This window comes from Acanthopagrus latus, chromosome 1 (assembly GCF_904848185.1).
Source record: "Acanthopagrus latus isolate v.2019 chromosome 1, fAcaLat1.1, whole genome shotgun sequence".
Taxonomy (NCBI): domain Eukaryota; kingdom Metazoa; phylum Chordata; class Actinopteri; order Spariformes; family Sparidae; genus Acanthopagrus; species Acanthopagrus latus.
In genome coordinates, this window is record NC_051039.1 from 29884828 (window position 1) to 30396146 (window position 511319).

General features: G+C 40.5%; 7 protein-coding genes and 7 long non-coding RNA genes across 28 annotated transcripts in view; 6 read left to right on the plus strand and 8 right to left on the minus strand.

The window, feature by feature from the left end:
• Window positions 1–78262: 78262 nt before the first annotated feature.
• LOC119027862 lies at window positions 78263–79865 on the plus strand. The gene is made up of 3 exons (XR_005077494.1): window positions 78263–78422; window positions 79402–79483; window positions 79594–79865. It is a non-coding gene; the product is annotated as an uncharacterized LOC119027862 (long non-coding RNA).
• Window positions 79866–166656: 86791 nt separating this feature from the next.
• Window positions 166657–167724, minus strand: LOC119024806. Its single transcript, XR_005076618.1, has 3 exons — window positions 167602–167724; window positions 167450–167518; window positions 166657–166895 (listed from the first exon to the last, which is right to left on the minus strand). It is a non-coding gene; the product is annotated as an uncharacterized LOC119024806 (long non-coding RNA).
• A 17656-nt stretch (window positions 167725–185380) lies between these two features.
• Window positions 185381–185796, minus strand: LOC119024834. 2 transcript variants are annotated; one of them, XR_005076622.1, is made up of 2 exons: window positions 185738–185796; window positions 185381–185611 (listed from the first exon to the last, which is right to left on the minus strand). It is a non-coding gene; the product is annotated as an uncharacterized LOC119024834 (long non-coding RNA). The 2 variants fall into 2 exon arrangements; XR_005076621.1 differs by having other exon boundaries at window positions 185381–185596; window positions 185738–185779.
• Window positions 185797–188124: 2328 nt separating this feature from the next.
• Window positions 188125–193559, plus strand: LOC119024415. Its single transcript, XR_005076471.1, has 4 exons — window positions 188125–188310; window positions 190455–190692; window positions 191031–191128; window positions 192126–193559. It is a non-coding gene; the product is annotated as an uncharacterized LOC119024415 (long non-coding RNA).
• An 18605-nt stretch (window positions 193560–212164) lies between these two features.
• Window positions 212165–290914, plus strand: neurl1aa (neuralized E3 ubiquitin protein ligase 1Aa). 2 transcript variants are annotated; one of them, XM_037114595.1, is made up of 6 exons: window positions 212165–212583; window positions 255740–255990; window positions 256283–256604; window positions 271476–272204; window positions 288402–288551; window positions 289824–290914. In XM_037114595.1, exons 1-6 carry the CDS (start codon window positions 212502–212504, stop codon window positions 290063–290065), a joined length of 1776 nt encoding a protein of 591 aa, XP_036970490.1. In that variant the 5' UTR covers window positions 212165–212501; the 3' UTR covers window positions 290066–290914. The 2 variants fall into 2 exon arrangements, with proteins under 2 accessions (XP_036970490.1, XP_036970498.1); XM_037114603.1 differs by lacking the exon at window positions 212165–212583 and adding an exon at window positions 241737–241967.
• Window positions 279871–290957, minus strand: LOC119028509. 2 transcript variants are annotated; one of them, XR_005077726.1, is made up of 4 exons: window positions 290914–290955; window positions 284199–284428; window positions 280676–280804; window positions 279871–280444 (listed from the first exon to the last, which is right to left on the minus strand). It is a non-coding gene; the product is annotated as an uncharacterized LOC119028509 (long non-coding RNA). The 2 variants fall into 2 exon arrangements; XR_005077727.1 differs by lacking the exon at window positions 284199–284428 and having other exon boundaries at window positions 290914–290957.
• Window positions 290958–302573: 11616 nt separating this feature from the next.
• sh3pxd2aa (SH3 and PX domains 2Aa) lies at window positions 302574–407310 on the minus strand. Of its 5 annotated transcripts, XM_037113518.1 has the most exons (17): window positions 406259–407310; window positions 405738–406175; window positions 392019–392099; window positions 373274–373349; window positions 370911–370987; window positions 369614–369705; window positions 352499–352524; window positions 344030–344074; window positions 340038–340166; window positions 324214–324327; window positions 317244–317327; window positions 310863–310980; window positions 308493–308896; window positions 308348–308362; window positions 306884–306933; window positions 306287–306406; window positions 302574–305921 (listed from the first exon to the last, which is right to left on the minus strand). In XM_037113518.1, the coding sequence occupies exons 2-17, from the start codon at window positions 405831–405833 to the stop codon at window positions 303900–303902; spliced, it is 3549 nt and encodes a 1182-aa protein (XP_036969413.1). In that variant the 5' UTR covers window positions 405834–406175; window positions 406259–407310; the 3' UTR covers window positions 302574–303899. The 5 variants fall into 5 exon arrangements, with proteins under 5 accessions (XP_036969413.1, XP_036969405.1, XP_036969428.1 ...); XM_037113510.1 differs by having other exon boundaries at window positions 405738–407310; XM_037113533.1 differs by lacking the exon at window positions 344030–344074 and having other exon boundaries at window positions 405738–407309.
• LOC119028049 lies at window positions 320013–327701 on the plus strand. Its single transcript, XR_005077556.1, has 4 exons — window positions 320013–320054; window positions 324223–324435; window positions 326843–327061; window positions 327230–327701. It is a non-coding gene; the product is annotated as an uncharacterized LOC119028049 (long non-coding RNA).
• A 1767-nt stretch (window positions 407311–409077) lies between the features above and the next one.
• stn1 (STN1 subunit of CST complex) lies at window positions 409078–416754 on the minus strand. 2 transcript variants are annotated; one of them, XM_037096551.1, is made up of 9 exons: window positions 416629–416754; window positions 415296–415391; window positions 414849–414926; window positions 413802–413975; window positions 413333–413444; window positions 412111–412261; window positions 410372–410494; window positions 410198–410270; window positions 409078–409889 (listed from the first exon to the last, which is right to left on the minus strand). In XM_037096551.1, exons 1-9 carry the CDS (start codon window positions 416630–416632, stop codon window positions 409732–409734), a joined length of 969 nt encoding a protein of 322 aa, XP_036952446.1. In that variant the 5' UTR covers window positions 416633–416754; the 3' UTR covers window positions 409078–409731. The 2 variants fall into 2 exon arrangements, with proteins under 2 accessions (XP_036952446.1, XP_036952440.1); XM_037096545.1 differs by lacking the exon at window positions 416629–416754 and adding an exon at window positions 415730–416005.
• A 262-nt stretch (window positions 416755–417016) lies between these two features.
• slkb (STE20-like kinase b) lies at window positions 417017–438711 on the plus strand. The gene is made up of 18 exons (XM_037096535.1): window positions 417017–417202; window positions 418694–418858; window positions 421852–421900; window positions 422122–422271; window positions 424244–424316; window positions 424469–424663; window positions 425046–425127; window positions 425961–426092; window positions 426935–427705; window positions 427804–427934; window positions 428091–428214; window positions 430631–430810; window positions 432278–432407; window positions 433360–433484; window positions 433680–433871; window positions 434021–434146; window positions 435168–435281; window positions 436652–438711. The coding sequence occupies exons 1-18, from the start codon at window positions 417053–417055 to the stop codon at window positions 436796–436798; spliced, it is 3036 nt and encodes a 1011-aa protein (XP_036952430.1). The 5' UTR covers window positions 417017–417052; the 3' UTR covers window positions 436799–438711.
• Window positions 438712–439173: 462 nt separating this feature from the next.
• Window positions 439174–459172, minus strand: LOC119033789 (collagen alpha-1(XVII) chain-like). The gene is made up of 50 exons (XM_037124363.1): window positions 459112–459172; window positions 456898–457353; window positions 456720–456767; window positions 456586–456639; window positions 456398–456445; window positions 455435–455578; window positions 455211–455309; window positions 454019–454087; window positions 453854–453934; window positions 453558–453608; window positions 453105–453263; window positions 452648–452728; window positions 452497–452541; window positions 451556–451684; window positions 451179–451475; window positions 451035–451085; window positions 450930–450956; window positions 450428–450454; window positions 450281–450343; window positions 450094–450189; window positions 449944–450006; window positions 449648–449683; window positions 449499–449552; window positions 449269–449340; window positions 448002–448064; window positions 447617–447688; window positions 447480–447506; window positions 447337–447372; window positions 446763–446798; window positions 446529–446645; window positions 446272–446391; window positions 445923–446003; window positions 445765–445815; window positions 445584–445646; window positions 445397–445456; window positions 444692–444718; window positions 444535–444585; window positions 444108–444179; window positions 443830–443877; window positions 443522–443647; window positions 443298–443429; window positions 443069–443182; window positions 442779–442904; window positions 442613–442687; window positions 442231–442395; window positions 441988–442128; window positions 440881–441042; window positions 440390–440539; window positions 440184–440264; window positions 439174–439478 (listed from the first exon to the last, which is right to left on the minus strand). Exons 1-50 carry the CDS (start codon window positions 459170–459172, stop codon window positions 439432–439434), a joined length of 4554 nt encoding a protein of 1517 aa, XP_036980258.1. The 3' UTR covers window positions 439174–439431.
• Window positions 459173–468091: 8919 nt separating this feature from the next.
• Window positions 468092–477652, plus strand: LOC119028273 (zinc finger protein 239-like). Of its 2 annotated transcripts, none has more exons than XM_037114050.1 (3): window positions 468092–468249; window positions 470779–470849; window positions 474929–477652. In XM_037114050.1, the coding sequence occupies exons 2-3, from the start codon at window positions 470832–470834 to the stop codon at window positions 476036–476038; spliced, it is 1128 nt and encodes a 375-aa protein (XP_036969945.1). In that variant the 5' UTR covers window positions 468092–468249; window positions 470779–470831; the 3' UTR covers window positions 476039–477652. The 2 variants fall into 2 exon arrangements, with proteins under 2 accessions (XP_036969945.1, XP_036969954.1); XM_037114059.1 differs by lacking the exon at window positions 468092–468249 and adding an exon at window positions 468350–468508.
• A 1189-nt stretch (window positions 477653–478841) lies between these two features.
• The window catches only part of LOC119024484 (glutamate receptor 2-like), a 75117-nt gene continuing 42639 nt past the window's right edge, over window positions 478842–511319 (minus strand). The window contains exons 17-20 of one of the 6 annotated variants that reach the window (XM_037107337.1): window positions 501136–501250; window positions 493930–494064; window positions 489312–489487; window positions 483151–483286 (exon numbers count right to left, since the gene is read on the minus strand). In XM_037107337.1, coding sequence (XP_036963232.1) covers window positions 489317–489487; window positions 493930–494064; window positions 501136–501250 — 421 coding nt within the window. In that variant the 3' untranslated portion in view covers window positions 483151–483286; window positions 489312–489316. Of the gene's footprint in view, window positions 483287–489311; window positions 489488–493929; window positions 494065–501135; window positions 501251–502217; window positions 502333–511319 lie in introns of those variants that run through there. The other 5 variants (XM_037107346.1, XM_037107329.1, XM_037107364.1 and 2 more) reach the window with 5 other exon arrangements.
• Window positions 509717–511319, minus strand: part of LOC119024508 — a 3832-nt gene continuing 2229 nt past the window's right edge. Inside the window, exon 2 of the long non-coding RNA XR_005076486.1 lies at window positions 509717–510338. This is a non-coding gene — a long non-coding RNA (uncharacterized LOC119024508). The remainder of the gene's footprint in view (window positions 510339–511319) is intronic.

Below are 511319 nucleotides of genomic sequence, written 5' to 3' on the forward strand. Positions count from 1 at the left end.
ACATGGCTCAAACAGAGAGAAGGCCTGTAGGGGAAATCAAAACCCTAACTACCAGGACTTGAGGAGTTAAGAACAAAGGAACAGGACTAAGGCCCAAAAGGTGTGAAAAACCGTAACTCAAGGTACGACCTGCCCGCAAAACTTTCGCCTGGTCCCTGTTTTGGCTGCGAGCCAGGAAGCTCCGCCAGGATCATCATGACGTCATTCCCAGTTTAAGGGTCAAGTTGTGGAGAGACTCCGGTTCCATGCAACTGCTACCGTCCGTCAGGGTGTACTTTGAGGAAGGTTTTTAACTTGAGCTAAGCGTCAGTTCCCTCCTCGCTGGACGAGACAGAGACTGTTTATGTTTTACTTTTGTTTTCGTTCAAGTATTCGTCATTATTGTTTGGGATCCACAGAGGAACGTTGCACAACCCTTTCGTTGCTCTCCGCCTGCAGAAGGAACAGATTATCTTCAGAAGGAGACGAAACCACCGAGGTCCGGTCCTTCATCGGGTCGACACGCAGCATGATGGCTGCCTGCCTTCGTCAGCTTTTAGGATGCTAAAGCTGACCCCGCACTCGTATCCAAAGCGAGTGGGAGTTTTGAATCAGGCGGGAGACACATTAGTCACAACGAGCGACCCATGTAAGAGGATTTTGTTTGGGCAGAAACAGATCATATGTAGCGTGCTTTTGTTTTGCTTAAGTTTTTGTGGTGCTAGTTCTAGAGAACAACTGTTTATTGAAGTAGGTGCTTTGTGTTTTATGGAAGAGAATCTGTACTTCTAATTCAATTCTGGTACCTATTTCCTGGGCCATCTTTTGAAAATGAAATCTTAAATGTCATTTTCTTTATCATTTTAATTAAGTTACAAAATGAGCAGTCTTGAAGAACAAAACGAAAATGCAGTTTGGACGATTTATTACTCATTTTTTTTATGACTCAAATAATGCAGAGATGACCTTGAAATGAAAAAAAAGCCTTTCTGCTAATGCATTTTAATTTTCAAATCTGACATTTCAAACTGAATTTCGGTTGCTGGGGCGTCTTTTGAAAATTAAATCTTAAACATCCTTTTTTTTTTTTTTTCATTTTAATTAAGTTACAAAATGAGCAGTCTTGAAGAAGAAAATAAAAACGCAATTTGGATGATTTATTACTCATTTTATTTATGAGTCAAGAAATGCAGCTATATTCTGAAAATGAAAAAGCATCTCTGTCAATCCATTTTAATTTGAATTATGGTACAGATTCACTTCCATAGTGTTTTGGAGAAAGCTTTAATAAACACTGTTGATTTAACTGAGCAGCATCTGTGATTATTTTGAACAATCCCATATTATAATAACAGCTGGTTGAGATGGTCAGTGCTCAGATTTCCGCCTTCCCTATTATCTAATTATTGATATTTTTACAATATGACAATTTGATTAATTTCAAGACTTAATTTTGAGACTTGAGGTATATCATTTCATTATTGATCCCTGATTTCAGGGCGGTGCCCCGAGAATCATAGTTACCTATGTTTTATTAATTAATTATAATAACTTTATTAATTAACAATGATATTTTAATTAATAATCAATATTGATTCCCAACAAATGAGCATTTGTTTGTATGCCACAGTGCAGCGGGGTTTCTCAATAATGAACTTGCATGTTGTGTCCTTGTCCATCAACTTGACTGCCCACCAACTGCCCATCAGAGAATACTCAGGGGACTGTCTGCATTTGAACTCACTGCCAATTATATCAGCATAAAAAGACGTATACAAAAGCAGCAGAACAACCAGAGACACTTTTTTTTCTTTTTCCCCAGTGAGCACCAGCAGGGATTTCACTGTTAATATCACTGTGAGAACTGGTTGAAATCTGGTCTGAATGACCACTTTGTGCTCTCTTGTCACTAAGCCAAAATGGTTACAGCATAAAAGTGTCACAAAACACAAACTATGTAATAATTTATATCATTTGTTCTGTTAAACAGTCTTCAACACATTTGCATGTGTTGAAGATTGTTGAAAGACCGGTCAACACCTTGGTCCTTTATTGTGTTCCTCAAGCTGTCCCTGAGCAGTGAGTGTGGTGTGCCACTGCCATTGGGTAGTGTTGTTGTGATGAGGGGGGGTGTTCTTGGTCCACAACAGTGTTTGGATGGGAGGTTCATGTCAAGTGGCATTCACATGAATACCAGCAACCAAGGTTTCCCAGTAGAACATTGCATGGTGAAGATCAATGTTATTCACATCACCTGTCAGTGGTTTTAATGTTGTGGCTGATGTTATTTACATTGTATATAGTTGTACATGTAACATGCAGTGTTCTAGTTTAAGGTTTTCCATGCAGCATCAAAAACCCTGTGGACGAGGCAACTGAGTCTGCAGAGTCTCTGATGTTAGGAAGAAGTTTATCTGGCTGTCAAGTTATATAAAAAAACGGCACAATACATATGACTATAAAGGCTGTGTGTTGTTGATAGGGCATGATAATAGGATCAGTTCTGTATATTACTGTAAAATAATACATTGTACTCTAAAGTGTATTCTTGAGCATTACAGGTCTTACGACTCTGAGCCGGGAGCAAGTTGCACAAGCTGAGGAAATAACTACAACACTACATTTGTTAAAAGTGCATTGGGTTGCTGTAGCTCAGGAGCATGAGTGATCTTTCCCAAGTCAAGAGGTTGGAGACAAGAACAATAAGATAACTTTTTGTTGAAGGATTCACATTTTCATCATCTACAATGTACAGTACAAGAACCTAATATCATTTTGTAGCCTGACAAAGAAACCACATCCAATTTCTCAGTTGAAAGCCAAGTGACAGCATCTTCAAATAGTCTGTGAAAAAGCTTTCAATTTTAAACCAGTTTTGAATCTTGCTTGCAATCAGAGTAAATCAGCTTTTCTTTATCAATTGAATTTAAAGTGTCTATAATTGATATTTTCATAATAACAATGTATTAAATGTGTAAACACTATAACAACGTCACGAGGTGGTCGCTTAATATACCTAAAAGGAGTCACCACCTGACTCTACAGCTCCTATCCTCCTTATGGAGCTTTACAGTGAGATTCAGCTGTCCGGAATATCACTTTACAGTTTCAGTTTACTCTCACCGCTCTCACAGACTCCTTTACACACTCAGCACTAAACAGCAGACATTAACAGTTAGAAGCTAGCTGCATTCAGCAGCAAAAAAAAGGGACACATTTTTCCCTCTGTAGCTGGTGGAGACCTAATACTGAGCTAAAAGAGATGGAATATTTGACTAAAGCACAAAATGAAAAAAAACAAAAAACAAATAAACATTAAAGTTGTTTCATAACTTCTGAATATGTGAATAAGCAACGGTTTAAGTTAGAAGGTGACTATAGGCCCATGTTGAGTACCCAACTCATTGTGCTTCAAAGGGACTTGTGATGATACATATTGGTGAATTTCACTACCCACAAGGCCAAGTGTTATTTGCCCAAGGTTGTTCCCATCCTGAGAGTCATTTTTGAAGATAACTCTAGAGGGTCATCAGGACAGGAATACAGAAAAAAAAGTTTCTCTAGCATAACTTTATTATCATCTATTATGTTAATTAATGCATTTGTTGTTCAGACTTTTCATACTGTGTATTTTAACCTCAGTTAAACAAATTTGAGAAGAAATAATTACCCTTGAACTGGTCTTGTGCGATGTAAGATGGTTGACATTTAAAGGAAAAGTTGAACATTTTAGGAATGTGCATCTTTGAGAGATTACCCCTCACATGTGTGTAATATGACGCTGGAGCCAACAATAACCTGGCTTAAAATACAGCTAAAGTAACTGGTTCAGTAGATAGTCTGGCACTCAGCCCTTTCACATAACATGACAAATTGATGTTTTTACACATAAGTTAAATGAGTGAGTTTTAGGGCTTCTGGTGGGCAGATTTTGTTATCATTGGACAGAACCAGGCTAGCTGTTTCATTTTTTTCAGCAGAAATACACGTTTACTGCTTGGGACATAAAATGACTTCAGTTTCTATAGCTATTGTCTCACTCAGGACAATTGTATGGAAGGTACATTTTTATATAACTCGCTCGTCTCAATAGAACCACATTTTCTTTTTTTCTGTGATGGTGTTGCATTTTTGAGACTTGTTGTAACTCTACACACTTAAGCTCAATCCATGCCAATGTTTGATTCACTCGATACTGCAAAGGTGGCGACAGCTGGTATTACCCACTTTCAGCTTCAGTTTGGCACTTCAGAAATCTATGAAGCTATGGGTAACGTCACAGTGTCTTGTTGCATTTTTTTATTGTATTAGTTTGCAATGATTAGCTTATTATTGCACCTATGATGTGTGATTTTGTGAAGCACCTCGTAAATTAAGTAAATTACTTAGTTAACCAGTTGCTTGCTAAAAAATGTAGAAACATCAGTCTTCTCATCTAACTCTCATAATTAAGGCGAACAAACAAAAGTCCTAAATGTATTATTCCTTTAATGGCTCAGGATTCAAAAAAAATACTTGGGAACCACTGCCCTATACTGGCCATGTTTCCTTCCCCTCTCCCTAAGGGCTATGACCAAGCAAAAAAAAACTTTAAATACAGATCAACATGTGCCAAAACGAAATTGTTTCAAAGAGAGATGTGTAATGAGATTTTAATGAAAGTGAATGAAACTTCAAATCTCTTGTGATGCCGCCATTTATCAATTACCATAGCTCACTAATGGAGTGGAAATTATTAATCCATTTTAACGATTAATCAGATGGGATTCTTCAAATCAATCAACATCCAAGTAAAATGTGTTTTGTGACTTGGAGGGGCACGGCACTAAAATGGAGCCAGTACATTGTATGTTTCACACACTCATCTCACAGCTATATGGAGCTGACTTCATGGACAGGGTGGCCTGCTGCTCAGAGACCATCGTTTACCAGGAGGAGGTGTCCTTGAGCAAGACACTGAATTCATCCCTGACCTGTAGCTGGCCCTGCCCTCTGTCCTCCCTGCAGCGAGGTAGCTGAAAACAGTACAGATACCAACACAAATTAAAGAAGCACATTATATTTTACTATGAAATTTTAAAAAAAGAATAATAATCATTTATTTGGAGTGCTTCGGCTGCAAATGTCACATTTCTTATAACCTTGTGTGATATAACATTTTGTGGGTTTAATGATTGTAAACTAAGGAGTAATTGCTTTATATTACTTCAAGGGAGCCTTGGATTACAATCCTGTTAACAGAAAGAAAGACATGTTCACAGTCACCTTTTGGAATATTTTATTTATACTTCAGTTATTTATCTATTTACTTTTTCTGTCAACTTTATCTGTGGACATGAAGGTCTAACAGCCCTATCAAGGCCTTGTTCCATCAGCAGTCTAGTAAGGAATGCTGAAACTAAATTACTGAATCATTAATTTAATAATTCATGGGAGACCTGGTCAAAATAAATATATTGAGTCTAAATTCCCTGACTCAACAAAATAGCATCAAAGAACTAGATACGATCAAGGCCAACCGATGCATCGCTTCTTGTTCATGCTTTTACCAAAATACTACACTTGAGCACACCGCAGAGGCTGGTGGCCAACAAGCTTGTACATTTCATGCCTCCATGAAAGGACATACATCTCTGCCAATATCTGAACCACAGAGAAAACGGAAAAAAAATCACATCATCATGATGACCCTGCTCACTACCACCACCTCCTCTCTGACTTCACCTCAATGGTGTCAGCAGCCAAATCTGCCATCTCGCTGTCAAAGATCAACTTCTCTGCCTCCAACCCCAGGAAACTATCTTCCTTATTCTCCTCTGTCCTCACCCCTCCTAACTAACCCTAACCCTCCTACAACCAACTGTCCTCCTGTCTTTCACAAAACGACCTCCTTGACCGTTGTCAGTTAGGCTTCAGGACTGCTCACTCCACTGAGACAGCCCTCCTCACACTGACTGAGTCACTTGCTGCCGCCAGAGCCTCGTCCCACTCATCAGTCCTCATTCTCCTTGACTTATCCTCTGAGTTTGACACAGTCAACCACCACATCCTCCTCTCCACTCTGACTGAACTTGGCATCACTGACTCTGCTCTTAGCTGGTTCACATCATACCTAACAAATCTCACCTTTCAGGTCACATGGAACGGCTCGTTGTCCAACCCCGTCTTTCTGGGAACTGGTGTCATTCAAAGGTCAGCATTAGAACCGCTTCTGTTTTCACTATACACTAGATTACTAGGCTCTGCAATCACATCACATGGATTCTTTTACCACTGTTTTGCAGACAACACCAAACTATTCCTCTCTTATCCCCCATCCTCCTCCAACACCCACACTGAGATGCTAATCTTGGAATGTTTGGCAGACATCTCCACTTGGACAGCACTGCATCACCTTAAACTCAACATTAGTACAACTGACCTCCTCTTCATCCATGGAAAGACTGCACTCACATGGACCTGTCATTCACTGTTGAGGATATCACGACATTGTCTTTGTTGAAAACGAGGAACTTGCGTAATCCTCAAAAATGGACTGTCCTGCACCCCCAACATCACTGCTGTGCAGGACATGCAGCACCTCCATTACCGGTATATGTATGTACTCTGGTGACACAAAGAGAGAGAACTGATTATGGGACTGCAAGTGAACCTAAATCATTATTCATGTTACAAATAATGACAAATGTATAGAAACAGGATGAAAAAGGGGAGTCGTGTTCTGTAATATGGGGGAGTGGTAATGTACAGTAGAGCTGTGTGGTCACTACATTTAATGTGGCACCACCAGCAAGAATAGTCAAGCCCAACACACAACAGGGACCACACTCACTTACTGGTGTCGTTAATACATGTTACCATGGTTACAGTCTGGAGTTTACATGAGCACCATTGTCGCACCCTGGGTTTAGCATTGCTCAGGACGATTGTGATGGGTTTTAAGAATTATGAACAAGCCGGGGCAAGAAGTGTCGGAATTGATCTGGCTATGCAAGACTATGGTTACCACATGATCTCGTGTGGATATGCATGTTGCATGGACTGCTTGTAATATTCCTTGTCAGCTCACCAGTAGCAAATGGATTGTTCACCCTTTCACATCAGAACTAAAACTAAACAGGCAAATGAGCCACCACTCATTTGAACTGAACCAAAACGGTACCATTTGGTGTAATTTCACATAATGTGAATCTGATTTTACGCAAATTGTAGTAATGTCAATATGGTACATATGACATAGACAAATTCTCAAGTATCCGCAGTTTGCAGAAAAGTAAAATGCCAGCATTTTACTTTGGTGACTGGGCTCTCTGACAAACTTCCAAGCAGATCTGCCATGTCAGCATTGTAAAACACAAAAAAACTGACATTGCTGCTAGCAAAGCAAACAAAGTCTTTGAATAAATGACAAACTCTTTCTGCTGCTGACTATCTTGAAAGAACAATTTTACTCTGATAACAGTGATGCACCTGTCCAGCAACAGCAACGCCCACAACATGTTCACGTTCAGACCCCTGACTACTCAGTAGAGATCACAACATTATTTCATGAGACCATACCCATCTCATCCTTCATTTTGATCTCAACGTCTCAACGACAGACAGACAAATATACTGGGTATGCTTACACCTGGCAAAATACTTCCAACCACTTCTGTGTTAGTTCCCATCACAAAATGTGTCACCAAGTACACGTTTGCCATGATGACAAACATAGTCACACAGGCTCACAAAGTGAAAAACACTAATTCTTTCCCAGCTGGTAACCATGGGAAAACAATGTCATATCTTGAAGAGGTATTAAAAAAGACACAAATGTATACGTGGCACAACCATTCATTTTATTTCATCAGTAGGAGGTCACACATACTGAATCAATACAGACAAAAACACAGTAAACACTCCAAAACCTAGGGAATCAAACATTGTCAGGAAATGTGACATTTGGATGAGACTCTTGTGGGTTTCCTGGCACATGAAGCTGAAAGGTCACACTATGATAGAGAGTCCTTGGACACGCGACTGTAATTGACCTTTTCCTTTGATAGTAGGGCATGGATTGACATATGCATCTATAGGGGCCGAGCTTTATCCACTGCTGTACAAATATAATTAGTTAAGTTGCTCAGGGAGTCATTAGGTACAGCAACTAATAAGCTTAGAAGTTCAGGAGGGGTGATGGAAGCAAAAGACTATGGCTTTTTTTTCAAGATCGTTCTCACATCATTGGTGTGACGTGTTCTGTGTCTAATGTTATGACTGTTGCTGGGGTTTGCTTATGCTGATCTTTTAAAAATTCATGACGTAGCCATAACGTGACTCCGAGGCTTTAATCAGGTGGTACGAGAAAAGCAAGGTGAAAGGATGACTCAATCCACACTAATCTTCTATCATGAAAATTCTCTTGGCCTCTGTAAAATAACAACATTAGTAATTGTATCACAGTGACTCCCAACCTCATACTGTGATCAGTTAACAGGTGTTCTGTTGACTGCTCATAATCCAGCACTTCAACGGTATCTCTAAAAGTATGTCCTATGTGCCTTTTTACCAGGCAACCTATCAACAGCCATCAGCTTGACGATCACGAAGCCTAACCAGCTTCATTAAACTTCAACTGTGTGAAAATAAGTCATAGCAGCATTGTCACATCTAATAGCTTTGAATACCTGAATGAGCCTCAAATTAGCTGTGGATGTTGATTAATGAAGGACTTCATGTCTCGCCGTTCATGCAGTGCCAGTCAGAGTCAGAGGCTGCCTGGCACATCTTGTATGTACATCAGCCACAACTCTGAGACAAATTCTATTCAGATCATGTTTGATATGTTGTCATAATGGAGGCAGAGAGATTGTGACTGTGGAAACGGATCAAAAACACCTCGTAAGAGTCTCTGTGGAAGTGACGCAGCATTTTATTTCCCAACGCTGATGGATCATTTTTTTTGTTCATAGTCGGCATTAGCTTGGTCTAAACAGCTTTTCACGAATATCACATGTGAAATTCTGTGGACAGGTTAACTAGCTTAAAGGCCTTGTACCTAGGCACCTACTGCTTTAACATGTCTTAGAGTAACTACGAGTCAGTCTACTACAGAAGTGTTTTGGCTGCATCTTTGAGTCGTCCGTCCTATGGAACAAATCTGCTTTAATCATCATTAGCCATGCAACAGCGTGTGCTTCAGCTCTGTTTTACATGTTTAAGTGTGAGTGGATGTGTAATGCTGTATGCCTCTGGGCCGTTTCAAATTTCTGGACGAGGCATAGCACTACTTTAAAGCTGCATTCATTAATATATTTAAATTGACACTGGAGCAAGAGACCGTGTGTAATATACTGTGAAATTGGTCACTTGAAGTGATATACCCATAGAGAATAATCTTGCTTTGCACTTACCCTCACCTCTACAAAGATTGTTTGCATCTTTCAGCTCATCATTTTGGTTTTATGGCCCAAACGATTATTGTGTTAGTTCACTCTCAACTCCTATTAATCTGATTTTAAGCAACATACACCTGTTTATTGCAGAGAGCTGTCATAACCCCACTGAATGCTAAACAGCTAACACCAAACACCAGAGAGACAGAGTGATCAACTAGCTGACAAAAATATTGGGGCATTTAACAGCTAAATATTCCCCTCTGGAGTTTGTGGAAACCAACCGTGAGCTAAAAGGTGAGTGAAAATTGAACTTGGTTGCTTGGCAGGGTTATGTTTTCATCTGTGTCTATTTGTTTGTTTGGCCAGTTGGTTTGTCAGCAGGGTTATAACAAAAACTACTGAACTAATTTCAGAAATTACAGACACATGGCTCAGATTCAGTAATTCTCACTTTGTTGACAACTAACATTTTTTGCCAATAATAATAATACAAGACAAAAATAGCTTAAGTGGCTATTATCTGTGAGTGAGTATAAAAAGGGACTGTTTTCTGCTATTCTGGTTTTTGTTCATCCTATGTAATCCCTGTCTGTGATGACAGCAGGGTGGGGACAGGAAAATATGTAAACATATGGGGCAAACCATGTATAACTCTGATACGGAGCAAGTTTTGCATATTTTAAACACATCTTTCACACATAGTCTCTATATATTAATTTACAGCTTTGGTAGACTAAAGTACTTCTTAAATTGTAGATTATTTTAAACATACTTTTAAACATACTATGATTCATTTTCAAGTGTTTTTTTCTGACCACAAACAACAGTGTTTCTCACAGGCAAAGGCAACGAGTGGCTATTGAACATCAGTCTGTAATTGATGACCTGAGAATGAGACTCAAAAATCAGCTACACTGGCCGTCTTGCCTTTCCGTGTCTCTCCCCCACTATGTGTCTGCTCCTTTGACGACTTTCCTCGACAGCAGTATGTTTTATAAAGTCGCCCGTTTTGGCCAACGTGGTGCTGAAGGACATCACAGCAACCAGGTGTATTTATAAGTTTGTACGAAACAATGGCACACGAAAGCCTACATTAAATAGGAGAGATGTCGTCACAATCTGTGCATTTATTGAAGGGGTGGAATACCCGATAGCATCTCTTTCACTCGCTCTCTCTCTGTTTTTTCTCTGCATAACATCTATCGTGGAAAAAATGCTGAGATAGGGCATCAAATATACCAGGGCGGCCGTTAATATAATGACACAATAAAGTCTTCAAGTGGGAAACACTGGCAGTAATCTTAGCTCTAATTTGACCAGTACAAATACATATATCAAATAATACAAGTTATAAAACATATGCCCTAAAATTTAGGCTAGAAAGGACATGATTCACTCGTCTTTGATTTCACGTTGCATGCTTGTTGAGACCAATACTGCAATGAAGAATAAAAACGCTGTTTTATTTTCCAATTGATTGAAGACGACAAGAGCTAGTTAATTCAATGTACTGAGCAGCTGTTGGTAGCATCACCAAGCTAGACACAAAATCTCATTTAGAGGCACAACACAAGTTGGCTGCTACCACCTGTAGCTTTTAAGCATGTACAGTATTCTCAACAAGACATGCAATAGCTATAACAATTTGTATGGCTGATTTGGGGAAGACTGTGAGGGCCTCTTTCTGCACTGTAAATCAAACGTAATCAGTGAACATGAAAGTGAAGGTAGATGCATATCCTAGCTCTGAACATCCAGCCCAGCACATTGAGCATATTGATAATTTCTGCCTGCTCAACTATCACTTGATCAGACTACCACTAATTGTTTGTTACTTGCACACATCACATCTGGCAGCCTAATTACTTGTATTGCTTTGGTGAGTTATTCTTCTTCAAGAGAAGCAGAGGTGATAAATCTAGTCCTGAACAGTGCGATTTTTTTGTCACTAATTTTAACAGCCTAGTGGCAACATCGCTGAGAATGTCATTTGTTAATTACAATGGATGCAAGAACTTAATAAACGCAGTAGTTTTGAAGTACTTTAAAGCCTTCCATTTAGCCGCGGAAAAGCATGAGGGGCAGGGTGAATGGTTGCTGTATCGATTACTGCTTTAATTCTAAATAGAGACTGACAGTTCGGGCAGCCACTGGATCCTCCAATGGCTGAGTCAGTGCCTTGTCGCTGTCACAGCTGTGCTCGCCAGTGGCAGGTTTGCTCCTCTATCAGTGGATAAGGATATCCATCTTCACACCTCAGGGTCCTCAGTAGGCAGCTGCTCTCCCAAACGGCCAACTTTGCTTAATCTAAGCAGGGCATTTCAGGTAACCACCCTCTCTCCGGATGCATTATTTAGCCATACTTCAGGGACGTTTGTGGTGAGCAAGGAACTCGAGGGCAATGCTTTGAACTTTATCATGCCACTTTTCTGTGTGTGATCGTTTTTATGGATTAGTCACCATGTCTAGAAACATGTCATAACTACGTATGTGGTGCGTCAGTGTCCAGTGTGGTCAGTGTGGTGGCAGTGTGGTCTCAGGAAGTCCGTGAAGTTGAAATGTAACCACTTTGTCAGCCATGCTTGACTCACCCCTGCTGAAGTTTCTTTGAGCAATCACTACGCGCTTGCACTGATGTAATGAAATAGACCTTGGACCATGTGGGTCAGGGGATCGCTTTTAGGAATAATGGAAAATGAAATGTTAATTGATTTTAGCAACAGTTACATTCATATTTAGGGCATTTAGCAGACACTTTTATCCAAAGCAAGAGTATTTCATACATACATTCATACACTGATGGTGGTGGCTGCCATGGAAGGTGCCAACTAGCATATAAGGAGCAGTTTTGGGGTTCAGTATCTTGCCCAAGGACACTTCGACATGCAGACCAGGGGAATCGAACCTTCCGATAAAAGGCTCCGGCTCTACCCTTGAGCCACAGCCGCTTGAGTCACCAACCCAGAGCATCGGTATTTGAAAATCTGCAAAAGACAGTTTATAATCAACTATCTTTCTCCAGACTGTCATATAGTTGTGCTTTGAAAGTTTGTTCCCCACTGAGAGAGTTTGACTACACAATCATTTGCTTGTATAACCCCTGACAGCCTCATTACTTTACTGTACATTAGCATTAATGCCAAGGGTATGTGACTGTGTGTTTGAATTCAGGTCAACCTCTCAATAGATTCAGCACTCACCAGAGATGCTTTTTTTCCTTCTTTTCCCTTGTCCTCTCTGTAACATGATAATACAATGAATGTCCCCTATAGCTCCATTCAGCACTCAACAATACAGCACATGAACACTGGAAGGTCATGCTGCTATACAGTCATCCATTGTTTTGCCTGTTCCTTTTCCGATTTAGTCTTCTAACTTCTGGTTGTTATTGCTGGCTATATTGAACTCTAGTCAAAAGTCACTGTCCTGGCAGGTTCATATAGGGTTAGTTTGGTGACAGTATTTTCATTTGCCTCAATGATATCATGATGACTGACTTAATTTAAAATACACATTTTTACCCAATAATGTTGTGTGACATCAGTTGTATTAGTAGTATAAATTGGTACAATGAGAGTGTTCAATCTTGTCAAATAGTAAAATGATTATACAAATAAATATAATAAATAATAAAATGTTTAAAAAGTAATCATCGCCATGTCCAAGAGCTACTGATGCAGGCCTATTTCAGGCTAACTAAGAGACGACTTGATCTATTACTAGAAGGTTGGCAATATTTTCTCCAGAAAACTGACAACATTTAGGGAGAACGTCTGGTTAGCAGAGTCTTTGCATCGTTCTTATAGAAAGAAAAGAACAAGAAGTCTTCACTGTGACTCTGATTTGGTTAAAGAAATAATGACAATCCGTGGACAGACTCAAACGGCCTCTGTCATGATATCAAATTGTTAGTGATATACTACATTTAGATTAACATTCACATTTAGGGCATTTAGCAGACACTTTTATCCAAAGCAACTTACAATAAGTACATTTGTCACAGAAATTAACCACATCATATCGCCATCCATAGAATAAAAAAAGAAAAAAATAGACACAATTGTCAAGCCCTCATCTGAGGATCACAGCTGCTATTTATCAATGATTTCTTTTGCTCTCAGCGATGGCAGTGCCAGATTATAAAGTACAAATACCAACAGAGAGTGACCAGCTGATTTCACAGCTGAGTGGGATAACTGAACTAATTAGTTCTCCTATACAAATGGCGGTGGATATTTGTCTGAATGCTGTAGTGGAAAGTTAGGGAAGTTCTTCCAGCTCGCCAGTCCTTCATGCTGTCTGTTAAAATAAAAAATAAATAAAAAGATCACATATTTGCTAAATGCAAGTTCAGTGTCATCAAATGCAGCAGATGTCAATCTATACAAACACGACATTCCAACTTGTATAGACAGGGAGTTCATAAGACAAACTGTTACGATGGAGCAGCGAAGGTGAGGCCAAATGCATGAGACAGAAGGCAAGAAATGTGATGGATGAGGTTTAATGGTGATCTCAGCAATACCAGGAACACAGAGGAACATCTCAGCAGGATAACAGAAACTGGACAGGAGCAGGATAACAGATGCTCAGCAACAGGAATGGGAACGAAACACTGGACTTAAACACACACTAAACTAACAAGGAAAAACAAGTGAGGGAAATGAACGGATAAACGCTGGAAACAGGGAAGGGGCTGATGGGCTGGAAAAACACTGGAAGGAGGGAAGGGCTAATGAGGGAGATGCAGTGCAGGTGTGGAGGGAAACAGACTGGGGAAGAATGCAGGTAACAGGGCTGGGCTAATTAAGGGATTATCAGAAAGAGTGGAGGGAAAATCAAGAAAAACAGGAAGGAAAATCTGGCTGGTGAGAAAAGCAGGGAAAGCAAGTGAAAACACAAAGAAAACACAAAGAAAACACACCAACAGACATACAATGACACTAAGATGACAGGGCCATGGCACAAATGAGGAGTCTGTCTAGTTCACAATTGGTTTTGCCCTAGTATTTCTTAACAGATTCATACAGTAAATAAACGACCATTGCACGATTTCTGTCTGAAAAGCATGGCTGTTATATTGCAGTACAAGACTGTTTTCTATTGTTTGTGCATATCGATATACAGGATGTGTCTCTATACATTCCCCAGCCACAGGTGAATGCTTTGATGTTTGCTGTCAGTTCATGAAACATAGCATCTGCTTGTGTGCTGTGTGTTGGATTTCACAGTTTTTAAATGTGTTCAGAGCAGCGTATCTGAGGAAAAGCCTGCTAAACGGGATGAGTTTGTGAGTGAGTTCCAAGCTGATGCCATGAATCCAAGTGCCATGTGTTACAGATACAAGAATGAAAAGACAAAGGCTTTTCTTCGGTCTGCTTTTTTTGGCACTGTGAAACAGTTATTGCATTATGGAGTTGTCTGGTTACACAGATGCATTTTGTTTTTTTTGTCTTTTTAGGAAACTATATAACAGTTACATGAGGCATCTCAAACTGTTGTCTAAAGAAGTGAAATAATTAGAGAACAGTTCTGACATTTGTTCGATGTATAAAACTGTTTGGTTTCACTGCCGTTTTACTTTTCTACGTCTTTATAGGCTCACAGAACAAAGTGAGCTACTGTCTGTAGCTTTCAGCAGATTACTCACTGTCATTTAAACAAAGTGGTATAATTACTGAATCACAGAAACATGTCAGCCATCAGTGATACTGCAAGAATTTCATGGCAATAAAAGCAGTGGACAAATTACAAAAATGCAACTTTGGACCTAACACTTCAGTGCATCACTTCAGAAAATCAAGTAGATCTGTAGATTTTGGAAACGTACAAGAGACAAGAGATGGTCAGATGCAAATATCCTAACTTTTAATCCTAAATGGAGCCTATATTGTTCTCCACCGTTTGTTATCAGAAAAGCCAATGTTGAGCAAGTGACTTAATTTCTCCCATTACTGCTAAAAAAGGTTTCTTTTAAAGGTTGGACTGCTGCTCAGCTGCTATGAGCTGTCCACTTCTGGGGGAGAGAGTCCGGTGCAGAGTCATTTTAGAAGAATAAAAACCTGCAATCATATCTGATCCTGCTCTAATCTGGTGCTCTTTAACAAAGGGAGGAGAGCTCCCCTTTCTCTTTGGGATAAACACTTTGATAAAATACAATACATCTCCATTCCTGTGAATCAGCCTGACCATAGTAGCAATCTGTGCCACTGACAGTTGTTAGGGTTAGGGCAGGGTATTGTATTGTATTATAATGTAAACTGCTGACTAGAGCTGGTGCTGAGTACTGGTGGTATGTGTAACCTCAATAAACACAGTTGATCCCATGGTCAAACTTACATGAATAACGCAAGGCAAAAATGCACTTTACTGGTGGTGAACACAATGTTGAATAACGATCGTTAACCGATTGTTAATAAAAAATCTATCTGACATGACTTGGGCAAAATGTTTTCCAAACAAACTAGTTTTAATTTCACCTTATGTTTAGAATTGTTCACCAGCTTCCTTCCTCGCCATTGGCCCTCTCTTGTAAATTAGAGGTTAGAGGACATTCTAATGCAAAAATAAAATTGATCTTTTAGTGTCACTTGTGACTTTGCTTTTTCTTGAAATATATATATATAATTGTCATCCAACTCTCTACGGATTGTTTTATCCTAATTAAACTAATTGTTTTGGTTGTTTTACAACCTTTCAACTACCCTTTTACCAAGACCCTCTCCCAGCCACCATCAGCAGCTGTTTTTAGAAAAAAAAAAAAAAAACTTACACAAACCCACTGCATGCTAATAGTCCAGCAGTAAACAGCAGCAAGGAAAAGTTAGCAATTAGCTAGAGACAGGTGGTTAAAAAACAATTAATATAGCTTCAAGTCACTGGATAACCCACTTTAAAAGACTCTGTCATCAAATTGTGCCATACAGATTAAGATCATTATAAAATAGCTTTTAGTTTAAGAAGTGCTCTTAGCACTCATGATAGCATTTTTAACACCAGCTGATGCATGGATAGGGAGAAAATGAATTATTAATTTAAAGACAAAGTGTAACATGAAGAGGAATAATTCAAGTCAGAGAAAAGTCTGATGTCAGATCCTCCGAAAAAGCCAGGAGACTATACTTTTTAATTGCACAAGCAACAGAATCACCACCACTTCTGTTCTTTTTCATTTACAATTCTCTCTTTCCTCCTTAAGAGATAGAAGAGGCAAACTGCTTTATTTCAGTGCATCTGAATAATTGATGTGAAATGCTGTTGTGCAATGGAAAGCACCTCAGAGTGGCTGCTTGAGCGAGCAAGGGAGACGTGGTGCACCTCTCTCTAAGATTCTTCCTCCTGTCTATAGGGGAGAAAGACAAGGAGAGAGTGAGAGGAAGGGGCAAAAGAGAAAAAAAGAGTCGCACCAAAACAAAAACAAAGGGAAACCCCCCCATGGACAATATTATTGGGATTGTCCTTCTGCGGCAGGGGTGTATGACTGAGAGAGCAGAATAACAAGGCTGAGATCAGAAACGGCTCTAGGGTCAGTCAGAATGCAACGCAGCCCAGAAATCTTTCCATTATCATTCAATGATTATTATATGTTATAAATATTTTTTTTCAACAAATAATAATAATAATAAAAAACACCTCTTGCCTTGTTTAACGCTGTTGTTAGTGTTGTTCTCTTATGACGATAAGTGTTAAATACCTCTTTATTCTAAAAGTGATCATATAATGTTTGGTCAGTGACCTGTGTCTCCCCTCCCCCTGCTCAAGAGACCACATTTTCTTTTTTTTTTTTTTTTTTTTCTGGTATTCCTGCCCAGCATTGCCAAAGGAGAAATGTTCAAGTATCCCACCAGACCGGTCTAAATTTATAACTGACTCATTTTGACAGGTCTACAAATTCACCCTAATCAGGATTTTGTTGTTTTGCTTTTTAAGGCGAGCTGATGTCGCTTATGATGAATGGAATACAGTCCATCAGTCCAGCCTGTTGTCAAAATTGGTTTACAAGACTGGAACACAGCTGGAAGCCTGTCCGTATTCTGCATGAAAATAGTAAAGACCACCAGATAAGCTAATGAAATACAGGTGTGGTCGAAAGTTTAAATGCACTTGTAAAGAACATGTACTGTATGTCATGGCAGTCTTGAGTTTCAAGGATTTTTACTTCACCACAATTTCTTTTTTTGAGAATTACACTTCAAAGTGTGATGAACAAACTATCCACTGTCTGCCTCAAGAAAGCTGTTTCATGTTTTAATTAACATCTTTGTAAAGTTAGCCGTGTCACCCCCCTGGATAAAATGAAAATGTTAAAATGCTCTCCCATTCCCATCCCCTTTTGTAATTAATAGTTTAAAACCACTGGAATTGTTCATTAAATACATTTGCTGTTTAAGAATGCAGGTGTAATGTGGTTTGTGTTTAGAATGTTTAGCTACATTCAACTACTCTACTAAAGCGTAATTTAGAGGTACTTTACTCTAGCAGCAAGAACAGTGTAATGCTGGTTACACACATTATTAATGATTGTATTATGTCATACTATGTCAGTCAGACGGGCCAAACCACTGCTTTAACGTTAATACTTTAACTGCATTTTGATTGTGATACTGATTGTGATACTTCAGTAAAGGATCTGTGTCTTCCACCACTGGCTCTGCTATTAGTGGCTGGTTTCACCATCACCAGCTTTATATGTTGATATACTGTAACACCCAGTGGTCACATAAACTCCTCTTTTCTCTCCAGATGCACTTTTGAAATATTGTATATACCAAATGTTATTGTGGATAAAAAAAGGTTATGTTGGGATTCAGTGATTCAATACTGTTTTGAAGCATCTTCGTCACATCCCCATTAGGGTCCCGCTCTATGTCAGGCAGGCCCACTCACGTCACAGGCCCTGATGCAGCCCGGCCCCAGTGTGGGTGCACTGTCTGCAATGCATAGCTATGCGCCTGGGGCTGAGCACAAAGACTACAGAGGAGAGTAGGAGGTCTGTTTGCTGTTCCGTCAGTGCTTCACTGTGACCATACCTACTGGAACATACTGCTCCATACGCAGCAGGATCTGGGTTTACTACAAAAGATTCCATGCAAATTAAAGAGTAAAAATCCAGGGCTGAGCAAAAGCTTGACTAGAACAAGGCCTGCCTTTCAACAGTTCCTCTGACTGTTTGTTTGTTTGTTTATCAAAGCTGCCCCCCCCCCGACTATGTTCCTGGTGAGTGTAGATCTTGTTTAAATGCTAACAGCTCTTTTGACTAGGGGGGCTAAGACTAAGAATGAAATTAAAGTGGCAATTGCTGCTGGGCTGAGGAAGCAGCTGGAGCCAAGTAGCGGGAATTTCCATTTTTCAATTTCTCATCATCCATTTTTTTTTTCACAAGCCAATTCATTTAAAAGCCCCCACCCCCTTCAAGAAAAAGGAAAAGCATTTGGTTCACTGTAGTACTTACGACAGGCCTGTGTGTGTGTATTCACTGAAGTGGAAAATAGCAAAGAATGATTTGTGTACATACTGTAAATACATGTGTACAAATATGTCACAGTAACTTACCATAGAAGAAGAAGAACAATTTGATAAGCTTTGTGTCCAAGTTTGGAAAATACACTGTGAGCATAAAGTGACATCCGTCAGTGAAACCTGCATTTGTTATTCATATGCAAGCATCAATATTAATGCAACTGTGCTGTCGAAAAGCTTTTAAAGACCTTTACAATGAATTGCAGCACCTACTCCACTGACAAATTTTATTGTTACATCTCAACACTTTTAAGTGTTTTGGACAGATGCTGACACAAACTTCACAATCATAAACTTACAGAAGGGGAATCTGCTAGGCTCTTCCCAGTCACCTGTCTTAAAGGGATACTCCCATCGAGAGATCAAGTTTTCCAACCACTAGCTTATGTGGTTTTAGCAACCTCAGAAAAGACTGCACAATAACAATAACAACACTCCAGTCTATGCCTCCACCGCCATCAAAAAGCCACTCATAGTCACAAATAATGCTCAAATCAGCACCAAACTTCAGCAACAGTACAAACAGGGTCCCAGCACATGGTTCAAGGCATCAAACATCTACTAGCTTAGACGGATTTCTACTGAAAAGAGAACACAGCTCACCACTCTCCTGCAGCAGCTTGGTTGTTGTGGGGAAGCCCTGCGAGCATAAGCATGCCATCATAGAGGCAGCAATACATAGTAACTGTTCAAAGGGGGATAGCAGCAAACGCTTTGGGCTGAACCTTCCTTGAAGGTATTCATAGTGTTGTACTAGGTTATACATATGTCCACGGACTGAAGCAGTTGTACAAAGAATGAAAGAGAGAGGGAACTTTAAATCCTTAAAAACTTTTTTTTCAGTATTTAAATTTCCATGTTTCAACTACTAAATGTGCAGTTAAATATAGTCTTTTAAATACTTTCAAAGGGATTTTACCAAGCCTGATCACTGGGGACTCCACTGTAAATCTGAGTTGTTGCAGTGACACTGACTAATTACACTAACAAGTGTAATTTTTGCTATCTTCCTAATCATAATTATTGACTAAATACCAGTAAAACAAAGTAAATACTACAGTTTTTGTTCATCTGTTCACAACTGGTAGACAAGTGCAACCAGTGGCAAATGGAAACACATAGACAGCATTTCAGTGGAGTAATAAGTCAAAGAGTGACCTACACATATTCAAAAACTGTGTAAATCATACCCTTTGAACCACAAATGAATGAAACCATGTTACTGGGAAAAGTGATCTGCCATCACCCAATGTTACATGTTTCAGTTAGTTGAACACAAATTACTGAAGTAATGTTTAAGGTAAACTTGGCTTTCAGCAACATTATGTAACTTATTTACCATAAAATAACCACTTCAAAATCATTTTAATGTTAATAAGCCTTGTAATAGGTTTAATGCCCTGGACGAGATTAGGATTTCAGCCATGTCCATGGTACAGCAATTTCCTTACATTCTCTGAATATTTTAACAATTTTATGTTATTAGGACAATGACCACAGTACAATTAACAGAAATCAACTGTGGGCTGCATTTTGCTGAAGGTAGGTGGTATGCTGGATGTGGTTGAAGGCTTCTGTGTACAGTTATAGATTAGATCAGCATTATTATTACTGTACAAGCAAAAACATGTATCTGCAGCAGATAGAGAAGCACAAGCAACTGCTGTAGCCTGAACACTACCACTTGCACCAGTGGTTAAACATAACACACTATTACCTACTTGTGTTTATTCGTTGGTAAAACAAAAAAAGGTTGAACTACAATTAAATAGTTACACATGCACAACGATATGGGTATTTGTCCATATTGGTCAGTGAATTTTTAAGTCTAAGTTTTGCAGCATTGCCCCTTTAGCATGTGGCATCACCAGAACCCAGCTCAGCATCGCCTACAGACATCATGACGGGTAAAGAGCCCCAAGAGGACCTTGAGGAAGGAAGCTAAGTAGAGAAAAATTAAAGTGTTTTCTGTTGGTGACAGCTTTGCTAAATAGAAGGCTGCAGACTTTTTGTTATTATATAGTACATAGTTCAACTATTGACAAAAACACAAAACACTGGCTTAAATATGACTATGAGACAAACTGTCACAACTGAACTAGGACTTGAACCCAAACGTACGACTCAGGAGACAAAGTGATAAACACACCTTTTATTATTAAAGTGCAACTGAAAATCACTCACAAGGAGAAAAGACGCTACTTCAGCTAATAAATGAATACTTGACAAAGTATCAAAGAAAAGTGCAAAAAATCTGACAAGACGGGCATGGAACAAACTCCATTCACACTGCCGTTTGCATGCGGGGATCCTGCACCAATTCCCTGCACCTTTCTCTGCGTGAAAGTTTCAGACGTGGAGAGGGGTGAAATTTCGCTCCGGCTCTGATCCGCCTCTGGATGTAGTATCAGGGCTGAGCAGAGCAGGGGTGTGTCGGGCTGACTTTCCGATAACTATACAGGTCCTTCTCTCAGCTTAATACAGATAAATGTCTCACAAAGCAAAGTTACAGGACCAAACAAAAGTAATATAGTAACTGTAACTGTTGTTGGCAACTTATATGAGGAAAACAAATACCACAGCTGTACGTGGAGAAGTGTCCATCCTCCTGTCTGTCCTCCCGCCTGTTCTACCAACTCTTTGTCACATTTCTGCCTGAAAAACAGCATCTGCACCAGCAAAAAACTTTAACTAGCTGAGTGTTTGCGGTGAAAATGAATCACTGCGACTGTCAGCCCTCCCGACCGAGACTTCAGGTTACTTTCCCCCAGAAAACAGCCTCCGTCCCTGCGAGTGAGGGAGTCAGACAGACAGTTTACTGATGACGATAATGTAATTATGTAATGTAGCGCGAAAAACGTAACATTGTTTCCAGGATGTTTGGTGGGTCAGGATCTCAATCACTACACATTACAACAGCATCCATATGATTGTAAACTGTCAGTTTAGATTGATGGGGGACACCAGGGAAACCCAACATCACCAACATGACGTGTACCATCACGCTTCTTTAGGAGCCGCAGCGGTGGCTTTATGTGTGAATTATGTGGCATTACAGAGGAGATGCTTCGCTCTGTGTGAATCACCATTGGCGGAGAACTGGCGAATCACCGCTCCGGAGAGTGGAGACGCTGTATAAAAAGGGCTACTGACTATTCTTTGACGAGATGATGGCACGGAGCTGGTTCTCTGGCACACAAGACAAGACCAACTGGCAACAGACAAAGGGAAACGTGGTCCACATATACACGGTAATGTGAACCAGGTGGAAACAATCAGGGCAGGGAAGACAATCAGACTGGCGGGAAAAACACAAGGGGAAGGAGCAAGTTACCTGAAATGAAACCATAAGACAACATTGACACAAGACAACTAAACACAACCCGCTTCCCTGGCCATGACACTAAACAAAGAAAAAAAGAGATGTAGGGGGTTTGGACCAGGTAGATCATTATTGATCTATGCTCAGCAACATAGTAGAACTCTGAATGGACAAACCTCAAAACAGACGGCGCCTCTACAAAGTGAAGAACATTGAGTCTCAGAGGGAAGAAAGCAGGAAATCTGTGTTTGAACTTCATCCAGCAAAAGTGTATCCCAGCTGGCATCCAGAGGTGAAGAGTAACTACTGACTTGAACAGAGCATCATCCTTTCGTTAAAGGAGGCTTGAATTGTTAGGTGATATGTGATGTCATCATAGGTGACACTTCAGTCCTCTTCTGTCCCTTCCAGTTAGCAAACTTTCAATTAACTTAACAATTAACATTATTAGTGCCTTTCAGGAGGTTGGCGTTTATATACTTGATGATGTCCTAAAGTCCAATCCAATCCAAATTAGCATGTGGTTGATAGTGTGTCACAATACCAATACTCTAAATTATAAAAATGTAAAATTAAACATTATGAAAAAACAAGACCATTATTATAAAAAAAAAAATACATCATAGAAAAACAGCCTATGATAGACTATATGTAGCCAAAATATTGGAATCCTATATCTTTCACAGTTAGGCAAAAAGGTTATTAGATTCAGCCATTTTCGTGTTTCAAATGTGAGGTATATCATTTTTCTTCTTTTTGTTTTGCCAGTGTCATTGACAACTTCATTTACATATAAAGTTTTAATGTGCTTAATGATTATTTGAATGTCTGAATGAAGAATGCTATATAGATATCATGATGCAACGTGGAAGGGATGTGGGATTAAATCAGTGTTCAGGGTGCGCAACGGGGAGAGCAGCATGCACGTTGTTCACACGAACAGGACACCAGCACAGCAGAGGAGAAGCGAAGAGAAGCCTTACATGTGTTCAAATCAGTGGAACGTTATTAGACAGCTCTGATCATTGATGAAATCCAAAAGATGTGGGCAAAATGTAGAAGAAACCAAAATGTATTACTTTGCATTGAGCCAATTGACCTAATAACTGACAGTCAAAAAGCATGGAGTATTGGTAGTGTCAATATTTTGGGATCAATCTGCCCATCCCTACTTGCTTGATGTTTGACTGAGTTAGCAAAGTTGTCAACTAGTTAGCTTCTGGTCATAAGAAAAGTCCCCATTTCAACAGAAGTAGGATGTTATAACCATATTTTACTGTTTCTGGTTGAAGCTAGGTTAGCTTGGCATGCTCATACTGTTTTGAAACACTTGCGCCAACTTTGACTGCCGCATGGTAAAAATGCTTGATCATTTATGTTTATACAAAGGCATTAGTTTTCGAAACATAAAATTGTCACGTGCACATAATATTATATTACATCTGACAAAGAGATACTGAAACCTTGGATTTGTATTCACAACAGTTGTGTTGCAAGTGGTGGGGGGGCAAAATGCTCAAATTATAACTAATACGGCTGTAATGTCTTCAAACTGCATTCTCTCGGGCACTTTAGTTGAACCAGACTTTCAAAATAAACAGTGGCTTCATTTCACTGTAGTAGCCTACTTTAAAATTTTATACTGAATCTCTGGGAAAATATCCTCAGCAACATCACTTTTCACTTGTTCATCCTGGATGCTAACTTAAAAAAATATGACAGTTTATGAAATAATATAATTTACCATCACAGTTTGATCAAAGACAATTTCCTGTTTAATTCATTGGAAATCAACAGCCAAAGCTGCCATCAGTACTTGTGTTTTGTCTGGGAGAAATGTGCACAGTGGATGCCTGTGTAAAAATGTTTAGACACTGCTTGCTAGTCATTGTTGACACAAACAAGGGAGGATTGAAGTTAACAATAGCAGTATAGTCACCATTTCCTCTGTGATATTGTCTCCCTATTAATAATTCAAGCATCTTATTACAGATCGAAACATCTGTATTATCATAGCTTTTTGGAGAGGAGAAGGATGATAATTAATGTCAATCTTTTATTTTCAACCCTCATTCTCAACACATTTTCTGTGCGACCACTCCCCAGCCGATCTGTGACAGGGAACTACTGTGATAAAATCACACTATCCAAAATCAGTGATTGCGGCATTCATAGATTCAGAATGTGGAGCTTTAATGAGAGAAACTTTGGTGCTTTACACACAATCTGCACTGTCAGTAACAGGAATTCAAACTCCTGTTTTGTTTCTTGCAGAAAGAGCTTTTGCTTCCTCCAGCATCTCATTGGTCTTATATTGTACAGTCTTCACTCCACTGTCTGTGTCCTTAAGCGGTGCTTGCTAATTATCGTGATAAGCCGGTAGCTGTCAAGCAGCACACAGCACTTGGCATTGCCCCTTCCGACTCACCTTCGTCAGACAGCTTGTGTAATTAAGTGTTTTGGATTGTACCTCCCATCTGCCTTTAATCTGGTTAACTCAGCCATTTGCTGCTGGGCACTTTAGTGTGACACAGTAGTTTATATTTCTTTCTTAGGTATATATATATATATATATATATATATATATATATATATATATATATATATATATATATATATATATATATATATATATATATATATATATACACACACACACACACACAAACACACACACACATTTACACCTAAGAAGAACTCCATTCATATATCCATACTATACTGGGTGCAGAATGATTCTGAATAATTTCTTACTGTGTTATCTAAAATGTGCTGGAGCAGTATATTACTTTTTGGAGATGTAAATTTATTCTGATTTGGAACAATGTATCAACCAGTTTGCACAAGTTTCGTTTCAATTTCTCCTCACATTACATATTTTAATATGGTCTTTGATGACAAAGCTCTGTGAGTGTGCACAGCAGGGTGGAAAAAGTGATGGATTCATTTTCACAGGCAGTTGAAGGATCAGTCTTAATTATCTCAGGTTCTGGACTTTGATCTGAGTCTTTCCCATGTCTCCTGGTGCCTAAAGCATCTCATATCATACATCATAAGTGTGAGAATGTGTGCCATTGGGCTAGGGTCTATTTGAGGACCTGAAGTACTCGCAATGATGGCAAAATTAGGAAAAAGCTTTTCTCTCCAGGTTAATTCTGGGTTATTGCTTGACTACCACTGAGGTTTAGCCCTTATGTAATGTTTAGGGCTAGGGTTAAGTTTAGACTTTACGGAGCTGAAAACAGCTGATAATAAGTTAGAGAATCATATCAGCCCCAGGGTATAAATCTGATATTAATGCTTCCCCCGTTCAACAAAGCAAGGAGCAATGGTTGTATTGGATTAACAGATTGTCTTCATGCAAAAATGAATCACACAACGGCAATCACATGCAAATTACTTAAAATACACAGGCTTATGTATGAGGGCTCCCGATCCCTGCTGAAACTCTAAAATTCGCCCGTACTGAAGTGTGACGTATTTTTCGTGTCTGTCTGTTGAGCCAAAAGTGTAACAGAGCTGATTGGACTTTTGATTCCTCATACACTACGCGTCAAACACAAATAGGACATTGGGGAAAACTAGAAAGATCTTGCTTCGATGAATCTGACCATGACAGTCGTATGCGGCAGTACCATTACACTTTTCTCACTATGTTCAATTTTGCCATATGGCCATACTTTCACGGATAATGATCTCCCTCTGGTAGGACATTTCTGCTTTTGAACTCAGGATCAGGCTCAACTTACCACAGGACCTTTGCCCTATCAAGAAAGAAAGCTCTACCACAACTATGACTAAATCTTAGTTTGTCTTAGCTTTTGGCCAAAGTCTGGGCGCCCTGCTTGGCTCCCTCCAATCATGTTTAAACAATGTCTATGACTTTATAATGAAGCATGATGAAGCCTAAGTAATGAGGTGGCAGTGAAAGGCCCTTGTATAGCTTTTCCCAAGCCCTTTAACACAGGGCCCTGACCTTTTTAACTAGCAGAATTAATTGGGCCGGGCTAACCTTTCAGAGGCTAGCTGTGAAATAAGACCAGCAGTCCCGGGTTGCCTCATTATACCACACTAGCTTTGGAGTGAGAGTTCTCCTTATCCCCTATAGTTTGGGGACACACAGCAAGCAGCCAGTCAGCAACTCAGATGGGAAATACATTTCAGGTCAGTCCAATTGAGCCCAGTGCTCTAAGCGTGGTCTTTTAGACTCTACTGTCACATGGAAATAGTTTCTGTCGGATGCAGCAGTACAGGGACAGTGTTGTCCTTTCTTGAAGACACATATTGAAAAGCGTTATATTGAACCCAATTATCATGGCTCAGGAAAGCTTCAAATGTGTTGTGAGGAACCCAAAGAACCATCATCAAGCGATAAACCAATCGTTAATTTATCCAGTATATTCTGAAAGCATACGCACAGTGAGAAAAAGGAGTTAGACGTAGAAAGATTTACAGTATTCACAGGTAGGGAAAGTAAAAGGGGAATTAAAAAAGGAACATACACCGATCAGGCATAACATTATGACCACCTGCATAATATTGTGAAGGTTCCCCTTGTGCAACCAGAAGAGCGCTGATCTTCCAAGACATGGATTTAAGACCTCAAGACTGTCCTGTGCTGTCTGGCACCAGGGTGTTTTATAGTGGATCCTCTGGGTCCTGTATGTTGGGGGTTGTGGCCTCCAGACCTGCTCCTCCAGCACATCTTACAGATGTTCTATCAGATTGGGATCTGGAGAATTTGGAGGCCAACAACACCTTGGGCCCTTTATTGTGTTCCTCAAGCTGTCCCTGAGCAGTGAGTGTGGTGTGTCAGGGCACATTGCCCTGCTGGGGGGCCACTGCCATTGGGTAGTGTTGTTGTGATGAGGGGGGTGTTCTTGGTCCACAACAGTGTTTGGATGGGTGGTTCATGTCAAGTGGCATTCACATGAATGCCAGCAACCAAGGTTTCCAAGCAGAACATTGCATTGAGATAAGATGATCAATGTTAGTCTCATCACCAGTCGATGGTTTTAATGTTGTGGTCCTTGGTGTATATTGAACCAATATATATGAGAATGTACACCATGAAGTCATGGTCACATGTCATTAGCTATACTTCTCAAATGAGACAAAAACTATAAATAATGTGGTCTTTATTAGACAGTAAATGGTAAACGTGACTGTTATACTCTACGTAATCTAATAACATGTAATCAGCCATAGCTTGTACCAAATAAGGCAATAGTAGAAATAGTATGGTCTTCATTAAACAGTAAATAAGAACAGATCTGAGATAATTAAACTAGTAAAACATAATAATCCACAAGAAGTGTTACATCTAAAAAGACCTATAAGTAATGTGCAATTTCATTAGAAAACAAAGAAATGTTGTTGCGTTTAAATAACTAGCAAGAAATAGAAAACAAAGAAATAAAGCCCAAATCAATGCATCATCCGCTGAGTTTTGTTCTTTGCCAAACGATTATTCATATAGCACTACATTTGTCAAATTACAGCCCGTGTTGTCTAATCAAGCCATCGCAGGCATGCCATTTGATTTCTTATCACATGATCCTGTAAAACTGTTTGTAAGGCCTAGTCCAGAAGTACATGGCTTTAAAAGCACATCTTATTCCATCCACAAAAATCCCATCCACACCAACAGTATTTAAAAATAATCCGTCCATATGAAAACGCAAATCAGCAGGTAATCATGCGATGTTGAGCCTACACCAAAGCAATGATGCACTGAGCCAGTGCACAGAGGGAAGCCACTGGTTCACTAAAACCCTGACACATTACTCGCATGCGTTAGACCTCTTGGTCAGTGTTTCAAGATGAGACAGATGGGTTGCCAACATCGCCCTGGACCCCTGACGCCTTGTATGTGGGCCTGTCATATTTTTTTGTTTGTTTTTTTTTTTTTAATTAGAGAATAATTTGATATAGTAATGTTTAAGTATAGTAAGTCAAATAATGCATTATATGCAATTTCTAAATACAGCTTAGGTGGTTAATAATGAGGCTATTACTATATATTATTCTAGTTTTTGTCTAAATTGAAATTATATTGAACTTCATTACTCATAAAATGTTATTAGTCTTATTAGTTAGGATAACAATGTTTTTTTTTAATTTTTCTAAAAAAAAGAAAATAGTATTTCTAGGTTTTGTCGAATTTAATACAAATTATGGTTTATTACATCTTATTAGTTTGCTTTCCATGTGCTCTCAACTCTTGCTCTGGGCAAACTCAGTCAGCCAATAGGGTCATTAGCTGCACAGCTAATTGAGCTAAACAGCCAATGGCAGCTAGAAGCTACATCCTTAGATAGCTAGAGCAAAGAGTTTATTGTGCAGCAGTCCTTATTTTGCAAACCCATACCGGCCATACTTAAAACCATATCCGGCCCGAGCCTACCCGCACCTGAAGGAACACATCGGACTTGAGTTTCGTTGAGGTATTGTAAACTACTTTAAAATCTCCTCTGCTTGCTTTTTTTCAACTCTTCAGGATCCATTTTCTGACTGTTGGCAGATCTGATGCAATTTTTTAAAATGAAAGTAAGCTAGCATGGGGAGTGGCAGTTCTGGGAGGTCGCGAGCATGCATGAATAAGCTCATAGGAAATATAATGCTTATCATTTTGAAATGCAGGCATATTTTTGTAGATGTGTCACGAACAATGATTTTTCTTTTGCATGTGACGCCTTGAAAATTGCAACGCTCTCCAGGCGTCCAACCCAATCCACACGGAGATGTGCTGACCCATATTTGTGGGTGAGGGTGACCTTAGACAGGTGGCCAATTGTTAAACATTGCATCTTTAAGTATCTTTGGCCTGAATGAGATATTGGATAAAGATAACCAGAATGAGTTTACTTTTGCATGGTGTCTGCGCTCACTCCTCAGAACAGTGAAGGAGTTTGGAAATCCAGCAGGTGCTCAGAGTTTGTGCTTTTTCACACTGAAGGAGCCAGTTAAGATGGTTCAGACATCTGATAAGCAAACCACCCAGAAAACTGGAAGACGTAGCTACGGAGAATGGCATCTGGACTATCATATCCGGTTACCACTGCAATTCAGACCTTTCTCCATTCAAATGCTGTGTTACAACAGTGACACCTGTGGCAGTAAAAACAGGATTTTACTTAATGCCCTGATTGACCACAATGTGACCAGCAATGGCAGAGTGGTGCTGTCGGTATTTCAGCTGGATGACTCTTGCAGGAAGTGGAGTGTAATGTTGTGTTAATATGACTACTTCAGCTAATATTTAACTTTAACAACTCTTCTGTTAACTAAGTCGAATAAACTAAAGATGTGTAACGTTAAGTTACTGTTTGTACTTGCATTAGCCAATGAGTGATACATATAGTCTGAAGTATGTGCTTACACTCAGCCCGAAGCCAGTGTGGAGATCACTGTTAATTAGCTGTAGCAGCGTGCAGCAATACAGCCAGATTAACTTGTGATATAACTTTAACCAGTGGTGTAGGTACACGGCATATAAAGTTGCGTATACACATTTCTAAATCCCCCAATCAGCAGGATATGTTATTTTTCATGTAGCAGATCTGCCTCATCTTGGTTGTTTACTGTTATTTTTAATTGGTAAACGAGGACGTACAATAGCTAGTCGGACCAGCATGACAGTAGCATAACAACATAGTAGCTTCATCTTTTGGCAAACTGATCACACACACAGACCATGGTAAGACATGGTGAGACTCCCACACCGTCTTGCCCCCCCGCCATTTTGAGAAATCACCCCGGGATGTTTCTGCTTCAAGTGCTCGAGCATGGCGGTTGTACTGCTTACACCTTCCGCGTCAAAGAACATGACATAATTCGACATATTTCCGTATTCAATTACATCAACACGTCGCACCTGTTCTAATTCACTGTAGCCTGGACTGCTCACATGTTCTACCTGGTGGTCAAAGGTGTGCACTGCAGCTCGTGCAAAATCAGCTGGATAAAAGTCCCCCCTCCTTTTCTGCCATGTTGCAGCATCCTTAATGCTGCAGCATCATTTGAGAGGAGAAACATATGCTGTTGCTGAATGACAGTCTGTCTCTGCTGTTGCTCTGCACTTCTTTTGTTCTTTGGCTCAGGATTTTAGTGCTACTGAGAAAGCTGCTGAACAACAGGCTCAGGGGCGGTGCATTGACCGTAAACAAGAAACATGGCTTTAGTCAAGCTTAGATGGTAGTGTTGTGAAATGTAAACCATTCTTGGGTGATTGGTTCATTTGCTTAAAGTGACTAGGAAGAACTTTAAGTTTTTGTTGATTCTAGCAGCCACTTTTGACGAAGGTGGTACGGCACCAGCACCTGCTGTTGTAAAGGTCTTTGCTGGTGCTACAGGTGAACATTTCTGGGCAAATGTGATGAGTGCATGGGCAGTGGGCAAGCAGGTAGGCCATCCAAACTTTTTAATCAATCCAAATCAAACAGATGGACTTAGCAGAGGCATGCCACAGCCACAGGTACTAGATTTCCTACAAGCGTAACAAACATTCTTTTAACGTTACTTACCAACCCAAACAAACCCAAAGTCTTGGTAAGTATTTCTGCTGAAAAGACACCTGTGTATGACCCTGGATTGTATCGGACTGTCTTTCACACACTGACCTGTCACGTTTTCCTACCAAATCTTGCATGTCAATAATTGGATCGCAGCTGGAAAATACTAGCAACAATATTGAATCGTTGCATCCATTTCAACACGTTATTAAAAAAAGAAAAGAACACAATTAATCCTAAACATATGCTGTTTGCAATTTCACAGTTACCTATCCATTGCAAATCAAGCTATACTAAGTTGTATTAACATCTTGGAGATATTCTATGTTTTACTATTTGTTTACAGATCTGAGTAACTGTGTTTGAACCTAATCCCATTTAATCCAGGTCTGTTTTCTAAAACCATGTCAACACAAAACTGTCAAGTCCAAAAGCAGTTAGGGTCGCTTCTGTAGTTTGATATAAGAATAGAGGCCCATCATGACTGTTATAAACCAGTGTTCTCTGAATCACCCACCCTGTCCAAAAGTGCAGTGCATACTGTAGGTTATACCATGTGCACTGATCAATTTCACTGAGAGCACACCAGTCTAAACAAGGAGCATCTGCTTTGTCCAGTGTTTAAGCATGCATTGTATTGCTTGTCCAGAGGTAGGTGCTTTGTGCTGAATGTCTATTTTTTTTTTTTTTTTTTTTTAATAAATAAATACTGTGTAGCCACAGTCAGTAGAGCAACTTGGAAAATATGAGAGCTATTTCTAATACTCTCTAATAGTCTCTCTTTTATTTACAATGGTTTTGTATTGAAATGTACATATACTTGAAATGAAACGTGGAATGTGAAATAACATACATGATTTAGATTTATTAGATTATCATTTAGATATCTGAATATATATGTCATTACTTATTATCAGTTTATCTGCTTTCGAGAATGACTCATCGGTATTTAAAGAAAATTGTTCAGCAGGAGGAAACTCGGAGTGGGTGGTAACCTTCAGTTCTTGTGGCCATTTAAGCTGCTGATCCAAGTACATTTCCAGCCCTGGCTGCAGTGCGTGATTCTGAAGCTTAAATCACAGACAAGATGTAGAGGGTTTGTGCTGTAAACAATCCTGACAGTTAAGTCAGAGAAAGCTCGCCCTAACAGACTGCAGAAATGTTTACTTTTACTTTTCTGTCTGACATTTTGAAAGGACAAAGCAACAATGTGTCCTTAGTCCTTACATTTAAACTTGGTTTCTCCCTCTGAATGAATATGTTTTATGTGTGATGATTTATGTGTAATCTTGGTTTAGTTAGCATGGTTGGTTTAGTTATGCCTGTTTGCCCTGATTAAAAACAGCATAGATTACAGTGAAAACACATTGTTCTACACTTATGGATGTCAAATTTATATATATATATATATATATATATATATATATATATATATATATATATATATATATATATATATATATATATATATATATATATATATATATATATTCACAAGGCGGGGCCTTAAAGTGACAGAAGCTGATAGATGGCATCTCATACAGTGGGGGAAGTATTTTGAGCACAAGAGTGTGTAAACCTATTTTAGCAGCAGCTCAAAATAAAAGCATGAACCTTAAAATCAGCAAAATATGTAGTAGAGTGTATACTGGACTGTTTTTTTTTTTTTTTTTAGTAAGCTGGCCGGACTCAATATTGTGGGGTGTCTGTAGCTCAGCGGGTAGAGCAGGTCGGCTAGTGCTTGGAAAGTTGCTGGCTCAAATCTCAGCTCCAGGCTGAGCTGAGCTGCATGTCAAAGTGTCCTTGAGCAAGATACCAAACCCCAAATTGCTCCCGATGTGTGGCTGGCACCTTGCATGGTGGCCTCTGCCCTGCGATGAGCTGGCGACTTGTCCAGGGTGTCCTCACCCAGAGACAGCTGGGATTGTCTCCAGCAAAAACCCCTGGAATGGAAATGGAATCGATATTGCTCAATATTGTTCAGCATATCAGCTTTAAAGGGATCAACTGTCAGTGTTGTGCTGCTCTTTTAATGTAATTCATGCTAATATATTAGAGACTGTTGAATAAAAATGTTAACAGTCGAGTTATGTTCAGAAATGAGTATCTTAATTTAGTGTAAAAAGAGAGGACAACAAACCACCATGCTTGTCTCTCCTGTCAAATACACCACTAAAGGGCAGTATCAAACAGAAATGGGTTACAAAAAAGGTTAATATTGGATGATTACATCCTGATGACAGAACATTGTAATATTTATTTTTTTATTTTTTTCATGGTGTACGGACACAGCACAAACTGCTTACTTTGAATACTTCAAAACCTTAAAAGATATTTAGACTGCTGGAGACTTTCATCTATCTTGCTGTAAGAGAGGGTCATTTCATACTTTCCGATGCAATTTTGTCGTCAATCGCATACTCATTCAAATAATACACAGTCCCCTCTCTGAATCCAAGCTGCTTTCACTGGCTCATGCATTATAGATGTTTGGGTTGTACTTTACATAAAGACAGATATCATTATCAGCATATCTTTCAATATCTAAGTCATTCAACTTTCTGGTCAAATCTCAAAATCCTGTGTGATGTGAATAATTATTGATAATTTTCGCGAGCAAAATGTGACTGTGCAATTCATACTGAGTGTACTGCTGTTATAATGAAAATGACCTTTTTTAATGTGATTTAACAGTCATGGATATACTGTAATTTGATTTTCCAGTATAATCATAATAGCATTAGTGTTTTGTGTGAAATGTGCTATTTTTCTAGGAAAGTAAGAAAGAAAAATACTGTACAGGAAACCTAGGCCAGCATTTTAGCACAGGCTATATTTCTGAATAGATCCAGCTCCATGCCGTTTCATTTTTTTTGACAGTTTCACTTGGGTGGCAATTTTCTCATCCCTGGAAGCCAGTAAAATGGCAATCTGCATTAACAGTGTGATGTTTAGTTCACAGGGTATTAACTAGGCTTATCCCTGCAGTGTTTGATGAGCTCCTTATCCCTACTAACCGTCACTGAGATTCTTTTTTTTTTTTTCTGTTTCGAGGGCAATTCCTGTTTCAAGAGGAACTGTGCAAAAGCCAAATGAGCAGTAACGGTGTCAAACACAACCATGCATTTAGCTAAATATAGGACTGGCTGCAACTGAAATAAGGACACAAAGCACAGAAAGGCAGCAAAAATTTGGATGTTCACTGAGTTCCTTTCAGCATGTGAACGACTTCTTCCTCTATGAGTGCTTATTGCTTTATTAGATGATTCATGCATGATTCATCCTGGAACAGTAGTATTTCGAGGTTGAATTCAGCCTGACTGGGTAACTGCACAGTAAATATCCTCTTTCCAAAATGTTCATCTTTTGCATCATCTTTAGGCCTAATGAATATTTGTCGTTTGTAATTACATCCTCCGAGTGGTACACTGACATTCTTGCCTCCGCTAAATTCCATGCACCACCCAAACATTTGAAACAATCCACTCTTAAATAGTATGCCAGCTTTTGTCAGCGCAATTCAGCTTGAGGAAAAATAAGAAAACAACTAAATTCTACTTTATATGCTAAAGATTTAGTCTAGGTAAGAATGCCTTATCTATATGCAAATTATAAGTTATCAACTTCAATAACTGTTGAACGAGGTGTCTCCAAACATGCTATTGCCTTCATTTGTCAGCCTGCCAGGGTGGCCCAGTTTTTAATGCAAAGCATTCAATCTTGAGGGAGATGGCAGCAAACAGACAAATAGTACATGGAAGAAGGAGAGGATAGTTAAGAGCACAAAACACCAGCGACAATAATGAGTCCTGTTTGTGTTGCCCTCTTCGTCTTCACAGCAAATGATAAACTAACTAGCCAAAAGCAAATGAAAGAAATCTCTATAATGCTAATTGAAACAATTTCCTTGCGCAGCGAGGGGGATTGAGCGCTTTTAGAAAAGAAGAGAAAGTATGTCCTTGAGAGGATCCTGAGGCAGAACATTGTCCAACAGCCATCTGCATGGGAAAAAAAAAAAAAAAAAAGTGTCAGACATAATTTTGAAATAATGGCTGACATTTTGGTTATATGTTGTATATTACTGGCCCACTTCATATTGTACTGAAGTTATTTCATATGGCCACAGGGCAGCTCCGTTCATAAGAATTATTGCTGGCACAAAAAGGCTGAGTTAAATCATGGAAATAACATAATTAATTTCTGCTCAAAACCATCATCAGACCTGGTACCGGAGCTAGAGGGAGGGTGGTGTTTGATGGGGGGCATGAGGGAGACCCAACAAAAAGGTCATGGTGATGAAATCCACATTCATCTGCTGTTTCACTAACAATAAATGCATGGAGCACTGAGCAGTTTTGGAGTTTCCCAGTATGTTTTAGGATTAAAACACAACACAGCACTTTTTGTTTGGGGAATGTCGTCTTAAACACAGTAAAATGTCAGTATGTAAGTTGAGAATGATGTTCAAAAATCAACTTTCTTACAAATTGGACATTTAATGTTTGCCATCTGCACTCACAATGTGTGTAAATGCACAACAATTCAGTTACTTACTTCAAGTACTTCAACTATGGAACTGCATGGACCTTAATATTCTGCCAACAATCAGAATAATAGCCTGATCTGAATAAAGAATGACTCATGTATCCATCTCAATTGCAAGAAGAAAAAAAAGCAAGCTTTTATTAACAATAAAAAAGCTATAAACCCAAGATCTGGAAAAATACAAAGCTGAAACACAAAAGCTAATCAAAGTTCAAACTGAGAAAAGAGAAAGTCCAACTAAGTATAGGGAACAGGTGAATACAGAAAAAGGGCAGGAAATCAAACAAAGGGAGGAAATTAAAGTCAAAACATGACACATGGGGGTAGAATTTCAAAATAAAACAGGAAATAACACAACTGCATACTCAGACTATGACTGTGTGATCCGATCCAACCTGATCTGAATCAGTTTTCATATAGAGGGGTGGTATAAACCTTTGATAATCCATTCAGTAAATAAGATAAAAGCACCTTACAACAATGTAAAGGATTAATCTGATAATTTCTATCTCGTTGGAATAAATACAGTATATTCTTTCTGTGTATGAAAGCTTCACTTGGGGGTATCATGACACGACTGTGCTTCCAGGAGGGCCAGGAACATGATGGTAGCAAAACGGAGCTGTTCTGTGGCTGATACAACTTTTTTGTAGAAAATCTTCAAAGATTATTATGCTTTGAAGATTGAAAGGATTGAAATAATTTGCTGTTTCAACAGATGAATGAAGCCAAAATCCACTGAATCACAATTTTTTTTGAAAAACAACTTCTAATTCTAAACATTTTTACCTTATTTCCTGCAGATTAGATTAGATTAGATTATTGCTTTGGTCCATCTAAATGGTAAAACATACAAAAAAACATCATATGCCATATTGCATCATTAAATATGAAAGATAAAACACATAATAAAGCGTTTTACAATGATCTTATTCATGCTGTTACTGAACAATGGAAGCTTTGTTATAGCCATTACATGATATAAAAGGCACTATATATTCCTTGAAAAGGGCTGCCTTTTTAACAAGCTATCACGTTTCCTTGGACATACAGGTTCAGTGTAAGGGTGTAGGGACCGGGTCGCCAACATACACCTGCTGGGAAGAACCTGGCTCTGTATTTCTTCCATCTGTTTGCCTGCAGAAACTCCATCCATTAAATACAAATTGTCACAGAAATCCAAAAGGGAAAGAGTCTCTCTGAATGTCAGGCAGTTGCATATATCTAATACACTTGAAGGCAAAACTGTTGAGATCCAACGAGTCTGAGGCAGATGATTTGAGCCTTAGAGGCACTAAGAGCTATAGTCCTTATCTGGTCCTCTTTCCCTCAGCAGCCTGCAAGTGTATGAACGTCTCCTCCAATCGCCTGTGCTGCAAACGCTCTTATCTCCGCTCCACTGCATACCTTCTCCCTGCACTGCCAAAATTGAGCCACAATTCATTTAAATGCATGTTAACGCTTTCATCTGAAAATGTGATATGTGATATATCCATTTGGATGAAAAGGTGCTTGATATTTTTCCTATTAACACATATGATTGTATCCTCTAAATACATTACTATTTTTATTTATTTTATTTTTTTTTATGTAGAGGTTAACCGATGACTGATGACGTGAGGAAAACAACTTTTTGTCTCTTCATTCAATTTGTGATAGATGGTGCATTTTAACCATCTTTTTCAAAGCCCTCAATATAATCACTGATAGAAGTGGAGGTTTGCCACTACACCGTCCCTCAGAAATGGTGTAAGAGCTCAAAACAACAAAATCAATAGCACGAGGAAGATTAATGCTTCAAAGTATTGTAGCAGCTTAAACAATAATTTTGTTACAGTTGAGTGCCGACTTAAATTCCCTGCATGGCTCCTGTGAGGGTTATTAACAAAGGTAGTGTTTATCATGGTGCTGTCTGGCAAATGAAACAAAGGGAGGTGTGAGTGTAGGTGTGTGCATGCGCGCAGCAAAGTAACACACTACATCACTGAAATTGAATGTATGCAGGCAGAGAAGGAAAAGATGTCGAATGGCCAAACTAGAGCTTGTGTGTGTGAAATGCATACTCATCTTAAAAACACTTACTGGAGATGTGTACACATACACCTCCTACACACACCAACAGACACGCAAGTAGAAATGATATGAACTCAAACGACGCACTCGGCTCAGCAGTTCTTTTTCTCTGTTATTTCACACAAATGCTATCCAACAGTCCAACAGAAAGGACGTGTAGCATGCTGTAGTAAACCCTGCTGCATTGCTTCTTTAAGTGCAGCAACATGAAAAGAGAGAAAAGTCTGAGTCAGCGGGAGGGTGGGCTTTTCTTCCAAAGATCGGGGGTTCCCGTCCCATACAAGAGTAAATCGATTGATTTTGAAGTTATTTTACATAAATAAGTTTTAGTGACATCCGTATGTCACTTACTGTATGTAAGTTCTATTACTTAAGTTACCAGAGTGAACTGTTAAATAGTTTGTATCTCAGAAAAAATCATTTTGTTGGTGGGGTATTTCTCTATCGATATATAGAGCTTGAACTGAGGGGGCAAAGAAATGCAATTGAGGGGGTCTTTATTTCACCCACTGCAATCTCACACTCAGTGGTTTTATTTCATCAGTAGATGTTTGTGCTGTGTTAACTTTACTGTTTTCTGTCTGTCTGATACCTATTGAGCCTGTTTTTCATTGGGTTTCAGAAATTTGCAAGTTACAGTTTGAAATGGTTTTGTTCATTGTAGTTTCAAAGTCTCTGAACCTGTTTATGTTACTATACTTATTTTGTTCCTTTTTCTTTTGTTTCTGCCTAATCACTGTAATGTATGCATTTCCTGTTTCTCTAGCCATGCTGACTAAGCTCAAACATTTGCTATTCAGGTCACTGCTGTTTTTAAGAAATTTCTAGCAACATGCTAGAAAATCCATGCAAGGCACTTCTATCCTCCGTTTAAAGTGGGTGGTAAGTTAATTTTGATGATTGCAATTTATGTAAACTAGTTTTGCCAAATAAGCTCAAACGTGTTTGCTATTCAGGTCATTGCTCACCATCAACCGTTACTGGCCAAAGTGTGGACATTAAAATTGCTGGCTAAGTATCCAGGAAATTGATTGATAAAAACATAGATAATATGTCAGTCACCAATGACAAGGCTGTATCCATCAATGGCTTATGATCAATAGTGTAGTACTCACTGAAAATATTCTTGATTATTATCTAAGTGCTATGATGATAGGTCTGGCTATACAATATTAAAACATTTCAAGCACAAGATGTTTCCTGGCCATTGTTGGCTAAAGCCTATTTATTGAAAACACATTATTACTGTTTTTCTGGCCATTGCTGGCTAAATCTAGTCATTTCATGCTCAGCATTATTGTTCTCTAGCCATTGCTGAGTCAGTAATTCAGTTGACCTATGAATGAAGGTTTAAAATTAGTAAGTATATGTATTATTGCCTAAACTAAATCATGTCAATGTATGTAATAATGCAGTGCAATATAATGTTTTTAAATTTTAAATTTAAATTCTGTCATCCATGGCATATGCAAACACATAGCTCACTCATGGTATTGTCAATTTGTCAGGTTAAATGTTTTTTGCCATTGCTGACAAAAGTCTACACACTGAAAGAAGGCCTTTGCAGTCCTCTGGCTATTGCTGGCTAAAGCTTATTTGTTGCAAGCACAGTATTACTGTCTCTAGCCATTGCTGAGAATCAAACTTATAAAATGCATGTAGAAAATCACAGAGGAGCCTTTACTGCTAAAGCTGAATCTTATCAGTGTATGTAATTCCTTCCCCCCAGCCATTCCAGCTATCATGTACATGTTGCAAATTCTGCAGCCACTTGCACTGCTCATGATATTTTCAATTTGACCAAAAAATGTTGCTGTCCAGATCAGTGCTATTTATTCATGCCATGCCATCTTTGTTTAATTGTGGCCATTTAATCCCTACTTTGTATGTAAGCATTATCTTTGGGGGTTTTGGGGGCTTCGCACATCTTACTTTGGGGGATTATCCTTGCTACTGCCCAGGTGAGCAGACAGATGCCCTTTGATCACAAAATGTCCTCCGAGGGTATTCCAAGCACCGAAGAGTTTCTGACAAGACTCATTATCACATATCATCTCTGTAATTTATCACACATCACATTTCTTTACTTCATTCACCAGCTTTTCCTGATCAAATGAACATCCAGGGAAAGTTCAGACAGGAAGACTGTTCTTTTGCAAGCCAAGTCTTTAGTTTATTTCCCATGCTTTCATTTACGCCTTTCACACATGCTCACTCATTATTGTCATGTTCATTGCTCAGTTTGTGTAGTACAGTTACCTCCGTGACTTCAGTTTATTCATGCTACTGTTTTCTACACAGCCTCCACCTCCCAATCACTGCTCTGTCTTTGCAGATCCACCAGCTTTATCGTTTCTTCAGCCTATGTGTCTCAGAAGACTTATCAGCCACCACCACCACCAGTGTCTTGACTCCATGGGGATTTTTCTTGTTGCTGCTCATTATCCCATATCATCTGCTGTAATAAACATTTTCTTTATTCTATTAACTAGTCTCTCCTGATTAAACTGCCTTTCCTCTTCATTGCTCTGCTGTCACTGCAGTCTATGCAGTCCTCTCGCTCAACCACTCAACCACAACAAGGCACCAGTGACAACTTCCCATTTATGGCTCCCATCAGGAGAATCTCCTATTTGATACAGTTTATAGGGGGGCCTTTATATAAGTCTATCTGTTTTATGGGTGCAAGGCTTGTTATTAAATACAGCTTAATCAAGAAGTTGTGTCCCTCCAGATTTATCATTTTTAGTACAATTTCACATTTACATTTTTGGGCATTTATCAGATGCTTTTGTCCAAAGCGACTTGCAGTAATTCATACATTCATACACTGATGGCTGTTGCAGCCATGCAAGGTGCTGACAAGCACAGCAGGAACAGTTTTGGGTTCAGTATATTGCCCAAGGACACTTTCACATGCAGGGGAATCTAACCAAGGACCTTTCAATAATAAGACGCTGGCCCTACCCCTGAGTCGCAGCTGCCCCTGTCTTATTTTATTTGAAAGTTCTACATAGTGTACAGAATACAGGCAAGTAAACAAAACAAGGCACAGAAAGATTGTCAGTAAAATACTGAAAACATTACTGAAGAAGAAATCAAATATAGTGGATTAATCAATTTTAAGTCTGTAGAGTGATGCATCCTCTCATCTGCAGTTATAAAGGAATGAAATGAAAAATAAACCAAGTACTCAGGAATGTGTTATTTGAGCCTGTTCATATTACAGCAGATATAATTGCCTATAAAGCCACCAGTCTGAAAACACCAGCTTGACCGGCGGAAGTCTCTCATTGTATGCCTTCTGGGCCACACAAAATGTATGCTATGTGGCAAATCCAGTTAAATTTAAACCAAGGAAGTTGAACTTTTTTGGCTTTATGCACCACGGAGAAGCTCTCATAGGAATTAATTAGGTTCCTTTAATAAATCCATGGTGACAGCCCAGGATTGTAAAAATTAATTGTGTCTTTCTCGGCTGGGATGAAGCTTGAGCTAGCTTAGTTGGCTACCCTCTTGTCCATTAGTAGATGCATGCTTTATTCTGGCAATGATATGGAAATAATCTAATTCCTCCATCAAACTGCTCAGATCAGGTGTCATTCTCATTCAGGATCATTCGGAGTAACCACGTCATGATTTCTGGTTGAGTTTTTCTAATGTTTTTTTTGTGTGTGTTTTGTTTCGTGTTTAGATTTTTTTAATGTATTTATTTGGTGTGCTTTGAGCACCACAAGCTGAGTGCCATTTAGTTGTAGATGGATCCATTAGATCAGATCCATTATGTTTGAGAGGAGGTGAACACCTAGTCGATACCTCCAACACTCACCAAAACAACCTGGATGGATAAATAGATCTACAGGTGAGAGGAAAAACATAGTTTTGATTCTGTGGCGAACTGAGCTTTAAAGTTGGAAAAACATTTGTTATCTGTGGTTTCCATAAACAGACATAACAGCACATTATTTTGTTTTTAATTTGTTTTATTCCAAAGTCCTACAGCCTTGCAACACACGCCCGCACACACAATGACGCTCATGCACATATTCATCTACACAACCAGCGACGAGAAATCAATCTCAATATTCATATATAGTTCACTACTCAGAGTAAAATGTGCGTCCTGACAGATACCATCAAAGTCAGGCACACAGGACAATAACCGCGGTGCAGGAAGAAAAGGGCTCATTTTACCTGAGACATGTCCTCTTCATTCTATGGAGCTAGGCCCTGGAGGACTCAAGGTTACCCTCTATCACTGGGAGAAATCATTACGCCCAGACGGGGAGACAAATCTACAGAACCCGCTCCCTATTCCCCCAGCATCACAGCTAACCTGTTTTATTGGTATTCTAACGATCTGAGTGCATGGATGTTGTCATGGCAAGGTAAGGCTTTTTCAGTCCTCCTCTCCCCGCACAGTTGGCTATTCAGCACATTTATAACCTTAAAATATGCTTGGTAGCTCCCCCGGTGCTGCCCTGTCCTGCACCACGCACACTTATACGTGGCATATCATAACAGGGTGATGTCCATCAAAATGCTCACTGTGCTCATGTCTCTCAGCACTAATGTAATATTCACAGCCAGAAAAAAAAAAAAAAAAAGTTTCACAGTTTTTTTTCTCTATTATGAAATGCTAAATCGACAAAAAAAAAAAAAATAAAAAAAAAAAGAATACAGGCTATACAACCCATTCTGTGAAATACCTGACTCAGTCTGCACAGGTCTCATATGAGCCTGGATGCATATTGCACTGCTGTGTCAGATGCAAAGCCTCTTCGCTGAGGAGCCCCATTTAGTAAAGAACAGAGAAAGGGGAAAAAAAAAGAGTTCATTTTCGAAGGCTTTATCGAATTCTTTAACTTGATCTTTTCTGCGGCATCAAAGCCTTAGCAATTAACAGGTCATTTGTATTTCTTTATTGCCGACTTGGTGGGTGCCTGAAGTCTGTTCATTTCCTCCTGAGAGCTGAGGCTGTGCTTGCCCTGACGCCTCCATTGATTATAGAGGCTGATAGGACTGGGCCATCAGGGAGCCCAGTCTAAGAACGCAGCATGCTGTTTGTTCCCCCGTGAGCTTGCCAGGCTCTGCTCCCTCTCAACTGGAAGGTTATGTGTGGTTTAATTGTGTGTGTGTGTGTGTGTGTGTGTGTGTGTGTGTGTGTGTGTGTGTGTGTGTGTGTGTGTGTGTGTGTGTTTGATTTTTTTTTTGGACATGTAGTGAGACAATATGAGGTTGGAAAACCAGTCAAGAATAATCTGAGGTGAAAGAAAGACAGCAGGAGAGTGAAATAAAGAGGCAGTTTCTTTGGTGTGCAGCTGCCACCAACACTGCTGGTGTCAGCTCTTCAGACAAATGTTTTTCTCTCTCCTTCTCTTGCTTCATCTCCCCTCCCTCTTTACTGTCCTACCTTTACCTCCGTCCTTCTTCTGCCCCCCCATCCTCCTCCCTTCCTCCTTTTATCACAGTTTTTCTTATTCTCCATTGCCTCCCTTGTCTTCTCTCCCATCCTCCATCCTCATTCATGCTATTTTTACCAGCCACATTAATACCAGGTGTGTACTTGTAATGATTCTCATCTGTTTGGTTACATTGACTAGCTTCTCATTATTAAGTAGGGAACATTGAGAAGTGGCCATGATTATAGTGAAGGTGGAAAAAGCATTGTACTAGTTTGGTTTAATACTAATAATACACAAAAATAGACATACAAACTAAATCAAAATGAATACATTCTGTTTGGTTTGTATATTGAATAGGCTACTCTGGGGCAGGAAATACAAATGATAATGAATAATGAGCAAAAAAAATGAAACAAAATTCCAAAATTTAACTGAAATGCTGATTTAATGATATTTACTTGGCAAATGAATCCTACCTGTTCAAATTTGTATCATAACTATTGATATTCAGTGAAATAAATGCAATCAAATCGTTAGATAAATCCTCTTTCATAAGCTCTTATTTCTTAATTTCTTCTCAATCAAAAACAAATCCCTGAACATCACTTTCAAACAGTGAAATACTGACAGCTGGACTGAGAAAAAAGGAAACACGAAAAAAAAAAAAACTGAAATCATAAAAAGTTATTGTAGATTGTAGATAATTATTGAAGTGTAGAGTATAAGCAACAGTATAATGGAGATATTAACTATCTAATTGTAGCCCTTAATAAGATGTGCTTAGTTGCTTTCCACCACTATTTGACTGCACTCCAGTTAAATAAAATGACACCTGACACATGCTCAGTTCAAGACTGAGGCATGAAACAGGATTAAAAATCAGGTTAAGATAAAGTGTCATATTTCCACAGAGGTCCTGGTAGTGAGGCTGGTGTGTTTGGTACAATCAGTGCGTATTTATGTCTTGATACTTCCTGCCTCACTGTCAATGATATTATAGATTTAGTCTAGTTTATTATGACCTGAATTGTTTGTGAGCAATTCCAATTATCTTAGCAAAGCATGATTCATTAGCGTATTATAGTGCAATATACATGTGAGATGAAATGAATTGCCATTTAATCTCACACTGAGAATTGTTTCTATGCCTTACGTAAATGCATGTCAACCCCAGTCTTAGCTTTAGGAGGTCTTGCTCCCTCCCTTGCCAAAAGGATTCAGCAGCGCTTCAGTTGTTCATCTCCGGAGTTGGTCCACTGCGCAGCTCCATTTGTAGCATCAACTGTCTGAATGCACAGCTTGTTAGCGGCTCCAGGCCAGCGAGCTCGCTGCGGTGTGGTGGGGACGCAAGCAGGGAAGCAGCAGGCCCACCGGCACCGTTGGCCCAGCCTTAATGGTCATCATAGCAGACAGGTTGGATTCTGGTAGGAGAGAGACAGAGTGGGGAGAGATTGGTAGACTGAGGCGAGAGATGCACAGAGTAGGCAGAGACAGCAACGGCAAGATGCATCTTTGATGATATTAAAAACAGAAATCACAGGGCTCTCTGTCGATCTAAATACTGCCGGGGCAACTGTCAAATTAATGTGGGCTGTGGATTAAAGGGTTCTCAAGAAAAAAAGGCATATCTGTAAGATGGAGCATGACACTTGTAAAGAGACATGGGTTTTAAGACGAACAATCTTTATCCCTATGGGCAAAAATGGGTGAAATATTAGGAGTTCATGCACTGAAGGTCAGACATGTTGTGAAGTGTATTCTGTCAGATTTTTAGCCATGCTGGCAGCACAGCCCAAGGATAGCAATATAATATAATATTTGATATTTGAAACCAAAAATGCAGATTTGTACATAATTGGACAAATAATATTAAAATGCAGCTTTTAAGAGAATTACTTTTTGGCTTGGCCTGGAGAAGAACTTATTTTTACAGAAATAGAGAAATGATGTGGAATCTATGGTCATCTGTCTAAAATGGTGGTTCTGTGGCCTATTCACACAGCAGTATTATTACCAGGGGACACAGGTGTCATTTACATGTTCCCCACCACTTTTTAAAATGAGCGTACTTTTCTAGGCTTGTATAACCTGCAGCCTTAAGCACAGAATGAGTCATGACTGGCTGTCCATCACAAATTCTTATAAACTCTTTCTCCACCGTTAAAAAAGTGTGACTGCTACATGCTCAAATCTTAGTGTGCGAGCCAAATTGTGTTTGATATGTTTCAGATAAATAAATGAGTTCAGTTTGTATATTTTGTTTAAAAGTTCATGTGACTGAAAGTAAATAATTTTGTTAATTGAATAATAAGCTAATTATAAATATGTAAAAGGTCAGCTAAATTTGTTTGATTCAAATCATATTGATGTACAAAATTATGTTTTACATAGGAAAACATAATTTTAAGGTTTCTGTAAAGTTTAAGGTTTCTGTAGTGCAGTTGAGGCTCAATTGAGGACTGAGCCACACAGTTTTCTTACTGTAGTACTTTTTTTCTGATTATGAAAGCTTCATTTTGATCACTCCTGTAATAAGACACCGCAACACCTTGGAATACATTTTGTTTTATCATTTTACATTGGAGTCCTGTGGAAGTTTTTTCCTACTCAAGTGAATGTACATGGGTCAAGTGGACACTATTGAGGAGCCTCAGCTCCCACATTGTAAGACAGCTTTGCTCCACTCGGATGAATGGACAAACAGAGGATTCCTAACCACAAGGAAAGAGGAATTACACCTAGTACAGGATATAATAGTCGTGAGTAAAGTTAAACTCTCAACTTTTCAAAGAAGGTGTGTTGAGTCATGTGCTAGTTAAAAGCCTAGCCGCAACACCAACAGTCAAGGACACATACAGACAGTGTCAGTTATCTATGAGGACAATAATTATCAGACTTAAATCATTTCACATCAAATAGTGTGTAGTTTTGCACATAAGGCATGGAGCACAGAGATGAGGATTTGGCTACAGTTGTGGATGCTAGGGCAGGGAAGGTCTCAGCTAAGGCTATGGAGGAAAGGCTACAATATGCCGTTAGCACAGGAAAGGCCAAGCTGGCTAAGCTAATGGGTGAAATGAAACAGATACATCAAGCAATGGATGAAAGTGGTGATGGCTACTTGACAGTAATTCAAACCAAAATGGTGGCGTTTAATAAGCTATCATCTAGTTTGAACCTTAGGCTGATGGTTTTACAGGTTTTTACAGAAAAGGTTGAGGCTTGGATTAAAGAAGCTCAGCTACCCACTGAAGAAGCTACAGTATACAATGAAGTGGTTCAGCCATCTGATAGCATATCTGGCACATCCTTCCCATCATTAAAGCAGGGTTCCAAGGCGGCTTCTGGGCATTCTTCTCATGCACCATCCTCTGCTTCCTTAATTCATCTGAAGGCTGAACTAGAGGGAGCTTTGTTGTTAGCCAAGGCAACCACTCTGAAAAGGGAAACATCATTTGGAGGAGCGGGAAGCTCAGCTAAAAAGAGAAAATGAGAATTTAGAGATTCAATCTGCTTTAGCAGCATCTGATGCTAAAATTAAGATCTTGGATGAGTTTGACGGGTTGTTTATCTCACCCAGAGCATCTAGTCATGATAGTATGAGCTCTTATGTAGTTTTAAAGCCCTCCTCACACACACACACATAGGCAAGCAGCACAAGGTAAAGATATTCAACCCATTGTCCAAAGAACAGGTGCTGCAACAGCCCAGCCACAGCCACAGGTGCCGGACACATTGCAAGGTGTTGCTGAAATGCTAATGTGGCACAGCGAAGGCTCTCAATGTGACCCACCTTGGGAATTTCACCCAAATAATTATTTACCAGTCATTATAGAATCACAGGTTTGTTCCACTCGTCAGGCAAGACACTTGGTTTCCAGTTTAAAAAAAGAAATACTTTATTTACAGTATATATAGATATTCTTACAAAATCACAATTCATACAAAAATAATAAAAAGGGACCACCCACGTCACCAGCACCACCACCATCCTGCAGCCACTGAGAAGGATAAGGGGGAAAAAAAGGAAGTTACAATGGAAACTGTTAACCCAAAATGTACAACAAAATATACAACTTAAAGCAAGGAACAGTTCACAACATAGGCTAAACAGAGTTTCCTAAACAAAACAATACATCAAAACAATAGTAAATTAAAGTAAACAAAACAAATAATCCAAAAATAAGGGATTAACTTTTCACAGTTGTTCAGTTTAAATGAAAGAAATAAACAGGTTAAAAATGTGGTGTCGGCAGTATGGCTTGATCATGGCAAAAATCACAGTCATGACTATTTTTAATTGATACTGCAATCATGATTATTAAAGATGATTATTCATTGATTTGGGAAAAAGCATTTATTGAACTTTTAACTGGTATTTCTTTTAACACAATGAGTGAACTGAAAAAAAAAGAAAAATGCAAATAAATCAGAGAAAAACAGATTAATAAAATGAATAAAAAAATAGGTAAAAATACAAAATAAACACTGTCCCAGACTTAAAGCACTATACACTGAAACAGAATTGCTCCTCTTTGCCATAAAAAACCCCGACTCCAACTACAGTGTAATGCACTTATTGCAGCAACCTTACCTAGTGCAAAAAACACTGTCGTAATAATCAGTATATCAATGATGTAACAGTTAACATGTTGAAACTATATTTTGAGATAGAGGCACACCCTTTTGACTGACACACACTGACAAGAAAAAATCAGCTGCCAAAACTTCTTTTTAAACCTTTTTTTAAAAACCAAAGTAGTTGCCACCCAGTCCCATACTCCCTGACCCAGGCTCCCTGCAATCTGCCACCTGCAACCTCCTAAAGGTTTTTAGCCAGGAACACCAGTCTGTTCACTTGGTCTGGTTTCAGGGATGAGCGCAGGCAGGAGACGACATGACCACTTGCACTGAAAACCCTCTGACGAGGCACTTGTGGCTGGAATGCAAAGATATTTCCTTGCCAGGTTGGAGAGCTGTGGGTAGAACTTCTGGGATACCTTCAACCTCTCCAGTGGGTCCTACTCAGTGTCCAGTGTCCCTGCCTGGAGGTAGGACTTTGAAGAAGCTGCCCAGGGCTTTCTTCTTCTTTCATGCACCACCACCACCAGCAGCGGCGGCGGCATCAGTGTCATCAGCAGGAGTCACTGCTCTCTCAGGGGCCTTTCCCTGGAAATAGGAGACATTGAGGATGTTTAATCTGATTAAATGTTTATGGGTATTCACATTGTATTTACTGTTATTACTAGTACCATAATATTGTTATTATTATCATCATTATTATAATTATAATTACCATGACAGTCTTCATCTCTGATGACAGTCCTTCTTTGATTGACCCACACATGATACATTCTACATGGTTTGTTATTAATAAATTGCATCACACAATCAGGAGAAGGAAACCTACTACTCAACAACGGCCAAGTGGAGTCTGTGCCTGAAGCACTGCAGCCTCATCCAGCCATTGAGTTCAGCTGCCAGCTTCATATATGAGGGATTGTCTGTTGTGATACAGAAGAGTTTCTCTTCGTTCAAGTCCAATACAGCCATCGCTTGCCCCAGGCCCTCGGCTATATTTAGCCCTGCGTGGTCTTCGGGGAAAAAAGCAGTTTGGAGACAATTCGTCTTTATGGTGAAGTCCGCGTTGATGTAATGAAGCGTTCTCCATGGTGCGGCTCGACCATAGGTCCGCTGTGGTGGCAAAATATAATGCTGGTGACACTTCTCTCGCAACTTTTCTGCAAGATTCGTCTTAAAGGGAAGGCAGTGCAATTCTGCTGAAATGGTGACGTGATGCTAACACATACTGCTTGTCCATCAGTTTCTTGAACCCCGGGTCGCTAATGGTGTTGATAGGGCACATGTCTTTGGCAATCATGTATGTGATGTCATCCATTATTTCTTTATGCCTGCAGGAGCTGAGTGGATATGCGGTGGCCTTGTAAAGTGTGTCCTAAATTGAGAACTGTGTGGTGTGGCAGGAGTTGAGGAGGTTTACATTTTTTGAGCTTTTTTGTTCCTTCACTGCTTGGTCATGTATTACTCTGTGTGTGGACTTTCAGTGGTTAAACAAATTGGTCGTGTTCCCTTTAGGTGCAGACATGGTCACGTGACATATCTTGCACAATATCTTTGTTTGTTCCAAGTCAGACTCCTCGAAACCGAAGTGTTTCCACACCACAGAATTCACTTTACCTCTCTTCGCGACCTAAGGCTGCCTTTCTGCCATCTTTGACCGTCTTCTTCTGCACGTGTTTTCCAAACACCCACTGGCAATATGCACCAGCATGGCTGAAAGCGAAAATTTTCAGGCGGGTGAGGGGCCGAGTGCACAGGCAGAGATGGAAGGGTTTGCTGCATTTACCACAAAAGACACGGTGTGTGGCAGAATGATTGTTTTATTACGATTATCTTGTTTTCAACAAAGACCTGAAGATGCCCAACAATCGAAAAGTAGCTAAACAACATGCTCTGGACTGAAGGCGAAAGTTTGTAAAGAATCCGAAATTCCATGCAGAGTATTCAGCATTCATGGATGGGATTATCGAAAAGGGCTATGCTATGAGGGTACCCAGTACAGATCTCAGCCATGAGGATGGATGTGGCAGTCATGGCCGATGTGGAAGCAATGTTCCACCAAGTGAAGGTGCCTGATGAAGACTCAGATCTGGTTGGCACTACTGCAGCTGAAGATCAAGGGGATGCAGTACTGGAGTTAATGCAGTTCTTCTCTTCATGGATTCATCTTCAGGCGGTCGCTTGGATGCTTGAGATTAAGAGCACTCTGCTGAGTGTGTGTCAAAAGACAAAGAACACTACTCTTGCTCCAACTGAAGTTGACAAAGAGATAAGAAACTTCAAGGCAGTATTTTATTTTATTTTATTTTATTTGTATTTATTTATTTAATTGTAAGGTTTCCATTAGGAGGGTCATCTTATGTTACTGTCACTTTAAGAGAGTAGGTCTCTTAAGCACACAGAGGTGTTTAGCCCAGTTGAGACTCAATGGAACACCGAGCCACACAGTTGTCTTATTACCGATTGCCTGTGTAGGGTTAATTGGAGTTGAATGTGGCTACCAATAATAACACGTGTATATCAGGGATAATTATTGATTATGATAAATAATAAGGTCTAATTTATATTAGATAGCCTCAGAAGCACCACCCTTGAATTCAGTTGAACAGTGTTGTGCTAGCTGGGCAATATCCGATGACACATCAGCAGAAACTGGTTGCTTCTGTTGTGCCTTGCCAAGTTAGCAGCTCTTTCCAACTTGCGTCACGTTCCTCTGATTGTGGAGTTAGCTAGCAAGCTTTGTATCACAGCTGCAGGTGCTAACTGAGCTGGGGTACTAGTAGGACCTTGCGCCGCTGCTGTGGGGAGAAGTTCTGTGGGCCTGCTGGTAGTGCAGCTGGCAGCTCCAAGCAGCTGTTGACCCCAGAAGAACTGGGGGGCAAGGTCCAGTGAGAGAGGAGAGCTGAGATGGGAGAGGGAACAAAAGAAAGCTTGAGTTTTGAACACCTGGTCAGTGGGGTTCTGTCACTCTGACCAATAGTAGCTAAAAACTAGGTCTCTCAGCCGTCCTTGCACCAAGGTGTGAAGACTAGAGAGTTCTGAGGAACTGAGTTCAGATCAGAGGCCATTTTCCAAATCCACAATGACTGACTGATCTGTGGATCACAGCACCTGTTCCCACCCCACGGTACACAGAGGCTGTAAGTCTAAATTAAATCGATCAGCACCCATCAGTACAGTCCCACGCCATGTTCGGTGATACTGGAGCGATCACGCTAAACGATTGTCAGTGATATGCCTCTTTTGTTACTGTGTCCAGTTAGGGTAAAATATAAATGAACAAAACCTGCTTATGTAACTTATTTTGCAAGATAATTGCATTTTTTTTCTACCCGCTGCAGTGGCAATGCAGCCTGCTGACCCTATGCCCCTACCAGAGGGAATTCCATTTCTGTGGAATAAATAAAACAAACCAAAATGAAAGGGAAAAAAATAAATAAATAAATAAATAAATATTGGTCTGAATGGCACAGTCAGGATGTATGAAAGACAGAGGAAAGGATGCAACAATGTTGTTTGTAGACTTCAGGCTGGATCCCATCCACCTCCAGCAGGAATTGAACCCTAATGAGTAAATAGAAATGAAGTTTTGGAAAGTAATCTTTACCCACAACAGCCTGCGGAGATGAAAAAAAAAAAAAAAAAATAGAGCGTGTTTGTAACATTGTGATTAACATAAAGTTGCTCAGCCATGATGAAGTCTGAGCAGCGCAGTAGGAGAAAGGGCACAGTGGTTGCCAGTGTTTGTTTTCCAAGGAAGAGTGAGACAAAGACTAAAACAAACAGCATCTGTTAACAAAGGCAAACTGTATGACCCACTTAGAGCTGGCCTCCAAATGCAAAGGTCTTTTCCTCTATGCTCTGTGCTCTCTTTGCACTTCAAAGTTGCTCTCTCATTACTCCCATTTGAACCCGGCCACGAGACACTCCGCTTACTCTCCACTTCAGCTCGTCTTGTTTTCTGCCGCCTGCTCATGCTGCTCCGTGTCCAGATGGAGCCAAACACAGAGCGAGCGTCTGCACTTTCTGTAGGGGTTCAGACATCTGTGCCATGCTTTGAGTTCACTTTGAGCATGCTTCCTGGCTTAAGAGGCTTTGATACTGAAAGCAGCAGGCACAGAGCCACAAGTACCATCAGTTGTAAGTGGAGCAAAACAATGATAAATTCATAAAATCAACCAATTAACTTGGAAATGTAGCAGGACGCCAGTTGCTCCCATTGCACCATGTGAAAAATGTTAAAAAAAAAAAAAACACCTGGAGATGTTCACAGCATCCAAGTGGGGCTAACAATTTGACAAACTCAAACAAATTAAGTCCTATTTACAGAGCGGTGATGTGGTCGGGGTGTCGCTGTGTTAGAGACAAGACTGAAGAGGCGGAGAGAGAGAGAGAGAGAGAGAGGTGTAAAAAGGAACTCCCAGGGGTATGAGCATTCATATTTCCAGGGAAACCTGGACAGGCTTGAGCAAGAAGAAATATAATAGCCATTAGCTATGCAGGAAGTGGCTGCTGACAATGAAGAAACCATATTCCTTCACTGTGCCACCGTCCCTCAAAAGTAAATGTAATGAGCCCTGTGTGGGGAAACAGTCCAGGGTCAGTTGGGACTGTGGCTGTGTGTGTGTCTGAAGTGTGTGTGGGGGTGCCATTAGAGAGGTTAAAACTGAATAGGAGGTCTTCAGACCCGGTCAGTTTATTTGGCCCACTAAAGCAGCCTCCAGGTGCACAGTGAAATGAGGAACAGTAACAGGCAGTGAGTCTATTTCCCCTGAAAATGATCAAGTGCGGGCTCCTCTCCAGAGACCGACCAACAAATTACCTTTCTTTTTATAAACGATACACTTTTTTCCCCTGAATGAGGCTATCTAAAAGCTACACAAATACAGGTAATTATGGAGAAGCTTAGAGTACAGCACATGTCTGATAATATACAGGATGCTTTCTTTCTAGCATGTAACAGACAAAGTATTTGCGCACGCCACAAACCAAAAGTAACATTTCAATCAGCAAAGAAATCTTCCCCTCACTGGAATTGGATGGCCTGCTCTGACTCGAACATTGCCTGATGTCTTTGGAGATCCTCAACCTGCTTCAGATGACAGATGTATTTTTAAGTGTCCTGAAACTGATTCATCTTTGTGTCAGAATTGGTCTGTGTACCCAGGGGCCAAATCACAGGGCAACAACTACCAACAAAACAAACAAAACACGACTCTCATTCAATTAGTCTTGAATGGAGACATGACAACAGATACAAATGGTGCCAGGCTGCCAGCATGACTGATTATCCAGTCAGCTGCCAGTTTGCCAGGAGACTTCATATGTTGTGTCAGACAGAATGGCATAGTGACAGCAGAGTTTGTAGAGAACCAATATGAATGCCAATGGTGTCATTACTCTATAGCATTACATTGTGTAATCAATATTTACTTCATAATAACACTTTGAAGCAAACCAAAGCACTAAGCCTATTGTATCAATTCATAATGTACATTGTCCCCATGTTTGCTCTGTGGTACTTGAAGGTCTGAAACACTTTAAAGGGCAACTCCACAAATTTGGTTGACTGGGGAAACCTTTGATCTTGGGAAAAAATACTGGAGACTTAACACAGAAAGGTATTTGCTGTGAGATTTGTTTGGTGGGATAAATCTCTGGTGTTAAGGGCCTTTCTGCTTGCATCTGCCTTGTATCTGTTACCTGCATCTGTAAAGAGAAGAAATGAAGGCTATATTAGCCAGGGTTGTTCTAAGTAGAGGGTAAATTGGTTTACAAGCCCTCCAGACATCTTTTAATATGTTTTAAAATACAATATTTGAGTAATAGTTTTGAGTCTATGAATATGTAGTTATCTTTCATCTTCAGAGTTCAACTACGGGACACAAGATGTCTCCTACTCCATTGTAAAATCTGTTTTTAGTGCATTGTTTGTGCACTGGAGGCGTCAAGTTTACACATCACACGTGTGTATGCTGAATACTGGACCATGATTGGTTTCCAAACTATTTCTGATGTCACAAACAAACATGCTTGTAGGTCAAGTAAGGTCAACTTTACTATGTAATGTGTCATTACTACGGAGAGAATTGAGAGCTAACCATGACAGTAAAGTTGTGAGGTGGACATGCAACAATCAGCTTCAACTCTACTCTAGGTTCATCACTATGAGGTTTATCACTTTTACAGCAAACACTCTACTCACCTGTCTCTTACCAACACTTGCAGACACACTTTGAGACTTGCTTATGAAAAGACATTTAGAAGCCAGAGAGACATATATTAAAGGAGACTAAACCGAGTTAAGACGAGAGTCAATCTCTGTGTAACTACATATTAAATGCAACATGTCTGTCATAACAACTTTAGGAGGGAAAAATATGTAAATGCTGTGTTTACAGCTTTTTTTATATGCTGCCTCCAAGTGGAAAATTAAGTAATGCTGCTTTAACTACAGATTTATACCTTGAAATTGAACCCGTTGACAAGTTAAATATAATAAACGTCAGTAAATCATATTCTAAAATAGCATTTTGCAAAGAAAATTTTAGAAATACAAGAAGCCAAAGTCCCATCATGAGCTCTGGTTGTGGGGCTCAAGCTGTTGCCATTGTGGCTCTCAACCATCCACAGTCCAGGCTTGTCATCTGTTGGATGGATGAGGAGAATCTCTTCTCATCACTCTGTTGATCTTCAGATTGGGAGCAGGTAGGCAATGGCAGTGCCTCTGAAGAGGAAAAATCACACTTTGTAATGAGCCATCTCTCCTAAATAGGCTCAGGAGGACAGGCAGGGGAAGGTAGAGGTAGCAGCGGGAGCGAACACAGGGGCATGATGGGAGTTAAAATACCCTGTGTACAAGAGGAACATCACAATTATGATAATGCTTCTGAGCTTCAATGTAGTTGAGGAACTGTCACTACCACATATTTTTAAATTCACAATGAGGAGTTATTTGAACACAAGTGACAAATCATTTAGAATGTTTACATGCTCTAGAGGTATTTAAATAATCAGTTTGTATCTGAAATCGGATATCAGGACCTACTATCCTCATAAAACCTGTAAATTATTGTTTTGTCCTAATTAATCAATACCTTCAAGCTACTTAATTTTATTCATATAAATTATCATGTGCAGAGGTGAAGAAAATCTGTGTCAAGCAATGTAATTTGCCTCAGCTAGACATACATTGTGTAACGGTGTGGCAAAAGAATTACTGAGGACTGAAATGCAAAACACTCGAGAGGCAGGCAGGATAAGGAACAAAAGGCAATCTTCAAAATAAAAACTGAATAATCCAAAAAAACATAAAATCCAGAAAAGAATTAGAAATGCAAAAATAACACTAAATAAGGTGGCAACACAAAAAGCTGAAACAAAGTACAACCAAAAACAGAAGAAAGCGGGAAAACGCAAACCCAGAAACATACCACGAAGAGAAACGGGGAGACACAGGAACAGGCTCAGATGAACAAAACAGGTGAACAGTGCAGGTGAATCACACAGGATGAACTGACCAAGACATTAGTGAACACACAGACTGCTCCTGATGTCCTGAGCCTCCTTGCATGTTGCTTGCTGCTGAATTACTGTAAATCGCTTTGGACAAAATCCGTCTGCTAAATGTAAAAGAATTCTAATTCTTGTAACTTTAACTCTCTGACCGAGGGCTGTTTCTTGCTAAATGCGGACTATGTAGGTGCATAGGTGCGAGCAGTACAACTAAGCTAGGAGAGCCCTTAGCAAAAAGTAGTTTCTTCAAGTGTACTACAAATATACTTATTTTATACTAAAACTGAGGCAGTATACTTGAAGTGTACTTTTTATATACTACATTTTATATACTTAAGAAAAGTATAGTGAAGTATACTTGGCTTATACTGAAAAGTATAAAGAATAGTCTAAGTACATTAATACTTAGACTAACACTTATACTTTAATACTAAAGTGTATAGTATGCTTGTACTTTAGTATAACATTACTGTAACACCCCTTTTGGACTGTGGTGCAAAGACTCTTGGGTATTCTGTTGTTATTGGTGTAATTATCGTTCGTGAATGCGGTAGTTACGGGTTAACTCCCATACTTGTTCTGTGGTTAAATTGTGTCGAGTTAACAAAGATGATAAAAATATTGGCACCGTGAGTGAAGGGGTGTTTTCCAGGAGAGACTTCCCATCTGTTGACTTGTCAAAGTGTTTGGTAAGAGTCGGTGAAATTGTGGCCAGAACTTCCAAAATTGCATATACTTAGAATAAGTTTGTGTAAGCACAGATCAAGTTGAAGTCATTGACTTGTGCTTACATTTAACAGAGTAAAAATGTTTTTCACTACACACATTTGCATTGAGGTATAACCCCTGTTATAAACTTACATGTTAATAAACTAAAATGTGGACTAGAAGTATACACTTATTACACTAGTAGTGTATAGATGAGTGTACTTGTTGTATACTTGAAAGTGTACTTCTGTAAACTTAAAATGTCCTTATAAAGTATACTTAAAGTATACTTTTTATAAACTTAAAACGTTCCAATTTAGTCCGAAGAAGTATTCAATTAATATACTTTCTAGTACGATACAAGTACATGGTCTATAGTAAACTTGCTATACTTATACTCAAGCATATTTAATAAAATTAACTACAAGTATACTACTTTTTGCTAAGAGAGGCGAAGTGAGTCGAGTGGAGCCGCAAGGTCATTTACGGCATGTCGTCAAAATGAAAGTGTTCATCTAGTGCAGAAAAAAGAACGAACTAGATGAACAGAAACACTCACAGGATAAGCTAAGCGACAACAACAAAACAACAAAACAACACAACAACCATGTGGTGCACAGTGGTCTCTTCCTCAAACAGCGGCCGGCAAGCGAATCGAGTTTAGTTTATCATCCGCTGATCTAGCCGGAATTCTATCAGTTAAACTTGCTTGTATAGGTCAATTCAAGATGTTTGATTTTAATTTGAGAGAGGTTTTCATGACTCAAGCCTGTTTTCCTCTTAAAATGTAATAGACTGTTGCATCTTTGTGGGTCATTATAAAGGGTTTGGAATCTATCCATCGTAGTTTGACAAACAGGAGTGCCCCAAACAGCATGTTGCATAGGGTCCCCAAAAAGACAGAAACAGCCCTGCTGTGGCCGGTTGAGGTGTGGCAAGTGAAAATAATTAAAACTCTGCCAGTTGTTTGCGTAAAAAAATGTTTGAACACATCTTAAATACATATGCTTCATTCTGACTTCAAAAAAGGAAATTGGAGCATCTTTCACATCTGAGTGCCGCTCCACCCATGCTCAGCTCAGGAAGGATTCTCCACTAGATTCTACCAGTTTCTTATCAAGGTTGATTTGCTGTGTGTCCTTGTTACCCCACACCTTAGCTGTGTGCTTTTAATGTCCACTTGTATTTTGTACAACTTATTCTGAGCTAGCAGTACTTACTGTGTCCACCTCATGTTAGGGCTCGACAACTTTTTTTGTATTTGTAAAGTTCACACCATGCGTATTTTTTCTCCTGAGGAAGTTTTTTTTAGAGTTTAGAAAATGGATCCGTAAGTCATATTCAAGTTGAAATGTGCTACACTGCCCTATAGTTATGTAGTACTTTGGCACAATGCTGTCCCACAATAAGAGCTAACGCCCTGCTTCTATACTGTATGGATGTCAAATCATGCAGCATTTAGTGCAGCAGTCCTCAATAAGTGGCCCCCGAGCCGCATCATGCTTGTGGCCCCCGAACTGTTATTCCTTCAGTATGTGTTTTGGTTGGGTCAGCACGTGTACATCGGGACTTGTCTCCATGCCAACGATACACAGACAGTTGGGTCACTCACTGCTGCCAGCACAACTTTTCACTTTCACTTTCATTTTCAGAGCAGTTTGCGTATTCACATTTTGCCGGTGTTCCAAGTAAACTGCTAAAAAAAATACAGTGGACAGCAAAAATCAGCAACTCAAAGAGGTAGGGACTTACCATTTGTATTCATTCTTCCTCCAACCAGGACAAGACACACGTGAGTAACATAGTAACAGTAGTATAGAGCTGGCCTAATAGTAACTGTGCAAGCTGAAGCCGAAGATTAAACTTGTACTTTCCCAAATTCTAATAGCTTAACAGACGGGAGTCTCTTAAGTGGTGCCAAAATTTTCATCATCCTTGATAAAACTCAAACACCATTTAACCACAGAACAAACGACATGAATTAACCCACAATCATCTTACATATCATCTTATTCACAAACACATTCACAAACCATAATTACACCAGCACCAACAGAATACCAACGAGTCATTGCGCCACAGTCCACAAGAGGTGTTACAATATGTCAGGAGACTATAGCTGTGATTAAGATTTACAATTTGAAACAGCATCATGAGACGAAGCATAGGAATTTTGAAGGGACATTTCCTCAAAATTCAGAGGTAAGAACAACAAATATAAATGCACTGAAATTGTCATATCAAGCTGTAAGCAGGATTCTTCTCACATCTATGACACAACAATAAAAAGCAACAGAGTGCTCACTTAGAGTGGTGTGGATTTTGGGTAAGCACAAGAAGCCATTCTCAGATGCAGAAATAATAAAAGAGTGCATGACTGAAGTGATGGACACAATGTTTGAAGGAAAAGGACATTTTGTTTTGAGTATCACAGTATTAATGCATGTGGCTTGACCGACCTCAACACAAGGACCTTTGAGTCATTGAAAAAAATCTTTGTGGCCCTTTAAGATTTGTATTTCAGTACCCCTGATTTAGTGTCATTATGTGCACAGTGGGTGTTTAGATAAATACTGCAAATTGTGCAGGCTTCCCCTTTAACCTTGTCTAGTTTGGCTTTATAAAAAAAACAGACAGATACAAATCAGAGCATATGTGCTGGGTAGACAATTATGGCTGAACTGCATGGGAGATCCCAGCGTTCTGTAATACAGCACATTTCAGGGGTCAAACTATGATCAGGTAACTAAAACTCTGAGGGAAGTTGGTGGCCTTAGTTTATAATCTTTTCTCTTAAAATAGATTGGCATGAAGAAGAACTTCAGAAGAGGCCAGTAATCTAATGGAAAAATTATGTCATAATCATGATAATATCGGAAAAACAACTAAGTCAATATGAAATTTGTGGCCAGAATTAAGAACGGGAAAGTTGTCTTATCGTGCAACAGACAGATCAAGTGTGATTGCATCAGTGTATCTGTATGGATTGTCATAATAGGACCTGCAGAAATAGCAACTCTACAATTTATAATATGATATTTATGAAGCATAGCGCACATTCATGCAGGACATGGAAGTCATGAGCCCCAGCTGTAGTCAGCTGCCAGCCAGCTGATCAGATCAGCATCAGTCACTGACCAACCACATCCACTCCTCCAAATTAGGCGGTCCATTTAAACCAAGCTGTCATTCCCTGATCTCTCCTTCAACACTGCTGCCACACATCACTGCTGCCAGCAAGCTTGCCACCACCATCCCAGCCTCCACCTGCTTAGTCTGACTCTAAAATCGCTAATTTATCTAGTTGCTTCGACTTTACTCCTGCGGGGGGGGCAAGCATCACGCTTTTGGAGCGCCAAGCCTAACTGTGTATCATTTGTAGCAATAAATGATTTAATCAGTGATGACAGTGTTCCTAAATGAATTTTATTCATCAACCCAAAAATTAGATGAACTGCTCTGAACAAGTGCTTCCACTAACCACTTTTGTGCCAATGCGACGTACAACTCAGTCACTACTGATGAGTTAGGACAAAAGAATAACTCTTACTCTATATAACGAACAGCAAGCAATGTTCTGTTCATGTGAACACTTATAGTGGTCAGCATGGACATTTTTCTTTTGTTACCAGCGATACATTCCTGGCTATTGGATACATATGGCTAATGTTTTTGTTTTTTTAAAGATCATTTATGTGTCATTTTACAACAACATATTTGCAATATGAAACTGAGTTTGGTTAGTGTCACCACTTAGTCAAGTACATAGAGTACAACTTTTGCGCACACATGGATCAACAGGTGCATAGGTGAAGACCAAGGCCGCCAAAATCAGGAAAAAACTCTACATTTTATTTGCAATGAATTCTGATAACAATGTTTTGATACTCAGACCTTTATCCTGTCATCTTACAAGACAGTGAGGGAGACCATCTTATGCAGGTTTTTAGACCCATCTGGACCAATTAGGTCACATTGCAGACAGACATCTGTCAAGATCCTATCACACACACCTGGTATAATTTTCACATTGACTTGTTTTAGAAGGTAGAGTAAATGGTCGTATGGACACCATCATATCTTTACAATGATACGATACACAGAAAAGAAGCAGAACCCTGCAGCGTAGAAGCTAGAATGACTTCAAAATCAGACCAACTTGAGAGAACATGTCTGTTTAAAAGTGTTGCCATACCTCTTTGGTGTGTGGGGACCAACACAGAGTGCTGTCCACTCTCTCTGCAGCTGCAAGATCAGTGGTGAAAACATCCTTGAGGTGTCTATCAAAAAGATTATTCTGTCTGAAGTACTCATGCCTGGCAACTTACACATTCAACATGGCTCTGAGTCCAACTGGGAATTTCACAACTTAGTAGACGCCTTTAAAGAGCCTGGGCTATTTTCTTTCATGTCACTGGAAGTACTGCTCTGTTGTTATGCAAGGAAAGGTGAACCACGGGTGTTGTTCTACTAACATTGACTTTATGTGGCATCCTGCTTACCTCACAGCTTCCTCAGAAAGGCCAAGAGAGTCAGCTCTTCTGTCCTCAGCATAGAGAGATGAATGACATCCAAATGCCAGTCTCAAAACTAACCAAAAAACACTTCCACTATCACCTGACTAGACTAAAAGGGCGGTGTACAGTGGGTGTCATTTGAAAAGTACTTACAGCGAAACATAAAATACCTCCAGGGTTATAATGACTATTTGCTCTCCACGATCTTGGAGAGGAAAGAAGGAAGAGGCTTTGGGTGGGCAGAATATTCATCAGCAACCTGACCCACAGCAAGATCCTCTCGTGGATCCCTGCCAGTCAGACGTTGGGGGCTTGTAGTGTAGAAAAACACAGTATTTATATTCTGTCTTGACTAGCCAGGCCCTTTGAAGTACTATAGAAAAGTTAGACCCAATGTTGCACTACAATTGGCATAAATAAAATGAAGTGTTAACACCAGGGACACTGGACTACACAATACTGATGATGGGTTGCTTGTTACCACACAGTTTCGCTGTCACTTAGAGTACCCTACTACACATCCTTAAACACGTTACCTCAAAAGTCTCAAGATGACCTCTCACCTAAAAAGTATATCCCACCTCTGTGCTGTGGGGCTTTCATCTTTTCTTTCTTCTTCTTCTTCTTCTCATCTTTGCTCTGCTCTCTGACTTTTGAGGTGCTTTTTGGTAGCTCTTTTCTGTTTTATTAGTATCTGGGGTCTTGGATAGCAGTTCAAATTCATTTTAAAAAATGACCTTTGCCTTTTATTGCGTTCATCTGTCTTTGGATGTCTCCCTTTCACACATAACCAGGTTTCTTTCCTCTTGTATGAGCTACATTAAAATGACTTATATTTGATAAGCTTGACTTATAGGAGTAACTACAATTACAACCATAAATGTAACAAATAAATGCTTTACTGATATGTAATTTGCAGACTGTAATCTAACGCATGACACAAACTATATAAATTGAAAATGTTATTTGAACAGTTAACACTGTATATTAGTGACAGGATGAAACCACTTTGAAATGTAGCATGGGGAAGTTGCAGTCATACTATGGGGGGTGTTGTACCCCCACACCAGATGGTGGTGTTGCCTGTGAGCCCGTCATAACAAAAACATTTATAAAGTTCATACCAGAAATTTGAACTAATGTAACAACTGCTTAGCTCTATGCAATACACACCTAGTTTAACACTGCTGCACAACATGCCAATTGCTGCATGAAGTGGCCATGCTTGTTTTGGAAAAAACAAACAAATCAAAAACCTCCCCTGGTATGGAATAATGGACACGCAGCCTAGTTGGACCAACCATTCTGGCTCATCCTCTGAGGAGCATGAATATCCATAGCACTGCAGAGTACCACTTTCACCATGTTCTACACTGTATGATACGTGATGAAAATAAATATTCTTCTTTGCGAATGCTCTAGGCCACATATTAAACAGACTTATGGCTGAAAGACAGAAAGACTCACTAACAACCATGGCCATCCTCAGGGAATGCTGCCAGAAGGCAAAACTGTACATGTACTGTTGTATGTAAAGAATACAATTTGTAAACTCCTGTGGAAATTCCCATAAAAAGGCAATAGTCAAAACAAAATGTGTGTAGTCCTTGTTCATGCAAACACCTGTGAGGTATTATGCACATATACAAATGTGTATACAATGCTGCTGAATGCTGCCTATGAAAGCACCCACACAGACATACAAACACATACAGTCAGTGCATGTTGTTCTCCAGCAGCTGATTCTAGTAGACACAGCAGTTTATACTCTTCGCCTCAGTGAGATTAGAGGGGTTCGAACAGTGACCTCTTGGAAAAGCTCATCTAATCTTACCTGTGAAATTTCATAAAGACTTCAAATAAAAATCTGGTGCCTGACATCTTTTGTTATGCCATATATTCATTTTGTATTTATCACTAAGAAACATCAATACATTTAATCAAACACAGGACAAAGCTTGGTGTTTAATCTAGATCCAGCCATCTGTCAATCAATTCTTCATTTAAGGCTTATTTTGTGTACATCAATTAGATCTCTCTGAACAGCCTTGATGGCTGGACTACAGTATTTCACTAAGTTATGGATCCAAAATTGGATAAAGGAGCACAGCAAAGTCAAAAGTGAGTATGATTTGGTGGATGCGCCAAACTTAATGCAGGCCTCCTGTCTGGAAGATCAATCCTGTGAGTTCAGACTCTCCGTTTTACATACAGACTTGTGGGTGGCAACTTATTTTAAGGTTGAAGCAGAAACTGCAGGCCTCCCCCACACCTGAGAGCAGTCAGCATATTGTAGGAAGCCAAGTTAGAAGCCAACAGCAAAAATAATGGCTAAAGTGGGTAGAATGACAACCTTACAATCAATCCTGTCCAAGGTACTTTTGTAACTTCAAAGCTATAACTGATAACCACAACTGAATCAAGGAGCTGCAATTATTTACACCACACACTACACTAAAGGCTCAAATAAACCCTTTTAACAGTGTAAAAATAATGTGTGCCTTCTTGTAAATTTAGCATTAAATGCAGTTAATTACATTTTGTTACCATTCACACAAAATGAAAATCACAGGATACAACAAGTTATTGGCGATAAACATGTCAAATCTTCCAAAATACATTTAACAGTGATCAATATAGGCAACTTATTTGTCGCTCATGGACAAACGCACGCACGAGTTGTTGATTTAGGACAATCTCTCCTTTATTCTGTGATTATAATTTCTGAAACACTTTCTTCAACAAATTCTTAATTCTTTGGGCCACTGGCAGATCTTCAACGTATAACTATTTCTTTCTGTTCATAAAAGACATTGTGTCTGAATTCCCTTAGAGAGACATAATATTGCATGCTACTAAGACCATGGCGTTTAGTGTTATAACCTGTTTTTAAGAAGCTAATACGTCCATGCTGACACTGAGGTCTAGGTACTCCTCACACCATGCATAACTTTTGTAAAGGTACACATTAGAAACCCCTTTTCTGATTTGAAAAAAATAAAGTGCAGTGCAAAAAAATAAAAAAAAAAACTTCGTATTTGAAAAACCCTGTACACCAACAGTTTGCTCAAATGTGAACTTCACACCTGATGCGACCCTTACCTGACTACACGAGCCATAGTCAAGATCACCTTTTCTTGCGAACTGTGCCCGAGTATGGCAAGCTTATGTTCACTCTAATCAAACAAACTGGACCGCGCTTTCACATCAGGTCCTGGGCCTGGATCTGATTACACTTGACCATAAAGTTACTCCCAGTTCCTACGCTGTTCTGCTCAGTGGTCATGGTCACCTCTCCAAACCTTTGTGTTTGTATGTTTGTATGAGTTGTGGTTGTAATTCGTTCCACCCCTGATTGTAGAGTAACCCTAACCCTAACTTTAGGATCCAAAATGCATTAAGTCTAAATTAGTAATCTTTCTCTGTGACATGTTAAAGCAACATAAGAGTCGCACCAATGATTTAACAACATAGCATTTCAAAGAAGGGATAAGGTGGTGTTCTGGCATTGTTCTGATCTCTGATCAGTTCAACATATTTTTATAGCATGTTAGCAAAACAGTGTCCAATTTGTGTTAATGTGTCTGAAGTTGTTTGGTTCTTGCCAAATACACCAGATGACAATCATCAAATACTGCAAGAAAAAAAAATCTTCATCTTCATAGGCTTTAAGTCACACCGCTCCCTTACTTTGATCAATGCGTATTCACAAGCATAGATCATTTTGTGGTTAAACTGATCAGGGATCAGATAAAAGCTGAAGTAGCTCAGCGCTCCCTGCATATGATAGTAAGTGTATAAATCATTAGAGCTGTTTTCCCTTGTTGGTTTAATGAGGCAGTGTCATTTGAGTAACTTCAGCTGCTGTTATCACAAGAACAGAGAAGACAGACCAGGCAGTTATGAAGAAAATCGGACAGTGAGGTGCTGTTGCCACAGATGCTTTCTTAAAGTACACATTTATACCTTTTCAGCATCTGACTAGAATGCTGTAGTTTCAGCAAATGGATTTCAGTCTATCTACATTTCTGTTTTTACATTATTCAAGTGCCAGCAGTGAGCTAAATGCAGCCCTACAGCAGCCTTATTCTGGCAGGCTAATTGGTTATGTTCATTATTTAGACCCAAAATACTATCATTTCATTTGAAAAGCTTTTTACCTAGCAGGGGAGATTCATAAGAATCAAACTGACAAGCTTCTTCTGAGATTAAAATGGTGTATTGTTTGTTTTTTGTTGTTGATTGTTCGTCATTTTTTTCTTTGTTTTCCTGTACTTTCGTAATTATAATCGTGAGCATTGGGGCTCTCACCACAGGTGACTGAACATGCTATTGTTAACCCCGATATGAAAGTGAAAATGGCACCTCAGTTGAGATTAAAAAATAATTCATTGAGTCATTCACATCAAAACCATCTTGAGTGTTTGGTGAGAAATTGGTGGAAACATAAAACATCAATGTCAACATCTAAGTTCACATACAGTGTGTTGCTTTAGGCCTGCTTGAGCACCTGTCACAGAAAAAGCCCTTATACATTTGTTGACCACCCTTACAATCAAACAAATCCAATAAATCAGTGTAATAAAAATGTATCTAATCACTGATCAGAAGCAATAGATTGTGTGGCGGGAGCAGGAGCTCTCCTTTTCTAGTGTTGCTGCTGTTTGAAGATTAATTTGGAGTCACTTTGCTCTGAAAAATCATAGATGCTAAAGGGAAACACGGGCATGGCAAATGAGATTAAGCTAATTGTTTATTCCTTGGGGTTTATATGAATAACATTACACACAAGGTTAATTATCTCAATAAAATACGCTAACATAATCGACAAAGATCATGTCTTTGATTAGCAAACAAGAGTTCCGTTGCTTTATTCCAATTAAACACATGATAAATGGTGTGTGACAATCTGCTGGCTCTGTTCAATGTGTTTACACAGGAACCCTCTGAACCTCTTTTTAAAATCACAGTTTAGCAGTGACATACAGTATAAGTCACAGGCTTTACAACTGACAATAAAGTCACAGCTCATAAATCATTATGTCACGCTGCAGCTGTTTTGCTCTGCGCGGTGATAATGAGTTATATTCTGACAGCTGGCGAAAAAAAAAAATGTTGGCCATTTACCGACTATTCATTAACATCTCAAAATGTAGTCAACCTTCTGCTGCTGCGCTCAAAACAGATAAAACGTTCTGTCAGTTAGTGTTTGTCAGGGGAGAACGGAGGCACATGATAGTGCAGGAGCATACCAGGATGTCACACACGTCCACCGCTTCCCTGAGTCATTAGCGTCGGTTTGTCACGACAGCACCTGACACATGACAGGGAAAGGCCTTCTCTGCTCTTCATCCCAGGAGATCTGACAACCAGCTGACTTGACTGACTCACTCACTCATACACTGACTAACTAGCTGACTGACAGACAGCCCTGCAGTCGAGGGCTTCGGCGCTGCACAGATGATAAGCAAAGCGGACAAACAAGCTGCAGACTGGAAGTTGAGAGTACAATAGAAGAAACTTGCACATGGCAAACTGCTCTATTTGTTTGGAAGTAGCCTAGGCTGCTACGTACCAAAGCCGGAGCTATTTGTGACCTAAGCAGCAACCTCCCACATTGCCAGTGCTCCCTCCAAACTTGGAAAGTCAGAAATAGCAGCAGAAAGGGAAGAAAACAAAGATGCTGATAGACTCAGCGAGACTAGTGGCGCGCTATGCTTGCCTGCCAAGTGGCACCGGTGCCCTGCACACAGAGTTAGGTGCCAAATCTTGTCAAGCATGGGGCACAAATCCAATCCAATCCAGTGGCAGAGTGGAGGGCTGGCTGCCACTCATTTCATCTATATAGGAGCCTTCACCTCTGCCAGGTCGTAAAAGCACCTGCTAGCAAAAAGGTTCCTCTGTGGAATAAAGACTGAGGAGAGGAGGAAATCAGATAACAGACTATTAGACGGGGCCATGTTCTGGAAACACTAATAAATATGAGCGAGGAACTTTCAACTTTCTATAAATTCCTTACACACCAAACCATACTTCAAGACTGGTGCATTTCTCCTGAGCTATAAATAATAGGAGGCTTCTTGGCGAACCAGTAAATCTCATGGTGCACAAAGTTTATATGACGAATATGTCTCGTGATTGTAAGTGGGGTTGGCTCGCTCCCAAAGGTACTTTGTTCTGGGTATTTACTGGGAAAAAAAACACCTGAGGGATGTGAAGCGAGAGTCGCCTCCTGAATGAAGGAAGTTTGTTTGTGTTCTTGTGTGTGTTTGTGATTTAAGGTGTTTTCTCGATTGGGTTTGGCCTGAGTCAACCTGTGCAATGTGTGTGTTTGCATGCCTGCTCAATTGCATCATCAGCAATGTTTCTCATTGTGAAAACCAAGACAATATTAACATGTACCGCACGTTGAACACCCCACCCCCCCACCCCGATATTAAGTGAGATGTCCAAGAGTGATCATTATCGGAGGAGCTCTAAATCCTTATTAATTACCTGCTTGAAAGATAGGAGTGAGGGCCGTCACACTCCAATAGCCCAAGAGAGCAGACCCAGCTGTTCAAATCCCACACACAATACACACAGACATCTACAGACACACTGTACTGACAAATCTGTGTTGTTGACATAAAACTCAAATTACTGGTTGCAAAATATTTTGTAAACACAGACCCATCAAGATGTGATCTGTGACTGGATCTAATAAATACACCATTTACGCCATGGGTCTCAAACTCGCGGGACAATATTTTGTGGCCCCCACCTATGAAAGTTTAATGTTAGTGCGGCCCCTGTGGCAGCACCCGTGTAACATCGCCTAGCTGAAATAGAATTACCACTTTTTATTAGGGCCAGAGCAGGTCTCAACCTGCAAGGTCCCTATTGTTTTTCGAATTACGACTTTTTTGTCCCAAATAATCAAAATGTTCACTGTTGCACGTTCAAAAACTTTATATCCATGCTTTCACTGAATTGTGTTGAAATGAAATGTCGCAAACCTACTTTTTCAAACTCCTCCGAGGCGATTTCACTGATTTGCACCAAACTTTGCTTACAGTATCTGTGGACTCTCCTGACAAAAAGTTAGTAAAAGAATTTTAATATTCCAAACAATACTCAAGTTATTAAAGGACAACTTCCTGTACATTCTGCTCAAAACACAAAGTGTTGCAATTTGCAACAAAATTGTGGCCCATTCATCGCTGCTTGCAGCTTTTATTGTGTTTGAAATGAGCATGTTTGACTTTGAGTTGGACGAAGGCAATGTCACCAGCATTGGGTTCGGCATCACGCGGATTGTATTTTGTTCTTCCATCTGTTGAAATGGGCTGAATTGTTTGAAAGTTGATGGTGATATGATCGCCACTATCCATGCAGTTGATTTGTCATCCTGACAAATCTACAAATTAACGATCAGATTAACAACAATCATCAGTGTTCTGTTGATGATGTCACCGAGGGGAGTGGACCTCCAACAGGGCCACTCAGCCAGCAGGGTCTGCCCGCCTCAGTAATATAGTCAACAGAAGATCGGACACACATATAAACAGTATACTCTACTTCTGTGTTAGTTCCCACTTCAAAAGGTGTCACCAGCATTTTGCCATGATGACACACACACACACACACACAAAGTGAAGACACTGCCAGCTGATGCTGTCACAGCTGGTAAACAGCAGTCTTCCAAATTTAAGTCTGATGTTCTGTTGACCCATCTATCCACCCTGATTTTGGCACTCTTTCACATCCCCTAACTTCCTCCTTTGTACTCACTACAACTACCATGACCCCATATACATATGTCATTTTGGGATACTTGCAAAAAATAACAATTTCTGTCATTCTGCTTGTATCAAATGTTCACCAATTCAAAAAGTGGTGTGCACCTATAAATAGAAAGATAGCTTAAGGATCTACACATCAAGTGCTGGATGGGACTGAAATACATTTTTTTGTTTATCTGTTTTTACCCAATGCACAATTATTTCCCATATGACCCTCACCCTGGAATCACACATGAAAAGTTGAAGATAAATCCACAGTCCTGCAAATCTATGGCATGTAAACTTTGTGTCCTTCGATTGAGATAATAGCAGGTGTATTTTGGCTGAGAAATGAAAAATGAAAATAATTTACGATCAACTCAAGCTTGAATTAGAAACAAGCTAAAATTTAAAGGAAAGTGCAAGTACAAACTGGCTTTTCATTCTATTCTGCTTACTTTATAGTAGGCTGTGATGTTTCCAAAAAAAAGGCTTTTAAGAAACAAATTTCAAATGTTAGCAAAGTTGTTTTAAACATGGATTAAGCAATTCCAAAAAAACAGTGTTGATTACATTGATTTTAGGTCATGGTCAAGAAACTGCATGCAGGCATTAAAAGTTTCTAAATAAGGAATTCCAGGCAAATAATCAAACTTGGGGTGCAGACATGGGGACATTTTAACATCCTCTTTCATGAAACTGTCCACATGTGATGCAGTAACAGTAAGAACAATAAGATCAACAGATCCTCACCACATACATGACTTCACTCAAGAGAAAACTTACAAGCAGTCCTGAGTGCCTTTATCAGGATGTACAAAGTGTTAAAATCAGTTTAATGTATGGACAGATGGACACCTGCCTGTCCAGAGCACAAGAAAGGAGTACAGAACCCAAAAACTTTTCATTTTCCTGTTAAAAAGTGCTGCCTTTCCACTCCGTAATCCCGTCTGTGCACTGATCCCTGACTTTTTTACCTCCTCACACTTCCTTATCCAAAGACATGTACCTAAGAAGAGGATCAGTGGGCTCATCTGAGAGATATCTGCACAACCAATGTCACATTAAAACCCTGCTAAGCTCTAATTACATAGTGTGTTAAAAAGCAGCAGATGAAATATGGCCGTGCTGTAATCTGGTGCTGAACTGGGCCACTACGTCAGCAGGAAGGGAGGGAGAGACAGAGTGCAAATGTGAGACATAAACCAGCTCAAATTGGTTGAGTGAAGTATGATATATCTATTGGCCACATCCTCTCAGTATGCCCTCTTGCGTGTGTGCGTGTGTGTGTGTGTGTCTTTTCTGTCTCTGGGCATTTCTCTTGGTTTCTGACTATCTCCTTGCCCTTATATGCTCCATTTCCCCCACATTTTGTACTGAAAAGTTATTTTCTGCCCAATTTGTGGATCATCAAAGATTATACAGAGTTATGATTTTAGTTTCAACAAAATAAGAGTTTCTATCACATTTCATGTGAGGAAATATGAATTACAATGATACCGCAACAGTTGTGAATAAGAGTATACCACTGTTTTTGGACATACTATGGAGGGAAAAAGAAAACATCTAAGCTTTTACCCTCAGGGTGGGTGTCTCCTTTTGCAGCTGCTGACTCTGATTTTAGAGCTGGTGTTGCTAGGAGATGTGCTCTCTCATGCTCTTTTTGATGCTCACCCTTTACCAGAACTGTTTCTTGCTTTATGCAGACTATGCGGGTGCATGGGGCCCCCGCACCACTAGGGGCCCCCCTCAAGTTGCAAGGAGTGACCCTTGCTTTTGCACTGCATCGTGCTGGCTCGACTCAACTGGACTCACCTTTTTTTTTTTTTTTCCTTTTTTACCATTTTTTTCGTAGCACCTTCGCTGAGGTTCCAAGCTAGCCAAGGCAATACGCCGGCTGATAGGTCAAAGAAAATCATCACCCAGCGAGAGCCTCGCGGCCAGCGTCTCTACTGTGCCGCAAGCAGGCAAGTTGAGTTGAGCTGAGCAAGTACCACCAGTCATCTGTGTTAGTGAGGAGAATGATGTTGGAAACATATCCATCTCATTCAGAAAAGAGAAAAAAGAAAATAGATGAAGAAAAATGCTCACAGGATAAAGATAAGGTTTGTTTTTTTCATGATGTGGGGTTGGAGGGAGAGCTTTAGCTACCTTAAGTGTTTGCTTTAGGAAAGGGCTAAAATAAAATGTATATGTCACCCAGAATGCCATAAGACTGATTGACTGAAATGACACATGATTTGGTGAATTATAACCGGTCCAGCACATTGGCATTACATTTGTGAGGGAGGGTGTGTTGTTAGTCAGATGTCTGTCATGTCTGCTGTATCCTCATCCAGTGGGAGCTGCTATTCCGCCATAGACCTCCTATGCTGTTAAATATTCGTCACGTAACATTACTTTACATTTTTTTGATTAATTTATCAATTTCAGTATATCCTCAGTTTATAGGTCTCTAATGTAAAGTGTGCTAAACAACACAAATACATATTAGGCCTATTGTGGATTAATATGAACTATTGTGGCAGTGGATTATTGCTCTGAGTGGATTATTCTTAACTCTGCTGAGTTAGTTCCAGTCTTTCTTTACCACATTTATTAGAATGTGACAGTAAAATTTGAACAAATGTGCCTACCTTCCTACAGTTTAGTTATGTCTTTGATGTATTCTTAAATAATAATAATAATAATAATATTAGCACACATTAAAGTACATTTAATTGCTGTATGAGTGAGAACTGCAGAGCCTGAATTTGGTCCCAAGCTCCTCGTTCTACTCTGTCTCCAGCCAGTACAATTGACATTCTTTAACTGTTTGTTCTTTAACAGTTTGTCTTGCTAAGATTGCCATTCACATAATAGCGCAGAAATACAGTCCTTTTTGGAAAATGATCTGAGCTACTGCTTGTTAGCGCCACAGCTAAGCTAACCACAACAACATTGCTAACCATGCCCTGCGTGCAATGTGAGCTCCTACAGCAAGCCAACACAAAGATCTCTGATGAACTCCAGAAGAAAGAGTCACTGCTATCCAACGTAGCAGCTGCCTTGTATGAAGCCTTGTATGGCGGTCTTGGCCTGTGGTTGAAAGACAGACCCTGATGGGTCTGTTTCTCCACCAGGCCTGAACGTCTCAAACTGCTCTGCATCCTTGTCGGCTGACAACATGGCTCATCCGGATGACCCCCGCGGCGCTCACCTGACAACGATGCCCTCAGCTCCACTTTGCCTGACTGCAACGCCCGCAGCTCCACCTCGCCTGGGCCTGAACCAGCGGCTCCTGGTCCTAAACCTCCTCCTCGCGGTGCCAGATACTGAGGGATGCTGTATTGCAGTGCTCTGGTGCTCTTTCTAACACCAAGCCAGCTATTGATACCATCCCAAGGGATGTAGCTACTGCACGGCCACAGCATTCCTGTACTGAAAAACTACAGCCATCGTCTCCTCGCCCTCTCTTTGCTCCGACCACACTCATCATAGGAGATTCAATCACTAAGAAAATTCACAACTTCAACCTGTTCTGGAACCGTCCTTCCCTTTTCCGTACAGATGGACTTCACCCGAACAGTCCTGGTAGCACAGTATTAGCAGCTAACACACAGCATGCTACCCAGACCGCTGCTCCGCGTGATTGACAACTAACCGGCCATGCCCCCACCTGGAGCCCTCTTCCTCTCCACCTACTCATGCAACACACGGTATACGATGTCTCTCACAAGCTCCCCCTGGGAACCAACCCAGGAACTGTCACCAACCAGTTGAGCTAACACCAAACCTCACGCCAGCAGTTTAACCTTCGGGTTATTTAACATCAGCTCACTGACCAACAAGGGACCTCTGCTCTTTCATCTACTGAATGACCGAAAGTTTGATTTCTCTTGCCTGACTGAGACATGGCAGCAGCCTAATGACTTTTCACACCTTAATAAAACTATTCCTCCTGGATTTGTCTACTCATCACAACCCTGTATCTCTGGCAGAGGGGGTGGCCTGGCGATAATATACGATCAAATATGGAAAGTGTTCTCCATGATAGTGCCTGTATACCCCTCATTTGAGTCCATTGCTCTACAAATCAAGGGTCCAATTCCCACTATTCTGGCCACTATCTATCGACCACACAAGCTGAATAATGCCTTCCTACAGGAATTCTCTGCCTTCCTAAAAACCCTATGTTCTGTGTCCCCAAATGTAATATTGCTAGGTGATTTTAATATCCCCTGGGATAGCATCAACAATGTTTTTACAAAGGATTTCACCTCATGGCTTGACAGCTTCGGACTATGGCAACATACTGACTTTCCAACACACTCCAAAGGACACTCCCTTGACTTTATCTGCTGCTTTGGTGTAACCCCCCTGAAACTGTTGTGCCTCAGATTTGCCCATTTCAGACCGCAAGCTAATATCAGTTAATGTCATGCTAAGATTATCCAGGACTAGCATGCCATGCTCTAACACTTTTCGAAACATCGTGAGATTGGGTGCCCTTTGACACTTTTGTTAATTTCTCAGGAAATAAGGCATGAATCTTAATGAAAAGTATTCGACTAAGTGCCTAGTTTTAAAGGTCCCATATTATGAAAAACACGTTTTCTCCAGTCTCTACATCTATATACTGGTTCTCCCTGAGCCTACCAACTTCCAGAAAGAGGAAAGCAAATGATTCCTGCATGGTCTCTGCAGCCCACACACCGATAAAACAGCGCTCCTACAGGCTGTTCAGATTCAGCTCTTTTTGTTACGTAATGAAAGGAGTCATTTTCAGAGGTTGGCCTCCTCTGATGATAGGAGATATCCAAGAGGGAGGCGTTCATCCCCGAGGTGAAGTTCAGTGTGTCCAGCGGTGAGATAGCAGTGTTTCGCAATGTCGTCGCTCAGAGTTAAACGCACAAATTACTCTGTGGTTTGTGGTAAAAGTCAACATAAGTGCCTATATTCTGTCCCAGCTACAGACAACAGTGGTGGTCTTGTTTCCTTTTTAGGGACAACGTGCCAGCTACGCTTCTTATCATTTTGTTTGTGTTTGCTAACCACTTCACATCGGACTGCTTCAGTAACTAGGGTCAGTGTTAAGCCGGCTTTACCGTACAGTATGGCATTCAGAGGCCATGACAGTAACTTTGACACTTTCCAGGATGTTTGGTGGGTCAGGATCTCAATCACAACACATTATAACAGCATCCATATGATTATAAACCGTCAGCAGGTTTAGATTGACAGGAGGACATCGGGGAAACACCTTGAAAACACACCAATGTCACATCACAGATTGTTTTCTGTGTGAATTACGCATGGGTTAATCTTTACTCCGCAGTTGCTTGGCTCTGTGTGAACAAACAATGGTGGATAATTGGCGAACCGCTGCTGTGGCGATAATGCGGCATCTCTGTGTGAAAAGGGCTACTGTCAAAGCCACTCCGCCCCATCACCTGTTTCTGCACTATGTAAGCTCAGTAATGTTCACTTAAATATACAATTTTTCAAGACAAAACATTGTTATTATATAATGAATACGACAAATTGTCACAGACCTGGGATTTTTTTATTTTACAAAAGACATATTGCATTCAGAAACTCTAGGGGCACCAACAAAAGTCCACTTTCTACATAATGTCATTTTAAAGGCTCAAATTAAAGAAAAGATGTTCATAAACTAATGTACATATGATACAGCATGATTCAAACCCCACTGAGTGTCTGACTATTCTTTGAAGTCAGAAAGGACAGACAGGGTGAATCTGGAGGTTCCGGAGAGGCTAGAGAGGCCAACAGAAAGACCATGCAGCAGCGCCACAATGTGCCACGCCTGATCAACTCTCATTACAGCTGTGCTTGCACAGCGGGCTCATAAACATGATCACAGAGGAAGGATCACAAACACACCCACATACTCACACCTGAACACTCACCGGCAGATGTAATAACCTGTGGCCTCATTTGCATACATTTTTACTGCAGACTTGTCAGCCTTCTGCTCAACACCTCCTGCCTCGTCCACTTTACATGAGAATTGGCTTCAAGCTGCGTTCGCTCATCGCACATCATCACAACGATCAGAAGTAATGCAACACACACACACTTGTGGACTGAGAAACTAAGGACCAATGAGTCAGAAATAAACCAAACCATTGATTTTTAGAGAGAAGAATTAAGAGGAAATTATTACATACATGATAAAATTACAGTAGAGTTACATCAAGTGTCTTAATATTAAACACAATTCCTTTTTCTCTATGTTTCTTCATCCCCTTTCTAAAGCAGGCATTAAAATGAGTTCTGTGTTGAGGATACATGCTCCACAGAGAGCAAGATGCAATCTTGATCCATGATTTTCACGGCTGATGTATTTTAAAATGTCAATTTGCACCCGTTATCAGGATAAACACAGCGAGCTCGCAGTATCGTTAAATGATTTAATTTCATGGTCTAATCCGTGTGGATTTCATGGACAACATCAGATCCATATCTGAACGCATCTTCTTACAAATATGCCTGCTCATATCAGCCAATTGCTGTTTGAATATTCTTAATAGATTTCATTGATTTTCTGATTGTCATGGGTGGCTCAACAAGCGTGACCAATGCCAATTGATGACCTTCGTTTGAAAATGAAGAAAATGTTGGATAACAGGAAAACATGGAGGTTAGACTGTCAACAATCAATCAGACATATAGAAGCTTATTACTGACTAAAGTTAAAGGTGCAAAAGATAATCCAAACTCGCACCTCTGTTGAATTTGACAGATCCTCAGAAAATCTCCAGGATGAGTTTCTTTTTCCAAGGTTCTTGTTGAGCTTTTTGATGTGAGCATTAGCATTCAGGCCCTGCAGCTGTAATAATGTCAAAGGTCTACATCTGAAGTGCATGACTAATTTAACAGAGGTGGAATTACACTAAAAGAAATGAATGTGTTATAATAGCTTTCAATCAATGTGCTCAAAAGAGACAGTGATCTACATTTGATCTACACTGCCGGTGGCCCCATTGACTTGATTCCTCCTCAGTTACTTTTCACTGAGCAGACAAAACTTTTCCTGAGCCTCAGATGGAAACAGAGGATGAAAATCAAAACTGCACTCCTGCGGGTGGGATCAGAGTGCTATAGAAACAAAGACACTGCAGTCAGCTGTTGTGTTGCTTTTCATTTTAGTATTGAGACTTTCACTTTTGGAAATAAGCCAATGGAGTCTCCCGTGGCATTAAGAACAGGTGGAGAAACAGACACATTTTACTGTCAGCACACACACATGCAAACCTCCCTTAATATCCCCATTTCCCCACCACTGCCACCTCTGTGAAAGGGACAAGAGATGCAACAAGAAGGGTAATGGAGGGATTGATGAGGAGGGAGAGCAGAGGGCAGGAAGAAGAAGGGGAAGCAGGGTGAGGCAGAAACATGTCAATCAGGAATCGTGGAGGGTAAGAAAATTCAGAAATGAAGGTAGACTTACTGAAAGAGTTTTTCCTGCAAGGGAGTGTTATAGCATAATGCCCTGGGTAATCAAGTTGAAAACACCCTCGGGAGTCAAAAGAGGACAAAGGGATGTGTGTAACTGTTCATCACTTCAAACACCCCAGAGTACTAGAAACAATCCGTCAACCTGAAGGCCACTGAATGCCTTCAGCTAGTGTTCCATAGCGTGTTAGTGTGAGCCGACATAATGGCATCAGTTAAGTTTGTGCACTGGCCAAATGAGATTTGAAATTTAAATCAGCTCTTGGTCTGCATGGCCCACAAATCTTTGTGCTAGTGTTTTCAGACACACCAAACTGACAAAAGCCGGCTGTTGTGTTGTCCTCACACCGTCTCGCTTACTTAGCTACTTTCAATCAAGAATGTGTCTGATAAAAAGTTGCAAACGGGCCTGGCGAATGCCAAATACTGAAAGGTGAATGCAAACAAAACAACAAGCTAAAAGTTAGTGTGCAGTGCAAAAGGGACTGTAAAGTGACTTATTCCATGTACGTTTTTGAAACAAGCATTACCTTCATGGTACACATAGCCATCAAATCCATTGTATGTTTTCCATCCCATTCTTGTGAACATGATATCTCAGGAATGTCTTGAAGGCCTTTCATCAAATTTGAGACAAATGTCCATTTTGCCTACGAAAATCAAACCAGTTCATCCTTGAGTCTAACGGACCACATTTTTGGACAAGCCTCTAAGACACAAATGTTTAATAGGATACAATGAAGTGAGGACATTGTATATTCATTATCAGAGGGACAGCAAATGTCCCCCATCCCTCCGCTGTAATTACGTTATGGCAGAATAACGGCGTGATATTCCCGTCTTGAAGAGGCAGTATGAAAAAGGGGGTTCTCAAATACTAATCTTGAGTGGCCACCTTGAAACTATGCTGATTGTAGAGATCTTCTGATATTCTTCTGAAGGATCTCAAGATTTATCTGGAGGGCTGCTCCTTCACACCAAACTATTTTGACTGTGTGTAATTTTTTGATGGTAGACGAACACAGAACATGAATTAATATGAAACACTAACCAATACTGCCAGCTATTCAGGGTTTTTGTCGATGTGTGGTAATCACGGACTTACTGTGGTGTTTTTGGTTTTTTTTTCAGTGTTTTTGCATGTGTGTGCTTCAGGTGTTTTTTCAGAGGCTGGGCATGGCTTACCAGTGGCTCCACCTTCATTGCCAATCACCAGTGCCTCAGCCGCTACCTCTGCTGCCTAGTGCTGTGAGCACCAGCTGCACCACCAGCCTTGCCAATCTCCTAAGCTACCACCTGCTTCCTTTTCACCTGAAAAAAAACAATCAATAAATTGTTTCTATCCATTTCCTCTGTTTCAGTGTTTGGTCCTAGTTTAACCTCACAACTGTGACACAATTAAGTCTATGCACTAAGGAGGGAAGAAGGGAAATACACAAAACATTGCTGCTGCCTGAGGATCGCTATAAGTAATGTCGGTAATATTTTCCTCACTAGAGACATATTCCACTCACCTGCATCCCATGCTCGATTGATCGGAATCAAAATGTTGCTGACCTGTGTCCTGAGGTCATCAGGGTTGAATATCAGTGAAGTTCCTTCACAGATCAGGCAGAGGTTCCAGCAGATACCGACTGCACAGGTAAAGACAGATTGGTTTAATTTATGCTACAACCAATTCAAATACTTGGTAGTTAACATCTATGAGGATCATCAAAAAGCACAATAGCACCTCTGATGTCTCGGGGGGCTAAAGAAATATGGCCTGAGATTCCAAATCCCTAGGGACTTCCACCATGGCATTATAGCAAGCCTGCTGACAGGCAGCTTCATTGCCTGGTATTGCAGAAGTCAATACTGCTGCTAGGTGCTGATGGAGACCTTAAGAAAAGTAGTTAATATTAATAAGATCCGATTTACATTAGATAGTCTCAGGAGCACCACTATTGAAGAAGGGACATGATAGCCAGTTCATTGATTCAGTCTTAGAAATTAGTATACTTAATACTGTGAATCTGGAAAGCTGACTAATTTACTTAACTATAACCAAAATATCCTGTCAGCTAGTAAAACTCTGTATCCAGAAGAATCCAGAGGAGAGGTTGGCAACATTTAGGCATGTACAATATTGAATAGACAGGATCTAGGTTCAAGGCCTTTTATTTAAACACAAACAAATACACAAAATCTTACTAAAACATACTATAAACAGGTGTGTGGTATCAAAGTATCAAACGGGGGCATGGAATGGAAAAAGAAAAATTACAATGTGGCTGACCACAGGGAACTACAACAAGGCCGACAAGGGGTGGACTGAAGTCCAAGATGGTGGATCGCCACATGATTCTTTGAGAGGAGAGAAAAAGAAAAAAGAAAAAAAAAATGGTGGAGCTCAAACCATGTGCTCACTGATATCACTTTTAGGTCGCTGAGTAAATTGGTTTCCCGCTCACTCCATGCAGCATACATCCATGGCAGCAGTAGACTAGTAAATTTACATAGTCTAATGACAGAAACTGTCAGGTTTGGGTTAAAGTTATAAAGTTGAGTACAAAAAAACAAAAGAAGACAAAACAGGGACAAAAGGCAAAGTAGCAACCAAAAACAACAGCAGGACAAAGTAGCAAAATAAAACAGTTCAGCAAAGTGCAAAGAAAAAGGCAAAGTACAATTCAAACATGAAAAACTCTAAACCAAAACATACCACGAAGAGAGACTAATGACCAGACAAGGAACAGGTGAGGAGAGAGGAGGGAGGAGCCCAGGTGAGGTAACAAGAGGGAGGAGCACAGAGGACAGAGGGAGACAGATTCCAACTAGGAAAATACACAGGAGAACTTAAAGGACACATGACACAAGAGGGCATGGAAGATGAAAACATGAGACACAAGACACACAACAACACAAATACCGAGACATGAATCCAGAGTCATGACAGAAATGAAGAGGAAACGCATTTTGGATTTTTTTGGAAAACCACCACCAGTGAAGAAGAACACTAGTACCGCAACCACGACAACAGAGAGCAGCCGGAGTGAGGAGACTGTCCATCCCCAGCACCCGTGTCCCAACCTAGCATGACTGGATTAAACAAGCCCTCCCAGCCAACATCCAGTTTCAGAGTTCCTGCATGGCATTGTGGTAATGAAACATTCTCCCGTTCTGTGGCACCAGCTTGGTTTGCTAGATGGCAGTAGCTGCATTATATGGAAGAGGCTGATCATATTTTGTGTTTTGCTTGCCCGAAAGCTGTCGGAAAAACAAGTCATACCTAGAGACAAATTTAAGAAAGACAACCCCTTTGTGAATGCCGGCTTTTCAAATTGGCATAAAGCCACTGAAAAGTATAACGAGCATGAGAGATCAGAGTTGCACAGCGAGTTAGTACAAAAGTTGGCTGCATTGGATGACGTCCCCATAGATGCTCACTTATCCGCCCCTCATGAGAGGCTTTGTCTCCATGACCCCAGAGTGCACCTTGGCATTTGGACACCTGTAACCAGGACACCCTGCCTGCAGCTCAAAGTAAGACCATGCTGCTGTGCACTTTCATATCTATTCATGCAGTTTAACGTCACACTATAGTATGTTTCTAAGGTGGTGGGGATGGAGGTGGAGAGTGTTATTTTGATCGCGTGTCCTGTGCATAATGGATGTGCAGAACTGTTAAATAACATTTAAATAGTCGGAGATTATTTTCTTGTGGTTTCCGTATAAAGGTTAGTGTTATTTTGTGCATGTGTTCTTTGGGTAATGGATGCGGAGAGATGTTTAATAACGTGCTTAAATAGTCAGAGATTATTTCCTTGAGGTGTGCATAAAAGGATTTTGGAGCTAATAGAGTTGTGTGTGACATAGACATAGATGGTGCAGTGACTCAGGTTCCAAATCTATTGCATTGTTATAGCGTTATTGAAAAGTTTAATTAATAGCGCATATATTCATCTGAGAACTGATGATGTCTGTGTGTTACAGACCCTGGCTGTGTGCATTGACGTTTATATGACAATAAAGTAGTGAATCTCAATCTATTTATTTATTTTTAATGTGTATTTTAAATAGGCCAACAGGCTCAGGTTTTTTGTCCAAAAATCTTTTTTTTTTTTTTTCTTTTTCACAGCACCCCCTGTTCAAAATTAATTCCAGCGGCCCTGATCACAGCTGTGAAGAGTCCTGTCCTATTACTCTAAACGCAGTTCAATGTAATTATGTAATCTAATTGCATATGAAAAATTCCTATAGTCCCTATAGTTTACAGACAGCAATATTAATCTTCGTGCTATTCACTTCTTCACCTTCTAACCCTGGCAAGCTGATTGTGACATGTCATCTACATGGAGATCCTGTCCTACGTTGAGATGGGATTATGGAGGTGTAATATTCTGCATACTACCGATTGAATCTAATGGCTTACGGCTCCCACATCATCAAGAGAAGAGAAGAATGAAGAAGAAGTAGAAGGTAAAATGTCTTTCAGGCGATACGCTTCATGAGCCCTTCTGATGGGGGAGGACTGAAGACAAAACAAGCCGTCACAAGGAGCATAACTGAAATGCATCTTATGTAATTCAAGACAGAGTGAAAATAAACAAATATTTATGTGTGATCTCTTTGCTATTTCACACCTCTCACTTCAAATGGTCTCAGCTGTGCCAACAAAGCTGTCTAGACACTTCAACACCATGAGTGGAATCAGTATCCAGTGCGTTGCACACACAACAGATTCAAGTGAATGTAAGTATTGTCTGCCAGAGCCATGCTGAGGGAGCGCTCGGCTGAAGGGACACCTCGGGGTGAACGTCCCGACATAAGCATGGCTGGATCAGGTGCACCAAACCTCTGTGGCACAGTAATGGAGACAGGGCCCCAGTCTGCATGCGGCGTCCAGAGAAGAAGCACTCTGAAATGGAAGCCATGGCTTTTGGATGCCATTAATTTGCAGTGACAGTTTGGTTTCGGTCAGCCACTGTGCTGCATAAGAGAGGTCAACCTTCAGACTGAGCTCAACTTCTTTTTTTATGTGCTTGAAGAAAGAAGAGGAGGGGAGTGTCTCTCTTTACATACATTTGGTTAAACAGCAGCTGGCAGTCAGCTGTAATTATACACCTAAGCCTCTGCATTATTTATGCCACCTTTTAAAATCCATTAAAAGTCATTTGGTCTCCTCTAAAACCAATCATTATCGATTGACTTTACTGTAATTGCTGCTTTAAGCCCTCAAAGATTTTCTGCCAGGTGATTAAGGATGTAGGCATGGCTACAAGAGTGTGCAGCGAATATGCGCTTATCAAAGGACTGTAAAACTCGCAAGACCAAGTAGTATTTCAACCTGGTGGTCAGCAGCCGAGGCAGGAGCCTGGAGTCAGCCTCTGATTAGAGTGGACAGCGATTTAACAACTCAGAACTCTCAGCTGCTCCTCCTCAGCTGATGATTTGTACACTAATAGCACAGCGGTGTATTTCCACAGGAGCAGCTACTAAATTATAATTTTTTCACTGAAACGAAGAAAAAAAAGAATACAGTGCTGATTTCACGCTGTCTTAGTGACCTGAATGAGGCTGTATTTTCTAAGTAGAAACCATCTAACTTGACCTGACCCGTAAACTCACACTGCTCCTCAAAACCTTCAAAATGACACCAGCAGCTAAGGGCTATCTCTCTCTCTCTCTCTCTCTCTCTCTCTCTCTCTCTCTCTCTCTCTCTCTCATTCTCTCCATTAAAGACCTGCAGAAGTGCTTAAGTGAGTTAGAGCAATCAATACGGACATCATTAGCATGGCCTAGCCAGAGTGGCTGTCTCAACAGTCATTGTTTAACATTTAACGTCATGAGCCACTAGAAATGTTTCTGGGGGGTTTATTAATTCAAAAGCAGAGTGTGGGGCCAGCATATCAGTGATCTACAGCTAAATGGGCTCTCAATTGATTTAGTATAAGTTTTAACTGTCAAATGATTCAGTCTGAGCACAGTGTGGTAATGTTTTGAGGACAGATGTACGGGATGATTATTATTAGAGATATGATAACATCAGGCCATTGCAAAGTGACTGTTTATATATGAGTAACAAGGTATCAGTATATCAGTAAAGTTTATTTAAATATCACAAGTCACAGAGTTGCCTCAAGGGACTTTACAGTCTGCGCAACATATGATACCTTTTGTCTTTAGACCGTCAGTTTAAGATAAAGAAAAGCTCTGCCATACTTAAATGAGGGAAAAATGGAAGAAACCTCAGGATACACATTCTTAATACAGCTTGTCCAGCTTAATCAGATTTTGTGCACGCAAGAAATTGTCTGATGTTTTCTACATGGGCAAGAATTTGAGTGTACGCCTACAGCTTGCTACACATACTCAGCCACACCACATTGCATTGTATCTCCTCAGACTGACAAAGGGAGGACCGGAGGAAGTGAGATCAGCACCACGCTGGAGTTTTATGTAGGATTGTTGTGCTCCATTATTAAAGTTAAGTGCTGCTTTAGGTAAACCTTGTGAGACAAATCATCCACCTTTCAGCTTTTTTCATCTCCTCAGCTCAGCATCCTGCTCTTCTGCTTCTCACTAAAGATTGTTCAACTATGAAATCAAAGCTGCATTGTTTGATCTACTGTGACATCATAGTTGGTTATGATGGCTGCACTGAGACATCACTGTTTATTATGATTGTTGCACTGTGACATCATAGTTTATTATGATTGTTACACTGTGGCATAAAAACTGCACTGTTTGATCCTCTGTGACATCACAGGTGCTTAGATTTGTTCCACTGTGACATCTAAGCTGCACTGTTTGATCCACTGTGACATCAAAGTTGGTTATGATTATTCCACTGTGACATCACAGTTTATTATGATTGTTACACTGTGACATAAAAGCTGCACTGTTTGATCCACTGTGACATCACAGTTGGTTATAATTGCTCCAGTGTGACATCAAAACTGCACTGTTTGATCCACTGTGACATCACAGTCGGTTATAATTGTTCCACTGTGACATCAACGCCACACTGTCTGATCCCCTGTGACATCACAGTTGGTTATAATTGCCTTAGTGTGACATCAAAACTGCACTGTTTGATCTACTGTGACATCACATTTTTTTTTATATTTCCACTGTGACTTCACAGTTGGTTATGATGGTTTCAATGTGACGTCAAAGCAGTACCTGCAGTCCATGCTGAAGGTGAAGTAGCAGCTGCTAGCTTTGTTAATGTTAGTACTGTTGTACTGCTACCAGGTAAGTGTTAAAGAAGCACATTTTGAAAAACATTTTGAAGGAGAACGCTGACTGTAACAGTCAGCCAATGGCAGGTGGTGCCCCCGTTCTACATATATTACAGTGAGTCAGACAAAAGAAAATCAAATTGTGAAAGGAAAATATGTTGGTTTTGGTCCTTTGCAGTCAAAATCAAATTACCATAATAACTTGCCGCAAAGTTAGTGACGCTAAGAGGTATTTGGTGACTTATAACAAAATAACTATGCCAAATGTTGAGTCCATCTAGTTCTAGTTAGACAGAAACCAAAAATGTCAACCATACATTCATACTCAATGAAAAACAATGGGAGTGCTTGGGGCTAATTGAGAACACTGTTTTGTACACAGAGTTTGCTAAAAACATTTTTGAACAGCTCACCTCAGCAGCAGCTTGTTCTGCTAGCCGCCATCATGGCAGCCGAGAAGTGTCGATCTCCGAATGTGACGTAATCTGGGGGAGAGTAAAGATGGACTGCTACTGTCTTCCGGCAACAACTATCCATGCAATACCTAACGTGACTTTTCCGGCTTTTGATTTTAGTATTGTTTCTTATATGAGGCTCCTTTATCAACTTCAAGGTCACTATTGTTTTTCGCTAATGACAAAACAACAAATATCCGTGCATTTATATGGAATTAAGATTTAGGAGCGTTCCGCCTTAACTCACCTCCATGTTAAGTCGCATTTGGAGATCACCACTTCTCCCTGGCAGGACGGTGGTGAGTGGAGGAAACATCTGCTAAGGTGAGTTGTTCAAAAACATTCTTTTTAGTAAACTCTGTGTACACAAACAACGTTCTCAATGCTCGTGTTCATGTGTAGAGACCCTGGTGATACTACAATCAGTGTTTCATGTTGCACTGAAAATGAGATTGACCCAAAAAACGAAAATACAGTAAATCCTAAAAGTGCCTCTTTTTGTAATTATGCTTTTACATGACGGTTTGACTCAAATACATTCACAATAAAAGCCAAGGTTGCATTTTGGTGAGAGTTTCACTTTGACAAGTTGTTTGTCTCAGGTCTTTTTGTTCCTGTATTTTGAAGGATTTTGAAAGTTTAGTAACCTTTCACTATGTGTAATAGATGTTGCTGGTCATCTGGGGCTAAATGTCTCAAACTCTGTATATTCAAGTTTGGCAATTATGTGTACGCACAAAACAGGAAACATGCATGCAAAGTGTTTTCGTCAGACGTACAAAACCCCATGTTCATCTGTTCCCATGAGTCTTTTCCTCATATATCTCAATCATCCTGAAATTTTAAGCACAAGCTGTCTGACCATCGCATATTAAATGACTCTCAACACACCCCAAATGATCTGGTCTGCGTATCAAAGGCAAGCATTTAGTTTAGTGTTGAGGAGAAATGTTAGAAGCAAAGAAGCAGTTGAAGAACAAGAAGTGTACATTTTTTTGGACCGTGAACTTGAAGTAATGATTGATCAGTCTGATAGACGAAAAAGAGTTCTATTTGGAGGCTTCAGTTCTGGCTTTAACAACAAAACTGATAACGTGAAAAGGCAGAATGTGACAGAAGCGGTGAGCGCCTCAAGTTCAGAGCCTCAGATTTTGGAGGAGTTAATAAAAAAGTGGTTGATTTTAAGCAAGAAGCCAAGAGATGCATCTATGCACACAGAGTGTGCAAGCTACTGTAGGAGGACAGAGGATCCCTGCACTCTCCCTGCTCAATGAGTGATCATCATCATGGGCCAGAACATCAGTACAGTCTTGGCAATGTCCTCTCACAGCGCCAAAGCAGCTAATGTATGATGTTGCTACAACCCTTATATAGTGCTGGTTTCTCCAAAAGGATTCTTACTCCCCAATATCAGGAAAATAACTTGTATGTATATTAGGTTCATGTTTAATTGTTTATTTACATGTAGAGCATTATCACTATAATTATCATAATGCAGACTGACAACCATCTACAGAATACAGTAAAAACAAAGGCAACGACTACTGCAGCACTGTTTGATCATAGTGAAGGGTTTTTAAACTATAGATGTAATCCTGACACAATTTAGACAAAAAATAATAGTCTAAAGACAATGTCACCCTAATTCACATTTGTATCATTTTTGCCAACTCTCAACATCACAATAATCAGACTGAAAAGACTGCATGCATGGCATGCATGGTGTTACAGATGTGTTCCAGGACACACATTCTCATGCTCTATGGATTTTTATACATTTTGAAACCTGTGTGCAAAGTGTCATGAATAAATTTTTCATGTGTTCGCATGGTATACATTTGGCCCCAGGTGTGGAAATACTCTGCAGGAATAACCAACTATATCAACTTTTATTTCAACATTTAGGCCTTGTCTTGTATGTCATTTCCTGCGGTGTAAATGATCTTAAATAACCACTAGATTAACAGACAGTGGTCACAGAGTGCAAATTTGATGAATACAATGAAATGAATTGTGTATTTAACACTTCACTGTCAACGCTGATTGAAGAAACCTGCCTCTTGGTACAATTTTATATGATTTTCTTTGTTTCAGTTGTTTATAATGCACCATTCAAACAAAGCAAAATGCAACTGAAATTGCTTTAAATGTGATTGAAAACAGCATGGGATATCAATGAACAATAAAAGGATTTAGAGACTAATGTACATCAAAGCAGCAATAAAAAATGGGTAGTAATATTACAAAAATATAATACAATTGATACAAAGTCGTACACATACTGTAAAAATAGATTTAAAAGATTTTAAATATATATACATATATTTATTATTACATTTATTATTATTATTAGTAGTAGTAGTAGTAGTATTATCATTATCATTATCATTATTAGTAGTAGTAGTAGTAGTAATAGTTGTAGTATTATCATTATCATTATTATTATTATTATCATTATTAGTAGTAGTAGTAGTAGTAGTACTAGTAGTAGTAGTAGTATTATCATTATCATTATTATTATTATTATTATTATTAAAACAAACCATAATGTTTTAAGACAGTACACCAAAACTGACCGCTAATAACCAGTGTAACATTAAAGTAGGCGGAGTGTGCTCCCTTTCTGGTCTTAGTCAGCATTCGTGCAGGGGAAGGTTAAATTCATTGCAGCTGGTTTATTGTATTCTTTGGGAGACCAGAAAGGAGAGCATTTAACAACAGCACTGCTATAGTATTAAGCATGCATTAGTCTCTCAGTGTTGCTCAGGGAGAGAAAAAGCCTCACTGTGGAGATGTTCTTTGCGTAATAAAATGCTGTTTTCGTGACACCCCATGCATGAGCCTTTTAGGCTATGAGTCTTGGTTCTTGGCTTGGGTTCAGTCCTAGTACATTTAGTTCTTCTCTTCCTCAGCCAAATATACTTCTGTTTTGTCCTAGTTAAGTTGTGAAACATTCTGAAATCCAGGTTTTTGTATCTAAACACATTAAACAAGCGAGTCAGTCAAAACAGTTCAAGATATGATCAAATGGTTAAATAGTTACCTACTGGGCATTTTATCAACCAAGATATAAAAAAAATATGTCATCCAAAACAAGCCACACGTAGCATTCATGACATCAACACTTGTAAACACCCAGCTATGATGAAAATACTGAATGGTTTCACCTCTTCAGACCTAACTACAAATACGTTGCTAAGCACAGCAGTAGTCACATGTGACCCCTCACAGGCCTCACACGTATCACCTCAGAGTCATTCCAATCTCATGCTGCTCCTACTAGCAAACTTTCTACATCAACCTTCACCCTCAATTTCCCTTCACATTCGTGCTTTCGTTCAAACTGCTACACTCTACAACTGCGAATCAAACTGCGCTTTGTTTCAAGCCATAAACATATCAGATGAGGTGTAATTGGGCACAGGCTCATGGATGACAGCATATGCAGCAGCCACCTGAACAGAGTCCAGGCCAGGCCTGGGCAGGGGCCGCTCCAGTGGGGTGTCTCTACCTCAGACTCCCATGGTACCAGCAGATGGCTGAAGGGCTGACCAAGTATGGCGATTCAATCTGCTGCTATTATCCAAGGTGGGCCAACTTCCTCCTGCAAGCAGGTCGTCTCTGTCATCATACACTCGCTCTCCAAAACGAATGTCTCCTGTGAGTATCAGCTGTGATATTGTATAGCTCCGTTCTGCTGTTGGAGATGAAGAATCTGAAATGCTGAAAGGAAATACAATGATGATTAAATCATATGTGCACATGTATCCAGTTGTTTGTGGCTACTAGTGAAGCTGTATAACTGTGCCTGTGTGTGGGGGGCAAAGGTGTTGATTAAATTGGACAAAAACAACAGAAAAAAAAAAATTCAATTACAATTAACAGGCCAAACATTGAGTGTCCTGGCATTGCTGGCACAGAAATATAAATCAATATTTGGGTATACAACTACCCACAAACTCTCCTGTCAGGCAAGGCTTAAAAAGGCAGCACTGTGGATGTTAGCCTTCAATTGAATTTTCAAAAGTCTGATAAAGATTCCCAAGGAAGAAGTCACAGATGGAACACACGCAAGCGCAATTCAACCGGACGTCTTCAGCAGCACGTTCGTCTCGGTAATATTTTGGAATGAGGGCCGGCCACATATCACGGTTTAATCTTCCATGCTGCCGTTTCTATTAGAAGCCAGACAAATGATGGTAGGCACGGAAAAGGAAAGGTCAGCTGATTCTCCGCCTCATTGATTGTCTGATTTTCTACCTTAGTTGCCTGTGTGTTCCTTCATCGGATTTTACGATCTGAAGTAGTGTTTGCCACCTGGCAGCAGCCAACACTGACAGCTGCTGATGCTGAAGGTCAACTGCAGGCACACGCGTAAGACGGAAAGGTACACAAAACAGAAACACATACATACAGATGTACACCGAGATAGAAAACTTGCAGTGATTGCTACAGTGGACTAATACACAGCACTGCATGTCCTGCTGCTCCCTGTGATGGAAGTGTTGTGCTTCATGAAGAGAGATGTGAACTGAAGTCTTATACAGGAATGTTCAATATAACTGTTTAACATGACCTGTGACCTGTGACCTCGGTTAAGGTTGTTTTATGACCTGTGTAAGGTATTGAATAATCACTGAAGGTTAACACTTACTTCTCTGGGAACTATTTCCTTAAGTGCAGGAGGGAATATATCAGTAATTATCAGAGTGAAAACACACCAACAGAGACAGATAAATACCATGCTTTTCTCCTAAGACATTGAGTCACTTTGTAACAGACCTGCATGCTGCTCTGTGAATGTTCCTCTTGTACAAGATTAAAACCTTGTTTGAACTTTGAGCTGACTCAGACCTCCTTCCTCCAGTTCTAAATTATCACAGAAATATTTGAACACTCCGCTCTCTACTTGGTACAGTCATTCCTACTCAGTCATCTCAGGCTCCTGCACAGTCCAGGCCTCTTCTAGGGGCCACATCACTAACATACTACAGAATTCTCATTTTTCTGCTGTTTTTTTTTTTTTGGCTTCAGTTTCTTCCTCATGTATCTGCAGCTCAGTGGCCAACCTTTTTTACTCTTTTTCAAACTGCTTCAGGTACAAGTCCGCCATGTTCAGCTCTGTCTGTTCTCTGCCTGCAGGAAGAAATAAAAGGTTGCTAATTCACACTTAAGCAGTCAGAGTGTTGGAGACTGAGTGCCGTTTCAGAATATCTATAGCATGGACGTCGGCCCACTTTTTTTCCCAGTGCATTTGCAATTAGCATGACTGTATAGTATTGGAAATATATTGAATACAAATACTGAACGTTTATTTGTATTTTGTGGATTTCAGTTTTCTTGCAAGGAATGAAAACATATTACTTATTAGCGTACAATTAAAATTACCATTGGAGCAGTCTAATAGAAGTATTAATGATAATGATGATTACTGTCATTTAGGTCAGTAAAATCCAATCCAATGTTTGGTAAAGACAGACTGTGCTTCCCTCACAGAGCATGTGATGTTTCTAACCTGGTGGTGGCAGAGGTTTTAACTCAGCAGGCATTTTGTGTTTCAACTTTGACCTTTCTAGTTGCAGTAGCTGGCCAGTGCAAAGCAACAGTGAAGCAGCACAGCAGTGAAAGTTAACAGCTCTGTAAGTATTCATACTCATGAGCGCAGTTGTTCAAGAAGATAAACATTAGAAGTAAATGTATAGTTTATGTTTACATTTTATTGTCGAGGTGGCAATGCTAATTTCAGTTAGCGCATAAATGGCACTTGTTTACATGTGGTCATAGCAGTTATGCTAGCTATTTTTTTTTTGTCTTAGCATTATCCTACACTGTATATTTAATATAATATGCTTTGTAATTTTAAATATGTGTTTTATTCTGTATCAGTTTTACAGCACACTTGATATGTGGGGCAACAATAAACAGCCTGAACCTCAAGCTTTGTCCACCATATGAAGAACTGGTTAACTGAAGTCTAATCTTAATCTGACAAACTAAACACCTACATTCAGGGAGGGTGGAATACAGACCAACACTGACAGTTTAAATGATTTTATTTAATTATGTATTACTGTGACCTGTAGACATCCATACGTATTGTTATGGTGTAAAAGTTTGCTAAAAGACAGTTTGCAGACTTGGACCTATTGTCTTGTGTAGAGGGTTGGAAAGCTAGTATTCTTGTATAACCCACCTAGCGCAGTTAGGGCAGCGTTTTGTAAATGTATAGATGAAACATAATGTCCCTCCTTTTGTGTAATTTGCCGCCCTTTTTCTTTGTCCACCTGTGTCTTGTTTCTAATCACCCTTGGGTGAACATATAGTCCATGAGCTCCCTGGTGTTGTTCTCAGTTCATCCTATGTTACTCACCTATGTTATTTCCTGAGCCTTCCAGTGTCTCCCCTGTGGTATATTTTCAGTTTTTTTTGGTCCTGACTTTTCATTCCTGTTTGTTCCTGTCATTATTGATTTATACTTTGCTCTTGGTTGGTACTTTTATTTTAAGCTTTTGTGTTGTTACTTTGTATTTTTTGCATTTTGCACTTGGTTTTTGGATTATATAATTTTTTTGGATTGAAACATAACAAAAGGAAATCTTCATCCTTCAGTTTATCACAAACATTCAACATCACCACAGCTGGAGATACATGGTTTTCACTGGACTGGAAGGCTGACTGAGGCTGGACCTCCAGCCTCTGCGACTTAACCGTTGCAGCCTATCCAGAACGTTGCAGTGCGCCTCGTTTTCGATCTACCCAAATTCTCCACCCTCCTCCGTGACCTCCACTGGCTTCCTGTTGCGGCCCACATCCAATTCAAGATGATGGTGCTGGACTTCGCGACTCTTCTCTGTTTTGGCACCTCAGTGGTGGAACTAACTCCTGACCAATGCCAGGACAGTGAAATCATTCTCCATCTTCTGCAAAAAACTCAAGACTTGTATATTCAGACTTCACCTCACTTCACATTTCTCGAGACTGTTTTCCCATAAAATATTGCTTGGAAGTGAAGAGAAGGTATTGTAGCAAGTAGCCCCCCTTTGTTGGCCCAAATATAAGCACAACATGATTAAGATTTCAACCTCTGCCTCTCCGACCCGGTCTGTTTTTTGACAAAAAAGGATTATTTCACTGTATGGTGAGTTCTGTCTAGATTGGATAAAAGGGGAGAGATACCAGAACATGTTCTCTTTTACTGCATGAGCAGGGGAAGAAGAGACATGGATTACTGAAACACTCTGTTGCAATACAGAATTATTTAACACACTGTAACACAAATGTATCACTACAGCAGCTTTAAGTAAACTTTCTTGTAGGTTTTGAAGTTGAAATATGGAACTTGCACGAGCCACCTTCAACCAGCCATGACTCATTCTAAGGTGTTAATTCTGTATATAGAAGTGAAAACATAATCCAACTAGAGCAGGGATTAATCCATATGGATTTTAAAACAAACACAATAATTCATTAATTATTCCTTATTCTTTAAAATAGCACAATTCACATTGTCCATTTACACATTTTACAGTGAAATACCATGTCTGATGATCAATCTGCAAAGTACAATGGCCACACACATTTTTACACTTTGGTACAATAACTACAGTAGCCTAAGTTACAGCAACCAAAGGTGCACAATGTCCAAAAGAAGAGGAAAAATTATATTATAAATATTTAAAGGGGCCATATTTAGCTTATTTTAGGTTCATACTTCTGTTTTGGGGTCTTTGTAAAATAGGTTTACATACGTTAATTTTCAAAAGACACATTCTCTATCTTTTTTTTTTCCTTCTCTTGTGGTGCATTGCTACAGAACCTGTTTTTTGCATCGTGTCTTGAACGTTTCATTTTAGCTATGGAGACATCTCGCTTCTGTTAAATCTCTGGTGAGAGTTGAACATTTGCATTACTCAGAGGAAGAGTAGGGCGGGTCATGCCAAGTAAGGTAGTGTGATCCAAAATAATGCTGCTACAGTTAGTAACCACGGCTGCGGTACAGCTGTACATGTTCAGGCCTGATTCTAACGCTGATACACAGGCAAAACAAACCAAGCCACCTTTGCAGCATTTTTTTTTTTTTTTGAGCATGCAGTACCTTTGAGGTTACTCTGGAGAATATTATATAATACATGTGCATTAGCCAAGCATATTTATCCACTACAATAATGATAAGAGTAATAAAAAAACTTGAAAAATATCCCTTTAAGGTACATTTAGAACATATAAAATATGTGTGTATTAGTTTGCAATTACTTAGGAGTTAACTATGGACAATCATGCAATTAATGACAATGAAATATTTCCATTGATTGACAGATGCATAAACTACAGAAGTAAATGCTGGACACCAAACCAGGTGTTTCAGGTAGAGCAGGAACAGTGTTTCTGTTGTAGAGAATTACTTCCTTTGGTGTGGACTTTGGGCTTTTTCACTTTGCTGACCTTCTGTATGCACAGAACTGAGTCATAACACAATAAAGGAAAGGCAAAAACCCAAAAAGCAACTATACCCTCTTCACATTCTAAAACACTTACAGCGCCAATTCTTACTAATCATTAATATGTTAACACTTGTAATTAAATGTATCATTAGTCTAAAACCAATATTTCCTTCTGAGGCATTAAGGAAAGCTAAGCTTTGGGTTTTTCGATTTTTTTGGTGTTTATGCACATTCAAATTGAATTTATTTTAACACAACCTTGCAGTTTGTTATTGAGCAGGTTAACAGTGTGTCATGATTCTGTGTCTTCTTATTGTGTATTTCTTTTGATGTTATGTCATCATGTGTCTTTTTTCAGTTTCTCCTGTGTGTTTTTCCCTTTGTTACCTCACCTGTTCCTGATCGCCTCGTTAGTGTGCCTGTGTATTCTGCCTCTGTTCTTCTCTTCATGATGTTCTGTAGTGTTTCCTCCAGTCGTCACCCCCATTGGTATGTTGGGATTTTGATTTTGTGTTTCTCTTATGATTTGAACTTTGTCTTTTTCTTGTTTTTTTGTCCTCTTGACTCATTTTATTTTTTTTCCTAAGTCTCCTGGTGTCAGGGTTGGGTTAAAAAGGGAAAACTATGGAAGGGGAAGGTGGACCCAAACGCAGTTACCGGAGGCAAGATCAGGAGAACAAAAGGCGAGCTTTATTAAAAAGCTGATTACAAAAACAAAAGCAGACAAAACAGGGCAAAAGGCAAAGTAGCAAAAGAAACAGCCAGACAAAGTACAAATCAAAGTTCAACTCAGACATGGAAAACTCAAAACCAAGACATACCAAACGGGACAGGAGCAAACGGAAAACAATGACCAGACCAGGAGTGAGGGGAACACAGAGACTAAATACACAGACACTAATGACATGACGAGGAACAGGTGAGGAGAGAGGAGGAAGGAAGCCAGGTGAGATAATGAGGGGGAGGAGCACAGAGGAACAGACCAGGAGGGAACAAGACAACAGACAGAGGGAGCCAGAGGGGAGAACACAGGAGAACTTAAAGGACACATGAGGGCATGGAAAATCAAACACATGACACACAAGACAAGGAAAAAACATAACACAAGACAATACAATGACGTGAATCAAATACAAGAAAGCAAAAACCAGATACAAAGACAAACACAAACAGGAGTCATGACACCTGGTTTTTGTACTTTTCAGCTTGTTAAAATAATTCTTGCTTTTGTTTGAGTCCACATCTAGTTTCGCACGTTACTGTAACACACTGACTCCCCTTTAATTACAGGACTATTGATGGTCTGCTATTCTGATCTATTTTAGCACATTGTTAAAGGGACAATTCGCCCTGAAAAAAGTTACAGTCCACTAAGCGCTACCTGACTATGTAGTCCATAAAATTTACAACCTAATTTGTAACAGATTCATTGTCACAGTCCTGCAAAAAGAGTCTCTCAAAGTCCAGCCATGTTCCTTCATGCAAGGCCTATGTTCAGTGTTACATCAGCCTACTGACAGGAGGTGTTTGTGAGACAAATTGACACACATTTGTCAGTGCATTTTAGGTTGGTATAATGGAGTTGAAACAAGCAGTAATAACACCTATAACTCTAATGCTTATTGTCAGCAGCTATAGCCAACTTAGCATAATATACAAATACACATTTAAAAAAATGCAGATTAATTACAATCATCTTCTTCTGATTTGCCCTCTTTGTTCTGTTTCACACAAGCTTGTACTTTTTTTTTTGTTTACATCAACTGAAATGCTCAACAGCTGAATGAACCTGCTCAGCTGTTTGTGGGGCTACTGTAACACATCTCCACCCTGCCAGTATGGATCCTCTGCACTTTGTGGCCCAGTGGCAGGTATACCATCAGCTTGGGGAATAACAAGCTGGAGAACTACAACAGCCGGGCTGCCCTTATAGGAAAATACTGAGTTAAGAGTTGATCAAAATGCACAGCAAACATGAGTGCAGTAGCAGCTCTTTAATTTACCACCACTCTAAATTTCACCTGCAGAGGCTTAACTACACTTTTGCTTCTCTCCCACCACACAGCACTTGGGCAGCACTTAATCAGCACATGTCAAGCCACACCAACGCATAGTGCATTTCAGTGGAACATGTCAAGGAGTGATTTGAGCCTCTCTTCTCTTTGACAAAAGAAAAAGCCATCATTCAGTACAGTTTCACAGAATACCATTGTCACATACATTAGAACTTTATTCTGCTAATGGCATGCCCACTTCTACAACTTCTCCCCTAGTCTGATCACTGAACCAGGAGAGCGAAAATCATCATTTTGTTGGGAAACTTGCCATTTTAGGATAAGCAGAGCTATGTGCGTGGAAACACTCGTCATGTTGGTGTTATCACAGGAGATGCAGAGATTTACCATTGAAGCCATTAAAGCCTGTAAGAGGTATGACTTTGGGTAACAACTTTTGTGATCACGTAATTGCAGGCACCTTACAGTCACTGAGCTGAGCCTTCTTTCACAGCAGTGGCTCCTAATGTAGAAATAGGCTTCTGATGATATGAATTGGCAAATTTCAGTGCAAATATGAAGTGTGGCGTAAGTTAAATCAGGAAGACAATGTTTTCCTTCAGCTCTTTCTCTGCTCACTCCATTCACCTGACATGAGTGTTTCTTCATGTACTGTCTCTCCCTTTAAGCAACCAAATTCTGCCAAAAACACTATCAGACAATTACAACTCTGCTGTCAAACTTAAAGTCGCTCTCCTCTCTGTGGTCAGCTGTCATTTCAGGTGCTCGTGCAAATGGCATTCCTCAAAGATGATGTCTGACTCCCATCATGATCCTCTTCTAGGATCAATTATATGCTGTCGGAGATTGATTCCATTTTTACACAAATGGCCTGCGTAGAAGCACTCGCCTAGCACTACGTACTAATCCTCCATTCCTCCAACAAGACCAGTTTCCTCCTGTCTGAACTCCAGGACCATGGCATCTCCAAAGCCCCAGGCCTCCCTTTCGGGCAGCTCCACAAGTTAGAGGACCAAACCTTATGACACAATCCACCAGCGTCTGCCCAAGCCCGCAAAATAACCAATCCAGCCTACTCCAAAGCACTTCAGCCAAAAAGGAAGAACACCTCTTCTCCACGGGCTGCACAGTGGCCCAGTGGTTAGCAGCTAGAAGATCCCCGGTTCGTGTCCCGGTTGGGACGCCAGGGATCTTTCTGTGTGGACTTTGCATGTTCTCCCTGTGCAGCGTGGGTTTTCACCGGGTACTCCGGCTTCCTCCCACAGTCCAAAAACATGCTGAGGTTAATTGATTATTCTAAATTGTCCGTAGGTGTGAATGAGAGTGTGCCTGGTTGTTTGTCTCTATGTGTAGCCCTGTGATAGACTGGCGACCTGTCCAGGGTGTCCCCTGCCTTCGCCCTAAGTCAGCTGGGATAGGCTCCAGCCCCCCCGCAACCCTGCGGCGTACATATAATGTACAGATAATGGATGGATGGACCTCTTCTCCACTGCCTTCCAAACCCACTCCTCTGCAGAACACTTTCCGGGCTTTACCTTGCAGGCCCTGGCACTGCATGCAAATCATTGATGCACACACTCAAACGCCGACAGTGGTTTCGCAACTTCAGGAAAATATCCGGCCAAACACACGCTGACTTTGTGAGGGAGAAAGGGATGCTGTTTGACCGCTGGTGTTCTGCTTGTACGGCTGACGATCTAACATCTGTGCGTGAGTTAATGCTGCTGGAGGAATTTAAGGACTGTTTGCCTGAACGTGTTGTCATTTATCTGAATGAACAGAGGGTAGCCACTCTGCAGCAGGCTGCGTATTTGGCTGATGAGTTTGCCCTCACACATAAATCAGTCTTTGTCAAAGGTGATTCATTTACTCACAATGATCTGGAACCCCCAACTGATGTGCAACAGTTGGATGGTAGAGTAGAGAAGTTGTGTTTTTTCTGTCACCAGCCTGGTCATCTAGTGGCTGATTGTGTGGCTCTAAAGTGCAGGCAGCAAGCATCGGCTTTGAGGTGGCCCAAAGGTGTTGGGCTCATTAAGACTGTGTCACTGGTGGGTCAGCCTAATGTTTCAGGTCATGATGCACGTTGGTGATGCCGTTCATCTCTAAAGGTTACGTTTCCCTCACAGGAAAAGCCGAAGACCAACGTCCCATCACAGTGCTTCGAGACATGGCTTACACGCAGTCCCTCATCCTAGCAGTCATTGGGTGTGGAGTCAGCCTGTGATGAGAGTGCAGTAGTGAGAGGCGCTGAAATGTGTTTGATGCCCTCATCCCTCGATGACGTCCACATCAAGAGTGGATTAATAACTGGTTTCTTCCCAGTAGAGGTACCTGCTTGTTTCCCCATTGATAGTGTTCATTTTATTATGGGGAATGATTTGGCTGGTGGTAAGGTCTTTCTTGTGCCAGAGGCTGTTAGTCCCATTCTTCATTCTGAGTATGGCTGCCGGGCTAAACATCATCCAGGAGCATTGGTAGCTAGAGTGCTGACTCAAGCACAGTCTCCTAAGTAGACCCATACTGTGCGTGATTCATTGTTTTGTGTCCCAGCTGATAGGTTGCTCCCTGCTGGTGACGCAGTGGTTTGCTTGTTCCAGGAGCCCAACACCAGGCTACCCGCATCCTTGGAAAAGTGTTACACTGTTGCGAGGAAGAATGTTGGCGATTGTAGGAAGCATAAATGTCCTGTTAATGGGGGTGTGTTATTGCCCATGTGGGTCTCACAGCCAGGTGGTGTGTCCGAGGTAACGTGTGTGTGTGTGTCAAGGCGAGTATAACCTATGGCAGAGGTTGACATTAAGTAGGGTGTGTGTGGTGATGGGTTTGTTCCTATGGGAGGGGGTGTTTTTGTTTTCCCCACACCTGAGGCTTCTTGCCACTTAGGCTGGGTGATATAAGGTGCCACGGATGCCAGTGGGCTGGTATGGCCCTGAGCCGCAGGAGCTTGAGAGCCTGAGCTACAGCCTGCAGTTTTCTTAAAGTCTGTGTAAAGCAAATTCAGCCATTTTCTTCTAAACACATTAAATAGTTATGTTATGTAACGCAGCTATCATTAGCATAAACCCCGCCCTGCAGCGGAAGCGGTATAAGTACGTTCAGCGCATTAGCTTCTGTGTTTCTTCTGCTATGTGAGTTATCATTTTCATGCAGCATACATGATTCAATTATTTCATAACTAAAGCTACTCCACAGCTGGTATTATCCCTCACAACTGATAAAAATTGGGCAGACGGAGCAATTGGGGAGCTTGTGGTAATAAAGTAATTGTCAGAAAAGTAACTGTATGAAAGAAGTATGGAAAGTAAGTACACGGAGGAGGCTCCCCTCCTGCACATGGGCGTGGTTCCAGCTCCTCTAACCGACATGTCCCCAGCGTTTCACAGCAGAGAGAAGTGCTTGTTTTTCCATGATTTTGAGACCTAATTTTATATACTTTCAACAATTTCTTTAATCTTTCCCATTTGGCTCAGTGGTCAATGACATATTTCTGTGGTGTGACAAACTCATAACACAAATGTATTTCTGCTTTACACAGACTTTAAGTCAATAGCTACCTTGGTTAATTGGTGTATTTTGCTGGCACAATAAATAGAGCTAAACTAACTGTTTTGTTTCTTTCCTTTACACCCGGTTTTATTTTTAACAACGTTCTTCCCCTCCCTTCATCCCCTGGCCTTACAGGGAAGTAACACCCTCACTAAAACATTGTTCTCAGGCACTCACCATCCCTGATAGGTGAAAAAAACACAGGTCCCGGCACTCAACATGGAATTTTGCAGTGTAACACTGGGTGCTGTAGAAATGAAAGCATCCCATCCAGTTGAAAAAGTATTTCGGCTCTGCTGAAAACATTACAACACAGCTGTTCTCCCTCCTTGGCCATTTTAACTTTACAGTGTGTTGTGTATTCATTTGCCACTTCACAGCCCTAGGGGTCGCTGTAGGTTGTATGTGTTGAAAGAAGAAGCAGTTGAGCAGTAAACAAGTTAAGTTCACGTCTGAGCCTGCTGTTTCATTAACTACTAATTATACTACTGCTGTTGATTACACAAGCCCACAACCCAATGTGTGTCACTGGCTGATTTGCTAGTCTAAATCTCAAACATTCCATTGTGGAGGTGCTTGCTCCGTTACGGCTCGCACCAACTCTACCTTCTGTCCCTTGAATCTATGATTAACTACCTGCTAATTAGACCTTACACAAGCCCCCTCTCTCCATTATTCCTTAACCCAGGGGATACCCCTTTGAAAAAATGTGTCTGATCATCATTTAAAGCAAGTCCTATCCACCTTAGGGCCAAACCTTATCAAAGCAACCCTCCCCATTAGCTCTATTCAACCAAGGCATTTCATCAGCATCCCTGCAAAAACTGGGATGTAATACTCTGGTCTGATCCTTCTTTAGGGGTTGTATCCCGATAACATTCAGTCTGGGATTCATGACTTCTTTTATTTACCTTGTTTTCATATTACGAGTTACACAATTCATGCATCATCACGTTAATTTATGTTTGGTTGTTGAACCTGAAGGTTAAAGGAATATTTCATTTGCCTATTGGCCTTAATTTTCACGGTCAAATGACCTTCATTTCTATTTTGTCCCTATGTTGAACATTAAATGTATTCATATTCATGGTCTTCATGAAGTCACGCATCTTTCATGGGATTTTCTGCCTGGTCGCCAGACCTTAATTTCTGTTATCACTCGGACTTAATTTCTGTTTGGTCACTGGACCTTTAATTTGTGTTTGCATTTGACTTTTGTTGGACCACCGGTCTTAATCTCTGTTGGTCTTATGACTTGTGTTTCCGTTTGGTCTTTATTTGACCATTTCATTATTTGTTTATACTCTTGGTCTTCATGACCATATGCATCAATCAAGACATTTGCAGAATATTTCTGTTTGTCATTGTCCTAATTTTCAGTTGGATCCTCGTCGACCTTTAATCATGTTATACACATTAAATTATATGCAATCTATTCAGGGGGGCAGATCATAATATGTGCATCTTTTTTCCCAGTAATATATTTCGCTATCTAATACGGATTATGCTTCTTCTGCAAGAAATGTGTCCCTGCGGTAAGGATTAGCTAGTTTAGCTAGTAAACTAGCTAAACTAGCTAATCTAGCAAGGTAACACTAGATTAAATGTTCATTGTTTGTCTTTGCAGCACATTTTTCTAATGAGTGTCTCTGTTCACAAGCTAGGTAGATAACGTTAGCTTGCTAGCACCTTTCTTTATTGAGCAACCGAGGCACAGCAGCAGTATCAATCAGCAGAGACAGCGGTGTGTGTGTGTGTGTGTGTGCGCATGTGTGTGTGGGTGCAGTAGTCAACAGAATACAATGCTTTTATCCCTCTGTATATCTCCTTGTTTCTTTTAGATGAGAACTGGCCAGCCTTGTGGACTGAGAGTCAAGCTAGGGAATTTAAAAACAGGCTTCCTTGGTTAGAGTGGAGGGACAGAAAGTTAGGTAAATACCAGCCAACATGCAAAGCTGTGATGTAAAAAATTTAAATTCATTGTCAATTACTATATGTAAATGACAGTATAGTTAATTCATGGTCATCTTAAAGGGTAACCGATATGAGTATTTCAATGGCCGAAGTGGATGCTGATATCGTTTTTTTTTTTTTTTGTTTGTTTTTTTTTTTTGTATCTGATAACATACAACAAGACACAAAATTGCAAAACTTAAATGCATTTATTTTACTTAACACTAAACACTATATAACACTGAATTGTTTCTGTTTTTTTTTTTAATGTTTGCGTAGATCTGCACTTATTTTAAATAAATAAGAAACATTGTATCAACTAAATAAATGTCCACAGGGAATCAAAAAACTAAACTTTGTGAGAAAAAGAAAAACCTTTGAATGAAAAATAAGTAAAATTTTAGCAAGCTTAACATCAGCATTTACCAGCAGACAGCAGCATCTCTTTGTGAGAGAGAACCTACCTTACATAAATAAATAAAATAAAACAAACAAACAAACAAAAAAAACAAGGTTTGTCTCCTTTTGTCTCCTTGGTGCAAAGATTGTAAACAATTCATTAATTAATTTTGAGCAGATTATGGCCTTGTTTAGCACAAGGTTATATTGCTAATAAAGGTACAAAAAGGACACGTTGTATGATTATATTAGTCATGTTTTTGTTTACTTGCAGGTTGTGCTATTTGTAGCACTATGGAATAAAATGGCATCCTCACAGAAAAAAGAGTGTCCATATCTGAGGAGTTGGCTTCCTTTAAGATCCAATCCTTAGGCTCAAATGAAAACAGAGAAACAGCCCTGACCTCCTTGAGGAACAAGATTCAACAACATCAGACATCCAGGGCACTTGGATACTTGCATAGCTCAAGACCTCACTGAAAAGTGTGGACAGGATTGACTTGGAAATAAAGTGAAAGCCTCTGAAGATGGAGCTGCTCCTGAGTTTGTGTTTCTGGAGCTGGTTGAGCTGGAAAGCTAAAGATCAGAGGGCATAGAGGAAGCTCTATTGAACTGTTTGGACACTGCAGGTTTCAGTGAAGAATGGTATTTGTTTCTAATGGAGCCACTGTCATGTTAGGCAACCAGACTGACTGCAAAGTACCCTAATCTCTTCATGGCACTGCATGAACCACCGTTGGAACTGGCTGTATCTGATGTAGTGGATGAGGTTCAGTCAGTCAACCACTTCAAAGCATTCATGGAGAAGATCCACAATCTCTACAGTCAGTCCAGTAAAAATTCACAGGAACTTCTGGAAGCAGCACAAGAAGCAGCTTCCGTGCTGTAAAAGCTGTGTGGGGGTCGTATGAAGCACTCAACAAACACTTTGAAAATGCTGCGGGAGACCAAACAAGAAACGGCAAAGAGGGGCAGACTTACAGAGGCTTGGCACATGGTATGCAAAGCAAAGAATTTCTGTGTGACCTAGGACTCATGTATGATGCACTGTCTGAACTTGCAAACCTGTCTCAGCAACTCCAGACCCATTTAATCACACTTTTAAGAGCAGAACAGCTTCTGAAGCGCACCATCCGAGTGCTGACATCATTCTCCAGGAGAGAAATCGGAGGAGGCATTGAACTCACAGGCTTCGGGACATTTTGGATCGGTTTCACTGGGGTCAAATGCAAAGCTCACCCCAATCAACGCAAAGCAGTTCCTACAAAATCTGATCAACATCTTGGAGAAGCGCCTCGCATTTGAAGGTGAAACACTTCTGTGATCTCAGCATTCTGGACACAAGCAACTGGCCATCAGCACCTGGCATATGGTACGGTGAGTCACAAGTGACACGACTGTGCAGGCGGTTCAATCTTTGTGAAGATCAAGCAGTTAATGGTATAAGAGATTTCCTTGAGCACCCATACATTGAGCCTAAAAGCCTAAAACCACTCATACGATGCAAGCAGACCATCCCTTGCAGCACGGCTGAGTGTGATAGGGGTTTCAGTCTTGTGAACAATGGAGGCACAGACAAGAGATCTACAATTTTGTTGTCCATTGTTAACAGTTTGATGATGATGATCAGCATCAGTGGGCCCCCTGTAAGCCATGGTATCAACATGGCTGAGAAGCCATCGCTCTGCCACGCAAGCAAGGAGGCAAAGCACACCTCAGATGCCTGAGTACAAACATATTTGGAACGCATTGTAGACTACCAGGCTGGATATCCTAGTTACATAGCCTAAGTTTGACCATGAAGCACTGTACTAAATTACAATTTTGAGGTAGGCTACTTTTTCTTTACTTGAGTATTTACATGTTATGCTACTTTATAGTAGAAGTATAAAGTAGCATAACATGTAAATACTTGAGTATTACTCCTCTACTCTAATTCTCAAATACTCCACTACATTTCAAAGAGAAATATTGCACTTTTTAGTCCACTACATTGATTTAACAGCTTTAGTTGCTAGTTCATTCTCAGATTAAGATTTTATATAGAAAACGCGATCAGTTTATTGGCTTGTGTTGCTTATAATAAATTGTGTTACTTATCATAAATTGTTGATAGTACATACCCAGTCTTTCAGAATGCTTTCAGTTCTGTGTGGATGCATGTAGCCTACTGTATGCGTTAGTATGCGTTAGTATGCTTATGGGGTGTTGGTCCGGGACAGGTGTGTATGAAGCTGGGAGGGAATCATCACAGCATACCCACTACAATAAACTAGACTACATCACTGCTGAGTCCCTGCCCCCCCCCAGGCTGCTGTTCCCCAACACCTGCACTACATCTCCCTCATTAGCCTTTCCCTCCTTCACATGTTTTTTCCAGTTTTTCAGTCCCTTCCCTTTTTCTATTTTTGTTTTTTTTTCATTAATTTCCCTCACCTGTGTTTCTCTAACTTACTCCACCTGTACCTGTTAGTTTTGATTATATTTCCGTCTGTGTTGGTCTGTTTGTTCAGTGCCTATCTTCACATCACTCCTGTTGTCAACTTGCCTTTGTCCTGCCTTCCTGTGTCTTTTCCCTGTTTCTCATGTGCTCTCTGTGTCCCCCTTGAGGTAAGGGTTGTTCTCTGTTTTTGTTTTACTGTTGTCCGGATTCTCCTCATTTCCCAGCTTTTTGTTACCTGCCTTTCTTTTGCTTATCTTCTTTTGGATTTTGGATTGTCTAGACTGGCTTTCACTAAAGCTTGTTTTTTGTGGTGAATCTGCCTGCTTCCTTGTCTGCATCTGGGTCTTGCTTTTGCATATCTGACAATGGTATTATCTTTTTTAAAAACCCAACCCAGGAGAAGTTTTTGTGCCTTATCCTAACCAAAGTGTGACCATTTGACAGCATCCAGTGCACTTCAGGTCCAAAACAAACACTAGAGAGTTAAGTGTCATAGTTTGAAGCTTAAGGTGAGTGAGAATGGGTTGGACTGGCAAAAGACTCATCAGTCAAACAAAATACAGAAGGTGCCCTGTGTAACTATCCTTTCTTTAGGTTGAAGCTTTATGAAAAAAGTTTCAGTACAATCTCTGGCACTTTCTGGAATTGGTGCCAGATTTTGATAATAATGGTGAAACTCTCTGCAGCTCAGTGACGTGGTTTCTGTTGGCACTGATGGACAGCAGGAGCACAAGAACTGCCTTTTGGCTCTCCCTGTCAGCTCCCAGCAGCTCTGTGTTGATCCCAGTGGCGGGCGATGCTGTTGTATAACTGTTTTATTCAATTGCTGTTGTATATATTTGCATTCTGTTTCTTAAAGGCTAAAACCGAGATGGGAAGAGAAGTAGAGACCCACTCTACCGTGGTGTGGATGTCATGCAGGTCTTAACCACAATTCTTCATGCATGTAGAAGATCTCATACTAAAATACTACAATGTGCCATTCAGCATCTGCATGTTTTATTTCATTATCCATAGTGTTGTCGTCTATTGTATATTTTATTTCAGGAAAAATGCACTAACACTGTTGAGGCACTGTCCTTTTACCTCTTTTCCGATTGAATCTGAATGCTATGGTTTGCGCATAGACTTCAATTCTGGATAACTGTGTCCTGTAATTACTGAGCCTTATTCCCTGCATTAGTATACATGTATGGGGGATGACAGAGAATGGTAAATAAACTGAATGATTATCACAATGTGTGAAGGATATTGATAAAAAATGAATACATCCAGACTTTTTTTTAGAAATGCAACAACCAGTAAGATACAAAGCTGTAACCGTGTGGAGTTCATTAAATCTGTTGCACAGCTTGTTCATCTAACTTTATAGCATAACAAATAGGTTTTTCCACACGTATTTTGTCTGTCTGTTTTTCAATTATTGTGTAAATTGGTGTCATGACTGTTGTTGATGTCCCTGCTTAACAATAGAACAATGCAGCTGAATAGCAAAGGAAAATGTCTGGGGTTTTGTTTGTTTGTTTGTTTGTTTGTTTGCCCATGACAGGCATTTATTTACAACCATGCGCCAAAGAAAATTATTTAGTCTCAGTTAGTTAGTACATCAAGAGCACTGTTTTCGATTTGACATTGTTAACATGACTGTATCACAAAGGCCAACAAAACAAATAATAGGGTATTAATTGGCAGCATTACAAATGAAAAGGGCAGCTTTTTTAATTTCAGAAAAAAACTGATTCTTCAATTTTGCCTTACTGGAGGTCTAAACACTGCTTACTCTATATTTGCATAGCAATTGCCTTGATGCAAGTTTGTTTAGCTAAACTGTTGCGAACAGTGCCAGGGGTCTACATTTAATTAAGCTTGGTAATAAATTATCAAAGAATTCAGCTCAAAATATCTTCACCTCTGGGCATGGGCAGGCTTTATACTTAACATGTGTGTAAGTTTATATGCAGCCAACTACAGATACTCCTCAAACACATTCTGCTCATATGCAGTGTTTTGAAGAATCCCTGTGCACAACATATGGCTAACTGTCTTTCAAGAGTAGTACTGAGCTCTGTAATGGCCACAGTGAGATCACCTCAGGCATCACAAAGTGAAACATGGAAATAATTTCTTAATTTGGTCCGGAATGAATGTTTTCTTGATGTCTGAATTAGTGGATTCAAATAATTAAGGGGAGAGTGGGGTGGGTGTTCTGAAATGTGGGCTGCAAAAGTAGCCACCCTAATTCTTTATGGTTGAGCTCTTAATTAAGTGATGGTGATGGAGATGGTGGCTCGAACTCACTACTAGAAATGATTTATGGGAGCCCTGAAAAGCCCTCTGTGGGATGGGTGAGAGAGGCAAGTGGAGCGGCAGGGCTGCTGGACATGGTGGCAGTGCTACTGTGAGCATAACAGAAGGCGAGGACAGAAGGGGGGGGGACAGGCACTCTGGGGCTGATGGGAAATACTGCTGCCTTAACATGCACCACAGGACTATATCACCCAGGGTCTGCCAAGCCTCAAGTACCATTTCTGTGACAGTGGTCAGACATACTAGAATAACAAAAAAAGACAAAGAGAAGGAGCATGAGACAGTGAGTGTGACAGAGACAGGGGAGGGGTGGAGACGGGTGGGACGGAGAAAAGTAGAGAAAACGACGGAGAGTGACAGAAGTGGAAAACATGTAGGTCTGCAAAAAGGAGTAAAGAAAAAGGTCAAAAAGACAGAAAACAAGACAAAAACAAAATCTGTGTTGGTGTGGCAGAGTGTGAGATACACTTTGACGGGAAAAAAAAATCAGTAGTAGGGAGGAGGGGATGATAAACCAGAAGGGAGACAGAGAGATGAAAGTCAGTGAAGACCTTGAGCTTTTTGTTCCTCCCTCTGATGGTACTCTGGCACTGCTGGAGCTGCTCGGCTGCCTCTCCGTTTCACAGCTGCACTAAAGTGTGCCTCAACTTCACACACACTTTGCACGGAGAAAAAGATAGAGTAAGTTATCTTACAGAATTCAGCAGTCTCTTCAAAATATGCCACACATCTTGCTGGCTGCTTTATTACCAGCTACAGGATCCCATATTTACCTCATCTTTGTAGATAGAGTAAAAATGTTGTATCAGAACAGACCTCCGGAAATACGGGCTACAAATACAAGCGGCACCTGCTTTGGCTGGTTTGCTTCTGAAGCTAACGTTAGCGCCTTGAATTGGTTGACAACGCTGCTCCCAGCTGGCTTTTAAGGTCTCTAGCTGACAGGAGTTCACCTAAAAATGAAAATTCAGTTAACACCTACCACCCCATGCAGATGGGAATTTTCCTGAAACTTGAAAGTACTCTACACCCCGAACAAAAATAAATTAAATCAGAAAAGTTCAAACCAAGTTTGAGCGAATTTGAAATGACATGCAGTTTGGTCGAATGTGTTCTAAGTTTGGATGACAGATCAACTGAGATGATCAAATTCATCCAGCGTGCTGCCGATGCTTTCTGAAATATTTACAGCTCTGTGGCTTCCTCTGAAATCATTAGTTCACAGAAGATAACTGTCAAGTTCCCATAGGTCTCAAATACAATGCGCTGTGATTGTCACATAAGCATAATAGCGGGTGTCTTCAGAGTAGTCTTTATGTTTTCCTGTGTGGCATCATACGGTTGTACTATGTGTGTTGGGATTGTGGTGCATCTTGGAATTGTATATCATGGCTCCAGTTCCATCATGTGATCCTGAGATCCCTCTCCTGATACCAATGGGCTGCATATCGTTGCGAATAAATCTTGCTATCTCGTCGTTGATGCTATTTTTACGAACTGCTGGCAAGAAGCCCGCTGAAGCTTAGTGTGCTGAGTAGTAGGCAGTTAGATGCGGTTGTACACTTGACATTGCAACGGCAGATCTGCTCATCTGATCTGTGGTGCCTCGGCCTCTGCTGCCTCAAGTGGGTGGCATGCTAGCAGGTGAGTATGCAGATTTGTTGCCGCTGCCGTCTTTGTACAGTCAAAGAGTAAAGTCAACTGACAGCCCTATTTTTGCTCATTACTTTTCTATACTTCCACACATTATTTCTCAGATGCTTCGTTCAGATTGTCCGGTCAGGAGGGCTTTGCTCACTTGTATCCTCCATTTTCGTAGCAAACAACATAACTATCTGAATCGATAGGTCAGGGGTCAATAGGGCACGCATTAGGTCAAGCTTATTTAGAGCACCCTCTGCTGGATCACAAGCCTGCTTTAAACAATCTCTATTGCTCTTAAAGACTAATTTTTCTTTTCCAACAGGTCATTACATTTGAATGTGAACATTTCCTTCCACTTTGGAATGAACGTTCCAATAAAAAGTGACACTCCTACTGTACAATAGATGTTGAAACTGACAGTATGCAGTATAACCATAAATTATGATGTGACATGAAAAGGCTTCAGATCTGAATGAGGCCATTAAATGTGAAAAAAAAACAACTTCATCTAACTTCATGATGACAATATTCCACGTGTGACATTCATGGCAGGTTAGCCAATTATAACACATTCCTAGCCAAAAGAAAGACATGACCATAATGTTGCACAACCTACAAACATTAGCTGTATCTTGTGCTTAGTGTGCACAGAGAAGTTACAAATTATATAAATTACACATGTTTTTATTTGTCTATTCAGTGTCACAGTTAGTAATGACAAGGATGAGCATGCACAATACTGGAGCACTGGCATTAGCTCACTGACATGAATGCAGCCATGATTCCATCTTACAAACTGTTCTGTCCCTGCTTTGACAGGTCAAAATGTCGGATGGTCTTTTGCACCCTCCCTCTCTCTCAGGGGCATCTGTGGCTTTGTGTTGTGTGATAAAACTGCACATTTTACACTTTCCTTTTACTTTGACCAGCCCCAAGGCACACCTGTTCAATAGTAACAATGTCTAATCAGTGTCTTGATATGCCATACCTGTCCAGTGGATAAATCGTCTTGGCAAGAGAAGTGCTCAGTGACAGTAACACTGTCCTCAAAATCTGAGAGAAATAATTATCTTGTATGTATGCATGAAACATAGTATTTCACTTCAACATATTATTTCAACTTGGTTGAACACATAATATTTCAGTGGGAATTGTTTATGGTTTTGTTTTTTTTTTTACTTAAAAAAAAAAAAAAGATTTCAAAGTACATTTATCTACAGCAATATAATACAGGCCTATATTACAGCTCCTCTCTGACCTCAATTCAGTCTGAAACTAGCTACTTCTCCTGTATGGGACTTTGTTTGTAGGTAGTGTGATGACTAGCCCAACATGCTAATAATTGCAGTTTTTGCAGTGAGGACACATTTACCCTGTTGTTGTCATGATTTTGGTTTAAGATATTATCCTCCACTCTTTGTACACTCCATTTGTATCTTTGTATAGCCACATGAACACCATGTTTAGCATGGGGAGAATTCCAACACTTGAAGGGCCTTATCACGCCTCATTAAGGATGCAACGCTGTGATTGGACATCTGCAGTTTGGGGTAGGTGTTGTGCAAACATTCACTTAACCAGGGTCACTTGCACGTTACAAAGCTAGACAGCTTCCTTTAAAGTATCTCTAACAATTAAAATATCTTTTAGCAGACTGTACGTGGTGGAGAATAAATCAAAGCCACAGTCTATTAAAAGTGAAATCAGGCACACTGTGGTGGGACTGCAGGCCTAGTTTGACCCTATCAAGTCTTAATGAGGTCCGCCGAGTCGTTAACCCATACATTTAAATAACATGCATCAATATTAATAGCTTATTAATGACTTGAAGCAATTATGTATACTGTGGACTGGACAGAGAGTGCTGAGCAGGGGCATTGAGACAAAGAGATAAGACAGTGATCATTTTAAAGGATGTGTATGCATAAGTGCCATTCTGTAAATTCTTGAATAAAAGCCAACACTCAAATAGAGTTTCATAGATATCGGGTTGGTGGACATGAATTAGCAAAAGCTATTCCATGACAAAGATTATATGAGCTTGTCTTTCATTCCATGACACACAAACCCTTCTCTCGCCCCCAATTGCCTGAACTGTAATGGCTCAAATGTTAAATCAAGCATAATCTACAGTTCCATAGCAGTAATTCCATCAGTAGTCATGTCATACTCAACTTTTTTACTGCTCATTTCTCATTTTTCTAGTTATGTAAAGTAATGTCATGCAATTGCTGGTTACAATTGAAATCAAACGCTATTTAAGATATTATGATTAATATTTGCACTTCCCACTTCAAATTTAAAGCCTGACAGCAAAGGGAGGGATTATGGCAAGAGGTCTTCACTAAATTGCTTCAAATTCTTAGAAATGTAGCTGAAGTCAGCCAGACGCAGAAGGGTCAGCAATGACACCATCTTGCACTTTAAATCAGATTTGGACAAGCCACATAAAGGTAAGATTTAAGTCTTGTGTGAAGCATGTTCAGAGAGTTACAAGGAAGATTGTGGTTTACTTTCCACCTAAAATAAACAGCACCAAACAAACAGTTGTCGTCTTTGTTTGGTTTGTGCACATTTTAGCCCATGTAGAGTTATCCTCCAGGCTAATACAAGCAGTCTGACTGTCTCTCCATGGTTCATTTTGGATTAGGTCTCTTTTTCTGTAAAAATGTGTTCATGCATGGCAGCGTCTAGTCTTTTTCAGACCAGTGAAGACCCCTAATCATCCATTTTGAGCTGCCGGAAGGTGTGAAGCATACTACCACTCACTCTGCAGGGAGTGTTGCGTTCTATTGGCATTAACTTAATACAAATTGGGGGGAAAAAAAGAACTGGCAGAGTAGAATCACCTGAATTAAGGCTTATCCCATAAAGTAGTCAATTAGCTGCAGGTGATTTATGATATTTTTTTGAACTACATTACCAATTCTGGTCAAAAAGGTCTCCAGTACCTGTGATCTAAGTGTGTCCCAGTGCAGCTTCTCCGGAACATTTTTTTTTTTTTTTTTTTTTTGGGTAAAGACAGAAATGCCAATTAGTTTTAGTTTTTCAAAGCAAGTAACAGTACAGAAAAATAGCAGTAAAAGCATTAACAACCTTGAGTCCTGTCAGCGAAATCAGGCTACCAATCAACTGTTTCAGATTGAAAAATGCACTTAGCAAATGTTGCCCCTTGAATTTGTGTATTTCCTTCCTGACACAGGGCTTGGAGACCTTGGTCACTTTGTCTCCGGTGACTCTCTTTGTACTCCTCCTCATTTTCACCAGCCTCCTCCTCCAGTATTACTTCTCAGAAGCTCCTACATTTGTTCACTGCCATTTTCAATTAGTGCTTCAGGTGAGGCTTTTGGGTCGAGGAAGCATGCAGAAGTAGATGGGGGGGTGAAAACGTCAAATCACTTCGATCGAATTGCCTTTATCTTCATTGCCAGGGAAGCTAGCTCCCTGTGGCTAGAGCCCTAGGCTATTGAAACTCAGACAGACGAGTACTAAGCCAAGGAGCCAGGGATACAACATGGTCCAGCCCCACTCAGAAAGCTTCAGTCTGTGCACTCTGTCATTCAGGTATGTTAATGGGAATGATGGCCACAGCTGCCAATGCACCATCAGTGAGCGACGTGTGTGCACGTTCATAGAAGAAGGAAGCACTTCAAAGTTGTCAACCTGTCACTTTAAAGTTATAGCAGTATTGTTTACAGCTGTCATTCACAAGCATGCTGCAGTGTGCATCCTTTTAGAGACTATTTCTCCCTCATTTATTTTATCGGGTTACCTGTTACGATTTGAAATATGACATATTGCCAAACAGACGCGTTTGCTTTTCACTTTTACAACAAATCCTCAGCGCCTCGTCAGTCAGCTCTCTCCGCGATGATGACAGTACCGGCAGTGGCCCAAAGCTCATTTGAGTTTGAGATCGCTGCTCTGGAACATCTGTGTGTGCTCAGCAAAGGGGAGGAGCAGATCTCTGAGAGAAGTCAGCGGGATATTGTTAGGTATGTACTGGGCCATCATCTGCCAAAGATGACTTGTGGGAGAGCCTGACAAACAGTGTTCGGTGATGTTACTTGTAACTACCATTACATAGGTAACATACACACATTATATACAAGATTACTGCCAAAGTAACTTGTTACTTTAGTGTGTTATATTCTGACAAAAGTAACACGTCAGAGTACTTCAGCTATCAAAAATTAAAAAAAAAATTACAAAATATAACATTTACAGCTCTTTATTTTGCCAACAATCTGGCAGTAAACTGAGCAGAGGCATACAGTATTAGGCACAGCTCTTTCAATGAAAGCACTACTAAGCAGCGGTACTCAACTTATCTGGCTTCGGGACCCACCATCACCCCTTAATGACAAGCCACGACCAAAATCAAGGAATATTTTCAACTTCTCAAATGTATTTAACATAACACTTTAGTAACAGTACTATTAAAACTATTCAGTCACTTATTCAATAAGAAATAAACAAAAAAGTGCATCTATGATAACCAACACAGCACTATTGAAAACATTTTAAACAAGTATACAAAATAACTTTGCTTTTTATTCCTTTATCAGTAGGTAAATACAGAAAAACACTGTGCTTTGAGGAAAATTAAGCAGCACTCACTTCAGCCTTACAGTAGGTGTAACACTGACATCATACACCTGAGTTTGGAGGGGTTAATGGGAGAACTGGGGATGTTTTTGCTCCTGACAAGAGTCTCAAAGTCTTGAGACAAAGAGACTCTGAGGTCCTGCTCAATATCGTAGTTCATAAAAACAGGACAGTACCTTTCCCCGCGAATGCCAGCATACCTTGGCATGATACAACACCTGTACATGCTCACTACCAAGATCTTGGCACCGTTTTTGAAAACACTGGGTGTTTTTTGCACTCTGTCCAATATAGTTTAACACTTGGATGACACCTTTTAATGATTCATGAAGCACTGGTACCATATCCTTTGCTGCCAGGGCCTCTCAATGCAAAAAAACAATGCTTCCAGGTTGCATTTGGAGCTCTCTCAAGTGTTCTCAATACCCCAGGTTTTTTCCTGTCATAGAGGCAGTGCCATCAGTTGTGATAACAATGCACATGTCCCAGCGTAGGCCCACTGAACTCAAATAAAAGTCCACAGAGCTCAAAATGTCCTCTGCAGTCATAGTAGTAAGGAACTCTCGTGAGCTTGTTTGATGACATTCAACATGCTTTCAGTTTTCCCACTTATAGCATCATTTGACAGAGGTATAGTTTTCAGTGTATCCTCTGCGGATCGATCCAACACCTCTCTGACCATATCCGTGGCTGCAGGTAAGATAAGGTCCTCTGCAATGGTGTGAGCCTTCTTTAACTTAGTAATATGATGTGGTTACCACCTGATAAGATGCATGGAGTGCCTGGTCTTGCTCTGAGCACGCAGAACTACTTTTTAGATGTCCTCAGTTCCATTTTTTTGCCCGGGCAAAGGCCCGTGACCCACTGAAAATGTCCAACTTTGTCAAAAAGTCACTTGACACTTCTCTGTAGGTCATGATTACCATAAGGTGCAGTGTATGTACAGTGCAGGGGTTCTTCTCTATGGCTCTGTACAAAGACAGTTAAGGCAAACACAGAAAAAAAGGACAGAGACTTCATTAAAGAGATATCCCGGTGTACGTTTAATCCATGGTCTAACACACCGTGACTCAGAGTAAGCCCCCCCCTCGAGACATCAAGTTCTCTGACCGCTAGCTTATGTAGTTTTAGCAACCTCAGAAAAGGCCGCACGATAACAATACACTGCAGTCTATGCCTCCAACCAACAAACCGCCATCAAAAAGCCACTGATAGCCACAAGTAATGCTCAGAACAGCACCAAAATTAAGCAACAGTCCAGATAGGGTCCTAGCACATAGTTCAAGGCATCAAACGTCTGCTAATTTAGCTAACTTAACTCTACTGCACTCTACTCTGTGTCATGGTGTTTTAGAACCTGGATTAAATTTACGCCAGAATATCCCTTTAACTCCCTAGAATAAATTTCATCAAGCCATAAGCAACACATTGTAGTATGTGTTAGTATTTACACGCATCTTAAAAGATAAAAGAAAAATAAAATAAGCAACCATAGTTCAATGACTGACATAATCCAGCCTGCTACTGAAAATGTTAACTGAAATGTGTTGCCTTTGTTCTTCTTCAACAAGAGTCTTCATCACCCCATGGGATTCTGTCCCAGAGCTGCTTGGCTCAACACATTTGTAAAAATGCTGCAACAATGTTGCTTCCATTAGCTGTTAATATATAACAGTCTGAATTTTGTGTTTTGGTGCTCTCTAGTTCTTTTTATACACACTTGACCGATGCAGACACTCATGCATAGACTGTGGGGGAGATCTGGAGCCAAATGTAATAAACTACACGATTCCTTTAACAATTAGTAAATGCCGTGTAAATACTGTGTCCCAATCCAATACTTAGCCTTAACTAATATTTTCCTGGACAAAAGAGCTGCATTAAGAAAAAAACCCACAAATGCAGCCGTCTTTTCCCTCTTTTGGAGGATGCACCACCACTTCCTTCATGGTCTCACAAGATTCTTGGGCATGGATATCGGATGCCCAGGACCTCGTAGCTGGTCAGCTATGTAGTTAACAACGATATCTGGCTCACTTAGATTGCACCCCCGATATAGCAGAAGCCTTGCTAATTGTCTTTTCAGATTAGGCACACTAATGTGTTTATTATCTGTAAACCCATTGGTCAGCATGCCATGCAACAACACGTGATGGAAATCTCAGACCTATCATATCACAGTCATTATCTCGAGATCTTGAATTAAGTATATCATTGTCTTGGGAAAACGGCAGTTGTTATTTCAAGATAATAACTCGAGATCTCAAGAAAATATCGAAATTAACTTATCATGGGAAAATGTAGAAATAAAATTTTAAAAAAATAAAATGTATGAATGCATGGCCCTTTAGAGCTTTGGTATCTTTGGCTGCTTTGATGCAAAAATCCCCCTGTTTGTGGGACTAATAAAGGAATTTCTGATTCTGATTCTTTACTGTCTTCTGTAATTATGTTTGTCAGTGTGCATTATGACAATTATAATTATCCTTATGCAAATACCATTATATTCTTAAATTACTGAGGACTAAGAATCTTGCAGGTGTAACCTTTTTTTAAGTCCTCCAAAGTTTGTAGCTCTGAACTCACAGTGTTCACTGCTTTGTTCATTTTGTTTCTAAAGCCAGAACTGAAGCCTCCAAATAATACTCTTTTTCATGTGTTAGTTGATCAGTCATTACTTCAAGTTTACATTCTGCAAATTTACAGTTCCTGTTCTTTAACAGGATGGGTGATGTGTTAAATTTCATGATGATTGAGATCTATGAGGAAAAGACATGTAAGAACATACGCACGTGGAGTTTTCATGAATCTGATGAAAAGACTGTGTATGCATGTTTCCTGTTTTGTGTGTGCAAAAGATTTCTTCATCTGAATATACAGAGTTTCATACATTTGGTCCCTGGTCAAGTCTCAGGAATATGTGCTTCCCTTTATTGTCATGAGGGCCAAATTATGCATTTTGTTGAATATCTGATAATCTACCTAGTTTCTATTATCAAAGATGTCAAGTATCTCCACCTCATAGGAAACTAGAGCAGGGCCAACCTGGGGGTAGGTGAAATAGTAGAGTCCTCAACTGGCTTTGGAAGAATGTACATAATGTTGACAAACAGGTTAACATGGAGGACATGTTTACTGGGAGCAATTGTGTTAAATTCATATTAAAGGCAGTCTTATTAAAATTGATAAAATATCCTCCCAAAACCAAAGTGACTATTTGAGAATTATTTGTATGTGTTGACTGCATTTGTGACAGTATCAGGATAGATTGTGACCGGGAGGTGTGGGAGCTTCAGTTGGTGTAAACTCATATAGTCATGACTGCGGGGCAAACAGCAGTGAGCCCATTCATATGCAGCACTTTCGCAGACATGTCTATGATAGCAGCAGTGAAAATAGCCTTCCTCTGGCTTGTGTTATTTTGAGGTGTAGGTGCAAGTTTGTGCCTTCACAACACAGAGGTGAATGACAGAGTTGCTAAGTTCAGATGAGTCCAAGCCAAGAAGGTTCACATGGGGGTGAAGCAGCCCACAGAGGGAGAGGACAGCAGAAAAATCCCAAAAGCTGGTCCTAAGCAAAGGCTGAATCCTTTTATGTGATGCCTCTTTTCATGTTGTGAGTGACAGATGCATGTGTGAACACCTACTGTAAGCAAATGTTTATGTAGAGGTTTGAAAATCTGCAGCATCAAAGCTTTGAAAGGGGCAGCACATTGCTAAATCCAAGAGAATAAATCTGATTCAGACTTCTTTCATTTCTACTCTTGGTGAAGTACAGGAGTAACCTTTAAGAGCAGTTCTCAGGGGGTCATGTGATTAAGTACATGTATGCTCAGTAGTTACTTAGAATTAAGAATGCATTAAGAATGAACATAAATACAGTCAAATTAAGTCAAAAATAAATAGTGGGTCCCTTGAAGTTTTCCCACAAACTAAAAAGCTCATGACAACACCATTAATCCCCAGTGTGCTTGGCTTTTCATAAGAAAAGACGCTTACAACCTGTAGAGTGAAGCATTCATTTCCTGCAAACGCAAACCAAACATTTCCTCCTGCAGCTTCACATTAAAAAGCATTTGACTGGCAAACAATAAGTTGACTTTTATTGTGAAGTAGCCTAGTCACAGGAAATGCATCATTTGGAGAGTTTAGCACTGTTTCATTCATCAGAAATGACACATACAAAAATGATGGTCATTTTTAGCACTTTTTGGCAGTGAAGCAGCTTTTAACATTGGAGTGTTTTTTGTGGGGTTTTTTTGTTTTTTTTTTCAGTCACTTGGACTAGTGGAAGAAGGAACTGATGGATGGCAGGGGACAGGCTGCACACCTCTAACTATTCAGCAAGGTTACCAACTCTACTTTCCTCATCATCAGGTTCTCTACGAGTATCAAATTTAAATAGGAAATTAACTAATTATAACTAACTTAGTTAACTAACTGATTAAAAGTCTCATAGAAATGTACAGTTCCAAGTCATTTGTGATTATAAAACAAGAGTAAGGTATTATACAAATAGTGTGAAAGTATCAAAACCCTCAAATCAACCCTCAAATGCCCACAGCTTACATTCAGAGACTATGCCTTTAAAACAGATTGTCTGAACTTCTGTAAGGTTGTAATGTCCCAATTACATAGCACTGTGTGTAATTGGGACACTACACATTACTACACATTACCATTACAACACGGCCCCCAACACAGACACAATTGCAAAACCATAGACACAGCTGAGTGGTGGGTGGGTGGTGCTCGCTCAGAATGTGTCAAGCTCCAAAAACACTGGATCCTAGACTTCCCACATGACACCATGTCTCAAATAAAACATCATGCAAACATTAATACTATAAAGTATTCACAAAGATGATGAAATGCTTTACATAAGTAAATGCCATGGATTTCCCCATCAGATGTTTGATTAAGTTTGCACAGTAAATTACAGTTTACTATTTCACAGAAGAACACTATGTGGCCAATTAAAGATTACGCTAATCAGGGTTTCTATAGTAAATCACAGTAAATGCACTGTATAAAATTACATCAAAAAACTGAATTCTGCATAAAAATCACCAACAGTAAGAAATCATACAGGAACTTTGTCTTTTATCATTAAATTAATATTACTGTAGGTGCTATTTCGTTATTAAAATTGATGTTAAATAGCCCCCTGCTCATGCAATGACAGAAAAAAAGCTTGTTTGAGCTAAAGTGTGCCTCGGCTGGATTGTGGACAAGATCAGGTGGCAGCAGCAGGGGGTGGAGCCAAGAAGCTGCAGTCAAGTTGGACAGTTTCCCATCAGCCTTCATTATGTACAGGAAGTCACAGAAACACTGCATAAGAGCAACAACCGTCTAGAGACCCCTCATGTCATAGTTTAAAGAAAACATAATGGGAAGTTGCTGTATCTCTCTAATACTTTTAAATAAGTCATGTTGTTGTGGAGGTGACTGAGCTTGGTATATGGTATAAGTCCTGATTACAGTGATGCATTGCAGCTGGCAGATCCTCCCTGACTCTAGCACACCTGCAAACAGCCATCATAACAGGACAGCGAGAGCACCTCCAAGGCAAACGACTGAGAAACATGGTATTTAAGTAGCTGATCTAACTTGATAGCACCTGTAGTTTCAGCTGGGCGATGGGATTTTGTGTTAAGTGTCATATGAAAATGATCAAAATAAACTCAATATATGTCAAGTAATTAAGCTCTGTGATATGTCCTGACTAAACAGAAACAAACATAACCGTACATTGTCTGGATGTAAGTTTCCTACTGAACTGAGATGAGTTTAACTGCCTTGTTAACTCACTGTAAAACATACTTTATTCAAAGTCAACATATTCTAAATGAAACTCACCAAAACAGTCTGGTTTGTTTTTTCCACAATCACCTCTGGTTTGGTTGAAATAAACCTTCAGTTTACCGAGTAAGATGTGAGAAACGTTCCTGCTCTACATGCCGTTATCACCAGCTGCAGATATCCAACTCTCTTGAGCGTCCAGCGTTCACTCTCAGTGCCCCCCCTTAGATTCAAAGTACCAGTCTTGGCAATCTCTAGGGCCACTCAGGGCTGACTGAGCCATGAGCTCATTAGCTAAGGTTAGATAACTACAGCCAAAGATAACTTGCAAAGACCAGCAGTTTTTAGTCACTCTGGTGATATGGCCCCTATGTTTTTGGAGCTATCTGAAAAAATCTAGTTGTATTCTATAAATTAAACCTTAAGTTGAAACACCCTAAAAATGATTTACAGTGAGGTAACCAAAAATTCACTGCCAAACAAATATAATTTTGAACTTTACTGGTGGTCTGTGGTGGAGTAATGTCAGCTATTTCTGAGAAACCTCATTTTGTATCATTCTGCTCTGTGAACTGGTAAAATTGTGCATCTTGTGGTTTCATGTAGGCACAAGTACAGGTAATTACAATTATCAAGATGGGATAAAAAATGAATTTGCATTTGAAATTTGAAAGAGATAACATTAGGCAAACTTAAACAATACTGTGTACAGGAGATAGAGAAGAATTTATTTCTCATTAACTAAGCAAAAAATGGCCCAAACATGCTAGATAGAAGCTGAGTGTTGAGGATCAGAGGGCCGAGGCAGTCTTTGAATATGCCATGAAAGCATAAATCTGTGCCTCCATGTGGTGTTTTTCCTCTGCTGTGTCCAGATGTTAATTGTCACAGTGAGCCACAATTACAACAATCAAAGCCCTCGTGTTGTGGCAGCCTTTTCCTGGACACATGAAAACAGTCAGGGTATTTTCCACCTCAAAAGCAGCCGTGTGGATGCTCAGCACATAAAAAAAAAAAATAACATGTGGTCCTTGTAGATTCTGTGTCAGTTTTCAGAAGGTCAGGAAAAGAGTCACTGGACTCTCTGACATCATTATTTCTTCCTGCTCTCCCTGTCTTGATTGAGTTCACACAGTCCATAGGAACAAATGGCTCTGGTTACTGGTTATGTCCAGAGCTAAATCCCCTCATTTATCTTGGCTCACATGCTGGCTCCTGGACATGAATTGAGATGGTTTCATACACGGAAATCACAACAAGGGAAGGCAATAGAACAGCTCAGCCATGCTTCAAAAGAATGCTCACTGATAGTTTACTATACCTCCACAGTGACATGGCTTCCATAACATATAGGTCAACCGGCCATGCTGTGTGAGTGACCTGTCAGTGGGGGGGTACTGAGGCAACTGTGACAGTGATCAGTATGTATGATATCAAGACAAGGGTCCGGGTCCACTGAATGAATGGCACTGTTATCTGCCAAGAACAATATTCTCACAGCAGTTATTCCGGGCACAATGACGTGCTCTTTATTGGCTCATGAAAATCTGAGCTGTCAAACTGTCAAAAGAAAGCCAGCCTTTGCTAATATATTTCAAAACTGACTGACGGCAATACTGAAAGAGAAAGAGGGAGGAAAAAAGAGCAAGTGAGAAAATGAAAACACTGCCAGAATATTGACTTCCATTTAGCAAGGGAAGGAAGAGACAAAATGAAAAAAAAGGAGACAATTTTTTTATTGCAGCACTGTAAATTAGCGAGACACAAACAAATGGAACCTCAATATGAGATAGGTAAATACAACAGGCAAAGCGTAGGACCCCAAAGGACCAAAGGGCCAAACAAAGCAATCACAATGATGGCTGTTTATAATCAGCATAATGCATCTGGGTGACTCTGCACACCCACTGGGGGTCTAGCGACATCTTCAGGTTGCCATTTTGACTGATAGTAACAAGGATGTGCTCCGGGTAACCGTGGCAACAGTTGCATATCACGCATGACGCCCGGACCCGCCTTTGTCCTTTAATAGCAGGCTAATGAGCGGCCCCGGATCAGAGTCAGAGATGACAGAGACAGAAGGAGCAAGCGAGTGAGTCGTGTGAAACAGAATCGCAGACAAGCAGAACGAGAGCCATTACTGCAGACTGAAATCATCTCAATTCCACAACAGTGCTCAGCCTCAGAGTGTCTTGGTAACAGTAGCTGTCACCCGCACTCACTCCCACAGTTCCATTATCTTTCTCCTGCTCTCCTGAAATATAAAGAATTTAACCACAGCTGTAAGAGTCTAAACTTCTGGAACAAGGTCCTGGCCAGGCATCAGCATGTGTGGGGGAGGGCCAAAGGAACAAGGCTGCCAGAAATAACATTACAGGAGGGACAACTGTGCATTTAAAGCAGAGAGGAGAAGAGCAAATTAATTAGACCAAAGAAAGAAAGAAAGAAAGACCTATCCTGCAAAAGTGCAGCATATAAGGTTATACAGTAGATCAGTAATAGGACACACTGGTGTTTTTGCCATAATCCAAATAATGACAAAACCAACACATTACTAATGTCTTCTGTAATAGTGGAAGGGAGAGCAGACGTTCTTTCCCTGCAGGCATTGTTGTCAATTCAGAGGGCAACCTATGCACACCATGCAGAAAAGAAAATGTGAAATGAATTCAAAGTAATAATGTCTAAAGGTTTTCATGTAAATAAATACCTGTTAAGTCACTATCTTTCGCTGAATGAGGTAACACAGTGATGATTCATCCTGTGACCCACTGATGAAAGCCCCTGCATTTGCTGTAATACCAAAGTTGTAAAGTGTAAGTGGCAACTTTCCCAGAAACAGTTCGGCCGAAGCCTTTTGGGGGCCCTAAGCAGAATTTGATTTGCCCCACCCCACACCCTTTTTTTCTTAATATGTAAAAAATGTTGGGTTTTTTTTGTTTTGTTTTGTTTTGTTTTCTCAATTTTTTTCTTGATTTTTCGTCTGTTTAGTTCGCTCATGCCTCGGGCCGGCCCTGTGAAATTATCACAAGTGGCACACAGTCAGTGACTTGGTCGGCAGTAGCAGTGGTCGGTTGGCCAGAGGGAGTAGGTGTGACACTCCAGGGGGAAATTAGATGTGGATCCAAACGCAGACACACATGGGAGGCAGGAATAGGTGGACACAAAAAGCAAGCCAGCAAAACCAGAAAACCAAAATGGAGTCACTAGGACAAAAACAAAGTAGCAACTAAAGGCTAAAGCAAAGTACACATGAACAGATAAAAATGGAAACCAACATAAGAAACATACCATATGGGAGGCACGCTGAGACACTGGAAGAAACACTGGGGAAGAGGCTGGTGGAAAACACAGGGTGACACAGGTTTGCGAACGAATCAGTTCGAAGGAATGACTCTTTAACACAAATGAACTGACCTGATTTTACGTTTCACTTCTCCCTCATTCACCCTTTCGTTCTGACAGAATAGTCACTAGTTTAGTTATCAGAGTGGTAAGGAGGACTGAGAGCCAGCCAATCATATGCTGAGTCTGGGACACCCTCGTCAAATTTTAACCAATGAGAAACAGGAAAGCATAGCAACCATTTCCATAAAAAAAAAAAAAAAAAAACATTTAATTTTGTTTGTAGCTGATCGATCTCGTTCAGTCAGTCAGTCATCCTTGGCCTACCTTCAATACATGTCAGTTTAATGTCAAGGTGAATATACACATTATCCACTGTTGTGTTGTCTAAAAGTACGCATAATCATGAAGTTACAGCTGCGTACTTGCCTTGAACTACAGTGTTATGTTGACCGTTAGCATGACCGTTTGAGAACGAGAAGCTGAGAACTGTGACGACGTTATACCGGAAACGTGACTGAATGAACAAGTGAACGATATGAACGATTCTTCCTATCGAACTGACTGATGGGCACTGAATCTCAACATCGAGTGATTAAATCCACCTCTGGTGAACACGGAGGGACCAGGATGCACACTATTACGCTAACAAGAGCTAACACGGAGACGTCAGGCAAGGAACGAAACAACACAGAGGAAACACGGAACACGTGTTTCACTCAGAAACAGTTTTCTTATCTTAGCTTGAGACGGTGTGGAGACGAGGGCGCCAATGTTATACGCATACGAGACTGAACAAAGCTAAGTTACGGACATGTGGTGTGGAGACGAGGGCGCTTTTAAACCCGACACAGGGACATATAGGAGAGAACAACACTGATGTCATCATCATCACAATGTTTCACTGTAGAGATCGTCATATGCCAATTTGGCAGAACCGCACAACCCTATGTACATAATGTTACTTTTATAGCAACAATGTTTTATTCAGTAAATCCTATGGATCATAGTATGCACCCACCGCAAACAGAGAGTAAACTGCAAACAGGTGATGTTGATTATACAAGTGCTGTTGTCAAGATTTTCTCATTAAAGGGACAGGACGCAGGTAGAGTTTTTCTTAAGCAGAAGTGCTTAAATAGCGCTTTTTGCCACATACCCAGTGCTTTACTGCTAGAAAAAAATGGGACACAGGCACTAAAAAGTTCCTGTGAGTTTCTTCAAAGGTTTTCTCAACAAATGGAATCTTAAGCTTACATAGTGTTGCAATATAACTTACATGAAGGCTGTGCGTGACTGTTGCATGATCAGTCACAGTATGCTGGTGCGACAGCACATGCCTCTCAAACAGCAGCTCCATCAAAAGTGTCAACTCCAAATCATCCACACCCATATGTTGCATCTTTTGTGTTTAACATGCTGTATGTAGAAACAAGAGGGACCAAAACTCTTCTTTTCTACTATGTCATAGATACCATCCACTTAAATACACCTGTTTTTTTTTATCAGGATCCATGCATTATTCCCTGAAAATAATGAAAATGTAAAAAAAAAAAAGAAGTCACCTTTAATTAATCCTCCCATCAACAAACAAACATTGCTGAAAAAAACCCAGATGCATAAGGCTAGGATTTTGACCCCCAAATGTCAAAGTCATTGGTTACAAATTAAAATTTTAAACTAAATATCAAAATGTAATCTCTCTTAATGCTCATTATCTCAAGTATTGGCATTTTGTGTGTTCTAACTAACCAATCCTGTATGCCTCAATTTCCACTGCTTTCCATCACCATCTATAACTTCTGCCTGATACTGACTGATGATGGCAAAGGAAATGTAACCCTTGAGGCAGTAGACATCTTCCTGCAGCGCTGAAGGGTAGGCTAATAACCACTGATGTATTTTCCTCATGTCAACCCTCTGACGCTCCACGTAGTGAATTAATGATGAGCCAAAAAGCTTCTAATGCAAGTCATCAACAAATGATCAAAAGAGGACATTTAGACCTAAAAAGATCTCTGTGAAGCCAAAGTGTGTGTATAATGGCCTGTGTTCCAGGGTAAAAGCTTAAACAGAATGAGAAATGGAAATGCTTTTCTTTATTTCGTTCATGTGAAATACAAATAGTGTATTGTGTGATGTTGCAATCTTCATCAAGAAAGATGAATACATAAGAGACACTGTTAACATTTATTTTAATGTGGTCCCAAAGCACAGTGGGTACATTAAGCACTACATTTGTTTTACCAAGAGGCACATATGCCTCGAAACTGAAAATGAACAAAAAATAACACTATGCATGACTGGTTAGGTGAAATACTTATCTTGAATATCACTAATGCTCTTCTCTTCGATGCATTTTTGTAGAGCAACCTACCTTTAAATTAAATGGTATACCACAAGTTCACAATATATGAATCTACGTAATTTCAGTTTAAATGTTACTGAAGAGTAATGCTCAAGTTTTGTTTCTTTGTTCTTATTCAAAATAAAATCTGTAAAAAGACCAGAACTGTCATCCTGCAAACAGATATTGTGCCAACCCAGTTGCTTAACACTTTAAGAAACCAACAAGAAACTTTGTTAGTGCGTGCCAGCAGCGCATGGAAATCTAATCTAATCTAATTAGTTGGAAGTGAGCGTCAGAAAGACCATAGGATGGACTGCGATAAGGTTATGTGGGATTTTATATGTGATCGGACCTGATCAAATGCTGATCAAATGCATAGCTTTTCGCAGATGGTCTCGTTCACTTATAATCATCAGAATCAAGACTTTAATAAACACTAAACGTTCCTCGTGGTCACTTTAAATATGCGTGTAACTAACATGACTTTATGCCTTTCAATTGTATGTTTTAGGTCCACTTCTGCATGCAGGTAAATCCTGGCCAGTATCATAGGCATGGGTATAAGTACACAACAGCAACAACATGCTCAGTAACATTAAAAAATGTACTTACTTATCTAGATGGCAAGGTGGCTGTATAACCACATGCACTGGCTCACACATGCGCATGCACGCACAGATACACATGGCAAATGCATTTCAGAATTCATGTCTGCATGTACCTGTGCTTTGGCATGGAGGGGTGGGTATCGTTGGAGAATCGAGAGCTAACCGGCACACTGCTGTTGTTGGTGGGAAATGGGTTGAATTAGCAGTCATTCACATATCATTACCTTGGGTGAGCTCAGGAGAAACTGCTGGAGGGGTCAGTGTCTCTGTCCAGAAAGACTCCTGGCTACCTAGCTGCGAGTGGCCTTCTCAATGCAATGTGTGGGCTGTAAACTGAGTGAGAGAGGAAGGGCTGCTCAAAATCTGGCATTGCCCAAAATACCTGACCTATCATTGTCAATATCGTATGGTTAACAAGAAGCAAGAACCCATTTTATTAATTTTTTCATGGTTTCCAAGGTCAGACAATTAAAACCGTGTTCATTGACTGCTATTTAGTGGATGATTAATCAAGGACCCTTATGATTGGTTGGGCATTAGTGCCACTTGCTGGGCCCAAAATATAAATTACTTAATCAGATCAATTTAGACTCTTAGAGAAACACCCAGCTCCTCAGCCGAGAGTTGGCAAAGGTCCGCTGAGCCAGACATCCTTTCCACAGCTGTTTAAGAGGCTAAAGAGGGCAATAAAGTCCTTTTTAGTCAGCTCTGACTGCCGATGAGCTGTGTCATTGGTTGCTACATGAATTAGAACCCGGTTAATGGATGGTGGGAGAGAGCACAGTAGGTCAGGAAGCCTACCAAGGATAACCAGCATCGTGGCTCCAAGAAAGCAGTGTGTGGATGTGCTGAAAAAGTGAATCTTCTGAGTGATTGAGTGTGGTAGGAGCAAAGACAGGACAAGGAGACGATGGCTATGGGCTTTCAGTATTTCGTGTCCAAGCAGGGGAGTGCTGAGGCCATGTAGTAGCTATGTACTGTGGAGAGGCATCAATAGCTGGCTTGCACTGGAGCACTGCATTACAGCATCCCTCAGAATCCGGTGCTGTGAGGAGGAGGTTTTGGATCTGGATGGGAGGCGCTGGTTTGGGCCTGGGTGAGGAAAGTCATATGGGTCAGCAGGCGTCGTCGCCCAGCAAAGAGAGGTCACAGGCGTCATCATCGGGCGATGAGGAGCCGCAGGGGGGTCATCTGGATGAGCTGGGTTGTCAGGCAACAGGGCTACATAAGGGTTTGAGAGGTTCAGGCAGGGCAGAGAAGTAGATCCATCAGGGTACCTCTTTCAACCGCGTACCAAAACCTTGTCCAAGGCAGATGCATGGGTGTTGAACAGGAGGAGAGCTGTGAGCCAGCAGCTGGGTCGCTATCAGCCGTGTCCTGGAGGACTGCACTGAGCAATGTGATCTCTTTGGATTGTACAGATACCACATCCATGAAGTTCAATAGCAGTGACTCTTTCTTCCGGAGTTCATCTGAGAGCATTCGGATATCATCCTTGAGGTCAGATATCATTTTGTTTGCTTGCTGTAGGAGTGCACAGTCAACATCAGGCATGGTTAGCAATGTTGTTGTGGTTAGCATAGTCGTGATGCTAACAAGCGGCACTGGTCAGGCAGTTAGACTCTTACATTAATCCAAAAAGTACTCCAGTCAGGTAGCTGGCAACGGTCAGTTATTGGTGACATGGAGGCCAATAACAACTTTCTTCATGTATATTTGGCTTTGCTAAAGACACATGTGAATCAATGTGTTGTTCAATAAGTCTTTAAATCTCATCAGTCCTATGTATAGACAATACACAAAACTCAAAAGTTGTCAGATCTCTTTCAACTGAATAAGGCTCATCAGTTCTCAAACTCCATATATAAACATACTGAGGAGGAGTAAAATAAGAATACAGAACCTGGAAATACACACTGCTTACAGGCTTCACACACTTATGTATAATCCCAACTTCACACATCAAAACACAACCCATCAAATCTATAGGATGAATGAAAACACTTGCTCTGAACACCAAATGTGTTGTACCTTCAACTACAAAAAATGCTATCTTTTTTCCTGCTCATAAATATTCTAATGATAGGCAATTGCAATGGGAGAATTACACATGGACTCATTTCTAAATCATGCTTTTTTGTTGTTCTTTGGGAAGCATCATATACATGGCTCCTCGAGGAGGTGTTGATTTGCATGTTTCGGGCTGTTTGTAGTGCACCTTCACCCAAACCGGTTAGAGGCGGGCCTGCCAAGGCAGTGGGATGGATGAGAGGTGAGGCTTGACTTAGTGTCAGCCTCAAATGGCTCCTCCAGGAGGTGCTGCTTTGCATGTTTTGGGCTGTTTGTAGTGCACCTTCAACCAAACCCTAACCTAACACTAGGAATGGGGTTAGGATTGCGGTTATAGGCAGGTCTGCCAAGTGAACGGGATGCAGGAGAGGTGAGGGTTGATTCATTGTCAGGCTCTAAATATGTGTCTCATCCTTTTGTGTGTTTCTGTTCACCCTTTTCCACACCCAGGTCTTTCTCTCCCTCGAGTCAGCAGCCCCATCTCCCATGGCCTCCTCTGTCTCTCCCTCTTGGGTTTGTCAAAGTTACTTGGTTGTCTGGTCAGAACTTACATTCTTCTTGGCCTTCTTCAGACTCTGGTTCAGGATAGTCTCTCACCCAATGGTCATAACCTCCACAACGGGAAGCAGCCCTCTGCCCTGTCTTGCTCTTTGTCCACTGCCACAGTTATATTGTAATTTCTGCTGTTTGCAACTGAGCCATTTGAAGTCTGTTTCAAAATGTCTTCTCTTTTTTGTTCGTAGGGAGTGTCAACAGTTGGATCAACTGGTGTTGTCAAACCACTGTAAATTCTAAAGATCTTTGACAGTCTTAGATGATAACCTGCAGCACTTTCTGGAGGTTTTTGTACACAGTCTCTTACTAGGGCCTAGTCATATGGCATATCTTCTTTAGGCCGGTCTCCTTAGACAGCACCCCATTTCAATTGAAACTACTACTACGCAATCTTCCCGACATTGGTGGTGTAGTTGGCGCATTCAGACCAGCATTCAGCATGGCCAGACGCTGCGGGTTGGAATCCCATGAGTAGTTCAAGTTGTGCTGCATTGGGAGGTCCATAGGGAGAAGGTGCTACTTCCCCAGAGAGACGGTCTCGGTCCGGGCCAACTTTTCCTGTGGAGAGCTTAGCACACTGTACTTCAGTCCCACCCCGCCCCTTTGCTATGCCTATTTTTCCCAACTGAACCTCTGTTTTACCTTTCATTCATTTTACTTACTTTCTTTCCATCTTTATTTCTTTCTTTCTTGCTTGCTTTCTTTCTTATACCATTTTCTAAATTAGTTTTCAATTTCTCTATCTGATTCAGACTAAAGCTACCATTTTTTTGGAAACCCAAATTTCTCCCAGAATGTTAAATGTGCACATGTCCAGTCACCATACCCATCATCTTCACACAGCCTTCATATTCAATTTCAAACCCCTTGAGTATAATTAGATTTTTTCCCATAATGAACAATTTGAATTGACAGAATTATCAAAAATCCAGAGATGTCAACAATTCCCCACACAATTTATGTTCTATTCACCAGTCCAACAGGTATAAAAGTATTTCAGCCAGCCCCATCTGGTTTTCTTCAACTAATCCAACATAGCTTAACAGGCTTGTCGTTAACCCGATCAGTGTGTCAAAACATTAATAAGCTTGTCAACCCCTTGTGCAGATGAGAACTGGTCAAACACCAAGCTCCGACACAATATTTCTTTTAGACGTTATTTATTGCTTGCAAGCAATAATCACACACCAGCAGAGCATAGATGTTGACTGAGGAGAGGCTGTCTTTCATCAGCCTTTATTATAATTAGGAACAATACATTACATCTGTAACAGTCGCAAGAATGCATATATTTTGACTGAGGAGAAGCAGTCTTTCCTCAGCCTTTATAATAATTAGGAACAACCCATTACATTTGTAACAGTCACATATGATCTCATGACCAATCACCTGCTTTTAATGATACACATACACTTCTTTTGCATTTCAACCACTGGTGTGTGTCATACATCAACCTAAGATCAAAACACTTATACACCAGAGAGGCTTCACCAACACCCTTCAGGATGAGTTCCTTAATGTTAATTTTCATGGCACTTCCGTGAGATCAAAAGCTGTTTACTGTGTCTCTCTCCTACTCGGTCCATCTTGGCTGTTTATTCTTCTTTGATTTCTTTTGTACCATTTCTTTTTGTACCATAGTTTATGCTAGACTTAATAACCTGTACGTATTTTGTCAAATTGAGCTTCTTTTACTGTGTAGTCTGTAGCTGCCCGGTTAGCTTCTTCAAACTAGCTGCACTGCTTTCTTGCCTTTCACCACAGTCAACACAGCCTTGATAAACAAGTGTTATGATGGCTTGTGCTTGCTGTTCTACAGATACTGATAGGGTGTCTCTATTAGAGAGACGTGTTTGTGAGTTAGAGAAGCTTATTTCAGCTAGACGGGCACTGCAGATAGTGTTAGCCCTGCCCTGATAGTCCCTCCCGACTGCTAACCAGATTTTTGCCCTTGCTAGCCCTGTTGTTATCCTGGCTGGGTCGCGTGCCTCCCCAGTCCCGGCCAACAGGGCTGAACTCCACACGCTAGTGATAGGGGACTCCATTACCCGCAAAGTAAAGTTAGTGTCATTAGCCACTGTTTACTGTTTACCTGGGGCCTAAGCTTCTGACATAGAGGCTAATCTTAGGGTGCTGGCATCACACAAGGAGAAACAGGGAACTCAGGCGTATAACACCACAAGCTATAGCAACTTTGTAATTCATGCTGGAACCAACAATATTCATCAGAATCAGTCTGAGATTACAAAAGATAGCCTAGCCAGGAATTTTCAGGCTGCAAGAAAGATGTGTCAGCATCGAATAACTGTCTCTGGTCCTTTTCTCCAGTGGTGTAATGATGAGATGTACAGTAGGCTTACAGCTATGAACCACTGGCTGGAGCGTCACTGTAGGGAGCAGGGATACAGGTTTGTGGATAATTGGCCCTCTTTCTGGGGTCGCCCCCACCTTCTGAGAGCGGATGGCCTTCATCCTAATGGAGTCGGTGCTGCTGTTTTGTCTAGCGATATAGACAGGTGTTTGAAGCAGGTTTGTCACTAGGGAGAATGTTACCGAGAATGTTCTTGTAATGTTTTCAGTGGGAAGTTTTCGTGAAGTTCCCAGAATGTTCGAGGATAATGTTCACTTAAAACCTTCTAAAAATGTTTTGTGATAACCTCTTTAAAATGTTCGGTGACAACATTGCTTGAACGTTATGCCCTAATGTTCTTGAAAACGTTCTCAGCGTGAAGTTTTCTTCAAGTTCCCAGAATGTTTGAGGATGATGTTCTCTAAAAACATTACAAACATGTTTAGTGATAACCTCCTTAAAATGTTGACAAAAAGCCCTGTTAGAACATTATGCCCAGATGTTCTTAAAACATTTTTAGATGAAAGTTTTTAATGTTCCTGGAGTGATACTATTTTAGAGTTGGATAACATGCTTTGAAAAAAATCTATAAATGTTTTGCAGTAACTTTTCATTAAAATATTCAAACATTAAAGCACTATAACAACATGACCACTTCATCTTAAGACAAATGTCCTCACTAGGATCACTTATCATTTCCTTAACCATTGGTATTGGACTATTAACACATGTAAAAGTTTGATGACATCAATAATCAAAAGTCTTTCAACAGAATTGTTTATTTATGTACTTTTAGCTAAACCAAGGGTTAGGGTTACGTTTTTTCAATTGCACTTGCCCCTCTAGACATTCTGCTAGAACCAAAAAAAATATGGCAAAGCCCACAGACAATGTGCACTTTAAACCTAAACTTTAAACTAAACTTTTTGGCTACAACAATAATGTAAAAAATACTGTAAACACTTGTGTTGATCTGACATTGTCATGAATTTATCTCTAATTTTGTCACCCAGATTGTAGATACTGACATTTTACATGCAATATTACATGTCTTTCAATGCCAGGAGAGGGATCCAACTCTGTTGCTCTTCCTTAGGTTTCCTCCATTGCTCACCCTGTAGGTAATCCATCCCATGTAGCCTGTGTTGTAGAATATATATTGTAAAGCCCTTTGAGGTAATTTTGTGATTTGTGATATTGAGCTATAAAATGATTTGTTCGATTTTACCTTAATATCGTTTACTCAATGATTGTAATTGCTTGTGATTGTCACAAGTTAGAATCCATTCATCCATCCCTTACACTTGGATGTTCTCACCAATTTAAAGGTAGGCCTACTAGGCCTATGTGTAAGAATCAGAATGACACTGATGTCCATTAGGGCAACTGCAGACAGTGACCTTGCACAGGAGCGAGCAGCCAGTGGCCAGACAGCATGGATCTGGCATTACTTGCTTTGTAGCTGATAAAGTCATTTGCAAACATCAACCTAGCCAATTTATCAGCCTTGGGATAGCTAGGAATATGGATGGATTAGCGACGTCAATGTTGTGTGTTTGGTCCTGTTTTGGATTGCATTGGCTTTTCTGAGGTAACTTAGCCTGCTTCCCTTGAGCTTTATGACATTTTATAAAAAAAAAAAAAAAAGTTCTGTCAACTGTTATCTAAGGCCTTAAAAACATCCCCAAAACATTGTCCAAATGTTGCTTCGAGAATGTTCTCCCTTTGTTAACATATCACATTACAGAAACGTTTTATAAAAAAACATTCTGTAAAAGATTTTCTGAATGTTGCAGTGAGAATGTTATTCCTTTGGGAACATATCACAATACAGACACATTTTATACCAAAAAAAAAAAAATCTGTAATATGAGGCCCAACAAATCCCAAGAATTTTACACCTAAAACATCCTTCCTTCCTAGAATGTTCTTTTCTGTGATCTGAGATATCAAAGCATGTTCCATGTGTTGCTTTGAGAATGTTTTTCCTTTGTTATCACACAACATCATGGGAATGTTTTATTAAAAAAAAGGTGCTGAAATCTGAGGCTTTAATAACATCCTGAAAACATTTTCCGCATGTTGCTTTGACAATGTTCTTCCGCTGATATTGTGTAACATTGTGGGGATTTTATTAAAAACTTGTTATTGGAGGCCTTAAAGAAATGCCGAACTCTGAAAACAGAGTGATGTTTTGAGAATATTTTTCCTTTGTTATCATCTAACATTGTGGGAATGTTTTAAAGAACATTCTATAATCTGTTAACTGAACAGTGTCACCAGCAAATTCTCAGAATGTTGCAGACAAAATGTTCTACCTTTGTTAACATATCACATTACAGGAATGTTGTAGAAAAAAAAAATGTGAACTGAGGCCTTAATAACATCCCAAAAACATTTTCTAAATGTTGCTTTCGGAATGTTCTTCCTTTGTTTTCATGTAACATTCGGAATGTTTTATAGAAGAACATTCTATAATATGTTCCCTCACCCACATACCTAAAACATCCCGAGAATGTTACAGCTAAAACTTCCTTTCTTTGTTAACATATCACATTACAAGAACGTTTTAGAAAAATGTTTTGGGATTGTAGGCCTTGATAATATTCTGAAAATATTTTCCACATGTTGCTTTGACAGTGTTCTTCCTTTGTTATCGTATAACATTGCGGGAAAGTTTTATAAAAAACATTCTGTTATTGGAGGCCTTAAAAAAATGCCAAAAATATTGTCTAAATGTTGCCTTAAGAATGTTCTTCCTTTGCTATTTTGTAACATTATGGGAATGTTTTATAGAAGAGCATTCCATAATCTGTTACTTCAACACACCAAAACATCTTCAGAATGTTGCACTAAAACATTCTTCCTTTCTTAATATTTAACATTATAGAACATCATTTGAAATAATAAACATCATTAAAATGTTCTTTGAACATTAGACACATTTTTTTAAAAACATAATAAGAACATGCAGAGAACTTGCAGCCAATGTTGTGGGAACATTCCCTGCTAGCTGGGATAGCACTCAGCAGGTTGCAGGTGACTAGAGAGCCTGCTAGTGATACTGTTAGTGATACTTTTTAATTGAATCATCCTCTAAATGTGTAAATCATAATAATCTAATTTTGATCTACACCACTGACAGTGGCGAAATGTCTCAGCAAGCACACAGTCTTACATAATAAAATACCAAAGCTAATCACTACGGCATCCCGGCATCCCTACCTGCATAGGCAGCCAAAACTTTCTACTACTAAAAGTACCTTGTTCCAATTCCTAAATTATCTACCATAAGCTCCACTGAACGGCCAGTTGCTGGAAATTGCTCCACTGAGCTTAAAACCTTCAAATTTGGCTGAATTAATATTAGATCAATTTCAAGCCTTACTTATTAATGATTAGATCACTGAGCATAAGCTGGACATGATTGGCTTAGGCGAAACATGGTTGAAACCTAATACTTTTCTGCCATTAAATGAAGCCTCTCCTTCTACTCCGACTATAACTACTCCCATGTTGCTCGGGCCTCTAAACTGGGGGGAGGTGTTGCTCTAATCTACAAATCCATTTTCAGTCTAAGCTCCAACCAGGATATTAAATTTACTTCATTTGAGGCTCTGGTTTTAAAACCATCTTCATCAAATAGTAACAGGGAACAGGCTTCCACTTGGTTGTACTGTACAGACCTCCAGGGCCTTACTCCCAGTTCCCAGAAGAATTTGGTGAATTTATTGCAGATCTTGTGACTCGCTCAGGTAAGATCCTAATTATTGGGGATTTCAATATGCACTTATATAAGCCATCTGACCCTCTAGGGAAAACTTTTCTGAGACTTATTGATATTTCCAACTTTATTCAGCTTGTCCATGAACCTACTAATTCCAGTGGTAACACTCTGGATTTGATGATTTCCCATGGATTAGATGTGTCAGCCCTAAACGTTGCTTCCATCGCCTCTGCTGTGTCAGGCCACCCTTTCGTTACATTTGAAGTGTCATTAGCGTGTCCCTGTATCAGTGACACAAATGTTTTTACTTCACATCAGATCAGCCTGGCAATCATAACGATGCTCAACGATAAACTGCCTGGGGTTCTGGCTCCTTTGCAACTGTGACAAAACCTGTGGAAAGTTTCACAAATTAAGTTAACTTGGTACTTGTTTCTCTCCTTGATTCTGTGGCACCAGTCTCTACCAAGACAAGACAACCAAAGAAATCTAATCCCTGGTTGCTACTGAAACCCGAGAACTCAAGCAGGCCTGCAGGAAAATGGAACGAGCATGGGGTCAATCTAAATTGGATGTTTTTCATCTTGCTTGGCGCACGATAGTGTACTTAATCATAAGCGTGCTTTAAATACTGCTAGAACAGCATAGTTCTCCAGCCTAATAAACACAGTCCTAGATTTCCCTTCAACACTGTGGCCAGACTTACTCAAAAACCACAATCAGTGAGCTGTGCACCCTTTAATGCCACTGATTTCTTAGATTTCTTTTGCAATAAAATTGATGAAATCAAAATCAAAATTAACTCATCATCTCTGGCTTCCCCATCAAAGTTTAAAAATTATCCTTCCGCTGATTCTCAGTTAGTCTTAGTTCTAAACACTTTTGAAAATATCTCCCTCGAGATGTTGTCTCATCCGCAACTACTTGCGTCCTGGACCCCTTCCTGGCAAAACTGTTTAAAGAGCTATGGCCAGCACTGGGACCTACAATGTTAAAAATTGTTAACTTATCACTCATGACCTATGTTGTCCCTCCTAGTTTTAAGTCTGCTGTGGTTAAGCCTCCACTTAAGAAACCACACTTAGACCCAGGATCTCTAAATAATTATCAACCAGTATCCGAACTTCCCTTCTTCTCTAAAGTCTTAGAAAAAGTTGTGTCCCAACAACTTTCAGGCTACCTACTTAATAATAATCTCCTGGAACCTTTTCAATCAGCTTCCAGAACATGTCACTCCACTGAAACTGCCCTAACTAAAGTGGTAAATGACATTTTACTTACTTTAGACTCTAACTCTACCTCACTGCTTCTGTTACTGAATCTCAGTGCTGCATTTGATACTATAGATCATGGCATATTGTAAGCCCGACTTGACAGTCAATTTGGCATCTCTGGCCTGGCTCTAGCCTGGCTAAAATTGTACCTGTACGAAAGAACACGTGTTTCTTAAAATAGTACTTAGTGATGGAAAGTATGGAGTCAGAAAACGTCCTGCTTCTATTTTTGGATAAAACTGAGATGCTGTTCATCGCCCCCATGAGACAGAGACATACTTTTGATTCTACCCTCACTTTTGATCAGCACATCAAAGAAATTACCAGGATCAAATTACCTGTCCATGGCGAATGCAGAGATCCTGATTCATTCCTTTGTTTCATTTAGGCTGGATTAAGTCAATGCCTTATTTTCGGGTCTCCGCTTGAGAGCACTAAAAGTCTTCACATGGTTCAGAATGCTGCAGCTAGAGTCTTAACATGTACAAGAAAATTTGATCACATTACACCAATCCTAGCATCTCTGCACTGGCTCCAGTACAGATCAGATTTTAAGGTCTTGCTGATGACATATAAAACAGTACACGGCCTTGCCCCATTGTACTTGTCAGATCTCATTACACCATATTTTCCAACTCGGGCATTACATTCTCAAAATTCAGGGCTCCTGATGGTTTCCAGGATTAGGAAGAAGTCAGCTGGCTGCAGGGCTTTTTCCTATCGGGCTCCCTTCCTCTGGAATAACCTCCGAGCTGACATCAGACAATCTGGCTCTGCTGACGCCTTTAAATCTAAACTTAAAATTCACTTCTTCAAGTTAGCCTTTAATTAGCCTCTGATATCAATTGAAAGCTTCTTCAGTGGGTCAGTGTCAGTCTCAATGACTATTATTATTTATAAGATTGTACATTGTACTGCCAACGAGAATCAGTCTGTTTATTCTGATCAACAACACATTTGTTTTTGTTTTCTGCTCCCACAAGCTGCAAGCTGAGTCACTCTCTGCACTCTTATAGCTTATAGCCACACAATCACCAGGGTGGACCCTGGTGACCACTTGGTGATGCCTCATCCTGCTCAGTCGTCTCCTGGATCCACTCACTTTACATACAATTTGTATCAGACATTTTGTTAAGGCAACTTGTAAACTGTGAGTTGTTGCTCTTTTCTGTACACACAACATCTATTGCCTGTCTGTCCGTCCTGGAAGAGGGATGCCTCCTCTGTGGCTCTTCCTTAGGTTTCTTCCATTGTTTTTTTTTTTTTTTTACCCTGTTAAAAGGGTCTTTTTTCCATCAGCATGGCAAGTTATTCCTCACTCAATTCGAGGGTTTAAGGACAGAGGGTGTCATTCACTGTACAGATTGTAAAGCCCACTGAGACAATGTGATTGTGATTTTGGGCTATATAAATAAAATTTGATTTGATTTGATTTGAATTTTTCTCACATTGGCCACCATGGACCTAGCAGACACAGACACTTTCCACCGAGCTCTGAATGCTCAAGGAATCCTCTTAAGGAGGCACAAGCACATCTTACACAAGGTAATGGAATCACTTAACTAACTCACCACTCTGCTGTCCTCACCCTCCACCACCACACCGACACCTGAGAGCAATCCACATGCAATTCAGACTGCTTTGTTCCCCTCAAACGTTTACCAACTCCGGAGCTCCCCCTGCTGCCCTGGAGGAACCAATGCAGCTGGTCTTTCTCCTTAATCCTGAAGTCCACCAGCAATGCTACCTGTACAAACTCTATGTTTGCTTTGGACAACACTACCTCGCCACTTGGTCCACAAGGACTGGCTCACCAGAGAAGAACACACTGGAGAGCCAGACCTCTTCACCACCAGCTCTCTCTTTTTATTATTATTATATTTTTATAGCAAAGGGCCAGGACTTGAACCCAGGACTGCTGCTGTGTGGACAACGCCTCTGTAAATGGGGGGCCCACTTTACCAACTGAGCTAATGGGTGCCCTCCCCCCAGCTCTCCTAACCGCAATAATCTTACCGCTTCTCTACATTGATCACGTGAGTACATCCCTATCAATATACGAGTTGGTTCCTGTACAGATGACAGTTTTGTTGATTTGGCTATTGTTGAATGAGCTAATTTCCCTGTAGAGACCCTTGATTTTCCCAAGCCAGTTAATACTCCAGGTGGCAGGTTCTTAGCACACTGTACTGTCCATATTACTGTAGTCATCTCTGGGAACCAGCGAGCGCAGATTAAATTTTTTGGTCATCCCTTCTCCCTATTCACCTTTTTATTATGGACACACCTGGCTCAAGTTTCACAGCCCCACACAGGACTCGACTATATCCTCCATTTCTAGCTGGAGTGTGTTCTGCCATTCACACTGTCTCCACTCAGCAGTCCTAGCTCACAACAACCTTATTTCCAATCCATCTGCCCATCTAGATTCCTCACAAGTACCTCAAGTTAACCATGATCTGACTAGAATGTTTAGCAAAGAACCTGTCCAGCACCCCAGAGTCAAGCCTACCTAGTGTCCTAGCCCCAGCATTGGCAGTCCAGCCGACACTTGCACAGCCCGACACTTGCTGATGGCACTCTCTTGGAGTCCCGGATGATTCCTGTTCCTAGTTCTCTGTCGGCAACCTGGCCGACTCCTGTTACCAGTTCTCTGTTGGTGCCCCAGCCAACTTCTGTTAAATATTAATAGATAACAGTAAATAACCAGGATGAGGCAGATCATTGCTGTATTTTACACTGGGGGACAGTACCGAACTAAAGTGAAAGTGAAACTTAATGTTACACAGAAAAATGTCCATTGTGTCCCCTGCAGTTATTATCCATGCTAAATAACATGCCCTGCTACTTACCCATTCTACTCTGCTTATGAGCTACTGTTCTGCCTCTGCCACAGTTGGTTAAATATGCTGCTCCTACAGCGATATTCAGCATCAACAGATGTGTTTTACACCGGTGCACAAAGCCAAACCGTGAATACAGACGACACATTACAACTTCACTGTGGCTTCAGTCATAGTTTGATCAACAGCTTACATGATTAGCCCTTGGATCATACTGTTGGGTTGGCCTCTACAAAAGTTGGGTCGGCTTCAACCTCTGGTGGCAGCGATTTTTCTACAGAACCCTCGCACGTAACTGCTGGAAGGAAGGGGAAAACCTGCAATTTTGCGCAATGCCGAAACTAATGTGAAACCAGCCTAAAAAACAATGTTGTAACAACTGTTGTTTGGTATGTGTTGCTAGAGCATTGTGTAGTTTGTTTAGTTTGTTTGTGTGGAGTTCAAAATACTATGATGTGGCGATAATAGCCTGTTGTTGTTATTATTATTGTTGTTGCTGTTGTTATTATTAATATTATTGTTATTGTTGTTATTGTTGTTGCTGTTATTAGTAGTTGGAGTCGAGAGTCTGGAATGATATGTTTTTGATTTATAAAACGCAAGTAAATTAGCATACATAACTGATGTCACATACGCTACTTAAGTGTTGTCATGCACATATTTTAATTCAAAGTATGATTTAAAAACTAACCAAGTACTTGTGGTTGCCTAACTTAGGCAAAAAGTATTATATTTTGCCTAACCCTATCCAAACCACTCATGTTTGACAATGTCAGCATAGTATGTGAATAGTTTGTCAGCAAGCTTATTTTCACAAGTCTAAACAGATGTTTTTTAGCATGTTATTGCTAACATGACTGCTCAGCTCAGGGGTAGGTAAAACATTGTATTTGGAAGCTCAAGGGTACTGGCAAAGGTGCATCAGTTAGATGACCTAACTACAATTAACTGTGTTGATTTCTACTACCACTATTGTAAAATTGCACAAAAGAACCCTTTCATCATTTATTAACCATTCTTACCTGGGTATAATAAATAAATAAATAAAGTAAATAGAGTTTCTGTCCTTTGCATCCTTTCCATAACATGGTCTCAATAACAGGACATGCTGAAGGGCGGCACAGGTTTGTGTGTGTGTGTGTGTGTGTGTGTGTGTGTGTGTGTGTGTGTGTGTGTAGTAGTAGTAGTAGTAGTAGTAAGATGATGGGCCATGATGTTCTATTTCTGCTATCTTTCCCTTTTCATTATTTCGCCTGAGGTTGCCAAAATTAGTCTCCACTCCAATTCCCAGTACGCACAGGAACTTGTCGATGGGTTCATGTCACAACACACAGGACTTTCCCACGCACACAAAAACACTATCAGTCTGTGAGCATATCGTATGTCCCTCTGCCGCTCTCTCATGCTCTCTCTCGCCTCCCTGTTTTATGGTCCTTATAGACTGTATCAGCTCAGCAATTCTCTCTATGCAGCCAAACGTACTGTGGTTACAAATCTCACAGCCTAATCTCACCTGGGTTTGTGTCAGGGATGTTACTGTTTGTGTTTTCCAATCCAAGAACATTCACATGATTAGATTACTGAGGCAAATGGGATACAGGCGAGACAGTGAGGATGGGTGGGCTGACATGGTGCTCTGCTCTCATCTCAGCTACCTGGTAGAGAGAGGGGTCTATATGTGGAGAGGTCAGCCCATGTCTGCAGAAGAGCATTATTAGTCGAAATCTGTCAAGATCAATGTGATTTGATGGTGGGCAGAGCAAAATACCAACTGACAAAGAGAAAAATAATTTTGGCAGAAGTGGATGCAGTGGCATTGATGCAATCTGCTGCAAGTCTGGCAACAGGGCAAGCAAAAGCCATGAGCAAAGCTGCACAGGCTACATCAAGCTGTGCATGTGAAGTGATAGGGGAACGGGGCTATGATCTGCAGTGATCCCAAAGATGACATTGTGGGGATAAACTTATTTTGTTAAATGAACTGTTCTTGTATGACAGAGGACACTTTCATTTTATGTTGCAAAGCACAGAAAAAAAACAAAAAAAAAAAACAAATGTTACATGTAGTTGCCCAATACCATTCTGCAGTTGCAGCTTTCAGCGTGACTACGCCACCATCTCTGCAAAGTGAAGTAAGAAGTTAAGTTTTACTTTGTTATCCCTAGTGGGTAATTCACTGACCTACTTTAACCTTTTAGGAGCAGTAGGCAGCTTCAGGAAGACTACAAGGAATAACTCCTTGTTCTGAGGCCAAGTATTTTCTAATGATCTGCTAACTATTATAATAACTTTAAAGGTGATCACTGATTGATATAAACCATATGTAAGGGGCCATACAGAATTATGACTTTGTAATTTTGCTCTGTTCTATGGAACATTTTAGTGTCTTTCAGCTAATTGTTTCGGTTGTATGATTTGCAGCATCACTATCATTCTCAGCAAGTAAAACTACTGATATTACTATTGTGCACAACATACATCACACCAAATGGATGACAAAATCATTACCCAAGTATTGGCAAGCTTGGACGTTAAAGGTTTGTTTATCTGTACTTTTTGACAATTTCTTGTTTTTTGGTAAATTATGATCAATGTTTGCAGTTTTTCCTCTGCAGAGTTCCTACACACACACAGACAGCAAAGTCAGCACAGCAAAGAGACAGAACCAGAGACAGTGAACCAGGAGAGGATTATTTGAGTTGACAGCAACGCTTGTTATATTCTGTAGCCATATTTAAAACATCCAGTTCTATTAATAATACATTCAGTAAAATCCTAACAATTCCTACACACATGTACAATATAAACACAATCATATACTGTCATGAATTACTGGCACTCATTTCTAGCATTTCAAAGTCAACAGTAACAGTCCAAGTCCAGTGCTTTCTACTCCAACATCTACTGTGAACACGTCCCTATGACTATATAAATATACCAGTATATTCTGTTGCATTGTGATATCTTTTTTTGTGAGGTGGCCTGAGTAGTGGCCCAAGAGAATGAGTTAGATTGTATACTGTACAGTATACTGGGTGTATGCTCGTGTATGTGCATGTGTGTGTGCATGTGTGTGTGTCATTGCCCTTAAAAGTAATAGGTCTGAGGTCACAAATCAGGCATCTCTATAGTGAATCTTCAAAATCAGCTAATCCTGGATCTACGGGGGCTGTTAAAGAGGAAAAAGCTGCTACTGACACACATCTAACCTTTTTCTTCATACACAGCTCCTGTGTATTCTGCTGAGATTCAGTGAGGGTCATCATTCTTTTTGGAGAGGTAGCTTTGAACCTGGACGACCAAATCCAAATGCTACAAATGTGGGGCTTCACATTGATTTATTTTTTATTTTTTCTCAGGCACTCAAAAGCTAAAAGAAAAGATAAAATCTGTGGAGGAAAAGATGCAGGACTCCTATAAACTCTATTCCACATCTTAACTGTGGAACATTCTAGGTATATTTATTTAGAGTTTTGCTATATTGTGCTGCACAGTGATTCCACTGTTTCCACTGTTCCCTTGTCATTGTCCAATTAATTATGATAAACCTGTTTTCCTATGCAGCAGTGGCCATCTCAGCATCCAGCCAGAGGATCACACAGTGAAGCTGTCACTTACCATATCCAAAAGCAGTTGGCCGAAAAAAAAAGAAAAGAAAAAGAAAAAAATATTGTTTTTGCTAGCCTCCACTGTTCAAATGTCTCACTTTGTTGCAGTAATACACAAGTATACAGGGTGTGTAAGTACACCATGACATCACTCTTGGGTGTGGTTACAGATTCAGACTTAATGAGAACTTCTGACTACACTGTCCCATGTGTAGCCAGATGTGGTCAAAGGACAACAGACCTAGCAGTGAATCTCTCTTTTTTAAGCCTGGTGTTAAACACACGACATGTCTTTTCTGCTGCTATGGGTCCCTCTTATCAAAATCAAACAAGCCTTTTGCAGAGGTGACCTCCACTGTCAGGAGTTTATGCTCCATAAATCGGACCATAGCTGAAGTTGGTGGGGAAATCCACTTCATCCACATAATGTTACAGAGAGGAGAGGGGGAAAAGGATAAGACGGAATCGGAAACACTGTTGTGTGTTGAGTTATGGCAGGGGTCGGCAATCCACAGTGTTAACAGAGCCATTTGGGGCCGTTTCCCACCAGATAAAATCCACCTGGACCCACACAACCTATTTGACCCCTAAAATGTAGATACATGGCATATATAGTTTCATTACACTTGTGCTATGCATGTAAGAACTATAGTTTGTTTCATTTATGAAATCAAAGAACTATAAACAGAAAATGACTAACATTTTATTTCTGTTTGTAACAAAGAATCCCTTATTATTTCAGGAATTTAAAAAAAAAAAAAAGAAATCAGACCTGCTCCCACATTCTAAAATCATATAGCAGCAACATTTTCACTTTAATCAAAAAGCAAAAATTGCAATTCATATTTCATTATGACTATACTGGCTATTTCAGTGTGCCAGCACTGTATAGCAGTTAACCATCAACGAGAGCACAACTACAGTGGAAGAAATGATTATTTGATCCCTCTCTGATTTTGCCCACTGACAAAGAAATTACGGGAAAACTGTGCGCACAGTTCCACAGAAATGTTGCTAAAAAGAAACATTTTTCGGAAGAAGGGTCAAAACTGCAAAACCATTCTATCAATAAATCAGAATTAGTCTTGTGGTCCATTTAGAATAGACATGAGGCGAAATATTCAGTTGTCTAGATGACATATAAAGTCAGTGAAAAGAAATGAGGCACGGATGACAGAAATGTTGGAGCGCAGTTGAAACAGTGCAAATTTATGTGAGTTGATAAAATATTGAAGTCAAGCAAGGATTTTACGTGACGCTGTGTCACGAAAGCCTATAGGCCTTGACATTCACACTGATGCCATGAAGTTAACAACGCTGATGCTCGGGCATTCATGAACAGCAATAGAGGAGAGGACCATGGAGAAGAAGGCCATTTGCACACCCCCAGAGCTGTACAATAGCACGTCTACACGTACCGAGCTAAGACAAAAAAAGAGCTCAAGTGGAGGAGTGAGCAAGGAAATTGGACTACCTGGTAAGTCAGGGAAATAAGATCGAGTCAAACGTCATCCAGGGAAAAAGCACTTTAAAAGTTGTTTGCTCGTCGTCTAGCCAACTGAACTGACAAAGCATCAGTTCAGGCTTTTTACAAGGCAACTTCATGGTGATGTTATTTCAGCGTCCCCTATTTATTGCAGTGAGATCACAGCGTCATCATTTTGTTTTGGGCTCATACCAATTTGGTAAAACAGATTAATTCATCCCATGTCTACTTGCTGGTCACAGTTACTATTCATCGATTTTAACTCACCTATTAAGAAACTGTCACTCACTGGAGACAGATGCACAGACGCTCTGCAGCTGACAACTGGGCACCGGTGAGCCTCAGCAATTAGTGCTGGAAGCAGCAGTCATTCAGAAACAGCTCCTAAAAAAAAACAAAAAAAAAAAAAAACGTGAAATACTCTGGTTGGTGCTGCACTAATAACTGGAATGAAAATGAAAAATTCCACAATCAAATTCATGCATGCAACACGCAGCAGATATTCTCTTTGTGTTTGGTCTGAACACACCATTAGTCTCCATAAGAAACTCTTCAGGTGATTTTTAACACAGCAACATCTAGAAAATACGACTGTTTACGATGAGAGAGGTGGGACCTCATCACTCTGTAACTATTCCCTTTCTTAATCACCATGCCCCGGGCTGAAACAAAGGTAAATGGATGAAATTGCAATTCAAACGGCAGTGGTGGGCCCAATCAATTGCTTTTCAGATGCTTGCATTGCTACCCAGGCATTTTAAACACTTGTCTGTGTCTCCTTACTTTATTTCAATGTGAGATGCTTCTGCCGAGTCTCTCGTCCTTTATCAAATGATGCACTGATGGTGCCAAGCCAGCCATATGCTAACTTATTGAGAAGCAAACTAAAGATGTATATTCTTGCACTTAAAGTCAAATGCACCAGAGACTTTACAGTTCTGTTGTGAGGACAACAAATGATGATAATGGAGCTCATTAGGGAAATATAGAGAGAAGCAAGCTGTCATCCTCAGATATCTATTTGATGTAAGTAGCATATAACTATCAAATCATATATGTCCTTGCATAATGCTGCATCTTTGACTTTTTGCTTAATGCAACAAATCATCATCGTCACCGACTACTAGACATATTTAAACTTTTCTTAAATAATGGATTTTGATTTGGTACAGTTTATTTAGCATTGCACTGTATGTTGTTTGTGATTCATTCATTGAGGTATGCAGGGACACTGTGATGCTGATATACTTCTTCCTCAAGTTGTACCATTGCATCTGAAGCCAGAGCTATTTTGTTCAGCTCCAACATATCTATGCATCTAAATAAATTTCACTTGTGCAAGCTCACAGAAAACTGTGTCGCGACCTGCTGTAGCAAACCTGCCCCTCATCTGATCCTTTCATCAGGCCTGAGGGAAACAAACAACGAGAATAAACTATTTTGTGTGTATTCTGTTATGGTTATGACATCTGCTTCTATGAGAGATACAGACTGAACACAGCGAGAGGTCACAGGTGTCAGTGTCTAATAAACAACACAAAGACAGGAAGCTCTAAGCAAATGTTGAACTTGGACTACAATCCAGCAGAATGGTATATGATTTTAAATAATATTTAAATAATAAGTTAAAGAGTATATTGCAATTAGAAGTGGACTAATATTGTACATTTTAAGTTTGTTTGTATTAAAGGGAAAATGTGTTCATTCATTTTTTTTTCAAGAATGAGTTGAAATGATTATTATTAATTAATCATTATTATTAATTTTACCTTTGCTCTGGCTGAGCTGGTAACCACCAGCTGGTAACCACCAGCTCAGTCCAAACAGAATGGTTAACCTAGCTTAGCTTAAAGACAACAAGCAGGAAGGAAAAAACAGAAATATGCTCACCAAAACCTTGAATGCTCATCTATTTCATGGCGTTTCTTGTTTGGTTCTAAAGAAATACCTTGACCTAAAACCACTAATTGTAATTTCATTTCTGGATTAAACGATGAGATATATTGTTAAAGTGCACCCAAAAATCCCAAATTGGAAAATGTATTGTATATGCAAAATACAAATTCTTTTGAACTCTCTCTCTCTCTCTCTCTCTCTCTCTCTCTCTATATATATATATATATATATATATATATATATATATATATATATATATATATATATATATATATATATATATATATATATATATGTGGTATATATATATATATCAATAAAATGGCTTTTAATCCGCAAAGGTCATTTCTTAAATTTATTTTACAGAAAGGTATCAATTTTAAACCATTTATGCTGTTTTTTGTTACGGCCTGTCAAGTCTATAGTGGACTTGTGTGTTTTTGTTGTCTGTTTTGGTTTGTTCTGCTTGCATGAACGGAGCTGTGGATGCACACACACACACACACACACACACACCTGCAGCAGGTTAGCAGTCAGTGCCTGCTTAAAGGCCTTAGTCTTTACGCTACCCGCTGCCAGATGATTTGGCTACATTGATGTGGTGTATGGCTCCAGCTAGTCGCTTCACTGAGCCTCTTGTCTGTGTATTATATGTCTACTTGGAAACCTGATTACCTTTTGTAATTCCACCACCATTCACGAACTATCCCAGTTACCAGTGGCTCCGCCTCCCGCAGCCCAGCTATCAGCACCTCTGCAGCCAGCACCCTTGCCTCGAGCTCAGCCTGATCCGCAACATGCCACCTAGTCCTCCAGCACTAGAGTGAGCAACCTCTCCCCCAACATCTCTCCCCTCTCCGATGGACTCTCCAGCCGCAGTTTTGCGACATCCTGCCCCTGCATATTCCACTGTTGAATTGTCAATAAGTCTGCCTACACTCAACCTCTGCCTCACTGTCCACTTTTGGGTCCTGCCCGCACCACAAAGTGTAACAGTTTTGTTTCAGCCACAGTTTCTCATGTCTCCAGTTTTTTTTTTATAGCATGCATGGGTCAGACTGTCCTTGAGTACTGCACTTCTCCCATCAACTTTGTTTTTTATATACCAAACTTTGCTTGGAAAGTGGCACGAACTTTCTTTTGTGCAACGTTCATAAATGAGGCCCCTAATGTGCTAAACATAAAGTTCCACAGCACCCTGAGGATAGACTGGTGTGAGTCACATAGACTGACAATGTAATATAATTATATACTGGGCCATGCTTAATGCATATAATGGTGTACTGCAGGCAAATGTTTGTGTGAAAGAATACAGTGTTTATGCAGCAGATATTTCTGGTGTGCATGTTTGGTTGTTTGCACATGTGTAAGTGTACAGGAGGCATCTGGCTGTCTATGATTTTTCACATTTCCATTCAGGCAGAGAGTAAGTAGGCTGGCACCTAATGAGCCGATTACTGGGAGCAGCATATGGTGTGTTCTGTATGGTTCTCTTGGCTCCACCATTAGCACTGATGAGAGCTGAGAGAGATGTGGGGAGTGGGTTGGTCAGTTGGGGGAGAAAATGCAGCAATATGCATCTAGTTAGACACACAAAGCTGTTTTGAAATTACATGATGTCTTTGAGATGGAATGTACAAAGACAGAGGACCCATAATCCCGGAGCTGCAATGTTTTGGGAATTTCCACTATTTTATCTAATGTCATTATGAAATTCATACATGTCCACTTCATATGATGGCCAAATGTGTCACAGTGTTTAAAAAGGCAGTTTTCTAATTGACGAGGAAATGCTAGGACTGATGGGTATTTTCTGGATAAAACAAAAGACGGAATTCATCAACTTCTGCTTTGTTTTTAACACCACGTGCAAATTACTGTATGTTCGCATTCAGTGATGGGCTTCCAAGGCATTGAAGAAAATCAGCCTATTTATACAAATAGTCTTTTAACGTGACTGCTAGATTAATGTGAATTATCTGTGGGTACCAAAAGCCAAACGATACTTTTATGCTGGAAGACTACATTTCCCAAGATTTGTCATAATTTTCCTGAAAAAAAAAAAAAAAATGTTTAAGGGGCTCTATGTAAAACTTTGTAGTAATTTGCAAGTATCAACCACTTGTTATTGGTCATATGAGCATGAATTGTGAAAACGGGACCTTCACTGTTGCACTTTGTTGGACTATTTGTTGAAGTTGTTCAGTCGGAACGGTTGTCCATCACCTGGAAGGTCGGTGGTTCGATTCTCTGCCCCTGCGGTCTAGATAGTGTTATCCTTGGGCAAGGTACTGAACCCCAAATTGCTCCCAGTGGCTCATCCATCAGTGTGATGATGTATGAATGGTTATTGCTCCTGATGTGCAGGTGGTGTCTTGCATGGTAGCCTCTGCTACCAGTGTAAGAATGTGTCTGAATCTATGCTGACTTGTGCTGTAAAGTGTTTTGAGTGGTCACTAAGACTAAAAAAAGCACTATGTACGTTCAGTCCATTCACCATTCAATGCTATTGGAATGTGGATTTCTTTGTGAAGGATTCAGTTCAGACTTTCCATGCAGACCGTCCAAAGCATGTGACTTTATGCATGTTCTCAAGTGCATCATCTTCAGTGCCTCTCTCCACTCTGCAAACAGAGAGCAACAAGTTGTTTACCAAAGAAAATAGCCACTCCCATGATCCCATGTTACCTACATCTTTTGTTTCATATTCTGGAAGCAGAAATGACATTTTATTCATTCTTGACTCAACACAAAAGGTGACTGAGAATTAGCAGCTAGCCCTTATATGTTATTTCAAAGTCCTCATGAATTTAAAAAAAAAAATGAATTAAAACCACATACCAAATACCATAATAAGTCATGGGCTTTATCCTGAATCTGCATGTGCCAAATTTGCCCAAAACATCTACCCCAAGTGACCAGGAAAACTTTGAAATATCTAAACTTTAATAATAAAATAATCCAAAATGAGAAGCCTTTTTATTAGTGCATAATTCAGGCTCATTGATTATTTATCGAAGCGGCTGGGGGCTGACTGCAGTCTGAAAGGTTATATAGCAATATTCCTGCTACAGAAATAACCACGAAATGGGAGGAACGATAGAGTCGTGATTAAAATGAATCCACCATGGGTTTGAGCTGGATGGGCTCTCTGTCTTTCTATTCAGTCATCTCATTGACAACTCAGTCTTTATCTTATATCTGTGCTTTTTCTGGTCTGAACACAAACCCATTATAGGCCTTTAGTCTGTCTTTTTCTTCTTCTGCCTCAGCATTCCGGTCTTCTGTTGAATCACTTTTGCTCCACTCCAGTCCCCATTATCCTATTTTGTCTTTGTCATTTCGAGGAGAAAAACTGAAATGATGTAGCGTGTACTAATGTTGTTAATTTAACAGTCAAAGGTGATATATAAGGGTTGTCTTACAATTTCCCGACCCTTTTAACTAGGTCCTAATCATTTTTGATATATAATATACTGGCATTTATTACAAGGGAATTGGGGAAAACACTTTCTCATGTAATTATTATTCATCTCGAATTTACAGTAAAAGATGTTAATTTCAAGTAAAAAGAAAAAAATCCTTGAAACTGATGTAATAAATCAACTTCTCCTTGGATTGAAATTACTTTGTTATCATTGATTTATTGTAGAAAACTTAATTCATGATTTAAGCTTTATTAGTTTATTTCTCATAAATGAGTACATGACTGTCCCACCTGAAAACTGTCTGAAAATTACCAATAATATATGCTGAATAACCTACCTTTCTCCTGTCAACATACGTTACCAAAATGCCTTAATATATACCAATAAATAAATAAATAAATAAATAAATACAGCTAAAATGCAAGTTAACAGCTTATTGTCCTTCAAGCTCAACCATCTGTAATGTCAACTCTAAATATAACTATTGCAAATAGTTCAAATCAAGGATCAATGACAGTGCGTTGACATAACATGCCACAGGATCCAAAAGAGAAACATTTTTCAGACGAAAAGAAAAGCCTTCTGTCACCTTCGTCCCTAAAAAAAAACAGCCCTTAGCTACCTTTGTCCCCACGCAATTTGGATCATATTCGTCCCTGTGGTGTCCCTCTTCAGTAAACACAGCAGCATACATGAAAATAGCAAAGATAGTGGAAGCAGATACAGGTCCAGACATCAGAAATACATGGATAAACTGCCTGACCAAGGATAGGATACTTTTTCCTCCAGTGTATTAGTTTGTGGAAATTATCTATTTGTTTTAAAACAAGAATTTCCACTTCTCAGTATGGGGTGGCTGTAGCTCAGCAGGTAGAGCAGGTCGGTTAGTGATCGGAGTTGGCACCTAAGGCTCAAAGTGTTGGTCAGTTGTACTACATGTCATGAACCACTTCAACAATATCTTGAAACTGTCCATCATAGCATCATTTGAGTTTTATTTGGATTTTCAGGGACTTGTCAGTGAAATGTCAGTCAGTCCACCACTTAAATCCAGGGTGAAATATCTAAACAAACATTCAATGGATGTTTTTTTTTTTTTGTTTTTTTTTGTAATGACATTTATGCGACCATGTAACCTGAATTTTGTGATTCACTGTATGTTTTTCTTAGCACCATCAGCAGGCGGAAATGTTTGGTTATGAGGTGCATTTCTGGGAGTCACGTTTCCCAGATCTAACGTGTGGGAATGCTGTCCTCTGAGACCATAATTATAACATTTACTATTTGCTGAATCAAAACTGGTTGCTATGAAAGTAACATTCTATACATAGGGTTGGGCTGACTTGGCATATGACGATGTTTAAAGTGAAACATTGTGATGAACGATGACATTGTTGTTTATGAATCTGAGCGAGCGTGTCCCCTCAGTGTTGTTGTAAGGCAGCAGTTGTGTATTAGCTCACCACTGTAGCTACCGCTGTGTAACCGAACATCCCTGTGCCAGATTTAAAAGAGTCCTTCTCTCCACACCACATGTCCATTTACTACTTTTTTAACCTTTTTAAGAGAAAAAAAACTTAATTTACAAACAGAAATAAAGTTTCCTTTGTTTTCTTGTACTCTGTATAAGCATCTGTGAGTACTATTTTGAACAAATGAATATTAGTATTATGAATAACTAGTATAAAGTCATAACAAATCAAATAATCAGTTGCTTAAGACATGTTTTTAACATGTCTTAACAGCCAAGTTCATCAGTTCAGTAGTAATGACTCTAAATGAAAGAAATGTAAAACTTTTTTTTTTTTTTTTAAATACAGCGGTAACACAGGTATGAGCATGCTGCAGTCTTCAGCATGGCTAAAGTATATACATACATTCATTTAATATCAATCTAAGATTATCTAAGACTAACATGCCTAGCTCCATCACATTTCAAAACATCAAAAATATTGCCTTGTCAGTCCTCTCTGATGGAATTGATATCTTTCCCAGCAGAGACAACTTACCTACCACAGATGAACTGGTATCCCACTAAAATATTGGACTTCATCAACTACTGAATACTCTTGCACCTCTGAAAACAAGGTCTGTTCCCTTTACCCACTTGGCTGCTTGGTTTACACCAGCACTACGCCAGCTCAACACTAAAGGCCATCATCTGGAACACCTTTATGTCAAAACCGGCCTAGCGGTGCACAAAGAAATGTATCGTAATCACATACTCCAATACAAGGATGCTCTTTCTTCAGCCAAAACCACATACTACTCAACCTTAATCATGACCTTAATCATGACCTCAATGCCAAAACTGAAAACATCCACCAGACACTGACTGCTTCAAATAACTCTACATCCTCTCTGCACTCTCTGCCCACATTTTGCGTCAGCTTTCTACTTGTCAGCTTCAAACAGCCAACTGTCTCTGAAATAACCGGACTCTTCTTTAGATCCAAATCATACACATGCAAGTTACACCCCCTGCCTACCTACCTGGTAAACAGCTGCCTGACTGCCTTGTCTTCTCTCATAACAGACATCATTCAGTCCTCAGTGACTTCGGGTGTTGTTCCATCACCAGTAAAGACTGCTGCAATTACTCAAACTATCAAGAAACCTGGTGCAGACCCGAATGATATGAACAACTTTCATCCCATCTCAAACCTGCCATTTCTCTGCAAAATACTTGAAACAACTGTTGCAGCTTTCCCACTACAACCTCTGGTCTGGTCTGACTCTGGTTTATTCTCCATCCTGGTTCTCCTCGATCGCAGCGCATCCTTTGACACTGTCTTTCATAACATCCTGCTGGACAGGCTGGCCTCCATTGGAATCACTGACAACCCCCTGGCTTGGCTGGAATCCTATCACACTGGTTGCACACAATGTGTTCAACTCAAGAACCTAAGGTTGTCCTCCTCTCCAGTCTCCGGCGGTGTTCCCCAGTGCTCTGTCCTTGGCCCCCTCCTGTTTACTATTTACCCTCTGCCCCTTGGACACATTATCAGGAAATTTCATATTCAATTCCACTGCTATGCTGACGACACCCAGCTCTAAATTTTCACCAAGCTTACTTCCACTCTGCCACCCACAGCTCTATGCAACTGCCTACTGGAAATTAAATCATGGTTCTCACTCAACTTCCTTAAACTGAACAGCGGCAAAACCGAGGTCCTCCTCATTGGTACCAGATCCACCCTAGGATAACTCAACCCCTTCTCCATGTCCATTGACAATTCCACTGTCCCACCGTCACCCCAGGTAAAGAGCCTGGGTGTCATCCTGGACGGCAACTTAAGCTTCAAAGCCCACATCAATAATGTTACCCGGTCTGCATACTTCCATCTACGCAACATTAACTGTCTCCGTCCCTCACTTACACCAATTTGCACTGCTATTCTCATAAACGCCATGATTACATCTTGTCTGGACTACCATAATTATCTCCTCCATGGTCTTCCATGGAAATCACTCTATAAACTCCATCTGGTCCAGAATGCAGCTGCTCATATCATCACCAGAACTCCCTCTACTGAACACATCACTCCGGCCCTGCAGCAACTCCATTGGCTCCCTATCAAATCCTGCACTGATTTTAAGATTCTACTTTCAAGATTCTCCACAACCTGGCACCATCATACCTTGCTGAACTTATCCATATCAAGACAACCTTCCGCACTCTCTGACCACAAACTGATCAAAACACACTTATTCAGACTAAACATACAATCACACTCTCGCCTATTCTGCTATTGCACTATGTAATTAAATCTTTCATAAACTCCACTAAAATGTTTCCTGATTTTTTTTAATGTACTGTTGTTGTTGTTATGTGTGGTGTCCTTGAGTGCTAGGTGAGGCACCTCTAAATAAAATTCCTTATTATTATTATTATTATTATTATTATTATTATTATTATTATTATTATTATTATTATAGGTTAATAATGTTAATTCTGCGTATTTAGCTATGTTCATACATCTTGTCTGAAATGGTGAAAGCATCATAAAGGCTGTTGTTCAGAAACTAGCTACATTAGTTGCCTAATTGCTGGATTGTATTACACTCTGAAGGACAGTTTGGAGGATGCTTTCACCCTGTCAGACAGAATTTATGACCGTATAGCAAAATATTCAACTGACTAATGGTTACTAACTGCTGTCAACCCAGGTTTCTATAGTTTAATTAACTCTGTGTGGGGTCCTGCTAGCATAACATACCTGAGGTAGGTGAGGTCAGTTTAATACCAGGTTCCAGTACCCACCCCTCATTGCAAATATAACCTTCTGTAAACACAATCATAGGCATGTTAGCATGCTGACATTACGAAGCTGAAAGCACTCTTGAAGTCGTCAGGACTCCGCACATTTAAAAGTATTCTAAACATATTTGCAATTACACTCAGACTTTCTGAAAAAGAGAGGAAGAAATAAAGGAGAAGTTCAGGTAGTCAAGTCAAGTAGTAGTAGTCAAGTGGAGTGGTAGCAGTGATGGCTGTTGTTTAGAAAGTCATTGTATGTATGTGAATGTAACCATGACTATAACAGGGAGTGAGAGAAGCAAAACCATGAGTTGGCTTAGCCACTCTGTAAAACATCTTTACATTTTGGTACATCTACACCATGATGTCATGAAGTCATAAGCTACTCTTAGTTTCTTAGTTACTATGATCGTTATAATCTGAACCTTATTGCATCAATAAGGTTCAAAGGGTTAAAGGAACTTTGGGAAAACAGTCTCCACTCTTGATAGCAGCTGTTGAGGTTCCAACTGTGACTCTTCTGCCCTTGTCATTGTTTTAAGTCTGTTAAACAGTGATTCTCTTGGCTCTGTGTGAAAAGATCTCACAATGACAGGTGTACTAGTTGATGGAAATGTCCATCAGCATCTTCAGATCACTCCTTAAGCGTCAGCTAAAATGTGGGTGCACAAAGAAAGCCTGTTACATCACTTTTCTCATTCTATCACTTGCAGCCACTGAGGCCTTTAGGCTTCTATGCAAGAGACTGGCTCTGTGTTTAATGAGCTCGGAGCAGACCTAGACTTTGGTCTGTTTCACCCCTGTAGCAGTCAGTGCAGCCACTTAGCTCACTGAAGCAAAGAAAGACCCCTTTAAACAACTCCCCACCTATACAGCCAGGCTGTACAGAATATGTTGCTTAAATCTTCTATTTGCAGCATTTTCCTGTTCCATTTTCAGATTGATGCATGATAGACATTTTTAACCCCCGTAAGAAATGAAGTAAGACAGTGACAAAAACTGTAAGACAGAAGGCAAGGGATCAAAGAGCAGCAGAGAAAAGTGAGGTCATTTTCTTCTGTCTTATAAGCACAACCCCTGTTCTATCATTCATCCTAAGGAGGCAGCGAGGGCCAGCCGGTGGGGAGAGACTGCTACACTGATGTTTAATAGGGGCTATATTCGTTAGTGCCCAGATCAGATGTACCTTAATCAGAATCAGAATCAAAATGAGAATACTGTATTGATCCCCAGGGGGAAATTGTTTTTGTTACAGATGCTCCGTGCAAAGTAGAAATAGAAATACAGCGTGAATGGAAACAAGAGATGAAGATAAAGATATAAATAAAATGTTAAAGCAGGCAATAATAACAAAAATTAAATAAAACAATAAAGTAGACGATAAAATAAAATATTGAATAATAAAGTAGACATTCTGGAAATATGTACAATATACAGTGAGCTAATATATACACTATAGTAAAATAATTGTATTGTTAAATTACAGTTTTGCTTGGTCATTTGTTTTTTATATAAAAGGTAACAAGTCAGATCAGCAGAGGGAGGAGCTGTAAAGTTTGATGGCCACAGGCAGGAATGACTTCCTGTGGTGCTCAGTGGTGCATTTCGGTGCATCAGTCTCTCACTGAGGGTGTTCCTCTGTTTGACCAGAGCATTGTGGAGAGGGTGAGAGCCATTCTGCAGTATCGCCCGCACCTTCGACAGCATCCTCCTTTCTGGCACTGCTGTCAAAGTGTCCAGCTCCACCCCCACAACATCACTGGCCTTCCTGATCAGCTTGTTGAGTCTGTTGGCATCAGCTACTCTCAGTCTTTTGCCACAGCACACAACAGCAAACAGAATAGCACTGGCCACCACAGACTCATAAAACATCCTCAGCAACGCTCAAAACGCTGTAGTTCATATTCCAGGCCTATAGGTGGAGGCTGAAATTCACCAAAAACAGAGCAAGATGAGCATGCGCATAAAGCTTGAAAATGGCTAGTGGAAGGAGACCAGAATCGTTTGTGTGGACCGATGATAAGGTTGAACTGCTGCTGCAACTCACACTCGACTACAAGGCAAGTAAGTTGCAGGAAACACGAACACAAGCAGTAGTCGGCCGTTGTTGTTGTTGCAAAACATGTGCATTTACACTGAAGGGCGTTTCCGTATGGAAAGGGCCAAAGTTGTCCACCACAGCCTGTATTCGGCCTCCTCACACTTGCTGATACATCCAATGATAGCAGAGTCATCATAAAGTTTCTAAAGATGGCAAGACTCTGTCTGGTAGCTGAAGTCTGTGGTGTAAAGGGTGAAGAGGAAAGAAGATGGGGGGGGGGGGGTTCCACCAGCATCCCAGTCACCACCTGTTGTCACCACATAAAGAGCAAGCCCCCCTCCTTTACGCTTACCACTCTTAGTGCAGTCCCTGTCAGCCCAGACAGTGTGGAAACCCTCGGTGGAAACATTGTGGTCAGGAACATCCGTGTGTAGCCACGACTCCGAGAAAATCATCAAACTACACTCCCAGTATGGCTGATGACTCGGGGTTCGCTCTGTAAGCTCGTCCATTTTATTCCCCGGTGATCTCACGTTGCCCATGATGAGAGATGGGAGACACAGCCATAGCGATCGTTTCCCTCTGCATCCCAGGCGTGTTTTCCTCCAGTTCAGCAGGGATATCCTACAAAACCGTAGCCAAGCCGGCCAACTTCAGCTCCATCAGCTGATCCCTGGAGTAAACAATGCAGTGTTGCTGAGCGACGGACGAGTGGCAGAGTATAAAGAGCAATTCCACCACTAATGAAACAACAAAAACTCTCCACACAAGCAAGCAAGTAAAAGAAGTGAGATAAAGAGTAAAGTTGAAAACAAAATTAAAGTAAGCAGGAGCGACTGGAACAGGCTGCATACACAGTGGCACATGCACACTTTTAAGTTGACTGTCCACTGCTTTGGACAGAAACACAGGGCTGCCTTTCTTTTGTATGTCCTCCATAAAATTAGTAAGTTGTTTTGTTTTATTTTGAGTTATTTTGTTGTCCAAAACAATTAAATAACCAATGACCGTGATGAATGATCACGTTCACCAAAGTTCCTAATTTTTTAGTGAATATCGAGCTAATCATATCCGTTTGTAACTAATGAACCTGAACATGAGCGTCATTAACTCCCACGATAGTTAATGCACTGTTTTACAGCACTCAGCTTAAAAAGGAAGAGATTAATGTTTCATGTCTGTGATGTTACAGATTCCACTGTTTGTATTTAAAAGAACCACAACCTCTGATTAGTTGACATGCCATATGCACAGCCTCTGGTCATAGACCCAACCCAAAACATGGCATTGCCACCTAAGAATCAACAGTGGACTGGTAACAGTCATTCTAACAGCAGCAACAACAGAAGACATTCAATTTTGTTACAGCTAAAAGTAATATAGAGGAAATATACATGGATAAAGAAGAAATTAACATGTAATATTTTCTTTTTGGAACTGTATACTTTGTTCAGCATGGTTACTGAATTAGTTCATTTTCATTTGTCTGAACGGATCTTTGAAGTAAGTCTAGTGAAGTATAAATTAGAATAAATACTATATAAAGCCTCAGAGACCTGACATGACCACATGTATTAGACATTTAATTTCTGTCTCTTTTGCCCCACACTGTCCACAAAACTACAGTCTCTCATAATCAATTATAATTGGATTGATGTTAACTAGTCTGGTTGACATTGTTTTGACTTCAATACATCATTCTAACATTAGAGAGGCCTGCATGGAAACCAAAGCCTAAAAATGCAGCCTCCATGCAGTAACAAACAAAGCCTGCAAACAAAGTAGATAGTGTAAACCCAACTGTCCAGGAGGTGACGCCTGTTTGGTACAGTTCCCCAGGCTGAAACTCCCTTCTCCCACTGCAGTAAAGTAAAGTAAAGTAAACACTTCTACTGAGACTGTTTTCTGGTCTGGTGATTGGTCTCTGATTTCATGGTGGTGTTCCATTTTATTGATTTAACAATGTTATTATTAATTTTCTTGGTTACTATTAGTAATTTATATGAATATTATTAGTATTGATTGCTAATAACCACACATCATCATAAGTGTTGTCTTTGTCTGGTTTCAAAGTGATGTAATTTTGAATGTATTTTGGTGTAATTTGAACATACCAGACTGTTCTACTTGTTCTATCAGATGCCAGTGTGGTGGGGGAGTGGGGAAGCAGGGGATTCATCTAATAGTGCACAACTAATGCAATTAGTAGGATAAAGTCAATCACATCACAGATTCTTTCACATAAAGCACATTTCAGTCATTATAATATTGTGAATAAAAGCCCATAGTTTCACATATGCTATTTTTCGGGGTTTGGCTAGATAGTGAAATACATTATAAAATGAGGTGAATTGGTTTAGTCTTAACTCTTGGTAGATGGTGTAGGGGGATGTGGTAATGTGTTGATTCCTGAGTCAAATAAACGAATGGATAAGAAGAGGACAAGGTCATCTGGTTCCCAGTTCAGGAAAAAGAGAAAAGAAGAAGAGGAGAAACGAGCAAAAGATAAAGGTAGGGAGCCATGTCATCTACTCTTCATGAGTATGATCATGCATGTAATGAAATTAAATGACTTTAATTAGTAGAGGCTAACTTGTATGTTTGTTAGCCTCTTGCTATACTGCTGGCTATAATAGTAGATGACGACAGCATCTGTTTTCAGTCCAACTGACCAGCAAACATTATATCTATTTCATTTCACCCTAAAAATGTGTATGTAACACAAAGATGACTAGCTCACATATTGTTTGGTAAACGTTGGGTCCTGTGCTGCTCAGTAAAGTGAATCATCAACTCTGTAAGCTAATTCAAAAGACCTATATTGCACTGATATTTTGTGATATAGCTTTCTGAGTCGTTTGGAGTGTGTCATATATATAATTAGCCATTATCCAAGGAGGTTGTGTTATTTGTTTCCTATTTCAAAAGTGCAAAAAAAAAAATCAGCTCGGCTGAGGTGGAAAAGTTGATGTATCAATAAAAGCGAAAATTAATCATGATTTACATGAAGCATGTAGCTTAGCTGTCGCTTGCTTTTTTAATTATATCACCTCATGCCCGTCTGGAGAATCAGTGTAACCGGGTCAACCTGTGTGTTAAATCAAATGCGTATATAATTACACAAAATCTGTTACTGCCTGACAAGAAAATGCCTCCAAATCCAATTTGTGTGTGTAGCTTGGAGCTCCCCCTCCTTAATGTCTTCTTTGGTGGTCCCTACTATAAATGCTTTCTGGGTTCCAATTCTCCTGTGGGAGAGGTGAGTGTCATTGCTTCATTCAGTTGCGAATCATAAAGCATGCTAATGTTTCTCGTTGTTTATTATGTGTATTTCTGAGCTCAACATTTTATGTCTGTTCCTGCCTAACAAGGTGTATTTGACAACAGAGTAGCATTTAAAAATAGTAGTTTTAACAGCTTGACACTATGATAAACTGAACTAACTTCCAAGTTTGTTGATATCTTTATATTTATTTTATTTGTATAAGAGGGGGGAGGAGAGGAGCTCGAGTGGACAGTATGATTTACATGGAGGTTCTTCTTGTTATACATTCTGTCAGTATGTTTTGCTGAATACATGGTTTATTCATTGTAAAAACAAAATGTACCACGTAATGCCATTTTGTACAATTCACCTGTGGGAGAGGAGCTCAAGTGGACAATACAATTTACATGGAGGTTCTACTTGTTATTCATTCTGTCAGAGTAAATCGGAGATCGTCTCCAAAGAGGTCCCGGTGTCACAGCATCATTCAAACCAACACAACGCAGTGGCACACCGGTCACATCAGCAATCAATTTGAGGGCAACCAGCAGTTTATCCACTTCCAAACCTACATCCAAACAGTCCCTGCATTTCATTAACTAAATGTTACTAGATTCCTTTTATTGGGGATGAAGGCAAACGGAGCACAGCTAAGGTTTTTATGGATGTAGAATAAGCTTCATAAGGCTTAACTGGCACATGGTTTTAAAACCAGGACCGCATATAACTAAAGCAACCTATACAACTACAGGACTTAGTGAAAGGAAACCATGAACTTCTGTAGGTAATTAAAGTATAAAGAAAGAGAGAAAAGGAAAAGCTGTTTCTCTCATACCTCCAACTCAAAGGTTTGGCAGAGAGCAGGCTCACACTTCAAAGAGCAAGGGCTGAATCCCTCATTGAGGAAACATCTTTTGCCCTGGGCATCTATAGTGCATTCATGTGTGATGCTTCACAACACAGCATGCGCACCAACATGAATAGCAGGTGGCCAGTGAGAGATAAAGATGTCTAATTTAACACAAATTAACACATGCCTTGCAATGATGGTACTGTAAAGGGGCAGATGTTACATACTGAAAAATAAAAAACATAGTTATTCCACCACATTAATTTAAGCACATGTGAACATTTTACTATGTTCATGTACCTAATATCACAAAAGGCCATATCAGAATTAAAAATCCAAATATATAAACTGTTTCAGGGGCTTCAATAAAAGTATCAGAGATGTTATTTATTGCATAACTAGTTCAAAAGGAAGTAGAATCCTTTTTGGATCTTTATCTTAAAAAATTAAAGGAAATCAAAGTTACAAGACTGTGTCTGAGTAAAAAAAAAAAAAAAAAGGAAGACAGATGAGAGAGTGCATAGAGTAAAACATTTAAGATCTATTTCAGCCGTATACATTAAACATGCATAAAACAGACCATGAATCCCTGGAATGTTCAACAGAATGAAATGACACAAAACCTTGTTCAGGACATGATGGTGAGATTTACAGTCAGGTTAAGTCGGGTTTGTTTAGGTTAGGAGAACAGCAAATGCAATCTAAGTGACAGGGTGGTACATGGGTGCTGGGAGGACTTCGAGGCCACATGAGGGAAACCTGTGTGTAGCAACACTTACCGTGGTGTATATCACCCGGCACAGTGTTTAGGGACGACTCAAGCTTTCACGCAATTCTAAGGCAAACCTGCTGATGGTGACGCTTTTTGACAGCAGGAAAAGTAGGAGCATGCTAGAAATTCAGCAGCCATGGTTTAAAAATGAGAGAGCAAAGAAGGGAAGAGAGGAATATGACAGGATATTTCTCCTGTTTCAGTTGGATGTGTAAGGCAGACTTAGTTAGCATCTCTAGAAAGACCTATTGACATCCTGTCATAGGACCTGCAGAAGTGTAATTATTAAGAGAAGAGTGAAATATTACAGATTGACAAGAGCAAGGGCTGACACTTGACAAATTGGTAGAGATGACTTAAGGAGACAGAAATCTTTCTTAAATGGATCATTTATGAGGGTCATAGATTAAAAATGTACACGATCATGACAATTTAGATAGTAATACATCTGTACAGCTTTTAACACCACCACTGTTTGTATTGTACCACACCGCACTCTGGTAGATCTAAAGCAATTGGCAGGAGACAATGCTGTGTTTGCTCTTGTAGAAAAATCATAAAAGGAAAAAAAAAGTCAATAAAGCACTGAACTCCTCCTTGCTGATCAGCTTTTGTGATAAGCCTTTTCTTTTACTCAGAATCTCCTCCCTATCCTGCTTCTTCCCTTCCCTTTCACTTCAAAATCAAGTCATCCAACCTCATCTGGAGAAACAGAAAAAGTAGAAGAATGGCTTTAAATTGAACAGAGAAACAAAGAGAAAAATGATTTAGGGTTACCCACGGACCTTTCAGGAGGTAACAACTTTTTGTAGGAATTACTGTAGAAATGTTATTCATGATATCGAAGCGAAATTATAGGTGTCCTCAGAAAAGAGTCAACCAGTCAAACTATTTCTTCACCTTGTCAGTAAATCTAACTCTACTGAAACTTTAAGCCTCTTTTACCACATTGTTTGTCTCACAGCTGGCATCCACCCTTGTTCCAGCAGTGGCAGGCGGCTGTTTTTTAAAAAAAAAAAGAGAATAAGAATTTATACGCTGTACACTAAAGTTAGCTAGTCGCTAAAAATCAAAGTTGCACAGCCAAAATGGAGCTATTTCTCTCATGAGTTGGTCAAGATCAAAATTGAATTAAATGGAGATTAATTTCTGAATTTACATTAATCAGGTGGCCAGAAAAAACATGGCTGTATCAGCTGTTAGATCTGAGTTTACCCCTATTCAGGATGTACTCTAAAGGGTTGGGTCCCTAAACCTACAAGAAGTGGCTGCAAATGGATTTCAACCAGGGCCCGTGTTCCTAAAGATTCTGAGAATCCTGTCAGAGAGCTCCTAACTTAGCCTTAAAATTCCTAGCAAAGAGTCTTAGCTTAGGAGTGATTCCAGAACATTCTCAGAGAACTCTGAGCAAGGAATGGACAGAAACTCCTACCTTAGTGAGGAGGTGTGGTTGACCCTGTTGCTAGGTATGAGTCATCATTTCAAAAGCTGTGATTGGTTGATCCTAAAAGCTAGATAAAAAATATACTTTTGGTGATAATGGGCAAAGGATGGACCCTCAAATCAATAAACTTAATCATAGAATCTAATCTTATGAAGACTGTGTCATTGTAAATAATATTTCACATAAATTAAAATGTCTTTTAAATGAATAGTAAGCTATACTTTAAAATTATCCTACAAAATGTATAAAAACTTAAGCCCACTTGCACAGTATTCACATAGTGATAGTTATATTTATTTGCTTATATTAATTGCCATGCTGGTAATTTTTGCACTTTCAGCTTTCAACATTTCAACTCCATTTGGTATTAACGAGGGAAAAATGGCTCAGCTTTCATCATTCTCTGTGATTGCTGACTGGCCTATAAGAAGCAGTGTTGGTTGGTTTCCAAATCTACCACAAACCAGTGAACAGCAATGGAGAAGAAAAAAACAAGGAAACCCAAATGGACAGAGGAACAGTGTTTGCTTCTGGCTCAATTTAATGAGCATAAAAGTGTTTTGAGAGGTAAATGTGGCCCCAGTGTCACAGTACAAGCCAAGAAGCAAGCATGGGAAACTATAGCCCAACAGATAAATGCCTCCTTTCCGCCGGTTGTGCGGACAAGTGAGGATCGCGAGAAGCGGTGGTATGTGTTGCAGTCAAAAGCAAAAGAGGAGATGCACACAAACGTGAATTTTCACACACAGGTGAGCGACGTACCACTTACTTACACCTGCTGGCAAAGTTAAGTTAAATGCCTAATTATTGTGTACATATGGTTACTGGATTTCTTTTTAGGGGGTGGACCACCTGCTAGGCAGCTATCCCAGGTTGCAGAAATAGTGTTTGATATACTGGGGCAGTCAGAAGTTAGTATCACCGGGCTGAGGGGAGGCATTGACTCTTCAATGATGCAGGCCATTGAAATGCAACAGAGGCAGGACATATCAGTTTTCATATACCAACAGGCAGGTAAACAAAATATCAAGAACAGTTTTTATTCATTGCATATGCCAGTTCTCGCTCTGCCAGATGTCCTAGAGAGATCTCGGGAAGGAGACCACATTGGGTCAAAACACAGGTCCCATTGGGGTATTACCACATTTTCACATACCCAGGATAGCAGGTTCCATCTGTGTGAACTTCAGTTACGAGGTACAGACCTGGTCCAACTACTGCAGAATTCAAAATTACTTCTACTACAAGGCTTAGAGCAATAGCCACCGTTGGCATGTAGGCCATACCTTTGTAGTAAAGGATACCTCTTGCTAAATGAACAGTAAAGTTATCCACATAGCCGCACTGGGTCAGCCCCACATTGGATAGAGCTCGCCCCATCCTGCAAAGTGTAATAACACCAAGTCCAATCATAGATTAAAAGTGCATCAAGTGTTAGCATGCCTGCAGGCCTTGTTTAGAAATGTATTCTGTAGCATCTCTAGATCAAAGACACCAGCCACGGGGATCTAAGCATGACTGGAGGAGTCATCCCTGGGCTGGTTGCAGACTTGTTTTTGGGGAAAAAGGCAACATATGTCATGAACCAGATTACCTGGTTGACCAGGCCCAGCCAGTACAGGATCGCAAGTATTCCCCAGCTTAGGCCCCAGAAGATAACGTCGCTGAGTTTGGTCAGCCAACGCCCTCTTCCTGTTTCCTCTTTCTGTCAGAGACATGGTCATGGTCACGAGGTATGCAGACCTGTCACCATTAAGTCTTTATAAATAGTGTTAACGAATCTCAGCTAGGCATAGACTGTGGTGACCATATCATCTATCATCTAGAACAGGATTGCTGTGCCATGATAAAGCCCCACTTGGCTGGTGTCATGACAAGGTGGCCTAGGAGGTAGGTAGCAAACAGGGACATAGCTAGGTTGCATACTCTGAGGAACACATTGATTATGATTATCTTGGCGCATCCTTGTAGCAGAGGATCATCAAGAGCTGATCAAGGGACCAGGCCCCAGTGCAGCAGTAGAGGAGCCATACAATCAAAAGGGTGTAAAACGTCACTTTACTCACTCAGAAGAGAGTTGTTGGCTCTAGGTCGATGGTTTCGCCATAGTTGCAAATATATTCTTCTTGGTTGATTCAAGAGACTATTTAATCTCCCTTTTGCTCCCTGTTCAGAATCTGGAACTGCCAGTTTGCTCCTCCTCCTTCTGGAGGAGAGGTCTTGTAGGCCTTTCCTTCCTGCAGGGACCCATCAAAGCCTTGATTTAAAATCCCTCTCCGATTATCTCTATGACCTCTTCTTCAACCACTATAGAAACAGCTCCATTGACTGTGCTTGCCACGGTTTTGTACAAGGTGCATGTGCCTGCATTCCAGTGCTGAAAGTCAGGCAATGTTCTTCAGGTTTCGCCCCAGCCATTCTAACCCACAGTTACTTGACCCTCACACAGGCTTCTTCTGAAGACATGTCCTTTGGCTAGGATTATAGTTGGATTTGTGACATAGGGGATGAATTTTCCATTGACAGCTATCCTTTGTGACATACCATGTCCTTGGATGGATCACAAACATGGTGTTATTTAGGTTCTGGAACATCTGGTCAGCTACACATTGTCTTTTCTAGAAAGTTCCTGCATTGTTATCAGGTTAGTAGTTATGGGGAGCTTCTGGATGCACATATCCGGTGATATGGTCTTCCGAGGCCTTCGTGTGTGGCCAGCCAGGAAGGCCCCAACAAAGTGCTTCAGTGATGTAATCCATATCTACGGCAGGATATCATTGCACCAAACTTCGTGGTTAAAACACACCCACTTCAAGGCATAGAATCTGGATCTTTTAGCCTGGGTGATGAATAGAAAGTTCTGACCTTCTTTCAAGTCTTTTACTGTGACTAGGTCACACTGGCATTTCACCCATCACCATCACCATCCCTTCCCATATTCCATATGGAATTTTTTCAACAGGCCTGTTGGCAAGTTGGACTTTAAGAGATATCCTACTATCCAAGGCTTCTGTGGCTCACTTAAGACACTTAAGACCTAGCGTCGACTAGGTAGGGGTTTTCTTCCACTTTAGGGGAGGAGGTGGTCTAGCATCAGGCCCTCAGCTACAATCCTCAGGGTATTTGCATTAGGACAACCACCTTATTCATCTCGTGCCATATTTGGGACAGCACCTTGCAGTTGTTTAGCCCTTCACAAGCTCTGGCAAGGTAAACATCTTCATCATTGATGTCTTCACAGAAGAGCCACTTGTAATGACTTTGAACTGGCTCCTTCTGGTTAACAGGGTGGCTGGTTACGTTTGTTATCCACAGCCTCTGTGTATCTTCATTGTCTGTACTGCTTTTGACCAGGGTTCACACATTTTTCATGTATTCTCCTAAACCTTCTCCTGGCCTTTGTCACATACCAGTGCCTTGAACTTTTTGAACTCTTGAAAGTCCTGTCCATCACTCTTGATCTTAGCTGGACGGCTTCTGCTGTTACTCTGATGGAGTGTCATCATCAGGAGCATATGAGATGTCGTATAGCATCTCTTCGAAGGTCTACCATGCAAACTTGTTGGCTGTTTTCTCAGCATGACATCATGGGTGACAGCCAGATATGCTGTTCTGAACTTCCTGGTCAACTCCTTGCAGGCAGCTAACGAATGCTAGGTTTGCATCATCATGATGTCAGCCCATTCTCCTATGGTAGCCTTTACCTCCAGGGTCTGCATCTCATCCAGTCTGTCGAGCCATGTGTCTGCGATGTCGTAGCATTGTCTGCGTTGTCTGTGCGATTTCTGGAGTATGGACCTGTCTCCCATATCTGACTGACGAATCCCCTGTTCAGTTCCATTGCCATCCTCTTGGTGTTAGGGTGCACGTTGATTATCTCCAAGGCCCTCTTTTCCCTCTTGCATCATCCTATTTTCAGCTCCTTGTGTCTAACCTTGTTGTGCTTTGCGGCTGACTCCTCCTGAGTCTTTTCTGGTGCTCTTTGATTGGTAGATGCAGCACCGCATAGTAAAAGGAAATCGCTCCAGTCATCACCACCAACTTTACCTGAGGTAGGGATCCAGTGGGTCATTGGCTGAGCTGGTCTCAAATCTCTCCACGGTACTTGTCCCTGGCCCGCTCTACAAATTATCTCAGAACTTACTGTTACGTATATTCAGGTGGTGGTAGTCAAGGCTATCTTCATTCCAGATATTTTGGAGGTCTTGCTGGTTGCCGCAGGAATAGGGTGTAGTTTAGGTGCCAGCTTCTCAATCCCTGGCAGGGGCTGCTTGGGTGTTTGCTGTCTCTTTTCTTGTCACTACAGCCCCTTAGCTATAGGCTTAGGCTATAGCCCAACCAATCCCTACCCTAGCACAGTAAGAAACGGCTTTGGTCTCGTCCAATTCTTAAATAAAATATGTGGCTCTTCAGCTGCTAAGTCCTCACCTACGTTCACAGCTAGTAGCTAACTGTGTCAGCTTTTTGTTCTTTTACTATTTGTTTTTCTTGCCTGCGTAAAAAAATCCAGGTTTGTCTTGTCTGCCTTTGTAATAGGTTGCACTACAATGAAACTGAAATTAGCAGTTTTTCTCATGTGTCATTCGGGCAACAAGGAAAAACAACTACACAGATTTATCTAAATATGATGAAACACAGCTCACAGATCTGCTCTGTAGCTACAGGTGTGCTCGTGCGTGCTTATTGTGTCACGTGAACTATATGCAGATGAACACAGGGAATGCACACAGAATTGCTTTTTACAATAGGATTTGGACCTCATACATATGGGCTAAAACAGTAACTTTTTACCACATTTGGCAACAAACCCCATTTTAAAAAACATGAATTATTTAATGTTACTTTCGACCAGGTTTACAGCAATATTTGTGAACTTTGTGATATTTACTTCTCTTGTAAAAATATGATGTCAATGTTAAATCTAAATGTTAAATATTCAATCTAAATGTTGAATAATAAATCTAAATGTTAAATATAAATCTAAATGTGCAATCTAAATGTGAATGTTAAATCGAAATTTCAAATCTAAATCTAGAAATGAAAAATAACTGTTAAATGTAAAGGCTAAAAGTTAAATATAAATGTTAAATCTAATGCTTCGGCGTAAAGACACACAGAGCTGTGGAACCTAAAGAAGCATGGCAGTGCACGCCATGATGTCCTCCTGTTATTCTAAACATGCACCCGCTGACTGTTCATAATCATATGGATAATGTGTTGTGATTGAGATCCTGACCCACCAAACATCAATCTGCTTGGCTCTGTGTGAACAAAGAACGGCAGAGAATCAACAAACTCCTGCTGTGGCGATAATATGACAACTCTGTGAAAAGGGCTACTGGCGCTGTCATTGCAGACACATTGCTGAAGTTGAGAGCATAGTGAGGAGATGATCACTCCGTCTGACTACCTGAAAAGATTGCGGAGAGCGCTTGTTTGCGTCAGCTTTTATTTTGGTATTTTCGGTGACAGGCAGTGTGACAGATTAACAATGTGTAGAACAATCCAGGCTAGTAGATTTCAGATGCAGTTGCTTAGTTTCACCAGCAGGGTGTGCATTCATCTCACACAAACACTGGCAACGCCCCTAGTTTTCTTGTTTTTTTTTCTCTATTCTGTCTTTTTCCATGCACCGATGCAGACCAGAGCACCACACGAGAGACGAGCGAGTTTGATAAAGTTGACTGCCTGTAAAGTCCTTGAAACTACAATTTTGTTTGAGTTATCAGTTTGGAGGACTTCCGTACAAGGAAGAGGGGTTTTTCTTGCCGAACCTGACCATGTGGATATCGTTTTTTTATCAAGTGAAAACTCTGGTTGTTTTTTTTGTATGAGTGGATTCTGATGGTGAGCCAGAGCCTAGACCGGTGGATCGTGGAGCAGGATGCAGGCCCATACACGTGGAGAGTGTGACATGAGAGGGAGCTTCACTGAGCAATGGAAAGACCATTTATTCATACAGATAAGACATAAAGCATAAAATCACACTACCCTGGTAGATGAACAAACTGAACATTGACTTAACCCAGACTTGACTTCTGACTCTTTTTGGACTCTTTCTGAATTTTCTTTCTTGTTTTGTTTATTATTTTGGTCCCAGATTTCATAACTCATACTGTGAAGTGTTTTGTTGATCTATTAAGCTTTATGCAGCAAAATGTTGTTGATAATTTCTGATACAAGAAAGGGATTTCAGTCATGTTTGCACTTAGAGGTGGCACTGTTGTCAATAAATCTATTTTTACTACTCTTTCCAAACCGTTGTCCTGTCCCACCAATCTTCCTTGAATGTACCTAATTCTTCTGATTGGCATAAACTGAGAATGCATGACCATAATTTTATTATATGTACGTTAGACAGTGTTACATTAGCAAAATATTTAGTTACCCATGATATTTACATTTAAATTTTACATTTAAATGTAGCATTTAATATTTAGATTTAGAGTTAACATTTAGATTTATCATTAAACTTTACCATTTAGATTTATATTCCATCCATCCATCCATCCATTGTCTGTAACCGCTTTTTCCCTTTTATGCGGTTGCTGGGGTTTGTGCTGGAGCCCATCCCAGCTGTCTCTGGGCGAGGGCAGGATATACCCTGGACAAGTCAACAGCTCATCGCAGTATATTTATATTTAACATATAAATTCAATATTCATATTTATATTTATATTTATATTTAAAAAAAATGTATGGAAAGTGGGAGCAACTTACAGGCAGATAATGACAGTTTTCACAGCAGAATGGAATGAGAAAACAGGCATGAAATCGGGTCAGGGGTGAAAAAGGTGATAAGGATATGACCCCTCTGAGGGAGTCCGGGGGCATGCTCCCCTGCAAGAAAAATTTAAATATTTCATATTTAAAATCATCAATCTTATGCATTTTGAGAGAAAAATAAAGCAGAATTACAAGACAGCATGAATATAAAATAAAGTATCTATACATTGTCACATTGTGCGATGTAAGAAATGAGACTGACAACTTCTCTCATGAAATGCACAACAGCACAACTTCAATAGCGCAATCTGCCACAGAATGAAAAAAGCAAGCCCTTAAAGAGTGTGTTTTAAGAAGATATATATGGGTTTTGAAAAAGTTGCTGTCTCTCGGCTTGGAAGAAGGGTGCTGGCTGCAGTGTGTTGATGCTATGATCTGCACCTTCTTCTTGTGCACTTCTGTTTGACAGTGTGCCTGCAGTGCATGGCTGCCCTTGTTTGCATAGTTAATAGCCATTTTTGTACTGGACAGCAAGCCACCAATGTAGCCGTCCTTTTTGGTGACTAGATGCACAGATTTAGACAGAAGGCGGTAAATTTGGGGTCTCTTTTGGTCCGTCAATTTGCCGCCTCGGAGGGTACACTTATTTCCACCTCCACTGCTATCTAAATCCAAGACAGTGATGTGCCGGCAATTGCATGAGATGGGCGGAGATGTGGATGATGTGCACTGTTGTGCGAAACCACAGCCAGGGAGTTTTAAAACCAGGAAACAGCTGATCACAGCAGTCAGTCCATCACTTCATCTGCTGAGATCCTGGGGAGATGCTAGTGTCTCCTCAGTCTCTGTAGCTGGCTTCGTTGTCCGCTTGTAGTTGTAGCGGCAAGCTAGCGGTAGCTACTTTCAAATTAAAAGCCCCCCGCTAAGAAACCAGTTCTAAACTCGAATGGGATGCAATGTAAAGCTCTTATTTTGAAGACAAATGTATTGTCTTTCTGACATAGAATGCAGCATACCTTCAGCCTCCAGTCAGTTCCCTCACCTCAGCATCAGCCACGTCTAGAAAATCAGTTGTAGAGCTCCCCCCCAAAAAAAAGAAATAAAAATGTTCTCATCGGATCGTATCGATTCACATAGGTCATCTACTTTGGTTTCAAAATGGCAAAGTTCACCGAAATGTGAGTGATTTTCATGCCTGAGAAAAGGAGACAGTAATGATTTTTTTCTCTGGTCAGTGAGAGAAAAGTATACTGAATTCTGTAAAACTTAGGATCAAAAATTGTTAGGGCAGGGGTTTGGACCAATAAATGCAGGAGACCACAGGCAAGAACAAGTTTGAAGTTTTAATTCTAAAGTAAAAAAAACCCACACAAAATCCTACTCTAAAAACCAAAGGGTGGAGGCAGGAGGCAGAAGGCAGGCTGGCCACGGCATTGAGGGAGCACGTGAAAACAGGCAAGGCACTTGCCTGTATTGTCAATTATTTTTTGAGAAGAGTAGGCAGCAATCTGTGACAGTACAGGAGAACACTGGTTGCTTTAACTTTCACACAGGCCGCAGAAAAATACCAAATAATAATGACAAAACTGAAGCACAAATATTACATCTTAAAATGTGCAAAATGCTGCTCTTGAGACTCCTTTATTAAGCACATTTTGCCAGTATGAAACCTGGCTACTATAGAAAAGAGGGCTACATACTGATGGCACATCACACACAATGAACAAGCAGGTGCCTACATGATGCAGAGCCACCCCAACATCTCACCAATTACTGGGCCAAAAATGTCTGGCACTCATCCAGGGTGCACCCCGCTGTAGCCCAATGTCAGCTGGAATCGGCTCCAGCCCTCCCGTGTCTCTGACAGGGATAAGCTGTTTCAGATAATAGATGGATGGAAAAGATGTCACCGCTGGAAGCAACCGTGCCTATAATTTCCACCCCACCAACACGCACTCGGTTTACTTGGAGAAGAAGCATCCCCAAGGAATGAACAAAATCAATTTAACACAGGAACAGTAAATAACTCAATTTTCCAACTGAACAATCATAAACTGATTATAACTAATTATTTTATGCAATTAATTCAGTTTGCTGAATGTGTCACTTTAATTCACGCTGGAACCTAGTCTAGGCTACAGGGCCAGGCCCCAGTCGACCCATTCACCATACACACACTTTTTTTAACAGTAACAGTGAGCACAGCAGAGGTTAAGCCCAAGTTGCAAAAGTAGGGACAGGACGAGAGTCAATCAGAGTTCAATGTAGAAAATAATAGAGACATTTGTGGGTAGAGACAAAACAGCAATATATGCCCAGATGTGGGCTGAGCCACCTGCTGTAGTGTGTGTACAAGTCCACAAAAAAAGGCTAGAATAACAAAAAGCAAATAACGCTTTTTTAGAATTAGAAGTAAATTCATACATACCTACCCGAAAGTAGAGGTGCAGTCTCCTGGTCAGTGGAAGTGTGTGCCATTCCCACTGCAGCTCAGTCACTATCAACAATAACAAGTTACCCAAGAAAAAGATTAGTTAGTTAGCAGCTAAATAAAGGCTGCATGAAAATGAGCAAGCCTACCTCAACAAAACAAGGCCACCTTATGCACAGTCTTGTTGCACATGGCTCAGCCCCCAACAGTGCTACTTCAAAGCTCCAGGCCAGCTCTGCTGCAAAGCAAGAGAGCAGATGCAGCTATAATGCACTATAAATGTGCAGCTGCAAAAAAGCTGTCACAGAGCCTTCTTATAATCACCTTGGGTAGTTCCTAACCACACGATACGATACGTCTCCCGATATGGGGGCTACGATACAATACGTATTGTGATACACGTAAATTTTGAAAAATGACTACATCCTTTACACAACAAGTCCTTTATTTTAAATTCATTTAGGACTGCATAGATGCAGGCCTTACAATTTACATTCAAGTCCTCAGATAGCCTTAAACTAAAATAAAAAGAAAATACCTTGTTATTACAATAGAAAACAGAAAATACAATAAATATTTAACTTTAAGTGTCCCTCTTTGCTTTGTTTTCACACATTTGAAGGTGTGTCAATCTGGCTTATCAGGACTAAACAAAGAAAAAGTATATCAGTAACATAAGCATATAAAGTGCCCAAAACATAGAACTACCCTTTTTTTAATGTTTACCAAGACATTTTGCAGAATCAACTATTTCTAACAAAATAGGGCCACAGAGAGTCCTAAACAAGATAAAACTATATTATAAGAAAATCACCTGTTATTGACACATAACTCAGCTTTTAACATAAGGGCTAACTTTGTTTTTTATTATTTTTTTCTTGCATTGAATTGGTTACAGTCTTGAGTTTTCTGTGGAAAAATCCATGAGGTCAAAGTCTGACCAGACTAAAACCCTGCACAGACAGCTAAGGCTTAACGCATTTTCATATTTTTGTGCAGAAACAGTATTTGGTCAACATGCTCAGCGTGCACTTCTTTGAGCTGTTACTATGTCTCCTGCAGTGGAGAACACCCTCTCTGCAGCTACACTCGTACCTGAGATGCACAGGATACTTCAGGCTAAATTAGAAAGTAAGGGGAAAGCAGCCTGGTGCTCCCTCCACCAACAGAGCAGATTTCCAGTGAGATCCAGTGTATTTTTTTCATTTCATCCCCTGCCTGATCATTTAGTGACACAAGTGAGTCCTTTTGTTTGGAAAGAGAAAATGTCCCTCCAAACAAATCAGCAAGAGCACAGGCAGAGTCATTTTCCCTCTTGCTGGGTGGGGAAGATGAACCACTCTCAGCCTCTTCCTCCTCTTCTTCTCCTGGTTCATAGCTGTGTCTCATCTGAAATCATGACAGAAAACTCTACTCATTCAATCAAGCACACCTAATATTGATGCCAGGAAAAAAAATAATATTGACGCCAGGAAAAAAAAGTGACTGAGTAGTATACTTTGATTGTGCTATATTGCAAAGCAATGATTAAACAGTAATAACTATAATGATGATAATAATAACTGCCATTATCATTATTATAACCACCAGTACTGTTACTATTATTACTGGTTGATTTTATTAAAAGTAGTAGTATCATCATTATTATGAATAAAACACCAATTTTAAGTTAAAAAAAAATCTATCTAGGGTCAGCTCATCCTCACCTGATGAATCCAGACTGCCTCTGATGCTATGGCGGTGTAGGTTTCCCAACTTTCATCCTCTTCCAGGAAGGGTAGAGCCTTGAAGCGTGGATCCAATGCTGAAGCCATGCACAGAAAGGGCTTGTCACTCACGTATTTCTTCCCAAAGATCCATGGCCACAGCATTTTTTTTCTCTTTTGTTGCTGCTGAGTCTGTAGCTTGGATCTCTGCGCTGTGGCATAGCTGAGCATGCAGCAGTGAAATGATGGATAACGTAGGGGTCTTCTCTTCAGACATGACGTGCGTTGCTACTTTAAGTGGCTTCAAGGCCTTGGCAACATCCTCGGCACAGGACAGGTTGGTGTCATTTAAAGTCCACAAGTCCTTGGCATTCTTCCGCACCTCTGCAGAGAGTAATGCGGTGCAAATCATTGGTTGCTTCTCTACGAACCGCTACAACATGTCATGAGCGCTGTTCCATCTAGTGGCAACATCTGTCATGAGCTTGTACTCGGGGAGATTTAGAAGTCTTTGCTTTTCTTTAAGGGTATGGCTTGCAGCTGTGCTTTTCCTAAAAAAAACTACAATGCTGCGAATGCATCCCAGGAGATGGGCCACGGTGGGCACCTTGAGTGGCAAAGTATTTGACATGCACCAACTTTGCCAGCTCTGCTGCAATGGTCACGTTAGATTCATTATCTGTCACTAAAGCTGGACTCTTATAACCAAACCCCCATTCATCCATCACAAACTGAAGCAAATCTGCAATGTTTGATCCATTACATTGCTCTTGTTTGCAGAACATGGGAGACAATCTCCCATTCTAGAGAAATGTGGTGGCATGTAAACGTCACATATGACTGTTGCTCTTGATGTCCATGCATCACATGTGATGGCGACTCTCTCTGCAAAGGAGATGGTTTCTTTGGCTTTTCCCTTCATATCTTTGTAAAACTTCTGCACCACTGTTTCTGTGATGAACCAATGAGTGGGAATTACATAGCGTGGCTCACGCTCGTTGAGCAGCTGAATCCTTTGTTGTCCTTACAAATAAAGCATAAAAGTGCCTCTGTAATCTTCTGTGCCCGAAATAGATGGGTATTTAGACTTGGAAGTGTCACACAGTTTTGGTTGGGTGGGTAAACTGTCTTATCCATACTTATTTGTCTGTTTTGGCGAAAAGCGTGCATTGCATTGTGTAGATGGCGCTCTACTGCCATGAGAAAATATGTGTACTGCACCTTGGAAAATGTGTCTTGAAATGTCAGTCTAGACATTTATTGAAATATCGATTCTTTAAGGTGTGCATCAATGCAAGTATCGGCAAAAATATCCAATATCAGGCCGTATCAATTTTTTGAACACAGGCCTATTACCTGTGGTCATGAACTTTGGGTTGTGACCGAAAGAATAAGATCCTGGATACAAGTGGCTGAAATGAGTTTCCTCCGCAGGGTGGCGGGGCGCTCCCTTAGAGATAGGGTGAGGAGCACTGTCACCCAGGAGGAGCTCGGAGTACAGCAGCTGCTCCTCCACATCGAGAGGAGCCAGCTGATGTGGCTTGGGCATCTGTATCAGATGCCCCCTGGACACCTTCCTTGGGCAGTGTTCCTGGCATGTCCCACCGGGAGGAGACCCCGAGGAAGAACCAGCACATGCTGGAGTGACTGTGTCACTCGGCTGGACTGGGAACACCTTGGGATCCTCCCAGAAGAGCTGGAGGAAATGTCCGGGGAGAGGGAAGTCTGGGTGTCCCTGCTGCCCCCGCGACCCGCCCCGGATAAATGGAAGTAGATGGATGGATGTTGGACATCACAAAATATGCAAGCTAAATGAAAATAAATAACACTGTCTCATTGGACCACTTCTCAAAAAGCTAAAAAAGGGAACCAAAACCTCTGGTTTACCGGCACCATGTTTGAAATGTTTAACTTGATGGTTTGCCATTACAGGTAGTGACCCAATGTTGTACTCGCACCTTGCAACACATGTATCAGTGAGGCCTTTCTTTTTTCCAGTGCCACCTTCATAGACAGAAAAATCAGAGGAAGACCAGTGTCCCCAAACTTAAATCCCCAAGGGTGGGGTTTGCCCATCACATACTGCCCTAGTTGGCTGTGAGTCCCTCTGAAGGACAGCAGTTGCTCATCAACAGAGTTGTACTCTGGGGTTAGTTTCAGGCATTGTTTGCGAAACATATCCAGCAATGGACACATCTTCCAGCACGTATCCTCAACTTGCCTGTTTGACAAACCAGTGTTCAGTGAAATGCGGAGACACCAGCAGGTTCCGAAAACAGTTGCATGACATGTCAGCTACCATAGGACACCTTGTGTCATTAGCCCCTTTTAAATAGAAAAGGTGGCACATTTGCTACAAGGTAAAGTGTGCCGCCTGGATCTCAGCAGCTTTCCAGTTGCTCATCTTCACGTCCATGTATGAAGCAATGAACTGACTGCTGTGATCAGCTGTTTCCTGGTTTAAAACTCCCCAGCTGTGGGTCGCACAACAGTGCAGGTCATCGATACCTCCGCCCATCTCACGCAATTGCCGGCACATTGACGGCTCAGATTTAGATAGCAATGGAGGTGGAAATAAGTGTTCCCTCCAAGGCATCAAATTGGCGGACCAAAACAGACCCCCAATTTACCGCCTTCTGTCTAAAACTGTGGACCGAGCCGCAAAAATTATGGCCAATTGGTGGCTTATTGCCCAGTATAAAAACAGCTTTTTTAATAGTATGCACAATTTCCTGGCAGTTGGCTAGACCCATGCGCAGGTATAAGCCAATCAGTATTATCAGTTCTTCATGTTAACGTTGTTGTGATATTCAGACGTTTGTACACTGTACAAATGTAATTGTTTCTTCAGTAACACAAGCATTTTTAGTGTTATGCGCTTGCTGAAATACTCCAGGGAATTATGAAGATTGTCTTGAGGTGTGAATGAGCACTTAGTTTCTTCAAAAGGTTTCTTTCTCCAAGAAACTTTCCTAGGACAGCTCCTTGTTCAGTTCCTTGTTTATGTCCTTGGCTGAGAGTATGTTGCTGCCCTGTGTTCATGTTTGATTGTGGTCATCATCCGAGCTATCTTCACGTCTCTCGACTCACTGCCAACTCTGAAGGGGATCTCAAGTGCATTCTGAAGAGTGCATTGTTTATTATTATTCATACTACAAATACATGAAAAAAAATAAGAATAAAATGACTACGTTAAAATGTAACCAGTATAGGATGGTAAAATTTTATTTCTTTGATTTACAGATATGCAAAAATTGTTTAATAATATATTTTACCAATAACTAAAGAATTTGAAATTAGTGCACCACTGCAAGGTAGAGTGTAGAGCAGCTGGAAGAACTGGAGAAAGAAATTCTGTTCAGCTTAATTTGGATCCCACATCTTTTACTTCACATAGGCACTATATACATAGAAATGTAGGACATCTTGCTGGATTTCAGCTGATGGTCTTATTTAAGATGCAGGACTTACACTTTTAGCTGTAGAAGTACTAGAGCGACAAGCACTCCAGCAGCTCTCCCATAAGCCGCAATGTTAATTGTGAGACCAAATTTCTGGAGGAGAGCAGCCGGTACGTACCTGTTTTGTCTGTCACTCTGCCACCCTCATTTTTCACTCTACACAGATTAAAAAAAAAAAAAAAAACATCACAGAGTTCAGCAATGTCTCCTGTGACTCAATATATAAATATTTTGCCAATAACCATTACATTGCTTTCAAAAATGGCAGGAGTTTGGGAGGCAATCTTTCGTATGGAGACATTTCCACTTTGGCTCTGCTACTGCTCCTGCATATGACCAGCTATTGAAACTGTTCACCTTTTTAAGCTTTTTCAGCCCTCTTACTTCTCTGCTTTTCTGCTTTTTCAGCTTTTTAAATATTCATCTTAATAAACGTAGAATTAAATGTTCATATCTCACCATGTAAATATCATCATTATCTCCTTACAAGCTGACCATATAATTGTATGGAAGAAAACAAGGACAACTTATTGTTAAATACCACAAATATGAAAAAAACTCTAAACTCTAAACATTTCAGTGTGTTTATACTCTTCAGTAACTGTGTGGTGAATAATTCAGAACATTAAAATATGTAGACTGTAATAATTATACAGGAATTGAAGACAAACAAAGATACAAAAGGTAAAACACCTCATGACCTGTATATAGAAAACTGTTACAGCTTACCTCTGATGTGGGATGATGCCTGCTGCATTCTCAGGATCAGCTGATGGGCTTAATAGTGTAGGTAGTGGGCACTCCCATAAATGTTGTGAACCTTGTGCTGCATGGCATCTGTGGCTCCTCTCATCATGGCAGCTCCGTCATGGACCTGGGTGATTAGCTTTCCCCGTTGTCCCTCAGGAAGAATAGTCTTCAGACTTTCCAACACCGCAGTGGTGACTGTGTCAGCGGTCGCATTTGGAAGCAGGATGAACTCATAAAAACGCTCTTGGACTTTATTCAGTGTAGCACAATGAGTGGAAGTGTCTATTGTTTCATCTGCCTGGATAGCGAGATAATCTGTTGTTTTTACATCCTCCAGAATGCAGTCTAGAATAACTGACAGCATGCAGTCCAAAAGTTTGTTCTGAACTGTCTTAAAGATGGTGGTGGTCTTCAGGTGCTCCTCTAACACACAGTCCACAAAATTGACTAATCCCTGAAAAATGCCGGGGTTGTCAGAGGATGCTGTCTCATCATAGCTTCGTGATGCCAGCTCAAAAGCGCCACAGAATTCAATCTTGTGTCCTCCATCCAGCTTCACAGCTATGCTAGTCCTGCCTTGCACGGCTAGGTTGACAGCGTCGTTCTTGTACCTTCGAGCATTCATGTTTTCCTCTCTGACAGATGTTTTAGGTCTCTAACTCCTGTTACAGTCCATGTACTATCTGTCCCTTGCATTTTAAAAAGTAAACACGGGAAACAGAATACTGCATTTGCAAAATTACATCCAGTTAGTCAAGCCTTGCTGTCATACCAATTCAGAGAGAAGCTCCTCTGGTACACTTTACCTTTCTCATGTGTCTGCTGTGTTAAATTCAGACTGGGCTTCTCAGGTCCAAGTTCTTTAACACAAACACCGTTAAAGTTCTCCTTTCAAAGGGGTATAGATAGAGAGATTTTACAGAATGTATGGGTAGCTAAAGCCCTGTGCGTCCCCAGTGTGCCATCGGCTTGACAAAGCATCTGAATATATTTAAAATAAATAAATAAATACTGTATGGAGGCTCAATGTGGGTATTTTTGAATGATAAGGCACATGTGCAACAGATAAGGGAAGAGATAAAATAGTATATAGATGAGAATGATAATGGGGATCTGGACCCTGTAATACTGTGGGATGCCATGAAGGCAGTTATTCGTGGGAAACTGATCACCCTGACAACATCACAAAAAAAGGTCAGACTAGCCACATACAAACACAAAGTAGAAAAGTTAAGAGAACTGGAGAAAAAAAACATAAAAACACAGTATCAATCGGCATTACAACAAATTAAGGAAACAAGAGGGGAGATAGATGAGATCCTCAGGGGAGAGATAGAAACAAGGGCAAGATTTGTAAAACAGACTTATTATGAATCAGGACCAAAAGCAACTAGACTTCTGGCCAGACGCCTGCATAAACAGCAGGCCTCTAATGTAATTCATAAAATAAGTGATCCTCAAACCAATCAATTATTACATGAGCCAGATGAGATAGAAAGAATATTTGAAGAATACTATAAGAAACTCTATTCCAAAGCACCATCAGCTGATGGAAAAAAACAATACGTTTTCTTAACTCGCTCAAGCTGCCATCTATTGGAGAGATACAGAAAGATACCATCACAATTTACAGTTAAGGAGCTGGAACGATGGATTTCCATCCAAACGGTATAAGGCCTTTAGAGAGGAGCTAACGCCTCTGCTTTTGTCCTGTTTTAACTAGACCCTTAAAGAGGGCAGGGCTCCCCCATCAAGGAAGGAAGCAGTTGTTACCATTTTACCTAAGGGAGGCAAAGACAAAGAACAATGAAAAATTTTAGGCCAATCTCACTTCTAAATGTAGACTACAAGCTATTTACCTCAAACTGGATTTATTAGAGGGTGTCAAACGCAGGACAATATTAGAAGAACCCTCCATATTGTAGACAGCGCTCAAAAAAAGGGTACAAGTATGGTTCTGGTTAGTTTGGATGCATTATAAATAGTATTAAAACTATTTATCATGAGCCTACAGCCAGGATTAAGGCAAATGGAAGCTTGTGTACTAGGATTCAGTTGGAGAGAGGTTCTAAACAGGGCTGTTGTCTTTCTCCTACTCTTCCTGCTTTATATGTTGAACCCTTAGTGTAAGCAAAAAGGGAAAGTGAAGACCTGCAAGTTGTCAATGTAGGGGGGAAAGAACATATCACTGGACTTTTCACAGATGATGTCATCATTTTTATTGAACGACCAAATAACTGTCTCACAAAACTAGTGGATCTACTTGAACCGATGGTACAGGGTATAAATTGAATATAACAAAAAAAAAAAATTCTTTCATTTAATTATTCTCCATCCCAACAAATCAGAGATGCATATAATCTGAAATGGAATTCTAAAACAATTAAGTATCTTGGCATGTTTGAAACCAATTATAACACAATTAATGAAAACATCTGAATGTTGAAAGGTGGTCTACCCTCCCTTTAGACTTCAGTGTTAGAAAACAAACGGTTAACATGAATAGTTTACCCAGGCTGCTTTATTCATTCCAATCTCTTCCAATTAACGTTCCTCAAAACAAATTTATAGTCTGGGATAAGATAATCTCAAGATTCATTTGGAATAGCAGAAAGCAAAGAATTTAGGACACTTCAGCTGCCTAAAAGTAAGGGGGGAATGGCTTTACCAAATCTTATGCAGGTCAACTCATACAACTGGCATGTTGGTATAGAGCTGACTGTGAGTCTCAATGGAAAGAAATGGAAAGGGAGATACAGGGTTACCAGACCCAGGTCTTGGTGGGAGACAAATATTTTGCATGAGCTTTGAGATGTGTTATGGATCAACAGTAGCATTCACACTAGAAATTTGGTATGTTGTAGTCAAAAAATACAAATTAAAGGGAGGGGTGCACACATTGAGGTGGTTTGCAAATGACTTAAAGTTTAAGCCAGGGGTGAATGATCGAATATTCAAAGAATGGGCCCAAAACAGCATAATGGCAATATGTACAGTTTCAGAGAATGGTGAATTTATGAGCTTCCAAGATTTGAAGGAAAGTATGGCCTCGCATACAAGCAGAGGTGGCCTCGGGTCATCTCTGCTTTCTACCAAGCTTTGAAGGGAAGCGGAGGGGAAACAACGCTCTACATAAAAGCAAAATGGGAAGCAGAGTTGCAGATTCAAACAACAGAAAAAGAATTATATCAAATGTGTGAGACACAATGTACATCCACAAACTATGGAACTATGGAGGAAGTTTTGCTGGAAGAATTTAACTTGTTTTTTCATAACACCCAAAATAAAAAAGTAGGCAACTTGCTGCACAACAGCACTGTTGGAGGCTGTGTGGGAGAAGGGAGACTAACCACTCGCATATTTTCTGGAATTGTACAAAGACAAGCCTATATTTGGAAATATATATATATATATATATATATATATATATCTATATATATATATATATATATATATATATATATATATATATATATATATAGAGAGAGAGAGAGAGAGAGAGAGAGAGATATATATATAGATAGATAGATATAGATATATAGATATATTGTGTGTGTGTGTGTGTTGATGCTGTTAATTTTATAAAATTTAATTATAAATAAAATAAAAAAAATAAAAACTTACTTGAGAAAAAAAGAAATATGGTTAGAGCAGGTTAAATGTAATACTGGACACATTATTAAAGAATTAGAATATATATATATATATATTTTTTTTTTTTTAACTAATGGCTTAAACATACTTTTAGTAACAGAAAACAAGCTTTTTGAAATTAGCTATTTTCTTCATTTGTGGAAAGTCCCATCCTGTCATAGTCACATGACTTTTACATGACCACCATGTCAGGGTGTGTAGTATAAGTCGGGTAGGGACTTAGTGAGTTAAGGTCAAGTGTCACCATGAGTTCCCATGGGTAACATTTATGAGCATGAATCCTCTGGGTATTTTTGGTGAGGGCTGGCAGTTTTGAACATATGCGTGAAACCACTGGATATTTCTAATGATTGCTACATGTTTCAGCAGTGCTTGTAGCAATAACATGAAATATTTTTGACAAGACACTGGGACCATTTCCATTCCCATGTTGGTGGAGGGGGCGGAGGGGGTGTCTGTGTTACTTAAACCAATCTGTGTCAAACTGCCTGCTGTGAGAAAGGTCTATAGTGTGGGTTTCAGCACACCAAAGTCCCTCCAGTTCTAAATTGTTTTGTAGTGTATGTATGTTTTTATCTATCCCTGGACTAAACTATATTGATTCTTCGTAAGAACAAGGGAACATTTAGAACTCTTAAAGTTACTGTTGTAGTGGCCCTGTTGGGAAAATGTCAACTTCATGTCCGTTAAGAACGGACATGGAAAAGTCCCCAGAAACATTAAATACCCCTTTTTAACTTGCTGTCTACCCGATGTTATCAAAGTAAGTGACGTACCTCCTTGCCATGTTTATTGAATGGTCAAGTAAATGACTACTTGTCATTAGAAAGATAAGGCCCACTTTTATGCCTCAAGAAAGTGTTCTACTCTTCGTACAGCTTTCTGCACACTCATTTCTTTTAGAGTGGAGTTGGTTGGGGGTAATAAGAAAGGCTGGTGGTTAAGGGCCTGAGATTGGCCTCCCTGCTGTTTTTTTATGGTGTCTCTTCCTGAGAAGCTAAACAGATAACAGTACAGCTGGCAGACACTATGCTAATCAGTTTCTGAGGGTACAAGTAGTAGTCCCTGGGGGTAAATGATAGCTATTGGCTTCCAATGGATCATCATGTGGCAGATGTGTGTGAGCACGACTGGACCCTGTAGCATGCTGGGTTTATGCTGAAGGGTGGACATAAGTATGCCTGGAAAGTTAAGATCACATTGAAGAGAGTAAAGGTTTGGGACTGTGTGGCCGTAGCCAAGGGACCAAAAGGGCCTAAGGGCCTAAACCTGTTTCTGCACCTACAAACCTGACCTGACTGAACCTGTCTGATAATGAGTTTAATACCTGAACCTGACCTGAGAACAAGGTAATATTCATGTTAAAATTTCTTCTTCAAAGACAAGCTATTTATTTCTTTTTAACAAGGAATGAAACTTTAGACCATCTTGTCATGGGAACACATCAGCAGCAAAGCCGTCAACATGTTGACGTGCCAACACATGACGTACTCAGCAGTCAGTGCAACATTGTTACATGAGTACTGAGAAAGCATTACAACATTATTACTTGAGTATTCAGTAGTCAATGCAACAATATTACATGAGTACTCATTAGTCAAGGCAACATTATTACATGAGTACTCGGTGCTCATGGGTCAGACCACTACCATGCTTTCCCGCAACTCTTATTCGAAAAGTCAATCAAGTCATATAATGTAGGTGAAAAACAATGATTGTCTAGTTTACAATGGAAGACCATGGTTTTGGTTGATAGTCTAAAAGGATTCAGAATCACTCTGACAGTAATAATGATTACAACCCTTTATGAAATCATGAATAAACCAACATGTTTCAAGACCGAAAGTCCATATCAGGCTTTTAATGCCCTGATGAAGGGCATCAATTGATTTAGGGCATGAGAATATTAATTGATTCACCAAATGTTTCTTATGTTAACTAAAGTATAAAATGTGTCTGAAAAATTGTTATTTGTAGCACCAAACTGTTGTATGAAGTAATTAATCCATGCAACATTGCATTGTGGTGAAACTTTTGCCATTGCTTATAATTAGGCATCAGTCCCCACTGTCAGCTCTATGTCAACATCACAAGGTCTGAGTCACCATCAGATGGACAATTGGGCTTAAATTAATCTGCTCCACCAGTGTAGTTGATTACTGAAGTAATTATCTCTTTAAAATTGTCCAAAATTCTTAATTTGTATATGTTATGCTAATGAAAAAGGTTGCAAGATATAAGAGTGTCTGGAGGAGTACATGTGAAGTAGTGTAAAAAAAATTGAAAAGTCTACATCGAATAGAATATAAGTGCACTTATGGTGTAGACATAATACTTCAAATCTATGTATGCCTAAATAAATAGGAATACTTAGCTTCTAATGGTGGCTGATGGTGTTGACATAAACTTAATTGCAAGAAAAAAGCATATTCAATGAAAAAGTACAAACTCAGTTGCACCGAATTTACTGGAGGCGTTTGATGTAGCATGCAGCCACAATGGCAGCACATGAATCAGCTGGTAGCTTCTTCAGATTTTGCTATATTTCTGTTTTTTGTAACTGTTATTTTTTTGGCATCATTGGAGAAGAAAGCTCAGTTTGAATTAAGAGTAGCAGACTTTGAGATGACCACTGCCCTCAACATCTTTCAACCATTCAAACCTACCAGCTGGACCAACCTAGGAAACACAGGGGAGACATCCATAATGGGAGTCATTCTAATCCATCTTGGATTTAAATGTGCAGCGTGGAATTCGTATAGGCATCTAGCAGAACAGACCTGGCAGAAATGGAATGTGATGTTCATATATATGTTTTAATTAGTGTATAATCACATTATACACATTAGCTTCATTGGGATGAAATGCTGGCACATATATTTAAATATTAGCTCCATTGCCTCAATGTGTGCCTCTCAGAAAGATGGTGGTAATGTTGCTTGAGCAAGATTTATTTAGATTTATTCCTTGTCTGTTGCAGTGAGACAACATATAGAGCAATAAGTAAGATATTCAGGGCTGGGAGTGTGCCAAAAACAGTCAAAATAATAACTTAATGTGACAGAACTTCATGTGAGAAACTGAGAATTCCAGTCGTATGAATTTGAATTCATTGAATAATTTGAGTTATTAGCTATAGTTTTATAGACTAAATAACTAAATAACATCATTACATCATCACTTTAAAAGCTGAAAAACTTCACAAAGCTCTGCTACCATGTTGACCACAACAGCCTCATCAATCTGTATGCAAATGCAAAATCACCATGACGGTCTACATCACTAATTTTCCTTGCTAAATTTAGGACTACATTAAAAAAAAAAATCATTAAACTCATCAGCAATTTCCTCTGCATTTTCAATTATTTAATTGTTATTATTTACAAAATATGTTGGAAAGTCATTTTTCCTACAGTTTCTTTATCATACCATTGAGCTCTCTCAGGTACCTTCAGTGTTATTTTTGTGCTTTTCCAGCAAATGATCATGATAGTCTTTTTTGGTGCAGTCTCATAATATGTGTCAATTTGGTTTTATATTTTTTGTACTTGTCCTCCTATACCTTTGTTCTACATGTGATAAATGCCCTATAGAGCCTATTTTTCATTTTATAAGCTTTTTCCAACCATTCTGTGAACCATGTTTTTCTCTTTTTTGGATTTTGTCTATATTCTTACAATGGACAATGGCTGTCTTAAAATAACAAAAATGCCTCTAAAAATGCATCTGTCATGACTCCTGTTTGTGTTTGTCTTTGTATTTGGTTTTTGGGTTCTTGTTTATGATTTACATCTTGGTATCATGTCTTGTGTTTTGTTTTTTCCTTGTCTTGTGTGTCATGTGTTTGATTTTCCATGCCCTCATGTGTCCTTTAAGTTTCTCCTATGTTCTCCCCTCTGGCTCCCTCTGTCTGTTGTCTTGTTCCCTCCTGGTCTGTTCCTCTGTGCTCCTCCCCCTCGTTATCTCACCTGGCTTCCTTCCTCCTCTCTCCTCACCTGTTCCTCGTCATGTCATTAGTGTCTGTGTATTTAGTCTCTGTGTTTCCCCTCACTCTTTGTCTGGTCATTGTTTTCTGTTAGCTGTTTTCTGTCTCCTGTTCCTTGCTCCTGTTCCATGCTCCTGTTCCATGCTCCTGTCCATGCTCGGTATGTTTTTGGTTTTGAGTTTTCCAGGTTTGTTTTGTACTTTGCCTTTTTCTTTTGCACCTTGTTGAACTGTTTTATTTTGCTACTTTGTCTTGATGTTTTGTTTGCTACTTTGCCTTTTGACCTTTTGTCTGCTTTTGGTTTTTTTGGTAACAGCTTTAAATAAAGCTCGCCCTTTGTTCTCCTTATCTTGCCTCCATTAACTGCATTTGGGTCCACCTCCCTCTCCATAGTCTTTCCCCTTTAAAACCTTGACCTGACAGCATCATATGATGAGTATCATCTCCATAAACGTACTGCCAGTCATGATTCATAAGGTCTGCCCTGTGTGCCATAATTGCCTCTAGTGATTTTATTCTTGTAACTAAGTTACTAGTCTGTGTATTTGTTCCTATAAACTTTTTGTTCATTTATAACATAACAAAAACAGGCAAATGATAACTTACAACAGTCACCAATAATCCACTATTTTCACATCAGTTTCATTTGTAAAAATATTATCAATGCTGCAGCATCTTCGGTTATTACGCTAGGTTTTACAATTGACAATTGATGGATGTAAACTCAAACTAAACATAATATTAACAAACTCTTCTGTTTTCATATGATGATTTGATTTCAGCAAGTCCATGTTGAAGTCACCACAAACCAAAATAGTCTTTGTGTTTTTCATATAATTCAGAAATCTTCTCATTAAATTGATCAATACATGATCCTGGTGTTCTATAAATGCAACTAATAAATACATTTTTGAAGCTTTCAAGCTCAGTTTCAATGGTTATACAGTCCATCACAGTGTCAATAACAATGGTCATATCCCCAGTAACTTTGCATTTAAAAGCAATCATCACAAACAGTGCAACGCCTCTTCGACTTTTATTGCTCTTATTTTGCCAAAACATTTCATAATCTTCTAATCCATGCTGCAGATCTTTTTCATCACCCAACCAAGTCTCTGAAATTGCTATTATATTTAACTTTTGAATTTGTTGAAGGTAATCTTTAATTTTGGAGAAGTTACTGTAGGGATTTCTACTATTAAAATGAATCACTGAAAACCCCTCCATCTTCATACTGGAATTGAACTCATCTTCAGAATAATAGTAACAGTTCATGTCAGTGTTCTGGTAGAAGAGGATCTCTGGATCAGTGTCATTTTCCAACTCATAAAGCTTATGATCTTGAAAGTCTAAAGACTTCAAATCTGTGTATTCACCCATTTTTGCCATATTTTGTCACTCACAAGCAGTATTTTGCCATATGCCTGTATTCGATGACACAAAATAAATGTTTGACATTTCCCCACTATTCCAACTCTCTACCATGTGATTCATCATTTTCATTTGTATCATTCCAGCGCTTCAATATCTCTGACAGCTATCACATTAGCCTGTTCAGGTGTGCCATTTAGTCGTATCATTATTTTACAGTTCCTTGTCCAGGTGTCTTGAATCCGCTTTTCCTTTTTCAGGATTCTAGCTTGTCTTGCAATTTCACCTTTTCGTTTTGTCAGATGCTCATTCACACATACCCCTGTGCCCTTCAATTTTGTGTCTGCTTTAGCACCTCATTTTTATATTTTCTACTCACAAATCAAATGATGATGTTGGACCTGTTGGGCCAGTTGTCTCATCTTTGGGGTATAGTGTGGCAAGCAGCTATACTTTGTCTATAGAATGTCTTTGTTGTTGAAGAAGTTGATGACTTGCTGCTCAAGCGTGTGTAGTTCACCTCTTCTTGTCCCCTGCTGTAATCTGTGCGTAGGTACGGTGGGTTGTCTCAAGTCCAGATATCACAAGGTCTTCCATCCTTGTGTACTGCTCCAAATCATCTACTCTTCTTTCAAGCTCTTCAATTTTCTTGTCTTTCTCTTTGATCACAGCCTTCAGTTGTTTCACTCCTTCAATTAAGTCCAGTAGGCCTATCTGTTGCTTTGCCACCTTAATTAGCTCCTCTGACATGAAGTTCAAAGATTTTAGGTAGCTCTTAGAGGTTCCATATAATGAAAAACACGTTTTCTCTGGTCTCTACATATATAAGCTGGTCCTCTCTGAGCCTGCCAACATCCAGAATGAGGAAAGCAAATGATTCCTGCATGGTCTCTGCAGCCCACCCACTGGTAAAACAGCACTTCTACAGGCTGTTCAGATTCAGCTCCTGTTGTTACGTAATGACAGAAGTTATTTTCATAGGCCGACCTCCTCTGCATGGTGATAAGAGATATCTGAGAGGGGGGCGTTCATCCCCGAAGTGAAGTTTGGTGTGTCCAGCGGTAAGACAGAGTTAGACAACTTAAATTTGGTTTTAAACCAATTTGAGTTTTAATGACACACAATATTAAGTCAATGTAATTCCCAACATTATTAAGTCATCACAACTCTTCAAAATGAAGTTACTTAAAATGATACTTGCTATGCTACTGAAAAGATTTATCGAAATCAGTACATTAATTGTTACTGTCCACCCATAATTTAAGTGTGAAGTGAAGTGGTGATAAGAGGTCCCCTGAATTACTTTGCAAGTGCTAACCTGTTGACAAGGACACCAAAATGAAAAGCAAGAGGTAACACCATACAGCAGCACTGAACACGCATTCAGTCTAGTACACATATTTAATAAATGATTAAATAGTAGTCATACCTAGTTTATGTTCATATTCAAACTAAAAGATACCAGTGAAAGCCAAGTGTTGCACAGTCAGAATCACTTCATCAAATTCAATTACACACAAATAATTACAGCTAGCAACTCATCAAGTGAGCAAAAGAATAGTGAACAATGCACAATTACTTATTGTGTCATTATAAGTATTAAAACTCTTTCATGTCCATTACTTTGCAAGAATTTTACAATTGCATTTCAAGAACACAAATCCAGCATTACATAATTCAGCTAACAAGTGACACACATCATATTATTAGGATATTATCTTTGTATCACCCACAGGTCCTACACTTATTGGCCCAGTTATTTATAAGTACTCTTACTATACAGGTTCTTCTTCCATAAATAAAGTTTATAAACTTCAGATTAGCCAGCATCAACCATTTCTCCTGTCCTCTCCTGTCTCTGCTGCTGCTGTGATTCACCGCCTCCTGCTGGGAGAGAGAGGCGTGTCGGGTTTGGAGATAGTAACTTTTGTTAGTTTCTGTAAGTTATTGCAAGAATTTAAAGCAACATTATGAAGTAATTCTCGTATTGTGTGATTTGGCACCCCCGCCATTCCTGACTGCAGTCCTTGAAGTCATGCCAGCATGTTAGCACCCTGCACTAAGATAAGGCAGATGGCAAACACCATACTTGCTAAGTGTTATCATGTTAAACTGTCACTGTGATCATGTTGCCATGCCAAAGTTAGCATTTACTGAAAACACTGCTGTGAATAAGCCCGAGTCACTAGCATAAGTTTATTTCCACACAAAGCAAAAAAAGCATTTCCTACTTTTTCCACTTTGTAGGGTGCTCCCCAAAAGCACAATCTCTATGAGAGAAATTAGCCTTGAATGTAGGACAGCCTTGTATGAATGGGAGAAACCAATTATAAAGGCATTATAAATGTATCCACATGGGAAATGGAAACAGTTTGATGATCTAAATGTATAACCAACCAAATTAATCTGTCCTATACTTCGTTGCTCCTCAAGTAGTTTACATCATTTTTATTGGTTTCCTGTTGCAACTGTGAGAACAGTTTGCTAACGAGATAAACTGTGTTGCATATGGTCCAGTCTCCACATGGAGAGTCACAGGCTTGGTCAGAGTACTGACTGAAGCCACACTGAGATCCATGGATCACTAAATATTTTATATTTTTGCCACTGCCGACACTTCTGTGAACCGTTTGATGGAAATCATGTTTATTCCTTCCATATTTTCTTTCTCAGAGATGACAGCTTTGTCGCAGTGCCCCACTATCACTGAATGGATGATGGGTGTACAGTGAATAATGACTCTGTGGGGATTTTACATACCACCTCTTATTACTATGACTAGTGCTGTGTCACTCCATCCATTTGGACTGGAACTCATTTTGTTGGTTGGAGGCACTTTCAGTGATGTGCTCAGTCAGACAGACCATAATTGCTTTTTTTATATAATTGTGGCCTGCTGTTCAACAGCTAAAACATGGCAAACAGAACAAAAAAAAGAGAAAACAGAGGAGGAGACCATTTCACCCTTCACATCATCAACACACAGAGAAACATACACACATTTTGCTTTTGCTGTGTCCCCATTTCCTCTGGTCTTGTCAGCAAGCCCCCCAGTGGTTGAGTCAACTAGCCGTGAACATCAGGACAGCGCTCTCCCCAAAAACCTTCCGGTGCACCCCACCAAATCCATCTGTTCAGACCTCTGGTGCTGGGCAGTCCACAATGTCTCCACACAGCCGGGGAACTGTTGGACCCACACAGCTTCCTGTTTGGCTTTCTGGCAGATTGCTGTCTATCATTATTTCACACATACACACACCTCACCCTCACTTCTGTTAAAAGATCTTACCATGAATATGCATGCCACTGTATTATTAAAAAAAAGAGCTTAGACTGGCATGTGTAGATGCATACATACCGTGATGATTATCTCATCTGGATGCCATTCCATACATTTTAGAAATCATGGCAACAAAATGGGTTACCATAGAGATGCTAATATTAGAATGTTCTATGCCTCATCTGCTGCTGAACACTGAAAATTATTATTTTCAAATCATACAGAAGATATCCACACAGAACAGAACTTTCAAAAAATGCCCTTCTTTAAATACATACAACTACTCAGGTTCATACACCTAATTATGAATTTGCTTTTGTTAAAATGTTTGTAATGTAAGATATTTGTGAATGTGGCATGTTAAGCAAAGCAAATACAAAAACTGATAAGTTCAGAAAAAGGTGTAACTTGTCATCAATCCCATTGACGTATGCTGATATAGAGAGTCATGTTTCCAACCCTATGAGATTTGAAAAGAAGCAAACAAATAGGGAGTAAGATATTTAGATATCAATTAGATAAAGATAGAAGATAAATGTGGGAAGAAGAAGTGTCAAATGGTTACATCATAGATGTCTATGATGTCTATATAGTACCAAGAGATTTCAATGTCAAAGATTTGTTTTTCTATTCCTTTATTTGTTCAGATGTATAGGTCTGGTATTTTTGAAAAATACACCAAGCAATTCTATGATTATTATGGTCAATCTAAGATTTTGAAAAACCCAGTGGACATCATCACTCAAATCCAACAGTGCTGACATAACTGCTTTAGATTTTACATGTTACAATATAAATGATAAATGTTTCAAATTGTTTTGTGTGGTTTCATTTTGTTTGGATCTATCAATAGTTTCACAAGTTTGGTAAGATTTTGATATTTTGGTATATAACAAAGACTTTCCAAACAGTTATTAGATAACATCTAGTTGTGCTAAGTCCAGTGCAGATCTGTTTTAGTTATATTTTATATTAACATTCCACTGTCCTCTGTATCTTTACATTAAAATGGCCAAAGAAATAAAGGTCCAGAGATCCAGAGAAATTTCTAAGTTCTAAGTTGAAGTATTTTTCTGTTTTTATTTGAGCATGTGTATTTAAAAAAAAATACAAAATGATTGATGAGTAATAATTTATATGAGGCCATGGTGTTTTCCTGGTATTAATGTTTCCTGTTCTACTTTTTACTAAATTGAAGTTATTTGTAATCATTTACCTTTGCTTTTGATTACTTTGTGATGACTGGCTAAGGCCCTTTAGTTGATGGTGTACCAATATAATGTTCCCATCGAAAGGTTATGATGTTTACAGTGACAGGTGATCCCTAAAGGTGAGTTATCATGAAGTGAAATATCTCAATAACTTTTGAATAGAAGACCATGAAAGTCAATACAAATTCATTGTGAAGAGACGATAATGACTTTAGTGACTTCTCACACCTAATTAGGTTGACGATTCTCACTTTTGGTGACACGTCTTGAATATTAGATGGATTGCTATAGGTTTGGTTCAGATTTCATGTTCATCTCATGATGAATTGTAATCACTTTGGTGAACCACTAAATCTAGTGACTATGGCATGTACAGACTTTGATTTTTTTGTTTGTATTATTAAATGTTAACAAGCTAACACACTAAAGTAAGGTGATCAACATGCTAAACAGTATATCTTATTGTCATCAGCGTGTTAACATCATCACTGTGAGCATATTAGAATGCTGACACTAGTGTTAAGCTTAAAGCACTGCTGTGCTAAAATATAGTCCCATGTAGCTGCCAGAGTGTAGACAGCAGATAGGCTTGTTTCATGACAAATGCTAATGAATACAAGTCCTTAGATGATAGATGATCCTTAGATGAGCCTGTAATTACATAAACAATTGTGATGCATGTGTTGACAGACATGGCAGCACCAGTCAGCCTGAAATTGGCAATGACAAACTGACTGACAAAAGTGGTCAGAATTTTTTGTCCTTCACAAGAAAGAGAAGGGATGAATGTCTGTCTGTCAATCTCTTGATAAATTGGTCGGTCGGTCAGTCAGTAAGTCAGGTGGTCAGGTCATGAGAGACAGTGAAAGGAACAAAAAGAACAAGTGAAGATCCAAGCAGAGATATGGCTGCACATGTAGAGTCAGAGAGAGGCGGAGGTCAGGTCAGGCTACACTGGCACTCTCATTAAATAATTACAGCCTGTGGTCAAAAAGCTGCGAAAAAATGTGACAAGGTCGCGGTGCTTGTCAGTGGAGGACACCCTCAGAGAAAAGTCAGAGAGGAACATCAGCCTTTTTTTTTTTTTCAAACTATCAAAGCCATGATATAAAAATATGATAAAACCAAAAAGGAAATCAAAAAAGACTTTGATATACTGTATCAGAACTCTTCCTGTGATTTGGCATTCTTTGCCTCTCTCAGTCATACTTTCTGTTTTCCTTTACAGTCAAGGCAGTGCATTTATATGGCACACCTTATTTGGCAGCAAGTTCCAATTGGTCTAGAACAGCATTTTAATGGGGATCAAATGGAACAAGCTCAAACAAACAAACATTAAGCTCTGAGTTAATGAGCTTGGCTGCACGATATAATAAACTGCACGAGGCTGCAGCACCCTTTGCTCTGTGTCGCGCAGTTGCAGTGAGACTGAGAGAGCAGGTGAGTGAATGAGTATGTTAACTAGCATTGCTGTATTCATTTGTTTTATCAAAGTTACAGCTATTAAATGCTCAAAAAAGGTCCCCTAGTATGTTAACATAAAATCCTTAACTCCATAGAGAAGGATTTAGATTCTGCTGCCCAAGAAAACGGTCTGATGATAATTCTGTTTTTTCAAAAGTTTACATCATTTCCCTTGCAACACAAGGGGGAAAAACCCCAAGACAACGCAAGTTATACATTGCTCATGACATGAGAAGAGTCTCCTTTACAAATTAAAGCTGGCTTGATTAATGTTTTCTGATATTTACTTGATTTCACTTTGATGGCAATTTTTTCACAGTGCTCTTAAAGGCAAAATGAAATAAAGAAATATTTTATTTCTAGTTTATTTCTAGTGCTCAATCTTCGGTTGTTTTTGGTTTGGGTTGCTTAAGTGTCTAAAGCAGCATTTGTAAATATTGATGAAGTAAGATGATAAATTCAACTCTGTCATGCCAGTAAATACAGTGAGGCAAAAAAGTGTTTAGTCAGCCACCAACTGTGCAAGTTCTCCCACTTAAAAAGATGAGAGAGGCCTGTAATTTTCATCATAGGTACACTTCAACTATGAGAGACAGAATGGGGGGGAAATTATCCAGGAAATCACATTGTAGGATTTTTAATGAATTAATCGGTAAATTCCTCGGTAAAATAAGTATTTGGTCACCTACAAACAAGCAAGATTTCTGGCTCTCACAGACCTGTAACTTCTTCTTTAAGAGGCTCCTCTGTCCTCCACCTGTATTAATGGCACCTGTTTGAATTAGCTATCGGTATAAAAGACACCTGTCCACAACCTCAAACTGTCACACTCCAAACTCCACCATGGCCAAGACCAAAGAGCTGTCACCAGAAACAAAATTGTAGACCTGCACCAGGCTGGGAAGACTGAATCTGCAATAGGTAAGAAGCTTGGTGTGAAGAAATCAACTGTGGGAGCAATTATTAGAAAATGGAAGACATACAAGACCACTGATAATCTCCCTCGATCTGGGGCTCCACACAAGATCTCACCCCGTGGGGTCAAAATGATCACAAGAACGGTGAGCAAAAATCCCAGAAGCACACGGGGGGAGCTAGTGAATGACCTACAGAGAGCTGGGACCACAGTAACAAAGGCTACTATCAGTAACACAATGCGCCGCCAGGGACTCAAATCCTGCAGTGCCAGACGCGTGTCCCTGCTTAAGTCAGTACACGTCCAGACCTGTCTGAAGTTTGCTAGAGAGCATTTGGATGATCCTGACAAGGATTAGGAGAATGTCATATGGTCAGATGAAACCAAAATAGAACTTTTTGGTAAAAACTCAACTTGTCATGTTTGGAGGAGAAAGAATGCTGAGTTGCATCCAAAGAACACCATACGTACTGTGAAGCATGGGGGTGGAAACATCATGCTTTGGGGCTGTTTTTCTGCAAAGGGACCAGGACGACTGATCTGTGTAAAGGAAAGAATGAATGGGGCCATGTATCGAGAGATTTTGAGTGAAAACCTCTTTCCATCAGCAAGGGCACTGAAGATGAGACGTGGCTGGGTCTTTCAGCATGACAATGATCCCAAACACACAGCCAGGGCAACAAAGGAGTGGCTTCGTAAGAAGCATTTCAAGGTCCTGGAGTGGCCTAGCCAGTCTCCAGATCTCAACCCCATAGAAAATCTTTGGAGGGAGTTGAAAGTCCATGTTGCCCAGCAACAGCCCCAAAACATCACTGCTCTAGAGGAGATCTGCATGGAGGAATGGGCCAAAACACCAGCAACAGTGTGTGAAAACCCTGTGAAGACTTACAGAAAAAGTTTGACCTCTGTCATTGCCAACAAAGGGTATGTAACAAAGTATTGAGATGAACTGTTGTTATAGAGAAATTGCCAAATACTTATTTTCCACCATAATTTGCAAATAAATACTTTAAAAATCAGACAATGTGATTTTGTGGATTTTTTTTTTTTTTTCTCATTTTGTCTCTCATAGTTGAAGTGTACCTATGATGAAAACTACAGGCCTCTCTCATCTTTTTAAGTGGGAGAACTTGTACAATTGGTGGCTGACTAAATACTTTTTTGCCTCACTGTACTCCACGTTTGAATTATTACTATTTTACAGTCTCTATCACACCAAAGAACCCAAATCTCTACCGCTGGACCTGGGGAAGTGGAGGCGTCAAGTGATTTTGAAGGATTGGACTTAGCTGAAATGAAGACTTGAGCAAGAGGGAATGGGAGTGGCTAACGAGAGTGAAGGCACCCTCATCAATGCTGCAAACCGAAACTTGTTCATCTCCCCCAGCAGCGGACCTTACTGGGTGAGATGAAGTGGTTGCTGAGTTTCTTTCAGGACTGAAGTAAGATGTGTTTTTATTGTATTATTAATGCTGCTTAATAGCACTGCTGCCTATTCGGTCGCTTTGTGTGTGTGTGTATGTGTGTGCGTGTGTGCTAGGCTGTAAAACAGACCGTCCTCATAGCTGCAAAGGAGTGCAAAAATGTTTGTATCTGCTTTGAGCCATCCATTAACATGAAATAGTGTGCCACTTGTTGCAGAATTACAGGTTACAGCAAGAAGAATCTTGCTTTGTTTAAGTGCTGACAGCTACAGTAACAGTAGTAGATTTAGTAGATTGTGGATGCAGCTGCAGTAGATTTTTTTTATATACATCTATCTTGTCTTTCTTTATTCCAGATATCCAAAATGATTCATCCATGGTGATCTCCTGCTTTTATTACAGTGGAGGGAGAATCAAAGATAGTCCCTGCGCTATTTTTACTTATGACAGACAGGTAATGGTGCTTCAAATGTATACCACTGAGGTATCTTTATCATGCAATGAGTTTGTGTGGGTAAAGCAATAATACAAGTTTTTGCATTCGTTAATACTGCTTAGTGCTTCATGGGCTGGCGTAGCAAATCTCTGCCAGCCTTGTCATCAAGTGTTGCAGTGACGCTTCTGAAGCTGAACTAACCATATGTGCACTTCAGTTGTCCTGTAAATGTGAGGTTACTTCAGACAGTCAAGTTGAAAGTGATACGAAAATGTTTCCACCTAGTGACACTGCTACTGTGATTTATTTTTTAAGAAAAAGCAGCTCAGAAGCTTATTCAAACATGAGGCCAAAGTTGACAGTACATGTATAAACTGAAGTGTTGTTGTGAAAGGGAGATAACTGACTTAATGACTAACTTTGTAATATCACTGACTTACTGGTGAGCTAATTTGCACAATGTTAGGTAACTGACAGAATAATAAGCTACACTTCAGTTGCTGATGGCAGCATAACTCATCCTTATCTGAACCCATAAAAGGTGTTTCTGCTGTAGAGGTTCCTGATGTACATGAAAGGCTCAGATAGACTGTGATGTTGCATGGGCTCCAGCTCAGTGACCTTTTCATTTGCGCTTGGATAAATCCTTCTATTCTGCATCATGTGTTGCTGCACGTACAGATGTGTCAGAGGGGGGGAGTTGTAGCCACATCCTCATACCTTAACATCTGATTAGGTCGATTGTCAGTATCTCCCAAAATGACATATACCACCATTCCAAAACCATGACCATTGCAGTGTAACAGCAACGTATGCACCCGACCTTTCTTATACAGCTGTAGATTAGTTGGCATTATGCACTAAAACTACAAAAAAAATATAAGGGAACACTTAATCATCATGGTATAACACCAAGTCAGTTAAAGTTCAGGAAGCACAAGTGATTGTGAATAAATGTCAGCTGCTTTGGTGCAAATGAAGGTGACAGTGCCAGTGTCCTTGTCACTACTCATAGCATGTGGCAGTTCTTGCAGCCCAATCAGGTTGCACAGGTGGACCAGCTCCTCCAGGATGGCACATCCCAAGAAGCTTTGCAGTATCTCCCAGCACAGTCTCAGTAGCATGGAGGAGATACCAGGAGACTGGCAGTTACACAAGGAGAGCTGGACAGGGCTGTACAAGGGCATCAACCCTGCAGCAGGACCGGTATCTGCTCCTTTGTGTGAGGAGGAACAGGAAGAGCACTGCCAGAACCCTACAAAATGACCCCCAGCAGGTTACTGATGTGGAGCTTGATGGTGGGTCAGTGATGGTCTGGGGAGGCATATCCCTGGAGGCTTGCACAGACCTCTATGTCAACCTCACCCTGCCTGCTGATAGGTCCCGTGATGAAATCCTCACAGTGATTGTTAGACCCTATGCTGGTGCAGTGGGTTCTGGCTTCCTCCTGGTGCAGGACAATGGACAACGCCCGGCATCAAGTAGCAAGAGTGATTAGGCACTTAATGGATGACTACGGCATTGATGCAATTGCCTGGCACGCTGGTTCCCCTAACCTAAATCCAACTGAGAAACTATGGGATGTTTTGTATCTGTGCATCCCTTTACAAGTCCCACCACAGACTTTCCAGGAGCTCACTGCAGCACACAGCAGTAATAACAGCTTTACTATTTGAGATATGAATAATAATATTGATGATGATGATGAAAGTAGGACTCAAGCAGGTTAACCATCTATAGGAACCTGCAAGCCAAGAGAGCACATAGACTCCAGGGAAGAAGATTCATCATGTCAAGTATAGAAGTGCTAAGTAAAGGTATAACTTATTTCTGCAGTGTAGTTGGTATGGGGTATAGCTGACATCTTCATAGGTTTGATGAAGAAATTATTGAACTTAGCTGCTGACAACTGCTTGGCTGGATTTAGACTCATAATATCTTGTTGATGTTTAGGAATAGAGGTTACTTCACTACATTAATAAGTTGAAAGGACTCACAGTTGACTTCTGGTTTCACACTGGAGCAGCGGCCTCCTGAATGAAAACCCTGGGCTTGTTTAACCTACCTCCCTTCTAGGTTGCCACCTGACAACACACGTAAATATGTGTTTCAATTATCTGCTTTCAATTCCAACCTATATTGATGTTTTTCTGATGAAGATGGTCTCCACAAGAGACAGAAAACCTATGACCAAGATGTGGATTGGTGTTCAGATTCATATTCCTGTTTCCTGATTTCTTTCTGTTACCCTTAGTAGTAAATAACTGCCATCTTCATAAAGCTGGAAGGAAATTGCAATCGCAGAAATAAAGCAGCAATGACAACTGTTATACCAATGTAAACTTAACAGCTCCCATTGCTTTTGGATGACTAGAGATGTGTGTTAGGGCTGTGTTAACAGCCTTGGCCAATTTCAATTTGTATAAGATCAATACAGCTTTCACATAGACTTTCCTGTTCAGTTTTTTTCACCTCTTCTCTGTCCGGCATAAAGCAAGATAAGAAACATCAAATCACATTCCTCAATCCTTTCCAAATCAAATTAGATTTCTTGGTTGTATTATACTGCTCCCTGAGCATGGTTCTGCTAATCCAATCATGGAGTGCTGAGGCCCACTTCACCCCTGTCCAAGATAACATGCACAGAATCAAATGATTTTATTCAGGAGGGATTTATGAATGAAGCATTGGTATAATGGTTCCTTCCTCTTGTTGGTGAGAGACACCTCGAAGTAACATTAACCCAGGAGGTGATGGATTATGAATGTTTTCACTGCATTTCTGTGACGCATGAACAAAGTGTGCACTTAAATCCAAGGACGGGCCTCTAAATGTTGCTGCTGCTCTGGATACCAAGTGAGATGAAAAATCAATTTTTAATATTTTCTCGGGTTGAGCTCAAGCACACAGCTTGTCTACAAACTGAATAAGGTTAGTAGTATATATTTGTCTTTGCATTCGAAGCAAATCAATCTTCCTCATGAAATACTTGTACTTGTTCAGCTGCTTTGGCAAAACAAAAAGATTGAACAGCCTTTTCCTTTCACCTCACAGGTGACTGCCTTAGGCTGTACAGAAACGAGGAATTAATGCTGCTGAAGATGATTGATTAAATGAGGAACATAGGATTAAAATCAATAGCTTCACTGCATTGCTCAAGCAGAATTTTATTGTTTTAACTATGCTGACTGTCCCAGCTAAGATTTCAGGTTGATTTGTCAAGCAGTGGTTTTTTGCACTGGTGGCAAATGTTTAATCAAAAAGGGAATAAATGTTTAAGTGTTTCAGTGTCTCAGGGTGCTAGTTGGAGGTAAGGACAAGTTCAGAAAACAATTACTTGGAGACTGATTTGAAAATCATGTGTTGCCCTTTGTGAAAGCATTCATTGTGGCAGCTAAGGGCTGTAGGAGATGTTATTCAGAGCCATCAACAAGACATTGCTTTAATGGCCAACATATTGTCAGGCAGTTTAAAAGTTCAAATTAGAATGAAAAATTGAATATTTTTTTTACGAGGTACGAAAATGACAGCTTAAAACCAACCAGGAGTAGCTGCACTGTAACTCGCAGTGACATAGGAGAAGGCTGAATATGAAAATCAAAGTCAAAGTTTAGTAGGAAGCAGAAAGGAGAACATTGACTCTTGGAACTCTTCAAAGGATATGTAAAAAGGAGAAACTCCAACTCTACAGTTACACTGGGTTAAAAATAGGGAGAGCATATGCTGAGCTTTTTCTCACTTGAAAGCTATCGAGTCAAACTCTAGCTTAGCTTCAGAAAGAGGAACTGGTGGTATCTTTCCTCTGCTACTGTGCTTTAGTGTAACACAATGACATGGGATGATTTAAACTAGATGTGTCTGACTGTCATAGATGGATTACTGCATGTGCAAAGTGGGCACATGCCCAGGGCCCTGGAGCTAATGAAGGCCATTGCCCTTGCGATTTATTGTCATGTATTATCTTTTATTTATCAACATCTTATTTTTGCTTACTGGAGTAAATGTGATTTTTAAAATATAAAATTATTATAAAATAATTTGAATGTTCTGGGAATTAACCAATCAAATCATGAAATGTTGTGATGATATAGAATACAGGTCAAATGTCCTCTTCCACGGTCAACATGGAGAAACGCACAGTTGGCAATGCCTAAAAAAACAGCTACCTGCTGATTTTATATGTTTCACTAAACTAGAAAGGGTGTAATGAGCATCATTAGTACCCATCTACTGAGCATCAGTGAGATTGGTGAAGTGAGGTATCTACACAAAGCCAAGAGGATACTAAAAGACTCCAGCCACAGTCAGTTCATTCTGCTGTCATCTGTCAAAAGATAGTAGACAAAGTATCCTCTGCCATACCACCAGACTACAGAGCCGCTTCATTCCTCTGTGAGTCTCCTGAGCTCAGCATGAAGGGACAACAACTTCCATTTTTGTTAACCCTTTGTTGTAAAATGACAATTAAATAAACCACTGACCCTTTGGATGAAGACTTATCCTGATGTGAGACTGTTAAGGATCCTGTGCTGTGGGGGAGATACCAAGTGGCAAAGTAAAAATGCCTCCTGTTGAAAGAGGGGCCTCTGTGTTCTCACAACAAGCAAGAAAAATGACATGTTTTGCACTACATTGTCTAGTGGACAATAAGCATCATAAGCATAGCTGTTACATTCACCATCAACTGGACATATTTTCTGGTGCCTGCAAACTTGTAAAGAACTAAACAGACCTGAACTGACAGTGATTTAACATGTCAAAATGATGAATATAATTTCAAAGTGATACATGTTGTGTGTTCCTTGTGTGCTGCCCGATGATACTGTGGAACGAAACTCTTAGGGAGAGCGCAGCCAGTGAGCATGTACCAATTGGTTTGAGTGTGAAAAGTGTGTTGACGGTCTATGTTCATGATAATACATCAGTGGGCACAGTAACACTACTCCTGACATAATCAATAATCAGTCTACTTTGATGACTGTCTCTGCAAATGAATTGCCTAGTAGTCAGTTCGCAGTAGTACAAAACCTTTCTGCACAGTGTTGCTTTGATCAGTGCCTTTTCTCAACCTGTTCTTCCTTTTATATGTTTTCCAGTATTTTGTAGAGACTGAGACACATAACTGTGATGTTTTTTTCAGTAAAGGGAGCAGGGAAAATGACGCAGGGGCTGTACTCTACTGTCACTACTACCTGGATTGTAGGTTGTCCCTCCTCTCCATAACATTAGCGCATGTTTGTACAAGCAATATATCCAGCCGACAAAAACACGTTGAAATAGTGAGACAAATGTGGCAAGCTGAGGATAACCTCCTGTGTTGCAACCAATAATCTAGACAAAGTGCTAGCATAAAGCCAGGAGTCATTGATGATAAATTGCCATATTTAAATCAACTTGCTTCCTCGCTCATTTTTTTTCTCGCCTCATCGACAACACGTGTTAATGTTTTATGTTCCCCACCCCACATGTTGCAATTTATGGAGCACATCATTGGACCATATGTTGGTGAGTGTCTTCAATTCTAAGGTCATCTGTGCTCATACACATTTGTGTGTGCGTGTGTGTGTCTGTTTGTGTGTGTGTGTGTGTGTGTGTGTGTGTGTGTGTGTGTGTGTGTGTGTGTGTGTGTGTGTGCGTGCGTTGGATAATAGTACACCAATATAAAGTATCCCAGAAACCATTACAAACTGTTACTTACACCACTAATAAAATAAAAAAAAATGAATATGCACATAAACTGACACTCATATCCTGACAAATATTTAAATTCACATTAGCTGAACCTGTGGTACAAATGAAACTGAGGGACTTATTTTCTGTCTGAAGCACTGTTCCAGTCATTGGAAAGCTTCAGGGATACATAGTCGGAACCTTTTAAATGCCTGGAGCCTTTTCTCAACTTATACTGCTACTCTAGTGCCAGATGGAGTGTTTGGAGAAAGTTTAGGCAATGAGGGGTTGATATGCCTTGTGACTGACAGTGTTCATGGAATGGTGCTAAGCCTAATCTACCTCTTGAATGAAAAGCTATGAGTAAGCAGCAGGGTAAGCAAATCGAGCGCACCTTCTCTAGAAACTGCAATAGCCTACGTGATGTCCTTGAGGTATCCCATATTTAGGCAGTTATTTAATTAGGCCTTTAATATAGTGAACTTTTAATCTCCTGTGATTTTATTGAAGGGCAAATATCCAGAGAACGCTACAGACACCTTCAGTAGTTCAGTCAGAGCAACAAGAACCTGCAAATCAATACAAACTAGATTCTGATCACTGATGGCAATAAGTTCCATTGGTAACATACACAGTGAGCGCTACTGTAACTGCACGGCTGTGTTCGGTGGTATCATTAAACGCTGTGGCTCATATAGTCTATGTATTCCCTCAGCTCAGAGTCTGACACACATGACACTACTTTCAAAGGAGATGCTCAGTGAAAGGCACTGCCTAACAGCGGGATAACAAGATACTGACGAGAACAGAATAAGAAAAGACACTCAACTTAAGGACATCTCATAGGCAGTTTTTAGAGAAGGGGCGTGATTTGCTTACCCAGCTGTCTAGGAATGATATTAATATTATTAATTAGTATTTTGTGTGCAAATTATAACTACTTTGTGGCCACAAATAAGTATTTTGTGCGCACTTTTATACTTATTTCATGGCCAAGAATTAGAATTTTGTGGCCAGGAATTAGTATTTTGTGCACACGTTATAATTATATTGTGGCCACAGTTTAATCTTTTTTTGACCACGTCATGTCTGGGGCACCGTAGACTTGGGCTGTATCTTAGTAACAAGTTTTGATAACCATAGAAAATTGATGCATATCAATAATGTTTGTTATACATGTTTATTTGAAAAACATAACTACAGATGATGACTGTGTCTCTCAAATATATGTCAGCATAAAAAAAAAATATATGCTAGTTGGGTTGGGTAACCCTAACCCTACACATCATAAATGCATGAACGTGTTTGATAAGTGGACAAGTTGTCAGGTCAGTGGCTCATTAGGTCTGTATGTTTGTGCAGGTCAACACTCCTTTGCCCCTGCATGCCAAGCCTGCTGATATAATCCTGCATCTTTTAGCAAACCAGAGTGTGGTGCAGTACTGCCCTGCCCAATTAAATATGAATGGGCACTCATCTCCTTATACACAACAATGATACAATATTTAGCGCATGATGATCTATGTCAGGAGGACTTTCCCTTGCATCTCACATCGAGAGCCCTGAAGAGCAATTAGGGCCCCTTTTTTACAAGAAGAAGAGAGATGGCTGTGACTTTAAAGAGCTATGTTTTAGAAGCAGCAGTACCCCAGATCAAAGCCTGGCTGTCAGAGCCTCCTATAAACCATTTTTGGGCTCTGGCTTGTGTATTGTCAGTAAAAAGTAGGCCATTGGTCCGTACTTCTACGGCTGCCGTATATTTTTCTATACATGTTTCTATATTAGGGGACATCAAGGAGCAGCCTAGTTTTCCACTGTATGCCAGAAGTACACACAGAAAATCTGCTGCACTATGAGATGATGAAAGTAATGGTTTTCAAATGTTCGCTAACCAAAATAACTATAAATATTTTTAATTTACCCTCATTGTTACCATGCTTTGCAAATTGATTTGCTTTCATTTACTGAGGTTTTGACATGTTTTAAGATAATTGACATCAATCCAATGCACTTAATGATAATTTTGCATAATTGTTTTCAAATGTATATTTCCTGAAACAACGTCCTCATTACTCTTGGTCCTACACAGAACAAGTTGTCAGCATTTAAGTTTATTTTTCTTTGTCACCATTTCCAGTAAACTATGCCAGTGGATTATCCAGAGTAACCAAAACCTGGTAATCTGCAGGCACTGCCATTTTGTTTTCACTTTATTATTCAGTCGTGTTCATAATAAGCATTTTCTGTTTCGGAGAAGTGGTCATTTTGTCCTAGACAACACAACTATCCTTTTGTCAACCTTTGTAGTAGATTATTGGCACCAAAAATGGTTGATCTGGATGCACGGCTCCTATATGATATATATGTATATTAACATGAGGAACAATTTTCTTAAAAATGGGTTAAAATCTTTGGTACATTGTGCTGCAACCTGGCTATTTTCAGTCAACACAAAATCAGTTAGCAGTTGGTGGTTTCTGGGTGCCCCGTACTGAATGTGGGGGTGCATACTGGGTGCTTTCTGTCAGTCAAAGCAACCATTCACTGATTACATGAACTATTGAACAATTCAAATGCAACTGGGGGAGCTGTATATACAGTTTAAGCCATAGAGAGTTAGTTGTTTCAGAGGACAATAAGATTGGGCATTATACCCTTTTCCAGAGCAATAGATATAGTGTAGGTCCAGATAAGGATGTAAATTACATTTCTCAGAAACCTAACTGTAAAACCAACAAGTCAAAAAGACACAAACACAAAGCCATACCATTAAAACAGACTATGATGTAGTACAAAATGCTAAAAGAGAAAGATCCACCTTCTGTTGCCATTTTGTAAACTCTGGCCCCAGAAAGATGACATCACCACCCTTCATTTTGCCTTCAGAGCCCTGGAAGGCTTGGTTGCATTTCCAACCGGGGAAACTGCTATCAATGAACACAACTCTAGAACCTCTGAAAACCTGAGATGTGGCCATGGACGCAGCATTCTGGCATTCATTTCACTTCTATTTTCACCACTAACTAAATTGTACTGACCTCAATTGCATTGTTGCGGTGGCAGAAATCTCTGACAAATTGAAGCAAATCAAACCACCGCTGCCTGCATAGCTAGAGAATTTATGGGGTTTTTGTTGTTCATTTATTGTTTTTTTTTTCACCTTTTTTTTATTTATTTGCATGACCTTGCCCTCTAATAAAGAATCACCCAGTGTTCATTTAGAGTAGATACAGAACAAGCAGGCCACACTGCATGTGAATATATTCTATGTATTTTCCAGGGAAACACATCTAATTCAAAACAACTGGATTATATGAAATTTGACACATGATGTAGTGCGTAAAATAACACGCCAGGTTGGTCGTGTTGCCGTTACGTCACGGAGCTGCAGGATGTGTGACCTTTACTTTGAAACACAGAGGGTCTTCATATGGTCTCAAACAGGAAGAGGTAAATGAAAGTGACAGGCTTATATATCTCACACCACTAACTTCAAAAGCCCACGGTGGGGCTCATAGCTTATTCAATGTGTCTCTTGGGCCTGATTCTCTGTCAGCCTTGGCTTTAGTTTTGGGGGTTCTTGAGTTGTGCCCAGGGAGGGTGACAGCCACTATGTATTGTAGTCAAAACAATTTGCTTGTGACATTTTGATAACTGCTATTTTTCTTGCATGACGAGGAGAGTGCCAGTATACCATTTAATTTTGTAGCAGGATGTGGGCTATGAAGTCTGAAAGAAGGCTTACAGTGGTGAGAAAAAGCCTATTATTTTTATGTCTAACAGAAAATGATGAGAGTATACATAACAGAAACAGTACAAAGGGAGACAGCCGGTAACGGGAAGGACGCAGTGAATAGACACAAATCTCTTGAAAAAGTAAAAAGGTGAGAAGTAGAAAAAACAGTTAGGGGCAAAAGTAGCCTGGATAAAGGCAAAGAGATCTAAAGGATGACAGGTAGGTGGATACACATAACAGGATAGAGGGAAGAGAAATAGAGAGGAGCAGGATGAAAACAAGGGAGTGATCACATCTTTGAAAGCAACGAGAGACCAGTGAACACTGCTAAGTGCATTCAGTGTCAGAAAGCATGAGCATCTGGGTTGTCATAAGAAATGGGCATTTCGTGTTCTCCCTTTGGCCGCTGTCCAGTGGATCGTGGATGTTGACCTCCCCATCAGATCCTGGGCTCCCATCCATCACCTCAGGGAGACGTATTAATGTGGCAGCATGTTTTTAACTCATCCATCACAACATCAGATGGCCCACACAGAACTCAGGTAAGGACACAGTCTAGTCGCTCAGACAATTGATTAATCAGACACCGTCAGAGTCTTTTAAAAGAAAGGTCATGTTATATTTGCAGAATGCAGAACTTTTTTTTTCTGGCTGAACCACAAGGCTGATTTTAATAAATGTGTGACATATGGACAGACTATGTAAAGGTTTCTTATATCATTGGTTGAGCTGCAGGTTTAGCCTTTTGTAGTGGAAGGTTCTCTGCAAAAAGCTGTTACCTGTACTTCTTGATCTATATCTGGTAGGCTTGGTCCAAGGCCCTGGCCTGGTCATGATCAGTGAGCAAGAGGTCGTACAGGATCCTGTACTTGTTGACAGGCAGTCGCTCCTACACAGCTTTCTGCCATGGCCTGGATGTCTTCAAAGGACTATTTGTCTTCAATATCTTCGAGTCAGTGGTGGGACAGGGCTGTAGCTGTGGAAGTATCAGTTTGTCGGTGACTGTCTTGTGGATTCACTAAATGGACACAAAACACCTTTGGAAGAATGACTGGGCTGCAAAACTAGTAGATCTTGCAACAAGGTTTTCAGGCATTCAAGAAGACTGTGGTCCCATTCATCGTGACCCCTGGACCAGCAGAGGAACATCCATTCATCAACCGAGACGCACAGTCAAGTCCACATGGAGACAGTTCAGATTTGCTCTGATACCCTTTAAGGCTTCACCAGAGTTCCACTGTATTTCAGTACACACATCCCCATGGTGGTTCCCTCTTACTGTGATACGGCATTGTCCTTTTGGTGGACTTCCAAGTAGTAATACAAGTTGGAGAAAGTGCAGGGCTCTGAAAAGGGCTTTCTTCATGGCCAGGTCTTGGGACAGGTCGCCACCAGTCAAAACCATTTACATCATTTCATTTGAGCATGACCCCCAGAAGTACTAGGATCAGTGCTCCCCCCCTAACATTCACTCTGCAGCCTTAGAACAGTTGGAATGGTGCACTCGTCTGAGAACAGTCAGAGCTTTAATTCCTTGGATCTTTTCCTGACCAGATTTTATGTTAATGCCATGTTGTTATGTTTCTGCCATGAGGGACAACATTCAGAATGCTAAAAAGTTCAGGAAATCCCAGACCTATACTGTGAAATCAGAAACACAGGAGGCGGAAGCAACAGGCCAGTTCTCACCTGAGCAGTAACCTGGGTGTTCTCACTAGCAGCAGTGTGCCATCAGTTCTGAGAGATTCTGCTCCTTTGCTCTATCCTAATCACACATGGAGGTGATCTTCATGTAACACTTCATGACATAAAACTTTTGATGTTCCTGAATGAGCGAATTGCCTCTTCTTTAGCAATGATAATCACATAAAGACCCTCAGCTTGTGTGATAATCTGCGGGGGAGGGGGGGTTCACTTCTACACTAGCGTTTTAGTGTCAGTATTGTTTCTTCTGTCAGAAAAGTTTAGTCAGAGTTCTGGGGAGTGGTGGGATGAAGCACTCAAACTGCCCATAATGCACATGGGTTTTGACATAAGTCACAGCTGACTTAACGCCATGTTAACAGTGGGTTGACTACACAGCTAACAACAAGCTTACAGCATGAAGGGTGATGAAACAACATTTAGTGTCCAGCTGATCCGCTCCAACAAATAGGCTTGTCTTCTTGGGAGACTTTTGGTCAGGTAAAATTGATAAGGACCAATAAACACAGCTGGAACAAGCTTCTCCTCAACTTTCTTGGTTGCCAGGGTGAGGTGTGTGCTGGTTCTGAAGCCAGCACACGGCCTAAGCACAAAGTCACAGCGTACTGAAAAAAGACGCTGGGTGCAGGGCTTTTTTTTCTCAAGGCGGCTACACGCTGCCACACTCCCCATTGTGAACAACTAAAAAAAACAAAAAGGTGCTCCAAAAATATATGGACGCAGGGCCTTAACCTTCTTCTCTGCCTACTGACAAATCTGTGGATTCATTCATTTAAAAAAAAAAAGAAAAAAAAAACAATCACAAATGCTATTGATTCTAATAAATATAGTGGAAAAAATCTTCATGGTCGTTATCAGTTTAGGCATAACTGATAATAGTGGCTAAAATATAAGGAACAGTGATGACATTTCTGATAAATACAGTGGATGGAAAGATTTGGATATTTGATAAATAACTTGAGGGAATTAAATCTCCAGGAGAGCAGCAGTGATGGGCAGAATCAAAGCGGCTGGCAAGTATGGGATGCATATTTCATCATACATCAGCATAATTTATACCATATCATTTATATCATTTATAATAGATTACAGGTATGTATTAATATATTGCCAGACAAAATATAACAGATGCCAAAACTGGACAGATTGTGAACAAGAGAGAGTAGAACCACATAAAGCATAGATCAGCTCATAGTAAAATCCTTAAAAACATCAATACATCATAATCATCAAAACTGGTTTTGGTTTCAGATATGAAATATCTGAGAGAGAGAAAGCAGGAGAGCTAGTCACCATTTAGCCAGTAAGACAAAAGGTTTGATGACAAAAATGTATTAAAAATGTGTATGTAGGATTTACTGAACTGAGAGTGACAGAGGCAGAGGATATTTGTTCCTGTCTTCTGTTACTGCTGATCAGATGACAAAGATGACAAAACCAGCTCCAGTAAAGGAACTAAACTGGATTCATGCTCAACGGCTGAGGTCTCTTAGCTGATACAGAAAGTGGCTTAGATGTGTAGAAAGAGACCAGGAGGTGTTTGATCGTGTGTGTGTGTGTGTGTGTGTGTGTGTGTGTGTGTGTGTGTGTGTGTGTGTGTGCGTGCGTGTGTGTGTGTGTGTGTGTGTGTCCTGTCTGTCTCTCCAGTCAGCAGATGTAGGTGTTAGTGTCTTCCTGTGTAACTAGTAGTAAAACTTTTTTTTTTTCTTTTAATGACACTTGTCTCAGTCTTGCAATCTCTTGGCATATCTGATTTGCCTCTTCTTCTTTTAACTTACACCTGTATGGGAGGGGCAGGCGAGCCTGTAAAGAGGAGATAGAGAGAGAGTAGATAACAGATTTGATAGTGGCACAAGCATTAGGGTTATCACCCTATTTTCTTTGTCTCCGGTTGAATTTCATGGGCAACTTCTCCATTTTATATTGAGGATTTATTCAAGGAACTCCGGTTTCATAGCAGTTTGAGATTTAATTTTTTTTTGTCTTTCAGGGTTTTTCACCATCCTTCCTTTATCTTCTCTATATTTGGTCTCTATTTCGCTCATCTCTCTCCCTCTCATAAATTACAACCTCCGCTGCACGGGAAATGACAACAATCCTGCAGCAGCATGAAGAGAGCTTCTCATGTGAAATCAGAATGCACATCATGTGCCAGCACATCAAACGCAGGCTGTGTTGGCATGCTCCTCTGTCTCACAGGAGACGTTAAAGACACTCGGTAATAAAGCTTTCCAATGGTTTACATCTAAATGAAATGTAAAGTTGAAGTAGCAAATTCGCCCTGCTCGAGATTAGAAATCATCTTCCATCTCCTGGCAGTGGAATACAAGTGTTTGAGTAGACGTGGTTATTTTGTCTGGGTGCATTACATGATGAAGTGTGTCTAAGTAGTGCCCCCTTGTGGCGCCATGTGAAAGAGTTCTCCTCTGACAAATTACCCATTGAATCCTTAAGAGATGTTTTCATTTGAAGTGTGAAAAAAAAAAAAATCAGGTCCGTCCACACTTGAGTCTGAGCACATACTCCCACCCTCATTATTTCTTTTTGAATTCAAGATGACATGACCTGTGTTTCTGAAGATATAATCGGAGGAATCCAGCCCCGCCTCCTCTGTAATTTTGAAATGAGTGACACAAAGTAAAGGTGTTAGCAGCACTGGTCAAATTTAGCTTGATATAAATGTAAAATCAATAGCGGTGGGGGTGGCTGGATGGTTGGGTGTGGGGCTGACGACAGCAAAGCTCTAGGTAAGCATGAATCATACCCTAAAGAGCAGTTTTTTCCACGATACAAGCATACAGTGCAGCGGTTGGATGCAGTCAAGGCTTTGAATGCCAGTCTAAAAGCTTTTCTTTCCACCATCCCGTCGCCTCAGGCTCAAGGAGGCTTTTTTTTTTTCTGCAGAGATTCTCCCGAAGAGGAATAACATTAGATGCCTCTCCACCTTTCCAAAAAGGTCAAATATCATTCAGTTCCTTCCTAGCTGAGGGCTAAAAGAGAGACGGCACCTGAAAAAGCAATACTGGACTCCCAGGACTGCTTAGTTCTCTCTGCAAGAACCGTCACCATCCGCAGCGAGGAACCATTTGAATTGAGAGCGCTGTGTGTGTCTTTCATCTGCACAGTGTGAGGCTGCTGTCAGATTCTCTGCTCCTGCTCCTTTTTCTCTCTCAGGCTCTTGCGCTCATAAACATGAACGTGTCGGCACAGAAACATGCTGTGGACATGCACGATGCACACAGAGACCTTCACGCAGAGAGCTTCTCCGCTGCTCAGTTGAAAAAGTGTGCCGGTGGTCAGAAGTTTACCCTCAGGTCATGTGCCGACATTCCAGCGGGAGCTGCTCATTGGCCGGTGGGAGCAGCTTCTCACTTGAGCAGTAATTGCTCATTTTTGGGCAATTCGAGATCCGTCAGATGCGTGGGTGGGCTGCTGGGAGAAACAACATCACGCAACGTCCAAATGACGGTTTGTGCAACTTGTGTAGTCTTTGAGTGCAACGACGACAAGGAAAATTACATTTTGTTTAACAGTTTCAGTTCTTTAGCTCAAGCAGTGGCCATTTGCAAAATGTCACTAAGCACTTCAAGCTATGGCAGACCATAAATGTCAACAAAAAAAAAATCAACTGTGGCACGCTGACTCAGATTGAGTGCAGTCAAACGATAGAGGCACCAGCTGAGCATTTATCACTCTCCAGGCCAGCAACACTTCCGATTGGCACAGTGGATAAGCTTGGCTCTGCTACACCGCGCTGCAGCCTCAGGAACAGCCGGGATGAAGCAACTGGCGGAGAGATTGGGAAAGTATAAAGAAAAGTATTTGTCCTCTTGGATGCTTTTCCCCTTTTATTGCTTTTATAAATGGAATCACGGTCAATATTATTCGGCTTTCTTGACCAAATAATTTAAAAGAAAAACTCTTTGATGTCAACTTGAAAACAGATTTCTACAAAGTAATGTCAATTGAAGGGGCTATTTATAAGAAACGCAGATTTTTGAGTCTCACTCCCAAATCGTCAAACAATGAGACTTTTTGATTGTTAGGGTGTAGGGTTAACTGGACGGCCCTGAAAGGCTTGTAAAAGTACTGGGTAAAATGAATGTAGTGAAATATAGGGACATCCAGGAGGACAACTTGATTTGGTCTGCAAGAGAACTGTGACTTGGGAGAGGATTTATTTTCCAGCAAGACAATTATCCAAAGCATATGGCGAAACAAAAAAGTTTTAAAGACGGCAAGGCCAGTGTTCTGGAGTGGCCAAGTCAAAGCCTGGGCCTCAATCCAATAAAGAATTTGTGACAACTTAATCAGACACTTACTGAAAATGTAATTTTTCTCTCTGCTGCTGCTGAATAGAATAGCACCAAAGCATTGCTGAAAACAGCATATTGTTTCAGTTGTCTTAGAAAGGAACAGACTCTGGTGTCTGTTTGGTTGCAAAACCAGTTACAATTCCACTAACATATGGTGTTGTGGTGTAAATGTTTTTTTCTTCTGTTGTATTCTTTTTCTTCCCAGACTTTAGATTTTCTGAACAGGGTGTCCTCTGGCCTTACAGCTGTTACCACCAGCTCAACCTCCGTCCATCCTCTCCCCACCACCCTCCGAACCACTGTCTCTGCTGCTGCAGCTACTGTTCACTCTGGATCACTAGACATCACCCCAGCAGCACCACAGCAACAACTGGCAAGTCTTTTTTTGTGATATATTGTATCATTACATGTCTGTGGTGTCGTTGTTTTGATTGTTATAGTGTAATTTTGCTGATTTAATTTATTTCACTCAACAGACTGTGTACAACACACCCCCATGCCCTCTGGCCCATCAGCTGTCACCACCAGCTCAGCCTCCATCCTTCCTCTCACTACCACCATAGCTGCAGCTACTGCTCACAACCAAAAGACAAACAAGCCACATACTTAACAACCAGCAGTTCAGTGCCATCATTGCCCTGTGGCAGAACCTTCCAGTGGTGAATAGTATGTGCTGCAGGACAACCAGGCTCGTCTGACAAAAGGATGTTTCAGATGTTCAAAAAAGAAGCCTGAATGTATGGCTGGTGTGGAGAGCATGACATGATCCCCTGCCCAGTGTCCAGACTGTAGTCTTTTGGGTGACTCCATTTTCATCAAACTCTGTAACATTTATAAGAGGACAGCTTACAATCCAACAGTCAAAAAAAATGAAATGCAGTCAGTGTCACCACCCCAGCAACAAGGACACTGGCAACAACTGCTATCATGGGTACAGATACTGTTTCCTAAATGCTAGAATGCCACTTGACCAGTGGACTGAGGAGATGTGGTGGAAGAAGCCATTTTAGAAATAGATTGGTATCTGTCATTCTTTGCCCTTTAATTGTGTAAAAAGACTATAAACACAAGGTAAAAGGTGGTGTCAATGCAGAGGTATGAGCAGGAAGTCTGGTTCAGTTCATGTCTGATTTACTGTATGTAACATGCAGTTCTGAGGTCAGGCTTATGCAAATGCTGATTCAGTGCTAACAGCCAAGAGCCCTGAAACATCTTCACATTCTGACTCTAACTGGCAGAGCATCTATGAAAATGTACCGTCTACCAATTATTTTCATCTTGCTCCGTGTCTTATTTTGGAGGATGTGATAGATTGAAGAGGAACTTCACTGATTATTATGTCAAACTTGATCTGCAAGACAGTGGGCTACTTACTGCATATTTAAAGCCTTCAGTATTCCCAGAGGGCACTGTGTGAAGGCTAATAAATGTCCACAAATGGTGTCACCTGAGTCAGCGTCGCTTCTGGCTGAAGACGACCAGTTTGAAAGTGGAACAGATCTGAAAATGTGATGTTAGAGAGGAGTGGGCCCTCTCTGTGGCCCGTTTCTCATCTCTGCTTGAGGCGACATTAGTCACTGCTAGAATGACACACCTGAAACTCTAACCAGACTGTTGGCTGTCAAACTGCATTGTGGGTAATTTAAGTGTCAGGTTTTTAACAAGGGAAAGAGAATGAGTAGAATCCAACAGACAGTATATCTGGTTCAGCTACATCACATTGGATCCTTTTTGTCTGTCCGTAGTGATGGGACTGTGATATAAATAAAGGACTTACTTTGAGCAATCTCTGTGGGAAACATCTCCAAATGAGAACAGAAGACCATTCCATGCATGAATTATTAAATCACAAACATAGTCTTATTTGTTCAGTGGTTTTTACTCTTAAACAATAAATGTTATTTTGAAGGGGTAGCTGCTGTGGATACCATTCATCAACAGTAAAAAAAAAAAAAAAAACTTTGAATCAGATTTTAAGATCTTTTTTCTGTGACTGAAAATGCCTCAGTCATCTGCCGTGGATATTTTGTGCCAAAGGGCATAATCTAGTGGGCCTTATTAAGATTAACTGGGCCTTTATTCTATACAATACAATTTACATTGCTATTTAATTAAACTATTCAAGTGAAAACGATATCATAATATTGATAATGATAATAATATTAAAGCTGCAGTCTGGAGTTTTGAGAATGAAAAATACAATACTTTTAATTATTATTAAATATAGTGATGTGAAATAAAAAAAAAACATATTTTCCATAAGTAGTCCAAGATTCATATACTGCTGAACTTAGCACTTCCTAGACTACTTGCATGAAGAAGTACTTTTGCTGTGTACCTCTTGATTAATACTTTGTCGAAATCCTTAACAGAGAACAAGAATAATTATTTTCACCCAATTTTGATGTGGAATAAAAAACATATTTTCCATTAATAGTCCAAGATTCATATACTGCTGAACTACTGTTTTTTCCTAGACTACTTGCATGAATGATACGATATATGATAGTTATCTCTTACCTGCTCCAACTCTGCTCTAGTGTAACCACTAGAGGTCACCCCCTAACAAGAAAGATAAAAGTGGGTCATAATAAGCTGCTTCCACAGATTACTTCTCTGATGTGGATGGCCTGGATTTGTCATTTCACTCATACTTGTGCATCTCCTCTTCCCTCCACCAATCTGAATTACAATTCCATATCTCAAAATGGAAAAGAGATACAAAAATAACAATCAACTTGGTTTTTGGGACGTGGTTCTCCAACATAAATGTTTAAAAAAAAATGTCTTCTAAATATTACCGCAGGTTCTGTTCATTATTTTTATGGATTTTTATTTCTAGGAGCAGCCACGGGCCGGAGGGGGTCTGGCTCGGGAGCCGCTGGATTTCATCTCTGCTTTTCGCAGATGATGTGGTCTTGCTGGCTCCTTCGAGCCAGGACCTCCAGCATGTCCTGGGGCGGTTTGCAGCCATATGTGAAGCGGCTAGGATGAGAATCAGCTCCTCCATGAACTTATAAGATCCCGGATACAAGCTGCCGAAATGAGTTTCCTCCGCAGGGTGGCGGGGTGCTCCCTTAGAGATAGGGTGAGGAGCTCTGTCACCCAGGAGGAGCTCGGAGTACAGCAGCTGCTCCTCCACATCGAGAGGAGCCAGCTGATGTGGCTCGGGCATCTGTATCAGATGCCCCCTGGACACCTCGGGAGGTGTTCCTGGGATGTCCTGCCAGGAGGAGACGCCGAGGAAGACCCAGGACACGCTGGAGTGACTTTTCACTCGGCTGTCCTGGGAACACCTTTGGATCCTCCCGGAAGAGCTGGAGGAAATGTCCAGGGAGAGGGAAGGCTGGGTGTCCCTGCTCAGGCAGCTGCCTCCGCAACCCGGCCCCGGATAACGCGGAAGAAGATGGACGAATGGATCTTCCAAATATCTGTCCTTCAATGAATTAAGGAGAAAAAAAACACCTCAACTACCCAACACTACATTGACTTTGACCAATCATTTCCAAGACTTTCTTGACTCATCAAACGCAGAACAGAGGAATATAGGGAATAATTAACTAGAAATTGCTCCCAAGTGTCTCCCAAGTATATTAATTGTGCATGAGCTAAATCACAGGTTTCTAGAGACTGATCCCATCCTCGTGGACAAAGGGGAATCATATGCATCAGAAATTACTTTATATAGGGAGCTGCATTGTAGTTAAATGACAAGTGATGTATCATCTGCCCATTATCTGCACACATGGAAAGTTTTCAGAAAATGTCTTCCCTCTTTTCTCTTTACCTGCTTCCAACAACTTAAAAGACAGAAATTAAGTATTGTTTTTTATATTTATCGTAGTTTGCAGTTGTGTGGATCTGCCACTTCATCTGTAGTAAAGGACTAAACGACCTTTAAGATAAATTGGACGGGCAAAAATTAAAACAACATCCTCCACCGCCAGATTTTTGACCTTTTTTTCCCCCGCAAAAAATATTCAAATTGATTAATTGATCATCAAAATAGTTGCCGACTAGTCGATAGTCTGTACAGTAAGTTTATTCCTGTTCTTCCAAATCCTCAAGTGTCATGAGATATATTTGATGGATCATGAGGTAATTCAGGAACAGGAAATATGGTACCAATTTGTTTTCATGTGTTGTACATTCTGTGAAAAAATGGATAAGTTTGTCTCTTTGGGTCCAAAAGAAGTATTTCAATAAAATTATCTGAGAAGCTTAAAGAACTGATTTATGGTGGAATTTGTAACAAATCATACACATCAAAAGTGATACGGTAAAGCTCTACCTAAAAATGGCTTCTTTCTATAGAAAATATAGTACACAAAAATGGTACAATGTACAGCAAAATGTACGTTGTTGTGGTATATTACTACCTCAACCATGGAGGTTAGATTTTCTCCCATGTCTGTTGGTTGGTTGGTTGGTTAGTTGGTTGGTTGGTTGTTTATTCAGCAGGATTACACAAACACTACTGAATAGATTTCCATGAAACTTGGATGGAGGATGGGTCTCAGCCGTGAATAGACATCATTAACTTTTGAGCAGTGCCAGATGAAGGGACAGATCCAAGAATGTTTTCTTACGTTCTTTAACATTGCAAGATAATACATTTTCAACATATTCATTCATTCCTCATTCCTTCATAATCCATGAATGTTGATGAAAAAAATCTGTCGGATTTAGGTGGCACTGAGTGTCATTCTGGTTACATATATTATTATATTATTAACATTGATGCATCCATATGCTATTTGATAGGAAGCTCAAGTTGACTAGATCTCTACAGCTAGTCAAGTTCAGTACTGGAGTAAATGCATCTATTACATTTCGCCAAAGAATTTCAACCATGAACCATGAACATTAAACAGCTTAATCCAATGCTGAAAAGTCTACTTGTTCAATATAAACTAGGCATGAATGTTAAAAATATATTTCTGAATATGTCTTCACATTTAAAAGTCAAAAGGACATGTGTCTTTCAGTGCTGTTAAAGGACAAATGACTTATTTGAAGGTGCCACCACGTGGCTGCTTAATCACTCCTCAGCATTTCTACTGAGAGTTCCATCAAGGTTCTGGCACTAATCAGAAACACTTATTCCTGCTGGAATTACACTTCCTTGGATTTTTCCATCAGAGTGAAGAACCCTCATCAGTTGTACTGGCTGATGTTTGATAGACAGCGGGGATGGAAAGCAAGGCCAGCCTGTCATTTGTTAATTTTGTTGTGTTGTTTGTTGTTGATTTACACTAGATGGCAGCTTTACACAGTTCATGAAGCATGATGAAACGCTCATCAGGCGTGTGTGTTTCACACTTTTGATATTGTCTGCAAGACTGCAGGTCCAGAGGTGTGCAGGTGGTCCTGGCTGAGCTGGAGTGACCTCTGTAAGTGTTGGATGAGTGCTAGGACCTATAGGCATAGGCCTTAATTATTTTAACAGGCTTTTTTATTGCCCAAGTATCACTTTTTATTAAGCGTGACATGCAAAGGACATATAAGAACAAACTATTTATTACTAACTATTTATTTCAAAATTGTCAACAAAAAAAAAAAATGCCGTTGAACTTGTTAGTGTGTTTTAATCAAGTATTACAGTGATGTCAGCTGTTGTGTGGGAACAGTACGAGCTCTCTGAAGAGGATTATTCGCTCGTCAAATTCCGCTGATGAAAAGCCAAAAGCTCCATCCAGGACTCAGCAGCGTTAGTGTGAGTGCACACACCTGTGTGCTGCCGGCTGCCTCTTCCGCTGTGGTCATCCGGCGATGAGTAGAGGACTTCATTAAAACAACTACACACACTCACTCGTGTCTGCGACTGAAGAGGAAAGTGTGGATCACTCTTCGGAGCAGGAGGAAGAGGAGGAGGGAGGTGTATCAGTAGGGGACAGACAGCAGACATCAGTCGGATAAACAGACTTCCGTCAAAGCCGCGGTGAATACCGGTCATCACCTTGCCATGGGCAATAATGTATCCGGTCTATCGATGCTGCAGAGAGGGCAACAGCAGGGGTTTCACAGACTGCGAAACTCTCACAAAGGTCAGTAATCACAAACGCACCACAAACTTCAAGACGCTCCTATGATTTAAGAATGAGTGTAGAGCAGTAGTGAACTCACTGGGTGCAGAGGCTCAACATGAAGACGTGTTGGGGTCACGCTGCCCCTGTATGCGCTGTGTGCAGGTGCTGAAGAACAGCTCCTGTCTCCGGCTGCAGGAGGTGGGCCTGCCACCTGCTCGGTGGAGGATGCTGGTGGGGGCATGTAGACTAGGTGTGATCTGATCTGCAGTCAGTGACAGCTTGTCAAAAGGAGGTTAATAGTTAGGGAAATTGGTGGCTAGATAACAGTGTGTGTCAGCCTAAATACTTACTTGGATGGATGGATGGATGGATGGATGGATGGATGGATGGATAGATAGATAGATAGATAGATAGATAGATAGATAGATAGATAGATAGATAGATAGATAGATAGATAGATAGATAGATAGATAGATAGATAGATAGATAGATAGATAGATAGATAGATGTGATAGATGTGCTATTATTACCATACAGCCCTCTGCTTCAGGTGGTACACAGATGCCTCCGGCAGGTTTGAAACCATGGCAGTTAAAGACAAACATGCCTGAGGTCAGTTCTGGTGCACGAGCTACAAATAAAGTGTATTAATAAAATGTCAATGAAAAGAGTAACAAGTGGGTTGGAATACAAGCCTCCCGCTCATAATTCCTCATACAGTGCAGAGTCAAGGTGTTGGATGAACCAGCCAGTGAGAGTAAGTGTAGCTGAGCACGGTTAGATAAGTCTTGATTCCCCTTGATATGACTGGCTATAGATCCTTTTTACAGCAGACATGTTGACTTGTTAAAGCAGGAATTGCATAGGTGTGACCAACAATGTTAACGATGGCTCCAGTCTAATTAGTGTCCCAGTAAGTCCTGTCAGTGAGTGAGCATGCAAAATGCAGTGGAACAATCCTTGAACTCACCTAAGCTCACCTAAATAGAAAGCAGAATAGACAAATCTATGTCACTGAATGATTTTTTTGCATAGATTTGTTGGTCCAGGTGTGTTTGATGGCATTTTGAGGTATGTCTGTCTGCTTTGTGGCCTAATTGGGCCATGTGAGTCCACAACCCTGCCTAAGACAGCCTCCCCCACTGTCGTATAAAACAACCTGATGAAAGTCTAAGTACCAAAATAACAACTCTTGTATAAAAGTGATGCATTAGTACCAGAATAGGACACAGAGGTGAGGCTGGTTTAGCAGCTACTGTTTCCAAGGTTGAGAATGAGCTTTGAAGATGTCCCCAATAGTATGGTCCAGTGTTTGCTGTGTAAGAAAGTTCCAGTAGTATCTGTTCAACAATTACCCAATAGACTGATGAGGTTTCCAGCACTCAGCTAGAATCCTCTTGTCTGTTATTCTTACACATATATTTAAAAGCTTTTATTAGGCAAACATAGAGGAAGCGTGTTGAGTGTGAGTGTTTCCAAGGTGTGAGATGCCAACCTTATTACTAATCATCATTAAGTTTTCTTCATGAATTTGTTGAATCAAAAGTTAAAAAATGAAATTTCTTTGTACAGCAAAACTTATTATTCTCACATCACCACTGTAAAGCACTCGCCAGGAGCCTCTGGACTGAGTTACATGTGTATTTCAATCATGTATAGCACAAACAAACACACTTTGAAAAGGAGTTGTCATTGCTATAATCATGGATAATACATCCATGTATGATATAGTACACAAGTTGGCTCTTTCACGTCCTCTGTCTCTATCTCCATCACCCTGTTCAGAGCACACAGCTATTTTCACATCTCAGTAATACAGCGTAGAACAAGTGAGTCAGACGAAGAGATGCAAGGCGATGCATGAGAGAAGAGGGACCATTATTCAGCCAGGTTTCCTTGACAACCACATATAACATGTGCAACAGTTCCCATGGTGATGGTTTCCAGTGTGCGTTATCAGCACGAGATGATGGCTGATTGGGATGAGAGCCAGACAACGTCACTGACAGCCGTTCAGTAATGAAAGGACAGGGATGTGCTTGTGCTGCTCTGCATCCCAGTTTATTAGGCCGGGGTTCAGACAGCACACAGTGATTGGCTGGATATGGAACAGAGATATCTGCAGATCGAAGCTCAGCTTAGGACACGATGAATGCACTCAGTCACATATGCGGTTTATATTCCCTACCAACACACACACACACACACACACACACACACGCACACACACTTCCAACTTACATCTCAAAGACACACTCACTTCTTTAGTACAGACTTTCATTTGTTTTCAGCAGGATTAATGGCCTTCCCTGAGATCTGCTGACTCAGCTTTGCAGTGGTGACTTTTCATACTTTGTCAGAGCAATCTTCATCTCATTTCTTACATTACCACAAAAGGCTATGAAATGCTGTGTAATATTTGTAATATAGGCAGCTCTTTCATTTGTCTTTAATGTCTTCTTGTCTGCTGTTGTAATGGGAAAAGATAAATGAATTAATTCTTGGATACAGTACAGCTCACATTAGAAGTAGGTAATTCCAATTAAAGGTCAATTAAATTGTGTATTTTGGATAAGAATTAATTGTTTAGCTGCCAAAATAGTGAAAAATTACAAAACCTACTTTTGTTTCAGCTTCTGAAATGACAGGATTTGTCCATGCATTTCTCACACACAAAAAATCAGGGCATTACATCACATTCTTGCTAAAATATAACATCCAATAATGTCATAAAGAGGAGTGAGAAAGAATGGATCTCCTCAAACACATTCATAGTGAATAGTGACTTGGTTGCTAAGGAAAAGTGACAGAAATAGTATAAAGAATAAAAAACAGGGTTCATTTTTGGCCAGCAATAGTGTTGCATATGGTAACAAGTTTGGCTGATGTGAAAACAATGATTTTGTTGCTATAGTTTTTGAATAGCTATTTTGTTCCCTCTTCAGTGACATATTCATGTATGAGCCATTATGCTAATCTATGATGCTTTAAATGCCACCGAGCACAGCTGGTCAGCTGTGACAGGGAGATATTGGGACAGTATTTAGACCAGAGCCATCCCCAGGGATGCTGCATCACCAAACTCATATGAACACAGTGTGGAGAGGCAGCTTCTGGCACAAACATGATGTTAGGAAGTACAAGCTGCTCTGTCCTCACACGAGGTGCATGCAAGGAGACAAGAAAACCTGACACACACTACTGACATGTAGTCTGATAATGTGTGAATCTCCCTGGGAACACAATAAAATGCCAGACAAAGACAGAGGTAGACATAGGAAATGCAAAAGCATCACGGAACAAGATGTAAAGTAATTCCTCCTGGGTCAACAGCAGTTTATTTCCAGGACATTTCTCTATCTTTGAGGGATGAACCCCACCTCACATGACAAAGTCCTGCCTGAATAAAGTCAATCAAACCTTTAATACCTGCAAACTGTGAACGCAAAGCCAGTCTTTTTCGTAACATAGGTTCTATGAATAGCATATAGCTAATCTTTAAACATGTATTCAACGAGGAAAATGAGTTAGTTTGCACTTCCTCAGTGGCGTTTTAACATTGAGAGAGAGGGCGAGTAAACTATCCACTTTGAATGCTTGTGACTGGCAGTTGCAACACTTGGAGGTCAAATGTGTTCAGTTGCTTTTCATCCTGATTATCTCACAGCTCCTATGACAGGGCAGACAATGAGTTTGTGGAAAGTGTTTTATATGCCGCCACGGTTTGCTTCATTGAGTTGTGACACAGCCCATTTAGACAGATACCGGAGTGAGGAGTTAAACAGGCTGCCGGAGCTGTACATCATCACCTTTTCATTAGAGCCAACTGACTCCAGCTCTGTTCATTCCCCTACATGATACTACTACGAGGGCACCACAAGGGCATACTGTTACCCCACACACACTTGACAAGTTCACACACTGCACAGCATATTTTAGTGTGCAATGGAGGTCATTTCTTCATTACTGAACCAAAGATAGAGTCAATTGTGTTTATATAGTGCAAAATCACAAATCGTATCATCAAATTGCATTAAAGAGCTTTGCATCCTTACAGCATACAGCCCTGTCTGTCCTTAGACCTGCCATCTTGGAATAACCGCCCAAACAAAACTTGTGATTTCAGATGTACCAGCGAACTGACACAACTTCCTGTCTGTAAAATGTGGGTGACAAAGCCTCACTCAGTTGCTGTTTTCAACCTGTTCTGCTTATCACGACTCCCCGTTTCCACATATACCTCAGTTACTATAGTGACAGGGCTGATGTGAACTCTATTTTATTTTTAACCATCTGCGTCAGCAATGGCTGGTATTGTTTCACATCGTGAGTCTCGAGACACCTATTGTATCAGTTTTGAGGACTTTGCCAGGAGTTTGTATGTCTTTCTATATGTCTATCCGTCTTTTGACATATTTTTGTGAGTGCTTTACCATTGCGACCATCCATGATTCAGTCACAAAATTTAACAGATGTGTAGTTGAAGCAAAACTCTCACCAAAATGCAACCTAGGCTTTTTTTTGTGAATGTATATGAGTCAAAACTTCGTGTAAAAGCATAATTAAGATGAAAGAGGCACCGTATTTCAGTTTTTGGCTCAAACTAATTTTCAATGGGAGTGCATGGGGCACTTTCACACTAGCATCAAAATGGCTATTTTTACAACACTAAGAAGGCTCGGCACAACATGAAACTTTGCTCGTAGCATCACCAGGGTCTCTACACATGAACACGAGCATTGAGAACATTGTTTGTGTACACAGAGTTTACTAAAAGGAAAGTTTTTGAACAACTCAAATTAGCGGTAGCTTCTTCCTCTAGCCGTCGTCATGGCAGCCCAGACGTACTCGGGGATCAACACGTCTGGGTAGAGTGTATGTGGTTCAGCTGAGCGATGTGTAGAGACACTGGTGATACTACGAGCAAAGTTTCATGTTGTGTCGAGCCTTCTTAGTGTTTTAAAAATAGCGTTTGAGCTGAAAATGAAAATATGGTCAATCTTAAAAGTGCCTCTTTCATTGTAATTGTGCTTTTACACAAAGGTTTGACTCATAAACATTTACAAAAAAAAAAGCCTATGTTGCATTTTGGCGAGAGTTTCACTTTAAGTCAAAATAAGGCTGAGTTCAAAGATCGGTGTGGTTCAGGCAAAGGAGTTGAAAGTGACCCCAACTTTACACCCCTGACCCACATCTGTGTGCCTGGACACACCTATTGTAGCAGGAACTGTCACAAAAGCAGTTTTGAGTAATGTGTCAGGTGTCTATATGTCTGTCTGTCTGTCTGTCTGTGGACACATTTTGTCAAGCCGATGCGGTCATGAAAAAATGTGCGGTTCAAATAAACATGAAGACTGAGTGAGTAGTCATGGGTCAGAATATGAATTTGTTGACTGGCATCACAGCTGGTGTATATGTATAGTATATGTTGGGGCTACAAGGTGCCCCCCTTATCTGGGGACAATCCTGTTGGTGGCCTGCCCCAGGATATGTCCCTGTATTTAACTGTAAGATTTTTATGTTGCAAGAGAGGTCAAGCAGCGGAGACATACCACTGTCTCACTTATGTTGTGCTTGTTTTGGACCAACAGTGGGAGCAGCTCACTATTGCAGCTTCAATTCACTCCACTTCTTCTACTAACTACTTGCCTGTGCTAGTTCTATAGAAAACTGTGTTGGAAAATTCAGGCAAGTGTCAAGTGAATCCACAAATGTTTTTTTTAAGGCCAGACAGGGCGAGGGGGAAGGAGAGGAGGAGGACCTGATAGGAAGAAGAGTTCAGGAAATAGAGAAGGAAAGGTAAAGATACGATTACAGAACATGCCAAAGAGTGAGGAGAGAGAAGGAAGAATGAGAAGAAGAAAAAAATGTGTTCAACTGTTCTGTTTTGTGATGTAACTGTTAACTCGGTTTATAACAGCGTGCCTGTTAGTGATTGGTGTAATGTTACTAAGCTAATCTACTCAGTCCTAACCTCACCTTAACCTACTGACCTTCAGTACAACTTTTAAAAGTTAGTGTGGTGTTTTCAGCTAGCTCTGCTGCACCCTAATGCTCATGAAATATGGTAGTCCATCTCTGGTACATAAGCTACATAAGTAAAACTCTCTTTTGTTGTTGCTGAGATTCCTTAAGGAAAGTGAAAACATTGATGTCTGCTGAAAGTAATGGTCTTCAGAGTTTAGTTGTAATAGGAAGTTGTTAGTCATATGAACTGTGGACAACGCCCAATCAGAACTAAGTGTACTTATTATTTGGGGAGGGGTATTTAAACAGAATTGCACTGTATTTGTTTAGTAATTAGAGAACTGCAGACCATAATTCAAGCACTGCCAAGTGCAGCACAAAACACACTAATAATATAACTGAGGAGAAACTCAGAAAGCATTTCCACCATGCTCTCCTCTTCTTGCTGTAGCAGTGACCCCTCTATGTTTCTGTATGTGACAGCTGACCTCACTTATGCAATGTGACCCCAGTACAGCTGCCTGCCTGCAGTGTTTTTGCAACATCCTTAACACCTGCCTAAATAAGAAACACAAATACAGAGAGGTGATACAGGCACATTGCTACTCCTGAGGATTGGAGCACCTCGGGCACTGTAATGCAGCATTCACACTTTGTAAACATTTGTCTAAAAAAAAAAAAAAAAGACTGCCTGCATTTTATTGTTACCCAGACAGTTTCCTGTGCTAGATGAGCTCAGCAGGTTAGACAATGTGTCATACTTATATAAGACAATGGAAAGGCACGGAGCTATCACAAGATTGTTATTAATGCTTTTCAAAATTGCTTAAGAGTGCCACTGTGACAAGGATACATCGTTTTGCTCTCGGAAATACAACGATCTGTTATATTACAGTGTATCCATGTTGTGTATTGTCAGAAAAAATTGATTAATCTGATAAAATTATGCATTTGTATACCTAAAACAGTGACCTAGTGAAAAATGTATTTATGAATTGGCTCTATAGGTGCTTTTGTTACTCTGGTGATTTTTATACTTCTTTCCCTGCCTTTCCACTTCAATAACCGAGACAGAATTATGGCACTATGGCCCCTTGTAACTGTTAACCTGAGCTTTTACGCACAGTGACAGTTGTGAGTTTAATGGCACTTCATGGTGATGTGAGGACAAGCAGCTTGTCTTGTGTACTCAGTGCCTTTTGTACATGCACACTGAGTTCTGTGAATTACAGGAAGCTCATAAAAACTGTAAGATACGATATGTTACATTTAGGTCAAGGATTCATAGAAGTTTTTAGAATGGTGTAAAACCACTGCATGTCATTTCATGAATGTTTTTCAAGGATTGTGATGAATACAAAGATACAGAGATCAGTGTCATGATTTTCAAAGTTTGATGATGATGTTCTGTGGGAATGAGTCCATGAACATCTGACTCTTTGTCTTCTTTGGAGACAATTTCTAAATAAAATTGAACTTAGTTTTTTTTTTTTTTTTGATTTGCTTTTGAAGCTATGATACAAATCAATTTGTTGATCCTCACATATTTAAGGTTTTGCCCAAGAAAGGTTTGACAAACAACCAATATGGGCAGCTACCTTGGGGCTATCTTGAACCCCAAAGGTTTAATTTGCAACACTGATGATATAATCTTGTGCGTTTCATTCATTTTTTTAATCGGCTCATAGCAGTTCAAGCGTGATTACCCTTTTTGTCAAGTTAAGGGCACTCAGACTTGATTAAGGTCAGGGATAGATAATGTTCTCCTTAGGGCCCAAACACACCAAACCAATCAAAGAACTGGTGGCAACAAAGGCTGGTTCTTGTGTCATCTCTCATCACCTTTGTCGAGACTACAGCCGACAGCTAATTGTATGAGAGGAAACGATTGTAACTAAAACCACAACATTTTGTCATAAACCTTTAAAAAACAGTTTTTGGCATCTTGAGGACAGCTCAAATGAGGAATAAACCCAATGCTGTGATAGTAACCCATTTTAAATGAATATATCGCAAATATGTTAAAGGGATATTCGGGTGTAAATTTAATCTATGGTCTAACACAACATGACACCAAGTAAGAACCCCCCAAGAGATCGAGTTTTCCAGCTGCTAGCTTATGTAGTTTTAGCAACCTCAGAAAAGACAGCACGATAACAATACACTGCAGTCTATGCCTCCAACCAAGAAACTGCCATCAAAAAGCCACTCATAGCCACAAGTAATGCTCAGAATAGCACCAGACTTCAGCAACAGTACAAATAGGGTCCCAGCACATAGATCTAGACATCAAATGTCTGCTAGCTTAGCCGGATTTCTATTGAAATGAGAACACAGCTCACCACTCTCCTGCAGCAGCGTGCTCGCTGTGGGGAAGCCCTGCAAGCAGATTACCGTTGTGCAGTTAGAAATGCTCAGTTCCGTTCTTTTCCATGTCCGCTCTTGAACATAACTGTTATGAACTGGTAGGCAAGACACATATGAGCTTTAATTGCATTTCCATTTAGTAATAATCATACATGTTCATCCTTGAGCTAAGGAACTCGACTGCACTCGGTAATCGACTCGCAGGGCTTCCCCACAATGAGCACGCTACTGCAGGAGATATCAAGCACACAGTTTTGATTGCACAGTTAAAACAGAGAAGAAGTTTGAATGGAAGTCAGAAATGTGGAAGTGGATGTTGGCAAAATTAGGAGTCAGTCAGGATGTTGACTGATGCCTTACTTTGGTTGCATGATAACATTGGCAACATGATGACAGGAAGGTGATTATTTTTTTATTTAAAAGGGTAAATAACACTTTATTTAAACATAATTCTACATGTTGTTTCAAACTGCAGAAGAGCAACATTTGATTATGATGTGATTATTTTAAAACAGAAAATGCATTTGTGAAAATCTACATATCATCTGCATATGAGCAGTTTCCAGTGTGTGCAGATGCAATTAAATTACATTTACTAAGGTATTTGTTCATTCTATGAGAGGGAGCAATGGATTTTGTTGTGGATCACTGCATAGGGTCATAGTTTCTTCAGAAAAACACACAGTAGGCTATTACTTGCTGAAAGGTTTCAGCTAAGCGTGGCTTTTAATTGGCTACATTTCAAGCTTAGTTAATCGTGGGTAAATGTCCTCATTGTTAGACCAAAATCCAGCAAAAAGAGTCTAAACAAAGAGAAAGAGTCCAGTGTAGATAGGTGAGGACACTGTGAATATCTCAGAGAGAGGTTTTTAATATTAAAAAGAATATGCTATTCAAATATGCTTTTCAAAAAAATAGGTGTTGAAAAAGGAGCTGACCTATAAAAGTGTAATTTGTCAGAAATGGCCAGATTGCTACAGAGGTAGCTCCAAAAATCTAGGGCAGCATAACCACTAACTACTGTTCAGCACACTGTTTGCTATAGTTCTTCTTTTGCTGAGGTGACTAACTGCTGAAGGCAGTCACCAAAAGCAGCAGGGCTCAGCTCAACCAGGCTAAGCCCCATGGCTGGGCACCAGACTAGGGCTGAACACAGCCTCCGAGATCAACCGTGTATATAGTCAGAATACTCTCATCTTACTCTGGAACTGAGCTTTTATTTTGTCCACACCAGAAGTAATTGTGGACGAAGTGAAGATTATGGTGGGCTTTGTCATACGTCTTACCATGAGTGAAAAAGGTAATTCAGCTGGTCTTAGTTCAGTAAAAGAGAGGAACTTGAATTCAGAGGGTGTGTGGGTGTATTAATCTATTCAGTAAAAAAAAAAAAAAAAAAGGGGGGGGAGGGGGGGAGAGACTTATCTAAAAAAACATCTTAAACTACAATTCTGGCCTTATTATACATGTTGCCCCTTTAATAATCAAGGACATCTTATATTTGGGCTAATATGGTATTTGGTAAGTATAATATTGTCATGAGTCCCACTAACTCTTAGTTTGTTGTCACCTGGTTTCATTTCCATGCCTTACTAACTCTCTGTCATTTCAGAGTCCCTCCTGCTCTGCATCACCTTCTGGTTTGATTCACCTGGCCTGCCCCACCCCATACTCCCCTGCTCCTCAGTATATGCACCGGTCCTTTTCTAGATTGTCTTGTGTGTTTTTGTCAAGCTCTCCAGCGTTCCATATTCTGTCCTGGCTGATCTACCTGTTCTGGACCAGCCTGCCTGTTTTTGGACTTTGACCCCCGGCCTGCCCCTTGTCGGATTTGTTTGCCTGTATGCCTGATTTTCCCCGGTTTTGACCATTGCCTGAACTGACAAGTAAAACTGAACTTTCCCTGCCACTTTGACTCTTGCTGTCATGGTTTTGAGTTCCACTCTGTCAACGATTATTACAAATAGCATAACCGATGGGAATGATGGGCAAAAATAGGAATGTTTGACCCAGGTTGTAATAAAGTGGACTTATTCACATGATGATCATCAAGCTTTAAAGGGGAAAACTAAATGTGGACCCAAACATAGACACATATGGGAGGCGGGGGGGGGGACAAAAGGAGAGCTTTAATTTACAAAAGCTGAAATTTAAATAAACAGGAGAATTAGAAAAGACAAAAATGAGTCAAGGATCAAAACAAAGTAGCAAAACATCTTGCAAATGCAAAGTTCAAATCAAATGAAGAGATAAGAAATCAAATCCAACCATACCAAAGGGGAAAACACAGGAGGAGACACTAGAGAACCTGGCAGCGAGCAGGGCAGAGGCAGACGGAATCACAGAGTACATCTCAGCACAAACTGACAAGGAGTGCAGGGAGAACAAAGACTAAATACTGACACACTAACGAGGGGATCAGGAACAGGTGAGGAGCGTGAGGAGGGAAAAGGACAGGTGAGGTAACAAAGGGAAACACAGAGGGAGAAACACAGAGGAGAACTGAGAAGAAGAGACACCAGGGCATAATAACAAAACATAAGACACAGAAGCATGACAGATTATTACATATTTTGGTGGCTGAATCACTGAAATTAGGCTTAGTTTTTAGTTATTGGTTTGTGACTCAGTCTTGCACGTTGACACAGTGAAGCGCCTTACTCCAATTATGGTAACATGGTAATTACGTACTTGTATGATTTTCTGACTATATTCCAACCAAAGCATGTGGCTGCCGTTCAGACACACAGGCAACACTTTAAAATCATTATACACACACATGCGCACACACAAAGAGGGATCTCCCCTCCAGCCTGCTTCTCTGTGGAGTCTCAGTCGTGTTTCTGATGGGATAATCTCTGCGTTGTGCTACGGCCCATGTGAGGAAGGGATTACATATTTATTTGGGGAGTTTTCATCCTGCCTTTACCATCTGTCACCAGTAGTGTGGCCATGGGACATTTACAAGAGCTTTACAGTGGAGTGCTTGGATAAGAGTGAGTGTGAGAGAGATTGTGTATGACTGTGTATGAGTGAGAGAGAAAGAGGAAGTCAGGAGTAGGAGCCACCAACGGTATTCCCTGCTTGAAAAACAGGCTACAGCCCAGCTATAAATCACCTGCACTTTCACTAGTGGCCAAAATCCCCCTTAACGGGCTTTCCACTGGACACAAGCTGTGTCGTATGGGACTTTTCCATGCTTTCTGTTGGGAAAGAGAAGTCCCTCCAAATATCCTCTTTTTAGTCCCAGGGTGATTAAGAGCCAAGTCAGCAGTGACATCATAATCCACATCCCTGTCGCTTACATTATGGTTGCAATTTGATGAGTGGCCTGGCTTACTTAGCCGGTCCTGCCTGCTAAGAGAAGGGGGGGGGTCAAAACGTGATATCATACAAGACACTACAAAGATGTTTAAAAGGATATAGTGGGCTTCAGTGATTTTAAAATTCTAATTTGGGGGGTTTGAATATAGAAAACTCCATGTTTGAGACTTTACAAAAGAAAATGTATTTTACTGCAAATTCACAGCCTCAGGAAGTGAGGCTAACCCTTTTTTTCTTGGATGTTTTAGACTTGCATTGTAATTTTTGTCGACATGTGACCATTCCTAAGGTAGTTAGAGCCATTTATTATAATATTATCCTAAGTTTTTATCAGGGTAAAGGTGTAGACTTTTATTTTATATATTTACCTTCTAGACAATTCACTGAACATGAACAACAAAAGTAGTTTGGCTATAACTGTTACCAATTGGCCCAAAGCGAGAAACAATATTGGTCTACTCGATGAATCAATGCTGCAGAATGTGGTGCTGAACTCGCCTTCACTATGGAACACCCAAACAAGACGTGGGAGCTGAAAAACTCTGCTTTATATGGGTTTTGAAAGCACACTTAGGATTAGTGGTTAAAAAGTTATTGCACTTTTACAACAATAGCAATTTTAGCCGCTGTCTAGGACTTAAGGTTAGCATTTTTTCAGGAATTTTCATTGATTGATTGTATTTTGTGCTCTTTAATTTAATCTCTAAATAGTAATATGCATCAATGGCACTGACTGTAAAGAAAAATAGTGTACAGAGCCACAGAGACATCACCCAAAGGTTTTCAAGGGCCACAATGAAGCCCATTGTTGGTCTTACAGCTGTCGCCATCTTGGCAGTAACTGACTGCTCCTAACTCCTGGCTAATCAAAAATGGGCAAAGAAATTGCGCAAGGGTGAAGCTGAAGTGGACCTAGCTAGTTAAGAATTCTCACATCCAGCAAACAGAGATCAACATTACAATTCATTTGGAGTTGTGTTTTTGAAAAAAGGATGAATGAAGACGAATCTGGTTCTTAAGATGCTAATGCTCCACTATGTTCACTAGCTACCTAACATGCTACCTGCTGAACATGCTAATGTCTGTGTTCTTTAAATAATGATTATTCTATCCAATTACTTTGATTCAGTTTTCGTAGTGCAAATACATAGGCGTAGAATTATTCATGGTACATATGTACCATTGGTACATACATACCAGTCTCCAACGATGGCTGAAATGTCTACACCAAAATTAAGGTTGAAGGAAAAACAATGTGCCTCATGCAGCACACAAAGGGTTACCACCTAGGCACCGGCTCCCAAATAGTCTTTGATACAGGTCTGTTTTTTGACTGGCTGTCCAAGTTGTTTCACTTGCAGGCTTTAAAAGTGTTGACGAGAAGAGGTCGACACTGCTCTCATGCAACACATGACTGAGGATGACGGGCAAGAAAAGAAAGGTGGAAGACATTAGAAGCTATTTCACCAAACAAAGTGTAAGTCACCTGAGCTTTCCAGCTGTATTCTCACACTAGTTTCTTCTGTCACCTTTAACCTTTATCAGACAGCGGTGGAGTGGCAGGGTCACAGCAGCAGGGGAAATTTAATAAGGACATGGTGGTAAAAGTGTTAGCTAGTTGTAATATTAAAAGTAGGCCTAGTGAACACTAGTGATCTTCTTCGAAAAGGTCGAGGTTAGGGGCCTATTTGATCAAGTCGAAATCCTTCTGAGGCTTTTGTTAATCATCCCTGTCGATTCATCAGAGATGGAGCGAAGTAGACTAAAAACATGGCTCAGAACCAGGTGTGTCGTTACACCTGGGCATTCGGGGCTATTGCCTCGGATGTTTTTGTAATAGCCCCGCATCTCTGTGCCTTAAAAAAAAAAAAAAAAAAAAAATCAAATACAATTGCTTATTGATGGAAATAGCCCAAGAGGTTTTTATGTGGTTGCTCATCGAACAGCCAGCAGCCACAAATGCAACATTGTCACTAACGCAAATTGCGCAGAAGCTGGCGTGACTTTCCTCATGGCATATGCCCATATATGGGCAGAGTCAGATTGATTTGTTGCAGATTCAACATCAGTGTTATTCTTTCCCCCTCATGCTTCACTGATATTACCAAAGCCCGTCTATTAGCCTACTGTTTAGTATCACTGCAGCGTTTAGTTATCCATCCATCCATCCATCATCTGTACATATTCTATGTACGCCGCTTAATCCTCTGCAGGGTCGCGGGGCGTTTAGTTATTAATTAGTTAATCTGGATATACGGAGGTTCTTTGGGAAAATAAAGTCACAGCCAGAGCAAGAAGACATGGAGAGTGAGACATTATCTCCCCCAGCCCCTGAGGAGGAGCAGGGATAGCTTACTTGCACAGATTCAGCAGTCCAGCTGTGAATTCAACCTCTATATGGTCACCTTGACACCCAGTAGGTGCATGTATTAATTATTCTAATTTTAATTTCTAATTTTGCCCACTGTGGTCAAATCAGAATTGTGGTTGTGGGTGTAGTCTGGGTGCGTAGTCAATGACAATGTTTTTTTTTCTCTAAATACCCTACAAAGCCTACTGTAGGCCTAATGCAGATAGACAATAAAGTGTCGAAATTGTAATAGGGAATGTTCTACCTGCTCTAATAGCCTATGCACACAGCACAGGTCTTATTTCAGGCTATAATATCATAAATGTAAAACACTACTCAGTAGGCCTATAGTGAGGGAAAATTAGCTTTATTTGTAAATAGAATATGATGATGAGGACCCCAATGATTGGCCTTTCTTTCCTTCTCAAACTATGTTAAAGTTGCATCTTTAACAGCCCAATTTTCAGCATTAATATTTCCAAACCAGTAATCAGATTAAAGTGTGTTACTACTATTTTTGTCATTTTCATATATATATATATATATATATATATATATATATATATATATATATATATATATATATATATATATATATATATATATACGTTTTCTAGCTGGAAATACAGTCATTATTTTGAGTCTGTGTCAGCTAAAGATGAGAATATTAAGGTTTGTTGTACACTCTGTGCTGGCTGTACATTTTAAAGGAGTAATCAGTAATCAGATTATTTTCTCAAGGTAACTGTAGCTAAAGCCCCGGATGTTTTGCACTCCTCGCGACACCCCTGCTCAGAACCACAATGGCACAGATGAGGTTGAACCATGCTGCTATGTGCCATGTCCACCAAGAGAAGTTAGATAATGTTGACATTAAACAAATATGCCAGCAGTTCATGGATGTTAATGAGAGGCGTCACCATTTGCTTGGCTCTTTTATATAAGACCAAGGCAGTAGATGTTGGGCTATTTGGATTGAAGGTGTGATAGCAGTGTATAGGAGAGTATATTGGGATTTATGTCCAAAAAATAGGGGGGAAAAAAAGAAAAAAAAAGACTAAGGCACTCTGTGGTAGATCAATGAAATATTATATAGATATAAGGAGCAGGCAGGTAATTTGTTACTGTACATTGGGATTGTCAGTAGTAGTTCAGATTTATTGATCCTGAATTATAGGTTTTGTTTTGAGCAAATAACTTTCTATTTTGAGATATTTGAGCAGCCTTTTTTTATTGTAGCCTGGTGGATTGATTTTGTGAACACCAAGTTATGCTCCTCAATGCACTAAAACCAGCATAGTGCTAATATGTGAGCAGTCTACATGCTTGTGTTTTGTTGTTAATCTATGTATAATGCAAAGTTTAATGCAGTGGTTTTCACTATAATGTAATATAATGCAATATGACTTAAGTAACATTCAGATCATTATTACACAGCCTCCTTGTCTATTAGTGTCATTACACTGCTTCACAATGTATATTGCCCCCCCCCCACTGGCCACGGCGCATGGTGGTGGTGGTGGTGGTGGGGGTTGTCTGGCTTTGTCCCCACCAAGTTACCTACACCCTTGTGCAAATACCTTTTGTTAACATTTATGTAGCTTGTTCCTGAACATCCTCGAATATGCATTAACTTCATCTCAGTGACATTATAGAGAGGCAAAGTCACTGCATGGGTATCTGCTGTATGTTTCTCATTTCACGCCAACAGTCAATGTTGGCTGATAAGATAGATCTACAGCTATTCTTATTTATTTAAGCAAATTGTTCCTCTGTGTTGCATATAAATACAGTATCATTTGCAAAGTTACCCTTAGCTATGTATGTACGATATCACATCAGAATTTCTCTGAAGGCGCTCCTGGGGTGAGGATGAGTGTTATTGTCCATGATGCTCCACAGTTTGCACTGCCACCAAAGAAGATAGCACTGGCTACCAAAGAATGGTAGAACATCCTTATCATGATATTAAAGACCAGCACCTCCGCTCCGACCATTCGCATCACACGCTGTGCGTAGGGCACTAGGTGCTGACGGGGCACCAAAAATATCATTATGAAAAATCATCATGGTCATAATAATTATAATGTTGAAATTATCTCAGTATATAAATATTGGGCACATTTTAGGCATGTATATCACAAAAAAGGCATAACAAGAGATATATTTAATTGCTCAAGAAAGTAACGATGGTGCCCTCCCTAAAACACACACACACACACACACACACACACACTGAACTTCCCAGCTCCCTGTGGGTGCCCCTCCCTATCTCAGTGGTCTGTTGGATTGCAACTGACCAAGTTTGACAGCAAGATGTCAACTTTTTTGGAAATGGCCCTGAAAGACAGCAGGAGTCAGGAGCAGAGAAAAGAAAGAAGAGGAAACTGTGAGATGATGCCTGCGCATCACTGCAGGTAAGTCCATGTTTAATCATCCTTAAATGCAGGAAATGTGCTGCTAATGTGATGGTTAGCCCAGCATACACCTCCAACTAGCTGACGTTATTGCTAATGTTAGCAAACTCAAATATGTGGTAACTTAGGTGCAAGCTAACATGAGATTTGACTGTTAAACATTATTTCTGCATTTTACAAGTAACTGACGCCAACTAGCTGTTACTTTACTTTAGATATTGAGCAGTGGTTTATGGTTTATTTTGATGTGACGGTGGTCAAAACTTTCTCAGTAGCAGTTTGCAGTCAGTGCTGCAGACCATTTATTACCATGTGCAATTAATAGTCTTTAGCCAGGCATTTAGCACAGTTTACCTAGCATATTTTGGCATTTGCATAATAAACCCATGACCACCTCTGGATTGTCATACAGTAGAATTCAGCAGAATGTAGGCTACAGTCTCTCACACAAATTAGGTGAGGTGTGGGAGGTGCAGTGGGACAGAAAATGGCTCTTGATAATGTGAAGAACTCAGACTTGTAGTGTTACCGCTACAGCTAGCTTAGTTACAGCTGAATGTGACAGAAGCTACATGATAAACTTTACTGGCGTTTTGATTGCAGTTACGTCAGGATGCAAAGGCATGGACGACATCTGACAGAGAAATAGGAAAACGTTTTGTAGTAGACATAATGCTCTCGTAACCATATTTAAGTTGCATTCAGTTAAATGGCTAGATAATGTTTAATATTCAGAAATGTAGTCTTGCGTGAGGTGTATCATTTTGCTCTTATTCCTGTAGTTAAGATATAAATATAAAATGTGAATTATGAATGATATAAAGCAAACATTGTTGAATTATGTGCAATATTGCAACTCATTCTATTGTGCTTTTATATTAGATTAGATCAGATTTATCAAATAGTTGATGAATAAGTAATAAAGGGGGGGGAGCTCCTTGGCTGCATGCTTTCAGTTTTAAATGTTTCTAATTGTTTTTGGTATGACATTCTTTGCTTGAATATTTTGTCTCTTTCTATGCTGATCCTTTTTCTTCGTATTTCTAAATTAATGCAGAGTCCATGCTGAGATACGTACAAGGAGGAGCAGGTGGCCAAGAGCAAGATACAGATGATGAGCAACCATCTACAAGCAGCTCAGGCACATATCAAAAACAAATGTTTATTTCTGGGGGGGATTCTTCTTCTATTATTGTAACCATGATGATGACAGTTATCTGCCTATGAAGCTAACAACGCGTTGTCATTGCTCTACCTAACTTCCTGTCCATTTTGCAGTTATCGATCCTCTCGCTCCCCTCCACATCACCATACTTGTACAACTCCTTTCTTTGTGTCAAGTGTTTTTCATTGCTTGGCCTGTTTGGTAGTATAAGCCATTGAGGGGGTGCTGGAATCGGTAGCTTTTCCTGTTCCACCATTGCCAGTGTTTTTCTAACTGCAGGAGCAGGGGGAGGAGAGATAGGGTGGGCAATACTGATATTTTTTAATTATGAAAACTCGAAACAGTTTTGGCCAATAACAAAAAATGCATTTTGTTATGTAAAGTGATAGTGCATCTAGATAATAATTTCCAAAGGGTTCAATATATTACTTGGATGTCTGAATATAGTAAGCTATATTTAATCAGTTTGACCAAAACATTTATTTTACTGTCTCCTTGGATATTCCCTGCCTCTCTGAAAAGACTGCTAGTGAACTCTGTCTCAGTGTCTGGGTCTGAGTGCTGATGAGCCATTTCTCTCCTCCCTCTTTCTTTTCTGCTGCTGCTCTGTGTTCTTCTCATGCTTTTATGTGCCACAGTAAGGGTATGGTGTTGCCACAGTAGACAACAGCTGTCCTACACACATCACAGGTTTCATTTACAGCTGTGAAATAGCTCCAAATGCCTTTCTTCTTGTGTTCAGCCATCACTGCATGTTGGATGAAACCAGGGGTCAGGGTTTGTGCTGGGGCGAGCTGCATGTGCACAACGCACGAATTGCGTACGTGGCCATGCAGCGGAACATTCTGAGACAGGTCTACTTGTCGAAGATAAATAAATGTGCACAATGTAAAAAAAGTGAAACTGGAACTGATCCCTTTATATTGACCCAACTGACGCTTGAATCGATCTACCAAAGAAGTATGTTGTATTGGTAGTATCAATATTTTTGGATTGATCTGCCCACCCCTAGAGGAGGGACATAGATTATTGACCAAACACTCCATAACAGTAATAACTGTTGGAATATAGAACTATTTAACACTCATTCTAATAAGAAAATAACTCATAAGGCAGATAAAATGAGTTAACAATTAAACCAAAACCGCAGTGTTCTTTCTTTAGAGGTACTTAATTTAACACCAACCTGTTCTTTTCCTAAACTTAACCATGTTGTTTTTTGTGCCTAAACCTAACCGGAGCTTGACAGGGGTCCTGAGACATACCTGGAATGACTGCTTTCATATAACTGAAATGAGTGGTACTCTGCAGTTGTAGTCTCTTTGGAGCTCTCTCACAGCAGCCCTTTTGTTGACTTCAACTCTGTTCTGGCAGCAGGCAACTTTTTTTCTAAGATAAGAGGGTCTCCACATAAAATTCTATCACATGTTATTTTCTTTCACGTCACATAGTTTACAGAATCAGATACATCTAACCTGTTTCTGCTTACATAAATCACCTCAGCACATTCAGTACACCACATAGCCTCCCTCACAACTATTAGTTTTACTCAGAGTTCTACAAAACATATTTTTAGTTTCCATTTACTGTTAGTGCTCATCTTGTGATTTTGCCCATATATTCAGATGACTCCAAATAGACGATTATGCTCCAATAAAAGTTATTTTTGGCATTTATTTTATTTTATATTTTTTCAGTCAACCAAAAGGAATATGTATTTATTTTCCATTGCAAAAATTTGATATATTAACACTACTTGAAGAGAAATGTGACTGTTTCAAATCTGATCAAATACATTTAATTCAAAAATGCAACAGAAGTGACACGATACCTGGGGACCTTAGTCAGCTGTTACCCTGGTTATTTAACTAGCATATAACTAACATTGCAATGTGATGTACTCACCTAGGTGTGTTATTAGCTGCAGTTATGTAGGTTTAACCCAAATCACAATGTGTACCTAACCAAACCAAATTTTGGTGCCAAAACCTAACCAAACTGTGACAGTACAGCAAAGCTTCCCCTGTCACTGTTGTGCTTTTTGGGAGTGGTGGTATATATATTGTTTTGTGACTCACTGGCAATCGACCTATTCCGTCATTTAGGTATGAGGATGTGTTGTCCCATTGTCTTGGAGAGCCAGGGGTCCCAGCATGAGGACACTTCTCACAAAGCAGCTCTCAGCGCCCTTTACCACTGACATCCATTAAAATATTTACCCATAACTCAGCCATGGCTCAGATCTGCAACTTGGTTTCTTTTAAAAAGAGCTACAGGAGAGTTGTAGGCAAATATAAACAAGATAATCTCGTGTTTTTTATGACTGCCCACAAAATAGTCAAACACAGGGATGTTAGAACATTATCTGCTTTGAGATGTGACAGATGATTATATTCTGTACACTCCTAATGACAAAATTGAATGCTCGGTTGAATTTCAAAAAACAGTTTCAAGTAGAGTTGATTTTATAGGGAGAATTTTATCCTGTTACTACTCCAAATCTTGTATGATGTTTATGACAATGTACAGTATGTGGCCCCTAGTGTTGTATCACTCAGAAACACAATGTCTCCCTTCATTGCTACACTGATGATGATGTAACACACTGAAATTATTTATCTGAGACCAAAGTGATATTTCATGCCAGACAGAAGCACATTTTGAAAATGAATGGAAACAGAACTATGTTTATTCTCTGGCCTGTTCCTTGTTCAAGACATGCTTAAGCTACATGTCAGACATCACAGTTTGATTTTTTGACTTCTCTCTCTAGTTGATCAGGGTGAACAGCTCATATGCTCAAGCCATACAAACTCCACTTCACCGTGGTGAGATCAAGTATAAGGGGTTAGTAAAACCTTACAGTAAACAGTCTTTTTGTGGACTGTTACATCTATAGATGTCGTTGAGGTAAAAAGGTTTTTTTGTCAGACCCAAATGCAAATTTTATAATCAAGTCATGCCAGTCCCTTTCCATGGATTTACCCCAGCCCTACATAAATACTGCCGAGCACATATTTAAAAAAAATACGTAGAAAATGGTAGCAAATGTTTTCATCAAGAATAGAATATAGTGGCGTATATGTAGCACCCTGCTCCTCATGACTTCCTGATTCGTGTACCCTGAGGCTACTAGATCTCAGCTGAATCCTGTGACTCTTTCCCTCAGTATTCTGCCCTTCTCTTGGGCTCAGAGCAAAGCATGAAACATCTTTTTTTTTCTGTCATGCTGGAGATAATCTGATGGGAACGAGAGAAAAAGATGCCCTTCAAACTGTACCTCAATCTACTTTTTCCTCTGTTGTGGTCCCAAATGAGAAAAGAAACAGTTTAGCCCACGGTAATATCTTTGGTGGCCTCTCCTGTGCCTAATTAAACAGGCTAGCGCTTTAGTGAGAACATATAAAGCAGTGATTGAAGGGATTTTCATTCTGAGGCTGTGCCATCTCTATGGGACAATCACAACTGCATTTTTATTTGATCTTGTTTCAGCTCAACCCAGCTCCTCAAGGATCTAAACACTGCGTAAAAACCTGGAGAGAGGACCGACACAGGTTGTAAATGTTATAAATGAGAGGAAAGATGAAGTGAGGGCCACAGTCATGGATAAAAGAAAGCTCTGGTAATCTGCCTCTGCATCTGGAAGTATCCTTTTGCCAAACATGACTTGAGCCAGGGGGTGTCAAGGAGGATACAGTGCACCGATTCACCGAGGGCACTGTTTGGAAACCACAAAACCAGCAGGGCCACCGATTGATGGTGCCAAAAGTCCATTCAGACACATTCATATGTTTTCCCATGCAGCAGCTGTCCCATATTAATCTAATGTAATGAACAATAAACACCCCATCATGATCGGAATTGCAATTTAAAAGTTGCAGTGGTCTGTTCTGGGAAGAATTGCAACCACATGTACTCCTGCTTGCACCCCTCACTCCAGAGGGGAGCGATACAGGAAACACATTTTGAGCCATGGCAGGGCTCATGAGATGACATTGTCAGGTGGTTGATTCTCCACAGCCTGGCTGAAGTTGGACTGTTCTTGTGGGGGTCTAAGTCTGTTGCCAGATCCCATTTTCTTATCTTTTCTGACAACCCGATTGGTGCACATGAGGTAGTTAAAAAAAAAACGCTGCATTTTATAAAAGCAACAATTAATACAATGTTTTTTTGTTTTGTTTGAGCATTTTGGTTTAAATAAAAAAGACAACACTGGCCTCCATGAGTCCCCCTAGTGGCATGAAAATGAAGATTTTTTATTTATTTATTTTTTTTTTTACAAAAAGCCAAACTGTTCTTCTAATGACATTCCCATTGGCCTCAGTTGTACATTGTGTTTCTGCTTTTTACAGCTTAATAGCAAATGTTAGAAAGCCAGCAGCCTGTAGAAGTTGACATGGTTAACATTATACCTGCAAAACATTAAGAATTCCATATTACTCTTAGCATGTTAGCATGCAGATTAGCATTTAAAGTGGTGCTAGCTGGCTGTAGACCCTTATACTCAGTCTAATATGATATTGTATACACTCCAGATCTCCAGCTTCATTGATAATTCAAATCCTCTCGTATCTTCAGCGATATCCAACCGAAGCCCATCACTCTTCACCAGCATATTTTGACCTGGCATATCTCACATGAAAACGGTATTTTCAGTTCCTAGGCAGCAGAGACAATAAGGCATTTCTTTGTAACAATCCAGCCCAAGGCTGAGCGGCTCTGAGAGATATTAAAGCAGAGTGACAGATCTAATTATCACCTCCCCACTTCTTCTTGCTCCAACTCTGATGAAAAGTACTACATTACATCAGACATCCTATGCCCTCAAACTAACTTTCACCTCTGCTAATAACTAAGAGTGTAGTTATCTGGAATACCTGCTGGGAGCATGTCTCAGAATAGACTGAAAGGGATTTGTAATAAGGCTGGATTTATGAAAGGAGGAGACCATCATTATTCCAGAGCTTGCTGCAGTAACTGTGCAAATGCCTCCTATTTGTTATCTTTCACCTCTCCCCCCTCCCTATTCCCATGTTTCTCATTTTCTCTTCTTCAGATTACATAATGATCAAAAGTCACTTTTGCAAGAAAGTCCTGTTTAGGGATTGTATTGGGTTCCACTGTTACTCATTGCAAATGGCCTTGTGCTGGGCTCCAGAGGCTACGCTGAAAAGGAGCTTTTGTTTGCACACACGCGCCAAGCAGCAGTCTCAGACAATACCAACTGCGGGCGACCCACTCTGCTGACCTTGCCTGCCACTCGGCATCTGCTGTCAGATTCTCTTTCACTTCCATACAGATCATTTAGAAAGAGGCAGCAGGATCCATTCTGCTGGCAGGATATTATGTCTCCCCTGTGGATCGGTACACTTGTGCACAGCTCACACCTTAATGTGCTACTACACCACTAAACTGTTATCTGTTGTGTTGTCTCCTTTTGTCTCACTGTAGGGTTACTGTTCATGGACATGGTGTTCCATTGGACTAATGGACTCTGTGTGTGCTAGCCTGTGTCCCTGTGTGCTCACATATGCCTCCCTGTTAGCTGTACATAATTCCTCTTGAGCAGTGGTTGTCGCGGAAACCTTGGTCAGGTCTGGTCTCCAGCTGCTGTCACAACTGAAGCATGCTGGGACGTGTGGTGATGAGGATTGGTTAATCATCAGCCACCATGTCATATCTCCAGCCTCATGACTTCTGATGGCTGCACTCAATTTCAGAGCCATGACACACAATTGTTATGCAAAGACAGATAAATACATCAAAGATGTCACTGTTAAGACAGTGACAAACTGATACAAAAATGGTTTAACATTTGGTTCATTCTTATGATTTGATCTGTCTTTACTGTGGATGTACTGGAGATAAAGGACTATGGGTTTGAGGACACTACATGTCAGTGACTATTTATATAGATGGTTATTTGCATTATTCAGATGGATTAGCAATTCCAGTGTAAAACTAAAATACAATGTGCCATTATCGTTTGTGCTTGAAACTAAGAAGATGATGATAAGCTGCTATATGGTGCTGTTGAATTAAAATTTTAGTGGTCCTCCTTTTTTTTTTTTTTTACCCCACTTAGCTTTAATTGTATTGATTTTACCTTTGACATAGAATAATCAAAACATACTATCAGCCATATATGTTACCACATACAAGGTATTTGACTCTAATTTCCAACACCTCTGAATATATTTACTTATAAAGTGCAAAGAACAAATAGGAAAGTAAAGTAAGATACACATACATAGCCAAAACAAGGTCAACAAAACTATAACTAACCATCATTTTATGAAGTATAGAAATAGATATATACTAATACATAGAAAGACATATACATACATATATAAAAACAATAAATGGACAACCACATACAGTACACTTTTATAAATATAAGTCAAATTGTTTTTCATAAACTGTGTGTACATTGTTGTGAATAGAGCAGAAGTGTGTGAGTGTGTGTGCACAAAAGGCAGAATAACAAAGAAATGTCACTTCGACACTTAGCAGATGCTTTTGTCCAAAGTACATTTGTTGCAAGAAAAAAAACAGAACATATCACTGTCCATAAAGTAGACAAGACATCTCAAAACGTTAAAATGGAGGTTTGTCACTGCCTTCCAAAAATGATGAATATGAGCATCTTGATCTATTCATCAAACACATCATTGTAGCACAATGCCACAAAACCTACACGTCCTCATACTTAAATGACTGAATGGGTCGTTTGCCAGTGAATCCCAAAACAACATAAATCACCATTCCCAAAATCGCATTGCCCTTGCAGCATTCAAGCAAAAGGTGTATCAGACCTTTGTTGTACACTCACAGTCTGCTTACGTTCAAGCACTTAAACTACTTCATAGGGTTAAGGCAATGAAACTACTTAATTTTAGGAAAACAGTATAGTTTTGGGTTTAAACACTGGGTTACTTATGAAACTTTAGTAACAAATGTGCCTATATTACTTACTAAAGTAAAATAGTAAGATAACGTACCGTTGAATTTCCCTTGACACACACTGGAATTGACACACGTTGAATCACACTGGACACAAACAGCAGTCTCCTGCGTGAAAATCCAGGGCTTGCTTAACCCAACCATCCATCCCTGTTATCCTTCTTATATGGGGTTGTCTCCCTTTATCGTACTTTGCCTGACTTCCTCATGTGCTGCTGTAGAAATACCTACAGCCTCCAGAGGTCACCACGTAACTAGAAAATATGGGTCTGCTACTCATTATTCACACGGACACAAGATGTCACTTTCAATGTGACCATAGGTTGGTTTAAATGTTTCAGCAAACAAATAATGCAATCGTTATTCCAGTGATGATGTCTTGAGAAAATTCCTAACATATATGCATTCTGGACAAATGCTGTCATTTATCCATCAACATATCTGCAATTTGTTTTCTTGTGCAAACATCAGATAGCTTTACAGTAACTGACAGAAATCATACTGTAAGTAACATCTGTCAATGTTGTCAGTCAGAAATGCCCCTTTGAACTAAAAACAAAACAAAAATAATTTTAAAAATAGATTGAATTGATGCCACATTAAACATAGACTCACAGAAAGGCAGTACATCAGCTGAAGTTGTATACATAGTCCCTCTGATACCAGATGAACTGCAGCAAACCCTGAGCTGCATGGCATTATCTGAGTAAGTTATGTAATGCAATTTCATATAGACACCCTCAGGGATACACCTCAATCATGTTGCAGAGAGGACTATGGGTCCAAAGAGGCTCTCTTGTTTTAAGGTTAAGGCCAACAGAGTGGTGGCTGCATTATTAAAATGGGAGGTAAAAGGTAGTGGATAATGGAATAATGTTCTACCAATGGATTCATGTACAGCACCAATGTCAAGCAAAATGAGGAAGTGCACTTTACTGCAGGCCTTTTCCTCCACTTTGTCAGTAAGGATGACCATAGTAAGATATTTCCTCTTGAAAACTTGTCTGGCAGTGTCCAGTCACTGCTCTCCTTACAGCTGTGTCCCCTCCATGACAAAAAGCTGTTATACCTTAGTGTTATGATGTAATTCAACTCAGCTCACCTGTTGGTGTTACATTGACCACAGCTTTATCTCAGAATATGTCAGGCTTAGACAAAAGAGAGGACTCAGATGCAGATTTGGCAGATGTAATGTCAGGTTTTATTGTTCTGTTATGCGGCTCTTTAGTCAGAATGATGAAACAAATGCTATGAAATACTAAGAGACTCAGAAGACAAACAAGACGTAGGAAAACCTACTCTGAACTATAATTCTAGAATATGCAATTTAACAAACAAAAATACACTCCGAAGAGGAAAAAGCACGAAGGCTATGAAACTTAACTACACTCTCTATATTCAAAAAGGTACAACACAAAATGCTCCAGAAGGAGGAAAATAAAAGGCTATAAACAAAGTTAAACTGGAACACAAAATCCTAACCAGAAAATTACCAAACACAAAATCACTCTACTAGAGAGGGCAAAATCAGAAAATAAAACGTGACAATACTTAACGATATATTCAAGGCAAGGCTGTGGAACAAGGCTTCAGTAGACGACGAAATGACGAAATACTTTGGCGACGCAGACAGGGGAAGACAAAGACTTTATACACATGGGGGAAGGGGACACAGGTGAAAACAATCAAGGATTAGAGATGACGTCAGACCAGGGACACAGGAGGAAGGGCAAGTGACCTGAAACGAGAGGAGAGTTACTTTCAAAATAAAACATGAAATTCACAAGATAGACCCCAAAACAGGACAAACCTCACCGCGATGTGACAGAATATAAGTTAGTCAGGACCAAAGCATTATCTCCTGACTTGCTACTTGCTTAATACTTCCTCTTACTTATCAAAATCAAAAGCAAGTGGTTCCTTTTTTTGACAGGATATTTAGACCTGATCTAACTTGATGCATGCAATCAGGGAGCTAATTTTCACTTTCCTTTGTGATGATTTGAAGGTGCTTAGGCTTAATTCAACTGTCCTTCAAAATAGTGAGACCAGATTGTTACAATGGTCTGCAGAGGTGATACTTAAAACCAAATGTGCTTAGCCTCACATTGCGCTATGAGCACTTTCTACCAACTGTCTTCTCCTCAAATGTGCATGCCATATGTGTGTCTCCAGTGTCTCATTTAGCAAACCAAACCTTGAGATTGTAGTCCTGATTTCATCTTGACCAGCATCCCAGACAGGCTAGAGTATTTGTTATGGTTACATGGTTGCAATCATTAAACGTGATGGGGAAATAGGTCATGTAAATATAATGACTGCAGGATGTAGTGGACAGTGCTTTAAACATAAACATGAATGTACAGTATTATTCAGCTTGGTATTTCACAATCTGAACTGACTCATTTTATTAATAAAATTAATGTTTTTATATACAATAACTCATTTCTGAAACTTGATGCATATTCTAGAAAAAATGCCTGAGTAACTAAAAATGATATGAATTACGAATGAAATTTTGCAAACATGATAACAATGCAGGGCTAAAATGTAACTGAGCACATTCATATAAGCACTGTACTTAAATACCATCAGTATCAATCATAAAATTCCAGTCTGATAACACAACAAATTGTGCCATATTGCATAGTGAGTACTTTAAATGTGTCAATGTCTTACATGTTTCAGAACATGCAGGCAACGTGTTACACTTTAATGGTGCCAGTTTCAGGTGATTTCACTGATTGACAATGTGCAACAAAGCAAAGCAATGCACTAACAGAGGCAAGGATGAAACAGATTGCAAACATGCACGCAAACACTGGGCAATTTTTGGCTCTTACGTACCCCATTGTACCTGACCTCTACCTCCAATTGGTTATTTTAGTAGTATGTGTGGAAGTGCTCCTATAATCATAATTTCAGCATTTTCTACCACATCTGAGCCATAAATTGCTGAGATCTCTGCTAGCAGCCTGGCGATGTGTCCGAGCCAGGAAATAATCTGGCACATAAAATCCTGTAAATGTTTAAGTTTTTTGCATGGATAAAGAAACACAAATATAAAGTACTAAATAATGAGGTCATTTGAGGTTGATGTGGAATTTGTTTCCTTTGGGTAGAGGTAGGCTAGCACTAGCTGTTTCTCAGTTTCCAGTCTTTGTGGTAAACCAAGCAAACCTGCAGCTAGCTCCAGCTGTGTATTGACACACAGACAGTTAATTGTTATTTTTTAACACGGGGGATGGTACAATGATAGCACCTCCCTTCTCCCACACCACCATCAAACACACATTCTACCTAACCATAACCCAAGATCATAGAAATATTATCAGACTATTATAGGAATACTTAAGGCCATCAGTATCTCCCAACGCTCTTCTCACTCGTCAGGTTGCTACTTCCAATATGCCAATATACTTTGATTATGAATGTGGAATTAGGCTACTCTAAAGAGAATATCCATCAGGCTAGTATAATTTAAAGAGTGTAATAGGTACAAGATTAAACTGACGGATGACTGGGGCAGAGACAAAAAGGAGCAATTACAAATCCATCCACTACTTCAGCACCACAGACAGCGCCATGGATTTCTATAACATCATACACAGCACAGGTCGGCTACTAATATTTCAGATCCATGGTTGGGTCCATGGATTCTAAATTGCACAAAACTCATCCAGACAAAGGATCTAACAGTCTGGCAGACTAGACTAACATAGTCCACTAAACAGGCCCTGCACTCTCTCTGCTGTAAGGGATGGAGAGGAGGATGGCAGGTTAGCAAGGGGTGGGGGTAGGGGGGCATTTTGGTCATTTGCTAAGTAGGTGGACAGCATCGCCCTTCATATCAACTACTCGGCATCAATCCCGTCATCTAACTTTCTGCTGAAAGCACAGGGATGTCTCCCAAAACGTTAAAGGAAAACAATCTTAGTGGTCCTTCAACCCTTTTAATATAGCCTTCCAGGCTTCCACCTGGTAAATTTTCATTCATATTCCATCAATTCATGTATCTAAGTAACCATTGCCTCACCCCTGTCTTTCACAGTACAAATATCTAAGCGCCCGCAGCTGAAGACCCAAAGTAAACACAGTGTGTCTGAGATTGAGGGCTGTGAGGTCACCAGGAATACGTGATGACAGCTCCAGTCACAGGCCTGGCTCTTGAGGGGTCACCCGGTCTGTCTGCCAGGGGCCTTAGGCACATGAGGAAGTAGCCTGTGCAAGGTGAAAGAGTGAGTGCTGAGAGGAAAGAATGTGACAACCTGCTCTCTAAAGGTTAGACTAGACTGGATTTATTTATCTATTTATTTTTATTTAAAAAACAAAACAAAACAATAAACTCTTAACAGTATGATGGTGTTCACATAGCCTCTTTGGTAAGTACTGTACAATACGAAGGTTAATATTTTCTTTATTCTTCCTGGCCACTTCCCCACCTCACGCCCCATAAATCTTCCCTCCTCCAACGGCAGTGAGAGCGTTAAAAGCGCTCAGCCAGTCTCCACCTTTTATGTAAATGCCAGTGTGAGTGAGTGAGTGGGACCCGAGGCGGAGTGAGCGCTCAGTGAATGAGGGGGGGGCGGGTGGGTGTGTGTGTTGGGGGGGGGGAGTTGCCTTCACGGATCCCTGCGCTCACCAGGAGAAGGAGGTGTGGGTCTCCGCGTCCAGTGTCTGCATCTATTCTGAGGAGGAACGAAGCGATAGGTTGTCTTCGACTGCAAACGTGCAATCATGCCACGAGCGCTGGACTGTGCTGCGCGAGCATCTGAGTAAAATATAAAGGCGCTACGCGGACTGTACAGGAATAAAGCAATGGGTGGCCAGATAACGCGAAATGCCTTCTACGGTAAGGAATACATACTGACGCTTTGCTGTTCCTGCTGTTGTGGTGACTTGGTTCTGAAAGCGGGGGGGTGGTTTAGGTGTTTCATTCATACACAAGTGTTAGCTCTGTGCGCTGTGTTACCAGGTACCATATTGTCACTATAGCCTATTCTTTGGTCAGAGTGACGTCACTGAGCAGAATGGGGCAGACGGCAGCTGTGTTTATTTTCCTTCTGGTTCATACGATGCAGCGGACGGGACGGCATCACCTCTGACGGAGACCTACAGTCCATGTTAGAGTGGTGAACAGTGTATACTGTGCAGGGCTGAGGAGTGCGAACATGATAGTCAGTGGAAGTTGTGGGGTTTCCCTCTGCTGGGCTCTGTGCTGTGCTGTGGTCCCCCCCTCATTCATAAAGAGCCACACTGTGTGCAGCTGTGCTTCACAAAATCCATACATCGATTTCCTATCGCCATATCCCACACGCCAACAGTAAGGTCGAAGCATCCATCTCACAGGATGATTCGTGGCTTTAAGCAAACAGCTAGCTGTATTTGCAAAATGCTTTCACAATTTGATTTGGTGTTGATGGAGGATGGAATTGTATGTATTTTCTAACAGTCTGTGTGTGTAATACTTCCAAGTCTATTAAAGGGCTCTCAGGGACTTTGTGGCTTTCCATACAGCTGGTAACCAGTGGAAGTCAACAAAGTAGCCTCTGTTTGGGTTCATGTTCAGCCTTAGGCCTTGTGCGTCTTGTTCGATGCTCCTCATAGTGACGATTGACAATTGTTTTTTTTCTTTTACAGTTAAAGCAGTCCTCCTCCTTCTCCCCTTCTTCCGCTCTACCCTTACAACATCATAAGAACATCTTAATGTAATTAGTATGATTCTGAACTCAATCAGTGTTTCTGTAGTCATTATTAACATGTCGTTGTGATACAGTGTATATAAGTGAACCTGTGGGAGTTAAGTCAAGTCCTTGTTCCTACAGCCTCTTCTGGTTTTGACCACCTGATCGTTCTAATTAAAGCCCCAAGATTAATCCAATTAGTTAAAGAGGGACAGACTAAGACAGCATGAGGAGGAGGCTGTAGCTCTTTCTCTTTGGGATCAAGGTCACTCACTTAGCAAAATAACATTTTTTAAGGTGTGTGCATTCAAATATTACCTAATTATTTGCCTGTTGGACGATTAAGATTAAACAGGTACATTTTACAGTCTATATTAAACCTCTTTACAGTACTACTAATACAGTACTATAATACAGTACTGAAACAGAATTTACTCTGTATAAATTGGCAAGTTTTACAAAGTCAAGACACAATTTTGGAATCATTTAAACGCACAATATCTAATTTTCCTTGCTCCAGCTTGCTTTTTTTAAAAAAAAAAAAAAAAAAAAGGAAAACAAGACATGCAGTTTGATGATGTCATTAAGTAACTTGAGATTATGGGAGTTTTAACTCTGTTATGTCACAGTCTCTTCCTTCCTTGCTCTCTGATGTATAATCTGATCTGTTTCCCTGCAAGTTACAGCATCAGGTGACAAAATGAAATGTACCATTACATTAATGGATTGGTTGGGAAAATAATTGTATATTGTAACCGTCCAATGCCCTCTCGCCTTTTGGAGTTCTCCAATACTTGCCAAGACTAAAGTTAGACTCAAGCTGTTTCCCTGCCACACAGTTGTTATGGAATGGACTGTGTCAAAATCACCTTGTAAAGGAGAATGCCTGAACAGTCACATTTTATATTGTGCCATTGCAGCTGACTGCCACATTCCTTCTTGGCAATTGCTGGTTTGTTTGTTTGTTTATTTGTTCATTTGGTCCTCTTTATATTCTTGTACTTGCTTGAAGTCCATGATGTAGCTGTTGCATCGTTATCAAATATTATAGTGGCCCACAGCCTCATTAGCTTTGGTCTTTCATAGGATAGAGGTTATGGTGTTAAACATGGTGGCTAACTGATGTGGCCACTCAGAAACTTGAATTAAAAGATTTGTTGATTAATCTTATTTCTAGAGCCCAAGTGATCCTCATATTTAGGCTGATGATGGTATTAGGAATTTAAAAAAACTAAAGATATCAATGATATTGACATATCAGCCGATATGCATACATTTTTGGCACTAATCACTAAAATGTGGTTATCAAACAGTTGTGAGAGAAATATGTAATGGAGGCAGGATATTTTATAGTTAATCAATGAACTTCATTGTCCATAATGACATCAGTACACCAAAGCCACAAATTTCATTGGGATTGTATTAAGTGCAACCAAAATGTCCAAATACTAACCAATACTAACATAACATGTTAGCTTGTTAGCTGTAAGTACAAACAATAGCCCTGTTTGTTGTTTACTTTCATTATAATCATGTTGGGTGTTTTCTTACATGAGAGACATGGTTATGCTAATTGGATATGGTCAGGTATCACAACAATATGCTGTGATCACAGTACACATCCTCTGAGCCTGCTGTTTAGCATCTATATAACTAAGCAGTGACAAACATATACTGAGTAGAACAAAGCACATAGCCTCTCAGACAAAGAACAGAGCTGCAGTGGCAGCAACAGTCAGTGGCAAATGTTAGCACAAAACACACAGCTCATACGCCATGCTAACCTGGTTAGCACAAAGCACAGACTTAGAGCAGTAAGGCTAGCTAGGTACCTTTTTTTGGATTGAGGTACATTTGTAATGGCTATTTTGCCTCTGTGTACGTGTTTTCGAGGAGTGGCACTAAAGGGACACCTGAAGGAAGGGGACAGGATTTTCTTACTTACAAAAAAAAATCTAAATTTAGCTTGCTCTTGCTGGTTTATGCAATCTTACCAGTTCCAACTTTAATTACACCAGCCCTCTCCTGCTATGAAAATCCCAAATGTATTGTTTTATTGGCAGCTTTACTCAATGATTGACTTCATCTTTGTTCATACATCCTGGACCTTCTGCAGGTCGCATGACAGGGATTTTGCCATCAGTCTAATACAAGTACACAAGTTGAAACAATGTCACAATTTCGACCTTTGAAATCAAAGGTGGAATCGAGAATGTAGCCACGCCCCCAGAGTCACATCCAGCAGGCATGCCAAGAGGGGAAAAACACACACAGCATGTCGTAGCACAGCGAGTAGATTGGCATTGCGTTGAAAATGCATTTCCCATTCATTTGAATGAGGCTAGCTGCAGGCTGCAGAGGTGCATGCTGAGAAAGTTGACACAGAGCAACTTTTGGAGAAATGCAGCCAGGTGTCACGTTGCATTGGCTAATCACATTAGCTTTTGATCAGACTGCGAGTGATGCCACAGTGGATTGTAAGATAACAGTGTGTGTATTGACTGCTCTTGTTTTGTTTACGGTTAGTTTCCAATTGACTGGTGAAACAAGGTTTTGTTTCATTTATATTGTTAATACATTATGTAAATTTGACAGTAAGGCATTAGTATGGTACATTGCAAACAGACAATGGACATTATATCGCTCATGAAACCAAGTTGACTGTCTTTTGAAATAAGAATTAAGAAATTGAATAAGTTATCAGGTCATAAAATCAATGATACAAGACTAGACTAGTCTAAAAATGGCATGGCCAGCTGTGCTAAAAGAAACAACAGCAAAAAAGATCAAGAATCAAATAAGAATTGAGGATTTGGAGAATCGTGTCCCGCTACTGCAAATTGAACTGATTATCAGACAAACCAATATGACCTGATTTCTCACTGAGGAGTGATATGACGGGGAACATCCGTTGCAACAGCCAGGAATTGATAAACAACATGGTTGCTGACTACCTTAAAGACTGATATGAATATTCAATAAAGCTGTCTAATAATTATTGCTAATTTACAGTTATATTTACAGAAAGAAAAAGTCCAATGAGAAGAGGAGAGGGTTAAACTGAATTTAATATGAAAGGAAGAGTTGCTATGGTGATCCACAATCATTGATAGAAAGTGTTTGCTTCTGCTACTTATTACTGGAACTGAAAGACCAAAATGTAAGATGCCAGAAAATCCTATCTGAACCCTCCTCGTCGTGTTTATCTCCATGTTTGTGAGATCGCTAAATGTAGGTGGCAATGGACAAAAATTTGACTTCTCCAGGTTCATGTAGATATGAGAAAGGCACGACTCACAGGGGAACAGATAATGCTTTCTAAAGTTGCACGACTGCAGGCTGTTGTTCTCAGGTGTGAAGCACCAGAGCACATCCAAACAGCATTTGCTGAGTTGGTTACATAATTGAGTCTGCCGAGTGTGTGGGAGCTCCACTTCTGTGCTCCCGATTGACTGAAAGTGGGCCAGTGTCTGAGGCTGCATAGGCTGATTCGATGGAGCGTCTGGCTGCATTTGACGTGAATTGGATTCAGTATCCAAATGCTGAGCAGAGTCTGAGCTGAAGAAATGCCATGTAACAAAGTAAAGTTTCTTGACTTCAGAATCAGATGGGATCTCAGTAATGTCATGGGATATATCTAAGGATATTGAATGCCAAATAAGGGCAATGGATTGTGAATACAGCATGCAAACCACCATTGAAATTATTTCAATTTTCTTCTTCATCTTTCATTTTCTTCTACTTGTTTTCTTCCTGTTTATTGCAGCCAGAGTTAAAAAGACAGAGCTTTAATCAGGCCTGGACAGTTGCTACAGAGTGACAGAAACATATGTCTCAGGGTCAGGTGGCACTACTTCTGTCTTAAGGCAGTGTGTTCTCGTGCTGTCACCTTCATCAACACACAGGGGGTAGATCCCCAGCAATGGAGGCTTGCTGTCTGTCCAGCAAGCAGGCAAAATTGTATGTGTGTGTGTGTGTGTGTGTGTGTGTGTGTGTGTGTGTGTGTGTGTGTGTGTGTGTGTGTGTGTGTGTGTGTGTGTGTGTCTGCAGCCCTTTTAGCCACATCCTCATCCTCACGACAGGTTACCTTCAAGGCAGCGCCCACATAATGCCTTCCAGCCAGTACTGAATAGAATCTTGCCCGCTATCAGTCAATACATCATGCATATAATTACGCCTCTCCACCAGCCTGCTCTTTTTCACTGCCAAAGAAGCCTCATTGGATTACATTGTGCTCCATTGTATGCACATTGCAATATTATTACTTATTGATCACTGTTGTGTAATCCTGCTGGTGAGGAGAATGTGGTAACAGCGGAAAGAATAGTGGGCCATAGTGGATAACGTCAGCCAGACTTCATCTCCGCTGTCTCACATTTCATCGTCAGGTCATCACGGTGTGAATTATTGATAGCTGAGTCTCTACAGTAGGCAAGCAAAGGGTTGGAAACTTGAGAGATATATTCCTTTAAAATGTAAAGAGTAATATATTTCTAATGCTCATAAACATATATTTCAACATGTTTCATAAATGTATTATGTCTTTTGTTAAGTCACCCACATGGTACATTTAGGGTTGGGATGGATGATGTGGTCACCTATTGCCAGTGGCTGACAGTCATTGACTACAGATCCCTGTGCCACTGTAACATCATCATTCAAAAGGCCCCCCAGCAGAGAGCACAAAAAAGTAGTCCCAACCCCAGCAGCGCTGTCATCATCTTTTATAATGTTTGTGGAAATTGCACATGCCAAGTCGTTAGACATCACCTAGCTCTAGGGACAATTAGGTTTTATGAGCTGAAGTAGAGTTAAGAGTACAGGTCAGACAGTCGAGCATTGCAGTTATGGTTAGGAAATCAAAAAATTAAAAGACAATTGATTCATCATTACAGTCCAGGGCTGCAGCTGTCAGCTATTCTCAAGACTGATTTATTTGCCATTTATATTCCTCATTTATTATATGGTCTGTAAAGCAACATGAGCAGAAGGTGACTTTGAATTGATTAATCGATGAATCAATGCATCCCTATTTATGTCACTCATTTCTTGTTTGTAGTAAGTGTGATGTGAGGCTTTCTTTCATTGTTAGTTGAATACTTTTAGTTTTTTTTTTGCTGTAGGTCAATCAAAACAATCAAATGGGCAACTGTGAATAAATGTTTTCACTATTAAAGCATTTTTGACATTTTATGGACTAAATGACTGATAAAGCAGCAATTTTTTGAGTTTATAGTTACAGCCATGCATTAGAGGGAACAACTAGTTCCTGTTTGGGTTTCGATTCAGACCACTGAATCGCCACTAACAACCATATCATAATTGTTCAGTGATTCAAATAGGCATTATGTCATGTTTATTGACATGATGCAATCTGGTCTTAGTAGGCATGATCAAGAATGGGAAGAATTATCTACCTACAACAGGAGGCAGTCTGTGCAACAGAATATGGGCTAATATAAGGCAGGAAAGCACCAACTAGTTTTAAATACAGGATCACCTGATGCTACTCTGACTGATGTCATCATGGAAACCCCCCACATTGCATCCTTACCATGGGCACAAGTCATCTATCAGTGCATCAACACTAAACCAACAGATTTGTCATGATGTTGCCTAGCAGCATGTCCAGCCCTTGGGTTACCGCCAACATAATGAGTGATGACTCTGTAATGAGCTCCCCCAGGTAGAATAGCAGCTACAGGTACAGTTACTATCACTGCCTCAGTCATAGACTCCCTGTCATTGAGACACATGCAGCCTATTGTGTTTCACACATTTGGCCTGTATGTGTGAAGCATCTGTCACATCTATAAATGCACATACAATGAACTTTGGAGATCAGTAAGAACAGAAAATGTAATACCCTGTGAACCACACTGTAAAAGGCACTATACATAATCTGTGAGCGTCTGCTAGTGCAGAAAGCACATAAAACCATCTCACCTGAGCTGTATTTTAAAGCATTTAAATCGAAATGATAATATGTGTCGCTATTAATGCGTGATTCATTTCACAGTTGGTATTTCATCAGGCTGAAATGCCATTTTGTCATGAGTCAGTGGGATTAGATACATCTTCCAGACACAACTATGTAAACATCATTAAGATGTCGTTTGTCATTGCCCTCCAGGCTTGTTGCTGGTGTTGTAAACGACACTGTCAAGAGATCCATGGAGAACAACATTAAATAAAGAACTTGAGCAGCAACAGTAACATTTTACACTGATAAGCTTTGTAAAAAAGGATGCGTGTGGTTTGATATGTCTCTAGGTGATGATTTTAGTTTTTCCAAGAGAAATAAGTGTGACTTGACATTCTTATAATGCATAAGTTTACCTAACAGATCATTTTAGGCGATGGATCTACATTTCAGCAATACATTGGCGAAAATGTACACAAATGGCTATACAACTGTAGCTGGACAATAAAGTTATGTTGCGGCATTGCTCCCATGCTTTGAATTGAATACAGACACTACGTTACTTATGGAGTATTTTTAGACGGACATCTCGGGGCACATACCAGAGTATATGAACTTGCTGGGAACCACAAACTGGATGAGACCCACACTGAGCATGACTTCTGCCTCACAACAATTGCTAATCATTTTTTCCATTTCCACCTGAAGCTAATGTCCATAGTCATAAATAAATGCCATACTAAAATGACAAAATGATACAAGAATACCTCCCAATGACATATATCAGCATTCCCAAAACAACATGACAGTTGCAGTGCACCAGGGACAGGTGTACTGGACCTGGTTGCAAGGCCACAGTTAAGTTAGATTGGTAAGGTTTAGGCAAACATTGTGGATTAGGTTCAAATAACTACATTAATTATGCAGCTTCTGTAACCAATGTACCAACACGATGTTAGTAATATAAGTCACCTTGTGTATGTGATTTAAATTAACTGCATTAATACGTTGAAACAACTAATCACAGTGGATTTGAACAGTGATCTCCTGGATGAAAATTCTGTGTTCATTTTGCCTGATCATCCATCCCCAACCTTCTCCTCCATCTAACAAGTAACCTAAATAACCTATGAGCATTATTCTGATGAGGACAGGCTGGTTTCTATGCCACTACTATGTTGGTCCTACTAATGATTATTTGTCCACACTGATAGATTCAAAAAACATTTACTTGCAATGACCAACCAGGATGTGAGGTCCAACATTTATTATTTTTCAACTTTTTTCACTTTCCTGCTGCTGCCTTAAAACACCACCCTCGCTTTAATGGAAAGGGTGCTGACTCTGTGTGAATACGGCTTGAGAAACTATCACAGCTCCACATAGGCTGTGTTTGTGTGTGTGTGTGTGCTACAATATGGACTCATTCTGTTCACTTGGTGGTACTATTGAGTGAACCCTTGAACAGCTATATAGGAGAGTAGGCTGATTTCCAGGAAATATGAGTAAGACTATGAATATGTGGTCAGGCACAATGAAATACTAGGAAGATCCACTTCTGTTGAGGTTTCCTGTAGACTCAAACAACTTGTAAGACAATGGAAACCGGCACCAACTGAAGCTGGTTTTCAACACGTTTTTTTGCCGAAAGTGGTTAAAAGAGCTCACACTACATCTCAAACATGTTTCAGTAAAATACAACTCGTAGTTTATAATTGTGTTCCATAACATAAAAGTGCACTTCTGAATAATATACTAATGGTTTCATGTGTTCATCACTTTTACTGGTCAAGGGAGAGCTCATATGCTGTTGGATAGTTGCATCTATAACAGTACGTTGAATGTCATTTTCATAATCTCAGACAGCTACGTTATCAAATAAATGTAGTGGAGATAAAAGGACGATATTTGTCTCAATGTTGTACCAGGGTAGAAGTATAAAGTACAGGAAAATGAAAATACAGGTTATTCAGGTACCTCAAAATTGTACAGTACCCTACTCGAGTAAACGTACTATATATTTTACCACTGGGATTAACAGAGACCCGAAATGTAGTTTTGTCATGTCGTAAGACTCTAACAACAATATTCTGCAAGAAATAATCATTATCAATATCATTATTTTGCTAGTCAGCAGGTTATATAATGCAAGTTGGCTCTAAGAAACTTGACATCAGCATACGTTGTAATCGTAACATGTAAAAATACCAACTCATAATGGCGAGCTGACTCTTTCAGACAGGCTATAGACAGGCTAACATTATCGCTTATGTTACAACAAAGTTCATTATTTGAGTTTTCAGTGGTTGTAACTGTGAAATTTGGCATGGCTCTCATGCATATCATAGGATCGTGGTGTTTGAGGTTTATAAGAAACTACAAATGCTGCTTACCCTCATGCAGTCCTGCCAGCCAACCAAAGCTTCGCCCCCGTCTCTGCCATGTCAGTAGCAAAGAGCCTTCAGTGTTGATTGGCTATTACTCGTGTGACATGTAACCAATCAGATAAGTGTTGTTGGAGGGACATCAAATGAGACCACAGAGGTGAATACAGACAGAGGTAGAGGCTGCAGCAGTGGCAGAGCAGTGCACTTTAAGACTATTGACAATTGGAAAAATAGAATGCAGATACAGATAATCTGCAAAATGCCCGATATTGAAGCTGATGATCGCCCGGGTCAATAATCAGTCAACACTTACTTTCTCAGTGTTAAGCTTCTCCACCTTCCTGCTGCTCCTCGGACAGGTCCTCCTTCAGATCTGCTCTTTACAACATTAGGCACAATAGTGTATACCAATATGCCTGCTTAGGACAATAGTGAGAGAAGGTTTAGATTACAATAGAAAAATTTTTTTTTTCTACTTTACCTGTATATGAATAAGTGTACCATCCATATGTTGTTCAGTGTTCTTTTTAACTTCACCACACCCGGTTAATATCATGGTGTATTAAAATGTATTTTGCCACACATTTCAAAAATACCAAGAATGAATTATTTGCAGTTATTTGTACTTAATGTCATATAATACAACTGTTACCTTGTGAGAACATTTAACTCAGAGAACAGTTATTTCCTGGAAGTCATCTGCCTACCATATACTGAGCAAACATTTGACTAGTTTTCTTCCACCTATAGAATTCTGTTTGGAAGGTAGATCATTTAACTTATGGTGAGCAACCACTATGTAAGTCTAGATAAAAAGCACACACTGATAAACACACAAGAACACACACACACACAGCTCACCTCTCATTCGCTGTCACCCTCGAAATTGAACTGCTGAGAGATTAGCTTATTGCTCCACAGAGATGTTCATTGGTGTATGACAGGTATTAGACAGGTATAAGCGTGTGTATTGTGATGAGAGGTTGTAGCTGTCTTGTGTGTGTGTTTTGTTATTAGGGGGATAAAGACCTCTACACTCTGGGGCAGAGGAATACAAGCTTTTCACCTTCCGTCTGTTCATAATAAGACAACCTTGACCTTTGGCAAAATAGCTCCTGTGAGGCTGTTAAAGCTGCTTTTTCCTCGAGAACACATGCATAAAGCTATGTGCACAAACAAGCTTAGAAGAGACAGCTGTCAGAATGATGTTAACAAGAGTCATTTTCAAGCCTTTTACATCAGGGGTTTGCATCTCGGATTTGTGTGGACATGAGCGTACTCGAGGATTAGTTTTGCTGAGGTAATTGGAGGACTGAGACCAGCCGTTTGGCTAGAGGCTGCTTTGGTCTGCATGATACTTTAAAAATGCAACATGGGATTTAAGGGTAAACACTGAATCTTTACTGACAGTAAAACTGCTGTGTGGAAAAAAAAAAATCCAGTCTTAAAAAGACTATTTTGCTCAGATGTCTACAAAATTAATACAAAAATTCACTCGTATTTTGCTGTCACATATAAGGCCATGTTCACACACACATCATTACTGTGGTGGCAACTCAGCTGACAGTGACAGCAGAAGTATAGGTAGTTGTATTGATGATGTTGGGCAGTGGCCCCCAGTTACTGATGCTAATATTTTATATGGAGGGCAATCCTAACATTATTCTAAGATTCTACATATTAGACAGCGGTCGTCACAATAGTCAGAGTAGACATTAAGAAAAAATCCTACCATCTGCCAGATTTCAAGTAAAGAAGTACTTTTTAATAGACTGAAATTACTATACTAGCTAGCATGATCAAGCAAGAACTGAACTTAATTTCAGACAAGTTCAGAGAGAATAAGTGATCTCAGACAGGGGAAATCTTCTTGAAGTAGAGATTGATGTGTTTCATTTTGCGCTTTTTCCTTAAGTCACAGTTTGCCACTGTCGTTGGAGGAGGTGAGAACAGGTTCTTCCCGATTTCCTAGACATTGTTGTCAAAAGTAGCATCACATGGATATCGTAGGAGGAAGCCATACAATAACTGCAACTTATCTAGTTCTGGTACTTCCCTGGATTCATGTATAGTCTTCAGATTGATGGGGTGGTGCTAGTAATTTGCTATAAGTTACCAATGTCAAGACAAGATGTGAACCAGGAGGTCTGGTTTGAGTTAATACTCCTCTAAGTTAGGCCCTCAAAGGGTAACATTACATTACATTTCTTTAGCTCCTGCTTTTATCCAAAGTGACTCATAATAAGTGGATTCAACCATGTGGATATAACCCAAGTATTTCAAGAATCATGCGACCAACTTCGTCAAATATACTGAACTGCTTCAAGAGCTATGTTCAGAAATATCTTTGTTATTTTGTCCTCCACCTCAACATTTTGAGTGTATTTATGTTTTTGGCTACTTAGTTAAGTAATTCTAATATCCTCTCTTGTCTTAGCTCTGTTTTACTCTCCCCCAACTCCCCAAGGAATTAGCTCTTTAGCTGCTATACACTCCACTATTTTCAACAGCAAGTGGCCAACTTTGTTTTGGCATCTGGTGCTGGTCCAGTAGTGTAAGGTTGGATTGCTGGACCTTTTTTTTTTCTCAGAACACCTTCTTGCTGCTGGAAATAAGGGCTGAGAGTAGTTCAAGTGAAACATTATGTATGTTTTTACTGTAAGTGTAATGGAATCAAGCCTGCAAACCACACTGCTCCTGTGAATGTTAACTAACAGGAAAGGTTGAAATGTCTCAAAGTCTGTACAGACACTTAAATTCCATTTGATACAATGTAGCTGCTGACTAGTTGACCATTTGTAATGGAGGATGAGAATATCCTTCCATTTAACTGCAAATACAAATACCTGCTAATCTTTCGATTCCCTGAGGATGTGTTGTCAATCAGTGTATTTGGTAAAATAAAGGATTTCAAAAGATCTATCAGAATTACATGAGTGAGGTAAGATATTTGTTTTGCTCTGTAAACTGATACTCTCATTTGATTGAATGGATTCTCAGAAAAGCGCACACGAGCTGAATTTCAAAAAGCTGGGATCAGAGACTATAAATATCATTTTGCTGCGTCTGAGCAAACAAAAGGCATCTGTTGTATCCCAGCTGATAGCCACAAAGTGAAAGAGTGCACTGATCAAGACCTTTAGATACGAGGGGTTGCTAAGGGACATTAATTCACACATAGCCAGTCTTTCTGTACAGCAGCTGCGTCTCTTCAGAGCCTGGTAATGCATTCAGCTCAATCTGCCCGGGACCATGTGCACCACATTCAACAACTGCTCTCCTGTGGCTCTGCCCAAGACAAAAGGCTTCAACGAGGCTATTAGGTTGGGGCCAGATTGAACGGTAGACGTGCTTACAGGGTGAAAAACTGGAAGTGTTATTACTAGATAAACAAAGATGAGAGCGAGAAGAGGGAAACAAAGAAAGAGAGAGAACACAAAGCGAGCTGTATTTTTGGATAGTCTTATCAGGACTCCACAGGACAACTGCTGCTGCCGCTTGTGTTAGCTTTCATCTGTTTGTCAAACAGTCCTCTCTGAATATGACAGTGGGTATAGAGTGAGTCCAAAGCACCATAAACTGAATATTACCTATAATTCTTCTTTGACATTTTCAATTATTGACATTTTTTTATGTTGATTGGTCTACAATTTATTTTTCCCATAGACAGATGGCTAAATACTTGGTACTGAAATGTTTCCAGCATCACTGAGTAGAACCAGAGAGCTGCTGGGTTTTGGATGAAGCATGGGTGCACATGAGTGCAGTGTTTCCCCTATTTGCTATATTCCCCTGTGCTGAGATGTGACCGCCTCTGCTGAATGTTTGTTTCTTATTATTTTTTACGAGGGGAGAGGCAAAGTGGATCGGGCAACATTTTATCTTTTACAGTCAACCTATGGATACTTCATATAGCTATAGGTCAATTAACACAACTGCAAGTAAAGCACATGAGCAAAGTATGAAAATAACTTTTTTTCTTGCCACTGATACTTTGTATCAAGACAAATTCGCACATGCACGAGTAAAGCATTAAACACATAAACAAGGAACTTTACGTTTATGAATCTGGTAGATGTCAACACAGAAGCAACCAATAGAGAATATGTTTTCTGAATTTTAATCTTTTGAGGGAAGACATGAGTAAACACTAATCTGTTAAATAAACAACATTGTTTGATCCATGTTGATACAGAGACAGTAGGTATTCCACATGAACCTTGTTTTCTTCATCCTGGAGGCCAGCCTAGCGTGCAAAAGGGGCACTGTGAGGCGAAACAGCTGTCAATCAGACAGTTGATGTATTCCTCAGAGAGATTTCATGATATATTAACATTTAGACAGGATTCATAAATCTTGTCATAATCATTAAGAACGTTAAATTCAAGTAAAATAGCAGTGTTTGCTCATAAAACATGACGGTGAGGATAGCTGAGAATGACTAAGTGTAGAAATGAATGACAGTTACCTAGTCACTAGCTAGCTGCCAGTGGATGTAAGTCGTCACCTAGAGGGTGATAGGTCACATAAACTTTGAAATGAATAAAACTAACCTCCTGCTCCTAACTGAGACATTTCTGTCTCACAATCATGCTTACATGTCTCTGTGATTTGTCTGTTTCTGCCTCAGACTCCCTTGGCGGTCCTTTCCCATCCACATCACACCGATGTCACCACAAACCCAAGAGGTGCCTGCCTATCCAGTGTGGCACTCTTGGTGGGCCCCATCCCATCAGCCCGCTTCTCTTCCATCCAAACGCCAAGGGATCCCAAATCGTCATGGACCTTGCCCAGAAAACCGTGAAAAGGCAGGCCAGTTTCTGCAACGCCATCACCTTCTGCAACAGACCCATAGCCCTGTATGAGCAAGTCCGCCTCAAGGTATTTTACGTCAGAGTGGAGCACTTGAGCTCTTAAAAGTCTAGGAGGTTTTAAATTATTGCACTGCTTATACAGTATATGAGGTTAACACTTGATGACAAAATGTGGGGTTCCTCAATGAAGACTCGACTACACTGTCTTGCATTGGGATGAAAATCATGTTCAGTCAAATAATGTAGCAGTTGAGAGTTTGGGGTGATCCAGTATCATGTCATGTATCAGTTTGCACTATTACTCAGTTATATATTATATAAAACACCAAGAAAACCATATTTCACTCTCTTATCCCCAGATTACTAAAAAGCAGTGCTGCTGGAGTGGGGCTCTACGTCTGGGCTTCACCTCCAAAGACCCCGCCAGGATAAACCCAGACAACCTGCCCAAGTATGCCTGCCCCGACCTGGTGTCCCAGAGTGGCTTCTGGGCGAAGGCCCTGCCTGAAGAGTTTGCCAACGAGGGCAACATTATCGCATTTTGGGTCGATAAGAAGGGCAGAGTCTTCTACCGCATTAACGAGTCCAGTCCCATGCTGTTCTTCAGTGGGGTCCGCACAGCTGAGCCCCTCTGGGCCCTCATTGATGTTTACGGTCTGACCCGCGGAGTGCAGCTGCTAGGTAAGATGGTTGAAGAAGCATAAGATGCACAACTGAATCACCAACCATGCAAAACAGACAATTGCTCTGGAGACCAGAACCCTGGGGCAGCCCCAATGTAACTGATGTGAATTCCAGAAGCACTCACAACATATCTTCGTCTCTGCACACATTTTCAAATTTTCCCCATCTTTTGTACATTTGGGGTGTTATTCTACTTTCAACTCCCATTAAGATATGTTAAATTTCTCAAAAATATAACTTATTCAGCTTTCTATGAATTAGTTACAATGGAGGTCAGATACAGAAGTTCTTCAAATCCATGTTTCGTTGATCTGATTTCCTTTTATTGTCAGAATCTTCATTTGAAATTTGTCTTACGTCCCAAGACAGACACTGTTTCACATGAATAACATCATACATTATTTAACCCAACAACAGAAAAAATACTACAACATGTCTTATCGCACATTATGAATATGTTGAAGTTGCTTACACATAAACTCCCTTTAAACTTTAAAATGTTCACAACACTTGGGACTTTCTGTCTCTCTGTCTCTCTCTCTCTCTCTCTCTCTCACACACACACACACACACACACACACATACACACACACACACATACACACACACACACGCACTCATGCATGCACACTTTCAGACATTTTCAGCTTTCCCAGCATTGCTCATCTGTTCATTCATGCTTACTTATTTATAATGAATTATATTCTTTACCACTTTTCACTCAATTCATTGTCTCTCAGCTGCTTCTGCATTAAACCAGCAATACAGTTTAACAGTTTATCTCTACTATCTTTTAACAGTTTAAACTATTCTTTCCATCCCTCACCCCTTTTCTATTTTTTCAACTATTAAAACTCTTTTGAACTTTTAGTCATTAAATTCATACTTTGAACTCTGAACCAGGACTCAAACAGCAGTAAGCATCACTGAGCAACCTTTGTTTACAGCTGGGGTAACACAATGGTTATAGATTGGCTTATACAAATTAAAGTCAGCTATCCAGTTTAGCGTTACCTTTTCAACAAACCTTAAAACTGCGTGCATCTTCCTGACATTACTGATATTATTCAACTTTTAAGGACAGCAATGCAGCTAAGTGTCATCTGCATCTAGCATTCATACCTTCTCTAGGTAACTGAATAATGTAAACTGAAATTGAAAGGGGTTAAAGGAAAAGTATGGCGTGGTATATCAGAGAATTGAAAAGCTGATATGCAGGACTAGATGACCAGGTGCAGTCAGGACTCAAACTATTCTATTCTGCGTGGCGGCTGGTTACGCACACAGACATGAGAGTGGTACGGATCTTTCAATCCAAATCTTTGCAAGAAAGGGAATAAGCAGATTTCCCAAAATGTCAGATCATTTCTTGAAGGCAGTCACTCCATTTGTAGTGAATCCTGAAGGATAATTTCAGTGTATTTCAATTTTGACGAGTTTCCAATGAATGTGGCTCACACACTAGAAATCAATTCTTGTCTAATTTTGAGGGGTGGCATGAGTGTTGCCAACTTCAACACAAGCAACCTTTAAAAGCATATGAAGACGCATCATGTGCAGGCAATCAGCTTGATATGAAACTGGTGTCCTTGTATATTCTTCTGTTTACAATGAGAAACTGACAATGATTATTTTAAGTCTTGTCTTCATTTATAACAGTTTCACATATTTTGACACAATACAATGACAGTTTGACCAGAGAACTGACAACAGTGATCTTTTTTTTCTATTACCTCTCATTTTGTCACCATTTTTTCTTTTATATATTTTTCAAAAGCTATGAGATGTTCAGGTATTTTTGGAATTCCTCAGATTTTGGTGCTTTTACTTTCTACACTTCTACAGTTGGCAAAGCCATTTTGCTTGTGTCTTCCTGTTTACTGTAAACAGGTCCTTTCTCGGGGTTGCCATTCCTGTATTTGTGTACAGTAAAGCCTTCCATGAAGTAATGGAATAACAATGAACAAAGGCTATCTATATCTGACCCATGTTTGGCCCACATGTTTACACAAAAGCACCAGGCTAATAAAAGCCACGCTGCTGTGCATCGTCAAGGTATGTTGGTTGGCTTGACAAACATGCCACAAAGGCATAACACAGGATAGTATGGCCGAGGCTTTGATGTTATAGAACGCATGCACATTTCTTTTCCCTAGAGAGTCAGTGCTGTCATCCCTTCTGCTGGTGTAAAAATAGAACAGGGGTCACATGTCCCATAGATAGCACATTTGATTGTAATTGTGCACTGTGTTAATTGACAGTGGTATCTCCAGACTGGTGGGGTGGATGTGTAGTGTCTTGAGTATGAGAGGAGCCATATTTTTTGTTTCCTCTGTCTGTGTTCCTTGTGATGACCATAAGCACTTAGGGTCCAAAACTCAACACAGTCTGCTTTTGCAGATGGAAAAAAAAACCAATATGTTCATATATGGAACATGCAGAAAATGGTTCAGTGTCACATTACAGAGGCCCACTAGCTGAGCTTAGCACCCTAAGGTTTGCCCTGATTGGAGTCCCTATAGTGCATTTTTCCAATGGATGTCCAACCCCTTTGAAACACTGCTCTAATCACCAGTTCATTCCAAACCTGGGCTTCTCCTTAGCTCTATTTAAGTAATCTCTACTGTCTTTTAACAGTGCAGTACTGTGCTGTAAAAGAGCAGTACTCTTGTTCCTCAGGCAGATAATTGACTGACATCTGCCCCCACAAATGAGCCTGTTCAGAGGGGTGGAACGTTACAGAAAATTGAGATAGAAATACATCATCCAGACCAGACACGCCCTTTGTGACGATGAATGGCCAACTGTGTCAGCTTTGTGCTCACGTGTCTGGGCACAACCTTTGCCTATCCGCAGATAAGCCTTTGGGCTTTCACATCTGAGGCCTTTACAGGGCTTTCACTCCTAATTTTATCTGGCTTTTGAGGAGCTGTTGGTTTATTTCACTGTCCAATTCTCAATTAAACCTGCACCTTGGAAGGTGACAGAAGATATAGCAAGAGAAGTGGTAAAAATCTAGCATTGTCTTTCTTCCTTTTTATTATTTTAGTCTTCCAATACCTAGATAGCCATCTTAGAACAAGTGTTCGTGCTGAGAAAGGTTTTGTCCCAACGTATTATCTTTAAGCCCCTTTTTACTTTAATTTAGAGCCTATATCACATTCTCACTTAAAATATCCAATTCTCCCCAGCCTACACCTCTATTCTTTGCCGCTGTGATGACCACATTTCCCTTCTAGGATCAATAACATTTATTTTGTCTCCATTTCAGAGCTTTTCAGCCAAGAGTGAGATTATTTATTTTGCCCCCGTTGAAATACTATAATATAATAATTGCAACATAAAGATTGAATTAAAAATCTATGGTGGATTAAGTTTCTCATTCAAAGACATTTTGTTCAGCTTGTGTATGTAGCCCTCTCGTGATGTAAACACACATGAGGCCTCTGATGGTGTCCCTAGTGTCTGTATTCAGCAGGAAGAGTGCTGCACACAAAACACTGGCACACATAAACATGCACACACCTTTTAAAACAGTTTTCACTGCCAATTCAAATCAGCCATTCTACCTATCTTCACATGCCTCTCCTTCCAGCTGTTGCGTTATGTTGCTCATTTCATGTCATCCATTTTATTTAATGGCTCCTCTGTATTCACTGTACTCACTGTCAGGATACATTTCGGGGGTTTTCCGTGAAAATCATCTTGCTTTATCATGACTAATGGTTTGACAAACAGAAGGCGGGCCTTGTCACAGGAACCCATAGGTAGTTATTCTGCCAGTCAGTAGTCCTTTACTAAAGACTAACCTCATAGGGATGCAGGATTTTGATTTTATTTCAACTGATACCTACCGATTCACATGGCTAATACTGATGAAATACCCAATAGTTTCATATTATTGTGTTTCAAAAAAGCCTTGTAACCTGTAACCATTGAAGTTAATATGGTGATCAATTAACATTTGTGTATTTGCACATCCAACAGATGAACAACATTAGCATTCATTAGGATTTTTGTGTCCATCTGATGGACATAAATCCAGCATTCACTCTCCTTTTAGTTCTGATTTGGTCCTAGCCAATCCAGAGAAAAAAAATGCTCCTCTTCAGCCACTAAATGCTGTTCTCTGTTCATCAGAAAAAACTATGCTATGCGTTTGTTGTTAAGGGGTGACCTCTAGCGGTGGTTACTATTATTACAGCTGCGAAGGAGGAAGTCAGGAGATGAAGTTTAAAGAGTTAAAAGCCTGCATAGGGAGGAGGTCGGTGATAGACATCAGGTTAAACTTGATTCAGGAGGCAATTATTTGTGTCCAGTGTGAAATCAGAAGTCAGCAATGAGTTCTTTTAACTTACCAATGTAGTGAAGTTACGTCACATACAAAACATAACATAAGTTACTCAGTTGTGTTACAGTAAGAGCGTAGAATGTATTTATTTTAACCCAAACTAAGATGCTTTCCTAAACAAACACAGGACTCTGCTGTTTGAGTCTAATGTGGTAAGTTGCCATAACTTATTAATGTAAGTTACGTAAGTCAGGTCACGTAGATAACGTGACGTAAATTACTTATATAACATTGGTATGTTTGTAGCTGAAGTTACTGCAGTAACGTTATTTTAACCCAAACCACAATGCTTTTCTAAATCTAACCAAGTAGTATTAGTGCCTGAACCTAATCAAGTAGTTTTGTTGTCTGAACCTTACCAAACTGCTAATGTAAGAAGAAGGTCACTGGTAGGCTGTGATGGTCATGTTGTTTTGGGAATGGTGATATATGTCATTTTGGGAGATGCTAACAATTGACCTAATAAGTCGCTAAGGTATTATGTAGTGTTTAACAAAAAGTAAATTTGTGAGTTAAAAAAAAAATAAAGCAATCAAGTGAAAGACACCAAAATGCTCAAGAGTCAGGTAGCAGCTTTCTGTGGGTTTGCCAGGATGACCCAAGGTGATGTTTGGAACATCTTTGATGTAGAAAGTTTGAAACAGAAGTCATAATATGGCATGTGATAATTTACCCCACGGGAATCACGAGGGGTATACTTGACAGAAATAATGGGGGCAGGGCTGATTTAGTGGTTTCACACCTCCATGAGCATGATAAAGCAATTTAAGACTTGCCCCTTCCCACCTTCCGACATGCTAATGAAGCACAGGCAGAAAAATGTATCAACATTCACAGTGACTCCATTAGAAAATGCATCAAGTCTTTTTCAACACATCCATAATATTATATTTTCATGCCTCTGCTTCTACAGAAAAAATGTCACATGCTGCTTGGTGCCTGAGGTAGCAAGTGATTGACTGCATCTGGCCTTAACCTGGGCAAATACAATATTGCAGAGGTTTGGCAAGATAATCGTTGGGGCAGGCTGAAGCTGTCCCCATAGGCTTGAAATCCAACAGGCCCAAAAAGGTTGTTTAATATATACCCATGTCCTGGTTCCTAAGGTTAGCTGTCACTCTCATATGTACACACACACACACACACACACACACACACACAGCAGAACTTTACTCGACATCGGAAAGGAGGCTGAGTAACTGAGCAATTCCAGCTGTTGTGAAGCCAGCAGGACTCAGATTGTATGAGTCAGTCACTGTGGAGCTTTAATCAAAAGGGGCCCTCTGTGGGACTTCCCTGAAGGACAAGAGAATAAAGTCTGATTGCAAAGCCTTGAGGCTGCTAACACCTCTCAACCAGGCTGACTCAGAGTAGGAGTTGGCCAATCTAGCTGTCACCACAAAGAAGCAGAGCAGTTAATTTAGTTCATACAAAACACAGTGTCCTGGAAGAAAGGCTGTCGCAGTATTTCACCAGAAAAACTACATTTATAGTCATTGGTGGAAACACTAAAGAGGTTCTGACTTCCGCTGTGTTTTGAGAGATTGTCCTCAGTGGATGGATTGAATTACATGGAAAGCGTTCCCATTACAACATCAGGAAGGAGCATTGTCACTCAAGATGAATGGCAGAGCAGCAGTAGTAATGAGAGGAAGACTTGAAATGGCCATTTCTTGTCTTTTCCATCAAAAATGTGACGCAGCATAATCAAACACTCGAAATGTTGTGTTTGTGTGCTGTGCTGTGCTCTGTGTATATGAAACCACAATCTTCTTCTCTGTTTTATGCAACCACTTTGTTTTGCAGGACGAATCACCGTTGATTGTAGCAATGTGCTTTTGTGTAAAGATGACAGATGTGGGCTAGGTGAAAGGAAAACTAATCCTGGAAACTCTTCAGTGAGAATAAAACAATGTGTGAAGGTTTGATGGATGAAGGCGCGGCCAGACTGATTCTTTGTTTACATCTTTTACAAAACGTGTCAGAGGAGCTAGCTTTTTTCTGACAGCGTGTAGTGAGCCAGGCTCAAACTGTTTGAACCTTTCAAACCATGTCAGTGTCAGAAACGCCATCCCTCGTGTGTTGTCATGTAGCTTTCGAGCTGGATTGGTGGGAGCGGCTTCTACACCTACATGTGTGTAGAGGATTCTCTTCACTGAATTTACAGGTATAGGACATTATGACTAAGTACGATTCAGGCTTTGTCCGGCAGCGTTGCATGTGTTGAATTCTGATGCCAACAAATGTCTCTGAAGTGAAATGGCCCAAAGGGGCCATATGGACGATATTGCCAGAATTTTAGTTGAAAACATTCAATAAATGACCATTATCAACAGAATGTGAAGAATCAACTGTGTTGAACTTGTGTCAAAGACATCTATGTACTCTGTTGTAGAGATTTCTACTAAAGCCAGAATGTTTGCCCAAGCTCATCGTGTCTCATAATACCACTCTGTACTACAAGAAATGATTTTAGGGACATATATGCCAGCTGCCTAAATGTTTTCTTTTAGCTTTTAGTGTAATGAATAAGGCAAATAACCTCACAAATTTTACGAAAGGAAATACTGTTACATCTATTACCTTACCAAACAGAAGAGTACAACTCTACACATTCTTATTCAAGTTTCACGTATGTACTGAACTAAAACAAGCTTAATTGTCATCTTAACTCATCATAAAAGACACTTAATTCAAACAAGACTCACAGGAAATAGAACTAGACAAAAGACAAGTCAAGTCTTGGTTTGTCTCTGCACAGTCACCTCTGGTGTTTTGGAAATCAATCATTTCAGTTCACAGAATCAGATGTAAAAATATACTATATCTACATTATGTTTTTGCCCATTGCTGATAGCTAATGGTAGCTAGCTACAGTCATGCATAGCCAGCAAAGAGCAGCTGTCGTCTGTGTTCTCTGGCCAAGATGTTTACATTGTTGTCCTCAACAGAATGATTTTTCTCCTTCAGATGTGAATTGAGAGCAGATTTATTGATCTGAGGAACTAACCCTCCTGTGTTGTGCTCATTCTTGGCCAGAGCAGACAGATGGTTTGTAAGAGGAGTCAAATAATGGCCTAAGACGTTACTTATCACCAACCTTCAGTGCAGTACTTCCCTCCCCAGACAGCTTAACAACCATTCACACCTGGGCTCACCGAGCACCTAACATCCCACATGATAGCTGGTCGGGCCAGTGACACACAATTGGCTCTAAGGACTCCGAAACTCAGAGCTCACATCTGGCTTTAATGACTCTGTAAGGACACTCCCACACGGAGTTTAAAAGCCTGCAACTCCTCTCCAGAACTGAAGAAGCCTCTTGGATGAGAGTTGAATCGTATTCAATAAAATTAAAAAAGTCCAGTTGTATCCTATTGCACAGCACCTATATAATTAATGAAATACAGCAAGTTTTTAAACATAAAATAAGTCAGAACTTCTGATTTGTGCACTTGTGGTCAATGACTGTGGCTGCCTTTGTACTGCACTCTGGCTCCACTCCTGGGTCTCCTAATATGAAGTCATCTGTAATGAAAGAGGTCTATTAGGACCGTTTGTTGTGTTGTCCAGCTCGGAAGGAGAGAAGGACCAGGGTTCCCATACTTCTGGGAGAAACTGATTACTTTCAGTGAAATGATGGTTTGATTATTGTGCTCAATTGACTGGCACTGTTGTTTGGATTGGCAGGATTTCCCCACCCAGCTAATGGCAGCCTTTACAAATCCTGATGCTTCACACACACTCTCCAACAAAAACACAGCAAGCAGGAAAGCTGCTGTAAATCTGACTTTTTCTTACTTAATTAGCAAATTAATAGCAAATCATTTTGTGAAGATGTCTAGAGATCTATTTAGTTTTAATTTAGCAGTGTTGTGTTTCTTGGCTTCATTGTGCTGCAAAGAATTGATTATGGTTGTTGGTCAAATAGTTCAAAAGCCCAAGAAGAATGAACTGGATTTGTGTAACTTGGCATTCAGTTTCAGTTTTAAGTTACTGTCTTGGCTGAACAATCCAAAACACTATGTTAATTTTCATAGACAAAGAACATAATTCAATTTGAACTCTTATCAGTCATTACAAATTCACCAGATAACTTTTAATAGGGGTAAACTAGAGATAACTCATCAAGATGTGTGTGGGGTTCCCTTTTTTCCTCAATTCTGTGTGCCTTATTCAAAAGGAGTTCAAGTGTTCAAAGCATGATTTTTAGTGAAGATCATTAACTCTAGAATACATCAAGCATCGCCAGGGGAGTCATCAGCACAGTAACTGCTCCCTGCTTATGCACATGAGGTTCATGAGGTTTATGAATGTTTCTTTATGACACAGTTCAAGCAAGTGAATGACCACCGAGGTGACTTACCAGAAATAAGATTAAAGAATAAAACAGCTGTGTCAGCCATTTGCTGTCATTATGCTCCCATTAAAAGGATCATTCCAGTTGATTCCAACTTGAGTCATCAACGAAAAAAGTATAATGGCTATTAGCTGGGTTCAAGCTTTCCCCATTCTAGAAGCTCAATCAGCAGCTATTAGCAAGATTTAGTGAAATTTGTGAAAATCTGTCCACCAGGATAAAATGTGGGATCTGTGGGGCTTTGTTAGACCTAGTGCCAATCTCAGCCAGAAGACATGTTTCACTTTTTGTGTTGATTAAGTGCATTTAGACTTTTAGGCATACATACGCTGGGGTATGAGTATTAACCAAAGATGGTGAAATTATGTCAAGCAGATTTGAATATACATGATCTTGGTAATTTTGGCACCCCTTATATGTTGTGTTGGACTGTCTTTTGTAGACCTATTCCCAGCCTTGGCTTGACAATATCTACCAAGCTTCATGATGATTGGACTGACAGGTCATGATAATGGCCAATTTATTTTAAGCCACAGAAGGATACATTTATTGATAGCAGCCATTTTTTTGACCCATCTTTCTCACACAGTTCTATTGTCGATACTAACTAAAGGTATTTAAATGTAAGTTGGCATAAAATCAATAATATTTTACAGTGTTTTCAATTTGGGTTCTTTTGGGTGCTGCACAACAAGCTGTAAACACACCACTGACATATTATAAAGATGGCAAAAAACTATTTTATAATTATCTTTATCTTTAATCTTTCTCTGTGAGCTAAGATTTTTAGTTTTTAATCCTTTGTGTTTCAACACTGTAAACAACAGCTTTCACATTACACTTTCACTCAATCCATTGTTGATAGCAAACTGAATTAGTGCAGCGTGCAGAGTTGAACCGGTTTTATAAATAAGCAAAAGGCGGACCTGCATGTTGAGCGTGTCACTCTTCACCGAGTCATAAATAATTTGCCTAATATCAGCCTTCCTCCGTGCTTGAGCAAAGGAATAAAGCAGGGGGGCTTTAATATAAGAACCTTATGATGGAGGTTATTAGCACTGAGGTCCTAGCATGCTGATTGGCAGAGAAGGGGCGGCACATGCTGCATTCTGCTGATGACCTAAGGGATAGGGCTTTTGTGACTTAGCAGGCATTTTGCCTGGCTCTTTGTTATGGCCATGTGTCGCCCTGGGAGCCTGCTGCTCTTTCCAAAAGCCCCGGGTTCAAAGCTGCCCAGCCCGATCAGGGAGCGGGGATTGGGCCCATGCCAGGGAATAAAGAACATCCCAAACATCTAGCACAAAGACCCCTCTGACTCCATCTCTCTCTTCTACGATCCCTCTCTCTCTCCCTCTCTCTTTCTCATAGCTGCTTTATATCTCTGTCACTCACTCGCCTCACCCATGTTGTCTCCCAGCTTTATCTGTTCCTAGAGAAATCTGCCTGGATATCCATCTCTACCCTCTGCCCTCGATCCCCACTTTCCTTTCCTTTCCTTTCCTGTCCTTTCCTTTCCTTTCCTTTCCTTTCCTTTCCTTTCCTTTCCTTTCCTCTCCTCTCCTCTCCTCTCCTCTCCTCTCCTCTCCTCTCCTCTCCTCTCCTCTCCTCTCCTCTCACCTCCCTTACCTCATGTTAATATCACTCTAGGATCTCTCTTTTCATTTTTTCTTCCTAGTTCCTAGCTCTCTCGTTACCTTTGCCTACATCAGATGAAACCCCCACCAGAGACTGTGGATAAAGATAAGCCCTGTGAGATAGATTGTGTGCGTGAGACAGAGTAAATCCACCAGCCCACCCCCTCCCTTCCACCACCCTGCTCCAACACTGGCTCAAACCCCTGGCACGTTCCGTCTGTTCAGGCTAGCAAAGCCACTAAGCCAGCCTCTGCCTCTATCCACCTCCCCATGCACAACATTAGCTAACCTGCTTTGCAGCTATTCCCTAATCAAAAACATTTCCAGCCAGAGACAATGCCTGCACGGGCCAAAATAGACTGCTGCCATTCTCCCTCCCAGAAGCCCCCACCCTTGTCCATGTATTTGCAATGGATTAGCCCAACAGGTGCATGATCATTTTGATCAAAAATGCTCCAAGGAGGGGAAAAAAAAGGCTGAGCCAAATGGTTGAAGCTTAACCCAACAGGTGCTACGTTTGGTTTGCAATTCATTCAAAAGTGAAGCAGCTGCATCTTCCATGGCCCTATTACAATGTCTTCCTACATGAGAGAGAAGTAAACACACACACGCACACACACACATTCAGGAACACACTTTGATTCTGCTTTCAAAGAGCAGAATTCTGGCCCTGGCCAATGAGAGAGAGCATCTGTGTTTTGGATTTGAAAGGAACCAATAGGACAAAGAGATTGTATCAGTTAAATGCAGGTGCACCATGTTTAGCGGGCAGCAGCTGGTGAGGTCACAAACGGACGCATGTTGAGTGGACAGAAACACACACGTTTTGTTTTTCTTTTTTTTTTTCGAACGCACAGTAAATGTTCTGCAGTCCTCTCATTTCTCTTTCTGTCCTCCAATCTAACAACAAACTTCAGGAGCACGTCTCACCAGCCTTTGATGAATAAAGAAGCAGAAAAGAAGAATACGTGGCACACAAGCCAGTGTGGGTTTTAAATGACTCCACTTTGAATAGTGAGAGACGAAAGGGAAAAGGAAGACAATATAAAAAGGAACATAAACCTCTCAGAGAAGCTTTTTGAAATTGGCTGATAAAAGACTAGCCCGTATTTTTTAGGGGAATCAATTTACCGTGTGTAAGAGTTTGTGTTCACACATTGTGCGTTTGAGTTAAGGGTCGGAGTGACACAGAGAGAGAGAGAGGGAGATGATTTGTGGCTCTTTGGAGGCCTGCACAGTCTCCTTTCAACATAAATCCAGCATTGTCACAGGCGGCCACCCCTGCCTTCCTGGATTTGCCTCTCCTCTCGGTGCTCGCTCCCATCCACTGTATCCCCCGAGACATGTCATCATCCTCTCTGCAGCTCCAGCCCTCCTGTACGTCCCAGAGGTCTTGCAACAGTCTATCCCATCGTAATCCAATTTAGGACAGAGTGATGGGCGGCAGAGCGATGGCCAGCTCCGGAAGAAACGCATACACAATTTTGCTGATGTCATTCAAAAGGGACCGGGCATCACAGTTGGTTTGTGGTTGAGTAGTTAGCATGCCTGCTTTCTCTCTCTATGGCCAAAGAAGAGGCCTCTCCTAATCATCAGAGAGCATGATTTGAGTCTCGAGCCACATCATGGTTTCTCTACTTCATTAAAGGCCTCCCCTCAGCAAACGACTCTCCGTCTGAGGAAATGGCACCAAATCAAGAGGCGGGTTACATGGCAGATGGAGCCGTTCAGTTACAACTTAACGGCTATACGTTGACAGGCTCTGGTAATTTCCACAACCTCTCCTCTAAGTCCTGGAGAGGGTTTTTCATGGAGGCTGAGAGTCCATCAGGGGGAATTGATCGCTGAGGAAATAGCAGATGAAGTCAGAGCTGGCATGCTAGTCATCTTCAGCTACCCTAGGGGACTCACAGTTAACTGCTGCACACTTCTGAGCAGAGAGGTGTTTAATGGTTGATTAGCAGTCCCTGTGAGCTGCCCTGTGCACCCAAGGCACTGTCCTCTCCATTTTATGCCTCTCTGAAAAATCAATTAGCAGTATTACAGGGCCTTAGTTCCATTAAACATTAATCACAGAGCGCCATGCCTAGGGTTAGCAGCTAACATTAATTGTAGGCTGACATGACTTTGAGGGAGCGGCGGTAGCGTCTCAGCTTTACAGCGTACAAGAGCTCGTCAGACAGCATTTCAGCGATGATGCAGCAAGTCGGACTCGTCACTGGAAGGTGATCAAACACTGAGGAGATTGCTGTCATCTTCAGTTCCGTTGAACATTGGCAGCATGGTACGTGATGTCAGCCACCAGCTTTGTAGATGATGGTAGAGTCCACAGAGATGTGGTGTTAGTGAAGATGTGGATTCCTGGATCTTGGAGCCTGGAATAAATGTTTTTAAGGCTCCTGTTAGTTTTCTGGCACTGATCGATATGTGTCTGTAGAACAAGTATTGAAAACTGTCAAAGTGAAGTTTGAGGAGTATTGACACTCTTCACATAGAAACACAGGACTCCCCCACATTATGTTATGACCACCAGTGTGGCTCTAAATGATACGATACCCATGAGCCTTAGTTGTTGTTGCTCTATAGAATCAGAGCTGGAGCAAATTCAGAATGCTTTGTTGTTGTTGCCTCCGGTAACAAAACACTTTGCAGAGGTTGCTGCTTACATACTTACAAATTTACCAAGAATTCAAATGTGAGCTGATTTAGGCTGCAGATCAGGTTTCTACAAAGTGCCATCTTTAGATTATGTGTGTCATTAGCAGTGTATGTAGCAGAATTAAAGTAAGACTTAAGAATTAAGCTCATTGATCGGATAAAAGGCACCACTGAAGTCGTTGTTGACTTCTCTGTTTACATTTCACATTAATTTACACCGAACAGGCATAACATTATGACCACCGACAGGTGAAGTGAATAACACTGATCATCTCTTCATCATGCCACCTGTTAGTGGGTGAGATATATTAGGAAGCAAGTAAACATGTTGTCCTCAAAGTTGATGTGTTAGAAGCAGGAAAATGGGCAAGTGTAAGGATTTGAGCGGGTTTGACATATTTTGATGTCATTTTATGTCTATCCAAGAAGTGCCCTTACTGCCAGTTATCTATAATTTACATACATGTATATGTAGACCATATCATTTCCTTGATGATCTCATTGTAGAACACTGCAATTGTATTTTTGATTTACCACTTTAAGTAATTAATTATCAACAAAATGGAATTGAAGCCTTATGGAGATACAAACTACGACTGTCAACCTTTATCTGTCTCAGCCAGTATAACTACTCCCTTTAGACTTGTCATGAATCTGTCTTCCTTTGGCTTGTGTCCCTTTCAGCTGTGGGAGGGCATCATAAGAGGCTTGGCTCCTCTGTTTTCACTGCTATGGTTTACAGTTAGCTGTGGGCAGCCTGTCCCGCAGTCCTACTAATTGAGGCTAAGAGGTTTATCTGGAGTCAGGCTCTCAGGTCCTGGTCAGAGAGAGGGGCCCAGAGCTGAGCAGAACTGGAGAGACTCTCCAGAGACGGTCAGTGGCAGGTCGCTGTCTTTCATCCCCCATCCTCCCCCCCAGCTCTCCTTTTCTCTCAGTGGCTCTCCTTCACCTCTTACTTTGACCTGAGAGGGGTCACTCAGTATCTTCGTAGCCTCCTCGGTGGGAGAGAAGAGGTTATTTTCTCCTTCTTCTGTGTGTCTTGTGTCCTCTGTCTGTCAAATATGCATGTGCATACATCACACAGGAACCCTGACAGCCTATCCCGCCAGCCCACTCAGAGTAACAGGGGTCTCTCTCAGGACGCCGGGCTAATTTAAGCCCTACCACCAGGCAAGGAGGGGGGTATGTGGGAGAGAGACGGGGCACATTTAGAGGTGTTATTTTGAGCAGGCATGGGATGAGCAACCTGAGGGCAGCTTATCAGAGCTGGAGTCATTTGCCGGTGTATTTGTGTGCATGTGACCACTACGCCTGCTAAAAGGGACACTGTATATTCACGGCTCTCTGTGGAGTGATACTGTACTATGGATTGCGAGGAATGCAACCCGTACACGCCCATACGCTCACACAAACACACGTTCATGTCCGCTCAAGTATTCGGTTTAAATGACACTGTACAGCGTTTTCTTGTGTGAAACTTGACGAATCAGCTCTGTGCAGACATGGGAGCAACCGACTAGCTTCTTTCATTTCTTTATCTTTACACACACTTCCCTGACACTCTCCTTTGGCGCAGCGTTGAATAATTAGAACAGTCCTGTGTTGCGTTCAACGTGTGCAACTTGGGTTAAATAGCTTCCTCTTTTTTTTTTTTTTTTCATCATCTTGTTGTCAGAGCAGCTGCACATTCAGCCCTTCTCAGAACTATATTCCTAAGAATTGGGATTCCGCTGACTAAAAACTTCATCGCTAGAGGCCTCGAGCAGATTGCTAATCAGAGCAAAACACAGTAAGACCACTATTAACTGCTGTTCTATCTTTCTCCCTCTGCATCCCACTCCCTCTTCTCTCTACTCCCCCTCTAGACAGTGAGATTGTTCCTCCCGACTGCCTGCGCCCACGCTCCTTCACCACAGTGCGCTCCTCCTCTCTGCGGCGGGAGGCTGATGACTCGCGCCTGTCTGTCAGCCTGTGTGACCTCAACCTGCAGCAGGAGGACGGACGCTCCACCCACACTCAGTCCCATCGTCACACGCTCCACCTGGCTTCTGCCTCCTCCTCCTCCACCTGCCCTATACCGCAGAACTCCCTCAACTCCCAGCAGTCCTCTCTGCTGCCGTCCGCCCTGGAGAGCGACCTCCACTTCCACCAGCTGCGGGGCGCCCACATTAAGACGCTGGATGAGCAGACGGTGGCACGATCTGAGCACGCGCGAGAGGAGCGCACGCTAGTGTTCACTAACCGGCCCCTGCGCACCGGAGAGACGGTCTTCATCAAAGTTACCAAGTCCAGCCCAGCACGCTCGGGCTCCTTGTCCTACGGGGTGACGTCCTGTGACCCCGCGGTGCTGCGCCCCAGTGACCTGCCCTACAATCCAGAGGCTCTGGTTGACAGGAAAGAGTTCTGGGCGGTGTGTCGAGTGCCGACGCCCCTCCAAAGCAGCGATATCCTGGGCTTCTTAGTCAACCAGGAAGGGGAGGTCATCCTCAGCCACAACGGCACCAATGTTGGCATGCAGGTGTGTGTGGACAACTCCCGACCACTCTGGATGTTCTTTGGCTTGCACGGGGCTGTGACCCAGCTGAGGATTCTGGGTAAGTAAGCGCTGCATGAAGTCACGTAAGATACTCAGAGTCAGACAAAATACAGTGAAAGGTATTTCAAAGAAGATTAACTCCAAGAATTGTGTGGCTCTGGAGGAAGCTCCAGTGGTGTCACTCTGTCACCAAGTGGAGTTGTGAGTTTTTGTTTGTTTGTTTTTTTCAGGTTTTATCAAAGTTTATCAAAATCAATACAGCACAACCAGAGATCACACTTTTTTTTATTCCACACTGACTTTTAGTCTCTTATGTACTATACATCCAAAAACACAGGACCTGTCAATTCCCATAATGCAACCAATAGCTTCTGTATGAGATACTGTAAACATAGGCATCTTACAGACTCAGCAGTTTGTCAGGCGTTCTGTCAGAGATAGACAGAGACATCAACCAGGCTGACACATTGGTCAATATTATTGCAGACATATCCGTATCCATTTATGTCAGCTGATATCAAGGACTGTACAGAAAGGCCAAACAAGGCCTTACTCTAAAAATTCATTGTAGTATAAAGGTGAACTCAAAAGTTGACACCAAAACAGGCAGCAGGTTCAAAGGTGAATTTCTGAACATGGTGAAACAGCAGGAAGGTAGAGGTGGTGAGCTCAGGTGCAGGCAGGTGCTTCATGGGGAGACTCAGGGTTACACAGTTAGCCAGCTCATGCAGTCATGGTTGAGCAGGGTGGCAGAGCTGCAGGGGCTGGGTGGCAAGTGGTCGAGGAGCTGGTCCACAGAAATGGTGCGATCACACTGGCACTGGAGAACTTACTGGATTCGATCGCTGGCAAGTGTAACTAAACAAGTTACCACTGGAGCTGGCGACAATAAGGGAAGCCCGGGGTGGAAGAGCAGGTGCTGATAATCCAATGTGCTGCAGGTGTGTGGCTCAGCAACCGCTCCAGCCTTCAAAAAGAAAAAAAAAAACACGTCCAGCACCTCTGAAAAACACGGTGACAAACAAAACCATGAAAACAGGCCACTGCAAAGTCCAATCATGACACTTAACCCCTCTGAACACCATGCATTCAGGCTCTTTTCACTGAGATATTTAAGTCTTGCCACTTAAAAAAAAACCACTACAATAATGGCTAGAAGTAGTGAGAACTCATCAGTGTCCCTTTCATGGTGTAACACAGTTAGAATGTCATAAATCTTAAAAAAAGAAGGAAGAAAAGACAAAAAATGTTAAGAAATTAAATCTGTTTTTATTTTCTTTTTTCAAATATAATTAAGTACTAACAGTACTGTATAAAAGTGTAAAAGAAAACAGAGAGGCCACATGCTATACATATTGAGCTATTTACATTTTTACAGTCCTCTTCTTAAGACCTCTCTGCCTCCAGTGTTTTATCCAGAGTCAGCGCTATTTTCTTCTAAAATAGTCATTTTCAGTCATTTTGGATTGTAATTATTACCACTAAAGATAAAGATAAAAATCTGTTGGAGTAATACAGCGGAAGCACACCTACCAATGTTTCTAAAGTTCTTGTTCTGCCACCATTACGACTCTCTCGGTTAGTGGAAGATTGATCAGAGAGGAATGACAGAAGTGATTCTGAGAAGACTTTTTCTCAGCTTCATTTTGGATAAATTTCCAGGTAAGTTTATTGTTACTGGTTTGCTTAATGTGTGTAAGGTAAAACTGTGGAGCCTCTAGCTAGCATTACAGCTAGCTAGCATAATTGTGTAGACTCAACCCACTGCCTTCACAGTGGCGCATATGCTAACTTTAGCTTCAAGCTAATAAACATTGTAATACCACTTTATTTGTAGTTTATGGACAATATCAATATCAACTGACCTTCATATCCATTTTGGACTTTAATGAGTGAAAAGTGTTACTACTTTCACACAATGACCTATAGAACAGCGTACTAGGTATGTTTTTTATGCTTTGCTTAACTGCTTTCGATATTCGTCATGACTGTTGTGCCACACCTTGAGGTTTACTGTTCTGCACTGACTTATTGTCTGTAGAGTCTCAGCCTGATGTTGGTGATGCAGCAAATGTTCCTGGAGAAGTTGCCTAATACCTGCAAGTAAAGAGTGGACTTACACAGAGCAGCAAGCTTCAGGACCTGTTCAGAATGCTGCATGGAAAGGAAATTTGTTTTTGAAAGTAAATGGAATGACTTTTCAAGATGGGACCATCACATGTCATCCATGTGTTTTCTGTGTGAATTTTATATCTGTGACAGATTCAGTTGACAATCAACAAAACATCAATATTTTGATGTTTTGCACCTTAAAAATATTTTAAGAATAAAGTGTGTTAAATGCTAAATACTAATTTCTGATGTATTGTGCTTGTGTTCAGAGATAACTTTGTACTGTATAAATGCAACTCTTCGTAGATCATAAATAAATTCTGTGTTGAGAGAAATTGAACAAAAGCTGTTTTCATCGTCATGTAGGGTAAAAGTAACTCTGCAGTGAGAGAACATTTTACTCTATTCAGACTAGGACCAAATGTTATTGTTTTCTAGAGTAAAGGAGTGCTGAATTTAACATGTTTTTTGTTTTCATTTACACTATCTGTTTGGTGCAAATATCACAACTTTACGCTTAGATTCAGTAGTTTTTTGTTTGTTTGTTTTGTTTTGTTCTGCTGGAACTGTGAAAACTAAATGATGATTTCTGTTTTCACAGTTTCTACCTATGAAAAAGATAATTAGTAATGTTGGTAATTGTTTTCCAGAAAACATGCCTAGTGGGTTTTGGGACCCAGAAACACTGTCACCATTACATATGTATTACAGATGTATTCTTTAGAGGTTTTAACAGTAGTGTGATCTATTTTACTCAAGGAGGAGATGTTTCATTTCAGGAAGAATTTACACACTGCAGATTCAGTTTGCCCATCAAAGAATACTAGGTTTATTTTTGCTTTGTAAACTATTCCATTCAGTATGGATATTACCCCAATGAATAAATCAAACCTAAGGGATCACTATCAAGATTTATTTATTATATTTATTATATGTGCTAATTTTGAAAAATCATGATGGCAGATGTCTGACATAGATAAAGAACACTGGAAAATAGGGTGTTAACAGTTTGAAAGTAATACTCTAGGCTATGAAAGACAACAATCTAGATCTTATTTTAAAACTGTGGTACAGTTCACTAAAATTGGAATTTATGTTTCAGCTAATGTGCAGCCTTTGTTCTCATACAGCATCCCTTATCTTTGTAAATGATCCCACTTGAAAGAGTATTTTATGGTGGAAATAACATCTTTTTAGTCCAGTGATGAGTCTCGGGTCAAGAACTTACAGATCAGCATATTGATCTTCATTTGGCTGGGCACACCACCGCTGACACCTCGGGGATCCTTGCCTCATTTATTTACTCCCTGGGGCTGAAATCTATTTGTGCAAAGTGTTGATAGCCCTGACAGTATGCCGATGGAGGTAAACCACATCAGCAGATGTCTCGAGACAGGAAACATCTGTACACATTCATAGGATAAGCAAGAAAAGTAGATGCTCTGTCACGACCCGGTAAAATGAAAAACAGGAAGCGAGCGAACAGAGGTGGAGAGAAGCTCCAGGAGGGAGGGCTGCGACCTGCACACAGCAGGGACAAGATGTCTCTGCAGGGTGGACACTTTGCCTGCCAGCAGTGTACCCGGACACCTGAGGCGTGTTTACCTTTCTAAATGTTGATAATGACAGGGGAGCGTGAAAGGTGTGTGTGTGTGTGTGCATTCATTCATGAATGCCACTCTTAATGCCATTTGTTCCCACATCTGAAATCCAGAGAAATCCCATTATAACAACAGCATCACACAAATGTACATGAAATTGAAATCATAATCTTCAACAACATGTCATTATTGCATATATTCCACCCAGAGACAGCGGAGGGTTGACAGCAGTAGGGCAGCATCTTTGACGGCTGTGGAAGGCAAAATGGCACATGCAGCAGTTGATGCTGTCTCCCATTAAAGTCGCTCTTAAGAGGCATAACAGCCGCGGCCTTTTTAAAAGTGTCCTAAGTGTTTGTCTGTGGAGGAAAAAGCATCTATAAATACATCCTGCTTTTCTTCAGCGATGGGAGCGGAAAAGGAAGCAGGAGGTTGAAAGATGTTCGAGGGAAACAAAGAACATTGACTTTGACTTTAACTAGACATGAGAGAGAGAGAGAGAGAGAGACTGAAGATCAGGCTTAAACCTTTCTCTTGTCAAAACTCTTTAAAGATAATAAACAGGGTTGGGTGCTAACTGATTACATGTAAAATGCATGATGTAATCTGATTAAAATGAAGTAAATATAGATTACATTTGACTTTAGATTCAATTAGTCAAATTTGTGTTTGGATCATACTTACAGTGTTGATTACGTCTTTAAAATCTTTAAAATGTTTTTTTTTTCTTCTTTTTTTCATGATAGTGAATGTCCCATCAGATGCCCATGACATGGAAGTTGAGATTTCTGTGTAAAAACTATGACAACGCTATGAAAACGCTCAAATGCACAATTTCTGAATTTAGAAACTGTGCCTTTAAACAAGCTGCCAGGACGTCTTTAAGGTTGTGTTGTCATGGATGTAACAATCTCCACAGTGAATGAGGTCATCTGTCCTTTGACCCTTGATTCGAGTAAGGGAAAAGTTCCAGCATTAAAAAAACCCTTCTAACAGGAAGGAGGAAAAAAATGAATCAAACATCAGGAAGAGCCACAGAGGACGGACCTCTCTCAGAGGATGGACAAGCAGTGCAATAGATGTCACGTGTACAGAGCAGAGCAGACAGTACAAAGATTTAATTGACAGGAATACCTTTCTGTTACCACTGAAAATGAACAAAGGAAAGATGTTTTCCTCCATGTGGCCTCCATGTGATTAAAAGCAGAAAGAAACAAGAAAAGACAACAGGAACGGAAACAAAAGAAGCTGTTGTAGAATATACTCAGTTCAGTTTGTGCCCGTAATGTTTTTGTAAAGGTCATTTACTGTGCTGAATATATGATACTTTTTTGCATTAAATATGTTTTGAGGTGTTATAAGATGCTCAAATATCAGAGGCTGTGTCCATTTTTTTAATATAATGTGTGGTATTTTCAGTGCTTGATTTTAAAGTTATCTAAACGTATTCAGATGAGATAACGTTTTGTAATCCAATGGATTATGTTACTATTTACAAAAAACGACCATGTAATTTGCATTCAATAACTGATTTGAATGTAATTTGAGCCAGCCTTGATGATAAATAGAAAGGATTTGAAACCTCATACGGGGGATCACCAGCGCATCTCTGCACTTCTGTTGTCCTGTTAGTTTGACCCACTTAACATCAATTGACAGAAGAGTAACCATGACAGCCACGTCAATACACATCACAGTGAGCTTCAGAATGCAGGAGCTTGGATGTGTGGATAGATGTACATAAATAAGAATTTAAAGTGCAAAAAAATGATGTGTGTGTTTTGGCGTTATAGAATCTGATGTCACCAGGTCACCTCCAGGGTCTTATGGGTGGTGGGGGGGGGTTGGCAGTTTGGCCAGCATCCTGTCCTCTGCCACCTCCTCCAGGGTGACAAGATCAGAGCTAACAACAGACCCTGCCTTCTTGATGCGTTTATTCAGTCTGTTGGCCTGCCACCCTCTACACACCCCACAATGTCTGTGTCATCAGAGAATTTCTGCAGATGAGGTACTTGAAGTCTGCAGTGTAGGTGGTGAAGAGGAAGGGAGACAGCACAGTTCCCTGGGGGGGGGGGCGCCGATGTTGCAGTCTGTCCGTCAGACAGTCATCGAACCATGTGACAAGAGGAGAATGCACCTGCATGTTCTCCAGTTTGGCCTTCAGCAGCCTGGGCTGGACGGTGTTGAAGGTGCTGGAGGCGCTGAAGAACATGGAGCTGGAGTCAAATCTGTTGAAAACAGGTTGAGCACTGTTCATTTCCCTCAGCTGCTCCTGCAGCGTTTCTCTGGAAGCCGGTTACATCTCTCTCCTCACTCCATATGTCCCTGGTGTCGTTGTTCTCCAGTTTGTGTTCCAGTTTTCTCCTGTAGTTGTCCTTACTCTCCCTGATGCTAAGTTTTATATCTCTTTGAACTTGTTTGAGCTCCAGTCAGTTCCCTGACCTAAAGGCCCTCTTCCTCCCATTGAGTAGGGCCTCTAGTGTGCATGCAGTGGAGCTGTATGCATCCTTAACATTTGCATACAGGGACCTTAACGTTTCCAGTAACAACTGCGGGGATGCAGAGTTTAAACTTCCTATTCTCCATTAAACACCCACTCTGCAGCCTCACCGTCTCGTCCTTAGCTCAGCTCTTCTGGCACTGTGGGTCTCTCCGCGACTTGAAGGGTTGGGAGGCCTCAGGGCGATCAGCTGGTCATGATTGTAAACAGTGCAGGCTGTATTGCAGGCATGGCTTCCAATCACCAGGAGAGACATCGGCGCCATCAGAAGATCTATCAGTGATAAATTCAACACGTGCCAAATAACAGGAATTCAGTGTTCATTGACTTCTTGTGTTTCAGTGTCCCCTTCAACGTCAACAGAACAAACGGTGAGAAGGAAAATGTCTTGACGCTATAGCAAGTTTTCTACGTTTCCTGTGTTATCTCTCAGAGCCATCACCGACTCTACTGTTAAATTACATTTTGTCTCGGCAACTGTGCATAACAGACCTCCAGGGTTTTTTTTTTGTATGTGCAGCTCTAGCAATCATTTAGTGGATCCACAGTGTGTTGGCAGCAGAACAAAGCAGGAATAACAGAACAATGAGAGTGGTCCAAGGCACATCTCCTTATCAGAGCAGATTTTGGAATTCCCACTGAGGTGTTAATCATCTTTACATTCCAGCTGCTTCAAATTAGGAAGCATCTCTTATCTCTCTCCTGCAACTCTTGATCTATTGCTTTGTGATGACTGGAGAGCAGTTAAGCTTTCAGCCGGGCTGAACTCGAGCCGTGTCTTCCACTTGGAGTGAGGGATGTTAAACTTGAAAGGCCAGCAGTCCCAGTGGACTCCTGCTCCTCAGGATGGAAAGATAAAGCAGTCATCACAGAGGCCTCTCACTTTAAACAAAGCATGAAGTAGTGGACCGTTCTAATAGGAACAGGCATACTCAAACAGATACATCAGGGCAGCTCGGGTCGACCAAGAGTGCTCAGACAGGGTAATGATGGTGGTCGCAATCGATACTGCATTAGTTCTATTAGTAGTGATGGCCACGAATGTCACGCTTATTTTATCATTTGAAAGTAAAAGGTCTTTCTTTCTCTACTAAATCTATTTGTGTCGCTGATGATTGTATCCTTGAGGTTTAAAAAATGTTAAATGCTTTGCCTTTCTCTTGAAACCATTTTGTGGACCTTCATTTTTAGCTTAAATCTCGAATTGTTTACAGTCGTGTACAACAGCTTGTAGTCCTCTACCTCACTGTCTTTGTTGAAGCCTTGCTTTTCATCTTTGTGCATATTACTCTGTCGACCAGCAGGATAGAGTGTGTGTGCATGTGTGTTCACATGAAACGCTGGTCCATTAAAGGGAAATTCTGGTATTTTTAAAACCTGGGTTCCATATTCACATGTTTTGGTGTGTGAACGATTGATTCTAAATGTATTGAGATCTAGTTTAGAAGTGGGAAACAATTTTAACAAGGATGTCTTGACGCAATCTTAAAAATCTTGGTTTTATTGCCACAAACAAAATATCTGAACATCTCGTTAAAACTATCCAGTGGTTTCACACTTACACATGTTGAAAGGTTGCTGCAAATAGTGGTCGCTGACCTGTCAGCAGTCTCACCCTGCTGTATGATACATATGGTACGCACAAATGAGAAGGCATCTGTTGTTGGCAGACGCTTTAAACACCAACGTTTTATTTTGATGACTGGGGTTATTATTCTCCGTCGTCCACATATCTCTTATTAGTGCAATTATTCGCAAAAACAAGTGGAAAGCAGAGCAGCTGACAGGGGGAGAGACAGTGGGGGGACCTTGGGCCTTGTGGTGTGGAAATAGGACACCCATCCAGTGACCCACTTCGCATGTATTATAGATTCCATTAAAATGTCAGCGCACTCATGCTCAAGTGAAATGTCTCACCACCCACATCCTCCTCACACACTGCAGCTGCCGCGCTCCTCTCTACTCCTCTTCGAAACTTCTGTCATTTTCGCTGGTGTCTTCTGGATTTCTCCAAGGCGGTCCAGGAACAGCTCGTACCAGACGAGAGTGTTGCTTTGGTTTCGAAAGACAGAGGTTCTTCTCCCTCTTCAAAAAAGGAATAGAGTACATATAACAATATGTAACAATAAAATGCATGTAATTTACAGTCTAACTATGCACTCACACAAGGACATAGGTGTGGTTGATGTTGGTGAGGACAGAGGACGTCACAGATATTGCAGTGCAAAGCGTGCCCTGCCAGGAGGTTTCTAGGTGTGTGCTGCCACCAGAAGGGCAAAAAGAGAAACAGGAGAGCAGCTACACAAGGTGCATTACCTGCTGTGTTACAATGGTGTCATTCATCTGTGGTGAACCTGGGACACCTGTAGTAATAGCGAGGGGAGGAGAAACAGCCCAGTGCTCCATTCTCCGCTGTCATCAAGCTTCAGCCGTTTATTTTGTCATCTGAGCGACAAGATCAAAATATTATGAAAACCACGACTTTGCTTATTCGAATTAAGATGAAAACCCATCCCAGCATTGTGAATACACTACGTGGCCCAAGGCATCATTTTGATAACCTCACGCAATGTTACAATGCTTATTTCCATCCAGAGTTGCACACATTTTCACCAAGACCTTGTAGTGATGATGGGAGAGTCGGGCCACCGCGTACAGTGCATCCCAGAGAGTCTCAGTGGGGTTAAGGTCTGGACTCTATGGTGAAAATGGTGCCTCGTGCTCCCTGAACCTATGACAGTTTGAGCTCAATAATCATTGCATTGTCATCTTGGAATATGCCCGTTCCCATCAGGGAAGAAAAAAATCCATTTATAGATCACAACACTGCCCCCACAGGCTCGTACAGGAGGCACCAGGCATGATGTGTGAATCGGACCACATGACCCTTTTCCAATGATCCAGAGACCAACATGTATGCTCCTGAGCAAACTGAAGCCTTTTCTTCCAATTAGCCTCACTCATCAGTGGTTTACTCAAGACTGTGCAGCTTTTTAGTCCTAATCCTTTACATGTTCTTCACACTGTGTATCCAGAAATGCTCTTACTTTCAATATTAAACATAGCCATGAGTTCTACTGTTAATTATTACTATCAATTAATTAATCATTTAAGATTTTTTTCCAACCAGTTCTTAACCCAGTTTCTTTGCCTGATGCAGGCCGGTAATTTGACCCTTTTGAAACAGAGTTTTCTTCTCCAGGACCACAGGATATGTCCTCTGACATGGTTGTTTAAGAAATGAGAAGCTACTCACTGCATCGGTTACGGTTAAATGATTGGTTGCCAGCGGAAACATATTAATCACAGCAGTAATTATCCAATGGAAGGCTCTTGCCTGTTTGCTTTGTCAAATCCAGGTGGTGACTTTGTTTTGGTTTTTTTTCTTTTTTTTAGCCAGGCAGTGTATTACACTAAGCCTTTCATTCATAATCTCAGGGAGACAGAGGGCTAGGGAGAGAGGGAGTAGGACCAGAGTGCAGCTGATAATTGTTCCCTGCTAGCTTTTGTCATCACGCCTTCACCAGCTTCAGAAATGCATTCATCGCCCGACTCTGCTTATAAGAGTTTGATATTCTGAAAGCCAAGACTTATTGAAAATCAAACCAAACCTCAATTTCAAGACACTAACATACATCCACGTTTATCTAGAAATGTGTCGTTGCGACATCTAATTGATTTTGGTCGACAAGTCATAATTGTAGGCTCCTGCGACTGAATCAAAATGAGACCTTCTTCTGTTATGATTCGTCCACAGGTGCAGATTTGGCGCAAATAAATTCAACCAAGATGTAGCTAGCAACTACAGCCAGCCCACATTCATGAGCCACCATACCACATGACATGTCCCTAGCCTCCATACCCAATCCATGCACTCATACCACTTGAGCTTTTCCTTTCCTAGTATTGCAAGAGGAACATTTTGTGTCTGGTACCTCATCTTGGTATCTCAAAAAAAAAAAAACTGACATTATATACTAACTGACATTTACTTTTTTTTTTTTGTGATAAAAAATCTTTAGTGGATTTTACTTCTAACTTCCAACAATAAACATACTTGCCAATGTTGAGACCTAAAAAATAAAAGGAGGATTCCCTGCCCTTTCAAAAGTCGGTACATGTTGTGATTGAAGTCAGTGCAACCTCTGTGATCAAAAGTAACATCATCAGGCTTCTCAAGATTCATTCCATTTTCCTGTAAAATGTCCTTTCAGTCTTTCTGTAAGAAATCGAAATCGTGTCCAGGACACTGGAAATTTGCTTGAGTATTTATTTCTCTTCTCCATTTCTCGGTCCGTCTCTCGCTCACTGAGAAGGACGAGGCGGAACAGAACAGTGAATGCACGCTGCACCGTGGCAGGAACAGGTTGTGATAACCAAAAGGGGGAAGTGTGTGAAAATCGGGAGAAATGCAGGAGAGTTGTTAGAGCAAAAGAAAGCAATAAAAAAAAACTGGTGTCCTCTCAGGAAATCAGGAGTGCTGGCAAGTACAGTATGCCAATGAAAAGGGCGGAGCAGTAGTGGGCACATCCCTCACTGCTCTGAGTGAAGTATAATAACTGAACACATTGTAATCCTCAGAAGGTGTGCAGTGAAACATATCCACATTTTGATCAAGTACTATTTTATCTGCACTGGATTTCTGCAGCTGGACTGAATGAAGATTTTGTGTGGAGAGTCTTTTAAGTGGCTTCATCAAATGAAACAATATAATTTAGGGGGCCCGTCCCCGATGGAAATTATGCCCTATCCTCGTACCAGGATAAGAAATTAATTTTCATATGCCTTCTTTCCCCTGTGAGTTGTAATGATTGAATGATGAGCTCTGATTATTTTCTTGCATATTGGATCAATCAGTGAGTTTGTGTGAAGATCTCATTCATTTTGCACTGCCGGAAAATGGCAGCACGCCTTATAGAAGAGACCGCACATCTTTCACACCTCAGTTGTTGAATTTTTAACCGATATATCCTTATTATTTGCTGGCACAGTGGTTTGTGAGCACTTGGCATTTGTATACACGTGTTTATACGAGGGCTGCGGCAATAATTCAAGGTATACAGTGGTGTAAAAACTGACATTTATAGTGATGTACATTTGCACAGCTGTGGCATTGAATTTTACCACATTAGTGTTATAATATAAAAGTGCTTGTTCAACCAGAAAAACCTTCTGGTTTCAGTCCTTTAAATGTCATTGTAACTTATAATAATAATAATAATAATAATAATAATAATAACTGCAAAAATGTCACACAGTGCAGCTAACTTTATACATACGTATGGAAGCACATACACAATCTGATAAAGGGTTAAGCAACTCAGATGTGTGATGTGATGCGTCGTCCCTCCAGAGCAGCTCTTTTGTCTCTTCAGATAATATCTCCATCCCAGACAAAAAAGATTACTACCATTTTTTTGCAGCAGGGTAAACCATGACCTTAAACAACTGCCTTCTGAGCTGCTTTCTTCCCATCGGATCTAAACGCACAAAACAAACGGAGCCTAAGTGCACATTTGTCCCAGGAGTGCCTCAGCGAAAAGACGTTGCTGGCAATTAAATTAACAGCCACCCATTTTGTGTTTGAGGGTCCTGTTTCACCAAGGAAATGTTAATGTAAACTATTTGAAAGGGTATTTTCCCTCTTCTTTCTTTCTTTCTTTCGTTCTTTCTTTCGTTCTTTCTCTCTTTCTTTCTGTTGTTTTTCCAGTCTACAGTAAGGTTTGGAGATTTTACGTTGAACTCCTTTCTTCCCCAAGGCTGAAGGCTGTCAGGCATCTACACCCCAACCCTTGACCTCCCCTCAGCCTCAGCCCCACCCAGCTCCCTGATCACATACCTCCAATGCTTTACATGTTTCTCCATAGATGAACTCATATATACTAAAGATGAATGGATGGGTTATTAGATGATAGATGAAGTAGATAGCAGCAGAGATGTTGCCACAGAGCAGAGGCCTGCCTTGTCACAGCTGTTCACACAGGTCGCTTTAATCTAGTGGTGAGCAGGCGGGATCAGGGCTGGGCACCACAGATCATGCCTCAGCTGCCCTGAATGGGTGGTGCCGGCCTGCCAAAGGGATTAACGGGGAGAGATGGACAGAGAGAAAGAGGATTCAGTTCCACGGGGAAAGCACTCATGCTGCAGGGCTGCAGGGTGATCAGGCTGGAGTAATCCGATAAAAGGTGAAACATGACAAGTCCGGCAGCACCTTGCGGGGGCGGCACGGTGATTTACTGATCAACACTCACAGCATGATTCTTAGCCTTTAACACAAAATAGTTCACGTGACGGGGTTTTTCAGCGCACATTTAAAGTTACCAGTATGCTTCAAACAAAGTGACTGTTGGAGTCTGATATCCCATATCAATCTGTGGGGCTGAAACAGTTTTTGACATTTTTTACCAAATAATCCAACAATCGTTGCAGCTTTCAAATGTATACTGTAGATGTGAACGTAGACTGGGTTCTGTAGTCTACTTGTCTGTAATTCTGCGCCTTCAGCCTCATTTGCATGATTATGAGGGTGGCCATTTGGAATACCTATAAGAAGTTTGGATCTTGGACAACACCAACCTTGTTTCATGCACACTGAAGCCCTTATTTTTTTCTGTCCATACCATGCAGTCACTAGTTTTCCTAGGTCCATATGCACAAACAGAAGACGTGCAATAATCAGGAGATTGATTTAATTTGTTTTGCATTGCTGGGAAATAGCAGCATGTTTTTAGAAGAGACAGTCCATCCGTCACAGCTCATTTGTTGAATATTAATAATGATATATTACTCTACTTATTGTTGGTGCAGTGGTTTGTGAGGTGGTGGCATTTCCTGAGCTGAGCAAAGGATAAAATCCATGAATGGAAATCAGAATGAAAAATTGGTTGCACCTAATTTTTGTATTTAAAGGAAAACTTCGGTCAGTTTAAACATGCAGCTTCATTGCTAAGCTACCCTTGACTTGCCAGTATGTGACGCAAACACATTTGGCCAACCATTACAGGGCGTTAGCATTGACAGCTAACAGCATGGGGTCAGAACTTTACACTGTGTTTTAAGCATCTTAACATGCTCCACATCTCACCCCAAAAGTTTTGCAACATCAGCAGACACCTTACAACACAGCACTGTAGCGTGTATGACTCAAAATGAATAAAAAAGTAGTTAAAACAGTGTGTTTGTGCAAGGAGCTACATACCAGTTTGTTGACATCCGTGTCTTCCAGTAGCTAGACCAAACTAGCCAATCCGCGAGCTTGCACTTACTCCCTCACTGGCAGAGATGGAAACTTGAATTTTGCAGACAGAAACATATTCCAGCATTTTCGTTTTTCTGTTCATAATGTACATGTCCATGTTACAGCCTGTCATGAGCCATGAGCCTTATAATAGCCTGTTAAGCCTGTTAAGCACACGCTCGATGGATATACTAGTGTGTTCACGTCTATTGACTATTAACTAATGACGACTAATGTGTTCACACCTTTGGCACTGGCAAGTCAAGGGTAGCTTGAGCAATGAAGCTGCATGATTAAAATCGACCAAAGTTCTTCTTTAATTATTATTCTTTCAGAGGTATTTTCTAAACCTTTAAAAACAAAAACACTGAAAGACATTGCATATAAAGTGTACCGTATACCCTAAAATCCATTTCTCGTATCTTCTCTTATCTAATTTTAAGTTATATGTGAAGTATTTGATGCTAGGTTTTCTAATGAGGATCTCAGAGAGAATTAGTTTTAGGTGTTCAAAAAGATTATTGGCCTTTTTTAAGCATTTCCAGGATGAGGCTAACATTTGAGGTTACTGTAGATAAAACTTTCAAAGGTTTCTTACAGCCCTTTGTAACTTTGAACAGTGTGTGTTCAACCTGTATGATTGTTTGACCACATGTATCTTCCCAGTTTGACCTATTATTTGTGATGTAATTATTTTATTGCAGACCTGCAGTGTGTGTGTGTGTGTGTGTGTGTGTGTGTGTGTGGGGGGGGGGGGGGTCACATTTGCCCACCCCCAGGGTTACATTTCAATTCAGGGCTTTCTAGACCCAGATCAGTTTACCTTAGAAAATAAAATTCATCATGACAATTTCACATTTGTGGTTTGATCTAGTCAGGTAGCAGGGGTATTTTTGAATGCCAGGCAGGTTACAGAAGAGAAAATACATTTTGCGTTTGCTTGTGATGGAATACCAATCTGCCAGTGCTGATCAACATCTTCTTATACTTGTGGTCTGTCTTGTATCTAAACATAGACAATGGGTAGAGCATCTCACGTGTTCTGCTTGGCTGAAAATGCATTTACTCATGGTGACCTGTTATATAATGTTACACACTATACATACAGTACAAATCATACATACATGCACAGCCGAAGGGGCTCAGAAAGCACCAGGGCAACCCCTGGTATGCAAACAATAGAGATTCTTGATCCCCCACCCCCACCCCTGAAATGCCACATGATACAGCTCCTGATATAGAATTACGCGCAGCAGTGACACGACGACTCACCAACTGTAACAGAAACATTGCTGCTGTTTATGAGCTGCCAGTCATTATGGGACAGTTTCTCTAAATTCCAATGACACATTATTGGCTTGGCCCTAAAGTGAAGCAGGCTTGTGTCTGCTGGCCCTGGGCATCGGTTTGATTGATTAGAGCGCTGGTGCAGATGGCATGCAGCCTGGCAGACTGCTGGGGCATTCGTTAGTGTGGGGCTGTCATGATGTTACTGGTCAGTGTTGACAGTGACTCTGCCACACCAGATGACTCTGGTTTCATAGACACACCATGAAATCTTCCCCAGTAACATTCACCACTGTGGAGTGATGCTCTTTGGAAAGAAGAGCAGGACCTGAAATCGGATGCATGAATATCTGCTGTGCACACAGTGCAGTTTCTGATGCAGTTTTTAGTGTGCTATATTTTGACAGCAAGCTGCAGGGCAGGTAATTAAAGTAATCAGCGTTTACATTGAGAAGCACTATAGCATTGGATAGGAATTCTTTGTTGTTGATTACATGCTTGCTCTGCAAGACAACTCATTTGCATATTCATTTGTTGGGTATTGTGATGTCTCTGCACTACCTGTAATGGTAAACTATTGAAGCTATGTTAAATCTGGACAGCCTATAAACAAATGATCAAGACTTATAGAGCAGAATTGAAGATGGTGTCTACATTGTGCACAAAAGGCTTGATTCTGCTTTTTACCCAAACCTGTAAACACACTTACCCTTTAAGTCCAACACTGACTCTTCTTTTAGCGTTGTTTTGCTCTTCATCTACTGCTAAGAGAACTATCTGGCTGTTTAGGTGCTAAATGTTCCACTCCTCTTCAGTGGCAGCTGTTTGGTGCTAGTATGGGTGTGCACACCGGGACCATCAGAGCTTTTTCACTGAACACAAGTGCATGCATCTGGACACAAAACTGACAAGAGCTTGTTTACAGTTAAAACACTGAGCCATAAGGCCGTAGAAATCAAGTCAAAGAACATTTCTCAGTCGATCCATCGTGACGAGCGACACCTTTGAAATAAATCATAGCCATTTGACCCACTGAATAATGAATACTCACATGTTCAGCTTGTGCTTTGTTAATGACTTTGACTCAAGATTGTCATGTCAAGCAACCTGCAGCCATAAACAGCCTGACCTGTCTTTGTAGGCATCATTGGCAATGTGTTCTTGGAATTCTCATTCCTTTTCCAGCCATCATGTAAATATAGGATATGGAAAGACTGAAGGACGCCAACTCTGTTTTGAAATACTCTTTCCCAAAAAAGAAAGAGGAGAGCTCTTGTTTTTAGTGATGAATGTGCTCACTTCTAAAATGACTGTTCTTACAGATTGGAGTGCTCTCTGCACTTTCATGACTATAAATGTAACCTAGTGGGGAAAAAGTGAGTCCTGCTTCAGTTCATTGTCTGTACCTATGTACCCTTTCAGCAGGTGTTACAGAGACAAACCAAACTAAATGAATTTGTTGAGTAATTCGAGTTCTGATTAAACATCTAACCTCCTGCTTTAATCTTCTCCGACTAGGTTCCACTCATGTCGGGGATCCGCGGACCACGTCGAACCCCAGCTCACCCTCCTCCTCTCCACACACCCCCAGCACCCTGGGCAGTGGCAGCTCTGATCCAGTTCTGAACGGAGGCCTGTGCTCTGCGGCGTACTGCAGCTCAGCAGGGGGTAGGTACACCCAGATAGAGAGCTACTAGTAGAGAAGCAGATAATCTATCACCTCACAGGGGACTGAGTGGAAGCCATTAAGGGACAGTGAGCAGATGTCATCCTCCGATAGTTAGAAACAATGGCTAGCGCTTCATGGTCCCACCGCTGCTGCAGCTGCAGCTGCAGCTGGATGTGTTGAATGTTGGGCATGTATTATTATGTCACATAGGTGGGTTATATAAATGGGACTGATGCAGTGTCTTTTTTGAGTTCAAGACATAAACCTGATACAAATCTTCTTATATACAACTGTTGTTTTTTAGACTAATAATCAGGCTGAGTTGCCATTTTGTGTCATTTCATTCCGTTAACTGGATGTAGTTTTCATGTTTGCACATCTCCAGCTCAGATTTCGCTGTTGTAAAAAGCACCCAGTAGTCATAACTGAGTAAAAGTAAAGAAATGGTGATTTACTTGATAAAAGTGACCCATACAAATAGTCGCTGAGTAAAGATCTTAAAGTAACTGATATTAGATGTACTTTAGTATCAAAAGCAAGTGAAAGTAAATTATACATTTATATACAAAAATGCGCCGCACATTGTGGGTTGACCTGATTATCGATCTGTTCATTAATCAGATCAGAAACTCTGCATTTTTCTAATTATCAGAATCAATGTTATTTTAATGCAATTGTAGATCAGGAAATGACTCCTGCACACGGTCCACTTCACTTGCAATTAAGTTTAATGACAATATTCGGTACTTAGACCTTCATCAGGTTTCATCTTATCTTGTCAATGCAATTGTAGAAAAAAAATATACATTTCTTTAAATGCACTACTGTGGCTCTGATGCAACACAATCTGCAAAGTAACAAGTATGTAATGTTGCTAATAATGAAATGGCGTAAAAAGAACAATATTTGCATATAAAATCTGGTGGAAGTTAGTAAAGAAGCAGAAAATTAAAATAGTGCCTCAAACTTTTTTACTTAAGTATACAGTTAAAGTTCACTTTACTTTAAAAAAATGTAAGTTTTACAAGCTAAAAAGTGTTAACAACTTACTTTAACTACTTTGAAGTAAAGTCACTTTGTCAGATTTTACAGTGACAGTGACAGTAGATGTATATAGTCACATTCCATCAAAGGTATTTTGTATGTTCCATGTCCTAAAAGTGTTTGAAATGCATTGAAAATCACAGGATGTTTGCAGGATAGAGGATACATTTACTTGACTACTTTTGGCATTTTTCCTTATTGAACATTTCATTCCAATTTCACCACAGGAACAAACCCAAATTCACCAGTCAGCCTCCCCAAATCGCCTACGTTCCCAGCATGCCGTGGGACTTGGTCCGATGAGTGCTCTATCTGTTATGAGAATATGGTGGACACGGTCATCTACGCCTGTGGACACATGTGTCTGTGCTACACCTGCGGCCTCAAACTCAAGAAGATGTCCAACGCCTGCTGCCCCATCTGCAGAAGGCAGATCAAAGACATTATCAAGACCTACCGGAGTACGTAGGGGGACAGACGGACAGACAGACTCTCTAGGAACAGCAGAATCTCAGAGTCCGGGAAAGAAACGTCTATGTTCAGGGAATACGAACTCTGGTACTCTCAATTAGGATTTTCATACGTGTATTGTTGGCTGGTTCTCTTGAATGACTTTTTCCAAAGCAAGTACTGCTTTACTTGAAAGGTCTCTTTCACTTGATAGTCGCTGTCACAACCTCCCTGCAGAGGTGGCACTTGATGTGGCAGTGGGTTTCCACAGAGAACTTAATTCTTACCCGCAGAGTGTTCACTCTCTCCTATGATCTTGGAGGACTTTGAGGGAGAGAAACTGAACCTATTCCAAAATTATTTCATCTCTGGCGCCATGTTAAAGATTTAGGGGAGTGCCACCCATTTGCGTCAGCGCAAATGAGCCACTTTGGGGCTGAAAGTCTCAGTAATCTCAGAGGACGACTCGAAGCTCTGAAATATGGCCTCACACCACAGCAGGTAATCATCTCAGTATGTCACAACTTGTGTCTGTGTGTTACTGAGATTTGGAGAAGAGAAGTCACTGTAATACTGGAGTGATGGATTTCTGTATTTGTTGTGGTGATTATCAGTGAGTGATGTGCTTAGAGACGCAAGGCGGTGCTGAGTATATTAAGTAGGATTGTAACACATCTCGTGCTCGTATAATCTAATGTACCGTCATGGTAGTTCTATTGCAAATGTCGGTGGTAGCTATATTGTTGTGCTAGCTAGCTGCTTGCTCTGCAATGTGGTATGTTGCACTGAAATCAGCCTCGTCCTCTCAGAAATGCCCCATTATAGACCGAGAGAATGAAAGACATTAATATTTAAACATCTACCAACCTGCGTCCTGCAGACTCAGAAGCTCCGAATCTATGAAAGGAAACTGGAAGTTGGAAAAGGAAAAAGATAATTTGGGTTATCCTCAGGGCCAGGGACCTTTTTTAAGATGTGAACTATTTCTTCAAACTTTACCTACACCCTTACCTTATACACTGTGAGCACTCATGATGAATTGACAGGCCCTCTAAAACAGTTCCCATAACAACACCTAGTCAGAGGATTGTTGCCATGGTATCGGACGCCACTACGGACACAACACAGCCTCCTGCCTTAACCCACAGAAGACTCATTTGCAACGTGCAGATGGATCGTGTTCTGTGTTTTCTGCCATTTTCCAAAACCCTTGACAAATTACCAAATAATACCACTCTGTGTCACAAACGGTCACACAGTGTTCACTCAGAGGAGAGAAAGCACAACAATTTAAAGTTATTTTTGTAAAAACAAATCCATGACATTTTTCGATATTCAGCTATTAAAATATGTAATATCCCTTGTCACAGGCCTTTCACCAGCAGCAAAGATCCTTTACAGAATCAGCTTGGGTGCAGGGTTATAAGAAAGTGTATTTTGAGTATTTGTGTGATTCCTATCCCCTCTGTTCAGTATAAAACGTACTGAGAGAAATTTCAGCTGTAAATACACCACCTCAGCAGTAAGCCATAGCATATTACAGGACATCACACAAAGCTGAGAGGCTGTTTTGTAATAATGATGTTTTACTTCATTTTGTAGATAAGCAACAAATGGGGCTCAAACCTATGCTGCTATGGCATTTGCCAGCTGTCCTTTCTGGGAAAATGCTGACAGTGATTCTTAACACATCCCTCCTCCCACATTACAGTTCAATTACGCTACTGCTTGAAGTGTTAATTCACATTTGAATGTTAACTTATGTATTTAGAGAGATTTTTTTTATCAGTGTGCTTGATTTGAAAAAAAAAAAGAAAAAAAAAACTTTTTAAATTTGTTGTGATTGATAATCATGATTCTACAATTAGTTTTCTTGTAATCCAAAACCATGAGAATCTAAATGTATTCTTGTTTTCTAATAGTGATATTATAGAGCGTTGCTTGTACCTTACCGCAATAAGAGATATTGCAGTACACAATCAAAACCTCATTGCTTTGGGGTGCAAGATAGAAACTATTGGGTTTTATTACAATCCGTGAATTTCATTCTTTCTCTTTTGTTATTTATCTTCTTGTGTGTAAACCCATGTTAGGTAGCCCTATGTCCCATTCTGGTTTTATATCTCTTATCGTTATATAGTCTGAAAGCCATCACTGTATGGCAATGATAAATGTCACTTTATGATGCTACTGATTGTAATCTTGTAAATGTTTAGGCTGGCGTTGCTCTCTGAGACTCAAATGTGGCATGTTTTATTTTGTGCAGACACTCCGACCAAATCGAAAAATCACTGATTTTTTTTTTTTCCTTAGTCTTTGATGCATTATATAAATGTCATTTCCTTGGTGTAAAACCCTGTATTCAATATTGGCTTTTTTTAACATTTACATACATTTTTGGACCACATTGATTAACACTTTAAAACAAGCTAAAAACAATTTGACAAAGATTTTCGTTTGTAAAATATTCTGTACAAACCTTATGAACAGATGTAATGCCATTTTTTTTTTTTTTTTTTTTAATTTTCGCATCCACAGGCTCCTTGAATGTTATTGATCCTGTAATGTACTATTTATTTGTCCATCTATGATGTGTGGACTAATTCCTCCAGACCTTTTCAAGCTTTTCTTGCGTGTTTGCTTTTTTCTACATTGCCACTATATCCAGACATGACTCCAGCCAGTCGCACAGCAGCACATTTAGAGATTCTTTCTGTAGCTCTTAGTACTTTTTGCCATGCATGAGTAATCTTTTCACTCTGCATGAACATCGGGACCAACCGTAGACGAGCATCAGAGAGGAAAGCTGTTAGTATTCATGTAGACTGGAACCAGTGGCTAGAAATACTATATTTGTCCATTGTTGTGACTCAGCAGCTGAAGTACTTTGCATACCTGTATTTTCTTTTGTTTTCATTTGAAACAGCAAAGTGTTTGTTTGTGAGCTCTGTTCAGTGTAAGTCGGATGATTGGTTAATAAATTTTCCAGATGTGTTTGAGCAAAAATCGTTTGTTTCTTAACTGAAGTGACATTGACACAGGTACACAATGACACAAATTGTTCTTTCAGCAAAAACCAACATAATATATTGGATTACAAGACAGCACCAGTTGTAGGTTATGTAACTGTAAGGGAGCATTCATACCGAATTCAGAAGTGTGCAACACCAGTGTGCTACAGCTAGATAACATCACAGCTCAGCAGAGGAGGACAACAGTAATATGTACATTCCACGCTTCCTTCTTCCTCGTGATACAGCTGGCAGAAAGACAACATAGTTCCAACCCTAGATGCTCACAAAAAAGTCTGTGGATTGTTTTAATGTTGTTTTAATAACTAGATGGATAAATTGCACTACGGGTAAGAGGAGAAATATGTATTTTGGATTTTTAAATCTGCATCCATCTATCTTGGTCAATTGTGGGCACAGGTTGTAAACACAACACTGGCACTTATGACCTGATAACAGTTCAGTACATCTATCTTACTTTGCAACAAGCAGAGATATAATCAACGACATGATAAATGCATTTTATAAATATTCAGCATATAAAACAGTGTAAGCATGCTAACATTGACATGTTCTCACTATATAACGATGTTCTATTCAACATATTGTAACATTAGATTTTTTGTGAAAATGTGCTATTTTTTGTGGATAAACTTATTTTATTCCCTTGTTTATTCAGATATTAGAATAATTTCATACATTGTAATGTCATACATTACATTATATGCTCCCCTTTAAGTTAAACTGGGAAGTGCATAATGTGGTGCACCCCCCCCTTTAGGGTTAAGGGTGATTTAGAGTGCAGAGTGACATGAGACAATGGGAAGTGATGTATCACCTTGTGAGAGAGTGCTGTTGTCGTCCTAATGGGAAGAAGTGGACATTAAAAGAGATTGAGTTACTGAGGAATATGTTGTCCCCATGCCTTCCTTTCCCACAGCCATGAAGTGATTTAAGTTCAAGTTAAAGCAAGAGAAGGGGATTCCATACAATATCATTCATTATAAGATAAAGTGGATAAATACATCTGGACTCAAAGACACACAAAAATAAGTTTTGTGTCACTTGGCCAACTAGTGTAGAGACTAGACATGTGCAAGGAGTTTTAACAGATCTCGATTTTACAAAGTGTCTTTTGTAGACCAGGTGCATTTCCACATCTTGAACGGTGAAGTTAGTTAGTTGTTGTAATAATTTGATTCATAATTCACTTACCTTTCCTGGAGCTGTATCACATGGCCTTCATCAACACTTGAAGTTTGGCCAGTTGTCATATAATTGTATGTGCTTAAACTTTCCTTTACTCCAGTTCATTGTCATTCTCCCTCGCTGGTTAAATATTGGACCTGCTAATGGAATGGCAATAGTTTATACGCACTTGACCTTTGGCACAGAGATCTAAAGAAACCAGAGTGTGAGTTGGCCAACAATGCAGATGCAGTCAGCGGTGCATTTTCATATGTGGGCGAGCACGATGCCTGGTCGTCTGGAGGGGCGCTGGCCCTCTGTTGCATCATGTGCGACAGCCTCTGTCCCAGGCACAGCTGCTGGGTGGCCATATTGTGACAGGTAGGGGATCAGGAGATCAGTGAAACCCCTTGGCTGAAACATACACTGTCGAGATGCCGTTGAGCCATCCAGGTCACCTCCCATCCATCAGTTCAGAACCGAAGGAGCGCCTTCAAGAAACCGAAACAAGTCCAGTTGCCCACGACGCAGCACTTACAACAACACTGTGGATGGGCTGCACTGTAAATTCATGAAGCATCTCATCCAGATGTCTCCTCTGAGCGCCCTCATAGCTTTCTAGCTGTGATTGCAATCGACAACTCATGGCATCTCCATATAAAAGAACCGGCTGATGGATATGAATAGCATGAGTAATAATCTCGTGAAAAGAATAATTCAGACAAGTATATCTAATACTTGTCATTGTTCAGCTGAGCATCCTCAACCCTGCCAGAGATCATCGCTCTTCAGTGTTCACACCCGATATTATTAGTCGCGCTGTATAAAATAAGGGATAGATCATAATAGAATTTCATTTCAGATCTCATTGTCAATGTACATATTGAGTATGTAATGTGCTGGTCTATTCATATGAAAATCTGTCTGCGCTCACTCTCCGTCATGTCAACACTGCTGCTGTCTGGAGGAGAGTTTGAAGCATGAATGGTTTAACAGAGCCATCTAGTGGACACACACTGGTACACATTACCTGTGTGTTAACACATGAAGGGTTTTGATCAATAATGCGCCATCAATTGAGGAAGTACTGACAATGTTGAATTTTAATCAGTGGCATTTGCTTTACATGCCATCGAAAAGACCGAGCTGGAGGACAGACAGCAGTTTCCTTCAGTTCTTCTGAATGTTTTAGAAGCTTTGCTGTTTTTGTTCACTGTTACCACTGTCATCATTAGTTCCAGCAAAAAAAAAAAAAGTTCCGATAACCCCAACACCAAACAGTGGATATAGAAGAAGATTTAGCAGATGAAGAGCTACATTTATTCACAGGAAACAGTGGAGACCAAAACTAACTAACTTATTGAAAATATTGACTTTGACAAATTCTTCAAGACACAAACATAATTCTAAATGAATGCTGATGTTGCTCTGTGTGTACTTGCCAGAACATCTTTAAATGGTCCTAATTTTTCAATGTTAGCATCTCAGCACAGTTTTAAATGCTAAACATTTATAGAAGAGCAGTGTTTCTAATATTGCAGCACTGGTAATGTCCATAGAACATTATGATAATCATGTTCTGTGGACTGTCATGGCAATGGCCATATCACATTGTTGTGATGTCATAGCTGTGCATCTTGTGTTGGTGTTGTTCCTGGAACATAATCATTGTTGTACTACGACCACCATTACAACTTAGGCAAAAGAGACAAAGTCCCCATTTTGTGGTGGCTGATTTAATTTAGTACAAGACTCCTGCATCCTGTTTGGAACTAACTGTTATAGTGTTCTCTCATTATTGTGTTGATTTGTTTCTTCTTTCAGTTTTCTGTCACAGTTTGGTTAGGTTTAGGTGACAAAAACACTTAGGCATGTTTAGGAAAAGATGGCTTGGTCTTTCACACTGTTAACCACATGTTAGAAGTGAAACATTTCTGTATACTTTTCCGGCATTTCTTCCAAGTTGCAAAGCAATGGCATCACACAAATAAGACTGTTTCAGTTACAGTGGCAGTTTTGGAGCAACATTAACTATGACGCTGTAAAAAAAACGACACCAACATGGTGATATCAGATAGTGCCAGAAGATCGAGCGTGATCGCCTGACCTGCTGAATCCTCCGGAAAACCTGTTTTCCTTTTCAAGAGTTGCAGATTAATGGCTTGGCTTTGGGACAGAGGGATGTTAAATATACAAAAAAAGCTGAAAATCTTGTCTCTCCTCTTCAGTGGCAAACTATGGCACCGAGAGCTCGTTCGTCTTCATTCCCTGCTCTCAACCCCTTCACACGTTCCTCTCATAAGTCATACCGTGCTATATGTAACCTGCTGCATTGTTCTGCTCCTCTAGTCACTTAATCTGGCTTTCACAATGCGGCGAATAGAGATAAATGTCTCAATCTGTAATATTACTGTCACATTCTATCTGGCTGTGTTGTGAGCTGGAAGGTTCGGGTTGCTGCTCTTTATCTGCAGCGGCAGATGTGACTGGAAGTGTGAGACAAATCAACAGGAGTCAGTTTAAAACAACAAAGATAATACATTTAATATTGTTTCTCTTTTGGGCAATGCGAGATACAATGTAAACATGTACAAGATACAAAAAGAAAAAAAAAAAAAAAAGGGTTGTCAAAATGAAAAGGTAAATAAGAAAATGCCCTGTTTTCAAAAGGAATGCACGAGTGCAGAATGTCTCCGATCAGAAATGCATTTGGATAGCATTTACTCTCAGCGGATCTCATCCTAGCACACTGGAGTTCAGTGTAATGATGATCCGTCTGCGGCTTCGTCACCGTGTATGATTTGGTGGGTAGATGAGTCACCGTGGGATGATTCACTGACATTTACAGTGGAATAAAGCCTCCTTAGCCTCTTCATGGCATATCTTTTGAAAACAAGGAGTTTGCAAGAGTTTAACACAATTTGCATAACAACAATGGTAATTAAACAAAAAACTAAAAAAAAAAAAAAAAAGAATAGCACCTCCTTTGGTCCATCTCGTGGCCTGTAGTTGTTACTGCGTTTGTTAGTGTAACGGATGTACAGATCAGGAGTTTGATGGCGTCAGGCTTCCAAGTGTTCTTTTTTTTTTTTTCTTTCTTTTGGCACACTGCTCTCCACAGCAGGGTGGTGACAAATTCCATAAATGCAACATCGAGGACAAAAACAGGCTCCATAAATCTAACTCAACAGCAGTCACCTCCACCTTCGAAATGCGGCTGAGCTACGCCCGGCACCTGAGGCTCCCATGCAAAATGACAGCAGCGCAGTGTTCTCGATCAGAAAGCTGTTAGTGCTAGAATATCCTCCGACTGGCTGAGGTTAATTAAGATACACTGTTGTGCTACTTAGAAACACAGATTCAGACGGAGACGAAGAAAAGAGCCACAGAGACACAGCCTAGTTCCTCGACACAGCCTCTTTTCTAGAACGCAGAGAGAGATCCTGCTGATGCCCGCTGGTGCATCAAACAACTGCGATTCAGAGAAAAATGTTCACATAAATAATCAGCATTCCCTGATTCACAGGCTGGGAACTTTTTTTTTTTTTTTTTTTACCTCAACTGCTTGAGAAAAATCCCCACAGCGTCAATTGTTCTTTCCTTTCTTCTCATACTCAGACAAAAATAGATAATAATTAGAAAAACGTACAAAATCATCCCCATAAATACCTTCGACACACTTACTAAAACTTTCTTATCAAACCTAACCCTGCCTCTGTCAAACAACTTCACTTTCCAGAGCCGGAGCCTGAAGCCTGTTTCATTAGATGCGACTAAACCTTTCGAATCCTCTGCTACACTTTTACGACGTTCAATTCTTTTCTCAACTAAAACTCAAACGAATGAGGCAAAAAAAGAAAAGTTACCAAAAATCCAAAAAAGTCCATTCGTGTCTCATTCCAGTAATCTTTATCAACACCCAATTCAGCTCTCACACCCTCAGGGCCACTTAAGATCTGAAGTTTAAAAAAAAAAAACCTCAGCTCATGTAGGATCCATTTTATGAGTTAGAATATGGACGGAGAGTGAGAATGAGAGAACTTATTCGTCTCTCCCTGACTCGCAGTTCCTTGTGAAGCAGCTTCAAAAAACGTCAAGCGCTGCAATTAAAACCCTGTTTGGTGTAATGAGATTTCACAGCTCAGGTTTGGAAGCGTGGAGCTCATTAGGTCTGGGGTTTTTTTCTTTTTAAAAGGTGGGTGGAGGGAGTCGGATGGTACGTTCCCTCCCTATTTGAAGGAATGGTTTTCGCAGTCTTTAGGGCAGAAACGGTGCCCACTCTCCTTCCATCTCCCTGCTCCTCTCACCTCGCTCTCACCTTGTCTCCCAGCATCCACTATCTGATCCATCTTCTGTCTCCCTGCATCCTGCTCTCGCAAATCTCCTCCTTGACCTCCCAGTTCTTGTCTCCTGAGCGCACCTGCAAACAATCCATCTCATCATGCAAAAACACACGTGCACACAAACAGCGCCATAATCCCACAATCCCCCAAACCCACCTACACATCTCAATCATTTCAGCGGGGAATAGACTGCTCGGCTGTGTCGAGGAAGGGAGAGATGGAAATACGTGGCGAGGGAGGAAAAATAACTGGGGAGTGAAAAGCATGTATAGCCAGGAGGAACACAGTACGGCAGCTGCTAGCGTTTGGAATTACAGCGCTTACGGTGCTTCACGCCTGAGAGGCGCCGTCCATTTATTAAAATAAAAAGGGTGCGAGGATGAAAAAACAGGGCGCCGGCGTAGCGGAGCTGTCTCACCCGGGCGACCTCTGGGAGCATGCTGGGGAAACTCACATATTTTCTCTGGCATGAATGACTCCTCATCATCGCCGAGTGTGTTGGCATGTGTGCACACGCTCAGCTGCGCAGGTGGAATGCAAAAAAAATATATATATATTATCTCCACCAATTCCATTTTCATTCTGCTGTGTGGATCCACACAGCTTTAAGAATGATGAGGTGGAGAACTTGACGGCCCTGACTCAAAAATAGGCTGTGACATAAAGAAATTGTTTCACATTTTGAGAAATAAAAGTGATCCCTTTCTTGTTATGAGTTAGATAGATAGATGGATTTAGTTTAGCTTAGTATAAAGACTGTAAAAAGGTTAATTAACGACCCTTAGAGGTGTCTGCAGACTTTTTAAAATTTGGATGAAGTCAGATTAGCTGTTTCCCCACCCTGCCAGTCTTTATGCTAAAATAAGTTAGCTTTGGTAGCTGGCTTTGGTTTCATATTTAAAGATCCCCTACAGATGTGTTTTTAAAACAAAAATATTCTGGTTTGAACAATCATTTATGTCAGATTATGATTCTCTTCTCCTCTTCATTTGTTTCGACAAAGAATTTAAATAAACTGGTTAAAAATCCAAAATCTTAATGCTAATCATCTTCATTAAAACACATATTTGTGCCGAGGTCTTTAACAACATAGATATAGATAATGATATAGATCTTCTCATTTGAGTCTAGATGAGAAGGCAATACAAGGTACTTCCCAAAATGTCAGACAATTCCTTTAAGTTGGAGTTAAACTACCAACTATCCTAACTAAACAGTGTATAGACACAGCCCCCCTCTAACAATACAGTGAACTCCATGTATTTCTTTCGCACAATGACTGTTCACCTGTAGCACGTCAAAGATTTCTGTCTGGGGCTCAGCAAAGACAAAAATATATTTTTCTTCCTACATCCTGGAAGTTGATGGATTGAACTGAGACAGCCTGAGGGAGCAGTCACCTCCCCTCGCTCTTGTTTACCGAGACTCTTCCGCCAACATCTCCTTGTCCACTGTCGCAAACGATTCCAAATATCACCTTTGTCATGATGATCAGCGAGGAAATAAGTCTGACTTGGTCTGACAACGGCGGGTAAATGTCAAAAGAGGCATCAGCGAAGGTGCAGAGAGGACAAAAAAAAAAGAAGCAGGAAACGAAAAGAAAGGAAAACAACAACAACACAAAAAGAAGAAACTATCAAAATTCCATTCAGGCACAAACGTGACAGCTCAGAGCAGGGCCGCTGAGGCCCCTGATGAAGGGCCGAGGCTCTCCATCTGTGAAGAAGACCCCAGATGGCTGTAATGTCAATAAAGAATGGGTCAGCGGGTTGCTTCAGTGTCATTCACAAATCACTGTTCGCTGCTGATCCGGGTCAGGAGGAGCAGAGCTTCTCGTGTTAGTTATTAGAAAAGTCCATCGTGTCAGGATGATAATGAGATGTCACATATGACTGCTTTGGTCCAATGATGCTGTTAGGGCCTTTCTCATCCGCTCTTTTAGTACGACTTGTGATTATACAATTGTAATGATGGTAAAAGCTCATGACTGGCAGTTTGACTGGGAATATCAACCCCCGACACATGTAATGGAATTGTTCACGTTTTTCTCGACCTGTGATATTTTTTCCCCCTTGTTGAAGCATGATGTGTGCTTCTATTGCACATTTCCTCTCAGGTATATTTTTCAGAATTTGACAAAAAAAGGGTTGAAAAGGAAAAAAAAAAAGTTAAAAAAGCACGAGTGATGATAGATGCTACACAGCTAAATGTAAGTGTGATGCACAATGTTTTCCCTTGCTATTTCAGCCAAGTAAATTCAGCTCAATCAAACAAAGCGATATGCAATTATAATAATATGTGCTGAAGCGAAATGTTAAGAGTGATACAACACGTTTACATAATGCCTTCGTCAGGATGGGGAGGACTTGATGCCTGACAGCTCTTATCAGCGTTGTAATTCTTAATTTAAATACTGACAGGTCCTTATATGGTTCTTAATGTTTATCTATTCATGTAAATAAGGTTGATGTTTTTGACTTTTTGTTGACGGCTGTGTCATTTATGATCTATATGACACTTTACAGTCATATTTTGAATGGGAGCGATTGTCAAAAAGTGATATGATATACATCTATTCATAATAAATACACATAAAATCAGGCATTATGTAAAGCACAATAAAGATGAAGGAAGTGCCCATGATTTGCTAAAGTTGCAGCACACAGCATAGAGAAAAAAAAGGAACTTCTTTTCAAAAATAAATTATAGCCCAATACAAAATGTGCTACAAAAATAATTTTAGCTGCACTGAGAATTTCAAAAAAGAACAGTAAGAAAAAAAAAAATCATGTTTCTGTACAATTTCTGTTGAGACTCACTGACCGGCAGTGCATTTCTTATTGCACTGAGGTAGGACAGCTGGTAAGCCTTGTTCATGGGATGAAAATCATGTTGTCGTACTTTTGACATCCACTAGAGGTGTCTTTTTCTCCAATTCAGTTTTGGCATGCTCACTGACTCATTATTGAAGTCAGCCACTCACATGAGGTGAATTAAAAAAAGAGAGAAATTAAATAATTACAAAAACGTTGTCAATAAATAGTATGCTGAGTATTTACTGCATCTTTACATTAATGCACCCTAAAAACAGGTTTAAAGTGCACTAACTCACAAAACAGAACCACCTCATTCCTCAATATTGTCACTGTGTGATCACGAAATAACACATTAACAGTAAACAAATATGGTTCACTAAAATAGATAACTGCGATCTAGCAGGTACTGTACTTTGTTTAATACTATGATACTGTCCAGCAGAAACATAATGAAAAAGTTAGTGTTCAGCCTCGTATAGAGAACTCACAACCATAGTTAGAAAATGTATTTCAGCAGTCTTGAACATCAGCCACTTGACTTTTGAAAGTTGGATTTCAGCTCTGTGTTTCAAATGATCTTATTTCACTTCTACAATGGCGGGGAGATGATGTCTAACTTCCTATTTTGGGTGATTGCTAGGTCTTATTTACATGATCTTGTCATAGCATGATATGAAACCAAATTTGGAAGATTTGAAGAACATACCTAAACTTTGAAGCTAATACATAATGTTGTCTTCTGTTTGTGTTAGTGAAACTCTCTCTAAAATGCAACCTAGGCTTTTTTTTGTGAACGTATATGAGTCAAACCTTCGTGTAAAAGCATTAGTTGCATTTTGGCGAGAGTTTGACTTTAATGTCAAGAGCCACACGGCAATGCAATATCTATTACAATATTACAATGTATTTGTTTTCTTCTTGTGTCATAGATCTAATATTTTGAGATCATATATCAAAGATCTTCCAGGAACTGAATGGGAAACTTTTATTTTTTCCAATCAAAACCTTTTGTTGTATACACTGTATTACTCATACCTTAAATATATATATATATATATATATATATATATATATATATATATATATATATATATATATATATATATATATATATATATATATATATATATATATATATATATATATATATATAAACCTCTTTGGTTTTATCACATTTTGGGCTAAATGCTGTGCAAATATGTCCCTGGGATTCAATTATCTCCCTGCATTTCCAGTACTTATTCAATGCATCCCTGCAACAGCAATATCAGTATGTCTACAGAACAAAATATGTACAAAGTCAATTGTTCCTGGAATGACAGTAAACCTTTGTAAATTATGTGTTTTTAAATTTAATCAGGTTATTCGCTATTTAGATAAGAAGTGGTTTTGCTCTGTGGAGCAATAAGGTTACATGTTGTTTCTTTGATTTTCCAGTAAACATAACATTCCAACTATTATTTTCAAGTTTAACAGGTTTTTTGTTTTATTTCTTTTCTATTTTTTTTTTTTTTTACACGTGTTATCCAAAATAGTTGCATCTGGGATTAAAAACACAAATATTAACATATTGTTAAGGGGATTTATGCTCTACAACAAAACTATGCCAATTAATCAAACCTGAGCAGCTACTGTGTATTTTGCCTGTATCAGATAATACGAGACATGAGGCAGGAACTTCAATGTTTCCAATTCCAGGCTCTCGGTGGAAAACAGATGTCACAAGAAAGCAGAAATAATTCTCTAAAGAACACTTGCATTAACATAATTATAACATGAACAATGTAACAACAAATACAAATACTGATAAAAGGATTAAAATGTTGATTTAGTTTGCTCGATGACTTGGTGGCTTAAAACAAATATATTCTGTGACTTGAATTCCTTAAATCTTGTTTTTTCCTTTCTTCATCTGTGTACTAATTAGAGAACTTAAAAGTGAAAGTTTGCATTTTGTTAGCAATCTACAGTGGAGCTCTAAATTGTTTATGGAAATATTATTGGTGGTGTTCATAGGCCTATGGCACTCTTAAAAGATTTGGTTGATTTAATGTTTTGCCATCCACCATTTAGGACCACCATTTAGGTGAACAAATACAAAAGGCACTTATTGGCCATCATAATCAGTGATGGGCAGAAATAAGCAGAGCTATTACCCTGCTTAACTGGAGTATTACACAATGCAAACCTCTTTAAGAGGTTATCACTCCCATTCATACCATTTAGTTACTCAAAGACACTGTCCTCCTCAAATTTCCTTGTTCAAGGTTGACCAGTCCCACAAAAATCTTTACATTTCTCTTCAAAAACATTTTAGTAAACCAGCACTAAAGATGTCCTTCCTTATCAGATTAAAACATCTTTTTTTTTTTACACAGTATTTTCAGAAATGTACATTTTCAAGGACATATTGCTTAGGGGGGATAGCGGGCTAAATTCCTAAAAATTGATGCCACCCACGTCCTTGAAGATACCGAAGGGATGTGGGGTTGGTTTTATTTCTTGCGCTCTAGGTAGTTAGAAGGGACCCAGCCCTTGCGGGGAAGCAGGCTGTCCTGCACCTGGCAGTACCACCAGCCATTGGGGTTTCTCTCCAAAACCTCCAGACACGTACCCTCAGTGAAACCCATAGTTTCCTCATCGCCGCGATAGTCAGCGATGGACACATACACATCCCTACCAAGGTTATTGTGGATCAGTTGGCTCTTCTCGATGGGCTTGGGTCGGACTGTGGACACAGGGATGCCGTTACGTTGGTTAACTCTGCTAAGAGCATCCTGGACATTGCTCGTGCTGAATGAGCTCCCTGAGGACCCCAGGCTGGAGCGCTCAGCAGGCCTTGTCTGACTTTCAACAACTACATGTGGCCTAACGGTGCTGAAGGAGGCATTTCTCCGTACACCAAGAGTGGCAGAACCAGAGCCATAGTGATCACTTCGACCAAGCGAGTCATTGCGCCTCAGAGAACCAGTCATGTAGTGACCATCCTTAGCCGGCTGTGTCGTGGTCACAAATACAGACTGAGGCCTCACTGCCACCTGGCGTACCCCATTCCTCATCCGAACCCCTCCATTTACTATTCCAGATGGCTTTGAGAAGCCACCAGGAGGCTTGGAAGGAATTGGTGGAGTGTTCCTCCTCAAGCCTTGATGCTGTGGGTTCAGACCCTGAATATTGATGTTATTGAGGGCCAAAACGTGTTGCTCATTTTTCTCCAGGCTGTTGGACTTGCTCCCTCCACTTCCATGTCCATCTGATTCCAAACCACCTGGATCACCAATTTGTCTGACAGGTTCCAGGTAGTATGAGGGAGCCCACCCCTCCTCCGATCCCCAACGGATGTACCACCAACCGCTCTCTTGTTTCTCCAGAATCTCAACCTCAACTCCGGCTGGAAAGCTGATTTCAGAATCCTGGACCTTCTTATAGGCGTCGAGAGAGCGGTAGATATTGGGGCCTTCCACGTCTGAGTCACCACGGCTCCCTTTGGAGTAAACAGAAGAGAGATCTGAGGTACTTCGCGAACACATCGAGTCCTCTGACGAAATAACAGAGGCTGTTTCAGAGTCGTCCCCACGGGTGGGTTTGAGGCCATGTCGAAACTGACTTGTAGGCCTCAGCTGCCGTCTCAGAGAGCTAATATCCATCCTCTCAGGACTCTGGGGCTCTGATTTGGTCAGGAGTGGTTTAGGTCTGACAGAAGGCTTGGGCCTGGTGGATGGGCTCTGACCTATTCTCTGCTCCACATCCCTGCTAAAGGCAGTGCCTTTCTTGGGGCCTCTGTTCAATTCATCTGATGAGGAGTGGGGACTGCTGTCCTGTGATCTGAGGCTGATATCTATATGTCTGCCAAGGGTCTGGCTTCTCCGGCTCATCTCTGGCGTCATGGTCTTCATGGGCCTACCAGCTAAAGGTGAGGATCCAGAGGGTTTGCGTGGGACTGTGGAGGAATGGTAGCTCCTTGGGGAATTTGGCTCACTGGAACCTTTGACTGTTGAAGTTCCCTCTATGCCACTGCTTCGCCTAAATCCATCATTCTCATAGATACACTCCTCTTTTGCAACCTCCTCTACAGACCTGAAGGATGATCTTCGATGAGTGAAAACAGGGGACGCCTTGCACACTGGAGGAGAGGCCTTGCAGGAAGGTGGGGAGCTGCGATACTTGTCGCTGACCACGCTGCTTAGTTTCACATCCAGACTGCGCTCATCCTTCAGGGAATCTGTGTCTGATTCACCTTCGCATCCGATTGCTGGTACGTCATATTCAGGTTCCTCGTACACAGGTCTGCTTGGTGGCTCTGAGGCTTGAGAGGCAGAGTTAGCAGGAGGGGGCGTCTCCTCTGAGTCTTGTTTTTTGACAGGTGGAGCTGGGGGTGGGACTTTGGGCCTTGTGAGGGTGCTGGTCCGACGGCTGAGGTTGGGCTTCTTGCGCTTGTCGATGTAGGAGCAGGGGGCCCAGCCCTCCATCTCTCCAATCTGCACATACCACCAGCCTCCTGGGTTCTTCTCTATCACCTAGACAACAAAATATGAGAAAACAAAGATATAAAAAGGTGTATTTGGGTTAGGGTTAGATGATCAAAGACATGTTTATTACGTATTATATTAGAGGACTTTTGCAAGGACAGTTGTGACAAAAGTTAACAATGTCTCCAACTGCCAGCTCAACATGAATTGAACAAACTTGAAGGAATCCGTTTTATCATCATCTCTCCATCCGAGTCTTGCTAATTCTGTCTACATCATCATGTTCACATCACACAAATCTCAAGGTCGCATCTTTGTTGCCTCAGCTTTCTTGTCTATCTCAGTTGACATGCATATTCATTGAGCCATGACTGCCTCATCTCAGCAACAACAATGTAAATCTGGCCTCTTACATCAGCCTTTTGTCCTCCACGGAAACTGATGCCATCAGAGATGGAGGACTGGAAATCTGCAATAGTGTAATACTCAGCTTCCACAGCAGGTGGCTCTGGTGGCTTGGGTAACTGGAATCCCTGTGCAGCAAAGGGGGAGAGACATGAGCGGCTGATAACACATTTAGTCATCATGATGGTGTCTAACTACCACTTAAGAATAAGAATATTCTTATGACTAAAGACAATAAAGGCATCATCTTAAATGTAAGGTTTGTGGCTTAGTATGATAATAATACACACATATCATAGTATGTAAATACTGTCACTTAAATGTGCACAGTGGTTAATACAGATCGTCAAAGAAAATACTTTGTTATTTTTCTTTCATGGTTGCTATGCCAACTCATGCAGTAACCTGGGAGCCAATTAATAATCTTTCCTTTTATGTTGTCTTTCATTTAAAGTATATGTATTGCGTCGAAATTATTTTTTCAGCCATAATTATTGTTTGTATATGTACGAAAGACATTCTTTAGTAGTACTGTGATGTTCATTCTTTCATATTTCTGTTGAACAAACAATCACATGATAACTGTAGCTTGTTAATTTTCTTACCAGGTGGGTTTCTCTTCTTGGTGGAGGCTTTTGTCTCAGATTTGGAGACCCTGATAAACAAAGAAACATGTCAGACTGGGCCAAGGTTTTTGGCCTTAATGTATGACCAATGCCGCCTGACTTGTCATTCAAAATTAACAAAAGATGCTTCTCGCTTCAGCCCAGCAGCAAAAATTAGGTCCAGTGAAACATCTGACTCATGCTCATGCATGTCTCACTATGGGATAAGGTTACTCCTGAATTGCCAGACAAGTGCATGGTCAAGTGCATCTTGACCGACAGCACCTCACACAGAAGTGTAAATGGAATGGGCTGTATTCACTCTGCATTTACCCATTCACACACACATTTGGGGCACCTGTGGCTCAGGAGGTAGAATGGGTTACTAGTTTGATTCCTTGGTTCAATTCCCTGGCTTATTCGAAGAATCCTTGAGCAAGATACCGAACACCAAACTGCTCCTGATGGCAGCCTCTGCCATTAATATATGAATCTGTGAGTGAATGGGTGAATGTAGTAAGTGTTGTATAGTGCTTTGAGTTGTCAGTAGACTGGAGAGGGTGCTATAGAAATGCAAGTTAATTTGCTGTTTACATTCATACACTGCTGTCAGAGGCTGTTATGCAAGGTGCTACCTGCTCATTTGGGACACTAACTACTCATAAGCACACTAACACACTGATGCAAGGGCCACAGGGAGCAATTTGAGGCTCAGTGTCTTGCCAGGGACACTTTTGACATGTAAACTGCAGTGGCTAACAATAAACCAACAACCCTTCAATTAGTGGACAACAACTCTCCCTCAACAGCCACAGTGTAATGCCTTGGCCAGCTAACTAGAATCATAAAGTTACCAACTACTTTAGAACAGATCAAGGTAGCTAAGTGGCAAAACAAAAGAGTACAGATGAAAATTAACAAAACTTGGTAATCTGTTTAATTATGTGAGAATGTGGTGTACCAGATCACCAGTCCAGGTTCTTCCCTACTTTCCCAGTACCTGATGACATTAGGAATTAGGAATCTGACAGTAGACAGCCAATACAATTACCTTCTCTAATTTTCTGATTGCCTGAAACAGTGGCACACTTTAACACTCAACACAGTCGAGGTAGGTTTACCTTAGAGAAGCACTTTGAAAGCATCCAAGGGTAACAAATATAGTGAGCTTAATAAAGATTTTAGTTTGCTCAAATCAAAATTATCTTTGTGTGATAATTATGTCTCTATCATTCATGTATTTGCAAAAGAAAAAACAACTTCTGTGCTCAGCACGTCCCATCACATGTTCAGGAATGAGGCACGCATATTCTTAGTTCTTAGTATGTGAGTGAAATGGATATTCACACAAAATTAGATGTTAAATATCCCCACAGGTTAGTTTGACAAGGTATATGTGACTGGACATTGGGTTAAACCGCCACCATTTCCACCATGAGATATACCACCAGTCATGTAGCTTACCTATAGCATCAAAGCCTAGACAAAAGGAAAATGACATGTCATAATGCTGCATACAAAGACTAAAACTCTTTTTCTTCTAAGCTACAATGCATGTACTGCTTTATTCACTGGTACAATTGTCTTCTAACATAGAACAAATACTTACCAATTTCCACTCTATGCGGTGCCACTCTTGCAACAGCTGGGGACCCTGGCTCGCCTCTCGCTTTATTTTCATTCAGGGCAGCACTTGCTGCTATTCCCAGACATGGGCTGTTGGTGTCACGGCCTGCACTCAGCCTCCTGCCTGTCTCGGCATTGATTTCAGCACTAAAGGGCATGGGCAAGCTGATCTCACTCTTGGAGATGTGGCGTTCGGGTGTGGTGCTACCCTCTCCGTCTGTCTGGATGTCCTTCTCACTGACCGACTTCTTTTGCAACAGGTTGCTGATCTCCATGATGTTGCCAATGATCTCCACAGGGCCTGTCAGGGTCTTCTTGCGAGGGGAAAAATCCTCTTTCACTTTTTTTAAGTAGGAGGCAGGGGCCCAGCCCTCTTTCCCTAAGTATCTGTGGGGAGAATACATAAAGACAATATGTCTAATATTGTATCTTACTGATTTTTTCCCCCTTTTCTGTCATTTAAAGGGGCAATACTGCAATTTTACACATAAAGGTCATAATTCCTGGGGACATTTAGTTTAAGAGGCATGGACATTTACCAGGCAGGGAGGGTAATGGTGCATTCCATTTACCTGAGAAGTTGGAGCTGGGAATGACTTATCCAGTAAATTATCCAGTATCACATAAATGTTGCAGAGTTTTGTGTGACAGATTTAATGTTAACTGTGTTTTGTGTGAGAATCTGATCTTTGTAAATGCACACTGTGAGGGAAAGAAGCTGGAAAACCAGATTTAGCCAGGATAGCCACTGTGATACCAGTTAATAAAGACACATTACACAATATTTTGCTCGTAAAAACACCAAAGCACTTTGATAGAAGTTAAACATGACTGTGTTTAATACTGATTTATGAGACAGAAGAGGTTCTTAACAGTATCTTCTACAGCTTTCACAGATGTTGATAAGTGGAGCAGACATGTTGGATTTTTCAGGTTGGGTTGGTGAGGTCTAATTTAGTGTGTGTGTAAATTGCCGACTGGGAACTTAGAAATTCTGACTTCCCAGTTCAAATGGGACACACCATAACACAAATTGATGCTGCATTATGGAAAATGCATGATCCATTGTTTCTGAAGCTTGACCCATATAAGGGGCAAAGAATCTGGTGCTCTTAGCCTCTGTTGTGTGATTTTGAACATTCTTTTTTAATCCCCCCAAACTGGAATTACACCCCATTAACCCCCTTCAATCTGATTTAATTGGATCATAAATCATATCTCGAATGAATAAACAGCTAAATGTACACATTATCTGGCATTTAACTATGTACTACGATACACCAAGCAAGATCTTAAGCACTGCAAAACAGACACTATTTTAATTCTAGTAGAGTAAGAGTAGCCAGAGGCAGGTAAACAGAAAGCATACAGTAATATATACAAAGGGACACTGCTTGCCCAAGTTTCAAAATTAATTGTTAAACTAAATGAGTAATTTTAGAGTGCTTTGCAAAACAATAAGTAATGTTTCCAAATGCAACTCTGAGTCATTTGCCTCTAGGTGGGCCATTTTCTACTCAAAAGAAAAACAATCGTTTCTGCTCCCCTCTTGCATTTCTCGAACTACGACCACAAGGAGTCTCCATAATTAAAAAAAGCTCCATGCCTGGACTTCACTTTGGTAAAAAGGCCCACTGAGAGCAGAATGACTCAGACATGCATCTGAGGGTTTATTTCTTGTTGCGCTCTAAAATGGCCAATTGTGCATTCAAGTCCGGTAAAGCCGTTTTTACAATCTGTAAACAGCATTAGACAACCACTGTTCTTAGGTATTTGAGCTGTAAAAGAAAAACTCCCCAATAAGCTATCTGAGCAAGCACACACAAGTGGAAACTTGCACACACAAGCACCTTTGACAGGGACAGGGGCATAAGATCCAGTGTAATTAAGTTTGCACACTCTTTTGTGTGCATATGTATGTCAGATGCCGTAAGGCAGCATGTGATAGTAATTCCCCGTGAAGAGGAGCTCCACTCACTTATGCCCACAGGGATACACAGAAATAAAGAACTGACAGGAAATACACACTGCCTGGGTAAACAACACACATACGCATTAGAAATCCCAGGCAGGACACCCAGTTGAACTGTGGAGAGTGCCATATGTTAATGGTTCATCTTAAATACCATTATGCAAATGAGAGCTGCAGAAAAGCGCTGCCTTGATCACAGCCCTTAAGCTATGCCAACTCCAAGCAATGTCACTGCTTGTCCACTTTGACATTGGATGAGAAAAACAAGGAACTTTGTGCAGATTCCATTTCGCTCATTTAACTTTCAATTTCAGCATCGATCCTCCTGCTCTGTGGTGGTTCGGTCAGCTGCGCCTCTTAAACATATAACTTTTTACTGACCTGATAAACCACCAGCCCTCCAGGTTCTTTTGGATGACCTCCACGGTGACCCCTTTCTCAAAGCTGACTTCATCCTTCCCTTGACTGGTGTACGGCTGTATCGTCACATATTTCTCCTCTGGTGGAAAGAGAAAGGGAGGCAAAGTGAGTGAAATGGTGTCATTAAACAGTCTCACACAGAGGGGTTAAACTACTGTTACAGTTTACATCTTCCTAGGGGACCTTATGAGGGAAAAATGGCTAATGTGACCTACTTAAAATGCTCTAACTATTTCAATACCAACACAAACACTCTCCCCCTGTCAAACACAGTAATAACCAGCTCCCTCTACTGGCTGAACCTCTCCCCTTCTCTCCATGTTGGGCCTCATTCAAGCTTTTTGGACCCAGATCCAGTGTTCCTCTCTCTCCAGAGGGAGATTCCTCTTCTAGCAGCAGGTCTACAATTGGGGCCTCCCTTGAGGAGATAAGATATTTGGACCAAGATCTCTCTACTCTTATCCCTATTTGACCGCCACGCTGCCTCTCACGCTCTGCTAGCCTTCCAAGAACCTAGAGAAAGAAATCCTACAGTGGTCATAGTGGGGAGCATTAGAAGGTCAGGGGATTTATAGACACCAAGGCAGATGATGGGAGCAGAGGAGGAGATGAATGATTGGCAGATAGAAATGGCCACAGGAAACGTAAACACGCAGAGAATAAATTAGTTAGACAGGAGTGAATGTGACCCCAGATGTCTAGAGGCAGTAGCATTGTTCAAGGAAACATGAGGGGCTAGGATAATATCTCAGATGCATGCGCCTTTAACTCAACGCATGCTTTCATTAGGTGGGGTATGTCATCTCCTGCCTGACAATAATGTGGAGCAGAGTGGAATGTGTGGGCATGAACCTCAGCTGGCAAAGCATGCTGTGTGTGTGTGTGTGTGTGTGTGTGTGTGTGTGTGTGTGTGTGTGTGTGTGTGTAGAGGTTTGGTGTGAGTACTAGCAGATGGACAGGGAATAAAAATGGGGTGGCTTACTTAAGTCTACCTAAATGTGTCAGCTTTTTACGTATGTATCAATGTACTACTAACAAAATCGTTGGAACTATGTGACAGTACAGACAGCGATTTTGGATGTGCGAGCAATCCCCTAAATAAATGACAAACGATTGAATTACTTACACCCGCTAAGTTGTTTAGATCCAGTATTAACATCTGTCCTAAGTGACCCAAATACATTTGGACAGCTCCAAGAGAGTTCACAGCTGGCATTAACATGTGTTTCAAGCGAACACTTGATCCACAGGGACAAATGGACACAGTATTTATTTTTTTACAAAAGCAAAGAAATATTTCCATGTATAACATCTGCCGAATTTACAAGAATTTTTGTAAGTAGCTATTCACACAGTTTATGGAGTTTTTTATTTAACTCAACAACGCACAAAATTGGGTGATTTCATAGTGTGGGGACTTTCTCCACATGCAGCAAAGGAGTAACCTATATTGGTTACTGTTTATTGGATTTGTAAAATTTGACATGTTTACTCTCAAAAAATGTTGTTTTCTTTCATAAATTTAGTGTAAACGTGAGATCAGTTGAAAGATCGTTCAGACAGCTGCTGAATGTTGGCAGGTAAGATGCACTTCATACACAAAAACAGACAGGCTGGTACAATGACGCCATGACAAAATGACACTTTGTTAAGGGAGTCTGGGATTATTGCAGATATTAGTGTACGGATCAGTTTGGATCAGTTGGAACAGACAGTATCCTCAATGAATCCTGGGGGAATTCACTGCTGTACTTAGAGTGGTCCACTTGTGATCAAATGTTTCAAAATCGATGTTGATACCAGGTATCAACAACCCTTGTGTGTGTGTGTGTGTGTGTGTGTGTGTGTGTGTGTGTGTGTGTTTCATGAGCTGTAAATGTATGATACGATGTCATCACAATGCAGGAACAGCGCAGCGTGGTGAGACGACAGTCAGTTGAACTATATAAAATAAGATTAGGGAGTAAGGGATTAGGGATTGTTGTAATGATAACAGTCTGTGAAAGAATGGACCACAGCCAGAAGGGCGGCGTGAGGAAGGTTTCTACTGAACTTGGTGCAAGACGCCATTCCTGCTGATAACATAATCAAGTCACTTTGTTGGCAGCAGCAAGTCGGCAACCCCAGGTAGGTCAGGACACCCTCGCCTGACCTGGGATGTGCAATTTGAGTCCTGTGCTCGACCTTGTTTCATTGTCAGTACTCAGGATCACATTCTCATCTTTATGAAGCATCACATAAAAGGCAAAGAACTCTGTGTCAGCAAGTGGGCTACAGAGTATACGACTGTTTTCTTCCATTAGCAAATTACATCCTGGGAGAACATCAATCCTGTGTGGCTGGTCTTTGTTTTTGTCCTTTGCCAGTGCTACTAAATCAAACTGTATCTCAAGTGTCTGCACAGAGCTGTTAAACATCACTCAACCATTTCTTATCGCTAGCTCAGCAGTGCACTCAGACAGGGACAGTGGTGCTCCCATTCACAAAGCAGACAAGGGTGGAATGGAGGAGACGGTGGGGAGGATAAAAATAGGGGAAAAAAAGGTGTTAAGATGGAAATTTTGGCTTTAACTTTGGAGATAAAATTCAGACTTTCTTGTGGTTGTCTTAACTTTCTAGCACTCAAATTATTTCCAATAGCAAACCAAAACCATCTGTTGTGCCAACAGAATTAACACAAACCACTACTGTAACTGCACACAGTGGTATCTGATCCAGGTCTAACTGAAGCTCATGTGAGGCTGAGACACACAGTGTAAGGAAATTGGATGTCAACAGACAGTAACAGAGGACAGTCCCAAAATGAAGAGTGGTGGTGAATGAGGAAGTTGGAAAATCCACAAAAATGTTTGACATGTCTCCAGTAAGCAGCAGCTGCACTTTTCATGATGAGCCTATTTTCAGCTGTGGAAAAAGCGCTACTGGTCTAGAAGCCTTTTGCTTGTTTGCAATGTAGCCAACAACACTTGCTGCCATGAGAAACTGTACTCTAAAGTCCTCTGTAACCCTAGTTGTGGATTTGTCACAATTCTTTGAACTAAAGAATCACGCAGCAGTGTTTTAAATACTCTATTAGAGCTACACCAAGGCTGCCTTAATCAATATGTTAATACAAATATGAATATGCAATACCTCTACAACAAAAGGTTTAAAAAAAATTTTAAAAAACCTGGACTGACCAAAACAACCCTTGTGGTGTACAAAATTGACAATCCAACACACTCTCATAGCTTTTGACCATCTAAGAGCCAAATGCAGATGGTGAACGACCCACTGACGTGTTTCAGATACAGTCCAGCTGTCTCTTTTTTTTCAGATCACATACCTTTCAACGAAAACCATGTGGTGAACTATGGCTATAAAACTGTGTGTTTGGGCTGAAGGTTTCAAGATTTAGCTACCATGACATTATCTAGCTCTTTTGGTGGCCTATAATGGCATTTGCAATGTTAAATCATGGTAAGGGGGAATAATGACCAGCTGTAAAAATACAAGTAAGCTGTGAGCTGCAAATGCTTGAATGGTTTGAATGGTGGGACTGACATTTAATATATATTTATGTAACTTTAGTATACAAGAAAAGATGACAGATGTCTTTTCATGGCAAGATCTATCTTATATTATCTATTATTATATTATATCAATATTAGCCCTTCAAAGTTCGGTGATGCTAGCAATCGAGATCCGTGAGTACGTTTTATCTATTCCCAGAATTACTTAAGTTTCTGGTGCACCGCTGCTTTAAACTGTTCTATTTCACAGCTTTTAAAGGAATTGTTATTTATGTGTTATTTTTCAGTTTTGACTGACTGTCAAAATAGATAATAAAGTAATGTTTTATGGCAATCATTCTCTGCAAGGTTTTGCAGTGTATAATAACCACAGCATCGTTGCAACACTATATAAATCAGTGACCCCTGTGATGTCTTTTGGAGTTGTAAAAAGTCTCACAATATTATTATCGGTTGTGAGCTGTTTTCATCTGACAAGGCTTGCAGCTTATGGATTTCTTACTCAAACTGGACTTCTTGGATCATCTTTCCTATCTACCAGTACCTGAAGCCACATACCCTAACCGACACAGCCCCCTGCCTTGTTTTAAAGGTGTGGAGAGGAATTCAGGAGAAAGACAATTGATGTTGAGGTTAATTCCCAGACTGGCAAATACAGCTGCTCCACATTAGTCTCATTCCAGGTTATCAAATTTGACAAAACTGTGAGTGAGACTCAATAATAAAGAGTAGTGGCTGAACCCAATCAGCCTGCCCAACCATTAACCTGGGGCTGTTTGCGGTCTCAGTTCCTCCTTCGCTTGCAGCTTGACTGGGATAGTTGCTTGCATTACCCTGAAATCCATTCTTGCTTGGTAGTGACTGCACATTTTTGCATTCATGAGAAACTGGTAAGTTCAAGTGTATACAAATACAAGAGCCATCACGAAAACAAAACAAACACAAAGGGTTTTAATAAAGCCACACAAAAATGACCTGAAATAGCAGCCCTACATACAAGAGTACAAATCTCAGAGCCTGGAAAGGTAGGTGTTGGAACTGAAGAACAGGCCCTCCAAAAGTGTTGCATGCCCTCATTCTCTGGTGGCGACAGGGAGTTGGATGACTCACCCACGCTCTACAGAGGCACAAGCCTATGTGATTAAAACCAGTCTGCAGATTGGACTGCTGCCCCATTTTCACACTTTCCATGACTTTCTTGCTGTTCTTGTAGACATATCTGGTTGGGTAACGTTGCTGCAGACCTGGCTACCAGTGTATCCTTAATCTGCTTAATGTCTCATATCTTTTGATTCCAGTCTATCAAAGGCCATATACTGTAAAAGGTCATCCTTTAATATCTCTGCTTCGACTTGTGACAAAAGTTTGAGCTCCTAAACAAGACATGAATGAGTAGTTTTCCTCTGTCTCTCAATAGCTATCACTATTCTTTACCCACACAATTTTTCAAAGAGGCAGGAGTTGTTTTCATATCAATGTATTCCTCTCCTGTGCTGTAACATTTACTATACACTCTCTAGAGTAGAAGCACATGCCATTTGACCTGCATTTAAGCTGTGTTCAGTCTCCTCAGATTAATCATTTGTGCCCTGTGGCCCCCTGGTCTGGATGAAAATGGAAGTCCGAGCAAGTCCAGCCAGACTTTATTGTGACTGTAAGAAAACAAAGAGATTCTCAAGGTTTTTCACTGGTCCAGGAACAGCTTCTAGGAGGCGTCTGTTAGAAGCCCTGACTAATCCTGGAACCAGACACGTGCCTAACAGACAGTCTGAGAAAAGTTTGCATTAGAACGCACTAGCTCACCCCCAAGAGAAGTGACTGTTCATTCAGACAGACTCACGTCTCACTTTCAGTCTTCAGTCAATAATGACTGACAAAACTGCATGAAACTTGCAAAAAGCAAAAAATTAAAGAATGCAAAGAAATTTTTATGTTTTCCTTTTTTTAAGATTAACAAGCAAAATGCATAAGTCATTAACAACATTTTAAACCTAAGGGAGCTTGCATAAAGTAAGTAGCAACACTGTTATATGGCTGTTTATGTTCACATGGCCATCAAGGTTGTTGCGTTTGTTCTGTGGGAGCAGAAGCGCCTTGATTACCCAGATCTGTTTAATGCAGTCCAATTATGTTGCTGTTCAGCGTGAGCGAAAGAACATCCAAGTTTGATGGCGTGTGATTTGTGATTTTACTGTCAGAGCTGACTCATGGCCACCCAATATGCTGCTCCTGGTAGATACTTGAGGCCATTTGTTGTTGGCTCATTTGCGAGGATGTAAATGCATTTGTTTACAGTCTGGCCTCATAATATGTGAGGAGTGGGGCCACGAGAGGGGCTTAGCAGTAGTACTGTAGGTCTGTTTTCTACAGTATGAGAAGAAGGTGTGGACTGTATGTATATGTGTGGGTGTTTCTTGTCCTTTGTTAAAACGGCTTTCTTATCCACATTTTCATCACCACTTAATGTCTGCTGTGGGATTCTCTCATCTATTATACAGCATTTAAAGAACTAGCTCAGGTAAGAACAAATGTACTGACATTTTTCAAATTGTTCAAAGTACGAGGCACATGACCATTTGCACTGAATACATTTTATCCAGCAAAATGTTAGCTTGCCAAAAACAGCTCCACTTTCAAACAACCAGCTGGAAGAGAACATTTAAGATCTGTTAAGATGTTTAAGATCTGTTCTCTGATTCACGTTTTTGTGAGTTTGTGTTGTACATACAGTATATGTATGTCAAAGCCCATCCGTGTGGCGTACAATGCATTTATCCAAACTGTGTACTCTGTGTGTGTGAGTGTGTGTGCCCACGGTCTCCATGTTCACCTCTGCTCTGCTGGCGGTTGACTATACCCCCAAGGGTCCAGCGGCGGTCCAGCCTCTTCAGGTGTGCCTTGCGTCTCTTAGTGACTGATGATGATGAGGAAGAACCAAGGAGGAAAACAAACAAACATATGCAGAGTTAGTATAAGATGCATAAATGAACCAGTGAAAAAAAGGCAACAAAAGCTGTTAGTAGTAGAACCAAAATCCTTTCCGAGGGACAATGGCAAATAAACAGCTTGCAATAGCCACAAGGTTTGTAAGCATTTTAGCCAAGCATTGGTCATAGTCCAAAAACATTACTACACATTTCCCTATAAATGCATAAGTGCATAAAATCAAAAAGCGGCAGGATAATCCTTATTCTTTTCATATGAACTGTAGCCAACCAATACTTATTATACTGTACTTTTCTTTTTTGGAGGATGGATGTGTACTGTACTTTTATGAGGCATATTTATTATGTTGTGCAATGTAGTTTTATCCTCATCTTAGGGTGCTTTATTTACAGGCAGTATTCACCTCGATTAACAAATTTCGTAAGCATGTCAACTGACACTTTCCATGTTCTCTCCACACACATCGTAACATTCAGCCACTGTAACAGGTATCTTGGACCAAGACCTCAATATGGCAACACTGCTCAGCCTTGGTTTTACATTTGTAAAACTTTCCTTGAGACAAGAAAGCAATTTTTGAAAATGTGAAATCATCACCATATTAACTCTATGGGCTGAGAGGGAACTTGCAGGCAGGGTAACAACTACTGCGCACATTCAGAGGGCTGTATGATCAGAAAGCTAAATAACTCTTTTTGGTGTATGAGCCAGGAGAGCAATTTTCATTGAACTGAATAGGTACCATCTTTGCCTTCGGTAACTTGCTCAATTGTCAGAACTCATCAAATTTTAAAATCAATTTTATATAAGCTCACCCCAAAAACTGTTTATTTTTCAAGACTGAAATGTATGAAAAGAAATGCCTTCATCTACGATTAATAATATCCAAACAGCCTTAAAGAATCACATTTACAATGAAATAAAATAAATCTATAAATGAGGAATTCCTTTTGAAAACCTGATTAGGTACAATATAATGGAGGGATATGTTTATAGGGAGTATGTATGCATACTCTGTGAACCAATGTATCATAATTTCTCTCTATAATTGAGTACAAAAACCTTATATCCTAAAACTGGTTATGAGGTAGTTCAAATTACAATACTGATCCCTCTACTGTATATGACCTACAAAAGCAAACCAATGGGTCAGATAAGTCACAAAATTAAAACTATAATTTATAGCAGAGTGCTGACAGGCTGCAGGGAACAACAAACCATTCAAGCTCCCTGTAGCAGGTTTAACATCAGTCACTAATACAATAAACTTGGTTTAAGAATTCTATGGAAATAAAGGCCCATATCTTGAAACAGAGAGAAGAATACAGAAGGAAAATGCAGTTGTTGATGGCTAATAACTGACAGACTAGTTGGTTAACTATTAATTACTATTCTGCGATGAAGATTTTAGCTCTGCTGACCAACTCAGGGGGAGGGCGAGGGCCCAGGTCACGCTGATGTAAACGGGTTACTCATGAGCTATACATACAGTATTTCAGTGGGAAATGTAGCTGTCTTGCTGAACTCTTGACCTCTTTCACTCCTTATTAGTTCAAAGCCTGTATGTTAAAGCATCAGTCATAGCATGATGAGTCATATTCCTTTCTTAGTGCCTTATCAAAGGCCACATGAAGAGCTAACACATTAATGTGGGAACAGCTAGATTCAAACAGCACTTGTCTTCTGCCTGCTGTGGTAATCTAATTCCTTCTTTCTTGCTCACTCTCTCCATCTTCTGCCCTCTCTTCACCATCTTGTCTTTCCATTTTACCTCATGCTTGACATCTGCCCTCTCCCCCTTTGTGTGCTTCTGCTACTTGTCATTTCCTCTCCCTTTTGATTCCTCTCTGCCTACCACCCATCTCACTGAGCATCACCCTACTCCCGTTGACCTCCTAATTGAAATATCAGCTAAAGGAAAGCACAAAGGGAAATGTTATTCCGAGGTAATTTCAGCAGGGCTGGGCTGTACCTGTCGGTTCCCTCCCAGCAAGCAGAGCTGTCAGTGGAATTAGGTTACAGACCACGCAGAGATAATGAGATGTAAGAGACGACATGAAGCGAGAAGGGGGAGATCAGAAATAAGAAGTGACGGTGTGTGCAAACACCGACCTAGTGGGAAAATGAGGCCCACTGACATGATGGGGGTGGGAGGGAAATGAGTGTGTGTGGCACACAGTTACACACTTCTTGCATGTAGCTGTGAGCTCAGGGACTTCCTGTATGAATTAAACTCAGCAAAGAAGTAAGATCTATCTATCTATCTATCTCACTCTCTCTCTCTCTCTCTCTCTATATATATATATATATATATATATATATATATATATATATATATATATATATACATATATATATATTAGGGATCGACCAATTATCGGCTTGGCCGATAATATCGGCCGATATTTGGCATTTTTACGATCATCGGCATCGGCTGTTTTTTTCACCGATAACCAATAAAATTAATTAATGTATTTTAAAATGCGCTCCCTCGGCTCTGATGCAGCCTTCTCTGCCTGAAGTCACCACTCTCTTGGTTGTGTAACAATGTCCCGCCCACATCCCTCACTGATTGGCTACTTGGCACAAGTGAGCCAGTGACAACCAATCAATCAACACTGAAGCCTCTACATGCAGTGCCACAGACACAGAGCAGAAACAGAGGATAGCTCCGGTGGCTGCTCCAGCAGAAAAGGTAAGGCAGTGTCAGTCGAAGTTTCAAAGCCCTTTGATGAAGTTTTAAAAATACCACAGCCTTGATCAATATTAGTGATAACATTCAGGCCCAGAGTCGACATTTCACCAACCTACTTGTCTAGTCGCATCAAGCATACGACTTTGCAAGATAGGACTAGCATCACTCACGACAAAAAAAAAAAAAAAGTTGTTGAGATCAAACTTTTCACAACCTCAACATGGGATAGGCTATTTAATGATGGCTCACCGCTACATTATGATTGACACGACCGGCCGCTTTAGAGCTGGGGCCAGATGCACAATAATAATAGGAGACCCTTACGGTTATCATTACTTTGTGGGAATAATTAATCTCCTAACGTGTCTCAGCCCGTGGGGCGGCTCCTGGTTTGTCAATAAACAACACCCGAGACCATTATAGCCTATAAGTTTGCCACCACACACTAACGTGTCCTCTCGCTCAGTGCTCATGCTGCCACTACACAACGATCACACAGAATATGTGTTAAATATTCGTCTTTTTGCCGGTCACTCATAAAGTCCAGGGAAATGATGGGCCATTTCAATGACTCAAGCAGAGAGCACGAGTTTTTTCAATCAATAAATTTACCTTCGCGTCTAGAACCCACGTGTGTAAAGTAGCCTTTATTGTTTGCATTTACAATTGCCAAGTGCCTTATTCTTATGTAATACAGTTCTAAGCACAATAGTGTACATTTAATGTTCTGAGATTCAGAATATGAATTCATTTCTCTAAATAAATACATATAATAATAAATAAGGAACTATAAGTGAAAAACTCTGGTGAGCACTGAAAGTTGTGTCTTTATTTACTCCTGCTGTTTTATGTAAAATTTTAATCTGAAAAGTAACTATTATATCTATAAAATAGGCATTTTAGTTAAGATTATGTGTTCATGTTCATGTTATGTGAAAAAAATAAAAATTAAAGGACATTTTTTCAGTGTAAACAAACAGCATACTGTATTCATTCTAATCCCAGGTGTGTTTCTGTAAATTCTGACACCAACATTTTCATTTTTACTGCAAATAAATATCGGTTATACATATCGGCTATCGGTTTCGCTTGGTTATCAATAATTGGTATCGGTATCAGCCCTGAAAAATCCATATCGGTTGATCCCTAATATATATAGTTATATATATAATATATATAGTTATATATATAATATATATAGTTATATATATATATATATATATATATATATATATATATATATATATATATATATATATATATATATATATATATATATATATATATATATATATATATAGGTGCCAATATCTTAAAGGATTTTGGGGGCTTTATTAAGAGCAAGAGAGTGAGACAGAGTGGATAAGGTGATCTGATTGGTGAAAACAGGATTAAACTGACCAGGGAGCTAAAAAGCCCCCCTCTCCCGCACAGGAGCAGCGTCTGCTCTTACCTGGTCAGATAAGTTCAAGCTCAAACTGTAAACAATGGAGGAGAACAGACAACAACAGCAGAGCCTAAACATGCCCCATCATTGCCCATGTTAAAGAGAAGAAATAAGAAGACTGACGAAGAAAAGCAGTGTAAAAACAAAGAATTCGACTGAGCCAGAAAGAAATCTAGGATATTGGAGCATCACTTCAGAGGTGGAGGGAACTGCGGGATTTGTAAGGACTCAGGAGCGACGCAAAGTTAGCTGCTTTTCTGCCTGCTTAATATATGCCTCATTCTATGTTTTAACCATAAGCTTTTTTAACCACATGCTTTGAAGGCAGGGCTGCAGCACAGCAGAGAGGAAGAAGGAGGGACCTGGGAGCTATATCATTCAAATATTCTGACTTTGTCCACTTTTTTGGTGCCACTTTTTTGTCTAAACTGTGTTGAATTTGATTATACATACTGATATAAGGTCCATGGTTACCACTATTAGCACTAACTACTAGTTGCAAACTATTCCAACTCTATCTTTTCAACTTGTACACTGATCAGTTATAAAAAAAACTTTGTGTATCAAGACGCTCAGTGGTGACATTAGCTTTTTACTTTCTTGCTGAACATAATGTGTAAGTATCATGCACTAGCCACAAACCCCTTTTTTGGTGATAATCCACATCCAATTGAAAAATCCCCAATAGACTTTTTGCCGAGCGAATCAAGGCGATGCTAACTTCCGGGTTAGCCTATGTTGAGGATCTTCACCACATGGCTCCGGCCTGTCTGTAGACCAAAGCTTAAATGCAGCCTCCTTGCACTAACAAATCTTGGTAAGCTAAGGAAAGTGCACCGAATGCACCTGATGTCCAGAAGGTGGTGCCTGCTTGTCACAGTCCCCCCAGATTTGACAATTCCAATCTCCCATCATCTGAGAGCACAACTCAACGCAACATCAGTTCCGCTGCTACCAGATCCACAGAGAAAATAAAAGCAGTTGAACTTTCGTTTGCACAACTGTTACTAAAAGGAGCACACAAATGTTTTGATTTTACTCCAAATGTTTGGATTGTACCTCAAACGCGTGTGTTACAGTCGCCACCCTGTGGCGTTCAGAGGATAAGGCACTGAAGGACTGATGGACTGCACTCAGTGTTGGAAATAAAATATTGAAGATTTTTTTTCAAGTGGATAGGCCAGCTAGTGCATTAATTTAGAGCAGTGAACAGACAGTTTGACTGGAACTACTTAGTAGGTGTCCATATATCAGGGGCTGATGGACACCCTGCAGCCAATCAGAATTGAGTATTCCCTCAGACCATGGTATAAAAAATGTGGCTGTTTTTGGCCTGATTCCAGGGTGGTGCCCCATTGTAATGATTTGATCATTGATTTTAATTAATTTAGATTAATTCAATTAGAGTAAGTACTATCAACAATTATTAATTTCCAATATCTATACCTGGCCTACCATCAATCCCAGCCCCTACAAATATCATCCCTATACCAGTCTATTAATAACCATAGACACAAGGTACTTTCCCCCTTAAATGTCATGCAAATAGCACCCCCCTTAAAGTTGCAAGGAACAAAACAAGTTATCAGAGCTGCCAAAAATGAGGGACCAAGCTACAAATATAATAACCAAGTTGTAATGAAACAGAATTGTCCTGTAAATGGCTTAATAAAATGTAACTGTTTAATCCCAGTCTAATACTCTATAGCTCATCAAATTACACCAGGTATATTGTTCATGAAAAATAAAGTAATGGAAAGTCTCATTTAAAAAAAAAAAAACAAAACATTAAGGAAAACATTTAACCCACAGACAACTAATGCTCCATATTCACGTAGCTGTTTCACCTCCAGGACATGTAAGGGTTTCCAATGTTACAGCCACTGACAACTGTACAGGAGCTGTCGTCACTCTAGCAGTGATGTGTGTGTGTGTGTGTGTGTGCGTGTGTGCGCGTGTCTTGCAGAATGTGCACAATTCAATAAAGTGTGGAGGCTTGCATGTCATAATGAGAGACATTAAAAGTTTCCAGTGGCACTCTGCAGCATGATACAATATTATACCATTCCTGTTTCTTTACGACTGCAGATAAACTGTCTGCATTTATGCATTGCTTGCAACTCATGCGTGTTCTCATACTAGTGTAATTGGGCTTTATTTATCACTATTGGATTTCTGTAGTCTAGAAGTAGAAAGGGGCTTGTGACACAGTGATGAAACTTCCTCCCAACAGTCAGACTAAACATGCGAGAGGATAGGGTCACAACAAAACGCGGCTCCTGCAAGAGTTGCAGCCTCCCGGGGGAGTACAAAGGAATTTTCTGTGGTGCCAAAATATTGCAAATCCTTTGGCTGCAGTCTGGTACAATTTCACCACGGAGCTGCAACTGTGGTCTTCAAGGTTCCCAATGTGTGGTTGGAAGTGTGTGTATGTGCATGTGTGTGTATTGCACTGACTTCTGTAAGCTGCTTTTATTCTTAGATTGAGATGTGAGCACAGAAAAACCAGCCACCAAAAAACATTATTGAGAAATCGTGGCCCAGTACACACATAAACAAGCAGGTCAGAATGACCTTCATCTCTTTTTCATTCTGTGTTTAATAAATCTGATAAAGGTGTGTGTGTGTGTGTGTGTGTGTGTGTGTGTGTGTGTGTGTGTGTGTGTGTGTGTGTGTGTGTGTGCGTGTGTCTGTGTCTGTGTCTGCACTAACCTTCTCCAGTCCTGGAAGTGCCCAGATCCAAATCATCTCTGGTTACATTCTGGGAGTCCAGGTATGTGGCCGGCACCCAGCCCTGCTCCTCTGCTGTGCTGACAAACCACCAGCCTGGACAGAGCGACAGAAGACAGAGAGAGGAAGGAAGACATAGTGAAGATTACAGTACTGTAACAGTCATCCAATCTGAAGGACAGTAGTGAGCGTCATTCCTATGAGGTGACTGAAACCAGACAAAGGGAATTACACGTCATCCTTAAAATGTAGCAAAAATAATGTTTGGCATATCTGTATCAGCATTACAGAGAGATCTGAAGCAGACTCATGGTGGCTGGAAGCTCCACCTAATTGGATGCGCTCATCATTACTAAACTAGTCATTTAAAGAGAAGAAAGTTAGAGGCAAGAAGTGTTGGAGCTTAAAGCACGCACAGATCACAACATGTTTTAAAAGCACTTATTGTGACCTTTGAAGATGCATCTGTTAAGATCCTTAGGTGGTTACTTATCTTTTCACTATTACTCATTATAAGACATGTAAGCATGCAAGCCAAGAGGCTCAAAGTTAGACACATCAAGGATATACAGTGTAACCTTCTAATCATACAAAGTCCACAGTCATGCTAGCAGCACTGTGAGGTTCTACTTCAGCACAACAGAGCTGAAGTGAGATCAAAAACAACAAAACTCACAAGGGGATAGTTAACATATGGCTATGGTTGAGCATGTGTAATGTTCGCAATCTTACTTTTTTTTTTTCTTTGCATGCTAACAATCTAAATATTTCTATTACTGTTAATTATGTCAATATATTATACATAAAATGCAATTATTTGCAGATAAATACAGGACAAGAGGGTCTTAACCCATACTTGGGCACAGCAGTTCTTTGAGCTAAATGCTAATATTAGCATACAATCATGTTCACGAAAAGCTAACAGGTTGGTTCTGAGGTATAATGCTTACCATGCACACCATCGTGTAGTTGTAGAGGACAGATCATTGAATTTAGCTGACTTGACAACACTTTGTTACAAAAACAAAAGTCACAAACAAAAGAACCGCAAAGCAAGTCAGTCATATTGATTTACATTTTGACAGGCAGCATGTGCCAAATTATTACAAAGACTATTTTACAACATTCAGAGACATGATGAAATTAATCAAAGTAATGGTGCTGAATGACTTGGGCATGTGTTAGAAGGGCTTTTGTGAGCCGCATGTTTGCTACAAACACCCTACATTTTACCAGTATTCCAAGGTTTTGAATTGGCAACCCTCTAGTTTCAAGTACTAAGACTGGTCTCAAGTGTCCTTTTCAATATAAGTGCCATTGAATGTATAAATATCGCAATGCGGCAGAAATAAGAGTACTGGGTGGACAGGAAAGTGGAACAAAAATGGTGACAAACTATTTATTTTCTTTCTTCAAGGGAGTCCAACAATTAGTTAATCACTGCTCCAATGTATTTGCAGCCATATGGATAGGATCTCAAATGTGGTCGGAGAAGCCTGGTGAATCACCCCATCACACCCTTTTTTATTACCTGGCAAAACACCAATCACATTAACACATGTTCTGTGATGTGGAAAACATGCCTGTAGCATAGAGCTGTATCATAGGGAAAGAAACAGTAATGGCAGAAGGCGTGTTTGTGCTGTGTAAATCAGCTACAGTATAAGCAACCACGGTATATACCACCACTACCTGAGCTGCTATTGATAACTGAAATTAGATAATCATCTGTCACATTGCTTGAAGATCATCTCCAGGTTGATACTGTTACTTTGGGTGTCTTCTCTCACTTTGTCTGAATGCTCTGTTGCCATTGCCTGTATCTTTAAGGCCCTCCACACAGAAAGCCCAGTCAGCACCTATTGGTCCACTCTCACAGGCCTGAGCAAGCACCACCCACTGTCTTTCTGCATCAGCTCAGATATTTTTTTTTGCAACACAGCCATGCTAGTGGCATGGCTGAAGGCAGCACTTATGCTTTATAATAATAAAAGGCAGGGAATCTAATTTTCCACATGATGGGGCCTTTACTTCTTTAATTACTGGTCTGTAATAGTCAGTGAAACATGCACAAGTCAATGCTGAGACAATTGTCAAATGAGATCAGAGGCTGGTGTTTTGACAGTTGCAACCAAGCAAATACCAACTGCTAAGGAAGACCATTAAACATTGTTGAAAGCTCTGGACACAGCAGTGTGACCACGCTTCAGGTTAACTTGAAAATAAAACAGGAGCACTACAGAAAAGTACAGAGTTCCTCACCGAAAAGTTCTCCTGAGCTACGTTTGGCCAAACTGTAACAACAACTAATACACTAACAGGCATTAAAATATCATTGGGTTGACAGTGAACAGACCACAGAGGACCCTGGCCAGCCCCCTGCATGTGGCCTCATCTCTCCTAATACCCATATAAGCACAGTGAGGCCTGAGCCACCCTCACCTTGACAGCTTATGTTCAGCATTAATAAACCTTCTTCCAACACACACACACACACACACACACACACACACACACACACACACACACACACACACACACACACACACACACACACAAGCTCACACATAAAATCATACTGAAATACTGTCTCCCCTGAATTTCCCCACAGCTGGTCATGACTCGCAGCCAACACAGCAGCTAATTCAAACTGAGGGCCTGTGGGGGGTTTGCACAGTAGCTGCAGTGTACAGAGGCTCCTCCAACCTGAATTTCCTCACAGTCACACTAGCTTCTGTGGATGCTCTGTGCCTTTCGACCAACTGCTGTCATACTCCTGCAGAGACATTACAGTGCAACCTGGCCAATCCCCTGTTTGGTTGCACCTTGTGTAAGTTGAACTGAATGAAAATGAAATTGTAAGTGACACCACGACAGTTAAACTACGCAAATAAATCTTACACCATTTCTCCTGATTAGTGAACAGGGCTTGCCACAGTGGGCAGGGAAACTTAAAATTATGAATGTAATGACAACTTTGTTTTGTGTGTGTTCATAGGCGAGCTGTCCGAGCAACCTTGGGTCCTTCAGTGAACTTTGTGTGCGTTGTTGCAGTGTGAAAGGTCCACCTAGCAGCAAGAACAGCTTGCCCCATGTGAAACACATTAGGACTCTCATAGGCAGATTCATTGCAACTACTTAAAAAGCTCAGGAAGAATTGGAGCCACCTGTGCGAGGAGAGCAGTAGTTCTGCACTGAGTCAAAGGCAGGAGTTCTTCCTCTCTGAAGCCCACCTGGTACACAGTGGAAAAACAGAACAATAAATCTGCTGCACTGATGGAGGACTGATGATAGGGGACTGCTTGTCATCAACAGTGGCAAGTGTGAACTCCCTTGCATCTTACCTTCAGTAGAATTACATACACTGATAGGAGTGTTTGTTTTTTGGCATACATTCAAAGGTAATTTGTATATTGACCAATCAGCACATCACATCAAACCAGGACATGATTTCATCATATCACACTGGTTAAAATCACAGCTTCAGCACTGTCCACAATGAAGACATTGAGACATGAGTTTTCATTGATGCCAGAATGACGAGGGTTGCAGAAATCCAACTGTTGGGAATTAAAATCATGCCCTGCTCTATCCAGACCAATAAATAATTTCAAAACATTGGTACAGTTGTACTTTAAGAAAGACAAACTGCACAAACCTCTTTATCCGTACATACGTTTAAGCCTGACATGATTCAACAGATTATTCCTTCATTTTTACCTGCTGTCAACATCTAACTCTGGCCAGCAAGAGTCTTCATTATGAAGCCACTTGAAGTGTTTCAGAGGAAATTTCAGATTTGTTACTTAGCTTTGGAGAATTAAGTGACACAGCACTACTTTGGGATTGCCCAGAGATAAATCCAAACCACTTCAACATCACAGTGTGCACAGTGTATGCCTTGTATGTAGAGGGGAGATGGATCTGTCCCGTGTTTCCTAAAGTCCAGGATGATTTCTGTTGTCTTTGTGGTGTTCAGAGACAGGTTGTTTGCTAAGCACCACTCAGACAGTTTCAGGACCTCGATCCTATAGGCAGACTCATTTCCCCTGTGATCAGTCCCACCACCGTCGTGTTGTCTGCGAACTTCATGATGGTGTTACTGAAGTGGGTGGGTCTATAGTCTGTGACAGAAGGTGTAGAGCAGCAGGCTCAGCACATACTCTTGTGGGGAGCCTGTGCTCAGTCCGGGTGGAGGAGAGGTGGTGTCCCAGTTGGACATAGTGTATGTGTATCATATGTATTGTATGTGTACTCCATGGGAGAATCCAGGGTCAAAAGACCATAATAGTGGATTTTTCAGCTCTAAAGCTATATTTAGCTAAGCATTTGTTTTTTTTATGGAGACCCAAATAACTTTTATAGGTGACAGAACTACATGAATTCTACACAGAACTAATAATTTGGTTGCAAGAAAGTGAAAATTAGTGGACATATGACATTTTGAAAATGACAGATTCATCTTTCTAATAAAAAAAAAAGAAAAAAGAAATGACATTCTGTTATTCATTTGATTACTGCAACCATTAAGCAACAAATATTTAAACAAAACCATGTAGCCACGTTTCCTTAGGGTCTCTTGGATGATCAGGACCCTTTTCAGCCAGTTCCAGTAAAAAAAAATAAGTAACTGGTGAGGTATAGAATACACATATAAGGAATCACAAAAAATGCTGAAAATCTAGCCCTGATTGCAAAACTTGAAAAATGTCCAAAAGTATTTGGAGTACAGCTATATGATTTAACAAGATCCCAAGCATTTAATACAAAATGTTACAAATGAATCTTTTCATGAAAATCCATAACAGTAACTAGGAAGCCAAGTGAGTTGGCACGGAATTACTCTACCATTTTTTATGATTAAACAAACAAGATACAGCATGTTAGTTAGTGAGCTTTAGAGGTGTATGGATATTGGGCAGAACCAAATTTGTAAGCAACAACAGGCATGTGTGAAGAAAAATAAACTGGTCTGATTATTATTTTTCGATTACCTGTCTCCTACGCATATGTCCACCAAACCAAAACATCGAACGAGTCAAGAAGCCTCTTTATCCCACTCACACATGCCAAGCTTCAGACTCCCATCATGTGCACATATGGTGTTGCAAGGCAGAGTTTTGACAGGGCCCAGTCCCCTTATAAATCCAGCTCTGGAGAAAGTGGGCACAGTAAAAGCAGACAAATGAGGACCAGAAGCGGTACTGGACCTCCTCAAATATGCACATATACACAATTCTCCCCTCACATCTTCTAAAACAGACTGCAGATAAAGGGTAGAAAAACAAAATGCAGATGTGAATATAAAAAACCAAATGAGAAAGATAGAAAAACAGTCACCCTCTGATGGTAATAGTCAGTTGGCAGCATGGCAAACCTGGGCCAGACGGTTGTGTGCAAGCAGCTTTTGGTTAGATTACAGTTTTCACAGAAAATCTGTCCTTGTAGGAGGAGATCTGGGCCGAAGATTGGCAGCAAAGATGGAGAAAAATTACTAAGGCCCAATTAAAGCAAAGCATAACTTGGCTCAGGATATACATGGGATGATGCATAACCTGACCAGTGAAGTTCAGGGAGGGCGTGGTGGGTCCAATCTATTGTAATGGGCAATATGCTCACTTTTAAAGAGATTAAACATGGAGGGTAACTTATGTGTATTTTTTTTGCTCTATGAGTGCCAGCCTTCAAATAAGCACAGTTTTAGACAGTCTCTCCTCAAATACATGCTGCTGAACTTCATACAGTTGTATAAAAAGTAAGGTAGTATTGGAGGAGGTAGTATTGTCAGGAAGGGCTTAAAAGAAAAGTTCAAATTCTAGCTATTTTGTCAGCTCACACCTGGCCACAGGAGTGGGGGGGGAGATGAAGCAACCAACCCAAACTAACACGACCCTTTGTGGCTTTTTTAGAGCAGTTATTTTAAAGTCTGAGCTCTTGGTAAGGATCATGATATGGCTGGGTCGCTTGGTGTGATGTGCCATTTTACCAAAAATAAGTTATGCATGGATGTTAATTTCCACTTTGGTCCCCCTGCTACTTTTCGTGTATCATCCTCAGAAAAAAAGAATTAATTTGTTTGATTGGCACATTCCCTAGAACTAGGGCTTGGCAAAATATGGATATTATAATGTTATTGAGATGTGACTACCTAGGATATCCTTTTAGATTTCGGATATCGTGATATGGAATAAGTATTGTCTTTTCCTGTTTTTTGAAGGCTACATTAAAGTAAAGTTGTGCCATTTTCTGAACTTACAGACTGCTCTGCTTGTTCTAATACTTTCCTTTACTATTACTGATGACCATTTATTTATTGTTAATATTTTGCCAAAGTACCAGTAGTCATTCAAACAATACTGAGGAACAATCGAGGTATTTGGTCAAAATGAATCTGATCTTGGATGCTGTCATCCAGTCCTAGCAATTATTTTCGGGATATATAGTGTATTGCTACATAACTAAAAAATATCATGATACTATTTTAAAGTCATATCACCTAGGCCTACCCTTTACGGTGCACATTTGTTATCCCAATGTGAAAAATAATTTGAATTTCAATATCTTTTGTCTTTAATCAGTGTCTTTCAGCCTCAGGACAACATTTACACCATTAGTTACACTACTTCCTTAAATAGAAGAACTAGATCGTTAGTTTGTTCAATGCTTTTCACTTTTAGTTTTGAGAAACAAGTTTTGTACTTCATGTGTGTAAGGTCTTGCAGACAGAGATGTTCAAATGTTTTCATCTTAACTTAACTGAAAAATGAATGTGCTGTGATAATCTTGCCGACTATGGAGTTCAAGGTGGCTTCAAGTAAAGCCAAAGCATCCACTGTAGGGGGTTGGAGTTAAATGGGAGAAAACGCATAACATTTTCTCTGAAACATGAATCATAACTGCACATGTACGTTTCCATAAGGTGCCATAGAAAAATGATTCAAAGTCAAACTCAGCTGCTGGGATGGGTGTTGGCAGCTGTGAAAATGAACCAGTGCAGGACAAACACATGGTGTTCAGGTATTGAAGTGCACACTGTAGAGCCATCCGTACATTCAGTACAGCAGAACACACTTGTTTTAACAGGTTGAAATGAGCATACCTTATTATTGGTGCCTAGGTTCACTTTGTGTACATGTGTTTGGGTGAGTCACACGATGTGCAAATGCTTTGTCAGTCCTCTTGACTTGAACCTCAGCTTCGATGTGTGGCCTTCGATATAATTAGAACTAAAGTGCTCATTTCCTGGTAGGTGTCAGGTCTTTGTATTGCTAAGGTGCTTGCCCAGCCTACATCTACACTAAAATAGAACAGGTCAACAATTGCGTTGCTTTTTTTATTTTCCTTTCCTAAACTGATTCTCTAGCTAGTTTGTCCGACATAACAGAGCCAACTGGTCTGGAGGATTTATGAGGCACTGAACATCTAATGACTAATATTCAGAGAGGTTATGCAGCAACAGCTGCTGTCTCCTACATTTATACATACTGCACAAAATATGATGTAAGACAGCAGAGGGGCTGTAATTGGCATTTCTTACAGCGTGGAGCTCTAATTGAAGTGTCTAGCTACACCATGTCTTGGCAGGCAATAATTGCCTGCTTTCTACCACAGAGGGGAAGTGGAGGTCACAGTGAACACAGTGGAAGAGTAAGTGAGCAGAGCAACATTATCATTGACCGTCACAGACCTGGGCCCTGTGGGAGAGGTTTGGGATAATGGGAGATGCATGAAGTAACACAATGAAAAAGACATAGAGAGCAAATGAGTGAGAGAGAGAGAGAGATGGTATGGGGGAAATAAGACAACAGAGGGAGAGCCTGTAATTGTTTGGCTGGTGCTTCAAAGCAGTGGCTTTTCATGCATATTCCCCTTCCAAGAACAATGGCACATGCTTTTCTTTCCATTTCTCATTTTGGCACTGTCAAAACGGTCATCAGACAGTTTTTTTAATTATGTCTGTAAGAAATACAACATTCACGGAGGATCCACAAGGTGACCGTCATTCTAGTTTTCTTTTCTCAGCATCTAATTAGGAACATTTCCCCTGGGTAGCAGCAAGAGCTAGAACACATTGCTTATTTCTTCAGATCATCATTAACATTTACATTTAGGGCATTTAGCAGACGCTTTTGTCCAAAGCAGCTTACAGTAATTCATAGATACATTCATAGACTGATGGCAGTGCCAACCAGCACATCAGGAGCAGTTTGGGGTTCAGTATCTTGTTACTTTGACATGCAGACCAGGGGAATCAAACCAGCGACCTTTTGATAAGAAGATGCTGGCTCTAGCCCTGAGCCACAGCCACCCCTGATCTTCACACATTCCATGTGGACATGCTCAAGATGATAAAATGTTAAAGTAGTGACTGAACCACATTCCGAACTCAGGACCAAACACAATCCAGAGCAATGACACCTATGCATTTGAAACTCCATGTCAAGCTTTTAAATATTCCATATCTCAGCAGCAAAGTACAACCACGAGAAGTGCAGCCATGCAAATTGCTGAAAAGTGTGCCAGTGTTAGGTGATTTGCAGTTGGAGCACTTCTAACAGTCCAGCTGAAACATCAGTGCGAAAAGATGCCTGCTGCTTTGACAAAAAACTCCAATGTCAAAGTGTGTTTACATTTAAAAGGAGACAAGTCAAGTCAGCTATTTCACATTTCTACCATTCTATCTCTGAGCTCAAACCCTAAAATTGTGTTACTGTACTGCCAATGGTGAGGTAAAGATTAATACTACTAGGGGTGTGAATCTTTGATTTCAGGTGTCCAAACCAAATCAGAATTTATGATTCAAAACAATTTTGCACTAAATTACATCACATCAGCTATCAGTAAATAGAGGACCTTGTCTGGCTCTCACTTACAGACAGGGATGCTGTTTACCAGGAGAAATTTCACTGCAATGCGTCGCAATATTTTCTCATTATTTTTTTTTTAAATTCAATTAGCTATACAATACCTACAGCAACACAATAGTTAACAACAATTGTTAAAGGTTTTTGCTTGAAATCACGTCACATAATGATCGTCAGTCAACTATGGGAGCTCCTTAATGTTTGTCTTGCCAAGGTAATTATTACTTCTATATTTTGGGCCAATTTTGGATAAACTTCAGTATGTTGCAATTTTTTTCCCCACTTTTAGAGCTCTCTGAAAGTGAAGATGATATGCATCACTGCAAGTAGTCCCCATGAACGGAAATCCAGCATTCACACCCAAAACTCAAGAATCCCAGTTTCAAAAGCAAAGTTGAAATACTGCATTTCTAAAGAGCTCATATTGCCCAATACCAAATATCATAAAAAAAAAAAAAAAATGTTGACACTACAACGCTGGCTAAACTGTCAAGCTTCAAGGATACATGCAACTACTTTAACCATTTATTGTTCCTTGAGAAGATGTTATAGTGGCTTTAAATTACTTCTTACTCAAATAATAAAATGTATTTCTGAACACAACCTTGATCCATCAGTGTGCCTTAACTCTACACTTTTTCAAACCTTTTCAGACTTTCTCTTTAGGTTCTCATGCAGGAGTCTGGATGGTGGGCATTGGGTATTTGCAATGTGCATTTCGTATTTTGTTGAGTTGATTGATTGCCTAACAAAAAGAATAAAGAAGAACAAAACGAAAAACATTTGGTAATGAGCACCCTTGACAGCAATACGGTAAAATTACCCAGGGTACTCCCATGTTTCCTCCTGATTTGAGAAATGTTAAGGTTATCATAATAACTTTAAAATGTCAACTTACAATGGGGAATATAATGTACCTCCACCCACTTCACTGCTCTTTGAGAAGTCTGAACAAACTGAAACTTCTCTCTTCTTTGAAAGGGTGTTCACCATAAAGAGCAAATCTGCTAACATCTACCTCTCAAACATGTGGGTGATGACTACTGTATATGTACAAGAATGGATATTTTAAAGGAGTGCCACTTTAAGACACTTCAAAGCTTGTTTCAAAGATAAAAATAGGATACAGGAGGGGCCAGCCAACCTCTTCTGTGCCGTAGAAAGTCTAGAAAGTCTGAGCCAATTTCAAGGTTGTGCTCTTCATTGACACAATGAAATGGGGGCATAACATCCCAATTTGAAGCTTGTGTTACCTCCTCTTGAAGCTTATGTCATGGTTGGAGTTTTCATTAAAAGTGTCTTGTTACTGAGCTAGACTTGTTACAAGTGAAAGCATATTGCCAGTGGTGGGACTTTGAATAACCAGCATTGACTAAACATCACGCTCAGCGGGGTCAAGCTAGACATCTGCATTTATCCTTCATATGGTGTATGTGTGCTAGTATCTGCTACAGTACCACCATCTAGCTATAATATCCCCCTGTGACACACACACACCCCTCTGTGCTAACTCTATCATCACGCTCTTTAAAAACAATAGATTTTTCTGAACTGCAGAACAGGCAGATTACCGCAGCCTGTTAGCTCTCTGTCAGTATCAGTACCTATGTCTTTTCTATGCTAATTCAAACATGCTGTTTTTAACCTGAGGCCCTCAAACTGGCTCCCTGGTCAGTTTAAAATAGTCTCTCCTGAGCCTCTGCTACTCCCAGATTGTCTGAGCTCAACTCAAACACTGTGACTGAAGCAGTTTAGCACTTTTTACTGCCTGAGGGTGAGGCTAGTTTACAGGGCTAAGCTAGGGTGTTGTGGGGATGTTACTAGGCCATCTCTTGGGGGTTAGGGTTAGACATACTGCCCTGACTAATACTGGCTGTCTGTTTTATACCCTGGAGGCAATGCTAATGTTGCTGACAGTCACCCGTGTAAACTCTGTCCAAAACAGTGCTCCCTGATCTAGAACATCCTTTAAGCTAGTGCACAATAGACCTTGATTTAAGACATAGGCTACATGACAGCATAAGGCGTAGGGTATATCAAGTTAGCCTCTATGCAAAAACCTTTTATAGCTCCCTCCAGAGAAGGCTTTAAGAGGGAAAGGGTGCATCATTTCACATTTTGTCACTTTGATCATTTTTAGAGGGCTCGACAGTCCACGTAACATTTGAAATGTAATTGAATCTGCAGATTAAAAAGAATGATTAAGCATTATTTTTACAATGTTTTAAAACTACAAAGATGGGTCATTCATCCCTTTGGGCAACATTATTGGATTTATTTGTTGTATCCTTGTTGGATTCTCAGTGGTGTGGTTCTGAAACAATTAGCTTACTAACGGATTAGTGGTGTCTTTTTTTTTTCCATTTATATTAAACATGTTGGTTTCTTGTTGGGGCTGTTGACTTATGAAGGGCATTCTTTTAAGAATGATCATGTTCCAAGTTCAGAGTAATGAATCCCTTGCCCCAAACATAAAAGTTTAAAGGACAGGCAGTCTAATCAACATACTAGAAATCACCAACTGAACTTACTAATGCTTTAACTCAGTAGAAGTTTTTCTTCTTTGAGCCGCTCCAGCATACACATGCTGCAATGATTGAACAGCCTTAAGGTAAGTCTTACCCTCATCTTAACTACAACTTATAGTGTAAATGACCTAAAGCGATGTGACGTTCTGATACTAAATTTTAGCTCAAGGCTTTCTTTGGAAAGGCATTCCCTCACTAGATCTCCTGGGCACTTTCGAAGGTGTGGTGGTGAAATATTACCAAAACTCCTGGCAATGAGTCTTCCTTCAAAACAGTGCTGTAACTGCTGCAAGCAATGCTACATAACAGTGAGATCTTGTTTCTGTGTAGACTGTAGAAATGTATAACAAAGTCCACAAAAGCATAACTGTTATCATTTATCAAAAATAGGTGTTAGGTTTAGAGTACAGTCCAGAGAGAGGTAAGCCAGTCTGTCTAATCTCTTTAAATCAATTGTGACAAAATGCCCCTGAAACTTGGCTGCAAGGAGGGCCAAAATATTTGGGCAAATGGCTTCTCCGGCTGGCGTTGTGGCTTGGGCTGTACACTAACCCAAAGACTCCGGTTTGCAGTTTAGCGTCAAGGTCCTCCTGGCAGATCCATTAGTCTTGCCTGATGAAACAGGGAGAAAAAGGTATTTTTCCCCACATTTATTTCCCCCTTTGTCACTGTGGCCACAGAGTAGAAGGCTATTGCTGAAAATACATTTTCTTTTCTGAGATGATATCAGAAAGTGGAGAAGAAAACACAACTGTGTTCAACACAGCATCCCGTATTTGTGTGGGTGTTTTTGTATTTTTCCAAGTAGCAGACATTAGAGAGCTGACCGAAAAATGAAGGGATCCCATGCACAACTGGAACTGAAGCTTACACCAAAGCTTAAAAAATGTTATCAAGGTTTTCCATACATATATAGCGAGTAGTTAAAATATCATTTCCAGATATTAGGATATTGTCTTAACTACTTGATGTATCGCTTTGAAATCAGATATCCATAGTCCCCAGATGATGACTCCTGATAACTTTGGTGCTCCTCTGACTTTTCCTCAAGCACTAGAACTTTCAGTGTGTCCAAAACTTTGGCTTATGGTTAATTACTTAAAGGAATATTCCAGTCACGTTTAATCCATGGTCTAACACACCGTGACACAGAGTAAGACCCCCCATGAGAGATCAAGTTTTCCAACCGCTAGCTTATATAGTTTTAGCAACCTAAGTAAAGACTGCACGATAACAATACACTGCAGTCTATGCCTCCACCAAGAAACCACTCATAAAAAAAGCCACTCATAGCCACAAATAATGCTCAGAACAGCACCAAACTTCAGCAACAGTACAAACAGGGTCCCAGCTCATAGTTTGAGGCATCAAACATCTGCTAGCTTAGATGGATTTCTACTGAAAAGAGAACACAGCTCACCACTCTCCTGCAGCAGCGTGCTCGCTGTGGGAAACCCTGTCAATCGATTACTGACATGAACTGATGACATGACAATAAGCATCAGCTGAGCTTTGTGTTCAGTGCTAAGTGGCTAACATGTGGTACCACTATGGTGAACCTGGTAAACATTATACCTGTTTAGGACCAGCATATTTGCATATCAGTATAAGCATGTTCATGTGCTTATGTTTAGTTCGAAGAGCTGCTGTACCTGGGGACTGTTTTATAGAGCTGTCAGCACTGGAGAGGACTCTTGTTTCAAGTGATTTCTAAGAGGACTAGAATTCTTCAGGTAAACTGTCAATCACAAAATCAACTTAACCTCGCACTAGGTAATGTAATGCTCCCTGTGCCCCGTCTGCTATCCCATGAGTTATTTACATCAAGTACTTTCTGACAAGGGTCCCCAGCCTTTAAAACACCCTGACCTTTCCTCTCTGTTTCCTTCCCATCACTGCCTCCTCTCAGTCCAACACACCATATAATTTAACTGGTCACATATGCAGATTTATTTTCTCCAGCTGAGACATTCCTCGCTCCAGACACTCTATGGTTCCCATGTCCGAGGAGAGACCAGGGAGAGAAAACCATGACAGCGGCCCAGACACGGCCTCTTCTCCTCTCTCGGGGATGATTCTGGCTGTCTGTCCTCGACTCCCCTGGCGCTTCATAAATCTCAAATTTCTAGATAGGATGGGCAAGGATACAAGTACATAGAAATCCCCCACACATGGGCATAACCACACCTAGCCCCCAGCTCATGCACATTACTGATTTAACCAGTTTTCACTATGACAAAGGACCTTCTTGACACAGAGCAGTGGAACAGCTGGGTCTAGACTTGCAATAACTCTGACTATGGAGATGAATCGATAATTATATAAGGTCAAGCCTGCAGACACTTGAAAACTGGCTGAAGTAGTCTGTGTTTGAATTAGGGACAGCATAGTAATGCTTAGCAAAAAGCAAAGCATTTGACGAAGGGGAAAGTAAAACATTGATTTCACCCTTGTTTTGAGAGACCACAAGGCTGTAGTAAAAGCTTTGAAAGTGGAAAGGGGGCTGCGGGTTGCTATATGAGCTCTCAGATGTGTTTGCCTTGGCATAGTGACTGAGTGATGTCATCATCATCATCATCATCATGGCTGTTGCTCCACGTCTCTGGCCCAGTAAATGACGACAGCACACATATCCAGCTCTTGGATGAGAGCTCCTCCAAGTTCAGCAGTTGCTTATACTGCTGTAAGCGCTTCAGTCAGCAGTACATGTTAATATTCAGATGGAGCTCTCAAACTGGTCTGGTGAGCACATGCTGTCAGGCCAAGATTTTCAGAAATGGGATCACCGACGAAAATTCAGGCTGAGAAACACTTCAAAAAAAAAAAAATAAATGTAAAAAGTAAAAAAGAACATTAACTCCAAAGTGCTCCTGGGAATCAAAGCTGAAAGAGAGAAATACATTTTCCCCTGAAGTCAAGAGTAAACAGGAACACCTGACATTTCAAAACCTCACAAACAAAGGAGAGACGGACATGAAGACGTCAACATGCTTGAAGTTTTTCCGAAAGCCACATCAGCAAATAAATCATTTTCCATGGAGCTTATTCACTCTGTGAAAACTTAATTTCACAATCACCACATGTATGCTTACAGGGGAACAAACTGGAAATGCACCAATGTGTATGTGAATCATACACAGAGACGAAATGACAAGCTAGTTCAAAGCCAGAACCGACTCATTTAGACACATAATCATTGGAAGATGGGAAGGCAAGATATCTCAAAGCAAAATGAATTCACACATGTAAGCTGTGTTTAGATAAGATTCTTGGGAACAACAGGATTATTTCTGCCAAGCTTTCTGCTGACTTCTCTCGAGTTGTGCCAGCTGCTTGTCGTCAGTGGCTGCTTGAGTGGAAAACAACTTCTGGCACTGCGATTGCTAAACACAGTTTCTCCAGGGGAGAGGCAAGGTGAACAGTAAAGTGCTGCATCTAACTATTAAGCCAGGAATCTCTGTCTACCTGTCTTATGTGGATATCTCCAGAACAGCTCGTCTAATCTTCTTCATGCTTGGCAGGTTTGTTGCTGAGGACCAAAGGAAGTGCTGTATCGAATATGGTGCACACAACTGACGCAAGCCAAGACAAGAACAAAGTTATTTGTATTTAATGTGGATGTGAACTGAGCTATCGCGGAGCTGAACAACTCTGCATGGTGTACGCTGCCTATTAAACATTTATCATTATTCAGTGTGTCACTGGTCTAAATCACATGAAACTCAGCCCTGTTCTTCCATGTGTCCTCAGCAGTAAAACTGTAAATTGTTACGTACATCAGTCAAACAGCTCTCAAGATATGTGATGAACAGACAGGCAGAGATTGCTGCTTCATCGTTAAAACTTTATTCAATAGTTATTTCAATAAACAGTTTAATAACTGGTTTGTAAAGCATTTCATTGCTCCAAACAGCAACTTCAGTTTGATTAACCATTAATGTACCATTTATTAATGCTGCTACCAGACTGGCCCCGGCCACAACAATGCCTTTCCTCCACATGTACACTAACCTCTGCCAGCCAAACAGCACCTCCAGGTGGTGCCAAGTCCTAGCTAGGCGATCAGGAGACTGGTCGAGGAGGGGAAAGATTGCGGGAGAGCACAGGAGTGGGAGGGAGGATGGAGTGAGGGACTCTCGCGGACAAAGGGGTTAGAAAAAGAGGGAGTGAAAAGAAGAGAAGGGAGGGATTGAGATGCTGAGTGAGCATACCTCTGTGTGTGTGTGTGTGTGTGTGTGTGAGGAGTGTGTTTACATTATTAATGTGTTCTCCGAGAGAGGAAGATACAAACAGGAAGGAACAACCCAAATGTCAGCCAGTTCGAAGAGCATGTCGGTTTTGACAAAGACACATTTTCACATAGCCTGGGTTACATTAAGCGTGCGAATGTTCAACAGAAGAAGACTCCACTCACCACTTTCGCTCTTCTCGATCACATCCACCGTCTCGCCAGCCTTGAGGCTGATCTCCGAGTTCTCCTGTCTCTCGTAGCTGGCCACGGCCACGTACTGCTCCAGCACCATGGGCTCCGAGCTGTCAATCCCTGAGGGGAAGAAACAGGCTGTCAACCACCTGCCCGCCGTGGCGCCCCGCGAACGACCGCCGCAACCAACTACGCCGCTGCTGCCATGCACCCGGTACGCAGCCATCGGCCAGCCCCTGCTCCCTGCCACCCCGACCAATCAGAACGCAAGCTCGCAACTCGGCTGCATAGTCCCAAACGTCTGGCCATATAGCTGAGTTGACCCCCAGCCCACAGCAAAGGACTGAGGCGCATTGGAAGGAATCAAAACAAAAGGAGGGAGCGGGATGGAAATGTTTGCAGGGGCGGCATCTCACACCTAATGTGGATCCATGACCTGAAACTATAAGATCCAAAATAGAAAGAAAGTGACGGATTAAAAGGAAAAAGGAGAAATAAAGGAGCAGCTAGTGGTTGGCGGGGAAGACTGAGGAGGGAATGAGTGGAAGAATGGTGAAGTTTCCCTGTGGAAAATCAACAGTGCGGTTGAGAGGAAAGGCCTCCCCTCCGCTGCCTTTGGAAGCCAGCCGTTGGACGGCAAGTCGGGAGGGGGGGTGAACACACCAATCACGGTAGTCGGCACTGCTGGCCTTAAATAGAAACATATGAGAGGAGGAGAGAGCGAGAGAGAGGAACAGGGAATGAGGCTGGGTCCATGTTTATGTGAAACAAAAGAAGAAAGCATTTCAGCTGGGGTTAGGCCACTGTGTTTTCTCGCTCTCCTCGCTGATATTTAACCTTTTCAATGCCAGCAGTGATTTTCCTTTACTAATTTAATTGGTGTGGTATTTATCTGATCTGAGCTGCAGACACGCCTGTTAGCTTGCTTGCTTGGCCACAGAGAGCTTAATATAAACAGATTGGAGAGTGTATTTTAGCCTGTTGTGTTTTGTTGTTTAAGTGTCTCAGCATGTCTGTATCTGTGACATTTATACAGTGAGAACAGATAAATTGATGTTGAGCAGGTCAGAAAATACTGTAAGAAAGTCCTGTAACGCATCAGTCTGCCAATTTGTCGAAAGGGTGACTTCACTCTGTGACTCCGAACATGACTCAGATGCTGCGGCTGATCATAACAAATCATCCAATGAATGCAGCCCACTCCCAAACGGATCCTTACCGATTCACTGATGACCTTCCAGAACATTTAATGTCATTTCTTTCACCAAATTGTTGTCACCACATGTGTGCATGGCAGCTGCAGCAAGGTATAAGTGAATTAAAATGAAGGTGTGGGTAAGGTTAGGCAGTTAAAAGATGGTTAAGGTCAGGGACAACATTATCAGCAACGTTAACGAACACTCCCTCGCAGCCTGTGCACAGCCTCTTAACAAAAGCAAACGTTTTAAGAAGTTGTAAAGATACAATTGTTGCTTGTGCTATGATATCAGTATAGAAAGGACACAGCTCTTGTTTCACTTGCAGGACCCAAGATGTCACACGATCACCTTACTAGACATGTAATTACCTCAAAAAAGTGGACCTAGTGTTCAAGTTAATCTTTTATGGAATAGTTCAACATTTTGTTGAAATACAATGAAGCTTGTTGCAGAGTTAAAGCTAGATGGCTGTTAGCCTAGATTAGCAATGTGACTGAAAGCAAGGCACAACTGACTCTTTACAGAATTAACAAATATGCCTACAAGCACCTCTAAGGTTCCACCATGAATCTCAACACACCAGGAAATTGAGTCTTGCGCTGACATTGAGGTCACAACTTACGCTACAGATGTGTTGGGCAGACGGACAAACTGATGTTCATCAAGAAATAGCTTTTATTTCACTGAAGAGGTGTAAGTGTGCATATATCTTTTTTTTTTTTTTTTACTTTGGACAGACCCACGGTAGCTGCTTCCGCCTGCTTCACTACTTCAATCACATCCAGCAGATTTTCTCATCCACCTCTCAAAAAGAAAGTGAAAAAAAAGTATTTAATTACCTCTAAAAGAGCTAGCACTACTTAAGGTCTAAGTTAGGAAGCTTCACTGCCAAAAATCTAGTTTTTATGATCGATCAGACACATCCAAAGTGCAAATAAAAGGATCAACTCCAGTAACACAGCTTCAGTAGAAAACGTTTCTATAAGTTATTTTTGAGGAAACTGACAATTGATCACTAATATAAGACAGTCTAACTAAGACAGATGAGGATACCACATCTACTGTTTAGAACAAGATAACAAAATATAATTTATAAAAAGAGAAAAAAACATGTCAGCACTAGCAATGACAATCTAGAGAAGACATGAGCGCTGGCTAATTACTGCAGCTGAGAGGAAAAGTACTACACTTTGTCAGCAGATCTCTCCATCTTCCCATTTAGGATCAAACCTGAGACAGTGGATTCTCTTTGTAAATGGGAAAAGATGTTGAAGATTGATTGTATTCATAGAGCTAAACTGTGCATGTCCTGTATGTACAATGCCAATGTCCTTAAAAGTCTACGGGGAGATTTCCCTCAAACCAATCTTCACGAGGCTAAAGTGTTTACTGTGCAGCTCACAAGTGTTTTTTTTCAACTGTTTAGCACTTTGTTCCAAATGGAATTTTTCCTGACCCTCTCGTTTTCCAGTGCCCCTCACCCCTCAGAACAGAGTTATAAGGGGTAGTGGTTGAAATCTCCCCCTATGAAATAGGCCAACCCTTCAAGACCCTCATATGTCATCACTCGTCGCTGATGGCTTTCATTTAAACCGACCAGGCCAAACATCTCCAACATGCCGTCTTCAGCTGGAGTGATTTCTTTGGTGTTACTGTGACAGTCACAATGGTATCTACCATTTATCTGATGGAGACAGAGAATCATGGAGGCTCTAAAAAAATAAATAATTACGGACACTGCTTCATTACCTGGCCACTAGCGATGATTTACAGGCTAACATTAGCAACCCGTGCTCCTACCCTGCCAGTCTGCACTGATATATGAGGAACATTACCAAGTGCAGCAAATTCACTGCTGGACTTTAAAACCATCAAAGCCAGGAATGCAATATTGACATATGTCAAAATGCAGGACTTCCATGCACAAACTAGCAATAACGATGCAACATTAGCTAGCTAGCAAGTAAGCTACCAAGTCATCCTCAAACTAATAGTGATAATTTAAAACATGCGATAATGAAAAGAACCATAATACACTGAGAGAACTGATAGGTCTCATAGCCCTGGGTTTTTAATGTGCCTCACTACACCTAGACGTGAACCCGCAAAATGGAAGGTGGGACTAAGTGGCAGGGGCGAAGAGTGTAGTGGGGTTGGGCCTGAATCTGTTTAATGGTGGATTTGTCTTTGTGGTTCAGAACTCTACTAGTTCTAATGAAAGGAGACAACATGTATTTGTCTTTCCCCAGCAACGCCTCATTTATAGTTAAATGTCTCAGAGAATGTACATCAGATGGGGAACTCCATGTATTTATGTCATTATATGTTTAAATCTTCCAAGAAATATCCTTCCCTAGTATGTTTATTAGCAACAGAGACAATTTCAAGTCAGTTTCGTATCTCACGACTCTGCACTGTACAGTACATTCAAAGTCACAGGCAGTTATCTGCAGTCACAAATGTGAAGAACAAGACTTGACACCTCATTTCAGTCTTCGCCACATGCAGAACTAAAGTCCATGCTCTGGCCCTCCGGCACTGCGCCTAGCTGTTGCGTTGACCAATAAAGTCTGCAGAGATGGACAGACAGACTGCCGAGAAAGAGAGGGAGAGACTGATGGACGCAGAGGAAGATGACGCCGCATGCAAAGCAGATGTCGAGAAAAGTGCGAAAAGAAATAAACCGCCAAAAAAACAAAAAGGGATGCAGCCGGCAAGTTCCTCTCTGCACGAGCACAGTAGTGCATGCATATTCAACATGTTGACATAGACACACAAGGCTACCTGAGGCCTCTTTCCTTGGGCTGTCTGTAAAGCCGTACATCCATACTGCAGACGAAGAGAAGGAAGGAGAGAAGCAAAGAGATATTATTCAGTTGGACAGCATGCAGAAGCAACAGTATGGAAGAGCACACTTTATTCACACCCGCCGAGCACAAAATAGAAAGAGGCAGCGATTAAGTCCTACAATTTAGCTGAATCCTGAATCTGGACTGTTTCATCTGGAGATGACAAAGTGCTGGTTCTGAAAAGTGTAAAGTGCATCTGAGGGCAAAACAACTGGCCAAGGATTTGGTGCTGTGTATTACAAACACCCCTTCAATTTCTAATCTCATACTCAAACCCTTCCTCCTTCAGACTGCAAGACCCTCCCTCCACCCTTTCCATGATCCCACCTTCCTCCATGTCTTCATATCTTTAATAATTTCTTCCACCCCCTCTATATGGACCTCCTGGAAAGTTTGAGATGGTAGTCACCATTTCTGAAGTCTTGCCTGACCTCCCAACCCCCCTTCTTCAAAAAACATCTCAGCCTCTAGCCAGGAAATTAAACGCCATGCATCAATGAAGACAGGGACCGAGAAGCTGGGGACCGAGATCTGGGGTGCAGAAGACAGAGCTACCTTGGTATATCATAGCAAAGCTGTAACAGAAAGCTTGATTTGAGACCTACAGACCAAGATAACATATGAGTGTCTGTCATCTTGTCCTGGACGCGAGCCAGCATGAGGGCTGCAGCGCTGCCTCAGACGCAGGCCATATGCAGCGCACATAACAAGACAAAAGGAGCTGGAAGCAGCAGCGAGGCGGGCTACTAGGAATAGAGGAATATTCTTTACCATACCGCAAGAAATGTCCATCCTGATGTGTGCATGGAATTGGTCTTAAAATGTTGTAGTTTTCTTTAATCTTACGAAGTTCTTCACTTGTTTGAACGCAGCCGATCCTGATTCAAGAGCTTGTTTTAAGAAAGGTTTTCATCAGCTTTGCTGTATGTATGAGAATAAGTGAAAGTCTTAACCCTGCAGGCATTTAAACAGGGGAGAAATAGGAGCATAAGCTTAAATATCTACAGACGGATATAGACTTTTGTAGTATAAACAAGCAAAATGGGACGTTCTCTATTAATCACATTACATTTCAAACTGCTCCAGGGGTAGGCTGGCTAAACAACGTAACTCTATCATCTCCGAATTCTCATCTGTGAGCTACTGTGATGTTCAGGCACAAGCTTGAGTGAATAGTAATGAAATAAAACTCTTCAGAAAATGGTTCAATGGTTCAAAATTTGGTTTTGTTTACTGCTTCTATTTTCTGTTGTGATGAATGTAGCTATCCACGCAGGAAGATGAAATGTTGCACTAATAAAATTCCCAACTAAATGAAAGTTATAATCAAAATGTATTCATGTTGTGGGCCAATTAGCTCTCAAAATATAAAAGAAGTTAGCTGGTGTTACTAGAAATACGTGGAGTCTGATTACTTACTAGACAAAAAGTCATGTCAGTGGAATATTTGTAGAAACTATTTGTATCGTAGCCTATATGTAATCAAATCTAATTTTGTACTCAAGCAATTAGGCCGACCCATGGTAATGACTTAGCATTAGAGACAATTTCTAATTTGTCTTGAGTCAGCCTGTAAACTTAAACTAGGTTACGTTGTAGCTTTCCAGAGATCCTGGGATTTCCCAAATACAAATAAATACCTTCAGTATGAACACAAAACTGCCTAGCTAGCTCAATCTTGTGCAATGCTGATTTGATCCTTTCTAAATGTTCAGCTGACCAATTGGGATACTTGGTCAAAACTGCCTGTTGTTTAATTACTGGAAAATTCTGAAATAGGCCAAAGAAATAGAGTGGTGGTTGGAGTGAATAGATGTTGTTTCTGAAAAAAAACTCTGACAAATCCAACTTTTGTTTTCAAGTACAGCTGGTGTTATCACTCGACTCTCTATGAAAACATTTGAAAGTCATGGACATTTTTCACAAAATGAATGGTCATCAGTCTGAAATTGGGGCGGTTTCCCCAAATACTCAACTTTTGAAGAGATTGTTGTATTTCATTAGTAGCATGTACTGGATTCTGACAGGCACCACCCCTGCTGTGAAGCCCACAGCTCCCCTCTGTTGACTCACATGAGATAATAAAAGCCAAATCCCTTTCTTGCTCCACCAGAGCCTCAGGAGCTTTGCTGGATTGATGTTGGCCCCAGAGGGAGGGATATGGGCTGGTCTCAGGTCAGCCAGGGTCAAAGCCCGCTCACTAACACCCTACTGTGATTATTACCCACCCAACTGCTCTTAGTGTAGCACTCAACATCTGATTAATATTAACTCTCTTCTCTAGTCAGGGCTCCATGCTAAGTCCCCCCCCCCAACTCCATACAAACACACACACACACACACACACACACACACACACACCATGCTCAGATGCTTAATTTCCTTCAGCTTTTGGTGATGGTGACCAGTAGTTTTCTCTGTCCCATTGCTGCTGTGGTTAATTTTCCTAGAATTCTGACCCCAAACATTTATTTCTAAGTTTGGATTTGGAGGGGGCTTAATCACCGTATGTCTTGCTTTTCCATTGACTTGGTTGATTGTTTTTTGAAAGAAACATTTCTGTTATTGCACATCCCCCAAATAAACCAGAGTCAACGAACAAGCTAAGACCTGTGGCCTGAAGAACGAAGTGTCTGCTGAAGCTTAATGAACTATATATTCAACATGTCTGTAGCTTGGAGATCACATAAACTAGCTGGTGCCCTCCATGAAGGTCCTCTCAGAAATTCCATCAAACTGGCTGTTGTTAATCCCAGACCTGACAGTAAAGTGTATATGTAGCATGTTTCGTAGTTTAACACTGTTTCTCACTGTTTGGCAGTTATCCAGCCTCACCAAGTCTCATTAGTTCAATGTCCAAGACAACACCAAATTGTGTTGAACAGCCACAATTACAATTATATAACTGCAATATATAATAACGTGATATCAATATAATAATATAATATCTTTCTATTCTAAATACAGTAATAATTTGAACAAATATTTCAGTAATTCAAGTGCATTCATTCATTATTTGAGGTAAACAAGCACACTGAGAACATAACTAACTATTCTAAGGGAATAGTTTAGAAGACAGCAAGAGGTTGAGACCAGTTTTTGGTAGCTGAATGTTAATGTCAGTATGCAAACTTGCCAACTTCAACTATTTGTGCATCTAAGAGGTATATTGTTAATAGCTAGGGCAATGAATCAGCACATGGATTGCTGTTGTTGTCTATGTTGCCAATATCTATCAAGAGGATGTAGGATAGAAATGCCAAACTAGGTTTGAGGTGAAGTTTGACTATGAGTGAGCACTGGCAAGTGGATTTTTCACCTATAAAATCCACCTCAGTATGTATTTTGATTAAAACTCATTTAAAAGACAAATCTAAGGGGGGGCGCCCTGGTAGCTCAGTCCCATATACAGAGGTTTTGATATTGTATCAAGATTGTTGTTTACGTGTTTATGTATGTATGTATGTATGTATGTATGTATGTATGTATGTATGCATGTATGGATGGATGGATGGATGGATATGTATATATAGTCCATGTAAAGTAAAGTTCTTTTTTGGACCAAACTAGTACAACATCAAACTGACAGAATAAAAGAGCAGCAACATTGCCTTCCCTTGAGCTACATTGCCAATGTAACAAAAAATATTGACCCTCTTTCAAAAAAACAGTCCTCAACTGTGTGTGAGTATCAGCTTTCAAAACATCACTTCGGTAATGAAAAGGGAGTAAAAGTGAGGATGTGCGGGTGCTATGTGTATGTACTGTAACAACATCACTGGGTGTGTCTTCTAAGCGAGACTGGAAGAGAGGAGATGGGTGGGATGGAGAAAGAGACATGAACAGTTTAGGAAAAAAGAAGTAGACATGAGCTTTCAGCCGGTTTGTGCACACACAACTTATTAAACACCAACATCATGTTCTTACTGTGTACCTTAATCCTACAGCCCCCTCCAAAAAACAAACTGGCAAAAGTAAGATCTGAACCTTACCAATAGGTAAACAAAGTCAGTTATCACAGAGAAGCCTGTAGTGACACTCCCTGCATATCAATCACAGAGCTAACCACGCGGCAAGACACACCAACAGCACCTTAAATGCAAAACCTCTGTCACCTGACACCAAGACAAAGGCGACCGATAACAAATTACAGCGAACCGATATTGATTCGACACTCATGAAAAAGCACGGCACCGAGAGTGACTCCGACGCTTACAATGTCAAACCACAGGCAGAAGCTAACTAGTATCGATACACTGTTTAGCCAGAAGAGGAGCAAACAACAGAGATGTAAACATTCATCCTTGACTGTGACACAAATGTTGGCAGTGACAAATGGCTTTTGTGTTCATGGCGGTGGGTGACAGTTGACGGTCCCTCTGCTTTTAGCCTCCATACAGTGCTAGTGCTACAGAACACAGTTCCCAGCTCAGGCTGGGAGAGCGACATGATGCGGGTGACTGCCTGGAGGTGAGGTCAAACCCCATCACAGGCCACATCTGTTCCACAGTGAGCACAGTCACTCTCACTGCTCCCTCTTCTCTCACTCTCTACTTCACTCTTTACTCTGACTCACCTTACTCGCCAGTTTTTTTGGCTGAAGAGCAGCAAAGCGCGCCAGCATTACAAACACAAAGCTTTGCCCAAGTGACCCCATGCAGTCACACCATTGGTCGGTCGAGTGTGGGAGTTTCCCCCTGTTGGCTGTTGCTCTTTCAAAATGAGTAGGCGAGATTTTCACCTCACGTACTGTAACTCTAGATTCAATGAGTATAGGTGCAGTACACTAACGCTATCAATAGAAGGGGGTCCATCCCTCCCTCATGCAGGACTGAAGAGTCTTAGTCTAGTTGATTTAAACTAAGCAGAGCTGAGCTGAGACCACATAGTTAGCTCTTGATAACAGCCTTTATTTCAGGAGGGGTACACAGCTTGGATGCTACGCCCAATACGTTTATACCCCTTTCCCACTGGACAAAATACCCACTAACACCTGACCAAATGGCATTCAGTGGTTAGACATAAAATAATTTGGCCAGAACATATCACACTGACCATACACGATCAGGCCATAGACGGAGGTGAAACACTGTCACTCTAACTCCTCTGTCATGTTCAACATGCTTCAAAGTTTCAACATTGATATGATAAGAATGTGCTGACATTGTTATTGCTGGAATGAAGTACTTAGTGTGTCGTTAACTCTGTAAAAGTCAACATAGAGAAGGGTTTTATTTTGACAGGTGGCAGGTAATGGATGGTGTAAGTGTCATAGAAATGTGTCTGTTTAGAGAGGAGCTCCTGATGGCACAGACAACAGACCAGGTCTAAGATCCTAACAAGCACGGACGCTTAACAGATGTGTACACACAAACTGCCCTGTCCACTAAACACTAACACACACACACACACACGTGCACACACACACACACACACACACACACACACACACACACACACACACACACACACACAGAGCCCTCCTCCCTCCTCCATATGACAGACATCAGTCTGAAACTGTATCCTCTCTGCCATGTAAACAAACTAGCGCCTGTCTGATAGTCTCAACCCCTGTTGCCCTTTTCAGCCCAAACAGCACCCAGCCTCCATTCCCTCTGAATGTGGGCCCCACATGGAGGAGTGAGCTCCATCTGTGCTCTGCAGAGCAGTGGAGGAGCACCGAGCTGTGACCCCTCAATCTCCCTGGACCTGACCCCTGGACCAAAATAAAAGCATGTCTGACATCTATGTCCCCCACTAACTTGATGCAAGGCAAATCAGTATTCAGATTCTGTTCACACACACACACACACACACACACACACACACACACACAATCCATCCAAAGTTCATCCAGCTTTCAAATTCATTTGAATTATTGGGTGGACTTTCAGATCATTTCCTCACCGTTATCGTATTATCTTAAAAGAAAAATCCCACATATCAAGTTCATGACATTTATGGCATTAGGCATTTATCAGAGGTAGGCTTGCTATGATAGGTCTGTTGGTACTGTTATGTGGTATATATATATATATATATATATATATATATATATGTGTGTGTGTGTGTGTGTGTGTGTATGTGTGTGTGTGTATGTATGCATGTATGTATGTATGTATGTATGTATGTATGTATGTATGTATGTATGTATGTATATAGATAGATAAATAGATAGATGCCAGAGACAATGTCCTCAAATGTCTTGTTTTGTCCACAACCCCAAGGTATCATAGTTTACTGTTTAGAGGCTGGCAGAACAAAGTGAAATCAGAGACCGTTGTGCCTACAGAGACCTATGGTCATGAGTTTATTAACCAGTTGGAAAATATCTTCATCATGGCTTCCCTAATTAGAGAAGATGACATATAGCTGGTTCCATTTTATCCATTTGGCAACTCTACTTTATGTTTTTTCTCTCTGGAGAAGTGCTCTGATGCAATGTTTCCCATAGAGACAACAATAATTTGTTTAGAAAGACCAGAGGAACAGCAGGGAAGATTAGCAACTGTCATCTTCACAGACAATTCAAATCTATATTGGAGTGCTAGCCAGGGCACCTCATTAAGAAAATGTGACAGCACAGGATGTTCCTTCAATTTTCACTCATAGAAATTTTGCAGGTGTTATGTAACTGCCCAAGGGTTTAAAAACAGACAATCAGACACCCTGCTGCCACACTGAATGACTACTAGTAATGAATATTACTTCAGGTTGTAGCAGAGATCACTGGGTCAGTGGAGTGGCATCCAACTGAGCTTTATCCTAAAGAGTTAGCTTGGCTGACACAAAGGGTATGAAAGCCACCTGTTACAAGGCATAATACACTGCACTAATGGGATGTAGAGCAAAAACACAAGCTGGCTTATCTGCAGCAGCAATCAGCTTCCAAGAAATCAAATCAGTTTGAGGAATGTGGATGTAATTGAATTGGTAGTGAGCTCCCTCTGCAGCTACGACCAATCGATTCCTCACAGTAGGGTCACACTTTCTTTGCTTTCAGTCCAAAAATAAACTCACCATCAATTGCAAAAGTCTTTTTTTTTTTTTTCTTTCTTTTTTTTTAACTGAAAGGAAGTTGCCTTGGCCATCCTCAGAAATTTGACATATGAGGTCAAGGGGCCACAACATACAAACTTCTTTTTGCATTGCTATACACCCACTCATTAACAAATCTGAAGATTATTTCCATTCCAGAACTCACTACTCAAAAAACAAGAAACAACTGTCATCTGTAGGGCATCTGTAGCAAGATGATCATATTTTCCATTAACCACAAGCTATTTTCTGCATTTCCTCTTCAGTAATTCAGAAAAGATCCAACTGATATTTCCTCCTAATTTGGAGCATACCTCAGCTTAAAAGCAAAGGGTTAGGGTTCAGGGTCCAAGATGCATAGAGACTCACATGTCCAAATGATTTTGTTAAGCAGCTGTACTGCAGCTAATACCCTCTAAGAACCATACATTTGCTAAGATGGCTAATGCGGCTAAAAATCCTTGACAGTAAGGAATGGATCAATAGTCTTATAGACGAACAACCAGTTGTTTTGTGGTTTGCTGGCCTGTGCAACAGAAATCACATCAGTACAGTGGAATAGATCCAGTACCTGTCTAGAGTAGGATGTTTTTTACTCTACATGCTACTGATTTGTGTGGTTGAATTTTTACAACTTTTGTTTACCTATTGAGTTCCAGGAAATTAGACCATGCATAAATAAAACATAATATAAAACCAAAGCCCCCATAGTGCATCGTCAAAAGCATGTCTGTTAAAGAGAAACCATTCTTTTTTCTTCCTCAGTGAAAATGACTAATCAACAAAATGTAAAGTGTCGTGAAAAAGCTCCACCTAGAACTGCAGCTAAGACTCAGTTTAATCAATCTGTCAAACATTCCAATTGTCATTTACATTTACATTTAGGGCATTTAGCAGACGCTTTTGTCCAAAGTGACTTACAATAAGTACATTTTTCACAAGAGGGAAACCACGACATATCACCGTCAATGGCATAAAAAGAAATTGTCACATTGGAGAATTAACGCATTCTCCTTCCAGGACATACCCTATTGACTCCGTTTTGACATCCAACACAGCTATCAGTCAGTTCTCAAACCCCACCCACGGGTGCAAGCCAAATCAAAACCAGAAGGAGAGGGCTTGACAGCCGTTTTGAACCCACCCCAAAACACAGTCAAAAGTAAGTCATCATAATGCAGCAAGACAAGTAAACAAACCACAAACTGACATCACATGGATGGCAGATAAGTCACAGAGAGGGTGTAAGAGTCACAACAGCCTCCCTTGGATCTGAAGCGGCTCATCTGAAGAGCAACAAGTTGAAAGATAAAGGAGGGTTATGCTAGCATCAGGGGAGGACAGTTAAAGAAAACAGGTGACTTACCCGACTTGCGCTTGGAGCCATAGTCCCTGAGAGAGAAGCAACACAAGAGGGACATGGTTAGTGACAGTGGACGCCACTCAGTCGACAACAAAGCATGCAGTCACCGCTTATGGATCCTGACGCTCCTGAATGGCAAAAACTGGTAAACGCGAAAACACATGCGTTCAATTGGCTACAGCACACCAACAGATGCATGTGTTTGAGGGAGAGAGAGGAAGAAAGAGAGTGAAGGATAGAGAGAGAGAGAGAGAGAGAGAGAGAGAGAGGGAGGGTTGACTTTGGCCAGCTGCCCATACTCCCTGCAACAGACACAAATTAGTCATGTGACTCCAAAGCGGCACCACCATCCTCTTCCTATACTCCTCCTCTCCCTCCTTCCCTCGTCCTGTCAGAGAGCAAAGCGACCTCTCCCCATATTCGAACGAAGGAGGATCAGTTTAAGATGCCTTGCTTAATGGATTCTAATGAGATTATGCCACAAGGCTGAGCTATAGATGGGCGGTGACACAGAGTTGTGAGCGTGCCTGTGTGTGAGGTTTGCTGCGCTGAGCGTGTGTGTTTCTGCCCTTGTTAAAAGTGACTTGTGGACCTTAGGCAGCATGGCATTTCAGTTAGAAAAGATGGATGAAGGGATAGATCAAGTGAAGACAGAAGGTGCTATTTATAGAAGGACAAACCTGACAGTCTGCCACTCCACATTCTCGCTTATTTCTCTCTCATGCTACTCAGAATCAGTGTGTCCTTTCAGTTTCCCCAAGGGCTAATCAAAAACTCTCGTCCAACCTCGAATTTAGCCACGTCATCCTGCTGCAGTACAGTTGAAAATCAGATCCAGGCAGGGCAATAAAACTAAAGCACTGTGCCGCAGTGAGGAGCTGAATGCCACTGGAAGGTTCTCAACCATGTGAAATACCTTCTTTCAGTTAAAAATAACCCCAAAATAGGTACCAATAACAAGAGATATAGAGACCGGACGGGGGAAGTGGTCTGTGGATAATGGACAACTGCGCTCATTTCAAGAGATCTGAGCTGATGCGGGATGTGTGTGAGGTAAGTAGCTGTATGTAAGACTTGGTTGTGGATGTTGAGTCAGTGAGCATGGGCCCTCAACTGCCACGCCACAAGAGCTGCATTGATTGGGACAGTTGACCTCGTTGGCTCTTGAAGCAGCCCATTTTATTAATGTGAGACCTCTCATCTTGTCAGGTACCAATGATTATACAGCAGCGCCCGGAGAGCACAAACTGCTCGGGGCGGCGTAACCGGCAGTCAAGGTAGTGCCCTCTTTGTGCATGAGGTTAATGAAACCCTCCTCTTGGCTCTTGCTGTGACCGTTCTTGAGCTGATAAAGAGACACACCAACACATAGGCTGCTCGTGCACAAGGTCACACAGATACGCAAGTGCTTTACGAGAAGACAAGAGAGCACACATGCACAAGCTGTGTCTCATCTGAGATACAACAGCCCCGGATTCTTCAGTGTCACTATGCTAGCTCTCTTTTACTCCATCCCTTCATCCATTCCCCTGTGATCTGATGTATCTGTCTCTTTGTGACCAGCCACAGCAGATGAATAAAGCCTTTATACCAACCTCTCTACCAAGATCACTGTGTGCTAGCAACTAGAATATGCTTCATTGTTACCAAAGTGGGGCACGGAGAGAGCAGGACTTGACCCCACGCCTCATCCCATCTATCTTGAGCCATGCCGGACGAACAATGTTAAATACATAGGGAATGGATATGCCAAGTCAATGGCCAACGACTTTCAATGAGTTGTGCTGCGGAGTGTCTGGATGTGCCTCAGTGGAAAGTATGCTGTGGACAGACCGAGCCTCAGAGTTGGCAGGAAATTTGCCAGGATGTTTGTCCTTTTTCACTCGAGGTTTGCCACAGTGGCATTAAAGATGCTGATATCCTCTGTTCGGGCACAAAAGAATGTTTTACATTTCCAGGGAATGTTGACTGCTGCACTCACATTTCCATTTTCTTTAGCACTCCTCTCTAACAAACACTCTTTTGCTAGCTCTAACGGATTATCCAAAATAAGGTGAGGCAAGCTCCAAAATGTGCCACATCCTCTTACTTCGTTCTTCAAAAGTAAGTTTTGCTTTTTCGTCTTCTTTAAGAAACTGAAGGTCTGACATGGCAACATAACACAATTGGTTCCTTTGTCATACAAGCTTACATGGAAATGAAAACTTAATATCATGTTTTCTTAGTAATCAATTAAATTCCCCAACCTAAAATACAACAATAATACTATAAAACCACAGTTCATGCCTACAGCATTCACTCTTGTTTTATTCAATACCACAAAACCCCAAACTTTCTGCATAATTACTCAAAACTTTGGACTGTACATGCATAGAGCTTTACAACTTATCCCCTTCTACCTTAGGCCATGAACTAATCAATTTTCACAAATAAACAGTGATGAAATAATTGAACATTTCATTCATTTTTCACCCTATTTATTATTTAAAGTACAGTATATTTGTTTGTTCAGCGGTCCAGAGATGCATGTTGTACCTGCCGTGCTTGACAGTTAACGCAGGAACAAGAGACCCAGAGAGTGTAAGGATTACCCAACCATTAGTCATTAGACTCCAAAGATTGTATATGTATGCTGGATGCCTGCTGGGTTAATTGAACAAGTGAGACCTGGAAATGGTTGGTTGTAACCTGTCAGAGAGGTGAGGAGAGAGGTCGATGAATGAGTTTTGTTTGGTGGAAAACAGCGGCAGCATTAAAAGTACTTTGGTGAACTCCCCCTCGCATTTTAAGCTTTTCTTGCCATGAGTGGATTGAAAGGCAAACACAACCTCGAAGCTCTGTAAACAAGTCCAAATCAAGACAACGGCGGGGACGTCAGCGGTTCCTGGTCCAACTGCAGATGTCTACACAAATCACTCAGCCTTCAAATGAGTGTCTCAGCTGCGGCTGTGCTGCATATGATTCTCTCGGGTTAATTGTTCTTGATAAATGATCAGATGACGTCACAGAAACTACAGCTGTTAAAGCCCTTTGTTAATCCTGACACATGTCAGCGGATCGATAGCATGTGCTTTCACTGTTGTCATGGAAAACAGGTCAAAGTAGAGGTTAGCTGGTATCACATGTGGGTTAGCATTTAACATTCACAAAGGGCTTTACTATAACATGCCTGCATGGCATTAGCCCACTAAAACAGCTCAGGAGGCAAATATTAGTCAGCACACAAGCACATTACTCATGCTATTAACTAACAGCTAATTACACTAACAACTAATAGGAGCCAAAAATACCCTAGTTTTGAGTAGGAACAGACTGTTTCTACAACAACGTAAAAAGTAAAGACAAACTGCTTCGCTTGTTAGCTAAGCAGCTAACATTTAACATTACATTACGACACACCAGTGGGAGTGCAGCTGGCTATTTTTGGCTTTATTTTCGGGGTATGGTTTTGGAGGCATCTGTAAAACATTAAGGCCAAAAGGAGGGGCAGGCGAGGGCAAAACTTAGAGTGAGGGTGGGAGGATGAGGAGGGAGAGAAAAAAGACAGGGTCCCGAAGCTATTCAGTGACCCGAGTCCCTGAGGCTGAAATCAAAGTCTTCCCTCGAGGGCTGAGCAAACCAGCTCCGGCTGTCAGCTCTTTCCCTACGTCTCCTGGAGGTATGGAGGGAAGGAAGCACGGGGTGAAAGGCGACGTGGAGAATACATACTGCAGTGGTGCAGAAAAGGGTGTTTTATGTGGCTAGGTGGAATTTCAAGGCCATTTTTTTCAGCCAACAGAGAAACACTACACTGCTCCTGGTGTCTGTTTGTTTTAGCAGAAGTGTTATAAAGACTTTGTAGTTTTTAAGTGTTCTTCCAGTGTGACGAGCATCCCAGATTTCACAGTCTTGACATTCATACACATTTTTTTTTTCCTGTATTCTAAATCTAGTCAAAAAAGGTGAGAAATTGTTACATGCACAGATGTTTATGGTGACAAACATGAAGTTAAAATGGATGTTATTTTGACATCAGCACTAAATGACCACATGTATGTATCTTTTAGTGTGTGTGTGTGTGTGTGTGTGTGTGTGTGTGTGTGTGTGTGTGTGTGTGTGTGTGTATAAATCTGTCAGACACTGCAAAGAAAGTTACGTACATACTCAGCAAAAACATCAACAGATGGGCCAGTTGTAAACATAAGGACACACACACACATGCTCACACACATTTCGTCACACTTTTCATCACATGCTGACATTTGGTCACAGTGTACTCACTGACCACAGCTCCATGAAACAGGAGCTCTTCCACGCACATCTTATCAGTTCCAGAGCTTGGAGCTCTTGACATTGATTGTCAAGTCAAAACAGATGTGAGGGAGAATCAGGCCGTGCGGTGTAAGGGTCAGGCAGGTCAGCTCAGTGGTCAGCTGACTACACAAGTGTGAGTCAAGGCATTTTACAACATGTTTACTATTTGCTCATGAATGCCAGTTCCTCAAATTCATGGTAAACACATGAAAATGAGTCTCCCTCCTTTTCTTTTTCACATGAAAATGTGAATGCTGCTGAACTAGGATTATTTTGGCTATGAAGGGTGAACAAAAGCAGCTTGTTAGCTATATCAATCCTCTTAAAGCTGTAGTCTGTTACTATTTTTTTGCTACATACGCTAATATTGTCATTATGATCTGACAGTAGAAAAAGGTATGGGTCAGCTGTGTAAAAATCCACTCTCTGTGGCTCCACCCAGTGGCTGTAATTTGATTTGCAAGAATTCACAGCTCCCAGATCAACACAACCAATCAGAACCAAGGGGAGTGTCTGAGAAGTGTCAATCAGTGCCCCTCCCCCGCACAGGAGCAGCGTCTGCTCTTACCTGGTCAGATATGTTCAAGCTCAAACTGTAAACAATGGTGGAGAACAGACAACAACAACAGAGCCAAAACTTGCCCTAGCATCACCCACGTCAACAAGAAGAAATAAGAAGACTGACAAAGAAAAGCAGAGTAAAAAGAAGAATTGGACCGAGTCAGAGAGAAAACTAGGATAAATATCAGAGCATCATTTCAGAGGTGGAGGGAGCTGTGGGAGTTGTAAGAATTCAAGAGCGACGCAGAGTTAGCTGCTTTTCTGATGGGAAATTGAGGACCCCTGCTTGATATATGTTTCATTCTATGTTTTAACCTCAAGGCTATGGCGGCAGCGGTTACAAGGGCACATCACCTTACGATGCTGCAGTTGAGCTACATAGTTTGTTGGTAAATCTAGCTTGTTAGCTTGTATGCTAACTCCCCTGTTTATCTTTGTCTTTATGGCCTCTGGTTAGCATAAGTGTCTTTTAATAGACAAGGCAGTTAGTGGTTGAAGTGGTTGAATTGGTTTAGAGAAATAATGTTATTCATGCATCAGTTAGGCAGCATGGTGTTGTACCGGGTAATGATTAGCTGGTAACTAACTACCACGATGTGAGGAATATCGTTTGTTACTCAGGATATCTACAGTGATCTGCATGAGGCACTCGTTATTGTAATTTAGTTGTATTGATCAGAAATAGAGCAATCAGGGTTTATGTTGTTGTTGTTATTTTGAATGCGCTTTCCTGGTTATCTGGCGTCATCTGTTACCGTGGTTACAAGCCTTTACAGCAGGCTCCTCTGTGGGGAGGGGCTTTGAAGGCAGGGCTGCAGCACAGCAGAGAGGAAGAAGGAGGGGCCTGGAGCTGTATCATTCAAATATTCTGACTTTGTCCACTTTTTCCTCAAAACAGCTTTAAAGGAAATCACTAGATGAGATTAAATTGTACCATTGTTTAGTTTACCTCCACATACAGAGAATAATAAGTGCTTGAACTTGCCTTTCTGTTTTTACACATACTGTATAACTTGCAGAATATTCTCCAGTTCCTTAGATCTGCGTGGAAAAGTGGAAAAACTCAATTTCATCATATTGTTGCAAAAAGAAATCTTGAAAACATGAAAACCAATCTAATCCAACGTATTACCAGCACACCATTATGATGGGAATAATTACTTTTATGTTATCCACTCACTCCAGGTCTCTGAGGTTCTGGTTGACACTGGGTGCTTGAATCCTTGCAGTCAGGTATTAATATATTTGGTTGTTTTGTAAAGTCAGAGCTCATAATTATCCACAAACAAACAAACAAAAAAAACAGACAACAGTCTATGAATACAATGTATTTACTAATTTACAATATATGAGTGGACTGGCAGATAAAGAGCTAATCAATGTGTTCACATGTATTAGCATAATGGCAGCAAGCTAATGACTCTCAACAGCCCCCTGCTACGCTAGCCTTCAACATGAGTAAATAAACACTTCCCAAGATTATGGTCTTAGCCTCTCTCTCTCTTTCCCTCGCCTCCTCCTTGAACACCACACCCCACTCCATCCTTTAGTGTTGCCAAATCCAGTCTTCAGCCCTGACCTTCCTACCCCCAGGTCCACCTAATCTAAACCCCTCAGGGGCCCCAAATTACCCTCAGCCATCTCCTATCATGTAGCCCTCTTGGCTATGACAAGGCTTAAGCCCATTGTGGGAATTAACACTCCAGATGGGGTTCACTGACTCAATTAACCTCAATACTCTCCCGAACACACAAGTGTGGACACGCTTACTGTCAGCACAGACACATACAGTATGCTCATACAAAAGAATGGGTGGCTGAGTTTTGAAGCAAATACATACACACAATTAGTGTAATTAATTTATTACTACAGTAAGTGTTTCCATAGGCAGACCTGTTCACAAGTGCAGTCTGCACATGTTACTCGTGCCTATAGTCAGCCAGTCATACATTTTGGACTGCATGTGGACCGCAGTGACTCTCACAGACATGAGCAGACGATGAAATTTATGTATGAACCCTTGGGCCTATGAAGATGCAATACTATAATTTGAGTTTAATTTACTACATCCATTATTATATCTTAAAATGTGTAGTTTATTTTGATTATTGTATTATCCATCATTTCCCAAAATCTCTAATTCTACTGGTCCAGATGTGAAGACTGACAACCGAGTTTCTGATTATGCTCAGAGATTTCCAGAAGGTCCATATTCAGTGACCTACAGCGTGTCTACATGTGTATAAAAGGCCAACATGCATAGAAATAGCTATATTTTAAGAAATACCTGCATAGGGCTGTAGCAGCTGCATTCCTGAGTGTATCCCATTGACTGAGGGTGCATTTTTCTGTTTGTGAATTAAACCTTTTATTTAAAAGAGGCAGAATGCCAATTCTTCTTTCAAAAGAAGTTTCATAGTCTGCTTTTAAATACACGGTCCACGTGAATATCAGTGAGCAAGCTACAAACACTTAGCCCCAATACTCCACCCTCACTCTGTAACACAAACACATTATCACCTACTTATTCTTAATTATCCCAAAAACACCAAATCTGTCTTCACCCCATCAACCCTGCTACTTAGGCCATCCCCTGTCGAGAGCCCAAAAACTGACCAATCACACAGGTTAGCGACTTATCCTGGTACTAATCTTATAATCTTGCAGCATCTCTCTGCTCAAGGCATGAGCCAAGGTCGATCCCCATTGTTATTCATGTGGATGGTTGTGGTGGGGCATGGTGAATGATGATCACATCACCCGTGTCTTACACTAAACTGGCCTATGGGGGGCAGTGGCCAATATTTTCATCATGGCTGAAAAGCGGTATGCGCATCTTAATAGAGAAATTTGTCAACGTTATGGTCTGCAGAGGACAGATAATGCCATTTAGCCTGATAGTTATTGGACTGCCATACCAGGCACCCAGACAGATAAAACTACTCACAGCCCACGTCCCATGCAAATTGACTTAAAAATGCAAGATGGGTGCAAAAATGAAAAGAGAGGGAAAAAGAAAAGAAAAGAAAAAAAAAAGTCTTACATACAGTTAAGGGAAAAGGGGCAGGGTGGTTTTAACGGGGGGGATAAATTCCATTGTGTGGAAATAGATCTCACACAGAAGAAGTGGGGGGCAAAATGGACATCAATACTGAGAGAGAGACAGAAAAAGGCTCAGAGAAATGCCTGAGAAGCTGGCTAGACAGTGGATAGTATTATAGAGGAAGAGAAGCCCTGGGGAGGTGTGCAGTATCTGGGGGTTCAGGGACATCACTTGCAGCTGTTTGCATTGTGAAGTACGCCACCATGTGGATAGTTACTGGAGAGGAGAGGAAGAGAGAATGCAGCTTGATGGAAAGCTGTGATTTCAAAGATCTTTAAACAACACTCACACCGTCATATGTACTATTGTCCATACTGGCTATGAAAGAAGTTGACTCCAGTGAAAGAGTTAGGGGACAATTTCTACAGTCCCTGTTCTGACTTTTTAACCATTTCTAATCTTAGTCACATCAATTCTGGAATTATTTCGAATGTCTTTAATTTGAGAATGGAGCATATCTATAAATGTATTAATGAAATTAGGTAGTAATATGCTCAATGTCTTTTTCCCTTTAAAGCATCTATATAAAACAAAAATAATAACTAAAAACAAACAAGAACTGCTAATGTAACAGTTTTGATTGATTAGCATATCAATTAATGGGTTACAGCCAAACACTTGACCTTTGGTCACCCAAATATAGTCAGTTCATGCTTGAGTCAAAGTGGGAGTTCTTTGCCAAATAGTGAAGATAGTTTTTCAGATCTATTTATTATTTTGATAGGGTTAGTGTGTGTGTGTGTGTGTGTGTGTCTGTGTGTGTGTGTGTGTGTGTGTGTGTGTGTGTGTGTGTGTGTGTGTGTGTGTGTGTGTGTGTGTATATATATATATATATATACACACACACACACACAAAATTATTATTGTTAGGCAGAGTTAATAGCAACTAATTTGTATGGACTGTGAATGTTGTGTTTGTTAAGATATCGCTTCTTCAGGGCTAAAATTAATGAGGATATTACTTTCAGGAAATATTGCTCAGCCTCATGTACTTCACTGATCTACTGTGGATCCTCAAGAGGCATGAGAAGACAAGACAAGTGTTTCATCAGAGAGACACTAGGATTAGACAGAACTCTGAAAAATAAATATACTCCAACATTTCTTCTTTCGTCACACCATACTTAAATGTAAATGTACTTAAATGTTCAATGTCATGAAGTGAGACATGATCCCAAAACGGTACCGGGTGTTTTATTTTGAAAATTGACCGTATGCACGATGCTGTTCCAGTGTGTGACTTCCTGCCCGGCACGACCTGCTCTGTTTAGCTTGACGCAGTTGTGGCCCTCTGCTGAGATGCGGCGTGGTGCAGCTGGTGGAAACATGAGCACTGACTGGAACGCGGCCGTGACAGTCCCAGTGGACTCTTGGGGCTGGAGGGTATATTCTTCTCTGTGGGAGACGAACGCTGGGTAGTTCGCATGTGTGTGAACGGGTCTGAAATGTCTACAACTGTGTAAATGTGTTTTAGCACATCAAAACGTCATAACGCTGTTATGATAAAGTCTGTCCTTTAACATCCGCTTTAGCACCACAGGGGAGATATATTCATGGTTTTGTAGTTTATATTCTGCAGGACATTTCAATGCATCAAAAAGGAAGCTAAAAGACCAGAGATCCAGCTGAAGATCCATTGAAAATACATTAAACATCAAGGGCGCCCAGCTTCAAAAAGGAGCCCCTGATTGCACAAGAGTGACATCAGCCTGGAGTCTAACGTCCCACTGAGCTGCAGTGCTTCACTCAGCCGACAGGGGTGAGCATCTCTCAAACACAAACAGATAGAGGGGAGAGGAAACAGAGGGGAGAGGAAGCAGTGGCTGACGGTGGGATCTGCGCAGGCGTCCCTGTGCTTTCTGAGCTTTGATTGATGGGATTGATTCCTGTGCTGCACTGCGAGGCTCGTGGCTCCTTTTCCTAATCAGATCATAGTCAGAAAATTGAATCTTACATGGCAGCGTAGGAGAGACGTTGATCATTGTTAAAGCCTGACTCCTTTAATGCGATTTTATGAAAGGTGTATAAAAAAATAAGATGTCACAGTTTGATCCGCTCACAAAAATGGCACCGAGGCCAGATTGTACACCTTGCTTTAAACTCAATGCCAATATAGCCGCCGAAGCGTTTAGTGATCAACTTTAAATCTTCCCTGGCCCGACAAAGTGCAGTCGGATGACATTGCGCTCTCCTGTTCATGACCTCTTCACCTCCCTAGGGATCCTCCTATCCCTTCATCTCCCTCCCTCCGTTCCCAGGAAGAGATGCTGTGGGCACATTTCATCACCCTGTAGCTGCCTGCTCTGTTCATCCCACTCATGTACAGTCAGGCCCTCCCAAAGCTATTACTGTAAGCAAGCTGAGCCCCACCTTGACAACACCCTGTGAGTAAGTGTGTGAGGAAGCGAGCGCCAGTGAGTCAGACACTGCGTCGGGTGACTGAGCGGGTGAATGAGTGCGTCCATGTAAAATGGTGGCAGGAGAAAAAACAATAGAGCTGAGCCGGTAGAATGCAGACAGTGTACCGAAATAACCTGACAACAACAAACAGGCCGCAACAACAAGCAAGACCAATTTAGCCCTGACAAAAAAAAAAAAAAAAAAAAAAGCACTCAACAATTTTCCTGCCGCTGTATCTCCATCTATCTACATCTATTTGACGATGAGCCAAAACATTTTGAAATCTAACTGCGTGAGGTGTAAGGCCGCTCCGCTGGGATCAATAAATACTCACAGTCGAGCGCACATACATGCACAAACACAAGACCTCCTGCAGGCCACACGCTCGGCTGACCACTCCTCACCACTCTCACACACTCTGAGTGTTTAACCCTGTGGACACCCATGCTGCTGCCCGCTGCTCGTGTTGTGCTGCGCAGTCTCCAGTGAGTGCTATTGATCCTAATAGTAAGGGGAATGGAACTGCTTATCCATTAAGGTCGAGTTAGTCTGTCGCCTGTCTGCTGCTCGCTGCAGACGGAGTGGAAAGGACAGATGACCGGGAGGAGAGAAAGAAGGTGGGAGACTGGGGGGGGAGGAGGAAAGATGGAGGGATGCTTCTTAACTCCTGGACAATGGAGAGAGGGGGGTGAGGAGGAGATGGGCAGGGAAGCCACATACACTTGGTGTGGAAAGAAGGGGGAGAGGTAGCGGAAGAGAGGATGGATTAAATAAGCTTACTTTTGTGGCACCTTCAAAGAGCAGAACATCATAAAATGGATCACTGTACAACAATGAAAACTAAATGAAACATTACACAGAGTCAGGTCTGGACAGATAGTTCTGTCCACACATCTCAGGTCCGCAGGGTTTAGAAGGCACAACCTCAAAGCCCAGTCTCCTCTAACCTTAAGCGCAGAGTGAGGAACAATCAGCAAACCCTGATCAGAAGACCTTCTAGTGACCAAGAGTGGCTGTAAATCTCTAACAGAGGCTGGCAGCTGACCATGACGATCTGTGGATGTCATCACAAGAACCCGGAACTGAACTCTGAATTTACGAGAGCCGGTCAAAAGAAATCAAGATCGCATGAGACCTTTTTGACGACTTGGTCAAACGCTTTGAACAGCATATCTACCACTTGATGTGTGTGGACCATCATCACCCATATCAGGTGGAGAAAGCAACAGATGAGATCTGCAGTGTGTGTCGGATGGAAAAACATGAACAATTTAAACACTTAAAGGTCCAGTGAGCAGGATTTAGGAGGATCTGCTGGCAGAGTCCAAATAGAATTATCAGGATTATGTTTTCATTTAATCACGTGAATCTAAGAATCATTGTGTTTTCTTTGACTTAACAATAGTCTTTTATTATCTCCAGAGGTAGCAAGTCCTCTGAGCAAACACTGAATAAACTTAGAATAAAGAAAATTTAATGACTAAGAAGGGGTTCCTGGATATTGACATTCAAAACCATCTTTTTCATTTTTGTAAAAGATAGATAAGGCAAGGCTTGTGTACTGTGTGATAAGCTCCACAGCATTTAAGGTAATTGGGTGTGAGGAGGTGGTTCTACAGGCGCCCTGCAGAGGTCTGTGTGTGTGTGTGTGTGTGTGTGTGTGTGTGTGTGTGTGTGTGTGTGTGTGTCGACTTGCTGCTATTGCATATTTCATATCTGCACAGCACATTTATGTGGTTGGTCTATGTTGTCATTTTGTGACAACAACAAAAGAAACCTATTATGTGAAGCTACAATCAAGCTGAGTTTTCTTGAGATTTAAGCACACACTGTTTGGCATTAGCTACATTTATAGGTAAAACAATGAAAAGAATGTGAGGTCCAGGTTGATAACACACCCACATTCATTATCTCTGAGACTAACAAGCTCTGTTTTTAATTAGCAATATAGAAAACATTGAGGTGGTTGGCATCTGATTTAATCCACTGAAGCTAATTAACGTTACCTGGTTAGCTGCTGTGTGCTAACAGCCAAAGGTCATTTGTAAGGTAGAGGATGATCGTGTTCTCTGATCATGGATTGCATTTATGAGGGTCAAAAACAGAGTGATGAGTGGTGGGACAAACACCTGGATCAAGACCACATTTGCACTTGCTGGTGTTTGTCCCCAAAAGTGGCATAAGTCAGAACACAGTGGGGAAATCCAATGGTTTTAAAGCGAGGGGACCAACCTGCACGCACACCCAGATCAGCTGTCCAAAACAGAAAATCAAGGAAGCTCAGTAATAATGATAACAATAACACACAGCGAGGGAGTGTGCCGTCGCTCTCTGCTCAGGCTGTCTTCACTCCACTATATCTTCACATAGCTGAGGTGTTTCCTGACATCTAGTGGGGCTGAGGGTTGTTTATCAAACTGTTGTACTTTAATATCATATAATTCAATCAAGCTGATTAACTGGACAGTTTGGAATCAGTACCTCCAGTATTTGAATCAATTAGCCCATGAAACACAGGGTATGCAAAAAAAAAAACAAACAAAAAAACACTACTGTAGTTACTTCAATGTGTCAGAAACAGTTTACAACTATTGTTGCTCATCTCATGTTAAGGTTGTAGCTACAGGCTGTTGGGATCTCACCACATGGTCTTAATATTAGAGGCCTCTATGTAAACCAAAGCCTGTAAACAAAGGGAAAAAGTGTGCACTCTGTCAGTGTCCAGTTATAACACCTGGTTGCTACAGTTCTTCGAGCCTGAATTTGTTCATTCATAGATTTGATAAAAATGTCATCAAAGTCCAAATCTAGTAAGGATCAGTGCTGACAGCTGATTAATATCACAAAGGGTTAGGGTTACACAAATCTCTGCATAAAGTCATTCAAATACGCACATAAAGAGCAAATAGAGGAGATGTATATGGCCAGAAGTCAATATCAGATCACTAGGATATAACAGATGAGCTGACAGGACACACACTTGAACACACACACAAGCCATGATGGATTAATATCATCCGTCAGCAGTCCATCTTTCTCAAGGTTCCAAATCACGTTTCTTCCCCTACAGCACTCAAGGCATGTGTGCATTTGGACACAAACATTAAAGAACCCACACACTACCTACACACACACACACACACACACACACACCCCAATCCCAACTTTAAATCAATGGCCAATCTCATTCCTGAACACCCTCCCCATGATTCATTTCTGTCCAGCCCATGCATTATGAATAGGGGTTGGAATGAAGCCATCCAATCTCGCCCCAACACAGATCAAGTCATCTGGATCATTGACGTCTTGCTTACCATTAACTGAGCAGCGGTTTTCTTTTTTTACACAGAGCGAGCAGTTCAACCCCATGAGTGTTTTCTTCTTTTACTGAGACCGAGAACGCCTGCAGGGACACGGAGTAGCCAGAAGGTTCTGGCTCTATTTGATCTCAACTTACTGGAGTGGAGCACTTACACTATAATAACGCCGTCTCTGGGTTTAAAATACACTTCTACTTCACAAGATGATAGGTAGTGATAGTCCACTGCTCTATCATTTAACTCCTATAACACTGTTGGATTCGTAACAGCTGAAAACAAATGAGCATCATCGATACAGCACAGCCAAAAATGGATCTCCTTTTTTATTCGTCATATCCGTCATCCTGTCCAAAACCTGGTGCCTACATACAGATTTAAGGCCTGAACATCTGGTATAGCACCGAAAAGCTGTTCCTCCTTTTTATCTAATCACAAGTTCTTTGTATCGCTTGCTAACAAGAATGTGATGGTGCTCCTGTGATGTGTGGAGTTCCTCACGTGTCTTTCCTTGGATCTCTCCCTCTTCTCCCTTTACATGCTTCAGTTAGAGCAGTCTGACTGAGTCCCTCCCATCACTATCAGGACCCCGGTGGTCCATGTGGTGAATCTTCTTTGATGGTATCCTTGAAGGATCTTTGTGAACTTAGCGTATCAATGATATGCAGCATTTATTTCACTGGAGGGAAATGACATATCTAAAAAGTGTCTGTGCACTATTGAGCCTTGAGTGCAGTGTGCACTCAGATGTATAGTTTCATCTCCCACGACTACTGACAAGACGATTGATTGATTCTGTATGTATCAAAATACACTGACATATACAGAACAGAGAAGGCGACGAGGAAAGAGAGAAGATGATGCTTATAGAGAGAAAGAAAAGAGGGACTGGAAGAGGTGAAGGGTATAAGCCAATTGCGAGGAGGGAGGAGAGATGCTAACAGAGATGAGAACACAGGCAGGATGGTAACGACAGCTGTTGATGAAAGAATGACTGCATCTGTGTTGGTCTTTCTAAACTTGATTCACAGTATTTAAACATACGAGCCCAAGTTGATACAAAGAATTTCAGGAGAGGAGAGGAGAGGAGAGGAGAGGAGAGGAGAGGAGAGGAGAGGAGAGGAGAGGAGAGGAGAGGAGAGGAGAGGAGAGGAGAGGAGAGTATATATATACAAAGTAATAGATGTAATTAAAATACAAAAACAGACATAGCCTGGGTCTAACTAAGTTCTGTTCTAAGAACACTCGGTTGCAGTGCCTCGGGTGCAGCTGTCTCGGTGCATACTGGAGCACATTACAAATGAATAGTACAATACTGACATTTGAGATTTGGAGAGGAGAGCGTGTACTCTAATTAAAAACTACCCAAAGGGGCTATCTCCTGCGATGAAACAAGTCATTCTCCTCCTCCCACTCTCACATCCATCAACTCTCTGTAACCCGTCCCCACCACCACCACCGCCACCCCTTCTGCCTGGCCTTGAAGGATGTCTTAACGAACTACGAGAGCAAGAGCTGATTTAGGAACTGAATAGAAAGTGGGGAAAGACAGAGAGGTAATAAGCTTAGTCACGGAACAATCATTCTGGATTTTTGAGGTGATGTGTCCAACAATGACATGCAGAAGATGCAAAAATTCATGACTCACAGAGGGGTGTCAATCTTCAGAAGAATCGTCAATCAGCAAAATGATTTATTCAATGACAACATCATGTCTGCATGCTGAGCAAGTTAACATACCCCGTGTGTGCATCCATCTGTGTCTGTATAGACTAATCCTGGTGGTAGGCAAATGTAAACAAGCCATTATCACTACAGAGGCATCTTAGTTGTGAAACTGTGTAATTTATGTAATGAGTTTGAATTTCAGCAGCTCCTGCCAAGCAAATCTGCAACCCTGCTAAATGCTGACACATAGTCATGCAGTTTTAACTAGCGCTATACACTGATTTTTAAAAAAGTTGGGACGCTGTTGAAAACATAAATAAAACAGATTTTGATGAATAGCTAATCCTTTTTTTTTTTTTTTTAACGTACTTGATCGAACACAGTACAAAGAGAGTATCTTTTATGTATCAACCTTGTGAGTTTTGTAAATATATGCTTATTCTGGATTTGATGGCAGCATCTTAAACAAGTTGGGACAGGAGCAGTGGAACTGGGAGAGTGGTGGAACACACCAAACACACCTGTTTGGATCATTCCACAGATAAACAGGTTCATTGGTAACATGTGACAGTGCAGTGATTTGGTATGGAAGGGATCAACATCCTCAAAAGGCTCCGTCATTAAAAATGTGCAAATTCTATACTTGCACAAAATAGTACAACTTCTGTCTGCCTCACAAACCTAAACCTAAAAAATAATTCACTTTTCATAGTTCACTTTTAGTATATTGTCAGTAGTTTCTTTTTTGTATATCATATTTTTAGCATTTTGATCATTTAGATAATCACATAGGTGTTTTTAACTCATGACGTTAGCCTGTCAGCTTGACTACCGGACATCCTCAAAAGGTCTACAGTACACATACACCTAACAGCAGAACCCCTTTCTCTGACTTGTGATTTAAATCTCTTATCCAGCAGTTAGTTCAAAGCTTTACTGCTCACTTTCACAAGCCGGTGTACAACAGTTGTTGTCTTGCAGCTCTTACTAGCACTGAGTGTAAAAGCAAGCCATAGAGAGCGCTTGGATAGCTCATGTTGCTAACGGGTATCTATCTGATCATCTCTGATCTGTTATTCTTGATTTAAATCCCTTATCCAGCAATAAAGTCTGAACTTTATCCTATGTACCGAGCATAACAAAAAGAGCCATAGCTACCTAAAGTAGCGAGTGGGTAGTTAATTTAACAGTTAAATAGTGATGTTTAGGATCAAAAATGCAAAAAAACACTGTATACAGAAATAAATAGTAAACTGATAATAATACATACAAATTGAACTGTGAAACATTAAGTATCTTAATTGTATATTGGGAAGAGCTTCCAAAAATGACAGTGACTGATGTACACTGTTTTGTGACGTCATTGCTGGATAAGGTCATTTAAATCACAAACATCTGAGGGAGGGTGACTGGTTTGGATAGTATGTGTATATGCAGAGCTCTTGAGGAAGCCTTTACTAAGTTACAGATGAAAAAGCACTGAGGTAACCACAGCCGCGTACCGTTCAGTTGGCTGCATATGTCGAGCGGATGTATGTCACACTAATATGTGAAAGTGGAAAATAAATTCAAAAAGTACAATGTCTGCCTCAAAAATGTCACAAAATGGTAACAGTCAAGTTAACTTTATCTGGTTAACTGGACCACTGCAGCTATGACTGTGTCACAGCAGAGCCTGACATATGAACGGGACAGTGGATTAGTCTATACATATACAGTATGTGTGCACGTGTTCGTGTTTCTGTGTGCATGCACAGTACAGTAAGTGACACTCACTCTACTGGGGGGTTGATGTCCTCGGCTTTTGTTTCAAAGAAGCGCAGCACTTCCTCACTCTGAGAGATCTGAGGGGGGAGTCGCACCAGCGCCTGTGCAGGGAGGGAGAAGAGGACGGAGGGGTTACGAGACAAAAGCCTGCGATGGAATTAGTCATGTTCTTCATTTAAATCGGCACAGTTTGGGCTCCCTTCATAATTCATTCATCGGCTCCTATACCGCAGAGAGAGCCTTGCGGTTGTGGCTGGAGGGACCGTGGCGTGCTGTGCACCCACACTTGGCTGGACTCCCACAATCTCCAGAGAGCAGATCCTTTGAGAATACTGGGTAATTATTCTTCCTCTCTGTTGTTTGACTCATAAACAGGATGTAGGAAGTAAGCAGTGCGGCAAACTCCATCGCTGAGCCAGAAACACAGGCGTGCTTTAGCAACTGTAAACATCGGAGCGCTTCAGGTTATTTGGGTAATGAGGAAGCCTTTGCCTGTGCTGAGCTAAGGATCAGGCTCTTTTCATATGGGTATAATTGCTTTTGGTTTTAAAAAAGAAAAAAATCTTTTGGTCCCAATTACAATGGCTAACCTCTCCTAATGAAGGCCAGCAGAACTGTATGCATAGAGACAAACACGAGAGGCCAAATTTGGTCGAATGCACCCTCTCCCTACTGCTAATGTGGCTGTGTGCCACGAAGAAGGGAGGAAGGAAGTGGGTAGGGCATGACGGAGGAAAGGATCTGAATCCGGGATAAATAATTTAAAAAAATAAGAAGAAGAAAGCGAACAGGAAGTGATAAGGCCGGCCTCTCTTGAATTAGAGAATGATGAAAGGTTTTCAAGGTTTCTTTTTTTTTCTTTTAGGACACTTATTTGGGTATCAAATAAAGGGATAAGGTTGTTAGTGAGAGGGGCTTTGAAACAATGAAAGTGCTCAAAGCCTGTTTCATGCAGTTTGATGCACAACTAGGTCGCCCTGCGTCTGTGACTGTGGCACACAGGGAGATAAACAACCCCTCAACTGTCGCAGCAAAAGATCACATCACCAAGCTGAGCCCTTCAATGACTCACAAAACTTAAGTGTCAGTGCATGTTACAGACTCTACACATGTCTCAGAACAGCTCATATACACAGCTCCTCCTCGTCACAGCAACTCTGTGAACTCTGTGTTTAGAGCATGTGAAAGGACAGTGTGGGCTGTGACCTTTGACCCCTAACAGACAGGGGGGGAGGAGGGGAGGAGGGGGGACTTTCCCCACAGTCAGATGGGGAACTGAAGGATGTTGACAGAAAGGCCTCTTTACCCTGCAGTAGTCGTCGATGAAACGCAGCCGCTTCATTGCCACATCTCGTACATGACTCCTGCGGAACAGGATTTTGCCTGGAGGGGGGGAGAGGGAGGAACAAAATCAAAATGTGTGGGGAGAGAACGGGTGAAGGGAAATAGAGTGACGATGATGGAGAGGAAGAGGCAGAGAAGAGAAGCACAAATCTGACATATCTATACAATCCTCCCTGAGAACACAACAACAACAAAAACTGGTTTTGCATTGTGCACTACTTTGTGTAATATCCTTGCCAACCAGCAGGTGTCAGACCTAACGATCTACAGTCTGCACTGCATCCTGCTTCACATCTGTAAAATGAGTGTCTTTTGCACTGTCAGCGCCTGATGCCAAATGCCCAAGAATTGTCATCTGTCAATCAACTGTGTATATATTCTTTATCTTTTATTGGTTCACACATTATCAAATAATACAATTTAATTATTTACATGAGCAACAAAAGAAAACATAATTTCAAATAAATATGCTATTACCAATTAGCATTTTCTAAATCAATCGATTACACCTTTGGTCTGTAAGGCAGGGATGCAACAATTACAGCTTTGATAGTATGATCAAAATTATGACAGTCTGAGGAGAAATTCTGGTTTCACGGTTTCAAAAAAATGCATTAATTTATTTCCCAACTAGAAATGAATATACATGACATGAGTATTTTCCTTCAGAGGTTTTATTGTACTTTGTCCCCACAATAGTTTGTTATTTGCTGTCTTTTAAACAGTTGCTGTCTTTCGAAACAGAGATGATGCAGCAACCAAACAACACAGAGCAAATAAACAAAAAGTCAGGTCACAGTGCAGTTAAAGGACGACATGATTCTGCTGGTATTATGCTCTTGGGGAGATTACATGCCGTCTCAATGAGCGGTCATTTACAAACGTTGAATCGCATTGAAGCTACACGTTCTCCACTCTGGAAAATAATGACCCATGACGTCCTTGGAGCAGTGAGAACAGAAACAAGTGTAGCCCAGGTTTGACAGTTACAATACTGTGACATTTCAGATTTCTATTTGAATGTCAAATAGCTAAATAATAATTGAAACCTCGTCAGTAATGTTGACTCTTGAGTTTTTGCAGTGATGCCACAATTATATAATGCAAACCTTGTTATTGGTTTGATGAGCTCTGTAAAATAAATCTTACGTAGTTGTCTAAAAAAAAATGAAGAAAAATTGTTCCATTTAAATCACGGACCATGTGAAAAGGTAGACCAAAAAAAGAACTCTGACTCTGATCAGGTGTCCCATGTACTTCCAGCTGTCAGTACTTTGTGGTGGCCCTAAGCTCACAGTTGGTACCACAAAAAGTATTAAGGTTCAATACCCAGCCCCGCACCAAACAAAGAGAAAAAATGAGTTTTGTTCCAACATCTAATCATCTTTGTTGACAGCCCACCTTCATCTGATGTGTTGCCTTGCAGTTTAATGAATTCCAGCAAAGAGGACAGAGGAGTTTATCCTTAAACTAATGCAGACAGTCAGTAATGTTTGCATCTGACTGATTTGGGTGGTTTCCAAATTGGTCGTGTTTGTGAGTGCGTCAGCCAGAGAGAGAGAGAGAGAGGGAGGAGGAGGAGGAGGAGGAGGAGGAGGAGGAGGAGGAGGGCTTGAGGGGATGTGGGGAGCGTTTACAGTCGGTGCTGGGACGGTGTGTTTGCCACAGGGCTTAAACTGAGCATTTAGTAAAATAAGCTGCACCAAACAGACAGGAGTGTTTTACTCCCTGAGCACAGATTCATCTGCAGGAATCTGACACACACACACACACACACACACACACACACACACACAGGTGTACACAGATACACACAGGACATGATTAGCAGAATCACTGTCAGCCCCTCTGCCCCGGACACTGAACTGTTCCAAACACCACCATCGATCACTGCCACACTGTACTGTAGGTTGCCATGAGCCTGAATGTCAGGTGGCAACTTGCAGCACGAGAGATTAGCATGTGTGCTATGACTCCAATCAATACCAGGACCCGCTCGCAAGCTGTATATCCATGTCATCAATTGAGTGAACGCATGCATAAACTCAGTCAGAGACATACAGAATTCAAATTGATCCAAATATGTCCTAAAAATAAAACACACAGACAAACAGGCAGACACGCAGCTGATCTGAAAGTCACAGATAGCGTATTGTCAGCAGTAGCACAGTGCACACACATCTACACATACGTACACACAGAGACACACATGTAGCACATGCAGGCATCAGTAACCAACTCATATTGATGCTGCGCTACTGCCGGCTATGCATTATTAATATGGGAGCCTGTTCAGATAACTGGAGCTCTGGCGCAGGCTATTACCTGGGAGAAACGGGATGATCCTCTTCTTTGGGTCTTTCTGCCCTCCCTCAATTGGGAACTTGTCGAGTATCTGCATCTAGAGAAGGAAAAGGAGGGGGAAGTTTTAGATTCATGGGTTATAAACTTAAAAATCTGTCTTCTTTCAGCCTCGTGTCTCTTGAGTTACTATAGAGCTGGAGGCAATCAGCTTAGCTAAGCATGAGCACAGCTAGTCTGACTGTTTCCAAAGTTTGTCCACCAAACAGCACCTCTTCAGCTCACAAAGTCATATGTTCCATCTCAATGGTTTCATCCCTACACAGAAGAAAACGTAGCGTGACAATTTGCAGTTTTACGCAGGGTTACGTCCTTAAGACATGTATGTCTTGGTGTTTTCTTTGGGTCTTGGTATAAAAATAGGGATGAAATTAAGGATGACAGGCAACCAGCAGCGCTGTCTGTTGAGAAACAGCAGCAGCAGAGCAGCACCATGTCGCCAAACTGTGCCGCCGCCATCAATCTTCACTGGATATAACACATCCTATAACCACGTTGTGTTTCTTTGTGAATGGGCTAAACCAGAAAGACACACGGGCATCAACCGCCATCCTAGGGTTACTTTCAAAGCCTAGCCTCAGTGACTGTATGCAGCACTCCAGTGTCCACACTCTGAACAAACTCCTGAGTTTCAGTAACCACTGACTGACTAAAAAGACAATGTGAATAAACTGCTTGTGTAGTGACTGGGGCAACCTCCTATCATGTGGTCAGCTGGATGCTGACATGTCCTGGACCAGTCGATCAAATGAGTGGGATTCGTTTTCATCATCATTACCACGTGCTGTCACGCTGCACGACTTCCTGTATTGTACATCTGAAGTCACTGAGCAGCTTGTGTGGAGGTATTCTCATAGAGACTACAGGCTGTTTCTGTGCCTGTTCTATACGAACAGATGCATGCTAAGACCGCGCTCAGAGCGCTGATACCGACAAGAGGAGAGAGGGAGAGGGGAGAAGAGGTTATGCTCTCATCAGCTGGCGCTTGTTCCTGGCTCGCCGACCCGGCTGTCCCAAATCGCGTCTTTGAACAGATTCTATACAATGATCATCACACATGGGAGCGTTGTGCCGAATTGCCTCTGATCTGGGGCTTTTTGTCAGCGATCTTCAAAAAACCTTGCCAGCAGCAAGATCAGGGCTAAAATCCTGAAACGGGAACTTGGCATTAAGGGTCCTGTTTTGGGGGTTAGAAAATATGGCCACCCTTACTTCCATCCTTCAATTTTTAGTCTCTCAATGTGCTTCATTTGATGGATGACTTATTTCAGGTGGTTTATAGACTCCCGTAGACAAATCCGACATTCTTTACTTTTTATTCTGGGAAACATCAAGAACAATCGCTTGCTTTCAAAGTGGGTGTGCAGCATTTTGGCGGTGACACCCTTCGTATGCGCCTAATCCCAAATCCACATGAGGGTATCGCAAGTATTCCAAAAAAATCAAAGCCTGTCGACACTCCTTTGGTCCCGAGGGCGTGCAGCAGAGGAGGCACTGTGAGCTGCGGGGTTTCACGGGAGTCGGGCGAGCTCCGATTTATTCATAAAGCATGGCGACATGAACATGGTGAGAGGAGAAGTGCTGACACTGGAGCTGCAGGTGCAGGCAGGAAGAAGGGGAATGAGGCAGGATGGCGAGAGAGAGAGGGAGAAGATAGAGACAAAGCAGGAAAGGGGGGGGGAGGCAAAGGGAGAAAAGGAGAGACGCAGCAGAGGTCACGCGGTGTAGATGAGTGTGTCAGGCCTATTATGTTTACCCAGTTTCACCCTTCAAATAAATCATTCAAGACAGGGATTAGAGAGAAAGTGAAAGCAAAGCACAGGAGAGATGCACAGGGCTCGCAGACAAACATACTGTACAGCACTGCAGCAAACTGCTTCCTACAGTAATCAGAGATGGAGAGCAGGTGGAGGAGTGTGTGTGTGTGTGTGTGTGTGTGTGTGTGTGTGTGTGTGTGTGTGTGTGTGTGTGTGTGTGTGTGTGTGTGTGTGTGTGTGTGTATGACTGCATACAGGGGTGGAAGACCAGACAGAACATTAAAGGGAAGAGAAGAGACATCAGTTGTGTCTGTACCTAATGGCCGAGGGATGTAAAGGACCCCGGGGAGGTAAGTGAGCAAACAGCCAGCCTGGTGGGGCTGCAAGACATCTGATGCAGACACGTCCACACACATGCACACACACACACAAATCCCCCACATCCTCCCCCAGGTCCAGCGCTCTCTGTCCATCCGTCAGTCTGCATCCACCTCTGTAAAGAACTTTTTACCTGGTTCTACCTGGCTGGAGAGCTGAAGGACTGGCCTGGGTCCAGGACCGGCCTTACTCATAGTCTTCTAAGGAGGATTTTTCATTAGCTGCCAGAACTTGCAGCCAGCCCAGCTGTTTGGACCCCCCCACACATGCTGTAGAGGGACAGATGGATGACGGACCAGCAACCAGACATTTAGCAGAGAAGCCGATTTCAAAGGGGGCTGCAACCTCTCTTTTCGCTTTCTTTACAAAAGTGAGTGATGATGCCGGATGTGAGGTGGAGAGAAAGTCAAAGAGTGTATGGAAGCATCTAGTGTGTGTGTGTGTGTGTGTGTGTGTGTGTGTGTGTGTGTGTGTGTGTGTGTGTGTGTGTGTGTGTGTGTGTGTGTGTGTGTGTGTGTGTGTGTGTGTGTGCGTGTGTGTGTTCACGTGTGCACAGGTGCAAGAATGGTAAAGGACAGCAGCACCTCTGAGGCTCGACACGTCAGCTCCCAGCTCGTGTCGTGTCTTCAATCAACTGACTTTTTCCATCACATTTCTTCCTCCCAGAGTTCAACACACATAGTGATCACAAACCAGTCCACCCATCCTAATTCTCATTGGCCCGAACGGCTCATTTGGATCAAGGTCAAATCGTTGTTCAAAACGGTCTCCGGTTCTTTCAAACTCGTCCTAAAATATACGCTTTCCTGTCCCCGCTGACAGATTCCTGGCACAAGGAGCGTCCTCGCATCCTGCCAGGAATTGTGGGATCACAGAGAGAGAAAATGGTGAGAACAGGTGGGGCGGCGGGGATCAGGTGACAGAGCCTCGGACTCCACAGCTCCTTTACATGCATGCATACATCCTGCACGCTGTACAGCTCAGCACTCTTCTAATAAGACAAACACACAATCATCAGTCTAGGTGGTTATATTATACTCCCAGGATGGCGAAAGAGGAAGAAAAGAAATAAATAATAAATAAAATAAAAAACACTCATGCCAAACCATTGCTCCACTTCCCAGACTTCACTTCACTGTCTCCTTGGTAACCAGCACAGAGAAAGTGCGAAGAAGAGTTGTGAAGGGATGTGATTGGATGATGCTGTGCAGCTCTGGACCACTGGTGTAAATGTTGGGAGTCAGGTTAAAAAAAAAAAAAAAAAAAAGGCATGAGGATGAGATTCTTTTATCTCTTCAGAGTCAGAGTGAGTACAGATAACAATGACGTAATGTCCGATTCATACTCTTACACATCACACCTTCAGGGATGTCAGGATTTTGTTGTTGGTTTTTGCTTTCAGCACTCTATTCAAGCCGATTCAAAAGCAGGATTACAGCTCCGGCGAGGAGCATTTACCTTAAAATGTAAAAAGCGCCGCAGTGCTGCAGCGGTCAAATAATAATTCATTAAAGGAAGACAAACAATGGCTATGTATGCAGAAGAGATACCAAATCATGACAGGGGGAGTGTTTCCACGTTCCCATCAGCAAGTGTCAGGTTTGTAAGATTATTTGGATGGTTAGAATTCATTAAGGCAACACAATTATTCAAGCTGTTATCAAAATCCCAATATGGCCAAGTACAATAGCAAAATCACATGAAGCTGCAATTTTTTGATAAAGGTGGGATGTGTGACAAAGCAGCATTCTAATGTAAAGTACCACAGTGCTGCAGAGAGCGTCCTGCCTCCAAATCTCCTGATGGAAGAAAACGTGTTTGGTTGGTACAGACCCTGACAAATGGGATTTTGAGAGCTTTTTCAGTGAAAAATGAAAACTGTGATGCAAAAATGATCACTTATAATGTGATAATACTGCATCTCCTAATACCTGTAAAATAATCGCAATGTGTTTTCATCACATCGCACAGCCCTGGTATTCATTAATCTGCTCCTGCTGTGTGGTTTGGGTTAGAGGTTACAGGATCAGAAAAGTTGTCTTGGCCTTTGTAAAACCGACAGTCTGAACTGACCAGAGGATAATTAAACGGGTCTAAAAAGCTGACTGGAGAGAGAACACCAGCATTTGCAGCAGCATGATGTCCCACCAATTTAAAGGCAATAGGATTTGAGATTCTCCATCTTGCTTCCAAAGACCAGGACTATGACGTACAAACCCGAGACACATGGCTGGACCACATCTGAAAATGATGGATGGATTTCAAGGTTATGATTTGATTTGATTTTGATTCAAACCTTTCTTTTTGGAGCTCTCAGCAGGTTATTGGTTTTAACTGTCCACTATACTACATTTTTTGAATTCTTCTTTAAAAAGATGAAATTTTGCAGGTTAGAGTTTGGCAAATTCAAATAATAGTCAATTATAGACAATAATTTACAGTTAAATAAATATTAACCTCAGGTAATAAACAACATGGACAGAAACTAAGTTTGTTACTAAGTTCGGTTTCTAAAATCTGTTGCGAATAAACCTTCCCAATCAAAATAAAGGCGCACCTATCCAGTAAACACTAATCTGTTGATTCATGTTAACAACATCAGTTGATTGATTAGCCAGGGAACACAGAACCATGCTCAGTTGGGAAGTAAGCGCTAAATGTTTAGCACTTGGACAACAAGTGAAAACCGTTCAGCCCTTATTTTTGCTGTGAACCATTTCTTAGCAGACCAAAACACTGTGACACTTTGTTGGAGGGCTTCTCATCTAATTAACAATATCCACTTGAAGAACAATACTCTTTTCAAACAGCAGTCCTTCTAATTTAGTTCCAGTTGCAGAAGTTTGAAGCATGTAGAGACAGACGTCCAACTGAGAACTGGGCCAGGGTTGGATTTTGCTCCCACTAAGAGCAGCTACTTCTTCATATCATGCACATGAGCTAAGAATAGAGCCTCCATATAAGGAACTGTAAGGGTCAGTTGGTATAAATTTGGGGGATGCCATACTGTTAATAGTGCACTGGATTGATGGCTCACTTCCTGTTGGCGGTCATGTGACTGTGAGGGTTTACCCTTGGCTTTGCAGTGGTGGAACAGAGATATAAACACGCATTCAACCTCTGGAGCAACTCATGACCGGCACAGCAAGACAACCATGTGATCCTTGCACCATGAGGAGCGAGGCCACAGACTCAGCATGCTTGTTCTCACTAGTGTTGGAGCATGACATGATAAGGTCACTGCTCTTGTATCTGCAAGCAAGCATACAGCTCAAGATAAATCCAACACATATCCTGTGTTGGCGATGTAAACATGTTTGTTTCCTCTCACATTTAGTCCCAAGATACATCAGATTCCCCCTCAACTCTCTGACCCCTTTATCAAGCTCTTGAAGGAACATTTCGCACGCATCTTCGACAGTGAGGAAGTGCACACATAGACCATCTTCTGCCCTTTTTTTTTTTGACTTCTTCGTACAGCTCAAATCCTAAAGACAGAAGGATGGAAACTAATGGAGCACAAGTCTCAACATGCATTAGTGCCTGGCAGGATTCAGTTTCAGAGAGACAGATGTCTGAGATGGGCTCGAGGGGGGGAAGGCATTCCTTTCAAGCCACAATCACTCACAGTTGTGCATCTAAATATAACCTGGCATCCTGGCATTAGATCTAAATGCTGCCCATGGTAGGCACATTATATTGGACAAGGTTGGAACATGATATCCGGGGATTCTACGCAATGAATGCAAGTGTTGGAGTGGCGCACGGGTCTAAAAAATCTGAGCTCTGTTCCTGGAGATGTCAACTCTGAGGGGTGACACGCCTCATGTAGTAATCCAGGCTCCCCTTGTTTCACTGAGACAACAGGTGCAGGGATGTGGCAACCATCTGTCCACAGTTGTTCATTTGTCACTCAAGGACTCAGGTGGCAGAGCCTACGGTGGCCTTAAGAACAAAGCTCAAGAGATGGGTTCTAACTGGGAAACACCCTTTATAGACCAGGATCCCATTTCCTCCTGGGGCTGAACCGGAATTTCAGTTTATCTCAAAATCTGACGGCATCTGTGGCATTATGGCTTCCTTATTGCGGTGAGGGAGGATGAGGTTGTTTGAATATATTTGAATATCATTTATTATAGAAAGCTCAATGTGATGTCTTTAAAATGTTTGTTTTGTCAAATGGTCCAAAGTGTCCAAAACTATCAGGATATTGGTAAAACATGCAAACACAGAACACAGTAGAGAACATACCTCCGCCAAGGCCAGACAGTCCCTTTAAATTCAGTCAAGCCGAATGCTACATCAAACTGGTCATCTCTCGAATTCTTTACACTAGCAACAACTGAGCAAAGATAATTCAAGCTCACCAGGGCTAGGATCCACATCAAATGGTACTCAAAGTGACCAGTGACCTGATTATGCCCTTTTTTAAATCAATATCCAGGTGGTATTCCCTGGGAAACTAACAAGAGTGTATAAAAATTGCCTATTTTGCCATCAAAACAAAAGGAGAAAAAGAACCCCTATACTTTTTACATTTCTAAAAGATGTAAAAGACAACAATCAGACATTACTTTTGAGAGACTTTCTTCTGATTGCTAAGATAATCACAATCTCCTGTGTGAGGCTGAGCAACACAACAGAAGGAGAAAGTAGTATTTCTTCCTATATGGAGAACATATCTGCAAGACGACCATTAAAAACAGATATATTCCTGACTAAATGGTCCCCAATTATCTCATACTTTCTCAACTAATGTCATCTAAGAGACGGTAAAATAATTGGTACATTTCTGCTTTTTTATAATGTACATTCGATTCTTTGGTTTTCTTTGTGTCTGTGGACGACTGTCACTATTCTTTAGAGATTTTTCTTGACCTGAGAATGGTGGGAACTATGTATGGACAAAGAAAATATGCCAAATTACACTGGCTGGATAGATTTTCCAAAAAATAGCGTTCAAAGGTGCTGCTGAAAGACTCATTAGCCAGTATGGTGCAGAACATCTCCTGCTGTAGGAGAGCCTGGGCAGGGAAATGCACAATTCTGAAATCACTGGAACAATCCATAAGTTTCTCTCTCCATCTCTCTGTACAGCAAAGGTAGTGGTGTTAAAGTTCTGACAAATAAAGGCTTTACTCATACAGTCATTAAAAACACATTAATCAAAGAGATTAAACAAAAAGCATACGCTGTGAGAGTACCTTAAAGACATGATAGGTCTATTTATATTTAGGTCACAATAAATTGCCATTTTGAAGGGATGGGAAACAAGAACAGTGCCACGATTCCATTCAAACAAAGAAAAGCAATTATCATATGCTCTGAGCTTTGCCCTTTATTTGTGCCCAACATTTTTAACCTCCCTTCATATTTAATGGAAGCTCTGTAACTAAATGTTCCAGTGGCATTCTGGGGTAAATTACCACCCTGACTGCTTGTCTGAGATCTGCTGGGTCAACAACACAACAGCTTCACCCTGAATCTGAAGAGAGGAACAGAGTGGGCTCACACATGGAGCGCTTCAGTTTGGGTCAAATAAGTAGGCCAGCCAACTTACAGTCCACTACAGGCAGTGCAGGGAGGAAGGGCTCTCACCTGTGCCAGGGTTCAGTCCTAACAGAGTAGCATAGGACCTAATTTAGCCATGCTGATGGTCTCAAGAGTTTCCACACTGACAGCCAGGACAAATATTGGGCAGTGTGGCCAAACCACAGTCCCTCCCAGAAGGGGTGAATCGGATGGCAATGCCCTCCCCATGTGTATGAGTCTGTGTGTGTGTGTGTGTGTGTGTGTGTGTGTGTGTGTGTGTGTGTGTGTGTGTGTGTGTGTGTGTGTGTGTGTTTGATATGGTGCTAAATGCACTGCACAGTCCACACTTATAAGGGCGTGGAGGGGAAATGAAAAGTGAGGTTTGGAGTATAACCATGAGTGGGCTGAGAGAAGCTGCTTTTCCTTGTCACGTCAAGTTGTGAAACGACAAAGAAGCTCTGGCGAGGTTAAAAGAGTGATTGATTGATTTAAACAAACAGTTTGCTGACTGTTGATTTGCAGTCTGAGAGATTAGATAGATGGATCACCTCCAACTCAAAAAAATAAACAACATGCTTCCACATTCGTATGTTTAATGTGGTTTTTGTTTTTTTTGTTTTTTTTTCGTAAAGGTGTCTGTGTCTGTTCCTATATGGCTGACACTGACCAATATTAGAGGACACTAGGGTAGGCTACCATTCACATTTGAGCCAATATTGGTAACCAGTGGTACATTTACATTACTCTCTCTCTGTAATCATAAAAATGTCATTTCAAATGTAAGAAAATAATCCACCAAATATGAGTGGCATTGCAAGCTGTTGGAAGACCTGGAAGCGACTGGAGAAACTGTTGTGAATATGTGCACATTACTCGACCTGGAAACCTGGACTGAAAAGAAGACGCTGACAGAATATCAGCACATTATTACAGCGTCTTTTAATTGTTTCCCCCTCTGATATACTTCCTCACTTGCTACTTGCCGTACTTGGGGCCTTATTCTGATTGGCTTATCCAGATATTAACCCTTACCTATCAGTCCTCATGTCTAAATCAAACCAAGGTAACAAAAGGCAACAAATTCCAACCAATCAGGGGCAGAGTAGAGCGGGACATGCGGTCACATCTCAGGAGGAGGACACAAACTTTAGCCAACAGGCTGCAAACATTCAAAATAATATTGAGATCATCTGTGCAGCTGAAGCTGCAGGTCAAACTGAAGGTAACCACCTCATTCTGATATGAATGATGTTCTTTTTCATGATTAATAAAATGCCTTCTTAAACAGTCACCACAATTTTCAGACCATGGAAAATGATATCAATCCAGGCAATAATTTCTTCTGTAACATAAATGATAATAGCTGCTCCTACACAGAGGAAGAGTATACTCAGACCATTCAAACAGATCATCAATATTCCACTTCAACAACATCAAGGAACACTGAAGTCAGTTTACACAACTGTTCAACATCGCTGTTGTATCTGAAACATGGATCAACCCTGATAAAGGAAGACACTTGGAAACAGATATGATAACAGATATGACTTCAGTTAATAGAAACAATAAGAGTGGAGGAGGAGTGGCTATGATGTAGACAGAACCTGAATTATAAAGTGAGAATTTTACATATAGTGGAAATACTTAAATATCAATGCCTAAAATGCTGGTTAAAATGATTTGTGTGTATCCTTGAGGTATAACAATTGTGTTGAGTGTTTTTGTTCCAATAAAACATTGGCAACGCCAATTTCTAAAATATTTAAAATCGAAGATTGTTTACTTCCATTTTTTTTGTTGTTGTTGTTGCCAGGGTCAGTCTTTCACATTTGGTTGTGATTTGCAATTTAATTTATTTGCAATTTTGTTTGGCATTAATTGACCATGAATCATATTCAGTAGTGCCAACATAATTCGGCCAGTACCCAAAGCACAGAGGTCAATACTCCAACCCTACAGTTCACAGAATCACACCACAACTACATGTTTTGCTACATAAAGACAAAATTCTACCAAAACCTAGACACATAAACCAGACCAGCTAAAACTGTGATTTTTGAAGCAGATTTTTTTTTTCATTATTTTTCATCATTTAACACTGTAACTGTTTATCTCACATATTTTGTGATAATAGTTTCTGGATGCTTAATTGGGTCCATAAGTTTTAAGTTGCAAACTGAACTGCAAACTCCTCAGGCATGTCGAGGGAGGCGAAGACAAACAGAGGAAAGACTGATGTGCAGAACAGAATAAAGGACACTCTTGTCATCTCTTATCTCTGTTTGTCATGGCTGTGTGTCTCTCTCTCCGTTTCGACGTGACCAGGTGGCTTTAAATGTCCGAGTCTCACTCCTGCTGTTTACCCAATCAGTGTTCATTAACCTACAGACAGAGAGGCGAGGCAGGGCATTGGCTGGACTGGGACTGGCCATCGCCATCGATACTGTAGATAAGCAGAGGCAGTCTGTGAATTTGCACGATCAGCAATAAACCTGGTGGGATGTTTGTCTAAACATTTTTGGAACGCCAGGCGAGTGGGGCTTCAGGCATCAGGAGAAAACAGATGGTATCAGATAGGTTATTGAACATAGGGAAGTATACTGAATTCAGTTTCCAGTGTCTGGGTTTTGCATTTTAGACAGTTTTGTGTGTGCCAAAAAGCATTGTAGTTATCATGTGCCCAGAAAAAAAACAGCACTTGATAAAAATATTGAATTGACAATTATTTCATTTCCATTTTCCATTCCATTTTTTTTTTTTTTTTTGCTTTCCAAAATTCTAAAGCCACTGTATTTAAATTTTTCATGATTTAGCATATTGTTCAATACGTTGTTTTGTGTTGGTAGGAGAATGAGCTAATACCAATGAATACTGGTGCTGTCACTCATTCTCAGGTCAAACTTGTGTGAGACTTAAAGGTACATTGTGGAGTTTTTAAAAACTACCTGTTTTGTATTGTACAAGGACACACTGATGTGGGCAACAATACATTCCTTCTGAACGCTTTTCTGCAAATCAAATATTTGGCAGTTGCCCACCAAGAAACAAAGCAATTCACCAACAAAAGGCAGGAAGGAAGAGGGTGCAAGCTGAAAAAAAAATGGAAGTAAACAATCCCCGATTATAAATATTTTAGAAATTGGCGTTGCCAATGTTTTATTGGAACAAAAACACTCAACACATTTGTTATACCTCAAGGATACACACAAATCACTTTTAACCAGCATTTTAGGCATTGATATTTAAGTATTTCCACTACATGTAAAATTCTCAATAGATTTTTTATATCATGTCGAGTCAATGTGTAGAAGTTAAATAACTTGGTTTTATTAACTTAAATTAATGGAGACTTATACATACACCAAATGTGTTTATTTAATTACTACATATTAAGTGAAGAGGAACCTTCAACATAACAAGTGTTTAATGTTAAACAAGAATTATTACAAGAATTAAACATAAAAGAAAAGCATTTTAAATTGGTTATTCTGTCTCCTAGCAAAAATCATACATCTAGTAATCTAAAAATTCGGACTGACTCAACATGATAAATGTGACCCTGTAACCCACTGAATGGGTTATTCAATTAAAGTACTAAAGGTTCTTAAAATTTCACAAGTCACTGTATATGGTATAATTAGTATCATATTGTAAGCATGTTATTTGGTGAATAATAATAAGACCTTACTGTCCACCTTTAAGGTCTTACAGGGCTCCAGACTAACTTCATACAGTGGTGGCCCTGGTGTGCCTTATGTGCACCAGCACCATCATAGATGCAGCCAACGACAGACTTAAATTTCATTTCTTAACACATTTTGCAAAAAATATTTTTGAGGCTCCTGGTTGTTTAATCAGAACTGCTAAATATCAGGCACACTGGTGTCACCAGTGGAAATGTTTAATCACCCTTGACATATTTTTGGAGCATGAGTAAAAATAACTGTTTGCTAACTCATTCCATTTATTCCACTTGGCCTCGTCCGTGGCTAGACTGAAGGGCTTGTGTGGTGAAACGCAATAATGACATGTGTGTATCAATACAGGTTTTTCTGCTATCTTTTGCCCTACAGCCAAATACCCAAATTCATAAGGGATTTATTTGGAGTGAAGACGTGGACTTAGCTTTAATTTCTAGATCACCGAACAACCACAACAGCCCCAGACCTGGATCTTTGTCTCATTATAGCTTACCAAAGATCTTGTTTGATTGTTTAAAGGCATCTGAAACTGAAAGGATTGTTTTTTCACATGCTTGTGGTGAGCGTCTGAAGTTTTCAAAGATTTCACATAGTGACCATTAAAAGTAAAAAAAAAATCAATAAAAATAGTTAAACTATGTGTGATGTTTTTTTCACTTAGTTCTGCTATATAAGAGGAAATATGACAGAAGGACATATACAGCATTCCTCTTTTTCCTTGACTTGTTCCTCCACCTCTGAGGATAACAAAGAATTGCATGAATTCACTTCACACTACAATGTTTCATATTCCTTTTTATTACACATTCCTGATTACATCTGTCTTTCAGGCATTCAACAGTGCGAGCTGCTCTGTGCTCAACAGTATCCGGGCATACAAAAAAAAACCCCTCTCTCTACACAGTAGGAGTATAAAATAAATAGTGTTTTATCAAATGGTGAATGCATGCCGCGGAGACTTAACTCGAAATGTAATGAAAAAGAAAAAAAAAACCTTGAGCAGCCTCTCTGTTCAAGGCTCAGTGTGAGGCAGAGCTGTCAGTGATGTCTCAGCGCACAAAGTGCTCCCAAGTATTCATCGACTCTCCTTGGCATCCTGTTCGTGTGGAGGAGACCTTGAGCCGAACAGAAACATGAGGACTGGCCAGCCGAGCACAGGGAGGGGAAAAAACAAAAAAAAAAAAAAACAGACAGAGATGGATAGAGAGCAACAGCGGGAGAGAAGACGCGTGGATGTAAACAGGGATGGATAAAGATGCACTGACAAACAAAACTTAACAGTAACAATAAAGTTTTATCAGTCAAGGATTTTTGAGAGTTATAAGTCCTGCTGCCTTCATGCCTTACATGCAGGGGTTGAAAAAAACAAACACCTATCCTCTTCTCCGCACACTTGAAGAGGCCAGCATCAACACTCCATTCAAACATATGGGATCAATGTAAAGGCCTGAGGTTCCAACTCGAGAGCGATCACTATATCGATCCACCGCAGCACACTGTGGCTTTGACCCATGCTTTGCTTTCTCCTGACTGCCTGTATGTTGCTGATCTAAGAAGTGAAGCTAAGTCCACGTCTTCATTTCAAATAAATCCCTCTGAATTGGGTGTTTGGGGTTGGCTGTGGGGCAAAAGACAGCAGAAAAATCTGTATTGATACACAATATGTCAATGTCTGATCAGCACCTTCTCCAGGGGATTCAAAGGTGCCTGCTTTATAATTTGATGCCAGAAGATGTGATCTGGCACTAACCTGAGCACTTGTCTTTTCTTTGTGCACGGCGTAGCATTACTGACTGCATTTCATCACACAAGCCCTTCATTCTAGTCATGGACGAGGCCAAGTGGAGTGAACAGAATGCGATAGCAAACCGTTATCCACGGATCTGGGAGACGCAGAGTAACATTAGCATTCAGATGCAATCATGTCTTTGGCCATCAGATGAAACCAGCTCTGCTGCTCACTCTTTGTGGGTCTCCGCCAACACTATTTGGCTATTTAGATGCTAAATGCTCCACTAGCTGGTCATCATTTTGTCCGTCTGTTGTTGGGTATGGGCTGAAAAGAGCTGCCTGCCGCTTGGAAAACGCAATAAAACCAAATTAGCCGGCTAAAACAGGCTAAAAGGCTCTGTAAAGCTTATAGGAACTGCATGGTCACTTTCTCGCCCCGACCAGCTCACACGGTCATGTGATCAATAATTATAAATATTTTGTTTGGTGTTTGAGGAAGAGGAAGGGTTAGGGTTACCTCTGCAAAATAAACTGTGTCCAAACTCATCCGTCGGTTTGCCTGTAGGCACGTCGTAAAACTTGCCAACTGAAATCTGGCGTTACGCTGAAATTAGGCCAAAGGTCCGACAATTCACTTCTGTTCCCACTGAAAAAAATAATAGTCTCATAATTTTGTACTATTAAAGTCACACATTTTGTGGATTGAGCAGTTTTGTCTAAAGTATATTCTCACTCGATGTAAGTTGATCATGTTAAAGCTCAGTTAGGTAATTCCTTCTAGAGGCATTTTTTGTCGTTCAGCTCTGGTTCCCTGAATGTGTCCCAGTCACCTCACAGTCACACAAGCGTTCTGAGCCATGGAGATGTCCCACAAAATGCCTGAAATGTGCTCATTCATCCTAAATTTAGCCACCTCTCCTGATCCCCACGCCATGGCTGGAGGAAACACTGCATACTTTCCCCCCTCTGATCGCAGCCCAACGAGAACCCGGACAGGACTGTGCTGTCAAGTGTAACTCTCAGGAAAACGGGTCCCGTGTTTTGCGTGTGGGTGTCCTTCCTCTGCCTCTCATCAAGGACTAAAATGTATGTTTCCCTCTCTTCCCTCTTTTGCACACACACCCATAAATAAAATAAAACAGCCCTCTATCCTCGACCTGAAACAATGGGCTAACTCATTCAGTTGAGTTACAGTACGTCCACAGAACGCCTCAAGGACAAAGGGGCTGAGCTAGTGGCCCGGCTATTTAGCAATTTATCCTCAAGGATGGCATACCGATAATGCCTTGTGGTCTAGACATATGCTTCCATCAAACAGCCCACTTAGAGGTTAGAGATTCCCAATTCAGTGACCTTACTTTTAAGTGCTTCGACCACAGCTACTGTATAATTTTCTGAGCTGAACATAACATGCTGTTTGCTGAAAGCCTCCAGCTAGCATCCGTACAGCTGTTTCCAAAAGGATTGAATATCGACCTTGAGACCGACTCTCTGAGCAAACCAAACTAATATTTGGTTGGTTCCTCAAATGTAAGTCAAACACTGAAAAAAGGGACATCGGAGATAAGTAGCATCAAAATCTCCCCCGGCTAAATATTCAGTTTTGCAGTGAGGCTCGTCCGAGGGCAGACTTGGAAAAAGAAAAGGTTTGTGTGTGCGCGTGCGGACAGAATACAAACCAAAGGGCTCTCGTAAAAAGCATGAGTCAGAGCGCGTCCTTCCTTCAGATGGTGAGCCATGCCGCAGCTTTAAATACACCAACTTTGCCCGAGGACACCCTGGGCATAATCACCCATTTCTCAGAGGTTCCTGAAACATGTTTATAAAGGCTTCTTTGTAACAAGTGACCCTGAAGAAACCCACATCATACCACAAAATCTTTCTTTTTTTCCCCCCATCTGCATCATCACTGTCGTCAGCATCAACAGCATGGATCTTAATCATCATCAACTCTATACACTATTGCTGTCATCCTCATTACCATAATCACTTTCATATCTTTCATCGCTGTAGTCCTCTGCCTCATTATCAGCACCGCTATCATCATCATCATCATCATCATCATCATCCCACTCCGACTGCTCATTGCTCCTTATCCCCATGGCTGCCTGGCAGGCTGACCTGTTCCACTCCCTGTCCCGGTTTCCTCCCCTCAGACGAGGAACTTGGGCTGGCCTACTTCTGACAGAAGGACACACTGTTCGACTCATTAGTCAGGTTGTGCCGAGACAAAACTACATCACTGCATAGCGGAGCAAGGGAGATGAGCGGTTTTGTTTTTAGTGGACAGATATCAGCAGGGCAGCTGTAGCAAACAAACAACTGTAAAAAAAAAAAAACCTTAAACTTAGTGGAATGATGGTGGCTGGTCTGACCTGTTAACTACCACCTGCCTTAGATCTGGTCACAAGTGGACGGCTCTACACCCATCAGTCCATACCTGGCATTAACATGCATCTCGACTGACAACTTGGGGTCGGATCACACTTTCCCATTCTATAAGCAAACGGCCATCACCGGGACAGAAAAACAAACAACTTCGAACTTACAAGAAGGCACAAAGCTTCTGTTGTTGCCAACACTTCACAAGGTCTATAAAGTTTTTACTCACGGGTCGTCTAGTAACCGGAAGGTCGCTGGTTTGAATCCCGGCTCCTCCTAACTGCATGCCAAAGTGTCCTTGAGCAAGATCCTGAACCCCAAATTGCTCCTAATGACCTTGTCTTTGAGCAGTCATTAAACTGGAAAAGAGCTATAGAAATAGGAGTTCCATTTACAGCAACTCACAAGATTGTGTGATTTTCATCTTTTTAAGGGAGTCTGTGGCCCCTCTCCACAAAGAAGTGGCAAAGAAGTAGTCTACATTGATTACTGTTTAACTATATTTATCAAATTTGACCTGTTTACATTAATCAAATGTTTTCTTTAACACATTTTGTGTAAATGGAGAAATCAGTTGAAATGTTGTGTGTAATCAGCTGCTAAATGCTGGCAGGTGAGACTTCAGACATGGAGGCAGACAGGCTGGTATAGTGACACACTGACACTTTTTACAAGGAAAGAAAGAACTGAAGTTGCGAAAAGGCATAAATGATTTTGAATTTGTTGCAACTGTTTCACAATTTTTTTAAGTGTCTCCTCACTCAACAACTCTCAAGATTGTGTGATTTGTTGAGGGAGTCTGGGGATACTGTGGTCACTCGATCTAAGGTTGGACTGGCTGAAGCAGATGGTGTGCATCTGCTGCTAACATCGGCAGGTTAAGTGAGCTCGAACATGTCAACGTGCGTTACAGTGAGCCAAATGGAAATCAGACAGTATATAATCCAGTGTGAGATCCGCCCGACGCTCAGCAGAATAAAAGTGCTCGGACACAATGTCTCCCCATGGGACAATTCTGGCAACGTTTTGCATTAATAGATTTCCATTCTATTAGCTGCAAATGACTTCATTTTCACAGAGTGCCACTAAATAGCACTAATATGGTTCCTATTATCTTTAATGTAAGACTTCGTACATCGCTTGCTTCACACTGGCAGAAACACTTTGAAACAGAAGGTCGTGACACTGGATCTATTCAGATTCCTAATTTTCCAGCAAAGTTGGCACAAGGTGAGCATGTGTTAAGATTTTTACAGGTGATACATTGCATGATGCATTCTACACAGAATATAAAGAGGATGTTTTCAGGACAAAACCAGAAGAAAGTCAATCAAAGCAACCACTCACTTTCATTCTTGACACCAGTACAGAACCAGGGCCAGGATGTTTTCCAGGAAGACTGTCTGTTCTGGTTATTTCTAGCAATCGGTCTCAAAATCCCCAGCAGTCTTTGCCAAAGCTTTGGTCACGGCGCTCTCTGACCGTTTCAGAGAGGCCATCCATGTTTCTGACTTAAGGTTAGCAGGGCTGCTGAGAACAGCAGGGTCCCTGCAACAGATAAATGCTCGGACAGGAGAGGCTCCAGGTTGCTCTGAAAACAATTGGATCGCACCGCACCATCAAAGGCATCTTGGAGGATCAAAGTCCGGCACAGAGAACTTTACTTTTGGTCCATCTACCGGCAGCGATAGAGGATTATTGGCTATTAGAATGCTGGTCCGTCAGAATTGCCAGTGGTAGTTCTAGTGTCACGGTGAAAATAGAAACATCAAAGAAGTAGGTAAAGTAAGACATGAGCAGTGAAGTGCTGGTGAAGGGCTCCTGCTGTGTGCTTTAAAAAGGACATCTGGTAAAAGCCAGAAATATATGGAGCCTGGGACTTTCACAATAGAACTCATTTAACAGCAGCCAGCCCAAACTCTGACAAACTTCGGCTATGTGAGAGCCGCTTTCTTTGACAGCTCAATAAAGCTCCAACCAAGTTGGCTGACCTTTGCCCCCACCGCCATCTGACAAAGCTAACAAAATCAATCTCTTCACTGCTGACTGAGAGTGATTTTGTGCCAAGCCATCCATGACCCATTAAGGTTCATTAGTTTCCTCCCAGGCAATTTGAGGACCCCGGTGGCGTACGTGAGGCGCTGAATATCAGGTGGAAGACATGCATCCACTCCACTCACTGATGTCTCAGACTTCTTCAGAGCAGAGACGCACTTTGCTTGCTTTTCCATGTGATTATTTTATTTCTACCTTTTATTCCACATTGGGAGTAATCAGTTGCAGGGGGTCCGTTTTCCACCTTACACTGCCCCACTGCTTATAAATGGGACCTTTCAGAGATGACCTTTCCTCCACTGATTGAAACATCATTTCCTGCCGGACTAGCACACTGGGGCTATTGATATCTATCTGCTGCAACTCTCACTGCAGCCCCTTCATATTTACTAGTGACCCAGAGACTTCTGGTCCAACATTCGTATGGTGTCAGCTCGCAGCACAAAATGGGTGCAAGGAGCATAAATGCACACAAGCATCCCCTCGATGTTGAAAAGTCACTCTAAGAGACACAGGGCAGCGTTTTCACTGCAACTCCTGCTCCTTTCCAAAATAAACCTGACGAGGGAACTTGACACTTTCAACATGAGAGTAAAGCATTCGAGCCAAGTCGAGAAAAGAGGAAAAAAAAAAAAAACTCCTCCATATAGGACTATATTTAAAGAACCCACCAATCAAAATAGCCTGTACTAGAGAATCTAACGGTGACCCACTATAAAGCACGGTACATTAAATTGACTTCCCTGTGGATTTCTTGCTTGTACTATAAAAAAAGGCCTGTCAGCTCCCTGACGTTTTGAGGGTAAGGCAGAGATGAGATGAGAGCGAGGGAGAAGAGGGGGGGAGAGGTAGAAATACAGCAGGGGCAGAGAGAGAGAGAGATATGCAGTGTATTGCTGCATCTCTATGAGGCTAAGGGACACAAACCATGTCTCCCCTGCTCCCCGACCAATTACTAACACACACATTGATTCATTGAGGCGACGAGGTGTGGAGAACACGGGCACAGACGCGGCCGCAGTAAACAGTCGCAAAGGCTTACACATTAATCTATACAAACAAAGCTGCAAGTTCACATGGTTGAGAGGTCAAAACACATCAGAAGCAATGAGTTACGGATTTTGAGACAAATGCACAGTGTGTGCAGGGGAGTGTGTGAGTGAAGAACATTACCTGTAGGTCAAAGAATTTGCTGTATCTTCTGTAGATGATGTGGGACGTGTTGTCAGAGTAGGTGACATTAATGAGATATACCTGCCAAGAGAAGAAAGGCACATTTAAAACACGGGCCACTGTCAAACCAATGGTGCAAAACCCAAAGATGTTCAACTCCAGTGACAGGCTTGATATTCAAGAAGCTGCAAACTGCTCATTTTGACATTTTTTTTTTTTTAAATGACAAATAATTTACAACGTTGTCAAAGATTTTCTGTCAATCAACTCATCATTTACCCTGCTAGTCTTTTCTCATTAACACATTAGATGTCAACATACTGACTGTAATGGTATATAGACATGTGTTGTAGTGCCGACAATCTCACTGGCGAAGACCAATCTGCCTTACATGGATGTTCAGTGACACACAGGCATAAATCTGTCCGTGGTCTGTCAGGGCAGATGATGACATCATCCCTACTTTGTCAGCACACTTAAGCGCTGGCCTTCACCCTCAGCTAAAGCAATGCTGCAACCATAAGAGGCCTGATAAAATTGAGATAGAGTCCATTTATCTGTCAAGAGGAGGCAAGCGATGCCGCCATCATCTCTAATCTAATGAAACATAGATTACCAAGGTAACACATCCAGAGGCCAGGAATTTTTCATCAGAGACTTTTGGAGCAGGTGGGATTTCTAAACTGCTGATATAGAGATGTTCAGAAAATGGCTCTGGATGTGAAATTACCCAAGTGGCTGATCTGTTACATAACATTAGTCTACATGCATCTGAAGAGGTAATTACACTGAGTTATTTGTTCACTGTGCACCTCCAAAGTCAATGGCATACCAACATAACTTTCTAAAGCTTATATTGTTCTAGTACTCTTTTAGACCTGAGAATGAGACTCAAAATCTGCTATCTATACTCAGAATCAAACTAATTCTGAGGATAGATAGATTTTGAATTCTCTCTCTCTCTCTCTCTCTCTCTCTCTCTCTCTCGATCTCTCGAGCATAAACGTATATTCATAGTATAAAATGCTAAGATGAGTTAACAGATAGACTTGGGAAACCATTAATATACCTGGAAAAAAAACAGGAAAACATGAGAAAGGAAATGTGCAACAGGAAGGATGGCCTTGTTGGTCAATGCCTTCCAAACTCACTGTTTTTAAGAGTCCTATGAGTGTTTTCTTTTGCTTCTTTTGCACTTTTGCTCCTGAGATTCAACGCATGACCCCAAGAGATCGCTGAGGGAAAATCAAGAATTGAAGATGCTATGGTCCTTCTGATGAGACCAGAGTCAAATAACCAAAGCGTTGAACCAACATGGATGAGTGTCAACAAATACTAACTATTAGCAAAAATGTAATGGGTCATTTTTTGCATGTTCTACACTTGTACAAAACAACATGGCAACACTGTTTAAACTGGTGTAGTAGTTTACCATTATGAAATTACAACAGATATTTAAAATACCAGAGAAAAGACGTCAATTCTGACACAAGTGCCTTTTTCCCCCATTGTTGCTGCCAGATCACAACAGCCTACACAAAAGCATTCATGACGTTTCTGTATATTTTGTACCCACTAAGCAATACAAAGCTGTATACATCCAGCGTGAGCTCAGTGTACAGCTAAAATTGCCATTATCAAGTGATTTGCAATAAAACAAGAAGTTGTCACCCAGCCAAGACGTTCCAGTCAAGTGGCCCAAACACAGTACAAACAGAAATCCACTTAGCATCAAGCCACCAAGAACACAGAAAGAACTGACTTCGCCTCATTTATAGCTTTCTGATTAAATACAGACACTAGCGAACCATTCCTGCTCCTTATTCCAGCAGGCTTCATCTCTCTGACTGATCGTACAGTGTCACTCCAACCCTCTGCATCTGCCAAGAGCCTCCAGAGCAGAGCCGAGATGAATGAGGTCGAGTGAAAGACCCTGACGTTGACGTATGAAGGGCAGCAGCTTGAAACAAAAGGAGGTTCCACAACAAAGCCGGGGGGTTAAAAAGGCCTTGTTGCTGGAAGGGGCTCAGATGCTGCTGGCAAGGAGCCACTGCAGTATGTTCACTCCAATGCAAGCACAGCTACTGGCATCCAGAAGCTGTGACTGTCACACTACACTGACAAACTTGTACTTAGCATGGTAGGGTGTCACCACACCAATTAGTTTCGGCATTTACTGCTATGAATATGTGCTCCCCGGGGTTCTGTTGGGTTACAAAATCAAAAAAGTCAAAAACTGGCTTATGTAGCGACAGGAATGGAGGGGCTGTCCTGGCCTTTGACACTGAAGGTGTATTATATTGTATTATTATTATATTACTGCTAGTATTACGATTTTACTTATTCAGCAAACTATCCCAAACTTCTGTCATTTACTCCTCACAGACAACGTATTCTTATTACTTTGGTGGGTTACTTTTCCACTGCCACCAAGAGGTTGACATCTGTGGTTTTGAGGGAAAAGTCTGACAAGCAACATCATCCTCAGCTGTGGTTTGTCTTTAATGCTAATAACCAAATGCTAGCACGCTAACCCACTAAACTGAGATGATTAACAGGGTAAACCTCCTAACCATCATCATGCCTAACTTTGTCACTGTGAACATGTGAGCGTGCTGACATGAGCTTAAAGCATTTGACATCTGCACATCTTTGACATTTCTGGAGGGATGGGTACCAAAACCCAGCATTAATGGGCTAAATGATTAAATCTATTGATAAGCCCCCACCTTAACAGTTTCACTGCCTTCCTCTTCAAAGCAACATCGGGAGACAGAAAAGTGAAGCAGGTTAACATCACAGTTTACTTGAGTTGATGACAACACCAGTTATTGTAAGTGCAATCAAACCTTTGCAAGTAAATTAAGTAAGTAAGCATAAAAGTGTAGAAACACGTAGAAACAACAAGCACAGCACGCTTGTTCCACAAATGGTAAATATTTGCAGACGAGCTTCCATGGCTCAGAAGATGAAAGCTGTCTACCTGTTCAGCTTACTTTTCCACCTACCAGTATCTTAAACTGTGCACAATTCCTCTAAACTGTGTTCAGCTGCTGGCTGACACAAATGAGCCCCTCCTCCCTCCAGCAGCAGTACCTGCAGACAGTGAACCACATCAGCCACATTATTTTTTTTAAATAATATATATTTTAAAAACAACTTATTTCCTGATGAAAAAAGAACCAATACGAGTATCAATAACTAACCAAACCAATGAGGAGTGTCACTGGCCATCCCTACACCTCTGTACTGCATTTTCCTGTCTCATGCTGTCCAACACATACACCCACACAAAAACAGTGACAGTAAGTACCAGCCTACATGGATCCATCTCTAGTTATCAGTCTGGCTCTATATGTGTATATGTACTTATCATTAGAGCCCAAATACTAAATTCAGTAACGGCCTGTCACATTTGTATCAGTGTCAGCGTACATGCTGCCTGATATGTGTTTTTTTTAGAGATCACAATGCAGAAACAAATGCTTATTAAGGCAATAAAGGTTATTTTTAAACTGCCTCTGTCACAAATCTTTGTCACAACTTTAATTGCAAAAATGTGTGTATACTGGCCGATATATTGATACTGGATCATCTGTCTGGCTCTAGACGGCCCACACAGAATCTGTGGCTGCAGACAACTCAGCGGCAGAAGTTCTGCAGATTTAAAACAAGTTGCTCTTTGTAAAACTCAGAACATCAACCAGTCTCCACCCCATTGTGCATGCATGGGACAAAGCGGTGTGTCATACAGTAAGCATTAACACTGAAACATTATGGTCCCATGTGACAGTATGCCAAAGATTACACTTACTGCTGAGTACTAAATATTTATTTTCTGTGCCTGCATGTGTTTGTGTCTGAGCTGGGGTATAAGACAGGATTCAATTTAAAGATATAAACTCAAGAAATGGATGGATATGTAGTAGGCAACCGTAGTGGAAAACACTACCAAAAACCAGCCATGGGCTGTCCAAGCCCCCCTGCAGTCCTCAAATTAGACTCTGAGACACAGCCAGTAAATGAAAGCAGTCTGGGCTGCTGCCTCTCCATATAGATGCAGAAGCATCCAGCAAAACACCTTCTAACCTGCCTGTAATGTCATCTGATGATGTCATTTTGCGTGATACAAGCTAGCTGCTGTTTCTTCACCTTTTCCGTGTGGAATTGACTCATTAAAATGAGCCGACATGAGCTGATTCAGGGCTCAAGCACATGTAGTCCTGAGTATTAAGATCATGACATGTCCATATTCCATTTCTGACATCTAAAAATCTAACAACTGATTCAAAATGTGGAAAACACAAACAAAGGGAAAACACTAAGCAATCCAAACAAGGCTTTGGGGACTTGAATGTCCCAGATAGCAAGAAAAGATCTGTTTTTCCCACAGAGGAAGCAGGAAAACAGAAGTTGTATTCATGCTCAGACGCAAAGAGAAGAACATGGATTGTTACGACAGTACAAAATGAACCTCTGATTATTTCATCATGTTCATCTGAAACAGCTATGAATATTCATGTCAAGTTAACAGCTTACTCTTTTCCCTAATGTTAAAAACGTTAGCACAGGAGATAGTAAAGATACTATATAATAACAACAACTTACAGTTCGAGAGGAAAGCCAGGACCAAGTCTTTCCAAGTGAAGAAGGCAAAAGAGCGGAGTGCTTGGTGGGGCAGAGAATGTGGGCCCAGCCACTAAATGCAGTGAACCCCGCCTAAACTGCTATATTTAAAGTAACCTATAAAACAGACACACATCATACTTGCAGACCGTGAAAGCGCAAAAGATCTGACAACAAAAACGTCAAGTTGGAAAAATTCTCTTTGAACGGGAGTGAAGTGTTTCCACATGGAACCACAACTGGTCTAAATATACTCACTGGTCTAATAGAGTCAGTTCATTCTTCCAGTTTAGCCAGAGAGACAAATTCTTCTGAGCTTGTTGCTCTGCAAAGCCAACAAAAATGTCACCAGAGTGAAATAAACTGGAGGACAGCTCCATTCATAAGCTTTGGCAGGGGGTCTCTGGAAACCCACTTTAAACAGAGTTCTTGTATCTGATGCCAAACAGTGCCCTTTATTAAACACACACCAGGACGACGCCTCGACTTTCACTTTGAAATAGTCCAAACATAGGAAGTGCCTATCAAGGGTGTTTAGGAAAAGTGGATTCAGCAGGTTCCATTTTCTGAACAGCAATAATAAAGAATAATAAAGTGAGTATATCAGATTTCAGCAAAGTTAAAAGACAAGGTCATGTGCTCATGTAAATAACTTCATAAGATGGGTTCCAGTTAACTGCACTTTGTATGTGCACGTCTGGCTATAATCACTTTGATATGTGACTTTCAACCATCACCTGCAAAGAAGTCCATCAGAAATATATATTACATGATAACCTGTGCCACACACAGATAAAGTGTATCCGCAGTGAAACAGTGGTAGCAGGTAAAACTACATAACAGCTATGATGCAAAGAAATAGCATAATACACTGTATATCAGAGTCTCTAGTCCAAGTCAACAGTCAAGTTTTTATGTTGTTGAATGTTGAGGATGTATTGAGGATCTCACAGCCTGGTGAAAGATGCTGCTCTGTAGGCGAGTGGCACAGCACCACAACGATGTTGACTTTGCTCACCACCATCAATCAGGTAACAGTTATTAATATCACATGGCCAAAAATAGAAGCGTTACCTCATCACCATGCATCATGCAAACAGCTGCATTTCAAAAGGAATAATAGAATTTGAAAAAATAAAATAAAATGTCCTTCCTTTCTTTCACTTGCTTTCACACAAATACCCATGCTAGCCAGATCAGGATCGTGTAGGCTGTGGGACACAAGGTTGAGCTTGACATGGCATTTGAACATTTGCCTTTTACAGAGTTCTTTCAACACAGGCATTGAAATTAAAGTATGCGACATGTATGGCTGTACAAAACCTTCACTCACTGATTTTACATGCAAGTAGAATCGAAAAGAAGTCCTAAGGATTAATTTTTGAGTCTAGGACACTCAGAGTCAGTGGAACAATATGTTGACATATTATTGGCTTTTATAGGCTGTTGCCTATTTACACATGCAACAGTCTACATTAGCAACATTAGCATTCATTTGTTGTCACATTTGTGTCCCATATTCACTCTTATTTTGGCTCTGTTGTTGTTTCTGCCAACTCCTGAAAGACATGTCTGGATATTTAGCTGCTAAATGAGCTACTATGTTCACTAGCTAGTCACTAAGTTAGGCTGGATTCACATTGGATCATGTGGGACGGCGAAAACGCAGGTTTTCCAAAATCATTTCAAGGAGGGCCGTCCGCTCGGGCTGCTGTGCTGCTGGCCACAGGGGGCTCTGTACAAAAAAAAAACGCAGCCATTGAAGTTGAAGCGACTAAAATTTGGAGAAGCAGTGGCCAGCCAAATAAGTTAGCAATCAAAATCACAGCATGAATAACTGAAACCACGGTTGATTGTGTAATCCAATATGTCAGGTGTACTCACTCAGTTTGGCATTGTGCACCACTGTAAAACAAGATCGCCGTAGGACCGGCAGGCTTAACCTACTGTGGCAGAGTCATGACAGCAGAGCAGAACGGGTCAGTAGTGGAGCATGTTATTTAGCATTGCTAAATGCTCCAGAGGGAATGCAGCAGCCATTGCTCTGTGTAACGGGATGTTTCACTCGTAATCCCCGTTTGCTCTCGTGCTCCAGTTTAAAACACACAGTAATGATGCCTTGCATTCTGGTTGTTTAATGTTATTTATAATCCATCGATGAGGACCAACAATCATAAGTAGCACCAGCATGCTTGTAGCATAAAAACATGGCCATACCATCAGATTTCATGTGAGTTTTACAATAAGAGTTAACCAAAAACTCAGAAGCTACTGACCATAAAACCAAAACCAGAAGCTAAAAGAAGCTAAAACAATCCCTCGAGCTGCACGGTAACTGCAGAGTCAGTTGATAACTGATGTGAGTTGTGACTAAAAGCAACACCTTTGACATTACAGATTGTAATTTAATCGATTATCAACATTACAGCAGCTTTAACACATAAAGAGACAATACTAAAACAATCTCTTATAACCTCTGAAACGATGTGTTGTTTAATTTAATTGTGATTTACACATCAAGATCTGTTGAGTACTATTCATTTAAAATTGCTTTTGTGGCACTTGAACAGCTTTGTCATCGCTGCAAAAGAAAAAAGAAAAAGCTGACACTGTTATAGCGATGCTATCAGGGCTTTCTTGGCTAGGGTTTAAAGGTGCAAAATATAAGAATTTTAGTTAAAAACTTATTTAAATTATCTAAAATTATCAACAGATTTTAAAGTTGTGACACAGTGACATGTATTGAGTTGCACAGATATCTACTGACGTTAGCATGCTAACCAGCTATCACCGTCCCATCCCAGTGCAAAGCCTTTTTGCTAGCATCAACAACAATGAATCCCTGGTTCTCCGAACCCCCAGTCCAAGTCGCTATATGCATAGCTAACAGTTACTCCAGTGATATACTGCCTGGGCTTTTGTTGTGAGTATGATTTCAACAAGTGGCCAATTCTTACATATTGCAACTTAAAAGACTACATATTTAAAAACACGAAGCCTGAGTTATAAAATCGGGGAACTTATTTTAAAAGGCGTGAGGACTGAGGTGCGAAGGTTTTAGTAAAAGATGCTAATGAGATGCATTATGGGAATCATAGGATCTGGTGATTTTGGAGCCCAATGCATTAACAGTTGGGATATCTTTGCTTCCACTGCAGAGATTTTGACCATTCTTTTGTCGATACTCTAGTGAGCCCCCCAAAGCTTATGTAAGGATGATAGTAAGTCATTAGGGCACTCCTTTAATTACCCTATTTATGTAAATATTTTAGTATGACTTAACTTTTAATGTGCTTCCTGGTGAATATATTATTAATCACATCAATCATTTCTAATAGATCCTACTTGAGTGCTTTGGTAGATAAAGAATATGTTTTCATGCTAATCAAGCAAGTCTGAGTCTAATAACTTTTTAGCCAATTTCCCAGACTATCCAGTAATCGCAAGAAGAAAGCCGCAAGCAACTCCATCTTTTTTTTTTCTCTTCCAATTTCTCTCTTCCTCCTCTTCTGTCTCTGTCTTTCTTCTTCTCACACAAAAACATGTATCAGACGTGACTAACACACCCAGTGTTGTTAAGAATGATCAGTTCAGGTCATTTTCCAATGAAAACAAAACAAGAGCCAGCACAGTTGAGGCTGCACACGATGCCCACACATGTTCTGTCTCACCACAGAATATCACCATTTCTCGATGACGCAATCATAAATCAAGCTGCTGAAAAGACTGCCAGGGACCTGGCGCCATATTCAAGTACGACGACATGTGCTTTCACCCTGACAGCAGGCGGAAGGGTGTGGGAGACATCTTTCTGTCATGCATTTAAGACTTCTGCAGGAGACAAATAAAATGTTCAGGGATAACAAACAACATCTGGTATTCACCACACGAAAAAACAACCCCCAGCATGCACGTGAGGTCCCAGTGATAATGGCGTAAGGACGACTGCATCCGCTGCTTCTGTCAACCACTCGTGTTGGTGCATGCAACACTCTTGTCGGGATCAATGTCAGAGTTAGGGCTCTATAAAAACCGAGCATCAAGATCAGTGACTTCGCTAACAAACGTCAGCAGAGGTCCTGACTCACCCTCCTCTCTTTCACACACACACGCACACACACACACACACACGCACACACACACACACGGCCTTTGAGCACTCCCAGCTAGTCGACAAACTATCCCAAACAATGACCAGTCCAAAAGAAAGCCAGCCTCATAAACCTCACCCCAAAGCCTGCACCTCTCAGTCAGGGGTGAGCATCTGAAAACAGGCACCTTTTTTCACCAATATCACTCTGTGTTTGATAGGCCAATAAATATTTGAGTGGGGAACTGCTCTCTGAAGAGATGTTTTATGGTGCCAAATAACAACACCGTCTTACAAGTCTGGGCCTTTGCGCGGCACAGGAGTCTCGAGAAAATGAAATGTTATGGGACTGGGACTTGTAGGGGAAACAGAAAGTTAAAGTAAACATGGCCGAGCCCAACCTTTCACTATCTTTTATCACCTCCGCCTGCGAACACACATCCACACAAATAGCTCACAGGAGAAGAGAGTGCGTGTGTGTGGGATGCGCATTTGCGACACAGCGGTCCAGCTTTCCCTACGGTCCGGAGAGCACTTCCCTTTCTACACAGCCCGGAGTCTCACACCCCCCCTCCTCCTCTCACAAGATAAGCATTTCCAGCTGGTTTCACAAACATTACAAATGAGATTCAATGGGTGCCATAGATTGAGTCTCTCTCTTGTTTTCTCTCTCTTCTTCCCTCTTTCCCTCTTTTTTTTCTTCTTCTCACAGTGACTAGCCTTGTCTCATGAGACAGGGTAGCTAGGGAAACTAGGCCACAGACTGGCCCGCTGAGACCGAGGAGCCCGAAACACAGAACAGCTCAGCTCAGCTCAGAGAAGCTCCTGTTATGTTTTCCTGGAAGCCTGGCTACAGCGCAGCAAGCCTACCTACAGAGCCCGACTGGTTCAGGAAGCTCATGTTACACTATTAAAACTACTCTGTTGAAGCAATAAGTGTGCATTAAGCGTCATACTGTATATGAACAAAGATCCATTATTCCTGTCTGTAACCACAAGAGAACTCTGCCCAGTTATTTGTTTTCAAGGTGTGTGTGTTTTTTTTACTAGTATTTAATAGTCAGCATTTTGTTGGGAGTGAGATTAGATGATTGGCAGAGGCAACCAGAACACACTTCCATAAGACCTCCGCGCTTGACTCACAAATGAGGTTGGTATCAGTCTTCTTATCTCCCTCCATTCTGCTGAGAGTGAGGTAAAAAGATTGACACCATTCTTCTGCCGGTGTGTCAGGTATGTAGCAGGAGGTAGGCTAATGATGATAATTAGCATACAAACTGACTGACAGGGGAAACAGCCAGCCCAGCTCTGTCAAAATGGCAAGGTGTAAAAAACACAACTTAACATTTTCACCTAGCCAAATAAAAAAAAAAAAAAAATTCAATGTCTATCTTGTTTAGTGACCTCTAGAGAAGATGAGGCATGTTTTTGAACATTTGACAAAACCATTTTTAATGCTAAGTAACTAAGCTATTAGCCTGCATACTTAAAGGTTAACACAAACATGAGGCAGTTATCAGTGTTCTCATGTAACGCTCAGCAAGAAGGTGAATCATCACTCATCCCAAAATGTCAGACTAGTCCTTGAATAATTATGCAAATATTTGAGTCACTTTTTCACATCACAGGTCAATGAAAATAGATCACACTTGTGTCCGTGGTGCTTGCATCACTGAAATATTACATTTAAATCCTTTAACCCTTTAAGCCCCAAGCCAATTTTCTAGGGTTAGGTTTAAGGTGATTCACAAAGTTTGATGTTTAGTTGTTAATTTGAGTAGTGTTTGGGCCATATAAACATGTGTTTTACACGTTGTAGCTCAGCTTCTGCTGTATAATTTGATATAAAATATGACTCTATTCTTTCATAATTAGTGCAGTAGTGGCTCTGTGGTTGTTCTGCATGTCTTAAGGGTTAGGGTTAGGGTTAAAAACCCCAATCTTGGGGTTTAAAGGTTTAAAAGCAACGTGTCACTTCTTGTTACTCTTGATAATCCACGCGACACAATTTTAGTCATTTTAATACAGACTATTTCTTTGGTCAATCAAAACTGTTTACTCTGTGGACTATGAAGGACAACCGTGCTTTTTTCTGGAAAGAGATGTGCTATATTCTAATTGTTTTATCATTAAATATTTGGGAGCAGAAACCTGTCCATGGTCACTTAAAGGAAGCGTATTTAACTTCAACAGGAACAAGGCCTACAGGGAATCAAAGAAGCTTTTTCAACATAACATTTCATGTTTTGAACACTACAAACACAACCCCATTCTCCTTTATTGTACTGTGTTGAATGCAAAGACTGAAGAGACAGAAATCTCAAAACCTGGACAAATGAAACCAAAAGTTTCTGCAGACTGGAATTTGGATGAATCTCATCACTAAAACTTACATGATCAAGTCTACCAGTCATCAGCAGATGTGTTCATACAGAAGTCCTATGTTATCAAAGATGTTGAGCATTTGTTATCCTTAGTTTAGTTGAAAGTGAACACCCATAACATAACCCATAACCACCATCTTAGTCTAGCATAGCGTCAAAAGGTTAATCATACCAAGTTAAATGGAAAATGGCCTGTATTTTAAATAGACCGTTTTGGTCTTACCAACCACTCACTGCAATGTACAACCCAAGTCCACATTCTGCACACACATTCACACATGTGGTGAGGCTAGGCAGGTTCACACACCGATGGAACACCAGACAAGTATCATGCCATATGGAACAGCTGCATGTAAAACACACTCATTCATCTGAGGCACTTCAAAGGCGTACTCACTGATCATTTTAATAAAATGTGATCATGATTTAATTAAGTACAGCTAAACTAATCAACAATTATGCTATTCTGACATGTAAGCATGCACTTGGACAGGTTTTCTTTATGCTAGGTCACCTATGCTAAGGCATCTACAAGACTGAATTACAGCCCACGCAAAGTGGACCCCGAGCCAAAGCCAGTCAGGGGCTTACACCAAACTACAAGTACTGTCGCTTGATGTAATAATGAATACGCTCATTTGTTTGGGAATTTGCACAGCTAAAGCACAATATTAACTGAAGTGCCTGGAGGCTCATCTTACGTTACTATCCAATCATGAAGCCATGTCAACATGTAGTTTAAATACCATTATTATTTCACTTGATATCATTTTTAAATGGGGCGTGAATAGATCTGTGTTTAATCAAGTAAACACAAACTAATTGGCAAACAACAAACCTGGGGGCAGGTAGTACTTCAGAAAGGAGCTCCAGAGCTCCAGGCAAAATACACTGCAAGTAAGCTGCCATGTCTACAGTGTGCACTGTCTTTGATGAGTACAGTGCACACAATACCCACAGAAGGGGGGAAGGGGGCTCTGCCCAGTGTTAGACAGTAGGTATCAGTTTAACTGGGGACATCCACTTCTAAGAAATATACACTCATTGTACCATACAGTGTTTAGGGTGCCATTATATTAAGTTCCCAAATGCAGTCTTCTTCTGTGTGAGAAAATGTATCACATGTCTAAAATGTCCATCAGACTTCAGTGTCTGACAAAGGAGCTCCTAGGTGAGAGCCATGTGAATCCCCCCTTTTGAAAAAAAAAAAACAGTAAGTGTGCTAATTGTGTCCATATGTCATTATGCCCTGTAGGACTGCAACTGCATATGAGCAAGTCATCTATTATGACTTGTTTATGAGCTCAAAATAGGACCTGAACTGGAGGCCATGAAGGGCAGAGCCCATTCACAGACTCTCACTTACAACAAGAGTGGTATTGATGAAGGAGGCCACAGGAGGTACAGATCAGAGAGGTAATAGTAATCACTGAGGCCTGCCTGTGGTTTGTTCTGTAGAGGACAGTGTTCTGGTCCCTTTTTTTTTTCTTTTTCTTTTTTTTTTTTTACAAATTGATTAACACAACAGGATTCAAACTGAACAAAAATGAATTTGAAAGGTGATCAAAGTTTTTGACACCTTTCAAACTGCAGAACAGTCACTATATGGACCTTGTGGTGAGATTATTTTTGTTAACTGCTGAAGCAAGAATCATCTTCAATCTGGATTTTTAAGGCAAAGCTGACAGAAGCCGTTAAAGTGCTGAGAGAAGAGTATAACCCCACGACAATTAGGCAAACTCATCTGCTGATGAGGGTGATGTGACATGATCATGAGCTGAAGAATAACTAAACAGCATCTGGTAGTGGTGGATCATTTAGTAACTCCAGACTTAATCATTTTACGTGACAAAATCTGATTCATTTTATTTTCAGAGCCTGTTTATTTCAGACATGGTTTGAAGTGCTGAACATGAGAAGCTTCGACAGTTTGTCCATGAAGATTTAAAAATATTTAAAAATGTAAAACTTCAGGTTATATAATTGCGATTGGTATTAATGTAATGTCACACTGTCCAGTAACAGAGGCTTAATATCATCTCTCTGGCTGTGGGAGTTCTGCTTCCACCTTAAAACAAAATAAACATTAACAAATGGTTAGCGGGCATTACATGAATGTAACCCTTTGGTGATGATGATGAAATGAATCGTCTTCACCCTAAACATGGATGGATGTTACAACTGAAATCCTGCTGCTTGACTGAGGAGCCAGCAGTTGCCAGGAAGTCATGACAATCTGGACACCTTGAAGATACCAACCTGCAGCACCAGGTGACGGTGCCAGGCTGCATGTCTGACAGCTCCACTGTCATGGTGAGCTTGGTCAGATGGAGCCCTGTGAGGGGTTAGCTAGTAATGCTTCGGAAGAGTTAACGATTCTTCAGCAGATGTGTCGCTGATCGGTCTGACGCCGTGGTGTGCGCACACAGCAGCAGCTAGGCTACACTGGCGGACTAAATGCAACGTTCAGGTGTCACGCTGTGGCTGCGAACAGGCCAGAGACACAGCATCACACAGCCCAGCGGGACGAGGTGGGAGTAAGGGGACATGGACGTGGACGAGGCAGACAGACAGACAGACAGACAGACAGACAGGCAGACAGACAGGCAGTGAACTCACGTAGTGTTTGGATGGACTGCGCCTCTTCTCCACGTCCACGACTTTCACGTCCAGCACAGTCCGAAACTGCATCTTGACCCTGCAAAGGCTCTGCATAAACGCGTCGGGGCAGGCGGCTTTGCTGCGGCTCCAGATCAGCTCTCCCGTATCACCGGAGGGAAATCTCAGCACTCATCGCTGTCAGTTAACCATTCAGCGGTCCGTCAAGACGTCAGCTCGCTGGCGGGCCAACGGGCAGCTCGGACCTCCCTCGGTCGACGCAACGATCATCGATTAGATAGAAAACTTATCGACAGTCCGTCAGAGCCCGTGCAGACACACACCGCTGAGTATCGGAGCAGGGGGCGAGTTTTTTGTTTTTTTTGTTTTTTTTTTCCACGGTGTCTACGGGCACACAGGCTGACCAGCGGCGGGCGGAGCGTGGATGAAGTCGGTCACCTTAAAATAGAAAGAAAAAAGGAAGTGTGTCGAGCTGCTTTGTGTCTGCCGCGGTGCCTACAGCGGCGGCGGCGGCAGCATACCTGCAGGGTCCAGCGGCTGGCCGAGTGCGAGAGAGCCGGCAGAGCAGCGCCAAACGCTCCTGCGTGACAGCGGCAGGCGCAGAGGGCTGAGGAGCGGAGTGGGATGGGCTTCACACACACACACACCGTCCTCAGCCTCACACACACACACACACACCGTCCTCAGCTTAACACATACACACCGTCCTCAGGGCCACTCGGAACGAAGCCCTCAAGAATAAACAATGGTCAGGCGTGCTGCGCCCTCTCCGTAACGTGACATAATGGCTGACTACGCTGCGAGTGTAACCAGCCTGTTACTCGGTCGCTTTAACATTTCACACTCAGCACACAACTTTCCCTCCCACTTTAGATATGTAAGAAGAGCCGTCTGGTGCGAGATGGAGGCCTGGATTCAACACACACTCCAGCGTGCGTGATTCATCGCGGTACGTCTCCAGGTCCCGTCCTGCGCGGCAGATGGCAGCCGGGTCGTGAGGCGACACTCGGCTCGTTAACGCTCTCGGGCTCTAAGATTACGGGCAGCTTTCTTTCTGGCCGGAGACACGAGCAGCTGGAACTATGGATACAGCTGTTTCGCGGGCGACCAATCAGCAGCAGGCTTCTCGTCATGAAAGAGCCAATTAACGACCGAACACTGCCCCCCTGTGCACGCCGCAACATAAGCAAGACGGTAAAGAAGCTCATTCAAAGGCGAGACTGACTCCCCCCCATCTTTGTCCTGTTCATAAAACCAAACACCTAAGATGCAGTAAGAGCCTGAAAGGGCCAGTATGAGACCAGGTCAGTATCATGTCTTAAATCACTCGTGAAAACCTTCTTGTGTTGTAGTTACTTGATGATAACCGTCGTTACAATGCCGGAATTCCGGCTGAGCAAATGCCCCAGGGCCCTTGGAGCCCCCAGATCTCCCAGCCTCATGTGTGCCGACTGCTTTTCTGGTGATGTAATTGATTATGCATACAGGATCCATGCAAGGCAGGATTACAACAAGGCAGAGTGGGTAACTGCCCCCAGGGGCCCCAGACCCTCAGGGGCCAGCAGGATCTGGGTTCATTGTGAGGTAAATCATTTGTGGCTATTTAACTGATTGATATATAGAATATAATGGAAAGCGCTTTTCAGATCATATCATTTGTACTTAAAGGGGCACTCCGCGGATGTTACACATTAAGTTCACTCAATATGAAGGCTTCCCAAGCTGTGTTCACATCACATATTCCAAATCACATGCTTCTTCTTGTAGACACTGCAGCAGCACTTACTGTTGCGTGCAGTAAACATACAACCGTGAGATACCTCTTCATCATAGCTCTGCGTCTTGAGCTTGGACTGACCCTCTTGCTAATATGTCGGTCAAAGAAATATGAAGTGATTTGGGATGCAACTGTGCCGCATGCCTTCTCTCTGCAGCTCTGTCAGTGCAGCGTCTTCCGCTGGGCAGAGATGCATGGTGGCTTGTGTACTACAGAATGCAACTGAGTACCACATGGACACCCTGGTATTTGTGTATTTGCATTGGACATACAATGTGTTTGGGCATACTGGATTATTTTCCAACATACTAAATATTAAGATGGTATGGATTTTGCAACACATTTGCTCATCGTGTAGCTCTGCAGAGCCTCCTAAAGCCTGACAAAACAAACCTCATGGTGTTACCAGGGTTGTCTCAACTTGGGCTTAGAGACTACAAGTCATTAACTGGAAGCCTGCAGAACAGCATTTGAAAGGTTTGGCCATTTGATAGTTATGGCAAGTCTACTGAAAAATGCTGCTGAGTTGCATTGTGGGAAATGTAGGGTGTAAAATTTTGAGGCTTGAGGATCTCAGCTCCCTTTGGAAAAAATGATGTGATGAGGCATACTTAGCATGAGTGAACTATATTTGTGTCATAATAGCCACATGTAGATGTGACATATAGGTGCAGGTCGCAATTTGTGGTTGTAATTTTGTGATGGTAACATAGTAATAATATAAATAACTAGCATTATTATTTAAATTTTCTTTTACATGTTTATCCTATGTAGTTTGTCAGCCAGCCAGGTGGGGGCATCAGTTTGATATAGATGAAATGGACATTGTTTCAGGGGGTGGATAAGGGAAATGCTGGAAACACAATTTCTTTTGTTGCTTCACGGCATAATTTCCAGTTTCAGCACCGAGTTCCCTCCCAAGACAGCTTAACAACCATTCACACATGGGCTCACCTAGCCCTAACATCCCACACAAAGGCTGGATGGACTAACAACTCTGAAACTCAGATTGCATGTGTCCTGTGAGGACACTCCCACACAAAGTTTAAAAGTCTGCAGCTCCCCTCCAGTTAGTTAGAACTGAAGATCTTGGATGAGAGGTGAATCGTCTTCAAGGAACTGAAACAAGTCCAGCTGCCTACAATACAATAAAAAAAATTTAAAAATACAATATAGCACCATGACCTGGATGACTAAGAACCTTCATCAAGAGAAATTTTTCTATTGAATTATCTGAATGAACAACAACATATTTTATATATATCATTGTTTTATTGTTTTAAAGAAGAGCTATACACATTTTAAAGAAGAATGGGGCTTAAAGGGTGAGGTCACCCAAAATTGAAAATGTTGTCACTATTTACTCCCCCCATGTCAATGGAAAGTCAGGTTTCATAGTCCACAAACATTTCTTGAACTTCACAGCAAAACAGTTTAGCTGCATTCTCCTAAACAACTGAAGTAGGTGGGCACTTGTAAACTTTTTAAACATAAAAAACAACTGCAGCTCTTTCAATGTAATCCAAGTCTCATGAAGCCCCGAGATCCCAAATTAATTTGAAATGATTTCACTTACACCCTCAACACGCAGATAAGCTTTTGCAACCACTTCAGACACGGTGCGTGCGAACCCTTTTAGCTTAGTAGCTACAGTGACCGTTTCAGCTTTAACAAAAGCGTAAATGTATTTTTTAGGATTTCGGGGTTTCCTGAGACTTTGATTAGTTGTATGAAAACATTTTATGTTTCGGTTGTACAGTTTTTTGAAGTCCCCGTCTACTTCAGTTAGGAGAATATGGCAAAACTGTTTTGCTGTGACGCTCCAGACATGTTTTGTGCTTTACAAGATAACAGATAATGACTGATAATGATAATGATTATGACATTTTCTGGCGAACTTAACCTAACAGCAGAGTGCAATATGGTCCCAGAGGCTTCTCTGATCCATGTCTGTCCATTATCACAGGCATGTCTTTCAAATACATTTAAGTTAAACTTAATATTGAACCTTGACACACTAACGTCAAGCAGTAATTGGAAAAAAAAAAATGGAGAGTTCAATTAATGTTGGCAACTATTATAACAGTCAAGATAAACAAAGGAGTGCAAATGGCATGATTTACTTAAACATACTGGTTGCTCATAAGCCAATAAGCCATGCTACACATGGAACAGTATATGCAGTAATACTGGGTTCCCAAACCTGCTGTGCTCAAGTTAAAACATAGTGTAATAGTTCTCGCTGGTACTGACAATGTCACTGTTGCACTCCAGTGATTTGAGGACCAGCTCCAGGGCTGCCTTGCTCACGTTGAGGCTGTAGCGCTGCCTGACTGCAGACAAGATGTGCATGATGTGACAACCCTTCTCTGCATCTGTAGGAATTGGAGAAAACAACAATGACACAGGTCAGTCCAGAGGCAGGTGGAGACTTTAATGTAACACTTGAATCGAGGGATTCATGAGGTTTCCTTTTTCAAGTTAATTTACTTTTCTTGGATTTTCTCTGTTTTTCATTACAAACATCTTACAGAATGAAAAGAATCCCATTTCACAGGTGTGACTGTTGGGATCATTTTATCGTTGACAAGAAGTAGATAAAAAGACTTCAAATGAATTAAATGAACAGTCAAACTCAAACAAGTTGAATACTTCATGAAGAGCAAAACTTAATTCTTCTTACATTTCTCTCTCTTTGAGTCTTCCCTGATGATGTCTTTGACAGCAATGAGTAGATCTTTGTCATGTGCAGTCACCTGGTGACATACAACAGCATCAAAGAGACACAGGTCCATAATGCATCCAGATGGTGGCAACTTTCTAAAGGTAGGAAGAATTTTTCTTTGTTGTTTCTTACATGATAGACTTCATCCTGGGACTTGACCTTTCGGTACACGGTTCCGTTGTCCTGTAATATTTGCAGGGCCTCCTTCAAAAGCTGACGTAGCTGCTGGCATGCAGAAGGACCCGCCACAGGCTCCTTAACAGCGACAGAGAAGCATAATATTACAAAAGTGCTGAAATGTGCCAATTCTCCACCACCGCCTCTGTGTGAATGTCTCGGAGGCGGCGAAGGGTGAAATTTTGCTCCAGCGCTGATCCGCCTCTGGAGGTAGTATCAGAGGCAGAGTATTGGTGAACCGAACCAGCGTCATTGGATAAGCCGGCTGCGCGTATCAAGAGCATGACGGTCTGACAGTCCTTCACTCAACTAAATAAAGAGAAATGTCCCACAAAGCAACGTTACGTGACCAAACAACTGAACCATAGTAACTGTAACAGTCTTTGGCAACTTATATGAGGAAAACATATACCACAGCTGTGCGTGGTGAAGTGTCTGTCCTCCTGTCTGTCCTCCCGACTCTTCGTCACATTTCTGTCCGAAATGTGTGTTTGTGATGAAAAAAAACAAGAAAAAAAAAACACTGTGATGGTCAGCCCTCCAGACCGAGACTTCAGGGACCTTTAAACCCCAGAAAACAGCCTCCCTCCCGTGAGTGACAGAGTCAGACAGCATCCAGTTTACTGATGGTGATCATGTAATTATGTCATTTAAATTGAAAAATGTAACTCTGTCATTTGCCAGGTTTTTTGGTGGGTCAGGATCTCAATCACTACACATTTTAACAGCATCTGATGACAGTGAGCTACCATCCATGTTGCTGGCTAGACTACACTTGTATCGATTGGTAATCTGACTATATATCAACGACTGAAGAGATGATCGACAATTTTTTTTTCATATAATGATACTAAGATGATTTTAACAAGTGATCTCATAATCAGAACTATGTTATAAAAATAATCTGTATAATCCTCGCCTAATTGTTCATTTAGAGAGTGACAAGTGACTTTACAATCCTTAATTACAAATGATTTTTTTTTCCTCTATCCATTGATGTGACATCACACATGTGCCTGCCCCGCAACGTTACATCAGTGCTCCATAAGAGTGTCAGTGAGAGAAGTCAGTCTGATCGGCCATCCATTTCAGAGACTCAGTACACGAGAAACGGGAAAAGAAAGGGAAACCCCCTTGAACCTGACACTGAGGTATCCATGAATTCATCTAGTAAGTGTGATTTCTCCTTATTTTTCACTTCTTCACCAGTGCAATTTTAAAAGACATACCTTTTAGTAGGAAAGGCTACATAGGCGTGTGAAAAACACTGCTTTATCATAACATCACTTGAGTATCCAGTCTTCTCTGTCTTCCCGTTTCCCTTTTAAATGACAAATACAGACCTGCTGCCACCCGGTGGTGTGGAGAGTTATTTCCTCTCTTGCAGGCACAGAACATATGAGGGTACCTGGCTCTGTGATCAGTAAACAGCTGCCCCACAAGTATAAATTCCATTGCCAGCAGCTTCACAAATCGGATAATTTCTATTCATATGACTAATAATTTTGAAAACTACGAAGAAAACAAATAAGCTTCAATGCTAGAAATCAAATCCTGGCTGGATTTCTGTGTTCCATTCGTCATTCTCACGCAAGTAGCACACTTCAAATAAAGTCTGATGTTTGACTTTCTTTTCATCCCCCCAACACACATCTTCAAACAGAAATGGTTCCCATATTATTATTTTAGTGTACCTGGTCTGCTGATGCTGTTTGAGGCTGGCAGGAGATCAGAGGCTGCAGGAGCTCCTGAACATCATAGGGTCTGAAACTGGTCACCGACTTCTGCTTCAAGAAATCTCTGAGGATGTTTGTCGCCTTGTTGAGGGGACCGATGGCTGCATCACTGAAAATCACAATCTGGCTTCAATACAATTCATACCAATATGCCTTTCAAATTGTTTCATTGGCGTTTTTAATTTTTTTATGCATCAGTTGTAGTTCAATATTGATGTGTCTTTATGACCTAAATATGCAGATTTGAGTTTTTCTGGTTGGATTTGGACTCAAACCACTTTTGTCCACAGGGACCACCAGTGTCAACAAAAATGCAACTTAATTGTTGCTGCTTTAAATAACATTTACTTTTAACACATATTCTTCTTGGCTTCATCTGATTGAATTTCTGGTCCTAACTTTGCACCTTTTAATAAAATTGACCAGTCCTGCTGCTGTACACACTGTAAGACTATATGGTACACCTGGAACAAATCATGAACTTTAAATGTTTCTTTGTACAACAGGAATGGGAATCAAGGTAAACTGCCAAGAACTCTATTTTCATTGGTTTTAGTGAAGGGTATTAATGTCATGAATGTTTCAGGGGGCCCTCCACCCCATTAAATAAACATTCTTGGTTAAACACTGGGCTGTAAAAAATATTCTCAAAAAACTGTTTTGCTTGGCTGAGGTGGAAGTATTGATATATCAATAAAAGCAACACACTCATATTGTACACAATGCATGTTAAACATCCTCTGATGCTCTATAGATGGGTGTCAATGATGCCAATCATGTCTACTTAAAATGTTAGACCCAAGTTAGATATTACGTTCAGACTCTGCTACGTTTCAACCTAGGTGTAGCTGGTGCAATACTGAAGAGTGGAGCTTTCCTCGGATCACGTTTTACACATTGTTTTTCAGCACTTGGGGTTTTACTGGCCCACTTTTAATTATGTTATGCCGTGTGTCCTCCTCCTCCACACTGACTTAATGGCACCAGACTGGAGAATTAACATCACTGGAACCAGCAAATAATACTCTCAGAGCAGTGGTGAATAGAAATGCCTTCATTTGCACCTTCTTTGGCCGATTTCTTGGAAATTCAGTTAAAATTCCCACTAAATCCTGGATAGAAGCCTCACTGCAGTCTTGTAATACACTGTGATGGCACATTAAGGGATGGAAGTGTGTACCCAGTTTCATTCGGTTGCAGCTGGAATGGTTTGTCATAGCACAGCCTGTAGAGCTGAGGAACCTCCATCATCCACGCTATCTGAACTGCCATCACTGGGTCGTTCACTTTATCTGGGAACACACACAGACCCAGACACACACATGATGAATGGGCAGAGGATATAGACGGCATGTACTCTCAAATAGAAAATGTGCTGTGTGTTGTTGTGTATGTTTGTGTGTGAAGGAGAGACACATCTAGGCCATCATAAAACAAGACTGCGGTGCTAGGGTAATAAACATGTCTTTGCTAGGCATGTGTAGGTAAGGGACTGTGGGGGCTGAAGCATGTTTTTGTTTGAGCATTTGTAGTTTCTAATGAACAATCGTCATCGTTGGTGTTCTATTATAAAATGTAGCTTGTTAGTACAAGTGGATGATGAATTTTAACTTCATAGTGGCTTGCAGAGAACACCCCTCTGCACTCACAGAAGGTGGAGGCCATGATTTCTCTCTGCTGCCTCGACGTCTTCACCGGTCCTCTGACTCGTAGCAGCTCTCCAATCTCCAGGTGGCAGCGGCTCTGCTGGGCCCGTCGCAGTTTCTCCAGCTCAGCAACTGGATTGAAGCCTCCTCGAGCCCCATCACTGTGCTTTCCCCCTGCTGGAGATGACAAAATACAGGATATTACAGTCAAAAATAAATCAAATAATCCATAAAGATGCACGACTTCAAAGCTTGTCTTATATAGACAAGGGATCAAATGACTATGTGTAATGTCATACATGTCTCTTGTGGTGATGAACTAACAGTGATTCACCACCAAATTACATATATGGTTATATGGTCCACAAATCATGCTCTCATCTATCCACTATCAGTGGCAAAGCTCCGTTAATATTACTACACATTACATGAACCAGCACAATATGGCAGACGGACACAGTTAGTGACTAGCCGCAGAACATATTAAGCAAAACACCTGGACCTTTTTGCTAGGACCAAAATAGAGCTAAGAGGAGAGTGGATATTTATATAACTGCTTGATACCAATACTAAATATTGCATTTGCACTGTCTGCCTCGTACTTACCAATGTCAATATGGATGTAAGGAAATCCGATTTCAAAATATGTATTAAACGGTTTTATGAGAACAGTAATGCATTTGACAAATGTGTTAGGCCTCAACACACATTTAGTTAGAAACACAGAAGGTGAACAAAACTGCTTGTTTATAAGGAATGAACTAAAGCATAATACTTGATACTAAGCATTAGTAGTAAAACTTGGATTTGGTGATAATGGCAATATGTTTGTCTGAAATTTACATGACAAATGGAGCTAGAAGGAATCTATAAGGCTTTCAAAGGCTATTTCATATGAATAATATATCTGAAGGGCATCTGCTACATAGTCCTCTGTCGAATTAAGCAGCAAGCCAAGATGATCCACACAAATTCATTTTTTTTTAACCATAACCCTTTTGATGTTTCCTTTGTGATTTTGCAAACTAATACAGAGCATAAGGTACTCACATGTAGTGGGATGACACTCCTCTTTCATTAGGTCAGTTTTCCAGCAAAGGCAGTTTATAACGCCAGTACCATCATCCACTGTGAATGGGAGGAAGATACTCAAAATCAGACAAAAGAAACGGAAGACAGAGACATAGAGAGAGAGAGCTTGTGTGTGTGTGTGTGTGTGTGTGTGTGTCAATATTAATTCTAACAAAAAACAGGCATTGTCAGAAAAGGAGACTCTCTAAATGCATTGTGCATTACATGCACCAATATCGCTGTTTTGCTGCAACTGTTGGTCCCTCAATGTCTCCCAAAGAACATTCACAGTTAGAATATTGATAAATTGCTTGATGGGTCAACATAACTTAAAAAATACATAAACACATACAGTACATACCTGTGTACTGAAAAATCAGCAAAGAAATACATTTTTTGTTGCACACATTGGCACCGCACAATTACCTCCATAACAGAAGAAGTCCTCCCTCTCTCTCTTGTAAACCACTGTCCCCAGCACATCAACTTTGTAGATCGGGTGTAAGTTGTAGAAGTAAATACCTGTGGGCAAGGGGTCCACACAGACGAGGGTTATCTCAAAGTTTCAATCACTTTCATTATCAAAATCAGGCATCAGATCTTCCAGGTAAACCTAATCACTTTAAGTTGTAAAAAGCGTTATAATGTTGATTTTAAAGGGTACCAATTAAAGAAATGCAGGATAACGTTACACAAGTTATAGAGATGCCAGATAAGAATACAAAACTTCTTAAAAAGTCAAACAAGATAAATAATGTTCAGTTGGCTGTTGAGCAAAAATAGTCGGACAAGTGATCCTGCGACTCATTTACAATCACGAATTAAAGCAATATGGGTTTTAACAGGTGTTAAAACGTTACCTGGCACCTGCGTGGACTCTGTCATCTGTAAGATGTCTTTGACATAAAGCCTGGCGAAGGCAGAAAAGATTGGGTCCAGTCCCCACAACATTGATGGGGGTTCTTCCGCTGGATCCATCTTATCTGCCTGCATTTCATCATGAATTCAATATTACGATACTGAAGTTTATGTCTTTTTCGTTTTTTCCCCCCCGTCAGACGTGCAGTTAGTTCCTAGCAGAAAAGTAAGCTAGCAGCAATGGAGTGTCTTCAGAAGTATTGGTCACGTGACGTGTTAACGCGCGTTAAAAATTGCGTATTAGTTATTTACTTTGGCGTGATAATATGCTGTACATGTTAGAGGCGTTTCTCCGGTGAGAGAGAATTGAAACATTTCTAGTTTTAAAAAAAAAGTTTAATTTGTTTCTGTCTGCAGGGCGCGTTCATGTATCGCAGTGGTGTATGGGACATGTAGTTTCAGGGACACAAAGAAACCTGACTGCGACGGTAATTGGCCGACGCACAAGATAATGTCAGTTATGACAACGAAGAACTGCTATGCAGCAGACAACACTGTTAGTCGTATTAAATAAACTGCGGCATTTCTGTAGTGAAGTGGTTTTAAACAGCACAACATGAGTTGTGTTCGGTCTCCAGTGCAGAGGAGGGCAGCAGAAGACTGAAATTACCCCGCCAAGTGTCAAGCACGAGGGGCTCGAAGAGAAAGAATTGCAGCCGCGCGCATTCGTGAACGCGCAGCGACACTAAATCCGCTAGATTAGTAAACCCGTCTCACACCAAGGAAAAGATGACTGTTTTTACCGTTTTCTTCGAATGCTAATTTGCCGACCAGCTGAAACCGTTCGTACGTTACTAATGTGTTAATCTGTTGAATACAACTATTTGGACGGACGTCTTACTCATCTCTTTTTTTCTTTTTGTTGAGAAAGATCCCCACAGGGTTGTCGGGCCAGTGGGTCGTCAGGAGTTGGAACAACAACGAGCTTCCCGTACTACTTTGCATTGAAATGCTATCTTGTTTAGGCGTATTTCAGGTGCTAGGACACGCCTAGGTTAAGCTTTAGTTTTTATTTGATGGGTTAAAAATGACCTTTGAAGTGCGAAATAGCTGTTCTCATGACTGGCTCAAACGGTGTCAAAGGCTAAGCTAGCTTTTGATCCGAACTGTTATGAAAGCTAACAGTTAAACGCTTTATTGAACAAGCGGATAGTTGTAGCTAACGGGACACATATGCTAACTCCAAAGACTTATGCTAAAGTAAAGTGTTCAGGGAAAATTCCATTGTCAACTTTCTACGTTGGTTGAATGACCCAGGATTCATCATGTCATTTTTTAATTTCCGTAAAATATTTAAATTGGGAGCTGAGAAGAAGAAGAAACAGTATGAACACGTCCGCAGAGATGAAAACCCAGAGGAAATATGGGACATGATCGGTGAATTGGGGGATGGAGCCTTTGGAAAAGTCTTCAAGGTAAGTAATATCTTCATCAGAGACCCTTTATCTGCTTTGTTGTGGCAGACTTGTTTGTATAAGATGGGAGACTTTTGGAGCTTCTCTGTACCCCTCAGCCCTCATATAATTGACACAACCAGCCAGCAGTGACACTTCACTCTTGCTCTGACCCACCCACCACCTTCAGCCCAATACACTAGCCTGAGAGACAGAGGTGGTGTCCTATAGGATTGCTGGGGTACCTCTCTACATTTACCCAACATGCTTGTTTTTTTGTGTATTTTTAAATTTGAGTCATGTACATGCCGATAAAAGCTGCCACAGACTTGACATTGATGCTGGTGGGTGATCTCTGTGACATATCTGCTCTTCAGCTGTAGAAACTTTTACATATCAGCCAAATAATTCCCCCGCTAACATTTTCAGATTAGCTGACTCAATCTCAAAATAACCCCTTGTCATCAATTTAATAGTGCCATTGTTTGGCTTGACCCTAATGCATAAGTGGAGCTAGAGGCCTTATTTGCATGAGTGGCAGTAAATTGTATCACACAAGAAGGCTCTACCAAGTCTAATACCAGGAAATCTGTGGCTAACTATGTTGTTTACATTCTCTGTTTTCTTCTTTGTTGCTATTTATATGCTGTTTTTGGACACTAAAATAGTTGCCTGAGCCAAGATTTCATGTCAGCATTACTTTGCATCAAACTTTAATCAAGCCTAATCTTCTTGCACAATCATTTAGTCACAGGTTGCCAATTTCAAAGCATTCCAACAGTAACTAGACCTGCTGTTCAAGAAAGGGGAAAGTACCAATAGAGATCCTTTATCATCATTGAAGCAGTTTATTTTTGTCCTACTGGCAGTGGCACTAGAGTCAAACTGAAGGAGATCTAGAAATAGTAAATTGCAGTGTTATGTTTGTATGTCTAGGCTGTGGGCCACACCAGTTGCACTGCCTCATGGCACTGATTCATTATTGGGATAGGCTACACTGTATGGATGTATAGTGAAGTGCTAGGTAACTGCTTTAGCACTGTTAAATATATTATGGGGGTTTATATTATTGAGGATTATTTTTGAAATGGCATGTATGGCTGACCACAGAACACGGGCAGGCCACCAGGAAGTGGTTGCATCCCATATCGCAGCCGCGACTTCATCAAGCACATCCTGCCCGCAGAGAAGCCAAAACAAACAGGAGAAATTTCCACTTCGACTAGGCATGTCTTGTGTTCTGCTGACTTACTCTCAGCAGAGCAGAGGGTGTTTATTTGCTGTTTTTAGATCCTCTTAATAGCTGTCAGAGGTGCTTGTTGCAGGTCTGGGGTCAAGACAACTTCAGGTCCGGCATAGACCACATTTCTAAAAGACTTTGAGATAACATGTGTTCATCTAGAGCTTTAAAAAGAGAACAAACTTTTTTTGAACTTGACCACGTAAAGTGTAATGTAAAGTGAAAAATGCTCCTTTTCCATCCAACAGTCTAATGATATTCTCATCCTACAGGCTCAGAACAAACAGACGGGCATCCTAGCTGCAGCCAAAGTTATTGACACTAAGACAGAGGAAGAGCTGGAGGACTACATGGTGGAGATCGACATTTTGGCCTCCTGCGACCACCCAAATATTGTCAAACTGCTTGACGCTTTCTATTATGAGAGCAAACTCTGGGTGAGTAGAAGGATATGCTCTCTGGAGTGACAGTGTCACCATGTTTGTTCTTGTTACTAAGCAGGGGTAAATATGGACCTAATACAGCAATTTGATTTAGCAAATTTTTCTTCTATTCATTCTGTTCTTTTCCGAAACAACAATCAAGACCAATCTTGAAAAATTGAGTATCCAGCAAATGTTTTTAGCAATGCAATTTGAGCAGCCTAAAACAAAACTGAATGTGATTGTAAAAGTAAATCTCCTCCCACAGTAAATCAGCGCTATAAAACCGAAGAAGAAGAACAGAAGAAAGTCTTTTAAGGCCCTGTTTACCCGTTGTTATCATAATGGTATTATGGGCTCAGTGTGGGCCTTACAATTTTATCTTATTATAGTCCATAATTTAACTGTTACTGCAAATTTATTGCAGTATATACAGTATAATATATTTTTTCTACTTTATATCTTGGTATCAGAATTTGAGGGCAAAGTTCATATGAGCCACAACAACTTCCTCCATATAGAGCTGGTTAATCATCATTCAGGTTCATAATCCATCCACTTTTGATATAAACTCATTTCAGTGCCTTTCGTTTGTCACAGAAGTCACATTTTTCTTTCACTTTTAAAAAAAAAAGTTTTGGTATCTTTCAAAACTTCTAGTCTGACTATTCCTTTCAACACAAACTCAGAATTCAGAATCGCTGTCTCCTTGTAATACTGTCATGTTACATCATGAGTAATGTCAGATTGTGAGATAATCTGTGATTCCCATCCCTACATTATACACTTTTCTGTGAGATGTCAAGTCCCTGTTATTGCCACTCTAAAAATGTTGGTATAATTACCAAGTGTGTGGTCCTGTGTCTTTACTCAATCACCTGGCGTGTGTGCTCTTAAAACGAAAATATTAAAAATTAATTAAATCTGTTATGTCCGTGGTGTCCCACATTTTTCAAACCACTTATGATAAGCAATGGCTGTTTTTCCACTTGATGCCAAAGACTCAAATGTATTTTGTTGAACTAGAAGCGGCATGTACATTCAGGGTTAAGAACTTCATAGTAATTACTCTGATTTGGCTCATGTGAGTCAATATACAGGCATCCAAAGAGCCAGTGAGGTCATTAGAAACTCTCATGATTACCTGAGTATTTGATTCTAGTGCTTTCATTGAATGCTCAGCCCTTTCCTCCCCATTGTCCTCTAAACAATGGCCACGACCTGACTGAGGTAGTCTGTTGATTTTTATCTTGGTTTGTGTGGCACCTGTTCGTGCAAAGAGGAGAGAGTGTCCAGGACATTTCCTCCTGGAGATGAAAGGCTTTATTCGACAGGAGGGTTGGGAGGTGGCTTACTTCATATCTGCTTACTAAATACTGTCACCTGTTTGTATACCCCTTGTTTCTATATTGCTGTGTTACGCTACAATCCCAGTTGCACAGCAACAGTCTCTGGACTATGGTGTTGTTGTTTTCATCTTTTAAGCCCTAGAACAAGTAGGTGAGATCATACATACTCACAGCCTCCCTCTCTGTACCACATGAAGGCATTAGAAAATATGTGGATGCACAATTCTCCATGTATTTGTCTGTGAAATAAACAAGTAGGAGGAGGAAGCCAAAGCCCTGGCCTGTGGTTCCTCTCTGCTTGCTGCCACTATGAAAAACCACTGTGGGGGCCATTGTACATCAGCAGTGCCACTAAAACAACAGCACGCCTACAGAGAAACACTAGACTGGTGTGCGTGGTGAATAGCCAAGACCTCTCTGAGACTTGAGGCATTGTATGTCTTGTAAGGGCTTTTTTGTTGTAAGTAGAACAGTCTTGAAAAGCTTGGCTGAATAATGGAATAGCATTGAACCTTGGTTAACAGTTGGAATGAGTCTTTTTTAGGAAATAAACCCTTTGAAGATTTTGTTACTTGTCATTTTATATACAGGCTAGGGCCTTAACCAACATATCAGCCACAGTTAATTTCTCAATGGTTGCAAGATTGCAGAATTGTGGCTTTACTTCCTCTTCCTTTATGTGTGACATTTGACCAAATGTTCCTCAAATCTCAGTGTAGACGAGTGGGTTTACTTCATGCCATAGGGCTAGCCTTGTGTGCAAGCTTAATAAAGGCACCCCTCCAGATGCTTTATTTAACTTAATGCCATAATCATGTTCACCCCTGCCTCAGCTGCTGTGTCCATAGAAACTTTAATCCTATTTACAGAATAAGGCCTAAGATCTGGCAATATAGCTGGCTAGCTACCTCGCAGATGTGTGAAACCTTTTCCACCATGTGGCCCCAACTGGGCCAATCCTATTAAGTCAACAGCCATACTGAAAGCCTCTAAATGCCTTTAAGGTCTCAGAGTTTCATTCACACAGGTTGGGTGGAGGTTCATTCTCATATTGCCTTAGCCAAGTGAGTAGGTATTGTTCTATATGTGACGGGGTGATGATGATGATGATTCAGTACATATATAATGCGTATTTGAGCATATTACATGGAGGAAAGCATTTCTCTCTGAACTTGAGAACAATCCAGACCATCACAATAAATCTGAGGGGTCACTGTGTCCAACCTGAGCATTATAGCCTCATGAATGGTCTGCACTTACCTCTGTGTGAAATGAGTGTAGCATAGCTCATGCTAATCTCTAAATCATGAAAACTTAATAAAGACAAGATTTTTGTGAGATGCACTTCCATATCAGTCTTTATTAACAATAGAGTTCAAGATTATATGAAATTTATGTATGTCAGGACATAGTAATAGATTAAAATAAAGCACATGTTCAACCAAATAAAACTTTATGTTTTCATTCTTTCAAGGGTTATAGTAAGTAATAGTTCTGTAATACCATATACTGTGATCGTTCCTGATGTGGCTCTGGTACTGTGAAAATCACCAAGCATTGCAACTCTAGTTGCATGCTGTTTTACATAAACAAATACCTGTGTTGCAAATGTTGAAAAACACATTGACTCTGTTCCCTTTTTCCCCCTGTTGTTGGTAGATCCTCATAGAGTTCTGTGCAGGAGGGGCTGTTGATGCAGTCATGCTAGGTGAGTCAGCATTTCCACTTTGCATACAGGTTGTTACATCACAAGGGAAACTGTTCAGTTATTTGCATTGAACTGAATTAAGACACCAAAAGTCCTATATAGACCACCAACATATCACATTCTTTATTACCCAATACACTGTAGCGTAGCAATATGTAGCATAATCCTTCCTACCATATATTACGTTGCTTTTGATTTCATGCATTTGTGTGACCCTGCAGAACTGGAGAGACCCCTGACGGAGCCTCAGATCAGGGTGGTGTGTAAGCAGACTTTGCAGGCCCTTGTCTACCTCCACGACAACAATATCATACACAGAGACCTGAAGGCTGGCAACATCCTCCTCACACTGGACGGTGACGTCAAGCTGGGTAAGGCTGAAGTCAAATCCTGCAGAAAACACTAGAAAGTACACCATTTTTCCAGACAGGGTAGCTACAGTCTATGTCTTTATGTCTCCTATGTCTACAGTCTATGTCTTCATGTCTAATATCAACAGTTTGTATGAGTGTGACTTCAGTCCATAGCTGCTTCCATGGCTTTGCCTGAGGGATGAGTGGAGAAAACTGTACGCTTAGTCATGGAATGTTTTTCCATAACCAAAAAGGCTCCATGCAAACTTTTTATTTCATGTGTCTTATTGTTAAAGTGCTGGAAATGGTGCAGGAATGCACTATATAGTGATACCATACATTTATAGTCACTTTGAGCCACACACACACATGCAGCTCAGACACAGCACTCGGTTTAGTCATCTAAGTGGGGTGTTTGTTCACAGACACGGGTCAGTCTAACAGAGAAACTGTATTGTGTCGAGGTATCATCTGGTATTTTATCTATATATCTCTATAAACTATTAGCTAACTATTATGCTGTCAGGCAGGTTCTGATAAAAGAGGTGCTTTTTTCTGTAATTTCTGTATTCATAATGAACATTGGAGATCAGAAATTCACACTGAATAAAATATGTCTGTGTGTTCACATCTAGTTGTGACGTACAGGAGGAGTACAAATTTTGATGCAAAGTGCAGCATCGTATGCCAAGGGTTATAAAGTACCTTAAATGAGTTGTGTGCCTCCACTTCTGCTGTAGCTCAAACAGTTTTTTAAGTGGGATAACCGAATGCTAACTTCCTGTTCTTGTTAAAATGCTGATATGCATGTGTCCCTTTCATCTCACATAGTGTCTTCCTTCCACCCACTCATGTCTGTCCTTCCACCCACAATGACATCATCAGAGTTATTTTTTCTCAGGACTTTCTCAGACTTTGGAAAGCTCCTTCAAGAGCCACACAATGTATTTAACAAATGTTTTAATAGACCATATAGGTAAATTTCTTTGTGATAAGTGTGCTGACTTTGATCTGTGAAATCGGTGAATGAATGAATTCCCTCTGACTTATTCTTACTGTAGCATGGCAATTGCAGAGATGGCAACATGAATGGGTGACTTAGCAGCAGAAGTCGAGCTGCAGCTAATGATTATTATTATTGTTGATTTATCTGAGAATAAAACTCTCTTGTTCTCTCTTGGTACTCCAGCTTCCTTCCACAATTCAAAGACATGCAAGTGAGGTTAATTGGTAGCTCTAAATTGTCCATAGGTGTGATTGTCAGCATAAATGGTTTGTTCCTAAATGTCAGCCCTGTGTGGAACTCCGGAGTGTTCCCTACTGCTCGCCCAGTTTCCTGCACCCACCCTGCAAAGGATAAGCGGTTACAGATAATGGATATAATAATAGATGTCATAGAGGAATAAAGAAACCTGAAAATACTCACATTTAAGAGGCTGAAATTGGAGGGTGTTTTTTTCTGAATAAATTACTCAACAATTAACAATTAAGTCGATTATCAAAATGGTTTGTAATTTATTTGATAGTTGGCAGCTAATTGATTAATGATTGCAGCGTTGCACAACAGCAATTGTTTAGTGCCGCTGCTCAGTGTGTACATAAACATATGTCCGTTGCAGATCCAGTAGCATAGCTTGTTTAGAGGGGTATGAGTCACTGCTGGTGACTGAAACAAGCTCAGGAAGATAACACACAGCAAGCATTTTGTCCAGTGACATTACACACTCCCTGCCAGGACACTGATGAGCTGTTATTCAAACAAGGCATGATGTCATCATGCAGATGTGAGAAGAGTGTCATAACAGCATAAGGGTTCTGTGTTATATTTTGTTAATTTCATGCACTGATGAGTATAAAAATTGTGCCACTCAATAGAAGAGTTAATCATTTTGTACTTGTTAGATTTGTATGTCTACATGTAGAAATTAAATAATGACAGTGGTGTTCTTCTGGCTAATTTCTGGTTTGTATTGAATCACATGTCTTCCAGCTGATTTTGGTGTGTCTGCCAAAAACACCAAAACACTACAGAGGAGAGACTCTTTCATTGGAACACCTTACTGGTGAGTGAAATATAGAAAATAACATAAAAACACTTCTTGTCCACTTTATTTTATTTATTTTTTTTTTTCAAATTGATAACATATACTCTCAATATTCTTTTTGCCTTTCTTGCACTAAACACAATAATCAACCACAAACTTGATTCCTCCAGGATGGCCCCAGAGGTGGTGATGTGCGAGACGTCCAAGGATCGTCCATACGACTACAAGGCTGATATCTGGTCACTTGGGGTCACCTTGATTGAGCTGGGGCAGATTGAGCCACCCAATCATGAGATGAACCCAATGAGAGTCCTGCTGAAAATAGCAAAGTCGGATCCTCCTACCCTGATGCAGCCGTCACGCTGGTGAGTCACAGCGTGAATCTCAGCATGAAATCTCCATTTATTCATGCTATATTTCTATTTGTACTTTGCATGGAGCATCTGGAACAAAAACAATTTTCCCCCAGGAATTATTAAAGTGTTCTGATTCTGATTTTGATCCTGATTATCAGCCTGTCTGGAATGAGTGAGAAGATACCTTGAGGTCACTGGGTTGACTGAGCATGCCTTAGTTTTGGATTACTCAGTAAATGTTTTGCTGTCATGTTTTCATGGCACTTATAATATGCAGAGATCCATGATGTATAGCAATATATTGTGTATTGTATATATTGTGTTGTATATTGTAATAGTACAAGACCATAATCAAGTCTTATTTCTTTCTTATTGTCTTTCTAACTGTAAGGTCCCCAGAATTCAATGATTTCTTAAAACGGTGTCTGGACAAGCATGTGGACAACAGATGGAGTGCAGCACAACTGCTACAGGTACCTTTGTCTTGAGCATTCACACTCAAGTTCTGAACTCCTGTTTTACTGTCTATCAATTGGCCCAGCCCCGTACCTGGCCACTTAAATCAAGTCATAATCCTCGTTCCCCATCCCATACCCATTTACCACCTGCCATTCAGAGTGTTAGCAGCACAGTCCTAGACGACATCTGTTTACGTACTTGCTGTCAGGTACTGAACTGTGTGTCCTGGCAAGACACTCATCCTTCTGCGCTTGAGCTGACGTCAGCAGTACAGGCTTTTCTTTTTCCAAAGGGTTTAAGGTGCTCTCCAAGTCAGAGCCACTTAGCAAGAGAGAAGCACTAAGGAGACATTCACACACACACAGAGAATAGACTTCTGCTAAAGGATTGTTCTACGCAGAGGAAGACTCAATGGGCTTAAAAATTCAAAATAGCGGACTGCCACCGATGAAGGTTTTGATAGCAAAGAAACTGCATATTCTTGGGCCAGCCATAGAGTATATGCAGCAGATTTCTAAGCCAAAGAAGGTGAGGCTGTTTAGATGTATTTTTTGTATAATAACAAGACAGGTGACAAATGGATGTAGCAAAGAAAGTTTGAAGTATGAGTATTGTTTAATATGCGTTTGGTGGATGTGCGTGTGTCACACTTTCTTGTGTAGCCTGTTAAACCGTAAACAATTTCTCAATATATCTCAAAATCTATGGGACTAGTTGTCTTTGCTTCATGCTTGAAGGGCTTTTATTGCAGCAGGTAAATGTTGAGTTAACATGTGTTCTATACTGGCTGTTAATATATAGATATAAACTTGATTTCTAATCATGTTACTTTTTGTTTTTTGTACAGCATTCTTTTGTGTCCAGCGTGTCAGACAACAGGCCAGTGAGGGAGCTCATAGCTGAAGCGAAGGCTGAAGTCACCGAGGAAATTGAAGAGCACAAAGAGGAGGAAGAGGAGGAAGAGACAGAAGCACATCTGGTGTGTAAACAAAAATTAGTTTTCATAAGATTTACCAGTGGAGTTTGCATGTTTGAGGGGGAGAAAGCTAGCATTAAGCATTTTTAAAATTTTTTTATAGTTTGTTTTAATGAAGTGGAGCATACTGAATTTTCAGATGCACATTATACATTCACCTGTTCTGGTAACATGATAACATTGCGAAAAACGTACAATTTTATTTTAGAGGTGAAATGATTAATGACTAATCAATTGACAATTCTAATTTAATTAATTAGCAACTATCTTCCTCATTAATTCTATAGACTGTTGGCTGTACCAAATCAAGCAATTTGAATACGTCTCCCTAGGCTCTGAGAAATTTTGATTGAGGATTAAAATGAACAATCAATCATTTGAGAAATGGTATATGATTGGTATATCATTGGTATATGATTCATGATTAGTGGAAATGATCATTTAAAAGTGAACAATTCTAATCCTGATGATGTGACATTTGTTAGGGTCTGTATGTTTTTGTTTCAAGTGGATAACATCATTTGTAGGCCAGGACATCTCTGCAGCACTACAGTGCTTCATTACAATGCTGTTTGGTCACACATTGACCTTTATCAAAAAATGGCAACTTTTGCAGTTTGTATATTGCCATGATTGGATTTCCATTATATTTTGATTAAATCTGCAGCCCTCGATGCAGCAATACTGCATTCATGATCCAGTAATTGAGTAATTAGTACTTTCCAGTAAAGTATTTTATATATAATAATTAGAGCTAATACTAACAATTAATTTGTTTACTGTTTAATCTTATTTGGAGAAACCAACATTATTAACTTCTTTTACTGTCACTTCTTCCTCTTCAGGGCCACAAACGAGCTCCCTCTGATGCCAGTGTTGCCAGTTCAGAGGATGAGAAGATACCCCTATCTCCCTCCATCTTGGAGTCAGTCCCAGAGAAGGTCGAGCCTATTCTGCCCTTGCCCAAACCCACACCTGCAGAGCTCCCTGTGGCCAACCATGTTGTGAGCACTAGCTTTGTGGAGGAGCCCACTGCCCCTGTAGCTAGGGAGCTCAAAGAGGAGACCTCAAACATACCAGTTGGTGAAGGAGTGGAAGAACAGAAACCAGAGGAGGAAAAGTTTCCAGAAGGAGGAGACGATGTTGCCTCCTCAGACGCAGAGGCTTCACCAGAGGCACCTGTTAAGGAAATGCAGCAACTGGAGATTGCTGTTGACGATGAAAAAGAAGTGGATACAGCTGATGTTCCTGCCGATACAGAGGCCAGGACAGAGATTTCAGTCAGTGAGGCTCCTCAGGAGAATGTGGCCGTTGTGGAGGAATCAAACACACCAGCTGAGGAGGTGGAGGACCAGTACAAACATCTAAAGGTGACATTGACACTACCAGAACAAGATAGAATTGTTCCAAAGGAAGAGAATGGAGAAAAACCCACAGAGAAGGATAAAATTGATATAGAAGAGGAGAAGACGGTTCCAGACAGAGCAAAGGATGACAAAGAGAGAGACTCCGACTCTGGGAGTGGCTCAGCTGCAGATAATAGCAGTGTAGACCTCAATCTGTCTATCTCAAGCTTCCTGTCCAAAACAAAAGAGCCTGGATCTGTTTCTATACAGGTGACTCACACAGCCCACACAATCAAATTTTAGAAACTCTGTAATAGCCTTACATAGCTGCAGATACATCTATAAATTCTTGTTTATTCTTTTCCCAGGACACCAAACGTCAGAAGAAGACGTTGAAAAAGACTCGTAAGTTTATGGTGGATGGAGTGGAAGTGAGTGTGACTACGTCAAAGATCGTCACTGACAATGATACCAAGAACGAGGAGATGAGATTCCTCAGGTATTCACTTGCCTTCATTTACATTTACCCTAGGCATCAGGTGTATGCAAATACATTTACCAGGAACCCCACAGTACAACCTGCCTGTGTTTATGTATGAATAAAGACACATACAAAACATAATTGTCTGTCTTCTCTCTTCCCCCATGTTTTTAGGCGCCAGGAGCTGAGGGAGCTGCGTCTACTGCAGAAAGAGGAGCAGAGGGCCCAACAGCAGCTCAGCAACAAACTGCAACAGCAGAAAGAGCAGATCTACCGGCGTTTTGAACAGGAGACCACAGTGAGTGAAAGATATCAAGGCTGAGACTAACTTTATTTTCAAATCACTCAGTGTTTCCCACAGGATTTTCTGAGACTACGGTGGGTGGATCTTGGACCGTCTAAGAAAATGTTGCACATTTTAAAGTTAAATGCATCAATCTGGTGCACTTTGAGAACTCAACCATGACTGAGAGACCAGATAATCAATGCCTTGTTTAAAAATTGTCAGCCATCTGTATGATTAAGTTTGCTGTTTTAAAACCAGAGTGTCATTTGAGTGATCGGCAAGTTTTCACATGTGAATTTTTCATTGGCACACATTTTTACCTTTTGAAGTAAAATTAGATATGTGAAATGGGCATTTTCGGAAATTAGTGGCTTATTTCACATATAAATCAAAAAATTCTAAATGTTTTCACATGTGAATTACATACATTCTGTTTGTTTTTTAGGTTTTTTTGACATGTAGATTAAACTTTCCAGTAGGGCTGGGCGATGAATTGGCAGAATCTATTAATTCGAGGTTTGTGGTTTCGGACGATTTTTAAAAGATAAAATCAATTTTCTCTTTAAATTGCTCCGCTGCCGCTCGCCATGGGCTCCTATAGTTCATAGTGGGCTCTACCCTCCCCCGCATTGACTTTCCACAGAGAATCAAACACAATATGCAGCAAGCTAAGAGCTTGTTCCTAAAACGGCATTGTCTCATTAGTTTGGTTTTGTAGCATCAGACCTCAAACAAACCACAGTCTGCTGCAAAGTATTCCTGGTCAAAGATATGTTAAAAAGACAGCAAGCATACAACTCATGTCCTGTATATCTACTAACGTGATGATAACTATGCAGATGTTTAATTTAGTTTACATATCTTGAGGGATATAAAATACTTTTTGTAAACAAAAGGCACCTTTTGCAAAAGAAAGTATTTAATGAAAGTTATGTTAATACTTTATGAATCCCAATATGGAAACTGATCTGTTTTTGAAATAGCAAGCAATCCGACATGTTAAAGGTGCGAGTTGACAATGCCAGGGCAAATTTGTTTAAAATAAAAGCACTCAAATAAATAAAATGTTTTTAATAATTTCCTTGTAATTTGAAGTTTGTTCTTAAGAAGAAATAACAAATCAATTAAAATTGTGAATCGAGTTTGGTGTGAAAAAAATCTGAGATTCAATTTTTAGGCCATATCGCCCAGCCCTCCTTTCCAGATATGCAAGCAAAACATGACATGAAATCTGGTGATTTGCTTGTATCTGGTACTTGCTCTTTCACATGTAAATGACAAATTTTACCACATTTTGACATATAACTGGTCATTTCTGCATTTTAACTACAATTTTAAGATGTAGAATTTGTCTTTTTACATGTGAAAATCCCAATATGTTAAAACCTGTTAAAATAAATGTCCTAAATGTGGGAAAATGTGGCTTAGGCAGAACCAGCTGTTACATTGGCACTGGAAGTGTAAACAAATGAATATTTCTATTTGAAAGAGCCATTCCCAAAGCAACCCTAACCCTATCTCCCAACCCCAACCATTACACTACACACTACACATTACACATACACTTACACACATTAACTTAATGCTGACCTTAAACTAAGTCAGATACTAGAACTAAGTCTGAACCTGAAAGAGTCCTTCGAAGAACAGAGGCATGACCTTCTCAGGTCGAAAACACATCCCCACAGAGATGGAAGTACAAGAACATTCATCCTAGGACACACACATGCCATTAAAACTAAAAATTACATTGTAACTATCTCTTGTATCTTGACAGCCCATTGATGGCTTTTCCTCAGGAGAAAGTATTTTTGTGTAGGGCAGCTTTTGCTCCACATATAGCTAAAGGTAGATTAAAATGGAGAGGCAAAGTCACACACCTTCTGGCGGACCGCCATGGGGGGGGACCCCATTTCAGAAAAGAAAATGTATGGTGGTGAATGGCAATAGACATTTTTTGGGATAAGTGCAAAAGATAATAACTCATCTGCCACTGAACAAAGATACAGATTTTGTGGTTCTTAAAAATCTTGTCTTATTCTTACGAGTTAGCTTTGGGTGCAGGCAGTTAGTGAGTAGCAAATTTGTCATGTTACTGTGAGAAGGCTGACATGATTCTCTGCATTTGTCATTAGTCTGACATCCACAAGCAGCGGTGCCATTCATTTTCTGTGTAGTGAACAGTTAATGAACCTGTTTATCATAAGTAACACAGCTTGGCAGAAGTTTTGCATATTTCCTCCTTCACCTGTCAATGTAGGGACAAAAAATCAGTTTTAGACTTTGATTATTTGACATCTACAAAACGTCTGTCACTTCAAAACCTGCTTCAGATTGCCTCTAAGATTTAACACTGAGAGAACAGAATTGCTCCTTCTTTCACAATAATTTATTTCACTGATATGGTGTGACCCTGTGTGTTCTCCAGAGTAAGAAGCGTCAGTACGACCAGGAGGTGGAGAATTTGGAGCGGCAGCAAAAGCAGACCATCGAGAGGCTGGAACAAGAACACACCAACCGGCTAAGGGATGAAGCCAAACGCATTAAAGGAGAGCAAGACAAAGAACTCTCTAAGTACCAGAACATGCTGAAAAACCGCAAGAAAGAGGTTAGCATGTGTAGTGCATCACATTTAATTTCCTTTTTACTTCCAGCACCAACATATAGACCATCAGAAGGATGGGATAGCTATATAGGGATACTTATAATAGCTTGTTTTGATACTTCAGTACACACTCCCCCCTCTCTGATCTGCCTTAAAAGTGTTTGCATAACCACTGTTTAGCTGCACTGGGGCTAAATCCATGCAGTGATTCTCCAAGTGGGCGGCAGGAACCCCCTGACGGTGAATAAAGCCACCTCAGTTCTCTTGGATAATAATTATGAAGGGAAATTAACAAACGTAAATATCATGTAGACCTATTTTTCACTAAAATCCTACTTTATCTTTTTTAGTGGCTCATCCTATCATTGTTGATGATTGATAAAAATAAAATGGTGCAGTGAGGGGCAAGAACTGTTTTTTTCAGTTCCTGAAGGGTGGCATGCCAGGAAAAGTACGAGGACCATAGGTTTATGCAATGTATAGGAGGATAAAATACTGTGATCCACAGGGAGTGACCCACTCAGTCCTTGTAGTTGTGCAACGCTGCCATACATGATGAAAATGGAACCCCTAAATATAGCCACTTTCGTGTTTCTTAAAGTCATTACTCTTAAGGCTACGTACTCTTTTATTTCTGTATATCAGTCCTGATGTGCGGCTATACAATCACAAATCTCTAATATGGTCACACAACGTTGAAATTTCAAATTTACAGCACTCTAATTTCAACAGTTCAGAAACTAATAGATCACAACAGTACAAGGAAATGGCCAGCACTTGAAGCTTACCACTTGGTCTTGAGGAGAGGTTTTTCCTTCTGTTTTTTAATTTTTTTGCATACATAAAGAATTTGTGGTGGGGTGGGGTAATGTGTTGACATTTAGATGATAGAGATGATAGAAAGTCAGAAAATGTTCACTGTGTTTCAATGAGCACTGCATCAGCATATAAAATGGTAGCTTCTGTGTTGGGTAAGCCAAGTAGGTCAGATTAATGTGACTAACGAGCAGGTGAAACAGTCTTTGCTGCCATTTATAACTGTCTGGTTCATCAGTAAAAGCCGGGCTTAACCTGAAGTTAAATTGGCACAAAGCCTGAATGCTAGCAAACACAGTCACACTCAGTTGGCCTCATAACATCTATCTGGCTTAATTTGATTTATTTTATATTTTAGTCCAGAGCAACATACAGTAATTTATACATACATGCATGCTATGATTGGTGGATCAGGACACTCTGACATGTAGACCAGGGGAATCGTACCAGCGACCTCCCGATAATAAGACACTTGCTCAACCCCTGAGCCACAGCCACCACGTGGCGGTTAGAGGAGATTGATTGTCCTTGATTGTGTGAATTCAATGAATCTCTTATTCTGCCTTTCTCAAATTATTAAGGTATTGTATATTTCTGGATTAACACCTTTACCTGCTGTCCTCATGTCATTTATAATCTGTGTCAACCATCCAGGAACAAGAGTTTCTTCAGAAGCAGCAGCAGGATCTGGACAGCGCTCTGAAGAAAATTATCCAGCAACATAAACATGAACTCGCCACTATCGAGAGGGACTGCCTCAACCACAAACAGCAGCTTCTCCGTGGTAAAACCATGATTATCAAAAATATGATATTCAATGAATAACAATAAACGTTTTAGTTTTTTTTGTATAAATAATGAGCATGCAGTTAAGGTCATTTGAATGACTGTCTGGATTTATTTGTTAAATTCCTGCTACTTTATTCCCATTGTGTAGCTTCAGCCTCTGCCGATCCTCTCAGCTCTATAGGTCACTTATGCCTCTGTTAGCTCATTGTTTAAAGTTTACAGCCCAGCTGTCATCAACCTTGTTTTCAGCAATTTTGATGAAATTACTGTATACCACCTGCCTGGCACTAAGCAGCAGACCAAATTAGCTACCAACTGGTTATATGGGAGGATTTAGCTACAGAGCAGGTGAAGATCAAAACAGAGCTGAAATGACAACAAACAACTGACCTCTAAAGTAAACCCTACTAATTTCTTACTAAAGGCAGTTTTTTTTAGTATATTACAAAACATCCCATGTGTAGTGACTAAGATCAGCAGTGAACAAACTCCCTTTGGAGGGTGAATTCTCTCAGACCACTGACTGCAGCCCCTCTGAAAAATGCAATGAGCAGCAGGCTGTTAGTTGTGGGACTTAATCCCATGCTTAATGTGCCAGGAGCTGCACAAATAACGCTTCTCAGAAATGCTCACTGAACCAAGTCACAGGAGGTTGTAGCTGTGCTTTAGGCGCTTGTAAAATGTTTTCACTGTGAATGAATATAGATAGATAGATGGTTCAAATCTTCAAAGCTGAAACCTCATTAGCAAAGTCGTTGGTGGTTGACGTAAGTACCTCAAGCATTCAGCCATTTCCTGTTAATGAGGTAACCTCAGCTCACAACTGTCTCTGTGTCTTCTGCTCAATCTTGTGTTTTAGGAGATATTCCCCTCCATTTAGCCTGTTGATGGTTCTTCAATGTAATTGTTCAACTTTGTCTTTTGTTCACTTGTGTGTCTGTGAACAGCACGAGAGGCTGCCATGTGGGAGCTGGAAGAGCGCCATCTGCAGGAGAAACACCAGCTGTTCAAACAGCAGCTCAAAGACCAGTACTTCATGCAAAGACATCAGCTACTGAAGAGACACGAGAAGGTATGGGCTAGATGAGGGAAAGAGCTTTCTTGTAGTTGTTTTACACACTTAAACCTCTTCTGTCATTCTTTTAACTTCAGGATTACTCTCATTTGTTATGTTACTGTCAAAAATGGCATCAAGATGTGTGTTCAGCATTAAAAAAAAAAAAAAGTTGCTCTGGAAGCCTTGTCTGATGGCGTGCGTCCTGTACAGGAAATGGAGCAGATGCAGCGCTACAACCAACGTCTGATTGAAGAGATGAAGAACAAGCAGACACAGGAGAGAACCCGATTGCCCAAGATTCAGCGCAGCGAGGCCAAGACACGCATGGCCATGTTCAAAAAGAGCCTTCGCATCACTGGAGCAGCCATCACTCCTGAGCAGGAGAGGGAGAAGGTCAAACAGGTGATGAAAATATGGAACATAATGTGCTAGAAATTAAACCAGCATTTGTCCTGTTGTGTCATATAGTTGATGGAAAATCAAATGCAGAGAGCCCAAATTTATTAGAAGAGCAACTAAATATGAAGCCTAATGATGTGTTTGTTTTCTAGTTTGCAGCACAGGAAGAGAAGAGGCAGAAGAATGAGAGGCTTCACCAGCATCAGAAACATGAAAACCAGATGAGAGACTTGCAGCTGCAGTGTGACGCCAACATTCGAGAGCTTCAGCAGCTACAGGTAGATGTTAAACTAAAACGCCAAACTTAACTTTGAGGAATAATCCAAGAATTTAAAGCTGCAGTCTGGAGTTCTGAGAAAAAAGTAGACTTAGCCAAAATATTTGAATGATAAATCTCCCAGGACCCTCCTCCTTCCTCTCTGCTGCAGTGCAGCCCCGCCTTCAAAGCCCCTCCCCATAGAGGACATTATAACTGCCCAGTCACTTGGAAGACACTTTTGCTAACCAGTAGCCATAAAGACGAAGCTAAACACCAGAGTTAGCATACAAGCTAACAAGCTAGATTTACCGATAAGCTACGTAGCTCGACTGATACATCGTAAGGTGATATCTGCCAGTGCGAGTATTACTTCAACAGCCGCCATCTTAGCCTTGTGGTTAAAACATAGAATGAAACCGATATCAAGCAGGGGTCCTTACTTGTCCAGCAGAAAAGCCACTAACTCTGTTTCACTCTTGAGTCCATACAAATCCCGCAGCTCCCTCCACCTCTGACATGAATGCAATGGTGGGGCATTTTTCTGCTCTGTTGTTGTTGTCTGTTCTCCACCATTGTATACAGTTTGGGCTTGAACGTACCTGACCAGCTAAGAGCAGACACTAAGCCTGTCTGTGGGAGGGGCACTGCCTAGTACACACTGCGCCTGGGAGGGGGGCTGCCAGCAGCATGCACGAGAGTTATTGACACTTCTCAGACACTCCCCTTGGCTCTGATCCGTTGTGTTGATCTGGGGACGATGGACTCTTGCAAATCAAATTGGGGCCACTGGGTGGCCACAGACAGTAGAATAAGATACAAGTCAGCTGTGTAAAAATCCACTGTCAGATCATAATGACAATTTTAGCAAATACGACAAAAGAATAGTTACAGACTACAGCTTTGAACCTATTTAATGAACCATTATTATGTAAAAGTAGTCCTGCTTTTCTTTACCATCCCAGCCTCCCAAAAAAGCATTTGCCACAGTAACATGTACAACCCTTCACTTTTCATGCACTAAGCTCCTGTGTGTGTTTCAGAATGAGAAGTGCCACCTGCTGATTGAACATGAGACCCAGAAGCTGAAGGAGTTAGATGAGGACCATAGCTTGGAGCTGAAGGAGTGGAGGGAGAAACTACGACCCCGGAAGAAGGTACCAGATTGCTGTACCTGATTGCATGTGAAGTAATGTTTTGTATGACTACACTTCAGGCTAATACCAAAATGTGTTTTTTATGGTACAATATGAAGTAAATATTGTTTATCATCACATCACAAATTATGGCCAGGTGGAAGTCCATTTGGTGAAAGCTGAGTTATACTAAAACAAAATGGTGTGTTGTCCAACCAGCCAACCATAACTTGTGACTAACTTCATCATCCTCCAACTATTATCATCTACTATTCATTACTATCACTTCACTGTCATCAGGTCAATCAGTGCGTTTACATGACACTTAAGAAAACCGAATTACTGGGTTAGTCCAACTATGATCGGATTTTTAAGATGCATGTATACACCTTAGTCTGACTAAATTCGGACTAGGTCGGATTTCTCATAGTTGAATAAAAACACCTAGATTATTGATTGATAGTCGCATTACTCCTGCATGTATACGCTCCAGCGGATCAGATCAGATTTTGCGTTCTGCGCAGGTGCGAGATTTTTCCCCGGGGCCGTGACCTGAAAGTAGAAGGACGGCCATATACGAAGCGTACAGATATGTAGCTTCGTCTCACTCTTCGTACACTATCTTTCTTGAATGTCGAGGCAGCTGGTGACGTAAAGAGGTCAGCCGGAGGTGTTTCTGTTACCACTAGTTGAAATGACTACAGCACCACCTGTCGTACTGGGGTATGACATGCTCCGGCCCAATAATCCAATTTTCTCACCGGCATGTATACTCGGATAATTGCAGTTGTCTGATTGAGTGGCATAGTTGAACTATGGCTGTAATCTGACTAAGCTGTGCATGTAAACGCACTGGATGTTTTAATTTGTCCTGTAACACTTTTATGACAGAATATCTGCAGAGCTGTGATTCCCATCAGCCTTAGCTTTGCTCTGTGTTCCATGCTAATTTGCTTGTGAGAATGCTGATGTCATTTAGCTCCTAGCACAGATGTTCAGCCTCACAGAGCCAGCGTAGTTGTAGACTGTCTTGTTTTCTCTGTTGTCGGCATCAGTGTCTGACTATTTATCACAATATCAAGCTTCACATTTGTCTGTTAACCTAGACATGTACATAGACCATTGACTTAAAACATATTCATAGTGAAACAGAATCTGGTATTACCCCAAGGGGGGAGTGTTTATGATTCCTTATATTCATTTTCACTAATGTCTGTGACCAAGTGGAGTAACCAGGCATGTTTATGAAACTTTACACCAGGTGAAGGCTAGTAGAGATGTTGTTTGATCCACTTACCAGTACCATGTATACAAGGAACCAGATTAAAACGAAATCGAAATAGCTTGACAATATTTATACAACACAAACATGTTTTTGTGTGTATCATCAGGCCCTGGAGGAAGAGTTTGCCAGGAAGCTGCAGGAACAGGAAGTGTTCTTCAAGATGAGTGGCGAGTCAGAGTGCCTTAACCCCTCCACCCAGAGCCGCATCTCCAAGTTCTACCCCATCCCCAGCGTACACTCCACTGGGTTCTAGAAGAAACCTGCATACATATGCAGTGATGTGCATGTGGACAGGAGCACACACACACCAACAGTAGAGACAGAGTCTGTGCTGCCTTGCCCTCATCCTTTGAGAACTGTTGGAGGATGTAAAAAGCATTTCTGTTTTTGGACTCTGTTCCTCAGTATGCAGCGCTGCTCTGCAACTTCCTTCTACTCTTTATGTCAGACTTTCACACTATTGTAGTCATTTCGAAGGAGAATTATGAAGGAGATTTTCAGATTGTGTATTGCGTCATGACCTCAAAACCACTTAAGTAAGTAGCTCTGTCCAACCTTCTTTTTGTGATTGAATTGTTTTTGTAAGAATCAGTGCCTGTAGAATTTGATGCTTTTAAATCCAAGTGATTGATGATAAAATTATTTGCTGCTCAACTGTTCTCTCATTCAGACATTTGCACTTAAGAACAGATAGCATTTTTTTACCTCTTAAACACAATGATGACTATTTAATTTGGTTAAATATGAAATAGGAACCATATCAAACGGTGTATTTTTATGAAATCATATCTCAGAGTTTTAGATTGTGCTAAAGGTTAAAATAACCAGTCTAATACATGATTTCAAAGCAAACTTTAGGAACAAAACTTTTTTCTAGCAGGAATGATCAGGTTTCTCCTCAGATTGCCTTCCTGTCTTGAGCACAAGGCTTGAGGCAAGATGGAAACATGTTTGTTGCAGGCAGTCAAAGGAGATGTGGAGATGATGTTTACACACATACTGTTGATTGGACACTAAGGAAATCACTGTGGTGGCAGAAACAAAGGCTGTCGAACAAGCATTTATGTACCTGACAGTTGGTCTGGTTTGTATTTTTTTAGGTAATACCACTTTATTATTGTCAAGCAAAAGGTTATGTATCTATACGCACATTATTCAGGGATGAATAAAAAATGCAATGTTTAATGATGTCTGTAAAATCTGGAAGTGATGTCACATTTAACATTTTCTTGACTGTTCTAAAACTTCAGACAGCGTTCAGTTCAGCTGTTCAGTTCAGGTGAATTAGAAACCACCTAATCTGTAGTTACAGATGATGATGCCTCCTTTTTATTTGCTTTGGTTTTCTCCTTTGCCTCCGCATAAGGTATTTTGCTACCATGTGTATCATGAGTAGACCTGCATGGTTCCTCTTCTTTTTATTGAAATAATACAGATTTCATCGTCATGCTAGCTAATAGCCTTAATATGTCGAGAAGCTGTAAGGATATACTGTATACGTGATATGTCCGCCTTCAAAGATTTTGGTCAAACTTAAGGTTGTATGCCAGATGGCCCAGTAAATGTTCTCATCTATGACTGTATTTAGAATGATTGCATCTGTATTCAAAGAAACAAAAACAGAATAAGATCTTTGCACAGGTTTGGTTTTTTTTTAATTTAGGCTGATGTATTGATGCAGTGGTAAAAACAAACATGAACCTGACTGGTTTTGGCCATCTAGACTTCTGATTGGTTAATTTTATCATCTCATTTCTTTGTGTTTGGCTACTGACAGTCATGGTTAGTTAAAGATATTTAATACCTAAACTGTTCAGAACAAAAACAGTGAAGGAATGATGTGCTCCTTTTACAAAACATTCTCAGTAGCTATTTATATGCAAATGTGTCACCCACGCTGCTGCATCTGTGCTGTAGCTCATTCACTCAATTTGCAGCATACAAAAAATTACACCATCTTTAAATTGCTTCTTGTCTTGTTGGTAATCAGATTCACCATGAATCTTAGTAAATTGATTAAATTCTGAATGTTGAATGAAAAAGAATTGATATCCATATCAAAATCATTATGCATTTTTTTTAAAAAGCAAATGTAGTTTGGAGTTTTTAGACTGTGTAATGTAGATTTTCATTTTGCTGTAAATAAACATTTTCCTCTTTACTACAGTTGTGTCTAGTCTTTGATGTAATTCATACATGTGCTATTATCTAGCAGTAATGAACAGCTATATCATAATTCTAAATTCCCCCCCCAAAAAAAGAGTTACAAGACATGATCTCATTGGAAAAAGGCTTTATGTATGTAAAGGTCAGAGAGAGCAAACATGTAATGCAATCCCAAAAAAGTATTGGTGTCACCCCTCTGTACTACATCCCTTTAAAGGGTAATTCCACCTATTTTACATATGAAAGTGTCTTTACATTGCAGTAACCTGTTGTATTTTAGTCATTTGTCAAAGGAGAGTAATGGTTGTTGGGGGTTTACTGCTTTTCAAGATGTGGTGCCTATTTTACCCACAATGCAAACTTAACCACTGAGTGATATCACTGGAGGTGATTTATCAGATAAAGGCTTTATATTACTTTTCTACATATGCAGTAGCACCTCCCCAAGACCTGCAAACACGTTAATGGAGAACATTTTTACCCTTTTACAATGTGTTAAACAACCTAATTCAAAACTATACATAAACCCAGACTTCACAAAGATTACTCAGTACTCAAGAATATAAAAATACAATCACAAATCATTTAGAAAAACACATTGGTCAAACACATCAATTCTGTGATTCAGTACCTTTACCCTTAAACACACCAGACAAATCCCATATATCATAATATATGATATATAATCAAAAAAGTTTCACATATTCAGTAACTTGGCTCTTAAACACCAACGTCCCTCCTCCTCCTCCTAGTGATCAGTGATTCTCCTGAAAAACAACAGAGTTTTATTAAAATGTTGATTGATGCAAATTGCTTTGATCATTGTGATCCAGCCTGTTCTAGCACATTGAATCAAGAGGAAGAAAAATCTTTATCGCACACAATCACATCATGCACAATACAGTGAAAGTGGTTTTCAGCCTTTAACCCATCCGAGCAGAGCAGTGGGCTGCTACTACACAGCATCTGGTGACCAACTCTAGATTTAAGCCAAGGCGTTGATCTAGGACACTGACAGCCGAGCTGACTTGTTTTACAGTAATGTTTTTTACAGTGTGGGAAATCAAAGCACCCGGAGGAAACTCGCACAAACACGGGAAGAACAATCAAACTCCACACAGAAAGAACAGACACCAGGCTTGTGAGCAACAATCATATCAATCTAAATCAGTTACCATGTATGAATCAAGTGGCCCACTTGAAAAGTACATCAGCTGACCACTGTCACCTTTGTGTCCTTGCCATCCCTGAAGCCCAGGAGAGCATTGCTCACCTACAGTATGTCTACATACACGAGAGTGCTTTGAAATTGTCTTAAAAACTCTTTTATTTTTCCTTGATGGTCCTACTGAGAAAATCAACTAGCCAGTCATTTTTGTATAGGGTTTAATTTTCTGGGTGAGGGGTGGTTACATGTTTGATGTCATAATAAAATCTAAGGCATCAAGACCCTAGCAAACTGGTAGATGTACCTCTCTCTCCTTTTGGTCCTGGTAATCCCATGTCCCCTTTCTGTCCTGGTCTCCCAGGCGGCCCCACAATGGCACCATGTGCTGTCAGAGGGCAAATCAATTGGTCATCATTCATGTCAATATACTCTCAAACTCTTTACCTTTTCTCCTGTACTGGGGAAATGATGAGTGTGACTTTATTAACTGGTATTGTAATGGATCTTTACTTTTGAAGTATTCCACTAAATCAGTGACGTTTTCATAGGAACCAAACAATCGGCTGTATCCAGGGGGACCTGGAGGGCCAGGTGGTCCCGGCGGCCCTTGGGTGGCGCGTTCATTGTTGCTCCGTTCACCATCACTGAGCAGACCATAAGCTGGCAGAAAACAGACAAGATGAATAGTGTCAACCAGTACCGCTAACCGTTGATGTCATAATGGGGCTCTTCAACTTAAAAAAAAAAAAAAAATGTAAAAGCACCTGAAGCCCATATCAACTTACATTTGATGTATTCTGCTATGTGCACAACATTGTCATGGGCGCTAACCCATGAGTCTCTCACAATATCATGGAGAACACCATGAGATGCATGCACATGACAGTCAGGTAAGTAGATGGTCATATAAAAACGACTCCAAGTTTCAGAGAGACAAAAGTGTTCATGCTGTGGTGTGATGTGTGATGTGGTTCATGACAAACTTCCTCTAGAACACCTACATTTAATGTAATCAGTTACTTTGACAGCCATGTTGATGTATTCTTTGGTATCCGGGTTCCAGTCACTGGCGCTGTTTAGGCCTGGCTCTCCCTTGTGTCCTGGAGGCCCAGGAGGGCCTGGTGGTCCAGGAAGTCCAAACATAGCTGCTCTTGAATTATCACCTGGAGACAGTAAAACATACGACAGCATGAGAAGAAGCAGTGACTCAACCAGCACAGACTTAAATGTAACTGTAATGCAGACTTTGCCTGTTTGCTTGTTTGTTTGTTTGTTTGTTTGTTGATTGATCATTCAACATTATTACAGGTTCATAAAGACAACTGTCTTTTAAAACACTGAATTATTTTGCTGTCACAGTTAACCACCAGAATACTGTTGATAGACCACACAATTAAAAATAAAATTAAAAATGTCACAACAAATGTTCAAATTAAAATTAGCTAGGCTGATATCTAATATCTCACATCACAAAGGTAGAATCTAAAATCCATTATCAGTTAGAAGTATGCATATTTTGGGAATCCTGGGAAAGGTCAAAAATGTGCCTTAATTAAAGGTGCATTTTTGTAAGAATTCAAATTTAAAACATTCAAAATAACTTAATCTATCAACAGAATCTGAAGAAATGTCAGTTTTGACCTTATGTCAGTCATCAATGCCCTCTATTGCAGAGATCTAATGAAGTTAGCCAGCTAACAAGCTAGCCCCAGTCAGTCCATTCTCATAAAACCACTCCAAACTCTCACTCTGCATTGCTAGCTGCATGGCTAACTGAGCTATCTAGCTATCAACAGCTACAGTTAGCAGCAGTTTGCAGTTACTATATGCTGACCCCTATTTGCAAAATATACTTGAGAAATTCTTACATATTGCACATATGCACATTGCGTATTGAACATAATAGTGATCCTTGTGCATGCTCACCTTGTATTCCATTATAATTTGCCCAAACCTTTTCATGCAATTGTTATATCCTACTCATACCCTTACACTAATCAGGACAAGGAATTATCATCACTGTGGCTGAGTCAAAAAGTCACACATTTTCAATACACATTTTGAAATTTTATCCAATTACATCTGCTGAAATATTCTTTTAAACTCACTCTTGATATATTCTTGCAGTTCTGCTCTGAGCGCCTGTCTGTTGGCATGCTCAGCATAGGAAACCAATCCGCTTATTTGACCAGGGGGTCCTTCAGGTCCCTGGGGACCAGGGGGGCCTGGTGGTCCCCTGAAGGCAACACCTTTGGGAAGACAATGGAACAGATGTGGAGGCAGACAAGACATTAAGTATGCTTTCTCAGATAAGTTCCTCATGAACTGATGTAGTAAATGTTTGGACCCACTTTGAAGGTAGTCACGGATTTCTGAAGTGAGGTAGGTCCCATATCCTTGTGGGCTAGGTATGCCAGGTGGACCTTGAGGACCTTGAGGACCTTGAGGACCTTGTGGACCAGGGATACCTGGGGGGCCAGGAGGCCCTTGAGGGCCCACATGTACTTGATACCCAGCTAGTTGGAATATGAAAATAAACATCTGTCAGCTTGAGAATCTAAATACTTTAGAATAGACACACACTTGCATGAACACAAACAATACACACTCAGAAACCTGGCTAACTGGGCTAAAACTTCTACTCGAGTAAGACATAATTCTCAGCCTCAACTTCCAACTCTCTGCATAAATGGAATGCACCATAACTGTCTGTGTTTTAATTGTGTTTCTTACTTGATAACGAGTTTCCAGGAGGACCTGGAGCCCCAGGAGGCCCTTGTGGTCCAGGAGCACCTACCACCCCCCTCTCTGGTGAAAAATGGGACCCACAGTCAAAATAAGTCCTCTTATTCAACACAACACCTTGTTAATAATTAACCTGTCTTTCTATAAGACTTACCATTCATGAGGCTGAGGACACGATTTGCCACCTCCTGGGTGTTGATTCTGTAGCTGCCATGGTCTGTATCTCCAGGAGGTCCTGGTGGACCGGGAGGACCAGAAACATATCTCCTCACATCCTCTCCTGGACACAAATCATTCATACACTTTGGCAGATAGTCTCAAATGCTATGCTACTATCAAGACAACAAACTTCAAAGCTAACTGACATAACACAGATTATTAGACAGAAATTGTATGTCAGTGTGTATGTGTGTGTGATCCCGAACATCCTTAAATGAAACTTACGTTGCAATAGGTTGATGATGTCATTGACAGAGATGGAGCCAGGTGAACCTGGAAAGCCAGGTGAACCTGGAGGTCCTGGAGGACCAGGAGTCCCATCATATCCTCTACCTGTACCTGAATGGGTGAAAGATGCAAAGTTGTTCTCACCACTATTAGAAAAACTGTTGATTCTCATGTGAGGGCATCTTGTGTAGTTCAGATGTAACTCTGTGAAAGTCATTGGTCATACTTTGGATGTAAGCCATAACTCGTGTAGCCAAATCATCAACCGGCACGTCCCTTGCAGACCCTGAAGCACCTGGAGCCCCTTGAGGACCAGGGGGCCCAGGAGGTCCAGCCAAGTACTGCCTGATGCTGTCACCTGCATATCAACACAATTTAGTCTTAGACTTAACTCTTTGTTTCATTCAATCGAACGTTATATAAACCAACGTATATAAATACATAGCTTACTCTGAAGGTATTCTGCAATATACTGGCCCACATCGGTTGATCCAGACCCACTTCCATCTCTTCCAGGTGGACCAGGCAGTCCAGGTGGCCCTTGAGGGCCTGGGGGAGCAGGACCGTATGAGCTACCTGTAAATCAACACAAAAAACTTTTGTCTGTGTTTCAAATGTTTGAAAAAAGCCATAAGTGCTATTGCTTTCTCAGAGCTGTGTAGACATTCTGAAAGCATGTCATTGGTAAAACTGCATTGAAAAGAAAATGTTAAGCAACATCATAATTTGATGTGATATGATATTCAGGACAGTCTTACCGGCAGATACTCCGGGGGCTCCTGGGGGGCCAGGGACTCCTACATCACCTGCAAGAAACACATTAACAGTATGAGAGACACAATCCAGTGCTGCTGACTTCTGAATTAAAGACAATACAGAGAACAGAGGGCCAGTGGAAAGATAGACAGAACAGACAGAAAATGATTGTGTGTAACCATCACTGTGGTTATACCCTGTATAATAACACAGGGACAACACAAGAGGATTTTCAGGTCTGTAGGGATTTAGGTCAGTCATCACATTTTGGTAAGTTTACCTTTAGGTCCTTGTGGCCCCTCTGGTCCTGATGGACCTGGAGGGCCTCTAGCTCCAGGCTGACCTGGGAAACCTGACATGACAATCGAAACACTGATTTAACATCTGGTAAAAGAACCTGGAGTTTCATTATTGACCTCTGAAATATCTCCATATCAACTGAGCCGAGCCCACGTCTGATGATGGCCACAGTACGCACTTGAATATTCCCAGCATGTGAACCAGCACGTGGGATAAGGTAACAGCACAACTCAACTCAAAATTGAGCAAAGATCTTGTTGTTTTTTGAAATGTAAATGTGAAAATGTTACATATTACATCTTTATAAAACAAACTATTACTTTGCTTATTTGACCCCTCCAAGAATAATCTTTTTAATAACATATTGGTAAAAATCAATTTGATCTAATCTAAATGTTTTGACATACCAGCACCTGGTTCCCCTGGACTCCCTGGAAGACCTGGCTGACCAGGTTCACCTGAAAAATCAATATATATATACATGAATATGTATTTGTATATCTGTTTTAAAAGTCTGTACTTTCTAAAAATTGTGATATATGCAGTGGTTTGCAATTCTCTGACCTTGGTACCCCTGTCCCCCTCGGGCACCTAACAAGAAGGAATGATAGGATGAAAGACACGTTCTGTGAGCCAGAGCTGCTAAATCATTTCCAAGTAAAGAGGCATCCTAATCTCTCTGTTGACCCGAGAACTGCCACATTCACAAGTTAGTTTAATACCTTTTTTAATGTAAGAGTTATGGCTGGGCAACATGTACAATATATATCGTTATCATAATACAAGAATATTGTTGTAGATTCTTGATATTGTTATATGGTAATATGCGTTATCTTGTCCTGGTTTTAAAATTGATGTCATTTCCTGAATTTAGCAGACTGTTTTAATACTTGCCTTTACCCACTCAGTCATTATATCCACATTACTGATTATTATCAATAAAGAAAGCGCATTGTCAAAGTACTTACTGTCATCCCAACAGTAATGATGAATGTTGTGTGATCTGGTCAAAAGGGTTAGGGTTAGGGGGTTGATAGGTTATGTTAGATGGTTGCTGTCCCTCAGTCTCAGCATTTATGGTGGTTATGGTGGAAGTGGTTTTAAGAAGATTTCAAAATGTTAAGATACACATTGTGTATTGCGATTGACTTATGTGGATGTCTATTTTAAGGTCATATCTTCCAGCCCCAGCATGAATCTATTATATAATGCTCTTTCTTATTTTTTTTAGATTCTTCTGATCAGAAAAATCTGATTTGTCAAACTTGCCTTCTGGACCCTGTGGGCCTGCGGGTCCTGGGGGTCCTGGGGGTCCAGCAAAGAAGGTTTCTAGGACAAAAGCGGGAAGAATACATCAAATACGCCATGCAAAGACACTGGAGGTAAATATGACACACTGTATGTCCAGTTGTCTGGGGGCCAACAATACATCTGAGATGAGACTTCTTTCACCAACCTGAGGTTGGCACAAAGCTGCCAGGCTCTCCTCTCTCTCCCGGAGGCCCAGGGGAACCAACACCTGTAAGGACAGCGACAAGTCAATAACATTTGAGAGCAAAAAAATTGAATGTTTTATTCCACCACTGCTTAAATGAAGCTGCTCATGTGTCTGTCTCTAATGTGAGATCCTTGTTTACCTGGCTGTCCAGGAGGACCTCTGCGTCCTGGAGGACCCGGTTTAGCCTCACCTGAAGAAGAGTTACAACAGCATTTGAATAGATCATTAGTTTGATCTAAGCCTCAGTACAGAGTGTTGGCAAATTCCTTGATATTTTACAAATAGCTTTTGCCATACCAGAAGGACCCTGAGGACCCGGTGCTCCAGGAGGCCCTGGAGGTCCTGGTGGGCCAGGCAGTCCAGACACAGAGGAAACTTCTGTTAGAAGTGAAAACACAGGAGATATTAATATTTTATTGTTTTTTTTTTCTTCCATTTAATTTCTATTTAACGCTATGCATATTTGTCTGATTCTTCTTTCTTAACTTGCTGCATCTTAATATGTTGTCCCTGTTGTGGTTTAAATAAAGCCCATCTGAGTCTAAATCTAAATCTATATGTCATAGTGCATATTACTGTGTATAGAGTGTAATTCTAAAAACAACCACCAGATGGTACCAAAGTGATGAATAAGAGAGGTACTCACCGGCTGTTTGGGTGGCACTGTCAGTTCCTGAACTCGTGGTGCTGATCCCAGGCTCACCAGGGTTTCCTTGTGCTCCCTTCTCCCCCTTTTCTCCTTTCTCTCCTTGTTCTCCCTTAGGACCTTGATAATTGTGTGAATTTCACATCGTAGAAAAGACAAAAAAATAACCAAAAATATGGTCAATACAGTCAAAAAAAAAAAAAAAAAATTCCATCCATCCTAAATGCCTAACATGGTCATCAAGGTGTTGGATTTACCAGGTTGTCCTGGGATACCAGCAGGGCCAATGGGACCAGACAGACCAGGGTTTCCAGCAGGACCTGGAGGACCAGCCGGCCCTGGTGGTCCAGGGACAGTCACAGTATCAGAGCCAACTGAAAGGAATGAGAGAGAAACACCTGTTACACTGCACAAGAGAAGAACACGTGTTGTCTTTTGGAATAAAAACTAATACACTGTCCACTTTGTACAACGTGTGTTCCTCTTCTTACCTGGAGTGATGATTTTACCAGGTGATCCTGGTTCACCTGAAAGACATTGATATGTTAGCTTATTAATGAAACAATACATTATAAACATTATGTTTGTCTATACTTACATTAGCCTTTGAAAACACTCTTTGACATTTCGAATCATAACCAGATTGTATTAAAGCTGCCGTAAGTGTCATTTTAGCCAACTTCCTGTCTGTTGTGGGGCCAGTAACCCCCTCCCTCCTCTCTACGTCACCACATGAACGCACAGTGGTAATCAACAGACTCAGATCCCGCTCTTTGCACCATCACAACATTTTTTTTCTATTATTATTTTGATACAAGAAAAAATATGACTTAGATCTGCTTGAAAATTCTTAGCTTGGGCTACTGTGGCAATAAAAGGGGTTAGTTACTCTGATATGACTCTGACATATACAGTAGTAGAGTCTGTGCCCACGTGGTGGCTTTTCAGATGCTTTATTTTCCCTTCAATGGCACTTTTGATCTTTTGTAACCTGCCCCCTCTGTGGCAGTGTGTGGTGATGTGGACATTTTTGACTTTTTGTTTTTTAAGGGAATGATGCATTACCTTTAATACCAGGCTGTCCTGGAATTCCAGCAATACCTGTGATGATAAGTCAGAGTATAAATATGTAAATACATTTTTTTTTAAAAACTTTTACTAAAAAATAAAATTAAAAAAATTGTTTATTATGAAATATACTCCCATACCTGGGGGTCCTTGAATCCCAGGAGGACCTGGAGAAGAACAGATATGTGAGTGTATGCAATCAAATAAAAACAAGATGCAGGCCTTGACATAATTGATTTTGTGATCCACCATAATTACAAGTACAGTGTTTTGGTACCTGGTGGACCAATATCCCCAGCAAATCCAGGTGGTCCTCTCACACCAGGGAGTCCCATGGAACCTGTTTCACCTGCAATTCATACACTCATAAATCTGTTGTGATCGGTTTTTGGCAGCAGCTGCATAAATGTTTCAATTGTATGCCTGACCTCTGCAACTAATCATTCTAATCATTAAAAATCTTTTTTTTTATCTGTGTAAGTAATTTGATGTCACTGTCTTGTATGATATGATAGTGGCACACTTTTAGTATGGTGACAGCATCTCTGTCCAATTAACTAAAACCACATCACCAAAGATATGATGTATTTCAAATTATTCTTTAGCTCTCACCAGCTCTTCACACATTTTCTTTCATTACTATTCTGAAGCCCTCTCTTTACCTGCAGTTCCCTTAGATCCCTTCGCTCCAGAAGGTCCTTGAGGTCCAAGCTGTCCTGGTTCACCTTTAATCATAAAAAAACAGGAACCATCAAAATGGAAACCTTTACCAAAGCTATAACAGTTAGCTCATGAGAGTTTGTAAATAACGTTCCTCAGAATGTTCAAATGCAGTTTGCTGACCCTCATGATGGATGCCAAGATCTAGCTGGACAAGAGTCACAGACTAGCTGCGTAATGTGAGTAACACAGCGTAAAGTCTGCTTACATAACAAAGTCTTAATTAAGCTAACTTCAACCACCAAAAGCACCTCATCATACCAGAACAAAGCTCAGTCATAATACATCCCTCGCCCCATCACTTAGCCTTATGTGTCCTGATTCTTGGGTTATGAGAACTCTGCTGTTTCAATGTGTAATGGTCCTTTTCTATATAGCAAGCCTAGAACAATCATGACTAGTTATCTGGTGTCCCAGTAGCTGACTAGCTAGCTAGCTAATGTGACATAATGTTTTCTGATTTGTGTACAACAGTGCTGCCTTTTACATATTTAAGCGACCGAACTAACTGTCCAGCAGAGAGGAAGTGTCACTTATGAGGTCAGAATTGCAGACTGGCAAAGTATGCAGGGATAGCTGATGTCAGCCTATAAAGAGCTGCTAGTTGCTATGTTTCACAGCTAATGACATATGAGAGACCTGAGGGGCTGCTCCAGTTCATTCGGGGGAGATTCCAATCGCTATCCTTTGTGAGTCTGTTCTGAAAGGCAGGGGGCACTCGAAAATTAAGACTATATGTACAAATTGGAAAAGGTTTATGCCAAAGTGAGACGGAGTGTTGCACTGATCAAGGCTACATTTTCCTGTTTATGTATTTAACTTCTCATTTGTGAGTGAATGATGGTACGTAGACTTTCTTTAAAACTGATGCCATCACTCAGTGCATTGAACCAGTTTAGTTTCTGGGACACAATGCACATAGAAGTTCAAATTTCAAAAGAATTTAAAGCTTACAAAAACACAAAATAAGTATTTTAATTTGTCTCGTGGTTTTAGAAAGTTGTGTCTATGAGTGTCTTAAAGTTTTCAGTACATGATGAAAAAAAATATAGGGTTCTTTTTGCTCTGGGTTCTGTGTTATTTTAACAGATCTTTTGGAAAAAAAAAGGTTCACAGTCATCTTCACCACATATAAATTCAGCACTGTGATGGGAACTGTGTTATTATTCAGTCTGTGCATGATAAACATGATGTTCTTCTGGGACACACCTGCTGGTCCACGTAGTCCTCTCTCTCCATGATCTCCTTTGGTTCCTGGCAGACCTGGTGTTCCTCTATCACCTGTGTCAAAAACAATGAAAACTGTCAATGGAGGGACCAGAGAGATAGTCCAAAATGAGGAAAGCTGTACTGACATATACAACTATAATTAACCTATCAATCAATGTTCTGCAAAAACATCAGCCCAACAATTTTGGAAGATTAAGCTAAAAAGTTACCCTTTTCTCCTGGAGCTCCAGCTTCACCCGGGAAACCTTTTGCACCTGGTGCACCTGCAAACAACCGGAAGAGATTTAACACAGGACTGGTGATCAGAACCAAAGAACCAAAAATATATTCAAAACATCAAGTGGAAATGAGTGTTTACCTTGACTTCCTACTTCACCAGGCTCTCCAGTGGCACCTACATCAACAAAGAAAGAAAAGACACTGGCCATGTACTGCAGCAAGTACACCGTGATGTTTTTCAGCTATGTTAGTAGCTAACTGACTCTAATGTCTTTTCCCAACCTTGGTGCACTTCCAACTTGTTTTAAAAAGGAGAAATGTCTGCGTATCCTTTATCATTCATGATGTAAAGTTAAAGTGCTTGGCATATGGGCTAAACATACAAAGCACTGGTATAGTTCCATAAATGAACTCAATCATGACCTTTGACTTTACCTTTTGGCCCCACAGGTCCAGCAGCACCAGCAGGACCAGTACGTCCTGGCTCACCTTGTTGTCCTGTCAAAACCAGGTTTCATTATAAGACTGAACACCTCAACGTATAACTATACACGATTCAACATGGATGACATAAACATTTCCTGCCTTTCTCTCCAAAACCTGGTGGTCCAGCTTCACCGCGGGGGCCCATCTGTCCCTCCCGGCCTCTCTGCCCTGGTGGCCCCTCTGGACCTGGTTCTCCTGTCAGAAGGAGGAAAGACTCAGCCCATGTTTTCTTTTTTCCTCCTGTCCAGTAGTCTTCACAGAACAATGAAAATGATCTTATCACTACCTGCACTTCCCTTGGTTCCCCTCGGTCCCTCTAATCCTGGGTGACCCATCTGCCCAGGAGGACCTAGAAATAAGACAGAGGTGTGGGGTGAGTTCATCTCCTCTGTAGGAAGGAAAAAAGCTTCAACACATTTGCCCTCAGACTTACCTGGCAGGCCAGGAAAGCCGCTGTCACCTGCAAAGATCAATACATAGCTGTTGGTTGCAGTTTATACAGTCTGACTCATAGATTCTACAGAACTGGACACTGATAATCGTAGTGTCATGAAACAACACCCAGAACAAGTTAAAGTGCATGCTCTCTCTGGCTATAAATGTGCTCAGCTATCACAAGTACAAATACATTAAATTTGGGACGTAATGAGCGGACTGAAAAAATGCATTAAATCAAAAATGCTCTACTTTGTCTCTGATGCCACATGCAAACTGCAAAGTTCCCAGTAACTATGGTTATCAAATGAATTAGATTGCCTTCAAAATGTAGCGGAGTAGGTGTAAGTAGCAGAACAATGGAAATGCAATTACATACAATACCTCAAAATTGTACTTAAGGACAGAACTTGCACGTACATTCCATCACTGATATGTGTATATGAATCTTCATATATGTATCAACTGAATACACACTGAAATGCAGGGAAATCTCTCACCTTTTGCTCCCAGCGGCCCTGGGTCACCTGTGAACAAACTGTCAGCATTAGGATGGATGTAGATGAATTCATTTAGTAATTATTTTATGATTTATACAAACATGCCTTTCGCTCCTGGTTGTCCTCTCTCCCCTTTTAATGAGTATGCAAGTGTTTCTAAAAGTGGGGAAAAACATAGGGTTGTTTATTCAAATCAGTTAGTGATCGCTGACAGCTGAGTGGATTTATCATTGTGTTCTATTTCTGTACCTCTTACAGCATCTGATCGCAGTTCAGTCCTGACCAGCTGCTGGATGGTCCTCTGCAGGGCAGCGCTGTCCTGTGCTGATCCATGTCCTGCACCAGGACCAGCGGCCCCCAGGGTGATCCCATTGTCAGAGTGTGTGAGGGTTGACCCAGAAGAACTCCTGTCGATGTACGATGAGTCCAGCGGGTCAATGATGTTGATGCCAGAGGCAGCTGACAAGTGGCTGGTCCTGGCTGAGGTAGTGCCAGTTATGGCCTCGAGAGCATCCACGCGGTTCTTGAGGCGTTTCACTTCTTCACCTGAGGGATGATGGACACTCAGTGAGGCCTATGAGGGTGAATATGCTACTGGAGGTACATGTTTGACTTTACTCTCTCACCCAAAGCAATGAGTCCGAAGAGGAGGCCGAGGAGGAGGAGCAGGCTGAGCAGGAGGCCAAGCAGCCACTTCCACCAGCTGCAGCAGGAGCAGAAGCCAAAGCTGAAGCCTGATTTATCTTCATGGATCTCTGAGAAACAAAACCTTTTTTCTGTCAGGCTTGTATTTTTTTCTCCCAAGACAGCAGGAAAACTGAACTGGATGCGTTACAGGAGGTTTAAATATGATGCCTCCATTTAGTACTTAAATGTTGAAAATAAATTACACTGAGCTCAATGTCTTATTGTCCATGGTTTTATAATTCCTTCATTCCTTCAAACTTGTCAATTTTTTTTTTTGGAAAGCAACTAAGCAATGTCAGGTCAGCCATGTAGCTAAGAGGCCCCATTAGCTGGCTAGATCGTGGATGAGGTGGTGATGTCACAGCAGGCAAATACACTCAGCTGTAGCGGACACAGTCATCTCCCAGGAAACACAGGAGGACACCAGACTGGGACAGGACATAGCCTCGCCTGTCATCAAACTGCTGCTATACTATTGGATTTAAATAGTATATTATCACCTCTTGAGGTACAAAGTGATATTACAGGACAGGATGGGCAAAGGCTAGCTGGTTGACATGCTAACTGCAGTAGACATACCTGCAACACAGTACATAGATGTCCGAACACACGACAAACAGACGACACTATGTCAACACGTTTCTTTTTCGCACTTGATAATGTCTGTTTTTTTTTTCTTTTGTTTTTTCTTTTTGTAATTTTTAAGAAATAAAATTGTGGTGATATATTAAATTGTGCTCCTTTAAGATGTGTGACAAAGAATCTATTATTTTACACAGCATGAACATTAATGTAAAACAAATAAAACTCAACACTTAAAACTTTTCGAATGTAATAATCTATGAGCTAGGAAAAGACAAAAGTGGAAATGGGACTCTACCTGCATAGGTGGCTTTGTCTTTGGTAGCAACTTTTACGGTTGCAGCTTTAAAAACAAAATGAAACAACAAATAATTAGATGGCGAACAAGAGACATAATGCATGTGAGTCATTTTATAAACGATGATAGGATGTGTCGTCTACTAGTCTACATTTGGCATCCGTTCCTTCCTCCATTGTGCCAGATGACAATGTTTGCTTCTCTCTCTTCAGTGAGTCTTCTGAGTAGGGAGCTACAAGACACAACAATTACATGTACACCATCACTCATCAAGCACGGGAAATGGTTTTATTCTTATTCTTCATTTGATCCCAGCAGCACATTTTCAGTGAGTTGGGACACCGGGTTTTGTTTTGTTGTGTTCCAAAAACACCAGTTTGGAACATTCCACAGGTGTACAGGTTCATTTGTAACACATGATAGTATCAAAATGTTTTTTTAAAGGGGCATCAGTGAAAGGCTCAGTTGTTCACAAGCAAAGATTGGGCGAGGCTTGACCCTTTGTCAAACACATGATTCTGTATTTATTATCATTTTCTACAACATTCCAGCGTATTTGGGACCTGGGTTGTAGTGTTAGCAGCAGCAGTAGTGGTATTCAGTATTACCAGAGGCACTAGCAGGTGCAGCAGTCATGAACTGCTTCCCCGTGTCTTTGGTCATGACCAGGCGCTCTGTCTGGTTGACAGGAGCGTTCTCCTTCTCGATCATCACAAACTTTAAATCTTTGGCCGAGGCTTCCTCGTGAGTGGGACCGCTGGGACTCACTGTGACAAACAAACATGACACTTAAACACAATGACCTCCTGAATGCACTGCACTAACTAGCATCCAGTGATATTGTAGTAAAGTGGAAACTGACTTAACTGTAACGGCATGGATTATGATATGTTGAGATCATTTGGTTCATAGTTTAACCTCTTGAATAATCACAGTGCCACATGTCTTTGCACCAAATCATTTTATTCATTTTACCATGTTATTATTAATGTATGTTATTTCTAACAAAGTAGGTCAACCGAATCAAGCCAATGTGTATGTCTAAATATATAAAAGTTCACCTGTGGTTGTGATGAATCCAGTGCTGGATGCATTTTTCTGCACACCATAAACTGTGAAGACACAAACACACATATGTATAATAATTAATGCTTCCAAAATCATGTTATAGAGCTAAATCTTACAGAACACAATGCTTTTTTTTTAACGCCTAAATACCCCAAAACATTTTCTCTTCCCGTTGTTGTTACAGTACAATATATCAGGTGATTAGAAGAAAAGGCATGAAAATGTTTCTTCATGTTGGCAGCTTCTTCATCATCTTCATCACTACATGCATGGAGAAGATATGTCTTACCAAAATGTGCGTTGCTTCCAGTGGGGGAGAGGACTGTGGGGCTGGTGGTGACCAGGTTATTCTGAACACCATACACAGGAACTAAGGCAGAATGGGAAAGCAACATGGTTACCTATATGATCAGTGACAAGCTCAGGGGGGTGGACCCGACAGGAAGTAGCTCACCAGTGCTGCCGGCAGACAGTCCACTGTTCACGGGAGGAGAGCTGAATGTCAGGTTGTTCTGAACTCCTCCTGTAGGTGACAGGACAAAGCTGCACATTTGTATTCTATAACAGCTGGGAAATAAAAGCATACATGAAAAAAATGCTGTCTGTATTACCCCTTTAATCAGGAGGCCATTTGAGAGGAAAGCAACGTTGTTGTCAAATTGTTGAAATGCCCACCCTTGGTAACCTGACCTCCATCCCTATAGTAGATGGAGTGTCAGGGAGGCTGTTTAGAGGACTATGTTAGTCTAGTCTGCCTGACTCATTGATCCTTTATCTGACTGAGGTTTGTGAAAATTAGAATCTATGTCCCCAACCATGGCTCTGAATTATCAGAAGCCCAACTGTGCTGTGTGCTGACAAACCTAGTGCCCTGTCTGTGTTGCTGACCTAGCTGACAGATTAGTAATTGCGACTTCTTCTCTCAGTCCCTTCTGTCTGTAATGTCTTGGGTCTATAACATTTCTTAAAGTAGATATTATAAATACTCAATTCTCTGCTGTATTGTAGCCAATATATTCACATTAGGATCAAAGATTCACGTTATGATATCCTATAATGTTCCAACAATATTCACTTCTATGACCCTAACCCATTTAACCATCCTCTCCTCTTAAAATGAACAAATCACCAAATGCCCAGTTGTTGCTATGTGTCGGCTTTCACTGGTATATTTTAATATGATTATTTTTATTCATGTTGCATATGTCCCCACATTTTATATCAATTTACATGGTATTGCCATTGCCATTAACTCAGGATCACATTGTTTTCTTAGCTTGAGATAACTGGGCTTATTCTTACAGGACACTGGGTCAAATTATCTTATAAAATAATTTATCAAAGCCTCCCTGAGATAATTAATCCTTTATCAAGAGAGAATATAAGGTTGTTCACTCATATTTCTAATGATAATCAGGAGCAAGCCTGTTTAGATGGCATCTACACATCTAAACTACTGACTAGCGCCATTCAGTGAAATAACAAATGTTCATTTGGTTTGCTTTCTAACTCCCAACGAATTGCAAGCGTGACCATTCTCGGCCTCCACAGTATTCATAGCTCTGCAACAGTTAATTGAGAGTGCTTAAGTACGATGCATTACATCCTCATGCTGCTGGTGTTATGGGTTGTCATATATGACTGACCTGACTGGTAGAGGGTGGAGGAAGTGGACAGGTTGTTGGGGTTGGTATTGTAGCTGTAGCTGCTGCTCACACCTCCAGACCAAATGCTGCCATATTGGTCTAGTATTGAGGATAGAGATAGTTATCAGACATGTGATATATTCAAAACTGAGAGCAGACCGCAGGATCAGAATTCTTTCAAATCAATCTCAAAGATAACAGCCGTGACAGCTGATGAGTTGAACCTGTGCTGGCGCTCTCAGACATGGTCCTGGTGTCCGTGCTGGCCTTCTTGGGGATGGGCAGCGTGTTGTTGGGGGACTGAGTAGGGCTGGTGCTGGTGGAGATGTTTCCTCTCAGCAGACGCTTCACGTCACCCAGCTCCGTCCCTGCACGGCACAACTAACAGTGGGCATCAACTGGAAAACCACTGACTAACTAACCATAAGTCATGATTAAATGTTCAAACAGTCTTGCAGCGTTTTTAAATTGAGTTGAATTCTTTTTTAATGGGTGGAACAAATGATCATTTCTATTATGGATTAATCTGCTCTTCATTTTCCATCAGTTAATTGACTTTAATATACTGTTTGGCAGACATGTGACTCAAGTCATTTGGTCCAGTCTTTATAACATACATGGTATTACTACCTGTCTACTAATATTTGCCATTTTCTAATCTGTTAAAAAAGTGACAGCTAACTGAATATATGTTACAATTACTTTATTCAGTGAAATAAATGTAATCAAATGAAACACAAATAACTTTATGAAAGCCCTTTTCTTTAAAATCAAAGAATAACAACCCTCCACATCACTTTTAAACAGGGGGGACAAAAAACAACTGACAACAAAAAAATGTTAGTAAGTCATCATTTCTCAAGTCAAGTGTCTTTAACTAAAGTCCAAGTTGAGTGTTAAGTTATTTATTTGCTATCAGGTCAGGCTGCAAGTCAAAACAGTGACTCAAGCTGACTTGAGTCCACATTCCTGCTCTTGAGCTGTTTTTCTTTCCCCTTTTTTTTTTCTTTTTTCTTTTTTTTTTTTTTTTTTTACAGTGCATCATGTTGAAAGGTTCTTTAGCTGGCACATGAATGCAGTGGAGAAAAAATTCAATTCAACACATTATATTTGTACAGAACTTAGTTTCATTCAGTCACTGCAGATAGTGTATGTGGATATGTATCAACATGAAGAGTCATACTCACAGCTTGCTGTAGGAGAAGCACTCTGAAGCCTGGCCCTGATCTCACTCTCTGAAAAACAGAAAACATTGTTGAGCAAATGAAATTATTGCTGTAACCTATGACTACTCTGTCAAGTAAAGGTCAAAATTGTTTCGGTATTGTATATGAACTATCCCTTTATGTATACTGTGTCAGAGCTGTCAGTGTACCTCTGCTCTGAGCTCTCCCTCTGGTGGCAGGACTCGAAGTTGCAATCGTGGTGCCTGAAAGAAAATTAAAAACGAAAATTCAAAAATGAATATGAACTTTCCAGAGTATAATGTGAGATTCAAGCAAAACTTACTGTACTCCTTCCTGTTATACTCTGGAGAAGAGTTTGTGCTTGAACTCTCTGAAACATGGTGGCAAAATAAAGATCATATTAATCCTGGGTTTATTTTCTCCGATCCAAATGCTCTGAAGTAGAGCTGCTGGTGCCTTAAGAAGTCTACAAACAATGTGAAATATGACTTATGACTAACCATCAAAGACATCTGAGAGAGCTGAAGCCATGGTGGTCACGCTCTTCCTTTCCTTGGGAACAGGTGAGTATTTGATTCCAGAGGACGATCCTTTCTTCACTTCCGCAGATCCTCCTGAAGCGTGGCTGCTCTTTGTCACTTTTGAAACTGTCACAGCACCGAGACCCCCTTCCCCTTTTCCATCCCTGCCACCATTTGCAAAACTGGACGAAATGCTGGAGGACCCCCCTCCAGCAGACCTGAACCCTGCCGCTGAACCACCTGAGGCTGCTGAACTTCCTCTACCTGAGCTGACAGCTCCTATAGTAGTGATGCTGACAGCTCCAGTGCCATGTCCAGCTCTGGACCCACTGGCACTGTGGGAGCTGCTGGATGTGATCAGAACTGAGCTGCTCGTGCTGCTAGAGCCTCCTGATGCAGCTTTTCCACCAGACCCCACCACACTCAGGGAAAGATCTAGAGGGAACAAATTGAATTAAATGAAGAAAGGAGAGGATTTACCAACTTGTAATGATGAATCACATAATCACATCATAATCACATTTTATTACATTTTTCATCTAAAATGAAATCAAATTCTTTAAAACAGATTCCCGCAGGCCCGCGCTCACATTGCTCCGCCCACACCCAAGCCAGAGCATGGTTACCTCTTGTGCAGATGTCATCACAGCAATTGCACCACAAAGGGGAACAAGACTTTTTTGGGGGGCTTATTCTGTGTCCTTTTGGTCACAGACATCCTTCTCACATTCCTGGATTTCTTGATTATGCATTGAGATATAATACGTACTTCATGTCCACGTTGCACAACATGCTCGTGCTCGTGCATGAACATCGAACCTCTTCCATCAGTGCCAGGGCCAAGAAAGTGTGCGGAAAGACACATCCTTTCCAGTACTCAGATGGCATTGCTAGGCTGGCTAATATCTTACTGCATAATCCAGTTTCAACTACATGACTGCACTGGCAAACTTAGTAGCTGACCTTTAAAGTGAACATCCATTTCAACTTTTTTGTTATAAAATTGCATTCCTAAGTTATGCCTCTGCTTGCTTGGTTATGTGCCTGCACATGCCTAACATGCCTTACTCTATACCATTAAAACCTTGCTCTTTATATGAGATTGGTTTATGAGGCTCACTGAAGTGTCTACCGCTGGTGCTGCCCACAGTGGTGATTTTACAATAAAATATTATCACCAACCACTTGGAAACTATGAACAACTCAAGCTATCTTTAATACTGAGTCGACTTGTGTGAACGTAACCATCATCGTTAGGATTTGCTGTTTTGCTGTGCTGCCTGGCGTCAGCAACGTGGCTGACCCTTTTGGGATCGTTTTTTTGCGCCATGGCCTGCAACATTTGAATTTCGGTGTCACGATGAATCAAAAAATGATTAGCAAGAGATGACAACGATGATATGCTGTTCTGTAAGACCATCTAATTGATTTATGATTTGTAAAATACTGTTGAAGTAAAGCAGCTCAGTTGTTGGGTTTCAATAAAGTTTGAGAAATACTGCTGTAGTGGTATGATGGGAGTCTATCACTAATTATATTGTTGTCATCCCTGCAGCAGCCTCGAGCTGTTCCTGAGCAGTGTCTGTGGTGTGTCAGGGCACATTGTCCTGCTGGGGGGCCACTGCCATCGGGTTGTGTTGTTGTGATGGGAGGGTGTACCAGGATGGGTGGTGTTTGTAAGGTAACATTCACATAATGCCAGTGCCCAAGGTTTCCCAGCAGAACATTGCATATTAATGAGATGATCAATGTTATTCTCATCACCTGTCAGTGGTTATGATGTTGTGGCTGACTGGTTTTTCAAATGTTTTTTTTTTTGTTTGGGAAGCGCTGAAATGATTACAATTTGTCAGACAGTCAAAGGAAAACAGCAGGCTTGTGAAAGCCAAGTGTCAGCTAATAATTCTTAGTTGTAATGTTACAGATAATCATTTGAGTCATTTCAATATGAAAACTATTGATGAGTGTAACTTTAACTTAATCTACAGTTTAAGTGTGAAGCCCCGCAGCAAAATGAATTGTCAGTGTACGCATGTGTACACATAATGATGTTTGCTAAGATGAACTATGAGATCTCAGCCAAGTTGTAATTACTGATTTTGTGACCCTTGTAACATGAAAATGTATCACTGCATTGCTGGTTTTCCGTTTCAGAATAGCCACAGTGAAAGATCGACACCTCCAAGATCTTACCTTTGCTACCTCCAGCACCTCCACCGGAGATGACAGTCGTGGCTGTAGTTAGATTGTCCATCCAGTGCTAGCTATAGCAAAAAAACAAAAAACAAAAAACAGCTTGAAATGATTCATGAGAAAAAGACTGAAATATGAAAGACTAAACTTGAAAAAGTAGGTTTTCATTACATTGAACTGGTAAGTTTTTATATCCTACAGCAGTATCTGCAGTCCCTCCGAGCAGGTCATATTCTTTTCATTTAGTGTGGTCATATTTCTTTCTTTTGTCGTCAAACCTCCTATGCAGAGGGCTCTGTAGAATCCAACATGCCATTGATGTAAGGAGCCCACCTGAAGCTGTATAGAAAGGGCGTAGCTCTTTATTCACTTGATGAATGTGGCTTTCCAAAAAGGGCATATAGTACAAAGGCAAAAAAAAAAAAAACCGAGATGAAGATGTCTCGTGTTTCAGTCATGGCTGGAGAAAATGACATAAAATCTTTGCCCGGCAGACATACAGATGGCTTTAACCTATAACTGATTACTGTTGGCATGTACAGACTCAGAGCACAGACACATGCTGACATAGGCAATTTCGCAAAAAAAAAAAGTGCAGAGTTAGATGAAAAAAAATGTTACACTGCTTAAGAGTTACTTCATTAGCGGTCACAAATATATGGAAAGTGAGTCAGGCCATTGTGAAAAGTGTAGTTCTGACTTTTCACTCTGACAAGTTTTCCAAATGATATCCCCATTATTCATTAACATCAAAATGATATGTCTGTCTAACTGTTTGACACAACATTTGGGACATCTGAGTGTTCAAACATTGTATCCCCCCTCTCAGCCAGCCCTTATTGTGGTTAAAAAAAAAAAAAGTTCAGTCTTTTAGGCAAAATGAAACATATAGCCTACATAGCTTTCTGAACTAATCAATTGTTTGCATTTGATTCTACAATTATCTTGCTACTTTAATGCAAAGTGCTTGAATTTTAATGGCCCTACAACTTTTTTTTTAAGAAACTGTCTCAAATCAACACTGATGCCTCTATATGAACAGCACAAGCAAACAAAACCATCATCAAACATTGACTATTTAGGTACAATTGAAATAGTCATTCTTAATGCCTGTCAGCGTGTCAGATTCTGACTCTAATTCAGGTTCATCATAAAGTGAAAAAAATGTTTTATGGTTACAGACACTTAGATCACTAATCTAATCACTTAGGTCATAAAGTCATCATATAGGCGTTTTGATAAATTTGTAAACTTTTGGAAATATAACCATGATCTGACAGGATAATAAGGTCCCCTTCCCAGCAATGTCACCCACATACTGCAACCCATACCACCCACACAGCCTGCACCAGCATGGAAGTAGGCATAAGAAAGACAGATGGACAGAATAACAGGTTCAGTATATTCCACATTTCAGCATTTATATTACACACATTAACCTGGCACCTAGCATGCACAATATATATATATATATATATACATTTCTCAAATTTGATGCAGGCAACTAGTACAAACATCAAACCCAAACAGAGCTGAGAGTAGATGTTAGAGTAGATGTTGAGTTTTGCAGTATTTTTAAAAACTATTCTACTTTATACACATTTAACTTGTGGTGTGCTCATAGCGATGTAGTGTAGTGTATTTCATTTAAAGTACAACTTTTTTATTCAATCATGTATTGCAACTTCATCAGCTCCTCATTATATTTGTTTATGTAATATAGTGATATAATATGATTATACATGTGCAAATGTACTTCATAAATCACAGTACCTTTCATTTCCTCACAAAAATATAGACATTTTAACTTTTCTGCCTGAAAGCCAATAAAACCTTCAATTACAAACTTGTTATGAGCTCTCTTAACAGATGCTTTGGGGGCAGCTAATAACAGCTGTTAGCTATATGATTAAGCTATGTGTCACAAGCAATAGATTTCAATCACAGGCTCAGTCAAACAACACTGCCATACTTATTATTGGTAATTACAGCTATTATGTGCTACTATTGATTATGTTATTATTTTCATAGCAAAAAACCTTAAACCATATAATTATAGTTGAGTCTTTACTAATACAGGCATGACTCCTGATCCATCCTTGGCAAAGAACTGTGGCAACTTTTGCTTACCTTTTAGGTCATTTGTGCAAAAACAATCTCTCCACCAGCTTTATGTCCCTCAGCAGAAAAAAAGGGAAAAAAAAACACAACAATTTTATCAATCTTTCCTGTTCATCACATAGCAGTGTATGAAGTCCAGGTGCTGCAAGGAAAACGCTTTTGCAGTGCCAGCAGCTTGCGTGTGCCTGGAGAGTTTTTGCTTTAGCTTTGTCTAACTCATAGCTTCAGTCGACAAGTTCCAACAAAGTGAGAGGGGCTGTTACTCATAGCCCATGACAGGCACGCTGTTCAGATAGTACAGAGAAAAATAGCCCTGGGCTCAGTGAATGAGACACGGCTATAAGGATAAGTGATTGAACAATGTGTTGTACTACTGGGTTACTAATTACTTTTGTTTGTTTCCTATCATAACATGCTTGTTCAATATATGTAATCTTACTGAAAACATCCTTTGAGTCATAAATGTTAAACAAATGTGAACTTGAATATCAAAGGCCTGAAAAATAATGGAACAAAATAGTGAAAACCTGTCAAGCAAATTTTCTTTTTTAGAGAAAGCGGTGCAGTGCTGTCAGTTCTGAGGATCATGATTCAGAAGCAGGTTTTCACTTAATACCACAAATCCAACCATTAAAAGTAGAGCTTCCGTTTCTGAAATAAAAAAAAAGCTGCTGTTTGGAGTCTGATGACTTTGTTTACATGCTTGGAGCTTTACAGTGGAAGTGAGGCTTGACTTGGCACCACACTCTCACCTGAACCACAACTGCACTTAGTAGGATTTATATACATTTTATTGCAGCTGAGAAACAACACCACAGGTAATGACTTCAAGTGGCTATACAAATCATGCTTTATTCTAGGCTTTTGCATACCAGTTAATAGCAGCAGAGAAAACAAAACACACACCGCAGATGAGATTAAAAAAACAGATCACACACATAACAGCAAAAGAAAACCATTCAACAAAAACACAGCTGAATCTGTATATTGTTTGTTCCTTTAATATTCTATTGAGAATCCAATATGAGCTTCTTCGATTTTATGCTCTGACCAAAAATAGGGAAATGCAAAAAGCGGGCCATGGGCCAAACATGACATGACATTTTGCTATTTAGTTTGTCTGATTCGTGCAACACAGAAGTTATTGATTTCTTTGTATGTTGCACTTGATTAGCATGCAGCATATTCAGTTCAGTGTGAAAGAAAGCCTGAATGACCAGAACCACACAGTGATTGTAAATCAATGAATCAACACCATGGCTGCACTGGAACCATATGCAAATATAATAAAAGACTTATTTGAAACTGGGAGGACACATGCAGAGATTTCCACCACACTGCAACAGACAACACTAAAGTTAGCATCCGATTCTCAGCTTCTTATTGGTATTTTCCAGTCTACCTTAAAAGTGGCATACGTTGTTCAGTCATTCTCAAGCCAGTTCATGGACGCTAACATGTAATACATATGGATAAGCTACAATGACACAGTCTGTTATTGGTTTACAATCCTAACTTTGATCATTTAAGCTCTTGCATTTTTTTCTTATTGTTCTTGCTCATAGTAACGTGATTTTCAGTCGTATATTTATTCCTACCTATTTGCTGTGGTTCTACCTGCCTCAGTATTAGTTTCAAGAAGAATGAATGATTGCACAGATTCAGTTGAGATGAGTAACCGTCCTGTCATTGCTGACTCTGCAGGGTCCAAGGACATCAGCCCAAACAAAACTGCAGCTGGAAATATTTTTCTAATATTTGAAAAATGAGTTCACTAAGTCTAAAATTATATTTTCAACAAAGATTTATTGACCATTCAAGTAACGTAAACTCCTGTCACATGCAACAAATTCCTGTGCAAGATTCCTTCATTCAGCACAACTTGCTGTTTATTTCACCTTTTTCCATCTTTATACTATATCTCCTTCCTACATGAAGGCTTTCCAGCCTTTTAGAGATTCCCTTTTTATTGCAAGCTTGGATAACAAAGCTAGTCTTTTAAACACAGAAAGTAGAACCATAAGTACTTTTATCAGAAATGGTGGTTTTGTTTCCAGTATTGATCAGGAGTTCAGGACTTCACAATTCTATCACAGTCATTTTAACAGCACGGGCCATCTCTAAACTAGACTACAACCAGAACCTGTCACAGTCACAGCTTCTGAATCCAGTCATGATAAGGACTTACATGAAAGCTTGTAATAACAGCTGTAATGATAGACACTTTTGTCATAGTTTCATTCAGTGCCTATGATACACAATACTGTATATATACCATATACCACTTATCTCAATAAGGTTAACATTAATTTTCACAAACATATCACTCTCTCATCTTACAGTGTCAAACAGACTAGCTACTGATAGCAAGTGATGAATGATGAATCTTGCTCACTGACCCAAAAAACAAAACAAAGAGGTGAAACATTGTTTCATTGTTTAATAATGACTTAATGACCTATATATATGTATGTATATATATATATATATATAGATATATATATATATATATATATATATATATATATATATATATATATGGTCAAATTCACATTTCACACATTTTCTTCTGACAACATTATTTTTATTTAATCATTAGCATTAGCATTAGAAGCTGCTGAAATGATAATCACTGGCATATTTGTAGGGCCTGTCCGTAGTGTATGTTGGTATTTATGGATTCTGGAACCTGGATTATTTTCCACGTGTAATTCAACATATGAAAATATATAACCTTTAAGAACTTTAATTAACGGCTAGATTAGCCTACATTTCCAATCCTATGATGGACATGTGACCTTTCAATTACATGTTGCTCCAACAAGTCTGAAACTGTCTTGAGTGAAACTCATCCGTAACAAATTCTTGAGTGAAACAGATGCTTTTTTTTTTTTTTTTTTTTTTAGAATGTCACCTTTCAAGTGTCTGTGGATTTAACAGCAATCTAAAAACAACACAGTACGATGTGTTTTTCCATCTCCTTTTACCAACTTTATTGAGTTGTCTTTAGATTTACAGACCTTACACTTCAAACTCAAACCTGCAGGCTTTGTTAGTTAAAATGTCATTTCAGCACACCTGGCGTAAAGTATCATTCAAACTTCTGCCATATTTTCCATCTCCAGGCTACTTTAAAAATGCATAGTTCAGGAAGAAATCATCGTATGGCGTGTAAAATCCCTGTCCTTGCAGCTGAATGCTATTAGTCAGGTATGTTTCAGTGCCAAAGTGTGGGTGTTTCTGCTTCAGGGCTTCAAGGATTTAGAGGATAGCAGTAATAGCTCCAAGGTATACCTTGGTAAAGAAAAGGATATGTTTTGGTGACAATGTTAGCAATGGTATATTTATACATAAAACATTTTTTCTTAACTTTCGACTACTCATACACCCTGGTCTCAAACTTCAGTGGAAGTTAACTTTCCTTAAGCTGCCATCTGCCCACAGCAACATTCAACATCACAGTCAAAACAAAGGATACAAAACATTGATCTGGACATTTAAAAATCCTACCTGTAACACCTGTACAGCCTTCCACTGTACATCTTTGGAGCGATCAGTGTGTCCTCGTGAAAGTCACACATTTCTTTTGTATGAATCATATTTCAGGCAGCCAGCAAGCCACAGGTGTATCACAGCATGTACCCCTAAGGCATAGTTTGTGTTAAACAACTTTACAGAAGATTGAGTGTGACTCTGTTACTGATTCTTTTAAGTGCTGCCATGAGTTACTGTGGTTGGTCATACTGATCTGGACTCACACTGGGGACATTCTTATTGTTCTCATCATCAGTAGATGATATGAAATGACTAAAGCCAACAATGAACTGATCCTACTAACGTAAAGTATTGAAGTATTATGAATTATGAGTGCAGCCACAGCCTGAAATATCTAACTCAACTGTCATCCTCTTCTGTTCTTTGGTAAGAAACGTGTTCTTCTTTCACTGAAATGCAGCTTTATCTATATTAATGTGCCAAAGTTGTTTTCTTCATAGAGAAATACTCAAAATGGCCATATCTGACTTGAATCAAAATATGTAGTGAGAGTTAAACTGAAACCATGTTTGCCATCATATTTGTCCAACTCTACACACTCCTTGGTAGGAAACCTGCTTGCTTCAGTACACTGAAATACAGCCCGAAACTGACATTACTGTCCCCCACACGAAATATGAAGTGATGTGTATTGAAATGTATTTAAATATGTCAGTATTGACATGTCTAATTTTTGAAGGGAGTTAAGTGTTTCATATTTATAACCCAGGGTTGCATGTATTATGAATAAAGCACATACCAAATGTATCAAATGGCCAGTTTCCCCCATAATTAAAGAAAATCATTCATACCTGTACGATTTGTCTGTTGGCTAAGTTTCTTATAAAACAGTTTAAATTTGAAGTGGACCCATGTACCTTCTGTAATGACAGTGAAGAGACCGCAGAACAAATGCTTTTCTTATGCCTGTGTGTGTCCCTCAGATGTTGGACAGATATAAAACGATATAAAACTAAAAGTTAATGACAATCCATCCTTTGAATCCCTCACATTCTTCTTTGCTTGGATAATATAGACTCATCTGTCTCTGATATGGTAAATAGAAATTTATTTATGGTTGAAAATCATATTCATTGTAGTAAGTGGAGAAATTCCAAGCTCTCCTATTGAATGGATTATAAATAATTTAGACTGTTATTTTGGATGTCTTTGCTCAATGCAAGATGGTTCAAAGAATGTAAAAGTGTGGTTGAAAGTCATAGAATGTCTAGGATGGGTGATGGAAATGCCAGACAGGTATTTCTAGATCATACCAGTTACCCATTTAGGCCATTTGGTTCCAAACCCATTCAGTGCTGTCATTGTTGGAAATGTTGACACAGTTCACCTCTGTGTAGGAATTATTTTGCATAGTGTAATCAGTGAAAGGAGGAAAAACAAAAAATGGGAAGGTAATGACAGACAGAACAAGGAGAAGGTTCAACCATGAGGAGGCAGGACACCAAAGAGTCAAGAAGTAAAGGAGGAAAAATCATATAGGAAGGAGTTGTGTTTATTCAAGGACATGATAAAGTTCCTTGCTTTCCTGGCCATGGTGATAAACTGTTCTGCAGAGGCACAAAGAAAATCAGAAAGAACAGAAATAGTAGTAGTAGTAGTAGTAGTAGTAGTAGTAGTAGTAGTAGTAGTAGTAGTGGTAGTAGTAGTAGTAGTAGTAGTAACAGTTTTGGATAATGCATAGTTACTGGAGAGAAATTGTTGAGAGGTGGGAAAAATCTTTCTCTCTCTTTTTTGGGTGCTGCAGTATGCTTGTGGATATGAAGCCACTGAACATCAAGCACAGGAATAAAACAACAGATCTACTCCACAAATATTACAGCCAGGGAAAGGAAATACTGGTGCTACAAACAGGATCCAAGGCAACAACAACAAATGCTGCGTGCAGTTCTGTTTGTACTGAAGTTGGTGCCAAATGTGAAGTCAAGCAAAACATCTGCAGCAATTCAGCGTCAGTATCATTAAAACTGCAACAGCAAAAATCCATCCCGACGTATGAAAAACTGTTGATTCATGGCCAGTCGTTGGGAGGCAATTATGCTTGCCTGCACATAGAGATTCCAGGAAATTAAAAAGTTGACAAGCTAGCTGGATTACAGTAATGCAACACAAAGGATGCCATGTGCCTTCAACACCTTAGAAGAAGAAGAAGAAGAAGAAGAAGAAGAAGAAGAAGAAGAAGACGAAGAAGAAGAAGAAGAAGAAGAAGAAGAAGAAGAAGAAGAAGAAGAAGAAGAAGAAGAAGAAGAAGAAAAATGATGTAGAGAGCAATGGGTTACATAGTAGGATATATAAACTAGGGCAGAGATTTAGTTTGGAAGGGATTTTAGAGATGAGTGACAAAGTGAGGGAATGTTACAAGGCTCTCACTATTTTTCCGAAAGATACAGGTTTAAATTGTAAGATATAATAAAATGTATGTGTGTATATATACATTACTGTACAAACATTTTAGACAGGTGAGATTAAAATGATGTAAACTACTGCAGCAGATGAAAAGCACATCAAGCTTATTTCCCTTTGAAACTGGAGGATATCCAGCAGTGCCATCAGCTCAGAAGAGGCAGAAACCAGAGTGACCCAGGTACACCCATCTGTTTGGACAAGTCTGGTCAGAAGTGGACTTCATGGAAGAGTTGCAGCCAAAAAGCCATTCCTCTGACATGGAAACAAGGCCAAGCAACTCAACTATGCACAAAAACATAGGAACTGGGGGGGTTGTGCATTTCACTGCCTGTGGGAAGAAACTGTTCTTCAGTCTCTTTGTTTTAGATCTGATAGATCTATAGCTCCGTATTCTTCCAGGTCAGCAGGGATGGCAGATGTGATGTTAGAGTGGATGAGTTTCTCAAAACATCTGGTGATTATAGGGGTGAGAGCAAGTGGGCGATAGTCATTAACACAGTTCACTGTACCTTTCTTTGGGACTGATGGAGGACGGTTGCTGACTTCAGGCAGTCTGTCATCGACTCAGTCATTGAGTCTGTCTGGGATTACATGAAGCGATCTGGAGGCCTACATCCACATAAGATCTTTGGTCTGAGTTCCTTAAAAAACTATGAGCAAGTGTATGTAAAAGAATTAATGCCGTTTTGAAGGCACAGGGAGGTCTCACCAAATTTTGATTTGATTCAGAAGTCTCTTCTGCTCATTCACTGCATTTTGTAAATCAATGGAAATAAACTGCAAGCACTTCCATTTTTGAAACTTGTAGAATGTAACCTGAAGCACTGAGGCACACTCCGGTACAGTAGGTGGCGGTACGCACTTTTCCACGCTGGCTTGCGAGCCGCCATTAAAGTAAACACGAAGAAGAAGAAGAAGAAGAAGAAGAAGAAGAAGAAGAAGAAGAAGAAGAAAGAAAGGAAAAAAGAAATAAAGAAAGAAAACAAGGCGGCAGTACATCCGTGGCATTATCAACGTTCAGCCAGTGTTGGCAGAAAGGAGACTGTGGGAGAGTAAAAGGTATCGTCCCTGTTCGCGTTGTCAGTCTGCAGTGGTACTTCCGTGTTTGTTGATAGCAGTCCGGGGTGACAGCTGCTAACTTGTGACAGACAGTGTGCCTCCTGGCTGGGTGTGTGTTGTGGTCTGGAGCTGTGAGCCTGGCTGTTGTTGCTGGAGCGTTACGTCACACTGACTGCAGGTGTCCGTGTGTCTTCCGCTCACTCAGTCCCGTCAGGGAAACACACAACCCAGTTTGTTTCCCCGTCTTCCGCTTGAAATAGTAAATCTAGCAAATATGGTAATCAGAACGGAATAATAATTCAGATTTGCGCTGTTCTCTGTGTCTCTATGCATTTGTCTGTGTTTCATGGTGTCTGTCTTTTGCGTTCACGCTTTGCCCCTGGTGCAGCCTGCCACCACAACACAGGTACACATGTGGCTACATCTACCGGTGTGACAGCTCGACTGGTGGCCACGTTACCTGGTGAAGATGTCAGATGGGTCGCGTGCGTGGCTAGAGAATTTTCTGTGCTTGTGTCTGCTAACAAAGCAACCCTGAAAAGAAAGAGGAGTGACATCTCTGAACCTTGTTTTGGTGACAGCTGCATTGAAGTCTATGGGAGCTGCATTGTCAAACACACCAAAATCCATATCTCCGTTGTATGACTTCTGAAGAGGAAACGCCTCCAGAAAAGCAAAAATTCCCGGACCCCAGATCTTCTAAATCAATTTACAGCAAGCTGTGAAATGAGTTTAGGTGTCTGTGTGCAGTAGTGCTTTATTTAATCAGTTTGGGGTTAGGGTTAGCATTAGAACCGGACTCAACAAGGACTAGACATCATCATCGCTTCACAAATAAAAAAAAAAAGCTAAATTGCTCTAATGTTCCTTCCACATTTGTAGAAAATATGGAAAAAATAGCTAATGTTTTGGTCTTGCATATTGTTAAGCATAAAATTCCTACTGACTCTTGTAATCTGAACATTTCCAATCAAGTCCTGCTCAGATGAGTCCTGCACATGCAGATTTCTCCTTCCAGTTAAAATTCCTTGGGTATATTACCTTCACTTTCATGCAGTACTGTTGAAAAACGTGAGAGATGAAGAGATGAAGCATAACATAACATTTGTAGCCTATTATTAGACATTCTCTTTGTGGGAATCACACTCTCTCGCACTTGTCAAGAGCTGTATCTAAGAGTTTAACAGCTGAAGTAATGCTTCAGCCTCCATCACTGCTCCTCCTGGTGGAGAGATAGACCATTGCAACTGGTTTTTACATGTGATGTTTAGGGGCATGGACCGATTGGGGGGCCGTCACAGAGGAACGGGAAGTTTTAAGGTGCTTCATCTGTGAAACAAAGTTTTCATGAGGGCATATCAGACAACATACAAACCATGTAATGTAGAAAATGATGCTTTAGCTGGTTTTACCTCGTCCAGCAGAACATGCTCCGAGTTCATTATTAAAAACTTTCTCAGTCTCAACAGGGCACGTGTAGAAGAGTCTCAGCTGAGTGCACAGTAGTACAAACTGGATGAAGTGGTGTCTTTTTTCTGTAGGTTGCTAACTGGTTTGTGTGTGAAATACATTATACAGATGTTATTTTCTTCACCACAGTGTTTAACTAAGTTGTTTAACACTGTAGTGTGTTTTGGTCTGGTCTGTTGATTGCAGATTGCTGATTGAAGTTGACTCTAGATAGACTGTAAATTGTCTGGTTGCTGCACTTTTCTCATTGTTGACACAATGCTATTAATTGACATTTGCAACGTGGAATTTTGACATTTGTGAATAGATTCTGTTTCCTTGGAGATACAAATGTAGATTTGTATGTGTTGTATGTTTTTCATTGTAATCCACCTCTAGTTGCAACAACTTAATCATATTCACTAAGGCCAGAAGCTAAAAGCTTCATCTGTATAGCGCGAACTGACACCAAAATGATGTCATGACACCTTCCAGATTGAGCAGATCTAGACCATACTCTCAAATTAATTAATTTAGAGACCCAACATTTCCCCCATGACCAAGTACTTGGCGACAGTGGCAAGAAAAAAACCCAAAAAAACTGAGCAGAACCTGACTCAAGGGTGTGCAGCCTCTGCCTCGACCATTTGGGCTGAGAGAGAGCAAGCTGCCAGCACATGTAGTTATCATGTGTAGTCATCAAGTGATTGCTGTGTGATTTTTGTGGACTCAATATTTATTCTGTTTAAATAAATTTTCTTTTACCTTACCCTCGCGTATCCAAGGTCTGTAATGTGGAAACATAATTTCACCAAACAACAGCCCAAATTGTAAGTCTACACCATTTAATAAATCACAATAAATCCCCTGGAGATCTTTGTGAGCTGTAAAAAGATTGGGTTGTATATCAATTTGTGACATTTGTAAAGAAATTCAGAATCGTAGGAAACAAGAATCTAAAATCTTATGTGAATCATTCATCTACCAAATCCATTTGCACTGAAATATTTTTAGCAGTATTATTGTTGTTTAAGTGGTTGTTCTGGCTCTGACTTGTCTGTGTTTATTTGATGTTTCCAGAGCTGAGACAAGCTGACGGGAAGGACGATTACTTTCACTCATAAGCCAGGGACATGAGTTCTTCAGAGGAGGTGAGATCAGTGTTCCAAACTTTTAGTCTGTCTGCCAAGGCTGGTAAACAGGACAAAAGAACTGCCAAAATATTTTTCATCTGGCCAGTAAAGTGAACCCACAATGGGAGGAAGGAAACTGGACCTGTGCATGGCAAGGATTTGCATTTCCACCACAGCTGGGCTCAGGTGTGTCCAAAACCAACAGCACGCTTGTCTCAATCCCCTCAGTACTATTGAAGAATCACCGCTAACAAAGTTGCCCTGCTAGTTCAGTTATCCTGTTAGTTCTTCACAATAAAAGCCCTTGTTATTTCGTCATTCTAAAGCTTTTATTATGAAAAAGCGTTACAATAAACAATACGTTTTCACCAGCAGTAACTAAACACAACTCCAAAAACAGCTGTAAGCAAACAGCAGAACAGACGCTATGCACTTATAAATGCTTCTCAGAGGAAAAAAAGAAGAAAACTAGGGAGATGGCAAAAACCCCTTCATGTTCAACCCAACAGACTGTAAGTACAGACAGACCCATTCATCAGACAGAACAGTGTAGAGGAGGCACTTCTCCTGCCGCATTTGGCCCTAACCGTTTTTGTTAAGGAAAAGCAACATATTTTCTTTCTCTGGCAGCAGCCGAGACCTCTCTGGACAGAGTGTGTCTCCAACTGTTGCGTGATAATGACACTGCTGCCGTCGACAGGTGATGACACAGCACCTCGTTGGCTCACTCTAGTCGATCATGTCGGCGAGGGCCAAGCGCTCGAAGGTTTGGGCTCACTTTATCAGTGAGTGAGTGAGACCTCGGCTCGATGCAATCTTTGTCAGAGAGAAGTTGCGTCCAAGGGGGGTAACACTAGCAACATCACCAAACACTTGGAGCGTGGCGTGTTTGATTGCTATAACAAAGCGAGTAAAGTTAGCAGCCTGGCCAACGCTAAAGACTGCAGTGCCGTGGCAGTGGCACCCGGTTATGTTTCTGCGATGTCAAGTCACGGTAAGTTTGTTGTTCAATTGGTAGTCATTACAGTTGGGTAGAAATTCAAAAACCATCCATGTCAAAAACCATTCATGATAAAAAAAAAAATCATCAAAAAAAAGTAAAAAAAAAAAAAAAAGAAAAGTACTGATAACAGTACCGTTTGTCCAGAATCTTCATGGCACCCTGGTACCGACCCAATTAGGAACCAGTACCAAAAAGTACCCCTCCTCGGTATACATCCCTAGGAGCAGGTCCATTGCAGGCTCAGCTTGGCCCCACTCGACGCACTAAAACTGATGATGGAAAAACAGAATTGGCAGGCTGGGTTTGACTCAGCATAACCAAAAGTACTGGTGGAAAAACAGCTTAGGTAACGCAGACCATTGTGTCCACATGGTCCCTCCCTATAAACAACAGTTTAAAACTTAAAACTTTCCTGACATGGGTTTGAAGTGGGTTGCCTGAGAGGATGTATTGCCTGTGCATCATGGGACATCTTGTTAGACACCAGTAAAACAGTTGTGACAGATTAATATACTCTTTTGCTTGGACAACGTTATACCTACATGTCTGGTGAACTGACTGACAAAGTCTGCCCAGACTGTCCCAGACCCTTTGAGTCTTGTCTCGGTACTTTTTTGGCAAATTTGAATCTGGCCCTTCTATTCTTATTGCTAATGAGGGGTTTGCATCTTCTTGCGTAGACTGTTTTAGGTTTTCTTCTCTACAGCTCTCACAGTGTTTCTGTCATAAACTGCTGATATATTCCTTGGTCTACTGGTTTGACGTTTGTTGCTGAGTTCACCGTTCTTTTTTCATCAGGACATTCCAGATGGTTGTACTGGCTATGTCCAATGTTTTTGCAATGGCTCTGATTGATTTTCCATCTTCTCTCAGCTTCAAAATCCGTTAATGATTCTGACTTCCTGCAGGAAAGAGCTGTTCAGCATCCTGCTAAATCTAGCACAGATGCTCTGGTACATCTTCCTTGATGGTAGGACAGAAAACAAACTGTAAGAAGGGTACTGAGGGTCCTTGATGAGACTGAAAGCTCTGTGAATGCAGTGCTCATGGAAGATCTCCAGTAGAAAGGGGAGAGAGGCACCAGTGATTTTACTGGCTCCCTTCCCCATCCTGTTCAGGTGGTATCGTTCAGATGCCTTGAAGTTGCAGAACCAGGAGGTGAGGCTGTAGGATATAATGCTTTCAGTGGTGTGACGGTAGAAGGTGGTGGGATGTGAGGTGGGGAGGTCTGCCTTTTTGAGTCTCTGGAGGGGATGCATCCGCTGTTGGTCTTTCTTAACGATGACCACGGTGTTGATGTTGAAGCTAAAGTCATCTGCGAGGTGCACCCCCAAGATCATCTGTTGTTGGTGGCAAGTGATGATACTTTCCAGCCCTTCTAAAGTCAATCACAGTCTCTTTTGTTTCCTTTACGTCACGCGAGAGGGTATGTGATCTGCACCACACTGTTAGATGTTGTGTTGTCAGCAAACTTAATGATGCAATTTGTATGGAGTCTTTAAACTGTTAAATCCATTGAATATTAACATAATTCTAATTATTTGAATTATTATTATTATTATTATTATTGACATTTCACAAAGACTGTACAAATCATCATCAGATCAATCATTTTATTTGACTGTGTCCCTGTCCCGGGTAAACCGCTGTCCCCTGCTTACCATTTCACAAGCTCAAACAATTGTTTTAGTTTTAGTGTTACTTGTGTATTGTGTCTTTGATTGTTGTTTAATTTTTACGTTGGTGAGCAATAAAGGACATTGAAGATGGGTTAGGGTGGGTGAAATAATTCATCATTGATGAGGAACAGACTGATAACATCATTTACAATGGACTCCAGTAGCAGATCCATTAAATGTGTCTGATGATGTGTGGATTTACATACGAGACAGAGTTACAGAGTTCATCGATCAACTTCACTGATTGTTGACATGTCCCAACTCCTGAGCTGATCACTGCTGTTTCCTCTAGAGAAAACTGTCCTGTTTATCACCACAGATTGTAGTAATGTTGCTTAAATGAGCCATGGTGTTTGCTACACAACATTACTAAAGCATGGAAAAGAAATCTTTAAATGACTGAAAGCAGTCCCTCAAATCATTGCAGCACGGTGTACATGCGTTGTGAACCTGCCTATGAAGCCTGTTGAGGGTCGCATGGATTCCTCTCAGTATTAGCAGATTCTTACGAACAGTGTTCACGAATCAGCCACAAAGTTACGCCCAAAACACTGCACAAAATCTACTCAGGCATTCATGCAGAGGAACAAGTACAGTGTTCTGGAATGGCTATCCCAGTCCCCAGACCTGAATATCATTGAAAATCTGTGGGATGATTTGAAGTGGACTGTCCATTCTGGGTAACTATCAAACGTAACTGAACTGGAGATGTTTTTGTAAGGAGGAATGGTCCAAAATACCGTCATCCACAATCCAGACACTCATTAGAGGCTATAGGGAGCGTCTAGAGGCAGATATTTTTGCTAAAGGAGGCTCTACTAAATATTTATGTGATTTTTCAGTTGTGGTGGCCAAATTTACGCACATATCCAATTTTGTTTTGATGCATATTGCACATTGTATGTTAATCCAATAAACCTAATTTCACTACTGAAATATTACTGTGTCCATCAGTTAAATGATGAATCAGAATGAAATTGCCGATCCAAACACCCAATGATTTATAAATGAAAATAATTAATTTGACTGCACTCAGTTGTGTTCCCAAAAACTAAGAAATGCTTTCCATTCATAAAGGATCCCACTGAATCAGCAATCCCTGAGATGACTTATTACTCTCTACTGTGTCTATACACAGACTGATTTTCCCACCTTCTTTAAGGAACATAATGGTTAAATAATATATATATATGTATATTTATCTGTCTTTGTTGAGTTTTGGTGTATTGTTTTTTTTTTTTTTTTTCTTCCTGTATTTGTATCTTTATCTCCCTATAAATACCTTTTCAAGCTTTGTGTACAGGTGAGACCAAGGTGGTGAAATTCCATTACATGGCTAGCTAATAGCTTCTAATTTGTTGTGTTTTATCAAGTCCCTTGCTCTGAACTTTTTTCCTCTGTCTTTGTTTTCTCAGTTAAAACACACAGACACAGACAGGACCAAGCCTCACTGTCAGATGTGTGGGAAGACTTTTCGTCGCATCTGTAATCTCAGAAGACACGAACGCACTCACGCTACAGAGAAACTCTATCACTGTGGACAATGTGGCAGTATTTTCAGCCAGCTAAATGCATACAAGCAACACCTGCAGGCCCACAGTGAAGAAACATCATATTGCTGCGACCAGTGTGGGAGTAATTTCAGCACCCAGAGTTCATACAGAAAGCACCTGCGTTGCCACTCTGCTCCATACCAGTGCAAACAATGTGAAAAGACTTTCATTTACTTCAGTATTTACAAAATACACATGCGCGTTCACACAGGAGAGAAACCATACTGCTGTGACCAGTGTCCAAAGAGCTTTAGCTTTTTGAGCTCATATAAGCGACACCAGCTCAGCCACAGTGGAGAAAAGCCGTACCAGTGTGACTTTTGCGGGAAGAGTTTCACTCAGTCGGGGCATTTCAGTCTGCATCTACGTAATCACACGGGAGAGAAACCATACGAGTGTGACCAGTGTGACAAGAGCTTCAGTGACTTAAGTAGTTATAAGATACACATGCGCATCCACACTGGAGAGAAACCATACTGCTGTGACCAGTGTGGGAGGAGTTTCTCACAGCTAGGCAATTACAAATCACATATGCGTATCCACACAGGAGAAAAACCATTTCGCTGTGAGTTATGTGACAAAAGTTTCTCTATTTCAAAAACGTATAAGCAACATGTGAACACTCACACTGGAGAGAAACCATACCAGTGTGAAGAATGCGGGAAAGGCTTTGGCCGACTAAGCAACTACATGCGGCACCTTCGTATCCACACTGGAGAGCAACCCTATAGCTGTGAGCAATGTGGGAAATGTTTTAATAGTTCGTACAGTTACAGCCGACACCTACGTGTTCACACTGGAGAAAAACCGTACTGGTGTTCACTGTGTAAGAGACTTTTTACTCGATCACAGTCCTTAAAGAAACACCACTGTGTTGAAGTAGATGAAGATGGTTCCACTCTGTCTAACAAAGAAGCACATTCAAGCTGCTCACCAACTGAATCAACAAACCAACAGGGCCCAAAAATATAAGAGTGTGTCTGTTCATGATAATGAAAGGACATGTTATTAAACTAACTTTGTTAATTAAGTTTTTTTAATGAAAACATGGAGACCTCAGGAAGAGTAGCAACTGTGTAAATACAGGAGCTAATGGGAATATTAATAAAAGAACAAACAAACAACCACATCATCTTATGAAAATGTGTGATTCATTGATGTGTTCTTTATTAATAAAGTTATTTGTCACTGAGGAATAGGATAAATTTGGCTTTGGATACACAAAGTATTTGATAATATGACATTTCCATTGTTTGTTTTTCTGGTCTTTTTGTCTTTTCATTGGACACAAATGAAAAACATGGAATATATCACCACCCTACATTTTAACTAAGTCTTTGGGAGTCTGTAAGAATCTGCCCAAAACACTAAGATCACAGAATAAAGGCCAGAGGCCTGTACTGTGAAGCAAGTTATACGTACCCAGGACACACCTTTTTTTTCTTATCTTGGTCCAAAACTGTAATGGTGTTTTGGCGGTTTCATTAAGGTTTTCCACATCTAGCCATTAGTAAATTCACATAGAGGGGCAGGTGTTCATAGCAAATGACTAATCCCAAAAAGTCTTCTGGCACAAGTGTGGCCGAAAGTGGGGGATCAAAAAATTTCTGATTCTGATTGAAAGGAATTTTTAAATGAAAACAAAACTATTATATTATACAAAATGAAAGCTGCCAAATTCAGGAAGGAGAGGTGGCTAAAAGTTGCTCCAATGTGTACATGAAGAGGCTCGTCGTATGCCTTGTCAATAGAGTTCACTCAATATAATATTGTTGTACATAAGTACAACAATCGAGGGCCTCAGAGCTTAAATTGTGCTCTTTTGTTTGATGGTGTTGGTATACATTGGAATACAATTACATTGCTTGCAACCAACAAGGAAAAATTAAATGAAGAGGACAGGAGATGGCCTCTATCACAATCCATGGACCGAGCACTAGGAGAGCTTGTATGGATGATGAAGGATTTTCTATTAAACAGATTGGTTAGTGGATGGTGACTTCATATATGCTGATCTGTTATCTTGTACAATCAGCTCTGAAGCAGCTTAGGTGTGCATTATTATACATTTCCATTAAGTGGCCCAATAGGAAGTGAACTACTGTTGCTGCCCTGGAAAATGAAGGGTTAACACCGAAGTTACCCAGTTACACCAATACCTGCTTCAAAGCATAGGCCTTGGTCTCAGGCTGCAAGAATATAAATTGGCGTTTTGTATTAATTCAAAGTTTATTTTATATGAAAAGATAAATAATGTGTTTATTCTAAAGCTTATTCTATTATGTTTAATTCAATAATGGATTTGTGTGAAGTATATTCACTTGTGTTATTTAATCCCCAATCTTTTTGGTCTTCGGCATTAAGAATTGTATAATATACCAAAGAATGGAAATGGATTTTCCTGTTTCTATTGTTTTGTCCCACCTACTGTGCATGTTTGACTTTAAAATGTAACCCTGTTTGTTTTTGGAAAGTACTCTGTAGTTGTTTTAATATAGATTGTTGTTAATACAGGTTCCAAAATGTGACTTTAACTCACAACTGTCAACATTTCAATTTAGGAGCAACTAAATACAACAAACAGTTTTCAAAATATGACAGCAGCTATCCAGAATCACAGCTGGATTGATGTCCATCATCACACTTCTTTTACCATTCCAGTTCATGAGTGGTCAGCTACATTAAATCTATGTATGTTACTAACCATTAAAATAGTACACTAGGATTTTCACTGTATTGTATATAGTGCATTGTGATTCAGTGGAGGATAAAAAGTTGAATCATAAAATAACATGAGCATGGACTGTAATATAAACAAATGATTATTAAAGTCTGAAATAAAGTTTTGAATGTGTACTAAATAGCTGTTTCAGATCAATCTGAATTGATCGTAGTTAATTGATTAGATAACAAATGTCATTAAATAAAAGAAAGCAACTGTTTGTATGCAACTGTTAAACCCGAAGTGTGGGCTGTCCGACTGGACTAACCAGATGGCTCCCAAGTACGGTGGGTCACCTGGTTCAGGTGAGCTCCTGCAACAAACAAGAACAGGTATCCTGGTAGTGAGTCAGTAACACACAGTCTTGGTTGTATAAACATTAAAACAAAAAAGGCTTGACATATTTCACTGTATGTGTGATGAATCTATTATATATGTATATATATATATATATATATATATATATATATATATATATATATATATATATATATATATATATATATATATATATATATATATATATATATATATATATATATATATAGTATAACCTCTAAAGCAATGAACTTAGCATTGTTGAATCAAATTAAACAATGGTAACGTGATCCTCCACAGGGCCAGCACTGGAGTTACAGGAACGTCAAACACATCTGTAGCATCTCAGCATAGTGACAGTCACTGAGATCAGAACAAAGTGGTTTGACATGTCTCAGTGGCAGTACACATGCTTTCTCCAGGGTGTATATGAGCCTTTAACCTGCAGTGTAAGGCTACATCCAGACAGACAGATCAGCTCTGTCAGGTGGTTCTGCATGCTTTTCAATTTTGAGTCCTAGTTGTGTGGAAAACCTCCTGTGTGGTTCCAGTGCCAAAGACTGCACACCCTGGGGAGCCCGACCACTTCAGAGCGCAGGACTTTAATTCTCACCTGATGAAAACCACAAAGAGGATCATCCTCCAACACTGTGCGGCCCTGGTGAGCTCAGTGCTGGACCCGCCTGACTTATTTCATTTTTGTCTCTTTATTTGTCAGATTTTCCTTTTCAATCTATGGTGGATATAGGAGTCAATGAATAAACAACACTTTCACATTTTTTCATTTGCCAGATCAAATTAAATAACTGAATGAATGAATGAATGAATGAATGATACATGGATGATTAACAGACACTTCAGTTGTTCTGTCTTCAAAAGTATGTGAACTCCAGTCTCTGGTCAGTGACACCACTAATTTAACAGCACATGTCCAAAGGGATTCTGGCTCTGACTCAAGGCATCACAAGTTTTAAGCAAAATGAGCAAATTTCAAATCCAGTTGTTTTTCATCTGAGTACAGTCCACTCAGAGTGTTTAGTGTCTCTGTGTTTTTTTAAGGGTAACACTTTGAAGGCAGAAATGTTTTAAAACATCCTGAAAATGGTCATATTGCAGTGAAACAATCAATCAAACTGTAGTATGATATAAATAACCCACTGATTTTTTTTTTTTTTCAATCAGTTTATCCAATACTTACGGTACTTTCCTCAGTTGAAAAGCAAATTGCAAGGTTTTGGTGAAAATTTTCAAGTTTAATAGAAAATGAAGTCATGTCACAAGTGAAGAATGATAATTTCCCACATTTCTCTTAGTGGCTGCCATGTTTGGGAGCCATCCATGGTAACTCATTATAACTTGATTATAACAACATGAAAATCTCATGATAATTACAACATGTGGTCATTGCAAGTATGAGTTCATGAGGATAAATGGAAGCAGATACCTTTTCATTTTCAGCTTGACTTTACCTGGCCTGTATCACACCTTGGGCGTTTATTAAGTTGTGGGAGAAGCTTTTCACTAACCAGCTAGCTTCTAACTAGCAGCACAAATAACAGCTTCTTGGTGAAAGAAAAAAGCAGACTTGAGTTCTTAAAAGCATACACTATACATAACAAGAACCACATTAATACGGCAATTAATACTGTTGATATTATTCTTAATACTATTGTTATTAATCACTAAAATGCAGCCAGGTGCAAAGTTTCAGGCTGACAAGTTTATCTGGAAAAAAACAAAAAACAAAAAACTGAAAGTGACATGCAAACGTTCTCCTCGTGCTCTCTGCGTCCTCTCTGCGTCCTCCTCGTCTTCATTCTTCTCATCTTCATCACTATCTATTTTTATTTAAGAAGGTTTTTTTTGTTCACAGTTTTGTTTCCACCTCACAGCAGTGAGAGCTCCTATTGGCTCAGTTTTCAGTATCAGCAGCTGCCATTGGCTGAGCATGGAGAGCTCTGATTGGTTCTCAGTATGTTTGGCACATCATCCAGTTGGCTTCAGAACTCGTAAGACAGTACTATGTGTATGTGTGTGTGCACATGTATGGTAGAGGTGTGGTTCACCTATCATTATCTATGACTGTGATACACTGTTTTTGTGATTTGGGATGTATAAGTATATATGTTGCTGTATTTGGTGTGCTGACAGGGATGGGCAGAATTTCTCATATGTATCACTATAATGTAAGTCACTACCACATTAGCCCTTGAAGAAAGTGTTCTTTATAAGTGTTGACAGTTCTTTTCAAAGTATGAAATGAAACTTAACAAGCCAACAATATTAGACCTTTGTGAAAGTCTATGCTGTACTGGTATGCTGCATCAATAGCTAACCCTAACCCTAAGGGGGAAGTGGAGGCTTCATGATGTCTGGGTAAAATCATTTAAATTCAGCATTTTGTGAAAATTCTAATTCAAATTCTAGTTATGTAACACCTCAACCTACCATGAGAACACATTTTCATACCAGCCCTGGTCTTGCATGCAAAAGAAACCTTTTCAGTAAGGATGCTCATGTTGTTAACTCCTGCCAGTGTAGTAGTAGCACAAGTACTTAGTAGTATTTAGTCAGTAGTCACAGATAGCTGCGATACTGTGGAGTTTTATGAGCCAATCTGTACAGATTCCAACAGAAAAATCTCATGTTTATGCAACTGTGCCTGAGTGGTCTAAAAAAAACAGCCATCACCAGCCACATTGGCAACAAATTGGAAAAGAATATATTGAGTTATATCGCCTTTTATCTCTTGAATTCTATAACAAAGGAGAAGACCACTATTGAAATACTGACTATTGAAAAAAATAGCTTGGAGCATCTCATTTAAAAAAAAACTGAAGAAATTAACATTGACAATGTGTTCATTATGACTGTCAACTTAGAAATTCAGCATTGCCAACTATTACCATGTACTTCTTCTTTTTAATCTGTGTGAACTGAAATTCAAGCTACTTTAGCTCTTGGGAAGTCTGAACTTTAACAGGCAGACTAACAGAGAAAGAGAAATTTCCTATAAAATTAGATTTCAAAATAACCAAACTTCTTGGTTTGAGTATGTCCCCTTACACAGCAAAATGGTCTAAGACCGACCTGAGGCCAGGTACGCTGCTGGGACCTGTTGTGTTCTGGTACTTGTTGTATTTGTTTCAGACAAATGCAGTATTATTTAGCATTTGATCTGAACACAGACTCAGTTGACTGTAAATATCAATTTCGGTTGCCAGCAGCAAATTTCCATTTGAAGGTCATATCAAGTTCTGTTTTGCCCAAATCACCATCAGTGTTGACATGAGTCAAGACTGACCTGGCCTGTGACAACTTGCAATACTGCATGTTTCTGCCAACCCACGATGGGTCACGCTCCTTTTTTTTCACTGACAAGGGAGACATCCCTTGTCACGAGCGTGACCCATGGCTGGGAGTCACCAGGATGGAACCCCCAGTTGGTTTGTTACTCACAAACACTACTGTGTGTGACATTAAATCTACAGTATGTCCAGTATTTGTCCTCTGGGGTTGACCCTCTGCAAGGTAATATCTCATTAAAGTAATGTGATAACTCTAATGCTGACAAGGATTGGACAAGAAAAAATAATGTAGCTGACTTCATACGATGGCTGCACTTTTCCTATACAATATCTGACAATCTGTAGAAGAGATGCGTGCACAGCTTAAATAATAATTTTGATTGTTAAGCTCCCCATAAATAAGAGGATATCGTAAAGTAGTGAGTAAAAAGCATATACAGAAACACTTAAGACACTACAAAACATGTTAATAGGATACTGTAAGTTGTAAGCCAAGTAAAAATACTAAGAAACACTAAGAACCAAATGCTAACAATGCTATCAAATAACCACATATTTGTGCAGTTTCTGTATTTTTGGCTGTCGTTCAATCATTTAGTTTATCTATGAGCAGTGTAGCGAAGTTCATTAAAGCAGCATTGTGTAACTTATTTACATTAAAATAAAAGCTTTAAAATCATTGTGATGGTACAGTTTCTTGTTTCTGCACTACGTAACTTCAGTGACAGGGTAGGATCACAGCATTCAATGCATGTTTGCATTGAATGCTGTCATGCATATAACACTGTAATGATATGATGACTTTTAAACTAGTCTTTTATTTTTTATGCTACCACTAGATGTCAGAATAGTTGACCAAAGTCAGATGTCAGATATCCACAGGGGGGCACACAATAAAGTGTTATTATTCTGTATCAACATACATTTTTGCTTGTTTTTGCCCATCCCTGTGTTGGGTGCATGTGTTTCTTATAATGGTGACTGTGATTGTTTTGTGTGTGTGTGTGTGTGTGTGTGTGTGTGTGTGTGTGTGTGTGTGTGTGTGTGTGTAAGTCCATGCATCACTTAGGTTAACGTCTCTACTAATTAGGGATTTTCAGGCAGATATAAGGAAAACAATTAGGAGCAATAACATAATTTATCATTATCTGCTATCACACAATAACTACTGTTTTTTATTATTTCACAAATGTGATATTTCCAGACTTCTGTTTCCACTAATACCGCTTGCACTTATGTCAACCAAGATTCTGCATTTATATCTGCAATTCCCGATCACATCCCTGATTAATGTTGTTATTGCATTAAGTCTGCCATTAAGTTTGTCCTTATTTTCTATACAAGAGAAGCCTCCATGACAAAAATCTCAAAAACAATACGGTGTGTTTGTTTAGAAAACTGTCCACTGTGCTTGATTGTTTTGAATGAATTCTTCCATGACCAGCCATCTTTCTCACTGATGGTGAGTGATTCAGTTTGTGGGTGGGCAGGTCTTTGCTAAAGCCTGAAAGCCAAGTCGTGAGAGGACAACCCCTAGCCTAGAAAGCTAGGCTAGATGATAAAGAGTGTGATCAGGGGTCCTCAGAAAGATATAATTGGCTAAACTCCATATTGAAAATCAGGGAGAATCACCCATGGTGTTTGGTCACCACAGGAGTTGACACGCATTTCCATTCACTTTCTGAGGGGAAGGGATGATGTGTGTCCATTGGCTGTAAGGCACTGGCTCAGACATGGTCAGGAGAGATCAGTCATGCTGAGGCTCATGGGTAATCCTGGACGGAGGTAAGCCACCGGGACACGACCATTCTCACTTGTTGATCCTGTGATGGATAGACGAGCTTTGGAGCGCATCGCATCTGTGAATTTCATCTGTACAAAAAAAAATACATTAAATACATTTTTGTAATTTACAACAAAACCAAAACATATAGATTTATCTATCTATCTACCTATATGTACATGTATATGAGAGAGAAGAAGACAGTGAAAAAGAGAGAAGGGCAATAATGTAATGAATTAGCCAGTTATTGAAGCATGACACACTGTAGAATTATATTACAGTTTAATAGAGATGTGGTGGAAAAGCTATGTATGTTTGTATGGTGAGGATTGTCTTCTCTATTGGTATTATTATTATTATTGGTATTAGCTGAAAAAATATACTTATACTTTTTCCCAAAGGACATAAACAAGGTACAATACATACAATATACATATATAGACATATATTGTGTCTAATGTGTTCTGAGTAGTAGGCCCCACCTTCACATTCCTCAGTTTGATAGCTGCTTTTCACCAAGCCTAGCTGTGAGGCAGTATGGTTTTATGCACACCAAATGTTGTCATCACTTCATTCCTTTTTCAAGATTCAAGGTTTGCATAACAAAATGCAAGATAAAGTCCCTGATTCCCTCTGTACAACACATGATATGGGTCATATACAGTCGCAGACAAAAGTTCAAATTCACTTGTAAAGAACATGCATATCATAGCAGTCTTCAGTTCCAATGATTTCTACAGGTTGGTTCAGTAATTAATTTATTATAGGTCTTCTGAAAATGTGAGCATATCTGCTGGGTCAGAGATATACATACAGTAATTTTGGTTAAATGTCCATTGGCCTAGGTTCCTTTGATAGCCATCCTTAAGCTTCTGGTTGTCTTCTGGCTTAATTTTTAACCACTCCTCTTGACAGAATCAGTGAAGTTCAACTTAAAGGTCCCATATTATGAAAAACACATTTTCTCTGGTCTCTACATATATAAACTGGTCCTCCCTGAGCCTGCCAGCTGTCAGAATGAGGAAAGCAAATGATTCCTGCATGGTCTCTGCAGCCCACCCACTGGTAAAACAGCACTCCTACAGGCTGTTCAGATTCAGCTCCTTTCTGAGCGGGGGGCGTCCATCCCTGAGGTGAAGTTCGGTGTGTCCAGCGGTATGATAGCAGTGTTTCACAATGTTGTCGCTCAGAGTTAGACACGCAAATTGCTCTGTTGTTGGTTGTATAAATCAACATCAGTGCCTATATTCTGTCCCAGCTACAGAACAACAGAAGAAACAGTGGTTGTGTTTCATTTTCAATGACAATTAAATTACTGTTAGTTTGTGTGTGTGTCTGCTAACTACTTCACATCGGACTGTTTCAGTAACGAGGGTCAGTACAAAGCTGGCTTTGCCTCGACACTGACCCTCGTAAATTATCAGTCCCAACCATACCAGACCCAGCAACTGCACCCGAGCCACAGGTGAGTGTCTCCACATTTTGATAGTATTTACAGTTGCTTACGAGTATGGTGAAGTCATCTGGAAATTGGTATTTAGCTCTGCGTCAGTTTGCTATGCAATGATATTTGAAGCGAGTTTAATATTTATAATATTACGATGGAGCTTGGTTGTCACAGTAAAACATCTAGAAACGTGCAGACTGGAGACAGAGATGACGCTAACAGTGTCCAAGAGTTTGGAGACAGAGTTGGAGACAAAAACAGCTTTCGCTAGCTGTTAGCCATTAGCTACATGGTAGTAACTGTAACAACACATAGTACAAACTAACATTATTCAGACACACTAACCATTCTGAAGCGTCCTGCTGCAGCTGCAGAGTCTGTACTTCTTCAGGAGCCGCTCTTTCTGAGTCAAACTGGTATGGTTGAATGAAAGCATCTCGGCGACCCATAGTGATACATCCACCATAACATTAGCACATGCTACCGCTAGCTTAAGACGCATCATCTCCCTGAGAGGAGCGTGTAGCAGGCAAGTAGGCATTGACAGACGGAGCTCATTTGCATTTAAAGGTGCAGGCACAGAAACAGCTGCTCTCAGTAGAGCTCATTTGAGCTACTTTTAGACAGCTGAAATTCAGGACCATGGATGGGTTTGGGGCAATACATATCGAATACAGCATTATTGGACCTCTGACAGCTGTGTGAAATAGATGAAAAACAGTATAATATGGGACCTTTAATTTCTAGGCTTCCTGACACAGATTTGCTTCTTCAGCACAATCCACATGTTCACTTTTACAAGTGTTTGGGTTCATTGTGCTTTACATTACATACATTAAAAGTCCAAAAATTTTGCTTCATCTTGCTCTTTGTAAGCCATCTTTCTCGAATGAGAGAGGCAGTTTGTTGTTGCTGGTGACGTAAAGAGGTCAGCCGGAGGTGGCTCTATTACCACTAGTTGAAATTGGTACAGCACCACCTATCATACCGGGGTATGACATGCTTCGGCCAATAATTCGATTTTCTCATAGGCATGTATACTCAGACAACTGCAGTTGTTCAACTATGCTACTCAATAATGGCTGTAATCCGACTAAACTGTGCATGTAAATATACTGAGTTTGTACAGTTGATCCTGGGACCTGAGACAGATTCTGAAATGTTCAAATCAATTATGTGCTCTTTCAAATCAGTGCTGAGCTCCTTAGAATTTCCCATTGTAGTGTTTGTGGCTGAGTCTAATGGGTATATCAAACATGTCCTTCAAATGGCCCTTTAAATCTTTTCTGTTATTAATCAGAATCAGTCAAGTTAAGAGGCCATGTTACAAATAACATTTTACTGCATGTATATTTTTAATTCAGCAGATTTGTTCACATTTTTCAGAAGACCCATAATAAATTCAGGTTTCAAGTAAAAGTTTTGTGACAAACTAGCATGTGTTCCACTCATTTCATCACAGAAAATGAGAAAAATGAGAAGCTGTAGAAATCACTGAACTAAAGACACCCATGATATACAGTGTTGCAAAGTTTTGAACACAACTGTATATCCGCTGGCCAACATAGTGGTTAGTGCTGTTTCAGACTATCTACTGTAAATGTGATCACTGTGAGTGTGACTGGTTGTTTGTCCCTATATGTCAGCCCTGGGTGTACCCCACTGTCACCCAATGTCAGTTAGGATCAGCTCCAGCCCTACCATGATCCTGAAATGGAGAAGCGTTTTCAGATAATGGATGGATGGATGGATGGATGTAGGATGGAGGAAATTCCTTAACATTAGTACATCGTAGAACAAGCAGACAAATTTAATAGAAACAACCCCAACTGAGAACTGGCTTACCCCAAATATCACACCAAATAACACTTTTTAGCAACTTGCAAGACAAAGCCCTTGCCCATGGTTGGGAGGGACCTCTCTCCATGAATTTGTCAATACATGGTCACTTAAATGCACTCTAGTGCAGTCTGTGTAGGTTTGTGACACTCACACAAAGGGTATACAACCTTCTCTGCCCCTCAGATGCAAGAGGAGGTGGGCAAAAACCAAGCCAACTGACCTGTGTTGGTTATTGTGTCAGGTTAAAGCCCTCTGGTAAGCAAATTTGGAATGACAATCGTATTCTAGGCACAGAAAGCACTGTTTATGAACTGAAGGCACCCCTGCAAAATTGACAAGCATTAGAAATACTTCCTATGGTCACCTGAGACACTTTTAACATATTCTAACGAGGAACCAAGACCTGGGGAAAAAGCAGTGTGTTGGTGTATTGGAAGAGGGAACTGGGAAACTATGTAAGGGGATGGATTCTGTGGCAAGACTATTCTTGTTTACCAAGTTTTATGAGACACTTCGTCTAATCCTCAAAGTTTGTTGCGTTAGGAAGGAGAAAATGCCCTGTATGGGGTAGGGAAATCCCTGTGGACCTTAAAAGCTTCTAAATCAGCAAAGGAGAGGTGCATTCCAATGAGATGATGTGTCATCTTGAATAAATATTCATCCTTCAACAGACCATGCATATCCAACTGTCAAAGTCATCATGGCAATTAGGAAAGCTCAAGGTGATGTTGATTAGTGTCCTCAGACAGTTCCAACTCCAGCTCAGCAAACCAAATTCCATATAACCATAATCCAGCAAGCTGCATGGATGTTGGACAAACAACCTGACTCTTCAACTTCATTTCAATATCATAAATGTAACCCACCATTCCTGGGTTGAGTGTGGGATGCACAACACCAACTTCAGCCAACAATCTCTGAGAGGAGATAATCCCCAGGCAGGCAGGACAGGATTTTGGCTAATACAATTAGTGTAGTGAAAACAACACACTACTGGGAAGCGGGCTGACATGTTTTCTTTCCTTGTTTGGCTTTAGTACTTTGTCAGGGCTCTGTAACTATACTAACTAAGGCTGTTGATGCTACTGCCAAACTGGAATATTCAAGCTGATTCCAAGCCAGGTCCTGGGTAAGATAATGAGATACAACAAACTAACTAACTAAACTAACTAGCTCTTGATGCAGATGTCACCACCACTCATCTGCCTGTAAGGCATGTATAGAGGTGTCTTCAATCAGGCCACTTATGTGTGTAATATTCCCTACTTAGGTGCTGTACTAAGTAAATCGACTGACAGGGAACAGTAATATTTACCAATGTAACACAGTGCTTACTTATTTCTTCCACCAAGATGATGACGCTGCCAGTCCAAACCATTCCATCTTTCAGTTTAAATCATTGGGCTACCTAATAAATGCCATTAAGAGATGTGAGTGAGTGGCCAATGAGTCAGTCTATTAAAGAGGATGATTGGCTAGGAAGTAGAAGGGAGTTGGAGAAACAGGAAAATTACTGGAAATCAGGGGGCTAAAAAAGTGAAAAGGGAAAGATGGAGGTGGTTGCGAGGACAACTAGGAGAGGAGATAAGATGAGTGGAAAGAGGGAATTTGAGGAGGACAGATAATTGGTAAAGAGGAGAAGTCAGGTGAGGTGAGGAAAAAAGAAAATAGGAGGTGGAAAAGGAGTATCACAGCCACATACAATTTTGACAAGATACAATGTATTTATTTTCTATCATGTCTACATGTCACTATTATTATGAAGAGCAACTGCTGCATTCACATAGTGTCACTCAGTAATACTAGTCAAACTCAATAGCAACATTTGTTTCATCGTTGTGATGATTTTATTAAGCAAATCGATGTACAGTATGTGGATATTAATTAAATCATGATATTTAAAAAGCATGGTTTAGATGTTCAATTCTGTTCTTTTCAATTCAGAACAGTTATAAGATTGATTGGTACATATGATAACACAATTAATCAATTGGTAACAAGGCAGCAACTCTTTATACAAGACAAGTTTATCAGAGCTTTGTCTTTGTAGAAAAAGGGAAAGCAAACAATTGTCATTCTATTAATTTGGTGTGGATGTTCCAGAAATGTTGTCATTAATGGTTATACAATGGAACAATTGACTTGCTCTTGGTGTTTTAAATGATGGGTTTTATTTGTCAAGTTTTACCTTAACAGAAAAAAAACACTTTGCATATCTATTTAATGAGCCAGGTACATAGGAGAGGGACCAGCTGTCTAAATTTGCAAGTAAAATCCCATTTCTCTGTGATCTCTGTGTGGTACTACGCCTTCATCAGGCAAATGCCTACACATTCCTACAAATAAGCTGAATTTTTGCAAGTTTGACAGTTTGAAGGAGTTTGCATGCAACTTTTGGTCAAGCTGTATCTAACAGTTTGCTTGCTGAACTTTAAACTTTTTAAAAAATCACTAATAGTTATAATATGCATAATGACACTACTAATTAATGCTTTAGGCTTTTATGCTTTAACTCTATTGCCCTTAATTTCTCTTTTTAATAGAAAACTGTTTTCATTCACTAATTGTCTTCTCTTTGACTTTGCAATTTTTTCAAAAGCCATTAAGTGACTGCCATTATCGTCACCAGAATTTTGAATCATTGAGGCACAGTGAATATGCAGCTTGCCATTAAAGATTCTATGCACCACTACAATATGAATAAATCTGTTGTTTGAGTTGCTGTTGATATGTTTCTATTAATGTCAATTAAAAGTAATTTGTTCAAACATTGTCTATGACTGTGAGGTAAGGAAAACTTTAGCCATCAATCATCACCCTCCTACCCGTGTTAGATCTTGACGCTCTCAATGCCGTAAACGTTGTAGCCCTCTTTATAGGTGGCGTAGTTTGGCTGGTGGCTGGGGGACAGCAGGTTGAAGTTGGGAGCATGTTGAGGAGAAGACAGAGTGTGTGTGTAGTTTCCTGTGTGCTGGGGAGACGACAAGGTGTTGGCTGCCACCTTCATAACAAAAATAAAGTCATTGTTATTGCTATACGTATTGTTCTTACAGAACAACAATGACTCTAGCTGTGTGACTGATTCAAGTGACAACAATATTCTGAGTACTGATAGCACCAACTGCAAAAGCAATACAGATTTGCTTAGATATAAAGCTAGCTAGCTATATAGATAGATAGAGAGAGAGAGAGAGAGAGAGAGCGAGAGAGAAAGAGACAGAGAGATCAATATGCCTCACATAAATAATAAATACAATTACAACTACGTATTGGTCTTCATAATGTGCCGTTTTCTTTCTGCAACAGGTGTCTGATCAGACATCAGACAAACACATGAGGCAGTTTGTCTATGTGCCATTAAAGTGTCACACAGCTGCTTGCCCATGCTAACAGCTCACTAGCTCTCCACTTGTCAATATGGATTTTCAGTGCCCTTTTGGTTTAACCAGCGCAGTGTATTCACAAGGGCCAGGGATTTGTGACTCAGTCCTAGTCCACATGAACAACAGCTAGGCTATTTTTAAAAAACACATTTTTTCCCTCCCATTTTCAAAAAAATTCCCATCCACACCAACGGTATAAAAACGCAAATGCAGGCTGTCGCCAACAGGTGGCGATGTAACCTCCACTGTAAAGCCACATTGGCCAATCAGAAGCCTGCCACAAAGGAGACATGCTAAAAAAACCCCTTGTTTTCCTGTCTACACATAAATACTGAAAACATTTTCCCGTGGAATTATTCTCTTAATGTTACAACTCGATGAGAAGCCAGACAGTAATGATAACCAGCACTGAAACAATGCTATGGAGAGAGAGGTAACTATGATTACAGCATGAGAACACTACTCGGCTGTAGTGGGCATAGTCAGAAGTAGTCTGTTCAATTAATCATTTGGGACTGTCTGTTTAGACTTTCTGAAGTCCCCAGTGGGAGGACAACATAACGTTTGTTTGAAGCCCTCCAACAAAGCTTGCTGCTAAAGGCGTGAACAGCTGACTTAGCTGACAAATTAAAGCCGAACCAATAGCTTCCAGCGGCGCTAAACACAGCAGAACAGTTCAGAGGTATATGAAGTATTAAACAGTGAACTGCAGTTAAATACGATGACACAACATTCACGCTAAATAATGTATTGAAGTACTCTAGCTGAGTACAGTTCGTTGGTGAATGTGCTTTCAGGTTTGAGTTACAGACACTTTACATTTGTGTATGTTCCAGCAACCTGAAGTAAGCAGGTACAAGCACTGACTAGGTGGTAGAGTTTACATTGACTTTAGGGCAAAAAGACCTCAGAACAAAGACTGAGACAAATTAGACTTTTCCCCAAATTCTCTGTTCACTGTCACACAAAAAACCTGCTGGAAATGTCAGCAGGTCTTCTCAAAAATATCCAGTGGTGTGACTATTGGCTTGTTATGATGCCACCACCTTCATATCTGCCCCCTGCTGTGACAGGTAGCTAATAAGCATCAAAATGTGAGCAAGATTTACCACGTTTGGTATACATGCCATCATCTGATGTCATGTTACTTACTAACATCACTATATCATTATAGCTCTGGTGGTCCAATATAACCAGGCAAGCTTACTAGAAGCATTTGCATGATGCTGATTCTGAAATGTTTTGCTAAAAATAAATAAATAAATAAATAAATAAATAAATAAATAAATAAAGCCACAAAAAAAAAAAAAAACCCATGCCTTTTAATGCTTGTTAGCTACCCGGAAGGAGTGTAACTGTTGAAATAACAGTGTTTCTTATTAGCTAACAATGTTTTGTAAAAATAAACACTGTAAACTGGACACAATCACTTTAACCTGGGAATCTGGCAAGTAATAACTGCATTATTCATTCTAGCTGAAATATTTTCCAGGAGAACAACACAGTGTGGTATTTATTACAGTATTAAATTAAAAAAATTATTCATATACAATTTGTTTTTACTTTTTTACTTAAGGTCCTTCTGCTTTGCTTCTATAGTATCAAAAATTAGTAGCCGACCATGACCTAAGTATGTGTAAAATGTAACCACTGGACTATGTACAACTGCAAAACAAAACAGCAGCCAGTAGCCAGTAGCAAACCCTCCCTCCCTCTTCTTGTACAGCAGGTCTACCAGGGCACCCAGGGGGGTGTGATATGGGAGCAGTGAGTCCTGTCAATCTCCTTGCATGCTGTCCAGCAGACGATCAGGGCTGACCCATTATTATTGCCTGACTGTGTGTTCAGTAGTTGTCGGGTGCTCATAGCATTGTGTTTTCTCATGGTTGCATCGTTAAAAACAACCAACCAACAGTGGAGCTATTGCTGTGGATTGTATGTGGTAGTTTCCCCACTGGCGGAGCCCCCTCAAGTTGAAAGTTTGGCCTCAATATCTGAGGAGTGACCCGCGCTTTTCCACTGCATAGTAGCGGCTCGACTGGACTCAACTTTTTTTGTTTTTTCATCAAGAAAGGTGTGAAAAGTACCTGGTACTTTTGTTTTTTGTAGCACCTCTGCTGAGGTTCCAAGCGAGCCTGCTGATTGGTCAGAGAAAATCATCATCCAGCGAGAGCTTCACATCAGCTATGCTGCTCACGACCATCTGGTAAACCAACTATGTAATCAATTTGTCCATCTCTATTGTATTATTATACATATACATACATTTACATGTACATATTCATGGGTGTACAGTGAGAACAGGAAGGACCTGTGCACACAGCCCTGAGGGGTTCCAGCGTTGAGCTCAAAAGTAAAAGGAGCTATGACTGCCAATTCGAACTGAGGTCTGTTTGTGAGCAAGTCAAATATCCAGTTGCAGAGTGTTGTGAAACAGGGTTCTGATGAAGGTGATCTTATTCTCAAGGTGTATGCAGACTGAGTGGAAGACAGTGGACATTATCTATGGCTCTGTGGGCTCTGAATGCATACTGGTGAGGTTCCAGACTGTCAGGCATGTTGTCTTTGATGTGATCGAGAACCAGTTTCTCAAAGCACCTAATCAGAGGGGGTGCTGTCATTCAGCCTAGACACTGCAGACTTACAGGGATGATGGTGTCTGTCTTGAAGCAAGATGAGAACTAGTACTCTGCTATAAGGTTGCTATTCAGATTTGTAGGATTCCTCCATTTCCTGTCCAGTGAAAACCATGTGTCTTCAGATGTGGTGAAGCTGAATGTTTGTGATAAACTGAGGGATGATAAAGAAAATTCTCCCAGCTCTCCCAGAAAATGCATCAACACAGAGCTGATTTGTTTGTTTTATGTTTTTTACTTGTCCCTTTGCTGACAGCCACACTGCTGACATATGATGATCATGTAGATTATGATGCATTGCCTTAGATACACACAGATGTAAAAACACACTTCTGTGCTCAGATGAAATAGTATATCCTGATTCATTGTTAATTAATTAATTATGATTATAATTAATTGACGTAATTATCCATTTTTTATCTGTATCTGCTTAAAATGTTTGCTTATTTTAGAAATAATTTTGTCAAAGAAATAGAAGTTTTGATGGTATTTCTGTCATTAAGTCAGCCTGGTATGACCACTGTCTTTTGGGCTGTGTTGCTCAAGAAACATCTAGTTCTGAGTACAGTGACTTCATTGATGGGGTTATTGCTTCTGTAGCACACACAGACAGCTTACATGATGCATAGTATACATTTAAGGTAACACTCCTTGTGCATTTTAGATCCCCTACACACTTAGCTCCTAGTTTTTTGGGTCAACTGAGCTAATACTAATGCAGTCCAGTCCAAGAGCCCTGCAGTCAGTCCTGGTATCATGAGAGTCAGATTGAACAGTTTGGGTTTCTTTTAAAAGACAACTTGATTGATGGTCATCTAAAGGCTGTGGTTGTTCTGCATTTGAGTTTTATTGCACTACACTGAAGAATTATTCATTTTTTTTTGCAGCTCATCCATAATCTAAATAGGGTGGAGAAAATATTACAAACACAGTGTATATGAATATAATGAAGTACAACACAATACAAATCAACAGCACCACAAATTGCAACATCTAAATTTACTATAGGAAGTGTCCCCAATAAACTGACACCACAATGATATCTTCCTCCATGGACAGCAAATCACATGCATACTATTTATTACATTACATATACACTGAACTCACTTAAATGAGATATGAGGTATATGGAAAAACTACTATACAATTACAATTACATTTACCACCAGCAATGTAGCTTGTCAGACTTTCTAGACCGACAGACATTAGGTCATTTGTCTAGTAACATTAAGCATCACACAAATGGAGATTCAGAGAGTATTTTAGTGACAATCCAACTGGTATCAGATTTAACCCCAATAACCAGCATAAAAATATTTTCCTGTTCGAAGTCGTTATTTTGAGTCATTGTTCTTAATTGTTATTCCCAGTCATTGTTGTATGTAGAATGGGATTTAAAACTGATATCTGAAAACATAACTCACCTTCATTTTTTTGGCCTCAGCACGGCTCTTGTAGCAGAACTCTACCAGTGCAACCATCATGGCCAGACCCAGACCTCCAACCAAGATGTAGAAGACTCCCGCTACATTACTGAGAGACAGAGCGCTGGTCTTCTCCTGGTAAAAATGCACAGAGGGGAAAAAAAGGGGCAGGCCGACAGAGATGTGTTTTGTGAGATGTTATATTAACAGCTAACTTTAATGACTGAAACAGTATCAGTGAACAATTTAATTTTCTCACAGACTAAAGGTGACCTAAATGCATTTATACACATTTCAAGCATTCTTCCTCTCTATTGGTTTAACCGTGTTTAAGTCAGCGTATAGCCTTGCGTGCACAGTTTTTGTGTAAATTACTTACTTAGTCACAATTAAGTTTTCCTTACATGCAGTTCTGGCCATCGCCTTAATGATGTCTATAATTTTGCACAGAATAAAGTAATTGCTGAAATCTCTGAATGTTGGTACATCACAAGAAATAGGTCCTAACAGGCCACAAACATGAACATTGACACAACTTGATTCAAAAGTTTCTCCAGATTATCTCAGCTACTGTATTTTGAGGGCAAGCTACAAGTGAGGGCAAGGTAATGTAAGTAATTATTCCTTATCAATAACCGTAGGAAGTGGGTGTTCTTGTTTCTTGACCCATCACTTCATTTTAGTGATGTCACTATTGTTAAAGAAAGCAGTGAATATGTTATGATAAACAACAGGAACGATGAAAAATGTCATATATACTGTATTGTCAATTAAACTTTAATTTAACACTACACTTCAGCCAGCGTCACTGAAAGGGTTTGGTATGGATGGATGTGTGCTTTGTTGCACGGTAGCCATCATGCACATGCTCAAAAGCAAGTATATCAGCACTTTAAAGTGGCTGGCCAAACACGTATCTGGCTAGCTTGTCATGCATTACTGTGCTCAACAGCCACTTCCAGCCTGCAGCCTACATCACCATCAACATATGGCCATTAATATAGTAACTGCATGACCAGCACTTCTCGTTTTCCTTCATCTATACTCAGTTAACCTACAGCCCACACTTGGTCTATGGTTCTCCACCTCTGTGCTCACAGTATCATACTAGTGACTTTCCTTTGCTTCCCATTACAGGTGATGTTATAAAAAAAATAGATAGCTGAGGTGCTTCAGTTGATATAATACAGTTATCTGTGGAAGTACCAACATTTGCATATAATCTGTGGCTGTGAATTTATCAATAAATACATGGCACAGAGATACATGCTCAGATCCCAGAAATATTTTTTTCTCTGTTGCTATAATTTTTCAGTACTTGTATTGTACATGTAAAATGTCATGGCTAAGTAACGCTCAGTGCAGAAAAATAGATGTTCAGGGCCTCTTCATGCTGCTTGTGTCTGTAGCATAGCTCTCCATGTTCCCAAAGATATGGGGTAGAGTTAGCACATAAAATAACAATCACTCTGACAGAAATACTCAGTACAGAATGGATCTGAGAGAAGCAAGAGACATCCACAGAGTTACATAAAGCTCCTTCACTGATGACTGGAAGTGTATCACCATCACACCTGTCTATCAATCTGGAGGCTGCCTAGATGCCAGTAACAATAAGCCTATTAAGGATATTGCCAAAACTCTCATCTGGAGAGACAGATGTCATCAAACAAGTGACAGCATTTCTTAACATAAGCGATTTTCACCAATCATCCCACCAAAACTGGTATGTTGCAGTTGCTGAAGCAAATCAAATCAAGGCTTAATAAAGGATGACTAGTTGGTGCCAATTTTAGAAATGTTTGTGACAGACTGTGTACAAACATGAAGTATATAATGGGTGTTTTACAAGGTTGCTGTTAGGTGTTGTTTTTGCCTATATATTTATGAGCTACCTCAACAGTGCTCTGATGTAGACTTAAAAATGAATGCAGACAACACTGTTGCATACACAAATGCAGGTACAGCAGAGCTCTTCCAACCTTACATTAAATGATATCATGACATTCATGTGTTGATATAAGGACATTCATCAACAAACAATGGAGGGGAAGATAATAATCACAAATCTTGGCCATTTGTGGACAAATTGTCTTGCCTCGGTATTATAAAAGTTTCCTCTCGAGTCAAATAAAGCTCTGGAGCTTTGTCCTGAGTGAGTGAGGAAGTTGGTCTACCTACCATGGTCATACTGTAAGTTGCAGAGCAGCATAGGACTGATAATTCTGAACTACATTCAAGAAACAAGCAAGGTTGTTTACTTGTAGGTTTGCTAACAGACCTGATAAAGGCCTGAGAAAATTCAGGCTTTTTATAAGGTGGCATGAAAATGTTATTTTGGTGCCCTTCTGTTGGACCACATGGGACCTTATTTTGGAAAAAAAAATATTGTAAAGTAGTCAGTGGGGAGAGACAAATAATATTTTGATAGCATTTGAAATGTGTCATGCATCACACATATGATGTATGTCAATTTAAAAGATCATTTTCCTATTCAAGAAAGTCGTAGTTTGTTATGAAGTAAAACACCATCTAGTGTTCTGTAAATCACTCAGTGAACTACATCATCTCGCTCAACATTCATCACCACCACCAACATCACCAACTCGGCATAGAAAAGATACTAAAAAAGATGAAAATCCCAGTAACACTGGCCATAGTGACAGCTGCAGTTATGTGAAAGGTTAGTTGGTCTGTTCTGTGAGTAAGCTTATATAAGGGACGAACTCTGCAATGTTAAAGTTATTGCTTTAGCTTTTGTAGTTTTGCCAACAGACCTGATAAAGGCCTGATAAAATTCAGTCTTTTTACAACATGGTATTAAAATGTTGTTATTTTGGTTCCCCTTCTGGTGGACCACATAGCACCTTATTTTGGAAAAAATACAGTAGTCAGTAGGGGGGAGACAACTCTACAATGTTAAAGTTACTGCTTCATGTATGATGAATAACACTGTTGGCCGTGTAGTCTTTATAATTACATATTTTCACAGTCTTATATTTCACTAATTTTATGGCAAACTGTGATTTTCTCAAGATGAGAATTATCTTTTATATTGACAAACATCATTTGTGTAATTCATGGCACAATTCCAATGGGATTAAAAAACATTTTTTTCCCATTGTCCCACAGGGCAAACCGGAAGGCGCATGACTTCTGCTCTCCATTGAGAAACTCCTAACACAAGGTGAATATTCTCTTCATGTTTGGTCTGAGTGCACCATTAAGGTCCATCTGTTTCCAGAGAGTGGCAGTTTCTTAATAGCTGTGTTAAAATTAATATAAACAGTAACTGAGATCAGCAAGTAGACATAGACTGAATGAATCTGGTTTACCACATCTGTATGAACCCAAAACAAAGTGCTTTTGCTGTGAGCCGACTGCTGTAAATGGATCAAAAGCACACAGAACTAACATCATCATAATGTCACCATGTAAAAAGCCTGAAATAATGCTTTGTCAGGTTGTTCAGCTAGACAACAAGCAAACAACTTTTAAAATGCTCGTTCCCTAGATAGGGTTCGGATCGATAAGGGCTATGCCGTGTTGAGACATACACTATATTGCCAAAAGTATTCGCTCACCTGCCTTGACTCACATATGAACTTAGTCCACCCTTTGCAGCTATAACAGCTTCAGCTCTTCTGGGAAGGCTTTCCACAAGGTTTACGAGTGAGTTTATTGGAATTTTTGACCATTCTTCCAGAAGCACATTTGTGAGGTCACACACTGATGTTCGATGGGAAGGCCTGGCTCTCAGTCTCCACTCTAATTCATCCCAAAGGTGTTCTATCTGATTGAGGTCAAGTTCACCCACACCAAACTCGCTCATCCACGTCTTTATGGACCTTGCTTTGTGCAGGGGCCATCCCTAAACTGTTTCCACAAAGTTGGGAGCATGGAATTGTCCAACAGCTCTTGGTATGCTGAAGCACTCAGAGTTCCTTTCACTGGAAAAACAACCCACACCATAATCTCCCCTCCGCCAAACTTTACACTTGGCACAACGCAGTCAGACGAGTACCGTTCTCCTGGCAACCACCAAACCCAGACTCGTCAATCAGATTGCTAGATGGAGAAGCCATCATCACTCCAGAGAACGCGTCTCCACTGCTCTAGAGTCCAGTGGCGGCGTGCTTTACACCACTGCATCTGACGCTGTGCATTGCACTTGCTGATGTATGGCTTGGATGCAGCTGCTCGGCCATGGAAACCCATTCCATGAAGCTCTCTACACACTGTTCTTGAGCTGATCTGAAGGCCACATGAAGTTTGGAGGTCTGTAGTGACTGACTCTGAGGAAACTATGTGCCTCAGCATCCACTGACCACGCTCCATCATTTTATGTGGCCTACCACTTTGTAGCTGAGTTGCTGTTGTTCCCAATTGCTTCCACTTTGTTATAATAACAGTGACAGTTGACTGTGGGCTATTTATGAGTGAGGAAATTTCACAACTTGACTTGTTGCACAGGTAGCATCCTATCACAGTATCACGCTGGCATTCACTGAGCTCCTGAGAGCAACCCAGTCTTTCACAAATGTTTGTAGAAACAGTCTGCATGCCCAGGTGCTTGCTTTTATACACCTGTGGCCATGGAAGTGACTGGAACACCTGGTTTCAATTATTTGGATGGGTGAGTGCATACTTTGGGCAATATAGTGTATTTCCATGACTTACCAGGTAGTCCGACTTCCTTGTGCACTTTCCTACTTTTTTGTCCTGTCTCGGCAGGAGGAGATGGGTTAATGTACAGCTCTGGGTGTCTGCAAATGGCCATGATTAGTGATTGTTATTCCCTACGCCATATGTGTCAAACTGAACCAGTAAAGGGCCATGTGGCTGCAGGTTTTCATTCCAACCAAGCAAGAACACACCTGATTTGGATCAGCCAACCAATCAGCCAACCAAGCAAGAAGGTGTGTTCTTGCTTTACTGGATCAGTTTGACACCACTGCTCTACGCCATTGCTGTCGATGAACATCCGGACATCAGTGATGTCAACATCATAACATCAGTGTGAATGTCAAACACTAAAAATTGCCAGAGGGGCCAATGCTACTGAAGAAATAAAATGTAGAGTTAGCAGTAACTACAGAATATCCTTTAAAAGAGATTGTACAACACCATTTTGCTTCACTGCATTTGGACAAACTTTCTCTGTAACAGTTACAAACCACACTGATAGATACATGTCAGGAGCTGCAGCTTTATTGGGAATAAAGCAAACTACTTAAAAAGTCTCAGCTCTGCACTCACTGATATTGACATTCCATCTGTAAACTGTCACTTTTAAATATATTAAATAAATAGAAAGAGCAAGGGACGTTAACAGATAATATAATAGACCTATTAACAAATAAAATATGTTCTGTTTCAAATCAAAGGTCCCAGGGTATGAGTGGAAAGTATTGTTGCTGCAATTACATTTATAACCTATTTTTAAACTGAAGGTTAGCTTAACCATGCTATGCTATCTGTTACTTGAGTACACTTTAAGAAAAAAGGCTTTTGACACAATTCACATTATAAACACTAAGCCTGTGACAAATAGAGCACAATTTACCATGCCCAGTCCTACAATACACTAGGTTTTGACAAAGTCCTGCACAACTGCCCTGGTCAGTGCTGCTTACTTCCTCTTGTCAATACAAGATGTAAAATGATTGATGTGGACATATGCAGAGTATCCCTCTGCTGCTTCCATGCATTGTTTTAAAGGTAAAAATACTTTGGCACATTTCACTGACTGGTCTGTAAGGTGTTGACAGTGCATTCAGTTCTGCGGCATCTCCATTATTTCTGGCAAGCATTCAATTTCAATCTCAATCTCTCCTTCCCTATCACCATGCAGAGAGGAATTTACTGATCACACAACCCTTTAAAGCAGGCACCTCCTTTATTTCAGCAACAAAAATAAGATTTTAGAATATCTATAGAAGGAGCACCCTCTGTGTATTTTAGCTATATAGGCACATCAGCTGTATTTACTTGTTTGCTTGTTTGTGTATAAGGTATGCTTCTGTCAGTCATCTTCGGCCTGCTGAGAGCTTTAAAGCTATCACCTAGCTCTTTGCTGTCATCAGCCCTCACAAAAAGCAACCTATGCTTCATATTATGCTATGGGGGGTTCCAAGATCATCTTATATGTTTCTCAACTTTTTATAGAAGGATTGTTGTCAACACAGTTCTCAGATCAGGTGTTACTTTATCAGTTAATTTATTCATTTTCTTTTGGCTCATACAACTGAGTCACTGCCCTTCTGTTACTGGTTTTTAATGAAAGTTGTCATGAAACAGGTTGTGCTGGAAGAAATCCAGCACTGTGAAATCATATGCAATTAGTTAACAATGCAAGTCATCAACCAATGTTGATATGCATGCGGAAGCTCCACACAGATTTACTTTGCTGCAGGGAGTGAATGCCCTGATGATGACGATTTCACTGAAATTAACTAATTTTTGTTTGAAATATTATTGTATACTTGTGTAACTGGGACCTTGAAGACCTAAATTTGATGTTTTATTTTTTCTTTCTGTATTAGGATATTACATGCAGCCAATTGCATAAGCAGTTATAGCTTCTTCATTAAAACAAATATTTTAAAAAGTAACAATGTACAATGAAAAGGTAGTATTAATTTGCAGTCCTGTTGCCCTGTGTTATGAGGCATCTTAGAAGCCTAGCTCCGAGGCATCTTAGCTCTCACTTTTCTCTTAAATCTCCCACTTCCTCCCCTCTCTTACTCTTTTTCCATACTTTTTTGCTTTGCCATGTCATCGATACACATCTGGATTGGGTGGTCCCAGTGCCCTCCAGTCTAGCCCACCAGTATTAACCGTCCGCCATTACCTTCATTATCTCTTTCAATACTCCCTGTAAGGTGTTACAACTTCTCTGTGTATCTAATGTGTGATTATTTACAGTGCATCTAATTTTCTCCTCTTGTTTTAAGGCAAACCCTTGTAAACTCAAGCAGACAGACATTAACTTAAGTGTTAAAAAAGGGAAATAACTGAATATTCAACAGGTAGATAAAACACACACACAGAGATACAGACACACATATAGACACAAAGGAATACTGTAATCGTAAACAGGGATTTGGTTTCATTTCATGACACATAGAAAACTAACATTAAGGTGCATGTTAAATGTGTGAAGAGACATTGTGCTTGATTGATTCACAGACATATACAACTAACCTTATTGGTGGAATCCTTGAAGCCACACTCTCCTTTATCGTACCACCACTTGTTTTTCATCTTGTCTAGGGTCCCTTGCTCATTCAGTTTCAATACGGCAAGGTTTACTGGCACTCTTCAATGGGAATAACATAAATAACATCATTATCAATGTTATCTTATGTTATTAATTGAGCAGCGGTTCTCATATCTCTGGTCTCTGGTCTAGCAAACAAGACAGGGCCCACTAATGTCTTTTTATTTGCAGGAACATTATCCGACAGTTGCCTTTAAATTAATTTGCCATGTGAAAATCATTCAATTTAAGGACTAGCCAAAATGCATGAACAAATCATTTTAACATGACCGTTTTAGAGCAAATGCTTGCAAATTTAAATGATCTTGCATTTATTGTCAAATGCTATGTGCTAACATGTTTTATTGCATAGATTATTATAGCACCTTGGAAGACTGTGTAGACCATTAAGTCTGCTTACACCATAATCAATGGAATAAAGCTGTTTATAAAGAGGTACTGTGTTGTCAGGGCCCCTCTGTTTGGCCCCTAAGACAAAGAATGAGAAGCGCTGCAGTGAAAAGCCTTTCTGCCTTTTTTAGAAGCAGTATTCTTCCAGGCCAGAGCCACAGATAAACAGAGTTTGGTCTGGTTGCCCAAACTTTGTATCAACAGCCCTTCTCCTGCAGTGTTGCTGCCATCTGGTGTGAGGTCACCTGCGTTGGCCTTGCCCTTGAAGGCTGCCTCATCTCTGACCTCCACCAAACAGGGTGCAACACATTGGTGGAAGAAGCAGCACAGACTGCAATGCTACCTGTTGGGGATGCTTTTCAGAAACTGCTAAATCTAGTGTTGTCACTGAATGTAATATCTATGAAAATTCTTTTTTTCTTATATTTCTCTGAAAGGCTAGAAGTTGGTATTGCTGACATTGCTGCCGCTTTGCCTTCACATGTGGCATTGTAACTGTGCTTCTTCTTCATATTTGTTTTAACGCCTGTTAACCCAGTGTCACCTTCATTTGTGTGTGTGTGTGTGTGTGTGTGGGTGTGTGTGTGTGTGTGTGTGTGTGTGTGTGTGTATTAACCTTGCTCTCCCCTCCTCCGCTGCCGCATTCTCCCTTGTCATACCACCACTTGTTTTTCAGTTTGTCCAGCAGCCCCTGCTCGTTCAACTTTAACACCGCCAGGTTCACCGCATTTCTACATGAACACAGTAGCTGTTAGGTTCAGTTGTTGTCAGTTCTCCTGCTGGTATGCATGTCAGCAGCATAAACTCTTCATCCTTAGCATGAACAGAATACATACAGCTGTAATTCTTATCTTATCTGAGCAGCAACTCAGAAGAGTTTCTTAGTGGCTAAGCTCAGCCTGCAGAATAACCCTGGGAATAAGAATGCTGAGTCTTTATAAAGCTGAATGTTTTTAACGCCAAAGCTATAGGGTTGGGTTCTGATAGCTGGTTCTTGGTTGATAGATTACAAATCTGTTATTGAATAAGTTCTAACTCCTTACGCATTAATATTAGCATAGTACACTGTATAAACTCTTGTCCCATTGTTAGCTAGGACTGACCATTGTTTTTGCCAGTTAAAATACCAATCATCACCAGCTACAGATTATATCTAACAACACAATTGTTGTGAAATACTTTCTTAAATGAAAATGTTGGTTATTGTAATCTTTGCAAGCTCCGCTGCTCAGACAGTTAAACAAGCCAAAAGAAGGGAAACAGCACTAACATATACAAAAAAATTTAACTGGGTCTGTACACTGACATATGGCCAGTAATAAAGTAGAGTAATGCACCTAATTACTCCAAATTGTTACATTAGAGCCCATTTAAAGAATAAAGGGTGTCTATTTTACTTTACGAAAACATTTTGAAAACTAAACCAAATTTGATTTGATAAATGATTCAAAGTGATTCAGATTTAATATGCTCTGACCTTACTTTGAACCTGATTGCATTCACTCAGTAAATCACTGTTCTCATGCATAAAGGACATTTTCTATGATCTGAAATTCAGGCAGTCAGGGATTCTGGTATGAGAGACTAGTACCACTGGCAGAATATATGAGGCTGAAAATAAACATTGTCTAGTTCTGGGTGGTGTCTTCTTTTATGCAAGGTCTCTCCCTTTTTCAGCCGCATATCTTTTATTTATTTAGTATATATTCTGGGTATCCATCATTGGGTAGCAGAAATAATTAAGCTTCCTGCAGGCAAATCACTAACTATAATCTTCTTTACCAACTCTCTGGGCAAGAGCCTCCTCCATTCACTCTCTCTACAGTGGTAGATGGCAGGTTACTGAGGAGCATTGAGACTCTTAGCCCACCATTGTCTCTCAGTACTCTGTGGTTAAGTGTGTATCCTGCAAGAATTGGTATGAAAATGAGAGGCCTTTTAAACAGTTATGATCTGGTGGCCATCTCATGCACAAAACCTTTACGTTTATCCTACTGGGCAGGACATCCTGTCTTGAGTTTGAGTTAGCATTCTGGCATTTTTAAGTGTGCTGGGCCATCTCTTACTAGGTTTGTGGCGACAACAGGAAGAAAACCTCTGTACATTTCCAGCTGTGTTTGTTGTGACCAAAACAGGTATTTTAAGCCAAACCATGATGTTTTCAAAACCAGAACCAAGTGGTTTCTGTGCATTAACCTTTGTGACAAAAGAGAAATAGAAAATTAACAAACATAAAGTTGCAACATATAGAAATGCAAAATGTTAACTCATCTGTGGTTTTGCAGAAATGCAGTTAGCTTATAACCTGGATATTGGGTTGCTGTTTGAGCCACCAGAGAAGGGTATGGAAGAAGATTTATCCATCTGCCTGTTTCACTTATAATTTGCAGCAGGGCTCTTTAAGGTGTGGCTGCACCTGAATCCAGATTTTGTCCCTGGGTTCAGCCTATAGGCACCCCACAGAGGATCATCAACAAAGGACACTCTCCTCAGTGGAGGTGAAAGGGTTTAACACATGATGCCTAGGTGGACTCTACAAGCGCACTTGAGCCAGACAGGAGGATTCAAGAAAGCTCATCAGCTGTTTTTGCCCTGGGTCATTTCCACTGGATGCATGGCCACTTTGGGGAAGTTGCTACTGAATCGATACTGCCTATGTACAGTTCTAACCACAAAAGAGAAGGATGTGAGACAGGACAGCTCACTCTTAAGCTACTTCCAGTTGAAGAATTAATCTCTCAACTTTGGGGTTATATAACTATTAATACCGGGGGTGGATCTAATCAATTCTATGCCACATTGGATATGTCCATGTATATCACAAACATTTACATGCTTAAAGATGTGATGCATATATAGGTCACCATTTATAATTATATCAAATGCCTCATCAGACTGCATCCAGAAGACATTATAACCTGACGTAATATGGCATTACATTTGTCCATTTACAGCCTGTTCTGTCTAATATGTTATCATATGTTATGTCAAATTACAGCATAATTTGGTAGTAATTTGGTAGTAAGGTTAGTATAGTGTCAAACTGTAAAATATTTTGTGACGTTGTATGTGATTGTTAACTTAACTATGATCTTGTTATTAGGATCTCCTACTTGGTTTATTAAAGTATACAATATGTAGTGGAACAATAATGTCTAAGTAGGTGGTTTTGGGGTTTTCTTCTCATACCACCAGATATTTTTGTTTGAAAAAGTCTCCATTTAATGATAAGACAATCCAGCAGGAAGAACTTTTACATTATAGTAATGTTGCAATAACAGAACGTGAAGGCGGTGACATTATCGCTGACTGTTTGCTATTTTACCCTAATTAAATAAAGTATTGAATCATTTAGTGATTAATGAAAGCTAATGTTATTAAGATGCCTGAAACCATGGTCATTATGTGGTATAAAATTGTTATCAATAACTAGGCCTGGGCTCAGTTCACTTTAGTGCAATATGGTAATGTATCAGCAACGTTTTTGTCACTGAGGAATCATAATTTTGGTTTCATGATTTGAATGCAATGACTTTTTAAAATGCCAAATGATTGTGAGCACTTGAGTTATCTATTTTCTGAACTGACCCCACCATTGAAATAGCATTTGATATACACCTTCACTGAGATAGTGGAGAAAGAAAAACACTACATGACAACAGTTAGATCATGCTAGAAGCAGAGACATGGGAGAAGATAATGACTGATAATCTTTGCAGAACTTTAGTTAGTTAATTCAACCAGCATTTAATTCAGAATCAAGCATTTTCCTAATTCAAACTTGTAAAAACTGAAATATGTCTCTGGTTCTACCATGCTATAGTAAAGCAACAGCAGTCATACAGTATATCTACCTACCAAAGTCTAGTCTTAAAGCTCCATTAAGCGATATAATTTATCAATATAAATTGAGCCAAATGATGACCTGCTCTTCTCACTGAATAAAACTTAACACAATCTCTCATTCAGCAAATGACATAAGAGATTCATCTGGATGACTCATGACCAGCAAACAGTAAGGGAGTCTGAGTTAGCCTTTCTAAATTCACTATCATTTCTAAAATGGACTGAAATTTAACTAATATTAATTGTTTTAACCCCACTGTGTCATATTCATACATGGTGCGTAATTTAATAATTCCCAATCAAATGTCATTGTACGTTATTTACTGGTTTTATTAAGGCCCAATGTGCAGTTTGAGACAATTCAAACCAAGAGACAAGAGAGCCACTGTCAACATAGAAATGCAATCATAGAAGTATTTTTCCTTTACTCATAGTATCCCAAGCCAGAAGTTGAGATATTTGACTTACTATTGTGAAAGTTAAATCGTGATGACGACACCAACAGAGAGCACTTTCACGATAATTCATCTTTTATCATCTAGTCAGTCATTTGTCAGTATTTCGCTGTACCTTTTGCGCCAGTGTAGGTTTGACTTCAGTAACTTCTTTGTCTGATAACAGCTTCTAGTAAACTTTAAGTCAGCTTTGTTGAAGTTGAAAAATTCCAGTAGAGGGGTACTATACATAGTGCACTAGACTACTAGAGTAGAGCAGAAACAGGAAACCACTAGGGGCCCAGCATATAACTACAGTGGCAGCACCCTTGAGTTAGTTATTGAAGCGAACCCCTGATGTGTTAGAGACCTACAGTATATTAAGATGGATGACGTGTTTCCACTTCCTCACCTGTGCAAACATGAAGCCAAAATATCCCTGATAATATAATATCCTTTGCTCTGGCCAGTGTCCCATCTGCTAACACTAAGTGTGAGAGATTTGTGACCTATGTTGCAGCAGTACAGTCAAGATGTTTTGGCTTCACTTTTGAGGTTGTATAGTCATCCATGTTTTTATACTGTCAATAACAATAATAATAAACCCCAATGGCTATAAACTTGATTAGTTATTATACTGGACTATATAAAGCTAATGACTATGAGTTACTACTGCCCTTTGGTGTTAAATCGCTTAATGTAGCTTTAACTGCAAATTTGAGTAATACAAGTAACTGTAGTTGTTTTAAAACATTCTGCTGAGGAAAGTTCATTTCAAAATTTAAAGGTGCTATATGTAAGAATTTTAGTTTGAAACATGCAAGAACAGACTAATATTATGGACAAAGTCTGAATATATAAATGACTGTCTTGACGTTATGGCAAAGACATCCGTTTTTTGTGTTGTGAAGATATCTAATGATGTCAGCATGCTAACCAGCTTGCGAAGGCCTGTCCTACCACTTTGTACCTCTAAAGAGAGGATAGTCCGATTAGTATAGTTCAGACCTCCGCAGGTTGGTGCCGACTCATGCCCGACTGCCTTCTTGCTCCTCTCCTACTTTATGCCTCTCTTTTCCCTACCTGGAGTCAAGAGCCTAACTCTAGAAGGTACTGTACCTGTGTACTAGTGGTGTAAACAACACCAACACTTGCCTGGTACTCTGAGCTTCCAGTCTGAGGTGATTAAGCATATAGGATACCTAACCGTATGGCTATCTGAGCAAACAGCTACAGCAGTTAGTGGTTACTTTGTTGATATGGTTCCTGTTTTTGTTGGAATTTGGCAGGAGACTAATTCTTACATATTGCACCTTTAATTTGATAGCAATACAAAGAGACAGAGTGGGAAATTCAGTCAGACAACCATATAGCCACTGTGTGCTGGAAAGACACAAAAGTGAGAAACAGACTACCATGCTTCAACAACACACACACCCACACACGCACACACACACACACACACACAAAACATGTGCGTGTACGCACACATACACACACTCACACACACGTGTCTCTGGATCATTTTCTTAGATTAAAATATAAATGAGGGAGGTTAAAAAAATGACTTTCAGCTTTAGGTATTTTGAGAGTGTTCACATCCATTTTGGGTGATTACTACAGAAAATGCAGCTCTTTTAACCCAAAGTCCTCAATTTTGAATACAATGGAGCAAGACAAACATCCTAAAAGTACAACCAAGACAATTAAGACTATTTTACGGTGGCCCAGAGAGCTCACAGCTCTGCAACTTAAAAAAACACATGCGAAAAGACAAAACACAAGCAAATTGCAGCGCATTTTCTAAATGCTGCACATGTATTGTCAAATTGATGAAGATGTTTTCTTGATTTGCTTGTGTTTTGTCTTTTTGCATATATTTTCTTAAGTTGCAGTGCTGTCAACTCTCAGGGCCACTGTACTATTTACTGTAATACAATTTAAAGCTCAATATTAAAGTCTTTAAATTCATCTGTCAATACTGAAGCCACTTTTTTGAAGTCTGCATTACCAACGTCCATCTTGGCAAAATAGTTTATTTCATTTCGAAAATTCATTCAAACCACCGAAACACTTCATACATCCCAGTGAGCAGCATCTGTGACTAAAACATTGATTTCTAGTTTATAATTTAGTTAAGCAGTGTCACCAATGACAGGATGTTTGATTGTCACCAGAAATTGCCAGGCACAACAGTTCTTTTCAATAAACTGACTTTTTTTTTTCCCAATGATCAGTTTGTCTTCCTCTCCATTTTTTATTCTGAAACTGTTGAAACACATATTTTCTCCATTGCACACATAGCTGCAGCTATAGTTCACATTTGTCCATTATCACAAGTTGAAAAAAAACCCCATCTCATGTGAGCATGGACTGGACTGTCTCATGTGACAATCCATCCATACTCTCCTCACACTTTTACCCCATGGCATAAATATGATTGCCAGTGTTTTGAGGTTTCCACTAATATACTAAATCATCCAGGCCATCCAATTGTAAGAGCTTGATTGTAGGCAACTGGACTTGTTTTCCAGGTGTGAATGGTTGATAGGCTGTCTGGGGAGGTAACACAGTACTGTAGTGGAGGTGAGTTCCCATCCCAGACAGCTTAAAAACCATTCACACCTGGCTCATACAGCCCTAGCAACTCACATGATGGCCGGTTGGGTCAACAACCCAAAGGTGGCCCTAACATCTCTGAAACTCAGAGCTAATGAGTGTCCTTAACAACTCTATAAGGACATTGCCACACAGAGTTTAAGAGCCCTCCAATTCCCCTCCAGTTGGTTAGAACTGAAGAAGCCTCTTGGTTGAGAGGTGAAACGTCTTCAAGTCACCTACACTACAGCTAGTTAAGCGTTTCTTTAACTGAGTCAGAACACAGCAACTTTTAATGTGCTCTTGGGCACCAATAGTAAGTTTTAACAATGGTTTCATGTGCCCAGGCTACCCTCCTTCTAAAGCTGGAGACAAATCACTCTCATATAACTGTCCTTAAAGGAGCTTTTTGCAATTTCCAGCCATCTGCCTCAAACGAACATGGGGCAGTATGTCAACCCAAATCAGTGTTGTAATTCAACAATTTTGTTAGTTATCTATCTATATTTCATTTGTTTCTATGCAAAGTCATTATTGCAAGTAGCTAAAATTTTAAAGACCAAAATATTTACTACAATACATGTATTTATTTACCCATACATTCCTGAGTTGCATTGTTACACAATAAGTGCTAAGTATAACTTTTAGAGGTACACACTACCAGTCAAAGTTTGGACACATCTTTTCATTCAATGTTTTTTCTTTATTTTTATTACTTTCTACATTGTAGATGAATGCTGAAGACATCCAAACTAAGAAAGAACACATATGAAAATATGAAGTGAACAAAAAAAGTACCTTTTGCTTTGGTGACACCTTTGAACACTGTTGACATTCTCTCAATCAGCTTCATGAGGTAGTCACCTGGAATGGTTTCCAATTATCAGGTGTGCCTTGTCTAGAGTTAATTAGTGGAATTTCTTGCCTTAATGTGTTTGAGACCATCAGTTGTGTTGGGCATTAAATAATTTAAAACATAAAACATATTTCTTTTTTTTGTTTACATCACAATTCCATTTGTGTTCCTTCATAGTTTTGATGTCTTAAATAATAAAAATGAAAAGAAAAACCATTGAATGAGAAGGTGTGTCCAAACTTGGTAGTGTATATTGATACTCCACAAGTCTGTGTAAGCAGACATACTAAACAACTTTACTGTAACCCACATTTGAGCAAAGCTGGCCCAAAAGCCTTTCCAGTAGGTTGGAATGTTTCATTTCAGTTAATGTCAACACCATCAGCCTTCCATCCTTTTATTACAGTTTACAAAATGTACAAAATATCAATGCAATAGCAGACATTATATCACTTCCTTTTTTGCCTTGGTGTTAATATAAGGCTTGTTACTGCAACAGCCAATACTATCAGTGTAAAAATTAAAATTAAAAAAAATAGGGAAATACTATATTAAGTATGTATATTTTAGACTCACAAAGCAGTACAGCTTTGCGCAAACCTCTTATTCAATTTCATTTCAGGGTATTTTAGCAGACGCTTTTGTCCAAAGCACCTCACAGTAATTCATACATACATTCATACACTGATGCAAGAACCATCACATCAGCAGCAGTTATATGGGGTTTGGTATCTTACCCAAGGAAACTTCTACATGCAGACCGGGGAAATCAAACCAGTGACCTTCTGATAACAAGTCACTGGCTCTACCCCTGAGACACAGCACCCTACTTGTTCATCACAGAATGTGCAAAAGTTAAAGTATAGAGAGTATGTTTCATGGTTAGGTGGTCAAAGATGTCAGCTAATGTGATGTATAGAGACAGACTGGGGTGTTTGTTGATGAGATATTAAGAGCAGGGTGGTAATTAATCACTGGGGGTGGCTGGACTTGATTTCTGCTCCTAAAAAGACAGAGGTATGGCAGGACAATTAGTGTAGTTCAGACACATTGCTTTTAATACAGTACATTAGGACAGTGTTTATTAGACAGAGTGAACAGTGATGTGATCAGGCTAAGATATATACAGTGGGAACACTGTTGTGTTTTGAATTTCTTTTTGTAAGGTCCTTTGTATAAGTAAGATATGATTAGTCAGAACTTTAATTTTAATATTACAGCTAGGATGTATTCATTATTTCACTAAGGTGATGTCAGTGCTAATGATACATACATCACAGTGCCATCTGTCCTCTTTTAGGAAGAAAGACAGGCACAGTTGTGTACAAGACTCAATATTTTATATTGCTGCAGAAAAAAAAGTTCATCAGACAGTCACATGGCTTTCACAGGGCACACTGTTTACAAAGTACAAATAAGTGAGATCAGTCATCAAGGTCACAGAAATACTAAGTGTCTAGGCAAGTAGACATGTTTAAGAGGCTGCTTTGGTTCAGAACTGAAGAAGCCTCAGGTTTGAGGGGTGAAACGTGTTCAAAAAACTGAAGTCCAGTGGGCTACATTATATCACATAGGATTACTGTACCCAATATTTAACAGTTTCACTGCTAGATTTAGAAACATGTCATAAATCTAATTCTGTCCTCAAAAAAAGTTATTGCAAAGTTTTCCTATCTCAAACCTTACCTCGTCTCATAGCAACCAACTGGTCACAATATGATGAACTGAAATACATTTTTTGAGTCTTTCTTCCACTTGGTCCACACAATCGCAATTTACAATAATTTGTTACAAATAAAGGCAACATAACTGAGAGTAGAGCAAGAATTTGGAAAAGTCGACCAAACTGTTGAACCTCTGATGACTGATCAAGATAAGACTGCTGTCTTATGTTATTCAAGTGTGGTGCTTTTGTATGAGTTTACATTATAATTCAATTTGGTCAGTTTTAGCAACACCACAGTAACAATAAGTAAATAAACAG

What these genes read in the sequence shown, in the direction of transcription:
- slkb (XM_037096535.1), top strand. Translation starts at nt 417,053, where the DNA reads ATGTCATTTTTTAATTTCCGTAAAATATTTAAATTGGGAGCTGAGAAG. An exon ending in CCTTTGGAAAAGTCTTCAAG is followed by an intron (nt 417,203 to 418,693) that starts GTAAGTAATATC and finishes CTCATCCTACAG; the next exon opens with GCTCAGAACAAACAGACGGG. An exon ending in GAGAGCTTCAGCAGCTACAG is followed by an intron (nt 434,147 to 435,167) that starts GTAGATGTTAAA and finishes TGTGTGTTTCAG; the next exon opens with AATGAGAAGTGCCACCTGCT.
- stn1 (XM_037096545.1), bottom strand. Translation starts at nt 415,862, where the DNA reads ATGCAGGCAGATAAGATGGATCCAGCGGAAGAACCCCCATCAATGTTG. An exon ending in GGACTTCTTCTGTTATGGAG is followed by an intron (nt 414,927 to 415,295) that starts GTAATTGTGCGG and finishes TCCCATTCACAG; the next exon opens with TGGATGATGGTACTGGCGTT. An exon ending in GGAGTGTCATCCCACTACAT is followed by an intron (nt 413,976 to 414,848) that starts GTGAGTACCTTA and finishes TGTCATCTCCAG; the next exon opens with CAGGGGGAAAGCACAGTGAT.
- sh3pxd2aa (XM_037113518.1), bottom strand. Translation starts at nt 405,833, where the DNA reads ATGCAGAGCCTTTGCAGGGTCAAGATGCAGTTTCGGACTGTGCTGGAC. An exon ending in GCAAATTCTTTGACCTACAG is followed by an intron (nt 373,350 to 392,018) that starts GTAATGTTCTTC and finishes TTCCTTCTCTAG; the next exon opens with ATGCAGATACTCGACAAGTT. An exon ending in GATCATCCCGTTTCTCCCAG is followed by an intron (nt 370,988 to 373,273) that starts GTAATAGCCTGC and finishes CCCCCCCTCCAG; the next exon opens with GCAAAATCCTGTTCCGCAGG.
- neurl1aa (XM_037114595.1), top strand. Translation starts at nt 212,502, where the DNA reads ATGGGCAATAATGTATCCGGTCTATCGATGCTGCAGAGAGGGCAACAG. An exon ending in CCGCGGAGTGCAGCTGCTAG is followed by an intron (nt 256,605 to 271,475) that starts GTAAGATGGTTG and finishes CTCCCCCTCTAG; the next exon opens with ACAGTGAGATTGTTCCTCCC. An exon ending in GACCCAGCTGAGGATTCTGG is followed by an intron (nt 272,205 to 288,401) that starts GTAAGTAAGCGC and finishes TTCTCCGACTAG; the next exon opens with GTTCCACTCATGTCGGGGAT.
- LOC119033789 (XM_037124363.1), bottom strand. Translation starts at nt 459,172, where the DNA reads ATGGACAATCTAACTACAGCCACGACTGTCATCTCCGGTGGAGGTGCT. An exon ending in AGGTGCTGGAGGTAGCAAAG is followed by an intron (nt 457,354 to 459,111) that starts GTAAGATCTTGG and finishes TGTTCCCTCTAG; the next exon opens with ATCTTTCCCTGAGTGTGGTG. An exon ending in GCGATCAGATGCTGTAAGAG is followed by an intron (nt 451,086 to 451,178) that starts GTACAGAAATAG and finishes CCCCACTTTTAG; the next exon opens with AAACACTTGCATACTCATTA.